This window comes from Balaenoptera borealis (genome assembly GCF_965194805.1).
Source record: "Balaenoptera borealis genome assembly, chromosome: 1".
Lineage (NCBI taxonomy): Eukaryota > Metazoa > Chordata > Mammalia > Artiodactyla > Balaenopteridae > Balaenoptera > Balaenoptera borealis.
Genome location: NC_138860.1, coordinates 147664308 through 148211928, shown reverse-complemented (window position 1 = coordinate 148211928; position 547621 = coordinate 147664308). Strand labels below are relative to the sequence as shown.

Here is a 547621-nt window from a genome sequence, read left to right as displayed (position 1 = left end):
TAGAGTTGCTTGTAGTAGTCTCTTAGGATGCTTTGTATTTCTGCGGTGTCTGTTGTAACTTCTCCTTTTTCATTTCTGATTTTATTGATTTGAGTCCTCTCCCTCTTTTTCTTGATGAGTCTGGCTAATGGCTTATCAATTTTGTTTATCTTCTCAAAGAACCAGCTTTTAGTTTTATTGATCTTTGCTATTGTTTTCTTTGTTTCTATTTCATTTATTTCCGCTCTGATCTTTATGATTTCTTTCCTTCTGCTAACTTTGGGTTTTGCTTGTTCTTCTTTCTCTAGTTTCTTTAGGTGTAAGTTTAGATTCTTTACTTGAGATTTTTCTTGTTTCTTTAGGTAGGCTTGTATAGCTATAAACTTCCCTCTTAGAACTGCTTTTGCTGCAACCCATAGGTTTTGGGTCGTCGTGTTTTCATTGTCATTTGTCTCTAGGTATTTTTTGATTTCCTATTTGATTTCTTCAGTGATCTCTTGGTTATTTAGTAACGTATTGTTTAGCCTCCATGTGTTTGTGTTTTTTACGTTTTTTTCCCTGTAATTCATTTCTAATCTCATAGCGTTGTGGTCAGAAAAGATGCTTGATATGATTTCAATTTTCTTAAATTTACTGAGGCTTGATTTGTGACCCAAGATGTGATCCATCCTGGAGAATGTTCCATGCGCACTTGAGAAGAATGTGTAATCTGCTGTTTTTGGATGGAATGTCCTATAAATATCAAGTAAATCTATCTGGTCTATTGTGTCATTTAAAGCTTCTGTTTCCTTATTTATTTTCATTTTGGATAATCTGTCCATTGGTGTAAGTGAGGTGTTAAAGTCCCCCACTATTACTGTGTTACTGTCAATTTCCTCTTTTATAGCTGTTAGCAGTTGCCTTATGTATTGAGGTGCTCCTATGTTGGGTGCATATATAATTGTTATATCTTCTTCTTGGATTGATCCCTTGATCATTATGTAGTGTCCTTCCTTGTCTCTTGTAACATTCTTTATTTTAAAATCTATTTTATCTGATATGAGTATTGCTACTCCAGCTTTCTTTTGATTTCCATTTGCATGGAATATCTTTTTCCATCCCCTCACTTTCAGTCTGTATGTGTCCCTAGGTCTAAAGTGGGTCTCTTGTAGACAGCATATATATGGGTCTTGTTTTTGTATCCATTCAGCAAGCCTGTGTCTTTTGGTTGGAACATTTAATCCATTCACGTTTAAGGTAATTATCGATATGTATGTTCCTATGACCATTTTCTTAATTGTTTTGGGTTTGTTTTTGTAGGTCCTTTTCTTCTCTTGTGTTTCCCATTTAGAGAAGTTCCTTCAGCATTTGTTGTAGAGCTGGTTTGGTGGTGCTGAATTCTCTCAGCTTTTGCTTGTCTGTAAAGCTTTTGATTTCTCCATCAAATCTAAATGAGATCCTTGCCGGGTAGAGTAATCTTGGTTGTAGGTTCTTCCCTTTCATCACTTTAAGAATATCATGCCACTCCCTTCTGGCTTGTAGAGTTTCTGCTGAGAAATCAGCTGTTAACCTTATGGGAGTTCCCATGTATGTTATTTGTCGTTTTTCCCTTGCTGCTTTCAATAATTTTTCTTTGTCTTTATTTATTTATTTATTTTTTGTCTTTAATTTTTGCCAGTTTGATTACTATGTGTCTTGGCGTGTTTCTCCTTGGGTTAATCCTGTATGGGACTCTCTGAGCTCCCTGGACTTGGGTGGCTATTTCCTTTCCCATGTTAGGGAAGTTTTCAACTATAATCTCTTCAAATATTTTCTCTGGTCCTTTCTCTCTCTCTTCTCCTCCTGGAACCCCTATAATGCGAATGTTGTTGCGTTTAATTTTGTCCCAGAGGTCTCTTAGGCTGTCTTCATTTCTTTTCATTCTTTTTTCTTTAGTCTGTTCTGCAGCAGTGAATTCCACCATTCTGTCTTCCAGGTCACTTATCCGTTCTTCTGCCTCAGTTATTCTGCTATTGATTCCTTCTAGTGTAGTTTTCATTTCAGTTATTGTATTGGTCATCTCTGTTTGTTTGTTCTTTAATTCTTCTAGGTCTTTGTTAATCATTTCTTGCATCTTCTCAATCTTTGCCTCCATTCGTATTCCGAGGTCCTGGATCGTCTTCACTATCATTATTCTGAATTCTTTTTCTGGAAGGTTGCCTATCTCCACTTCATTTAGTTGTTTTTCTGGGGTTTTTTCCTTGTTCCTTCAGCTGGTACATAGCCCTCTGCCTTTTCATCTTGTCTATCTTTCTGTGAATGTGGTTTTTGTTCCACAGGCTGCAGGATTGTAGTTTTTCTTGCTTCTCTATTTTTCTATTCTTATGTAACAATCTACCTTAATTTTGCTCATCCAAAACAATAATTCATAACTTATTTGAGTCAGCCCTGTGGAATCACTCATTTTCTCAACATTCAGTTCAACTTTTTACCCACTTGCCAATGCCTCTTTCCTACACTCCTTCTTGCCCTCATCCTGTCTTCCTAAAAACTTACTCCTAAGTATTTTATTAACAAGGAGGCATAATTGATTAAAAACAACTTAATGTTTTCCTTTCTGAAGTTATTTGCATTTTAACCCTTATATTAACAGGATGGGACTCTAATGGAGGAATTTTAGGCATCCACCAGAAGGTTGGAGAAGACCCCTATAAGCAAATCCTATAAAGTGTTGCTTATTCTTCTTATTTTAAGGATTTGGGGGTAAGTATTACCTGCTCTGTTTACTCATCAGTTAAGCTGCAAATATGCTTGATATACCTCAAGTCCTTCATATGAGTCAAGGTGGCAAAACAGAGAGTTAACAGGGTGAGAGAGTGGCATGGACATATATACACTACCAAACGTAAAATAGATAGCTAGTGGGAAGCAGCCGCATAGCACAGGGAGATCAGCTCGGTGCTTTGTGATCACCTAGAGGGGTGGGATAGGGAGGGTGGGAGGGAGGGAGATGCAAGAGGGAAGAGACATGGGAACATATGTATATGTATAACTGATTCACTTTGTTATAAAGCAGAAACTAACACACCATTGTAAAGCAATTATACTTCAATAAAGATGTTTAAAAAAAAATTTTTTTTTTAAATTAAAAAAACAAAAAACAAAAAACAGAGAGTTAGCAATTTCAGGCAGAGATTACCTGTTGTTGTAATACTGGGGTGCCTAGCATAGTGCCAAGCATACAACGAATGCACAACTATCTGTTGTTTAATTGGTCAACCAAGAGTGATTCAGGCTGTGGTCATTGATCCCTAGATTGCTGACTGTATTTGCTTTTACTGCCAATCCCTGCAATTCTGTTACAGATTATATGCAGGAGATGGTTGTGAGCTCTGTTCATGGTTCCTTCGTATATAGAAGAAAGAATGGTGTTACAAAATCAGAAACATGCCTAATCAGGCATGATCAATTATTAACTCCATTTCCAGCCCCTCTCCCCACCCTGGAGGATGGGGGTGGTGGTGGCAGGGGCTGAAATCATGGCTTGGTCATTCTGGTGACCAGCCCCCATCCAAGAGCAATCCAGTTGCCCACCCAGTGTCACCTCATTAGAACAAAAGACACCCCATTACCCAGGAGATTCCAAGAGATTTAGGAGTTCAGTGTCAGGAACCAGCAGTATCTATCTTTCAGCTATCTATCTATCTATCTCTCTATCTATAGATAGATATACATTTATATCTATATTTATTTATTTATTTTTATTATCTTACAGTGCCCCATTTTTTTTTTCTTTATCATTCCCTTGGATCTGCCCCCTAGGGAAACCCATGGGGAGGAGTATGATGGGCAGAGCAGGATTCAGCTATTTCTGTGTTCCTTGGCTCAACTATCTTCAAACCATCAGTCATCAGCAGTTCAGGCTGCTATAATAAATTACCACAGATTGCGTGGCTTATACAACAATTTATTTTGCATGGTTCTGGAGGCTGGGAAGTCCAAGATCAAGGTGCTGGAAGATCTGATGAGAGCCCTCTTCCTAGTCTGCAGATGGGCATCTTGTATCCTCACAGAGAGGGCTAGCTGTTTCATTTCTCTTCTTAGGACACCACTCCTATCATGAGGGTTCCACCCTCATGGCCTAATTCCCTCCCAAAAGGCCCACCTCCCAATTCCATAACACTGTCAACATATGAATTTCAGGTCACAAACAGTCCATAGCATCAAAATACCACCTCCTAGACCCCAACAAAGCCTCCCCATCTTTCACAACCTGCAATGACTACAGCGGTCCTACAGGATGAAACCTGTAGGCCATCTTAACACCAGGACATAGCTAGAAAACATATTTTTGAAACACATCTACATTTAACTTGTGTAGTGTGTGTACGTGTGTGTGTGTGTGCATGCATGTGTGATTTTTCTTATATAAGCCAAGTTTGGAGAACCAACTGTTGCAACTCTGGCATGAATGTTGGTGTCTGGACACTGCCCACAGTGCCCACAGGGTCTGGTCGGGCAAGACGGTTCCCTTGCAGAAGGAAATACTTTGGGCCAAAGCAGAACCCTCTGCTGAGCCCTAGTGGCTTCCTTTCTGAGCTGAGTTCATGAAGAGATTCCTGACTCCCCACTTCGTGTGGCGCTCAGCCAAGGGTCTCATTTCACTGTTTCTAGACCTGGAGCTACGGTCTCAACTAGCTCGGGGTGAGGCTCTCGAAGCATTTTGATGTTTTAAGACTAATGAGTCTGCATCCTTGTTTAACTCGTTAATGGCCTCAATGTGGCCTCCAAGCAAATCACTTGACCTTTCCTGAGCTTCACTTTCCTCATCTGTAAAATGGGGATAAAAACTGACCTGCTTTTGTTACAGGACTGTGAAGATTAAAGAAGATATTGTATGTTGCATGTTATGCAAATGTAAGGTGATATTTCAGGTTTCAACTACAAAATCTGTTTTAAGGACATTAAAGATTTCGCCTCCTTTAAGGAGAATTTACAAATCCTGATTTGTGAAACTGAACTGGAAAAAGAATTTCCTAAGAGGTTCCTCTCAAATAACTTTAGGATGGGACACTGACATCACATATATTTTAGGAAAATGTCCATCATGTATATCTATGCATTTGCATAAAACTTTATTGCACTAAACTCAACCCTTGTGTCTCTGTTCATTTAAGCCTGATGACCTGTAACAATTAGGGTGAGCGAAATTGCTCTAACAAATAGTCCTGAATATGCAGCGACTCAACTACAGTAAAAGTTTATTTCTTGTTCCCAGACCAGGCCAAAGTTCAGGTTGGTGGGCAGTTCTCCATACAGTGATTCAGGGATCTAGCTCCTTCCCCTTGTGACTCTGCTGCCACCTATGGCCTGGCTGTCATTTGCATCCAAATAACAGAAGAGCCAGGAGAACCTCACACAGGGCTTTACCACTTCTGCTCACATTCTCCTGGAGCGACTCTAACACAAGGGCACATCTGAGGGTGAGGGAGGCTGGGAAATGTAGTCCAGTGGTGTGCTCAAAGGGAGGAATGGGTTTTAGTGGACAGTTAGTGGTCTCTACCAGTGTGTAAATGAGGAAAGAGTCTCAATAGGATTAACTGATTTGCCAAAATTAGTTAGGTCATCCAAGTGACAAAGCCAGGACTGCGGCCCAGAGCTTCTGACAGTCATGTCTGGTGCCTTAAAAAGCACAGCCCCACCTCGATCTGAGCCCCACCTCACCTGAACTCTTCTCACTCGTCTCCTAGCTTCCAAGTTTCTCCTTGTAGTCTGTTCTCCACCCTGCAGATAGGGGAATATTATCAACATCTACGCCAGATCATTGTGACGATGACAAATTCAAAAACAGTTAAGAAAATCACCCTGGTCCTTCTGCCCTAACACACCTGTCCCTTCCCCCATGCCATCTTCCAGCCCTCGCAGGTTCAGAGGGCAACTGGAGCCTGCACTTGAGCCAGGAGTGCCTCCACGTCGTGGTCCCCAGAGCAAGAAAGGACAAAGGCTACTTTCCAGATCACACTTTTATTCTTACAGAAGCAGTGGCCACACAGCCATAGGGACATGAAGTGTTCAGACAGTAGGCACAGCGCCTGCAGCTGCAAGAGCCTGCTGGGGGTGGGGGTGGGGAGACCCATGCCTTTTTCCATGGTCCCCATGATTAAGGAAAAAACTAAAAATCACACAGCATTCACTGCCACCCCCATCCCCACCACTTCCCTTTCGGTAACAGCTAATTAGATTATGCGTCCTTCCAGCCAAAGAAACTGGCTAGAACCCGGATTTTACAGAAAACCTTCATGCAGAGAAACTCAGCGTTCCGGAAGGGAGAGGCCTCTTCTTATACTTTCCACACACGCTGCCCCACCCCCACCATGTGCCAAGTTTAATTCCACCTGAAACCACCACCTGATGGGTAGTGACAAGACTGGCTACAAGAAAGAGCTGGTCACTCAGCTCAACATGCTTGGAAGACTGCCCCTTTCCAGGCAAGAGATCACTGAAGCAAAACACTAACCTGAGGCTGGTGTGATCCCCAGACCCTCCCTTCCGAGCCCCGGGTTCTGAGTGAGGTCTGTGAAGGGCAGGATTTTGGTTTGTAGGACTGAGAATAACAGAAGCTGCTGGCTTCTCTGGCCACACTCCCAGGGGCCCAGGGACAGAGGCCCCACTGGTGAAAGGACGGGGCCTTATCTGTTGGGCTAATCTAGCTCGGGCTCACCATTCCTCTACAGCAAGTAGGATCATCAGTTTAGCGCCGAGCGGGAAGCCCACGGGCCCACTAGGAGAGCTAATGCCAGTATTCACGTGCTTTGCATACAAGCGAGAAAATGAGGTTTCTTATTTTTTTCTTATGCCCCCTCCAGAGGCCAAATGGGGAAGAGTGGTTCCTCTGCCTTCTGAGTGCCCTGAATGCACCCAGATCTCCCAGGACCACGCCAAGACTACAGCGTGCCAAGCCCAGGGTAGGAGGAGTGAGCCTCGGCAGCCAAAGCATGGCTCTGGGAGGATTCTGGCAACCTGTGGTGACAAGACTGACACTTCCTTGCAGGCCATGGATGCGCCTTTCTGAAAAGATGAGAGCTGGCCTTGGGCTGAAGGAAGGACCTTAAATGGCAGACAACCCCCAAGCGTCCACTTAGATCGTTTGTTTTTCCTCTGACTATCCACACAAGAGGCTTTTCATGGGGTTTGCAGTCATGGTGTTTAAGACAGCTCTGCACTTCTAAGGCAGAAGGGCCTCAGGTGGTCTTGTGTGTGCTGATGTGACAGATGAGGAAACTACAGCTCAGAGGGACAAATGACTTGCCCACGGGTGCAGAGCTCGTGAAGAATACAGCAAGGACAAACCCAGGCCTCCTGGCTCCTGGTGCAGTGCTCTCTCTCTCTCTCCCAAAATGTCACTGCCTGGCACAGTTCACTTAATTCCAGCTTCCCTTACACAATTCCCTCTCAGATTCTGGGTTTTCAGCTGAGGCTGGGCAGTTCTTAAGACAGAGCTGCATAAACAACCAAGCTTTACTAGGTGGGCAGGGACCTGGGAAGGTTTCCTTCCCTCTGGAACGGAAATGGAGCTAACTTTTCTCTGAGCTTAGGATTTGTAAGGCACTAAAATTAACTACAGTTGGGGGCTGGGGGAGAAAGAAAAAAAGGGGGGGATGAGTGGTTGGAGAAATCAAGTTGATGCTGTTTTCTTTCAGCCCCACAGTGAGGAACCCCACGAAACCGAGGGACGGCGGGCTCCACTGTCCTGCTGGGCGTGGTCCCACCCCCCAACTCCCACCCCTACTGCAGAGCAGAGGACACAGCCCCACCATGACAAAGCGGGTTCTGGGAACAAGAGCCATGGAGGGTGGAGAGCCAAGAACGAGCCCAGGTCCTCTGGATTCAATTCAGAGCAGAAACCACTCACCCAGCCTGGGCAGGTGTCCCAGGCCTGGGCCCGGCCAGGATTCAACCCTGAAGTGTCTTCTCCAAGGACACAGTCCCCTCTGAGCGGACTCGGGCAACGGCTGCAGTGGGCCTGCAAGCCTGAGCGTGAAGGCGGAAGGGGCAAGGCGCCACCGAGCACGGCAGGGAGAACTTTGGAATCAGACCTGGCTTTGGCACAGCACATCTTGGGCCCGCCCGCCCGCCCCACCTGTTGCCCTCCCAAGACCCCAGGGATGGAGAGGAACCTTCCTTCCTTCCCTCTGCGAGGAGGTCTTGCAGCTGACAAGCGATGGCAGCGCAACTCGAGGACACCCCCTTCAGCCAAACCCGAGCCCAGGTGACCTAACATGGAGCCTTCCCGGACTCCACCACTGAATCCAAAGCACTTTAGTCCGACGTGATGCTGAGTGGGAAGCCGTGCTGACAGCAGCTGCCACTTCTCCAGCACCTCTGCTGCGACAGGCGCTTGACTTAGACGACAACAGCAGGCAGATAGCATTACCCGCTTTCAACAGATGAGGAGCAGGGCTCAGAGTGGCTGAGTGACTCACTCAGAGTCACACAGCTAATGAGTGGCAGAACTGGGAACTAGACTCGGGTTTGTCTGACTCCAAATCTCATGTCCTTTCCACTCTACTTGGCTGCCCCTGAAAGCTGGGAGCAAGCTGTCGGGGCCATCTGGGTGGGGTTTCTGGAGGGGTTTCTTTCTGCAAGTGTGGATCTGGCAGAGCAGCCAAGCTTGAGTGAAGGGAAGATGCCTTCTGGCCCTGGGGACAGGGTCCGCCCTCGCGTCCGCCTCCTTCCGGGTGGGCTCCGGCTCAGTGCCTGGCAGCCTTGCAGATCTTGTCATAGACCTCAGGGAAGGCGTCCTGGCAGCCGAGCTGTTTCCGCAGCCTATGGTACAGGGAGCCGTCAAACATCTCCCAGAACTCCTCCCGGTCCATGTAGCAGTCGGCATACAGCATCTGGAACCTGCAGCGCAGACACAAGGGTGAGGACTCGGGGACGGGGGTAAGAGGGGCGGGGAGGGGAAAGGGACGCAAAGAACCCCAACCATCCCTAATGCGCCCCTAACGCACCGCCTGCTCTGCAGGGCAGGACGTGCTTTTGGAGGCTTTCTCTTGTTTAATCCCCCTAATGAGCTAGTGGTTGAGGCTGGTGCAGGAATTTTTATCCCCATTTTACAGACGGGGAATCTGGGCTCAGGGCTTTAAGTGGCAGTGGAGGCAGAGTCAGGAGTAGAATGCATGCCCGTCTCCCTGATGTGGTCGCCAGGCTGCTTTCTCTCTCTTGTTTGACGTTCAATAAACTGCGCATAATGAAAGTGTACAACTTGAAGCTACAAGGATATATGGTACAACACAGGGAATATAGCCAATATTTTATAATAACTATAAATAGAGTATGACCTTTAAAAATGGTGAATCACTAAACTGTACACCTGTAACATATAATATTGTACATCAGCTATACTTCAATAACATAAATAAATAAAACAAGCAAAAAAATTTTTTTTAATAAATTAAAAAAAGAGAAACGTACTGCTTGATAAGTTTGATGTATGTCTATAACCTTGAAACTGTCACCTCAGTCCAGATAACGGCCATATCCATCACCCCCAAACTTTCTTCATGCCCTGAATTCCCCTGTGTTGTCTGTCCATCACCCTCCACAATCCCAGGCAGACCTGCCTTCTGTCACCATGGGTTCATCTGCATTTTCCATAATTTTATATAAATAAAATATATATATATATATGAATAGAATCATGCAGTACTCTTTTTTCCTGGCTTCTTTCCGTCAGCATGATTATTTTGAGATTCGTCCACGTGGATTCTGCACGTCCACGGTTTGTTCCAGGACGTTTCTGAGCAATGCTCTGTCCAGGCCTCTGTGTGACTTTCATGGTCCTGAGTCCCCCCCCCCCCCCCCTCAGCTTTGGCCTCCAACCTGGAGTGCGAGCCCCTGGACACGTCTAAAGCACCCCCGTGGCCTGCGCTGGGGTAGGTAGTGGGGCGACCCCTGGCTCAAGCAGCCAGGGGACTGCTGGTGTGCTCACTGGAGGAGGAGGGGATGCAGCAAGGGGAAGGGCGAGAACGCCTGCAATTCCACCTCCTTAGAATCTCCCAACTCCCTTCCCGAATCCAAGGGGTCACTCAGCGCCCGAGGGTCTGGCTGTGGAGCTGGCGCCTTGGCCTTCCACGCGCCCCCCCCAGGGCAGCGCTCTGTGGCTGACGGCCACACTCTGGGCACGCGCTCACCCGTGCACACTTCGGACGAACTTCTCCAACTGCCTCATGCAGGACCGGGCCTCAAAGTGCTTCACGCGCGGCTCCCCATAGGCACCAATGTCGACGTAGAGCTCGGCCTCGTCTCCCTTGGGGTGCACCAGGCCCGGCTGGCTGGGCAGGATGAATGGGCACAGCCAGATGGGGTAGACCTGGGGGGCCAGGGAGGGCGTGTTGGTGCTTTTCCTCCCCCGGATGGCAGGCTCTGCGGCGCTCCCCTCTCTCTGCTGCTCACATGCCACCCTCACCCCCGCGTCCCCGCATCCCCGCTGAGCTCCCGGCCCGGCTCACGTGGATGTCACTGTGGAAGGTGTGCAGGGCCCGCGGCAGGCACTTCATGGGCACCAGCATGTCCTGCACCACGTGGTGCTGCTCGTACAGCTTGCGCAGCGTCTCGCCCTGGGTCAGCTTCAGGAGGGAGATCTTGGGAGGCACCATCCAACCAAAGAGGTAGCGGAAGACGGGGTTGTTGCCAAAGGGGATGATGTCCTGAAAGACAAGGGTTGGGGATGGAGAGAAGGAACTCAGCAGGGCCCAGTGTCCCCACGTGCCAGGGGCCGGGTCCTCCTCTGGTGCTGGACAGAAATGTGACGGGTCCACTCCTATCTGGGGTGGGTGTGGTGGTACCCAGGATTTACTCAGCTGGATCTGGGTTTGATTCCCAGCTCCAGCATTTACCAGCTATGATGATGATCTTGGGCTGGGGACTTAACCTCCCTGAGCTAGGTTTCCTGATCTGCAAAATGGGGCTTGTGAGAATGAATGGTAAGATACCAAATGGAAGGCACTCAGCCCATTGCCTGAAGCAAAATAACAACGAAGCTATCATTGCTGTTCTAGTTGCTGAGGTCAGTGTGGCTGGCACAGAGCAGGCATTCCATAAATGTTTGAGAATGCTGTTCAGTGGCAAGAGGGATGGATACTCAGAGAGCTTAAGCAACTTCCCTAAGGTCACACCGCCAGAGACGGCTCCCACTGAGGTGGGGAAGGTCTGGCTCAGGTTCAACAATGAGCCCTTCGGTCTACAGCATCTCCTGAGAGGCCTTCTCTGACGCCCCTATTAAAATGTCACTGCTCCCCATCCCTCCATACAAACAACAGCAAATTCTTGCTCACCTGTCAAGGCCAAGCTTGACAGCTACCTTCAATCCTAGGCAGAGCTAGCCACTTTCTCTTGTTCCTGTGGCCCTGCACAGTGCCACCCCGCCTGCCTCCCCCAAGCTGGCCTCTTGTGAAACCCCCCGAGCAGGGCTGTCCTTCCTCTTCCACGCCTCAAACCTCCACAAGGGAGGAGCCCCCCATTCACGATCGTCCTCCCTGCTCCCAGTCTGCTGTCTTCCTGAGGGCTGCCAGCGTGCACCTGATACCCCATCCTCATAGCTCCCGGGCCTTCGAAGCCAAGGACGTTCCTTCATTCGTTAGACAATTACGAGGCGCCTATGTGCTCAGGTGCCAGCTTCTGTGCTGGGTGCTGGGGATACCCCGATCATTGAGACGTGGTCCCTGACCTCAGGTGGGAAGAGCTGCAACAGAGAGATGCAGAGGCAGCTCATAAAAGGGTCCACGTCAGACTAGGGTCAGTGGTGGCTGCCCAAAGAAGCCCCCATGCTAAGCTTCAGAGGCTGCATGACTCCTCCTCTCCTCTCCTCTCCCCTCCCCTCCCCTCCCCTGGAATCATCTCCTCTGATCACCAGCCCACTCCCATGAGGGAGGGAGGGCCCTGTCTGCTCTCTTCTCTGTTAGATTCCGGCTCCTACACCAGTTCCTGGCTCACAACAGGAGCTCAGGAAATAGCGTGGCTTTTATTGTTCCCTTGGTTGTCCTTGGAAAAGCCACACAGGCCCATAGCAGAAATCCTCCTCAAAGCCTAAAGCCCTGACCCCGTTTCCCTCACAGCCCTGACCACGCATCATTCCTCCTCCATCCCAATCTCTTTCCCCTCCACAAAGGCAACCATTCTTAGGAATTATTTGTGTACCCTTCTAGAGACATTCGATGCACAGACAAGTCCACGGGCTTAAAAAAAACACAAGTCACAAATGGCAGCGTCTACTAGCCTCCCGCTTATCACTGTATCCTGGGCGTCAGCACAGAGCGCTACTGCATTCTTTGTCCTGGATGCCTGACACTGTCCAGATAGACCTCGTTTTATTGCACTTCTGATCTGTGACCAGTGATCTCTGATGTCACTACTCTGACTTGCTGACGGCTCAGATAATGGTTAGCATTTTTTAGCAATAAAGCATTTTTAAATTAAGGTATGCCCTTTTTTTTTTTTTTTTAGACATAATGCTAGTGCCCACTTAATAGACTACAGTATAGTGTAAACATAACTTTTATATGCGCTGGGACAACACTGTAAAGCAGTTATAGTCTAATAAATATACTAAATTAAAAAATATATATATATGCACTGGGAAACCAAAAATTTCGTGTAACTCACTTTATTGTGCTTATTTGCTTTATTGTAGTGGTCTGGAACCCAACATGCAATATCTCCAAAGTCACCCTTCATGGGGTGGGGCTGCAAAGTCCTAGCTCCCTGGCCTCAAGGTGGGACAGCTCTGGAGGGCCATCCGGCCCCAGAGCTCCCTGTGGGTTGGCTGAGGTCTTTGTTGTGACTGCCTCACGCCTCTGCTTTTCCCTCTGCCCAGCCCTGCTTCCCTTTCCTCTCGCAGCTGAGGATCACCAGAGTTCTCCTGAACAAACTTCCTGTGTGCATATCTTGGTAGTAAAACACCCATCCTTCCAGATTCTTCCTTTAACTTCAGGCAGTACAGGCTAGTGTTTAACAGCACAAAAATATAAGACAAACCTCATTTTGAAATCTAGCTCTGGGGTTTTAAAACCCGTCCAGGAGTTCTCTGCTACTCCTTGCTTCAAGAGGTGGAGCTTAATTCCCCCCTCCTTGGGTGTGGGCCAGACTTGGTGACTCCGTTCTAATAAGAGAGTATGGCAGGAGTGGCGAGGCGACAAGCCTGGGTCATGGAAGGCACCGAGGACCCCTCCTTGGTCTCTCTCTTGAATCCCCTGCTCTGGGGGAAGCCAGATGCCCTGTTGTGAGGACACTTGAGCAGCCCAGGTGGCAAGGAATGGAGGCCTCTTGTCAACAACCACGTGAGGGACCCTTCCAGGAAGCAGATTCTCCAGCCCTACTAGAGCCTCCAGCAGACCAGCCCTGCCGACACCTTGACTGCAGCCCTGAGCCAGAAACACCCACACCATCGCTCTCCAATCCCTGAGCCTCGAAACTGTGAAATAACAGAGGGCAGTTGTTTTAATCCTCACAATTTGGGGTTAATTCATTATGCAGCAATAGATAACCAATACACTCTATCCCTTACTGAGTTGTGTTATTTTGGATAACCTAAACCAGCTTCTTCATCTGTAAAGTGGAAACAGCACTAGGACCTACCCTCACAGGGTTGTTAGGAAGATGGAGAGAGAATGCATGAAAAGTGTTTGGCCTAAGAACTAACATGTAAGGAGCGATTCATATTAATTGCTGCTGTTATCATTCTGATGTGCTCTCATGTACTTTGCTGGCCCCTCTTTCCTTTCCTGTCTCTTAAATATCCCTGCTCTTGACAAAACCACACCTCCCACATCCTTCACACTGCTCTTGGCAGGGATAAACAGGGACTCGGGGGTCTTCTGCCTTTGGCAAAACTTTCCATCAAACGCTCTGGGCCTGGACACTGCTCAAAGAAGGACTAACAAGGATGGGGGAAGCCCAGAGCTCCCCGGGCCTTGATGAAGCCTCTGCTGCCCACTCCTCCAGCCCTTACCACTGCCCCATCACATTCTGCCTGAGAGACCTGGCCCATGATTAGAAGTGACCCAACACCTCCTCCTAGGAGACCACCAGGTGTAATTCCTTCATGCCTGACATCCCTATTTATCTCAGTCACGGTGGACTTTTGGGTGCCTCCCACCAGCACCCTTGATGGGCTACAGCGATGCAATGTCTTTTAATCTGACCCCACTGGCCACTGTCCCCCTCTCTGCCAAACCCCTCCCCTGTGCTCTCTCATGGTCTAAACGGCAGCAAACCCCCTCCATCCTCAAGCTCTTCTCTCGACCGTCGTGTCCTCTCCTTGCTCCTAGCTGGAACCTGGCTGGCCCCTGCAGCCCTCCGAGGTGGTATCATTTTCTCTCCAAGACCCTCTGGGGTAGACGGAGGTGAGGTGGGCTCCTCATTACTGCTTCTAGGTCTCTGCCCCTCCCCTTCCCTGAAAACCCTCAGCGACTTTGCAGCCACCTGCCCATCATCTCCACCCCCATCATCTCCCTCGTTCCCGGATCACTGCCACCTTCTTCAACAGTCATCTTATCACTGATGTGATTTTATACCCACCTCTATGATCTTTCCCATGCCCCAGCCTCCTCGCTGTCCTCCAGCGATCTTACCTTCCACCTGGTCTCTGCCCTGACTCTCACGTCACACTCCAGAGCAGGGGATGACAAACTATAGCCCGTGGGAATCGGTCTGCAAGCGGATCCAGCAGGTGGCCACATCTGGCCCCCTGCCTGCGTTTATAAATAGTATCACTGGAGCACAGTCATGCACGTTTGTTTGTGCACTGCCTGTGGCTGCTTTTGTGCTACAAGGGCAGGGCTGAGCAGCTGCGACAGGACGTATGACCCGCAGAGCCTAAAGCTTTTGCTATTTGGCCCTTTAAGAAAGTTTGTTGACCTCTCGATGTTGTCCTATTGTCTGTATTCATTGCCTCTGTTGACTTGGAAAAAAAAAAAAGCACGTCAGAGCTGTGAGTTGAGTTTATTTAGTGTCTCACTGACTATAGCCTGGGAGACGCGCTCTCAAACAGCTCTGAGAAACCGTTCCGAAGAGGTAAAGGCCAGATCAGTATGTATGTGATTTTGGCGAAGCGTACATGAAATCAAGCACAGGTCTCGATCGAAGGTTGTTGCTAGTTATGAGGAACAGCCGTCTTATTAACGGCTTTGGTACTTTTCTAAGTATGGGAAGATCCAAGAATTTGGGTTCATAAAATTTTCTCCTCAAAATATCTACCTATCTGAAGGCTGTCTTTATCTGCCAGTTTTCCCATAGCACAGAGTGCCTCATTAGTGATCTTTGCCCTGAATTCCTTTCAGGGGGTGTTGAAGGTCAGCGACCGCAAGGCCTAATGACTTCATTCCTGCAGAACTGGATGGTAGGCAACATACTTCATTTGGCATCTCCATAGTTTCAATTCCAAGCGTTCGCCCTCTGACCACCACTAACTCTCCTTCCTGCTGCTCATGTCCTCCAGTGCTCTGACATCAATTCTTCACCCCAAGGGGCACCCAGGCCACCATATCAGTCCCTTCAGCCCCGCACATCCTCACTGTCCCCCCCTCAGCTGGCTCAGATTTCATCTTGATCATGTCCTGGCTTTTCCAACCCCGCCCCACTTGTCATACTCATTTGCAAAACCTCAACTGTGGTTAAATCTAACTTTCTCCCTATTCTGTACCCCGTCCACAGAGCTGAACGTGTGAAAATCCACAACCACCAGGGCTAGTCTCACTGTAAACTCATGGTCATGAATCTTTGGGAGGCCTAGTGTTGCCCAGCAATCCTATGACATTTCCCCAGTTAATTCATTCCCACTCTCCAAGGGACAATTTCCCGTCTCCTCTCTCTTCAGTCCTTCAACAACCCCCACCCCCTCATCTCGGCTAAAATCCTTGCTTCCTATTTCATTGAGAAAATAGAAGGACTCCCACACCCTCCCACCACCAAATGGTCCTCCTGTTTGTAGCAACTGTTCCATTAACACTTCCTCCCTCCTGTCCAGTGGGTGAATCTCCACACTCTCACCTAAAGGCAACCTCTCCACCTGAGCACAGGATCCATCCATCCTCAAGGTTCACCCTGCGAGCACACCCTCTCCCCTGCACTGCCAGCACGTCAACATGTGGTAACCTCTCCCCTCTCTTGAAAGTCACACATGGACTTCCCTGGCGGTCCAGTGGTTAACACTCTGCACTTCCATTGCAGGGGGCACAGATTTGATCCCTGGTTGGGGAACTAAGATCCCATGTGCCGTGCGGCACGGCCAAAAAAAAAATCAAAATAAAAAATAAAGCAGTCACACAAGATATTTCCTCTGGATCCTACATCCCCCTCTGGCTCCCACGCTACTCTTCTGCTTTCCCTTATACTGAGCCTTCTGATTTCCATTTTCACTGTCTCCACTTCCCTGTCTCTGTTTTCTCTCGAACCCACGTCAGGCTTTCAGCCCCATGGCTCAAGGTCATCAGTGACCTTCTCACAACTAAGACCAGGGGTCGATGCTTTGTCGTCATCTCACTCAGGGGCATTTGACACGGCTGTTCATCTTCCTTCTTGACATGCTGTCCTCAAGTAGCTTCCAGGATGCCAGTCCTCCTGGGTTTCTCCTCCCCTCTGACTGACGCCGTCTTCTCCTCTCCTGGCTGGCTCCTCCTCCCTCAACTTGCAGGGCTTGGCTCTCGGACTTCTCTTCTCTAACCTCCCTCACTCATCTAGTCCCACGGTGTTAATTAACATTTCTCTGCTGATGACACCCACAGTGATATGGATTTCTTCGACCTCTGCCCTGAAGATCTGACATATGTGCCAGCTGCCCACTCAACGTCCCACCTGGATGTCTGAAAAGCATCTCACGCTGACATGTCCCAAACCAAACTTCTGATTTTCCTTCCCAGACCCCTCCCCCATGTTGTCCATAGCAGTCAATGGCACCTCGGGCCACCCGGTTGCTTGGGTCCCTAACCTTGGAATCACACCCAAGGGCAATCTGTGGGAAATCCTGTTGGTTGGTTCAACCTTCACAGCACCTCCCAGATCTGAGACCCCTTTCCTCCTCCACCGCTACCACCCTGGACGGCAGAATCTTCTTTCTTCCGCTCTCCCACTCTTGCCACCTCCACCCCATCCACTCTCCACCTAGCTGTCAAAATTATCCTTTTAAAACAAACATCAGGTCATGTCACTTTTCTGCACAAAGCCCTCCACTGGCTTCCTTACCACACAAGGTAAAATATGAAGTCCTCCCCTGACCTACAAGGACCTACATGATCTAGGCTATAGCTGCTGTTTCACCGTATTCTCCACCATGGGTCTAGCTCAAGGGCCTTCTTGCTGTTTTCAGAAACACGCAGCCTTGCTGTGACACCTTGCACCTTGCTGTGAGGCAAAAGAATGGAGCTGGACCCCCACCTCACACAATACACAAAACTTAACTTAAAATGGATCAAGAACCTAAATATAAGAGCTAAAACCATAAAGCTTTTAGAAGATAACGCAGGAAGAAATCTTCATGACTTTGGATTTAGCAATGGATTCTTAGATACGACACTAAAAGCACGAGTAACAGAAGAAAAAATAGATCAACTGGACTTCATCAAAACCAAAAACTTTTGTGAATCAAAAGACATTATCGGGACTTCCCTGGTGGTCCAGTGGTTAAGACTTCGCCTTCCAATACAGGGGGTGCGGGTTCCATCCCGGGTCGGGGAGTAAGATCCCACATGCCTCACGGTCAAAAAACCAAAACAGAAGCAATATTGTAACAAATTCAATAAAGACTTTAAAAATGCTCCACATCAAAAAAAACTTAAAAAAAAAAAAAACATTATCAAGGAAGTGAAAGACAACCTACAGAATGAGAGGAAATATTTGCAAATCATGTATTTGATAAGGGTCTAATATCCAGAATATATATAGAACTCTTACAACTCAACAACAAAGATCAATCACCCAGTTAAAACTGGGCAAAGGATCTGAATAGATACTTCTACAGAATGAGAGGAAATATTTGCAAATCATGTATTTGATAAGGTCTAATATCCAGAATATATATAGAGCTCTTACAACTCAACAACAAAGATCAATAACCCAATTAAAATTGGGCAAAGGATCTGAACAGATACTTCTCCAAGAAATATACAAATGGCCAACAGGCACATGGAAGGATACTCAACATCGTTAGTCATTAGGAAAATGCAAATCAAAATCACAGTGAGATTCCACTTCTTACCCACTAGGATAGCTATAGCAAAAACCCAAAAAACAACAAGTGCTGGTGGGAATGTAGAGAAATTGGAACCTACACATGCTGCTGCTGAGAATGTAAAATGGCTCAGCCACCATGGAAAACGTCTGGCAGCTCCTCAGTAGGTTATACACAGAATCATCACACGACCCAGCAGTTCCACTCCTAGGCATGTATCCTCCAAAACTGAAAACTAGTACTCAGACAAATTCTAGTACATGAATGTTTGCAGCAGCATTGTTCACAATGCCAGCAGGTGGAAACAACTCAAATGTCCACCAGCAGATGAGTGGAAAAACAAACTGTGGTCCAACCATACAATGGAGTATTATTCAGCCACAAAAAGGAATGATGTACTGATACATGCTACAGCATGGATGAACCTTGAAAGTAGGCTTAGTGAAAGAAGCCAGGCACAAAAGGCCACATGTTGTATGATTCCATTTATATAAAATGTCTAGAATAGGTAAATCCATAGAGACAGAATGCAGACTGATGGTTGCCAGAGTCTGGGGAAAGGGAATGGGGAGTAACTGCTTAATGGGTACAGGATTTCCTTTTAGGGCGATGAAAATATTTTGAAACTAGATATAGTAGACACACAACATCATGAATGCACCAAATACCACTGAACTGTATACTTTAAAATGGTTAATTTTATGTTTTCACTTCAATTAAAAAAAAAGAAATAAAAAGTTACCCACCCAGCCCATGTGAGGACCTGTGCTCTGGCTCTTCCTCTGCCTGGCGTGTCCTATGTTCAGGTCCCGCTCACAAGGCATCTCCTGAGAGGCCTTCCCTGACCGCTTATTTAAAATGTCACTGCTCCCCATCGCTCATCACACAACAGCAAATTCTTGCTCACACGTCAAGGCCACGCTTGACAGTTACCTCCAGCCCTGGGCAGGACCAGCCACTTCCTCTTCTCAGGCCGCAGTCTGTCTGCTTGGCTAGGCTACAGCTCCTCAAGGACAGAACAGGTCTGTGTTCCCCAAAGCACTGGGCCCCGCGCCCCACCTTCTGGCACAGGCAGGTGTGTGGGGAGAGCCCGCTGCTTTAAGGGAAGGTGGCTGCTCCTGAAGAAGGAGGCACTGTGCTGCTGGGTAAGAGGCTGTTCTGGTCCCTAGCACAAAGCCACTCTTTTCCCCCAAGGGAGGGGAAACCATCCTGGTTGCCAGCCCGGCCAGGAGCCAGGACTACCAGGAAATCCTAGCCTCACCTGGAGCTCCCAGAAGATGCTGCGCGTGTGGCGGTGGTAGTAGTGTCTCAAGGGGATGTACTCCAGGCCCTCGCGGTTTGTCTTCAGGTAGTTCTCCACGTGCTTGAAGAACCACGGCTTGTAGTAGTTGCCAATGCTATTCAGCTGCAATGACAGAGGGCACTGTGTCAGGCCACAGACAAGCCCCAATGCCACCGGGGCGTAACAGTGATACCCAGCTTCTGTTCGGCACTCCTGGCCTCTCCAGAGCTCTTTCATGTCTATTATTGCCTTGGAGGCTCTTGAAAGCCGGGTGAGGTTAATAAGCACAGCCGGCATTCTCTAGCAGAGAGAGCAGGGGCTCACAGAGGTTAAGTGGTGAGCCCAGGGCCCAACAGCGAACTCCTGACAGTCTCGAGAGCTCAGCCTGCTACTCCTTCTCGGTGAGAGAACTGAAGTGCCGATGCCTGTCGCCGTCGGCCACGGTGCAGTGCTCCAAACAGGTGTGCTCCTCCCCACCTCCCTCCCACGAGGCCAGTGTCGGCACGAACACTGAGCGCGGGCCATACTCCCCACGGGGTCCCACAGCCGACAGCACCAACTGACCACGGTGCTTTCCCTGCTGCCCTGGACCAAGCTCCACATCCTCTGGCCACAGCGCTCCCCCCAGGCAGCCCCCATCAGCGGAGGAAGCTCACAGTAAAACTACAGTCTTCCCTGGCTCTGGGCCCTGTGGTCTCCAAGCCTAAATCATGATTTAGCTGGTGTCTTCTTCAGCCCTAAATGGTTCAGGACTCTACCTACTGTGTGCCCCGCGATGACTTAGCTTCTCTGAGCCTCAGCTTCCTCACCCATGAAAGGAACTGTGGGCCGATGCTTTTGGAGACAGGCAGGGCAGCAACCCGGAAGGGTGATGGGCTTCAGGTTGGGCGGCTGAGGACAGACCCTGGCCCAGTCACCCACTAGCTGTGTGACCTGGCGCAGGACACTCTGAGCTTGTTTCTTCACATGTAAAATGGCAATAAAAATAAATACTTTGTGGGAGATCTTTGTGCCTATTAGAAATTACATACACACACACTGCAGATGCTCGGGCCCATGTCATACCAGCTTCTCTTGGGGTGGGAGAGGCACCCGTGTTTTATGGGGCAGGTGAGATCACACCCAGCAAAGGGATAGGAGGAAGCAGAGAGTGGAGGCCACGTGGGAGAGGTAGAATGTTGCCAGGGGACCATCCGGGAGGGAAAGACAGGAGCAGAGGCAAGAAGCAAGCAAGCCCAGGGTGGCTGGAGAATAATCACAGCACGGGCTAAGTGCCCACACTCCAGGGAGGCAGCACCAGTACCCGACGTATTCACTCTTTGTCCCCTCCATGACTTTGCATACATTCATTACCTCTTCCATGACCTCGCACACATTCCTTCTTTATCTCCTCCACGACCCTGCACAGCAGGGCTGTCCCTGTTTCACTAACCAGGAGAAAGAATCATCAAGGTTGAAGGGACCAGCCGAGGTCACAAGGCTCGCAAGAGACAAGGCAAGGACTCAAGCACATTCCATGTTGCAAAAGAAGGCCAAGGCGGATGGCAGAGAACCTTGAATGGTGGGTTCTGGAATGTGGGCATTATAAAAAAAAAAAAACTATTAACTTTTTTCCTGATTCTAAAAGCAACGTACGCTCCTTGTGAAAACTTGAGACACTGCAGTAATGTGTAACCTGAGGCATGCCCCTGCAGCCTCACCCTCCAGAGAGAACTACTAAAAACTGATGTGTATTCATTAGGTTTTATTTTCACACACACACAGATTTATATAAATGGGACTGCCGTGTGCCTACTGTTTACTGATTTGCTGTCTCCACTTTTAATGTACTAGGCCGATCCTGGCAGGTTACTTAGCCTCTCTGAGCCTCATTTTCAGTACAGGTAAAATGGTTAGAGAGACTAAAAGAGATAATGCAGAAAGTGCCAAGCACAGGGCCTGCCCACAGCAGGGGCACAGTGTTCAGTTCCCGGCCCTCTCACTGCCCCCAGCCCCTCGGCAGCCCCCTCTACCCTGGAGCCAGGCAACCTCTGCCCCCCACCTCTGGCAGCTGACACTTGCAGCCCATCTGGGGGTCACCGCTGTGTGCAGGCCACTCTGCTGCTAGGCCACTCTGCAGTGTGGAAACCAGGCCACGAAGTACCAGGAAACGGGCTAAAGAGCCTGCTTGTCCAAGGCAGTTAGAGTGTGGACAGTGCGGGGCAGGGCAGAAGTCACCATAGGCTGGCCTCCACCTGCGAATGCAAAGGGGAGTCAGACCCCACAGGAACAGAGCAACTTGATCTAACCCCAGGTGGACCTGGTCACACACCGGCAGTGGCACCAGCTGCGTGATGAACCCGAGACTCGGGGGTACCTGGATACAGGCACTCCTGGCGTTCGTGGACTCATCCGTAACTCTTTGTGCCCGAGAAGCCTGGGACATGATAAAGAACCTGGATGGCACGTCTCTCCTGGGGCACATGGCAGCCGTGGCAGCCAAGAGGCGGCAGGAGTTGCAGTTCCAGCCCAAGCACTTAGATAACAAGCCACTTCCTATCTCTGGGCTCCCCTGTAAAACGGGGGTGGCTGCCTTCTCCCAGTGGACAGTGCCTGGGCACGCAGGGACGAACTCCTGAGCAGCCTGCCGAACAGGCATGTTTGGGAGAAATGCTCCTCCGATGAAACACGCACATGCCTCTGGCACCCACCACTCTCCCCCCGCCCCAGGCCCCGTTCTCATCCGGCATCATGGGAACACTTTGCAAAAGTCTGTGGCCCGAGGCCCGGGGCCCCTCTGCCACTGATAACCAGGCAAGCCTCTGGGGAAAACCTTGGTCTTCCTGGGAAATAAGGGAACTGGTCAGAGCGTTCAAACAATTTAAAAGCTGTACAATCCCTTTTGCCCAACTGCAACCTTAGGTGGCATCTAATACATCAAAGAGATGACTTTCAGTACAAAGTGGGTGGTGATACCCCTTGGTCCCCGCCCTTAGCTTATCACCACCGGCAGCTTCCAGAGGAACATCTCAGACAAGGTGGAAAACCTCTGGACAAGATCTCCTTGCCAGGTGACTAGGTTCAGAGTGACACACTGCCTGGGCTTTGGCCCGACATGAGCTCAGGCAGAGCCAGGGCCCGGGGACACCAGAACATTTGGGCTCAGTGTCTGAAGTCCCACTCCTGCTCCAGGATCCTCATCCTCCAGTGCTCACTAGTGTCCCATAAAGAATGGTGCTCTGGGCTTCCCTGGTGGCGCAGTGGTTGAGAATCTGCCTGCTAATGCAGGGGACACGGGTTCGAGCCCTGGTCTGGGAAGATCCCACATGCCGCAGAGCAACTAGGCCTGTGAGCCACAACCACTGAGCCTGCGCGTCTGGAGCCTGTGCTCCGCAACAAGAGAGGCCACAATAGTGAGAGGCCCGCGCACCGCGACGAAGAGTGGCCCCCGCTTGCCGCAACTAGAGAAAGCCCTCGCACAGAAACGAAGACCCAACAGAGCCAAAAATAAATAAATTAATTAATCAATTAAAAAAAAAAGAATGGTGCTCGATCAAAGTTTGCAGATGATGCAAAATTCTAGAAGCTGGTATGGCGGGGAACAAATACCCAACCAGGAGTCAGAGACCCAAACTTAAATCTGCCTCATGCTTGTTGTGGGTCCTCAGAGGAGCCTCTTTCCCCTTCTGGGCCTCTGTTCCTTATTTGGAGAGGGAATTGTATCAGATGATTTTTGAGTCCTTTTTGATTTTAAAATGTTTTAAGTATACAGGGATAGATCAAGAGCCTTAAAAGTGCCTATCCTTTGTTGTACTAATTCTACTTGAAGGTATTATTCACATTATAGACAAAAGATGTCCACTGCTACATTAATTAAAATAATGAAAAACTGGATGCAACTTTAATTTCCAACTATGGGGCAGTGGTTTAGTAGATGATAGGGCATTTGCTCACCGCAATGTTTCTGCTGTCATTAAATATGAAGGCAATGTAACGACATGCAGAAATGCTTATCGCACTAAACCAGAAACTACAAATTTGAACTGGTGTTCACAGCTGAAGACAAACAAACCGAAACACTGTGCAAAGAGATGGTAACCTTGAAAGTACCTGAGAACTGCAAAATAAAACGAGCTACTATTTTTAACCCTATCAGATTGGCAAAAATGAAAGAGTGATGCTATCCAGCACTGGCAAGAACGTGGGGGAAAGGTATTCTCACACACCACTGCGTCGCTGGAAGTGGACAGAAGCACACATTTCTGGCAGGTCACTGGTCATATCTATCAATATTTAATATATTCAAACCCCTGGGTCAGGAATTCCTTTTTTTGGACTCAATCCTACAGAAATGCATGTACAAGAGGCCAAGGATAGATGCAAGAGAATCTTCAATGCAATCTTATTTGTAAGAGCAAAACACTTTAAGCAAAATAAATGCTCATCGGGAAGCAATGAGTTAGGCTAATTACAGGCAACAACAGAAAGCATGGGATAAAACGAGGGCACGGGCATGTACACACGCGCACATGGGCATGCACAGGCACAGGCCTTGAAGAGTGCCGTGTTACAGTGGTTACCCTGGCAGCATGCTTGGGTGAAGAGATGCACTTCAACTTTTTCTTTACATATTTCAACACTGTTATACTACTTTTGTAAAAGCTTTAAAAAAATCTGTGCATCGAAAAGAGAGGAAATAAATCTATCAAACACATTAGCAAGAGCTGGATTGGGTCATATTTATAGGTGGAGTCTTTTCTTTCCTTTTACTTCTGTACACTTTCCAAGCCTCTCATAATAAGCACAAATCCTTTCTCAATGGAGAAAGCACGGCTTTTAAAAATTACACAGTGTACGCTGAAGGGGTGTGAATCATGGATTCTGAGGCATCAAATCAATTACTCAAATCTTGGCTTTGTCATCTTGTGGAAGTTTACATGGCCTCTTGGAGCCTTGGTTTCTTCATCTATAAAATGGGGTTACTGTGAGGATCAAAGATTACGCCTATCAAGAGACACACACGTACCTGGCAGATGGTAGGGGCAGAGTAAATGGATACTTCGGTCACAGCCTAAGACGGCCGACTATAGATCCTGCTGCCCAGGTGGGCTGACCCAGGTCGCAGCCTCAAAGAGGGTGGCTGCCAGGGTCAGGGTGGGGAATCAGGCTCCATCCCAGCCCATCCAGGCCCTCCTCCTCCGGGCCTACCTTGCCAGGCTCTGCCTCGTCCGTCATGACCCCCGTCATGATTACGGCCTCCTCCAGGGAGTAGAGCAGCCCTTCCACAAAGTGGTTCTCCTGCCGCTGGGACTCACGGGTGAACTTGTCACAGATGGCCTCCAGGCCGCACACTGGCTCAAACCGCAGCTTGACGTACTTCTTGGCGGGGATGATGCGGATTTCGGCGGCCACCAGGAAGCCCAGGGTCCCGCAGGACCAGGGCACAGCGTAGAACAGGTCTGAGTTTTCCGACTGTGAGGCGGAGTGGACACATGCTGAATGTTTGACCCCCAAACCCCGCGCTGCAGCGAGTCATCAGCAGGGCGCAGAGGACCCAGGGCCTGGGCTAAATCCCTGTCCTGGCACTATCTGTGTCAACCTGAACAGGGACCTCGCAACTGCACTTTCTGGGCCTCAGTCCTCCCCATGCAGCTTCAGCATGACATTTGACCTTACACTGCCCTCTGGATCAGGGATGCTTAGGGAGAGTGCATCCTCTCTCCTCCACCTGGGCACAGCCCCTGGACCACAGGCGACCCAGGAAGAGGCCAGGACCAGCTCTGCCCAGAGTCCTAAAATGAGGGACCAAGGGCCAGGGGGCCCAGGCCAGGCTAGAGAGAGATGAACCCTTAATGAGGGTCAAGGTAGCCAGGGGACGTTAAAATGGGCCATTACTGAAACTTACAAAGCCTTTCCCATTCCATTAGCTGTGAACTCCCCCCTCCCCCACCCACAGTCCAGGGAGAGCATTAACATTCCTGCTTGAATGGGTAAGGAGAGTGAGGCTCCAAGAGGTGACAATGGCTCACCCAAGGCTTCCCCCCAAGTCAGTGCAGCGATGTCGGCCTCAGGCAAGGCCGCCTGACACCTGATCCAGTGATCCTCCTTCTAACCTCACGATTTTCTTGTTTTGGTATTTGTCTTGGAGACTAACAACTTTTCATCTGGCCGTTCTAAGGCAGCTTCTTTGATTCTAATAAAGCTCCTTGTGAAGAAGTCTAGCCTTGTCCAGGCTTTACGGAGAGGACAGCCCCGCGTGGTCTCTGCTCACGCTGAACGCCCTTGGTGCTGGTGTGGTGGGTGCAGCGAGGTGGTGGGGTGAGGGCCGTGCTGGAGCAGGGGAGCTCTGCAGCAGGCTGGCAGAAGTCTCTGGAACAGCAGACGTGGGCCACCCGATGCCCATCTGGGCCACCGCCTGATCACACTGTCAGCTCACAGCAGTAATAACCAGGTGTCCGCCGCACACCCGGCTCTGTGCTAGGAGCTTAACATACGGCATCTACTTTCTCCTCCTGACAACGCATTTGCCAGATGAGGAAACTGGACCTCAGAGAAGGGAAGTAATTCATGAATGCCTGTCTCCTTTCTCTGCTCATAATAAACAGGTTAGAAGGCAGGGCCCAGAGAGCGTTTCGGGAAATGTGCTGAACTGGTGTGAATCCTGAAAGAGGTCTATCTTGTCCAGACCAGAGCTCTCAAGCCTGGAGTCCTGCCCTGGACTCTGTGAGGCCAACAACTCTGGTGGCTCTCAGAAACATTCACTTCTAAAGGATCACACTGTTCCTCCCATCCCAGGGGCTCCTTAGATATGCTCAGAGAGATCTGAGTTTATTTAAAGTTTCAATCCTGTCCTGCTCCTTAACTGTCTGCATCCTACTTTGGGCCGTGGAATTGCCTTTTATTTCTCCAAAACAGCCCCTCTTATTACTGTTGGTTACGCCTCACCACTGGCATAGAATGTTGATGCTTGGGCCTGACTTCAAGACAGTATAGTGACATGAATTGCTAAGGGCATTGACTTGGGAGCCCGATAGGCTGGGGTTGAATCCCAGCCGTGTGGGATTTACTAGCTGTGTGATCTTGGGCAAGTTTATTAACCTCTCTGTGCTTTAGTTTCCTATCTGTAAAATGTGTCTAATAATAGTACCCACCTCATAAAGTTGTTTAACGATTAAATGCCTTAATATACATGAGGCAGCATTTACAACAGTATCTGAGCACATATAAGGGGTTACATAAATCTGTTATTATTATGGATACAGACCCAGACTGGACAGGTGTATTTGAAACGAAGCACCCCCAGGGGAGCCACCTCCCAGGGGTCCTTAATGCCCAGAGCAGGCTGGTGGGGGCATCCCCCATCTCTGAACTCACCGGTGTGCATCGCACAAAGCTGCCATCGGCCAGCACCAGCTCGTAGGCAGTGCAGATGTGTTGAAACAGGCCATACTTGTGGGATGAAGACTCGATGCCCGTGCCCATGATCAATCCCCCTGCAGAGACATGTGCATTAGCCAGGCAGAGCTGGAAGGGGGTCGGGGAGAGCTGGGAAAAGGACACCTTGCTGGAGCTGGGGAAACTCAGAGCATGAAGGAGGTATGACAGGGCTGGCAGATCTTAGGGGAGATTTCCCACCTCTGTGTATGTAGAGAGCAGGAGAGAGAAGGCGGGCCTAAGCTGTGGGCGTGAGGGTTTGCTTAGAGGTGGAAGATGGGTGGGAGATCCCATCAAGGGCACTTGCGCCATCACCTCTGGCCAGACCCAACCTAGAAACCTGTGCACATTCATTTCAACAGGGACATTGATGAAAGGATGGTTGGTTGGGTGGGGGAAGCCATGTCCCTTGGGAACAGTTAAAGGACCTGAAAGTGTTTCCCCTGGAGAAGAAAAGGCTCTGGGACCTTGAATCCTATGGAAGGAGACACTAGACTTATTCTGTGTGTTCCAAGGGGCAGAACTGGAGCAATGGATGCAAATCACAGGGAAGCAGGTTCCAACCAGCGATTGAAAAGTGCATTCTGATTAACGTAAGCTGTTCAGACATGGACTGACAGGCAGTGAGTGCTCTGTCTTTGGTGCTGGACGAGCAGAGACAGGGTGACATCCGTCACAGATGGGACAGTGGTGACTCCTGAACCTGACGGAAGGTGGGCCGAGGTTCCTCAGCTCTGACGCTAGGACTGTCTGAGTTCTCACCCACTGTGAGGTCATCCAACTCGGGCAACACAGGCAGAGTCCAGCCAATGGAGGTCAGCAGGGCAGTCACCTGACCCATGGTCACCAAGGGCTCCACGCGGACAATCTGTTGACACAGAAGAGAGACCCTGGGTCACAAGGAGGCTGCCAGGCCTAATGGGGGCTTCTGTCTGCAGAAGGTGTTATCCCAGACCTTCCCAAACAATCAACATGGGGATTCCTATATGGGCTTTACAGCCTCTTTCCAGAGCATTCCACCACCTTTAGTTACAGTGAATGGGGTTTCTGGTGCTGGGTTAGATAGTGTTTAATCTTGTTCTTTCAAATACCTTTATACTTAATACTTAGTTTATTTTTCTTCTAGAAGAAGAAACACTCATTTATTTGGAAGAAACAGCATATACAAAGAAGACAAAAAGCATTAATCCTAGTTCTTCCAAGTTATCAATGTTAATACTGGAGTATATCTCCTTTCAGTCTTTTCCCATGCATATCTATATTGCTATTTTTATGTTTTAATACAACACACACAGACACACACGCACACAAATACAAACACACATAACACAGACTTTTTAAAAAAAATTTAATGCTGTACTGTGACACGATCCCTTGTCATTAAATGCTCCTGGAAAACATGATTTTTGTTCAAAGGACAGGGCAATATTAATTCAGTATCTGGCATCATTGGTTTTCTTGGCTTTGTGCCTGTTACACCTGGTATTTCTACCGATACAGTATTCCTATAGTTTCTCATACTGTTCAGTTTGACATAATCTTCAATAGGAACTAATGCTTCTCCTTTTCTAGGGTGTGTAAAATTCAGAACCAGGAAGATTCATCCCCTCTGACCCTAAACACGGTCCTAAAGTAAACTGCTTGGGGAAATTGGATCCCAAAGATTACAGGTGGGGAATTTTGTAGTGTGTCCATATTCCATTGTAGATCAAAGAAGCCCAACTAAAAGAATTGTGGACTGACTGACAAGACAACTGTGTACTGAGTAAAAATTATTTTTGAAAGGGCTATCTTGAAGATTATGACCCAAACATTGGAGGAACTAAGGTGACCGGCAGTAGAAGGAAATTCTTAAAAATTTATTGACTTAAATAATTTTGCCTATGTTACACATAATTAAAAAAAAAAAAAGTTTACACTTAAAAAACAAAACATGATTTTTAATGGACACACGAATACGCCATCAGGAGGACTTCTGCTTTCAGTCAAGATGGAGCGAAAAGAACCAGTTTAACCTGCTGCCTGGAGAAAAAAAGGACAAAATATATGAAACAGGAGTTTTCAACACAGTAAGCATCAGGCAGCGAAGTTAATGATTGCTGACAGCAAACAAACAGGGTGAGCTCTATGAATGCCCCAGCTTACTGCCTGGAGCTAGGCGGTGCAGGAAGAGAGAGCCCAGTGGACTCTGAGTCGAGGGCCCTAGAAGACCAAGGTGAATAGAGTCTGCAGGACAGAGTACTGGAGAGGAGAGAACTGCAGAGAGAAAACTCTGAAGTACTGCGAAGAGTGCCCGTTGAGTATTCAACTGAGTACTGATTGGTGCATACACAGGACGAAACTACCAGAGGCTGAGGCCAGGGGAAGAGCCTGGCAGGTAACAGTGCCAGGGGCTCACACAGGGCAGGAAATAGTATCTGTTCCCACAAGCCAGACTGGAAAACTTCATGACTCCCAGGGCACTGGGTAGAGTACTCAGAATATTCTTGCCTGAGCAGCGGGGAATAATTGCCCCTATTACATGCTGCTCCAGCCCCACCTGAAAAATCAACACAAAACAGGATCAAACTGTTTCTCAGTAACTCGGCTCTATCTTAGAAGGAAGCTCACTAAGGTTTACAGGGATACAAAAGTATCCAGCACCCCACACAAGGTAAAATTCATGATGCCTAGAATCCAATCAAAGTTCACCAGGCATGCAAAGAGGCAGGAAGATTTAACCCGTAATGAGGAGAATAATCAATCAATCTGTTTTGATAAAACAGACCCAGAATTGACACAGATATTAAAATCAGCAAACAAGGACATTAAAATAATTATTAATACTGTATTCCCTATGTTCAGAAAGTTAAGTACAGACATTTAAAAGGCAGTAAAAGGATCCAAATCAAACTTCTAGAAATGAAAACCACAATGTTAGAGATGAAAAATACACTGGTTGGAACTGACAGCAAATTAGACACTGCAGAAGAAGAGTGATGAATTTAAATACACAGCAATAGAAACTATCCAAGATGAAACACACAGAGGAAAAAAACCTTTAATGAACAGCATATCAGTGAGCTGAGCTGTGGAACTACTTCAAGTGGCCCAACATATGTGTAATAGCAGTCCTCAAAGGAGAGAGAGTAAGGGAAAGAAAAATATATGAAGAAATAATGACCCCCAAAATTTCAAATTTGATGAAAAATTATGTGACTCCCGAGCACAAGAATTATGAAGAAAACTATACCACAGCACATTGTAATAATTGCTCAAAACTAGTTATAAAGATAAGATCTTAAAAGCAGCCAGAGGAAAAAGATAAGTTACATACAGAGGAACAAAGATAAGGATGAGAGATTTCTTGTTAGAAATAACGCAAGCAAGAAGACACCGGAGGGCTTCCCTGGTGACGCAGTGGTTGAGAATCTGCCTGGCAACGCAGGGGACACGGGTTCACGCCCTGGTCCGGGAAGATCCCACATGCCACAGAGCAACTAAGCCCGTGCACCACAACTACTGAGCCTGCGCTCTACAGCCCAGGAGCCACAACTACTGAGCCTGTGTGCCACAACTACTGAAGCCCACGCGCCTAGAGCCTGTGCTCTGCAGCAAGAGAAGCCACCACAATGAGAAGCCCTGGCACTGCAACGAAGAGTAGCCCCTGCTCGCAACTAGAGAAAGCCTGCACGCAGCAACAAAGACTCAATGCAGCCACAAATAAAATAAATAAATAAATAAATTTATTAAAAAAAAAAAAAAGACGACACTGGAGCATCTTTAAAGTACTGAAGGAAAAAAAACTGTCAACCTGGAGTTCCGTGCCCACTGAAAATATCTTTCAAAAATGAAGGCAACCTCATACCCATTAGGATGGCTATTATTAAAAACAAAACAAAAACAGAAAATAACCAGTGTTGGTGAGGATTTGGAAAAATTAAAACCCTTGTGCACTGTTGGTGGGGATGTTAAAATGGTGCAGCCACTATGCAAAACAGTATGGCTGTTCCTCAAAAAATTCAAAATAGAACTACCATGTGATCCAGCAATTCCACTTCTGGGTATATACCCAAAATAACTGAAAGCAGAGTCTTGAAATGCTATGTGTACACCCATGTTCATAGCAGCATTATTCACAATAGCTAAAACATAGAAGCAGCCCAAGTGTCCATGGATGAATGAGTGGATAAGCAAAATGTGGTATATACATACAATGGGATATTATTCAGCCTTAAAAAGGAAGAAAATTCTGCAATATGCTACAGCATGGATGAATCTTGAAGACATTATGCTAAGTGAAATAAACCAGTCACAAAAAGACAAATACTGTATGATTCCATTTACATGAGTTACTTAGAGTGGCCAAAATCATAGAAACAGATAGTAGAATATGGTTGCCAGGGTCTAGGGGGAGGGAAGAATGGGGAGTTATTGTTTAATGGATATAGAGTTTCAGTTTTACAAGAAAAGAGTTATGGGGACGGGTGGTGGTGATGGATGAATGACAAGGTGCATATATTTAATACCACTGAACTGCACACTTAAAAGTGGTTAAGATGGTAATTGTTATGTGTATCTTACGACAACACAAGTTGGAAAAGAAATGAAGACAAAATAAATTATTTCAGACATACAACAGCTGAAAGATTCATCACCAGAAAAATCACCATATAAGAAATGTCAAAGGAGGTTCTTCAGGCAGAAGGAAAATGAAACAGATGGAAATACAAATCTACAAAATGGAATGAAGAAATGGTAACTATATGGGTAAGTATATAAGATTTTTCTTATTATTTAAATTTCTTTAAAAGATAACTATTAATAACAACAATAATGTAGTGTGGGGTTTATAACATATATAAAAGTAAAAGGATGACAGCAATAGCACAAAGGTGGAAAGAAGAGAAATGGAAGCATATTATTCTAAGATTCTTATACTGTATATGAAATGGGATACCATCACTTGAAGGTAGAGTGTGACAAGGAAAGTGTATACCATAAATCCTAAAACAACTGCTAAAATAACAAAACAAAGGCTTATAGCTAGTAAGTCAACAAAAGAGCTAAGACAGAATCATAAAAATTATTCAGTAATCCAAAAGCAGACAGAAAAAAAGAAAAAAGGAACAAAGAACAAATGAGACAAATCGAAAACAAAGAGTAAGGCAACAAATTTAAACCAAACTGTGTCAATAATAACATTAAATGTAAATGGTCTTAAATCTGAATTAAAAGGCAGAAATTGTCAGATTGGATAAAAAAGCAAGACCTAATTATATGCTGCCTATAAGAAACACTTTAACTAGAAAGATACAAACAGATTAAAAGGAAAATGATGGAAAAAGATACACCATGTCACCACTTAGTCAAAAGATGCTGGAGTGGCTTCATTAATATCAGACAAAGTAGATTTCTGGGCAGAGAATATAACTAGTAATAGAAAAGGTCATTTCACAGATACATGCACCCCTATGTTCATAGCAGCACTATTTACAATAGCCAAGACATAGAAACAACCTAAATATCCACTGACGATGAATGGATAAAGAAGATGTGGTATACATATACATTGCAATATTACTCAGCCATAAAAAAGAATGAAATAATGCCATTTGCAGCAACATGGATGGACCTAGAGATTATCATACTAAGCAAAGTAAGTCAGAGAGAGAAAGACAAATACCATATGATATCATTTATATGTGGAATCTAAACTATGACACAAATGAACATGTCTACTAAACAAACAGATTCACAAACATAAAGAACAGACTTGTGGTTGCCAAGGGGGAGGTGGGGTGGGGGAGGGAAAGATTGGGAGTTTGGGATTAGCAGATGCAAACTATTATACATAGGATGGATAAACAACAAGTCCTACTGTATAGCACAGGGAACTATAGTCAATATCCTGTGATAAACCATAATGGAAAAGAATATGAAAAAGAATACATATATGTGTAACTGAATCACTTTGCTGTACAGCAGAAATTAACACAACATTGAAAATCAACTATACGTCAACAAAAAAAATGACACAAATGTACTTATCTACGAAACAGAAAGACTCACAGATATAGAGAACAGTCTTGTGGTTGCCAAGGGGGTGGGCGGGGGGAATGGATGGGGAGTTTGGGATTAGCAGATGCAAACAATTATACTATATAGAATGGATAAATAACAAGGTCCTGTACAGCACAGAGAACTTGTCAATATCCTGTAATAAATCATAATGGAAAAGAATATGAAAAAGAATATATATGTATAACTGAATCACTTTGCTGTACAGCAGAAATTAACACATTGTAAATCAACTATACTTCAATAAAATAAATTTTTAAAAAAGGTCATTTCACAATGATAAAGAGATCAATTGGACTTCCCTGGTGGCACAGTGGTTAAGAATCCGCCTGCCAATGCAGGGGACATGGGTTCGAGCCCTGGTCCGGGAAGATCGCACATGCCACGGAGCAACTAAGCCTGTGCGCCACAACTACTGAGCCTGCGCTCTAGAGCTTGCATGCTGCAACTACTGAAGCCTGCATGCCTAGAGCCTGTGCTCCGCAACAAGAGAAGCCACCACACTGAGAAGCCCACGCACCGCAACAAAGAGTAGCCCCTGCTCGCCACAACTAGAGAAAACCCACGCGCAGCAATGAAGACCCAACGCAGCCAAAAATAAATAAATAAATAAATAAATTTTTTTAAAAAAAGAGATCAATTAATCAAGAGGACATAAAAATCCCAAACATTTAGATACCTAATAACAGAGCTTCAAATTACATGAAGCAAAAACTGAAAGAAGTGCAAGAGATATAAACAATCACAGGCAGATTTCAATATCCCCCTTTCAAGAACTGATGGAATAAGTAAAGAGAAAATTCATAAGGATATAGAAGACTTGAACAACACTATCAACCAACTTGACCTAATTGACACTTATAGTACACATCACCCCAAAACAGCAGAATACACATTTTTTTTTAAAAGGCACAAGGGGGCTTCCCTGGTGGCGCAGTGGTTGAGAATCTGCCTGCCAATGCAGGGGACACGGGTTCGAGCCCTGGTCTGGGAGGATCCCACACGCCGCGGAGCAACTGGGCCCGTGAGCCACAATTGCTGAGCCTGCGCGTCTGGAGCCTGTGCCCCGCAACAAGAGAGGCCGCGATGGTGAGAGGTCTGTGCACCGCGATGAAGAGTGGCCCCCACTTGCTGCAACTAGAGAAAGCCCTCGCACAGAAACGAAGACCCAACACAGTCATAAATAAATAAATAAATAAATAAATAAAATTTTTTTAAAAATGAAATAAAATAAAAGGCACAAGGAACATTTACCAAGTAGACCATATTCTGGGCCATAAAGTATTTCTCAATAAGTTGAAAAGCATTCTAATCATATAAAGTATGTTTTCTGACAACAACTAAATTAAATTAGAAATCAGTAACAGAAAGATCGCTGGAAAATCCCAAATATTTGGAAACTAAATAACATACTTCTAAAAAACCTTTGGGTCAAAGCAGGTATCAAAAAGGAAACCAGAAAGTAGTCTGAACTGAATGAAAATGAAAAGGTAAGATATCAGATTTGGGGATGGCTCTAAAACCGTGCTTAGGTGGAAATTTATAGCACTAAACATCTATATTAAAAAAAAAAAAGAAAGGTCTAAGTCAATGGCCTCAGCTGTCACCTTAAAAAACTAGACAAAGAAGAGTAAAATTAAACCCAAAGTCAGCAAAAGAAAGAAATTAACAAAGATCAAAGTAGAAGTCAATGAAATAGAAAACAAACAAACAAAATGAGAGAACAATCAATGAAACCAAAAGCTAGTTCTCTGAGATAGTAAAACTGATTAACCTCTAGCCAGACTGCTCAGGAAGAAAAGAAAGCAGACACAAAATGACCAGCATCACTATAGATTCTACAGATGTTCACAGGACAGTAAGGGAATATTATGAATAACTTTATGTCAATCAATTATACAACTTAGTGAAATGGACAAATACCTTCAGAGACACAAACTGCCAAAGCTCACTGAGAAGAAACAAATAAATTGAGGAGCCCTATATCTATTAAAAAAAATTAACTTGTAGTTAAAAACTTGCTCACAAACAGAACTCCAGGCCCAGATGGCTTCACTGGTTAATTCCACTAATTATTAAAGAAATAATACAAATTCCTTCAGAAAAGTGAAATGAAAGGAATACTTCCAAACTCATTCTTTTGGACTTATTATTATAAAGTTACAGTAATCAAGACAGTGTGTTCTTGGCATACAGATGGGCGAATAGATCAATAGAACAGCAGAGTCCAGAAACAGACCTGTGTATATGGACAACTGATTTCAACAAAGGTGCAAAGGTAATTCAGTAGAGAAAGGATTATCTTTTCAACAAAAGAGGCTGGGACAATTGGAAATCCACGTGCAAAAAAAATTTTTTTGGACCCATATCTCGCATCATATGCAAAAATTAACTCAAAATGGATCATAGTTCTAAATGTAAACCCTAAAAAATATAATACTGCTGGAAGAAAACAGAAGAGAAAACCTTTGTGACATGGAGTAGGGCAAGATTTCTTAAATAAAATGTCAAAAGCACAAGCTATAAAAGAAATTACTAAATCCGACTTCATCAAAATTAAAAATTTCTGGTTTTCAAAAAACAAGCCAAAGCCTGGGAGAAAATATTTACAAACTGTATATATGATGAAGGTCTTGTTTCTAGTAAGAAAACAAACAACCCAATTAAAAATTTTTAGGGAAAGACTTGAACAAGTACTTCACCAAAGACATACAAAGGGCAAATATGCACGTGGAAAGATGCCCAGTATCATTCATTAGTCATTAGGAAAATGCAAGTTAAAACCACACTGAGATACCTACCAACTGAATGGCTAAAATTAAGACTGGCCATACCAAGTTGACGATGATATGGAACAACTGGAATACTTGCGGGAATGTAAATGCTACAACTACCTCGGAAAATAATTTGGCAGTTTCTTAAAAAGTTAACCACACACCTACCATATGACCCAGCTATTCCACTGCCGGGTATTTATCCAGAAGAAAAAAGAGCATATGTCCACCCAATGACTATATACAAATGCTCCTTGCCACTTTACTTGTAATAGCCCCAAACTGGAAATAACCCAAATATCCATCAATAAGTGAAAGAATAAACAAACTGTGATATAGACATATATAAAATATATATAAAAACAGAATGTACTTCTGATACATGCTTCAACATGGATGAATCTCAGAATAATTATGCTGAGTGAAAGAAGCCAAACAAAATAAGAGAGTACATAATGCATGATTCTATTTATATAAAACTCTAAATACAAACCAATCTATAGTGATGCAAAGCAGGTCATTATTTGCTTAGGGATGTGGGGAAAAGAGGCAGGGAGGAACCTGAGGAAGGGATTACAAAGTGGCATGAAGAAACTTTTGGGGTGATGGTTCATTGTCTTGATTGTAGTAATGGTTTCACAGGTGCATACATATGTCAAAATTTATAATCAATTGTACATTTTACGTGCAGTTTATTGTATGTCAAGTATATGTCAAGAAAGCTGTTAAGGAAAAAAAGGCACAGGGAAATAAAGCAACTTGGCCAAGGTGTCACAACAAAATGCCATCAGGTGGATATACCATATTTAACAACTCACTACTATTCGATATTGTGCTGTCTTTGATTAAAAACAAAGCTGTGATACAATCTCTCTCTCTGGGTTGTTTTTGATTTAAGTTTATTTCCCTTTTTCTTGAGCCTGGTTTCAAGAAGTAGAAATACTAGATAGGCCAAAGAGTATGCACACATCTAAGGCTATTAACAAGTGGGCCCCAGAAAGCTTGGAACGAGGCCTACCCTCTGAGCCACCTCCACAGCCCAATTTTTACCAGCACACTTCCTTACTGGGAAGAGGTAAATAGGTTCATTTTTGTCTCTCATTTTTGCCCATGATTTCCCCATCCCTGTCTTCCTGTAGAATTGCAGATAATCAAAGAATCCCCTTGAGCTCTCATTTTGCCCACCTGTGAGATGGGGCTATGACCATTCTCTTCCAAAGCTGTGCGGCTCTAGAGGATGGCAATGGAGGGCAGAGCCTTCTGTGATGACCAAGGGCCTTGGTCCTGTCCACTCTGAGACGCCTTTGGCTAAAATCATCTTCCCATGAGTCATTTGCACCAGGGGCAGTGCCCCACCCACTCCCAGAGCCAGGGAACCATGCCACTCTCACCTGTTTCTTGGTGTCCACCTCCAGGATGTCCATCAGGTTGATCATGATGTTCTTGTGTGTCTTCTTGTACTTCCCGACCCGCAGTGAGACGGTGAGCCAGCCAGGGCGCCCTGTACACATGAAGGTCTTGCTGCCCTGCTCCTTCCATTCCCGCACCTGCAGACATGAGAAGAGGCTGAGCTGGGCCTGCCAGAGATCCCCTGGGCAGCTCACAGCCTTGCTTTCAGGAGAGGGAGCTGGGAATTTACCGAGGCCTTGAATCCTTCCAGGTACCAGGAGGAGCGGGATGATGAAACACCCGCTGGCCCTATCCTCTGGACTCTCCCTGGCTAGTGAGGCCAAGAGAAAAGCCAAAGTGCAGCCACGTCACAAAGCAGAATGAAAAAAGAGCAAGAGAACAGGATCAAAGCACTTTGAAAACATTTATTCTCACTGCAAAGTTCAGGACAGGTTTCGTAATGGTAGTAATAACAACCGCACAAATGATAACTATTTACTAGCTGCCACCATTGTACCAAGCACTGCTGTATCTTGTCTCACTTAATTCTCACAACAACCCCAGATAGTTGGGATGACCTGCCTCCTTTTGCAGATGAAGAAAATGAGAGGCAAAATAACTTGTCCAAGGTCACACAACCACTGAAGGGCAGAGCCCAGATTCACCATCAGAACTAACCAACTTTAGGCCTGGAAGGATAAATGGGCTTGAATTAATAGTCAACAGAGTAACAGCTAACATTTACTGAGGCTTATTAGGTGCCAAGCCCTGTTCCAAGCGTTTGCGTGTGTTAACTCATGTATCACTAGCAGGGGGAGAGAACAGGCAGGGGAGGCCCACCAAGCCAATGGAAGGAAGAACTTTTGCAAAACCTCTTCTGTAAGTGACCAGAGCACAAAACACAGAGAAGAAATGGCCCAGGAAATGACAAGCCCATCAGGAACATGGGAGGAAGCATTCCCTTCCTGCTGATGGACAAGGGCAGGGAGGTGGATATCTGTTGCTGTGACCATGTCCTCTTCATCTGCTTGTAACACTCCCATCTTCCTTTGGTCCAGGTGAAGCTGATTCCCCTCCTGCCCCAGGAGGTGGGCACATGACTGAGGTCTGATTCTATCCTCCTGGCCACAGTGACTGGTTCAGGGATGGGCCTATGATCCAAGTGAAGTCAGTTAAGACCGATGCTGGGAGAGGCCCTCTCACTTCGCTTGGGTTGCTAGGCTGGTTGGATGTAAGCCAAAAACTGCTGGGGCCTCCGCAGGGAGACGGCCTCCCTGAGAGTAAAGTCAACTCAGAGGAAAGCAGAGCCAAGAGATGGCAGCTGAAGACGAATCCTGGATCCAGTGATGTCTGAGCCACTTTTACTCCTGGACTTTTCAAGACCTGGGTCAACGAAGTCCCTTTTTGCTCAAGGCAGTTGGAGTTGATTTTCTATCACTTGCAACCAAGAGTCCCTGGAAGAAGCTGGATTGAAGCTGGTCAGGCAAATAGTTCAGCGTGGGGAAGAACTGTTTAGCGATAGGAGAGGCCAGGGTGCCACGTGAAGCAGAGGTGTTTGCGCAGAGAGGTGTTACTGAGGAAGGGATTCCTGTGAGTAGGGGGTTAAAGGGATGACCAGGCAGACCTTGCCCCTGCCTGACTCTGCAGTCCCAGGACTTAATACAAGATCAGAGGTGTGGAGGATGGATTGGGAGAGCTGCATGCAGCCTGGAATGGGAAGGGGGGCATGAAGTGAATGTGGAGACCATCAAGCCTGAAACACTGAATGCGGAGGCCATCACGCCTGAAACATTGGTTGGGTTGGATCCTGACCAGAGCCAACCAAGATTTCGGGCAGGGAGGCAATCCTGTGGAGTGTTGCCCTTATGACTAAGGGCAGACCAACGAGAGGTGGGGAGGGCCCAGGGAACGGGCAACTGGTCAGGTAGCTATTATCACATTCCAGGTGTGAGGCAACGGAACCAGACCTCCAGGGTGGAATGAAATGGGTTGGGAAAGAAGAAATGTCACAGTTCAGGCTCTGAAATCAAGCTGACCTGAGTTCCAGACCCATTTACTAGCTATATCATCTTGGGAACATGACTTGCAGTTTGAACCTCAATATCTCCCACCTGTAGAACAGGTACAAGACCTACCAGGGTGGTCCTTTTCCGGTAAGCTGCCTGAGGTGACCTCTAAAAATGATTCGGTATTCACTTGACCCAGAAAACCCCACAAAATCATGCAAATCAAGAGGTTCGAATCTTCGTGTTCACTTTAAGAACACTGGTGAAACTGTCCAGGCCGTTAAGGGTATGCATATCCGAAAAGCCACCAAGTATCTGAAGGATATCACTTTACAGAAGCAATGTGTGCCATTCCGTTGTTACAATGGTGGAGTTGGTAGGTGTGCCCAGGCCAAACAGTGGGGCTGGACGCAGGGTCAGTGGCCCAAAAAGAGTGCTGAATTTTGACAGCACATGCTCAAAAATGCAGAGAGTAATGCTGAACTTAAGGGCTTAGATGCAGATTCTCTGGTCATTGAGCACATCCAAGTGAATAAAGCCCCCAAGATACGGCACAGGACTTAACAGAGCTCACGGTCAGATCAACCCATACATGAGCTCTCCCTGCCACACTGAGATGATCTTTACTGAAAAAGAGCAGATTGTTACTAAACCAGAAGAGGAGGTTGCACGGAAGAAAAAGATATTCCAGAAGAAACTGAAGAAATAAAAACTTATGGCCTACGGGACTTCCCTGGTGGCACAGTGGTTAAGAATCCGTCTGCCAGTGCAGGGTACAGGGGTTCAAGCCCTGGTCCGGGAAGATCCCACATGCCGCGGAACAACTAAGCCCATGCGCCACAACTACTGAGCCTGAGCTTTAGAGCCTGTGAGCCACAACTACTGAGCCCACGCACCACAACTACTGAGCCCATGTGCCACAACAATTGAAGCCCGCGCGCCTAGAGCCTGTGCTCCACAACAAGAGAAGCCACCACAATGAGAAGCCCAAGCACAGCAACAAAGAGTAGCCTCCGCACGCCGCAACTAGAGAAAAGCCTGCGCGCAGCAATGAAGACTCAATGCAGCCAAAAATTAATTAATTAATTAAACAAAATAAAACAACAACAAAAAACCTTGTGGCCTGGGAATAAATGCCACACAAAAAAAGTGCAAATAAAAGTTAAAAAAAAAAAAGACCTACCAGTGTTGCTGTGAGGATGAGAAATAATGGCATGGGGTGTGGCACAGGGCAGGTCCTCAGCAGCGGGCCGGCATGCCCGTTGTCTTCCTGTCCCTAGTGAGCCCTTCGGTTTAGCTTAGGTTCCTAAGCACTCACTGCGCTGCTTTGGGCCAGGGCCCATGGGATAGAGGGGAGTCAGACAGCAGTCTCTGCCTTCAAGGGGCTCACACTCTGATGGGGCAGACAAGCTGGTTAATCAAGAATCTGAACACATAGAAAGAACTAGGCAACAGGGTGCATTTGGGAGGGAGGGTAGGCTGGGCTCTGGAGCTGTGACTGTGACCAGCGCAACCCATGGCAGCCCCAGTAAAGCACTTCCAGATGTTTCCTGCTCCCACCTGGCCCAAGGTCTATCCCTCACAGGGATGGCTCTCCGCATCCATCTTCATGTTCTTGGAGGCAGAACCCAGCCAGCAGCAAACAGAACATGGAGGCTGCTACACCTGTGGCAAGGGTGGCAGCAGGCAGCAGAAGCTCTTTGCAACCTGACGCCAGTAAGAGAGGAACATAAGGAGGGACAGAGGGAGCCAAGAAACTGCCCAGGCCTGATGCCCAGGCCAGCTGTGGCCATGAAAAAGGAGGCGCGGCTGTGAGCAGCAGCAGGGGCAGGGGTTCTGTGGGTGCTGACACAGGGGAGGACGTACAGAGTTACTGGGAGGTGGGCACTGCCTTGTCAAGAGTGAGCGCCTGGCACAGGGTCTGTGAGGCTCCCCACCCTGGTGTGGGACTACCTTCTCACTTTAGTCCTCTATTATAAGAAGGTGAAAAGCTCCTTCTTGCTAAGGAGTAAACTCCAAACTGAAGGGCCCTCCCCAACCTATTTCCAAACTGACTTTCCAACCTTCTGCCTCTCTTCTCCTATGCTCACACTTTCCCCCAATCACTCCCCCTGCTTCCCAGTCTCCAGCGCCAGGTGAACCTTCCTGAAGACCCCCTCCTCCTCTGAAATCGACTGGGCCTGGTGAGAGCTACTTGAGCATGGCTCACCTACCCTATCTTATGATTCTTTCCATCTCTCCAGATCCCCGCACGCACTCTGCACATAGCAGGCACTCCATAAATGTCGGAGCAATGCTCTGTTCTACTCCTTTGCTTACTCCGTTCCCTCTCCGGAAGCACCCCTCCCCCCAGTTACATTTTTGTTTAGTTCAAATCCCGCTCAAACGCCACCTCCTCCGTGAAGCCCTGGCTCCCCTGCGCCGCGCACCACTTCACGCCTGGCTCCCGCCCCACCCGGCTCCGCTCACCTGCTTCTGGATGTCTCGCACGCGCTGCTCGTGCAGCCGTGGCGCGCTGCTGAGCTTGAACACCACCCAGGCGCGCACGTAGTAGTAGATGTCGAAGATGAGCGAGAGCGGCAGGAGGAAGAGGCACACGAACACCCAGCGCTGGTGGATGAGCACGAACTCCAGCCCCTTCACGCGGACCCAGAGCAGGAAGAGCAGAGCGCACACTGCCAGCGACACGGCGGGCTCCATGGTGGAGCCGGCGGCTCACCGCGAGGGGGAGGGGATGCCGGCTCGCGCCCCTGGTCTCCGGCACCCGCTCCTCGCCGGTCTGCGCTCGGGGCTGCCCGCGGCCGGCTCCCCGCGAGCCTGAGGACCCCCTCGCCGCCTCGCGATTGGCTCGGGTCGCAAAGGTTCGGTGGGCCGAGACCCGGGTGGTGACCAATGGCGAGCCGCGCCGGGGATCGGACCAGGAACCTGCTGCTTTTATTGGCTGCGAGAGTCAGGCCGCTCCACCCTCTTCCCCTCTCCGACGCGCTGGGAGGGGGTGGCCGGGGACCCTGGCGCTGGTGGGGTATACGGCGCTCTGCGGCTCCGGGATCCAGGTTTCCCGGCCCTGGGGATTCAGGAGTCGCCCCGCCGCTGAGGGGCGCGGCTGCAACCTCCTCCCCTCCTCCTTAGGTGGCTCCTTCTCGAGAGGCGCGTTAAGCGGTCACGCGTTCGGTTACCTCCCGGGGGGTCGGGTCGGGGCGCCCCACGCCTTGGGTCCGTCACCCTGCAGCTTGGCCGAGGATGCCCGTGCCGGCCAGGGAGGGTGGAAACCTGGCCACGACCTCCACAGGTCGTGTCACTCTATGCCCTCATGGCCACGAGATGCACCTTTTCATTTTCGAGGCGCTTTCTGTAAATTCATATGAGTTACGCAACAGTCCAGCGCGGCGGGTAGTTGTGAGCCCGTTTTATAGATGAGGAAACATCCTAGAAGGGTGAAGGCCTGCCTCTGAACTCCCGAGGGCTTAAGAAGCGTCGGCTAGGGTTGGCACTCTTCCCCCTCTCCCGCTGTACTGAGGGGGAGGGGAGGACTGGGGGAAAGGACTGATGGAAGGTACCGGCTCTATAAACTTATAGTTCCCGCTCTGCCAGCCAGCGTTGCAGGCCCTGGGACAGGGTGGTGAGCAAAGCAGACGGCCCAGCCCTCAAGGAGCAGCCAGTCCAGAGGGGCGTGACTGTTACCAGCAAAAGATTAAATCCAGTGTCATTTACATTCCACCGCAATCCTGTAGAGAGACAGTTATTTCTTATGAAATTTTAGGAAGTGTATATTTTTTTAAATTAATTAATTAATTAATTTATTTTTGGCTGTGTTGGGTCTTCGTTTCTATGCGAGGGCTTTCTCTGGTTGCAGCGAGCGGGGGCCACTCTTCATCGCGGTGCGCGGGCCTCTCTCTCTCTCTCGCGGCCTCTCGTTGCGGAGCACAGGCTCCAGACGCGCAGGCTCAGTAGTTGTGGCTCACGGGCCTAGTTGCTCTGCGGCATGTGGGATCTTCCCAGACCAGGGCTCGAACCCGTGTCCCCTGCATTGGCAGGCAGATTCCCAACCACTGTGCCACCAGGGAAGCCCAGAAGTGTAGATTTTTTATTTTAGAAGCCAAACATGACTTACCAGGCCCTTCAGTGGCCTTGCTTACCTGCGCACTTTCCTCTCTTTCATCTCTGCCCTAACAGGCACTCTTTGGACGTTCCCGGGGCCCCACTATCTCTCATTTCAGGCCTTTGCTCAAGCTGACACCTCTGGAATGCCCTTTGCCATCCTCTTCATAGAGCTAACATTACAGGTCCTTGAAGTCAACTCAGGGACACCTCTAAAACTACATTTATGGCACTTCCTTCTTTCAGGTGCTCATAAAATAGAGGGTGTCTATGTCATGATTCTTTTACATTATTTCATAATCATCTCTGGGTGTCTCTCACCCTCACAGACTGAGCTTTAGGATAAAAAGTCCACTTTTGTATTTCCAGTTTCTAGCATAATGCTTGGTGCATAGTGGACGCACCAGTGTTTGCTGACCAATGAATGAAGGAAGAATGTAGGCAGAGGCTCAAACATTCAAGTAAACGTAAAAGTCAAAATAGAGGCTGTTTGCATTAGGCTTCAAAAATGAATTGTCTAGACTTGTACTCTCTTACACAATAGCTACTAGCTACTGGTATGTGGCTAGTCCAAACTGAGACATACTTTAAGTGTAAAACACACGCTGGATTTCAAAGACAGTACAAAAAAGAGAATGCAGAATACCTCATTAATAATTTTGATATTGATTACTTTTCCTTTTTAAGTCTGAATAATATTCCATTTTATGTACCACATTTTGCTTATCCATTTATCCATCCATGGACACTTGAGTGGCTTCTATGTTTTAGCTATTGTGAATAATTCTGCTATAAACATGGGTGTACCAATATCTTTCTGAGACCCTTTTAATTCTTTTGGCATATACCCAGAAGTGGAATTGCTGGATTGTATGGTAATTCTGTGTTTAATTTTTGAGTTGCCATATTGCTCCACAGTGGCTGTACCAATACTTGTTGCTTTCTGTTTTGATTTTTTGACAGTAGTCGTCCTAATGGTTGTGAGGTGGTATCTCATTGTAGTTTTGATTTGCATTTACCTGTTGATTAATGACGTTGAACGTCTTTTAATGTGCTTTTTGGCCATACCTATATCTTCTTTGGAGAAATGTCTGTTGAAATCCTTTGCCTATTTTTGAATTGGGGCTTTTTGTTGTTGTTGTTGAGTTTTAGGTGTTCTCTATGTACTCTGGATATTATCCCTTATCAGATACATGATTTGCAAATATTTTCTCCAATTCTGTGGGTTGTTGGGCCCATTAATTTTTGCACAAGTCAAGGAAGCTCCCTTTGATAGGGAGTCTACTCATGAATTACTGTTAATAAATGTATATTATTTACATAAAAACCTAGTTAGAATGCTTAGGAATAGGATGTTCTGGTTAACAAGTACTCAGGTTAACTGGAAATTAAGCAAAATCCCTTTTACAGTTTGACCATGAAACAATCTTTCTAAAATGTGAGTCCCCATTTCTTGCTTAATGAGTAGAGCCTAAGGAACACAAATAATTTTACTTATTAAGGAGCTCAGTAAACACCAGAGTCCTAACAAAGAGCATTTTATTATATTTGTACAGTACAGCTACTGAGATCATCTGGTCTTCACAACCAATCTGAGGGGTAGCAATACAGAGAACTATTAATCTGAGTTGTTTTTAATAAATGGGGTCATTCAGACAGAGAGAGCTTGAGAGACTTGCCTGATCAGTGTCTTATTCTGGTGAATAGAGAAGCCCAGATATGGCTCCCATTTTCTGGATCTTTCCATCACTTGAATCTGCTCCCTTGAAACAAAGCAAAAGATTAAATCCAGTGTCATTTACATTCCACCACAATCCTGTAGAGAGACAGTCATGTTTGGCTTCCCTTATTGTGTGAAACACCATATCTTGTGGTTAGGTTCTAGAGATACGAAGTGCAAGCTTTAGAATAGGGTTTCTTGAAGTGTGGTCTGAGACCATCCACATCAGCTTGCTGGCTAAAATGCAGATTCCAGGACCCCACCACATCCCACTGAATCAAAATCTCCCCAGGTGAGTCCCAGGAGTCAGCTTTTTAACAGGTCTCCAAGTTATGCTTACACGTGCTAACATTTAGGAGATTGGACTGAATGTGTATTGACTCTGAAACATCTCTAAGAATATTATCTTTGTTTTTAAATGAAGCCCTAATAAGAGATTCTTTTCCCTTGCAAAGTGCAGCTTTTGCCTAAAAGCCCAGTTTATCTGGAAAACCATAATAAGCTAACTTCCAGATAATCAAGACTTTGTTGTCTTATCACCTTGAGTATCTTAAGAACAGTAAGCAGTTTTTGAAGTCTCCAGGACAAGACTTTAACTCCATTCTAGGGGAGCTGGCTTTCTTATGCTAGTGGTCAGAGTCATTCATTCGTTTCCTCAACCTCTCACTGGTGATGCTTTATAACTCAAACAGCAGCAACAATAAGGGTGTTTATTCTCTCATATAGCCAGAAGTCTGAGTGTAGGTTGACCCAGAGTTGGTTAAGTCATTAGCTCAATGACTTTTTTTCTTTAATTTTATTTATTTTATTTATTTATTTATTTATTTTTGGCTGCGTTGGGTCTTCATTGCTGCGCGAGGGCTTTTCTCTAGTTGCGGCCAACAGGGGCTACTCTTCGTTGCAGTGCGTAGGCTTCTCGTTGCAGTGGCTTCTCTTGTTGCGGTGGCTTCTCTTGTTGCAGAGCACAGGCTCTAGGCACGTGGGCTTCAGTAGTTGTGGCTCATGGGCTCAGTAGTTGTGGCTCATGGGCTCTAGAGCGCAGGCTCAGTAGTTGTGGCGCACGGGCTTAGTTGCTCCGCGGCATGTGGGATCTCCCCAGACCAGGGCTCAAACCCGTGTCCCCTGCATTGGCAGGCGGATTCTTAACCACTGCGCCACCAGGGAATTCCCTCAATGACTTCTTGAAAGACCCGGTTCTTCCTGTCTTCTGCTTTTCTGTCTTTCCCGGTTAGCTTCCCTGATAATGGCCAGAGTGGCCACGGTTCCAGGGGCTCCATCAGATACAGCAACATCCTGGAGGAGAAGGGGAATCAATTTTAGATGGAAATTAACCGTGTCTGCAGTCTTCAGTGATTACTGATGTGCAGGAATCGTGCAAGGTACTGGGGATACAGTAGTGAACTAGACACAATCACTGTCCTGACAGATCATTGTGGGGGATCTGGACAAATGAATAGGCAATTATGAATCAATGTGTTAAGTACTATGATAAGGAATTAGGGTACTATGGAAGCACATGAAGAGTTGTATACATTTTATATATATATGTATATACAGTTGACCCTTGAACAACATGGGTTTGAACTGCACGAGTCCGCTTATGTGTAGATTTTTTTCACTAGATACATACTACAGTATCACCTGATTCCCAGTGCGTTGAATCTGTGGATGCAGAACTGCACATATGGAGGGCCAACTGTAAAGTGATAGGCTGGGGGCAGAGTAGGAGAAAAGATGAGTGCTATGGACTGCATGTTTGTGTCCCCTCAGATTCATAAGTTGAAACGCTAACCCCCAATGTGATGGTATTAGGAGGTCAGGGCTTTGGGAGGTAATTGGAGTTAGATGCGGTCCTGAGGGAAGAGCTAATCATGGTGCGATTAGTGCCCCTATAAGGAGGTGATAGGACCAGAGCTCTTTCTCTCTGCCATGTGAGGGTGCAGTGAGAAGACAGCCACCTGTGGACCAAGAGGAAGGCCCTCACCAAGAACCCTACCGTGTTGGCACCCTGATCTCAGACTTCCAGCCTCCAGAACTGTGAGAAATAAATGTCTGTTGTTTAAGCTCCCCACTCTATAGTATTCTGTTATACTGACTGAGAGAGTGAGTCTATGGTCTTTGGGTCTGGGGCAAAGAAATGATAACTGGACATCACTGGGGTAAGTAGTGGACAAGCCATCAGAGTCCATTTTCTGATCCTTTGCCTTTAGGGCACTGTTGTCTTCTTTCCAAGATGTTAATGAATCAATCTAGCAAATTAGCCCTTACTAATTTGTCGTGACTGTTCTAAAGGCATGGCTGTTTTAGAAGGAGCAATATTTTTAAAAAGGAGGTTAATAATACTATAACTTATTATATTTTGTGTAAAAATAGCTTTATTGCTTTTGAAATGTGGGGTATATTCTTCTAAACAATTCAAATTATACAAAAAAAGCCAGAAAAGAAAGTAAAAAATCACCTCAAATGGTTCATCATCCAGAGACAACTGAAGTTCCCATATTCATGAACATCCTCCTAGACATACCTCTGGGCCACGTACATATATGTACATAATTTCCCAAACAAGATCAACTCAACATGAGCTTTACAGTTTGCTTTATAAAAACTGAACCATAGGCTATAGACATTTTTAATGGTTTCCTTGTATTCCAGTGTGTGTTTGTATGTATGTGTACGGGGGTATATGTGTGTGTGGCTTAATTTATTCAATCAGTCCTCTATTGAAGGACATTTATTTTCAAAGTTTTGTTATGATGCGCAAAGTTCCAGTGAATTTTCGTTATCATACATGTTTTTGAACACAGTACACAAGTTGCACAGTAGAGGAACATAGGGTAGTAAAGCAAGGGACTTCATGAGGTCCAGAGCCTCTTACTCAAAATGTGGTCCTTGGACTGGCAACACCTGATTCACCCGAGAACTTGGTAGAAATGCAGAATCTTAGGCTCCACCCCAGACCTACAGAATCAGAATCTTCATTTTAACAAGATCTTGTCTGGGGGAGAAGGGACAGTTTGCCTGAGAAACCTGAAAAGTGAACAGGCATCATCCGGGCAACGACTGGGGGTGAGACTTGGTCAAGACGGAGGAAATAGCCTCCTGGAAGGAAGGCTTTGGGCCTGGGAGGACCCATAGGAAGAAGTCCTGTGTGGCTGGAGCTTAAGGAACAAGGGGAAGAGTGGAGGAGACAGGCAGGAGTTAGGCCACGGTAATGATTCTGGACTTCATTTGGGGGCCAGAAAAAACATTAAAAATTTCAGAGTAATACAGTCAGATTATTATTTTAACAAGCAACCTGTATCAACAAGGATATTTCCAGGTTTTATGGAGTCTAAGCTTGTTTGTTTGTTTGTTTTGGCTGCGCCATGCAGCTCGCAAGATCTTAGCTCCCCGACCAGGACCAAACCCACACCCTCTGCAGTGAATGCGTGGAGTCCTAACCACTGGACCACCAAGGAATTCCCAGAGTCTAAGTTTTATACAATTCAGGATGCTCCTTTTAAGGAAAAGACCACAAAATTATGAAACATCAATGTGGTTACTTATTTAGAATGAGAAAAAAAATCACAAATTATACATTTTAAGAAGCTGACAGGTACCACAAATATAAAACGATAATTCAGTCTTTCTTCCAACATGGCTAATCAACAGTTGCTTTTTATTATTGATAGTTTGGAAACGTTTTGGTATATAAGTAGCTATTGTCAATGTCATGGCAAATTTTTTCGGATCATTATCAAATTCGGAAAAATCTCTATTAAGTTTCTCTCAATTATGAGCTGTAAGTTTTCAAAGCATTTCAAATTTTCTCATGCAGTGAATAATCTCTACTTTTTGAATTGAGGACACTCATTAACCAGGGATTCAGGAGGTGCTCCGGTAAGTGAGGGGCCCTGAAGCTTAAGTTTCATTTATTTCATATAAACACTTTTCTGTGTATCCACCTTTAACTCCATACAGCAAACTGAACTGGGTCTTAGGTTATAGAGACACGGTCCTTGTCCATGGGAAGATCATGGATTAATGGGGAGACATGACAAAAGCTAACTATAAAGTAAGGCAGAATGTGAGTACTATACAACTGAGAGACAAACACAACTGTTAGTGAAATTCTGGGAATGTCATATACATATTCATAACTATATAAGATAGGCCATAGTTCATTCCAAAAATATTGGTCAAATGTCTACTATGTGCCTATCACTGCCGGGAACAGGTTGGGAGAGCAAAGATGGATACATCCAACAGGACCTCTGTCCCATGGGTCATAGTGTGGTAGGTAAGATATATATGCAGAAAAAGCAATGCCAATCATAATAATCATAGCAGCTAATATTTATGGAACATGATTCTTTGTCAGGCACAATTCTCAATGCTCTACATTTAAATACAATATCATAATACAATTAAATACAGTATATAAGGGCTTCCCTGGTGGCGCAGTGGTTGAGAGTCTGCCTGCCAATGCAGGGGATGCGGGTTCGAGCCCTGGTCTGGGAAGATCCCACATGCCGCGGAGCAACTAGACCCGTGAGCCACAACTACTGAGCCTGCGCGTCTGGAGCCTGTGCTCCGCAACAAGAGAGGCCGCGATAGTGAGAGGCCCGCGCACCGCGATGAAGAGTGGCCCTGCTTGCCACAACTGGAGAAAGCCCTCGCACAGAAACGAAGACCCAACACAGCCAAGAATGAATAAATAAATAAATAATAATTAAAAAAAAAAAAATACAGTATATAACAGTACAAAGTAGAATATGCTAAATGCCTTATGAGTGGTCCAATTATGCAGAATACTTAAAAGGGAGGGAAATTTTTCTGGCATCATCATCATCATAAGGAGAAGAAATGAGCACCTGTTGTACCAGGCATGACTCATCCATCATCTTAATATAACCTTCATAACACTGTAATGTAGGCATTGATGTGCCCTTGTTATGTCAGTGTTTGGAGAGGTTAGGGAGCTGGACAAAGAGAATAAGATTCTGGGCATTGACCTCCTAGGAAAGCTATCATGAACCAGGCACACACAAATGGTATGGGTCCAGGCTTTGTTCAACTTCAGCGAAGGCCACAAGCATATAGTTCAACAGGCCAAAGCACAGTAAGAGGTTTTTTCACAAAAATAGCAATCTCCTGCTCCTCCCTTCCCATACCCAGTCCTGCTTTCCTCTCTTGCAGCTGGGCTGTGAGCTCCTGGGGACAAAAGAGCTGTCTCCTAGTTGCCCAGTGCCCAGTGCCCAGCACAGGGCCAGTGTCCTGAAGTTAGCTGTTCTCCATCTTGATTCTTGAATCAGAATAATTTCAATTTCTCCCAACAAAATCTGTACATCCCTTAAAAAATTATCAGCGACTAAGCATCACATACAAACAATAACATCTATGAACCTTCATTTATTCAGTGCTCAGACCTCCAGCTGCTCAGCATTGCAAACACCCCTGAAGGCAGGTGGAGTAGAGGTTAGCTGTACCAATTTCATTCCCGTAGTTCTGATTTGAATCCTGACTCCTCCATATATTAACCTTGGGCAAGTTACTTATCCACTCTAGATAAGTCCTGGCAGGTGGTAAATTCCCAGTGAATATTCTCTGTCATCATTTCCCAGAAGAAAGGGGCAAATCTCTTTGATCATGTACTGGGCCTATGGCCTCATTCCTTGGCAGAGATAAACAGTCCCAAAGTCACAGACTACTGACTTAAAAATGTGTAAAATGAAACCACTGATTTCATAAGCTTGGTGGCCTGACATTCTGTGGGCGATGGGTGGAAGAATAGACAACAGCGGATGGGGTGAGAGTGAATTGCAGAGGCAGCAGGACTGCTACTCACAACTGAAAAGCAGTCTGGGTGGTTTAATGAGGGACAAACAGTCCTTTGCTAAGTAGCCTCCCTGAGGGCATGTTTGTGGGTTTGACAGCTCTTTATAGTAATAGATGTGCATAATAATACCTTGAAGCATCAACAAAAGGTCAAATATGTTCCGAGTAAGCAGTTCAGCCAGGCAAAGAGGTGTGTAATGCCTTTTTAAAAGACCCCTGAGCTTAACTTTGGATGGCATCTCTTAGAGAAGCTCAGTCTAAACTCTTACATGCCCAGGAGCAGCGTGTCCTCAATTTTAGAAGTACACGGACCAAAAAGATGTTTTAAAAAATTGAAGACCATGACAGGGCTGCCAGCTTGTTATTTTGCCATGTAAAGAAACCAAGAAACTAACGAGAGAACCACCATCTGTTATCATCTTTCCACGAAAGGAAGGAAACTTTAACGTCGGAGAAAGTAGGAAAGTCACAGTCTCGGAATAAAGGACAGTCCTTCAAACTGAACACATTTGGCATTGCAAAGCACTTGCTGCATTTCATGACTTTTCTGACTTTGCTGCACCTTCTGGAAGTGTTGCTATGGACCGACCAAATGGGCCTGGGATTTAGAAACTACTGCTTTCTCGAGTGGAGGTTCTCCAAGCGTGGGCCCAGATCAGCAGCAGCACCCCTGGGAACTGGTTACAGATGCACATTCTCAGGCCCCACCCCAGGCCTAGTGAAGCAAAAATTCTGGAAGCGGGCCCAGCAACCTGTACTTTCACAAGCCCTCCATGGGATGCTGACCCACCCAAGTTTGAGAAGAACCACGGTTGCAAAGCATCCCTTCTATTTTGTTTTTCCTTTGGCTGTGCCTTGTGGCATGCAGGATCTTAGTCCCCTGACCAGGGATTGAACCTGTGCCCCCTGCATCGGGAGCATGGAGTCTTAACCACTGGACAGCCAGGGACGTCCCCCAAAGCATCCCTTCTAGATGGATGGCACAGATGCTCTCTGGAAACCCTCCAATGGCAGGATCCCAACCACCTCGCAAAGAAGCCTGTTTCAATGTGAGTCACCTCAGGTGGTTAGAAACTCCTGGACGGGTCTCGCTGGTCCCAGTTCTGCCCTCTTGAGCCACCCAGAATGATTCTTCCCTGTCTCCTGGCACTTGACAACACACTGTCTACATTTGAAGGTGACGATTATAGCTCCCTTCTCCAGGTGAGCACAGCCACTGATCGTCAGTGGTCCTCACATGGCTCGATCTCTAGTCCTCTCATCAGCCTGGTTGCCCTCATGTGAAGGCCCCTTTACTCTCATTATTAACAACCACCATTTATTGAACACTTGATACTATGTGCCACACACTGCCTAGGGATATTCCATATCTCCTCATTTTTAATGTTCTCAACAACCCTGGGAAGTTGGTCTCTTATCTCCATTTTACAGAAAGAGTAAGGTCAGAGAGGTCAAGTAACTGTCCAATATCCCTCAGCTGGTGAGTAGCTGAGCCAGGATTCCACACTCAGGCCTGTGGCACTCCTGGTCTCATGTTCTTTCCACTGTATGAGGTTGCCCTTAAATTTCCATCAAAATCTTCTTATTTTAGGGGAGGCTGAGCCAGGAAGAGGTAGCCATGAGGACTGAGTATGTAACAGGTGGGTAACAGTATGGACTCTGGAGTCAAACAAATCTGGGTTGAGTCCCATTTTCTTCAGTTGCTAATTATATGACCTGGCATGTGTTTCCTATTCTCTCTAAGCCTCAATTTCTTCATCTGTACAATGGGGATAATAACAGTATCCACTTAAGTCTGCTATGAGTAGTAAATGAATTTGTGCTTATAAAGCACTTAGCAAAGTGCCCGGTACACAGTAAGGACTCAGTAAATATCTCTTATTATTACTGAGTAGATGTACTCAGCAATTATATAATTATAGCACAGATGGATCATATCCACACACGTGTACATTATAGCAATATAAACCATTGTCTCCTTTCCAACTCCACCGAACACCCATTTATTTCTGGCCCTGCATGATTTCAGCAACTTCCTGATTCCCTCCCTCCAGTTTCTCACTTTTGTAAGTTGACCTGCATACACTGATAGGTTACTCTTCCCAAAGCCCAGCTCTGATTATATGCGCCATCTCCCTGTTGAAACACTATCTTCAAAGTAAGTGCAAGTTTCTCTTCCTGGCTTTCAAGGGTCTGCATATGATAGGGCCCTAAGTTCCCACTCACCCCTTGTCCTCGCTCTTGCCTGACATGGACTCTAGTTCCAGCTAAACTGATTTATGGGCCCTTCTTCATACATGAAGTTCCTTCTGCATTTTCTCCATCCAAAACGGCCACCCATCTCCTTACCCTCCCTCCACCTCATGGCTTTCTGTCAAAGTTTTCAATCAAGTACTCTCTCATCTCCAAGAGATGCAGGCAACTTCTTCCTTTGAACTCATTTGGCCTTTATTTCTTGAATTATAATAGTGTTAGGAAAAGAGCTTAGATTTTGCCATCAGATAGACCTGCGTTCAAATTTTGAATCTTCCTCTAGTGTCTCATGTCCCTGAGATTAAACGTCCTCATCTGTAAATTGGGGAAAATAAAATTATGGAGACTGAAGGAGACTGGCGAATACACGGCTCCTGCTCAGAGCCTGATTCAAGGACTTTTTCAGCATCTCTTCCCTTCTCCTGTACGGGCATGACGCAGTTTAAATCCCCTATTTGTGGAGAGTGAGAACTTCACCTTCATTGTGTTGGTATCACTCACAGTCCTCAGAATAAATCTTTATAGACAAATGCTCACTAAGGACATGTTGAACTGAACTCACTGCCTCTTATTCGCTAAGGGGTCAGTTCACTTAACCTCTCTGAGCATCAGTACTCTTGTCCCTAAAGTTAGTGATATGAAAAAGAAATCTTTATGTTCCTTCCAGCTATGCCATTCTTTCATTCATTCAATAAATATCTACTGAGCACTTACAATGTGTTAGACAATCTGCTAGGTTGTGGGGATGCCACGGGGAAGGTCAGATGTTCTATAATTAGAACTCTGTTCCACAGCAATGAAAACTCAGCCTAGCACTGGCTGTGGACCTGTGGAGCGTGGGCTAGCAGTGCTGGGCTGCAAATGTCGGTAGGAGAGAGCAATGTGTGTAGGCAGCTTGGGAGAGCTGGAGCCTCCAGGAAGACAGTACTCTTTCATCATAGGTTGGAAAACCTATTGTTCCCCTTGGCTTGGTGCTTCATAGGCGGCTGCCCATTAGTTGGGTATGAAAAAAATTTTAGCGGATTTACTGAGATAGAATTTACATATGATAAAATTTGCCTGTTTAGGGCTTCCCTCGTGGCGCAGTGGTTGAGAATCCGCCTGCCAATGCAGGGGAAACGGGTTCGTGCCCCGGTCCGGGAAGATCCCACATGCCGCGGAGCGGCTAGGCCCGTGAGCCACGGCTACTGAGCCTGCGCGTCTGGAGCCTGTGCTCCGCAATGGGAGAGGCCACGACGGTGAGAGGCCCGTGCACCGCAATGAAGAGTGGCCCCCGCTCACCGCAACTGGAGAAAGCCCTCGCACAGAAATGAAGACGCAACGCAGCCAAAAATAAATAAATAAATAAATTTATTTAAAAAAAAAAAAATTTCTCATCACAAATCTGCCATAAAGATGAGTTCACTAATTTGGGGTATTACTTTAAAAAAAAAAAAAATTGCCTGTTTAAAGTGTACAATTCAATGGTTTTTTAGTATATTTACAGAGTTGTGCAACCATCATCATATCTAGTCTAATTAGAACATTTTGATTCCCCAGAAGAAACTGACAACTTTATCTTTGTAATAAAGGTCAAGTGAATGAATACCTTAGCCCAAGTCAAGTCCTGCCTTTCTTCACCAGCACAGAAATGTGGCTCAGATTGTTGTGGAGATGATAGGGTTGAGAAGTCAGAGTGTAGAAATATATATCTTAATTAGATCACTGGTATTCATTTGGTATGTCGGCTTAAAACATAACGTCAACCCCAGAGAACTCCAGCTTGGTTAAATGTGAAGTAAACATCCAGCCACATGATCTTCTCCAAGCACAGCCCCTGCTCTACCAGCTCCATGGCTCCCTGCTGGCTACAAGCAGGGTCCTTAAGCTGGTATCACATGATGACCCAAGATGGGGCCAACCTACCCTTCCTGTTCCTCTCCGTCTCCTCCCAACATTTGCCCTCAATCCCTCTCTCTCCTCCCTCAGTCAAGTCAATTACCCCTCTGTGTGCTGTCTTCACAGGCACCCCCCTGTAATAGCAAAGCCTTCTCTGGACCTGCCCCCCTCCCTACCCCAACTCTGGCTTCTCTTTACAGACACGATCCTTGGGTAAGTTACACATACTTCTGCCCATTTCCTCATTCCTAATCCCACTGCAACCTCACTTAGGCTCCCGTGACCCCCTCCTAACGCTTGCATCGAGACCACCCATGACTTTAGAATTGCCTGACTCAGAGGGTCCTTTCAAGCCTCCTCCCTGCCCTCTTGGTCCTCTCTCCTTGAAACCCTGTCCCCCCTGGCCTGTGACCCATGCCCTCCTTCCACCAGTCTGCTCAGCCTCCCACCTGGCACTGCCCCCTCCCTCCCTCTTCCCAGCCTTGGTGGAGCTCAGGGCCCCCTCCTTGGCCCATGGCTCTCCTAGTGCTCAACACCCCACCCCTGCTGTGACCTCACTCTTCACCCACACACAGAGGCTCCCAAACCTTTCTGGGCACCAGGTGTCCGGCAAGACAGAAATGCTGTTCCTAAGGAAGACGCCTTGGCACTGACCTTGGCTCTGTGCAGGGTCTCTGGACCCAGGCTCAGATAAGCAGAGGATCAGAGGGGAATGTGGGCCAATTTACATAAGAATCCAGCACCGCTGGGGAGAAGAGGGCCCCCTCCTCATCCCCTTCTCCTTGAGATCTGAAGGTAGAGACACCCAGCAGGTGGACCCCACGAGCTTGTCCCTGGTCCTGGAGCTGGTGGAAAGGGCAAAAGCCTCAACCGACAGCTCGCCCCAGGGATCCGGTGGATAAGCATCCACCGAGGGACGGGGAGGGCTGGTTCGGGGCAGTGCTTAGCTCTGCTCTTCTGTTTGGGGAAATGAAGGAGAGGGTTGTTGGCCTCTATGGGCTGCAGCTGGAGTGGTGATGAACAGTGACACCATCTGACAGTGGTGGGTCATTACAACAGTGACGTAAGGACTTCAATCCTCCGAGTTCTTGGGTAGTTGGGAAGGAAACAGGTCTCTTAACAGAGAGATATTGGACTTTCTGTTAAGAAGGGCAGGTGGGGGCTTGAGCAGTTAATTTGAAAAACAAAGATGTGACCACATTTGTACACTGAGGAAGTGAGTGAGGCATATCGGGCACACATATACAAACATACCCCATTCTCATCCTGTATAGACAATGCTACTGGACATCTCCTCTTGGAGTCCTGCGGGAACCCCAACCTCAGCATGCCTGAAGTTTTTGCTGTTTGTCCTCCCAAAGGCCCTATCCCGGCATGTGACACAACCAGTACAGTCCCCAAGCCGGAAGCATTGGAGTCATTCTTTAAAAAATAAACGACTATGCAAATGTCTTTTCATTATATAAGTAATGTCCACCATGGGAAAATTACAAAATGATCCCATTTTACAGATGTGGGAACTGAGGCCAGGAGAAGAGTCATCATGACTTCAAGAGCACACAACCAATACGAGGCATTCCTAGGTGCACACTGGTTATTCTAGAGATGAGAACAAATGTTTGACATTTCTGGCTTTTTAAGAAGTCTCTTCAGATGCCAGTTTCCTTGGAGTGTGGTTAATCTGTTGATGTCCTGTGAATTCACTGAGGTCCGGTTTCAGGGTTGCTCCCAGGAAGACTGACTGTCCTGATGTCCTGACCCATACTGGTACACTGATTCTGTAACAGATTCTATAAAAGTCTTCTTGAGGCCCTCCTGCTGGTGTCTGGAGACTCTGCATATTTCACCTTGTCTCATCCTTACTGTGATCCCATGAGTTTCATGAAATCCCTCTCCTTTTTTTTTTTTTTTTTAAGATGAGGAAATTGAAGTTGAGAGAAGGTAAGCAACTTGCCAGCTCCCATGGCAGAATTCGAGTCAGACCTGTCTGACCACGAGCCTCGGTCCTGTCCCTGGCCTTGCTATGCTTGCCAGCCTTGGGCCTGGCTAGGAGGGGCACTCTGAGCACTGCTTCTCAAACTTGACCGTGCACTGGGAATCTTGCCAAGATGCAGATTCTGATTCAGGACGTCGGGGTGGGATCAGAACGTCTGCATTTCTAACAAGCTCCCAAGGGATTCCAAGGCTTCTAGTCTGAGGACCACAGTTTGAGAAGCAGGAGTTCAGAGCACCCCTCTCATTCTGCAGCAGAAGAAACCAAAGCTTGAAGTAAAGCAACATACTTCAAGCCACATGGCAAGTTAGTGGAAGGGGCAGGAGAAGGTTCAGGAACCCTGATTTCCAGTCCAGACCCTTTCCTACCCTGTGTGTCAGTTATTAAGTTATCGCCTCTCAGCTCCAAACCTGTCTTTCTACGCTTGGCTTTGGATACTGGAGATGGGATTCTGCAAACTACACTGTTCTGCTTTGCCCACTGGCCCTACATTAGGATCTGTGCATGTGCTCAAGAGATGAGAGACAGAGGCAGAGAGACAAAGAGAGAGACAGAGTGGGGGAGAGAGGGAGAAAGGCTGCTCAGCCATCAGCTGGAGTGGGCGAGGGGAAGGGGGAAGAAGGGACTTGCTCCCTCCTATTTGCTTCCAGAGGACTTGTGTCTGCCATCCTCTCCCTGTGAGCATAACCCAGCAGTGCTTCTATTGCAGTAGCAGTTCCTCCCTGTAGCAGCAGCTGGATCCAGTCTGCAGTTTTTCCCAGTCCTTGCAGAACATCCTCACAGGCACCAGCACCAGTGACCAGCCCCCCTTCCCCAGGGGTTGGGTCCCAGGTCCACGGGGCCCTCCTCCAAGTGTTTACTTTGAATAATTCCAACCTCTTCCCTGTGTCCCCCAGCCCTCGGAGTCAGCAGCTTCTTGCACTTACTTCCTCCTAAGTGTTTCCTTCTTGACTCTTCAGCTACAGAGTTAACAACATTAACTGACCTTATATTTCTTTACACTAAACTCTCTCTGTTAAAATAACTGGACCTTGGCCAAGATACTCTATGATATATTAATTTAAAAATAAACAAAACATCCCCTCTAGATTCTGAATTCCTGGAGGGCGGCCACTGGGTCATTACGATGAGTCTGGCATCTATCGGAGTGAGTGCCTGGGCATAGCAGCAAATACATACACACACACACACACACACACACACACACACACACACACACACACACAGAATGGATGAAGCTGTTAAACACTTTTCTTTTAATGTGAGACCCGTAGACAGGCCTTAAAGTCCAAGTTTTAGAATTAACAGGATTTGGGTTTCTAATCAGACTTTTTCAATTATTAGGCAAATTGCTCGCACTTCCTCTCCATTTCCTCCTCTGGAAAAGGGAGATAATACCCCCGTTTGGGTTGTTAGAATTAGAAATGATGCAGGCAAAGAGCTGACACCATGCTTTGGAGAGCTGCCAGGACACAAGCTGTTAAAAGGGGATCAAGTCGATGTTCTAATCAGGTTCCAGCGGAGAAGAACAAGAAGCACATGGTGACCTAGGAAGGTTAAATTGTCCACGAGGATGAGACAAACGGGGAGGTAATTTTCTGATGAGGTTAAGACAGGGAGGGAGTCGAGGCCTAAAGTCTCCTTGGAGAAGGTTTTGGGTTTATGAGGAGCCTGGTGAGCACCAGGCGGCCATTCAGGGCCCTCCACGTGCCAGACCCAGTGCCAGGCCCTAGGGCTGCAGAGATGAATGGGACGGGCCTGTTGTCTTGGAAACACACAGGGCATCCAATCAATTCACTCAACTCACATCACGGAGGGTCTACTGGGGGCCGGGCCCTGAGCCAGTGGCTTGGCGGCAAAGGTAAATTAAAGTAGTCTCCGACCTGAGGAATTCAGAATTGAGTAAGGGGCAAGTGAGACCAAAAGGATAGTAGCCACGTAAAGCTTGGAGGATGCTCTGCTACTTAAATGGTCTTGCAGCCCCCATGTCCCTCTGCAGTCCATCCTGCTAACTCATGGCCATTGCAGCCATATCCCTAGGGCTCAGCTCTGCTTTGAAAAAGAGCTTAGCAGGCGAGAACTCTGGTTCAGGGGACAGGCACATCTGGGTTCAAATTCTAGTTCCTCCTCTTGTTACCTGTGTGGCTTTGAGCAAGTCTAAGGCGGATTTCATCTGTAAAATGGGACAGTACATAACCTAACAGGGATGTGCTGGTGGTTAAGGGAGAGAAAGTGTGGAAAATGCTCAGCACAGGGACTTCCCTGGTGGTGCAGTGGTTAGGAATCCACCTGCCAACGCAGGGGACACAGGTTCGAGCCCTGGTCCAGGAAGATCCCACATGCCACAGAGCAACTAAGCCTGTGTGCCACAACTACTGAGCCCGCGTGCCACAACTACTGAAGCCCGTGCACCTTCTGTGGCCTTGCTCAAGGCTGTGTAGTCTCCAAGCCAGGTTCTCCGGGCCTCCCAGAGATGCAGTGAGATACCCAAGATCCTTTAATGTGTTCCTTTTCTGCTTAAATATCTGGAGTTGTGTTACGTTGCTTGCAAACACAGCTCACTGCCAATGTGTTGGACACTGCTGGGTGCTGGGGTACAGAGAGGAAGAAGGTGTGGTTCCTGCTCTCAGGGGTGCCCAGTTTAGTGGTGGTCATAGCATAATATGTAAATAAAGTCACTTTATATTTATTCATTCAACAGCTTTTTTGCAAGTCAGCTCTGTGGTGGGCATCCTGCAGCATGAACTGTACAATGGTCGAGGCTCAAAAATAAGGCAGAGAAGGGACAATAAATCTGCCTTTTCTTCCCATCCATCTGGGCCAAGGGAAACCCTGCCTACGCCTCAAAGTGAGCTCAATCACCAATGAAGTCCCCTTTGATCAGTGCCTCCTGCCCCACCTTCAGCTTCCAGCTGAGTTCTGTCACTCCTTCCTTTCAACCCTTGTGGCTCTTTCTACCTTTGGAAGAGATTGATCACACAGCCTGGGGAGAGGAGTTCAGGGGAGATCAATCAATAGGACCAACGGGCCAAGCTCTGTGCTAGACTCGGGGCAGACAGAACTAATAGTAGACACTTGATACCTGGCAGCTCTGAGCTACCACGTTACAGGCGTTATCTCGTTTCTTCTCCCAACAAGTCTAGGAATAGGTGCTACTCATCTAATTTTATGGATGAAGTGTGGAGAGGCCTGGCTCAGAGTTACGGAGCCATTTAAAGGCAGAGTCAGGATTTGAAACCAGGCCACTTTGACTTTAGGACCCACTACGTCAGGTAGTTCAGGTGAAGCGAGGAGCCATGCTGCCTAACTCTGTGCTCTGAGCATGCTTTCCTGGCTGTTCAATGTGCTCCTCATGGACAGGGAGCCCTGTTTAGCATCCACACAACACTCTATGTGTACCAACGGTCTGGCTGATACAGCCACAGAAAGTCCTGTAGGAAACCAACCAGAGAAAGATTTACATTGACACATCTGGGGACAAACTGCATTGGGAAAGCTGATTTTGTTAACAACTGAACAGGAGTTGAGAAAGTGAAGAGGACTCAGCACTCTAAAACTCTTTGAATGAGCTTTGGATACAATGACAATGATGAAGATGGTGGTGGAACTGGTGGTAGAAGTGATGGCAGTGGTAATGATGGTGGTGGTGGTGATAGTCATGATGGGGGTAATTGAGATGTCAATGGAGGTGCTGGTAGTAGTGATGTTGGTGGTGGTGGTGAAGCTCATGGTGATGCTGATAGTGTTGGTAGTGGCGGCAGTGGTGGTGATGGTGGGGGTGACAGTGCTGATGATAGTGGCAGTGATGTTTGTGTTGATGGCAATAGTGGCAGTGGTAATGGTTGTGATTGTGATGATGGTGGTGATGGTAGAGGAGGTGGTGGTGATTACGGTGATGCTGGTGATGGTGGTTGTGGTGATGTTGGTGGTAATTGTGGTGGTGGTGATGGTGGTACTGGTGGTGGTGATGTTGCGATAGTAGTCATGATGGTTGTACGACTGTGGTGTGATGGTGGTGGAGGTGGTGATGTCGATGGCGATCACAGTGATTATGATGATCATGGTGAAGGCATAGAAATGGAAAGAGCATAGTACTGAGGATTCAGACTGACCTGATTTAAAATCCCAGCTCCACTATTTACTGGCTGTATTACTTGGAGCAAGTTAATACTTCTTTCTTTGAGTCCCACTTTCTTCATCTGTCAAATGAGAGGACTAAACTGAATCCATTCGTTTATTCTATCAACAAACACTTATTGAGCATTAGTAGGTGACCAGTAGTGTAGAGTTGCTACGGATTCAACAGACTTGTAGTTCAATAAAGTTATCAGAGGGCATAGAACCAATTGTGTTTATAATCAGTACAAAAAGCACTGAAATAGAACACAGAATAGTGAATGGTAAGTGTTCATTCTGGATTGGGAGTGGGTGGTGTTTTGCAGAGGTGACCTGGGCCATGTAGGAGGGCATAATCCCATTAGGCAGAGGAGGGGGTCGGCTTCCAGGAGCCCTACCTGAGCAAAGGTGCAGAGGTGTGAGGGGCTGGGAGGGTGGTGAAATCTCCAGACTGATAAAGACAGGGGTCATGTGGGAGAGGCCAAATCTTGATCGGCCCCAAATAATAGACTTCAGCGCTTCTCCAAGGTTAGCCCCCTATGATGGTGTTAATCTCAGCCAGTTGAGTTCCTGAGGTCCTGCAGGCATAAATAATAGTTTGCTCCTGAAGGTAGAGAGAATGTTACCCGCTATCAGATAACACAGCTGGGCATTCCAACATTCCAGAAGGCTGATGGCCAGAGGTCAGGACATGCCCAAGGCTGGTGCTGCTATTTATCTCCACTGGAGAGAGAGAGAGAGAAAGAGAAATAGAGAGAGACCTCAACCTTTCAACCTTACAGCTGGCTTGAGATTTAATCATACACATTCAACAGCAAGTGAAATTCAGCTGTGTCAGTCAGGCTCTTCCTTCCTTCCTCCCTCCCTCCCTCCCTCCCTTCCTTCCTTCTCTCTCTCTTTCTCAAACTCAGAAAATGGGTCCTGGCTAATCCAAGAGGAAAAGGAATCTATGGAGGGTATCAGGAAGCTGTAAGACATGATGGGATGGCTTGAGAGCCAGACTTTGACAGGAAGTAAGGGAAGCCAAGCGCACTGAAGATGCTGCCCACGAAGTGTCTGCTGAGGGATGAAGCCTTCTTGTATTGCTATCTGGACACTTGCTGCCGGGCCACTGAAGACCTCACCCCCGTCTTCAATAATCCCTAATGACCAGACGTCTTTCAAAGGTCAAAGCCAGGAAGGAGCAGCTAATCAGCTACACTTAGAATGCGTGCCCACACTCCAGTGCCAAGGGGCTGGACGGGACTCTCTCCTCCTTAGGTTTCCTGTCTGTTTCTCCCTGTTTGGGGGCCCCTACAATATAGGAAGGATGTTCAGATGCTGGACAGCTGTTGGATTTGTAGTATTCATGTTTATTAATTTTATACTGAATGTGCACACAAGGTGACTACATCAGATAGATTATCATTATTCACTTAAAAGACAAATAATAATCACTTGACTCCCCACACCCTAATTCTCACCCTTGGGGTGATATAATGAAAGTCAGAAAAATCTCCTGTGTATACAAAATCTGTTTCATAAATGAGGAATGAATGAAAAATGAAGTTTCTCTGCTTACAGAGGGGAAGGAGGCAGCTGTCCCCTGCCCCTCCTGGAAGGGTCTCCTTGGAAACTGGGTGGGCCTGAATCCTCACTGCAGCCCTGTGGTATGTAAGTCAGCCCGGCAGGGACTGAGTACCTGAGAAGCTCCATTCTCCCTGGAAATGTAAACACATTCCTCCATGATTAGGTACATCTCTCTGGAGTTCTCTCATCTAAACATTTGTAAACAACTTTAAGTTTTGCTCTTAAGTCTGGCCCAGGTTTCAGGAAAGTTTGTTCAGAAAGCCCTAATTGTGCAGAAACACACAGATATTCTTCATATGCTCCGTAGCAACCAAAGTGACAGATGTTTGCCACATGCATGAACATTCACTAACACCCACGTTGTGCCAGGCTCTGTGATGGGCACTAGGGGCGGGCAAGGAGCAAGCCACAGCCCCTGCCTTCACGGAGCACTCAGCTCCAAAGGGAGAAGAGGCACGGTCCCAGACCCAGTTCAAGCGTCCCCACCCCTACGTCTGCTCAGCTCACGTGCCTTGCTTCCTGTCCAGAGTGGCCTTAGTGACAAGTCCCACCTTACCTTGGCCTTAAAGCCTGGACACTCGGCACAGACCAAGAAGCCCCCGTGTCAGCGCCAGCTGACAAAGAGAGACTGCTGCTCCTGGACACTAGCTGGCCTGGACCCAAACTTCAGAGGCCCTGGCTCTCCCAGCAGCTTCCTGCGGGGCCAAGTCGTGCAAGCTGGCCGTGCAGGGGGCTAGTGCCCACGGGGTGGATTTTGACCAGAGAGAGCAGGAGATGGAAATAATCCAGCAACTAAATTGCTTGCCCCACTCCTCCAACTCCAGGGCTGTTTAAGATGCAGTGAATCCTAGTCTGCTTGAGCTGCCATAACAAAACCCCATAGACTGGGTGAGATGAAACAACAGAAATTTATTTATTTATTTATTTATTTATTGGCCACACTGTGTGGCTTGTGAGCATCGTAGTTCCCCATACCAGAAATTGAACCCGGGCCCTCAGCAGTGAGAGTGCAGAGTCCTAACCATTGGACCGCCAGGGAATTCCCCAAACAACAGAAATTTATTTCTCATATTTCTGGAGGCTGGAAGTCTGAGATCAAGGTGCCGGCATGGTCGGATTCTGGTGAGGGCTCTCTTCCTGGCTTGCAGACGGCCGCTTTCCAAGAAGCCTACCTCACCATTCATTCATTCATTCATCCATCCATTTGTTCATTCATTCATCTTTGAGCCAACATCGGGAGACTCCCAGGCCTGGCTGGGCCCCAGGTGAACCAGACCAGCCTGCCCTCTCCACACAGTGTGAGAAGCTCTGACTGACCATCTGCAAGGGGCAGGAGGCACAGAGTAGGACAGGAGTCATTGGGAGTGGAAGGGGGTGAGCGGTGGTCAGGGGGACGTTGTAGAGAGTGGGTGAGCGGCGGTGGTCTGGGCAAAAGAAACTGCCTGTGCAAACAGGGATGAGGGAGAGAAGCCAGGGGTTCAGGAGGGCTGCTGTGCAGTGTGAGGGGGTGATGGGAGGGGCCAGGTCCTGGGAACACTTCGGGTGAGGTACCTGGACTGTTTCCTGTGGGAGGCTTCTGAGAGGTAAGGAGGAGGGACAGTGACAGGCCCCCAGCATCAGGTAGGGAGACCAGCAAGAAAACAATGAGATTACACATTGTCAGTCCCAGGCTGAGGAGCTGGGGCTGGAATCAAAAGTTCTAGGGAGGAACTAGAACCCTCCTGGGGTTTCCTGCAGCACAGAGGTACCTGGGCAACATTAAGTAGTGATGCCTGTCTGTATGCATGCATGAATTCTGGGTGGATGGGCCCTGTTCTTCCCTCTGGTAGCCCTTGCCCTGAGCCAGTACTTTCCAGGGAAGGGCAGAGCAGAGCAAAGCTCTTCCCCTCTTGCTCGTGAGACCCGCCCCAGGCTTGAAAAATGGAGTGAATGAGATCTATGTTCCTGGAACCCAGGAGGATGGACAAATGTACTTACTGTGATGGAAAAGAAGCAGAGCTATGAGACCTTGGGCAAGTCCTTTCACCTCTCTGGGCCTCAGTTTCCTTTCCTGTACAGCAAGGAAATGATATCTGTCACGCGATTGTTGTGATGATAAATTTGGTCTGTGAAGCATCCAGCCCACCTTGGATACCTAAATACGGCTAGTTCTGACTCCTTCCGCTCCTTCATTCTCTCCCATCCCCACCCACACCAGCGACGCTGGCAGCTGGCTGGGTGGTGACTCAGCTAAAGTACCTGCAGCCCCCGACTCCTTTATGCACAAATCGATCCATAGACCACCCCGCCCTCCCTCACCGGGCTGTGATGGGGAGGTTTGGAGCTCTGGCCTTCCAGGCGTCTGGGGCTGGGCTCTGCACGCACACCCCAACCCCCAAGAGCCTTTGGTGATTTGTTTTCAAAGCCACTTTAGTGTTCATTTTAGGGAAACGAAGGGGAAAAGAAGCAAACTCCAGGCTCCTATGAGTAAGCACCGCAGTGAAAGGACACACAAAGATCTCCCACAACCCTAAGAAGTAGTTTCTGTTAAAGCCCAATTTAGAAGAGGAAATTGAGGTACAGAGAGGTGAGGGTACACGGCTGGCAGGGTGACCCAGCTGGAAGGTGGTTGAATCACATGGAAATGCACACCTGTGTGTCTGAGCCCAATGCCTTTGTTTCTTCCATCACCCCCCTGGCCTAGAGCCACAGAACAAACACAGGGCCTGGCTGCTCAGCATCAGGGACCTCCCAGAGGAAGAGAAGCCCACCCACCCTCGTTGCCTGCCCACACTTTATTGTAAAGTTAACCAAGGCCCAGAGAGGGCCAGTGGCCTGTGGGCTCACACAGCCAGCTAACTCCGCTCTCCCACCCTGATCTCCACACGCCCCATTCAACTACCACAATTTCCTGATTTTAGACAATTGTCATTAAGAACTCTGTATGCATTTAACTGTGAAAAGAGCCCTTGCCCAATACCAGAACAAAGCAGAGAAAAGACCCTGGAGGGTGAAGAGGGTTCTTGGTAGGAGTGATGCGAGAGGGGTTCGACCATTACCCTGGTTTCTGGAAAGAACAAATGATGGGCTTTTTATTCTTGTCTTTTTAATGAGAAAGCTCTCAAAACAAACTGGCGACTTCTCAGTGAGTCTGCAGCTGTCACCATCCACCCTTCAGCCCTGCACACGGCGGCCGTCAATGTGATCAGGTCCATACAACTGACCCTTCTGAGTCTGGCCATGTCACCAGGCAGGGTTGTTCCACATCTGAGGGTGGCAGGGATCAGCCTGGTGGTGGCATTGTTGGGACAGGGTCCTGCCAGGAAGCCAAGTGCTGGCAGTGAGGCCTGCAGGATAGCTGAGGCAGGGGCTCCCCCTCTGCAGCAGGCGTCCCCCAATGCACGAAGCCCTGGGAGTGGGTTAAAATGCGGATCCTGACTCAGGGATCTGGGTGGGGCTGAGATGCTGCATTTCTAACAAGCTCCCAGGGATACAAAGCTGCTGGTTGTGGACAAACTTTGAGGAGCAAGGATTTAGTGGATATATGCTGAGCACCGGGCCCTTTAAAAAATAACCTCTTTACATGTTGATTTTTACATCTCCTTTATATATCCATTTTGTACATTTTCCCTGCTTTTGTCCTCCCCCCTCCCATTTCAGTCATTATAGAGCTGAGAGCTTGCCATGGGGGTTTCTACAGAGAAATTTCCATTGCCCACATTTCCCTTCTAGAAGGTTGACTCAGGTCATAGTGCAGAGAGTAAGTGTAGGGGTCAAGAATGGAGGTGGGGAGGCCAGTGAGCGGGCCTTAGAGGTTGTCCAGGGCCGAGATGGTGGTGGCTTGGACTAGGAGAGTGATGGGAAGGGAGAGAAGCAGAGGGATGCCACAGTATTGAGCTGTGGTGACTGGGGGTATGAATGGAATGAGGGGAGACTTGGGAGGATTCCCAGGGTGGAGGTGGGTGCCACTGATGGGCATGTGGGGCTGGGAGGAGGGGGACTGGGGCAGGGAGGGGAGAATTGGCTCTGGCAGGAGCACAAAACATGGGACACCCTGGGGTCAGGCTTTGGAGATGACCAGGCAGCAGGCACCTAGCATAGATCCTGGCACAGTGCCTCAGTGAATGCGTATGGAATGAGTAAAACTGAAGCTCTGGGCCCCCAGAGATGGCACAGCAGGGACCACTGGATGGGCAATGGACCCCATTGTGCCTGAGAGGCCCTGAGCCATTAAAGACTATTTGTGAACCCTCTGGGGCTGGCAGACTGGGCTCCTAGCCCTGGGGATGTGGCCGTGCGGTAGTCACTGGAGCCCTTCCTTTTCCTGTGGCCCATGTGACCTGGGAACCACGAAGCACCGATTATATGCATGATGGTGGAGCTCACCACAAGGGGGCGCGCATAGGCTTCCTTTAGTTTTAATTTCGAACTCCCATGACAAATTTGGGATTTCTTGTGTTGCTGAACAAAGAGAAGCCCGACTTAGTCTTCACAAGTTACAAGGCTGACCCCAAATGCTGTGGTGTTTCCTATTCTACCATGTTGCAACTACCCCCAGCCTGGGGAATACAGGCTAGGGTTCCAAGACCAAAATAAAGGTCCTCATTCAGCAACTCAGTTTGGATGGCAGCCTCCAATGGTACAATAATGCAACACTCCCACTGGCTGTGTGACCTTGGGCGCATCATTTAACTTCTTGGAACCCCAGCTTTCCTAGGATGAAGAATGGGGACGATGATCATTCTTTTCACACACAGCTGTTGCGGGAAGTGAGCGCAAATGGAAGCAGTACCATATTATTTTTTTTAGCCGAGTCCCTCAAACCCCGCCCTGTGCTACTACCTCAGTTGGATTCTTCCAGCCAACATTTACAAAGTCCCCACTTGGTCCCTGGCCCTGTGCCGGCTGCTGGGGAAGCAGAGATGAATGTGAGGCAGTGGCTGCCCTCAGGTGCCCCCAGCCTGGGGGCATCTCCCATGAGGATGGGCCCTCCCTGGGCCCGGGATTGTGAATGATGCCCCTGTGGTCTCTCACAGACTAAGTGAGGCCCATCCGGGGCTGGACTGAGTGTCCTAACTGCCTGCCCAAGGTGACAGGAATTCAGAACGGCGACCTCAGCTCTCCCAGGTGGAACTAGATTCCTCTGATACCTGCCCCATGCCTGTTAACACATTGGCATTAGGCTGGTGGGTCCTGGTGAGTGAGGCTCCAGTTCGCACTCCAGTGAAGGGATTTACAAGGAAGCAGAGTCAGATTGCTTCCTGAAATGACATGGTTTCCTGCAGGTCTGGGCCTTTGCAAAACCATAATAGGAGCCATTGTCCACTCAGTGACTCAGGGCCTCCTGGACGGTGGAGCACGGGACATGCTTCTCACTGAATAAAGTTCCCAGGAAGGACTCCCCTCTGTGCAGACAGTTTGGTCTGCTTTCTTTTCTGAGGAAAGAGACACCAGGTAAGTCTGACTTTTCTTTGATGTCTGCTCAGCCAGGGAATGACTGGAAGTCGGATTTGGCTGTCACCAGCTCTTTGTAGGTGCCTGGTATCAGTGGCTCTTTCTGTCCCTTTTCAATAGGCTCTGCTCACTTAGAAGTATAGCATTATGGTTAGGAGCACAGACCCTGCAGCCAGATGGTGTGGGTTCAAATCCCAGCTCTGTTACTTACTAGCTTGGTCATGTGACTTAACTTTAGTGTGGCTCAGTTTCCCCATCTGTGAAATGGGCTGCTATGAGAATTAAATGAGCCCTTTCTGTAAAGTGCTTGGTCACATAATAAGCTGTATGTAACTGTGAGCTATTATGTATCTTCTCTACCTGCCTTGCTTTACCCTCTGTGGATGGGGATGCAATAGAGAGCAAGGGACACAAACATTTATTTTTTTATTTTTAATTTTTTTTGGTGGTACAATTCACAGAGTTTATTCAGATTTCATCAGTTACATATGCATTCATGAATGTGTGTGTGTGCATATGTGTGTCTGTATGTGTGTAGCTCTATGTAATTTTTTTTTATTGGAGTGTAGTTGCTTTACAATGTTGTGTTAATTTCTACTGTACAGAAAAGTGAATCAGCTATACGTATACACTATCCCTCTTTTTTGGATTTCCTTCCCATTTAGGTTGCCGCAGAGCATTGAGTAGAGTTCCCTGTGCTATACAGTAGGTTCTCATTAGTTATCTATTTTATACATAGTATCAATAGTGTATATATGTCAATCCCCATCTCCCAGTTCATCCCACCGCCCCCCCCTTCCCCCTCGGTATCCATATGTTTGTTCTCTATGTCTGTGTCTCCATTTCTGCTTTGCAAATAAGATCATCTATACCATGTTTTTAGGTTCCACATATATGCATTCGTATACAATATTTGTTTTTCTCTTTCTGACTTACTTCACTCTCTACGACAGTCTCTAGGTCCACCCATGTAAGGGACACAAACACTTATAAAGCAGCATTATAGCTGAAGCACTTTACGTATGTAATTTGTGATGCTCTGAGTAGCCATGAGAGGTAGGAACTCTCATCCTCATTTGATCAAGGAGGAAACAGAGGTTCATGTGGGGAAGTGCCTAATACTAGGTCACCTGTGCTGCCGAGAAGTACCCACGTCTTCATCCCCTAGGCTGGGGCATCTTCTCTGCCCTATGTTCTTGCCCAGCCCCCTCAGCCTTCAGCTGCCTCTCAGTGCCCCCCTCACTCTAATCTGTCTGACCTGGTAGTCAGGAAAGACACTGGGGGGCGTTAGGGTAAATAACACTGACTGCCTAACAAATAGCCCTCAAATCTCAACACTTACCACACTGGAGATTTCTTTATTCACATCACAGTTTAATGAAGGGCAGGTACGGTGAGGGGGTCTGCTCCATACAGTCACTCAAGAACCCAGGGACCTTTCATTTAGTGACCTTGCCACCCTCCAGGGGCTCAGAGTCCCCCCTGGATCCTCTGCATTTTGTCAGTCAACAGAGGACGAGCGATTGTGTAAAGGGGCTTTATAGGTAGAGACCATGTCTGCTTCATCTGAATCTCACCCCACCCAGGACACATGAAATACATGTCTGCTGAACTGAGGGGCTCATCATGGGGGAGCTTAGATGACACCTAACTCTGCCCAGGAAAGGTGGGGAGGTGTTCACCAAAAAGGACACATCTGAGTTGGGTGTTGAAGGATGAACAGGAGGTCTCTGGATAAGGTGGAGGGGAAGAGTATTCTGGCAGGGTGGAACAGCATGTGCAAAGACACATGGATAGGAAAGGTAAAGGGCCAACCTGGCAGGGTCACAGAGTGGGAGGTGGGGGGAGGGGAGATGGGGCTAGAGAGGTAACCAGGGCTGGAGTTTGCAGGTTCTTATTCCTCATTGTTTCCTACCCTTCAAGTACCAGCCCCAGGCCTCCTCCCCAGGACTCTAGGACATAGGGAGCCTCCCTCTGTCCTTGGAAGCACTGATGTTCAGGCCATTTTAGCCTGGAATGACTCAGCCTGACCCTGACAGCAGCCCAGTGAAGGAGGAATTATGATCCCATTTCTTATATTGTCTAATTGTTTATTGCTAGTTTACTTAAAAATTTTTGAATTTTGTTTATTGAACTTGTATATAGTGAAATTGCTCAATTCACTTGTAGATTCTTTTGGATTTGCAACACAATCATATCATGTGCATATAATGAGTTTTATTTCTTCCTCTATAATCCTTATACATTTTATTTCTTTTCCTTACCTTGTTGCACTGGCTAGGATCTCCAATAAAATGGAACTGAATCAATGATGGCAAGCATCCTTGTCTCTTTCCTGATCTCATGGGGAAAACTTTCAAATTTTCACTATTAAGAATTATATTCGCTTGGGCTGCCATAACAAAATACTATAGACTGGGTGGTTTTAAACAACAGAAATTTATTTCTCACAGTTCTGGAGGCTGGGAAATCCAAGATCAAGGTGCTGGCAAAATAGGTTTTATTCTGAGACCTCTTCTCTTGGCTTGTAGGTGCTGCTGTCTTGCTCTGTTTTCACATGACCAGAGAGAAAGAGGTCTCTTCATATAAGGCCACCAATTCTATTGGATTAGGGCCCCACCTTTATGATCTCATTTAACCTTAATTACCTCCTAAGGGCTCTATCTCCATATACAGCCATATTGGGGGTTAGGGTTTTAACATATGAACTTCTGGGGAACACAATTCCATCCATAGCAAGTATAATGTTTACTGTAGATTATTTTAGTAGATACCATTTATCAAATTGTTTCCTTCCATTCTAGTTTGCCAAGTACTTTTTAAAAAACATGAATTGGCATTGAATTTTATCAAATTGTTTTTCTATACCTACCAAGATAATTTTATAGACTTTCTAGTTTATTCTGTTAATAAGATGATTTTATTATTGGTTCTCAACTGAGGGCAATTTTGCTCCCTAGAGGACGTTTGACAATGTCTAGAGACATTTTTGATTGATTCAACTGGGGTGTGTGTGTGTGTGTGTGTGTGTTACTGGCATGTAGTGAGTAGAAGCTACAATGCACAGGACTGCCCTTTACAACAAAGGATTACCCAGCCAAAAAGGTCAATAGTGCCAAGATTAAGAAACCCTGATTTACACTGATTAATTTTTGAAAGTTAAATCAACCTTGCAATTTGGAAATAAATCCAACTTGGTTGTGATGTAATATTAAAAAACCCACAGGTGCTGCCTTTTGCTGGAGGTGGGAGGGGACATTTCCAGGAGCCTGAGGGGAAAGGCTGGTGGTGTGAGCAGGAGATCCCTGTGACCCCAAATCCTCAGAGCCCAATCAAGGGTCAGTGGAGAAGATCCCAGGCCACCGGAGGGCAGATGACCCTGGAGAATGGGGATCTCTGAGTGCACGACTGAGAATTAGAGGAAATGTTTAGCAGCATCACTGTGATTGGCCCCTGGGATCTTGGCAGCAATGTCTGAGCGACAGGAAGTGAGGTGCTGCTGGGCCGGCAGACAAGGGACAGAAGAAGTGGAGAACAGAGCGAGTCCCAGGGACCAAGGGGGCAGTGTTAGGGAGATGACATTCAACTGAGGTGGCTCAGGGAGACACAAGGGCCCCGAGAGATTGCCTGGAGCACCAGCTGTGCTCAGTGCTCACCTTTAGGGTCTGCAAAGTGTGGGAGGTACAGGGGGTGAGGCTGGCTTTATGAACCAGGACCAAGTGGACCGTTGTGTAGTTTAAAATGTTTATCCTCTTGTGCTTGGTGTAGGCGTCCATCCATTCCTCCTTCAGTCACGCAGTTCACACGTACCAGATCCCAACTCTGCATGAAGCACTGTGCCAGGTATGGGTTGTAGGGTTGGAAAGTTCCTGTCTCTGAGGAACGTGGTCTGGTCATGGAAAAATAGAGAGATTAGCTGGTACTTTATTGGGAGCCCCAAAGAGGGCACTCATCCAATCTGGAAAGGCTTCCTCTGGAAAGTGATGCATTGGTTGGAACGGGAAGAGTGAGAAGGGCAAGGGGTGTGCCAGTGGAGGGAACAGCATTTGCAAAGGCTTAGGGCAGGAGAGCATTCCGTCCGCTCATGGTTATGGCTGAATCACAGAGTTCAGGGGGAAGGGATGGAGGGTCTGGACAGGCATTAGCTTAGAGCACCACCTGGTGGAGTGAAAAAGGTCAGGCTTTGAGTCAGACTGCCCTGACTCCTCTGTGTGGTCTTAGGTGAGTTACTTCACCTCTCTGAGCTATTTTTCTCTTCCATAACACAGAGATAATAGTTCTTTGTTCTTGGGAAATGTTTCATTAGGGATAATGAATAACTAAGAATTATTAATTAGAAAAATGAATACAAAATAACTAGCACATTGTCTGGCACATAATAAGCATTCAAGAACAATTTATTTAATCAATTCCAAGAGACATTTTCCCTCCAGATGTTCACATCTCTGATATGGGGAGTCATTGTAACGGTCTAATTGACAGCATCTCTTTCTTGGTGAGACACAAACAAATGGTGTCATATGATTGATGACATCTTACTGTCAATAAAATATGGTAATTGTTCGGGCTGTCCAGAATGGAGGTTGGCAAACTTTTTCTGTAAAGGTCCAGAGAGTAAAGGTTTTAGGCTTTGTGGGCCATATGGTCTCTATCACAGCTACTCAACTCTGCCATCATCGTGCTATGGAAAATATGATAATGAATGAGGATGGCTGTGTCCAATAACGCATTATTTATGGACACTGGCTTTTGAATTTCATATAATTTTCATCTGTCACAAAATATTACCCCACTTTTGATTTGTTTCCCAACCATTTACAAATGTAAAAACTATTCTTAGTTCCCACGCTGTACAAACACAAGAGGTGGGCTGGATTGGCCCCATGGCACCCAGACCGTTAATAGATGGTCAAGAATTGCTTTTTATCAATGTCTGTGCTTTATGCTTCTGTTACTATCTGGAAAGTTTCCAGATTTTTTCAAGCCTTACTAGAAATTATTTGTAATGATGCTTGGGGCTATCTAGAGGCAATCTGGAAACTCAGTTTGGGTAGACTGGATTCAGGAATGTTTTCCTGGAGGCGATGGCCCATGAGCTGGGTTCTGCAGGATGAGTTGAAAGTGTGGTGTGGGGATGGGGGCTACCAACTAAAATGTGAAGCACCCTGTACATGTGAGGAGCCAGGCATGGCTAATAATAGGTTCTGGGGCAAGCAGGCAATGCGGAGAGGTGAGGCTAGATCACGCCAGGCCTTGGGCACCAGGCAAAGGGCTTTATTCCAATGCAGAAGTTCTTAATTCGAGGCTCATAAATTGTGCTTCAGAAGGTCTATGATTCTCTTGAAACTGCATGCAAAACTTTGCGAGGATGTTTATTTTTCTAGGGATGTCTGTGCCTTTGATCAAATTCTCAAAGGTGCATGTGAGCCCGACTTAACAATAAGATGAACACTAAAATGAATGATGAGCCATTTGCAGTAGACACTGTCAGTCAGGAGACTACCTGCCTGGCTGTTTTCCCACCTCTGGGTGTACACGGGGATGGGCCCTTCGTGGGCATTTCTTTGCTACATGGCCCCACTGCCTAGCCACAGTTGATTGATCCAGGGGTGGGCACCTCACTCAACTGATAGTCCCTGGGATTTTTTATTCTTTTATTATTCATTTATTTTTTTGTTGCATTGGGTCGTTGTTGTTGTGCGCCGGCTTTCTCTAGCTGCGGTGAGCAGGGGCTACTCTTCATTGTGGTGCCACTTCCTTATCGCAGTGGCTTCTCTTGTTGCGGAGCACGTGCTCTAGGTGCACGGGTTTCAGTAGTTGTGGCTCGCGGGCTCTAGAGCTCAGGCTCAGCAGTGGTGGCGCACAGGCTTATTTGCTCTGCGGCATGTGGGATCTTCCCGGACCAGGGATCGATTCCGTGTCCCCTGCATTGGCAGGTGGATTCTTAACAACTTCACCACCAGGGAAGTCCCCTGGGATACTTTAAACCTAGACCCAAAGGTGGTAGCTGGTGTTGGTGGTAATAGAGGATAAGGCTCGGGAGTGGCAGGTGGCCATGTTGCCCGTCCCGTGGAGGAAAGTAGTATGATGAGAGGATGAAACCAACACACCAGGAAAAGCAGAAATACAAAACCTCAAGTGAGAATTTCACTGGTATGTGAGTCAAGGCACCTTGACCTCCATTCCTGCCCTTTTCACGGTTACTTGAGATGGTCCACTGTCCTAACATTAAATTGATTCTTTTTTTAAAAAAAAAAAAATCTGTTTATTCATTTATTTGGCTGTGCTGGGTCTTAGTTGCGGTATGCAGGATCATTAGTTGCAGCATGCGGATTCTTTTTAGTTGGGGCATGCAGGCACTTAGGTGCAGCATGCGGGATCTAGTTCCCTAACCAGGGATTGAACCCAGGCCCCCTGCGTTGGGAGTGCAGAGTCCTAACCGCTGGACCACCAGGAAAGTCCCTAAGTTGATTCTTGCCTAACCTTAATCACATTGAGTTTCTGGCAAACTAAAGAATCTCAAGCAGAGGGGGATGGCATGATCAGAATAGAGTTCAGAGTGGAAACTCTAGCTGCCACGAGGGGCATGAACTGGACAGAGGAGGCAGGGCCAGCAGGGAGGCTTATGCAGGGTCTCGGGGAGCGATGAGGAGGCCTGGGGTAGAGCTGGCAGTCTCAGTGTGGGGAGGAGAGGGATGAGGATGAAACATATATATTTCCAAGGCAGAATCAGCAGACATGGTTACTGATGAGATGTGGAGGGTGAAGGAGGAGAGGGAATGAGGATGGGCGCTGGGACCTCAAGAGGATGCTCAGGTTATGGCCACGTGGTGTTGGAAATCCAGGGCCAGGGATCTGGGGCTTAGAGGGGAGGTTCTAGGCTGCATATGGAGATTTATCTGCTTAGAAGTATTGGGTGGGCCAAAAGGTGCCTTCGGTTCTTTAAGTAAAAATAAAAGACACATTTTTCATTTTCACCAAGAACTTTATTGAATAACGTATTCACCCTTTTGTTCCACTACCTTCTGCCATTTTCCAGGCAACTTCATAATTCCATCTTCCCAAAACTTTTTATCTTTTTGAGCAAAGAACTGTTCCAGGTGCCTTTTACAGTCTTTCAGGGAATTGAAATTTTTTCCATTAAGAGAATTTTGTAAAGACCGAAATAAATAGAAATCCGAAGGTGCATTGTCTGGTGAATATGGTGGATGAATCAGAACTTCCCAGCCAAGCTGTTACAGGTTTTGCCTGGTCATCAAAGAAACATGCGGTCTTGCGTTATCCTGATGGAAGATTATGCGTTTTATGTTGACTAATTCTGGACGCTTTTCGTCGAGTGCTGCTTTCAGTTGGTCTAATTGGGAGCAGTACTTGTTGGAATGAATCGTTTGGTTTTCCGGAAGGAGCTCATAATAGAGGACTCCCTTCCAATCCCGCCATATACACAACATCACCTTCTTTGGCTGAAGACCGACCTTTGGTGTGGTTGGTGGTGGTTCATTTCGCTTGTCCCATGGTCTCTTCCATTCCACATTATTGTACAGTATCCACTTTTCATAGCCCGTCACAATTTGTTTTAAAAACAGAACATTTTCATTACATTTAAGTAGAGAATCACATGCGAAAATATGGTCAACAAGGTTTTTTTCGCTTAACTTACGTGGAACCCAAACATCAAAGCGATTAACATAACCAAGCTGGTGCAAAGGATTTTCAACGCTTGATTTGGATATTTTGAGTATGTCGGCTATCTCCCGCGTGGTATAACGTTGATTTTTCTCAATTAATGTCTCGATTTGATCGCTATCAACTTCAACTGGTTTACCCAACCGTGGAGTATCATCCAGCAAGAAATCTCCAGCACGAAACTTCGCAAACCACTTTTGACAATGCTCGATCAGTCACAGCACCTTCTCCATACACTGCACAAATCTTTTTTTTGCATTTCAGTTACATTTTTACATTTCTTGAAATAATAAAACATAACATGCTGAAAATGTTGCTTTTTTTCTTCCATCTTCAATATTAAAATGGCTACACAAAAATTCAGCAATTTTGATAAGTCTTTTTTTTTTAATGCACACTGATATGACAGCTGTCACATACAATCTAACAAAATTGTTTTGAATGAAGTTAAAGACAACTAAGTGCTACTAGAGCCGTCTTACGGAAAAAAACCGAACGCACCTTTTGGCTCACCCAGTAGTAACTGAAGCCATGGCAGTGAACCAGGTTGTCTAGGACAACGCAGAAAGGGCCAAAGCATGCTGTGCTCAATCCAGTGTGGTCAGAGGACATCTGGTCACCAAAGGGGGTGAGGGTCACAGACCCCTGCCCAGGGCTTGTGGGGGGCGGCGCCGCGCCGTATGGTCCTTCTCCAGGGTGGCGGTGCACTCCTGTGCAGGTGGTGGAGAAGAGGAAGCCAGGGCACACTTGGCGAAGAAGCACAGGACTAGGCAGGTAGTGATTGGTGCTTGCTGGGAAGAGAAGGGGGCGACCGGGGACATGGGATTAGTGGGGGTGGAAAAAGAGGGCCACAGGAGAGATCAAAGGTAACATTCCCCAAAGGGGATGGGGAAGAGGAGAAGCAGGGCCCGGTGTGCAGGGCCACGTGTGGGTGGAACGAACAGGGACTGAGTGTAGGACAGGTTGTGATTCCATTCTGGTTAATTCGACCCTCTGAATTTCTCCATCTATGGAGCAGGAATAACGATTACTTTCTTTGCAGAACAGTTGCGGGAATTACAAATAACCAATAAAGTTCAGGTATCCCTTGCCATCTGAACTCTTATTATCTGAATGAGATAATCATGATGATGACTCGCAAAACCATTACCCAACATTTACAGCCCTAAATGAATATCTGCCTAATGACTTGGCCTCTGCACCGGAGAGAGCATTTAAGTCACGGGCGAGCCCCAGTGCGATTATGTGGTTGCACCGAAGTCCGGCTTCAGTCTTTTCTCCGTGGAGCACAGCCCTTTAGTGCCTTGTGCAAATGTGCTAGGCATTATTGCTAGCGTCTTCCTCACATTTTCAGTGAAAATACCTTCTAGAAAATGGAAAAGCCTGGGACGAAAGTGGGTGAGCCTAAGTGGCTGCCTTCATTAGCAGAAAGAGCACAGGGACAATGGGTGTTGACAACAGGGGCACATAAATGGGATGAGCTTGGCCATGACCCTGTGCTACTCAGCCATGCCTGTGTCAGGCAGGCAAAGTGATTGGGATTACAGGTGTGCGGTCATGACACGAGCAGATGTATCACATTTAAAAATTCAGCAAAGAGAGCACGGTCCCCGGAGCTCTATAACTGCAAGCCAAGGAAAAGCAAGCAGATGTCCACTTTGATTTATTTTATCTCAACGATTCATCTATGGCTTCAGATACTGGGTCACAGCCATTCACTTCCTGAGCCTGAAGTGTCAAGAAGAGAACAGCGTCCATTCGTTCCTTGGCTGTGAACACACACTGACCTCAGGCACCCTCACCCACCACTTACAGCCGCCAACTCCCCCTCTCACCCTGCACCTCACTCAGGTAACTCTCCTATCAGTTAGTGTGATTATTCAAATTGGCTTACTTATTTATTCTATTATGCTAAATGGTTCTTGTATTGGAATCATTTTAATATATCATTTCCTTATAATTTACATTACAGTACATGTTCATTGAAAGAAACAAAAATGTGTACCCAATACTTTACAGGATCATTGCGCGTTAAGAACATCCAGTACTTCAAGTTAAACAGAGATTATATACTTCATGTTATGTAGAAATCCTTAGTGATTTGTTAAGTAGATGTCCAAGAGTGTTTTAGTGATATTCAGAAAATTAATTGGGCTTTTTAGGTGGGCTCTGAACACAATATTAATTTTCCTATTTAAAATAATGGAATATAAGCTCCTGCTTGCCAAGTTTTCTCCAGCTGTCAGGGGACCCACAGTGATTAAGGGGCCTTCAATTGTTCCAAAGAACAATCTGGAAGCTTCCAGAGTGATGAGAGGAGACTAACACATCCAGGAGTTGTTAGCTAAATGATTTAAGGGACCTGGTCCCAGAGTTCCAGAATGTCAAGGGCAGGGAGGGAGGGGCCCTGGGAGAGCAGGTAAGCCACCCTCCCCATCTGACCTAAGGGGAAACGGTGACCCAGCCTGGGAAGGAACCAGTCCAGGGCGACAAGATGAACTGATGACTAAGTGAAGCCAGATCTCCTGCCTCCACTGTCAGTGCTTTTTCCACCTCCCCTAGTCCAAAACGTTATCTGGTCCAATCTCTTCAATTACTGATGTGGAAACTGAGGTCAAAGAGAGTAATGACTTAGCCAGGGTCACTCTGCAGGCTAACAACAGATTTAGAGTAAAATCATAGCATTCAGGCCCGTCAGCAGCCTTAGCTACTGTCAAGGGCAACCGCTCATTGAACTGTTGATAAACCAGACCCAGAAAGGGTAGTGAGTGACTGATTTGCTGCAGCTGGTGCCCTTGTTTGGGTGAATTCACTGAGCACTTACCACGGGAGACAGAGCATCTTAGGAGGGAAGTGGTGATTTGGTTGGAATGGGCTGAGGGGGAGGTTCTTATGGGACGTCAGGCATTGGTTGAGTGGGGTTGGGTTGGCACAGAAGGTAGGAGTTGAGGCAGGAAATGGTGCACTTCAGAAATCCTGGGCTAGGGCTTCCCTGGTGGCACAGCGGCTAAGAATCTGCCCGCCAATGCAGGGGACACAGGTTCGAGCCCTCGTCTGGGAAGATCCCACATGCTGCGGAGCAGCTAAGCCCATGCACTACAGCTACTGAACCTGTGCTCTAGAGCCCTCAAGCCACAACTACTGAGCCTGCGTGACACAACTACTGAGCCCACACGCCACAACTACTGAGCCTGCGCTCTAGAGTCTGTGAGCCACAACTACTGAGCCCGTGACACAACTATTGAGCCCATGCACCACAACTACTGAGCCCGCGCTTAGAGCCTGTGCTCTGCAATAAGAGAAGCCACCACAATGAGAAGCCTGTGCACCGCAACGAAGAGAGCCCCCGCTCGCCGCAACTAGAGAAAGCCCGCGTGCAGCAACGAAGACCCAACACAGCCAATAAATAAATAAATAAATAAATAAAATTTATTAAAAAAAATAATAAAACAGTATGATTTTTATTAAAAGAGAAAAAAAGAAGAAAAAGAAATCCTGGGCTAGAGGGAGATGATTCCAGAAGAGCCTCTATATACCTGCAAAGAAAGAGCTGACTCTATGAACAGAGTCTAGGATTTCTATTAGACTTGGCATGGAATTAGTGAGTCCAATTCAGAGGAGGAAGGAGGAGAAGAAGAAAGAAAATTAAGCCTCGGAATAGAGTCCCAGAGCCAGAAAGGACTCCCAACTTTTTACAGGTAGGGCAACGGGAGGCTGAGAGGGGACAGAGACTTGGCCAAGGCCACAAGTCACAGTCAGGACCCAGACCAGCCCCTCCTGTCTGTGAGGGCAGCTCTCTTCCCTCACGCCCCACCTCAGCACATTGAGAATCATTCTCCCCACTGACAGGAGGGCTTGCTGTATCTTTCTCGGGATCTCTGGGAAGAGCTGGCTCTTTCCCAGAATCTGCATCCTTTTACGTGTCTGTTCCCAGAGGTCACCCCTGGAGTCAAGGCTGCCGCCAGCCCTGCATCCACAGACCTTTGTTTCGGTTCCCAGACAAGATTTCCTCCCCTGACGGGCGAGCATCTCCCCCGTGCTCTAGGGCTGCTGGCCCAGTCTCAGCCCTCCCAGAACAGAGGCCCCAGAAGAGCCTGGGGCCATCTCACTTGGGCAGAAAATGCCTTCCAAGGAAGCTGAGGCCTTGAGGTTCTAATCCTTTTCTTACCCACAGACAGCAGTTTCCTTTTTTAGAACATGAACTCAGAGGACGCAGCTCCTTGCCTCTCCATGAATAGACTATTTCCCAGGCACAGAATTCCAAGAATCCAGGGGGCCACCAGAGACAACGGCCTTTCAAGGTTGACTGCAGGGGGAGAGCACGTCCTTTGTAGGGTGGCTCGAGGAGGCTCCCAGAGTCTGAAAACTTCATCCTGGCACCAAGTCTGGGATCTTGAAAATTTCCCACAACCCCACTCACCCGCCTTCAAATCATCTACACTTATTCATTCTGCCCTTCATTTAACAAGTGTGTATTGAGCACCTACTATGTGTCTAGCCTCTTTGAGGCACTGGAACTTTTTGGACATATCAGATAAAACCGACAAAGATCCCTATCCACCCTATCCAAGAAATCCATATTTTAAGAGGGGAATGGTTAAAAGAGACCTCTGTACTGTTTTATGTATTTATCCAGAGGCAGGAGATAGAGAGCTTTGGTGTTGGATGGACCTGAGTTTATACCTGCTCTCTTCTCTGATCTTGGGTGGCTGTTTTAACTTCTCTGAGCCTCAGTTTCCTCAATGCTAAAGTGGAGATAAAAATTCCTACTTTATCCTCAGTCGGCTAAATATTGAGTTACCATATGATCCAGCAAGTTGGCTCCTAGGTTGTACACCCGAGGGAAATGAAAACATATGTCCACACAAAAACTTGTACACGAATGTTCACAGCAGCAGTATTCATAATATCCAAAAAGGAGAAACAACTCAAATGCCCATCAGCTGATGAATAGGTAAACAAAATGTGCTATATCCATACAATGGAATATTATTTGGCAATAAACAGGAATGAAGTACTGCTACGTGCTACAACATGGATGAACCTTGAAAACAGTATGCAAGTGAAAGAAGCCAGACACAAAAGACCACATGTTATATGTTTCCATTCATATGAAATATCCAGAATGGGCAAATAGATCAGTGGTTGCCTAAGACTGGGGGAAATGGAGGAATTAGGAGTATAATGGTAAAGGGGTGCAGGGTTTTTTTCTTTTTTGTTTTTAAAGAGAGAGAGAGAGAGAATTTTTTAAAATTAATTAATTAATTTTATTTTTGGCTGCGTTGGGTCTTCGTTGCTGTGCACGGGCTTTCTCTAGTTGAGGCGAGCGGGGGCTACTCTTCGTTGTGTTGCGTGGGCTTCTCATTGCTGTGGCTTCTCTTGTTGCGGAGCACGGGCTTTAGGTGCACAGGCTTCAGTAGTTGTGCTGTGCAGGTTCAGTAGTTGTGGCTTGAGGGCTCAGTAGTTGTGGCTCGAGGGCTCTAGAGTGCAGGATCAGTAGTTGTGGCACACGAGCTCAGTTGCTCTGCGGCATGTGGGATCTTCCTGGACCAGGGCTCGAACCCGTGTCCCCTGTATTGGCAGGCGGATTCTTAACCACTGTGCCACCAGGGAAGTCCTGGTACAGGGTTTCTTTTGGGGGAATGAAAATGTTCTAAAATTGATTATGGTGATGGATGCACCACTCTGTGAATATACTAAAAGCCACTGAATTGTACACTTTAAATGGGTGAGTTTTATGGTATATGAATGGTATCTCAATAAAGCTATTAAAAAATTCCTACCATGTAGGGCTCTTGGAGAACTAAATGACCTAAGTATACAATGTACCTAACACAGCATCTTGTATTTGGTAGATAGTTAATGGATGCTAACTTTTAGTCTGTCGATAATTCTTAATAGGCTTGTTTATACAAAAGCTTAAAAATATGTCAACACAAGAATGCCGTAACCTTTGGTAATCAGTGTTGTGCCTTGAGCAGGTGGTCCTTCCCTACCCCCAGTCCAAGTCCCTTCTTTGCCTGTTGAAATCCTACCTGTATCCCAGCTCAGCTCAAATGCCACCTCTGCAACACCTCTGTGTCGGTCCACCTAGAAATCCTGGGGCATTCAAAGGCAAGCTTTCGTCACAGTCTGGCTTGTTTCCTAATTCTTTGTGAACACTGCCTCTCCATGTGTCCTGCCCTCTGTGTCCAGCACCTGGCACGGAGGGCATGATCCTGTAACGAGAGGGTTTATAGCTCACATGCTCTGTCTCCCTCGTACAGAACCTGTAATGGGCAGAATTCTCCCATGGCCCTCATAACCTTTGCCCTCTGGTTACATGGCAAGAGGAATTTCGCAGATGTAATTAAGGTTACTAATCAGCTGACCTTAAGATAGAGAGATGGGTGGGCCTAACCTAATCACAGGAACCCTTTAAAAGCAGAGTTTTCTTCCACTGGTAGCAGAAAAGGCAGAGAAATTCAAAGCGGCCTCTGAGAGCTGAGAACAGTCTCCACCAGGGGGAAAATGGGCCTTAATCCTACAATCACAAGGACCAGGATTCTGCCAACAGAATCCTGGGTAGCAGCAGCCCAGGTTGTAACTGAGGAAGGGCCAGTGTGGCAAAAAAGGAAAAGTACATGTGGATGTGGAACATTCAGACCGATGTGGATTTCAGCACTTGCTCTGCCACTCCCCACTCCCAGCCCCCCACTTATCAGCTGTGTGACCCTGAGAAGGTATCAGTATTTCTCTCTCAGCCTTGATGAATTGACTGAAGTGACAATTAAATGGGAAAAGCACTGACTGGTGACGTCCAGTAAGTGGGTGCAAGTGGTAGTCCCCTCCCCCACACCTGGAGGCAAAGGCTGGTGACCGATTTTCTGCTCTGAGTTGCCCAGTGGTGCCAGGGAAAGCCTGAGGCTGATTGTTCAGAAAGGACCTGCAAGTATTCCCAAGCCTGCATGGTCCACACAGTGCCTGGGCATCATGGCAGACTTCGGAGGCTTGGACCAGAGCCCCCAAAAGTGGGGAAGAGGAAGATGGAGCCAGAAGAACTGGACCAGATCCTCAGGTGCGAATCAACACCCAGTCCCAGTCTCCTCTGGTCTTGGCCCTGCTGGGTCTGGCTGGGCCCTGCACCAAGTCACATCTGGTCCCTGCCCTCAGGGTGGTCCCCATCAACTAGGGGAGATTCACAAACTGAACCATGGTGTAATGCGAGAGCATACCCAGGCCAGCTCCTCATGGATAAGGTCTTACTAAACTATTAGGCCCTCATAGCTACCCTGGGAAGAAGGTACCATTGTCTCCATTTTATAGACAAGGAAACAGCAGCTTAAAGAGAAGGACGTGGCCAGAATCTTCCAGCCTGGAAGTGGCTGAGTCAGGACAGAAGTTACAACCAGGCCGCGACCTCCAGGGCGTGAGTGTCCAGCCTGGGTCAGGGGACTTGGGTTCCAGCAGGGTCAGGTGTGTGCCCAGGCCCTGATCTCAACCTTATCAGCCTGTGACCTGTGACCCTGGGGAAGGAGAGTCTGGATCAGCGAGGGGCCCACACTGGCATGGATGCCTGCCCCTGGAGAAATGGGTGGAGCTGACAGCTTCACAGCCTCCAGATGCTCACTCATATCCCCCCCTGAGCAGGCCCACAAGGGCACCGAGAAGGCTGCTTGTCCCCACCTCCAGATTAAGCAGAGCAAAGCTGAAGGAGGTCCTGGTTTGAGGTCTACCTGATCCCTATCTCAGCTCAGCCATTTGTAAGTTCTTTAGACTTGCACAGGCCTTTGCCCCTCTCTGAGCCTCAGTTTTCTGTCTGTAAAATGGGAACACTTACATAGACCACACACACAGTGAAGATGAAATGAGATAACATGTAAAAGGACCTCACCGGTCAGAGGAGTCGGTGCTTAGAGAATGCTAAAACTCTCAGGTGGCATATTTCCTCAGAGACAAGGAAAAAAATTTTTTTAATTTAAATTAAATTAAATTTAAATTAATTTAAATTAATTAAATTTAAATTAAATTAAATTTAAATTAAAAAAATTTTAATTTAAAAATTGGGGGCCTGGGCCCTGCCGCTGACCTGCTCTGTGACTCTGAGACAGTGGTTTCCCCTCTCTGAGCTTCAGATCTCCACTGGACAGGCTGCTCTGACCTCCCGTGTCCCTGGGCTGGGAGGGGAGTTGGTCGCCACCGGCTCAGTGGGGAATCCTTGGCCATGGCTGAGGGGAATCCGCCCAGTCCCCTGGCTTGTTGGAGCAGCAGGAAGAAACATAAACAAAACCCAGACCCCAGCTGGTCCGGAACCACCTCCCTTTGACCCACCTGAAATTGTCGAGGTTTCACCTGCCTGTGACTTTGCCCAGCCTTTGCCCATGCTGCCCCTTCAGCCTGGATGCTGCCACCCTGTTCCTACCTTCTACAACAGGTGCCCTCGCAGAGAAGACTTCACACAAGCACACACGCTGACCCTTCTCCAGGCTCCTAAATCACCTGTCCGTAAAATCTGCCTCCTGCCTGCACTTGTGAAAGGGCTGAGCTCTATTAACCTGCTCAGCTTAACTCATTCAATCCCTGAAGACCTGTGAGTTGGGGTCCTCAGCCCTCCTTTGACACAGGAGGGAGTAGGTTCAGAGAGGTTAAGGTCACACAGGAGGTGGGAGGCCCTGCTCTCAAGCCTCCCTCTCCTGGCCTCTCACTGCCTGGGTCAGTGACTTCGCTTGTTTCGAGGCTGGGGAAGCACTTAAATGCCTTCTGTTATTTCGGAGAATGCCTTCCTCCTGGGGATGTGAGGGCCTGCAGGGCCCCAGAGGGCTTGCTGTCGGATTGACTGCTGTGAGAAGAAAAAGCCAGTTGTCAAGGAGTATGCGGTAAACAGTCAAGTAACTTTCCCTCCTTGGGCCTCAGTTTCCCTTCCTGTAAAATGGGAGTGAGGAGGCCTGGGCTTCACAGCCCTCTCAGACTGAGCGCCGATGGCTCTCAGAGGAGTTCGTGTCCGGTTCCCAAGCCCGCCCCCGTGGAGTAGTGGGGGCGGGATGGCCCCAAGGACTGCGGATTCCCGACAGTTCCAGGGAGGTTCCGGTTAAGAGCTCCCCCCACGCTGGGAAACCCCGACCTCCGCCAGCCCAGGTCGCGCTGTCGCTTTAAGGTCGGGCGCGGCACCTGGAGCCGCGCCACCCTGGAGTCTCCGCAGGCCCTGCGGCCGCGAGGACGCAGATCCGAAGAGAGGTGGGGCAGGCCGCGCCCTGAGCCCGAGCCCAGGGTCCCGGCCGCAGTCTGCCAAGCCCGAAGCGTGGGCGGGAGCCAGGGGGTGATCATCACCGGAGTCGACAGCGAAGCCGGACTCCACGCGCCCCTCGGCGCCCCCGCCCGGTGGCCGAGCCCCTGCGCGGTGAAGCGGGCTCGGCACCGCTCCCACCGGGTCGGGGCGACGATCGGACGGGACGGACGGCGGCGGACGAGACGCCCTGGACCAGACCCGGAGCCGGACCGTAGCGCTTCTGCGGGCTCGGAGAGCTGGGCTGGGGGACGGTCGCCGGGCCGCCCCTAACGCCGGGCGCCCCCTGCAGACCGGAGAGACGGCCCTTCCCAGGTTCTCTCTGCCCACGGGCGCGACAGCCATCATGCCTTCACCTCCGCTCGGCTCGCCAGGCTCCCCGCTCCGGGACCACGCCTGACCCTGCAGCGCGATGGCTGCGCGCAAGGTGGGTATAAGCTTCCTTCTCTCCCCGCCCTTGGGAGCATCTCGGCTCCTCCTAATCCAACCCCCCCTGGACCCCTTCCCTTCACCTTGACCTCAGTGACTTGGTGAGCAGAGTCTGGACACCCAAGTCTCCTCCTGTGTTCTAACTTGTTGGGTGGCCTTGGACCATGGCGCTCAGAGCCTCAGTTTACCCGCGGTTACACGAAGATGGTTTGGAACACTTTGTTCAGATGGTTTAGTTCTTTACAGAAAACTGGCACCTAAAGTTCCCCTGTTGGTAGCAGGGATAGTACGATAATATTTGTGCCCATTTTACAAAGGAGGGAACTGACGCATGGAGAATCTAGGTAACTTACCCAGTGTCAGAGCCAGGGTCCATCCTCTCTGTCAAGCTGTGTCACTGTTTGCCATCTTGCCATCTCATCTTCACAACTTGCTCCCCCCTGGGAGGCAGGAATTTGAGCTCAGAGATGTTGGGCCTCCTGATCAAGGTCACAGAGCTAACAGATAGAGTGGCTATAGTCAGAGGCAGTGATAACTCTGGCTGGTGGGAGGTGGGGTGGCAGCAGCAGAAAGCCTTCTGGGAGGAGGTGTATTTGGCATGGGTCTTGAAGGGGGGTGTGAAATGAGGGCCCTGAATGGGGACAGAGGGCTCCCCAGGAGCAGCAGGTGTAGAGGACCCCAGGAGTTTGGGTGCATGGGTGGGGGGGATATGAGGGAGCTGGAAGGAGGGGGCCAGCCTGGCAGCCTGACTGAGTGCCAGATTGGGAGTGGGACTTCTCTGGGATTAGAGAAGTTTCCTCCCTGCCCAGGGCTGGGGTTATGCCCTCCAGGGCAGGGAGCCCTTTCTTCCTCCCCCATCAGGGTCCAGGGTACACTACTGTGAAGGGTGAGTAAACTGCCTGAAGACCACGTCTCTGAAATGGGCCAGGGGAATCTAGGGCAGGACACCTTTCCCATAAGCCATCAGAGCCCCGATCTGTAAAAATAATGAAAACCACCTCACAACAGAACAGGCTGTCCTTCATCCAGCGGACGTTGACACCTTCCATCTCCCGGGGGTGGTAGGTCTTCGTGTGCTCTGCCTGCCCATGGTGGATCCACATGGAGGGAGGGAGACTCACACAGAAGGAGATGACACAACATCCAGTGAGAACATGCCAAGGGGAATTCCAGGGGCTTGTCTGAGGTCTGGGAGCATCTGAATCAGGAAGGAGGGCAGAGCATTTTAGAAAGTGGGATCTGCCTGAGCTGAAGATTTACAAATGCATCTATTCAGGGCACGGTCTCAACTTGATATACTGAAAAATACAGATGGATCTAGCTGTGCACACACAGGGATTTGAGTCAGACTAGACCTGGTTCAAATTTGGCACTGACCTTGGACAAGCTGTCACCCTCGCAGCTCCAGTGTCCTCAGGACATAATGCTGTTGTAGGATTAAGATGGCAGATACCTGTAAAGTGCTTGATGTGGTTCCCAGCGCCTGTAAATGCCCAGTACACATCTGCTGCTGCCATCATCAGCTATGCAGGCCAAGGGAGGACTGGAAAGGAAGCATTCACTTGCAGATCATGCTCATCTCTGTGGGGCAGCATTAATGATGATTTGTATTTTGCATTTTTATTCTCTTCTGTGGTTTTCTCCTTTTCTCCACAATGAGGAACTATTGCTTTTATAGAAATTTCAAAGTATCGTAAGTTACCTTACTCAGGAGTGAGTTCTGCAAGGGTTGAGACACACAGCTGTATACGGCTTTGGGCAAAGTCCCTCACCTTTCTGGGCCCAGTCTCCTCATTTGCAAAACAGGAATTTCTTTCCCTGCCCTGACCACCCACCTCAGTTGTGGTGAGTCAGATGAGATTCCAGGTATGAAGCGGAACTGTCAAGTGCCATAATATACAGGCAAAGGGTTACCGTTATTGATTTGCTGTGTTTTTTCTTCCCCCCCAAGCTGATTTCTCCAGCTTTTCCTTCTGACAGCCTCTCCTCGCTGTCTGACTTTGGAAAGAGTGTAGTCAGGTTCTTTTTCTCTCCCCCAGAAAATGCCTTGAGCTGGAGACAGGACACCTTGCCCCATAGACAAATTCACAGGAAGAGAATTGAAGGTAATTTACAAGTGGCATTTTTCTATATGCTTCTGGTGGCCTGGAGGCTCAGAAAGATTGGGGTCCACTCCTCGAGCATTACATGTATACATTCTCTCTTTCTCTCTCACATGCATACACACACACTTTTTTTGTTTGTTTGTTTGTTTTTAAAATTTATTTATTTTATTTATTTTATTTTTGGCTGCGTTGCGTCTTCATTGATGCACACAGGCTTTCTCTAGTTGCGGCGAGCGGGCTTCTCATTGTGGTGGCTTCTCTTGTTGTGGAGCACGGGCTCTAGGTGCACAGGCTTCAGTAGTTGTGGTGTGTGGGCTCAGTAGTTGTGGCCACGGGCTTAGTTGCTCCGCGGCATGTGGGATCTTCCCGGACCAGGGCTCGAACCCGTGTCCCCTGCATTGGCAGGCGGATTCTCAACCACTGCGCCACCAGGGAAGCCCCACACACATGTTTTTAAACACATCTGGGAACATGCCCTTTTGAAATCTAAAGTCTCACCTACTAGATCTTGAACTGCCATGCTCCTCAGCTCCCGGAGGAGTGTGCCTTTGAATGGCTGCACAGCAGGGCATCATTTGATGCACCACATTAGGCTGGGCAAGTCCCCATTTGTAAGGCTGACGATTGAAGTCTTCCTAAGGTCTGTGAGCTCCCCAGCCCCCTCCTTCACTGGCTCAACTTTTGGAAGAGGAGAGGGGGCCTCTGTAAGTTCTGCTAGCAGCCTGCTAGAGAGCCTGCCCTTTGTACGGATGAGGAGACAGGCCCGGAGCAGTTGAGAGGCTTACCCCAGGACACGGCTGGTGAGCTGTAACGTGGGGAGTAAAACCAGGCTCCGAGGCTGGGTGCTGTAGCAGCTGGAATCTTGTGTTCCCTCCCCTCTCCCAGCCCCTCCCAACTGTGAGAGGGGCTTTTCACACAACAAGGTTTACTCAGCAATGCTGTTTCTCATTTAGGAGAATTTCTTCAACAAATGTTTATAGAGCAGCTACTATGTGCTAGGCACTGGGGGATATAGCAGTGAACAGGGCCTATACAGACCCTGTCCCCAGGAAGCTTGCTGTCTGGTGAGGACAATCAGCAAAGGAGAAACCAAACAGACAGGATAAAAGCTTGGTCCAAGAAGGCCCAGGGGACTCCAAGTTTAAAGTGTCCCCAGCGAAGGCTTCTCAGGTGAGGGCCGAGCTGAGCTGGGAGGGGAGATACGAGCAAGTTACCAGGCAGAGGGAACAGTATGTACAGCAGCCTAGAGGTTGGCTTTGGGGACAGCCCCTTCCTGTCTGTATAATCTGGAGCCAGGGTTCCTCCCAGTTATTTTTTTTTCCCCTGAGCATTTTGTCTTTGCCTCATTGAGATAACACTGTGCACATAATTTGGCAACCTAAGTTGACAAATGTCAGATATCATAAGCATTTCCCCCGTTGTTAAACATTTGTGTTGGGCTTTTTAAAAAATGAGTCATGAATATTCCATCTAGAGTTTATGCCATGGTTTACTCACCCTTTCCCTATAGTTGGACATTTAGGCTCTTTCCAAATTACAACCATTAAAAATAAGGCCCCGGTGAACATCTTTTTGCACAAAGTTTTGCTTTGTGTCGTGAATTTCAACTTCAGGCTTCTCAATGCCCCTTTCCCACTAGCTCCTTTACCCACCCCCAGTTTCAATGTCTTCCTCTGTCAAATGGAGATAAGAGCATTGACCTTTCGAGATTGTGACCAGGGTGAAGGGAGGCAACGCGAAACCAGCAAGCCTCTCTCCTGGCAGGCCTGGCGGACCCCACAGCGTTCACTCTTCTCCCTCCCAGGCTGCAGTGGGGAGTCTCATACACACCAGGCTGATGAGGCCTCTGAGTCCGGGGGTAGTCCTGGAGTGAACCCAGCCACACTTACTGAGCCCCTACCGGGTCCCAGGTGTGGTGCTAGGAACTTGAGACACATTACTTGTGGCCTTCAAAACAACCCTGCAAAGTTGGGAGCATCATCTCCATTTCACAGATGAGGAAACTAAGGCACAGAGAAGTCAAATGACCCCTCTGAGGTTGCACAGTGACCTCAGGCCGAGGAGGACTCAAATCCAGTCTCTGGTACCCAGCAGGCCTCTCACGGGGCCCGTTTCCTCTTCTCTCTCCTTCTCGGTGTCCAGACGTGTGACAGGGGCCGTGTGGCCTCCACCCTGTGCTACTGCGTGACGGTCAGCGGCATGGTGGTTCTGGTGGCCGGGACACTCTGCTTCGCCTGGTGGAGTGAAGAAGATGCAGGTGCCCAGCCCAGCCAGCCGGCTCTGCCTACAGGATGCCCTGAGCCTGAGGCCCCCGGTCCCCTGCTCAGGTCGGTCAGCTTCCTCTGCTGCGGTGCAGGTGGCCTGCTGCTGCTCTTCAGCCTGCTGTGGTCTGTCAAGGCCAGCACCAAGGGGCCGCCTCGATGGGACCCATATCGCCTCTCCAGAGACCTGTACTACCTCACTGTGGAGCCCTCGGAGAGGGAGAGCTGCAGGTCAGCAGGGCTGGGTGGAGGCCACAGGTGGGGCACTGTCACATCATCATGCATTTGCTCAGCAAACTTTCATGGGGTTTCTCCTCTGGACCAGGCCTTACCTATGCCCTGGGGTCTTGGAGGCTGATCAGCACTCCTGGAAGAGTATAAAGTCCCTCGACAGAGGCAGACTTTGACAAATCAGAGTAGTTAAAGCTGTGAAAGAGGACAGACATGGTTCTGTGGGGACATGGAGAAATCCAGGAAGGCTTCTTGGAGGAGGTGGCAGCAGAGCTCTGCATACAATAGTAGCAGATGCTTGTATAGTACTTAAATGAGATGATGTATATGAAGAACTCAGCCCAGAGCCTGGCGCACAGTAGGTGCACAACAAATGTCAACTTTTCCTCAAGTAGATAAGGTGGAGAGAAGCGTTTTAGGCAAGCAGAAGATCATGTACAAAGGCCCAGGGGTGAGGTGGGGAATGGAGACAAAACCTTGTATTTGGACAATATTTCTCATCTTTTTTTTCATTATCATTCCCTCTAAGGAGACTTTTTAGGCATTTTTTTCTTCATCCTCCCCCATGAAATGTTAATACCACAGATATACTACATACTTGGTCTGTATGTATATTTGTGCTTTATACGTAAACACAGTATCAGCAAGAGTCCAAGAACCAATTTTTGCCCTGTTGAGAATGCACGTATCTTACATGCTCTTATGTACTTACTCATTCACCAAGTATCAGCTGAGCCGGCATATCAGGGGCCTGCATACATCTTCCCCAGTCTAACCTACCTGCAAGGTAAGAATTACTGTTGTCCTTTACAGAAAAAGAAGGGTGAGGGTTGTACAACTAGAAAGTAGCAGAGCCTGCTGGCTGTGAAGTGTGTATTCCCCCACACCACTCTGTAAGCACTGGATTTGCATGTACTAAGGGCTAAGCCAGATATTTGGGAACTGGCCTCGGACCTGGACACCCTTCTTCCCTTAGTTAGAGGGAAAAATGCATTCTGAGTTAAAGAAAGTAACAGATTAGTCCCTGCTACTGGCCTGTGACTCCTTGAGGTCACAGACAATAAAGTATTCAACAGAGGCCCCTTAGTCCAATGGTCAGGCCTTAATTTGACTATTAGAGGGAAGGGCAGGGCCCTGGGGACTCTTCACTTCTCAGATGAGAAACCTGGGTCTCAGAGAGACCCGTGACCTACCTGGTCACACAGTCAGTTAATGGTCAGTTGGAACCAGACCAGGCCTCGGGGTGCTCTGGACTGGAGCCTGTCCCTCCCCGCCCAGCCTGGCCTGAGCACAGAAGGTAAGTGTTGTCTGTAGACACAGCCGTGTTGACCCAACAGGGTCCAGGACACAGCTGCATCTGTCAGGTGGGGCCGCTTGGCTTTCATTCCCAGCCGGGCCAGGGGGGAACCTACCCAGGAGGCTGTGGGGTGCTCATGGCCCATCAGGTTCAGAGACCAAGTCTTAGATTCAGAGCTGGGGTGGCTGGATGTTGGAGAGGCTGCTTCTGCTAATGGCTCTTTCTTGTCCCTGGGACTGAGCCACCCTGGCCCTCCTGCTGAGAGCCCAGCATCTGGGCCCCATGGGGAGGCCACTCAGCTGTCCCTGCCCCCAGGGACCTTGCTCTCTGCAGGTAACTCTAGGTTAGAGACAAAGACCTTCTAGGCTGATGACTTGGGCAGGTTCATTTCTCTCTTGGGGCCTCAGTTTCCTCATTTATTCATCTACTTATTCCTTCCTGCATTTCACCAACATTTACTGAGTACCTAACTACGCAGGGCGCTGACAATGCAGCAGTGGATGAAACAGACAAAACCCCTCCTCTCAGGGGCTCCCATCTTAAGTGTGAGCCCTAAATGAGGTGCCTGGATGGGAGGCCTGCTGGGACCCCCCCACCCCACGCCTCAGTGAGTACAGCAGAAAAAGCGTGGGTCTAGTCAGACACGAGGCTTTCAGAGTCTGCTCTTTCTTTTCTAAGCTCTGTATTCTTGAGCCTGTTGCTTAGACTTTCTGCGCCATGTCTAGTTCTTCCCCTGTCAATCCTGGAATTTTCCCTAGGATTGCTGTTAGGCTCAGATGAGATGATAGATGGGGAGGTGTATTCACTGCAAAGTTTGCTGTTCTTCCTGCGCTTTCATTTTATGATGTACTCTCATGCCTCCTGATTTGAGCCTCACTACTTATGAGGCAGTGTAAGGATTAGATCCATTTTGCAGATGAGAAAGCTGAGGTGTGGAGAGATTAGGGGTCAGGGTTGGGGGAGGTGTGATGGGTGGAGTTGGCTTGGGTTTTGCAAGCAGACAGAGCTGGGGCTTTGCCGCTTCGTTGAAGTGCGGCCTCCACTCACCTGTGCAATGGCTGAGGGCTGCTACGCCCAGGCTTGTCATGAATGTGAAATAAGATTAGAGAGCTTGAGTGCTGGGCATATAGTGTTTCATCCCTGGTCCCTGCCCCCTTTCCCTACCGTGTTTGCTTGACTCAGCTGAATAGTGGAGGAGCTGGTGCCAGGCTCAGATCTCACGTCCCCACCAGGCTCCAGAGAGTGGGGTGAGCCCCAGCCTCGGTGGAGCTTCCTGTGCATGGGGACCACAGCGGCCAGCCCGCCCCACACAGCTGCAGGGGGCCACATCCAGAATACACCACAAATGGGCCTGCCCCTGAAGTGTGCAATATGGTCACCCTGAACTTCATGTTCCCCAAGTTTCCAGCCTTCTGGACCATGACTCTGGCAAGCTGGGGCTGGGTGGGCCCAGCTGGCTAGGTGAGGTGGCATGAGGGCTACTGCACCTCTGCCCTCTAAGCAAACTTCCTGCTGTGATCTGACCTCACCTGGCAGCTGTGCCCTGCCCTGCCAGCTGTTGCCTGCTGGAGCGGCCCCAGGCATACCCAAAACCTGCGTCATGTCTCTGGGGCTTGGAGAAGTAGGGAGCAGCAGGGGCATGGCTGGGAGGTGAGCAGGGAAGGAGATGTGGGGTTCTGGAAGCCTAATCACCCATATTTTCCTGAGCGTGGTCAAAGCATTTTCCATTTTTCCCTCTCCCTGAGTCTACAAAATGGGAATTGTTATCCTCATTTTATAGATGAGGAGAAAGAGGCTCAGAGAGGCTGTGAACATAGCCTAGGTCACACAGCAATTGAACCTAGTTTGCCTGCCTCCAGGAGCAATATTCTTTGCCTGCCCTCACCTCAAAGGACGCTGGGATTCAGAGGCGGGTGAGACCCCTTATCTGATTTCTCAGCTGCAGGGCTCCTGGGCTCCGGAGGAGGAGGGTCTGTGAGAGAAGTTTGCAAAAGCACTGGAAGGGGAGCCCAGCTTGGGCTCTTGGCTGGTGCCCTCCATCAGACTGGCACACAGCCTGCTCCATGACCTTGGTCACGTGGTCCCAGTGGGCTGCTCTTAGGGCTGTGGTGGGCGTGGGCTGAGAAGATACGTTGCCCATAGAAGGGCCATGTCCACGGGGGTGATGGGTGCTCACCTGAGGGGCAGCAAATTCCTGGCACAGCTGCTCCATCACCACTGGAGCGAAGACCCCTCCACCACCTGTCTGTCCTCTGGCCAGCCTCCTGCCATCGGCCTTCCCCTGTCTAGACAGGATGGTATGGATTGAACTAATTTGCTGCTGGCTCCAAACTGATGGCCTTGGGCAAGTGACAGCCTCTCTGAGCCTGTGTGGCACCTGCCAGCAGGAGATCTGTGATAACTTTTGTTACCCACACCCCTGCCTCATGAAGACCTTTGAGATTTTGTTACCAGCTCCCATTTATGGAGCATGTGTTAAGTGTCCCTGTATTACCTCATTTAATCTTCACACGGTCCTGTGAGGTAGATGCCCTTATTGTCCCCATTTACAGATGGCGAAACTGGGGCCTAGGTTAATAGAGTTACTGACCCATGATCTCCCACCGAGAATGTGGCTGAGCAGGGAGGAGAACCAGCCAGTGCCGACTCCTAGCCAGCCCTCGAGCCACTTGGGGTGGGAGGGGACCTCCAAGGTCACCTAGTCAACCTCCGTATCTGGCAGTATCTTCCCAAAGCAGAAGCAGTCCAGACAGAGGATCAGTGACCCTCCCACCCCCAAGGTCCCGGGAGGGGAAGGAGACCTGACTTCCCAGAGGTGACCCCCAGGGCCCTGGGAGGACCGAGGGCCAGCCTCATTCCCATTAGCATTGGTGTGGCTGGGATGCAAGTGACCTGGTCTCTACCTCAAGTCCCTCCAGGGTGGTTCATGTTGGGGAGGTGGGGGAAAGTCAGAGGAAAGCCAAGCTCTTTAGAGATAGATAGGGTTGACTGGGTAGATAGTGAGCTCTCCGTCTCTGGAGGTATGCAAGCAGAGGTGATCACTTAGTGGACTTACCATATCAGGGCCTCAAGCATCCAGATGGGCAGGGGAATTGAGGTCTCGCATCCTGCCCTGAGCATCCACAACTCCAGATTGTGTAAGGGAGATGATTACAGTAAGCTGGAAGTCTTTCTCCCCATCCATCATCACTCAGTCTTTCAACAAACATCCCCAAGCATCAATCCCTGGACACCCAAAGTCAGTCCCTGCCCTAGGGGACAACCAGCTGGGGTCAAGGCAGTGACAGAAGGGAGAGCACTGGGGGGACGCAGAGAAGGGAGTGGGAGCTTTGCTAGGGGAGGTCAGGAGAGCTCCCCGGAGGAGACTCAAAGGACAAGTGGGGATTGACCAGCAGGGGAGGGGTGAGGGAGGTGGGAAGGACTTTCCCTGCAGAGAGAACTGAGGAGACAGAGGGTGTGGTGAGCCCATGTGGGGAACTAACTGTATGGAGAACTAACTATAGCACAGGGAGGGTGGAGTCGGGGGAGCTGAGGTTGGCAGGGGCCGGCTGATGTCAAGCTTCAGCTGTGTCTATGGGGCCCTGGGGAGCCTACAGCCTTGCTCGCTCTCTTCCTGGCGTGCAGTAGGGTTTTGCCCAACACCCTGCTCACAGCCTCTCTTCTGTCCCTGTAGGACCCCAGAGGTGGTTGCCATCCCCACTTACGAGGAGGCCGTGCACTGCCGACTGGCTGAGGGACCCCTGACACCACCTGCATACCCCGTGGAGGAAGACCCGGAGCGCAGTGCCTCGGGGAATGCCCTGCTTGGGGCCCAGCCCCCCTTGCCTCCGCCCAGCTACGAGAGCCTCGTCCTCGCTGACGGTGGCTTCTCTGGAGAGACAACGCCTGGGGCTGCATGCTCCCGCCCAGGCCTGGTTCAGACTGCAGGGGAGGAAGTTAAAGGCTTCTAGCAGGCCTGGAAGCCAGAAACAAATGATGGGCTTCTTCTAGTGTCTAGTACAGTGCCTGGTACACAGCAGGCACTCAACAAATGTTTGTTGCTGAATGCTGTTTTATTTTTCTATTGCCGTGTAACAAATGGCTTGAAATAAATCCATTTCATTATCTCTCATGATTCTGTGGGTCACCTGGGCCCAGCTGGGTGGTTCTTCTGCCCCACGTGACATTGGTGGGGCTGTAGTCTTCGGGTCCCAGCTGGGCCGGCACGCCCAAGATAGCACACTCACGTGGCTGGCAGTTAGTGCTGGCTGTCAGCTGGGAAATGTTCTTGTGCCGATGAGAAAATTGGGGCCCAGAGGCAGAGCCAGGACTGGCCCAAGGGAACACACTGAGTTTATAACCAAAAGAACATGGACTCTGAATTCAGACCACCTGTGCCTGGGTTCCACCAGGTACCAGCTGGTGAGTGACCTTGGACAAGTGACTTTACCTCTCTCTGCATCAGTTTCCTCATCTGTAAAATGGGAATTGGGAATTACAAAGGCACCAGCCCCTACCTTAGAGAGCTGAGTTTCGAGGATTAAATGAGATGATAACAGCTGACATTATGAGATCACACTGACCGTGCAGGCTCAGTGCTAATGCGTCAAACAATAAATGCAGACTTCTTAGCGCAGAGGCTGGTGTCTCAAGTATGAAGTGATTGTTAGATTTTGTTAGTAAAGGTAACCCCCTCCACCAGGTGCCTCTGCTTCTATACCTCCTGTGACAGGGAGCTCGATACCTCTTCTTATATTCCAGCTAGGCAGAAGGGTCTGCTTTCACAATGTCATATCCCATTCACAGATGGGAAAACCAGCCCAGAGAGGCTAAGTAACCTTCCCAGGGTCACTCAGCCAGCTGGAGCTCAGTCAGCTGTGTAGGGACACTGTTCCCTGAGGGCCTACCATTTACTGGGCCAGGCTCTCTGCTGTTGTTTCACATCCTCGAGGCCTCTCTGCTACAGGTGGTAGCCCCACTTAACAGGTGTGGAAACTGAGCCTCAGAGAGGTAAAAATCGCAGAGAATAAAGGTTTTTCATGTAAATAAAGGTGTTTTCATTCAGGCCTGGTTGGGCTCCAGGCCTCAGATCCTCCCACTTAGGCCTGGACCAGCTCGGTAGCTGCCTATCCCAACTCCCTGCTTCTGCCAGGGTCCCCTGAAGTCTCTTCAAAGCTCAGCAGATGGAATGAGCCTGATCAAACCCAGATCCATAACATCCCTCCTGGGCTCAAAACCCTGAGTGGTTCCCAGCTCACTTTGAGTAATGAAAGCCCTAATGAGGATGGTGTAGTTGGGTCTGGGTCCCTCCCCTTGCTCTCTGCTGCTGTTGGTCCCCCTGTGGGCCTTTGCTCCTGTGTTTTCTCTCCAGAATCTCTTCCCCAGGCTCACTCCTCATTCCCCTTGCATCTTTGTCCCTCTCTTCAAGACACCGTCCTGGACCACTCTGTTAAAACTGTTGTCTCACCCAGCCTCCTGCACTCCCAGCCTCCTTCCTGCTTTACTTTTTAAATAACACCTGTCATCATTTAATATTTTACCTTTAAAAAATTTGTTTGTTTGTTTGTTGTATGTTTCCCCCCACCAGTAAGCTCTCTGAGAGCAGGGATTTTTTTGTTTCTTTCCTTTACGTTTATATTCCTAAAGCCTAGAAACGGTGCCTGGCCCGTGGAAGATGCTCAGTAGGTATTTGTGGACTGAGAGAATGAAGCAATAAATGTCAGCTATCGTGATTGTTTCCGGGCCCTCTCTCAGCCACCTGAGCCAGATCTTGTGGATCTTCCTGTGGATCTTGTGGATCCTCTCCCTCCCCCTTCACCAAATCCTGGATCCCCATCCTGTACCCCTTCCCTTCCTCCCCATCTCCCCTGTGTGTGCCTTATACTTACTGCTATGATGGAGATGCAGGTTTGAACGCTGCCTTAGCCCTGACCTTTCTGTGTGACCCTGAAATGTGTGTGTGCGTGCGCGCGTGTGCGCACACACACACACACACATGCACCAGCTTCCTGTGTGAACCATGGGGATTTGGTTGGGGGAGGTGTGGGGGATTTATCAGGCCCTCTGCAATTCCGAAGGGGTTAATGGGGTTCCAGGCTGGGAAGCAGAGCCCAGCTTCCCTCCTACCCCCAAACTGAGGAATTTCCCCCAGGCAGGTGAGTTAATGAGTTGCAGGTGTGATTTGGAGGTGCCACCCACCACCTTTGCCAAGTGGGAGCTGGAAGGGGCAGGGGGTGGGGAAGGCTGGAAGACCAGAAAAGCCTTTTCTAGTTTCCTCTCTAAGCTCAGCTGCATCCCAACTGAAAGCCACCAAGGAGGGGCAGTGATTTGCTCAAGGTCACCAGCTCCTTAGAGGCCAAGCCAGGGCCACGGAGCCAGTCTCCCTAACCCTAACCCTGACCCTGCCAAGCCAAGGTTCCTTATGAGATGCAGTGGCCTTGCTGTGAACTGGGAAGGCCTCAGGCTGGGCAGCCCCCTGAGGCTGGGTCTGTCACTCCAGCCTCCAGTAGGCACTGGTTTGCTGCCTGGTCTCCTTCCTCCTGGGCCTGGCTGACGGGTTTCTTCATCCATCATTCAGAGCTCACATCTGGTGCCTGCCACCAGGCCTGGGACCTCAGGGACCCTCTGAGCTCAGGCCTCTCCCACGCTTTCCCTGGGCTCCCCCTTTGCCCTGTTTCCCTCTGCGTTGACCAGTGACCCTGCGCCCTGGAGCTCGCCACCTCAGATCAGTTGGAAAATTCCCAGTCAGAAATTCTCTTGCCCTCCATCCCCTCAGCAACTAATTACTCTTTAAAAAGGGTTCATTTTAATCTTTCCCTCCCTAGGTTTCTGCTAGAGTCTGGCAACTGCCCCTCACTTCCACCATCTCCTCTTGCTTCTTCCAACCTGATCTCAGAACCAGAGAATCAGTGTAAAATTAAAATCCGACCTGTGTCACCCCCCCTGCACAACTCGCTGGGAGCCTCCCTGTTGGCCTCTGGAAGATGTTGGCCACCTTAGCCTGACCCCAGGAGCTTTCCTACCTATGCCTCCTCTCCGGCCTCCCTCTCCGCTGGAGCCAATAGCCATCCCTCCGTCCCCAAACACGAACTGAGAGCCAACAAGTTCTAGTCCCTGGAGACACAACAACGAACAGAACAAAGCCCCCAGCCTGTGGGAGCTCGAGTTCTATGGGAGGAAGACAGACAAGAGACAAGATAAATAAATGAGGTGTACAGTATGATAGATGGTGACGAGTACTACGGAGAAAAGTAAATTGGGAAAGGAAGACAGGGAACACCTGGGGGAGGGGGGTTCTGCAGTTTCAGATGTCACACCAGAGATGGCCTCGTTGTGAAGCTGACATTTGGACAAAGAATTGAAGGAGGTAAAGGAGGGAGCCATGCAGATATCTGGAGGAAGAGCTTTCCAGGTGGGAGGAAGAGCAGGGGCAAAGGCCCGGGGGTGGCCGTGCATTCCCAGAAGAGCACAGAGCCAGGGTGCCTGGGGCGGACGGGGTGAGGGGAGGTGTGGCAGGAGGTTATCTCAGAGGGGTGATAGGGTGGGCAACATGGGCAAATTATCTCGGGCTTTGTAGGCCATTTTAAGTCTTAGCTTTTACTCTGATAGGGCAGGGAACCATTCCAGGGTTCTGAGCAGAGGAGTGACATGGTCTGACCTGGCATTTGGGTGGGAAAGAGATTTCAGCCAGCAAGGGTAGAAGCAGAGACCTCTTAGAAGGACAGACATGATGGGCCTCAGACTGAGGCAGGAGATGGATGGGCTCCAGGCTAGACATTTACAACTAGCCTCCCGTTCACACTTCCTGGGGTGAGAAGAAGATGGGCTCCAGGCCAGACATTCATTCCCAGCCCCCTGTTTACGTTTCCTGAAGCAAGAAACAAATGGGCTCCAGGACTACATATTTTTGACCGGACTCCCGTCAATATTTTGAGATCTGCGCCTTGATATAAAAACCAGCAACAGAAATAGGGTAAATAACCGGATTTTGGACATTTTTATGGCAGGGACAGAGGGGCTAAACCCTGTTAAAAGGTCAAGAGGTCATATATTTCCCATCCTTGGGGCAATGGAAACATTGCACATGCACAGAAATGCTCCTTGGGGCTCAAAAAGGAGGGGGCACCACCTCATAATATGTGATGCTAAGGCTGTCCCATAGGCCTCTGGGCTGGAATCCATTTTGGAAAAAAGTTGTGCACGCACGTTGGGGAGGGCCCTAGGGCAGGGCAGGTGTGGAAAAAGAAACAAGATAATCGGCCAAATGTAAACAAAGACCGGAAGAACTGCCCTGTATGAATGACTTAACCGCCCCTTTACCCCACTCCTCCTCATTAGAGAGGATGCCCACACCCTTTCTCTCCAGGTGTGCATCTCTGCCTTGCTTCTGTCTTAACTGAACAAACTGTTTCTCTGTGTGCTCTCCCACTTCTTGTTGTGCTATGTCTCTAATAATAAACTTTGACCGTTTTTTACAGTTTTGCCTCCGTGAGAAATGCATTTTTCACTGGGGGCAAGAGCCAGGGGGTGTGGTGGCTAGGATTCCTGGTTGTCATCCAAGCTACCCGGGTTCAATTCCTGGGCAGGGAATTAAGATCTCGCTTCACGCCACCACTCACTGCCGCCTCTCTGAGCTCAAGACCAGGGTGATGAGCAGTAGTGGGGAGGGAGAAGTGATTGGATTCTCCTAACTCGGAGGCAGGGCCAATAGGATGTGGGTGTGAGAGGGGAGGTGAGGATGTTGGCTAGGATATCCAGGCGGTGGAAGGATGGGTTTGACATGGAGGAGCAGGAAGGGGAGGAGTACACAGTGTAGGAGTGAACGTGCACACAGCATTTAGAGTTTTACCTCCAGCTACGTGTCAGTGCTTACTTGCCTCTGGGCCTTTGCACACACTGGTCTCTTTGCCTGAACTGCTTTTCCTGCCCTGACAGAACTCCAACTGGCTTCTCAAGAATCCCTCCTGAGAATCTGTCCCTTCATTCCTCCCCCTCCACCCCAGTTTCTCCCTCTGTCTGCTTTGTGCACCTGCTGGACCTCAGGCATATCTCAGAGCCTTTATCATGTTGTGCCCCAGAAGACAGGACCAAGTGCCATCACACTGAAAACCCGTGTTCATCAGACACCTCGTACCTCAGCGTCCTGCACGAAGCAGGTGCTCAAGAAGAGACGGACGTGGGGCCTGGCTTGAACCCTGGCTCTGCTATTTATAGGTTCTGTGATCTTGGGCCATTACTGATGCAGAGCCTCAGTTTCTGCATCGGTCAAATGGGTGTGATGTTTCCCCTCCCTGCAGCAGCTCTTAGGATCTTGCTAGGACCCCGAATCCTGTAGACCGGAAGAAAACCGTGGTTATCGCGTCCTCTGCTGGAAGATGGCAGGCTCCGCAACCGCTCCTCCCACTCACCCCGCTTTTCAGGGAAGGAGGCAGAAGTCAGAGGCGGGTGCGACGTGAGCGGGAACCGCGGATGACCCAATACTTCCAATGCCCGGTACTCACGTGTCCCCGCTTAACCCTCACCGCGGCTCTGTGGAAGAGGTTAGACTAGACCCATTTTACCGAGCACCTACTTGTCCCAGAGCTTCTTACTCGTTGCCACTTCCCCCCTACCCCCCTCTTTTAAGGAGAGAAAAGGTGCAAAGGAGGCCGGGTCTTGATGAGGAAAGAAAAGATGGGGAGACACGGAGAGTGCTTGGGTGACCAGGAGGACTCTCAGGAAGCCCTAAGGACCAGATCCGATCCATCCACTATGGGGCTGGGACTGTGTGGATCCCGGTCACCGCTCAGCCCCCGATTCAGTTTGCGGAGCTCTTTGGGGAAATCTGCCCGGGGTCGGTTTCCTCGCCTGTGAAATAGGCACGATAACCTCTTCCCTGCGCCCCTCACGGGGCTGCGGGTTTCAGGCATGACCTACCGGGTGTGAAAGCACCTCGCCAAGCGCGTGCTACGATGGCCACCAGGGGGCGCGAGAGGGGATCCCGCGACCCCGCAGATCCAATCCCGCCGTGGGCCAGGGCTTCAGGACCAGACAGACAGGCTGAGGCCCCTCTGGGCCCCGGTCTCCTTTTCTGGGAGGGGCACGTAGCCTCTCTTCACTGAGCCTGTAAGAGATGATTATAATAGTATTTCCCTGGACGGTCCTGCCCTGTAAATAATCCCAGATTACAAAGCATTTTTCCCTCCATCATGTCACTTCCCTCCACAACCCCTGGGAGGTGGCCTAATACCACCTTCCATCACTGATGACAAGACTCAAGCCCAGAGCGGAGCCACCAGGCCAAGGTCACCCCGGGAAACAAACATGGATGTCACCTGGTGCCTCTCAGCCCTCCTCTGACCCCTAGGCAGCCTCTCACTGGGAGGGTCCCCCAAGCTCTGCTACAGGGGACCGACTCCGCAAACTGTAAGTTCTGGGTCTGAGGGCTGGTGAAGGAGAAACAGCTTCACAATGAAACCCCAAGGCGCTGTGGGCAGCGACGCCAGAGGGTATCACGTGAGCACAGGTGTGATGTCGGGAACCAGCACAGCTTGTTTTGGGGAGGAGGGAGAGGGTGACGATCACAAACAGGAAAATCCCCAAACCTATGAAGTCAGGATGCCAAATGAAAGCCTTTTATCCTGCAGCGGCAATTCAATACCATACAAACAACATGTTAACATTTTCTTTTAGAGATACTGTTGACCCTCGTTTTCCTATAATCCTGTAAGGGAATCTGATTTTTACCATCATCCTGTCCCCAGGACTGAAATTCCACCATTAGAGTGTCATTCTTAGGATGAAGGCATCTTCCTAGGTTAGGAGGCAAGGAAATTGCTGTCGGCCATTCACACCCTAGAGGGGCATTGCCTCACCATGGCCAGCTCAGAGCCAGCAGGCCTGGCTGGAGCACAGGGTATGGGAAGGGGACAGAGGCACTCAGGGAGGCCAGGCCTGGGGATAGAGCCAATCCTGTGAGTTGCTATTATTATCCCCATTGTAGAGAGGAGGAAAACTGAGGCACAGGAGGTAACTTGACCAAGACCACACTGCGCCATGATAGAGGAACCAGAACCCAAGCCCAGGCAGTCTGTCCAGCCACCAGAGCCTGCACGTTTAACCCTTGTGCTACAGTTAGGCAGTATCACCCAGTGGCAATACTGTGGACCCACGGCCTCTGGGTTTAAATCCCAGCTGCTCTGCCTTTTCTAGCTGCGTGACCTTGGGCAAGTTACTTGTTTGTGTCTTCATTTGTAAAGTGGGGATAGTAATACCTGCCTCACGGGGTTCCTTAAATGAGTTAATATGCGTCACATGTTTAGAACAGAGCCATGCGTGCAGCCACGGTCAAATAAATAGGGGCCAGATGGGCACATGACCTTGGAGAGTCTAGAATTCTTCAGGATTCTAAAATGCCAGCCTGTGGGACCTTGTGGGGTCCTCCAGTGGCATTTTGATGTCTTTGGGCTGCAGCACTGTATCTGCTTCCCGTGGCTGGACGGTGCGGGGCCACCTGTCGGCCCAGCTTGGCCCCAAACAGGTAAATGAGGTGATGTCAAAGCCTTGGCTGAGACCCAGCCCCTGGAACCTCCCCTTCCTTCCCTCGTGTCTCCCTCACTCGGATTCCCACACACTCCAGAGGGCCCAGAGGGAAGGTGAGAGGGAGTGAAGGTGGGAGCACATGGCCACCCAAGCGTAGCTCCTCCAGCCTGGAGAACTGGTGCTCCCAGGGGCTGAGCTGGACCCGAAGGGAGCCTCCCTCCCTCTTACCTTAAGCCCTGATCTACAGCGATCCCGGAGCGTCACTCCTCTGGTGTGAGCGTGTGGAGACGGCTGGCTGGTTCATTGGCGTCCCTCCGCGGGTGGCGCACAGGCCAGGCCTGGCCAGGCAGCGATGGCTGATGAGAAGACCTTCCGCATCGGCTTCATCATGCTGGGGCTCTTCCTGCTGGCCCTCGGCACTTTCCTCATGAGCCACGACCGGCCCCAGGTCTACGGCACCTTCTACGCTGTGGGCGGTGTCATGGTGATCGGGGGTGTCATCTGGAGCATGTGCCAGTGCTACCCCAAGGTAGGTGGTAGTGGGGACAGGTGGCCTGGGGGCCAGGGCCCAGTAGGGCCTGGGGCTGTGCCTCTATTCCAGGCATCAATCCCCCATCTTTCAATCATCTTGTTATCCTTTCCCCTTTACCCCTTCTTTTCTTATCTCCACTCTCCTGAGCATCCACCCATCCATCCATCCATCATCCATCCATCCATCTATCCCTTATCATAAAGATTGATCAGGAGACCCCTGGATCTGCAGCCTTGAACTAGGCACCATGGGGGAGACGCAGCAAAACCCACCACACAGTTCAGGTGCTTGAAACCGGAGCTTATGAGGGCTTGCTGCCTGCCAGGCACGCCTGCATCCTTGGTGCAGTTCAGTCCTTATCCTGAACTTTTTGGTACCTTTGAAGTTCTATTTTACACTAGAGAAGCCCGGGGCTCAGAAAGTGAGGTCCCACAGCTCCTAAGTGTCAGGGGTGGGATCAGAGCTCAGATGTGTGTCGCCTAAAGCATAACCCTCCACCTCGGGAGGGCGATCCCTGTGTCCCAGGGCTGCTGAGTGCTCTGGGTGGGTCAGCTGTAACGTTGATGGCATGGGTTAGGCAGCTCTATCTTTTGAAGTTTTAATGGACTCCTAGCCTAATATGTGACTTAGTGATGGGAAGAGCACTGGTTTGGGAATCTTGAGTTCTAGTTCTAGCTCTGCTCCAAACTCTCTGTGTGACCTTTATCTTTCTGAGCCTCAGTTTCTTTCATCTGCAAAATGAGGCCCCGAGCTCCTATTTCTCCCAGGCTCACAGAGTTATTATGGAGAACAGAAAAGAGATGGGCAGTTTTGTAAACTGTAGAGTGTTATATTTAGGTGAAGCGCTGCCACCCTTACTGTTAGTGATCCTCTCAACAACCCTGTGAAATGGGCCTATCAGGAGTTGTAATCCTTCAGTGCCCAGAGAGGTTGAGTGATTTCTCCAAGGTCACAGCAGCTGGTCAGATAGACCCAGGGAGACAAGGAAAGAAGCATGGATTCTAACTTGGGCTCTGCCTCTAACTACCTGGGAGACTTTGGTCAAGCCCCTTCCCTCTCTGAGCCTCAGTTTCCACATTTGCAGAATACGTGAGTCAGGAAGAGGGGGTGGGAAAGAGCGTGCATCTTAAGGGCCTTGCTGGTCCTGCCATCCGGGGCTCCAGGCCCCAGGCAGCCTCACACCCTCAGCCCCCTCCTCGCCTCTTGCCTGGATGGCTGTGCTGGGGTTTGGGAGGAGGGAGGAGGCTCCTGGGGGCCTGGGTTCGGCTCTCCCCGTCCTGTCTCCTCTGTGGGAAGCCCCGGGCAGTTAGCGCGTTCATTCAGCACTGAGGCGGTCCGGGCTGGTTTGTGGTCATTTACCGAGCAGTTTACAGTCAACTCGCCTCTCTCTGTTCAGTGTCCTAAGCAGAGGTCACCGGGAGAAGAGGGCCCTGGGGCCCGAGCCGCCCACATCACCACCACCTCCATCGTCATCCTCCTCCCGGTGAGGAGGCTGGACCCTGGGGGACAGCAAGGTGATGGCCGGGATGGGGTGGGGGGAGTGTCCTTCCTGCCCTCACCCCCTTCACAGAGCTGGCTGTGGTCGGTGGGCAGAGTGACCGGGTGGCAGTGGGGATGAGGGAGCGGGGGGCGGGGGAGGAGGGAATATTGCTGGGTATTAATGAGTAACTGTTGATAGATTCACGTGTTCCTGTGCTGTGGAGGCCGCATGGTGGGTCAGAAACGGCACAGGTTTCAGTGCCCACCAGGCCCTGACTCAAATGCCCCTCCCTGTGCCCCACTTCTGTGGCCTTGGCAGAGGCTCGCCCGGGCCTGTGGAGGAGCCAGTGGGGGCTTGTAGGTGGGGGACCTGGCATCACGCCTGGCCTGGAGCCAATGTGAAGGCAGCGTTCTCAGGACAGGTGTTTGTGGCTTTGGGCGGGTCTCTGGATGTGTGTGCAGGTGTGTGAGCACAGACGTGGGTGTGTGTTTCAGGGACGCAGGCTGTTAGGGCTGGAACACTAAAGGAGGGGAGGGAAGTGTGTCGTAAACCAGGGAGGTGTGCTAGACGAGGGTCCCAGTCTCCCACATTGTCTCATTGGAGCCCGGGCCATCGGAGCCCTCAGCAAATGCTGGTGCCCATCCTCCCAGCCAGATCCTCCCCTGCCTCAGTGCCTGACGAATGGGAATTTTCTGGATTGAAAAAAATATAAATATAAGGGAATGGAATTAGCCGATTATGATACGGGGGAAAGGGTAGCCAGTACCCATGCGAATTAAGCTGTCCCTGTCTTTGGGGCCCTGGGGGTCTCATGCAGGAGACAATTTTCTGCCTGATGGGGAGGGAGTGGGCTTCACAGGGAAGATGAGCTGGGGTTTGTAGGTTAAGTAGAAGTTCACCAGGCAGAAAAGATGGGGAAAGAAATTCCAGGCAGAAGGAACAGCATGAGCAAAGACATGAGGTGAAAGAACAAGGCAAGTGGGTCAGCCTGGCTGCCGGAGGGTGTGGGGAGCGAAGTAAGGCGGAGAGGGAATGGGGCTCGGGTCCACGGGACCTGGATGCCATGCTGAGGAATTTGGACCTGACCCTTTAGTGGATGGGATGAGAGAGGGCTGGGAGCAGCTTTGCAGTTCAAGGAAGCTATCAGGCTGACATCTGGGAGGAGGAAGGTTCAAGAGCCACCAGGCCAGTGGGGGAGGCTCCTTCTCTGGTCCAAGGGAGGATGATCATCTCCTAGACTAAGGCAGAGCTTGAACCCAAGGCTGTAGGAGCTGAGAAGACATTTCCAGTTCATCAAACATATAGTACCTGCTGTGGCTGGGCGTGGCCCTGGACTCCCATCCAGCTTATTTTATTGAATTTCTGAAGTAGACTTGGTCAGATTTGGTGGTCAGCTGGGCCTCAGGCTTGAGAGCGAAGGAGGATTCGGGGCAAGTCTAGCAGGTGGGACCGTCGGGGATGCTGTGCCCATTAGCTGAGATGGGGCAGGGGAACTGGGAGAAGGGGAAGGATTGTCTGGGAAAGCAGGGCCTCTCCCTGTCTGGCTTCTGATTCTGCCTACAAGTCGCCCACTCCCCACTCCTGCCTGCTCTGCTGGAGCCCAGGACCAGGCCCCTGATTGGTGGTTGATGGATTGGTCCTCTCCATGGGCCTCCCTCCATCCCTCTGTTCCCTCCCTTTGGGGACTGCTCAAAACTCTGCCTGAACATAAATCTGGCTATGTATTCTCCTGCTGAGAACTCCTCCAGGGCTCCTATTGCTTCTGGATAAAGGCTGAATTTCTTAGCCTGATGCTCTGGGATCTTTATGATCTGATCTCCTCTCCCCAGCTTCAACTCTGCCTGTCACCCTTTCTTAAAAGAATTTGTGTTGTAAGATTCTCAGGACTTTCCTTCTCCTCCAGGCTTTTCACAGTGGCAATGATAATGATGCTATAGAGTGATAATGATGATGGTGATGGTGATGAAGGCGCTGGTGCTGATGTTGATGGTGATGACATAACTATGATGTTGATGGAGATGGTGGTGGTGGTGGTGGTGGTGGTAGTGGTGATTATGAGGAGGAGGAAGAGGATGACTGGAGGAAGGGGCAGCTTCTAGGAAATACAGAGTCAGCTGGCAAGTGCAGGACATAGTAAGTGGGTGTGGAAGATACCCAGGCCCCTCCCTCATTTCCAGACATCTGGGGGAAGCTTACCCCTCACAGGAGTTCTAAGAACACATCCATCTATCATTCCCTTCTCCCCAGCGGGATTGGGTGCTTTCCTGGTGCAGACAAATGTCTTTCTTTCACCGTACTCTATGGGAAGGGAGAAAAGGGGCTGCTATTTATGAACCTGGTATAACACAATGGGGTCTCATCAAATATTTGGTGAACAAATTTTCAGCTGAGGAGAACAAGACTCAGAGAAGTCAGGTAACTTCATCTTCAGTAGCATCAAACTATGATTTACTGAGCAGCTACTGCGTGCCAGGCTCTGTGCTGGGGGACTCCTTATATGTTATCTCATGGAATCCAGGAGACAGGCATTACTAGTCCTACTTTTTTAAATTGTAAAATATACATAACATAAAATTTACCATCTTAACCATTTTTAAGTGAACAGTTCAGTAGTGTAGGCACAACCTCAGCCATCCACTTCTTTGTCCTCCCCACTGCAGCCTCTGTCCGTGCCAAGAAACACATGAACTGTTTCCCACTCACTCACCAGATGCGGATGAAGGGCCTACTCCGGGTCGGGCATGTGCTGGGCACTGGATGAGGACCCCTGGAAATGACAAGATATAACCTCCCCCCAGGGCAGGGGTGTTCGTCTCATTCACTCATTGCTGCCCCCTAGTGCCTAGAGGAGTGCCTGGCACACAGCTGATGCTCAATGAGCGCTGGGTGAATGAAGAGCCAGCGGGAGCAGGAGCCCAGAGGTCCAGCCAGCCACAGGTGCTGGGCCCTGAGCAGGCACCCTCCTGTCAAACGGGGTGGCCTCCCTTGTCAGGCCTCTCTCCTAGGGTATGTGGAGATGTTAGGCCCGTGCTCTGGGGGAGCAGTGACCACGGATGGGTGTGGGTAGCTGCAGAGAAGCCTTCTCCCCTTTGCCCTGCAGATCACCTTCGTACCCGCTGACTCTGACTTCCAAGGCATCCTGTCACCGAAGGCGCTGGGCCTGCTGGAAAACGGGCTCACTGCTGAGATGAAGAGGTGGGTGCCGGGCCCTCTGGGGCGGGGGTGGGGCAGTGGAGGGAGGGGAGGGGCAGTGAGGCCCTCAGGCCAGTCTTCCCCCTGCCAAGGAGGGGGCGGCAGGAGGGGTGGGCGGTGTCTCCCCGCCGCCCCAGGCTCTGGCTTTGCCTTCCCACTTACTGAGAACATACTATCAGAAATCACGGATTGTTTTGACCTCTCAGTTCTATGAGGTGAGCGTTATTATTACCATTTCACAGATGAGGAAACTGAGGCTCAGGGATTTTTGTCCTGTCTTACAGCGAAGTAGTGGCAGACCAGAAATCAAAAATAGGTGTGACCCTAAATCCCACACAGTGGTGACTACTACTACTCTAGCAAAGAAGAGGCATAATGATGGCCAAGGCACAGCCCTGGGGCCCTGCTACTTTTTGGCTGGGTGACTTTGGGAAAGCAACCTGCCTCTCTTTGCCCCATCTGTGAAATAGGGTTACTAATATACCTTCCTCCTAGGCTTCAGGGAGGGCTAAGTGAGATAATACAGCCGTCCCTCAGTATCTGTAGGGGATGAGTTCCAGACACCCTCTCCCACCACGTACACCAAAATCTGCAGATGCTCAAGTCCCTTATATAAAATGGCTTAGTATTTGCTTGCAATCTATGTACATCCTCCCATATGCTTTAAATCATCTCTAGGTTACTAATAATATTTAATACAATGTAAATGCTATGTGAATAGTTGCCAGTGTGTGGCAAATTCAAGTTTTGCTATTTGGAACTTACTGGAACTTAAAAAAAAAAAATTTTAGATCCATGGTTGGTTGAATCTGCGATGCGGAACCTGGGATATGGATGGTGGACTTTAATAAGCCAAGTACTAAGAACAGAGCCTGGGGCATAGCGGGCCCTCTATAAGCCTTTGCCATCATTACTAGGAAGTGCTTCCAAAGCACCAGAGACCAAGTCAGGCATTTTGTGCCCATTTCTTCTGTCAGTCCTCATAGAAACCCTGTGAAGTGGGGGGTGGCAGGCCCGTTATACAGATGTGGAAACTGAGGCTCAAGAAGTGCAATCACAAGCCCCAAACCTCATGGGGAGTCAACACCAGACCAGACCTGGGTGGGTGGGTGTGGGGGCCAGCCTCAGGGCTGGTCACACAGGGAGAGCTGCTAGAACAGAGCTGGGGCTCAGGCCACCCTGAGCCTGCGCTCCTCCCTGCTGCTCCCAGCCCTGGACTGTAGAGAGCAGTGGAGAAAGTGGTGCTTGGAGCCCCAGTACCACCCCCTAGGTCTGTGCCACCTGGGCAGGCCAGCTAAGGTGTCTGTGCCTCAGCTTCCTCCAGTATCTCCCAGAGTTACAGTGAGGGTTAGGTGAGCTAACTGATAGAGCCCGGCCCGCAAGGAACACTCAGTAGCTGGTTCTTACTGTTGCTCTGTCCTCATCTGAAAAGTGGGAACGACCATGCTGCTTCAAGGTGTCGTTCACAATAAATGGGATGATAAATGTAAAGGCTTCAGGCCACCGTCTAGAACCCAGCAAACGCTCAGTCAACGCGAACTGCTCTTCATTTGACAGTCGCAGCCTTGGGGTTAACTTTGGAGACGCGGGTGAAAGGAACACTGGACTGAGGGTCTGAGCTCTGCCTCTCAACTTAACTTGTTGGGCCTCAGCCTCCTCATCAATGAACTGGGTACAGTAACCACCCGCAGAGGCTTCTCTGTGATCGGGGGAGAGCCGGTACATGGAGCAGGTGGGCCAGAGGACGGCACTGACATCTGTTGATCGAATCTTTGCCCACCTGCCTGTTCTCTCTCCCGCTGTCTGCTGTGCCCCATCCCCCCAGCCCCCGGACCTCCTACGTCAGGCTGTGGGAGGAAGCCGCCTATGACCAGAGCCTGCCGGACTTCAGCCACGTGCAGATGAAGGTCATGGGCTACAGCGAAGACCCCCACCCCGTCCTGGCTCCTAAGCCGGGACGGCCACAGCCAGGAGCCAGCGATGGAGGAGAAGGTGGCCCTCGCGACCCTCAGGGCCTGTTGGAAGCCTCCGTGGTCATCCACAGGGGCTCGGACCAGGACGAGGGAGAAAGAGACCCAAGTCAGGGCAGGCCCGGGTGAGTGCACGGAGCGTAGGGGCGCTGGGGTGAAGGAGGAGGGGTGTGGCCACTGAGAGGTGGCGGGGGACACTGGGGAGTAGAGAGGCTGGAGACACCCTGAGAAGCAGCAGGGGTAGCAGACACATGGGTCTCGGCTTAGATGGGCCTGGGTTCAAATCCCAGCTCCTCTGCTGTGTAACCTTCGGATGTTCCTCACCTTCCCGAGCCTCACTTTCCCCACATGGGAATAATCAGTCCTACCTCAGAGTTGTCCGAAAACTCGCCACGAGGGGCCAGGGCAGGGAGCCAGAGGACCTGAGTTCAAATCCAGGCTCTGCCACTGATGTGCTCTGTGACCTCAGTCAGGTCACTCCCCGCCCCGCCCTGTCCCCAGCTGTTCATGAACTGGGTTCCTCATTCATCCAAGTGGTCACTCATCCACCAGCATTACTGGGTACCTACTCCCTGCCAGCCCTTGACAGCCCCTACCCTGCGGGAGCTCCTCGTCTAATGGGGGAGGCACACAAGGGAACAAAAAGTGACACCCAGTGTGACAGGGATCGTGGGCCCAGAGGAGACCTCCAAGTGATTGGAGAGGCAGAGGAGCGACCTGGTTTGGATAACATAATAATGGCCCTTTTCTTGAGCACCTACTATGTGCCAGGCCTTGTGCAAAGTGCTTTGCGTTCATTATCTGTTGTAAATCTCAGGGATAAACATAGGAGTCAATGCTATTATTTCCCCCATTTTACAGAGGAGGGAACTGAGGCCCAGACAGGTGAACTCACCTACCCTGGGCCTTGCAGCTAGTGGCTAGGATTTGGACCCAGGCAGTCTGACTCAGAGCTACCCTCGCCCTTTCCGCCTTTGCCCCTGCAGCCCCCCGACCTGTCCCCAGGGCCCTGCACCCTTGGCTTCCTTCCAAGATGACCTGGACGTGGGCTCCAGTGAGGGCAGCAGCCCCAACCTGGCACCATCTGAGGGGGCGGAGCCCCGGCCTGCACCCCCGGAGCCCCAGGCTTGCAGGTGCCGGCTGGACCGCTTCCATGACTTTGCCCTGATTGATGCCCCAGCATTGGAAGATGTGCCTCCAGAGAAGCAGCTACAGGTGGCAGCCCTGCCCAGGTCCTGGCAGAGACCCCCGAGGACAAAGTGGGAGGAAGAGGAGGCTTCGGACGCAGGTACAGAGGAGCCGGAGCAGGAAGAGGAAGACTTGTACTACGGGCTTCCCGACAGCCCTGGGGACCCCCTTCCGGACAAGGAACTGGGCTTTGAGCCTGACGCCCAGGGCTGACATGGAACTGCTCCCTGGGTTCTAGCCCAGCTCCGGGGCTAACCCCGATGTGACCACACAGGATTTCAGTTTCACTACCTGCAAAATGGGGTTAGATGGAGGTTCACAGGAGACAGTGGACCCGAGAGCATTTTGAGAACTGCACAGAAATGCACAGGGAGGAGATGATTACATTACTGGGCCATTGCTGTTCCGATTATTAATACTTTTTGTAAAGCTTTGAAGGTAAAATATGATTAGTTGAGAAGATCTGCAGCAGCCAGGGCCCTCAAGAGCCCTTTCTGCCTCCCCCCAGAGCTGGCCTCTGAGCAGGAACCCTCCTGGGTGCTACCCCCGTGTCCCCGATCCTCTGTGAGGGCCTCTCAGGGTTCTTGTTCCTGTTGCGTCTTTTAGTGCAGCCGGGGGATGGCATGATTCGTCTTCACTCAGCGCTAACGTCCCCGGCCCGCATCCCTCCTGTGGCTCCTGTAGCTCTGGGATCCAACATCTTCCATGAGTGACCTCTGCTGACCTCCCAGCTTTCTTCCTGGTCAGCCCCACCCCACGCTCACCCTGCTGCCCCATGCCCTTGCCAAGCTGTCTCCTCTGCCCGGATGCCCTTTGTCCCTTGTCTGCCTGGCAAATTCAGGCTCATCCTTCAAACCTCTGCACAGACATCCCTCTTCTGAAAGCTTTTCCTGATGTCACCGCTTCTGGGCCGAGTTAGTCCTGGCTCCCGTGTGCCACCTCTGGGCCGTCTCTGGGTCTTGCGCATTTATCATGGAGCATGGCTGCCTGCTCAAGGTCAGCACCTTTGCTTTACTCACCTCGGTCTCTCCTGTGCTCAGCTGGTGGTCACTGAGCATGTACAGAAGTGACCAGAACCCACGAGCCTTTTGCAGGGAATGCTGTCTTCCCCACTTCCCTGAGTCTCAGACTCCTGACTTAACTAACTTGGTTCAGGTGGCATTTACTGAGCATCTACTGTGTGCCAGACGCTAAGCTGGGATCTTTAGGAGGAAAGAGACACAAACTGATGATAGTTCTCACCCTCGAAGGGCTCCCAGTCCACTGAGCCTGGTGTCTTGTAAGTTAGCACAGAGTGCAGAGCACAAACTGAGGTGGGAACAGAGGAGTTAAAGATTGTCACACCAGAGGCAGCAGAGTGACACCCACACAACCGTTGGGGCCATCGAGCGCAGGGACAAATAGCTCCAGCTGCCTGAGCAGCCCCTGGAGATATCACCGTATGGTAGCATCACCGAGTGACGCTTTTCTTAGGCTGATCTCTGCAAAGCCCCTCTGCGCCCCATCAAAGGGATGGTGGCACTACCTCATCCTACGTCCCCACGTTCAGAGCTTGCAGCCTGGGCCTCCTGAGAGGGCTGGCCTTCACCTGGGCTGGGCCTCTGGGTCAGGGTTGGGTTCACGGCCAAGGGAAGGGCACGCCCCTAGGACCCCGTCCCTCTCCTTTCTGGGTCATTGCTACCTCCCGTAGGAAAGCCTCTGCTGTAACAGATGTTCCTGCTCACGGCCCGTTCCTGCTCTCTGCTCACTCACGCAGGGAAGGGGTGACCGCATCAGAAAGAACACCAGTGTGAAAGGCTAAAATAAAAAAGTTTTCAGTGTTTAGAGTGGTCACCTTCATTCACCTGCAAATTCTTTTATGTGAACCCCTCCCATACCCCCAGTCTCCCTCTGGGCAGGATAAACGAGGCATCATTGAGGGAACTCTCTGGAAAGCCAACACCAAACACGGTGGCGTGGCCGGCTGGGACAGCTGTGTGCGTGGAAACCTGGGTGTGGCCCACGCCCAGGCATCACACTGCAGGGCACCCCCAGACCTCAGCGGAGAACCAGGAGTCTCTGGTTGCCAGGCCCGTCCACGGAGGGAACCCTGTCCCTGGGAGGGCGCAGGGACACAGATGGCTGGGCCGGGCTTCGACCCCCGTCCGGCTCCCCCGCTTTCTTGCTGCTTGATTGGGAGACCACTCGCCTGGCCTGCCCGGGAAAGTCCTGGTTTAGGCCCACTGTCCCTGCCTAGTTAGCAGTAGTGCGTCCTTTCACCCTCGAAAGTATCCCCTTGGGACGATAAACTACATATTCACCCTACTCTGTGACCTTGGGCTTGGACCTCACTTTCCTCACCTGTGAGAGGGAGGTGACGGATCCTGGGCTTTGCCTTTTGCAGGGTTAGGTGGTGGTGGCGATGGCGGGGGGCTGGGGGGGGATTTGATGAGATCCATCTGCTGGCGCCCTGCAGGTGAGGACCACCAGGAGCTTGCCTGTGGTTAATAGTTGGGTTTGTGGCTCACTGCAGTGAGGGGAGAAACCCCGTGGGATCTATGAGGCGTCTCTGTAAGAGGGTGTGAGAAAGGACTTATATGGGATTTGGGCTTGTGTGAGGTGACTTGGGGGAGGGTCTGAGGAAGAGGGCTCCAGATTGGATGCTGTTGGGAAGCAGGGCTAATCCGTGGTGGGGCATCTTAATCAGTCCTATGTAGGAGACCAAGCTAAGGATGCAAATGGCAAAGAAGCAGCAGTCATGCTCCAGCCAGGAGAGGGTTGTGTGGTCACTGACGTAATTTGGACAATGCTCTTGGTTGCTATGCTCAGCCGTAGCTACCGGTGGTCTGGATTTGTCTTGACCCATCATGGTCACAGAGTGCCTTGTCTGATGCTGATATTCTGTGAAATTGTTCGACTTCATCAGAAGACCACCGGGGCCCAGCTGTGAGGGGCAGGCCGGCCCCTGGCTGTCAGGCTGCCCTTCTTTCTCAGCCTCCCTGCTCCTCTGGGGCCTGCTGGTGACTGTGGGGTCACGCAGTTGGGGGGCAGAATGTGCTGTGGATTTCATTTGAAAAGAAGAGTCTGCGGCTGCTCTTCTGTTCAGCTCCAACCACCCCAACTCTCTGATTTGCCACCTCCATTGTGCTCTGTTCCCTTGACCTTGCCAACTTTCAGTCCTCTAAGAACATGGGCCCCTGGGATGGCCCCTCTCTTCATGCAGGTCCCCGGGGGCAGGGGCGGTGCCGAAAGGGCCTGGTGGAATGGCCTTGGCAAACCCTGGGATTCCAGCTCTCAGCCCCAGGCTCCAGATTGGTGTACCATGGCAGAAATTCCTGTTCTTTCCACCCTCCCGTCAGGTCAGAGGGACTTTGGGAAGTTTCCACTCTCTGGGGAGGGATGGCCCCTGCCCTTTACTGGGAAAGAGTGATCCTGGGGGCAGTGAGCATGGGCTCTGTGATTGCTTGCTGTGACCTTGGGCATGTGGTGACCCTCCCTGGACTTCTGTCCCTGTTCTCTATACGATTAGAGGGAGGTAGACAAGATTCCACTTCTACTCCTGGTCCTTAAGCACGGTGCTGGTCACCCTCACACCGATTACCCCATTTAGTCCTCTCAACAGCCCTAGGGGACAGGTCCGACGACTCCACATTGCAAATGTTTGCTCTAAATCCCAGACTTTGGAGTCAGAGAGACTTGGGTTTGCACTCAGCCTCTGCCAGTTCCTTGCTGTGTGACCTTGGACAAGTCACTGCCCCTCTCTGAGCCTCAACATCAACATTTATGCAGTGGGAAGGATAATACCTGCCTCTCAGGATGTCATGAAGAACTAATGAGTTGATGCTTCCAACACATCATAGGTGCTTGAACAGCGTCTGTGTCCTTCCTTCCCTCTCCGGGTCTCAGTTCCTCACCTGCACAGTGGGGATTAACTCTGTCCGCCTTATAAATGCTACAGTGGGTGAGTGGATTCACCAGGGAGAAGATGCGTGTGAAAGCTCTTTGCAAAGGGTGCAGAACATCTATGGTGTGCCAGGCGCTCAGGGGCAGAGGAACTGACAGCAAGCGACAGGGAGCTAAGAAGGAGCAGGATTACTTGTGCCTGGGCAGACGAAGAAGCAAACAAAGTTACAGAGCATCTGCTAAGTATCAGGTGCTCCCTGAATGGAGGCCTCCCACCAGCCCTGAGAGATGGGCATCCCAGGGCCCGGGCTGGGATTCCAGCATGGGCCCTGGAGCCTGTGCTCTTCCTCCAATGCCACCTGGTCCACACACGTAGCAAGACCCATAATCACCTACTATGCTGTGCTCACCTGCACATTTCTCATTTCACCCTCAAAATCTGCAAGGTTGGCGTGCGTCCCCACGTTACAGATGAGGAAATGGAGGCTCTGAGAGGTTGAATAATTTGCCCATCCTCCCAGAGAAGGGCTAAACGGGGAAGAAGAGATGAAGCTGTAGGGCCTTCCACTTCTGGCAGGATTCGTCCAGCAGTCCCAGGTGATTCCGACCCTAGTGAGGACAGGAGAAAGACACACTTCAATAATTCAGGTAGCAAGGTTGCACTAAGCATCTACCTGTGTCTTTCCCTGTGCTGGTGCTCAGGGCGGACACACGCCTGCTCTCACACCTTCCATGACTCCCTATTTCCCACAGGATAAGCCCAGACTCCTCAGCCTGGAGTTTGAGGTTCTTTTCAGCCGATTTGTCCACCACTTCCTCCAGTGCCATAGCCGCTGGAAACTTGACCCTTGACCCCATCTGCTTAATGCCCTTCCTCCCCTTCTCTATCATCCCTCAAGGCTCAAATTCCACCTGTTCCCTGGAGCCTGAACTGGCCTTGCTCTCCCTCCTGGGGCAGAACCCATCTGCATCCCACCCTTTCCTCTGTGTCCTTCCCAAAGGGCGTGCACTGCTCTGGTCCCAGCGCTGCTTATGTGACTGTGTGTGGGCTGGTTTCCTCACCTGGACTGGGATGTCCTTCAAGGACAGGGGCCTCTATCCCCCCATTTCTCTATCCCCAGGACTTAGCAAAAGCAAGTGGCAATAGTGCTGGTGGAAGAGGATGGAACTGACCCAAATTGAACTGAAACACATGGCCACCCTGAAGGCTCGTGGCCCTGTTGCACAGACCACATAGCACAGAGATGAAGAGCTCTGGCTTTGGCATAACCAGTCCTGAGTTTGGGACTGGGCTTCCCCTGGCAAACTGTGTGACTTTGGCCAAGAGACTTACCCTCTCTGGTCCTCAATTTCTTTATCAATAAAGTGAGATTAATAATATCTACCTAATCGCATATGAAGATTAGATGAGATCACGCATATCGAGTGCTCAGAGTGTGCCTGGTGAGCCCTCAGTAAACGGTAGTTATTATCATTACCATTTGCAGAGAAGAAGGGAATGTGCACAACGTGTAGACATCAGGAGTCAGTGTAGACTTGAGGTTGGCATCCAAGCACTGTATTATTAGCACTTCCCAAATGCAGGTCAATGGACCCAGCTGGGCTGGTGGCATCAGACTCTCCTGGGAAGTTTTCAAAGCGCAGTGTCCTAAAATACCCCCAGAGAGGTCTGGGATGGTCTGAAATGTGAATAAGCCAAGCCAAGTAATTCTAAAGTGCAGAAGGGCTTAGCTTTTTGTTTTTAAACAAGTTATCAAGGACTGGAAAGGTTGGAAGATGGCCCCGAGAAGGTGGGGTGGCAAGCCAGGAATTAGCTGGGTAAGACGAAAGGGCAAGGGTATCTCAGGCAGAAGGCATGGTGCAGGCAAAGTTCCATAGGAAAGAAGGAGGAAGATGTGGTCCCAAGAACCTGGAGGAGGCTAGCCTGGCTGGAGTGATGGTGGACGGAGTCAGAGAATGAGGCTGGAGCTTGGTCACAGGACTTCTTGAATTCCTACTGCAGAGCTCGCATTCTATCTGATGGGCAAGTGGGATCCACTGATGGTTCTTGAGCAGAGGAGTGACATGAAGAAAGGAATGGTAAGGACATATTCTGGTTAATATGTGCAAAAGAGAATGGAAGGGCACATATTGGTGGCAAGAAAGCCAGCTCGCAGCCTGTGGCAGGGTTCCAGTTCCCAACCTGACATGGGAAAGGCTTTTTCCACTGTGGAGGGGAAGCTGGGTGGGTGCTAGGTCAGGACTGAACCTTGGTGGAGGCAATGTCCCAGATTCCTCATTGCTGACCACAAGACCAGCCCAGCAGAGCAGCGGACTATGTGGCAGAGGCTGGATCTTCTATCCAAGTCACCAGAGCCCTGGTCAAGGCAGTGTTCAGTTCAGAGAGAGCCCAGGGAAAGGGCAGGTGAAGGTCCAAGGGACCCAGTAAGTGCCCAGGTCAGATAACCGGCCCCATAGGTGATTCTGCAGATGGTGAAAGCTCCCAAGCCACCTGCATATCCTCACGTTAACCCTGATGAGAGCAGACCTGGGGTGGAGGGTAGGTGGGCAACAGCAGGCTTTGGATGCCTGGTCTGCCAGCCTGGAGACAGGCAGGGGTCGATTTCATTCATTCATCCATTCATTTATTCATTCATTCATTGATTCTGGCCACAAGCACTCTCTAATCACCTGCTTGGTGCCACCCCCTGTGCCAGGCACTGGGGGCAGAGAGGTGCGTCTGACCCATGCCTATCTAGCTGGAGCTCCCCTCCCCTGGGGTAGCTGCAGAATGAACAGTGACAGGTCAGAGTGGTCAGTGCTGGGCAGAGGGAGGCACAGTAGGGGTCTGACCCCACCTGGAGAGTCAGCAAGAGCTTCTCAGACTTGCACCGAGCTACGTCCTAAGGGTTCACTGGGGGAGAAAGGGAGAGGAGAGCAGCCTAGACAAGGGCAGGGAGCCCGGAGTCACCCCACCATGTTTGAGGAGTGACCCAGGGGTAGGTGTGAGCAGAGCTTAGGATAGATGGGGAGGACGGCTAGAGAGGACACGGGTGGGTAGGTGGGGACTTGACCAGGAAGGGCTGTGGCTGCCACCCTGGAGCAAGTGGGAGAGCCCCAGTGGGCTGGATGACAAGTACACGGCTGCAGTCTCCCGAGGAGGAGGACCTTGCAACACACAGAGCCGCCCAAAGAGTGCAGCAACATCTGACAGGCGGAGGTCACAATCCTTCACACAGAGAGCGCTAAAAATCAGACAGGAAAAGAAAAGGAGTTCACTCACGGGAAAGATCTGTGACCCCATAAAAGAAACAAATGAAAACATGGTCAATCAAAGGAATAATCAAAGGAACGGAAATTAAAACAACAAGAAACCATGTTTCACCCCGTAACACTGGCAACGTTTTACAAAGATGATGATAACAGACGCTTTTGGCAGAATGTGGAGGAACAGGGTGATTTCTTACATTGCTGGTGGGAATAGAAATGATGCAAGCTTTTGGGGGGAGGAGTATGGCAATGTAGGCTAAGTGCCTCAGCACATGGGCTGCCCCAAGATTCTGCACTTCCACACGTAGGAACCTATCCCAAGGAAATAATCAGACAGGTGCACCAAGATGGACTTTGGGAAGGCTGTTTACTGTGGCAGTGTTTATGACAGCTCAAGTGTGGAAAGAATCTAAACATCCAGCAGTAGGAGATTTGTTGAAATAACGATGCAACAGCTCTGTGAGGGAATGGTGTATGGCTGTTAAAATGGGGACCCTCCTGATTGAATCACACCCTCTTCCCCGACCTCTCCTTGGTAACATATGTGATCATTGCAGTTTCACATTTACTTGTGAATTTCTTGGATGACTTTCTGCATTCCCCATCCGATATTAAGCCCCGTGAAGGCCAGGACTCTGCTTATTATGTTCAATATTATGTCCTCGGTGCTGACTTCGGTTCCTGTGGGCCCTCAGCAAATAGTTATTAAACGAATAACTGAGTCTGTACTTCTTTAGTGTGGTAAAATACACATATCACAAAACTTACCATCTTAACCATTTTCAAGTGTACGGTTCAGTTCTGTTTAGTACATTCACGTTACTGTGCAACCATCCCCGCCACCCGTCTCCATGTTCATCTTCCCAAACTGAAACTCTGTACCCATTAAACAGTAACCCCCATTCTCCCCTCTTTGCTCCCCAGCGACCACCATTCTACTTTCTTTCTTTTAATATACCCCTTTTCCCTATGCCCCTGTATTTTTTGATGTGGAAAGATGTTCATGACATATAACTGATAAAAAGATACATTATAAAGTGGAATGCAGCAAACACTGTTAATTCCCTCCTTCCTTGATTTTGTCTGGAGGGATCACATGTCTACACCCAGGCAATCAATTATGATTGACCCAAAGCCAGTTATGACAATCCTATTCTTTACTGACAGTTCTGGCCAATGAGACCTGAAAAGAAATTTGTTGGAGTCACTTCTGAAAAAGCTTTTACTTTCTTGATTAAAAAGGCAGAAGTGATTAGCTTTGCTGGCCTTGAATACAGATGCAATGGTTGGAGCTGCAGCTGCTGCCTTGCAACCACGAGGGAAATGCTAAAAGAATCATAGGGATTTTGGACCTGTAAACTGGTGAACCAAAGCCAGCAACCACTGGTCTTCTAGCTATGTAAGAACATTTAACTCCTATTTATTTAAGTTATTGTGCTTGCAGCTGAACTCACTCCCAACAGATACAGAACATGATCCTTTATCTATGTGCAAGTATGAATAGAAAGAAATTGAAGTGATTATCTCTGAGTGATGAGATTCTTCTTTTTGAAATTTATATAATGAATGTGTAAATAATGATCAGAAAATAACAATTTTACATTTAGGAAAATGTAACAATGATGTTAGTTCTATTTTAAAAAATAAATAAAATATTGGGCCTCCAGGAAGTAACTCACTCCTATCTGACCACTGAATTCAAGGGAAGCTCAATGGCCACCTGTGGAACAGATTCAAGTCCCCAGGGGGAGGCTGGACTTCACCTACACCGGTCCCATCCAAAACAGTGTATGATTCTAACCTCATGAGGGGGGCAGGACAGATGCCATGGTGCCAGGGAAACATGAAAACCTGAGGCTCTGTGAGGAGAGGTGAACCTCGAAAGGTCCCCAGTGTGGCTGTGAGGGGCTGGACCACACCCTCTGTGGCTCTCCTGTCCTCCCCCTGCTGCAGCCCTGAAGGCCCCACCTCTCCCTCTGGGCTTTGAGGCCAGACCCCATGTTCCTGGCAGAGGCATGTCCCTCAGCTCCCACAGGACAGTCCACCCTCACCCTCAGATTAGGGCCCAGGCCTTCTTCGCTGACGGGCCTGCCAAGCAGGTTTTCAGCCAGCTCCAGGCTGATGACCGGATGACCAGGAGGAAGAGCCACGCTGGGACCTGGGCATGAGGCCCCAGGAGGACGGGGCAGCCGTGGGGTCTGCAGGTGGGGCTGACAGTCGGGCAGCACCTGTATTGGCTACAAACACCTTTACCCCAAGCGGCCTTGCCATCTCTTCCCACAACAAACCTGGGATTCTCTCTGTGAAAGTGACCCTGGGGGAAAGCAGAGGAAAGAAGGAAAAAATGCCAGCAGAGAATGAAAGGGAAACCGCACTAAGGGAGCACTGTTGATCCCCTTCTTGGCAAACGTCCCCAGGGTCGCAGCTGTGCTGCCTGCGGACACGGCAGTCGGGACAACAGCCAGCATTGTTCTGTGTGTTCGGCAGTGCCCTCCTCAGTCACGCACATGTGCTGGCTCATTTGATCTTCACCCGGGAGGTAGTGCCTGCAGAGATGCATCAGAGGAAACTGCCCTGGAGAAGCGGGGGCAGAGATAGCACCAGGGACGCTCAAGGGCAGCAGGGTTTTTTCCTGGGATGGGAGGAGACTGGGCCATGGGGATGGTTTATACCAGCGTTCCCTTGGGTGAGGCATCTGGGTACCAGCTCTCCACCTTCTCTTTAGAATGGGGTAGACCAGTCTGGAGCAGCTGGACATCCCGGTGACTCCAGTTTTCCTCCCTCTCTTCCTTTCCTGCCTCCTCTTTCCTTCTGTCTCCTTCACCCTCTGAGTAATGAAACTCAAGCCACCTGCCTGAGCCTCGGTTTTTCCCAATGAAATAACGGGGTGCCAGTCAATGCTGCCCGACCTCTTCCCAGAGAGCACTTTTTTTGGGGGGGGGCTGCGCTGTGCAGCTTGCGGGATCTCAGTTCCCCATCCAGGGACTGAATCCGGCCCACAGCAGCGAAAGCACAGAATCCTAACCATGAGACCACCAGGGAACTCCTCCCAGGGAACACTTTGATCTTCCCTGTCTAGGGGAGGGGAGCCAGACTCCACCTCTTTTTCCCTGTAGGACCTTCCCTGGCCTCGGTTTCCTCAGCTCATAAGGGGCTAGCAGCCCTGCCTGCGTGCCTCACACGGCTGATGCAAGGCCTGGGAGGGGGCTTTTAGGTGGTTATTGCTGCGCTGGGTTTCAGGGCTTCTGGGCTCCTCCCAGGCTCAGATGGCTGCCTTCCCTGCACCACTAACACCCTGACCAGCAGGTGATGGAGACGTTTTGGCCTGGGGGTGAGGGCTAGTGACTGGGAAGCTGCCAATGGCACATTCTTCCTGGTCCCCACTCCCACCTGCCCTGCGGCCCTGGGGCTGCTGCGGATTCTTTCCTTTCACCCCAGACCTCAGGGCACTTGATGCCAATTGGGTGCATGTCCTTGGGGTCTTTTGGATCCAAATTGCCAGTCCATGATACAGTTGGGTGTTTGTGTGGAGGGGGCACTGCCATCCGACCATTTACAGCCCCCGTCTGCCCTCTCCCTCCATGCGTGTCTAATGTGATGAAGCGCTCCCCTCTGTTTGTGCTATAAAGCGTTTTCAGATGTGTCATCTCGTTTGGCCTCACGTCTCCCTGCTGAGGTTGGAATTATTGTTACCATTTTACTGATGAATCAACTGGGGCTTGGAGAGGAGCAGTGACTCACCCAGGGTCACACCATGGGTTTAGGGGTGGAACTGGGATTAGAATGGTGCCTTGGATCCCAGCCCTGGGCCCTGCCCATCTGCTACCCAGGCCTGCCTGTTCTGGGAGTACTGCCTGGAGGAGGTGACTCTGAGTGGGTCTTGAAGGATGTGTATGAGTTATCAGGTGAAGAACGCTGGGAAGGGCATTCCAGAAGGGAACAGTGTGCACGGAAGCATGGATCTGCCTGGCGGCTGCAGAGTGGAGCTGGGCAATCTGGACCACTCTAAGCAGTGCTACAACTTCAGGGAGTAAATCTGTGGCTCCCATGCTTTGGGCTACCTCAGAAGCTCCTGGGGAGCTCATGAAATGCAGATTCCTGGGCACGTTCCTAGAGATTCTGGGTCAGTCCGAGGAATCGGCCCTTCTCACAGACTGGTTCCCTGCCCCCACCCCACAGCTCCGATGCTGGTGGTCCTTGGGTTAGTGGAGAAGCACAACAGGGCTGAGGAGACTGAGGCAGAGCAGTGGGCAGGGCGTAGGGGAGGCGGTAGGTGTGCAGTAAGCCATAGGAGTAGCGTAGGGGCTGACCCTCTTGGACCTCCCTGTTTAAAAGTGCAGGTCTCGGGCTTCCCTGGTGGCACAGTGGTTGAGAATCTGCCTGCCAATGCAGGGCACACGGGTTCGAGCCCTGGTCTGGGAAGATCCCACATGCCGCGGAGCAACTAAGCCCGTGCGCCACAACTACTGAGCCTGCGCGTCTGGAGCCTGTGCTCCGCAACAAGAGAGGCCGCGATAGTGAGAGGCCCGTGCACCGCGATGAAGAGTGGCCCCCGTTTGCCGCAACTAGAGGAAGCCCTTGCACAGAAACGAAGACCCAACACAGCCAAAAAATAAATAAATAATTAATTAAAAAAAAAAAAGTGTAGGTCTCTTTTCACTTTTCTCCAGGCCTCTTGTCACCACCTCACATATTGCACACTTGACTTAGTGGTTTCTTATGTTTTACTCTCCAAGAGTGAGGGCGACATGAGGGCAGGAGTTTTGTCTACCTTGTTCAATGATGTAACCCAGCTTCTAAAACAGTAGCTGGCACATGTAAAGTGATAGAGGGGCCTTTGTTCTGTTTATTCATTCATTTATCTTCAGGGTGGAAGAGCTCTGAGCATCTCAGAGGCTGGCAAACCTTGGTGTGGACACGATGGAGACAGAATGTCAGAGCACAGTTCCTGGAGGAGGCCAGGGGAAAGGATGGGTCCCTCAACCTGCTGGACATCTTCTCCCTTTAAGCCTGAACGGACAGAGCTGGTGCATGGTGGGGAGGTGGTGCAGGAGGTGGGTACCCCTGGCCTTCATTTCCTCCATGAAGTGCAGGCAGGAAGACGGAGAGGGGGCAGTGGAGGCTCATGGATGGCGAGAGCCTGGGGTAGTTCCTGAGGGGGGCCTTTTGGAGCAAGTGAAAGCATAACTGAGGCTGGCACTCTAGTCACCACTCTCTTTTGTTCAGAACCTCCCAGGACCCCTCCATCCACCAGAAGGGGCTGTATCTTTCCCTGGCCTCAAGGGAAACATTAAAAACATTAAAAACTAGCCTCCTGTCCCAACGTCCCCAGCTGAGCCATGCACTGCTTGCTAGACATGTCCCCATTACAACTGGACCACAAATTCAGAGTTGTCTCCTCCAGGAAGCCTGCCTGGATCCAGTGTCCATCGACTGGGTCCCACAGAACCCAGCCTCTCTCTTCCTTGTGTGACTTGTTTCCTCCTGCCTCTCATCACAGAGGCCTGAGCTCTTACCTGCCTCGCTGTGGGCTCTCCGAGGGCAGGGCAAGGTCTGCTTCATCTCAGGGGCTGGAGCAGGCCGCCAGTGAAGTCTGGGCTCTGCCTGGCCTGGGTGGTTAGGCCATGGGCTCTCACGCTGGGTGCTGGGCGCCCTCTGCTGGCCCAGCTGGACACAGCCACTGCTCTCAAGGGACTGGAAACTTCTGGGAGACACACCTCTTTCCCTGGGCCCAGCCCCTCCCTAGTTCCTGCCTTCCTCCTCTCCTGAAATCCTTCACTGTGCTCTTGAAATCCTGGTCCATCACCACCGCCTTGTCCTCAAACGCCTCTCAAACATTCCTCCCTCTTCTTGCTTTGCCGAAAATCCCCGTCCCCCAAGACACTGTTTCCTCGACTTCCTCTCCTTTACCTGGAGCCTGAGGTGGGGTAGGGCCCTCCTTGCTCCTCACTGCGTCTTCCAGATCGCTGTCCTTCCGTCCTGCATACGTACACACCGTCAAAGTGTTACTGACCAGGGTTCTTGGCCTCCTTAATCGATAGAAATTGATCAGAGGCCAGACAAGAAATTCAGACAAGGCTTATTGGGGCCCCTGCTGCAGCAGAGGGGAGTGAGAACAAGTAACAGGTTCCCTTGCTCGCTCGCTCACTGTGGGGGGCGGCGAGCTGGTTCCTTCTATGGGGTGAGGATAGGGGTGTGTCCAGGCGTCTGGCTGGAGGGGTGCTTAGATGGTTTGCCGACCCCCTTGGTGGTGTTGTGTGCTGGGGGCATGCGCAGTACCCTGCTTTTGCTCCCCCTGAGCCCCTGCTTTTCTCCTGGCTCTTCAGACGTGACAGTTGGGCTTTTTGGTCTTTCTGTATCTTGCTGCCCATAATTTGCCCCAGCTGCACATGCACGCAGTTATTTTTAGTCCCTCATAGTGTCTTTGCATTTTGCTGCTTGAGGAGATATTTGTCTAGGTTCAAGCACTGCAGCAAAGGGTCCCAGGTCCCAGCCTGTCTCAGAAGCACCTGTCATCAGATTATATGCTTTACGTACTGGAGACTGAGCATACGGTCATGTTCTCCTGTGGGGGTGATTCCAACATGCCCTGGGCTCTCACTTCCTCTACCTCCAAAGACCTCACCTCCACTTCCTCTCAGCCACTCACTCCCACCGCTATGCTCTTGACCTTGTCACTACCTCTAGTTCTATCTCCTCCAGAATCTCAATTCCAAACACCCCACCTTCTGATCACCACATTCCCTTTTCCCAGCTCACCCCCAACTCCCGCATCCTTCACTGACACCTGCTGTTGACGTCCCCCTTCTCACCTCTGGCTGTCACTCACCTCCTCCTGTGTCTCAGCTCTGCACACCTGAGGCTTCCCGGTACAGCCTTCTATCTGCTCGCACCCTCGACTCCCTTGCCCCACTCTTTATTGTAATCATAGGCCAAAACCCAATCCTGCTTAGACCCCGCTGTCCACCAGCTCCGCTCCCGCACCCAGGTGGCTGGGCACACAGCAAGAGGAAAACATACAACATACACGCTTTCTGGTTTCACTTCATTATCAACCACAAACCTCCAGTGGGCCCTTGAGACTGTCCTACAAACCCACATGTTTTCTGAGCCATCACTCTTCCCAACTCATTTATTTTAGTTTTTGCTTTAATTAAAAATATAACACCTCTACTTTGCAGGTAATATTCTAAGCATGTTATGAATACCAATTCATTTAATTTTCAAAAAATTCTGTGAGGCAGGTTCTATAGTCACTTGGATTTTACCTGAGGAAGTGGAAGCGTGGTGGGGGTCTGTGACCTACACTGGGAGCCTCCGCCCTCAAGCCCCCAGAGACACTGCCTCGATTACATCACCCCTTCTCCTTTCTCCTCACACCTCCAAACCTTCTCCCATCCTTCCTTCCAGCTGATGCCGTGCCTCCTATTTCCATGAGAAAACAGATAGAGGAAAGAGAGGCCCCCAGCAGCTCCCTCTCCACACCACCCTGGCTGTACCTCTGCCCCCTTCTCCACCTCCCCACCCATTAGGATGAAGTGTTTGGTGCCCTGTCTCCACTGCACCAGAAAACATCCCTTCTCACCCAGCTAAGAAATTCCCACCCCCACCTTCTGGCTGCCAGCTTCCCTTCTCTGCACATTGGCCTGCTCTCACGGTTCCCATCTAGGGGAAAAAAGCTTTCTTGGCCTCATACTCTCTCTGTCCACAACACACTTTCCTGCTCCCTTTATTAGAAAGTTCCTTAAAGGAGCTGTCCGTACTCTCTGGCTATCTCAGTTCCTCTTCCTGCATTCTCCCTAGAACCCTCTTCATTCAGACCATTCTGGTGCTAAACCTGATGGGATCTTCGGATCCCATCACCTGATCTGTTAAATCAATTTTCTGGCCTCACCTTACTTGACCTGTGGGCTGCATTTGACCCGCTCAGTCACTTCCTCTCCTTGGACACACTCCCTTAGTGATCTCTGCGAATCGGTGGCTTTGAATATTATCGATATGCTGATAACTTCCAGCCGAGCGTCTCCCTGAGCTCAGGTCACATGTCACACCGCTGATGTAGTGTCTTGGTTGTCTGGTGAATGGTCCAGACAGGGGCAACCAGAACCCCGCAGTTGCCCTGCTAAGCCTCTCCCCCTGGACTTCCCAGCTGCCTAATGACAGCCCCGTCCTTCCAGTAGCCTCGGCCCAAACTGGGAAACTTCACTCTTCTTTTCCTCAGACTCACATCTAAATTGTCGGCAAATGCAACAGGTTTTATTTTCAAAATACGCCCAGAATCCAACCACTCTCACTGCCCCGCTGATACCCCTGGTCCAAGCCACTAGCAGCGGCTCACAGTCTCCTGGCTGCTTTCTCTGCTTCTGGTCTCGCCCCCTGCCATCTTTTTTCTAACCAGCAGTCAGAGCAATCCTTTAAATCATCAGGGCATTTCACTCTTCTGATCAAAGCCTGCCTTAGCTTCCCACCTTACAAGACAAAAGCCAGAGTCCCCAGAATGGGTTACACCCTCCTGTTGGATCTGCATCCCAGCCCGGCGGTTACTGTGCTGCCTCCTGGTCCCTCCTGGCTTGTCCCTTCCGTGGCTGGGCTTGTGCACCCGCTGTTCCCTCTGTCTGGGGTGCTTTTCCCCCACCTCGTGTCCATATGGCGCATTCCCTCAGCTCCTTCCTCCCAGGGTCCCCTTCTCACTGAGGTCTTCTCTGACCACTCTATCTATCTATCTATCTATCTATCTATCTATCTATCTATCTATCTATCTATCTTTCTATCATCTAGCTATCATTTTTTTTGGCCACAACGCACCGCACAGCATGTGGGATCTTAGTTCCCTGACCAGGGATCAAACCCGTGTCCCCCCTGCGGTGGAAGCACGGAGTCTTAACCACTGGACCGCCAGGGCAGTCCCTGACTGCCCTATTTAAAGCACAGCTCTCCCGCCCCTTCCTTTCTGTTATGTTTGATCCCCTTCCCTTTTTGTTTTTTTCCATAGCTCTAATTGCCATCTCATACACTGCATATTTGATTCATTTGTGATCTGTTTCACTCTCCAAGAGTGAGGGTTGCACGGGGATGGGAGGGCAGGATTTTGTCTATCTTATTTACTGCTGTGACCGAGTACTTGGCGCACAGTAGGTGTTTGGTAATTAACTAAATAAGTCATTAAGTATACACATCAGGCTCTGGCCTGGTGTTGGCCACCCCAGGGTGATTCAGACTAGGGAGAACCAGGCTAACAGGGTCCCTGCCTATGCCAAGTTCAGAATCCCATGGGGGAGACAGACACGTGACAGCTGGACTTGCAGGTGGCCATTTATATTTGTCACTTTGCGCTGCAGCCCTTACTGTACTCGGCAGGAAATGCACTCAAGCAGAGAGCTGCAGTCCCACCTCCCCCCTTACACGTCCTACCCACACCTCCTGGGACTCCACTAGGCGGCCTAGGAGCTGCTCAGCAGCCCCAGGACGTGCCCTACAACCCTCGGTGGACTTAGCCCTCACCTCCCAGAACCCCAGGGCGTCCTGGATTTTAGGAAGCAGCTGGAAAGGGGGTCTGGGTCCACTTTGACAAGTAACTGTGTGATGTCGACAAAGTGCTCCCCCTCTTTGGCCTCAATTTCCTCATCTTTTAAACAAAGATAATGGTCCCAGCTCAGTAAGCCCCACGGGACTGAGGCAAGTAGATGGTGAGTATGAAAATGCTTTGTAGACGGGAGACTGTGGGCAGAGCTGAAGAGTTCTAAGTGGAATTAGGCGAGGCACCTTGTTTTGTTTTTTTGTTTTTTCACAATTCAGAACATGGAACACAGACATTGAGAGTCCCCTTGAATTCAGTTCGGGGTCTATAACCTCGATTTTGTTTTGTCTATGTAGAGGTAAACATTATATATACATACGTAACCATTTTATGGAAACGAGATCATAACCTACTTTTTAAAAGTGATTGATTTCGGCCATCTTTCCATATCAATATATAAACATCTATGTCATTGTTTTTAACAGCTGCAAAATATTCCACTGTGTGAATAGTCTAAAATGTGTCCCTCCATATTGATGGATATTTGGGTTGCTGAACCAATAGAAGAATTCAGTGAGAGCGAATGAAAATATTACACCGTGGCAGATCAAAGTGACAGTTTTATTCCAGAAGACAGTAATGCTGGAAGGAGAGAGCTAAGTGAATCGATCCGTGGCCGTGGGAGCTCCCATGGGACCAGATGAGAATGTCCCACCCTGCCACACGATGTCTGGGCTTTTATATCCTAGAGACTCCTTAGTGAGTCAGTGGCTGTTTTAAGAGCCAAATGCAACCATCAAATAGCAGAAGTTCTTATTAATGAGTATGCGCCTGCCCTTGACCCCTCGTCCAACCCAGGCCATGGCCCACTAAAGTCTTGTCCTTTGATGGTGGGTGAACATACTGGGGGCCTTGCTGGTTTATGTTAGGGCCTCCATATACTTCAATTGCTCTCAATTTTTCACAGTAACAACTGTTGTACCAATAGTACCTCTTCGTTCACTTGTCTATTTCCTTGGGATGACTTCCTAGAAATAACTGCTAGGTCCAAATGCATGCATGTTTTGACATTTTGGTATCCGCTAGATTTATTAAAGGAGCAAAACAGAGAGCTGGAAATAGCTGCCAAGTCATAAGAGAATTTAGTTGCTGATCAGGTGTCATTTCTAATCATTGGAGAAAAGGTGGGTTATTGAATAAATGGTATTGGAGCAATGGGCTAGCCATTTGCAAAAAATAACCTCACTCATTATGCAAAAACAAATTCCAGCTGAAGCCAAGATTTAAATGTTTTCAAAAAGGAGAATTTTTATATGATCTTGATAAGGGGGAGGCCTTTCTAAGCACAGCACAAAAGTTAGAAATCATTAAATAGAAGACTGATAAATTTGACTCCAGAGAAAATATAATTTCCTATGGAGTAAAATGCCATAAAGTCAAATGTCAATCAACAAATGTGGGTGGAAGGGGTGTGGGTCACCTCTGGGTGGAAGCTGCATGCGATTCACCACTTCTGCTTCCCTCCTGCTTTGGTGGATTCAGCAAAGTTCTAGATGAAGGTGGCTTCTTCAGTCTGGTTCTGGGCTGAAGCAGGGACCGGGAGCAAAGCCTGCGGTGGACATGCAGTGTGAGAGAGAAACAAGCCTATGTCATTTGAAGCACTGAGATTTGGGGGTTGTGCGTAACTGAAGCAGAACCTAGCCTATGCTGATTGATTCCCCAAGCAACGCTGGTGGGACTATATCAGCATCAAACATTCACGCATCTTTTACGTAGAAATTCCACTTCTAGAAATTTATGAAACAGAGAGGCTCACACATGTGCAAAGAGGCATGGATGAGGCGAGGCATTGCTGCTTTGTTTGTAACAGCAAAAGGCAGAAAACAACCGGCACACCCATCAGTCAGAGATTGGAACATACATAGAATGGAATCATCTGCCACCAGAGAAATGACAAAGCAGATGTAGATGCACCGACATAGTCGTAACCCGCAGATTAGGGCTGGAGTAAGACGATAGAGGCCCCTGTCCACCTTGCCCATGTAAATAAAAAGTTAAAAATGAGTCATAAATATTAAAATGTTAAATGTTTAAAAGTATTTTTATAAAAACATATCTGAAAAGTTACATAATAAATGGGTATACTAACTAGTTCCCAAGGGCTACTGTAACAAATTACAAATTACAAGGAAAAAACTTTGGTGGTTTAAAACAATAGAAATGTATTCCTCTCACAGTTCTGGAGGCCAGAAGTCTGAAATCAAGACCATGCTCCCTCTGCAGCCTCTCGAGAAGAATCCCTCCCTGCCCCTCCCAGCTTCTGGTGGATCCTGGTTTTCCTTGGTTTATGCATCATTCCCATCTGTGCCTTCATCTTCACATGGTCTTCTTCCTTGTGTCCCTCTGTGTCTTAAATCTCCCTCCCTTTTCTCTTCCAACACCAGTCGTTGGATTTAGGGCCCATCCTAAACCCAGGTGATCTCGTCAGGAGATCCTTAGCTTAATCACATCTGCAGAGACCTTCTTTCCAAATAAGGTCACAGTTACAAATACCAGGTGTTAGGAGTGGACAGATCTTTTGGGGGGGGACACTGTTCGACCCACCACAATGGGTAACAGGGGTTGCCCCTGGGAAGGTGGAGGAGGACAGTTAGGAATGGGAGGGAGATAAACTTTTCACTGTATATGCTTTTGAACTACTCACCTTAAAAAAAAAATTTTCCTGTAAAACTTTTTTCTTTTTTTTAAACTCTTTTTAAAACGAACATACACACAAAAAGGATGGGTCCCTCCCAAAAAAGAGTGTGCCCGTTCAAAATGTTGACACTGCTAAATTGGCCTAACGTACACTCATGGCAATAGCGGCTGCAGACTCCAAGTTTTCTGAGGTTGGAGAAGTACAGGGCGTAAATAGCGGGTTCTGTCTATCATTCAGACTGTGAGTGGGAGTGAAGGGGAGAGGGTCATTTTGAGGGAAGGGGTTTGGGGGGTGGAGAAGCTTTGAGAAATCTTATGTGGTGAAGAGGAAGAATAACAGGAGACGAGGGATGTGGAGGTAAGAGGGGGAGAGGAGATCGTGGACGCAGGAGATCCCTGAGGAAGCCTGACTGGGGCAGGGGAGGGTCCTCTGTGGACAGGAAGATGGTCCCTTCTGCCCTAAAAGAGAAAGGAAGGAAGGAGGAGGGAAGGGTGGGTGTTGGCCCTGGAAGAACTCGGAGGGAAGGACCTGGAAGAGGCTCTGTCTTACCCTGACCCCTGCATCTTTGCGTCTCTGGTGGTGGTGGGTAGGCTGGTTGTCAGCTGGTCAGAGCAAGGGGGGGTGCATCTGAGAAGAGGGAGCTGACACCGCTGACACTGCTGCTTTGGGCAACTCTTGAGGGGGGGGTAATTAACAAGGGACAAAAGCCCTGCCCAGTGGCAGGAGGCCAGAGTGGGGCTGACACCTCAAAAAGTGCAGTGGAGGATGCGGGATGAGAAGGGACTACCCTCGGGGGTCCATCTGTTGCAAAATCCAAGGTGCCTGCGGGGCTTCCTTGGTCCCCCACCTCCATCCAAACACACCCACTGCACACTCGACAATGCCCCCCCTTCCTCAGCCTGTTGACATCGTGTCCCTCTGTGCACGTGATTGATCATCTGCTGGTAGGTGAGACCCCAGGGTCCCCAAGGGGAGCATCAGGGAAAGCTTGCTCCCACCTCCCAAAAGAGGAGGCCTTTGATGAGGAAGCTGCCAAAAGCACATTTCAAATACAATTCTTTTTACAGGAGACAGGAAAGGGAGCATCCGCTGCCTGCTGAGAGCCTCAGCTACCTCTCTCAGCAAAAAATTAATGAGCTCCTACTCTGTGCCAGGGATGGTGGGATATGCCAGGGGAGAACAAAGTGAAGGAGACCCTGACCTTGCAGAGGTCGCTGTCAGCCCACGGGCAGCACAGTCTTTGTTTAATTGGCCCTGCCCTCCGGTGTGACGTGTCTGCAAACAAGGTGGAAAGGGCATTGACTTTGGAGTCCAGTGACCCAGGCTCAGAGCAAGTCACTTCACTAGAACCCGCTAATCATCTGCAAAGTGGGAGCAGGAAGCCTCCAGTTTCTACACTGTGTGGCCCTTCTGGGAGGATGCCTGGCTTTGTGTGGCACATCAACCCCAAGGTCTGGGGCTGCTGGCCTCCACATCCTCCCGCAGACAGTAGCTGTTCACCAGACCCTCGTCATGTTCTTGGACATGGTGTATAAACAGAATCTGCAAACCGAAACGTTTGGAACACTGACCTTGTGCTACAGTGGAATTCTTTTTTTTTTTTTTTCTAGATTTTTTTTTGATGTGGACCGTTTTTAAAGTCTTTATTGAATTTGTTACAATATTGCTTCTGTTTTATGTTTTGGTTTTTTGGCCGCAGGGCATGTGGGATCTTAGCTCCCCGATCAGGGATCGAACCCACACCCCCTGCACTGGAAGGCGAAGTCTTAACCACTGGATGGCCAGGGAAGTCCCTACAATGGAATTCTTGAATGTACACGTATGATATCTCTGCAGATTAAAAACAGAAATATTTGTAGAATAAATCCCTTGAAATGTTTGATTAGCGCTGGCTGGAAGTCAAAAGCAACAGGACTTCAAGGGGTGGTTAGTTGGTGAGGTGGGTGTGCCGGGTGCACAAGGGGCAGAGGCCCGAGAAGGGTCGGGGCTGAGTTTAGAAGGATGGCACACTCAGACCTGCGGAAAGACTTGGGGGCTGGGGGCAGCGAGGGGTCCGCAGTCACTGGCGGCGGCGGCGGCGAGGAGGAGGACCCGGACGGAGTGGTTTAACATCGTTCAGGGGGTAGGCGAGGAGGGTGGCTGGCCAGTGCCAAGGCAGAGCCCAGAAACGCTTGATGAGGTGGGCTCAGCCGAACTTGGTGCCTGGCACAGCTCGCAGGGCTCGGGTTGAGGGGCGGGGAGAAGGCGTCTCGGGAGCGCGGGAACAGCCTTCCAGCCCAATTAAGATTTGGGATTTTGTCCTCTCTCTGAGCGTAATCTGACGCCGTTTGGGGGTGGGGGTGGGGGTGGGGGTGGGGAGGGGAACGAGGCCGAAACCCGATCCTTCAGTCCGGGGGCTCCGTTAATATTTAATCAGGTAGGATCATCCGATAGGGCTCAGGTGGCGTGATCTCCTGGACCCTGGGCGTCGCGCACCCACACCCCGGAAGGTTTCCCCCGCGGCGTCGAGGCGCGCGCGGCTGCAGGAGGGCTCAGGCTCAGGTCGGGTCCGAGCCAGGAGGGGCGAGCCAGGCAGTGAGACGGCCCGGGGCCGGCAAGCCTCTCCTCGGCGCAGCCCCCAAGCCGGAGGCCTAGAGCCCGGCCCGGCGCGCGTCCCCGCCGGGGCCCGAGTCCCGCGCTCGCATCGAGCTCCCCGCCGCGAGGCACAGGCGCTGCGGGCCTGGCCCGCGCGCTGCCCCCGGCTCCCCCCGCCCGACGCAAACCTCTCCTGTCCCCACGATGGGTACGGGCAGCTCCCGGCGGCCGTGGTGGCCGCCGCTGCTGCTGCTCCTGCTGCTGCTGCTGCTGGGACCCGCGGGCGCCCGCGCGCAGGAGGACGAAGACGGCGACTACGAGGAGCTGGTGCTCGCCTTCCGGTCGGAGGAGGACAGCTCGGCTGACACGGCCCAGAACGTGGCCACCGCCACCTTCCACCGCTGCGCAAAGGTGCGGACGCCGCGATGGGAGGCGGGGGCGAACCCGCGCGGGGACCCGGGCGGTGGCCATATCCTCTCTGGCCTCAGCGCCCCACCCCCCACCCCGGAAGGGAGGGGCTGGAGAGAAAGTCACTGGGGGTGGGGGGCCTCTGCTCACCCGAGGACGGGCTTGGCGCGGATCTTGGGGACTGCGGGCGCGGTGGCGGGGAGAACGCGCACGGCGGCTCTTTGGGGTGCGCTCTGCGGGGGAAAGATGCGCGGGGCTCGGAGACTGGTAGGCGCCAGCTAGGACGAGCAGAGCACCTCCAGGATCGCCTGCTCAGATCCTGGACGTGCCTCACCACTGAGGCTCGGGTGGGTCAAGGCGCTAGTGCCCGAAACGTGCTTAGAACGGCCCCGGGCAGAGAGGAGATATTATTATGCGTCCTGACGCGGATCGGGAAATCTGGGTAGCGCAGAGTGTGTGTGGGGAGTGTGGGAGGGTGTGGGCTTGGGGGTCTTGGGACGAGACGGCGCTGCTGTGACAGGAGTGGAGCGGGAGAGAAGGCGAATGAATGATAGTGGCGGGAGGCAATTTCTTCATGCCACAAAACTCACATTCTAGTATTGCATCTTTTTCAGCTGAAGAAAAGAGCAAAACTGAAGGGGAAGGGACGGAGTTATTCTCCAGGCCCGTTGGGGTCCTTGGGCTCGTCTGGGAAGGGCTTGTTGGTGCTCTCGGGAAGGAAGGAGCCTGGTAGCCGCAGCCCACCCACGCCTGTACAGAGTGGGTGGGGCGAGTTTCCTGAAGATCAAGGCCAGCACCTGGCCACTGGGCTATGGGAGCTCCTGCCCAGGGTTGGGACTGCTGCTTCCCTCCAATTTTAACCTTCCCAGGGCTCAACTGAGGTCCTGCTACCGGGCTTGGAGTCAGCTCTGGGGTTGAATCCTGGCTCCATCACTCACTAGCTGAGTGGTGCTTGGCAAGTCACTTAACCTCCGAGCCTCCATTTTCCTTATCTTTAGAAGGGAGGTGACAGTCCTTCCCGAGGGTTTGTTGTGAAGAGTCAGTGCTGGGCAGATGGAGGAATGAAGGGAAAGGGGCTCTGTTGCCCACGTGAGTGACCTCCCCACCATGTGAGCCAGTGAAGAGAGCACTGTAGGAGGTAGCTATTTACCTGGCTGCAGTGTAACCTCCCAGTGATGCCCTTTTTGCTCCAAACTGCAGCTCCTGGGGCAGAGGGGAAGTTCTAGGCTAATGGACATCTGGCCTGCGCTTCTGCCCCAGCTCCTCTGCCTGAGTGTGCTGGGTGCAGAGGGGTGTCAGGCCCTTAGTGTTGCCTGTGTCCTGTGTTAGTGGCAGGAGGGGAGGGACCTCTCTTCTTCAGTCTGGCTCCCACAGAAGAGTGAAGTTTACTCAGCTCCTAGCTCCTTCTTCCTTGTTCCCTGAGCCTTTCACCTTCTAGAAGGATGTTGATGGGTTGTGACAAGGATGAGAAAGGGCGTTTCAAGTCACCACTGCCCCCAAATAACTATTCTAGAAGTAGTGAATACCCCATCCTGAGAGGTGAGTAAGCAGAGGCCAGACAACCACTTAAACCAGGCGCTTGAGGGTATTTCTTCCCCAGCGGAAGTTTGGAACAAGAACCTCCAGAAGTTCATTTATTCATTCCTTCAATGGATATTTTGTAGAGATTGAATTTATAATGAAAATATTTTTGGCGGGCAGAGAAAGATTTTAGACCAATCCTTTTATTTTATTCATGAGAAACTGAGACCCAGAGAGAGGGGTTTCACCCCCCGATGCATTAGAACTAGGCTTCTAGGGCAAGTCTCCTTCCAGTGCACAAAGTGTCCTCCCAATTCATTAGATTTTCATTTAGCTGAGGGCATTTTAGATGGGCCTTTGAAGCATAAATAGGAGTTTAAATAAAAGTGGCAGGGGAATTTTATTCTAGGTGAAGGGGGTAGCATGAACAAAAGCTCAGACCTGGGAAAGCCAGAGGTGGAGAATAGGGAGCACATGTGCACAGTTCCTTATCTGCCTTCTGAAATGTAAAGTGTTCTGAAACCCAAAAGGTTTCTTGTAATTTATTTGGTGGTAACCTGACCTGAACTGACATGAGATTATTTATAATTTATCCCACGGATGTAAATATTTATATTCCTATATTTCGCTGCATAGATTACAGTATGCTGCTCCAGACGCCTCTGAGCACCCTGATTGCCTATTACTACCTTTCTAAAGTCCAAATAAGTTCTGAATCTTGAAACCCATTTGACCCTAAGATTTTGGATAAAGGGTTGTAGACTGTATTCTACTCTGGTGCACGTACAGAGATGTGGGAGATTAGACTACAAAGGTAGGTTGCAGCGGGAACCAAGGGGGAGCATGGAGTTTGGACTTTGTCAGGCTATGGGGAGCCACTGAAGGTTCTTGAGTACAGGTGTGTCTGTTTGAGAGCAGTGGGAGCAGATAAGAGCTAAGAGCAAACAAATCTGCTCCTGTAGACCATGGCCTTGAGTCTTTTATCCCATGTGAGAAGTGTTGCCTTTGCTCACTCAATCATCCCTTCTGTTTGCTAGATGCTTTACACAACTACATCTCTTAGCCTTCCCAGCAGGCCTGTGCCATAGTTATTATGTTCCCCACACCACAGAGGAGATATCTGAGGTTCAGAGAGGTTGAGTGACTTGCCCATGGCCACACAGCCAGTAAATATTGAGGTTGGGATTCAGGCCATGTTTTTGGACTGCCTCCGGAGGGGGTCAGGGAGGTACTAGAACCGGGAGGAAGTGATTATTTCAAATTGAGACACGGGGAAGGGAGGTGTAATTAAGAAGGTCTTCAGGAGGAAGTGGCCTTCAGGCAGGGCCTCCAAGGGTGGCCAGGCCTTGGTCGGCCCCACAGAAAACTAGGTGCAGGTGCAGAGGAGAACCTGGTGTTGACTGTGGCCCATGGTTCCTGTTTTTGCCTGACTGTCGAGTTTGAAAGTGTGGTATATGTTAGGTTAATACTAATAGTTGGCTTCTATGTGGTTTGGGGGTCCTAATTTGGTGACTTCTCTTTATACTTCCTATACTCTATGGAGTTTCTTTTGCTGTAATTCCAACTTGTAAGCATAGGTGGATGAAGCACTCATAGCATCCTTCTTTTTTTAATGTCATCATGTCACTCCTCCTCGCTGGGGGCCAGGACGCCTGGAGGTTGCCAGGCACCTACATGGTGGTGCTAAAGGAAGAGACCCACCGCTCGCAGACGGAGCGCACCGCCCGCCGCCTGCAGACCCAGGCCGCCCACCGTGGCTACCTCACCAAGATCCTGCACGTCTTCCACGACCTTCTCCCCGGCTTCCTGGTGAAGATGAGCGGCGATCTGCTGGAGCTGGTGAGCTCCGTCTCTGGGCGGGGCACTACTTCCAGAAAGGGCTGGGCTGCCGCATGCACACAGGGGACTGTCCTGGGTGTGCCCATGGCTGACCATCAGGAGGCAGCAAATGTTCACAGAGCGCTTACTGAGTACCAAGCACAGTGGCTCCTGGCCTTCAGTACGGGATGCCCTTCCAGCCTGGCCATACCTCAATGGTACTTCATCTTCATCTGGAAGATGAGGAGACCAAGGTTCAGAAGGGACCACACAGACAGCCAGAGGCAGAGCTGGGATCAGACCCAGTGGTCTGTCTTCTAGCTCTCTTTGTGTTGGTGAACTTGATGCCTATGAGAACCCTACAGGAACAAGGCCCTATGACATTAGTGGGGCCAGAGTCATTTTATAAAAACATGACTCAAGGATCCAAAATTCCTTTGAAACTGATGCTCTTCAGAAGGTTCCTCCTGTAGGACAGGGAGGCTGTTCCCCCTCCAGCCCGACCCTGACGTCACCTCTTTGGTGCAGGGGCAGAACAGACATGGGTAGTTGAGGACTTCTGGCCTCCCTTCTCCTCATCCTGGCCCTAGTGCTTTAAATGCATATCTTAAAAACCTTTCCTGGCAAGGTTCCCTGCGAAAGGGGGCTCCACTTGAAGCGAGTTGAGGGATGTAAGATTTGTAGCTTTAATAAAAAGGCAGAAGAGGGCTTCCCTGGTGGTGCAGTGGTTGAGAATCTGCCTGCTAGTGCAGGGGACACGGGTTCGAGCTCTGGTCTGGGAGGATCCCACATGCCGCGGAGCGGCTAGGCCCATGGGCCACAGCTACTGAGTCTGCGCGTCTGGAGCCTGTGCTCTGCAACAAGAGAGGCCACAATAGTGAGAGGCCCGCGCACCGCGATGAAGAGTGGCCCCCACTTGCCGCAACTGGGGGAAGCCCTCACGCAGAAACGAAGACCCAACACAGCCAAAAAAATAAATAAATAAATAAATAAATAAATAATAATTAAAAAAAAAAAAAGGCAGAAAAGAATTTGGCAAATGCACCTTTAAAAAAAAAACCAAAACAAAAAAACAACCCTTTCCTTGTTTTAGCCTCTGCTCCCTTCCTCCCAACCCGCCCCCCTCCCCTGTCCTCCTAACTTGATGAGAACACATGGTTCCCATTTTCACACTGATTCTCCGCGTGGCTGGGGTGCTTCATAGCCTCCTGCAGACACTGAGACCCAGAGCGGGACAGGGTCTTGCCCGAGGTCACACAACACATAACTGGCAGAACGGGAATTTAGGCCCAGGCCTCCTCGCTCCACTGTACTACTACTGCATAGTTTCATTCCATTCAGCATACGGTGGCTGAACAACTACAGTGTGTTAAGTCCTGTGGGGACAATGACATGGATTAGACAGGGTCCAATCCCTTAGTCTAATAGGGGAAGCATCAGGTTAAGGCCTTCAATCAGTCTGCTCATCACATATTTAATGAGCACCTACTGTGTGCTACAGACATGAGGATGGACCACCAGCCCTTTCCCTTGAGCTCACAGTTCAGAAAGAGAGACTGAGAAGTGATGGCCAGTCAGTTAACTGGGGGATGATAGGCCCAGCACAGTGCGGGGGAAGGAATCAGATGCCCACAGAGCCAGATGGCACGCATGAGCCCCGAAGGCCAGGCAGCTTCTCAGAGGGGAGACACTGCTGAGCTGCAGGCCACAGACATGTGCCCTCAAGAGCTGGGCTTTGGCATCGCGCCAGCCTGGGTTCACATACCCTTACTAGTTTGTCTAACCTTGGGCAATTTTCTTCACCCCCTGAGTCTCAGTCCCCTACCTGTAAGCTGGCATGAAAATAGGAACGGTTCTTTATAAGGACTAAATGAGATCGTCAAGTATTTAAGTAGATGCTAAGCACAGAAACTCACGGAGGTGTGGACAGGTTAAGGAAGCCCACAGGGACACTGAGGCACCCAGGGATGAGTTGCTGTGACAAGCTGATGGGCGAGGAGAGGGAATAGTGTCTTCTCTGCCAGGTGGGAGCTGGAGCTGTGGAGCAGGGGCTGCCCCGGGGGACCCGTGGTCACCAAAGGATGCAGCCACTGTGGGAAGCTTGCACCAAAACAGAGAGGGAGTGAAGACACCCTCTCATCCCCCAAAACTCCTGCTGGGCCTCCCTCTGGCTGATCCCAGCCAGAAGTCACTGCAAGGAGGCCTGGGTGCTGCAGTCTGCAGGGTCAGCCTCCCAACGCCTTGCAGGGTGGAGAACGGCGGGAACGGATCTGGGGGAAACAGAATGGCCAGTGAGGGCATCATGATTTGGGCATGGAGTCCAGGTCCAGCCTTCCCCGGGGCCTGGGCACTGCCTAGCTCCCCAGATGGCATGTCAAATTCAGAATCCTTCCTAAAAGGCATCCTCCGTGCTGGCGGGTGCTGGGCTCCCCAACCTGAGCGAGGAAACCGCACACCAGGAGGGGACAGGTGTGTGACTGGCGTGTGATTCGGGACAGGCTTGATCAGGTGGGTGAAGGGCTGTGGCTATGGCTGCTGTCAGCCAAACGGCTTTTGAAGCCGAGCCCCACCTCTCTGCCTTCTGCAGGCCCTGGCGTTGCCCCACGTCCAGTACATCGAGGAGGACTCCTTCGTCTTTGCCCAGAGCATCCCGTGGAACCTGGAGCGGATTCTCTCTGCGCGGCGCCAGGCGGATGAACACCACGCTCCTAGTAAGGGCCCCATGCTCCCTGCGCCTCTCCATCCGAGCTGAGGCCACGTGCCGCTCTCTCCTCCCTGCCGACGGTCCTCACCTCCCAGGGGCGTTAGAGCTCAGTACACTCCGCTGACCCCTTTTCTGTCCCATTCCACCCAATCCAGCCCCCATGCCCTGCCTTCCTTCTGCCCCAGGTACAATGCAGAAGTCTTTTTTTTTAAATGAGCCCCTCTCCCACCTTCTAAAAGTTCACGTTTGCCTTTTCTTGCCATTTGGCCCATCAGGCTGCACTCAGGTGGGGAGAGGGTAATCCTGACCTTGACATCCCCTAAGGCCCACAGGTCTGGGTGATCCCAGTGCCTTGAGGACAGGACTGGACCCCATAACGGGACAGATAAGCCCTGTTTGCCACGCCCCCTCCTGGTTTCTGGTCTCCCGCCTTGCCCTGCTCCGCCTCCCTTCAGCATCGCTAGGCTTCCTGGGGTTCCCTGCGTGGGCTACTCTGTGTGTCCCCTCCAGGCCTCTCCTCCCACTCTTCCCTCTGCGTGGGGTGGCCTGGCCAGGAGGAGGAGGAGAGACCAAGGAAAGCGGCCTGGGTTTGGGCAGGGCCTTGTAGGTGGGTGGAGGTGCCATTTATTGAGCTGGGGAAGAAGGGAAGGACAGCTGGTTTGGGGAGATCAGGGGCTGTGGTTGGGCCGTGTGGAGTCTGAGGAGCCACAGCATGAGGTCTGGAGCTCAGCGGAAAGACAACGCAGTGCTGCTCCGGGACTCAGCCAGACCTGGGGGTGAGTTCAGCCTCCGCCCTTTGCTGGTTCACGTGGGGTCTCGGGAAGCCGTTTCCCTCTCTGATCCTCCCCTTCCTCGTCTGTAAAATGGGCACAGTAACCCCATCCTGTCCTCACAGGGTGTAGTGAGGCTCCAGTGAGGTGAAGGATGTGCAAATGCTTTGGGAACTGAAAGGCTAGGCGGGTTCTGAGTTGCTGTCATCGTGACAGATGGTAGACCTGGGGCCTCCCAGGGCTCGTGGCCAGGATGGGAGATTAGTAGGAAGTGTGGCGCATCACCCCAGGGTTGACAGTGGCAGAGGTGCGGGGCCTGGTCAGGCAGGGTGTGCTGACCGGTCTGGGCAGCCTGTGGCCAGGGAGGGGGTGCCCTTGGCAGGAAGAGCCTGCCTCTCCCCACCCCAGGCTGCTCCTCTCTAGGCAGAGACCCTAGAGACCCCACCTTCCACATCTGTGCCTCAGGGACCTCCCGGAGCCGGCTAGTGTGGGGAATGGGGAGGGAATCCTGTGCAGGGGGTTCCGGGGGACCCCAAGCCAAGCAGGAGAGAGAGAAGGCCACAGCCCCTAAATTAGTTTCCTAGGGCTGCCCTAACAAAGTACCACAAACCCGGTGGCTTAAAACAATAGAAATGTACTCTCCAGTCGGAAATAAAAGTGTCAGTGGGCCAAGCTCCTCCCAAAGGCTCTAGGGGAGCATCTTCCCTTGCCCCTTCCAGCTTCTGGTGACTGCAGCGTTCCTTGGCTGTGGCTGCATCACTCCTGTCCATACCTCCTTCATATGATCTTCTCCGTGTATCTCTCCTCTTCTGTTTTTTTATGAGGACACATCAATGGATTTAAGGCCCATCAGGATAATCCAGGATGATTTCATTTGGAGGTCATTAATTTAATCACATCTGCAAAGACCCTTTTGCCAGATAAGGTCATGATCATAGGTCCTAGGGGCTCGAATGTGGACATACGTTTTTTGGGGTGACCGTTGGACCCACTGCCTTCCCCCAGGCCAGAAGCAGACGTGCGATCCTTTCCTTCCCCACTGGGATGCCCATGGATTGCCTTACCCTCCTCCTGCTCCCAGTGGCTGTGAGAGGTGGTGGGGATGGAAGACAGGAATGTGGAGTCCATCAGGAGTCACAGAAGGGCTTGGCTGGACGAGGCCCCCCGGGGGCTGTTGGGTCGGAGTGGGGCAGAGTGGGCACCATGCATGTGAGTGGAGAGTGGCGCACCCGGCCAGGAGCAGACCCTTCCTTCACAGAGAGGCCACCTGGCAAAGGGCTGACGAGCAGGCTCTGGAGACAACTGCCATGCTCAAACCCAGACTTCAGCATTTTCAAGCTGCGTGAGCTTGAATGAGCCTCAGGTTCCTCTGCAAAAACGGGAGGTGATGACAGTCCTATCTGGGGGGCTGTGTTGGGGTTAATGCTCTTTATGCTGTAGCGAGCCTCCATCCGTGTCTGGTATAGAGTGAGAGTGCTGTCATTTCAGCCCTCCCCCTCCTCTCCTTCCATGCCACAGTGAGTTCTCGAGTAGCCACTGTGCTCCAGGCACTGTGCTAGGTGCTGGGGACACAAAGACCAACAAGATGGACTTGGTCTCTGCCCGCGCCCCGCCCCAGAGCTTCTAGTGCATGAAGAAGGCTAATCCATTGCTTACACAGATAGCTACATGACACCAGGTAGTCTGGATGGGGTAGGAGCTACGAAGGAGTCTAGACAGCTGTGAGCATGGAGTCAGGAAAGGCTTCCTGGAGGAAGTGACACTCAGCCAAGCCCTGCAGTGGGTATCATTAGCCCCACCAAGGGGAGCATGTCCAAGCAGAGAAACGAACAAGGACAGAGGCCCTGAGGCAGGAAGGGGTGTGGCCTGCGGGAAAGAGGCAAGAGGGTCAGGGTCAGGGGCCTCCTGGGCAGAGATGAGAAGGAGAACTTGGCTGCCTTCCGAGCTTCTAGGCATGGCAGGAGCTGTCCTGTGGGAGAGAGAAAGCTCCCTGCTCTGGAGGGATGCAGGAGGACTGGGCGCCCACCTGCCAGAGGCTGCAGAGCTCCCTGCACTGAATCAGAGGCTGTAAGAGGCCACTCGCAGGTCCCTTTGCCCTTAGTGATAACTCCTCTTGAGGCCCCTTTTCCCCTCTGCGACATGGGACAACAGCGGTCCCACCTTGCATGGGGGTACGAGGACGGAGCCAAGGCCTCTGAGGCTTCCGAGAGCAGTGCTGCAGTCTGGGGCTCTGCCTGCTTGACCCTCTCCTTCCTCTCCTTCCACAGGTGTCACACCTGCAGGTTCTCCCTGCTTCCTCCTGCCCCCTCCACCTTTGTCCCGTGTAGGCATCTCCCCAGGAAGTCCCCTGCAGGTCTCGTCCCATCTTGGTGCCTGCCTCCTGGAGAATCTGAACTGACCCAACTAGAAATGATGAAGTGTAGGTGGTAGGCTTTTGGAGAAATTCCAATACTGCTGTTTTCTCTGAGCCTGTAACTTGTGTCAGTTGGAACCAGCCACCGTTGAGCCGTCCTGGCAGCTGGTGGAGTGGAGAAAGCATGGGCTTGGAGCCAGGAGGCCCAGATCCACGCATCCTCCTTGAGCCTCAGTTTCCTCTCTGTGAAATGAGCGGACCTGCTCAGACGGCCATACAGACCTGTTATTCTCCTTTTACTTGTCAAATCCTGTTCTCTCTTTAAATTCTGTGGTCTCAGGTTTGGGGAGCTGTGAAAAATTTTAAGTAGGGGCTTGGCATAGTTTTTTCCATTGTATTTATTAGTTTCGAGTGTTCACATTGTTATTTCATATTAATATTAATATTATGGAGCCAGACTACTTGGTTCTCTTGCTGGTTCCACCATCACCAGCTGTGTGACCGTGGACAGTTACTTACCCTCTCTGTGCCTCACATTCCTTGTTTGTGATATAAAGATATAAAAGTATGTACCTGGAGAGGATTTTCTGAGTTGACATATGTAAGGTGCTTAGAGCAGTGCTTGAGACATGGTAAACAATTTATATGTGTTAACTATTACGTTAACCACATGGTTATTCTTTCCTTTCGAACAAACCTCACCTTGGAAAGCTGGAGGTGGCCTGGTGGAGGTATATCTCTTAGACACCAGTATCCAAAGTGGCCACCGGGAAATTGAGGGCAGGGTGGTAGTCACTGACTTCGAGAACGTGCCCGAGGAGGATGGGACACGCTTCCACAGACAGGTGAGCATGTCCCTCAGGCGGGAGGGCTGCCCCCGTCCCTCATCCCCGACCTGGAGGTGATGCCACCCGCGGAGTGCCACAGCTGCACCCCTGCTGGCCTCCCCAGCTGTCACTGCCCCTGCCCTGCCATCAGTTGTGGGTGGGGACGTCTGTCCGGTCACTCACTGATATTATTACAGGGTGGATGAGCTTTCTCACTCGGGTCTTGTATTGGTCGAGCAGGCGAACAAGTGTGACAGCCATGGCACCCACTTGGCTGGGGTCGTCAGTGGCCGGGATGCCGGCGTGGCCAAGGGCGCCAGCCTGCGCAGCCTGCGTGTGCTCAACTGCCAAGGGAAGGGCACGGTGAGCAGCACACTCACAGGTGAGTGATGGCTCCGGATGTGCTGGTCTCTGCATCCAGACCTGGCATGGGACGGGGCTTCAGCCCAGAGAGAACTGACTCCTGACCGAGGAGACCAAGGCAGCCTCTGCCCCAGAGGCAGAGTCCCAGAGTGTCAGAGTGGGCAGGGCCCCCAGGGGCCATGAGTGCCGATGGAGAAACTGAGGCCCAGAGAGGGGCAGGGCTCAGCCCAGGCAGGTCCTGCAGCTTTGACCCCTAGTCAGTGGTCTTTCTACAGTTTCACACTGCTCCCCTTTCCAAATCTTTTAAAATAGTTGCGTCTTTTGTCATGTTACTTTGGATTTGGATGTACCCTCGAGGTGATATAAGCAAACTTTCTCCATCTTCTGCTTAACACTGGGGGACTCACTCCTTCTCATGACTGATTGGAGCCCTGGTTGGGTAGACCTGGTAGAGGAACTGGCAGAAGACTTTTTCCAGACTCTTGCAGGTTTCTCCATCCAGTCACCTCTGGCAAGGTCCAGCTTAGAGCTAGGACCCAGGGAGGCCTGTGGACAGAGAAGAGGGTGGGAATTCTCACTTACTGAGTCCCTCCTGTGGCCAGACCTTGAGCAAAGGACTTTGTACTCCATACCCTGAGGGTGGTATTGTGAGCCTGTTAAACAGTTGAGAAAATCAGCCCAGAGAGGGGAAGTGACTTGCCCAGGGTCACACAGTCAGAGCCAGTGACCTCGCTGGGGAAGGTGCCGGCTCTGAGTTTGACCTCCACTGCAAGCGCCCAGACCCCTGTGTCAGACGCTGGCCTCTGAGCTGGCAGAGGCAGCCATAGGCCTTTTTGAAGGGCTGGGAAGGGCTGGTGGCGCCTGCCTTGTGAGTGAGCTCTGCCCTGATTCTTTGCAGTTTAGTGCACAGGTTTTTGTTTGTTTAATTAATTTATTAATTTTTGGCTGCATTGGGTCTTCATTGCTGTGCGCGGGCTTTCTCTAGTTGCCACGAGTGGGGGCTATTCTTCGCTGCGGTGTCCAGGCTTCTCATTGCGGTGGCTTCTCTTGTTGTGGAGCACGGGCTCTAGGTGCATGGACTTCAGTAGTTGTGGCACTTGGGCTCTAGAGCACAGGCTCAGTAGTTGTGGCACGTGGGTTTAGTTGCTCCGCGGCATATGGGATCTTCCCGGACCAGGGCTTGAACCTGTGTTCCCTGCATTGGCAGGAGGATTCTTAACCACTGTGCCACCAGGGAAGCCCTAGAGCACAGGTTTTGATGTTCGGTTTTAAAGGCAAGAATCAATAATCCCCTGCCCTATCAGGTGACCCTTCCTTCCTGTCCCACCCCTTTATCCACTGACCTCAGCTCAGCAGGCCAATTCCCAAAGGTCAGTGTGCAGAGGAGGGGAGGCCTGCTTGTGCCCTGAAAGGCCTTCCACAGGCCTGGCACCCTAGGCTTGGAGGGTTTCCCGGGGAAGAAGAGGTCCCCACTTTGGGAAGGGCCCCTAGCACATTACCTGGAGCAGAGCAGGGGCTCCACGAACAGTAGCTTTTACTTTCGTGGTCACCGCCGGTCTCCTCTGTAAGCAGATTGTTGAGGTAAAGTGTCCGAGCAGGTGGTTAATAAATGGCAGCTGTAATCGTGCTTATTCCTCACCTCCACTCCTACTTCCGCTCTGCCCCTCCTGGTGTGAGGGGCAGCTGTCTCCTCCTAAGAGGAGCCTGGCTATGGGACCCCAACTCCCACCTCTGCTGCAGCCCCGGGGACCTCCCAGAGGCCCAGATCCAGAAGGTTCTGAGAGGTCAGCCGGCCACACCCTCATCTGACGGAGCAGGAGCCGGAGCCTGAGAGGAGAAGCTGTCAGCTCCTGGTCCCCTGGCACATGGGGGCCAGAGCTGGTGTTAGAACCCAGGTCTCCACTGGACCTGGGCTCCAGGCTGCACACTCGGCTCTGGGGCGGGGGAGTGCAGCTGGGGTCAAGGCATGACACCCCCCGTGGGGGCAGGGTTATCAACTCCCCCCCCATCCCCCGCTCCAGCTCCAGGGCGAGGAGTCTTTTGATCCTCGACACAGTCCCAGCAGCAGTGTCCCCTTTCACACGTGGGAGGGCAGGGCCCACAGCTGCGAGTGGGCAGTGAGGACTCACTGGAGTGTGTGTGTGTGTGTGTGTGTGTGTGTGTGTGTGGTGGGGAACGATTACTGTACACCAGCCCTCAGAGGATGGCAACGAGGCTTGTGAAGGTCAGAGGCAGGGCAAAGGGGGCCCCTCCTGTTCCTCTGAGAATCTTACTTATCCTCTTGGTGCCTCCGTTTCCTGGAAAGGGAAAATAATAGTAAGGTTACTGTGAGGATTGTGTAAATTCCTATAGTCAGGCACTTAGAAGGAACCTGGTGCGTATAAGTGCTCGGGAGTTGACTGGTTTTACAAGTGCTGCTGTTGTTAACATGCTTCCCATGTGTATTAGTCAGGGTTGTCCAGAGACACAGAACCAATAGGATGTGTGTGTATATTTATATTTATAAATACATACATATACCACATAGTGGGCGATTTATCTTAAGGAATTGGCTCACATATTGTGGGGCTGGCTGAAATCTGCAGGGCAGGCTGGCAGGCTGGAAATTCTGGCAGGAGTTGATGCCACCGTCTTGAGTCTGAAGGCAGTGTGCACACAGGTTTCCTTCCTCCTTGGGGGACCTCCATCTTTTCTCTCAAGACCTTCAACTGATTGGACGAGGCCCACCCCCATTATGGAGGGTAATCTGCTTTACTCAAAGTACTGATGTAAACATTAATCACATCCACAAAGTACTTTCACAGCAACACTTAGACCTATGTCTGAGCAAACACCTGTAGCCTTGCCAAGTCTACATGTAAAATTAACCCTCACGGGGGCCTTGGGGGCGGGGGTGGGGAGGGGGAGCGTGCCTCCCCATGGGTGACCTTGGCTTTTTCTTCTCAGGCCTGGAGTTTATTCGGAAAAGCCAGCTGGCCCAGCCGGCGGGGCGGTTGGTAGTGCTGCTGCCCCTGGCTGGTGGGTACAGCCCGACCCTCAACGCCGCCTGCCAGCACCTGGCCGGGACAGGGGCAGTGCTGGTGGCCGCTGCGGGCAACTTCAGGGATGACGCTTGTCTCTATTCCCCGGCCTCAGCTCCCGAGGTGGGTGCTCCCGAAGGGAGGGGAAGGTGGCAGGTGGGCCCCTGGGGGCTTCATGGGGTGTGCTCCTGAACTGGCCTGGCTTTGGAAGGACGTGTCGGAGACGGCCAGGGCCGAGCCTGGGCAGAGGAGGGGCTTGAACCTCCACCATCCCAGTCTGTGTACAGCACCAGCCTCAACTCTCCGCTCCCCCAATGCAGCTCCAGCCCCACGCCCTGGCCCCTCTCCCTCCGAATGTCTCGTGACTCCCCCGTCCCCTTCTCCCCAATCCCATCGCCTCCGGCCATCTGCTGTCCCCTGGATTGACACCAGAGCTCCCTCCGCTTTCTCCCGGCCTCCCTCTGCTCCCTCTCCCGGTCCACTCGGTAAGGGCCCAGGGGCTTTGCCCGCATCACTCTCCTGCCAGTATCCCAGGGCTTCCCCACTGTCCACCTCCCCGCCCGCCCCCAAAGGCCCCCTGAGGCCCTGCATTGAGGGTCCAGGTGTGTCCCAGGGGAGCTACATGAGCACAGAGATGACGCTTCTCAGCTTGAGAGGTTGACCCAGCAGGTCCAACGCCCGTCCTTTTCTCTAACGTGCGAGGGCACCTACTGGCGGTGTGGGCACCGGGGGGACCAAGGGGAAGGAATCTCGTCCCACTTCAAGGACATCATAGTCTGGGGTGGGTGTGTTGGGGTCAGGGGGCAGGTGGGAGGCACACATGTCAGCCTGACACTGATGGATAACCTTACCTGGCTGCCGAATTTAAAATCGCATAAAGGAGACAAAACCCAGCAGGTCCTTCCCACCTTGCCGGCTCTGCTTTTCTCCTTAGCACTTATAACCACCTAATGTTTTGCATTGTTTACTGTTTGTTTACTGTCTGGGTCCCTCCCTAGAATGGAAGCACCTCGGGGACTTTGGGAATGGTGCCTGGCATATGGTAGGGACAGAGGGCAGCACCAGGGCCGGGTGGGGCAGAGAGTGCCAGAGTTCTGCCTGGAGAGTCAGATTTCCCTCAGGAGGGGATATTTGAATGGGCCAAACAGGTATATAGGAGTTGGCCAGCCCAGTTGGCAAGGTCTTAGTCTCCCTACATTCTCTCCTTGGCTCCCCTCTCTGCCATCCATTCCCTCACCTCTCCAGGTCATTACTGTTGGGGCCACCAATGCCCAGGACCAGCCGGTGACCCTGGGGGTCCTGGGGACCAACTTTGGCCGCTGCGTGGACCTCTTTGCCCCAGGGGACGACATCATTGGTGCCTCCAGTGACTGCAGCACCTGCTTCACATCACAGAGTGGGACGTCACAGGCTGCCGCCCATGTGGCTGGTGAGTAGCTGCCCCACCGCCTCAGCCATCATGATTCTGACAGCCCCTTTGGCAGGCAGGGTCTGCACCAGGACCACGTGTGCCAGGCTCTGTGTTGGGTATGGGGGAGTAAAGATGAGTCAGACTGATGGTGCCCTCAAGGACGCTCAGTCTGATGGGGGAGGCAGGTGCACAAACGGAGTAGCCAGGGCTGTGTGGAAGGGAGAGGTGCCTGACCAGGCTAAAAGTCAGGGAAAACTTCCTGTAGGAGGGACATTTCATCTGGGGTTTGGTAGATGAATAAGAGTTTACCTGGCAAACAAAACAGCTATTGCCAAGGCTCGGAGGTGTGAGAGCAGGATGTACGTCTTGCTCTGGCCATCTTTTAGCACAGGATTGCAGGTGGTTTAACTTCTAAAGAACAGCTTGGTGTGTCTGTGTGTGTGTGCACGCTCATGTGTGCACCAGGAGAGGAGTCCCAGGTTGGGAAGGAGGGCCAGGCCACCACCATCTCTCACCGCCTGCCCCACGACCAGGCATCGTGGCTAGGATGCTGACCGCTGAGCCGGAGCTCACCCTGGCTGAGCTGAGGCAGAGGCTGATCCGTTTCTCTGCCAAAGATGTCATCAATGAGGCCTGGTTCCCCGAGGACCAGCGGGTGCTGACCCCCAACCTGGTGGCTACACTACCCCCCAGCACCTATGGAGCAGGTCAGCAGGATGGCAGGGCGGGCAGAATCCAGACTGGGGCTTGGGAGGTCTCAGGGCATCTGTGTGGCCTGGGCAATCTTGTCCCTCCCTCATCTGTGGAGGGAGGATTCGGCCACCGGCTCCTAGACACTGGGGGAGATTGAGTAGGACGGGCTCCGGAAGGGCTTTGCAAGGCCTTTCATGACCTGTTTTAATGGGAAAATGGATCACGTTCTTTAAGGCCCCTCTCCCCCACCAGGAGCCAAAGATCTGGAGCCCTCTGTGAGCAGAGCCCTGACGGAGGCTCCCCTCCCCAGCCACCCCTCCTCACCCCAGGGCCTCGTTGCAGGTGGGCAGCTGTTCTGCAGGACCGTGTGGTCGGCGCACTCGGGGCCCACGCGGATGGCCACGGCCGAGGCCCGCTGCGCTGCCCCCGAGGAGCTGCTGGGCTGCTCTAGCTTCTCCAGGAGCGGGAAGCGGCGGGGCGAGCGCATTGAGGTGACCTGTACCCTCCCGTCGGAGCGTGAAGTGGGGTTCTCGCTTCCAGGCCCAGATCTGCCCGAGCCCCTTCCTCCTCTGAACTCCAGCGCCCGTCTGCAAGTTAAAGCCGAATGGGGCATATCTCAGTCACGCGGTTTGGGTGCTGCAGGAGGGAGGAACACCGAGGGTTCCCGGGAGACTCTGCAGGATGAGAATGGATGGATTCCCGTGCCCGCCTCGGGGGAGGGGAGGGCCGAGTGTGTGCCAGGGATTCGCCGCCTCGGGGGAGGGGAGGGCCAGACGTGTGCCAGGGATTCGCCGCCTCGGGGGAGGGGAGGGCCAGACGTGTGCCAGGGATTCGCCGCCTCTGGACGCAGTGGTCTCCAGGGCCCTCTTCACTCAGATGTTCCACGGTTCTGGCAGTTGAGAAATCTTCTCAAAGCAGCGAAAGAGGGGACTTGATGGGAAGGCTGCAGAGCCTGGCACAGATGCCATCTGGCCGCAGCGTTTTGGTGGAAGGGCAGTGCCTAGGTCAGGAGGACAAGGGGCGGGCAGGCGTTTCTGTCTGGGAGCCGGTGTCTGGGAGTGTGCTTGACTCTGCAGCTTCCTGCGTGTGAGTGCACGTGCGAGAGGCTGAGAGTGGGGCAGGGCTGAGCAGGCCAGGTCCTTGCTCTGGGGTCTTAGATTTCCCTGTATCTGCATTTTGAAGTCACTCTCAGCGTCCAGAAGAACTTTATAACACTCAGAACTGCCCATCTGCGGAACCATCTGCCTTGGGTGGAAGTGAGCTCCTTGTCCTCAGGGGCTGGCTGGCCCCTCGCGAGGCCATTGGAGACGTTTCAAGGGGCTGGGACCAGGTGCCCGAGTCAGCTCCTTCCAGCCCCCTCATCCTGTGTTTTGAAGCCTTTTCTAAAGCAGGTTCCTGTTTCTGTCTTTGGCTCTCAGGCCCGAGGGGGCAGGCGCGTCTGCCTTGCCCACAACGCGTTTGGGGGTGAGGGTGTCTACGCCGTTGCCAGGTGCTGCCTGCTGCCCCGGGCCAACTGCCGTGTCCACACGGCTCCGCCAGCTGGGGCCGGAGTGCAGACCCAGGCCCGCTGCCCCCAGCCGGGCCACGTCCTCACAGGTAGGCGGCTGGGCCCACCCTGGGGTGAGGAGGCGTCTCTGGCTCCTGGTGCACCTGCCCCCACGCGGCTGGCCCCACGTTGGAGCCCGATGGCCTGGTGTGAAGGCCAGTGCTACCCTTTCCATCCCTGGGACCCTGGGAAGGCACCTCGTCTGTCTCCGTCTCAGCCTCCTCCTCCCTGAGAGGGGCGGTGGCAGTTCCTGCTTCACTGGGTTGCTATGAAATGAGTAACGCCTAGAGCACCAGGCCTGGGGCATCGTAGGCATTTCCCCACAGGCAGCGCATTGCATGAGGAGCAGTTTAGGGAGTGGCTCCGAAAGTGGAGCTGACCTTGGTTTAATCCTGGCTCTGCCAGTCGTCAGCTGTGTGACCTATGCAAGTTACTTAACTTCTCTGTGCCTCAGGTGCCTCAGCAATAGAATGAGGATAACGGGTGCTAAGCATTTAGCTTGGTGCTAGGACAACATAAGTGCTAGCTATCCTGGTTATCACCCATTGCTTTAAAATCCATTCTCTGATATAGGTAACTGTGGATGGGCTACCTTGTGTCAAAAACATGCCCTGGGTAGGTAGCAGGAAGTCGCAGATGGGGACCTTGTGGGGGATCCAGGGATGGTGCCCCTCAAATCAGGAGGGGGCTGAGCTGTCCTGCTTGGAGGGTGCATGGGATGTCCTGGGGAGCGTTTGGGGAGGGCAGGTAGCGGGCCTGGAATAACTGGCTCAGGAGTTGATTCTTCATCGAGTATGTACTGGGGAGCCACTGAAGTTTGAGGAGGAGAAGGAGGGTGACAAGGGCGAGTGACGAGTTAGGAGCTGGCTCTGCAGGGGAAAGATGAGCCCAGTCAGGTGGAGAGGCTGGGACAGGTCCAGCAGGCCACCGGCCAACTTATTGGGGTCCTGGCTTGGTGGGAAGTCCACCGTGTTCTGATGGCTCTCCCCTTTGGGAACGCCCAGCAGATGAACTCCAGGGCACGTGCCAGTCCGAAGACATCGGAGTCATAGAACCCACTACCTATGAAGCACATCCAAAAGAGTCCCACTTTACAGCGAAGGGAACTGCACCCTGACATGCTGAGTGACTTCCCCAAGGCCATGCAGCTAACACACGGGCATTCCAGTGACCATGACCCTAACACGTGCAGAGCCCTTGCCCGGTGCCAGACACTGTGCTGGGCTCCTCGTGCATGTCCTCACTTCACCCTTGCAGCCTCCCTTTTCATTTTACAGAGGGAAACTGAGGCTTGCTATAGCCTAGGAACACTCTCTGAGGCCTTGTAGCCAGGGGGGTGTGCCTGACTCTCAAGCTCTGGAGGGAGGCCCATGTCTCCCAGAGAGACATCAAGCTCACCCCTGAACTTCTGCCTGGGTGGCTGGATTATGGGGAGGAATACCATTTCCTGGTCTAGCATCTCAGGCCTTGGAGCCCCCTCCCCATGTCGGGGTGGAGAGGAGATGATGTTTTCCCTGAGACACTGAGGTCCAGAGAGGTTGTATGACTTTCCTAAGGTCACACAGCAGGCCAGCAGCAAGGTTGAGCTGAGAACCCAAGAGCCCTGTCGCTCAGGCTAGTAGTGCCTTTTTCCTGCCAAGACTTGTTTCTGGGTTTCCCAGCTCCAGACTCAGACCCTAAAAAGATGGAGACTGAATGGGGTGGGGAGGAGAGACAGAGGGTCCCTTAGCATCCAGGTGTTTGAGCCGGCCCTCCTCTTCCCCAGGCTGCAGCTCCCACTGGGAGGTGGAGGACCTTGGCACCCCCAGGCGGCCTGTGCTGAGGCCACGGGGTCAGCCCGACCAGTGTGTGGGCCACAAGGAGGCCAGCATCCACGCTTCCTGCTGTCACGCGCCGGGTCTGGAGTGCAAAGTCAGGGAGCACGGGATCCCGGGCCCTGCAGAGAAGGTGAAGGGGCTCGGGGGGTCGGGACGGGCGCTGGACGCCGCGTGGGGTGGCACGTGTCCATCCTGTGCAGCTTTTCTGGGTCAGTGTTTGTGTCACCACCATACCCTCACATATCTGGGGAGTGGCTTGTGGGGTGGGTGCTGTCAGCAGCTTTTGCAGCTGTGTGGACAGCACGTGTGTGTGTGTGTGTGTGTGTGTGTGTGTGTGTGTCGCTGGGCCAGTTTTTGCTTTTGTCCAGCTTAGTAAGATTTGCTGTTGGGGCATGCTTCCCCCACTTCGGAAGAATATGTGTAAATATGGCATAAGAAAAGCAGTCACACACATTCACTGATTAATCCACTTAACACATCTGCTGGGAGGATGACTCAGCCATGACCCAGAGGACGGGACACCTGAGCTGAGCGCTGCAGGTGGAGGGGTGGCAAGCAGGGCCAGCGAGGTGAGGAAGGGCTTGCAGAGAAGGGAGGCACGCTGGGGGACTGGGGCGTGAGAGGCCCTCAGAAACTGCCAGTGCAGACCGCAACCTCCCTACGGCTTCTCTATAAGTCTCCTTTTAAAAGCCACAGGGAGCTTCTTAAAAGGAAGCCCTGGGGAGTCCACTCTCCTGCCTCAGAAGAGGTTTTTAAGAGCAAGTCCGTAGTGATCATGGTCTGGATGCTGCATTTCTCGAGGGCAAGGGCTGTCTCAGGTCCACTTGCTCAGCATGTATTGAGGCCTCTGGCATTCCAGGCACCATTCCAGGCGGTGGAGATACAAACCTGACAAGTTCTCCTGGGGCGTCTTTTCTAGTGGGATGACAGTAAACGAATGAGTAATATTAGAGTACTTAGAAGTTGCTGTGGAGAAAAGTAAGGCAGGGAAGAGAATGGGGAGGGGGAGTTCAGGAGAGGCCTCACTAGGAAGGTGGGGGACATGACAGGGAACAGTGTTCCAGGCAGAGGGAACAGCCGCGGCAAAGGAGCACCAGGAACAGCCAGAGGGCCAGTGAGGTGGGAACCGAGTGAGGCGGGGAACCAGAGACAGGGTTCAGGCGGGGCCTGAGGGCCACAGTAAGGACTTTGGTTTTTGCTCGAGTGAGCTGGGAGCCACTCAGGGTTCTGAGGCTGGGGTCGGGGGAGGGGGACGGGTATCTGACCTGGGTGTGAGCGGGTTCGTTCTGGCCGCTGCGCCACGAAGACTGCAGGGAAGGGGGCGGAAGCAGGGAGGCCTGCTATAGGCAGGTGGACAGCTACGGCGACTGTCCAGGCCCGGGGGCGGGGGCTCAGCCAGGGCAGGAGCGTGGAGGACGCTAGGGCCTGAAGGAGGAGCCCGCAGACCTGAGGGACGGCGTGGTGGGAGCCGCGGAGGGGGGCGTCCCAGGCTTTGCCTTGCCGCTGGCCGGGATGGGGAGGGCTGTGGGGAGCGTGGTGTCGGGGGAAGACCGGGAGTCCGTGTTGGCGTGGCAGACTTCGGCCTGTGCCCTCCCGGCCTGGCTCACAGTGTGCCGGGCCATACGTGCGCTTTCTTTCGTCCCCTGGCCCTGGCAGGTCACCGTGGCCTGCGAGGGAGGCTGGACACTGACCGGCTGCGGGACCCTCCCCGGGGCCTGCCCCACCCTGGGGGCCTACGCGGTGGACAACACGTGTGTGGTGAGGGGCCGGGACATCGGAGCAGGAGGCAGGACGGGCGAGGAGGCCGCCGTAGCCGTCGCCATCTGCTGCCGGAGTCGGCCCTCAGGGGAGCAGGCCCCCCAGGAGGCCCAGTGACCGCCCTGCCCAGGACGCGTGCATGGGGAAGGGGCCAGGGCCTGGGGGCCGTGGTCCCAGGCCTCGGCTGGGCTTTGAAGTGGTTCCTCCTTCCCCCTTCCTCAGCCTGGACCCCAGGGAAGAGGATACCTCTTGCTTCTGGAGCTCTCGCACTGGCACTCGGGGTGCGCTGGCTCTCCACCTGGGAGAACCCCAGCTCTCGGCCTGGATCACCCCTTCCCAGGCCTGAGCTGCATGGGGGGCTGAGTGGGTAGGGCTGCAGGTGCCGGGCAGGCACTCCCTCGCTGTGGGGCTGGGTCCACATGCCACCGTTAACGCTGGTCAGGCTGTGCTCAGCTTCCTGCCAGCCGCTCCCAAGATGCCAACACTGTGGGTAGAACTACTTTTATTGAGCCGTCAGTCAGTCCTCAGGCCTCCATGCGGGAGGTGGTCATCCTCCTGTGGGTAGGCAGGGAGGCGCTTGAGGGCTGGAAGGGGCCAAATATTGGTCAGGGGAAGTGGAAGGTGGAGATGGCCCCTCACCTCCTGCCCGCTTTAGGGATGCCCCGTTGGGCTCCTGAATTAGTGGGAGATCAGTTTTCCATGCCTCTGGGGGTGCAGGGTGGCACTGACGAGGGGTGATGCTTCCCCAGATGTGGCCAGCATTTCAAAGTGTCCAAAGGGCTTCTCCACCCACCTTCTCACAGAGTTTCAGAGTAGCCCTGGGGCAAAGGCAGGGCCTATATTCATACCCATTGGATAGATGAGGATGTTGAGGCTGGAAGCATGAGCCCAGGGTCAGCTGCCAAGATTCCTTGGTTCAAGTCCTTGCTCTTTAGAGAGATCTCCATCAGTTCGGTGATCTCCACGGGCCCTCCCAGTCCTGCTGTTACGACTCACCTCCTGAAGACAGCTTGTTGACAAAATTCCTAGCTCTTGTACCCACCAGCGGTATGACGGATGCAGCCAGATGTGTCCCAGGTGGTCACGGGGCCGTGCCTTTGTTTCTCCCAGCTGCCCTCACCTGGCCTGGTCCCGGCTTTGCAGTCCACCTGGCATCAGCCTGCAGGGGGACATCACCCCAGGGCTGACTCTTCAGTTCCCAGCGGAGGCCCACGTGCTCCATCCACCCTCTCACCCAGTCCTCGCTCCTACCCTGCACAGTACACAGTGTCATCCCCACTTCAGGAGGAAACTGGGAACCAGAGATGGGGGGGTGGGTGCCCACCATTCACACAGCCGAGAAGTGAGGTGGTGCCAGGGTATAAACCCAGATTTGTCCCTAAAGCCAAGGCTCTTTTTACTGCACCAGGTTGGGCCCCCCCATCTTTATAATAACCGAGGCTCATTAGGGAACACAGACCTGGGGTAGCCCTGTGAGCAAGGACAGAAAACTGGGCAAAAGGTACTGGCCGATTCACAGGGACCTGAGTGGAGAGGCCTTTGGAGGGATGCAGGGATGGAGGGGGAAGGGGAGAAGGGGGAGGTGCAACTCTCCCTCCTTGAGCTCCCCTATCCCCAGCCCCACCCAAGCAAACAAGCACGCATTTATCTTTTTGGTCTGTTTGTCAACAACTCTCTGTTGCCTTTTTACAGCAAGTAGTTTTTCTAGATCTCTGTTTTGCTTTTGTAACTTGAAGATATTTATTCTGGGTTTTGTAGCATTTTTATTATACAGTGACTTTTTAAAATAAAAACAACTTGTCATGACTCTTGCCTGAATTTGACCGTCTAGGATGAGGCCTTGCTTATACAAGATGCTTGATAACAGTCTGTGGGGTGGTTGAGTGAATCAAGCCTTTGAGGAGCGTTTGTATTTTGAGTACAAGTACTCGAGTACTTGTGCCCATCCTGGGATAAAATCAGCATCTTCCTCTCGCTTCCGAGTCCCCCCAGCAACCAGGGCTCCCCCTCCTTGGCAACTTCTGCCCCACAATGTTCTAGATGCGTGGGGTGCCCGTGTCCTTTCCATTCTCCTCTCCCAGCACCTGGCACAGGGCTTGGTGCAGGGTCAATGTTAACGGTATACATTAATTATACAAGTTTCTGAGGCTTCTGTAGTGAGTATTATGTCCATGGTCATTTTTCATGATTTGAAATTAAGAACAGCCTCAGAACTTTCCACCTGGCCAAGTATAATCATCCCATGCAATGCGGCCCCCCCGGCCCCCAGCCCCACTCTGAGGCTGGCAAGCGCAGCTGTCTTATGCAAGGCCTAGCTCTCAACAGCCCATGTTATAAGTGATCAGGGAATCGGCCTGCAAAAGCAAAAATCCTCTCAAACTCTATTTGCTGACAATTTAGTGTCATGGAAAGCGTTCAAGAGCTGCCAGCTGCTAAGGGCCTGACTGCCAGTGGGCGTTTGTGTAAGTGGGCCCGCTGGCACCCCGCCTGCTGGGCACACTGGACACCCCTCGCCCACCACCCAAGAGTCAGGGGTCAGTTCCTTAGCTGTCCACGCCCGGATGGCTCCAAGATCTGAGAAAAGGGAACGACTGTTCTTGCAGAGGTTGGCAGCTGGTCACTGGGAGTTGGGGAGGAATGGGTGTGGACCACAGAAGAAAGGTCTGGAGCAGCAAACACCCCAGGAGAGGGGAACCATGTGGGCAAACGCAGGACATTAGGGGTGAGGCTGAGACCAGCGGGGTCCAGCAAGAAATCCAGCTTGACCAGGGATGTGATTTATGCTGGGGACCATTGGGAGACCTGAAAGCTATGGGGGAGATGTCTTCAGGCCATCGGTCTGAGTTTAGCACATCCTATCCAGCTTTGCAAATGAATCCTGAAATGGTCAGGGTATCCAGAAGAGGAAACAGTAAAAGACTTAGAAAAAGACCCACTGCCCCTCATTATTAAAGAGTGGACCTTATTCACACTGTCAGTGCAAAGTACAAAAAGGAATCAGCACCATTTCCCACCAGGTCACTGGCCCCTGGCACCCCTTCCCCCGACCATAGCCATTTTCTGATATACACAGAAAAATGTCAGTGAACCCCCAACTCTGTTTTTGAAAAATTTATTTTATACCCTCAGAAGCTAAGAACTGCCACTCAGTGAACCAAATTTAGAATTAAGTTTCTTCCCTAGTCTATCTACTTCCTTTTGAAATTTTATAAACAAGATTTTGTACACAAGAGGTAGCAGAGGAAAATTCCAGTCTGCTCGTTCCAAGCTCAAAAGGTAACGGCACACACCTCGATGTTAGCAGGGAGGGTGGAGCAAGACAGGGTGAGTCTGGTGACACGTGCTCTAGGCCCGCGTTTGTTCCGTCAGGGCCGTGTGTGGGCTCCAGGGGAAGTCACGGGCCAGGTGCCCTTCAGAAGGCTCATTTGCGTTCTCTCCCAGGACGCCTCTAAGGGGCTGACTCGGCCATCCTAAGACGGGCCTCACGAAGGGAGCTTCTTGAGAACACACAGCATTGAGTTTAGTTGTGCAATTCCTACTCGATTTGCAGACCATTTTGAAAGATTTATAAAAACATCTTCATCCAAAAAATTGGCAGTAAAAATGACCCTTCTTCCAAAGTAAGCCTGTCATAATTGTCACTTTGTTGTATGACATTAAAAAAAAAGTCATCAGCAGGTTCGTAGACTGCAGCCATTGGAAATCAAGGTTACTGGCAAAGTGAAAGTGATGTTCCTTGCAGCAACAACGTGAGCAAATCAACCAGGGCACCTAGTATCAGCGACAGGTGATCCTGGTCCTGATGAACATGACTGAGGAGAGCAGGTGCTGGGGGCTGTGGAAGGCATTGTTTCCACAGGAACGAAGGGACAGAAGTAGCAATTTCACTCCTGGATCTGGGCTCCCGAGAGTGCAGCTGCCAGCGTGATATCCTCACGCTTTATCAACGGCTGGCATTTCAGCGTCACGCCCTGTGGGGTCGCTTTGTGAGGATGGGGGTGGAGGGGACGGCTGGGGAGATAGTAGGACATGGGGTATTCGTGTACTCAAAATCCGTTTTGAGACATCACATTTGAATTTGCAAGAACATCAGAACCACATAAAATCTGCCGGCTGCCTCTGACCCTTTCCCTGGGGCGCAGTTCTGCTCTCAGGTGTCGGCCCTCCACCTACTCAGTGTCTTTTGACAGAAGCCAGCACCAGCCTGTCATGCAATCGCAAACTGCAGCCTGGCTGTACCGTAACTTCAGCCTTCGACCGTGAGATGACAGGGTCTGCAGTGCGCAGCGGGAGCAGCTGTCTGTCCTGCCACGGGCCCACTGAGCCTCTCTGACTCTGCAGACCTGTGACTGGGGCCACTCGGCTCTTCCTGAGGCTCCCCTAGTCCTGTGCGTGGTGAGCACAGGACAGGGCAGGGCACACAACTAAAGGCAAACAGGGTTGAAAATGTGTGTAGTGACTCAAAACCCAAAACATATAAAATATACGAAATATGTTGGCATCCCCCCTCCCCTCCAGAAAAAGGGGGAGCTGGCATCTAACCTGAAATGAGTGCGTGGTACAAGACTTGGGAGACCCAAGTAAATGGATGGCTGTTCAGTTGCTTACTAGTTATTTCTTGTCCCCATCTTTTTAGTGTCAGTTAGTCATGCTGAGGAGAAACTAAGTCTCAAATTCCTTCTCTGCATTAAAATGTCTAGAAACTCACAAAGCAGTTGTCTTTCAACTCAAATATTTAAACTTCATACACAACCAGTACCAAGGGTTTCAGTAATTATTTTTCAGCAAAAGCAAATGATTGCAGGTCACATGACTTAAGACTACAGTTTATTCAATATGTCTCCAAGCATTAAAAAGATTTTATGAAGTCAAACTCAATAAAATTATATCTTAAAGTGCTTTTTATTTTGCTCTTTTTAAAATTTGTTTTGGGAACAACTCGCAACTTCTTCAGTAACTGATGTCAAAGAACGCACCCTGTACTTCTGGAGAACACAGCATTTTTTTTTTTTATTGCTCTTTCAATCTCAATTATACCAGAAAAATACCTTAAAGAGCTTAATTTCCCAATTTTTGATCCTGGTAACATTTCATCAAGATCCAAGTTTATGCGCAGAGCTCTCATCCAGACCCACCTGAAATTCTATACAAATAGGGAGACATATTAAATACAAAGGTCTGTGTAAACTGAGTTCTTTAACTACTATTTTACAGTGAAAAGGAATTTTTATCACATATCTTTACATCATTTTAAATTGGATATTCCTATTCAATGTTACTGCAAGATTAAAAATTTGCCCACACTCATCTAAAGGCAGCTTGCTTTTTTTTTTTTTTTTTTTTAAATATAAAAACCAAAGGAATTTCTTTTGTAGCATCATAGAGAAAGCAACAGCTTTATCCTCACTCACTCTTGTTATGTTCACGTAACAAAACAGTCTGCCACCGGCTTTATTTCCTAAAATCTCGACAAAAGTGTCAATCCACATATGGACTGTGCCCCGGGTCAGCGGATCCACAGGCCGGAGTTCTCCTGCTGCCAAACAGCTCCCAGGCCTTCCCCGGGGGCTGAAGAGTGCTTTCCTTAAAACATGTGCTCCTCCCGTCACGCAGGCTCTCCCGGTCCAACCTCCAGGCTCTTCTAAAGGGTTCAAGGATGAGATTCTGATTTCAAAAAGGTCCTGAGCATCCAGTAACCGTGACGTGACTTCTCATCATGTGCTGGGCACGTCCCCTAGGGATCGACATCGTCCAGGTCACTTCTTAACTCGCCGATCATCATGGGCGATTCAGAACCCTTTGGGAAAGGAAAAGAAGTTAAATACATACAGAGTTAAGTCAGAGAAAAAAGTTTTTCTATGCCAACGGACTTGTGTTCTGCAGTTCAAACATGTCCTCATTTAACTACTTAATGTTTATCAAAGGGCAACAAAACGTAACAAGTGTAACACCTTATATTTGATAATTCGTGATTATGCAAAACTTTCATTTCTGTGTTCTCATTTAGTCACAGAAACAACCTAGTGACTTCCCTGCTGTCACAATGTGGTCTTGGGTTAAATCAAATCACTATGCTGAGTCTCAGTTTCCTTCTGTGAAATCAGCGCAACAGCGACCTCACAAGGTTGTTACGAGGATCCGAAAGATTTAGAAACAAACAAAACAGCGCACAGAACATCAGCAAGATTCATTTAATGAGGGCTCTGTGCCATGCACTGTGATGGAGCTACAGAGGTGGCTTTACAGAAGGTTACAGACCAGAGGGAAGACACAATACACGTCATTACATTTAAACCTGCTGCATTATTTTGCGCATAGTAGGTGTTCAATAAATATTGCATTCCTTTTTCTACTATAGCGATTAGTATTACAAATACTTTAAAAATAAGCTTAAAATTACTCTTTGACTCCCCTGACAAACAGATTTCAATGGCATGAGGCCCTTCTTTTCAAGGGTCTGTGTTTCCAGGAAGGCTGGTGAGAGCAGAAGGAGGAAGGGGTGATTCTTCATAACCCAGCAGAACAAAGTACAATCTGGAAGGACCACATCTGCAGCCTCGCTTTATCAGGACGCTCTCCAAGCTCAGCAGAACAGCCAGCAGAGACTGAGGCCAAAGCCTGGCTTAATTTCACGGTGCAGCACTGTTCCGCTTTCTAAGCACACAGTGAGTGAGTCCTGAGCAGAGACTACTAGAGGGTGGAGCTGGTGTTTCCTTTCTCTCTTGATTATGGAGATTCTCTTTGGAGAACCTCAGAGCAGGTGCTGCCCTTTCACACAGGACATGCCCTACTGTACCTGCTGTAAGTGCCTGTCTCCGTTCTCATTCGCAGGACTGCTCTCCGACCCGTTACTGCTTCCCGACTGCTCCTTCTCATTCAGCAGAGCTGTGGCATATGCTAACGTGTCCTGCCGGAGATTGAAACACAAGAAAAAGTTAGGGGGTGTGCAGCGGCAGCACCATCACTGAGGAAGACTACGCTTCACTTGACCTTTGGAGGTGGTGCCTTCACATCAACCTCTGTGGCAGTGGGGGCCAGACTGACCGACCCTCATTGCTTTTCTTCTAGGCAAATAACTCTCAAACTGTACACCAACTTGCTGTCTTTTCATAGAAAATCAATTGTTTCTTCCAGCCTTACTCATTTTTAACCTATACCTCTTTTCTGAGGCTGCAGTTTCTGAGAAACATACTAAAAATCCTACCTAAGGGATTTCAAGCCACACAAAACCAAAAGACAACTCTCACCTGAGCTGAAATTGTTCGCTGAAAGGTTTTTCCAGTTGATGTTTCATTAGAGACATTACTCTGCGGTGTCCAGTAATGTTCTGACATCTGAGACAGAAAGTCAAAAAGGCCATCAGAGGACTTCCTGGGTGGTCCAGTGGTTAAGAATCCGCCTTCCACTGCAGGGGACGCAGGTTTGATCCCTGGTTGGGGAACTAAGATCCCACATGCCGCAGGGCAACTAAGCCCGTGTGCCGCAACTAGAGAGGCTGCGTGCTGCAAACTACAGAGCCCACGCGCCACAACTAGAGAGAAGCCTGCATGCCGTAACCAAGATCTCACGTGCTGCAACTAAGACCCGACGCAGCCAAAAACATAAATAAATAAAATAAATATTAAAAAAAAATGTCATCAGAGATGACAAATAAGCCCACGTGAGCCCACGATTTCTACCATTAGATATTACAGTACAAAAAGCATCTAGGGACTTCCCCGGTGGTCCAGCGGTTAAGACTTCATGCTCCCAATGCAGGGGCCCCAAGTTCGATCCCTGGTCAGGGAACTAGATCCTGCATGCCACATCTAAGAGCCCGCATGCCACAACCAATAGATCCCGCATGCAGCAACGAAGATCCCACGTGCTGCAACTAAGACCTGGTGCAGCCGAATAAATAAATAAAATAAAAATAAAAAGCATCTAAAATAGCATATAAATTGACCCAGACTTTCTGTCACATCAGGAGATTCTTTCTTAGAAGATTCCACTTCCATTCTCAAGAGCTCACTAAAATATCAATATTATCTCTTATATAATCATCCTTACCTTTTTATCCATAAAATTAAAACACATGTATTAAGATACAAATTAAATGCATAAAGATAGGTATCAACTGTACTAAAAAAAAGTCTGAACTCTGAAAATATTTTGAGGACAGTCTTCAAATTAAGTTTGAGATTTTTCCTGATAAGATATGCTGCTATTGATTCCAATGTTATAGCCAGAAAAGTTAAAAACTCAATTACCTTCTTCTGCAGCCACTGGACAGCCCAACTCCAGTGATGGGAGTTCTCCTTGAAGTATTCTTTAGCAGCAGGACACCTGGTGATTGGAGGAAATTTTTATTAGCCAAATGCTTTCTCTGCAAATATACTTCTTTAATATATAGTACTTTAAAATTTGGAAACACAAGTGCTACTTTCATTAAAGTTCAGTTGTCTTTACATTAAATGTGTATGTTTTTTGGTTTGGATACATTCACGTGTTTAAACTTCAAAAGGCAGTAAAAGATAAATATGTAGTGAAAAGTTTCTTATCTACCTCTAACTCACCCACTTCATTCTATTAAAATTCCAAGTTGGAAAATGAAAAATAAAACAAAAATACCCACAACAAATTGCACACTTAATAAATAACCTATTTATTTATTTATTTACATTAAAGTATAGTTGATTTACAATGTTGTGTTAGTTTCTGGTGTACAGCAAAGTGATTCAGTTATAAATATACCTTTTCAGATTCTTTTCCATTGTAGGTTATTACACGATTTTGTATATAGTTCCCTGTGCTATATAGTAGGACCTTGTTGTTTATCTATTTTGTATATAGTACTGTGTATCTGCTAATCCCAAACTCCTAATTTATCCCTCCCCCACCTCCTTTCTCCTCTGGTAACCATAAGTTTGTTTTCTATGTCTCTGAGTCTGTTTTTTTTGTAAATAAGTTCATTTGTATCATATTTTAGATTCCATATCTAAGTGATATTTGTCTTTCTCTGTCTGACTTACTTCACTTAGTATGATAATCTCTAAGTCCATCCATGTTGCTGCAAATGGCATTATTTCAATCTTTTTTATGGTTGAGTAGTATTCCATGGTATATATATACACATCTTCTTTATCCATTCCTCTGTCGATGGACATTTAGGTTGCTTCTATGTCTTGGCTATTGTAAAGAGTGTTGCAATGAACATTGGGGTGCATGTATCTTTTCAAATTAGAGGTTTTCTCCAGATGTATGCCCAGGAGTGAGACTGCTGATCATATGGTAACTCTGTTTTTAGTTTTTTAAGGAACCTCCATACTGTTCTCCATAGTGGTTGTACCAACTTACATTCCCACCAACAGTGTAGGAGGGTTCCCTTTTCTCCACACCCTCTCCAGCATTTATTATTTGTAGACCTTTTAATGATGGCCATTCTGACCAGTGTGAGGTGATACCTCATTGTAGTTTTGATTTGCATTTCTCTGATAATTAGTGATGTTGAGCTTCTTTTCATATGCCTATTGGCCATCTGTATGTCTTCTTTGGAGAAATGCCTATTTAGCTCTTCTGACCATTTTTTGATCGGGTTGTTTGATATTATGGGGAAAACAATTTTAAAATGTGATTTTGGAGCCCCCCAGCTTTCCATTTTTATTTGCCCATCTAGAAAGCTGTCTACCCACACTACCGATGGGGATATTGCCACTAATGTATATAAAATGTGATATGTGCAGGGTATGGAAGCACATATAAAGACACTACTGATGTCTGGACCGTGTGTCTGCTGGCATAAGACATGCTATGTGGCCCCAACACTACTTGGAAATGTCACTTTTAGGCAAGGGCTTATGATGACATGTTGCCAATATGAAGCCTAATTAATGAACCCACAACTGTGGCAGGATGATCTCCATCTGTGTCTACAATGCTATGTCATCTGGAAAACGCGTGTTCGTGCATTATTTCAATGGGGCTCTCATTTAAATCTGTTGAGGATGCTCAAATGCAGCAGATTAATCCCAACAAATTTCTCATTCTCATTCTGGTACAAGTCCAAGGATGGCAATACCCATGCCTAAGAATCAGTGAAAACCTGGAGCAAAATAAATTAAACTATAAAAAGAGCTCGGTGCAAGATTCAGTGATGGCAGTGCAGTCTGCTCAATAACCTTGGGTTACACTCCTGTATATATATCCTGAAAAGACAAAATCTCTAATTTGAAAAGATACATGAACCCCAATGTTCACTGCAGCACTGTTTACAACAGCCAAGACATGGAAACAACCCAAGTGCCCATCAACTGACGACTGGTTTAAGAAGATGTGATGTGTGTGTGTGTGTATATATATATATATATATACACACACAATGGAATATTACTCAGCCATAAAAAGAATGAAATATTGCCATTTGCAGCAACATACATGGACCTAGAGAATATTATACTTAGTGAAGTTAGACAAAGAAAAATATTATATGATATCATTTATATGTAGAATCTAAAAAATAATACAAATGAATCTATATATAAAACAGAAACAGACTCACAGACATAGAAAACAAACTTATGGTTACCAGGGGAAAGGCGTGGGCGGGGAGGATAAATTAGGAGTATGGGATTAACATACAAACTACATACATACAACAGATAAGCAACAAGGATTTACTGTACAGCACAGGGAACTATATTCAATATCTTATAATAACCTATAATGGAAAATAATCTGAAACAAAATATATAACTGAATCACTTTGTTGTACACCTGAAACTAACACAATATTGTAAATCAACTATACTTCAATTAAAAAAAAAAATAACCTTGGGTTAGCATGCAGTCACTCCGATCTTTTGTTGGCCAACGTACTAAATCGGGGAGCTGAAGTTGCAAACCACTCAGGTTCCTTCTAACATTGAGAACCTTTGCTTTCCAAGGGTCTATTGACAGACGAATAGATAAGCAAAATATAGTATACATATATCTATACAATGGAGTATTATTCAGCCTTAAAAAGAAACGGAATTCTGATACATGCTACGATGTGGATACACCTTGAAGATATCATGCTAAGTGAAATAAGCCAGTCATAAAAGGACAAATACTCTATGATTCCATTTATGTGAGGTACCTACGACAGTCAAATTCATGAAGATAAAAAGTAGAACGATGGTTGCCAGGGGCTGGAGGGAGGAGGAATGGAGAGTTATTGTTTACTGGGTACAGAGTTTCAGTTCTGGAAGATGAAAAAAGTTCTGGAGACTGATGGTGGTGATGGCTGCGCTAACAATGTGAGTGTACTTAATGCCACTGAATTGTACACCTAAAAATGGCTAAAATGGTGAATTTTATGTTATGTATATTTTAGCACAATTAAATAAAAAGAAAAAAGAACCTCTGCCTTGAAGTCAGTCAGCCTGTGATCAAGTCCTAGCTCTGACGGCAGGCATGTCACTTAAACCACCTATGATATGGGACTAATAACAGTACTTAACCTCATAAAGTTGTTGAAAAGGTTAAATGAGAATACAGGCAAAGTATTTAGCATAGTGCCTGGGTTCATAAGTGTAATTAGCTGTTTTATGACTGTCTCTTGAGAGACAAGTTTGAAAGTGGGGACCTAGAAGCCGACACAGTTGGTAGTTAACTGAAGATCTCTTGAGTGAAGGTTCATGAACTCTTTGCTGTCGAGGTCCCTAAATCTGCCTTGGACTCTTGCCCTTCCTCCATAAAGCCTGGTGGTTTAGCATTTTTTTTTCCCTTGGATTACACAAGATCTGTTACCTTTAACACTCCCCCTCCACATCTCTTGGAGATCATTTGAATAGTTGTCTGTACCATCCAAGCAAGCATGCCCTGACTGGGTGAGATTCTCTAGGTACTAAAACAAGGCAGATATTTTCCTCTGGTCATGTTTGACTTGTAACTAAAACACCATTTCCTCACTGCATTTTGAGTCAATACTTACTTCTGAGCAAGAGTTACAAGAAATTTGACACACTGGTAGCAGCGACTGCTGTCCACGTGATTACTGTGGTGCATCAGAGCTGAAGGAACAGAAGAGGAAATTTTAACAATAAAGCACTAAACTGAAAGTGGGTCCAAGTAATAACAGCTCTCTTGTTCTGAAAATTTACAACAAACTATTTTGATAAGCAGATAAGAAACTTAACAAAAACATGGTGGTGCTGACTCAACAGGAGTCCCTAAATTCTAATGGGTAGAAACACTAAGTAGTATTCAAGAAACACACAGGGTGGTGAAAGTTTGACTTTTACAAGAACTGAAAGGAACTAAAATTTATAATGGCTGATAATTCACCTAGAGACCTTCAAAGTTCTCCATCCACCACACTACTGACAGAGAGTAGTTAAAATACTTTTACTGTGATAAATGGAAATGTATGGTATTAGTTCAGTTCAACAAATATTTTCTGCTCTTTGCTTTTAGCATTTAAAGATGAATACAGCTGATCCTTGAACAACATGGGTTTGAACTGTGCAGGTCCACTTACATATGAATTTTTTTCAAGAAATACATATAGTACTACACAATTTGTGGTTGGTTGAATACTCCGATGCAGAACTGTGGATACAAAGGGTGGACTGTGGAACTTGAGCATCTGTGGGTTTTGGTATCCGAGGTGGGTCCTGGAGCCAATGCCCTGCGGGTACCCAGGGATGCCTGTAATGCGTGGTCCCTGCTCCTGAGCAGTGTATGCTCCGTAAGTTCCAGAGAGCCCGCGGACTGCCCTGAGCGGAGTACACCATTCCAAAGGGGGTGGCCTAGAATGCTGTAGCTACAGAACCTTTCTCGCATAAATTTCCTTTCTGCAATAAAAAGAGATCCTAAAACTTCTCTTAATACGTAGCAAAATCTAAAATGACTCAAGTTAACTGGAAATACAGGTGGATGGTGGGAGTTGGATAAGACTATTTTTAACTAAACTCTTCCTAAGAAATAGCTCATTAAAGCCACTTTAGCCTTCTGAAAAAGAAAACTCTGTCAAAAAACGTTTATGAATAGACAACAGAAATTTGGGTACATTCATACCACAAGTAAAAAAAAAAAAAAAAAAATTACATTTCATGAGCTTGACAATATCCTGCGTCTAAGGTTTTACTTTTTTCCTCCTCAATGGCTACAGAGTGGGATGAAAGATTTCTTGCTTAAGTGGACAAACTTTAGCTTGTTGAAGAAAGTCACAGCACCCCCAAATCTTACCTGACCCAGTAAAAGGACCTCAAACTGTGTCTTACTAAAAGCAGGAGAGTGTCCAGGGCGATAAGATCCTCTGGCTCTAATGCTCCTGACTAGAACGAGGGAGCCCAACAGCCCTGACCAGACTTCTCGGGGCTTCCTCACTGATCCACGCCAGGCAGAGTGTGTGGGGCAGCCCCGGGGAGGAGAGACGGGCTGGAACGATGGGCTCTCTGCACATTTACTGCAGACACTTCTTCGTAAGGCAGCCATACTTGCCTAGTAATCCATTTTCTGTCTCAAACACAAATTTGACTCGCTCCACCTGTATGGGATCCTCAATGACCTGCGAGAAGTAGGAAACAAAGGCTGGTAAATGAAAGAAGGAACTTGGGTTACAGCCACTGGTGCCTTTAAAAAAAAAATAATTCAAGAGATTATAGTTTCTAACAAAACCAAATACAAACAAATATCAAGTCATTGCCGTATTTCTCAACAATATATTAAATTTTAAACTAAACATGAAAAACTATTACGTAAGTGATATTTGAAGATACACTCATTTCCTAATACGTGTTCTTACCGATAACATCTAGAGTTCTCTGTGGGTTATATGGACGCGTATTTCATGATCCCAAGGATAAGAGGTTTATGGTTTACAAAAAACGTGTCAAAGTTTTGATATAACACATGCTCTACAAGTTGATGTGGAGGTTTATGCCATGCCAAACAGGGCTGGATCTACATTTTACTCTTGCTGTACTTCTAATGCCCGGGCACTGAACCGGGCATGGTGCAGTAAACTAAATGGGTCTGTTGTTGAGCAGGTGAACAATTCGCAGTCCCATCCCAAGGAGCAACGATCTTCCAAAAGCACTAGGACCAGAAGGCAGTAAAGACCAGAAAGACAGACTTCTTAGAAATGGCACCCATGAGGTACTGCCATATTCAAAAGTGTTTATTAAATGCCTACCCTGTGCCAAGGCCTAAGGGACCTAAAGGGAACCCAGGCCCCCCCCCCTCCCCCACCACCACAGCCTCTCTTTAAAAAGCCCCTGGGCTAGTCTCTCACTGGCTCACGGTCAGTCACCAAATTCTACCGATTCTCTTTCTAAACACCTACTGTTCTGGCCTTTGCTCCCTCTACTCCTGTCTCTCCTTAGTATAAGCCTTGTTATTTCACACTCAGATTATTGCCACAGACTCCTATGTGGTCTTCCAGTTCCAACCTTGCCTCCTTCTTTAGTCCATCCTTCAAGACAACTGCCGGGGGAATCTTTCTAAGACATAAATCAGGTCACATTGCTTTCCTGCTTCAAACCCTTCCATGGTGCCCATCACCGATGGCAGAAGTTGCTAACTTAAATGTCTACAGAGCCCAAGACGACAAGACATGAGCCATGCGGCAGACAAGAGGAGTGGTGAGGACACTGGGGAACGGGAGACCACAAGCCTCATCGAGGGGGTGCGTTGCGGCTGTTCTAGGTGACGGGGTGTGGAGGAAACGGAGCCAGTGTGGCCAGATTACCTGATTCCTCAAGACAGGCTGGGATCCAGAAAGTAAAAAACAAGACAATTTGCGCCAACTTAAATAGACATGTAGGCGGAACTTGGTCACCAGAGTGTCACCACTGACCTACAGGGAAAAGTCCACATGCACTGGTACCTGAAGCCTTTCCTGGTCTGCTTTGGGCTTCTTCCCCAAGCCCTACGAGTTCCCACTCCTTCTAGAAGGCTCTACCTCTACAATTCACTGAGCAAATCAGGGGTTTGGTGGAGAGCAAGGGATCCAGGTCCAGTCGCTTGGCTCAGATCCTGGCTCTGTCACTTACTGAACAATGGCCTTGGGCAGCTCACTCCACCTCTCTAAGTTCAGCTTCTAATAAAACTATATTTCACTGAGTACAACTGAATTTTAGCCCCTGCTTTTCATATTTCTGAAATTGGGATGCACCCTACAGTGGATGACATTTCAGTTTTTTGGCTCATGAAGATATTTTCAGCAGTACACAGACAGTCAGTGGTGTCTCAGATTCAAGTGAACTGTAGAGCCAGCCGTTCACCTCTGCCGGTCACAGGGTCACACAAGATCACATCTGAGCTGATCATAGTTTCCTGTCCATGGTGAGGCCTTTACTCTCTGCACTGTGATTGCCTGTGTATTTGTCTGGCTCCCTCACTAAACTGCAAGTGCCTATGAGGCAGTTTATTATCGCTCACTTCTAAATCAGTAATGCATGAAAAATGGCTGATATGAAGAGGACTCAGTGAGTGCAGACCAAAGGAACGCAAAGGCAACCCAAGGACACACAGTTTTTATTCATGAACACATGTTGACTAGTAAATACCTAAATGCAAGTGAATTAGAACATTTATGACTTACCAACATCTCATGAAGTAGTTGGAACGTATTCTTTAACTCATGAGGTGGAGCTGTTTCTAGTTGGTTCTGAAATATTTTTTAAAAGCATAAAGATTCCAGTAAGTCTTCAGTGGAAAGCACACTGGAGTGGCAACCAACAGTGCTGGATTCCAGCCCTAGTTCTACCACCTCCTGGCTGATCTTGGGCAAGTCGTTCCCTTCTCTGCGTCTCAGTTCCCCAAATGCTAAATCTGGGGACTGAAACAAACAACCTCTATGGTCCTCCCACCTGTAACCCTCCTTGATATTTTACTATGAAATTAGGAAGGAGACAGGAAAAAAAGCAGAAAGGAAGGGAGATAATTTTCAGTCACTAAACAGGCCTAAATTTGTACCTATATTTCACTTATACATATCCTATTTTGTTGAACATGCTGGAGTAGCTATGAGAATGCAAATGAGAGTGTTCTGAGATCAGCACGCTAGGAGTGAAATATATAACAAAATTCAGCGTAGGAAGTGGAAAAATCTGCCAAGATACACTAAGTGAAGAAAGCAAGGTTCAGAAAACTCACACTCCTGTGCATTTTAGTAACCTTATACATGTGTGTAGTAGGAAAGGATACTGCATTACCACACCGCACTTGCAAGGTGCCAGGTACGGTACTAAGTAAGTGAATGAAGCCTGGAAAGACATATACAATGTGACACTACGGATCCGTGGGGTAGGGTGGAGAGGGGATGAGCCTGGCCGGTGGCGGTCAAGGTGGACTTTGGCCTTGTTTGCACGTTTTAGTTTTTCACCAAGAGAATGCAGTTATATATTATCCATGTAATTAAAAATTAAAGATTAAAAACAAATAAAAATGCTAGGTGTAGGCGTAAAGGTTTTTCTAATAATCCCCAGCAAGGTAGTAAACAATATGGTTAAGAGCACAGCCCTGGAACCACACTGCTGATGTTCAAACTCCCACTCTGCCACTTACTGGTTGTGTGACCCTGTGCCTCAGTTTCTTCAATTGCAGAATGGTGATAAAAACATATCTACCTCAAAGGACTTATGTACTTGAGAATTCAGTGAGTTAAATAGGTAATATTCTTGGAACAGTGCTTGGCATCTAATAAGTGCAACATAAATAATTACTACACACTGATCAGAGCTTCATAAATGAACTACATACATCACTATTTCAGAAGGTGACAAAAATCAATCTAGTTTTGATATTTTAGATGCTGCCTGGGGAAATAATCTAAAACTGTAAAACCATTTTACACAATAATGGTCACCACAGCATTATCATTAACTATAAAGTATTATTCTTAATAGTTAAGAATTGAACCCAATGCAAATGTGCATCACTAGGAAGGGAATGGCTAAGTAAATTATGGTACATGACAGAATGAAATATACTCAGATAACTTTTAATGATATGGAAAATACTTATAAATGTCAAGTGAAAAAAAGGACACAAAATCATAAAGACAATAAAATCCCAATTATGTTAAAATACATACATAGAAAATAAAAGGGAAATGTATGAGAATAGTGTAAATGGTCAGATTTTGAATTCTTTTTTATTCTTCATTTAAAAAAAAAACCAGTAAGTATATACTATTTTTATGATTAGGAAAAACAATTAAGGTTATTAAAAGAAACACAGTGCCTGGGAGCCAAAGGAATGCTTTCCTCGTGTCTCACCCACAGGCTCTCAGGCTATCATCGGGTTTCCCGAGGTCCTACCTTAATGAAATGCAGCATGGTGAAGGAGAAATGCTCGTTACAGAAACAGCAGTACACCACCATCTCAATGAGCGCCAGCAGTGAGCCCGTCAGCTCTCGCAGAGCAAACATTACCTTAGCGGGAGGGCAGAAGAGGAGTCAGCCTTTCTTCCGTCACAGTTTACTGTTGATGTGCTGTTTCTGACTTTCACTGAAATTTGCTCAGATTTATGATCATCAACATTGCCTCAAAATAGTCTGAGTCCGTCTTGAGAGTTAACACAATTTGTGCAAATGTGCACCTTTCTCTCGGGAGTCACTTTCATCAGATTTTTAAAGGTAAATCTCCCTCCCCCATTAAAATAACCACCGATAGATCCAAAAAATACACAATGAAAAGCTTAAAAAAAAAAAAAAAAAGGAGATATATAGCACAGCACTGTTGATGTAACTAAAAACCAGTATGATTATGTTCACAGAGTCATACTTATGTAAATCGAGTTATGAAAGAAGGATTGGAAGATTACGTTCTCAAGAGGGGGTAGCTCTAGGTGGAAGGGGAAGGGACTCATTGTGGATGGGCCACAATGGGGGGTTGTGAGCAGCCCACTTCCATACTCCTGAGGTTGAAAAACCCATGTGCTTCAGAGCTGTAGTGTTCCAGGACCAGGGACACATACATGAGATTGGGAATAAACCCTCTGATAATAAACTGAATGACTGTTGACTGGGGAGGTGCCATGTACCTAGCTCCTGGGACCTGGAGGGGTAATTAGCTGGGCTGGATCTTGAGGCGCAATTCTTAGTTGCAGAGAGGACTAAGAATATTTAGTCCTTATTTCTTCCTGACACACATATAGGAAATAAAATTATTTGAAATAATCACTTCTCTTAACAATACTCCCCTTCATCAGAGCAACATACAAAATACAACTTATAACAAAAGGCATTTTTCCTCAAAAAGAAGAAAACAGCGAAAACGAAAAGAAAATGGCTTTAGCAGAACAAGTACATACCTCTAACAGGTAAGGTTTCCCTTCAGACAAGAACAACAGGGCTTCGACTTCCTCGTGGAGGGGCAGCAGAGGACTCGAGGGGGCAATGCTAATAGGCGGCCGTTGTTTAAATACACCCGGAGCTTTAGGGGACCAAAGAAAAACCCACTTTACTGGATATTATCACATGAAATCGACTCTACAAGGCAAAGCGATCCCCTCAAGATTCACACATGCAACCACTGAGCACCTACAACTGTTCCCTCACAGACATGAGATGGGAGAAAACACTTACCCCTCTCTTTCAATGTATGCCCAGGATGTAGGTGCAAGATCTCTAGACTCCTGGTGATTTCACCCAAGACAATCTTCCGAAGAAGTTAAAATATACAAAGTGCATGAAAAAAAAAAATGCCCAAAGTGCCTCTGAAGAGACCCTGGACCAGGCACTTCTGTTGCCCGATGGCCAACGCCACCTGTGCTGAGCAGAATCAACCCACGTGGAAGGGGTTACCCCACATGCTAGAAAAGCAAGGACTCTCACTCTCATTTTCTTTTGCAAACTCTTCTAACTCATGAATGCGGTAGCTTTGCCTCTGTAGATGGGCGAGTCAGAGTTTAGGAAGCACACTCTAGCTCACGACCGTCTGAGCGCTCCCAACGTCCCTTCAGACAGCCAACGGCATTTCCAGATCAGAGGGACGCCCTGTGAGCTTTATCTAGTTTCCTGGTCAGATGACATGAAAACCCTACCACAGGCTCGGGGGTCAGAGGCTTGCATTCCACACTGGCTGCCATGCCCCTGACTAGCGGTGAGACTTTCAGGGGCTACTAGACCTCTCCCTATCTCAGCTTCTGCGCACACAGGAGGGGAACTGCCCTCACAGGTTTGCTGAGGGGATTCAACACAACAAACTGCGAGCCCCACGGAAAGGCACAGCACACAGAAAACACTGACTACTTCTCAGCTGCTTTCCTGTATTATCACTGTTACTGTTGCTGTCACGACAAGGCCTAGAAACAGTGCAGAAATGTACCTTTATCCCTAGAGTGTTGTTAAATTCTTCTATATCCCACCCCAAAGAAATGACTGGCTTGCTCTTGTGACAAACTAGTAAAATAAGGTGAAGTTTAACGTGGATTGAAACAAAAAACTTTAAGTGTTCCTCAAATATCAAATAGCCAAATGAGAAACAAGTAACACCCATTTAACTGCCAACGTTGTTACTCTCCACGGGTTACTGACAAACTCACCATCTCTCTGTTTTCCTGATGTATTAAAGACAGGTTAAAGCTTACCAACGTTCCTTTGGGAAGAGACATCTGAGTGCAAGACAAGCAATGCCACTGTATTGTGAAGGTTCCCAAATTCTCGTGCTTGTGCCGAACTCCATCGACGTATCTGTTGTCAGAGAAAATAAAGTGGATGTTAGTGCTTTGGTTAGAAGGGTGTGCGGGTTCACGATACTTTGAGCCACATTCTTTCTCAATGTTTGACAGTAGGACAGGTCAAAGTCCAAAAAAGTCATGGGTTTTAAGCCAGCTTAAGAGTGGCTTAACGTAGATGTATATTAACTTGTATTCTAAAACAAATCCATTTATGTATTCAATTCAGGTACTGAGCGCTCACCCTGTGCCAGGTAATTTTCCTGCACCCAGTACAGTGGGGAAAGCCTGTGGGGCTGGAGGTCTGCAGGCCTGGCTCTCCTCTGCCACTCGCTGCACCACACGGATGTGGGCGAGTTCTCTACCTGACTTCTTTGTGTAAAGACAGAGATAACCTACCTGTTCCGCCCACTTCGTGGTTGTGAGGACCAAATGAAACATGAAAGGCAGAATGTTTTCAAACTCGTGTGCTCCATAAATGCAAAACAATATTAATCATACAACATAACACCATTAATTAAATCTTATTTAAATTACAATGAATTTAAGTCAATCGCCAGTGTCAATGGAGTCCCTGATAAGGAAAAGCTTGAAGTGAAAAATAGATACTGTAAATCTCAACATAACATCAACACACAGAGCATGTCAGTACTTGTTTCTTTAACACTAAAGAGTCACAGCGGCAAGGTGGTATGACAGGAGGCTGAGAGGAGGCCTAAGTAGCAAGTCTGTCTCCCTTAATAAAGAAAGGAAAGCTTCCCTAGGCAATGCATCACATACAGGGGAAACCAGAGCTTTAGCCCTGTGACCTTGTCAAGGTTGTCACAAGTTGTCACAAGTCACAACTTTTCTGAGCTGTAATTCTTGCCTGAGAATGGGGAGGAAACTGCCTGTTTTACTGAATTGTGAGTTTCAGAGGTACAGCATGAAAAGTAACCAGTTCCATAAACAGTATTTATCATTACAGCATGTTCACATTTTGTGTATTTTAAATCTATCAAACAGAAGAAATACAATGATTGGAGAAACACACCAATATAGGAACTTCAAACAGGAGAGTCATTTTTTGATATATCTGACCCTATTATCACAAAACCACTTCCCTTTCATTTTCCGAATATGAGTATTACATCTGCAGCAACATCGTTCGGCGTGTAATGGTTCGACTTCACATCTGAATCCTGGCCTGTGACCAGCATCCCGTGTAAGCACGCCCACCAACACAGCCTTGCTCACAGCCCCAGAGAGCAAGTGGAGGACCCAATGCCACTATTTCTTGAATGCTTTCGAATCCCCCAGGCAGAACCCATCTTTCCTCCTAGGTCACTCAGCACTTAGCATTTTGAGTGATATCCTAGTTAGTCATTCCCATTGGTTACAGCATTTAGAATAAATTCTATGAGGAGGCTGTAAAAATAACTGAACTCCAAAGAATTTTAAAGGCTATGTAGTACTTATACCTGGACTCTGATGAAATTAATATTTATTCCCTACAAAGAGAAACACTGTGGCTTCCAAAACTGTGGCCACTTCGCTGGGATATATAAAAGTAGGCATTACCTGACTGTTCTGCCGGTTGGCCCCTAGGAGAAAGCTGATCATGTGTCGCAGAGCTGAATGCTTCAGAAGAAGATCTCCGGCCCTAATTCCTTGCTGTCACGAGATATTGAGAATGACAAATTATATTCCTATCCAGACAGAGATCTATGCCAAAAATACAGTTAAATGAGAAGTTTTAAGTGGTAAGTTTTTAAATGGTATAATTTACATAGAGAAAGTACTTGTTAAAAATCTAACAGCCCTGCAGTGCTGCACAACGGCCCCTAGTTTCAATGCAGACTTCTACTCCAACAGTAAGTAACGATCCCTACATACACTGGAATTCTTGCAAGTAATATAATGCACGAATTAAGATTTTTAAGAAGAAACACTCATAAAACCATATCATATAGATCCTATATTGACCAGTCTGAATTTTTTGCACATATAAAATTCCTTTAGACTATCAATCTGCTATATTAGGAAAAAAATCATTTACCTTTTGTACAAAAGTGTTGAACAGGAAAAAGTACTGAGCACAGTTTTTACAATTTTCGGGAACATCTTTATCCAACAGAGCAAGTAGTACCTCCAGTAACTGATGAAGGCTCTTTAACTGATTAGAGGAAAGATGAAATTACATAAAGAAAAAGAGTATAAGACAGACATCTGTAACAGGATTAATCTGAAGTAAATCACCATGAGAACAAAAGGAAAGTCTGATTGATACAATCCAGTCTCAGATTCAGATGGATTTATGCTTTGGAGAGCAAAAACAGAATTATCAATTTGATCTTCCAGGGAAGACTGGTGGAACTGTAGAAATAATTAAAAGAAAAGCCTAGTTTTGTTTCCTAGCTTTCAGACTCAAGGCACGGTTCTACTGCCTAATTGTCACGTTTTTTTGCAGAGCCCATTTCTTTCTGTCTCTTAAAAGGCAGGGGGTTTAGAGGTAACATATTTCTGAATCCCTCCCTCCACTATGCTACTTCTTCACATAATCACAGATGCAAAGAATAAAAAACACAGACACAGGCATAGGGGCTAGAAACCAAGCCAATGGAGCAAATGGAGAGCAACAGCCTGACAGAATGACAACGGTAATATCGACTCAACTGTGAACTTACTTGAAAGCCCGCTGACGCCTCATGGAAAGCTTTGAAAAACATTTTATTTGTTTAGAAACCATTTTGGTCATCACATTGCTTCTTCTTTCCCTCCCACCCCAACTGTTTTTGGACAAGTCCCTAGAAATTCATGTGTGATCTGAGAATTCAGACCAGCCTTACTACTCTTTATCAGTTCATTTCCTCTGGAGATGGTTCTCACAGACTTTCGAAATACTCCCATCCATCCTGTCACACTTGTTATATACAGTAAAATCTACCATTTATGTAGCACTTCATTTCAAAGTACTTTACAATATAAAGTGGGTAGCAAGAGGTACCATTTCCATTATGGGGTAAAAATAGACATAAAATACATCAGCTGGATATCAAGTAGGATTTACTGAGGCAAATGGTTTACGTCCTCCACCACTCCCTTCCCTTTCTCCCCACTGCAGCCCTGCCTTTAGAGGTTGGTGGGATGATGCGCTATGGCCTGACCCCAGCTGTAGGGAGACTACGCTAATTCTGCCTTTATCCTTTGTCTGGGTTTGTACATGGGAGGAAGGAGGAGAGTAAGAAGGTCCTTATGTTAAATATCTTAGAAAACTTCCACAGGGGTACTTCAGAGCAACGGTATCCAAACTGTCCTAGGCTGCTCCCAATGACCTATTTTTAAATATTCTGCAACCAGGTAAGGTTTTACCAAAAATGGTTCTGCTGTTTAAGCTGATCGAAAGCCAATGCCTTAGAGTAACTACCTCTACTTCCTTAGGATTCCTGGAACTGAGAGGGACAGTCTTCCTCTAGATCCTCCCTGAAGAGTATATTTGACCTCCTTCTCCATCCTGGATTGAGCAGAGCTCCTGAGCATGTCTGGTCTAATGGTGCGCCCCGGCTCAGGACTGTTGAAGGAACTAAGTGCCTGGGTGCCAGGCACTGGGTGTGGATCAAGGGGCTCTTTAAAGGACTTGCTCAGGGTTGAAGAGTAAAGCCAACATCTGAATCTGAAGCAGCAATTCCTAGAATTTGCATTCAGTTCATTGAGACACTGCCTCAAGCCAATTTATAAGGAGTTTATAAGGAGCCAATTCGTTCTGAAAACAACATTTTTCAAAGTTTTCCATGTAGTGTCAGCTGTTTGAAACAGCAAACTTGGGAAGTAACTGCTGTATTTGCTAGGACTTAATAACAGACTGAATAATTAGACTCATGTCATTTATGTCCCTAAGACTTAAAATTTGGGGGGATTGAGGATGGTAATAAATACCATGGTTTGTTTTAGCATATGTGGAATTGTGAACCAGAAGAAAATATGTTACAGGAAACATGGTTAAGAAGAAGAAGAAATTCAGAAGAACAGGAACAAGGATTAGGGAATAACGGAGATCAAAGAAGGAACTATTGTGGCCAATGCCCCTGGATGGATGGCACTATTTGGTCCGGCTGCCAAATGAAGGTTCGGATCATGAAAATAACTTAGGAGGGAAGAGACAAAGCCAGGGGTGGCTCAAAATGACTGTCGGTCTAGACTAGAGACTCTAGACTCAGGTTGGTCTTAACGCAGAGAGATCGAACACAAACTCTCGAGAGAAGACTCTGAGAAGGAAGTGCTCTAGAGAGAAAATCCTGATGCAGACCAAAGCAGATCTGAATTCCTAGCCTACCCTGACATCTGGGATCTGAGGAGGAGAGGACAGAATGCCTTCTAGCCTGGCATTATCAGGAAGTCTGTGCACAGAACGTGCATTTTATGTGGATAATTACCAGACTCTAATCCTAGGCTTTCTTTCTTATTATGTGCACTTTAAAACATTTGGTAAAAACAGAACGTGTAAATAACATTTAGAAAACAAGACTGACCTTATCCTGATAAAGCAAGGCACTGTCTAGGGTTTTCTCCAGGATGGTAGCCACAGCGACACGTACTTCTCTCACATTGCACTCCAACAAGAAAATCCTAACATAAAGAGAAACGTGGTGTGAAAAAGCAAGATAGATTTCTATAACCCAACCTTCCCAACATGGTCCCACCTACTGTCCAAGAAAAAAATTACTCCAAGATGTCAGTTCAAGTCTCCTGAGAGCGTCAGCACACACAGGCCCTTGTGAGGGAGGAAGGAGGAGAAAAAGGAAAACAAGACCCTTGAACACGGAAAGTGGATTTTTTCCTGTTTCTTCTTCCTTTCTTCCCCTAAGATGAGTATCTGTATAAATGTAAATTCAGACTTCAAGAGATATACAAGCAAAGAACCTAAAATTTTATAAGTTCTGTTCACCCAGGAGTAGTTCTCCCTGGCACCCCTTCAATGTCTCAGAATAAGACACAAATTAAAAGTTCTGAGTCAACACAGCACCTCCTAATCCCCCTGTGCACCTGGTATTTCCATCCTTTCACTTTCCTCTCCTCTTCCCTCTCAACGTTTACTTATTACTCAGTCCTCCCAAAAGCATGTGAGGCTGAAAAGGTCCTGCTTCCTTCCTTCTTCTTCTATGATGATGATGATGATGACAGCAGTTTTAAGGTTTATCAGACATGTCCATCATATTTGGCACACCCAGTGTTACACTGGGATGCTACACTGCCCGCTGCAAAGGCACGACCTAATCCAATCCTCCACACCACCAAGGCGGTAGAGACAGCAGCCTCAGATGTGGCGGAGGGCACGGTCAGGCAGAAACACCCGCTCCCCGGCGCCGGGTGGTGGTGGTAACTACCTGAGAGCAACTAGGTAACTGCACGCTTCCCCACAGTCAGCTTTTCTTTCTCTGCTTCACACACGCACTCTGACATGACAACCCATATTCTAATCAGCGCAGTGAAAACTTACCTATCGTTTCTAATATCTCTTAACAGAAAAGTCTCATTGTTCCATGAGCAAGATTTAATATAACATAATTTTGATGACCCAAGGCAAAACTGTCCTGATGCATTCTTTCAGGTCACAACAGTGAAAGCTGCTCTGGTCCCTGTCTGAGGGCAGCATTTGCTGACAGCCCTGCCCTCCTTCTCCCCACAGGAAGATGACAGCAGAGCTTTCTGAAGCCACTTCACTTCTGCTCATTGCACGTAACTGTCAATGCTAAGCATTAGCTACCTAATGTGAATCTGACACAAAGGCTCTGTTTAACATCCACTAAGATTCTAAGTGGCAACTCCAGGCAAGTTTAAAAGATAACAAGTACTCTTGTAATATCTAGCTCTAGATGTCTGATCAGATTCAGGTACAATTCTTTTGGAAAGAATATCTATAGGGGGTGTTCCACATTTCCTATCACAGACATTAGGAAGCATCGTGAGAATGCAAACAAACCCAGAATATGGGCAGTTCTATAGGACAAATGACCTGTCTCACCCCAGTTAAATGGCATGACAAAAAAGGTGGTGGGGAAATGGAACAATTACAGATTAAAAGAACATTAAGAAACATACAAGCCAAATGGAGACCAAATGGAGCTCATTTGGAGCCTGATTTGTACAAGTTCAATGGTAAAATAATACTTTTGAGACATCTGGGGAACTCTGAACATAGACTGGGTATAGGATGACAGGAAGGAATTACTATCACTTTTGTTCAGAGTGATGATGGTAAAGCACTTATTTATTTATTTATTTTTTAAACTTAACCTGTTAGAGATACATGCTGAAAAATTTATAGTGAAATTATGATGTCTGAAATTTACTTTAAAATATTTCAGAGGATAAAAGAAAAGCATGCATGTGAGCATGTGTGGGAATCGGGATAAGCAAACAAGACTGGCCAAATGCTGACAACTCGAGCTGGGGATGGGTACAGGAGAGGGTTCGTTATTCTGTCGACTTTGGAGTATGTTTAAAAATTTCCACAATATAAAAAAAATTTTAAAGATGTAAAGTATCCTTCATGTTAGTAGTTTTAATTTCTTTAGATCAATTTGCAAGCATTATTTGCTAATTTAATTTTTTACACTTATAATTACATTTAAAAATTGTCCCTCAAAAGGGCTACAGAGGGGCTAATCTGAGAGATGACAGCCTCTTCACATGCACAGTTACTGAGGTATTAGTACAGTGTATGTTTATTTTTTAGTTGTAACAACGACAACTTAAGCTATCTTAAAAGTTCTAAAGAAATAAGTAATTAGAGAAAGGAGAATACTAATTCTTCAAATCACTGAGGAATTGATAATGATGAGTAATTGGGCTTTATAAAGAAAGACAAAATATAATAAACTCTACCAGGAACATTTAGATTAGGTAATTCACTAGGTTCTTTACCATTAGGAATTCTAAGAAACCAAATCATACTACCAGAGGAAGTTACTGAGTTTCTCTGGAGATATTTAAGAGCGAGCCTGCTTGATGGTAAACTAAATATTTTGCCATGTTCCTTTCAAATGGATGATGATTCTATGATGTTCTACTGCTTAACACAGTACTTAGGAGTGCTAATGGGAAGATATTTTGGAATTAAGCTGGAAAATGGGTGAAAGGTTATCTTTAATGCAAACTCTAAAGGGACAGGCAAGAACACTTCAAAGAAATGTTTATGTGTTCTCTCTTTATGAACTGTATGAATGTATTCATGCACAAATACGTGAGCACTTAATGTAGGGAACCAAACGGAGTAGCTTCTGCCCGTCAGGAAGCTGAAGTTTAGTGGAGGAGACAGAGCAAACAATAGGGCAGACCTACTTTAAATTGGGTGGCCCTTGACATCTGATGGATGAGAAGGTGCTTTCTATGCAAAGAGTAGAGGGGAGACTTGCAAACAGAGGGAATAACTGGCGAAAAGGTCTTTAGGCAGGACAAAAAGCTTCGTGTGTTCAAGGAATCAACAATCAGGTGAATGATAAGCCAGGTGGAAAGTGAAACACACAGGCAAAGCCCATACTCAAGTGAGGCCTTTTGTATTACATTATGGCAAAGATTTTGGATTTTATTATAAGTGCGGTGAGAATCCACTGAAGAATTTTTAAGCAGAGAAGTAACATAATCTAGTTTGTTTCAAAAGAACCCTTTTGTTGCTGTATGAGGTACACTGGAGGAGGCAGAGGTGGAGATACCAAGCAGGCCAGTGAATGAATGTCTGAAGCTCAGACCTCAAGATGAAGGGGATACGGGACCAGGAGTTTCAATTAGATCTTAACTTGCCGCTGCACGACGATATCCCTGTGGGAAGGGACCTGCATTTCTGAATTCCTTGTTGTCTGTTTTAAGTTGAGAGATACCAGAGCATATTTGTATGCCGACAGAAGTGACCCGACAGAAAACTCTGGAAGGTAAAGACGCCAACTTCCTTGAGAAGCTTTGCTCATGCAGAGAGATTCATTTTGAGAGCAGAGAGGACACTTCCTCCATTATATCAGGAGGAAAGGAGAAAGTGGGAACAGACTGGCTGGTGTGCAACTTGGGACAGGGCGGGGCCTCCACCTGTGCTGCGGGTGAAGGCTGAGGCAAGGCCATTGGCTAGGAGTGGGTGAGCCAGCTCAGCACGTCCGAGAGGCGTGGGGCACAGCTGCGGCAGAGGGAGGGAAGCGGCCACTGGGGGTAAGGCAGCCTGGCCACTGACAGCTCAAGGTGCTCGCTGGGTCCCCCGCATCGATGCTGAACTCTCCGAGGATAAGAGAATAAGGAGCAAGGTGTAAACATTCACAGTGATCGGACCTTCTTGAAAAATCCACTTACTTTTTTACTATAGATATGTAGGTAAGTATACTATCATGGTATATTTACCACACTATCATACTATCAAAAACTTTTTAAAAAATAATATTTTAGCCAGAATCCAAACATATTAGCAATACTGCGGTATTACTGTATAACCCAGGACTGCTGACCTTTACCCGCCACCAGACTGTGAGTCCGAGGGAAGAAGTTTGTATTTTGTAATCCCCTGGGCAACAGCAGTTGCCTGTGAGCGCCTGGTTACCTGCTTAGAACTGATTCCAACCAGGAAAATAATTTCAAGTTGAAATAAAAAGAGTTACGAGAAGCTTCAGCTCTAAATCACTGGAAGAGACACAAATTTCTTTTAACTGAAAGATACTGACACTTACTTTATCAATTCTCGTCCTTCAGAACTAATAAAATATTCAACCAGCCACTGACAAGCATCAAAACTTTTTGAAAGTAATGCTTCAATAGTGGCAATCCATTCTTCAGTGTCAACCCTTTAAAAAAGAAAAGACAGAGATGTTAGACAGCCCAGCAAATAACACCATGGAGTGTCGCTCATTTCTTTTTATTTAAAAAAAATTTTTTTTGGGAGGGTGGGGTGGAGGATAAGTTATGTACTCAATGACTGCTGGACTAACATGGATAGTCAGTTCAAGCCCCATGTCTGGATATGACTTTTCCCAATTTCTAAAGACATACAGCATTTATGCCTTACACCACAGTTCTTTCTTTTTCTGTTTTGTCCATCTTTCCTGCTGAATTAGAAATACCTTAAACATAGGAACCCATATTTTAATCATCTGGGTGTATTAGGTAGTTGCCTTCAACTACCTAAAACAATGTTTTGAATTTTTAAGTGTCTGAATTGATAAATTCAACTTTAATTTAATTAATGCCTTTTGTCACAACAGACCATCAAAACGTATCACTTCTTACCTGAGTTTTTTCTTTGTCCGTAGATAAGTTTGAAAAAGGAACTGAATGGCAAGCTGTAAGCTCACCTTTGCCATGCAAGGATAGTACGGATGCTTTAATTTAGTCTACAAGAGAGGGAGAAAAAAGACAGACTATTTTTCACAGAAGTTTTATAGATTATTATGCATTGTTATGAACTGAATAATGAGATATATATAAAATAAAGTTAAATACTAGTAAGAAAAATCCAGCCAGTTCATAATAGAAAATGTTGCAGTTAAATTTTAAAAAGATTAAGAAAAGATATCTCCTTCACTTCTTTCATGAAGCTTTCTCAAAATAGAGCCTTTAGACCACAGGATGTTAATTAAGCTACCAACAGACTAAGAAAGTCTTCCCCTTATTGGCAAACTGTGATCATGGTACTCAAGAAAAAGAAGCACTTAGAAGTTGATCTTGAGTCTGGTAACATCTGATTACGAATTGGGAATGATTAATCTCCTCATAGCCCAATATCCGTTTACATCACCTATGGCTACTCTTAAATTTTTTATAAAATATAACAAGAGCACTTAAAAAAGCCAGTAAGTAGAAACCCACATTCATTCACAATCTGCATTATACATTCTGAATATTGCCTGTATTTTAATATCACCCATTAAGTGACACATTTGTGGGAATTTTTTTTGGCATTTAATCTAAATGCTAACAAGTGAGAGTGAGGGTGAGTCACTGAATGCTTTAGTGGATAGATAGATATTTAACTATGATCCTTTCTAATTTGTTTAGTAACAATCCAACTAGTACTTACAGCATTCAATGATGCTAAAGACAAAACAAAACTGAAATAATCACTACTGTACACATCTCTATTCTTCATAAACTTGAGGTTTTCATCTCTCACCATCTATAAAAGAAAATTGGTAATTATTTTTAAGAAACAGGGTAAATTACTCAATATGTAGAAGACATTTTTACTGATATGTTAGGTAAAAATGGGTTCATAAAAACACTTGTCTCAAGCCTTGAAATTTTTAAAAAGGAGGAAAAACTTCCTTTCAAAGATAAGAAGTTGTAAAAAGGTGAATTATGATTCATTAAACCAAGTTCTTCTGAGAAATTCAGGAAGACCACCACGTGAAGGACAAGTGAATTCTAACCTGTTACTCTAAGTGGAAAGAGACAATCAGAGCTTTCCCAAGTACAACCAACTCCATGCTCTCTGTGTATCAGATGCTCAGTTCTCTCTCTCTCTCTCTATCAAAGACTCCATATTTTTCTTAAATTTTTTGATTCTGGCTACTTAGCTTTTGATTACTTAGTGTATAAAGTCTGGACTGGGCAGCTGGACAGTCTGAATTTAAATCCTGGTTCTGTGACACTGACAGATCATTTCCTTTTCTAAGCCTTTTCTCCTTTTCATCTGAAAAATGGGAATAAAACCTGGTACTCCACAAGAGTGTTTTAAGAATTAGGGATTTGTTTAAGCATGTAGCACAGAGTAGGTATTCAATAACTAACGGTCATCACTGTTATATTAGTTTTACCCAAAGGTTATGAACCTCAACTTATTTTTCTCTCCAGATTCAATAAGTTAATTTCAGCAATGTGTTTCTGCACTGCCCACTCCCTCCCCATTGTTTATGTGGGGCATACCACAGTCACACAGCAGGTCAGTGACAGCCCTGGCCAATCTTGAGTCTGTTGCCACCTCTGTGACAAGGTGGGTCAGAAGACGTGGTGCTAGAGGTACAACTACGTCCACAAGAAGGCTGGCAGGAGTAGTTCTGGACCCATGAGATAGATTTTGACATTTATCTGGATTTTATCCCTTAGAACTTTTTATACAGTTCTTACCTGGTATATGCGAACAGGCATCTTCTCCACAAATAGTCCTTTCTTCTCGCCCTTTTTAACCAGCTTGGTTAGAATAGAGAGCCGGTCATTGTTAGGCCTATGGGGCCGAGGAGATGACTGAGGTGAAATTTCTGGTGAAGATGGTGCTGACCTAACAGATGGAATCAGAAAAGTGTTTGTCTAGAATAAAATAGCTATTGTTTTAGTAGTTTGCTACAACTGGATAAACTTCACATAAACAGGGTATTAGACTTAAACTGTATACTTTCCTGATCTAATGTATTAAAATGCAAATTCACAGAAAACAGGACCTTTAAAAAAACTTTTCAGACACTGCTGGTATAGTATTGGGTTGGCCAAAAGGTTTGTTCGTTTTTTCCCGTAAGATGGCTCTAGTAGCACTTAGCTGTCTTTAACGTCATTCGAAACAATTTTGTTAGACTGTATGTGACAGCTGTCATATCAGAGTGCATTAAAAAAAAGACTTATCAAAATTGGTGAATTTTTGTGCAGCCATTTTAATATTGAAGATGGAAGAAAAAAAGCAACATTTTTGGCATATTATGCTTTATTATTTCAAGAAAGGTAAAAAAGCAACTGAAATGCAAAAAAAGACTTGTGCAGTGTATGGAAAAGGTGCTGTGACTGATCAAACATGTCGAAAGTGGTTTGCGAAGTTTCATGCTGGAAATTTCTCGCTGGACGATGCTCCACGGTTGGGTAGACCAGTTGAAGTCGACAGCAATCCAATCGAGACGTTGAGAACAATCAACATTCTACCACGCGGGAGATAGCCGACACACTCAAAATATACAAATCAAGCGCTGAAAATCCTTTGCACCAGCTGGGTTATGTGAATTGCTTTGATGTTTGGGTTCCACATAAGTTGAGCAAAAAAAACCTTCTTAACCGTATTTCCACATGCAATTCTCTACTTAAACGTAATGAAAACGTTCTGTTTTTAAAAAAAATTGTGATGGGCAATGGAAAGTGGATACTGTACAATAATGTGGAATGGAAGAGACCATGGGACAAGCAAAATGAACCACCACCAACCACACCAAAGGTCGGTCTTCAGCCAAAGAAGGTGATGTTGTGTATACGGTGGGATTGGAAGGGAGTTCTCTATTATGAGCTCTTTCCGGAAAACCAAATGATTAATTCCAACAAGTACTGCTCCCAATTAGAGCAACTGAAAGCAGCACTCGACAAAAAGCGTCCAGAATTAGCCAACATAAAACGCATAATCTTCCATCAGGATAACACAAGACTGCATGTTTTTTTGATGACCAGGCAAAAACTGTTACAGCTTGGCTGGGAAGTTTTGATTCATCTGCCGTATTCATCAGACTTTGCACCTTTGGATTTCTATTTATTTCGGTCTTTACAAAATTCTCTTAATGGAAAAAATTTCAATTCCCTGGAAGACTGTAAAAGGCACCTAGAACAGTTCTTTGCTCAAAAAGATAAAAAGTTTTGGGAAGATGGAATTATGAATTTGCCTGAAAAATGGCAGAAGATAGTGGAACAAACGGGTGAATACTTTGTTCAATAAAGTTCTTGGTGAAAATAAAAAATGTGTCTTTTATTTTACTTAAAAACTGAAGGCACTTTTTGGCCAACCCAAAACTATGCTCTGGACATAAAGTCTACTCAATAAATGAGATTTTTTAAAAATCTCAATTCTAGAATGAAATAATTTCTATGCATGTTTCTGAAAACAAAATAACTTCTTGCCAAGGAAATAATGACCAGGTAGCAGCAAGAAAAAAGAAAAGGGGTAGAGGGATTTACTTCTTTTCTTTTTAGAATTTCTCTCTAGCTTAGCTAATTACCCTTAAATCCCAAACAGCATACTCTGAAGATCACGGTATCACCTACTGAAATCACACAGCAAATTACACAGAGGAGAAACTCACAGAGAGAGATCCTCAGCTTCCTGTCGCACAACGCTGACTCGACTTTTCTTTGGTAACACAGGGGAGTTCTGATCAGACACCCTTTGGTAGAAGAGCATATAGGCGTTCCAGTATCTTCGGCGTACATCAGTATATGGGTTCGCTTCATAACGAGACAATAAGAAAAATCTCTTTGTAAATAAAAAAGGTTTTTTTTTTTTTGTCTTGACAATCTAAAACAAAGGACCCACAAATCCAGCAAGTAATTACTTACTAAATTTGTTAAATGGAAAGCGTAAGTGAAGTGTGTGTCTTTTTAGAGCACTGCTTAAAATCATTCTGAAGGTGATGCAGAGGGGCAGGGAGTAAGGAGCTGTATGGTAGCAGAGTAGGGGAAAGAAGGTAAACATTCTGAGGCAAGTGGAAGTTTAATCAAAAGGCAAGTAACATTTAAAAATAAGTTCTGTGGCATAGGATGGGATTATAATTGGCCTCACTTAACCATTTCTGCATAGAAGAGCCAAATCCAGGTAAATTCTGGCAATGACACTATGTTCAGCTAATAAAGGTTACTACCATTAGATGCATGACTACCATGGTCTGGTGTCAAAATCTAACATTGTGGATCTCATACAGGTGGAAAAATTTAAATGCCCCTAGAGTATTTCAAAATCAGGTTTCAAAAATGTCAAGGTCTCTGAAAAATATTTCTTCTTCAAATAGCAAATTCTGATGGGATTCTGTGATGTACTTTTCCTTATATTTTTTCTTCTGGGGGTAGGGTTGTGGAAAGATTCCTTTACCACACTGCATAACAAATAAGGTTTTAAAAACACAGGTGCTAGAAATGTCTTCTCCATTAATCACACCTCTACATAAGTGAAAAGGAAATTGGAAAATTTTAGTGGACTACTACTTCTGAAACTATTTTTAAGGTTGAAATTCTTTCAAGTTGTTCTTTAATATTCATTTCTTCCACTTAACTCAGCCCCCATCCCAGGGCTGTTGTAAGGAATTATTTAAAAAGAATTCTGTAAGCAGCTTGAACCTTTTCACCCTGGCTATCAAGGAGTTCATGGATCTACATGGCTAGAGCAGTCGTATGTAAAAAAAATAAAATCTGTTCTATTTTTATATTAAAAAAACTGCTTCCAATCTGATAGAAAACTATAAATTAAGAAAATAAAACTAACGGAAAATATACATTTGCAAATACTTACTTTGATCATAAACTTTTGGTCTATATTCTCCTCCAAAGCATTCGTACTCTAGGGTCTCATCATTTAGGTCAAATTCTTCTATAACTGTGTCATTAAATTTATACCACTTTCCTTTTCCACATCCCCTAGAGCACAGATTTGATAAAACAAATATTATGAGGTTACAAATCAAACCTCCCTATCCCCAGCATTTATCTCTATGTATTGTCTACAAATACAGCAGGTAATTACCATTTGAAAACACCTAAGGAAAATATAGCAACAGTTACTTCAATTTCTTAAACAACTTTTCTAATTGAAGGGATAAAACAATTGCAACAAGTTTTAAAAATCCAATATGAAATAAGATCAAAGAACAATGTGAAAGCTCCTTTGCACCGTAATGATAAGTGTGGATGACAAAGTAGGGCAGGGAGAGCAGAGGAGAGATACAGGGGGGCAGGGGGAGCAGAGGAAGGATACAGGAGGGCAGGGGGAGCAGAGGAGGGACATAGGAAAGCAGGGGGAGTGGAGGAGAGGTACAGCAGGGCAGGGAACGGAGGAGAGACTACCGGAAGGGCGGAGTGAGGGAGCGGTACGAGAACCCCTTACCGCCTGTCCTTGATGAAGGAATAGTAGTGGCCTGCATGTGCCTGCCCACTATGTACAATGACACCGACAAGTTCGTAGTTTTCTGTGAGGGCAACTTTTTTTCGTGGAGATCCTCCACCTCCCTGATCCATATTTCGCCCATTTTCACCAACTTCCGAAGATGAATCTTGGCGAGCCATTCCTGAAACTGTGTAAGGCTCCATGTTTAGCATCCAGGGAAACTATTTAAAAAGCAAAAAGAGCACATTAATGTTGGTTAGTAACATATAGGGTCACACCCAATTAAGTCTGTACAAAGAAGAGGGATGTGTTTTCCTAATTTAAGCTAGGACCACCCTCCAATTCAAGCACACAATTTCAGAAGGGCTCACAAGTCTAGGAAGGTTTAAGCAGTCTCTTGCTTGAGCATTAAGGAAAGGATTTCATTTCATAGCTGTCACTAGGATGCCTTCTAGAAATGAGGGTTACTGTCTAGAGATCTGCCGGTATCACTAGCAGCAGCTGCTTAAGACGAGGGGCTGTGTACTTCTCAGAATGCTGAGACCACAGCCTTTCACATTTTAGATGAAATTTGAAAATATAAAAAGGAAACAATAAAGGGAGTACAGTAATAATGGTTATTAAAAAACCAAGAAAAAAAAATAAGTTACCCTTATCTGTTCATCATATTTAATGGAGCGTCCACTCTCCCAGTCAAATCCAAATCTCATCAGGTGGATGACCAAGACACTAGGTAACGACTTAATACAGGTCCTTTTCACTGTTGTTCTCTAAAGAGAAGCAAAACCCAATTATCTCCATGGAGACAATAAAATAACAAAGTAATTAATATGAAGGTCACAGATTTCTACAGGGCTCTCCCATCCCTGTGAACACAAGTCATGACACAATCTAATGGCAGTAACAGTAGGAGCTTAATACTGATCTTACATAAAACATAAAGACAGCGTCCATGAATAACAAATTAATCTTGTTTTTTGAAAAGGGCAAATGTAATACCTTTTCTTTACACTTCTCACAGTAATATGCATTACTTCCCTCTAGAACTTCTCCTCTAACAAACTGGTCCAAAGAAATTTCCAAACTCTGACAGGAAGTAACTCCTAGATTGAGAGCCATGAAAGCTTCCTCGCGCTCATATCTGCTTAGGAAATAACAGAAAAACCATATCAGCAATGGAATTTAAAAATCTTGAAATTACCACAATACTTGAGATTGAACACAGAACTATTGATACATTCCTAATCACTATAATTAACACACACTTTCTCATCCTTCTAAAAGTATACTAAACAAAAATGCCAATTTTTGACCACTCAGAATTGCTTAAAATTATGAATTTCAACAAATAAATTTTAGAAATGGAAATTAATTCCCTGGAAATTTCCCCAAAGAAATTTAATTCAATAAACATTTATAGATCCATTAGGAGATATATCTGCAAACCTCTCAATGAAATAAAAATTTACAACATTCTAGAAAAATCATTTAGAAATGATGGTAATTATTTTTTGATGTCAGTGTTATCTTCACTAACCTGTGAGGACAGTCTTTACAGATCTTCTGATCAGAATAGATGCCCTGAAAAGTATTCTTAAAAATTTGGTCTCTCCCCATTTTCTGTTGAAATAAAAAGTTAAAATTTTAGTTGATGCCTCTAGAACTTTTAGGTTGTTTATACAGAATTTTACTTAGACCTGAGCTAAAGCATAGATTTTAATTTAACCAACAAAATAAAACGAGTCAGCTTGGTAGTTTAAGCTGGGAACTAATGAAAGAATTATAACCCCTGAGACCCGCTGCCAGAGTAATGCAAACGATCAGAGAAGGAAGAGGATCGCCATCAGCCACGCTGATGACAGGACGGCATTCTCCATGATGATCCTGAATCCTTCTCCCCGTGCCACAATTACCAAGCTCGGAGTAACTCTCCACGATCTTTTCTTTTTTCTTGTGGATAGAATGCTACAAATTTATAAGTTATTTTAATTTAATTTATTTTTTTGGCTGTGCTGCGCAGGTTTCGGGATCTTAGTTCCCCAACCAGGGATTGAACCCATGCCCCCTGCAGTGGAAGCCCGGAGTCCTAACCACTGGACTGCCAGGGAAGTCCCTAAAGGTTATTTATTTACTTATTTATTTATATGATGAAAGCTTTTATTATTTATTTTTTAATTTATTTTTTGGCTGTGTTGGGTCTTCGTTTCTGTGCGAGGGCTTTCTCAAGTTGTGGCAAGCGGGGGCCACTCTTCATCGCGGTGCGCGGGCCTCTCACTATCACGGCCTCTCTTGTTGCAGAGCACAGGCTCTAGACGCGCAGGCTCAGTTGTTGTGGCGCACGGGCCTAGCCGCTCCGTGGCATGTGGGATCCTCCCAGACCAGGGCTCGAACCCGTGTCCCCTGCTTTGACAGGCAGATTCTCAACCACTGTGCCACCAGGGAAGCCCCCTAAAGGTTATTATTATTATTTTTTCCCCAGTTGCACCAGGTCTTAGTTGTGGCAGGTGGGCTCCTTAGTTGTGGTTCACTGGCTCCTTAGTTGTGGCTTGCCGGCTCCTTAGTTGTGGCATGCGAACTCTTAGTTGCAGCATGCATGTGGGATCTACTTCCCCGACCAGGGATTGAACCCATGCCCCCTGCAGCGGAAGTATGGAGTCCTAACCACTGGACTACGAGGGAAGTCCCTATGAGTTATTTTTTAAAAAAGAAATGGATAACTTGTGCCTACTGAGAGGAGAGGCAAATGCTGGCAGTGATGGGAGTGTCTGTTATCTTAGAAGGCAATACCACTTCGGAAGTTTGTGACACATTTTCCTGGGTAGAAGTAGAAAGCTTTGGGTCACATAACCACAAACAACTTTTGAATCTGGTCCTTTTGTACCCTTTGACAAAGCAAAACAGCTCTGCACGGGGCCATCAGTTCACCGGTGACAGCAGCACTCCTCTGAGGCCAGGTTACTTCAATGCAGACACAGAGCGTGTAGCTACAAATTGTTATCATTATGGGGTATAGGTTAAGAGTTACATACTTTATCAAGTGTCAGATGAATTAAGAAGAAAATAAATCTATAATCTATAGTGTTCTGTGTATGTTTTGATATTCAAACCCAGAAGAAATGAATTACTGTTGTGGTATTAAAGATGATCACTTTCTGATTTGTCAGTTTCATAGTAATCCCAAATCCTAAACCACTGCTCTCATGTTACAGAGTTTGAGGGAGTTAGAGGGAAAATGAAACGTTTTCTACCTTGAGATATTCATCCATCTGATCGATGAGACTGGTGAAGAATTCGTATGCATCCTGTTGTTCTCTCACATAAAGTTCTTTGTTCCACATCTTGAAAATCTATGTAACAAGAATTAGATATGTTGTTACAGGAAAAGTAGCAGTTTCTGAATATGGTAGAAAAGGAAAATGAAAGAGTCCTTAAATGCTTCTAAAAACCAAGTTTACTATTAGGGTATAAAAGTTTTTACTGACGTGAGATTAGCTTGCATTCAGCCATCTATGTTTTTCCTCGGTCCCTTTATAAAAAGTCTATGAAACCATAGAGGGTGAGATCTAAGGCCAGGGAACAGAGTTTCTCTCTTAGAAACTAACCAACCTATAGGGGAAAATATAAGGTAAAACATAGTAAAGCAATGTTTTAGAAGAATGTTCTTTATTTAGAGGCATTAGTGAAATTGGCATAAATTCAGAGGAATAATTTGAACAAATATTTCAAACAGCTAGGTAAGAATAATGGGAAATAGTCAAAACATTTAAGGTTAGCAAACCCCTAGAAATTATAAATGACTATTCTCAACATTCTAATCACTTGACTCAAGCTCCAATGCCAATAAGAATGGTATAGACATTTCTTTTATAGGTTCTTGGCAATGGGATTAGTCAGAGTCAATAAACAAGACACTAGAGAAAGAATGCAGCCACGCTCCAAATACGTAACACCCTTCAATCCAAAGAGTTACTGGGTAAAATACCTTCCAAAAGTTCTCAGGAACATAGTACTGCAGCTTGCTTTCCATCAAATGCCCAAAGAGAGACTGTACTTGGTAGAATACACTATCGTCTGGATTGTCCGTGTCGTCATCCACTGAAAGTAATGACTAAAAAGAAATGAACTGTATTAAATTAGAAATATTCAACCGCTTTCAGAACATCTTGACTTCTGTATGTGTGAGTACCCACTGCTCCTTCAGAATGGTATGTATGTTTGTATATGGCTATAACTCTGCATATGTTTAGCTTCAACGCTTCCTAGCTGGTGTAATCATGAATAAATCATCTCTTTGAGCTTCTGTTCGATTATGAAAAACTGGAACTAGTAATGCCAGGATCTCTATAAGAAATAAGTGTGACATGATGACACACAGAATATTCTCAAAACTATTTCATAGCTTTGTTATATCACAAGCTACTAATAGATTATTATAGAATGCTAATGATAGAGTCTACATATTTCTAAAATACCAAAAATGTTAGTAGCTTTATGGAATACAATTTGAGAATAATTGAGGAGTTCAAAAATCACATTAAGTCAAATCCATCTGTCAAACAGGCAGCATATTACCTCAGCAGATATACAAAAATATGTGACTATGAACAATGTCGTCTATACAGATTTCAGAAGCTACTACAGAATCTCTAATTATGTCCAGTTTAGTAAATCCCAAAATGCAATATATGAATATGGAACAGTTCTCAGGCAATGTACACATACATCATTTATGACACTAAACAGGAAAGAGGAAGAAAATCACCTCCGGGAGACCAGGTTGCATATACAGCTGCTGGAAGACTGCATTCATGTAACATGTAGCGCCACCATTCCTCAGTCCCACAAACCCTGAGCTGGACCTGCTATCCACTGGAGGAAGGTACTAGGAAAGAGAGGAGCAGAAATAGAGAATTAGTATCTCTGCCACTAGCACATTTCCTTACAGCTTTATGAGATGTCTGAGAGGAAAAGAGAGATACAGATTTATCCATTCGGTGTGTTACGAGTTATGGTAGCAAACCTATGTTCATGAAGTACCTCTGCAGATGCAATACAATTCTAAAACTACTATCTCAATGTTTCCTTTTAGTTCCTAAAGTACCTCACATATATACGAAGCATGTATCTATACATCCACTATGTAGTCTTGCATTTAGTCACTTGATTATCATTTGACAAACATTTAAGAGCACAATGTGCCAGGCATTGTGCCAGGGATATGAGAGAGAGCAGAAATGTATCTAGTGCTTATCTCAAGGAGCTTACATTATAGTAGGGTATACATTAATTAAGTAAAAATACTGATATATATTTACAAACTGAGGTAGTAACCCGAATAGTAGGAAGGGTTCTGTGAAGCATTTACTGCAAGAATCCTAACCTGTCTGGATAGTCAAAGAAGGCTCATATTCCTTCCCTTCCTTTTTTGAGAAGGTAACATTCTTCTATTGAACTTCCTCTGATAAGCATGCCATTAAATAAGTATGTAAACACCCTAGCATTTCACTTAAGGATGATCTGTAACAATGTAGATTCTAGCACAGTATTTTTCTAGGTAGAAATCATCTAGAAAAGGCATCTTGGATACAAGTTCAACACGGCACTTCAATGGATATTGTAATGACACACTCTGAAATGCTATTACAGCAGAATCTTGGTTCTAATCCTATGACCAGAATCATGTTATCTGCATATATCAAGTACGTGTAACCATGTAATAACTAACCAATTGACAAAACCCTGGAGGTCTTCTGGACTGAAAGGAATTGCTAAATATCACATACTTTTCCTTAACATTCAACATGCACTTAGAGCAGGGTGATTTCTAAGATGTAATTAACAGTGTAATTTATTTGTAGTCCAAAGCACAGACTAAAAAAAAAAAGTTATAAAATAAGAAAAACTGGTTCATAACAGTGCTAAAAATGTAAGTATTTATATGACAAATATTTTCACTATGCTGATATAATCCCTGACTTATTAAAGTAAGATTGTCATTTTAATCTGATTATTAAATAAATGCATGTAAAACTTAAAGCACAGCATAAAGTAAGCATTATAAACTAAACAGTTCATACCAAAATAGTTCCCAATTTACGTACTCACATTCCACTTTGCAAGTGCTCTTTCCTCTACTTAGAACACCTGTTCTCACTTCTTTTCCTGCCTAACTTGTATGTTCCATAGTACTTGGCTCAGGCATCCAAAGGGATGAGACTGCCTCTTTATGATGTCAGTGGAGAATGCTTTAAAAGTGTCCTCCCACTCCTGGTCTGGTATTCCAGGCCATCTGCAGCTCGCTTCCCTCTTGCAGATCCCGACACATACAAAGCTGTCCATGGCTTTTCGTGTCTGGAATGACCTTCCCACCTTGCTTCAATTGGCTCACCACTCTTAAGGGCTCTATTTTAAATTCCATCATTTCTAAGAAGCTTTCTAAAACACCACCATCTGGTGTTGAAGTGCCTCTCTGTTAGTAGAGCATTCAGGACATACCTCAATCTTAGTGCTGGATTCTATCTTCATGTCTGAACTCCAAAAGCCAACAACACCTCAGCGCATAGTAAACTCAATAAATCTTAGTTGAATTTAAGTGAACATAGGCTATACTGTGACAGAACCAATGTTTTCTGGAATTTGTAACCCTAGCGCCTGGCACTGTGCCATGCATATAGTTCCTCAAAAAATAGATTGAAATGCTACTTTTTACTGAGAGCAATTATCAACTGACTTGAAAATCTCTCTTCTTTTTTAATCAAAAGGGTACCATTTAGTAATATATTACTGTGTATTAGTATAATACACTATAGATTATGGTTGATTTGAGTACGTGAATTTGATAAGCAAAAGAATAACACTGACTTTCTTTGTGACTAGGATAATGCAAACATAGTTTTAAAATACTATGTTTAAGAGAGCACTCTAAAAAAATTAAGTGCATTGAGGTCTAGAAAACTTACATCAAACTCCTTGGTAAGAGCAGGATCCGGTTGATGATGCATAGAAAGTAGTTCTTTTGTAATAATTTGAAGATTTGAAGGTGAGCTATCAGCCAGCATTACAAGGACTTCGTAGGCTGCCAATCGGCTATTCACTGTACTACATCTAAAAACAAACGACACAAGTCAATTTCAACAGTGAATAATTAAGTCACTTATTAAACTAAATCAACATTTGAAATGAAAATATAAGAGCTGCAATTCCTAGAACAGGGTTAAGTCAGGTCTGATGGCACAACCTAGTAATCTAGTGGGAGGTGCTCACTTAACAAAGGAAGAGACCATGAATACAGGAGGGATGATTATGGTTTAGAGCTAAGTATCTTCTTGGCCTGATGATAAAGTAGCAAATCTTTCAATTATGACTCCAGATTATTATCTAAGGGATGGATCAGCAAGAATAGAGAATAGAGAGTCTGAAAACTTTAACAAAAACACAACATGGAAATAACTATCTTTCAATTAAAGTAGGTAGAAAGAAAGGTTTTTGTAGATACTGCCCTGAAATTCAAATATCTACATGGCAGAAAGCTATACAAATCAGAATAGATGCCCATAATCATTTGCTATGCACCTGCAGATAAAAAATTCTTCAAGGACACTAATCAACTTTCTATTTTCCTGAAAATGTGGAGACAGAAATAGTTTGCCAAGTCAATTTACTTAAAGTGACAATGAGAGATAACTAGCAAGCATTCTGCAGGAAACCAAAGGCTTCTTCACTGCTCACCTTTAGTAGAAATCATTTAGGGGATGGACAGTAATTTCTCACAGTCACCTAAGCCAACCTTGCATTTGTTAGGAGATCACAGGTTAGGAAGGATACACAGAAAAGAGGACATCCAACCTTTGAGAGAAACACTTATGGAGTGGAGTGTGGGAGATGTGTTCAAGAGGGGGTTGAAGGGCATGGAGATCAGAACTGCATCAGGCACTGAGGACAAGAGCCATGGAGCTGGCGCTGTCCTTTGCTTCTTACCTGCATTTCTGGGTTGCAAAGGACAGGTAAAGAATGAATAGAAGGTACCATATATACAGGTTAAACATCAAGAAGTTCTTTTGTTGGTGTGATATAAGAATAGCATTACTTGTGAAAAGAGTTTCTGTGTATTTTAAATCTCTTTCTGGCTTCCGTGTTTAGGTGGAAAAAGGCTGGGAGTCACTGTGATAAATGAACACCATTCAGTACACTGGATGAAACAAAATGTTTCCTTTTCTATTCAAGGCACTGTATATGATTAAAAAAAACACAACTCCTCGTTGATGGGTGTATTACTTTTAATAATTACAAATGGAAGAATTCATGAAAAAAATTTCAGTAAAACTGCTGAAAATTTATTTTCTCTGTTCAATGAAAACTGAAATACTCATGTGTTTCTACTGCTTTAATAAAAGACTCCCGCAGAGCTAGCACCAAATCTTCCAGAACAAGACTAGGGCAGAAGTAAGGATGGGAGTGACAGTGTGAGGGACACCCCAAGAGTTTTAATGAAGGTATATTACCTAAAACAGATTTTGCTAATAAGGAATCTCTAGATAGAGAAATATTCATACATGGTAAGATACCTCTTAAGATTCCATAAAATACTGCTTATTATGCCTTGCCCATTTCAATAACCACTGAAATTGTATGGGAATTTTTTTCACTGGTTAAATACCAAATCCTCAGTTTCTTCAGGATTACTCAATTAACTCTGGTTTTCGTGAGAAAAGAATGAGGTTAAGTTAGATTCAGAGTAAATAAGATGGCAGCTTGTAGCTGCCTCTTCCTATTTCCAAGAGTACAAACATCACCCACAAAGGGTCAACATTACAAAAGATCTTTCAAATTTCTACCCATAAAAACTAATATAAAATTTGACTCTGAAATTACCACCGTAATAAATCACTAGCAGTTTTAATTATAAGGACACAGTCAATACTCAGCAAATCACAAGGTTCATGCACTAAAGCACCTATGCTTTTCTCCTAGCAGAAAGAAACCCTCAAGACTCAGAGCCAATTTATCTTTACTTTGGAAGCAATTCTTACAACCTCAGTTTCTCTTGGAATTTGTTACTGACAAAGTTAACCACATTATTACTTATTCTTCCATCTTGATGATAATAATAGTACCAGCTCAGCAATTACTATGTGCCAGGCAGGCTTTATCCTAGCCCCCTTACATGCATTTCTTTATACAGCAGATAATGTCTTACAAGCTACACACACTCACAAGATGGAAGACAAACTCCAAGTTAAGAAAATCTTTTTTGGACTAAAGTTTCGAATTAGAATTTTTACCAAAACTGAACACAACGTGCATTTTCCATACTTTGGATGAAAGTCCTGTTGACTGATGGCGGCACTGCCAGCTGGAGAATGACTATTTAAAATAATTCTAGAAGCTCGGAAAAGGAAGTCATCTAACAATGGTTTAATGAGTGATGAACCTGGAATAGAGCATAATATTCATGTTGAGGATGAACACATATTTTAATTCAAAGATCTTGTCTTGCACTTTCATATCAGAGCAGCAAAGGCACCTGAGGCCACCCAATGGCAAGGCATTCAATTTAATTCGACGCTCATTTTTTGAGCACTTATAATACATGGCAAAGATCTGTGGGGCAGAGGAGTGGGGATGGGTGGGAGAGTCGGGACAGGATGCAAAGATAGACAAGTGAAGGAACCTTCCTTTATGAGCTTACAACAGAGTGAAAGGAGTTAAGCTTTCACTTTAGAAACACAAATGCCAAGAACATCACAAGGCAGACGGTTTGAGTGAATAATTAACTTTTACTTTGGGCATAGGGGAATCCACATAAAAGTTTTAAAAACTTTAAAAATCTTTAGGTAAAAATGATGTGCCCATCTCACCCTGGTTTAGAATCACTCTTTTCTATGTATCCCCAATAGCCAAGAAGATTTTTATAGAACTCAGTTTGTGTGATAAAAGTGATAATTAACATTTTGATTTGTCTTCTGAATATAACTTATAATACCGAATATGGTTTTACAAATTATATGTGTATCCCACCATCCAGGGGTGGTGGTTGGGGGCTGCCTCTCCAGACAAGAATTATCCTTAAGAGAGGTAAGGCATACAATGGACTGTCTTTTATAAAGTATGTAACAGTAAAAAGAGAAGAGAAAAACCTACTTTGATTTATAATTTTTATTTGTTACTAAGTTATGTGATCCAACTATTTTGAATGCTATAAAATTCTCTATATGGTTTAATGACACAGATAAAATGCACCTTAAATTTGTTAGCCACTAAAATTCCAGACAATACCCTACTGTCTGACGGTCAATTTTCTATGGAACATTTAGTACCTATCTTATTTTTCCAATTTCACACAACACTATGGCAATAACTGAGAACTGAGGTACTCTGTCCCATGGTAAGATGAAGTAATAATTACCAAGCATTTCCTTTTCTGCCCCACAGAGTGAAAGCAGGGTCTTGATGAGCCGTAAGTGTCCTGCCAGTAAGATGTTATCTGCTTCACTGGTCTCACATTCAGCTGTGCGATTAGGTTCAAAGTTATCCAGCCAAGTAATCTCATCTTCGAGCATGGTAGCTGGGCTGATTCTTAACTGCTCCATTTCTGAAGCTAAGATGGAAAAACAAAACAAAACGACCTCTCATCCTGAAGAAAGAAGGATTTCTTTTCATGGAGTCAAAATCCTGAATTAAAGTAAGCAGAGACAAGTCTCAATCTTCTACTTCACAGATTTAAAAAAACTGTCATTAATGAACAGCAGCTGCCTACAGGACTACGAAGGCTCGCACACGTCCGTTCCTTCCCTTCCTCCCTCCCTCTGTCACAAATCCAACGGTACTGAGGGCCTCCTCTGTGCAGGTCGCGGTGCTGACGCTGGGGGTACAAGATGAAAGGGACGCTCCTTGTTCCGAAGAAGCTCCTGTTTGGTGGTGCTAGCAGATGTCCCAGGGAAGAAACCCTTCTAGAGAAGGAAGGGGTCGAGGGGTGAGAGGAGAGCCGTCACTCCCACCGTGTTACCTATGCCGAGGGAGGGGGCAGCCCTGTGAGGGAGGGAGGGGTCCACAGCGCAGCAGCAGAATCCATGTCTCCAGATGATGAGCCAACCTCCAGAGAACCACTCTTCGGTATTAAGTATTTCACTTTCCCCTCCAAACAAGGATTGAAAACAAGATTCCACGTTGGAGGCGGGGATTAGGGAGGAGAGCAGGAGTCATCACGCTCCCTTCCCAATGCACTGCAGCCACAGGCAGGCAAGGTCCCACCCAGTGAGGTGGAAAGGGATACTCCAGGCGACACTGTGTATCCTTGTTTCCTCATTTATAAAATGGGGCTAACACCTACGCTGCAGGGTGCTGTGTGTACAGTGTCTAGTATAGGCACTGGCATACAGAAAATGCTCCCAAAACGGCAAATGTCGCTTGTTTCAAGACCTATTCCCTCCCTGCCCTCAACATCCCATTAAGGGATCTTGGATCCCTTACTTATGGCTCAATGGCACAGCAAAGGCCTACACTAATACCTTGTTCATGCATTCTGAGGATGTTATGTGTCTCATGCAACTCATGAGTCCAGTTCTCAAGCAGCAAAGCAGAATACCCTCTCAAAGTCCAAGCCAGAGAACAAACCTTCGCTGGCTGCTGCCCAGCTTAACACTGAAAGCCTAGCTGAAAAATGCAGTACTAGGCTAGGCTGTTAGATGGACATGTAGTCCATCCACTTCTCTAGATAGTACAGGTGTTATCCCTGAATCAAGACACATAGACTATATCATCTCAGGCTCCAGCAAAACCAATTTCACTGCCCTGCTCAGAGCACCATGTCCTCAGCTTTTGAGAGACACTTACGAAACCCAGGAAGGCATCTGCCTTAGAGACGCTGCTGAGGTTTCTTAGCCCCTCTGTCTTTATGTGCCCATTACATGAAGACCTTTGTGTGAAGTTTCTTTTAGGTTTGAGTGCTGGGGAAAAGATCTGTTTCTTTTGAGAAACCATTCTGTTTCTTCCTCTAGGGTATTGAGAACAAACAAACAAATGAGGTTTCCTTTTTACCTTGGTCCTCCAGGCACCTCAAAACCTAATTCTGACAGTGTGGGGCTTTTCAGCCTGCACATACACAAGGTATTTTTTTTTCCCCTCCTGGTCTTGACATTCTTTTCCAATTAACATTTTTGTTGATCCTGACTTTCATTTTATTTATTTCCTATAGGCAGAAGCAAATCTTTCCTATAAGCTTTGTGTAAAGAACAAGGAATAAACTAACAAACTCTTGATTGGAACAACTGAAATTTGCATAGAGGACTCCAACAAACCTTTGCATTATATAAGAGTAAGTACAAATGATTAAAATCTAAACACTCTAACAAAAGAGTCTGTAACAATGATATTGCAAACACCTAACACTAAACAATTACCTGACTTCTATCACTCACTTCTATTACTATCAACATATCTCAACAGAGATTCCCTCTTTCCTTCAAACCTTCAAAACTGTCAGAATTGACTATAATGGAAAGACTCTTCTTAATAGTTCTGTATCAGTGTAATTAAAATATGAGCCTTTGACAATTTTTAAAATCAACAAATCTTTTAACACATTAATGGCTGGGTATATAATAGTAGAAGAGATAACTGGTACATGGGTTTACATGCTATTTCCAAGAAAATAAAATTCAACGTCAAACAATAATTTTAATGTTATTTATATCTGAGATACATTAAGTCAGATTTAGAAATGTCTGTCTTTCTTTTCTAGTCCTTCCCAACCCCTCCCCCAACATAAATCAAAGTTAGACATCTACTTACTTGTCAGATCATCTAATAATTGGCACCTCAGATCAAAATACTCCATGCACTGGGATAACAGTCTAAAAAACAGATTACAGTTATTAAAAAAAAGGCTGATTTGAAAATTAAAAAAAATTTTCCTTGTAAGAGTAAGTTCATAAAACAACTGAATAAGAGAATTTTCCTAAGCATAAAATAACTACTTTACATCAATTCAACTTCAGTATTTTAGCAAGACACACACTAGTGATTTTACTTATACAGACATAGTATAAGAATAATAGTGTAAAGAGAGAAAACTTACTAAATCTATCACATTATGTAATGACGTACACACTGACTGCATACATAATGCATTGATTAATTTGTTCAAATATCAACTGATACACACTAAGCACCTACTATATGCTTGGAACTGTTTTAGGGGAACAGTGAACAAAGGAGACAGACAACAGATGAAAAATACATACATATGTCAATTGGGGTGATAAGTGCTAAGAAGCAAAATAAAGTGGATAAGAGAAGAGAAAGGTAAATTCTTTTATCTAGGATGATCAATGAAGCTTTTTCTGCAATTACAGAAGTGAAGAGCACAGGTTTTGAAGTCAGGCGGACCTTACTTTTAATCCTGGCACCACTACTTACAGCTGGGTGTCCAGGGACAATTTATTTCAGTTGTCTCAGTTTTCTGATTTCTAAAATGCTTACTAGAGCATTAGAAATAAACGTGCACACATATACACAAACATAAAGGGCTCAAGAATGCACTAAGGATGAGACTACATAATGAACCAAGAATTATGATTATTAAAAAAGTGGGGATAATAAAACTGCCAAACTCATTTGGCCATTGTGAGGATTAAATGATAAATGTATGCAAAGAATTTAGCATACTGTGGGGCACATAATCAGCCCGTGATAAACTGCAATTATCATCACTACTACTATTATGGGAAAATATGTACCAAACTTGGGCATTAAAAAGTTGTGAAATGCAATTTTCAAATTATAAAAACACATAATTAAAAGACCCAATATTGTGTAAAATTAAATGCTTTACATTCAAGAGCTTCTCTGAGAGTGTATGTTAAAAAATTCATTTAATGCTTTCTGTTTCTTTCCCAAAGTTTAGAGGAATTTAATAACAAATCAAACTGTTAATGGTTAGTTATGTTAAATAATCTCTTACAACAAGTAGAAGCACACAGCTTACTACTTAAAAAATGGCTTACACATTTAAACTGAAGAATCACTGATCTAACTAGTTAATAAAAGGATTATCTGATTTTAGGAAACTTTTAACTAGGAAAAATTGGAATACTAAAGTAAAAAATGTACAAGGGCAAAAAAAGAAGTTTCTATAACTTTTAATCCACATGCCTTTATCAGGGAAAAATCATTCTCTGAAGTTCTGGCTTTACACCATTAAAGACTTAGTTTTCATGACCAGAAACACACAGCTAATGTCTATCTAATTTAGGTTAAATCTTAATGGTCAACTGCAAGTCTGTAAGTTTTAGTTAAACTGTAATTGTAAGTTTTAGTTAAATTTTTAAGTTTTATAAATCACTCACAATGATCTCATCTCAGAAACAAAAATGTTAACTTCTTTGTTATTAATAAATTTATAACGTTAAAATAGGCTAGATGCTTCAAAATAATATTTGAGACTTAGACATGTGGGCCAGGAACCTCCATATATGAGAGTGCGTGAGAACATAATCAAGGTTGAGACAAACATTTAATCCTGAAATGAAGGCTTGCAAACTGATAATATAACTCAGTTCAAAAAAATTCTGAAGATTATATAACTTACAATTAGAAAATATAGGTATTAAAAAAAAAAAGTCAGGGACAGGTTGGAGAAGAAATCACAAGGAAAATTAGAAAATATCTTGTGACAAATAAAAGTGAAAACACAACATATCAAAAGTTATGGCATGTAGCTTTTGAAAACAGTGCTACTAGGGAAATTTATGCCTGTATGTGCTTACATTAAAAAGGAAGAATGATCTCAAATCAACAACCTAATTTTACACCTTAAGGAACGAGGAAAAGGAGAACAAATCAAATCTAAAGCTAGTAGAGGAAGAAAATATTAAGAATTAGAGGGAAGATAAATAGAGAATAGGAAAACAATACACAAAATCTACAAAAGCAAAAGCTGGTTCTTCGAAAAGATTAATAAAATGACTCAGAAAAAAAGAGAGAAGACTCAAATTAATAAAATCAGAAATGAGTGAGGACACTACTACCAATTACAAGATAGTATATGAGCAAGTGTACACCAAACAAATTGGATAACCCAGACGAAATGGACAAATTCCTAGAAACATAACACTCTGGAAGACTAAATCAGGAAGAAATAGTGATTCCTTGCTATCACTAGCAAGAAGATTGAATCAATCAAAAACCTCCCAACAAAGAAAAGCCCTGGACCAGATGGCTTCACTGGTGAATATTACCCAACGTTTAAAGAAGAATCAATACCAACCCTTCTCAAACTCTTTCCAAAAAACTGAAGAGGAGGGTACACTTCCAGCAAACCTAACTCAACAGTACATTTAAAGGATTTAACACCTTGAACAAGTGAGACTGATAACTGGAATGCAAGGATGGTTCAAAATACGAAAATCAATCAATGAATACACTACATTAACAGAATGAAGGAAAAAAACCCATGATCACCTCAACTGACATAGAAAAAAAAATTGACAAAATTTAATGCCCTTTCATGATAAAACACTAAACAAACCAGGAGAGTAAGAAAACTACCTTAATCCAATAAAGGCCATATATGAAAGCCCCACAGCTACTATCATGCTCAGTGGTTAAAGACTGGAAGCTTTCCCCCACAATCAGGAACAAGGATGCCTACTTTCACTACTTCTATTTAACATAGTATTAAAAGTTCTAAGCAGAGCAATTAGGCAAGAATAAGAAATAAAAGACATCTAAATTGGAAGGACAGAAATAAAATGATCTGTTTGCAGATGACATGATTTTATATATGGAAAACCCTAAAGAGTTCACAAAAAAAACTGTTAGAATAAACGAATTCAGCAAAGTTACAAAGATACAAAATCTGTACATAAAATTCAGTTTCATCTCTATATACTAACAATGAACAAAGAAAATGAAAAAAGAAAGACAACAATTCCACTTATAATAGCAACAAAAAGAATAAAATACTTAGGAATCAAGTAAACCAAGGGAGCAAAAGACTTGTACAGTGAAAACTACAAACAACGCTGAAAGAAATGAAAGAAGTCTTAAATAAATCTAAAGATATCTTATGCTTATGGATCAGAAGACTAAATCTTGTTAAGATGCCAATATCCAAAATGATCTACAGATTCAATGAAATCTCTATTAAAATATCTTTGATGTCTTTCACAGAAACAGAAAAACCCATCCTGAAATTCATATGGAATCTCAAGGGGACCCCCAAATAGCCAAAACAATTCTGAGAGATAAGAACAAAATTGGAGGACTCACACTTCCTGACCTCAAACTTATTACAATGCTACAGCAATCAAAACAGGGAGGTACTGGCATAAAGCCAGACATATAGATCAAGGAATAGGAATAAAGAGCTCAGAAATAAACATGTATGCATGTATCTATGTATGTGTATAAATATATTATATATATATATATATTTTTTTTTTTTTCAAATGATTTTCAACAGAAATGTCAAAACCACTCAGTGGGGAAAGGACAGTCTTCAAAAAAATGGTGCTGAGATAACTGTATATCCACATGGAAAAGAATAAAGTTGGACCCTTACTTTACATCACACACAAAACAACTCAAAGTGGACCAAAAACCTAAATGTCACAGCTAAACCAATAAAACCCTGAAAAAAACCAGGGGAGAAACTTCATGACATTGGATCTGTCAGTGATTTCTTGGATATGACACCAAAAGCCCAGGCAACAAGATAAAACAGATAAACTGGACTTCATTAAAACTAAATACTTTTGCATATCACAGGACACTATCAAGAGAGTGAAAGAAATCCCACAGAATGGGAGAAAATATTTGCAAATCATGTATATGATAAGGGATTAATATCCAGAATATATAAAGGACAACAAAAAACAGACAACCTAACTTAAAAACGAGGAAAAGGGGGACTTCGCTGGTGGTCCAGTGGTAAAGAATCCGTCTTCTAATTCAGGGGATGCGGGTTTGATCCCTGGTCAGGGAACTAAGATCCCACATGCCACAGGGCAACTAAGCCCGCGTGCCATGAACTACAGAGCCCACATGCTCTGGAGCATGCGTGCCGCAACTAGAGAGAGAAAACCCGCATGCCACAACTACAGAAGCCTGCGCACCACAACGAAAGATCCCGCATGCTGCAACTAAGACCCGACGCAGCCAAAAAATAAATAAAATAAAAATAAACTTTAAAAAAAATGAGGAAAAGACTTGAATAGACATTTCTCCAAAGAAGATATACAAATGGCCAAATAAGCACAATGAGATACTCAAAATCACTAATCATTAGGGAAATGCAAAACAAAACCCTGAGGTGCACATCACACCCATCAGGATAGTTATTAACAAAAGCAAACAGAAAACAAGTGTTGGCAAGGGTGTGGAGAATATGGAACCCTTACACATTGCTGGTGGAAATGTAAAATGGTACAGCCACTGTGGAATGGTGGTTCCTCAGAAAAATCAAACATACAATTGCCATATGACCCAGCATTTCTACTTCTGGGCATATACCCCAAAAAACTGAAAGCAGGACTCAAACTGGTATTTGTATACTCATGTTCATAGCACCATTATTCATACTAGCTAAAAGGTGGAAACCAAATGTCCATCTATGGGTGAATGGATAAACAAAGCATGATATATACATACATTCAGTCTAAATAGAAATGAAACCCTGACCTACGCTGTAACATGGATGAACCCTGAAAATATTACGCTATGTGAAATAAGCTAGACACAAACGACAAATATTGTTATGATTCCACTTTTACGAGGTACCTAGAATAGTCAAATTCATAGAGACAAAGTAGAATGGTGGTTGCCAGTGCCTTGAGGGAGGAGGGAAATGAATGGGGAGTTACTGTTTAATGGGAACAGAGTTTCAGTTTGGGATGACGAAAAAGTTCTGGAAATGGACAGTGGGGATGACTGCACAATGTGTATGTACTTATTGTCACTAAGTTATACCCCCAAAATGGTTAAAATGCTAAATTTTATGTCATGCATATTTTGCTGCAGTAAAAAAAAAAAAAAATAGCATATCTGAAAAAAAAAAATCATCTCCATGATTGTCTTTGAACGGTCTCTCTTCATTTCCTTTGTCCATTTTTCTACTTGGCTAGCGGTCTTTTGTGGTTTATAACAGCTCTTCACATATATTAGCAAAATTGGCCTTCTATCTGTCATATACGTTATAAACCTATTTAGTCAGTTTAACTGACTTTTGACTCTACAGCATTTTTTTTCCACATAGAAAATTTTAATTTTTATGGAGTCAACTTTATCAGTCTTTTATCTAATGACTTCTTACTGGGTACATAGTTTTAGTTTAGGATGCTAAAAAAGTTTTGGAGATGGAAGGTGGAGATGGTTGCACAAAATTGTAAATACACTTAATGCCACTGAATTGTACATTTAAAAATGGTAAAAATGTTAAACATTCTGTTATGTGTATGTTACCACACTAAAAAAAAAAAGCCCAAGTTTGGATGCTTATATGTTAGGGGTTTAGAGTAGCTCTAACGTTTCTTCCCTCTAAGAGCGCTAATTTGTAAAGCATATACATATTGATTTCACAAATCTCTGTGGCACCGTCTAAGCCCCAGAGCAAGGGCTCGCTGGTAAAGCTGAATTAGAGAAACTGGCTTAAACTTGAGGTCAGTGTGGGATCTCTGATCTCCCAGCCTGGGCCTACACTGGGGCACCCCTGCATGCAGGCTTGCCTAAGGAGACAAGATGGGGCAGGCAGAATGGATTTACGCAAGTCATTCTCTGAGCCTGGACCTCAAGCCTTCTTCCATGCCCAGGCATGTATAAAACCAAGAAAGCAAGCTAGAAGGATACCCTAGTACCTCTAGACATGGAGTTATGAAGTAGGCTGAGCTAAGAAAATGATGTACAAGTGGACATGGGCAGTGCGACCTTTACACGGTGATCTGGCTTGAATAATGTAGCTTCTCAACCACCAGGTGAGTCCTTTTTCTCTCTGGGGTAGGTGGACCAGGAGGAGTGGAGGTGGGAGTTGGGGTGGTTGAGAGGAAGAAAGCCTGGTAATGTTTTCTTCTAACTCTTCTGTCCTGAATGGGGAGAAAACCTGAAATGCCCTCTTTCAGGGTACAAATGTTGGAAGAGGAAAGGAGAAAGTCTATCATTTCAATCATGCACTGTGGACTCTGGGGGAGCAGTACACAAATCATTATTCTCTTTCTGTATGACGTGAACTTTTTCATCTTTACGTACCTCTGATTGACTCCTCGCATAATACTAGTTGGGGACCAGAGAGGCAGCTGAGCAGTGAGAATCACACCTAGGAGAAACTGATTTGGCTTCTGCACATCTGGATGGGCTGAAGTATCTGTCTGACTAAGAGTATACAGTTGATCACAGGCAACACGGCGAATCTGAAATTACATTTTTAGTGGCAAAGGAAGTACATCAACCAACACTTACAGACTGCTTAAAAAATTATTTTCCTCCAAAGTCCACCTGTGAAGGATGCTGTAAGGGTTTGAGTATTTCAATCTTTAATGGTAAAGTTCACATTGAATAAACTAGGGCTAATTTAAAACAAGTGTAGTCTGGGAACTAATTTCCCAAATTATTCTAGTACTGTACTCTAATCAATAGGTTTATAATTTAATGTAAATGAAAATAAGGAAAAAACTCTTCTGCAAGTGCCTCGAAGTCAACTTTCAAGGTCATGTACAAAAATGAGGATTATAAAATCTAATGAAAGTTCATGGCTTGAGGTTGGTCTTTCTTGATTTTGACCAACATGTTGATGCTTAATGCTAGCTGCCTTGGCCAGCTATGGATACTGAACACTGGCTGTAAGATTCTGTTATAAACAAACACAAGTTAATCACAGCACTAGTCTCTTAACTTTCAGTGAAATATGGAACAGAAAGGAGGGCAACAGTCCAAATGGTCACTTTGTTTTCAGAGTGCTCTGTGGCCTCTTTGTCTGATTCCCTGAGAGGACTAAACACCATTCCTTCTATACTCCCCATAATGTCACACCTCTTTGTCTGATTCCCCAAGAGGACTAAACACCATTCCTTCTATACTCCCCACAATGTCACAGGTATCCAGAGAGTCCACGCAGAACAGGACCAAAGGGGCTTTTTATAAAGTAAAAAATCCTTACCTCAGCACTTGGTGATCCAAGCAGAATATCAATGATAAAATCAGCAACACAGGGCAAGTTATAGAAAGATGCTAATGATATGAATAAAGAGAATGGGAGCAGGGGAGGAAAATAAGTTAGGAAATGCATTTTCAAAATTTCAAAAATTTTGAATAATTTCTTAAGCTTAACTATCTTAGAAATCATCTCTTCTTCCACACAGAATCAAATTCAGTGCCTCCACAACTGCACCCACGTCTCTGAGTCTATCCCATGAGAACCTAAGGTGCTCAGGAGCAGGACCGTGACTTGGTCATCTTCATACCCTGACATTTTTGCACGATGCCTTGTGCATACCAGTTACAGGATAAATGTCTTGCCTTGAGAAAACTATCAATACTTGTGAACTATAAAATGTACCCCACAATAAACTTACAAATGATAAAAAAGCTTGAAGTTATAATTTTTTCATCTTGATTTGAAAATATCTCTATAATTAAACAATTGCAGGAAAATCGAACTAAAAGTATGATATATGCTCAAAAGCATTTCATAATGAATTAGTTTCATATATAAGCCTTTAAAAGCATTCCTGCTCAAAGTAAATCATTTTTGATATTATTTAACTGTCCCATAAACATCTAACTTCTTCTATATGTTTATCTTGATATCTTACATGATGAGTTTGGATGTTATACTAAATACATAATGATCACCAATTCTATGAACAGGCAGTCTGAATCAGTAATAATAGTGAAGAATAGGGCTCTGATGTGTTGGTACAATTTTTAAAAGTGGAGTTGTTAAGACCTCATCCCTGAATAAGTATTTATTGAGGGCCTACTACACATCACACAGTGTTTGGGTGCTAAGGGTTCAGTAGGGAACAAAATGAACAAAAGTCTCTGTTCTTAACGGAGCTTACCATCTAGTTGGGGAGAGGATAATGACAATAAACACAGTATGCAGAGAAATTATATTGTATGCGATAAAGTGTCAAGTGATAGAGAAAAAAAATAAAGCGTTTAGGTGATGGTGGGTGAGAGAAGGGTTGCGATTTCTTTAAAAAAGGCAGGGGAAGAACATACCAGGAATTAGGAACAGGCAGTGCAAGGGCCCTGAGGCAGGAATGTGCCTGAGTGTCAGGGAACAGCCAGGAAGCCAGGGTGGCCGAAGCACGGTGCATGAGGGGAGAGCGGGAGAAGGTGAAGGCACACAGGTGTCACAGGGGTGGATGGTGTCAGGCCTTAGGAAAGACCTGGCTTTCACTCAGTGTGAACCGAGAGGCCACTGCAAGGTTTTAAACAGAGGAGTGATACAATCTGACTTACATTTTAGAAGGTCCATTCTGGTTATTGTGTGGAGAATAAACTGCAAGGGTAGAAGCAGGGAGATTAGTCAGGGAACTACTGCTATAATCCAAGTAAGAGATGATGACAGGTCAGAGGGTGCTAACAGTGAAGGTGGTCTAAGGCGTGGAATCTAGATAGAATTTGAAGAAGGATGTGCTGACAGATTAGAAGGGTGTGAAAAAAAAGGAATGAAGGATGTCTCCAAGAATAAAACTGCTATCAATTAAGATGGGAAATCTCTTGGGCGGTATGGGCCAGACCAGTAGTTCAGTTCTGGACATGTTAATTTTGGGAAGTCTATCTGATATCTAAGTGGAGATGTCAGGGGAGCGGTCCAGGCCGTAGAGCCAAATTTAAGTGTTATCGGTACACAGAGGGAATTTAAGGCTGTGAACGTGGATGTGATTATGTGGCAAGAATGAGTTCAGACAGAGATGAGGGACTGAGCCCTGAGGTGTCTAATGTTAAAAGTATGATTAGCAACAGCCCTAGTTTGCCAAAACCAACAATAAAGACAAAAGGGCAAATCTTAAGTTTCATAATTTTTAATACTGGAGTCATTATCAGTTTAGGAATTGATATATAATTCTACTTCTATAGTTTATGACATACAGCTTTGGGTTGTTTTAATTCCTCCACTAGATGGTAAGCTCCTGGAGAGTAGACATACCGCCCTATAACATCTACTGTGGAACCTTGTATACAGAAGGTGCTCAATAAATACTTGTTCAGAATTTAAGTACTCTAGCACTATTCTTACCTATTCCACATGCCAACTTTCCCCTTTGTCATTTCTATTAATATGACCTTATCTATGAAGGGATAGAAATAATTCCCAAAAGAAACCTGGTCTTTTACTAAAAGAGATGAATGGCAAGTAAGCCTCCTGCATACCCAGTTGTTGGCTCCGAAGCTGCAAGCACGTAACAAGAAGAGACAAAGCCTCTCCCGCAATCAGTGAGTCTTTGGTGGACACGGACTGTTGTCGCACACAGATGCCTGCGTGCAGGGCTACCGGGTCCCCTTCACTTCCAGAGCTGCAATTGCTTCCTGGAAACAGGCAAGCAGAAGGTTACTGTGGATCCCACAGGACCCTTGAGATTATAATATCCTTTAATGAGTCCCGTAATCCTCAAGTGAAAGTAAAGAGTTCAAGAAGACACTTTAGGCTAAGAAACAAGAGAGAATCACTTGATTTGAACCTCATTGCTCTGTACTTAAAACACATTTGGAACCATTAAAAAATATGTTTATGAGGCAAAACTAGTTTCAGGTGATAGAAGTAAGAACATTGCAATTTTGGAGGCATGTGGGAGTCCTGGGGTATTAGAAATGTTCCTTATCTTGATTTAGATGGGTTACACATATGTAAAAACCCTAAAAATCCTATATATTTAGCATTTCTGCACTTCACTGTGTGTATGTCATACAGTTTAAAAACTTTTTTACTATTGAGGTATATCCACACACATAGATTGAGCAGGGAAACCAAATGAAGCTGAGAAATAAAGCTATTTATAAAGGCCTAACAGAAAATAACAGGCCAAACCAAGAAAATGATTTTTCCAGGTAAAAATTCTAGATGAATTTTTATTACAGCCACGATTATTGGCCTCACTATACTTTTACACTCAACAAGCTAAAACTCTGCTTGGTTTCTCTATATTCTGTATTTATAACCTTTTTTTTTCTCTTAGTATGACATACGTAAATGAAGTATGCATATGCATACATGCATATTTGAATGTGCACAAATCTAGAGTGTTTATCTTGATGTTCAGAAACATTTAGTTTTAGCTTACGCTCAAAAACAAGAGAAAAGGCTTTCTCCTTTCTGTGACTCTGAACAACCTATACAAAGATGATTCTTACAGCTACTTCCTGCCCAATATTCTAATTATTTTATCCTTTTTAATCAGTACCTGAACTGCTGAGTCTGTTTCGAATTCCAGCAGGAAACAGAGAATTACTTTCTTTAATTGGTTGGCTACTCCCAACGAGGTCAAGCCGTCCTGCAGCTGCAGCCCATGACAATCTCATGAAACAAGCCACAGTAGACGTGAAATCACTGACTTCCATTGTCTAAGGAAGTATGGAAAGAGTGTTGTGAGAAAAGGTAGTACTTGAACACATCCCGCTGACTTCAATAACCTCCTCCCAGTCTCAGTTTTGAGACTCGTTTCCCTCCAAGATCATCCACAAGATAGTCTTTTCCATGCTTCCATACTGTTCGAAGACTTTCACTACCCCTCTGCTACTTGTAATACAGAGACTCTACTCTCCATGTTCTGGCTTCAAATTACCCATCACCAATTTTGTTTTCACAGTTTCCCCTCTTCCACATTCTGCGTTTTGGCCTATGCGAACCACTGTGTGACCACCCACACAGGCTCTGGCTTTCTCTCTAACTGCTCACGCCCTCCCTTTTGCTTGAACAACTATCCTCTCTCCAAGCTAATCTCTGTATATAGAATCCCTACCTATTCTTGAAGGCCTAGCTCAAATGCCACCTCCTACATAAAATCATCTGTGACAGCCACACATGAAGATAATTTATTCCACCTCCTCTCACAGCCTGTAGAATGTTTTGCCTTTGTAGTTCTCTTATAGCATTTGGTTATCTTCTACCTGAATTACAGTTATTTCTGCACTAATGATCTCTCTCTCTTACCATTAGCTTCTTGAAGGCAATATTCATGTCAGTAATTTTTATATCTGCACACCACCACCAGTGCCTTCTAAATAGGAGGTACTTAATATTTCTTGAATACACAAATCACTTACTTGTATTGCGACTCGAGCAGCAGGGATGATTTCCTCAACCCTAATGGAAGACCTGTCAGACACTGAGAGCTGTCGGTAGGATGACTTTTCTGGGGTACCACATAAGGACATCTGCCTGCTTGTCTGCCGGCTGACATTTCGGAACGGGCGAGAAGTAAGTGCTTCTATGCCATCTTTGGTGAGGTCTTCCTCTAATAATGTCGGCAATGTTTGTCCCACAAGTAAAAATCTTAAAAGGAAACAAAAAGCTAGGCTTAGTCAAGGTCATTTCATACTATTTTAAAGGATGGGATTTGGAAGAAAAAGTCAGGAATTGCCTTCTGAGACTAACGCAATATATTTACATACCTTGCAAGTTGTAGGCAGATGGAATAAACTCCCTGCCTTGTTTCATAGTCTACTTCTGATGGGATGGAATCCCTCTGCATGACATTTACAACCAAACTTCAAAGAAAAGAAAAAAAAAAAGGCAGATATTAAAGACTTCTATTTCTTTCATAGGAAATTTTCTGTAAGTAATTTGATTGCTTATAAATGTTATCAGTTACTTAAAATTTCTACAAGATCTTTACCTATAAATGGATCATACATATTCCTATTACAGTTATTTCCTATGGTACATATAACCCTCCTGGTCCATTTAGAATTAGACTCCTTCCTTAGCCAAAAAGATAACCAACACAGAGTGTTTGGATGGTTCTTCTCACTGACTGGTTTTGAGTGCACCGATCAACTGCTATCTTGGTACTAGTAGAACTGTCAATTCAAAAATATGTCCAGAATTGGTGTATTCCACAAAGCTTGTTTTTCATATCCACTACCACCTATATTGCTGCAAAAGCTTCCCAACTGTTCTTCCTGATTCTACTCTTGATGTTTCACCGCCAAAATCTATTCTCAAAAGATCAACCAGAGATCCTTTAAAAATGGAGGTCACCATGGAACTGCTCTGCACAAAATCCTCCCATGGCTTTCTATTTCCTTCATAGTAGCTTGTAAGATCCTGCATAACCGGACCTCTGGTATCTCTGCGACCTCATGCTTCCTATCCTGCCCCCTCACTTGGCCCCAACCACACTGGACCCTTGCCAGCTTCGCAGGCACCAGGTTCGCCCACACAGGGGCTCGCACTGGATGCTCCTCTGGACAGCTTTCCCCCGTATCTCCAGGTCTTGCTCCCTCACCTCCTTCAGGTCTTTGTAAAATGTCACCCCATCAGTGAAGCTTTCCCTGATCACCCCGCTGGATATCAAACCCTCTCCATCCACTCTTGTCTTATTTTTCTCTACAGCTCTTATCACCACCTGACATACACTTTTACTTCTTCGTTTATTGTTTGTCTTCTGTTCCAGACTGTAAGCTTCATGAGGACATGGATTTTTGTTTCATCTATTCACTGCTCTGTTCCCAGTGCTTAGAAGAATGCAGGCACGTACGTTAACTGACATTCAAAAATAAGCCAGAAGTAAAATGCCTTTATTAGCACAGCTCTGTAATTGGCTGAGTGATCTGAAATGAGTTTTAACCTTCTAGTTCCACTTCTCTGTTTCCCACACCCTTTATCTCCTCAAGGTCTCACCTAACTTCTCTTCCCCTGAAGGCCTCCAGACAGGAATTCCTTCAATTACCCTCTGCTCAAACTTCAACATGGTCTTCACTCCTTCCTCCCCCAGAGGAAATGGCATGCCTACTTCTTTCTGGAGCAAATCTCCTTCCAACTGCAGTGGAACTTAGCCCCATCGGTTGATCATCCCCCTTACTTTTATCTTTATTCTTTTCTTTTTCATCGGCCCCTTTTAGTCAGCCTACAGTGAGAATCAAGTCTTCTACAAATTAAAATCAAAACAGAAGAGCAAACTTTTCCCTCAGTTATTCTACCCTTCAAACTCCTGTCACCTCCTTCTTCTCACTCAACATAAAGCAGAGATTTCTACTTACTGATTCTGCTTCTCGTCCTTACACTTGCCATGCGACACTTGGCCAGCTGCTTATGCCCTAAGGCTTTACTTACACATTGATGTCTCCCTGAACCTCTAGTGCCATTCTCCACTTCTCTCGAGAGCATCATGTCCAAACCATCCCCTTCACATGACTCACAGGGACCTTGTGTGCAATCAAATTCTTGACTTTCTCAGTTTCCTCCATCTCGTTCCGTATTTATTTTCCATATGGATTAAAGATTCACCATTCACTCACTCTCCCAAGCTAGAAATCACAGGCCATTTTATAAATGTTCCTACCCTGTATCTAGTCATAAAGACGTGCCTATTTCACCTTATAAATGTCCTTCTACCACACTGTCCCATATTTAGAAACTGTCACCTCTCCTCTGGAACAGTCATAGTTCTTATAGTTCTCCCTGCCTCCAGCCGCTCCCTCCCACTTCCATTCATCTTCTCCACTGTAGCCAGAGTAACTGTTCTAGGTAACTCCTGGCTGAGAAACCTCCTGTTTTTCCATGGTCTACAAGATAATGCTGAAATTCCTCAATGTGACCCCTCTTTACATATTTCTCTCCTTTACCCTTTGCTCTAGCCTCACTAGGCAACTGTACTTCCCAAGACAGTCCATGATGCTTTCACTTATCCCCACCCCACCTCTGGCTTAGAGTGCCCTTTTCCCCTTATTTACCTAGGGAATGGCAACTCATCTCTCAATTCCTAGCTCAAATGTCACTTTCTGGGAAGCATTTCCTACTCTTATTATCCTAAGCAAATCTAACCATTTAACCACTGCTTTCTTCTCCACCCCACAAAGCACTTTTTATAAGCCTCTGTTTTGATACTTACAATAACTGTTTGTTATTCTTTATTAAACCATGAGGCTCTCAAGGGCAGGGATAATATCTTTGCATCCCCAGCACTAATGCCTTGCACAACATAGATTACCAACAATCAGATTCACCTTATCTCAAACTGATGTGGGAATGAACAGAAACAGTAAGCCTTCTCTCCTCTACTCGAGAATTTCCCTCACCACCAGAGAGGAAAGAGACATGCTTCTGTCAGTTTTCCAAATAATCAAAAGTTATAAAATGAGTTAAAATATTCCAAAGACTAAAACATCATTCCTTCTTATTATAACTCTCATAATGCTTCACATAATGCCTTGTAAGAATAAGCAAGGCTTAGCAGGAGAAATTAACTAAAATAACTAGATTCGTTTTCTGCAATTCATATAACATAATATCGAGACTCTAACCTCAAACCTCCTGCTTTGAGGAAGTTCTCACAAAAGGATTTTGCACAGTTTCTTGCCATGTCATCATCAGCTGTTGGCATGAGTTTGGAGCTTAGAACCTTGGAAAAAGATAAGCACAATTAATCATCCCAACATTTCCAGTTGAAATTACTCCTTTATACTAAGTAAAACAATCAGACAATTTGAGTCAGAATCTCTTTAAATGCTGCTCTTTTTTTTACCCCCAGTAGTATAAGGAGGCTGATATTTCACAAATAAAATAATCACATTTTCCAAGTTCCATTTACTTAGCATGAAAAACCTTTCTGTTTTTAAGAGAGCTGGTGTATTCTTCTTTTTATGAAACCAGCAAATGTGAAGGTCTCAGGCTCCCAGACTTAGATAAGAGCAGGTAACATTATATGTTATGCTGATATGTTCTAGAAAAAGTATATAAACTAAAGTCTTATAAAACAGCCCATTTATTATAAATGCTGGATGAGTTGCCTGATAATGATTCTAACTCCTATTTACTGAGCACCTATCTACAAAGTACTAGGCATAAGGTGAGCTACTTAACATGCATCCTCTCTTAATCTCACTATGCACAGCACAGGTATTTTATTCTACAGGTAAAGACTGAGACCTGAGAGGTTAAGTGACCTCCCACCCGAGGTCACATAGTTAGAATTCAAGCCCAGATGTGCCTCACTCTAATACCCATGCCCCTTTTATGACACTGCAATACCCACCTAAAGGAAAGCTCAACTAAATATTCTGGTATAGTAGAGAATTATTTCACATAAATAATCATACTGTGGTATGAGACTACAAATCTAGCTCACATTCTAGTTTTACCACAGACTAGCTGAAAGATCTCAGATATGTAATTTTCCTTTTTTGCCTCAGGTTTCTCAGGTAAATGAGGACAATAATTACCTTTACCAGAGGACTGTTTGTAAGTAAGATAACACAAGCTTAAGGTGCTTTAGTACAAGCACTGGCACAAAACAATTGCCCAGTAAACAACTGCTTATTTAGTAACGACTTTTAAAAAAATTTTAAAGCTCACTGCCGCAGTTTCCCCAAGGTTTTAATCTAGATGTAATTCAAGATCCTTTTCTATTCAAAAAAATCTGCTTCTATGAACCTATTAGTTTTACGAGCTTAGGTTTTTAATGTGGTATTTTTGTTTAAAGATGCTTTCTTCCTAAGCTGCCCTTTGGGAAACAGGCTCCCCAGCCTCAGATCACAAGCATCACACAGGAGAATGGGAACCCTGTGCTATCCTAACCCCTCCCGAATGTCAACAGCCACATGCACACACTCCCCATGCTTAATGGACAATTTAGTGAAGATGGAAGGTTTCTCCAAAGGAATGGGTATTTGGAATATCCACTTTGAATTTTCCTAGTAGGCAAACATAAGTTACAGATCAAAATGCAAGGACATTAACCTTGCAGGTAATAGTAAAAATAAGTGCTCTGGGAGTGTTAGGTTTTCTACATTTTTTGTGTCAAGTAAAAGAAAACCTATCAGAGGAATTTCCAGTTAAGCAGAAGTCCTAAAATTATACCGGAGATAATTTATATAACCCTTTGGCTCTAAGATAATGCAATCTAGGTAACCAATGACAAGCTAGACCCACTGTTGGGCCATTCTGTTTCTCTGGGTGCTCTCAAATGTGGGTGTTAAAATTTATACCTTAACTTTTTGAGACAATCATTCAAAAGCAAATGACAAATCTGGCAGTAATTGTAAGATGCAAATTTCCTAAGCTTGAGGTAGCCAAAAGTTTCTAGGTAATTTTCTGTTTTGGAATATTGTATGTATTTTTAAATGTCTGCAAGAAATAAGGACATATTTTATTTTTAAAATATTTGCTAGATATTTTCTCCTTTTGAACCCAACAAATGTTTTCACAAGAATGATTATTTTAAGGCAAATATGAAATGTTATCACAGCTCCACCATATAAATGAGTGAAACATAAAAATGAATGAATGTAATTTTATACTCCAAATTAGATTGTCAGATGAAATAAAACTTGGAAAAAATGCCCAAGCAGGTACCTTCCTACCAATTATGACCTTTGTTGTGATTCAAAACCTACTGAAGATAAATGGTAATTTGATGATTAAGGTTGCTTAGGCACTGATCTGGATTCCTTAATAAATAACTGACTGCATAGAACATCTTAGGGCAAAGCAAAATCATTCAGGGCTTTATTTTCTCCAGATCTTAAGTGGCCTGAGGGTCTAGCCCCTCACCCTCCAAGAGTGGGCCACTCTCCACACTGCTTTGTTACTGCTTTCATTTCATGACTCAGCCTATCCAGCCTCCCCTATGTCTTACTCATAAGATCTTGGAGCAATTGTCTTGTCTTTTCAATTCTGACCCTTTAAATACCACAATGACTTGTAGACAGTAAACAGTTAGGAAATGTTTACTGAACTAAATCTACTAGTTTAAAGATACTATTGGGAAGAAGGGTAATAAAAATATTCTTTTGTTCAAATTCTTTCAGTTTTTTTTTTAACCTTGAAATAATAATGTTAATATGACTCCTGACAAACTCCTTATAAAGCTTCATTAATGGCAACAAATTACAACAGCTTTTTAAAAAACTTAGGATGCATTTAATAACAAGAAGGCTGAGGACTAGTAACTGATGTTATACAGACTTGCAAAAACTTCCAGAGGAAGATAATGACACATCTTAATACATAACGCTTCCTAATTATTTATTTACATGCTATTTTGCAAGTATAACAATGCACACAGGTATAAACTGAAAAAGAAAACTGAGCATTTTCAAAGTCCAAAACAACAAAATACTTCAATTTATATTCTATGTTTTACTTTTTTTAAAACTAATTTTTTTAAACAAACCATTCAATAATAATAGAAACCTATTTACTTATTTCTGATATCTGAAAGCATGAACCTTTAGGCCAAAATGAATCTGTTAAAATGAAATAAAAAGAAATGAGGTTTCTTACTTCTAAGTTGTAGAGCACTCTGAAGGTGGACATTCCTGGAGCAAAAGATCGAAACAGACTTTCTAAAATTGAACTGGCGCTTGGCTGATGCTGCTGCTTGGAAGAGAGGGATGGAGATTTTGAAGACTGAGCACTTGTTTCAGACAGCAGTGTTTTCTAAGTTTAATAGAAGGAAAAAAGGAATATACAGCTCAAAAGCACAAATTAAAGAGAAGCAGATATCACTACATACTCTAATGTTTTTTCCGACTTTAATATAATCAAATCAATGAAATTTTCTAAAAATTAACTTCAAAGCCACATCGCTCTAATTATTAACAAAGCACTGAACTCCATCACACAGACAGTAAATGCTCAACAGCACTGCAATCCTACAGGAATGCTTCTGGGATTGTATTCTAAGCAACACTAGTGGGGTCATCCTAATTTGTTTCCGTGTTTTTAAAATTTGTACCACTAGGAGACTTCCCTGCTGGTCCAGTGGTTAAGACTCTGCGCTCCCAATGCAGGGGGCATGGGTTCGATCCCTGGCTGGGGAACTAAGATCCCACATACTGCAACTAAGCTCACGCGCCGCAACTACTGAGCCCATGCACTCTAGAGCCCTTGTGCTTCAACTAGGGAAGCCTGCGTGCTGCAGTGAAGAGCCCTCGCAGCCAAAATAAAATAAATTAATTAAAATAAATAAATAAATAAAATTTGTACCACCAAACATTGATAATTAAATTATAAGATTGCAGTGTAGTAGTTTTGATAATTTTTTTAGTTAGTACGAGTAGTATAGTTAATTACATTAGTTCTCTTCTTCCTCAAATTAATATATAAGGTACATGTGACACGATTATGAGCTCATCTAAACTATAATCACTGAAATACAAAATTTATAACTTAGTTCTAACAGTTTTGATCTAAATGAATTTATTCTGAGAACACAAACAATATTATAGATAAAACACAATTTCATTACATATATACAACTCTTAAGGAACAGGATTCTAAATATTAAACAAAAGGAACTTTAAATATCAACTGTGAAAATATTAAACGATAACCCATTTACGCAAGCAACTCAAACATATGCAACAACCACATTCAGAGATGCATCATGACAGAAGAAAAATATCTCAACTGAATCAGAACTAGAGTCTGACCCTAGCCAAGATCGTTCATCACTCTGTGCTTAGGTTTCCTAATATAAAACATGAAGGAGGTGGAAGCAGATGATATTAATGGCTCTCCCAGTTCTAAAATTTGATATCATTATTTACAGCAAAGGTATTTTTCTAAAGAAAAAAAAAAACTGTTATGGGAAAGATGATATCGTATGACCTTAATGTGATGTCATGCTGTATTTTCACTGAATCATGACATAAAATTTCCATGCCTGTTAAATAACTATCCAAGATACTCATACCTTTCTTCCTAAAGAATCAAGTTGATCAAGGGCTTCCTGAATGGCTGGATCAGTGGGTATCAAGAGCAGAAGCTTTCGTACTCGTAGAGTTATCCTGAAATTTTTCAAATATTAGTTTTTTTTTCACACAAACCACAGTTTCAATAACAAAGTCATTTAGTATGGGATGTGAAGTAATATACATTTCAAGTGAACATTTACTGGGTTCCCTAACTTTAATAACTTTCTCTTTCAAGCTTCGTAAACATTTCTATTTACCTTGGCTCCTCTAGATTGGCCAGCTGGTAAAGCATGTCAAATACATTACACACAAGTGCCATCACAACACCAGGGAGGGATTTCTCCTGAGGGAGAAAGCAAAACATGAATGCAAATTTACAAAACAATTTTCTCCTTTTCTAATCAAAGGTACAAACAATAAAATTACTGGTTCTTAAAGACTGGCCACTGCAAAACTTGAGGGACGCATGGTGCTTATCTGCCTCAAACAACAACACACGGGAGCACAGAGCGAGGGGCCGCTCCCCCTCCTAGCGTGCTCAGCACCTGGGCTCTCTTCTCCTACCACCTGCTGGCGAAGCGGCCAAGGCACCAAAAGGCAGGCAGCGGCAGAGAGGCAAAAGGAAGGGCAGATGTGATGAACAGCACGGAGGGTGGGCACTGTTGGAAGCTGATCGCAGCTTGGCAGGAGCAAACAAGGCAGAGTGATTTAAAAGCAAACTCATTCAGAACTCTAATGGAAAACTGATGAATTCATAAAAGTGCTAACAAAAGATCAAGGTGAAAAAGAAACATTAATTACATGGGACTGAGTGAACTGATGAGGATGATTATAATTTTTGTGACTTTCTGTTTGAATAAAAAAAAAAAAAAATCCCACAAGGACTCAGAGGCAAAAAATATACAAATCAATTTCCACTGCAAAGTAAAGGAGCTGTTACAGTGGAGGATTACTGGACTGAATGTCAATATTATGACATAGTATGAGTGTGTTTCGTGTTTGGTAATTGCAATCATTGTTGCTTTTGTTGTGGTCATCCATTTACAATGCTTGGTGTCAGTTTATTTATCTCTTGTAAAAATAAAATACAGTGTGTGTGTGTGTGTGTGTGTGAGTTGTGAAAAAAATAAATAAATAACAGGAGTCAACTGTATTTAAAAAAAAAAGCAAATTCAAAGTGATATATACACACACACACACACACACTCACACACAACCACATAGATATATACGTAATTTAAGTTGAGAAAAAGAAGTTGGCCTGCTTTTTTTAAAGGTGAAAAAAATGGATACAACTGTATAGAAGAGATTCAGATGTGATTAAAGAACTATTTTCTGGTATAAGAAAAAAGCTAGACATCACTATAGAATACATTTCTATTTGGGAAGGTTCTTAATAAATTCAGGATAAATATGAGACAGTTTAAAAATGTTAAACTCAAAGATGCTATGTACGTCATTTCTGTTGCTGATAAACTGTCATAATACTGCTCTGAGTATGATTTCATTCTTAAATTCTCACTACATATAAGTATAGTTACTTTTTAAGAAACGGCACAATACTAACATTAACCCTGCAGGGTTCTGTGGTATCTATAAGCAAGGCTATGCTCTCTAAGTTAAAGAGACAGCCATGCAAAGATCTTACATTTGTAATTAAATGAAAGGACTATATATAATAACTATGAAAAAAATCCCTCTCTGTCATTTAAATACCTTTATTTCACACGAGGGCTGGTATTATCTTACTTTCTAGACTATAAAAGCATAAAGAGCTGAATGGTCTTGTTAGTTTTGTATCCCTGGTGCTGAGCTCAGTTCCTGGCAGACAGAAGGTACAAAAAACCCTGATTCATAAAATCATTCAACAAATACTGATTACCTATTATGTTCTAGGCACTGTTTTAGGTGCTGGAAATACAGGAGTGAGCAAAACAAAGGTCTGCTCTCAAGGAGCTTACATTTCACTGGGGGGAGAGAGAGAGACATTAAACAGGTAAATAAAATATATAGTATGTTAGGCAAAAATAAAGTAGGGAAGGGAAATGAGACGTGCAGGAGTAGGAATAGGTGGAAAGTTTAGACAGGACTGCCAAAGAAGGCTCACCAAGAAAGCAACATTTGAGTGAAGGCTGAAGGAAGTGAGAAAGAACCACATGGGCATCAGGAAAGAACATTACAAGCACAGAGAAGAGCAAGTGCACAGGGCCCACTATGTTTGAGGACCAACATGGAGGCCAGTGCAGCTGGAGTGGTGAGTGAGGGTGGGTCATGGGGGAACATCTCAGTGGGGGGGACAGACCAAGTAGGCCCTGAAGGTCCCAGTAAAGACTCTGGCTCTTATTCTGAGTGAGATGGGAGCCGCTGGAGAGTCTGAGCTGAGGAGTGGCTTAATCTGACTCTGTTTAAAAAGATCATGGGCTGCTGGGTGCTACACAGAGAAGAGACTGAACTGGTATAAGGGCAGAAGCCCTGAGACCAGTTAGAGAACTACTGAAACCCTCCAGATGAGCGACGATGGCTGCTTGGATTGGTGTGGAAGCTGTGGAGGCAGAGAAAAGGAGCTAGATTCTAGATGGATTCTAAAGGTAGAGTCAAGGATTTGCTGATGGATAGGGCTATGAGAGAAAGAAGGGACCCAAGGATTTTGGCATGAGCCACTAGAAGAATGAAATAGGCATTATCTGAAATACGGCAAGACTGGGATGAAGAGCTTTGGGTTAGGGGTGAGGTCGTGGGAAAGGGGATATCAGGAGCTCAGTTATGGATGTTAGGACTGGGACGTCTATCACACATTTAAGAGGAGATGCTGGTTAACTAGTTGGTTCCATGTACCTAGACTTCAAGCTAAAGGTAAAAATTGGGGTGTTATCAATACACATACAATATATAACACTTTGAAACTGGATAAGATTCCTAAGGGAATGAGCGTAGACAGAGGAAAGGTCAAAGGACTGAGCCAGGGAACTTCTTTGTACACAGATCGGGGAGATGAAAAGGAGGCAGCAGAGGAGACCAAAGAGGGAGAACCAGAGCGGGAAGGGGGAACCAGGGGGGTCCTGAAAGCCAAGGGGAAAAAGTATTCCAAGGGGAAGTGATCACATGGATCAAGTCTGCTGAAATGTCAAGAAGATGAGGATTGAGAGGTGGACATGACAGATTACCTTGCAGGGTTTATTTTCGAGAGGGGTCAAGAGAGCTTAGACAACCCTTTCGAGGAGCTTCGCTGATTTGGGATGGAGAGAATGGGGACAGGAACTGAAGCTGAAATTGGGGTGAAAAAAGGTTTATTAAAAAGATGGTAGAAATAGCACAGCACGTTTGAATGTTAATGGGAATGACCCAGGAGAGGAAAATCAATGAATCAATGAAGAGAGATATATGAGAGGAGCAGCAAGCAGTGGCCAGGCAGAATCACTCAGACTCAGAAGATTCTGTGGTTCAGAAGACTGACAAATTGTGTATCTTCTTCTCCCCACTGAATCCCAGCATTTCTCAGTGATACAGTTCTGAAGGGGCAGGACTTGTCTGAGAGAAAAGGACATAATCGTGCAAATCTATAAGGGCCGAAGGCAAAACTTAATGATGTTACGTTCTTGTTTTGAACTTGAATATTATTGCTCAATACCTGCTCCATGGCATATGATGAACTAAACACGCCGCTGCTGCTGCTGCTGGAGCTGGTTGAGGAATCTGCGGAGCTCCCAGACGGGGTCCCACTGCCAGAAGTCTTTACTGTGAGGATCTGCTCGTCAGAAAAGCCCAGCTGGTGGAGGAGCTTTTGATCTTTATTCACTGTCAGCTGTAAAAAATGGTTTCTTAATTATCGAGAAGGAAAATACTGATATTAGACTAAAGTGCCACAAAATGTTTATTTACACCTACCAGACTATCATTTGTAAATATCTGTATACTATCCACTGGAGAACACAACTGCTTGGCTATCTTCCACCGGACACTCCCTATGGTTTCATTACTGTGAGCCTGTAAAATGAAATGAAACACTGTTCTGAGTAATTCCCTTATTCATCAATTTAAACAACTATTAGCGAGCATCTGTTATGTACCAGGCACTGTTCCAGAACCTGGGAACACAGCAGAGAACCCAAAGACAAGAATCCTGCCCTTGTGAGGCTTCCCTCCTGCAGTAATTAAATATTCTCTTCCATACTCCATCCCCCAGCACGCATGGAATGAAATCTCAAGTCCTTCTTCCACTGGAGTGTCTTCCACTCTCCACCTTCTCACTGTGCTCTAGTCACACCAGCCACTTTCCTTGTCACTGAATAAATCAAACAAACTCCCACCTCAGGACCTTTGTACCTGCTGCTCCCTTTGTGTGGAATGCTCTTCCCCAGAAATGGCTAACTCTGTCACTTCATTCAAGTCTCTGTTCAAATGTGATCACCTCAGAGACCTTCCCTCTCCATTCTTACCTAAAATATGTCATGTATACCCATCTTATCCTGCTGTCTTCTTTTTTAACCTTTATAACACTCATTATCACCTGATATTATGTATTTACTTATGAGTCTGCTTATACTCTATCAGCTTCCTTTCATTTCAGGTCTTTATTCTAAATTTGTTTTCCAAACAGCTTTTAGAATAGTCATTCATGCAGCTAAATCAACAACAGTGTTCAATCTCAATCAACAGTGTTCTTATGAAAATAACATGACAATATGGAAATGGCTTCAGAGCTTAATGTAAACCTACCTCTACAGTGAAGGTATCTTTGGTAGACTCATAAGTAACATTAAGAGTTAAAAGATGTCCATGGAATGAGGCACCATGAGGTAGAATAGTTCGGGGAACAGAGTAAAAATCCTTGAAAAAGATACAGCAAGTCAAAAGATACAGCAAGTGAGATGCACAGCGCCACTGTTAAATGTCACAAAAATACACTCCTAACACATTGAGACTAATTATAGGATGATAAAGTTGTTTTACAAAGAAGAGAGGCTTACCTCTATAGTGATCACATAGCGTTCTGCCAGAAGCAGCAATCTCTCAATTATTACAAGTTTAGTGGATCTATGAATTAAAAATATTTTTTTTGAAAATACTTGAAATGAACTGCTGACTTGAGCTCAATTTCAGTCTATTTCACCAAAACCACAATCACAATTAGCCCTCTCCGGTCAAAGACTGAATTCTGCAAAGACTAAACTTCCTTTTCACTCAAGGGGGAGGTGGTTCAAGCAGGTCACAGCTGTCGCACACAGATGGAATATGGGGCAGAAGCCTGCCCCTCCCCATGTTTCCTTTCCTGTTCTTTTCTTTCTTCTTCTTTTTCTTTTTTTAAACAGTTGTCCCATAAATAGAGGACCTGGGTCTCCTCTGGGTCTGCAGGCTTATTTGTCTACCAATCCACCAAGAATGAACGATCAGTGAGTTTGAATCTCATAATCTTACAACTAAGATATGCCACATAATTCTGTAAACACAAAGAATCTGACTAAGTTCTGAACTGCCTGAAATTTAGAAGACAAATGCAAACCATTAAGTATGCCACAAATGAGAGCTGCTGTTTGTTTTACTTAGCCTAAGAATGAGGCAGAAGAAAAGGACGAAAAAAATTGTTCATCTGGTTCAAGTGACTAGGTCTGTATAGTTAAAACATACAATGTAAGAATTTGTTATCCCAAGGGTTTTCAAAGTACTTAAGAAATCAACACACATCAAGAGGCATAACCACCTCTGGAACAGAAAACACACAGCAAGGAACTGTGGCACTCTCACAGAATCTGAAAGTGAGACCTGAGGCCTCTTTTGGTTAGACTTAAGGAATCTTATCATTTGAAATAACAAGACTCCAACATTCAGCAGCTTGTACAGTCACAGCTCCACACTTTATTAAACACTACATGTGTTAACACTAACAAATGAAAATCCAAGTGCCCTTAATTTAAATATTTACTATTCCAGAGAGTCTAAGTATTCTGTACAGGTGTATTTCTAAATCTGGAAAGTTTTCAGATTTTCTAACAATAAGTATGCTGATTAGCAGTACTGGAAATTTCACTTTAAAAAGAGTTGGTTAAACACATTTAACAGAGTTCTAAATTCTTTCAGTCTACGGGCAGAAACCAGAACTTGATATTCAGATGGAAAATCTTTAGGAAATATTTAAGTGCTTAACAAGTGAATTGTTGAGTGAACTGTTTTATTTTGCCTCAATGATGAATTAAACCACAGACAGCACTGCAAACACTGTACAAATGAGAGAATAACTCTTCCTCCCATAAGTGGAACAATTATGGTCACTGAAAAGTTCTTTTAAGACTAGTGAATGAGAAAAACTACATGTTGTTCAAAGGCAACTCTGAAATTACATATTCTTAGTAACTCTGTTTAGGGTTTATAAAGAGAATATTTAAAAACTATCATGTGGTTTTGTTCTGTAATAGTCAAATATGAAATGATTCAGAATACAAAGCAGTTAGAAAAGACAAACAAAAAGCATGCTTATTTAAAGAAGCAGCAGTTTGGAAATCCCAATCCAATAGTTTATAAGTGCATTTCTAGTCTGATTTGTCAGACAGATGAATCGTTAAGGACCTAGGTCATAGATATAGACTACATTTTATAAACATGTAATTAGGAATTCTTAATGAAAGTCTATTTGAGATACACTTCCAAGAATGTGGGAATGCAAAAGTCATGTTAGTGTTCTTATCATGAGTTGAATCTATAATCACTTTCTGTCATTTTAAAAAGAGGTCCAAGAAGGTTGAGTTCTATTGGCTTCTTTCATATTAATAATGTATCACTGGGCTTCCCTGGTGGCGCAGTGGTTGGGAGTCTGCCTGCCGATGCAGGGGACACGGGTTCGAGCCCTGGTCTGGGAGGATCCCACATGCCGTGGAGCGGCTGGGCCCGTGAGCCACAGTTGCCGAGCCTGCGCGTCTGGAGCCTGTGCTCCGCAACAAGAGAGGCCACGACAGTGAGAGGCCCGCGCACCGCGATGAGGAGTGGCCCCCGCTTGCCGCAGCTGGGGGAAGCCCTCGTACAGAGACGAAGACCCAACACAGCCCCCCCACAAAATAATAAATAAATAAATAAATAATAATTAAAAAAAATAATAATGTATCACTACACAGTAGTCAGCTCATTTAAAAAAAGAAGATAAAGAAGAAGAATGTGAGCAAGGATATTGCCTTGACTCCTCTTCTAAAGGATGGCTTTAAAAAGAAAGGAATATCCCCAACTGTGAATAAAGAGAAATAAATAAATACATACATACGTAAACACATAAAGCGGTTCCAGGAGTTGAAAAAGACTTTATGAGCACCAACCTCTAGGGGGCAGCAGAGTGAGGCACAGAGAGGGAGCCCTTCTCTGAGTACCTGCCAAGGTTTCCTGAGCATCACTGACTGGGGAGGGGGGATGGGGGATGCTTACCAGTAATGAAAGGCACATAAAACTCCGCAAAAGTATTTTAGTTACTTCAATCTAATGTTTCTAAATACTCATCTATTCTCCTTACTATATCAAAGACCTATAACACTGAACTCAGATTTCACTGACAACATCTGAAAATACTCAACACAACAATGTGATTAAGAGATGTCAGTTCAAAGTTTTAACACAAATATTTGGGGCTAAAGTTCTTATTAAAAATTATTTTGAAAAATGATTTTAAGTAAAACATTTTAACTATGATTATATCATAATGTACAATATTAATCAATCATCATATTCCACTTCATTTTGCTTATGCAAAATAAAATGAGGAAATGAACAATTAACTGAGATATCTCCAAAGGAAAGAAAAGATTCCAATTATTTTTTTTAAGCTGATCTACATTTAGGTGTCGCACATTCGTTGTAACTTCTGCAATCACTTACCTGTATGGAGACTGGACTGACGTGGCTACAGTTGGCATGGCAGTTGCTGTAAGCATCTTTGTTGCTCTGGTCACAGCGTGTGTCAGAGTGGGGCCACCAAGTGCTGAACTGGCTGCCTACGAAACAGAAAATCATCACTCTATATCAGGGTTTCTCAACCTCAGCTCTATTGACATTTTGGGCTGGAAACTTTTTTTGTTGTGGAAGACTGTCGGGGACATTGTAGGATGTTCAGTGGCATCCCTGACTTCTATTCACCACTCACCTACCACTAGGTGCCAGTAGGACACCTCTAGTTGTGACAATCAAAACGGTCTTCAGACATTGCCAAATGTCCCCTGGGAGACAATTGAGAACTACCATTCTACATGTGTTAATACTTACATGGCACCTCATTTAGGGATACCTGAATACTTTAAATGTTTTTATGATGGCATATTTGGATGGAAGTCACAACTTGGGAACTCCTTCCTGTACAGATTCATCACCAGCACATATTCATCATCAGAAAGTTTAACTTATTGAGATAGTATTACACTGCAGGCTTCTAGTGGACAAAGATAACACGTCTTTTGCTGAATGTCAAGTTTTACAACACTACACACTACTGAGTGTGCTGCTATGGCCTTTAATAGCATTTATGATATAAACAAAGTGACCCATGTGGAAGGATGGGAAAAGAAGCAAGTGCTTGTATAAAATTTCTGGACAGAAAAAGGAGAAAAAGAATCTATCAGAAATGTGGAAAGTACAGTAGACCTATTTTCTGAAGACAGTTTCTATACCCCAAAGGGGGTGGGGGTGGGGTGGGTGGGTGGAGCAGGGAAAAGGAATGGGGAGGGAGAAGGAAGGATTTCCTGTAAAATACACTTCTACATTGTGGGCATTAGGGCAAATGCCTGTTCCCTATGTCCACAATACGGTACTGCTAGCAAATTCTTCCTGTAGGATCCAGCTACAAATATCAACATTATACATGATCTCAAAACACAAAATTATAAAAGGAAAAAAACCCCAAAGCATTTATTTCAAAAACAGGTTAAATAAAATTTGCTACTCACTTCTAATCTCGTGTAGCAATCAGCAATGAATTTCTTATGTAATGATACAGAATCCTAAAAGTAAGAGGTATATGGAAATTAAAATTAGTCTAGCATTTAGTTGTAATCATCGTTAAGGATAAAATGTCAAAATAAAGAAGCCTGACTTTCAGGCATGCCAACTTAGCAATTAAAAATATATTATTTTCTGCTTTTTTGTGTACCTTCTTTCCTTAAATACCCACCTTCTTTAACCTAGGATTTAGATTAATGTAACTGTAGTTTATGATTAACTGAATAGCTTCATTAGCAATTTCTTCATCAGGTGATTCCATGGCTATTTTCCAAATGAAATCCATTCCTATCAATTCCAGCTTTTCTACATACTGTTCAAAAGAAAGAAAAGTATACAGCACACCAAGGTCACAAAATTACAATTATTTTCTGCTACACTGTAACTCCACACCTCTTCACGTTCAAAATGAATTAAGGCTGCAAAAACCAAGCTACATACGAGAACATCATTATACTGATGTGGAACTTTAAAACAAGAAACAACCAACAACAGAAACACTGGGCAACTTCCACGGAACCAAGACAGATATGGAGATTTTTCTCCAGACATTCCTAAACCTAAGCTAGAACTCTACCCAGATGGGCTACTAAAGCAGAAACAAAACAGGAATAACATGGGCACCCTCTTCAGGAGCTTTTCTTCAAAGGAAAGAGAGTCAGGTTAGAGGTAGTTACTAATCCTTGGGGCTCAATCTGGTCTTCTCAAAGCTCAGTTAGAAATGGCAGGATCCAGGCCTTATAAGATCTTGTTAAAATTCTTACCACCTAGGAAGTCAGGTCATGAATGAAACAGACTTGGAAAAAGACTTATTTTTTGCCTTTCTTTTTTAAGGTGCTCACGTAAATATAAACATAAGCTGTATACTTTCTACAGGTCCTCATTTTCCTGCTTCCTTGTCTGTTCTTAAAAATTTCCCCCCAAATCCTTGCCACTGCGATCCCAGAATTGAAGATTTTGGTACTTTTTCAGGTACATGTGAACTGCTAGATCTGAGAGATTGGAAGCTTGGCTGGAACTATCCCTGCTCCACGTTCACCCAGCCACAGGAGGCCGCTGGCTGCCCCAGATCAGCAAGAAGCAAAGAGGGGCCTGAGAAGTCACCTGTGTGGGAAACGGAGCCTCCTCACACTCTAAGAGAAGCTCCCTCATCCATGCAGAAGACCGCAGTCAAGGAGGTGTCCATTCTTTTTAAAAAAGAACCTCATGTTTTCTCTCAATTATAACACGTCTTTTGCTGAATGTCAAGTTTTACTAGATTTTCCAAATTTTCTAGATTTGAAAACAATGTTACTTACCAATTGAGCTCCTTGTCTTTTCAATCGATGATCACAGAGATTCACATTTTCAAAAAAAGTCTTAAATAAGTTAAAACCTGAAATTATAGAATGTCTGATAAATTCATGCACTCTAGGTACCACGGATAATCAATGAAAAGACAAAGTATATCAAGAGCTAAAACTATAAAACTCTTAGGACAAAACATAGGCACAAATCTCCAAGACCTTGAATTAGGCAATAGTCTCTTAGATATGGTATGAAAAGCACAAGCAACAACAATGACAAAAAAATAAATAAACTTCATCAAAACTAAAAGCTTTTGTGCTTCAAAGGACTACCAAGAAAGTGAAAAGCCAACCCACAGAATAGGACAAAATATTTGTAAATCACGTATCTGATAAGGAGTGAATATGCAGAATATATAAACAACATTTACAACTCAAAAATAAAAGGGCAAATAACCCAATTTAAAAACGAGAAAAAGATTTTTATAGACATTTCTCCAAAGACGATATATAAATGACCAATAAGCCCATGAATGGATGCTTATCATCCTTAGTCATCAGGGAAATGTAAATCAAGCCACGAGATACCATGTCATAACCACTAGAATGGCTAAAAAAAAAAGACAGTTTATAATAATTATCAGAGAAGATGTGAAGAAATCAGACCCTCATATACTGCTGGTGTGATTATAAAATGCTGTAGTCACTTTGCAAAACAGATTGGCAGTTCCTCAAATGTCTACTATATGATACAGCAATTCCACTCCTAGGTATATAAAAACTTGTATATGAATGTTTACAGCAGCATTATTGATAATAACCAAAAGTGGTGACAACCCAAATGACCATCAACTGATGAATGGATAAACAAAATGTGTTATTGCCATACAATGAAGTATTACTCAGCCATAAAATGGAATGAAGTTCTGGTACGTGCTAAAACCTGGGTGAACCCTGAAAACATTATGTCTCAGCATGATAAAAGAAGCCAAATATTCATACAAAAGGTGACATATTATATGGTTCCATTTATATAAAATGTCCAGATTAGAATAATCTATAAGGACAGAAAGTAGATGAGAGGTTGGGGAAAGGGGAGAATGGAGAGTGACTATTACATGGTTTCTTTCTGGGGTGATGGAAATATCCTGAGATTAAAAATGGTGAAGGTTGAACAACTTTGTGAATATACGAAAAGCACTTATTGTACACCTTAAAAAAGTAAATTTTATAGCACGTAAAATACATATCAATAAAAAAACTCAAAAGAAACAACTGAAAAGAGGCTTTCTATACTTTGACAAATCTTTACCTTAAATGAATCCTTTTTGTACTAAGTAATTTCATGAAAAGACAGCTTAACAATTATTACCCTATATAATTTAAAAATACCATTCATGTAAAAAGAAATTTATCTGTGTATATAAACATATGTATATATAGCTATGTCTTTATATGCATAAGGCAAAGTCCAGAAGGATATCCCAAACTGGTTAGCTGCTTCTGAGAGTGGGCTGAGAAGAAAAGTATAAAATTCTTAAAGAACTGAAAAAATGATTTTAAGGTTTTTTTCCCCTACCATTCATAGTGATTTCATATGACTCCAATTTAAGAATCTTCTCCTTGAAGAGCTGCTGCTGAACATCACTCTCAAGATCATGCTGCCCTTTTGTAAACCATTCAAAACACATCTGCGGATCAAGACAAATATCACCCTGTAACTAAAGTCCATTTCAGGCAAATACATATTCCAAACTGGGAAAGCAAAGATAAATTATTTTTAATTCTTTAGAAATTTATATTGCCTTAATACCACTCAAAACCGAACTGGTTGTAACTCTGGAACTAAATAAAGCAGTTAATTACAGCAATCTTTCCTCGAGATAATGAAAATATATATTCATGCTTTTCACTCAATTGTTACACTTTGGTTTTTCCACCAACATTTATTAATAAGCCTTACTATGTGCCAGGCACTGTGCTAGGCACTGTCACATACTTAGTCCTTTCAATAATCTTATGATGTAGTTAACACTATTCTGCAAAATGAGATGAGGAAACAGCCATTCACTGTTAGAAAACGTCAAAGCAGTGTGGTGCTCCTGGTTTAATCTATTTTCAGCTGTGTAACTCTAGTTCTAAAGATCTGTCTAGGTATCAGTTCCTTCTTTAGTGTTTCCGGGACACAACATCATTATAGGAACTCAAAGTTTTCTACTGGTTAACTTAAAATTAGTTTCATGGGAGGGAAAAAAATACTAAAAGACACACCAAGAATTCTTTTGCTGTACTCATTTGGCTGAATTTGGTTTTATCCAGAATGGTATCAGACTTACCAAAGATCTCACACACTTGTCTATATCACAGATATATATTATATAAAATATCTTTTCAACACTTACAGTTCCTAGCCTATTAGTATAAATGTGTGCTTAGTAAATTGAAAAGTGTTTAGAATTGAAGATGTGAGACACACACAAAAATGTGAGATGCACACAAAAAAGTGAAATACTATTAAGTCCCACTGCTGTCTTACTTCATCCACAATATCCTCTTACCTCTCTATCTAATTCACAAACATCCTGGCCAGTCACAAGACACTCCCAGATTTCCTTGGCACGATTCCAACCCAGATACAGAGTAGCTTCTTGCAAGAAAAATGCCAGAAATTTTAGATGGGCCTCTAGATACTGGAAAAAGAAATAATGCTAATTAGTTAACTCCAGGCATTCATATGTAAAAGCAAAATTAAAAACACAAAAAAACTTTGAAATTAAAAAAATAGTTTTACCTAATGCTTTTTCATATAACTTAGGGTAAAGTAAATGTGAGAAATCTGTTTACAAGTTGACAATACAATGTAGCAGAAACTACTTGAAGTCTAACACAAACTCAGTTGACTTTAGATGCCAAAAAAATACAATTTCGGCAATCTCAGAGTAAAATACCACAACACAACTGGTGAGTTAAGGTATTTTTCTATTTTTTTTATAAACAATATTACTAACCACTAGATTTGAAAAACAAAAGCCATTAGCCACAGAACTGACAGTTATTATTTCTGATCAAAGACAAGAAAAGATGTTTATTTTTATTACCATATCATATGCAGTTATCTTGGGTGATTTACTGAAAGATTTACCCACAAATATCAATTTTCTGAACTTTTATTTTGAGGTGATTATAGTCAAGATACAAAAATGTTCCATTATGACAAAGACACCTCATGCTACCTCTTTAGAGTTACTCCCAATAAATATTATTTTTATAGTTCAAGTGCAAAAAGGCCAAATGAATGCTGTAAATCATGAAACAAAAGCACAATGCCAGATACCTCCCGATAAGTGTATCGGCCATCCACGAGTGTTGAACCAGTTAAGCCTCCAGGTCCAGCCACGGCTGCTGCAAGCCGATGACAAGCTATCAGACTTCCCGTTACCAATTTCACTATTTCAAAATTTTTCTTCAAGTCTTGAATAATGCTCTTGGAGAAAACAACAAAAAGAAAAATGGTATGAGAACGTGCAGTTATTTTATCAGTTTCATACAAGCTTCTATTTTAGCACGTAGTTGAGGAATAGCAAACACAGAAAGTTTTTCACTCATATTTCCTACATAAAAGTAAATAAAATCAATCTGGTATGTACATTTACTAGGGAATTACTACAGAATTAATAAACTTCCCTGGTAAATTTCTGCTTCTAAAAGGGATTCTTAAAAAAAAAAAAAAGGCTTTCAAAAGAACTATTTCACTTCTTACATACTTTTCCAGATCTTTCTTCCCAAGTCTATTACATTGAGGAAGCTCTAGCTCCTAAGCAAACTAATGTTTTCACAATACAAAATAAGTCTTTGAATCTTTTCAAACTAATTTCTAAAATACCATTAACTTTTAAACACTGGCTTACTTTGTAAATTAAGGAAATAAAAAATAAATGAGTTAGGGATATATCAAAGGAAAAGCTCCATAGAAATGAAAGCAGAATGATGTTTAAATTCAAGATTATTAAGTAATATAAATGAATTACATTAATAACCATAAAACCGTAATGCAGTCACTACAAAACTCAGCAATCTTTTGATGTTTGTTACTATAAAAGGTTATGCAAGTAATTGTATAATAATCAAATATAACTATACTCTTACCTTGTCTTGCTTTTGATAGGTTTGTTTTATGAATGAGCGGGTGATTTCATGTAGCTGACGCAAAGCTGGTACTACCCATACAAACTGGGGATTATTAAGTTGAGATGACTAGAGTTAAAAAGAAGTTACATTAGTTAAATTTAGAAATAAATAGCAGATTAAATTTATTAGCTATAAAAAATTTCCAAGTCAATTAGGTTTTATTGTTACACATTCTATTATTTTTCTCTTCACATCGCTCATTTATAGTTTATCTCCATGCACTCATAATTCAGTCTTCAACTTCTTATTCTGCATGCAATCCTAAAGCCAAGAACTGCAAACAGGAGTGGATGTGAAGTGATAGTAAATGTATAGGGGTACATCAGCAAAAAACAGACGACAAGGAATTAGCAACTTCAGAGGATAGATTAAGTAGCACAGGCTGCTAGGATATGTTGACGTAATAAAATAAATTGATGGCAAAAGCTTAACTTGGATGATACTGAACTGGCTGATAAGTAAAATGGTATAAAAATATGGTTTTCTACAATTACATGATTAAGATACCAATGATATGATCAAGATACTAATAGTGGTTTAAATATTAAAGAAAATATCCATGGTCTGCTTGTATTTCCTAGTTAAAACAATTTTATGAGAGAATTCTACTTTTATTAATTATTACAGCCACTTCACACTTATACTTTATATTTTTCAAGACCCTTGCAAATATGTTATTTCTGCAGCTGGTACATGACAATCCAGACCTTCAAGTACATATTTGAAAAGTCTGACGTTCATGCGATACTCTTTAAACAGAGAATTGCTTTTGAATAAATAGCATCTTTCAAACTGTGAGATTTCATTATAAAGGTTGTAGGAATGTCAGATTAAACACTATCGATCAATTGATAAGTAACTCTCTAAAAAACTGAGCAACAGTTTAAGTCCTTAGCTTTTACTTTAAAAACTGTATTATTTTTTTAAAGCCTTGCTTCTTTAAGTCTTTCTGTAAGATGAAGATGCCTACGGGGCAGAAAACTACTTTTGATGTCATTTGCAGAAAAATATCGTACTACTAAATACGTAAATGTGAGAGAGCTACTGCCTAAATAATACTGGCTTTCCTAGAGATTAGCCAATCAATCAGCAAATACCGTATTTCCTGGATTCTAAGATATAGGTTTTATAAATTTTAACATTTCTGAAATGGACACTTCTTACAACTGTATCAAAGAAACTTACCAGCCACTAGGCATAGGAGTAAGTTTAGATATACCTGTCCTTATGTGAGTATGTGCAAACTTAGCTGCTTACAAAAGGTATCTGTTCATCTACCCATCATTTCTGCTGTTACGTGGCATAGTTCGCACCAAACAAGGATGGCTTTTTAACTTAAATGTAGATCACTGATTTGTTTCTTGGATGCTATCAAAAAGATTACACTATGATATAGCACTGACTAGCCTGTCGTGTCCATCGATTCAATTAAAAGCAAAGAATAACTGCCAGTGGTCTCGGACTAAAGTGTTTTTCAGAGCCAGGAGAACTTGGTGTGACAGACTCATACCCTGTGAAGGGCTATATCACTTGGTGTTAAACGTCTCTCTGTCCAAAGCTGCACCTTGATTCAAGAGAAACTGTTTAACTTGTAGTATATACAACTTAATGAAAGAAAAAAGCAGCTTGAGTTTTACAAAAAAAGACAAGGACACAAAACTCCATATTCTTCAACGTGCCTCAAAATTCTACAATCTTAAAGATTTCAAAGAAGTCCAAAGCACTACACTAGATAATGAAAAGCGGTGTGCCACAGTGAGGCTGTACATACTGGATGAAACCTGTGATGCATGTTGCAATCACTGGCATCTTAGAATCAGAGAAATAAGGTATGTATTAAAGGCCAACTACTTGCAAGACTAGCTAGAATATTTCTGCTAGGATATAAAAGTTGCAAAATGACAGAGATTAAAATTCTAAGGCTTAAGTCCGAACTCATACCTTCCAAAAGGATTACAAACATTAGGATATAAATATAAACCCTTTAGTAAATAATCAGGTATATTAAAAAGTATCGTTATGACCAATTAAGTCAATTATGGTTAGATTATTTTTTTAACATTGAAAATTACCCTTTAGAATCTAAAAAGTATTTCTGATATAGCCTTTCTAAAGTTTAGCAAACAAGACAGATGTTATTTATTCCATCATATCTATAACATTATGTTGTTATGTTATAAGAAAAATTTAAATTACTCTTCTCCATTTATAAAAGGGGCTGAAGACTATGGTGAACAATTAAGACGAACATATCTGATAACGTCTGATAATGAAGCTGAGGTTTCATAAGTAGGAGTTAATGGTATATCCAAATTAGACTCCTAATGTTAGATGAAGCCGTAGAGGTCAACTAGTTTAGCCTGCAAACCTGTGCCTAAACTTTCCTTATTCATTTTTGTTACAAAACTTGTCTTCTAGTGTTTCCAGTGATGAGGAACTCAGGAGGCAGTGCATTCTGTGTCAGACTGTTTTCATAGGAAGTTCATTGATCTATCATATTGCAACATGCCTTCCCATAACTTCTTAGGAGACATAAAAAGTAAGTTGAATCAAACTTCTATAACAATCCTCTAAGTTGCTGAAAAAGCTTTCCTATTCTTTCTTGAGGTCTCTCTTCTCAAGGTTGAATATCCCAGTTCTTCATCTGCCTTGTTTTACCAGACCTAGCCATTTACCTAGAACCAAGTTCAAATTTTTACATGGGTGGACATTTAAAAAGTATTTCCTCCTGTGCTAAGCACATCACTGTGAGGCTGTACTGAGGGCATCTTGCTGCTTTTACCTTCAGTTGTATGTTTTGGCAAGTGGAGGCCCCTCAGGCATGGGTAAGTAACGATTTTAGTGTCCTCACAGAGGAAGGGGAAGAGGTAAGAGGAAGGGAGCCAACATTTATTGAAAGGCTGCTGGGCACTGTGCTAGGAGGCCTTCATATAATGACTTAAGGAATACACAAACACCACTAATTGAGTAAAAATGACTTTTTTTGGTTTAGTAATATTTTTTTGGATGAGTACATTTAAACTTTTTAATTGAAGTAAAAAATAAGTGCAATAAGAGGGAAAGGGTTGGGGGCAGACAGTGGAAGGTATAAAGGAAGCAAAGGAAAGAGGACCAAGGAAGCCAAGGGTATCCTGGCAGAATCTACAGAAATAAAGTTGAGAAATAAAGGTCAGAATTTCTGAACACAATAATGGAACTTGGGAATTTTAAGAGTGTCAAAAGCAGAGGGAAAGGGGATCAGTTGGAGGAGTAGAGGTAGCTGGGGGGTGGGAGGGGAGTAAGAGGTGGGTGATCTTGTCTTACCCTTTGCTTAGTTTCTGTGTAGCCTGGCAGGGAGACATAATTCCCAGTCAGCCCACCTTGCTGCCTGGCAGGAAAGGGCATAGCATAGAAAAACACCTTTAGTGGCAGTATATAACTCAACCCCCTGCCTGGAGTCATATCGGGGGCTTTGATCTTCCCACTGCCCCCCTTCAGCCATGTGTACTTTAAGAGAGTATCTGCAAAAGCACTCAGTCAACTGAAAAGTGCTATGTAAATGCAAGTTGTTATTATTTGAAATGAAAGAATGGTACATCAGAATTTCTTTACTGGGAGCAGTGGGATACAAAAAAGGAAGAATGTTCCTTTCAAGACTCACAAAATGACTCCAAAATTCTCCCTGTTACTTTTTGAGTTTTGTTATCAAACAACAGACGTGAATGAAGCGACTGCAAAGAGAAGCAATAAAGATGCCGCGATGCTACTGGCGAGAAGGGCTAAAGTATTGCTCAGCTGTAACAAGGAAGGAACAGGGATCAGGAAGGAGTTTTCTGGTTTCAAAAGCCATTTCCCTGGAGGGAGGAAAAAGTCCCTTCAGCTTTGACCTTCATACCTATACAGAAATGTATCTGTTACTGTGAAGAAAAGACCATTTTCTATAGATACCCTTTCCCTCTTACTATTACTATTGAAAGATTTTAAACTTCTTAAATAACTCTGGATGAGTTTCAATCATAAAGATAGAGGGTGCTAAATTATCTGAATCACTGAGCTGAGAAAACTGGGAAAATTCAAATTGTATCTGACTAGAAAGAGAGCAATGTTGTTGAATTAAAGGAACAATTAATCATAACCTGAGCATTACCAGCTCCAGTTTATCAACGATTTTAATGTAGAAAATTCACTTGATCAAATTTCAATGTCAGAAATATAACACACAAAGTTCTTAAATGTCCCCAACTAAACTTTATGACCAAGCATAATTTAAGAGAATAAAAGCCTACTGAGTCACCAAGGCCGCTTAGCAAGAGCTGAGTCTCTGAATTTACTAATGCAAATTAGCAGTATTCAAGATCCTTTAAAGAAATACTAGGAAAGCCAAGAAATATGTTTTACCAATGAAATTCCTAAGCCATTAGCTATTTACTAAAATCTTTTCTTATGATAACACTGAAATGAAACCCCTCTCGCTGCTAGGCTTTGTTTCATCTGGCCAACCTGAGGGCCTGCGTGGGAGGAGGACATGCTCTGATCAGGGCTGCTGCAACCACGGAAGCAGGCTCCAGCGAGCAGCTACTGACTGCAGCAACAGGAGAGCTACAACCATCACTACACATGCTGCTACCCACCCTTTCGAAGGACAGTCCTTAAGTCCACAGTCACCTGGAGGCAAAAGCCCTGGAGCGCAGGACTTCCACAGCACCCATCACTACCCAGTTCTACCTTCTAAAATCGAGCCCTAGCAGCAGGCACTCACTCAATAACCGTTTGTCTAAGGAATTACTTTAGGAACACATCTGAACCAAGCACCTAGAAAACGACTACGTGCCAGCAACGAATGAACTTCTTTCTTCCCTTCTTTCTCTCTTCTGACTCTATGAATGTTCCTCCATTTCTCTCTTATGGGAGAAAAATGGACACGATGTTTATTTAGAATCCATTGTGCTTATTAAAGATGTGCATACTTTGGATTTAATTTTAAAAAAGAAAAACTAAGTTGAAGGTCTTACAATCATATGAAAATAATATAGTAAAACTATTCTTTGAATGTGACCCTGGATTTTTTTTCCCTTTGACAGTCAATAACCCCCAAGCTTTAAAAAATAAGCACAGGTCATAAGCAAATATTTAAACAGCGGTTTGTATCTGAATATTATTCGAAGAAACACTAAAACATACTTTTATCTTAAAATTATAATTCAATTTATTAAAAGGAATTATTAAATTAGTATACCTTTTAGTTGGTTCCATCTGCAAATTCTTACCTTGAATCCATCCTTCTTGTTTTTTTCCAAACCTGACCATTCTCCAGGCTGAAAATTAATTTTAAGAAATATTAAGAAATACAAGTGACTTGGTAAAAGCAGTACCTATAATTTCCCAATTTTGGACTCTAAGGTAAGAGCTTCCAGGTAGGACATTTAGTTTAATTTACATAAGAGGGGAGGAAAATTACTTGGCTCTAATTACTCAGACAATACTATTGCTCTGACAACAAAACTAGACCAAAGATAAAACCAACCCTTTTAATATCTTCTATGCACTTAATGATGTAGCTCCTCTTGATTGCTTCTTTCACTGCATACGCATCACTTAGGATTGTCAGGTGCTCCTCCAAAGCTTGCTGAATAAGGCTACTGGGCAGCGTTGGGAGATGAGCCAGCTCCCAGAGTACATCTAACACCTACGATAAACCACATGTGGTGAGCCAGCCCATACGCAGGTAAAGCTGCTTTAAGTACTTGTAGCTAGAAAAAGTCATTTGATTCTCCTGCCTTTCCAGAAGTGGTCTCAAAGCGAGCTTCCCGGCCTATTCGTCCAATCAGGCTCAAGAGCTTCTGTCTTACTCTATCGGTCTCGGTCTCCCAGCTCTGTAGAACGAAAAAGAAAAGACACAGGAACTGCTTCCCAGTCCCATTTGCTCACACTGGCAAAATATGCAAAAACTTTAAACTTGAGCTAAAGAAGTTTAATAAAGTAAGAAGAGTACAGTTAAACACTGCTAATTTAGAGGGAGGAGACCTCAAAATAAGATTATTTTAGAAATATTTAAAAGTAAGCACGTTTGAACACATACCTTCTGAATGAGAACAAACAAATGATTAAGCTGATCTGAATTAAATTTGACAGCTGCTGCAGCAATAATAGTATGGATATTCTCGATCACAGTAGATGATTGTCCTGACTAGAAAAGAAGACATTGGGAAGAAAGTTAAGTCTTGGAAACTGGAAAAACCCAAGTCTTTCCCTGTTGATTTACAGAAGCAAAAGTAAAACAGTAACAAACATAAACTGATGCTAGTCTAACAGCATACATACACTTGCATGATAAAATTGGTAAGACTACAAGAAGCAACCATTATTAATGGTTATCTGTTGGCCTTGTTTAAATTCCTAGAAGCATTAAATCTCTAAAAAGACAATGTGAAAACAGATGAGAATCAAGTTCTCAATCTGACATATTCATTTCAAGAGGAGAACAAAATATTTTCAACTGGCTTAAAAACAATTTAATTACTTTACAAGAAAAACATACTCATTTTTCACATTTTATAAATGATCTTGAGGGTCTCAGTTGAGAGTATTATGTGTCTCATTTTTAAAACTGCTTATAGATATTTTGTGACTTCAATTAATATTTATTTATCGATGGGCAGTAAGTCTCTGCTTTAGAGAGTCACCACCCTTCTCCCTTACTGATAAAAGATGTCAGAAAAAGGCAAAAATAATTCTGATCAACTTACCTGTATCTTCCAAATTTTAGTGAGCTCATCTAAAGACAATTTACTGCCCAAGAGTTCAATAATTCCCTTTATACGATCACAGTATTGTGCTTGGTCTATGTTGCCTAAGAGAAGAAACACCAGAGAGGCAGACAGATACAGTGAACACTGACTTTCTAAATATGATTCTATTTATTCAAAGCAATATTAACTTGCTATAAAATTATTTAAAGGCTAATATAGTCAAAGCAACAATTTCAAACCTTTTTTATACATAAATATATTATTTATGTGTTAGGTAACTTTTTTTAAGCCACTTACCTTCCAATGCAATTGACAGAACTGAGTTCTCAACTAGCCAATCTAACAGTCTGTCTGTATCTATAGCATTCTTCACAGATTTGGATAAAGTGCTATCTTCTATTAGTTTGGTTACCTAAAAAGACAGGATTATTGTGATTGAATCTAATGCAAATATTCATAATCAAAATCTTCATATATATTTTGTGACTTTTATAGTGTTACAATGTGGTCTAATGATTAGCCAAAATGTATCAAAGGCCAGTTATTAGAAGTTAATAGACTACTTATTTGTGATGTCTCTTTAAAAAGAACACAGAGCTCACACTTCCTGGGCCACTGCTGATTGGCTCAGGGATGCACATCTGACCCAAACTTCAATCAGAGCACTCCTCCAAATTCTATACTTGGGACCAGAGAGAAAGTATCAGTCCTTCCCGAGTCACAAGAGCTATCCATGGCCATGTCTACCATGTGAAAGATGCCACTCTGTAGGTGGAAAGAGAACAAGGCCATCATGCTCATAAAAGCAGAGACAAGACCTGGATAGAGTCCTGGCAGTGGTTCAGTCTCAGATTCTAGTTGATCCTGTTGCCCACATGTGTCCCTGCCCTTACACGGTTTGGCTAGTCAATCTCTCATTCATGTGAGACAGCCCAGCCTTCTTCCATTAAATTCCTCTTTTAGTCTAAGATAATTCAAGATGAGCTTATTTCACTTGCAGTCAAGAATCCTAATTAACATAAAACTGAAGGAAAATAACTGGAATTATGACTGAACTGTATTGGCTCCACCGGAAAGTCACCAAAACCAACTATGCTCATGTAAAGTTCAGGAAGCTGCAGAAAATTATTTCCATCATTTTGCTTAGACCATCACAGTTGTAAACAAAACAAAATTTTGCCTCAACCCCAGTTAGAAGATTTGATTTAAGTAAACACATATCTGAAATATAGTAAAAGGAATTATACCCTTAGGGTAAAAAGTAAATCTCAAACTGCATATTCCAAGGAATTATGTTCTAGCAAATTTCACTAGAACACTAAATATTTCAAAGAACGAATTTGGAAATGTAATACATATAAAAATATTACTTTATTAACAATTATAAACATGTACACCATTTTATAGATAATCACTTATCTCTTTTTGTAGGATTACAAGAAATTATTATTCTTTGTTTCCCAACATTTTTACATTAATAACCACAAGTTTTGGAAGAACTTAAAAGTGTCTGTGCTTTAAGTCTTCCAGAAACGGACGCAAAACTTACTTCTTTGAGGGAATTCATTTTAGCGCTAAAATGAGGTGATTTCAGCATGCGCAGTAGGATGTCTAGTCGAAGGTCATCCACAACGGTCACCAGATCCGGTTGGAAGCGCATGCAAAGTAACTTAATGGCAGACAAGAGCTCCGGGATGCTAACCAATCTCTTTTATGTAAAAACAAAATACACACAAACGTACAGATACATAAACAGAAAAAACAAAAAGGAACCATGAAAACATTTTGATGCCAATTCTTACACACACACAGGAATACAGGACATTTTCAATAACCATGGTCTAATGGTATCTGATATTCCGCATGGTCAATAAACTATATTTTACTTCTAAACAAAAGTTAGCACATGTGTGAGCAAAGAAAAGGGAAGGGTTCTGTGATAAATTCAAGGTAGACAAAATAAATCATGTTAAATTTAAATGTTAAAATTGCTTTAAACACCTTTGGATAGCTTTTAATACTGAATTATTTTAAAGCTTCTTCAATGCTATACCAATTATACTACTATCAAAATCAACATGTTAGTAAAATTCTTAATGGTATCACTTGCTGACAACCCTACATTCATTTTATTGACTGAGGTAACACCAACCACTTGGTATTTCAGACAAAACATTTTTTGGTTAGGAGATGTAAAATTAATTTGATGTGAGTTGTATGTGACCAGAATCCAAACAGCAATGGTGTGTGAACCTTGCCCTAAGCCATGGCTCTGCTTCCATGGACCAATAGGCATTGGGGCTACTTGACTGGAAAGAACATTACCTTATCTTTAAGGTCCTTTTCTTCCACACTCCGCACGTCCTGGATTGTAGTAAGGATGACTGGGTCCAGCATGGGCTGCAAGAAAAAAGTACTAAAGTTAATAAGGACCCCTGAATCTGTCCCCAAACTAGAGAGGAGACACTTTTTTATTCACATTTCAAAAAGGAGAGGGTGCTATGCAAAGATCTGAATTCCAGTATTAGAGCAGCCACTAACTAGGTAATAGCATCCCAAGTAAACCCTTAACTGATTCTGTGCCTCAGCTTCTTTACTATCATATGGGTGCAATCCCTCTTTACTATCTTATAAAGGGTCCTTTGAAGAGCAACCAAAGACAACCAAAGACACACCGACTAACTTAAAACATTAAGCATGAGTATGTATTATTTTTGTAATAAAGTATTTTGCATTTGATTTAAAAAATGAATATAAGCACAGACCATGAAAAATACGCTGTTTTATGCATTTATTTTGCTAACTGATATAAATGAGGCCTATAGACAAGACTCATACAACACACTGCTCCAGAATGGTAGCATAACCAGGTAACTAACTCTGAAGAGCATGTGAGAAGTAGCAAACTATTAGCTAGATCTAAATGATCACTTCCATTTAAGTAAAATAATATTTAAAACTTATCTGGTGACAAGAGAAGATAGACAATATTTGGCTGTCAAAGCAAGAAGACATTAGCAATGAATTAAAGTGACATCAGGCAACTGATTATCCAAGTAGAATTTCTTTATTTACACTTATGCCAACTGTATAGTGAGAACTGAGGGCTGTCAGGGTAAGAGGCAAGTCACACTGCTCTTGTCAGCATGTGCCAGCCCTGCTTAATTCTCACTGCAACTCTGTGAGATAGGCATGGTTATTACCACTATTTTACAGATAAAGAAGCCAAGTCACAGGAGTTACTTCAGTCTTCTGAAGTCACACAAGGAGCAAGTGGTAGAGACAATTGTTAATTTACATAAATATGGTATGAATTTATTGCTGAATGAATTTAAGGTTGGATGGTTTGATATAATTCAAATAAAGTTAAATATGCTTTGGTTGGAAATTCATATACTTTTTACTCTTTTTAAAGTACACTGTGCTTGGACTTCCCTGGTGGCACAGTGGTTAAGAATTTGCCTGCCAATGCAGGGGACACGGGTTCAAGCCCTGGTCCGGAAAGATCTCACATGCCACGGAGCAACTAAGCCCGTGTTCCACAACTACTGAGCCTGCGCTCTAGAGCCCGCGAGCCACAACTACCAAGCCCATGCACCACAACTACTGAAGCCCGTGCGCCTAGAGCCTGTGCTCCGCAACAGAGAAGCTACCGCAATGAGAAGCCCATGCACCACAACGAAGAGTAGCCCCCACTCGCAGCAACCAGAGAAAGCCTGCGTGCAGCAACGAAGACCCAACGCAGCCAAAAAAAAAAAAAAAGTACACTGTGTTTACATACAAAACCTGGAATTTCTAGAGAACTTAGTATTAATTAGCAGTTGGAATATTTACACTGAATCTCTTTCCATGGAGCAATGCATGGGTTTAAAAGCATGCATTTAAAAATTCAATCCTGGCTCTGATTATTAAAAAGCCAATTATTAAATTATTAAGTCAAATCATTTTGTCTCTCTATGTCTTAGTGTTTGCTACAAAACGAATGATTGTATTCATATGCTTAATAAGTGAGAACACTAGATGTCTCTAAAGACCTTAGTATCCAGAATGAAGAAATACATAAGTAGCCATCCTGTTTCATTTAAAAATCTTGCAGTATTACTTTGAAATCTAAAGAAGGCACTTAAAACTTAGAAATAGCAGGAATTTCCAGAACCTACAAAAAAAATCCTATATCCCTTGTTAAAATGGCCCTAAGGAAATTAGATATTAGAAAGAAGGAACAGTGCATACTATTTGCTTCCAAAGGACACTAAGCTTTCAAAACCATTTGTGGTGATTTTAAAAAATCTCTGTGAAAGTTTTAAGTTTCACAGACTTATTTTTATAAAGAAAATAATAAATGGAGGCATTTCAACATGACATTTTATTCAGTAAAACTTGTTAACTGAAATGGAAAGGAATAAGAAAATGTAATAAGCCCTAAACATTAGGAAGCTGAACATTCCGCGGCCTTGACTATCCTGGGACCTGCTGACGTACAATCTGCAGAGGCAAGAAATCAGACAAGATGTGCTGTTAAACTGTTCCTCAGATAGTGAGTGATTTGGCTAGCAGGTGAGCCCAGCACCACTCAGCACTGTTTAATACGTAATGGCACTGAACCCTTAAATAATCCTGTAAAGGGGGTAGGGATATATGCCACCTATTTTATAGTGAAGGAAACAAAGAAAAATATATGCTATAATATGTAATTATATTTGATAAAATGATAAATTGAAAAGGTAAATAACCTTAAATGTTAGGTCTCCTATACCTTAAATTAGTAATCACTTTTATTTATCTTCTGATAATATTTTCACTATAAAGATAGCTAATCCGAAAAAAAAGAAGTTACTCTAAATTAGGCACAATTCTGAACAACCGGATAAAAAGATAATTTTACTGTTTGTATGTCTTAGGTCACCTCTGAAGTAAGTGTAAAATGGCCTATCTTACCTGTACCACTGAGGAGTTGAGGTACTCTGCACACACCCCTAAGGGCTGCACCAGTGCTGATACTGCCTGAGAAAAGACAGTGAAGGTGAGAAATAAATGTGAGTGAGTTTCTTCCTTTCAACATTAAACAAATCCCCTTTAATATGTCAGAGAACATTTTATACTCTTGAATAGGAAGAACTGATATAAAGATGTCGATTTATTTAAATTACTGTAGAAATGTGATTTAAATCATAATATGCCAATAAAACTTCTTTCAAGGCTTGGATGAGATGATTCTAACGTTCACACTGCAGAATAATAAAAATTTTTATTTGAAAAAGGAGAGAATAGTTGGGGAAGGAGTGAAATGTGACTTTAACAAAAAAACACTTAAGACTTCCATGAAGAAAATTATAAAACTTTACAAAAATACATAGTCTAAATAAATGAGATACCACATTCTTGAATGGAAAGGACCAGTACTGTAAAAATGAACAAACTGAACACAATTCCACATATGGTCTTGGTGGAACTTTCTGCAGGAGAACCTGACATGCTGGCTATATTCAGAAGAGTAAAAATATGAGAATGATCAATAAAATTTGAGAAAAGAAAGACGTTGAGCAAAACTGGCACTACCAATAATGAAAACATTGGAGAAATGGTATAAAAATGGCAGAGTGACCGAACAAATGAATGACAGGAACAGAAGTCCAAGAACAATTCATGTATACACGGGACTCAGACATTTGATAAAGCCAACAAATCAAAGTAGTGAAGAAAAAAATGGAATATTCTTTAAAGGATCTTAACAACAATTAGTTACCCATTTGGAAGAAAATAAAATTGGATTTCTATCTTACACCATATATAAACACATTCTAAATGAATTCAAGAACTAAGTTTAAAAAATGAAACTGTAGAAGTATAAAATTAAATGAGTATTTTTATAACCTTGAGATGGGGAAGGAAACACTCCCCAAGCAAATAAGAAAAATTTTAAGCCATTAAGGAAAAAATTGACTGTATAAAATTTTGAAGCCTCTGTATGGCAAAAAGACACCATCAACAGAAATGAAAAGAGAAGGAAAAGGCTGGGAAAGAAATTTACAAATACACAAAATAGACATGCCATTGATATACTTAATATAAAAAGAAAAAAATAAATAAGACAAGCAACCCCAAAGACCTGTGTAAATAGATCAAATTTACAGAAGAAATGCCAATAGCCAATAGTCATATAACAAAATGCTCAAATTCACAGGAAATCAGACTACTGCAAATTAGATAATAAAATACCATTTTTTTGGTCCATCATATTGGAAAATTAAAGACTGACAATATTCAGCACTAATGACAGTACTAGGAAATGACTTTGTGGGAGTATATACTGGTCACTGCTTTTTGAAAGATTTAGCACTATCAATTATAATTTTAAAATGTATATAGTCTTTGAAATCCCATTTTCTAGGAATCTATCCTTCAGAAATGGCAGCAAATGCACACAAGGACAAATTTACATGGAACACTCTCTGTAATAGCAAAAACTTAGAAATAATCCAATGCTCATTAATAAATGACTGCATCACAGTACAACAGTTGCAGGAATACATTGGAGCCATCAAAAACACTGATAGCACTAACCTGGAAAGATGCCCATGATATAATGTTATATGAAAATATGCTACTAGGTATAGTTTGATTACAATTTGGTCTCAAAGAGAAAGAGAGAACATGCAGATATACTTTATAGAAACTTAGGAAAAAGTCAGAAAGGCTATGCATTATATGGGTAACCATGACCTAGGAGGTAGATGTATGTGTTGGGGTGGGGTGGAGGACAGGAAACCTTCACTTCTTACTTTGTACAGGTATTTTAAACTGACAGATTGTGAATGATTTTTTTTCCCCAGTATTTTTCAAATCCAAAAATATGTAAATATAAATGTAAAATGACGACATTCACTTGTACTCAGTCTTATAACACGGCCTAAATTTATTCTGGGACATAGTCACCTTCTTAACTGGTCAGAAATCAGACATTTATTGTGACTTTTTAAAAAATTTATTGATTTATTTTTGGCTGCCTTGGGTCTTCGTTGCTGCATGTGGGCTTTCTCTAGCTGTGGCGAGCAGGGGCTACTCTTCGTTGCGGCATGTGGGCTTCTCATTGCAGTGGCTTCTCTTGTGGCAGAGCACGGGCTCTAGGTGCACAGGCTTCAGTAGTTGTGGCTCGCGGGCTCAGTAGTTGTGGCACACAGGCTTAGTTGCTCTGCAGCATGTGGGATCTTCCTAGACCAGGGCTCGAACCCGTGTCCCCTGAATTGGCAGGTGGGTTCTTAACCACTGCGCCACCAGGGAAGCCCTTACTGTGAAATTTTAATTGTACCTGTTTGCAAAATTAGAGTCTCAATCTTTGCAATCTCCTTCTCCTATGCCTGAATTTCTACCATCTTCTCAATACAACCTAAACAATCTAATTTTACATCAACTGCAACAAACAACACAGTTGTCTGAAAAATGGTCTGACCTAAGGGAAAAATCTTGGAGGTATCTTTAGCTTCAAGACATTTGATAATAATGAGGGCAAGCCCAGATTCCTATGTATCCATCCTTGGCCAATTTTCATCCAAATAGGGGAGAAACTTTGGGCTTCTCTGTTTGTTTGTTTAAATAAATTAACTCTGCAGGAAATTAGTGAGTGTTTTATTTAACCTTTTAAAAAAATGAAGTCCATTTCTAATACTGCCCAATGACCAATATAGCCAGTTCCTGAGAAACAAGCAAGCTGGATAAAACCCTATATCAGAACAGGTTTTGTTTTGTCTTGCTTTTTAAGTCACTACCTATTATCTTCCAGGTCAAGAGTCGTCTCTAACATACTTGATCCATTTAATGGGGATCAAAATGACAGCCTAACAACCTAGTTAACAGTCAGGGAGGGAGAAGAGGCCTCTGATCAGTGTCAGTAGAAGTATTTATGAGCTGGCAGACATCTGATCTTTAAGGATAAACACTGGGTAGCAAGAAATAGTCTATTACCAACCACAGCACCGGTCTCTCTCATTGACCGTTGTTACTGCTCTCATGCAAAGATGGACCAAGGGAGTTAGGTGGTTGGTCATGGTCCCACAGAAATAACTGCTATTGTAAGCACAATTTACACCACTTAGGTATATTATTTTACCACATCATTTTCTGCTCTGATCAATTTACAGTAGCTAGCACAGTGTCTTCTACATGGCAAGTACATAAGTAGTTTATAATTGAATGATTCATTAACTAGAGAACAGAACAAAGTGCTCTTGGTTACAAACAGGTCAGCAGTCCGTGAAAAATTAAAGATTAAGTTATTACCCTTATCACAAGGTTAAATTTTTTGAGAAAATGAAGTTGACATGAAAAGATAATGGTATTGCACCTGAGGGATGATTCTAAGCTCCTGTTATAGCCTTTGTTATCTATGAATCTCTGTAACACCAGAAAGCTGACTAAACAATCTTTTTTTTTTTTTTTTTTTATAACTAACCACTTGGGCCACTTGCTTTTTCTCTTCTTGCGCTTTATTTTTTTAAAGTATTTGTTTATTTATTTATTTATGGCTGTGTTGGGTCTTCGTTTCTGTGCGAGGGCTTTCTCTACTTGTGGCAAGCGGGGGCCACTCTTCATCGCAGTGCGCGGGCCTCTCACTGTCGCAGCCTCTCTTGTTGCGGAGCACAGGCTCCAGACGTGCAGGCTCAGTAATTGTGGCTCACGGGCCCAGCTGCTCCGCGGCACGTGGGATCTTCCCAGACCAGGGCTCGAACCCGTGTCCCCTGCATTGGCAGGCAGATTCTCAACCACTGCGCCACCAGGGAAGCCCTAAACAATCTTAAAATAAAATATTTTATTTGTTTCTGGTACTATGAAATAACTTCTGACTTATCTGAGGCATAAAATTGTTATGTACACATATACTTGCCACATATAGCAACTGTCCCTAAATAGCAAGATAATTTCATGTAACCACCACAAGTTAGTAGTTAAGAGAAAAATATCACAAAGAGAAATCGGTGTGGTGAAAAAAAAAAAAAACCAAACACCATACACTGAAATATGCTTATTTTGATTAACAGTAAACATTTCTGTGGTTATCAGAACCATGGAAGCTGCTCCTGTAAAGATTAACTTAAACTTTAACATTTAATTTGTCTAGACCATGTCCCTTGGGTTACACAGCAACCCAGATAAAGTGAACTTCCACACTGTACATATAGTGGTTTAACTTACCCCAAGTTCTATATCTTCTGAATGGAGCTTGGCCTGGATTGCTGCAAATCCACCTAATTCTCCAAACTGAGAAGAAAAAAGGTATACATTAATTTTAAAATGCTATACCTTAATAGTTTAAGCAAGCAACTAAGGCTCACATTCTGCTTTATTAATGTGCTCTATAATCCTGGTCTTAAGGGTCATCACAAAGATAATTCCAATGCTCCTGTGATATACCAGAGGAGATGTGCTAAGCCCTAAAGCTGAGGTTTATCTGTAAAAACAGCACATATAAAAAAGAGGAAGAAACTGTAAAACCTATCTGATTATTCTCTGTAGCTGTCATCTACCTAAACACCAAACTCTAGGAAATCTCATTAGTAAATGGAAAACATGATCATATTAATAAAAGCTTTATACCTTATTTACCAAATCCACAACCCATCCATGAGGCTCCTATGAGAAAAGAAAATAGAAAATGAGATAGCAATACAAAAACTTCCCTACTAACCCTCATATTTCTTTTATCCTAAATCAAAAGTTGGAGAAAAATTAAAATTTAAAAAATATTTCAAAGTTTTCCCAAATGTTTCTTAACGTGATTCTTTGACATAAACAGTTGCAGGAGTAAGTCTGTATTTTGATGGAATTGCTACAACACGAAGCATTTATGTGTTTTGGGTAGCTGAGATCAGCTGTTTAAGCTCTCTGAGGTACAAGATAACTTGAGTTAAATTTTCTAAGAGAGTTATATTTTAGGAATTAAATTAAAGAGTAGCAAATCAGGAATCAAGAAATTAAAGTTTTAGTCCCAGCTGTACCATTAATTACTGTCCTAGAGTAAGCGCTTCTTTTCTCCTCCTTTTCTTCCCTCCTTTCCTTTCTTAAGCATTCACTGTTCTAGGGGCTGAATAATGTTCTAGTGGCTGGATACAGAACAGTGACTAAGAAGAGACGTGGTACATGCTTTCACAGAGCTCATATTCTAGCAGGATCAATAAAGACAAGTAAACCAACACATAATTCAGATTGTGCTAAATTCCACAAAAGGAAAAACAAAAGGTCTTCAAATGAAAATAGGAGCCTACTCTGTTCAGAATGGTGGTCATAGAAAACCTCTCTGAAGAGGTGGTCTTTAATCTGGAACTAAAAGGATGAGACAGATTTAGCCATTCAAAGAATAGTCCAGGCAGAGAGGCTGAAATGGAAAAGGTCCTGTTGGGGGAAGACAGAAAAGCCTACCTTGTTTGAAAAACTGAGAGGCAACTCTCCCAGCTGGGAGCCAGGGTGCAGGCGAGAATGGCACAGATGAAGCTGTAGAGACAGGAAAAGCCAGATGATGCAGAAATTTGTAGACTGTGATTAAAAGGAAAGCAACAGAGGTGTTTAAAGCAAGAAAATGATACATTTTATGTTTTAAGGGGATGTTTTGCAGTTATGTGGAGAATGGAATGGAATGGATGAATGAGAGAGTGAAAACTAGAGATACCAGGGAGAAGACTAGTGCAGTAACTAGGTAGGACATGATGGTGTTTGGAGTAGGATGGTGGCAGAGGAAACAGAGAGAAGTCAACTTAAAATCTATGTGAGATTAAATCAAAGGACCTGTTTACAGTTTGGATATGGGGAATAAGAAAAAGGGATGAATCGTGGCTGATTCCTATGTTTTGGCTTGAGCATGCAGGTAGACGGTGATGCCATTTACTGAAAGGGAGAAGAATGAAGGCTGGGGAGACATAATGAAGTTCCGTTTTAGGCACGGTTTGAGATGTCTGTGTGGCAACCAAGAGGAGACAGTTGGCTCTTCAAGTCTGTTGTGCTCAGAGAAGAGGTCTGGGCCACAGAGATATAATAAAGCAGAGGGCCATCAGCACAAAGATAGCATTTAAACCCATGAGAATGGAAGGTATTTCTTAGAGACAGTACTCTGGATCAAAGTTGGGTAGAGGTGAAGGAGTCAAGAAAGGAAAGGTGGCTGAGGGGCAGGCAGAAAGCAAGAGACTGTAGGAAGGAAGTCTCAAGGAGGGAGAAACTGACTGTGACCATTCCTGTTGACGGGGTCGAGAGACATTTCCCCTGGATCTAGAAACATGAAGGTGTTGGTGTCTTAACGACAGCTGTTTCAGTGGAGTGGTGGAAAAAGAAGGCAGAATAGAATGCCTTGAAGAGTTAATGGAGAGTTCAGTCTAGTTACCCCAAGCATCTCTCCAGCCGAAAATAACTAACACCACTGGATAAAAACATTAAAAAAAAGAAACTTTAAAAATATATAGCTGAGTTGACACAAAGTGCTCAGAAGTTTAAAAAAAAGAGAAAGCAGAAATCCTGTGAGGTAAGTAAACTGTGAGGCCAGCTGTCATGCTGTAGGCATCTGTGGAACTCTGGAGACCTCTAGCTTCCATTTTCACAGCCTTACAGTGGCTGAGACGCAGGACCCGTAGCCAAGACAGGGCTCAGAGACTAAGAAGAGTTTGTCACATAGATCAAGAACCCAAAGGGCTACATCCTGAGTGTAAGATGAACTGAAATAAACTTAACTGTGGAAGGGAAACAACAAAGAAGCCTGCCTACCTTGACTGTGGTACTGGATTGTGAGAAGAAAAAAATTCTCCAGGAATTTATAACCACAAAATTGCCCTCACATGGCTTTGCTGCTCCAATTCACACTGCCTTTATGGTCTGAAAAACCTTAAGCTGAGAATTTATTCCCAAATTGTAGTATCCCCAGGCATCTGGAAGAAGTAAATCTTTTTTGGAGGAAAGAACTTTCAACTCAGGCCTCAAAAAATCTTCTTAGATTAAATTCCAAGAAACGTAAGTTCACAGGAAAACAAAAAAATACGTATAAAAATGTTTTTCTATACACATACATACATACACAAAACAACTGAGTAAAAGCTGGCAGAATCAGACCAGCTTTTAGATATCAGACATATGCTTCTAAGTTAAGCATTAAACATATAAGTTAAGCATTAAACAAGGAGGAGATTGAAAATATGAGTCAAGAACATGAGATAATAAAAAATAAGCAGAGTCAAAAAAGAACCAATGAGAATTTATAGAAATGAGAAATATAATAAATGAAATTAAAGACTTAATGAATAGGTTAAATAGCCTATAGGATACAGATAGAAAAAAAATTAGTGAACTGGACCACAGATCTGAAAAAATGTTATCAGAAATGCAGTACAAGAAGACAGAAAGATGGAGAATATGAAAGAGAATAAGGGACATAAGAACAGAATGAGAGGGACTTCCCTGGTGGTCCAGTGGCTAAGGCTCCACACTCCCAACCCAGGGGGCCCAGGTTCGATCCCTGGTCAGGGAACTAGGTCCCATATGCCTCAACTAAGAATTCGCATGCCGCAACTAAAGATCCTGCATGCCGCAACAAAGATCCCATGTGCAGCAATTAAGACCCAGTGCAGCCAAATAAATAAATAAATATTAAAAAAAAAAAAGAACAGAATGAGAAGGTTCAACATGTATCCAATCAAAGTCCTAGAGGAAACGAGACTAATGGTGAAGAGGCAATATTTACAAAGGTAATGGTGGAGAATTTTCCAGAATTTCTACAAGATATAAATCCTTAGATTCAAAAATTCAATGATCTGAAGCAAAATAAACAAAAAGAATACCTCAGTTAACTGCAGTGAGAGTCAAATTGCCAACTATCAAAAAGAAATAAAATAGCCATGAAGAAAAGAAAGACTTCTTACAAAGGAACAACAGTCAGACCAACAATCAACTTTCAATAACAATACTCAAAGCCAGAAGACAGGGCTTCCCTGGTGGCGCAGTGGTTAAGAATCCTCCTGCCAAGGCAGGGGACATGGGTTCAAGCCCTGGTCTGGGAAGATCCCTCATGCTGTGGAGCAACTAAGCCCGTGGGCCACAACTACTGAACCTGCGCTCTAGAGCCCGCGAGCCACAACTACTGAAGCCCACGCACCTACAGCCTGTGCTCCGCAACAAGAGAAGCCACTGCAATGAGAAGCCGGTGCACCGCAACAAAGAGTAGCCCCCGCTCGCTGCAACTAGAGAAAGTCGCGCACAGCAACAAAGAATCAAAGCAGCCAAAGATAAATTAAAAAAAAAAAAGCCAGAAGACACTGAAATGATAGCTTTGAAATTTTGACAGAAAAATGTATGTCAATCTAGGATTTAAAACCCAGTGAAAATGTTCTTCAAGGAATAGGAAATAAAGTCAAGTTTAAGCCATCAAAAACAAAGACTCAGCTCCCAATGGACCCCTTATGAAAGGACACTGTACAGGATGCACTCCAGGAAGAAGAAAAATCATCCCAATGGAAGGTCTGAAATACAGAAGGAATGGTACACAAAGAGATAGCATATAAATAGGGCTGAGTCAAAACACTGTATAAGGTAATGATGACTGTACCTACTTGAGGGGATAAAACCATACAGGAGAGGACTAAGACAATGCACAATAAAGACAAAAGGATAATGAGTCAGGTGAGGAGTGAGTACACGAAACAGTCTAAGGTTTTCAAGTACTCCTCAGAGGAGGGTAAAGAGACTGATGAAATTTAGGTTTTGTTTAATTAATAAGTTAAAATTTTAGACTAACCACTAAAAGAGTAACTGAGAGGGAAGGATAAGGAATCTTCCATCTGGTTGGTTGTGAAGGGGGATAGAGAACAATGCTGAAGCTAGAGATGGAAGTGGTATCCAAGGCAGAATTTTTAAAGATGGGAAAATACTAGACTCTGTTATACACAATGGGAATAATCTGATAAAGGGGAAAAAATTGAGGGTACCAAAGAAAGAATAGAAAGGCTAAGGCATAAAATGCTTGAGAAGGCAAGAGGAAAGAAGAGGGGATCTAGGGCCTTTGCAGGAGAGATAATTCCTTTTGTGGTAATGAGAAGAAATTAAGAGACAACATTTCGGGGTCTCCATTGTTGTATATGTAAATTGGGGGGAGGAGAAAAAGAACATTTTCTGAGTACTTACTAAAGTGAACCACTGTGTTCAGTGTTTTTATATACATTTGTCATTTAATCTTCACAACATAACTGAAGATAAGATTTTAGTATTTTGGGAGGCAAGACTGTATATAAAGAATGCAGACTATGGCACTAGATTGCATAGGTCTCCTCTATAAACAGGTTTGTGAACTTGGGCAAGTACTTAACCTTTGTGTGCCTCAGTTTCTCATCTACAAAATGGGGGTAAAAATAGTACGTAACTCACAGAGCTGTTGTGGGGACTAAATTCCACAGGATATACTCACAGTACTTTCCACTCAGCTCTCATTTCCTCTCTAGAGTATTGCCTGACCTTCCAAGGTGGCAACTCCTTCCCCTTATTCCATACATAGTACTTATTATTATAATTGCACCTATTGTTTGTTATACTGTGATTTTTTTTTTTCCTATTTCCTCCACTATGCTGTAAGTTAGAAGCCATGTCTTATTACTCTTTATACTAAGGGCAGGAACTATTTATTTATATCTTCAAAACCTAGAATAATGCCAGACACACAGCAAATGTTCAATAAATGATTGCTGAACTGAACCCCTGCCTTCTAGATAAATCAATGGACAAGTTTTCTATCTACTACATTGACTTCTTTCAAATGTCTCTCAAAAACCAAACAGTGTTTGATCAACAAATTGTCTGAATTATGTACTCCTTGTGGGTATAATGTTATTGGCACTTCGTACGCCTTTAAATATAAAATGAGGATGTTGGTCTGTGCTTAGAAAAAAACAAAAGGTTTAAAGCTTACCGAGTTTAAAAGAAAATTATACATGAGATTAACTACTAGATTTTATTTTCTGGGAATAATTAGTCGTTTCAAATGATTTCAAATGCTCTAGCTTCTCAAACATCTCTAAAAAACTGGGACACTCATTAAACTGGGGTTCTGGTAATTCAATAAATAGGGCACTTTTCATGTCATGCAGTCATTTCTCATTTCACCAAACATTATTTCAAATCTCTAAAGTTCTTCATGATGTTAATTAACAGCTATGGAAAAATATGCAATAGCTGAAAAAAATGTTAAGCAATTTTATGAACCATATGGAGTATTTGTCATTTTTCATAGGTTGTTTTAATCCTTCCATGTAAATTGTCATTTCTGTAGCAGAGAAAATCTTTTTCAATACATTTATCTATCAAAGGATGAAACAAAACTATGTTTACCTTTTGGAAAGTAGATACAGGTGAAATAGCAAACATATTTCCCTCTCCAAACACTTCTGCCCAATTCCTTTGAGACACTTTCATTCTGTTTTTAAAATGGTATTCATTATCAGGATTGAAAGCCTAGATTCAAAGAGAACAGAGGAGCATTATTATTATCTACTTCTATAGCAACACATATTAGCATTAGAAAAGAAGATAAAAATATAGCCTTGGACTCCCTCATTAATGGAATCTTTCAAGTATCCCAACAAAACATATTCCTTAGCCAGTGCTGAGGAACAAAGTGGTGCTCTCCTGTTCTGTTCAATGTTTGCTGTGGGGGAAGAGAAGGGGGTAGCAGGACGGGAGGTCTGATCCAGGCACGGTGATGCCAATGCTCCAGATGTCCTAGGGCTGCCGCAAGTAGAGATGGGCAACAAGGCAGTGAAGACAGAAGTTAGGAGGGAAAACACGAGCGCCCCTTCTTCGTGCAGCTACTGCTACTAGTCGGGGAAAAAGCCCAGAAACCAAACTATATCAACACCCTATGTGACAGTATTTGTGATTCGAATAATCAGGGAGACATAAAGGGAAGCTATTTAATCATTCTAAAAGCTGAGAAAGCTTAAAATTAGAAAGGTATTTCTTTAAAACTGAAAACACAGAACGGTTGTCCTGCTTTTAAAATAAAAAGCAAGAACAGTCAAGTTAATATCTTTAATGATAATATCATGATCACTCATTATTAATTACAAGTCAGAAGGTAGTAGTTATTTTAAACAAAAGCAAAACACAAAGTACTTCATTTTAGACATACTGTACCATTGTAAGCACAGCCAGCAGACCAGTGGGAATTGGATCTTGTTTTATTCTCTCTGCAGCCAGTTCTATTAATAGCATCAACATGTTGTAGATCCCTTCATGAATTTCAGTACCCCACTTGTGAACAGCACTTGATGTCAGCAGCTATAAAAACATAAAGGGCACTTTAGAGTCTTACTTGACAAGAAAGAAAAGACATCTACAGTTATCAGTTCAGTCCTGACTAATGAAGAGATTACTACCATAATACTTATTTTTATGCAGATGACTTGCTTTAAAAGACCCATAGCTGTAGTCCTACTTATTCACTTATTTCACAGGCAACACTTAGTTTTGTTTTTTTTGAACTTTAATTCCCTTATATTAAGACAGTTTGGGGAATTCCCTGGTGGTTCAGTGGTTAGGATTCCCTCACTGTCAAGGGCCTGGGTTCTATCCCTGGTCAGGGAACTAAAATCCCACAAGCCACGCAGGGTGCCCAAATAAATAAATAAATAAATAAATAAAACAGTTTGTTTAAAAGAAAATGTTTGTTTTCTACTTTTCATTATTACTAGGGGAGGTCAAGTGGTGAGCAACAAGAAAGAACCTGAGATCAGTTCCGGTACTACTGTTTTCTAGCTGTGTGGTCTTGAACAAATTTACCCGAGTTCCCAGAGACTCAGTTCTCTCATCTCAAAAGAGGGATAATTCCTACCCACTTCACAGAGATGTTACAAGTATCAAAAGGTTTAACGAATGTAAAGTATTAGCGAGGTTTTATTATTAATATATTTTGGCTGTCGTTATTAATCAACATTCCTGGAATCTAAGAAATCTCATGATTTGAACATGCACATTCTTTTCATATTATTTATATCTCAGAAACAGAACTGCATCTTCCCACCTGTTGACCAGATGGCAGCAGGGCTCTGAATGTGAAAAAAATTTTAGAAATACCTTGTCAATTTATTTTGCTTGTATTTTCCTTTCTGGTATGTATAAAAGAAATATTCAATTTTTTAAAAAAGTTTAAGCAAATCTGAAATAGCACTGTAACATTGTTTACTTTGCAGCTATTTTTCTTAAATATAAAAAATGGTGCATCTTATACTCAGAGAGCATCTTAGATTTGTTAAAAAGGAAGGAAAAGGCACACAGAAGAATCTAAAATCATCATCTTTGGATTTCCCCAATCTTTGATCTTCTAAGTCCTTGGGGAAGCCTAATTCAGGAACAACTGCCAAAACAGGGAATGGGAAAATGAAAGGATTCCACTTAATAAAATAATGGCAAATTGATACAGTGGTCTCATGTTTTTCTAAGATTTCCCTTCAGAGGGAAAATACTGTGCTATAAAAATTTCACCTTAGCCACACTGAGAACCCCTTAACAAGAGGGTTAAGACCCTGAAAGAGCCCAAACTTCTTTAGCTGCAGAGGAAAACCTCAGTTCCAGACTTTCTCTATAGCAATTAGCTGCACTATTTGCTCAAATGAACAATAATCATAAGACTGATTCTGTATAAGGCAATTAGTTACTATTTTTTGCTACTATTTTTTGCAAGAATTCTTTTGCCTGCCTATATATTCTTCCTATACTTAAAAATTAGATAATAAAGCAGAGATTAAGATTTAAGAAGCTTCATGTGACAATAAAATTTATGTGGACTAAGCACCACTCCCTCTGTTGTCATCTCATATGTTCAGTTTTTACTTTGAAAATGGAGCTATATCTAACTTCCAGATGAGGTGGGGCAAGACAGGCAGCACCGTGTGAAGAAGAGGCATACAAAGTTTAAACATAACTGTGCACTATGGCCAGACCTGGATGTTTTTCCCTGCCTGAATATACTAGTAAAGAATCCAGGGGACTTCCCTGGCGGTGCAGTGGTTAGGAATCTGCCTGCCAACGCAGGGGACACGGGTTCAAGCCCTGGTCTGGGAAGATCCCACATGCTGCGGAGCAACTAAGCCCGTGTGCCACAACTACTGAGCCTGAGCTCTAGAGCCCACAAGCCACAACTACTGAGCCCGGATGCCACAACTACTGAAGCCCACGTGCCTAGAGCCCGTGCTCCACAACAGGAGAAGCCACTGTAATGAGAAGCCTGCACACCGCAATGAAGAGTAGCCCTTGCTCGCTGCAACTAGAGAAAACCCACGTGCAGCAACAAAGACCCAACGCAGCCAAAAAAAAAAAAAAAGAATCCAGGCTGGCCTGAAGGTGAAAGGTGAAGAAAGTAGAAATTACAATAAAGCTCCTTTTGTGCACCTTATTCACACAATTGCTTATTATTTTTATTATTTGTACTTACTTCTTTTTAAAAAAAAAAAAAAAAAAAAAAAGGGCAGCTTGTGAGAAAAACCCAGAGAAGGTAGGTAGAGAGTCATCATACCAGGAAACACAAGTCTAAAGGCACACAGAATTCTGTAGCCCTTCTAGTTTAGAGAAATCTTTTTAATAGCTCTAAACTGTAAGAATTGAATGACATTGAACATAATGCAAGGTACCTTTGTGCTCACAGTTTTATAGGAAAAAACCCCCAACAACCACTTGACCATTTATTATACTATTACAAACAGCTGAGGGCATAAAATAAAACAGTCCTCTGAAGCATCTCTGTACAGAGTTAGAGTATTACACTCCAAATATGCAACTTGCTGCTGGACTGACTTGACCCAGGGCTCTCTGAATCTGAAGATCATCAACCTAAAGATCTCTTCCTTACACGAATAAACCCTTTTCCATGACTCTGAATAAACTTGAATTTTCTTTCTCTGCAAATTTATGCATACATTATGATAGGTGTCACAATATGTTACATTATAAAAGGGCTGGTATTTTTTTAAAAAGCTACTATAATTCTTAACAAAATTCTTAAAAGTTAAAACTACAAAATGGTAGATGAATTCATCCAAAATGAAGAAAAATCTTGATTCTCTATAATCCCTGCCCAAATGACAATTTTAAAAGATTTCTCCCTTTTTTCAAAGATGAAGCTATTTTTGTTTCTAAAATTAATTTTGTTCTGTCTTCAGCCTTGAATCAAGGGAGATTCTGTCTGTCAAGATGCAGATGGGAATAATAGTTTGCAAATGAAGTTTATTTTACTGGGTTTTATAATAAACACAAACTTCATCCATCTGTAGTTGTAGTAACTTACTTGCATATGAGGCAAAAAATGGATGGCAAAACCCAGAAGCATGAGACAGCAGGAGACTCATTTATTCATTCAACAAAGATTTACTGAGCTCTTTCTCTGCACTAGGCACTGGCTATATGCTGGGGAAAACAACAGTGCCTGTGACATCGTCCCTGCTCTTGGGGGATTCAGGACTCAGGTCCTGAAAAGGGAACCATGCTGAGTTAGACTGCTTTCAGAAACACAAGTCCTGTGATCTTCTATTCTCACTGTTAAGAAAAATTGCTTCATAAGAGATGTGACCAGAATGGGGACAAGCATATCAGTCTAGCTCCAACAGAGATGCTGCCATCCACATGCCATTTTGCCAGATACAATACTCAATCCAGTTAAACTTTCTATAGTTTAAATGTCTGCTTCTGTCTCAGTAGAATACTAAGTACAAAATGGCCTATATTTTGATAAATAAATATTATCTTTCTAAGTGCCTCAATCCTTAGTTTAGTACGATGTCTAATTTCCTAGTGTAAGTCTTAACCTATTCTTTAGCAGTTAAATAGAAGGAAGTAAAAGCTATATTCGACCAAAGACATGCAAACAATTAAATATAGAAGAAATAAATCATTTCTGAGCCCCATATTCAGGGCTACTTTTTTCATTTTTGAGCATTCCTCAGTTGTACAGGATTCATAAACTGGGCTCACATATTAAAAAACTAAAACTAAAGCAAAAAGCCTGTTCACCTTCACCCCCACCAAAAAAGAAAAAAAAACCAGCACAGCACATTTTTCTTACCTTTTTAAATGCTTCAGGCATACACCTATCCATAAATCTTTTACAATTCTCATCAGACTCAGAAAGACCTTTGTAAAATAAATGAAAACAATATGCCTTATTTAGATTTTAGGTAGTTGCAGAAATCATATATATCATTCCAAGTTCATACATATGGAACTTATTATAGAAACCTTGATTCTTAAGGAATTATTAAAAGCAGAAGACATACATTCTGATAAAGGAATAGGATGAGAAAGTCACAGTATTATTTATTAATAGCATAATATATCCATTTATATTTATTAATTATTAATATATATTTATTAATAGCATAATAAGTAAATACTAATTAGAACTGAAATGGTTGAACTTATGTTTCCATATCAGAGTAACTTTCAATGATCTGACTAAATAGCTAATAGAACACCACCAGCAGCTACTTTTTAGCCATTATGGTTTTCCTAAACATCTCTTTTAAAAACACAAATATTCTCAATAAATGCCAAAATCACTCTCTTCCCCAAAACAAACTGAACTCTGTGCAATAAAATGCACAGAATTGTGCCTGGCATAGAGTAAATGATAAATACTTGCTAAATGAATGAATGACTCCACTGTAAAATTATCCTTCGGAATACACTTAAAAGAAAAACTCAATGACAGATTTTGCTTATCAGTGGAGAGACTGTCGAGCACATTTTCTTTTTTCAGTCCTACCACTTAGCATAATACCTGCATCCTCTCAGGCAATCAATAAATGCTGCTGCTGAGAAGCCAGTCATAAACACACCATGGAAGCTAGTCAAAATATTTCCTTTTGATGTGCCTTGTATTTAATCACAATGGTAAACTATGCACTTTTAATGAGAAAAAAACATTTGCAAAACACTGGCCCAATTCATCTTATTTTACAAATGAATTCAATATGAAAAATAAATTATTATTCTCTCTTTAATATATTTATAATATAGATGCTTCCTTATGTTGATACTTATTCTCCAACCTAGTGATATTTTATTACTCTATTCGTTTAATATCTGTAAAGCACTTAAGACAGTGCCAAGAACTTAATAAGCATAAAATATTAAATAAACATTACTTTCTTTTCTTTAAAAAAAAAAAAGCCACTGCATTAAGCCTTAATCTAAAGTGCTCCAAGTTTCTGTGGAAAAGTTAATTTCAATTTCCATAAGCCTTTTCAATTATATTTTAAAGACTCTTACACTCTATTGGAGCTAGAAGAAAATAGCTGATTTAATTCAACACTTTTATTCCACAGGGGATAAACAAAGACTAAGAGAGTAAATGATCTAAGATAATACAGATGGCCAATGACAGGAGCTAAGATTAAAGTCAGGCCTCCTATCAAAAAAAAAAACCAAAAAGTGAAAACTCCTCCTGTGTCCTGAGGTATGAACTTACCAAGTCTTGCTAGGTAGGTAGACGCCAACAGGCATTTGCCTAGTGACTCTTCCCGCTTGTAAGGTATGGACCAGTGATCCGTCAAAACGCGGCTTTCCAGTTCATATAAATTTGTTGTAGGGAATTCAATTCCTTCCCCTGAGCAGTTTCCGTTTTCATCATTCTTCTGACAAAGAGGAATTATGGTTTAAAAAAAAAAAAAACCACACACACACACAAATAATTAGTGACTACTTAAAAAATTTTCAATTTAACACAAAGCAGATCCTTAATCACTGGTAGCCCATTAATTCCAAGATTGTGGATTCCACATTTCTTTCTCGTAATCACATCTTTCACCAAGACTATCTGAAATATCCTCAGCTTTTATCAATGTGGCATCCCAACTCTCTCAGAAGGTGAGCTCATCTCATTCTCCAAAAATGAACTCTCTTAATCTCTTGTTATAAATATCAAATCTACCTCCACCTACAGCCCCTTTTCTCACGCTCTCCCAAAGTGGCAATTGTTAAGGTCACCACACTGAATGCTGCATCATTCAATCCAGTGGACATGTTTCAGTCCTTATCTTACTTTTCAGGAATATCTGACCCTCTGCCTGCTTCCTCTTCTTGGTACGCTAGATTCCCTCCCCTTACCTCCCAGGATAACATGCTTCCCTGTTCTCCCCTGGGGTCTGTAGTTCCTTCTGTCTCCTCTTCTGGTACATCCTTCCCTTCCTAGCCATCAAACACTGGAGTTTCTCAAACCTCAGTGCTAGGCTCTCTTCTCTCTGCTCAGTGAATGGCACCACATTCATTTGGCAGCACAGCCAGAAATCAGGACACATTCTTAAAACCCTATTCTCCCATCTCCACCCCTAAGACTAAGTGATCAGACCTCCTATATTTCTCTCAAATCCATCTACTTCTGTCCATCTCCACAGGGATGCTGCTACTCCTGAACTCATCCTTCTGCCCTCTTTAACCTACTTAACTCTTAAACCTTCTAAACTCTTTCAGAGAAAAACCTTTCCAGAACTTCTAAACACTGTCAAATTCCTTTAATTATTTTATACCCCTACCATCCTGAACTTCTCCTTCATAACACAACTCACAGATATAATTTTACATTTATTTGTGATTTATTCTGTTTGCCCCCACTAGACCAAGCGAGCCATGAGGACAAGGACTGTTTCTGACCGCTTCTGTATCTCTAACACCTAGTGCCTAACACAAAGTAGGTATTTAAAACATATTTTTAAATAGAAAAATAATTCATGCAAAGTTTCAACTATCAGTGGGGTAACTGCCAAACTTTCCATCAGTTCTCGCTATAATAATCTGTAGTAAATCAAACGGAACCCCTCCTCTCAAATGGCCTAACACCTGGCTCCTTTGAAAACCTAACCATTTTCACAATCCACTCTATAATTTGATCATTACAAAATAAAACCGTTCCATTAAAAAAATTCACCTTTAGCCTCAATGAAGGAAAAGACCATAAATATAAAGCAGAAATGATTTAAAAACACACTGAAAAACAATTTTCAACCCCACATGAATGATATCTAAAGGAATGCAACACATTTTTTTTCAGGTTCATGGCTAAATTGGGATGAAAATAAGACAAAAAACAGGAAGGTAATAAAAATTAAAAATGGAGTAGAAGACGATATAATTGGGGGTGAAGAGCGAGGGGTGGTGGATGAAGTAAATTTAGAATCATAATGTTCGGGGATAATTCAGTTTTTAAACACAATACTTTCAGAAATATTTTTAATTAATAGGTTCTGTAAATAAACCACTTTACTTAAAGGAACTGAAGAGAATCAAAATGTAAAGATTTTAAGATAGTCTCAAAATTGTACACTTGTTAAATGCTTAAATTTATGAACCTAGGATCAAAGTAGAATTAAGGCATATAAAAATAGAATTCAGTTGGATGATGGGAATATGTCATTACTATGAAATATCTACCATTAATTTCTACAGGAAGTTAATAGATCAAATCATGTATGAAATCATCAAATGCACTTAGCAACTATGAAAACCAAGAGCCTCCGAATGGGATCATTGCCCTTGTGAGAGTCACAGGAGAGCCTGCATCCCCTCTCTGCTCTCCACACAACAAGAAGACGGCAGCCTGTGACCCAGAGGAGGACCCTCACTAGAATGCAACCATGCTGGTACCCTGATCTTGGACTTCCAGCCTCAAGAACCACGAGAAGTAAATCGCTATTGTTTAGAAGCCGACAAACAAAACCTGCCCAAAGCTAAGAGCTTCCTTGGGTGGGGGTGGGGGGAGACCTTTAACATCATCAGTAATGACACAAACATCATGTGCCTCCTGAATGGACGCACTGTAAAGGGCACAACATCATTTCTGTGACAGTCCTGCCAAAAATGCAGCCCATCTCTAGTCATGAGGAAACCCAAAATGAGGAACAACCTAAAAAATAACTAGCCTGTATTCTTCAAAAATGTCAAAGTCATGAAAGATTGAGGAAGACTGGACAGACATAACAACTAAATGCAGCATGGGATCCTGGATTAGATCTTGAACCAGGAATTTTGATGTGTTTAATTTTACTTCTTGGCTTCAAAGGACTTTAGTACTGGATCAATGTTAATTTCCCGATTTTGATAATATACTGAGGTTACATAAGAGAATATCCTCATTTGTAAGAAATACACACTGAAGTATTTAAGTGTAAAGGGATATCATGTCTTTAATTTATTCTCAAACATTTCAGAGAAAACAACAACAAAACACACACATACTTTTACATACATATGCACATTATACATACATGGATATTCATATTTAGAGAAAAAAAGAAGAATAAAGAGAATGTGATAAAATGTTAACATCTGAAGAACCTGAATAAAGTTTATATAAAAATTTCAAATTTATATAAAGGTTATATAAATAATTTGAGATTTACAGAAAAGTTGCAAAAATAGTTTTGCGCTATTCTTGCAACGTTTTTGTAAACCTGGAATTATTTCAAAATTAAAATAATTTAGTAAAATAAATATATAAAAACATAGACTTTTGAAGAACCTAATGAATTAGAGAGGTAGGGACTCACCTATAGTGGTAAAAAAAAAAAAAAAAGTTAAATTATACTTAGTATGTTCTACTTAAGAATCCCATTCCACTTGGTACCATAATTTGGTTTCTAAATACCTTTGTTTTTGTCTTAAGTTACCAAATAAGTAATACATGTTCATTGTAGAAAATATGAATAGCAAAAAATAAAACCCACCATTAATTTCACCACTTATAAATTAATCACACTGACATTTTAATAAATATTTTTCCAGTAAAAGCTTTTTTTTTTTAAACAGATATTTTTTCTTAAAAATTCACAAATGTGGAATTAACCTCATTCTCATCACCTCCATGGCCTCTCATCATTCCATTATTAAAGACAGGATTAATGCAGTATTTCTTTTCCTATCTGATTTAAAAGACAGATGCACAAAGCAATAATTACAAAACCATGTTAATGGGCTTATAATGAATACAGATGTGACCCATATGATAATAATAGCACAAAAGGCAGGGGGGTGGTGGAGAACAGAGTTATATTGGAAGAATGTTTTGTACACTATTGAAATTAAGTTGGTATTAATTCGAATTACAATGCTATAGATCAGGATGTTAATTGTAATCTACAGGGAAACCACTAATAAAATAACTTTAAAAATTACACAGTGAAAGAAAAAACAAGGGAATTAAGATTGTACACTGGAAAATATACTTAATACAAAACAGAGGAGTAATGGAGGATTAGAGGATTAAAAGGCACAACACATAGAAGACAAATAGCAAGATGGCAGATGTAAATCTTGTTTTATCAAATAATTATATTAAATTATAACTATCAGCAATATATGAAATGAAAATGGACTAAATGCTCTAACCAAAAGGCAGAGATTTGCAGAATGAATTTTTAAAAAGTGATCCAACTGTCTACAACAGATACCCTTTAGATTAAAAGACATAAAGAGGTTGAAATAAAAGGGTGGAAAAAGATATATCACGCACATGTAAAGGTGGTGGAGTGGCTATATTAGTAACAAACAGAATACAGGCATACCTTGTTTTACAGTGCTCTGCTTTGCTATGCTTCGCAGATGTGACATTTTTTTACAAATTGAAGGTCTGTGGCAACCCTGCATCCAGCAAGTCTATCAACACTTTTTCCAACAGCATTTGCTCACTTCATGTCTATGCGTTGCATTTTGGTAATTCCCACAATATTTCAAACTATCTCATTATTATTACATTTGTTATGGTGCTCTGTGATAAGTGATCTTAGATGTTACTATTTTAATTGTTTTGGGGCACCAAGAATTGTGTCTGTATAACACAGCAAACTTAATCAATAAATGTATGTGTTCTGACCACTCCACCAACTGGCTGTTTCCGGTCTCTCTCCCTTCCTCAGGCTTCCCTACTCCTTGCGACACAACAGTATTAAAATTAAGCCAATTAATAGCCCTACAATGGCCTCCACGTGTTCAAGTGAAAGGAAGAGTATGTAGCACGTCTGTCACTTTAAATCAAAAGCTAGAAATGATTAAGCTTAGTGAGGAAGGCATGATGAAAGCCGAGACAAGCCAAAAGCTAGGTAGGTGTCTTGCACCAAACCGTTAGCTAAGTTGTAAATGCAAAGGAAAAGTTCTTGAAAGAAATTAAAAGTGCTACTCCACAGAACAAACAAATGATAAGAAAGCAAAACAGGCTTATTGCTATATGGAGAAAGTTTTAGTGGTCTGGGTGGAAGATCAAACCAGCCACAACATTCCCTTAAGCCAAAGTCTAACCTAGAGCAAAGCCCTAAACTCTCTTCAATTCTGTGACGGCTGAGAAAGATGAGGAAGCTGCAGAAGAAGTTTGAAGCTAACACAGGTTGCTTCATGAGGTTGAAGGAAAGAAGGCATATCTTCATAACATAAAAGTGAAAGGTGACAGGGGGACCTTCAAGATGGCAGAGGAGTAAGACATGGAGACCACCTTCCTGCCCACAAATACATGAAAAATACATCTACATGTGGAACACCTCCTACAGAACACCTACTGAACGCTGGCAGAAGACCTCAGACTTCCCAAAAGGCAAGAAACTCCCCACGTACCTGGGTAGGGCAAAAGAAAAAAGAAAAAACAGAGACAAAATAATAGGGACGGGACCTGCACCAGTGGGAGGGAGCTGTGAAGGAGGAAGGGTTTCCATACACTTGGAAGGCCCTTCATGGGCGGAGACTGCAGGTGGCGGAGGGGGAAAGCTTCGGAGCCACGGAGGACAGCACAGCAAAAGGGGTCCAGAGGGCAAAGCGGAGAGGTTCCCGCACAGAGGAGCGGTGCCAACCAGCACTCACCAGCCCGAGAGGCTTGTCTGCTCACCCGCCGGGACGGGCGGGGGCTGGGAGCTGAAGCTCAGGCTTAGGAGGTCAGATCCCAGGGAGAGGACTGGGGTTGGCGGCGTGAACACAGCCTGAAGGGGGCTAGTGCACCTCGGCTAGCTGGGAGGGAGTCCAGGAAAAGGTCTGGAGCTGCCAAAGAGGCAAGAGACCACTGTTTTGGGGTGCGTGAGGAGAGGGGATTCCTTCCCTGTGTGCCCACAGAAGGCAGAGTACTGCCTAAGCGAGCTCCAGAGACGGCACAAGCCACGGCTATCAGCTTAGACAACAGAGACAAGCATGAAACGCTAACACTGCTGCTGCTGTGACCAAGAAGCCCGTGTGCAAGCACAGGTCACTATCCACACCCACCGCCCCGGGGAGCCTGTGCAGCACGCCACGGTCAGGGTCCCGAGATCCACGGACAACTTCCCTGGGAGAACACACGGCGTGCCTCACGCTGTTGCAATGTCATGCCTCTGCCGCCGCAGGCTTGCCCTGCATTCCAATTATGACTACCATACCCTTCGCTCTCCCTGGCCTGAGAGAGCAAGAGAGCCCTAATCAGCTACTGCTTTAACCCCCTCCTGTCTGGGTGGGGAACAGACACCTGAGGGCGACTTACACGCAGAGACAGGGCCAAAACCAAAGCTGAACTCTAGGAGCTGTGCGAACAAAGAAGAGAAAGGGAAATTTTTCTGTGTAGCCTCAGGAGCAGTGGATTAAATCCCCGCAATCAACTTGATGAACCCTGCATCTGTGGAACAGCTGAATACCTGAACAAATGTTCCCAAAATGGAGGCGGTGGACTCTGGAAGCAACTGTAGACTTGGGGTTTGTTGTCTGCAACTGATTTGTTTCTGATTTTTATGTTTATCTTAGTTTAGTTTTTAGTCCTTCTTATGACTGGTAGATTTGTTTATTGGTTTGGTTGCTCTCTTCTTTTTTTAAAAAATTTATTTATTTTATTATTTCTTTTATTTTATTATTTTTTTACTTTATTATTTTTTAAATTTATTATTATTATTTTTCTTTCTTTTCTTCTGAGCCAAGTGGCTGACAGGGTCTTGCTGCTCTGGCCGGGTGTACAGCCTGAGCCCCAGAGGTGGGAGAGCTGACTCCAGGACACTGGACCACCAGAGACCTCCCAGCCCCACATAGTATCAACTGGCGAGAGCTCTCCCAGAGACCTCCATCTCAACACTAAGACCCAGCTGCACCCAACGGCCAGCAAGCTTCAGTGCTGGATGCCCCATGCCAAACAACTAGCAAGACAGGAACACAACCTCACCCATTAGCAGAGAGGCTGCCTAAAATCATACTAAGTTCATAGACACCCCAAAACAAACCACCAGACGCAGTCCTTCCCATCAGAAAGACAAGAAGCAGCCCCACCCACCAGAACATAGGAACACCAGTCCCCTCCACCAGGAAGCCTTCACAAGCCACTGAACCAACTGCACCCCCTGGGGACAGACACCAAAAACAACAGGAACTATGAACCCGCAGCATGAGAAAAGGAGACCCCAAACACAGTTAGTAAAATAAAATGAGAAGACAAGAGAAATATGCAGCAGATGAAGGAGCAAGGTAAAAACCCACCAGACCAAACAAATGAAGAGGCAATAAGCAGTCAACGTGAAAAAGAATTCAGAATAATGATAGTAAAGATGATCCAAAATCTTGGAAATAGAATGGAGAAAATACAAGAAACATTTAACAAAGACCTAGAAGAACTAAAGAGTAAACAATAATGAACAACACAGTAAATGAAATTAAAAATTCTCTAGAAGGAATCAGTAGCAGAATAGCTGAGGCAGAAGAATGGTAAGTGACCTGGAAGACGAAATAGTGGAAATAACTGCCACAGAGCAGAATAAAGAAAAAATAATGAAAAGAATTGAGGAGAGTCTCAGAGGCCTCGGGAACAAAATTAAATGCAGCAACATTCACATTATAGGGGTCCCAGAAGAAGAAAAGAAAAAGAAAGGGTCTGAGAAAATATTAGAAGAGATTAGAGTTGAAAACTTCCCTAATATGAGAAAGGAAATAGTCAATCAAGTCCAGGAAGCACAGAGAATCCCATACAGGATAAATCCAAGAAGAAACACGCCAATACACATATTAATCAAACTATCAAAAATTAAATACAAAGAAAAAATATTACAAGCAGCAAGGGAAAGCAACAAATAATATACAAGGGAACTCCCGAAAGGTTAACAGCTGATTCCTCAGCAGAAACTCTACAAGCCAGAAGGGAGTGGCAGGATATATTTAAAGTGATGAAAGGGAAGAACCTACAACCAAGATTACTCTACCCAGCAAGGATCTCATTCAGATTCAATGGAGAAGTCAAAAGCTTTACAGACAAGCAAAAGCTAAGAGAATTCAGCATCACCAAACCAGCTCTACAACAAATGCTAAAGGAACTTCTCTAAGTGGAAGAAAACAACCTACAAAAACAAACCCATAACAATTAAGAAAATGGTAAAAGGAACATACATATCGATAATTACCTTAAACATGAATGGATTAAATGCTCCAACCAAAAGACACAGGCTCGCTGAATGGATACAAAAACAAGACCCATATATATGCTGTCTACAAGAGACCCACTTCAGACCTAGGGACACACAGAGACTGAAAGTGAGGGCATGGAAAAAGATATTCCATGCAAATGGAAATCAAAAGAAAGCTGGAGTAGCAATACTCATATCAGATAAAATAGACTTTAAAACAAAGAATGTTACAAGAGACAAGGAAGGACACTACATAATGATCAAGGGATCAATCCAAGAAGAAGATATAACAACTATAAATACATATGCACCCAACATAGGAACACCTCAATACACAAGGCAACTGCTAATAGCTATAAAAGAGGAAATCGACAGTAACACAATAATAGTGGGGGACTTTAACACCTCACTTACACCAATGGATAGATCATCCAAACAAAATTAATAAGGAAACACGAACGTTAAATAACACAGCAGACAAGAAAGATTTAATTGATATTTATAGGACACTGCATGCCAAAACAGCAGATTACACTTTCTTCTCAAGTGCACACGGAACATTCTCCAGGACAGATCACATCTTGGGTCACAAATCAACCCTCAGTAAATTTAAGCAAACTGAAATCATATCAAGCATCTTTTCTGACCACGACGCTATGAAATTAGAAATCAATTACAGGGAAAGAAACATAAAAAACACAAACACATGGAGGCTAAACAATACGTTACTAAATAACCAAGAGATCACTGAAGAAATCAAAAAATACCTAGAGACAAATTACAACAAAAACACGACGATCCAAAACCTATGGGATGCAGCAAAAGCAGTTCTAAGAGGGAAGTTTACAGAAATACAAGCCTACCTCAAGAAACAAGAAAAATCTCAAATAAACAATCTAACCTTACGCCTAAAGGAACTAGTGAAAGAAAAACAAACAAAACTCAAAGTTAGCAGAAGGAAAGAAGTCATAACGATCACATCAGAAAGAAATGAAGGAAACAATAGCAAAGATCAATAAAGCTAAAATTGGTTTTTTGAGAAGATAAACAAAATTGATAAACCATTAGCCAGACTCATCAAGAAAAAGAGGGAGAGGACTCAAATCAATAAAATTAGAAATGAAAAAGGAGAAGTTACAACAGACACCACAGAAATACAAAGCATCCTAAGAGACTACTACAAGCAACTCTATGCCAATAAAATGGACAACCTGGAAGAAATGGACAAATTCTTAGAAAGGTATAACTTTCCAAGACTGAACCAAGAAGAAACAGAAACTATGAACAGACCAATCACAAGTAATGAAATTGAAACTGTGATTAAAAATCTTCCAACAAACAAAAGTCCAGGACCAGATGCTTCATAGTTGAATTCTATCAAACATTTAGAGAAGAGCTAACACCCATACTTCTCAAACTCTTCCAAAAAATTGCAGAGGAAGGAACACTCCCAAACTCATTCTATGAGGCCACCTTCATCCTGATACCAAAACCAGACAAAGATACTACAAAAAAAAGAAAATTACCGACCAATATCACTGATGAATACAGATGCAAAAACCCTCAACAAAATACTAGCAAACAGAATCCAACAACATATTAAAAGGATCATACACCTTGACCAAGTGGGATTTATCCCAGGGATGCAAGGATTCTTCAATGTATGCAAATCAATGTGATACACCATATTAACAAACTGAAGAATAAAAACCATATGATCATCTCAATAGATGCAGAAAAAGCTTTCAACAAAATTCAACACCCATTTATGATAAAAACTCTCCAGAAAGTGGGCATAGAGGGAACCTACCCGCAACATAATAAAGGCCATATACGACAAACCCACAGCAAACATCATTCTCAGCGGTGAAAAACTGAAAGCATTTCCTCTAAGATCAGGAACAAGACAAGGATGTCCACTCTCACCCACTGTTATTCAACATTGTTTTGGAAGTCCTAGCCACAGCAATCAGAGAAGAAAAAGAAATAAAAGAAATACAAATTGGAAAAGAAGAAGTAAAACTGTCACTGTTTGCAGATGACATGATACTATACATAGAGAATTCTAAAGATGCCACCAGAAAACTACTAGAGCTCATCAATGAATTTGGAAAAGTTGCAGGATACAAAATTAATGCACAGATATTTCTTGCATTCCTATATACTAATGATGAAAAATATGAAAGAGAAATTAAGGAAACACTCCTATTTACCATTGCAACAAAAAGAATAAAACACCTAGGAATAAACCTACCTAGGGAGACAAAAGACCTGTATGCAGAAATCGGCAAGACACTGATGAAAGAAATTAAAGATGATACAAACAGATAGATATACCATGTTCTTGGATTGGAAGAATCAACATTGTGAAAATGACTATATTACCCAAAGCAATCTACAGATTCAATGTAATCCTTATCAAACTACCAATGGCATTTTTCACAGAACTAGAACAAAAAATTTCACAATTTGTAAGGAAACACAAAAGACCCCAAAGAGCCAAAGCAATCTTGAGAAAGAAAAACGGAGCTGGAGGAATCAGGCTCCTGGACTTCAGACTATACACTACAAAGCTACAGTAATCAAGACAGTATGGTAGTGGCACAAAAACAGAAATATAGATCAATGGAACAGGACAGAAAGCCCAGAGATAAACCCACGTACATATGGTCAACTAATCTATGACAAAGGAGGCAAGGATATACAATGGAGAAAAGACAGTCTCTTCAATAAGTGGTGCTGGGAAAACTGGACAGCTACATGTAAAAGAATGAAATTAGAACACTCCCTAACACCATACACAAAAATAAACTCAAAATGGATTAGAGACCTAAATTTAAGACCGGACACTATAGAACTCTTAGAGGAAAACATAGGCAGAACACTCTATGACATAAATCACAGCAAGATCCCTTTTGACCCACCTCCTAGAGAAATGGAAATAAAAACAAAAATAAACAAATGGCACCTGACGAAACTTAAAAGCTTTTGCACAGCAAAGGAAACTATAAACAAGACGAAAAGACAACCCTCAGAATGGGAGAAAATATTTGCAGACGAATCAATGGACAAAGGATAAATCTCCAAAATATATAAACAGCTCATGCAGCTCAATATCAAAAAAACAAACAACCCAATCAAAAAACAGGTGGAAGACTTAAATAGACATTTCTCCAAAGAATATATACAGATTGCAAACAAACACATGAAAAGATGCTCAACGTCACTAATCAGTAGAGAAATGCAAATCCAAACCACAATGAGGTATCAACTCACACCGGTCGGAATGGCCATCATCAAAAAAACCTACAGACAATAAATGCTGGAGAGGTTGTGGAGAAAAGGGAATCCTCTTGCACTGCTGGTGGGAGTGTAATTGGTACAGCCACTATGGAGAACAGTATGGAGGTTCCTTAAAAAACTAAAAATAGAACTACCATATGACCCAGCAATATCACTACTGGGCATATACCCTGAGAAAACCATAGTTCAAAAAGAGGAATGTACCACAATGTTCACTGCAGCACTATTTACAATAGCAGGACATGGAAGCAACTTAAGTGTCCCTGGACAGATGAATGGATAAAGAAGATGTGGCACATACATTCAATGGAATATTACTCAGTCATAAAAGGAAACGAAATTGAGTTATTTGTAGTGAGGTGGATGGAGTTAGAGTCTGTCATAGAGAGTGAAGTAAGTCAGAAAGAGAAAAACAAATACTGTATGCTAACACATATATGTGGACTCTAAAAAAAATGGTTCTAATGAACCTCAGGGCAGGACAAGAATAAAGATGCAGAGGTAGAGAATGGACTTGAGGACAAGGCAGGGGGAAGGGTAAGCTGGGATGAAGTGAGAGAGTAGCACTGACATATATACACTACCAAATGTAAAATAGACAGCTAGTGGGAAGCAGCTTCATAGCACAGGGAGATCAGCTCGGTGCTTTGTGACCACCTAGAGGGGTGGGATAGGGAGGGTGGGAGGGAGGCGCAAGAGGGAGGGAATATGGGGATACATGTATACATATAGCTGATTCACTTTGTTATACAGCAGAAACTAACACAACAATGTAAAGCAATTATACTCCAACAAAGATGTTAAAAAAAAAAAAGTGAAAGGTGAAGCAGCAAGTGGTGATGTAGAAGCTACAACAAGCTATCCAGAATATCTAACTAGGTAATTAAAGAAGGTGGCTACATTAAACAAGATTTTCAATGTAGACAAAACAGCCTTATATTAGAAGAAGAGGACATCCAGGACTTGCACAGGTAGAGAGGAGAAGTCAGTGCTTGGCTTCAAAGCTTCAAAAGACAAGCAGACTCACTGATACAGAGAACAAACTCGTGTATATCAGTGGTGGGGACGGGGGAGGAGGAATGTAAGGGTGGGGGAGGGTGAGGTACAAAATATTAAGTGTAAGATTGGCTCAAAGATGCATTGTACAACACAGGGAATATAGCCAATATTTTGTAATAACTGTAAATGGAAAGTAACCTTAAAAAATTTTTTAATGGTTAAACAAATAAACAACCCTCCCCCCCCCAAAAAAAACCCCAAAAGACAAGCTGACTCTCTTGTGAGGGACTACTGAAGCTGGTGACTTGAAGTAGAAGCCAGTGCTCATTTACCATTCCAAAGATCATAAGGCCCTTAAGAATTATGCTAAATCTACTCTGCCTATGCCTTACCAATGGAACAACAAAGCCTGGAATGCAGCACACCTGTTAACAACATGGTTTACTGAATATTTTAAATTCACTGTTAAGAGCTAATACTCAGAAAAAAAATATTCCTTTCAAAATATTACTGCTTACTGACAATGCACCTGGTCACCAAAGAGCTCTCTGATGGAGATATACAATGAGATTAATGTTGTTTTCATGCCTGCGAATACAGCATCCATTCTGCAGCCCATGGATCAAGGAGCAATTTTAACGTTCATGTCTTATTATTTAAGAAATACATTTGTAAGGCTATAGCTGCCACAGATAGTGATTCCTCTGATAGATCTGGGCAAAACACATTGAAAACGATCTGGGAAGGATTCACCATTCTAGATGCCATTAAGAACATTCATAATTCATGGGAAGAGGCCAAAATATCAACATTAACAGCAGTTAGGAAGAAGTTGATTTTAACCCTTGTGGATGACTTTGAGGGGTTCAAGACTTCAGTGGAGGAAGTCACTGTGGATGTGGTAGAAAAAGTAAGAGAGGACTTCCCTGGTGTTGCAGTGGTTAAGAATCCGCCTGCCAATGCAGGGGACGTGGGTTCGATCCCTGGTCCGGGAAGATCCCATATGCTGCGGAGCAACTAAGCCCGTGCACCACAACTACTGAGCCCGCACTCTAGAGCCCATGAGCCAAAACTACTGAGCCCGCGTGCCACAACTACTGAAGCCTGCACGCCCTAGAGCCCATGCTCTGCAACAAGAGAAGCCACCGCAATGAGAAGCCCGCGCACTGCAACAAAGAGCAGCCCCCACTCACCACTACAGAAAGCCCACGCACAGCAACAAAGACCCAAAGCAGCCAAAAGATAAATAAATTAAAAAAAAAAAAAAAGAAGTAGCAAGAGAACTAGAATTAGAAGTGGAGCCTGAAGATGTGACTGAATTGCTGCATCTCATGACAAAACTTGAACAGATAAGGAGTTACTTCTTAGGGAGAAGCAAAGTGAGTAGTTTCGTGAGATGGAATCTGCTCCTGGCAAAAAAGCTGTGAAGACTGTTGAAATGTCAACAAAGGATTCAGAATATTACACAGACTTCGTTGATAAAGCAGTGGCAGGGTTTGAGAGGTTTGTCTCCAATTTTGAAAGAAGTTCTGTTAGTAAAATGCTATCAAACAGCATTGCACGCTACAGAGAAATCATTCATGAAAGGAAGGGTCAACTGATGCAGCAAATTTCATTGTCGTATTTTAAGAAATTGCCACGGTCACCCCTACCTTCAGCAACCACCACCCTCATCAGTCAGCAGCCATCAATATCGAGGCAAGACCTCCACCAGCAAAAAGGTTCCGACTCGATGAAGGCTCAGATGATGGTTAGTGTTTTCTAGCAACAATGTATTTTAAAGTTGAGGTATGTACTTTTTTTAGACATAATGCTATTGTACATTTACTGACTATAGTATAGTGTAAACATATCTTTTATATGTACTGGGAAATCAAAAACTTCATGTGAGTCCCTTTATTGCAACATTCACTTTGCTGCAGTGGTGTGGAACTGAACCCACAATATCTCCGAGGTATGCCTGTAGATGTTAAGACAAGAAATACAGTACTAGAGACAAAGAGGGATACTTCATAATGATAAAAATGTCAATAAAAAAAAGGAAGATAAAATAAAAGAATGGAAAAAGATATACTATGAAAACAGTAACCAAAAGAGAGCTGGAGTGGCTACACTAAAATCAGAAAAAAGTAGAAGTCATGTGAAAATTTATTACTAGAGATAAGGAAGGATTTTTTTTAAATGATAAAGGGCTTATCCATCAGAAAGACATAACAGTTCTAAACAAATATGCATCTAATGACAGAGACCCAAAGTATAGGAAGCAAAAACTGACAGAACTAAAGAGAAATACACAATTCAACAAGAACAGTTGGAGACTTTCACTTTCAGTAATAGCTAGAACTAGGCAGAGGTCAATGAGGAAATAGAAGAATTAATACCACAAACTAAGTATACAAAAGACATTTATTGAATGTTCCACCCCATAATAGCAGAATATACATTCTTCTCAAGTGCACATGAAACATTCTCCAGGACAGAGCACATGTTAGGTTATAAAACAAGCCTCAATCAATTTGTAGGGATTAAAATCATACGAGGTATGTTCTGTGACCACAATGGAATGAAATTAGAAATCAACAGCAGAAGGAAATTTTGGAAATCCAAAAATACGTGAAAATTAAACAATATACTCCTAAACAACTGATGGGCCAAAAAAGAAATCATAAGGCAATTAGAAAATGCTTTAAGATGAATGAAAATAAAAATACAATATAACTTATAAGATGCAGTGATTGGAGGGAAATATTTTTTAAAAAGAAAAAAGATCTCAAATCAATAACATAACCATGAACCTTACAAAACTAGAAAAAGAAGAGTAAGCTAAACCCAAAGCAAGCAGAACGAAGGAAATAATAAAGATTAGAGTGGAAATAAATGAAAGAGAGAACAGAAAAACAACAGAGACAATAAACAAAACCAAAAGTTGGTTCTTTGAAAATATCAACAAAATGGACAAATCTTCAGCTAGACTAACCAAGAAAAAAAGAGAGAAGACTCAAATCATTAAAATCAGTAATAAAAGAGAGGGTATCAATTCTGACCTTATAGAAATAAAAATGATTATAAGGAATGCTACTGAAGATCCTATGCCAACAAATTAGATAATCTAGATGAAATGGACAAATTCCTAAAAGACATAAGCCACCAAAACTGACTCCAGCAGAAACAGAAAATATGAATAGACCTATACAAAATAAAGAGAATGTTGTAATCAAAAGCTTCCCACAAAGCCAGGACCAGATGCCATTACTGGTGAATTCTACCAAACATTTAAAGAATTAACATCAATCCAACACACTCGTCCCCCTGACCCACCCCCCGACCAAAAAATAAGAAAAAAAGAAAAGGAGAGGATACTTACCAACTTATTTTATGAGATCAGTATTACCCTGACATTAAAACCAGACAAAAACATTCCACATCCATTAGGATGGCTATTATTAAAAACACAGAAAATAACAAGTGTTGACAAGAACGAAGGAAAACTGGAAACCCTGTGCATTGCTGATGGGAATACAAAATGGTACAGCCACAGTGAAAAACAGTATGGTAGGTTCCTCAAAAAATTAAACATAAAATTACCACTTGATCCAGCAATTCTTCTTTGGGGTATATATCCAAAAGAACTGAAAGAAGGGACATGAACAAATATTTGTACACCCGTGTTTATACTTATAGCAGCATTATTCACAATAGCCAAAAGGAGGAAACAACCTAAGTGTCCATCAATGAATGGATAAACAAAATGTGGTATATATATACAACCAAAAATTATTCCACCTTTAATAAGAGGAAGGCAATTCTAATACATGCATGCTACAATATGCATGAACCTTGAAGACACTATGCTAAGTGAAATATGCTAGTCACAAAGGAACAAATATTATATGATTCCACTTATATGAGGTACCTAGAATAGCCATATTCATGGAGACAGAAAATAGAAGGGTGGTTGCCAAGGGCTGGGGGCAAGGGAGAATGAGGAGTTATTGTTTAATGAGTACATAGTTCCAATTTGGGAAGATGAAAAAGTACTGGAGATGAATGGGGTGATGGTTGCAAAACAATGTCAATGTACTTAATGCACAGAATTGTGTACTTAAAAATGGTTAAAATGGATCTGTAAGTCATTTTATTTATAGGAATTTTTTAAATTCTAAGAACTATTCTGAAGACTGATCATGAAGTTATCTTGCTTACTTGGTGAATTTAGATCTATTTTTAACAAATCACAAACCTGTACAGTGATAGTACACATTCTGAGGGCTTTAAAAAGATCTTTCTTATGTGATTATTTAGGTGATTTTTCCCTTTACTTATTGAATGTTTGTATGTGCATCTGTATGTTGTATGTGCATCTGTATGTGAGCATGCACATGTGTTGGGAAACATAAGTAAGAATTTAATACATTTATTTTACAGGAAGCTTTGAAGAGACAGAGCATCTCAAGTTTTCGATTTCTAACATAAATACATTTTATAGATAATATATTGTTTCAGGGAGTAGAACAGATATTCTTCTTTGGTGATTACTTATTAATTTTCTTTGGTCTATAACAATTTAAAGTACTTTATTGCTTACATTTAAATAAATGCTAAATCAATAGTAAGTTATACAACCATATAATGGATATATGTATAGAGACATTATCCAGAATACATGCCCTGGTCAGAACGGAGACTTATAGAAATACTCACTTTAGATGACTCTTATAAGAGCAGAAATGTGAAGAAATAAAATGATCTTACATTTCATCCTCAATAACAACAACAACAACAAAAAATGGTTAAAATGGTAAATTTTATGTTGTGCGTTTTACCACAGCTTAAAAAAATGGACAAAGATATCCCCCCAAAAAATAAACAAAACTACAGACCAACGTCCCTATGAATATAAACGGGAAAATCCTTAACAATAAACTAGCAAACTGAATCCAGCAATATATAAAAAGGATTGTACACCATGATCAAGTATGCATACAAGGTTGATTCAGCATACAAAAGTCAATCAATACAATGCTATAAACAGTAATCGAATAAAGGATAAAAAACACACAATCATTTCAATAGATGCAGAAAAAATATTCACAAAAACCAACACCTTGTCATAACAATAACAGAAAAAAATCAACAAATAAATAAAAGGGAATTTCCTCAACTTGATGAAAAGCATCTAGAAAAAACCTACAATTAACATCATACTTAACTATGAAAGACTGAATGCTTTCCTCTAAAATCATAAACAAGGATGTCTGTTCTTCAGCTTCCATTCAACATTGTACCAGAGTGTCTAGCCAGGGCAATTAGGCAAAATAAGAAATAAAAGGCATTCATTCAGATTGAAAAGGATGAAGTAAAACTATGTCTATTCACTGATGACATGATGTTGTATATAGAAAATTCTAAGGAATTCATGAAAAAAAGAAACTACTAGAACTAATAATTGAGTTCAGCAAGGTTGCAGAATAAAATATCAATATCTAAAATTCAACTGTATTTCTATACACTAACAATCAACAATCTTAAAATAAAATTAAGAGCAACTAAGCCCATGTGCCACAACTACTGAGCCTGTGCTCGAGAGCCTGCAAGCCACAACTACTGAAGCCCGTGCGCCTAGAGCCCGTGCTCTGCAACAAGAGAAGCCACCGCAATGACAAGCCCGCGCACTGCAACGAAGAGTAGCCCCCGCTCGCCGCAACTAGAGAACGACTGCGCGCAGCAACAAAGACCCAACGCAGCCAAAAATAAAAACAAACAAATAAATAAATAAATTTATTAAATAAATAAATAAATAAAATGGTGCAGCCTCTTTGCAAGACAATTTGGCAGTTCCTCACAAGTTAATCATAGTTACTGTAGGACATAGCAATTCCATTTGCAGATACACCTATGAGATACACAAAGAGAAATATATTTCCACATAAAAACTTGTACATGTGTTCGCAGCAGTATTGTTTTTAATAAGTCAAAAAGTGGTAAAAACCCAAAGGTTCATCAAAACTGATGGATGAATATAGTATATCCATACAGTGGAATATTTTTTAGCCCTAAAAATGAACGAAAATACTGATTCATGCTACAACATAAATGAACTTCAAAAACATTACGCTAAGTGAAAGAAGCCAGACGTAAAAGGCAACGTATTATATGGTTCCATTTATATGAAATATCTAGAATAGGCAATCCACAGACATAAAGAGTAGATTAGTGGCTGCCAGAGGATGGGAAGAGGGAGAAAAGGAGAGTGACTGTTAAAAACACATGCAAGCTTTCTTTCGGGGGTGATGTGAAAATATTCTAAAATTAAGGAGTGGTGATGGCTGCACAACTATGAATGAACACTTTAAAAGGGTAAACTTCAGGGTATGTGAATTATATCTCAATAAAGCTGCTATTTTAAAAACTTGATTAACAAATATGAGTTCAAAGGTTATAGTTATTAAACATAAGTGAGTATAAAATCTTGTATCTAAGAATTTCAAAACACAGAGTTGTACCTAATGATCTATGATAAAAATGATATATATGCCCAGTAGTCAGTTTTTAAACAGTAATTTAAAAAATAATACATTTGAGACCTAAAACCTCATGTTGCCTCCTAAGCAGTTAACATTCTTGGTCTTGAAAAGGGGGGGAACATACATGGTGTACATTAGGGTTAACAAATGACAACAGAGCAGCATTAAATTTTGAGGAGGGTACTACCAACACAAAAGAGATAGGGAATCACAAGAGAGCAGGAAATAGTGACATGAATCCATATTTAGGTAGGTTTAATATTCTGAGTCATCATTTTGAGTAGAGCCCGTCCTTGGCAAAAATTACATATTGAGCAAGAGAACACATGCAAAGCTGCTCAGAATCGTCCTATTGCAAAATAGCTCCCAAAAGACATAAGGTATAAGGCTTTTAATAAGAACTTTGGAAAGTAATATACTATTTTCTCATTAGATGGCAAATCCAACTGATACCCAAGTAACCGTTAACGACCAATGATTCTAAATTGATGAGAAATACACTTATCAAAAGCTCACCATGTTCCAGACAAGGTACTTAGCGTTGGTGACGGAGATAAAAGACACAATTCTTGTCTTCAGAGTACAGGACAATGTGAACAAAGAGAAGGGGTGGATCCAAGCCAGGCTGTGGGTGACGCTGTGCGTGCATGTGAACAGTTGAAGTTTAAGCGAAACAGTATTACAGGCAGAGGGTTACAGAGGGAACTGGAATTACTTTATTTTTCAAGTATATTAAGTAATAAAACTTCAGCATTTTCAGGTTTTTTGACTATTTGAGGCAATGTCTTTTTATTATGACAGTCTACCAATTTCATTTAAAATTTAAAGATACTTAAGTTTTGAAAATATTTTACAATATTTATGTAAATTTAGCATGTTAGAGATGCACAACTCTGTCACTAAGGCAGAAGAGAAATGAGCTCATGAACAATTCTTGAATGTCACTTTTAACCTGGAAAATTTCAAGTAACACTGAATCTTGTGTACTTGGTAATCCAAGAAAAATAATAAATGAGTTAATGTCCTAAATTATGATTCCTGAATTAGCCATTTTAAGATTAGAATCAAAACAATTGCTGGAAACATAATTTAGGCTATTTCCTAAAAAAGTAATTTTATTTATGCCCATAAATACAAATTAAAATATAAACAAGACCTCTGCAACTCCCATAATATTGGTTAATGTCATAAACATGCTAGGAATTCATATAGTTGTGATTATAACTTCATTATTGGCAAATTGTTCAGAATAAGGCTTACTGTTTGCTTATAAAAGGGCTTAGTACTTTTAATTATTGGAAATAAAGTTTTTCATGGAATTGATAAATGCTGTCACTATATAGTGTAAATCTACCTCCACAGAGTTTAGCAAAGATCTTTAGATTTAACATCTAAATTATTTTGACAAAAATATTTTTCTGCATGAAAACTTCTATATTTACAATTAGACGTGTTCATATATGTCACTACCCATATCTAGAAATTTTCCTGTTTGAAAAATGCAGATGAACCAACATAAATACAGTACAGGCAATAACTTAATTGAGGGCTGAGTACACAAAACAATATCACTTACTTAGCCCTTGCAACTGGGCTTTAAAATATTACTGCATAAGCTTTTAAGTTAATAACAGAATTTTACTATTTACTTAGAAAACTACCTTCAAGTTTAAAAAAAGACAACAAACCCTTTGCTCTTGAACTCAATAAGGACATATTAAAATTTAAGCCTTCTTTGTTTAAAGAAGCGAAACCTACTGGAGTAAGTACTGCCTGTTAGTTCAGAGAGAAACTCTGCTCCTGTCTGCCCACTAACTCAACAAATATAGATAAAGAAAACTTAAGGCGTAGAAGACTGCCAGTACTGCTTAAAGTTTATGTTAAAACTAAATTTGAGGGCTTCCCTGGTGGCGCAGTGGTTAAGAATCCGCCTGCCAATGCAGGCGACATGGGTTCGAGCCCTGGTCCAGAAAGATCCCACATGCCGCGGAGCAACTAAGCCCATGCGCCACAACTACCAAGCCTGCGCTCTAGAGCCCGCAAGCCACAACTACTGAGCCCACGTGCCACAAATACTGAAGCCCGCGCGCCTACAGCCCATGCTCCACAACAAGAGAAGCCACCACAGTGAGAAGCCCACGCATTGCAACAAAGAGTAGCCCCCACTCGCCACAACTAGAGAAAGCCCATGCACAGAAACGAAGACCCAACGCTGCCATAAATAAAATAAATAAATAAGTAAATAAATTTAAATAAATAAATAAAGCTTTATTTTTTAAAAAAACCTAAATTTGATTACTGAATTATTTTATTAGCCAACAATGTACTCAAAAGAGCTTCTAAATGTTTGATTAATTACAGAAAAATGAAGACACCAAACTGATGCCAAATCATTTCTCCATGATTTTTAAAAATGCATTTGTCTATTACCTAAAACAAACAATTAGCACCATGTATGTCAAGTGCTTAAGAAAAAACATGAAAACATGAACGTTTCGATTCCAAGTCACTAACTTACAACTTTCTAATGAAACTTGAGATCTTGAGATTGTCAGTCTTATTTATTTAATATTTTTCAAGCAATTCAGAGATAGTTATATGCAGATCTAATATGCCTTCTGTTATTTCAGACTAGATAAAATGATTCCTAAAATACTGCTTACTGAAAAAAGAGATGACAGACAAGTGCAGGCAGTCCCCAAGTCACTAATACACTGTCTCAAGTCTGTTGCCAAGTTTTCTTGGAATTCATTTTCATCCCATGTTATAAGTCGTAGAGAATTTAACTTTTGTACAAAAGCTGACATTTCTCATGGCCCCTTTCTTTCATAACCCTTGGTGTTTATTCACTATATAGAAACAAGATTTTCATGAGAAGTTGTCTTCGAATTCAAAGGTGGTATCTTACACATAGGATTTATCCTTTCATTTAGATTTGAGGTCTGAGACTTACAGATCATTGGTCTCAGGAAGAAAAAAATTGGTAGCTGAAGGTGGACCTTCAGTTTTAATAAACAGCAGGAAAAAGGAGAGAGATGGTAAAAGGGGATTTAGATACCCGCAGAGAAAAATGAGTGAGAGGCAAAAGAAGAATACATCTACTGAGTACTTAGCTACTTTGTGTCAGGAATGGTGCCCAACCCCATGAGGCAAGAACTGTCATCTTTCTTTTTTAGATGGGCAAAACTGAGGCTCAAATAAGACAAGTTACTCAAATCACATTTCTCATGGTCTCTTGCCTAACGCTAATAGTCATTCATGGATTCAGAATGGGATGAGAATTCAAGTCAAGTTTCTCCAAATCTCAGGTTCTAGATTAAGCACCCCTGGAGGTATTCCAATTCCTCCTAAAACTGGTAGAATGGCACAGTCCCTAAAAGCACCACTCCAGAATGGAGGTAAATTGTTTGTTATTAAAAAAAAACCAAACAAAAAATTTATATAATTTCCCCTAAACCAAGAGTTGAGAAGGTAAGAGAGGATTGATTATCAACTCTTTTTCTTCCAAAGCACTTGTATTTCTGAATCCACTGATATTCCTAAAGTTCTAGATAAGGGTTTTCTAGGAGAAGCAAGTACCTTTTATTCTTAATTTTGTTGAAATTTCCTTTACTATATATTCCCACATGACAGATCTAAATGTTTATTCTGCCACCACCACTTGCTTGCTGTGTGACCTTGAATAAGCTTCTTAACCTCTCTATGTGCCCTAGTTTTCTCAACAAAAAATAGAGAACAGTGCCTGGTTTGCAGGATTATTACGCAGGTGGGACAGCACCCACGTAGAGGGGCCAACCACAGCAAACAGGCACATCATGCCCCGTAGCCCAGACCGCTCTTCAAGCTTCAGATGAGTGCTTCTATATCCCTGTCAGACTCTTCAACCTCTGCAAAGAACTCAGTGTTCTTCTGCTTCACATTTGTTTCTTTTCTACTATCCCTAATCTCTGAAACTTTGTGTCATCTGCCCAGTCAGTCAGTCACCATACCACAGTGATCCTGCCTCAAAAATTTCTTCTCAGTAGTCTCTCCTAGCCGTCCACCCCCTTAATTAAGGCCCTCGCTGCATGTTGCTTAGACTGCAGCCGACACACATAAATGACTGCTGTTCCTGCCACCATTCTATCCCCACTCTTGTGTCCGCTCCAAAATGCCACAGTGATCTTTCTTTACAAAACAAAAACTAAACCAAACCAAAAACAGGAATCTGATCCCATCACTTACTTGCTCAGAAACTTCCTTTAGCTCCCAGCTGCCAGTAAGTGCCTAGAAAGTAAAAGCAAGTCTCCAGCACTGGCATGCAAAGCTCTTCACCACCTGACCTCAGCCTACAAAGAGAACCTCATCTGCCACTTTCACAAACCCTTCTGCTCTAACCACACCAAACTCCTCAGACCCCTGAGTACACAGGCCTTGCTGTGAAACCATGCTACCTCTACGTTCTTTCCTCTACCTAGAATGCTTAAAATGCTCTTTTTCAACCCAATATATTACCACTTTGCCTTTGCTATAGACTGAATGTTTGTGTCCCCACAAAGTTCATATGCCAAAACATAGTCCCTGCTATGACAGTATTTGAAGGTGGGGACTTTGGGAGGTGAGCAAGTCATCAGAGCTCTGCTCTTATCAAAGAGACCACAGAGCACTCCCTTGCCCCTTCCTTCCACCATGTGAGGTTAAAGCAAGAAGACAGCCATCTATGAACCAGGAAGCAGGTCCTTAACAGACACCAAATCTGCCAGCACCTTGATCCTGGACTTCCCAGCCTCCAGAACTATGAGAAATTAATTTCTGTTGTTTATAAGCCACCCATTCTGTGGTATTTTATTATATTACCCTGAATAGACTAAGACAGTCTCTAAAATCAGTTCAAGTATCATCTCTTCAACAAATTTTTCAAGATTCCTCCAAGCAATGTAAAGTATTCTGTCTTCTGTTTTTATACTGAATTCTCATTCAGTATTATCCAGAAGCTGTGAAAACATCAATGAATAAGACAAACACCTCCTGTCTTTGAAGCTTTGAGATACACTGCCTATCAGAAAAGACAATTAAATAAGAGATTATAATTTCTTGTAAGGAGCTTGTTACAATAACAGAGTATTATGCAAGTGTGTAAGAAGGGGAAACCGTGGAATATTATTCAGCCTTAAAAAGGAAGAAAATCCTGGGTTTTCCCTGGTGGCGCAGTGGTTGAGAGTCTGCCTGCTAATGCAGGAGACACGGGTTCAAGCCCTGGTCTGGGAGGATCCCACATGCTGCGGAGCAGCTGGGCCCGTGAGCCACAATTGCTGAGCCTGCGCGTCTGGAGCCTGTGCTCCGCAACAAGAGAGGCCACGATGGTGAGAGGCCCACGCACCGCGATTAAGAGTGGCCCCCGCTTGCCGCAACTGGAGAAAGCCCTCGCACAGAAACGAAGATCCAACACAGCCAAAAATTTTAAAAATATATAAAAATAAATAAATAAATAAATAAATAAATAAATAAGACCCGGCACAACCAAATAAACAAATTAAAAGAAAGAATAAAGTTTCTGCTCTAAAAAAAAAAAAGGAAGAAAATCCTGTCATATGCTACAATGTGAATGAACCTTGAAGACGTTGTGCTATTCTACTTATAAGAGGTATCTGAAGTAGTCAAATTCATAGAAAGAGAAAGAATGGTGGTTACCAGGAGTTGGGGGTAGGGGAAAAAAGGGGAACTGTAGTTTAATGGGTACAGAATTTCAGTTTTACCAGATGAAAAAGTTCTGGAGATGTTTCACAAAAGGTAACTATACTTAACACTGCTGAACTGTACACTCGAAAATGGCTAAGATGGTAGATTTTATGTTTTGTGTTTTTCACCACAATTTAAAAAAGAAGAAAAAAAAAAAGAAGAAGAAGGGGACCCAGCCTACCATGGTCAAAGGTAGCCTACAAATGAAATGACATTTAGGCTGAGACCTAAGTAAGCATCCAGCTTCTTCAGCCTCGAGCACACGGTAATGCTCAGTCCTCACCTGACCCCGGCCACCAGCAACCTTTAACTCAGCTGAGGGCGCCGTCGCCCCGAAACACCTCCTCCACGTGGCTTCCAGGACAAAGCCCCTGCCTGGCTCCTCTCTCTTCACCAGCCACTCCTCGCTCTCCTCTGCTGGTCCCCCCTTGTCACCTCAGTCCCTTAACACTGGAGTACCTGGGAACCCAGTCCTCGGAACTCTCCTTTACTTCAGACATGCACACATTCCCTTGGCGATCTCACGGAGTCACATCCAGCGCAGTGTTTCTCAACCTTGTTTTCATGATCACACCTTCGAGGAGCCTTTTAAACATTTTTTTCCCCTCCATCATCCCATCTCCATTTATTAAATACTAAAGAATAAGACTGTGTTGGCTAGGGTTGAGCTTTGGAGCCAACCACTGTAATATCTAAGATTTTCTTCACCCCTCAGGAAACAATTTTTGGCCCTTTGGAGTGCTGTTGGCCCTGCTGAGAATGCACAGGCTAATGGTCTTCAATACCATCTCCGAGCTGAAGGCACTCACAGTTCAGCTCCAGCAGGGACCTCTTCCCTAGGCTCCAGGCATCTCTCCGACTCCCTCTCTGACATCTCCACTAGGGTATTTAATGGGCATCTGAAATAAACACATCCAAAAACAAACTCTGGATCTTTCCCATAAGATCACGTTACCTCCCTGTTCAGAACCCTCAACGCTTGCCTTCCTCATTCTGACGAAAAGGCCACTTCAGTTGCCTACAAGGCTCTGGTGAGGAGCTGCCCCCTCCACCTTTGAACCTCATTTTAAAAAGCAGCCCTGCGACACCTACCCCCTAGTCCAGCATGCTCTCTGCACCATTCCCTGCTTAATTTTTTTCTATAGCACTCACCATTCTACATTTGACTTATTTGTTTGCTGTCTGTCTTCCTTCAGCCAGAATATAAGCTCCACCAGGGCAGAATTTTTGTTTTGTCTGTTGCATTATCTCCAACAGTCCTTGATACAGAGTACGTGCTCAGTAGATATTTGGTGGATGAATGAATGAATGTTAAGCACCTAATAAATACTTAGGAAATGAAAGAGAAGGGGAAGGGATTCTAGGTCTAGAGAACTGTATGTGTGGGAGTCTGCCACCAAAGAGAGAGTGTGGCATATTTAAAGCACTTTCTTCTATCTCCATAACAACAAATACTGCGTTGTATTAAACTTGATCTATTCACAGGTTTGGTGCACTAATTGGATCGTGTTACTCAACAAGCTGTATCTAACTCTCCACTCTACCGCCAGTGTCTAAACCTTTGGTGATACCTGAATCCCTTCCACATCCCCGGAAATATCCCAGAGCTTCTGCCTAAACAGGTCTAGAAACCAGGAGCCTGTGACATTTTGAGACTGCCTGTTCCTTTTTAGCAAAGATAAAATTTCAACTGAAATCTTGCTCCATGTAATTTTAACTAATGCCTACCTGACCACAGTCAGATGGGATATATTATTTTCCTTGACCCTTCATTTCCTCAGTTTTGAAAAGGACACTGCCATTTGTTTGCTTATAACTACAAAGGGGTTTTGTGAGTACTAAATAAGATAATGTATGTGAAAATGCTCTGTAAACTCAAACATCATATAAACAAAGTAAAGAGCTGTTACGGTTATCCAAACTGCTTTTAAAAGGTTCTTTTGCACACGTTTTTACTTATAGGAACAAAACTCCACTGAAAGCACTTTTATATTTCTCTTTTAGAAAGACACTCCATGTTCTTCTAGCAATATGCTCTAATTCATCTTAATCCTTACAGGCATCAAGAAATTCATTAACTCAGGCTTAACAAAAAAGGTTCAAAGTGAAGAAACGGAGGATGAAGGCAGGGAGAATGAAAGGGAGCGAAAGTAAGGCATTGTATGTTTTGTGTGTGGAAAGAATACAGAACTGAGGGTCAAGACACATGGATTTAAGCCCACCACTAGCTGTATGATTTCAGACCAGGGTTTCTTATTCTCGGCACTACTGACATTTTAGGCTGGATAATTCTTTGTTGAGGGGGGGCTGTTCTGTGCACTGTGAAATGTTTGGCAGCATCTCTGGCCTCTACCCACTATGTGCCAGTAGTACCCCTCTAGTTGTGACAACCAAAAAGGTCTCCAGACATTACCAAATGTCTCCAGGGGCAAAATCGCCCCTGGTTGGGAACCACTGCTTTAGATAAGACTTGATAACTTCATATTTTAGTTTCATCTATAAAATGAAAACGTTTACCTATAGATTTAAGACCCCTCTTTGCCTCTAAGAATGCTAAAATTCTATAAAAGATCAGAATAAAGATGATTGAAAGTGCAGTCTTATTAAAGAGGAGCAAATTATGTCATGAAAGAAGTTAATATTTTTGTTCAGTTTTCCTTATTACCTTAATAGACAATGATAAAACTTTCCTGTGCATTTAAAATGATTCAATTATAAAATCCTTTAAAAATACAATATGAGAACTGGGTTATTATCAAAAATGTCAGTATCAGAAGACTAAAGAGATGTAAAGACTATTCTAGAATCTACATTAAAGGCATATGATAACCAAATGCAATGCATAATTTTTGATTCAATCCTGCATTTTTTTCAACACAATAATGCATTTGAAGTGCTTAATATATGGCCTAGTACTTTATTACAAGATTTTTTTTTTTTTTTTTTTTGGCTGCGTTGGGTCTTCGTTGCTGCCCGCGGGCTTCCTCTAGTTGTGGCAAGCGGAGGGCTACCCTTCGTTGCAATGCGTGGACTTCTCAGTGCGGTGGCTTCTCTTATTGCAGAGCACGGGCTCTAGGCACATGGGCTTCAGTAGTTGCGGCACTCGGGCTCAGTAGTTGGGGCTTGCGGGCTCTACAGCACAGGCTCAATAGTTGTGGCGCATGGGCTTAGTTGCTCCGCGGCATGTGGGATCTTCCCAGATCAGGGCTCGAACCCATGTCCCCTGCATTAGCAGGCGGATTCTTAACCACTGTGCCACCAGGGAAGTCCCCACATGATTTTTAAAAGGTTATGTTCCATTTATAGTTATTATAAAATGTCTGCTATATTCCCCATGTTGTGCAATATATCCTTGTAGCTTATTTTATACCTAATAGTTTATACCGCTTAATTCCCTACCCCTATATTGCCCCTCCCCTGTCTCCTCTCCTCACTGGTAACCACTAGTTTGTTCTCTATTTTTCCTGTGAGTCTACTTCTTTTTTGTTACATTCACTAGTTTGTTGTATTTTTTGGATTCCACATATAAGTGATATCATACAGTATTTGTCTTTCTCTGTCTGACTTATTTCACTTAGCATAATGCCCTACAAGTCTATCCATGTTGTGGCAATTGGCAAAATTTCGTTCTTTTTTTATGGCTAAGTAGTATTCCTTTGTGTATATATATACCACATCTTCTTTATCCATTCATGTGTTGATGGACACTTAGGCTGCTTCCATACCTTGGCAATTGTAAGTAACGGTGCTATGAACACTGGGATGCATGTATCTTTCCAAATTAGTGTTTTGTTTTTTTCAGATATGTACCCAGGAGTGGAATTGCTGGGTCATATGGTAGTTCTATTTTTAGTTTTTTGAGAAACCTCCATACTATTTTCCACAGTGGCTGCACCAATTTACATTCCCACCAACAGTGTACGAGGGTTCCCTTTTCTCCACATCCTCGCCAGCGTTTGTTATTTGTATTCTTTTTGATGATAGTCATTCTGACAGGTGTGACGTGATAATTTTTGATTCAATCCTGGATTGTTTTTTAAAATGTCTATAAAGGATATTTTTGGTACAAGTGGGGAAATCTAAATATGGACTAAATAATAGAGAATACTAATGTATCATTGTTAAACTCCTTTGGTTGAGATAATGCTGTTGTGGTTCTGTAGGACAATGTCTTTGTCCTTAGGAGATTCACACTACTCCCCACTCTGTCAGAAGCTCCTGGGATAGTTAGGGGCCCTGTAGGGGACAAGCTATCCTGAAAAAGCAACCCGATCTGCTGCTGGTCACCCCTACCCACCCTTCAGGATCACTGCAATGGGCTATGAGCTCCTAAGAAGCAGGGATGTGTTTTAGCAATCAGAAGCCAGACCGGAATCAAAGCCATTCAACAAGTATTTGTTCAGCACAGCACAAACGGTTCCCATACTGCTGTTTCTTTCCTCTTCCTACTTTCTACACACACATTTTTTTTTTTACACCGGGGTAAGAAAGGAGGGGTAAAAACCGAACAGTGTCTCAATAGCTTTACTTCAAAATAAACTCACTTGGATTAACAGTAACATCATTAATCATTATTATATTGATAAATGAAACAAATAGGACAATCTGAAACAGAAACAACACTAAAAATCAGTTTACTATTTTAATTATTCTGTAGCGTATTTCTTTCTTCTCCAGAAATGACAATCTCTGCAAATAATCTTCTCCTTAATGAAGCTGAGCTCAACTAAGACATGTAACAAAGCTACATAAAAACAGACTGTTAAACAGTCCTACCAAAGGCTAAAAAAAGTTTTGTTTCTTTTATCATGCATTATGCTCTTTCCTGTGTGCAATATTTTTCTATGAGCTACAGAAAAAAACTTACAAAACGGAGGGAGTTACCCTCCGTTCTGAATACAAAAGTTCACATTTAATGTGTCATGTCCAAAATGGTATCCATCAGAAAGACATTGGCAACAGTTCAAAAAAAGTTCCTTCCCTCAAACTGCAAAACAAGGTAAATACCATGACAGAAATCTGCTATAGGACTATCAAAATACTTGTTACCTTCAAGCTATGGTGTAGGTTATTTTAGGCAAGATTCACTTTAAGAAACTACTCGATACACGTGAATGGGGGAAAATGTGTTCCAAAATGTTGATGCAAACTAAATATTTTCCAGATCAGATACTTTTATTTAGCACCTCCTATGTCAAGTGTTCCCCTGGACTTTATGAAAAATACAGAAGATCAGACCCTGACCTCAAAAGCCTTACAATTCAGTCTGGGTGACAAATACATGAATAATTCCAATATAATGGGGTAAATGCTATGACAGAGCATTGTATGTAAGTGTTTCTATTCAAACTCAAGAAGGGACTTTTAACTGGGTAAAGGGGAAGAGTGAATGGGAGGAAGTGGAATAGAGGGCATCAAGCTCTAATAGAAAACCAGTAGCAAACCTGATTAACAGTACATGTGATATGTTAGTATTCGGAATCTCATGGGACTCACTAGACTGAAATAAGGAGGATGTCCAATACCTAACTCTGCCAACCACGAGCTTGTGTTAAATCTACTTTGTGGAGAAAGGATCAAGTACAAGGATCAAACTGATGTCACATAGTGCTATGGACTAACTCTCCTGGTCCAATATAGTAAGAGAAGGGGAAAGAGGGATAAGGAGGACAGGCCAGGTAGGAAAAAAAGCATGTGCATAATAGGCTAGGAGTCATAAAAGGACCTGGCATATTTTAAGGCTGTTTTTTTTTTTTAATGTATCTTCTAAGAGTTAATCAACACACACTGTTTTATTTCTGTATTCATTAAAATATATAATTAAGGCAAGTGTCACGTTTTTAGAGTATTAATACCTTTCCAAGGTATCACTCAAAATGTTTGATTTCAAACCTACAATTGATACGTAGAGAACAAAAAGGCAGTTTTAAGAAAGTAAAAGATATACAAATTAGGCATATATTATTTCAAGAGATTTATATACTGACTATTAAAGCTTATTTTTAAATACCCAGTACCCATGTGCAACTATGGATAGACTCAGGCAGGGGGTCACTAATCCTTGTCAGGTTTACAAGGATGCTAAGTAGACAGACGGACACAGCACCTTCACAAATGACAGCACTTGTTCAACCTTCCCCTCCTCAACCCTCACCACCTTTTATAAACTTGTCAACAGCTGCTGACATTAGAAAGTGCTGAATGAGAAAGCAAGGTAAACAAGATAAACACCTTCAAGGGGGAAAAAAATGAATCAAATGTCAACTTTGCCCCCCTAACTGAAGCTAGTATCTAACAAAGGAAATGGTGATGATTAAGATACAGAAAGTTATGAGGAAGGATATACTAAAGATGATCTACAGTAAAAGACTTCCTCATGTCAGAAAGACAGTGTGGTAAACTATACAAAACACTTCTTTAGAAGGAGAAGGCTAGTTCCCTTCCTGACTTTGCTAATGATCCAAGAGTCGAGGTCCTCATCCCTAAACTGACCAGATTTAACACCAAAAGATCCCAATGGTCCCTTCCAGCTTTGAAACAAATCTTCAATTTTAATCCTTAAATTTACAACTTTAAGTATTGTTTATTGGAATAGGGAGAGGAGAAGACAGGAAATATTCTCGGTTCTACAGATAATTTTTCTGTTTTATGAAGTGTAAGGTATTCTTGATATTTCTCTCCTGTATTATAACCACTGTGAACTGGGTGATATTTCTCTCCTGTATTATAACCACTGTGAACTGGGTGAATCCAAGGTAACTCAGCATTGATTCTGGTCTTTGATCCTCCTTAACAAATGCTTGGAATTCTTTTACCACAGACCTGTTTTATACTCCAACCATAAAAACCTCAAAGTAATAAAAAGCAAACAGCACTCGCTTGTTATTCTCTACAGATGTCAGTATATATGTACACATATCATGAACCAATTGTTTTTTATGGTACAAATTTTATATATTACACAAACATTTTTTGCCTGGTGTAACTTCAACACCGAGAATACTGATTGCTTAAAAGCAACTGACATTTTCTCAAAAACAAATATGATATATAAACTTGTGAAATATAGAATGATCTGTTGCTACTGTAACTCACCAAAACATTTCAAATGAAGCAGACATCATGAGAAGGAAATCTTACAAAATGAAAATTACTAACATTTTAAAAGTATTACAGTATTTAGTAAAGACAGTCCACTCCAACATAAAACTAAACACACACACACATACACACACACACACAATATTGATAATAAACTAAGGATTCCTAACGTTATTAATACCAGACAGGTTTTTCATTTAGAGTTACTGTTACTGCCACCATCGTTAAGTCTTTCTAAAATCAACAACATTCCTCCAGCTTTAAAACATCCTTTTTGGGAGTTATTATCAACAATCATAAGAGATTTTTAGCCTAAAAAAGACCCATTCCTAGGGCAATTTCTCCTTTCTGGGAAAAAAATACATATTCATGATTTTAGGACAAAAAGTAATGACATTTAGTTGAAATAATTAGCATCATTCTTAAAAGAGATACTAGTTGAGAGAATCATTAACCTACTAATATTAAACATTCAACAAGTAAATAAATACAAATTCTGTACATTCCATGGCACTAAAGAAATATCACTTGAAAAAACAATATCACTTGCTTTCCTGGCAATGGATATCACTATAGATCAAATTACATCACAAAAGAATTCTTGAGGCACTACTCAAATGCTTTTGATAGATCTAATCTCTTCACACTTAATCCACAACTCTTCAAGGCCTTAATTTTCTGAATTATAACATTATAATCTATTGGACATAGAGCATAAGAAATCCACCAGCCTTGAAACTGGAACAGAGAAGGGACTATGTGTGATTGGTTCACCACTGTATTCCCAACGTCTAGCTCAGTGCCTAGCACACAGTCAATGCTCAATAAAAACCTACTGAATGAAGGTACGTTTAAGTGTTTTGTTAAATGGGCTATTAACTGTCTGGCTGCTCTGACATTTTTGGTGTGATGCCTGTTTTTATCATTGGAATTTGATTTGTATCATTATTTAATGTAAATCTAGAGTTTTTCTTCTGAGAACTCTTTATTTTCCATTTAATAAAAATACCGGAAATAGCAGTCTTCCCCTCTTAAAAATGAATGTGTAAATACACATGAAAGAGTATATTAAGGTATGCAAATGACAGAAAGAGTCAAGTGAGTGGAATGTTTCTTGAAAACAGCAGATAAGATTGAGTCTGGAGCCCACCAACAGCCCAACAATCATGAGTAACAGTGTTACAGGTCACAGAAAAGAGAGGTGACAAGGGAAGGCCTTGTTGGCCAGGTGTGCATCTCTATTCCATCCCTTTGGCAAAGCAAAACAAAACAAAACAAAAAAACTGTGCTCTAAAGACAGCTGTTTCCAAAACACAAAGATCTTGGATAGTCTTTAAATGCTGGCAGGTAACCTAAAGGCCAATCCAAACACACCGGAGTCATAGATAAGAAAAGTCCTACAAACAGTCAACAAGGCAAAATGCTCTGAGATATTAGGCGAGGGCCGAGGGTGGGGGGGAGCATGAAGAAAAGGAGAAAGGCAGGAAAAGCAACTAAACAGAAGCTCCATTAAAGCTCAAGACGTGACTCAAAATTGAAAAGTCCTGCTGAACCACATCTTCCAAGCCAGTTTTATTATAACTAGAACTAATTAGAACCTATCTAATAAGTAGATAATCAAATATAAAATCTAGACTTTTAAAAAATGTTCCCAATTGTATGTTAGGAAGCAGTATACTTTTTTCCGTATTTCAGTTAGATAAAACACGAATTAAATCTTTCTATATTTAATTTTCCTCAGTAGCAAAGTTTTAAAATCATTTTGGAGTCTAGGCAAAATTTTCCTAAGAATCATGAAATACTTTAGTCTATTTTTTTTAAGCTATTTTTATTTTTAACGGTTTTGGTTTGTCTTCATTTAATAAAGTTTATATACTTTTCAAAAACTCATCAATTTTTTTTAATTCAGAAAAAAGAAAGAGAATTACCTGTATGTCCTATCACCCAAAAATAATAGCATTAGTGTTTTAGCACCAGTTTATTTAAAAAACCAAGTGTGTATATTTACATGTGCTGTTTTCTGAAAGGCCTCATAGCTTTAAATTTCTCGAAGAGGTGAAAGAATGAAAAAATTTAACCATAGATCTAGTGCCAAGATGCCCACTTCATAGGTGAGAAAACTGAGGCTCAGAGAGGCAAACTGACTTGCCCAATACTATAGCTGGCAATCAACAGAACCTTGAAGAGAAATGTACAGTCTCCCAAGTTCCTGGTTCAATACTCTTTCAAATACCATTTGACTTTTTATTTCACTTAAGGTGTTCTTTTCATCCATTCATTTAGTTATCTATCCAATCAAACTCTGTGAGCCAGGGGTCCTAGGACACAGAGATAGAAAGAAATAATCCTGCTCCCCAAGTCCAATGGAAACAGATACATATATGTAAACACATCTCTTTATTAACTAAAACATGATCACTGCTTTACTTGGTGTACATACAGAATGCAGTGGGAGAATGTGGCCATGTGAGACAAGTGTGCCTTGAGGAGGAATGGCATTTGAGGTAATCTTGAAGAATGAATCCATGTTAGCCAGGCAGATGGATATTGGGGCTCGGGGGTGAGAGTGAGGGAACAGATGGCCCCTGAACTGCAAGGGAGAGCATGGCACTGGAACGCAGGAGGTAAGACGGGATGGATAAGTATGGAGACCTTGAAAGAAAGGAGTTTAGATCTTATCTACAGGAAATAAGGAACCACCAAACATTTTTAAGCGAGGTTATCCCATAACTGAAATTTGCACTTTACAAAGATCATTCTGGCACCAGTGAGTGGCACAGAGAAACAGTAAGAAAGGGACATGAACAAAACCAAAGCAGTAACAGAGGAAATAGACAAAAGGGGCAGGAGAGATATTTAGGGTTAGAATAAACAGGCTATTTGATAAGAAGAGAGAGTAAGGAGTCTAGAATAAATTAAATAATTGACAGATGGTGTTGCCATGGGCAGTATGGAATACCTTCATATTTTTTAGGATCTGAAATTTATTTTAAATTGCTACCAAAATGCTACACTGTAGGCTTCTAACTATAAGTTTCACAAAGCAATTCAATTTTCAACGAAAATTGCCAATATAAGAGAAATGGAAAGAGGGAAAAAAAGCCCCAAAATGCTGACCTGTTTATGAAAAGCTAGATTCTAAAAGAACACAAAGCAGAAGTTGAAAAGCCTTGGCAACAGAATGTCTGACCAACAAATCTTTCTGGAAAAGATTTTAATTTCAGAAACCATTTTGGAAGCCTACTGATAAAGAATGTATCATATTTACTTTTTTTAAATAAAATATTTCTAACATAAACATCTTAAACCTAAGTGAAAGCATATCAAATGCTGTCAACTGAATTTTACAATGCACATAACTAAGACACTACAGGAAAGAGAACTGTGTGCTAGAACTTAAGAAGTGAAAAGACTTTGGTGGTCACCTAGGGTATTACTTATTTCTAAGAAGAAAAATAAAATCTTCAACTTAGCTCTAGAAAAAGATTCCACACACCTCTGCTTCATGGCTAAAGCATTTCAATTTCTGGAAAGATTATCAGAATGAAATATCAACTTAATTGTGTTAGCTCTCTCCTTCAGAACAAATAAAAATAAACCAAATCTACTGTCACCTACTACTAACATGAGCTTAACAAAAAATTTTTACAACTCAACTGTGACTGAAAACTATTTCAGTACTGAATAATAAAAATTCCTATGATAACAATGAGAATGAGAAATACAAACTTAAAAAAGAAACTAAAACTCCCTAGAAGGAAGGTGAGAAAAAAACATCTACTCTTGAAAATGAAGCACAACCTACTTAGCAATGCCTCCACAATGTAGAAGCCTCAGGCTGAAATGTCCCTCGTATCTGAATTTTCCAGGTACCTGAAAGCTTATTTCTTTAATGTGTCCAACTTTCTTCTTCTTCCATTTTTTTTTTTAAATGAAAACCTTGTATTACACGTTCCTGACCTTTCTTAAACAGAACATACTGTAACCTTTTCTTGAGTGTGGCATCAGTAAAAACAGCCTCTCAGGGGCATGTAGCACATAAAGCTGTTTCACATCGCCCTATACAAACGGGTGAGCCTGCCTTGTTTTTAAGGTTTTCCTATCCCCTCCTTTACCCCTGGGCTACCTGTCACTTCTCACTACTGTCAAATGCACTTGCCTCCAACAGCTCACCACCTCACGTTTGGACTACTACAAAACACTTCTAATTTGATAGGAAACCTAATATTAAAACTTACTTGAACTATGTTTTTAAAAAAACAAGCTAAGACACAAATGAATGAAATGCATGATCTTGAGTGCATTAAACGTATGGGGGTGTTTTGAAATGGTTTAATCTTATGTATTTTACTTCTTACTTCTTTCTGGTGTTGCAAATAAGAAAAATTTCCTGGAAAACTGAACTCCAGACATGAAAAGTATTAGTCAACTAAATCTTTCTAAATATAATAGTTCTATTAAAAGTAAAAATTTTTCATGTTTGCACTCAAATTCAAATAAAATCAATATTATATGATATTTGAGCAGTAAGTACAAAGATGTGTAGTACACCGACGTCTGCTATTTGGGTCGTATTACAGCTGAAACTCTTTCCTCAAATTGTTAAAACATTACAACATTTACTTTTCTAATATTGTAATTGGTTTCAAATTTTAAGCTAACAGCATTATTATGTTGTATAAAGCTGTCACTACCTATTATGATTTCACTAGAATACACACTCACTGACACACAAGAGGTACTTCCTTCATGCCAAATTACATTCATTCTAATAGCAAATGGCCAGGTAATTACAAGGTGAGAACCAACTGTCAGATGAACTCATAAGCCTCATTCACAAAGGAGATACCTATATACTAGATTATAAAGAAATTCTTATTTCAAAATTAATCTTTCAGATTCCCTATTTTTCATTTATTTTCAACTGATTTTTGGAATTATTTTTTAACTCTAAAACTTTTAAATAGATTCCACTTTTTCTAATTTAACAAATCACAGTAAATCAGAAACCAAGAGTCATGTATCCAAATCACAAATAATAACTAAAATTTACTAATTTGATATTTACTCTACATCAAATGAGCTAGGATTGTGTATTTTAGGGAAAAAGGGCATGAATTTTAATATAAACCTTAATATATCATATAACATATTACATATTGTATATAAAATGTATTATAACTTTAATTCATGTATAACTACCCACTTAATACCAAAAGGAAAAAAGGAGGCAGAAATGAGTTAAGGAGTTACAAAGTAATGTGGTTTATATATATTCTAGCAGGACCAACTTTGGGGCTCTTAACAAAGTAGCAATGAAATCTTGCAAACACGCCTGACTAAATACTTCCAGAAAGACTATCCACAATACAGCAGGAACAAAACAAGCAGTTCACAATATTGGTGAGATCACAGCATTAAATGTCACTTCTAGGAATATTAATTATCACAGAACTAGACACTGAGGAAGGTATTTCTAGCTGTTAATTAAAATCTCCTTGCAAGAAAATTCCATTTTAGGGACTTCCCTGGTGGCGCAGTGATTAAGAATCTGCCTGCCAATGCAAGGGACATGGGTTCGATCCCTGGTCTGGGAAGATCCCACACGCCATGGAGCAGCTAAGCGCATACGCCACAACTACTGAGCCTGTGCTCTAGAGCCCGCGAGCCACAACTACTGAAGCCCGCGCACCTAGAGCCCGTGCTCCACAACAGGAGAAGCCACCACAAGGAGAAGCCCATGCACCACAACGAAGAGTAGCCCCACTCGCCACAACTAGAGAAAGCCCGCGCGTAGCAATGAAGACCCAACACAGCCATAAATAAATAAATAAATTTATTTTTTAAAAATTCCATTTTTGTATTTTCTAAAGACAAAAGAAGGAGACTTAATAACAAATAAGGTATACTTCACAACTGTTAAATTTTAAAAGGTGCCTACAACAGTTCTTGGTTCTAAATTCTACTAACTCTCTGGACAGGATCACAATTCTTAAAGGACCAACTCTCTCCCAGCTCTGTGGAGGGCAGAACCAGGGGGCATGCCCTGAGTAGTGGTCAGGGGGGTTGACAGCCATATAGCACTGAAGAATTCTGACAGTGGGGGTGTTAAACATCTGGATAAGTTATTTAGAGCAGCTGTGAGATCTCACTCTCTAATAATAGAACAGACTGCTACCTGCCGTGGAAAGGGTTTGAAGTAATGCTATTCAAAATCAAAACTGGATAACTTTTCAAAGTCCCGTCCAGACCCAGAGACCAAGAATTACATATACATCTACATCCAACAATACTAATAACAACCAAACACAACTTTCTGCAAAGCAATACCTTTACTTCACTGGAGGATATTTAAAAAGTGGCTTTCTGTGCAGTTTTATGTGTTCTGCTAGACATCTGGGTCTTTTTTATCTGCATTCTCCTTGCTGCTACTGAACCAGAAGTTAACATCTTTTACTTTCCAAATTTTAATTTTTAAACCAAGTACTAATTATAGCATGGGCCCAAATTACTAAACTGGTTTACCTAACTACATGACCATGGGAAGTCATTTCTTGCAAAATGAGTGGCTTGCACTAAGATCCACCAGAATGTAACCTTCACTTTCTGTTCAGCACTCTATTCCCAGCCCCAGGACCTGGAAGGCATCAAATGTTTACCAAATAAGAGGATCATTCTTGTCCCCAAATGACAAATATAAAATAAATGTAATCATTTTTTCTTTTTTAACAATTAGATTTTAATCTGTATATTCCCAAACATTTTTAAGAGGACACTGAAACTGAAATTTCCTACGGGGCAAATAGAAATTTATATATTTTCAAACAAGGTACTAATTTTTTAGAAATAAAACAAGTAGATTACACAAGAGCTGGCAATCTTCACACTGTTTATTATACTTCCCTTTGCTTCAACCCATTACTGTGTCCTGTCCCCTTTTCATCTGAAAGGCAGGCCGCTGGTAGGGAGAAAGCACACTGGACTTGCAGTGCATGGGGCTGGGTTCTAGTCCCATCTCTTCCATTAACTGGCTCTGTGGGGACATGTCACTTCCCCTTTGGGGCCTGCAAGGTTGCACTTGTAAAACAACGGAGCCAAACTAATCATTAATTTCTAAAGTCTTCTGCTTTAAAAATCTATGATTCTCCTTTCATTCTACCCATTATCCTATTCCTAATGCCTTGATTCAGCAATTGCCAGCCACATCATTCCTAGACTTGTACAGGAGCCTCCAAATTTGTCTTTTTCCCTCTTTATTTTTCCTTATCTTAAAATGAATTCAATCCTAAAACCATGAGTTGAGCAGAATGAAAAGTACACTGTCTTGGAAGTCAGAGAGAACAGGTTCAAATTCAGACTTTGCCACTAGCCAAGCATAGCTTAAAATGGTGATCTTATTAACTCTCTCATTGGGGATTAAATAAAATGTATAAAGCACCTAACATAGTGCCTGACACACTGTGTAGATGCTCAGCAATGTTTAGCACTTCTCCCTATTTCCCAAGATCAAATGCCTCAGGTTCCCACTGTCTACAGCAAGGATGACCAACAAGGTGCACAGGTGGCATGCAAGAAGATCTGTAAAACTACAGAGGCAAAAACGGGGTTAAACATTCTCACCAGGCTCCTGTGTGCCAGGAAAGTGTCTCCCTGTATCCTTGCCAATACTCTTCTGGGTAAATCAGCCTCAGTAACCAGCCCCTAGTGAACTCTCAAAATTAAATGGTGCAGCCAAATCCACAGGTCAAGAGGAAATGAAAACTTGACACGATTCTTCAAAAAGTCATAGATTCTCTGGATTTTACGTTAAAGCAAACTCCTCAGCCTGTCATTCATATGCAAAGAAGCCAGTCCCAATTCTTAGTATTTAAATGTACAGGCAGTACAACTAATGTTAAAGTACCACCAAGCATTATAATTTATTTTGATTTTGCAATTCTAGGAAATTAAAAGGTGTGACAAAAGAAAAAGAGAGTAAAATTTTTCACAAAATGAGGATACACTGAACTTTGTAGGGCCTTACAAGCATCTTCAGAAAAAGCAATGGCTTTCTTCTTGATTTCAAAACTGGGTCAAAACTAGAAGGAAGGGGGCTTCCCTGGTGGCGCAGTGGTTAAGAATCCGCCTGCCAATGCAGGGGACAGCGGTTCGATCCCTGGTCCGGGAAGATCCCACATGCCGCGGAACAACTAAGCCCGTGTGCCACAACTACTGAGCCTGCGCTCTAGAGCCCGTGAGCCACAACTACTGAGCACGTGTGCCACAACTACTGAAGCCCACATGCCTAGAGCCCGTGCTCCGCAACAAGAGAAGCCACCGCGATGAGAAGCCCGCGCACGGCAACAAAGAGTAGCCCCCACTTGCCGCAACTAGAGAAAGCCGGCGCGCAGCAATGAAGACCAAACGCAGCCAAAAATAAATAAATAAATTTATAAAAAAACCTCGAAGGAACAAGGAGAGGAGTGACGGGGACTTGCAAAGAGAAGCTCATTTCTTAAAGTGACTTAGGTACAGTTATTTAAATATATGGGAATTTTTTCCAAAACTAGGACTAATTACAAACTTTACTGCCATATACTAGTCAATGATCTAGCTGAGTTACTAGGTAACAGAGGGTAATCAACCAAGTGTGTGGAAGTCTGGAAACCAAAGAGATCTTGTGAAGAAATCTGGCTTTTTGAAGTGCCGCCTTCTTTCCCAAAATACTTCAGCCCAAGGAACTGCTGCAAAAGAATATAACTAAAAGGATAGAACATTATTTAGGAAAGAATTCTATCAGGAGGCTTAGCTTCATTAAGAATTATCCAAATTCACATCTCTACTAAAAAACCCAAACCACTAGAGTAGGCCAACCTGCTCTACTGGGCCCTTGAAATGTACTAAGCAGTGAATCCGACCAAAACTCCTACCATGAGCTGCCATATTTCTGCAAAGTAATTATTCACAAGCACTGTTGCTTCTGGTTGATGCTTTTTAAAAAATCAGAGGTAAAGTCTGTTTTCTCCCCCCATGTTCTTTGCTCACATCCTTAACTAAAACAAAAAGGAATCGTCTCCACCCAGATTTGAGATTTCTGACCAAAGCCATTCGCCTAGACGGCCCTCTTTCACCTTAACAGACTTCTCCAGTCCCCTAATCTCCCGCCCTGTCCCTGTCCCTCTACATAGCACCCTCAGTATTGCTCCAATCCCTTTCTCCAGTCCCCTAATCTCCCGCCCTGTCCCTGTCCCTCTACATAGCACCCTCAGTATTGCTCCAATCCCTTTCTCCAGTCTAGCTTTCCCTCATTTCTGACTTAATCGATGACCAGTACTCTGCTTACCCAGACTTGGTCCCAGCTTCGTCCTCCAACTCCAGTCCCATCACTGCCTAGCCCCTCCTCAGCTTTGACTCCTGCCCCGGCATCTTATCTCTAACCTCTCTCAGTCTAATCCCCGTGGCTTTAATATCTGACCTAAACGACGCCCCCCCGCCCCAGACTTTATTGCAGCTGAGCCCCCTCCCCACTTCCTATCAATTCTTGTCATTCCTGGCCTCTGCCCAGTCCCTCTTCATTTTAGACCATGACCAATCTCCTCTCTTTCTGGTCCTTGGCTAAAACCCAAACCCCATTCCTGACCTCATTCCTGACCCTAGCAAAGCCGCTACTCTGGCTGGCCCATCCCACTTTTTCTCTGACTCTGAACCTGGTGCCTCCCCACTCCTTCACTGAAACCCTGGGCCGGGAAATCTCGGGCCCTCGCGTAATCTCCTAGGACCCCATTTCTCACCCCCTGATACAAGCGTCCTCCCCATCACACACTCCAGGTCAACGTGTCTGGCTCTCCCCATCTTGGAGGCCAGCCTTGGGCCCTCCTCCCCATCCCCGACCCGGGCCTGCCCCGTTAGTGAGCTCAGCTCAAAGCCCAGAGACCCCCTACTCACGCCGCCGCGCAGCCCTGCCCTACAGCCCTTATTGCCATTCAGCCCCTCCCCATGGGCCCTTCTCCCCACTTGACCCCAGTCCGGTGACCTCCATCCCGACGAGCCCGGTGTTCCATTCCCCCTCTCTCCGTGCCTCCCCCGCCTCACAAGCCCTCCGCACTCCAAGCCCAGTGGGGTGTGTCCCCTCCCCAGGGAACTCCAGCCCGCTGGCCTCTCCCGCGGGGGTCATGGGTCGCCCCTCCTCACCTCGGTGTCCACCACCTCGTGGTAGGCGGGCGGGGGGTCGAAGCCGCCGCCGCCTCCGGTGCTGCCGCCGCGGGAAGGGCCTCCGCCGCCGCCGTCACCGCCGCCGTCGCCCCGCGAGCCCCCGCCAGGCCCGGGGCTGGGGCCGCCGCCGCTGTCCATGGGCTCGTAGCCGCCGTAGTCGAGGCCCGGCCGCTCGTTGGTGAGCAGCGCCACGGCCTCGTTGATGTCGTTCTTGGCCAGGCGCAGGGCCTTGCGGATGGTGGCAGGGTCCGAGAAGCCCATGCACAGCAGCGTGGTCATGTGCTGCTCCTCCTCCGATTCCATGGCTCGGGCCTCCGGGCCGCGCCAGCCGGCGGGCTGCGAAGCTGCGGGTCCGGGGCCTGGCGGGCCGCGCGGCGCTGCCTCCGCGCCGTCCCCGCGCCCGGGAGGGCCCCTGCACTCCTGCGCTGCGCGCTCCGCGGCCGCCGGGCCAGGGTGGGCGCGGGGGTGGGCGCCCCGAGCCGAGCGACGGCTGTGGAGGGCTCAGGCGCTGCGGCGGCCCGGCCCAGCCCTGCGCGCCGCCATGTTGGCCTCCTCCTCCGCCTCCGCCTCCTCCGGCCCGCGGGGCCGCGCCTCCGCTCCCGGAAGCCGCACGAGAAGCCGCGGGGCCCGCCGGTCACGGGTGAGGGTTGGGGGGTGATTTTTCTTTCTTTCTTTCTTTTTTTAATAGAGGCGGTAAGGGAGGGGCTGCGCCGCGGAGCGTATCTAGGGTGAAAGGGACGCCGTGAGGCCCGGGCGGAGGCAAGGGAGGGTTCTCCGCCGTCGCCGCCGCCCGCCCATTCCTCCAGCAACAGGTTCCCGCGGGAGGGGCGGGAGCAAAGTGCAACGCGCTGCGCGGAACGTCCCCGAAGTCCCCGAGCTGGCGATCCTGCCCGGCGCTGACGGCGGTTCCCCCCGAACCTCGCCGGAGTCCCCGCCGGACTCCCGCTCCCGGACTTGCTCGCCCCGGCGCGGCCCGGAACGCACCGCAGCCTAAACGCAGTGCGCTCGGCGGCTACTGTAACCCACCCCAAACCTGGCCTGACTTGCACCGCGGTCCTGAAGGAAATCCTCCAGCCACGCTGCCTGACATACCCTTCAGCGCCCACTTAAACTCATGCCCAAAGCAGGCAAACCAACCCACCCGGGCTGAAATACACCCCCCACATACTCTTGACCTAAATCCCTCCAACTTTCGCTGAAATCACCCTAAACTGGTTGAAGTGAATTCCCAGCCCTCGTTGAATTTTCCTTCCAGCATTGACTGACCACCACCTACCCCCAGCCAACCTGACTGGACTCTACCAAACTCATACAAAAATCCCCTGAGAGTCCGAAACATATTTTTACAACCGGACCTCCAAACCCCAGTACTCTGTGAAAACCTCCAAAAACTCCTGACTGCATCAGCCTCCTTCAGCCTCTGACTCATTCGAACACTTTGGACCTCTACTCCCCTCCTGATGCTCATCCACCCACCCACATTCTACTGCACCCTTTGGCTCAGGATTCCGTCTTTGTTCTGCCTTTTGAGGGAGGACTACCCTCCCTCTTTTTTATGCCCTTTGGGGGAGGGGACCGCACCCCTGTTGGTTTCCACCATTGAGCATTCCTCTTCCCCTTCAAAGGCCTGCTTTCTTTGCTTTCTCTTTCCACTTTTAGCATTAGCGCGCAGGGGCCGTATCTTTAGTCCACTGACTACCATCTAAGCCCTGGTCCTTGCTATTTCCCGCCTTCAATTTCCTTTTATTCTTGCTTCTCCCAAGTTCTTTCCCCACACTCTCCCAAGATCCTGATGCTTTTTCCATATCTCACTTCATCTCCTATTACCCTTACCCTGGTTTCTTCCTGAACCCTGAAGTCCACCGTCTAACCTTTCTCATACCGTCAAATCCCTCCTGTTGCCAACCAGGCACTCACTAAAATCCCCCTTTACCCCAAGTCTTAAATTAGGGACAGTACCCAGAAATTTTCTCTGCACTCTCTCTATTAGCATCCTTTTCCCTGGACCATGAGCCCTTCTTGTCTAGTACTTGCTGCATACATTTATAAACACCAGCAATTTGATTTACAGGGTGAATTTATCACTGCTGTTTACATTTAAATGAAGTAACTGTATTTGTTGTATTGATTAAAGGCTAGATTATAGACCAAAGACTAGGACTAATATGCAAAGGAAGTAAAGTCTCGTAATTTGTTAATGAAAATAACAAAACTCCTCTCTTCTTCCATTTCTGAACAACAACAAAAAAGAACCTGCTAAGGAAGAATGCCTATAATTGGATCAGGTCACAGTGTGTATATTAAAATAAAATTTTATTAAGTGTTATCCACTTCTAGGTACTCGATGACATTTTAGATATTTATCTGTGGCATATGAAGAACAAAAGTAATCCAAATCAACCCAAGCAACCTGTCATAGAGTACCTGCCAAGGTAATTAGTGTTTTCAACAAATAATGTACTTAGTATTTGTCAGGTGCCAGGTACTGTTCTTGGCACTGATGATGCAACTCTAAACAAAGTAGACAAAATTTGATGATGGCAAAGTGATGACATTCAATTTTGCACTGTGTTTAAAGAGTTAATTCAGTGACCAAATTAAGAAATCAGTTATAAGGGAAGAGAAAGTAGCAGGTAAAGAAAAAATTGTTTGCCACTGAAATTCAAAATAGAACTCAAGAGGTAATGAGATGGGGCCGACCAATTCAGCTGGCACATAAAAAGACTCATCAACAGTGGCAGGTTTATAGAACGTGACAGAGGAAACTGTGCTGAGCTGAGAAGAGGAAGCAGAGAAAAACAAAGTCTGTGATAAAAACTGGAAAGGAGCCACAGAAGGCTACAAAAAAAAAGGAAGGCCATTTTTGAACCAGATCCTGGAGTGACTGAAAAGCCAAAGTGTCATTTGAGGATGTGAGTAGTATAATCACACTTTTTTGCATGTAAGAAAGCAAGTGAGCACTTTAAACTCTGTTGAATTGGGATAGCAGGAGAGGGGACTGTGGTATGAATATTCATACCTTCACTTACATTTTTATTTTTATTGCAGTAGAATCTTGAAAATGTTAAAGGACCCCCCCAAAATAAATATTTAATTCACATTTATCCTTATTTAGAAGCTTTTAGAAGAAAAGGAAATAGCTTAGTCTTGAAGAGAGGTATAATGGACTGTCTTTTTTTTTTTTATCTATTAAGTTTTTATTTTTTTAACATCTTTATCAGAGTATAATTGCATTACAATGGTGTGTTAGTTTCTGCTTTATAACAAAGTGAATCAGCTATACATATACATATATCCCCATAGCTCCTCCCTCTTGCATCTCTCTTTCACCCTCCCTATCCCACTCCTCTAGGTGGTCACAAAGCACTGAGCTGACCTCGCTGTGCTCTGCAGCTGCTTCCCACTAGCTACCTATTTTACATTTGGCTGTATATATAAGTCCATGCCACTCTCTCACTTCATCGCAGCTTACCCCTCCCCCTCCCCATGTCCATTCTCTACATCTGCATCTTTATTCCTCTCCTGCCCCTAGGTTCTTCATAACCATTTTTTTCTTTTTTTTAAGATTCCATATATATGTGTTAGCATACGGTATTTGTTTTTCTCTTTCTGACTTACTTCACTCTGTATGACAGACTCTAGGTCCATCCACCTCACTACAAATAACTCCATTTCGTTTCTTTTTATGGCTGAGTAATAGTCCATTGTATGTATGTGCCACATCTTCTTTATGCATTCATCTGTCGATGGACACTTAGGTTGCTTCCATGTCCTGGCTATTGTAAATAGTGCTGCAATGAACATTGTAGTACGTCACTCTTTTGAATTATGGTTTTCTCAGGGTATATGCCCAGTAGTGGGATTGCTGGGTCGTATGGTAGTGCTATTTTTAGTTTTTTAAGGAACCTCCATACTGTTCTCCATAGTGGCTGTATCAATTTACATTCCCACCAATAGTGCAAAAGGGTTCCCTTTTCTCCACACCCTCTCCAGCATTTATTGTTTGTAGATTTTCTGATGATGGCCATTCTGACTGGTGTGAGGTGATACCTCACTGTAGTTTTGATTTGCATTTCTCTAATGATTAGTGATGTTGAGCATCCTTTCATGTGTTTGTTGGCAATCTGTATATCTTCTTTGGAGAAATGTCTATTTAGATCTTCTGTCCATTTTTGGATTGGGTTGTTCATGTTTTTGATATTGTGCTGCATGAGCTGCTTGTAAATTTTGGAGATTAGTTAATGGACTGTCTTGAAGATAAGATATGAGGGGTTTCTAATAATAATTAATAAGTAATTTTAAAAACATCTATTGAGTGTCTATTTTGAGGCAGGCTGAGGACTAGGGAGACAACTGTGAGCAAAACATGCATAGTTTCTGCCCCTTTAGAACTTTAAAGGCTTTAAAGGGAGACAGAAAAATAAGCAGTAATAATAAAGTGTGATAGGTGCTTTGATAGGGGAATTTCAGGAAGTAAGGAGCAAATTTCTTGCCTCCTATGGGCATAAATTACCAAACCTAGGAAATCTGGAAAGTTTCCCAAAGTAAATGTTAAACAATAATATGATAGAAAGTAGGAAAACCAGAAAAAGTAATGTAAGATGAGGGGCGAGAGTTCCAAAGAATAGGAACAGCATGTGCAAAGGCTATGGAGTGGGTAAGAAGGAAGCAATTTAGGGGAATTAAAAGTCAGTGGAGTGTGCTTGGAGTGCAGAGTTCTAGAGAGGTAGCAATGAGAAAGGAATCTGGAAACCTAGACAGACACCAGATCTGAAAGGGCCTTTTAAACTCTGATAAGGGGTTTGAACTTTATTCTGAAGGAATGGGAAACCACTGAATCATTTGTATAGAGGAGAGAGGTGATGGATGTTATTTAAATTTTTAAAAGATCAACCTAACTGCAGTGTAGAGAATGGTATAGAAGAGAGGAAGAGTGAAAGTAGAGAATCCATTTAGGAGACAAGATCAGTTAGCCTTCCTAGGTAACCTTTGAAATGAAAGAGTTGAGTTGTTTTCTTATCCAATCTACAATATTTGTCTTTTTGTTCTTGGTTTCTGGCAGTTTAACTGTGATGTGTCTATGGATGGTTTTCTTTGTACTTGTTTTCAATGGAGTTTGCAGAGATTCTTGAATATGTGGCTTGAGATCTTTCATAGCTTGGAAAATTCTTGGCTATTGCTTCTTTATATTACTTCTGTTTCATTCTCTCTCTCCTCCTGCGACTTCAATTAAATGAATGTGAGGCTCTTTTCACTGAACCATTTCTGTATCCTATGCTTGTTTCTATATTTTTTATTCTTTTGTCTCTGTGCTTCAGTCTAGATTTTTTTTTCTGTCCTTTCCTCTGGTTCACACATTCTCTCTTCAGCTACATCTTATCTGCTAAGTCTATCTATTGAGTTCTTAATTTCAGTTATTGTGTATTTAAATTCTAAAATTCACTTTAATTCTTATGCCTTTCACATTTTTCTGAAATTCTTTATCTTAATTTCTTTAACATATTAATTACAGCTGTTTTATAGTCAGTGTCTGATAGCTTCCATATCTGCGCTTCTGTGGGTCCATTTCTATTGTCTGATTTTTCTCTTGATTACCAATCAATTCTTATGTTTTTGTAAGCATAATTAAAAATTTTTTTCTGGGCATTAAATTTTAAAGATTATATATTGTTTAAAAACTATATAGATGACCTTAGGTTCTAGATGATGTTATCTTCCTTACAAGTGGATTTACTTTATCTTCTGGCAGGTAACTAGGAGTAGGAATGATAAACAAAGTAATCTAATAAAGGATTAAGTATTTTTGGAAGCTAGACATCAATCTTTGTGGGGGCTGGTTTACTTTTGGACCACCTTTACTCCTAGCATACTTTAGGATTCCCAACTGTTTTGGTTATATATTGTTGTATCTCAAAACACCACACACTTGTGGCTTTAAACATCAATGACTAATCATTTCTCATAATTCTCTGAGTTGACTGGATTGTTCTTCTGCTCCATTTGGTGTTGGCTGGGATCACTCATAAAGTTCCATTCACCTGAGAGCTTGGCTGGGGCATTTTTTTGCTCTTCCACATGACCCCTCTCTCCAGATAATGTCCCATCCTTCAGGGCTTCTCCACATGACCTATTTCTCCATTGGGATAACCTGGACTTCCTTATGCTGGGTTCTAAGAGGGAGAATTTCAAAAATGCAAACCCTAGTGAGCAAGTGCTTATCAAATCTATGTTTGTGTCTCTTTTACTGATGTACTATTGATGAAGACAAATCACGTGACCAAGCCCAGAGCCAATGTGAAGAGACCCACCCCAAGGCATAAATATTGGAAGGTGTGTTTCATTGCAGGGGCCACCAATGTAACAGATTACTATACTAAATGAAAGCCTGGGGTGTTTATCCAAGCCCTTCCTCTTTAGTGGCCCTTGATCTCCAATTTTTGTCATCTCAGTTCTGTAAGACTGCCCAAAGCTCTCCTCAGCTTCTCAGCTTCTTGATTGATGATTAAGAATCAGCAAATGCATGAAAGGGAAAAGCAGTGCCAAATGATGGGCTCACTCATCATGTTCACCTCTCTGAACTTCCTTTCTCTTTGGGATTTGGCCCTTCAAGTTCTCACTTGGAAACTTTCCAGTGCCTTTAAATAGATATTTTTTTCTATTCTGCCCGACTTGTCTGGTTGTTCTCAGTAAGAGGGATGGTCTTAAAAAAGCAGATCTGTCATTGATGGGAGCAGAAATCCCATAGAATGAAAGAAGATGGATAAAAGTACTTCAAGGTAGGGAGTAAAAGGAGCAGACCCTGACAGAGAAGGAGGTTTTCCAAGACTAGGAAGAGGTTAGTATTTTGTATATTCCATGAGGAGGAAGAGCCTTGCCCTGTTGCCTCACAGTGCCCCAAGAAGTAGAAAGAGCTCAGAGAGAAATGACTGCCTGGGCTTACAGCATCTCCAGCCTCCACAAAATTCCCCACTCTCCAGCAGGGCAGGGAAGTAGCAGAACCACCTTCCCTTGGAGGACCTTAGCTTGTACAGGCTATACTGTGATTCTTTCAGTGTTAACTAGTATAGAGAGACCAGAGGGCACTTCTTGATGCTTCAGACTACAGAAGACCCCTGCAACTTGTATAAATCCACCCCCCCCCACCCCTGCAGTAGGGGAGGGAGTCCTAATTGTGACTGTAATTCAACATTTCAATGCTTTGGCAAATGGAGTTTTAGGTAAGCTTTAAATTGTTTCAGAAAAACTAAAGAAAAATGGTATTTAATTTACCAGATATTGATGGATGCAAATTCATACCCATTATATATGTTTAAAAATTAGTAAAAACAGCCACCAGCAAATTGGCACCAATGGCCATACCTTGAATACTCTACTTGGGCATTGATTTTTTTTTTCTTTTGGTAACAGCTTTATTAAGATGTAATCCACTTACTATACAGTTCACTCATTAAAAGTGTACAATTCAATGTTTTTTTAGTATATTCATGGGTATGTACAACTGTCACCACAGTCAATTTTCGAACATTTTCATCACCTAAGAAAGAAACTTAGATGGATGTTTCCTTTAGCCATCCTTATTCTATTTCCTTATCCTCCCCAGTGCTGAACAAACACAAATCTACTTTATGTCTCTATAGATTTGCCTATTCTAGAAAATTCATGTAAGTGGAATCTTACAATATGTGGCCTTTTTGTCTGGCTTCTTTTACTTAGTATACTGTTTTCAAGCTTTATCCATGTTATATAGCATATATCAGTACTTCATTCCATTTTATGGCTGAGTAGTATTATATGGATATACCACATTTTGTTTACCCCTTCCTGATGGACATTTGAATGTTAGGGTATTATGAATAATGCTTCTATAACCACTTATGTAAAAGTTTTTGTGTGGTCATATGTTTTCCTTTCTCTTACCCAAGAGAACCTAAGAGCAGAATTGCTCGGTCAAATGTTAACTCTGTTTAATTTTTTGAGGAATTGCCAAATTGTTTCCAAAATAGCCTAACCAATTTACATTCTCACCAGCAGTGTATGAGGGTCCGGTTTCTCCACATTTTCTCAACTAATTGTCATAAGCTGACTTTTTGATTATAGCCACCCTAGTGGGCGTGAAGTGGTATCTCATGGTTTTGGTTTGCATTTCCCTGATGACCAATGATATTGAGCATCTATTCATGGGCTTATTGGTCATTTGTATATCTTCTTTGGAGAAAGGTCTATTCAAGTCCTTTGCTCCTTTTCGAATTGGATTGTCTTTTTATTATTAAGTTGCAAGTGTTCTTTTATATTCTAGATCCAAATCCTTTACCAGATGTATGATTTGCAGATATTTTCTCCCATTCTGTGTGTGTCTTTTCATTTTTTTGGCAGCGTCCTTTGAAGCACAAAAGTTTTAAATTTTGATGAAGTCCAATTTATCTTTTTTTTTTCTTTTGTTGCTGTGCTTTTGGTCTCATATCCAAGAAATCATTGCCAAATCCAATGTCATGAAGTTTTTCATCGATATGTTCTTCTAAGAATTTTATATGTTTAGCTCTTATATTTTGAGTTAATCTTTGTATATGGTGTGAGGTAAAGGACCAATTTCATTCTTTTGCGTTTGGCTTCTCTTTGTTGAAAAGACTATTCTTTCCCCATTGAATGGTCTTGCATCCCTGTCAAACATCAATTAAACATAGACACATGGGTTTATTTCTGGAACCTCATTTCTGTTCCATTGAGATATATGTCTATCCTTATGCCTTTACCACACTCTCTTGATTACTGTTCCTGTTTAGTAAGTTTTAAAATCAAGTGTGAATTCTTCAACTTGGTTCTTTTTCAAGATTGTTTTGGCCATTCTGGGTTCCCTGCAATCATATATTAATTTTAGAATCAGTTTGTCAATTTCTACAAGAAAGTCAGCTGGAATCCTGATAGGGAGTGCACTGAATCTGTAGACAAATTTGGGGAGTATTACCATCTTAACAACATTAAGTCTTTCAATCCATGAACATGGGATGTCTTTCCATTTATTTAGATCTTCTTTAATTCTTTCAGCACTGTTTTCTATTTTTCAGAGTACAAGTCTTGTACTCCTTTTGCTAGATTTATACCTAAATATTTTACTCTTTTTGATGCTACTGTAAATGGGGTTGTTTTATTAATTTCATACTTGGATTATTTGAATGCAAATGTATAGAAATACAATTGAATTTTACGTATTGCTCTTGTAACATACAACCTTGCTGAACTTGTTTACTAATTCTAATAGTTTCCTAGTGTATGTCTTAGGATTTTCTATACACAAGATCATGTTTTCTGTGAATAGAGAGAGTTTTGTTTCTTTCTTTCCAATCTGGATGTATTTTTAAAATTTTCCTTGCCTAATTGCCCTGGCTAGAACCTTCAGTATGGTCGGTGTTGAATAGAGGTGGCAATAGCAGCCGTCCTTGTCTTTTTCCTGATCTTAGGAGGAAAGCATGCAGCCTTTCACCATTAAGTATGATGTTCACTCTGGCTTTTTCATATATAGCTTTTATTAATGTTGAGATAGTTTCCTTCTATTCCTAGTTTGTTGAGTGTTTTATCATGAAAGGGTGCTGGATTTTGTCAAATGCTTTTTCTTTGCATATTGACATAATTATGTGGTTTTGTTTTTTATTCTATTAATCTGGTGCATTGCTTTAATTGATTTTCAGATGTTAAACCAATCTTGCATTCTGGGATAGAGCCCACTTTATCATGGTGATACTACTTTATATATGTTACTGGATTTAGTTTGCTAATATTTTGCTTAAAAACACAGTGATAATGTTGGGGAAAGAGAGCAATTACTTTTAGAGGAATCTAGAGTCTGATTATTTACTGCAAAAAAAAAAAAAAATCAGTATGAAAAAACGGAGAAATCTAGAAGAAGGAAGAGGAAAAGGTAATTTTAAGTTCAAGCCTCCTCACACCCTTTAGTAAAGAAAGCATATTGCCAAATGGGGAGTCATTTAAAAGTTACTGTGGGGGCTTCCCTGGTGGCGCAGTGGTTAGGAAGCCGCCTGCCAATGCAGGGATCACTGGTTTGAGCTCTGGTCCGGGAAGATCCCACATGCTGCAGAGCAACTAAGCCCGTGCGCCACAACTACTGAAGCCCGTGCGCCCTAGAGCCCTTGCTCCACAACAAGAGGAGCCACTGCAGTGAGAAGCCTGCGCACCGCAACAAAGAGTAGCCCCCGCTCGCTGCAACTAGAGAAAGACCGCGCGCAGCAACGAAGACCCAACGCAGCCAAAAATAAATAAATAAAATAAATTCATTAATTTAAATAAATAAATAAATAAATGGAAGTTAATGTGGTGTCTTTTGTCACTTAAGAAGATGATACAGGGCTTCCCTGGTGGCGCAGTGGTTGAGAATCTGCCTGCCAATGCAGGGGACACGGGTTCAAGCCCTGGTCTGGGAAGACCCCACATGCCGCGGAGCGACTAGGCCCGTGTGCCACAGTTACTGAGCCTGCGCGTCTGGAGCCTGTGCTCCGCAACAAGAGAGGCCGTGATAGTGAGAGGCCTGTGCACCGCGATGAAGAGTGGCCCCCCACTTGACGCAACTAGAGAAAGCCCTCGCACAGAAACGAAGACCCAACACAGCCATAAATAAATAAATAAATAAATAAAAATTTAAAAAAAAAAAAAAAAAGATGATACACCTGACCTGATGGCAGTCCAACTTAGCTTTTGGTTATTTTTCCAGCAGCAACTATGGGTTTTCCTGAGCCCCCATGACTAATGGGCAGATCTATCCCCTGCACATGCAAACTGATTCCCCTACCTCCACTTTGGGAGGCTTTTCACTTGTCGTAGATGAGCTAGGAATCCAGCAGTCCACAACCTAAGGAAATGCATGCCATCAGATTGTGGAGTGAATGGCAGACAGGAGATAAGGCCAAGGTTTTGACTGCCAAACTGAGGAGTTTTCCTGAATTTGTTAGGCAGTGAGCAGCCATTAAATGTTTTGAGTCTGGGAATGACATGATTGAAGATGTACTTTAAGAAGGTTAAACTGGCATTAGTGTATTGAACATAAAAGATCAAATAAACAGCTGTGGGGTGAGACTGAAAAGAAGTATGCAGAAGGATTTGGCAATTGGATTTGATGATCAAGGAAAAGGAAGGACTCCTAGATTTTAAGACTGGATGATCTGAAGTCAGGATTCAACCAGAAGGGAAGATGATAACTTAGGCTTTAGATGAATTGACATTTAATTAGGAAAGACTGCAGACTTTCCCAGTCATATCACATGCATATAACTGGAAATAAAACAGTTAAAGCTGATAGGCATTTACACGGAAAGGAGAATGGAGCTATTTAATTTGGAAAGTGAAAAGGTTTTACAAAAAGAGAAAGATGAAAGGACGCATTTATTTCTCTGATGACCTAGTTCCTGGCCTTTAGCTCATCATACTCACCTACACATGACACCACATGGCAGCTCAAGAAAGCAAAGCTTGTTCAGGCAGAAGTGTCCCAAACACACACTCCCATTTTTATTCCACTGCTCCTCATTTTCATCTTCCTGCTCCTGGGTAGCCGGTTCTGTACTCCAGCCTTCCATATTGTGGCTAATCTGCCTGTGGCCTCTCGACTATAGTATTATTCGACTCCCCTTCCTGCATGTTGGATCCCTCTGTCCATGGGTTCAGATTTCAGCAATCTCACAGTTTCCAGTAAAAGACTTCCTCTGCCATCTCATACCTTCAGAACCCTCCTGTTCAGGCCGACCCCAGAATCTTTGCCAGGAGATAGAAATTGGGCAGTTTATCTTAATTATATTTTCTGAAGAATATGCAGTTATAATGTAACAGCTTGCAATTCTCTGACTGATTAAAAATTTGAATAAAGAATATGTTTACCTTGTTAGTAATGTTGAAACTCAGTTGTTGAAAAGAGAAAAATGGACTCCCATATCTGTAGTTGAAAACCCAAGACTTGAGGCTTTTATTTCCTCTGAAACCAGGAGGACCTGGCTGTCAGGCTTCAGCTTAATTTCAACATGATTTAGAAGTCTGTTTCACTTCCCTGATGTTGACTCACCAGTCTGGATTAATTTTCCAGGGTGTTATGCTAATTATAGGCTGGTGGAACTAATGGACTAAATCAAAATGGCAACAAGTGAAAAAGTAGCAGAGCGCTCTGGGTTCTGCTCCGATGCAGATCTATTTATAACTTCACATTGTATGGTTACTATTAATTAGGAAGTATTGCAATGACCCTCAGTTTTCAAAGGCGTCCACCATCATTTCTAGCTAATCTTTCCCACCTATTACCATATCCCTTTTATGTGGAGGGTGGAGCTGATTAATTACTTGCCTGAAGTCATGTCTGTGGTAAAGCCAAAATCATACTTTAAATGTTATGAATAATAATAAAAATAATATATTTGTGGAGCATTTGCAGTTTTCAAAAGGTTTCCTCCACTGTCATTTCATTTACACTTACTAAGCACCCCTAAGAAGGTTTCCTGTTGGTTAGTTTGAGGAGAGCAGAAGAGAAGAGAGTTCGGTTGACAGCTGTCTTGGTTAAATTTGAATAAGTAAGTGAGGAATATAAAGTTGTTGTTCAGGAGTCCGGAGTTCTAAGTTGTATGATCTTCACTCTCTATCACTTCTTTCTGTTAGGTTTTCTTGGCCTTTGAGGATCCACAGGGCAAACATTGTTATATTAACCTTTTATTTTATGAGTCTCTACTTTTGTTCCATCCAAATCTTAAAGATAGAAGAATCTAGTGCCGCTAGAGACCTCAATTTTTTAAAAGTTGAGATAATCCAGAGATTGTTATGCTAGAATGTTGGAAGAAAATCTCCGAAAAGTGGAAGTGGTTCCAGTGACTGCCGTGAACCGTGATTGCAGTGCACCAGCTTCCCTCCCATTCTCCACGCAACAGCCTAAGCCTTTCCTGGCCTTCACAGGCCCAGAGTGTCCAGACTCTCTACGTCCGATCTCCCAGAACCTTTTATAATCCCACAAGCAGAGAATTATACAGTTAGATGGGTTCTAAAAGGTCATGGAGTCTAACATCATCACCTTACAGATGAAGAAGCTGAGACTCAGAGAACTGAAGTGACTTTTCCAAGTCCCACAGCTAATAATTGTCAGAATTGAGGTGAAAACCTCGTGGACTTTTGCTCAGGTAGAAAAGGAACCGATGACGACAGTCACTCTCTCACTGAAGCTGTGTTTGCTACAGCAACCTAGTGAATTAGCCACACAGATAGCAGTTCCCAAAATGTCTTCACAGATGCTCCTTGACACAGGGTCCTGTGGTCATATTACTTTGCCCAGTTGGGAATTCATAAGGCAAATTCGAAGACCCTGGAAAGTCTCATGGGAGGAAAGAATTTTGTTTAATCAAGCATTTCTTAACTTATCTCATTATTTTTTTTAACTCAGAAAACCTAGAAATAACCTGTGTAACTGGTGCTCCTTTGAACACATTGAAGAATAAATAAATGGTACCTGTTGAAATGGAGCAGTCACAAGCAGGGTGAAAGCTTATTGCTTAGTTCTTAGCTACATGTTATTTTATCTTCATAACACCTTAGGAACAGGTATTATTACCCCTACTTACAGATGGGCTCAAGATTCTGGTTGCATGTGACAGATTGAACTCAAACTTGCTTAAATGCAAAGTGGGGTTTATTGGTTCATGTAACTGAGAAGCTTGGAATATTGAAACTCACAAGATTCTTTCTCTCCTACCTCTGCTTCTTGCTGTTTGCCAAGTCTATTCATTCATTTTACTGAGAGATATCCTCATAAGAATGGAGACATGGCTGTACACAGCTTAGGTTCATGCCCCAACTTCTCTGCAGCCAGAGAGGAAAGGATTTTTCCCCTGCCAGTACCACTTAGCAAGATCCTGGAGAGGGACTCTATTTGGCGGGTGAGGGTCCTGTGCCCCTCTGCTGTCCACCTCTATGGCTAGGAAAATAGGTATTGCGATTGGTTTAGACTGAGTCTCCTGCCCTCTCCTATAGACAAGGAAGATACATTTCCAGAAGACCCGAAAGGAACTCAGACAAAAAAATAGTCAGTCTGAAAGTTAAGTAACCTGTCTCAGGTCACATAGCCAATAAGTGGCGGAACTGGGATTTGAACCGAGGTCTGTCTGACTCCAAACTCTCTCTCTCTCTCCATATATGTATTTTTTTCCCTGTACACTTCGTTGTTTCAATAAGATATAATCTTCACTCTTAAGAAAGGAATAGTCTGATAGAAAAGATGCACAACCCTGTAGAATTAGTGGTGAAAGTTACAAGAACAATGGGCCTTCAGAGGTTGGTGAGATCATGTCTTGATCATATCTCCAGAGCCAGTGCTCCAAATTCTTTTGGGATTATGGGCACCTTTGAAGATCTCATGAACCCTGTGAACATTTCCCCCCAAAATACTCACACACATACACACACACACACACAATGTTGCCTGCATTTTTTGCATACATTTTAATGGTGTTCATGGACTCCTGTAAGCTCATCCTTTGTTTTCCAAGGTACTTGAGACTTTGAGTTAAGAATTACTGCTTTGAAATGTACTTATCTAGAAGAACCAGTTCAAAAGATAGAGGCTTGCTGTAGAATGTTGGTATGACCAACCTCAGGTGTTGGTCCTTCAGTATTAGCAAGGAGGGCCCAGGAAGCCCAAGTCAGAGCCATGTAGAGAGAGGAAAGGCACAGGAAATAGTGTGTTCCTTGGAACAAACTTTGGGGCACATCCATAAACAAATAAATGGTACTTGTTAAATGAGGCAATCACAAGCAGGGTGGGAATGATTGTTAGAAGTTACTGCTGCTATTTTTAGTATAAATAATAGAATCATAACCATCTAATTTGACCTCATTTTAAAGAAAAAAGAAAGATGGAGAGGGTAAAGGGATTTACTCAAGGACACACAACTGATGAAGTTCTATAACTGAACAAAACGGTGTTCACCAGGTGTTCTTGTCCAGTGCTCTTTCTTCTTCCATGTCACCACATAATCACACCTTAAAGGGAAGAGGATGAATATAAATAATAGCATTCACTTATTATAACAGTCCTCCCACTTCATTATAACTTGTTTTAACTGTTTGTTTTTTCCACCAGACTGTAAACTCCATGAGAGCAGAACCTACGTCTGCTTAATAATTCACTGCTCCATCCCCAGGACCTAGCTCATAGGAGACACTCAGTAAATACCTCTCTCCTCTGAATGCCTGAAGAATGACTGAGCAGCAGGAATTCCATTCCTTGAGATGGAATACACCCCTTGCTGTTTATATAATTTCTGATGTGGCTTCTGTCACTCCACGCTCATTTTTCTCCCTTGGCACCCTCTGCAATTTCTCAGTGCTCCTGACTCATGCCAAGGAAGCCTCTACCTTCCGTATATTTTAAAGGCACAGGGACTTCTAACTCCTTGTTGACTGATCGATGGAGCCCTAGAAATGCAGTGCTCACCTCCGTTTCCCTCCTGACTCCCACCGGGAGAGTTCTAGATCCCTGGGAAACACTCCTCTGGCCTGCCTAAGAGAGGACCAGCCCACTCCACAGAAAGTACCACTTCCTCCTCCTCATTAACAGATGCCACCAGGGGGATAGATCTTTTCTAAATTTCCTTGAAACCCAGGCCAGCTTTGATAAAAGGAAAAGTGTTCCCCACTGTTTATTAACCAAATCAAATGTCCTTAGTCACTTGGCAAAAGGTAGGTAGGGATGCTATGCTATGTCTGTCAGTAGGCAGCTTGTGTCTAATTAATCCAAAGGAAATATTTGTATGATGTACTTTTAATTTACTGAAGAAGGATATGTGTTCAAACCTTTGCAAATTTACACTGAAATTAATTTTTCAAGGTCCATATAACCACAGCTCTGTCAAATCTTCCTTTAAAACACACTTCCTTTAAAGTGTGACTAACCGTGATAAATTACGCACATTTATAAATGTCATCTCTCATAGTGTTGTTGTGAAACTTAAAGAGAATGAAGTGTGAAAAACGCCCAGCACCATGCTTGGCATATCAGTTGCCTTTCTTCTTATTCTATTTCCAGCTTTTAGGGTGGTAGAAGCCAAAACAGGTGAAATTCCTATCTGTATGGGCTAGGAATGGTTTGGGCTGTAAATAACAGAAAACTCCTAAGAACTTAAGAAATAGGAGCTTTTCCCCTCACATAACATTAAGTCTGATGGCGTCTGCTGGTTTGGTTTTAGTCTGGGAGCCCAATAAATCCACAGCCAGTAGCTCTTCAGTTCTCTTGGCCTTTGCCTCATGCATATTGCTTCATGGTTCCAAAATGGCTGCTGCAGCTCCAGACATCGTATTCATATCTGAGACAGGAAGGAAGGGTAAAAGACCTATCTAGTCCTTCCATTAGGAAAGCAAAAAGCTTTTTCAGACCACTCTCTACCCTCCAGCATTTTCATGTCCCATTGGCAACTCAGCCTCACTGGAGTTGAGAAAATGAGTACTTAGATTTTTCAGCCTTTGTAGTGGAGGTAGACAAGGGAGAGGTGGTCAGAAGTGGGTCTTCAGTCAGCTAACTTGAAATATTGCCACACTGAAGCTCTTAGTATGACCCTCAATTGTTTTGCAGAGCTGGGGGAGAGAGTTGAGAGTCACTTACTAAGATTCAACTTGGCTTTCTCCTCTTGGTCTAACTAAAGACTCAATTTAGCATAGTTGGATTCCATCTGGGACATATATGGGTCTATTAAGCTGCATAGTAAGTGGGGTGCTGGAGCTGGCTCTTACCATCTCACGAGAGCCAGTTGTTAAATTTTTAGGAATGTTGTGAGCCAGCTGATAAACACAGTCATTATTAAAATGGAATTACATTAACTTAAAATTAAATAAATTATTTTGAAAAAGGTCATAAATACTCAAAAAGACTCACCACTTCCTAACATTGTATTACATTTCACTATTAACTATGCTCTTGAGGTTATGTCTGCTATATCTGTATGGCCTTCTAAAAATGTGCTACTGTGCATTTCTTCTCATCTCTGTGTTTAGTGACAACTTGTTGGTAGTTTTAAATTGGCCATGGTGGGAATATGTACACCACAGAAATCAGCAAATGCTACAAATCTGGTGGTTTTGTTTTTTGAGGTAGTCAGTTAGACATTTACTAGCACACCATTGTGCACAGTCTTAGAAAACAATAACTTGGAGAGAGGATGGATATGCATGGACATTTGAGGTAAGTAGATAGGCATTATAAAACAATTCTCAGAGCCCTGCCAGAGATAAAACACATAAAGAGATGGTTCCCTGTGTTTTAAACCAACACAATAGGAAGGCATTCTATAGATTGCTTACTTTTTTGCAGGGATGCAAAGAAAAGTGGAATTTCTTCAGCCCCTGGTACTTAAAGAGTCATCCTCAAACCATACTGTTCTCCTTCATTGCCACTTCATCATTAATAACCCCCCCACTGCATACCTACTATGGGTTAGATTCTGAGTTTAACCAAGCAACATTAAATATGGTCTCTATTCTCAAGGAACTTATGATTAAACTGGAATATGCACAGAAAAAAAAATGAAAGAAGTCTATTCTTTTGTTCTAAATGTTCTATGCTTTTTCTTCACAGCACTTATCTTGATTTGTATCACTCTCTGTGAGTGTCTCTCTCTCTCTCTCTCTATATATATATATACATATATTTAATGCTGAGTCCTCCTGTACACTGTAAGTTCCATTAGGAAAGGCAACTTCATCTCATTTGTTTACAGCTGTGTCCCGGTATCTACACAGTGCCTTCAAAATAGTAGACACTCAATTAATGTTTGTTGAATGCATAAGTGAATGAATGAAATGAAATGGGTAGCATGGACAATAAGAGCTGTAGGAGGTGAGAGGAAGGAACACTTCCAATGACTGGAATGGTTGGGAAAACTTTACGGAGGTTCTAGGACTTTAGTAGGATACTGAAGAAAGGGTAAGGCATAAATAAGGTACATGACATATTCAATACAAGGACTTGTATGGCTGGAGTGGAAAGTTTATTCCCTTTTGCTGGAGTTGGAGCAAACTCTCTGGAGTTGGTGGGTTGGGGTCACCAGTGTTATATTCATTGAACTTGAACTATGTTGTTACTTGGACCCAAAGGAGGAAAATGTAATTTAAGAAACAAATGAAGATTAGGGCTGAGGAGCGAACTCAAGGTTGAGAGAAAAGAACAATATCTAACTAGTTTCCCAGCTGCCATTCTTGCTCTTCTACCCATTCTCCACAAAGAAACCAGAGCAATCTTTTAAAAATGTAAATCAACCAATATCTCTCATGAACTTAGATGAAAAAATATTCAGCAGAACATTAGCTTATTGGATCCAGCAATGTACAAAAAATTTATATACTACAACAAAGTGGGGTTTATTCCAGGGATGCAAGGCTGGTTCAATATTTGAAAATCAGTCAATGTAATCCACCATATTAACAGGCTGAAGGAAATTCACACAATCATATCAATTGATGCAGAAAAAGCATTTGACAAAGTTCAATTCACAATCATGAAAACTCTACAACAAATGTAGAAATAGAGGGGGGACTTCTCAACTTGATAAGGAGCAACTACAAAAAATTCTACAGGTAGCATTATACTTAATGGTGAAAAACCAAATGCTTTTCCCCTAAGATTAGGAAAAAGGCAAGTATGCTCACTCTTACCACTCTCATTCAACATACTACCAGAAATTCTAGCCAGCACAATAAAGCAAGAAAAAGAAATAAATGTCATATATATTTGAAAGGAAGAAATAAAACTGTCTTGATTTGCAGACAATATGATTGTCTATGTAGACAGCCCCAAGGAATCTACAAAGAAAATTTCTCAAAACAAAACAAAAAAATCCTAGCTCTCTCGGCCACCTTTCCATGCTGCCATAATGGTGTGAATGAATGTCCTGACTGATGCTCTCAAGAGCGTCAACAGTGCCTAAAAGAGAGGCAAGTGACAGGTTCTTATTAGGCCGTGCTCCAAAGTCACCAACTGGTTTCTAACTGTGACGATGAAGCATGGTTACACTGGCGAATTTGAAATCATCGATGATCACAGGGCTGGGAAAATTGTTGTGAACCTCATAGGCAGGCTAAATAAGTGTGGAATGATCAGCCTCAGATTTGATGTGCAACTCAAAAATCTAGAAAAAATAGTACAATAAACTGCTCCTGTCCCATCAGTTTGGTTTCACTGTACTGACAACCTCAGCTGGCATCAGGGACCATGAAGAAGCAAGATGAAAACACACAGGAGGGAAAATCCTTGGATTCTTTTTCCAGGGATGTAATACATACATGCAAATAAAATGCCCCAGAGGAAAAAAGAAAAATCTTAGAACAAATAAGTTCAACAAGGTAGCAGTTTACAAGCTGAACACACCAGGAAAATCTACAAACAAAAAATATGTGGAAACTGAAATTAAACTGAAATTAAAAACACAATACCATTTACAATAGCTCCACAGAAAATTAAATACTTAGATATAAATCTGACAAAACATGTACAGGATCTGTATGCTAAAAATTATAAAATGCAGATGAAAGAAATCAAAGATCTAAACAAATGAGAGATATACCATTTCATTTAGTGTTCATTTAGTGTTCATTTATTGAAACTCAACATAGTAAAGATTTTAATTCCCCTCAAATTGATCTATAAGCTTAATGAAATTCCTATCAAAGTCCCAGCAAGCATTTTTTTATATTAGAGAAGCTTATTTAAAAATTTATGTCAAGCTAAAAGAACTAGAATGGCTAAAACAAGTTTGAAAAGGAAGAGTAGTAATATCAGAGGAATCACTCTATTTGATGTTAAGTTTACTATATAGCTACAGTAGTGAAGACAGTGCGCTACTGATAGAAAAACATATAGATCAATGGCACAAAATAGAGAACCCAGAAATAGACACACAGATATGCCCAAGTGACTTTTGACAAAGTTGCAAATGCAATTCAATGGAAGAAGGCTAGCCTTTTCAACAAATGGTGCTAGGGCAATTGGACACCCTTAAGCAAAAAAAATAAATTGAAAAATAAAATAAAAATAAAAGAACCTTGAGCTAATCCTTACAGAATTAACTCAAAATAAGTCCAAGATTTAAATGTAAACATAAAACCACCAAACTTTTAGATAAAACACAGAAAATCTTCAGGACTTAGGATGAAGTAAAGACTTCTTAGACTTCACACCAAAAGCACAATCAAAAAAAAAGAAAGAAAAAAAAAAAAAGAAAACCAAAAAAAAAAGAGAATATGATAAATTTGACTTCATCAGAATTAAATACTTTTACTCTGTGAAGACTTTGTTAAGAAGATGAAAAGATAAGCTACAGCTTGGGAGAAAATATTCGCAAATCACGTATCTAGCAAAGGGCTACGATCTAGAACATACAAAGATCACTCAAAATTCAACAGTAAAAACAAACGATCCAGTTAGAAAATGGGCAGAAAACATGTAGAGACATTTCACTGAAGTACAGATGACAAATAAGCACATGAAAAGATGTTCAACATCATTAGCCATTAGGGAAATGTAAATTACAACCACAAATAAAATATCACTATATGTCTATCAGAATGGCAGAAATAAAAACCAGTGATAACACCAAATGCTGGTGAGGATACAGAAAAACTGGATCACTAATCATACATTGCTGGTGGGAATGTAAAATGTATAGCCACTCTAGAAAACAGCAGTTTCTTTTAAAACCAAAAAATCACTTACAGTACAATGCAGCAGTCTCACTCCTGGGCATTTATTCCAGAGAAATGACCACTTATATTCATGTAAAAACCTGTACAAGAATGTTCATATTATTCATAATACCTAAACACTGGAAACAACCCAGATGTCCTTCAATAGATGATAAACTATGGTACATACATACCATGGAATACTACTCTGCAATAAAAAGAAACAAAGTATTGACATAAACAACCAGGTGGATGGATCACAGGGGAATTATGCTGAGTCAAAAAAGCCAATTTCAAATGGTTACATAATGTATGCTTCCATTTATATAGTATTCTTGAACTGTTGTAAATATAGAGATGGAAAACAGATTAGTGGCTGCCAGGGATTAGGGCTTTGGGGGGAGGGGGAAGAGTGGCTACAAAGGAGTTACATGATGGAACAGTTCTGCATCTTCATTGTGATGGTGGTAAGACTACTCCTGTTATAAACTTGCCTCGAACTATATACGCACACACACACACACACACACACACACACACACACACACACACACACAAGTACAACTATAGAACTGTTGAAATCTGGATAAGCTCTGTGGATGGCAGCAATGTCAATTTCATGGTGTCATTATTGTACTATGTTATATATAGGTACTCTATATATTGTATGTGTATAATTATATGATACTAACATAGGGTGAGGAGGGGTGAAGTTTCAGGAGACCTGTCTGTACAGTTTTATGCAAGTCCTGTGAATCTATAATTATCTCAAAATAAAAAGTTAAAAAATGTAAATCAGATCATATCAGATCTCTTACTTAAAATCAGTAGGAGACTTACTAATCATAATTAAAAGAAAATTCAAGTTCCTTCCCTTATGTCATCTTCTCCCTAACTATGTGTCTGACCTCATCTCACTCTCCATCTTATTAGTAAAGCTAAAGCCACGCACATCTTCTTTTGCATACTCTGTGTTCTTTCACATGCCCAAGATGTTTCACTTGCTGTTTCCTTCCTGGAAAGCTCCTCACATATCTCATCTGCATGTCTTATCATTCAGACTCACCTCAATGTCACCTCCTTAGAGAACCTTCCCTTTGCCCCCAGTCTAAAGCATCCCCCTCCACTCTGTTACTCTCCGTGACATTACACAGTTCATTCCTTCCTAGCACCTACCATTATCTGAATTTACCTTTGATCTTTGTTTATCAACTGTCTTCCTCCTTTGGAATGTAAACTCTATTAGAACTGGGGTCATGCTGTCCTATCTCTAGCGGTTTAGACAGTGTCTGGTCCTCAACTCCAAGGGACTTCCCCCCTCCACACACACACACACACACACACACACACACACACACACACACACACAATAAGCAGCATTCCTCTTGCCCTTCAGGTTCTGAACAACTTCAAGAAATATAATAAAAGGGTAAAGAGAGAAGTGAAAGTATCACCTGTATTACCAGTAGGGGCTAATTTGGAAGCGTAGCCTAGGCAAAGCTAACTGGTTATGGAATTAGGCAGCCTTACCCATTGGGTCTCAGCCAGCTCTGGGCTGGATTAAGCCCTCTTTCTCCAGCACGTGGAACATAAATGCATGCTAAATATTTTGTGAATGAAAGAGGGAAGAAATAAAGGCTGCGACAAATCTCTGAGTCCTCTCTCGTATTGGGTTTGGGAATAAGGCACAGAGGCCTGCTGATTTAAGGATACCGGGCCCAGATGGAGAATATGGTGAAGGTTAGAGACACAGGTAGGAGGCAGCCCGTAGAAAATCTCACATGCTAAGGCATTCGGAAGCTGTTCAAAAGGAAGTTGGGGTGATGGTACATTACATCTTTTTATCCAATTCCATCAGCTCATTTACTTTGGTGCTATTTTCATTATTTGGGGGAAGTGTGAGTGATTGCTTTTCCTATGACTAAGCTCACATCAGTACTCGACACAGGTACAGTATTAAGCAATCCATCAACCTTAATAGAGTTTATGTCTTTCCCGTAACTCTCTTGTCTCAAAAATAATAAAAGCACGCCTAACATGCCTACTTGTCAGCTACTATAAGGTGCCACATTAATTCGAAGTGGAATTTAAAAAAAGATAACTCATGAGTTCCAAACCATCACCACAGTATTTCCTTCAATGGAAAAATGAAAGTTTTGGGGAGCCAGATAGATATATTGTCTGGAGCAGTCTGGCTACAGTTACAAATAAGAGATTTAAAAAAGGTGAGTGTGAGCAGAATCAGAGGAAAGGAATACAGGATATTCAAAAGTATGAGGGATAAACAATACAACAAACTTGAAAAAGAAAACCTTTAAGAAAGATGAAATGATGTCTCTATTCTGAACCACCACCATCACCAAATGGCCACAATGTGTGTTGGACACACATCCAACTTTCTCTTGACAGTTTCCCCATTATTTCTCCAGATATATATGTGTAAAGATAAATTTAAAAATATAATACGTATATTTCTATTTTTCCAGTTTGTCCTGTGCCTACTGGGCAAGCTTAAGCCCGCGTGTATGCTCTACTCTGTCAAATGCTTCAGTGTGTATGTGTGTTTTGTGTGTGTGTGTGTGTGTGTGTGTATTTATACACTGGGGAAATAGGAGTGAGAGGTGCTGTGTGTAAAAACAAGATATACAGTGTTTTGGTTTCATTTTAGGATTTTAAAGAGTTGTAATGGGTCACTAACAGCTTGGGGTACTAGTTTTTCTTCTTGTTTTCCTGTGGAAGAAGAGATCCAGAGCCCCAGAGTAGCACAAAAGGAGGGAAGGGGAGGGGAAACACAGATTTTTACTTACTTCACAATTTTACTTAATGCCTATTTATAAAAACCAATCCTTTGAAAATGAACAGACCTCTCCACGTTAATCAACGTTGCTCAGTGTTGCAGAAAAAAAATCTAAATCAACCGACATTTGAAAATGTCTTTTAGTCAGAACTTTACCCATATTAGTGAAAACCACAAGTGGCACCCTGTAACTCAGAAAGAGTTTTTGAGACAGATTTGGGGAATCATTTCTGTAAATAAGGAAGATGGACTACTCGCTTGACAGGGCCTGAAACTTTTCTCATGTTTGTTATGGCTTGATTCATATCGCCATTTGATTTTTCAACTGTTTATCCCTTGTCCCCCAGGTGTGTCAGTCAGGGTCCTGGCAGGAAGCAGAAGTACACTCAGGTGGAATTCAGGAGAGAATTGGACAAAGGGACTATTTACAGAGGTAAGGGCAGGTTAAGGCACCCCTGGGCTAGCCACAGGGTGGTGGTCTCTGCCACCCCTTGGGGCCCGTGGGAGCTGGTGTCTTGAGGGAGGGGCTCCCCAGTGGGGGCTGAGGCTGTGGAGGGAGGCAACCATTCCAGAACCATGTGCGGATCACAGAGGGATGGAGAAATATATTGACTTCTCATTCCTTTAGCTCTCTACCTCCCTCTAGTACCTCCCATTCGTACCTCCACGAACCCACCTGGAACCCAGAGGGCAAGGGAGCCCAAGGGCTATGGTCCACGGCAACTAGTTCCTTGGCACACAGAGCAGGCACAGGAGGAAGGCGAGGGTACCCAGGGGTGGCAAAAAGAGGGAAGTGTGCCAATTCATAACATTGTGCCTGAATTCCAGGTGAAAGAAAAATTTGATGCAGCAGATTCCCTCTGGATAGGACCATTCAGGAGAGAGGGTGAGATAAGAAACTTTACAGTTTGTTTTTCTCATAAAAAAACAATGCAGTTGCCCAGACCTGGACTATTCGAGGAGTGAAAGAAGAAAGAGAAGATAGCACATTCTAGACTGGTCTCCAGAGGCAGCAGGCAGCCCAGATTTGAAGCAACTACCCTATGTTTGGGATGATTTATGCCCCTTCATGCCAAAGTGTTGCTCCATTTTGCCTGGAATTCAGGCAAAGTTTGATTTAAGAGGCCTGGGTTCTCTGAGAAATTGTCTTGGCCAAAGAAATGCTGACTTAGCTCACCAGGTCTTCAATCCCTGAGGTCAAGCCTTGTGGCATCCTCCTCCTGGGTTGCTCCTGGAAGAGCCTGATGGACTCATAGTGCTGTCACTGTGTGCTGGTCAGAAGTCATACTGTTTAGAGTAAAGACAGGGCTTATCTTGCCACCAGGGCTAGCTACATGGATGAAGTTAGAGTTCTTACAAGTGGCTGAGATTTGATGGAACATGCAAAGTCCCTTCTGAACTCCAGTGTTCTCCTTCAGAGGTCCTCTTTCTATCTTGTTTTTGTTGTTGTTTACTTGTTCATTCATTCAATAAGTATTTATTGAGTTCAATGGGTCAGGCAGAGCTACTATATCTTTCAATTCTAGGATATCCTGCAATGCCATAGTCCTGTTTCTCAGGGGTATAAAGACGAGTAAAATACAGAACATACAATGTACAACATACAAATTTAGGAAATGCAGTGAGTGGGAGAAACGGGTGATAAATCACATTGCAACATTGGGAGTACTGCAAAAGATACCAGTCAAGAGTTGGAGACAGAGGACAGAGCAGTGAACTCTGCCTGGGGCAGTGTAATGACCTAGGAAGTCCCACATCATCTATTATTTGGGTTAAGTCATCAAACACCCATCTAAAAACATCAATATTTCCTGGGAGATGGGTGATGTTAACTTTACCCACTAACAATTTTCAAGTCCATATTATAGAACATGATCAACTTCTTTCTTCCTATGTATGCTTCTCCTCAGCATTTAAGGATGCTCAAGCCTTGTACATCCTAAAGAATTCCCCCTGGAGTCCACTTCCCCCACCGCTCCATGCCTCCTCTTCCCCTGTGTAGTAAGACTTCGCACAAGAACTGTTTTCTTTCTTGCCGTCATCATTTTCTTACCTCCTAGTCACTCCTCATCTCCCAGCTCACTTCATCCTGGCTTCCACTCCAGCTGCCATCAAAATGATCCTCCTTAAGATTAACGATGGCCTCCACATTGCTTGAGCCAATTGGCAACCTTTCAATCCTCAGCTTACCTGACCTCTCAGCAGCATTTGATGCCATGGACACCAGCTCCAGTTGCTAACTTGGCATTTGTGAAACATTCTCCTGGTTTTTCTCCTTTTTTAAAAAATAGGCTTTATTTTTTAGAGCAGTTTTAGGTTCACAGTCGTACTGAACACAAGAGATTTCCCATATGCCCTTTTGCTGCTGCATCGCACAGCCTCCCCCATTATCAACATCTTGCACTGTAGTGGTACCTTTGTCATAACTGATGAACCTACATTGACACATCATTATCACCAAAAGTCCATAGTTTACATTAAGCTTCACCCTTGGTGTTGTACATTTTATGAATTTGGACAAATGTATAATGACACGTATCCACCATTATTGTACACGGTAGTTGCATTGCCCTAAAAACCCTCTGTGCTCTGCCTTTTCATTTCTCTGGGACCTGATTTTTGGGAAGTTTAGGGATTCTAATTCAGAACCAGAATGACAAAATGTCTGATTGCAAAGCTCGAAGCCCCTAGTAATTATGTGCTGTTGTTTTGCCAATAAATACTATCCTGGTCACTAGCCAGGTCAAGGAATTTCAGGCATACTTGTTTGAATATGGGCTTTTGAAATCTCAGTGGTTTTTCTCCTCCTTTGGCTACTCCTTCTTAGTATTGTTTGCTGGATCACCCTCCCCTCTGTGATCTTCAGATGGTGCAATCCTTAAGGTCTTTTCCTAAGCCTCTTTCTCTTATCCCTCTGTACTCTCTCCCCAAGTGAACTCATCTGCACTCATGGCTTCAATGATCATCTATATAATAATAACACTAAAAAGTATATCTTAGACAAATCCTCTCTCCTGAGCCTCAGATCCATATATTTTGACATTTCCATTGAGATGTCTAAAAGGTATTACAACTTCAGTTTATTTAAAACCAAACTTACGGTGTCCTGGGTCAAAACGGGCCTTTTTACAGTGTCTATTCTGGCAAATAGCTCCACTATCTACCCAGAAATGCAGCATCATTCTTAATATCTTCTCGCCAGTCTCCCCAGCCACCAAGTTCTGCAGATTTTTCTCGAATCTCTCTCCAGTCTGATCACATCGCTCCTTCTCCAACGCTACCATCACTTCTCCCTTGAACCATGGCAATGGACTGCTAATTTGTTTGCATATGTTCACTGTCGTCTCTTCTCCAATTCATTCTCCACAGGGCAGCCACAGCCATCTTTTCCAAATACAGCATGACCTGCGTCTTTCCTCTGCTTAAAATCATTCAGCGGCTGCCTGCTGCCCCGAGCAAAATCCTTAACAAGGCCTAAGGCCCTGAATGACCCAGCTCCATCCTCCCACGTCTCAGCCCAGCTCTTTTCACTCTACCCCCTGCTCTGACACACTGTCTTTCTTTTGTGCTGCCTACTTTTGTGCTTCTGTTTCAGGACCAGTGGAGTGCTCATCCTTCTCCCTAGAATTCTCCCTCCCCTCTTTTCACCAAATGAACTTAATTGATTTTCAATCTCATTTCAAACACTACCTTCTCAGGGAGTTTTTCTTGAATTCTAGACTAGATAAGACCTCTCCGTTATATGCAGTCATAACAGCTTATGCTTATAATAAGTTTGTAATTATATGCTTGCCTGATTATTTGATTCATACCTGTCTTTCCCTCTATACCGTAATACTCGTGATATCCGAGTCCATTTTTGCTTTCTCACTATGGGAACCCTAGTGCTTAGGGTAGTGTCAGGCACATGGTAGGTACTCAGTAAATATGTTTTGGAAGAAAGGAGACTTTGTAACCTGGAAGGGCTCAGGGGGAAAGTGACCGAGGGCAGGTGGGTTATGACATTTGGAATGACTCGGAAAAGACGTAGACAATTAGATGGGTGGGCCATGACAGTGGTGACCTCTGGGCAGGAAAGAACGGAAAGGGCCTGTCAGGGACAGAGGGCATGTCCACAGGTGCCCTCTGAGCCTCTGTAAGGCTGCGCCTTGAGGGAGCAAGTGCCCAGACTCTGCCAGGAGACTTGCTTTTGAGGCCTGGATTTGATGCTAACTAGCTGTGTGTTTTTCCCTCTCATTCTTAATTTCACCTGTAAAATAACAGAGTTGGATTACTATAGCAGTCAGGGCTCTTAGCTGCAAAGAACAAATATTGCCCCTGGGCAATTTCAACAGAAAATGAACTGATTGAAGGGCTGTTGGCCAGCTCACAGGATTCCTAGCAAGCTTGAAGAACCAGACGGAGAGAACTGGTAAGACCAGGGAAGACTGAACGGGCAGAACCGAGGCCAGCATCTCAGTGAGGGGCCAGACTCCCTCGAAGCCAGCACAGCTACCCACCGGGCCATTGAACGCTGAGCGACACAGCTTGTGCCCCTGCCGGGAGTGGGCAAGGGACACCCCTGTTGGCACCACTGTCTGTGCTGCCCTTGGGAGCTGGATGTTGCTGCCTTTGCTGTTACTCTCGGAAAGAATGCTCTGCTTTCTTTCCTTTGTGTCATTAGTTTCTGACTCAAAAACCTGAGCAGGTGCATCTGACATCCTGAGCTTGGTGTGCGGGGGCAGGTGTGGGGATGGAGGCGGGGGACGACTATGGCAGACTGGAAAACAGCTTCCTAGAGAGGGAGGCAGGCTCTGTTGGCCATCAACCCTCCTGAAATGGAGAGTTCCCCAGGGGAGGAATCAGAGGGTTCAGATCCCGGGCAGCCAATCAAATCGAATGCCCGGTACTAGGCAGTCTCGACGGTCCCTTCAATGCTAACAATGCATGCATCCACCAGCAAAATGAGAATGGATCCAGTCATCACCTCACACCCCTTTCCATTAACCTCAGCAGCATAGAAAAGCTACGACATCATCGTTTTGCCTCAGAAGACTTTGTTCGGTATTACAACTCCTTACTTCTAGGTACTTGGGAGACTACTCTGCGTGTCCTTGTCTTACGTGTTTATTTGAGCCACTGAAGCCAGCCTGTGTTTCCTGGCTCCACAGCCCTAAAAATAGGGCATTTTTGAGTAGCCTAATAACCTGTTCAGAGTGCAGCAGGGCCTGTGCTGGTTTGTATTTTTAGCAGATGCTCTTTCTATTGGAGGATCTATTTTTAAACTAGCCAAATGTCAGTTCTCTCTCAACTGTCGATTTTCATTCTCAAAGACATGCTGGTTTGTTTGTTTGTTTTCTCCTGGTAGAATTTACTCCTCTACCATATAAAAGGCACATTTCAGTCATTAGTGGTTCTTTTTGGACAGAAGTAACATTTTCTTGCCCATACTCTGCAATATCTTTTTTTTTTTTTTTAACTTGACTGAGAACTAGGAGAATCAATGAAAAGGGAATTCTGGAAGGAAAGGGTCCAGGATCTTGGAGTTGATTTATGGCACCTTCTTTTAATGCAGTTTCCACCATATCTGCTTCCTTAGGCAAGTAGCTTGCATTTAAAGTAGCCGAGCTGTGGGAACGAGGCAAGCTTTATAAAATCATTCAGTGTGAATAGCTGATTCCGGCTTAATTTGCTACCATTCCAAGGTAACACAGAGGTGTGAATGTAAAGTAACATGACTGATGCTTTAAAAACCACCAGAGATCTTTTTTTTTTATTTTATTTTATTTTTATTTATTTATTTTATTTTTATTTATGACTGTGTTGGGTCTTCGTTTCTGTGTGAGGGCTTTCTCTAGTTGCGGCAAGTGGGGGCCACTCTTCATCGCGGTGTACGGGCCTCTCATCATCACGGCCTCTGTTGTTGCGGAGCACAGGCACCAGACGCGCAGGCTCAGTAATTGTGGCTCACGGGCCTAGTTGCTCCACGGCATGTGGGTTACTCCCAGACCAGGGCTTGAACCCGGGTCCCCTGCACTGGCAGGCAGACTCTCAACCACTGAGCCACCAGGGAAGCCCACCACTAGAGATCTTGCACATCCAAATGAATGTGGAACTCCTCAAAGAGCCCCCTTTGGAAGGCATTGTACTTGGTCTGACAATGTCTTTTTGCTCAAAGTGTTTTTGGAGTACCTTTTTCAGAACTACCTTCCCAGGCGTGGATCAGGCTCTGGAATGTCCTCAGTGATCAAAGCCGTATGTGCTTGGGGAACGTGGGGCATTCGCTCAGAAGAAGATGCTGTCCCATTCTGGTGGTGTGTGTGTGTGGTGGGGGGGCAGCGTAAGTGTGGTCAGAGTGGAGCAGGTGTGAAATTTGGAGTGAGATGTTTCGGGTTCAGTTCCTCTCTCTTCCAGTTACAAACTTGGTCAAGCTGCTCAACGTCTTAGAGCACCAAATTCCTTGTGTGCAAAATGAAAGAAATCCCACCTTCCTTGTGGGGTTGTTGTGAAGATTAAATGTATTAATGTGTGTAGAGTTCTGGTACCTGGTAAACATTCAAAAAGTGTTAATACCCTTCTTGACTACATAGTTCTTCTAACACACTTTGTCTCCAGCCAAGTGAAGCTGCTTTGCTCTTCCGCTTTCAAGCCCTCCGTGTCTTTACGTGGGATCTTTATGTGGGATCTTCCCGGACCAGGGATCAAACCCGTGTCCTCTGCATTGGCAGGCGGATTCTTAACCACTGCACCACCAGGGAAGTCCTGAGATGTGCTTTTAAAGACAGCAATTCTCCTTGAGCACTATCCAAGGAAACAGTGTTTACCTGCACTGGCAGGCAGATTCTTAACCACTGCACCACCAGGGAAGCCCCAAGGTCTCACAACTCTTATGTAAGTGCTAGAGCCAGGCTTTGGGCGCAGGCCATCAGACACTAGTGTCAACACTCTACAATGTCTGCACTACACTAGGCTACATTATACCCACATGTATAAATGCCTCTTCCACCTTCTACATGAAGTTTTCCATATCCCTCATTTAGAAACACCCTCTTCTGCCTTTGAATCACATATACTCCATTTACAAAGCTTTTCTTATGAAGCATTAACTTTCCACATGGTATGATGATCATTTTGGTGATTAGTCTTACTGCCCTGCAAAACTGAGTGCTCAGTAAGTGTTATTTTTTCCACAGTCTCTTCTTAGTATCTTGCATAATTTGTTGTAGGTGCTCAAGAGTGTTTGTTGAGTGAATCGTTTAAAAAAATGTAAATCTAATCACGTCTCTCTGCTTAAAATGTTCCATTTACTTTAGGGTGAAAATGAAAATGTTCGGTACAGCCAGAAGATCCTGAGGGCCTAGTCTGCCGCCTCATGCCTCACCTGGAACCATTCTTGCCCTGGCTCTCTGCTGTCCTGCTCACGGTGCCTTTCTGTTTACTCTTCACCCGCCCTCCTCCCTGAGGACCTTTTCACTTGCTTTTCCTTTATCTGGAAGGTTGGATTCTCTTTCCGGCCCTTGCCTTTGGCTTGGTCATGACTATTCTGATGACTCACCCTTGTTACCTTGCCTCTAGGTACGTTGGGGAAGCACCCCTCTGGCCTGCTTGGGAATGGGTGTGTTACATCCTGGCCCAGAATGTCCAGCCCTGTGACAGGGGACCGACCTGGTGGCCCTGGCTCTGTCCTCACTCTGCTGGTGGGAGTGCCAGGCTGGGTGATACTTGGGGATTAGGGCCTGACCTCTGCGGTGGCCTCTGGGGCAACAGAGGCTGCTTGTCCAGTCCAGCTTGCCCTGTCACTGAGGAAGAGAGCTCTGACTCCAGGCCAGAGATTGATCCTGGCAGTGGCATTTTCTGAAGGCAACTGTACCCTTCATCTCCCCTTGGTTCATACATTCTGACTGCCAGCAGGCCTGGCTCAGAGCCATCTTGGCAAAGAGGAATTTTTATAGCCTGATTGCTTTCATTTTGCTGTCTTCCCACATTCCTATCCTTGGGCAGAAATAGTCTCCAAATAGCTTTTGTACCAAGGGTGATATGAGGTGGGAAGCATGTAGGGGAGGAAAGAGATCACAGCAAGGACATCTAAGCTGGAAATAGGTTACTTCCTCATTTAATAATAATCTATTATTTTTATAATAATAGGTAACATTTATTAGATACTTACTAGGTCCCAGGTATTGTACTAGGGATTTGTCCATATATTAGCTCATTTAATTTTTAAAATTATAGCCCTTTAAGTGGGGCTCTATTATTATTCCCACTTTATAGATTAGAAAGTTGAGGGTGAAGGAAGTTAAGAAACTTGCCCAAGGTGAGTAATAGCAGAGGTGGGCTTAAAGCTGAAGATAGGGGAGTTGAAATTTTTGCCTTGAGGATGATAATATCAAATTACATTATGATTTCCAGTGTAGGGGTCTAGCAAAGAATGATCATCAAAACAGTAGACTCCAGAGAGATCCAAGCATGATCCAGAATATTCCCTGCATGTTGACACATTAATGATTACTTTATAGTTACTTATCCAGTTCACTGGGAAGCAGCCTGATGTGACAGAGAGAACATGAGCTTTGGAGTCATGTAGACTCCAAAGCAAAGAATGATCATCAAAACAGTGGATTCTAGAGAGATCCAAGCATGATCCAGAATATTCCCTGCATGTTGACACGTTAATGATTACTTAATAGTTACTTATCCAGTTCACTGGGAAGCAGCCTGATGTGACAGAGAGAACATGAGCTTTGGAGTCATGTAGACTCCAAAGCAAAGAATGATCATCAAAACAGTGGATTCTAGAGAGATCCAAGCATGATCCAGAATATTCCCTGCATGTTGACACGTTAATGATCACTTTATAGTTACTTATCCAGTTCACTGGGAAGCAGCCTGATGTGACAGAGAGAACATGGAGTCATGTTGGAGTCACGTAGACCTGGGTGTGAAACCAACTGCAGCCTCTTCTATCTGTACTGCCTCATACAGTTTATATAACCTCATTGTGACTCAGTTTTCTCATCTTTAAAAATGGTCGTTGTGATTCATAACCCATAGGGCTGTGAAGATTAAGTCAGAAAACACAATACAGCTTTTTGTGCTATGCCTGGCATGTAGATAGTGACCAATAAATGGTAGCTATTAACATGGCATGGATGTGAAGGGAAGCCACAGGTGATATTATTACTAGCCTCCCCTCCATAGTTCATTATTAGCTGATAAATTCCACTGTTGACATTTGAATTAAGATGTGCTGTCTCTGGGAGGCCCAGTGGCAAAGAAAATACCTTAGGGGATTCCCTGGCAGTCTGGTGGTTATGACTCCGCACTCCCAATACAGGGGGCATGGGTTCGATCCCTGGTTGGGGAACTAAGATCCCACATGCCGCATGGTGCAGCCTTAAAAAACAAAACAAAACAAAACAAAACAATCAGAAAAAACCTTAAAGAGAAAACATTAAACCACGATCAATCTCAATTATTAAGTCTTAATTAATAATTAAGCTATTTATTGTACAAGCTGGAAAGTAAACTTGCAAAAAAAAAGCCTTAAATTAGTAATACAACAGCTGCCTCCATTTAATTAGGGTATATTATATGTTTGATGTCTTTTATTTTATTGTTAATCCTTGTGACTACCCTGTGGGGATAGTATTATTACCATTCTATCTATGACGCTTAGGAAGAGATTAAGCAACATGTCTGAAGCCACCTGAGAGTAAGTGACGAGGAAAGGATTCAAATAGAGGCCTAACTCCAATGGCCATATTTTCCCTGATATGCCTTGCTACTCTTGGGACTGGCAGTCCCACTTCTGAGAAAATGTCCTAAGTAAAAAATTTTAAAAAGAAAAGAAGGTCAGTTGTTAAAACAAAACAAAAGCCCCCAAATCTTTATAGCTCATACTCATCACATAGCCCTATGGCCCCAGATTGGACAGTAAAGTGGCCAGCTGCCACACATTAACATAACAGAACAAACTTCAAAAGACCAATACATGAATCATGTCAGCGGAGAACATCTGAAACTATATTTAGTAAAAAGGACAGAATGCAAAATAGTACCACAAAGAGTATACACACACTTCTCAAAGCTAGAGAAAATTGGTATCTGTATTCCAATAGGGAAGAGAAATATTCAGAGTTATGCAAATGATTAGCATACGAAGCCTCTGTTGTATTTTGGGGTAGAGTAGTTTATAGCATTCAATTAAAAAAAAAGAAAGAGGGCTTCCCTGGTGGCACAGTGGTTGAGAATCTGCCTGCCAGTGAAGGGCACACGGGTTCGAGCCCTGGTCTGGGAAGATCCCACATGCCACAGAGCAACTAGGCCCATGAGCCACAACTACTGAGCCTGCGCGTCTGGAGCCTGTGCTCCACAACAAAGAGAGGCCGCAACAGTGAGAGGCCCGCGCACCGTGATGAAGAGTGGCCCCCACTTGCCTCAACTAGAGAAAGCCCTCGCACAGAAACGAAGACCCAACACAGCCAAAAATAAATAAAATAAATAAATAAATTTAAAAAAAAAGAAAGCACGTTGAACAAGTTTAAAAAAAGGAGATAGATTTTTTAAAACTATCTAGTTTTAAGTTGTAAAACTAGCTTCTTGAAAACACTGAAACAAAAAGTGATGACTATCTTGAGAGGGATTTGTTTATTATCGTGTTTCCTCACCTGGAATGTTAGGACTCCTAGGGATAGTGATACAGGAGCTCCAAATTTGTGCTGTATTTCACAGAACATGATGGAAATTATGTATTTTAAAAGCAGGTTTAATCACGTTGGCAATAGTTAAGGATAGTTAAGTTTGGCTCTGTTATCAGCTCACCTGAATTTGAACCCCAGGCTTGTTACCTACTTGCTAAGTGATGCTGGGCAAACTAATCTCTTCTGTTTCCTTGTCTGTAAAACTGGGTTAATAATAATGCCTACCTCAATGGGTTACTGCCCCAGCACATGGTAAGTTATCTGTAAACATTAGCTGTTATTAAACTATAAAGCTTCTTTGCTCTAATCTGGAGTTATATCAATTCAGCACTAATTTTATTATCTCAAGCAAATCAGAAATCTCCATTGACCATTATACAGCATTTGATTGCCAAAATATGGGAAAATGGGTGAAATGTGAGTAAATGCAGTTTGGTCAATAAAATCTTTCAAAATATGGGTGAGAGGGGAGAGGGAGAGAAGAAGTGTCAGGGATCCTTGGTGATAAAATCTGAGGATGACTCTACAAGATGGATGCATTTGATAAGGGTGAGGGGAATGGGAGGCCTGAGCAGAGCACAGAGGTGGAAAGCCACAGCCTCCTCAGGCTTTCCCAGAGTCAGAGGGAGATGGTCAAGTTTTGTTGAGGCCTGACACGTCCTGAAGACAGATTGTTGTTCTCCTCTGCTCTCTGTGCCAAGGTCGAATTGTGACACCTGAACCCAAATCAGGACTTGCAGAGGTGAAGATGAAGGGGGTTGTGCAACCTGGGTACCAGCTGGGGCTCCCCATCACTGGGAAGTCTGTGTAACCTTGACCTGAAGCCAAATTCCATGGCCTGTGACATCACAAGACTTCTGCATGGTTTCTCTCTGGTTCTGATCGCTTCCTCCACTTGCTGCTTTGTGCTGCTCTAAATCAAAGCAGATGCAAAGTCCAGCCCTCCGACCAAGTTGCACAAACAATGCACAGACACTGATTCTTTCATGAACTTAGTAAAATGCTACTGACTATGGACAAGGGCAAGTATTCCAGGTCTGGGGCACATCCCAGACACAGCCTCTGCCTCCTCCCACTTTCCGTTCATTCCTCCGTTTTTCTGGTCTCTTTCCCTCTCCTCCTTCTGTCCTGCACATAAATTCCTCCCCTGTATCACATGGGAGAGACAAACCAACCCCAGCCCAAGCACTTACCACTGTATTTTGCCAACAAAGATAGTTTACCCATCTTAAGAGGAATTCTGGTCAAAATGTGTTCTCATTTACATTACGGTTATGAGTATTAGGTCAATAGAGCATTTGTGACTATCATTTTACACAAAAGGAGTGCTTATTAATAATATAGAATTATAAAAATAGGAAAATACTTATAAATAGTGGTCTATCAGTGGAGTTTTGACATATCAGGACCGCAATGGTGGTAAAGAGTTGGGACTAACAGTAAGGGTGAGGGGAGCTCTTGGGCTGCACCTCACAGGCCTGCAAGCCCTGGACCTGCCCAGCCTCAAGCTGAAGAAAGAGCCGGAGTCAGCGACAGAGACACCAGTTATTTAATAGATGGAGGATCTTACACCTCTGAAGCAAAAGAGTCCTGGCGCGACTCCCCACCAGATGGCAGGCAGGACAGGGCAGCAAGGGGAGAGGGAGGTTACCAGTTATAGGGGGAATTGACATCTCATTGGTTAGCAGGGAATCCAGCAGAGGGGCATGCACATCCCTCACTACCCCTTTGATGAGCTATCATAGATCTAAAGATTAGAATAATCACCAGCTGGGGCTGGGGGCAAGTATGTAGGCATTTACTGATTAGGCTCTTTGATGAAGAGAGAAGGTCAGTCATGTGAGTGGGGTGTAGGTGAGGCAGGAAGGGTACTTCCTACATGGGGAGGTATAGAGAGCAAGAGAACAGCCATCTTGGGTGGCCTGATCATACAGGCGCCATGGAGCCATTGAAGAATCCTAGTAGGAGATTTACGCCATTAGACTTATGTCTTTCAGGAAGGTCACTCTAGTCACCCTAGGTGAAATGACAGGAAGGAGGCAAAAGTGGATTCAAGGAAACCACAGGCAGAAGACAAGAAGCTCTAGGATAAGGCATGGTTGGTGGTAGTGGAATGGAGGGATGGACTCAGGAGGTTGAGCTTACAGAAGTAAGTGGCCAATGGATGTGGGACGTGGGGGTGAGGATCAAGAATTAGGGTAACCAACTTGTCCTGGTTTGCCTGGAACTTTACCGGTTTTTTTTTTTTTTTTTTAATTGGAGCATAGTTGATTTACAATGTTGTGCTAGTTTCAGGTGTACAGTAAAGTGAATCAGTTATATATATACATATATCCACTCTTTTTTAGATTCTTTTCCCATACAGGTCATTACAGAGTATTGAGTAGAGTTCTCTGTGCTATACAGTAGATCCTTATTATCTATTATATAATATATATAGTAGTGTGTATATGTCAATCCCAATCTCCCAATTCACCCCCCCCCCTTTCCCCACCCCTGGTAACTATAAGTTTGTTTTCTACATCTGTTACTCTATTTCTGTTTTGTAAATAAGTTCATTTGTACCATTTTTTTTAGATTCCATATAAAAGTGATATCATATAATATTTGTCTTTCTCTGTCTGACTTACTTCACTCAGTATGACAATCTCTAGGTCCATCCATGTTGCTGCAAATGACATCATTTCGTTCTTTCTTATGGCCGAGTAATATTCCATTGTATATATGTACCACATACTTTTAATCCATTCTTCTGTCAATGGACATTTAGGTTGCTTCCATGTGTTAGCTATTGTAAATAGTGCTGCAATGAACGTTGGGGTGCATGTATCTTTTCGAATTATGGTTTTCTCTGGATATATGCCCAGGAGTGGGATTGATGGATCATATGGCAGTGGAAGTTTACCAGTTTGTTTTTGTTTTTAAAAAAAAATATTTATTTTTTTGGCTGCATCAGGTCTTAGTTGAGGCACACGATCTTTGTTGCTGTGTACAGGATCTTTGCTGCGGCATGTGGGATCCTTAGTTGTGGCATGTGGGATCTAGTTCCCTGACCAGGGATTGAACCCAGGCCCCCTGCGTTGGGAGCATGGAGTCAGCCACTGGACCACCAGGGAAGTCCCAAAGTTTACCAGTTTTAAAACTGAAAGTCCTGGGGCTTCCCTGGTGGCACAGTGGTTGAGAATCTGCCTGCCAGTGCAGGGGACACGGGTTCGAGCCCTGGTCTGGGAAGATCCCACATGCCGCGGAGCAACTGGGCCCGTGAGCCACAATTATTGAGCCTGCGCGTCTGGAACCTGTGCTCCGCAACAAGAGAGGCCGCGATAGTGAGAGGCCCGCGCGCCGCGATGAAGAGTTGCCCCCACTTGCCGCAACTAGAGAAAGCCCTCGCACAGAAACGAAGCCCCAACACAGCCATAAATAAATAAATAAAATTAAAAAAACAAAAAAACCCAAAAAAAACCTGAAAGTCCTATGTCCTGGGAACCCCCTCAGTCCCAAGGAAATTGCGATGGTAGGTCATCTCCTAGGTGTATTACTTGGGAGAGTGGAGTTTGGCAGGGGCATCTACTGAGAGGAAGGATATAGAAAGAGGTAGTTAGTAGGTGATAAAGTGGGGCAGGAAGTGGTGGAGGTGGTGTCTGGTGATAATAGAATCTTGAATATCCTGTATTTGAGATGCCTGCGGGATATCCAAATCAAGGTAACAGTCTGGTGTTCAGATAAGAAGTTAAGACAGGCGATAAAAGCTTGATAATAACAAATCAACAACCACAACAACTGTGATTTAAAAAAAAACATTCTAAGTACTTTTCATTTTTTGCCTCCTTTGATCTTCACAGCAACCCTATGAGGTAGGAATTATTATTACCATTTTACAGTTGAGGAAACTGAGGCACACAGAGGATAAGGAACTTGTTCAAGGTCAAAAGTCAATAAGTTAGTAAGTGGAGGTGCTCAGGCAAACATCTCTGGCCCAAGGTGTTCTTTGAGACATATGTTACAGGAGCAAGACATCAGAAACACCCTAACTAGGAGGCAGATAGATAGGTAAACTAGGATACACTCATGAAACGGAATGAGTGTACTCCACTTGTTCCCTGCCCCCACCCCCAGAAAAAGAATGCCACCTTCCTCTCTTTCTCTGCCCCCAGCAGTGGCTCTGGCTTTGCTGGTCTTGTTCTTTTAGGCCCCTGTGATGTCAGAAGGACAAGCAAGTGAGAGGGAAGATGAGGGGGAGAGCTGAAGACATTGGCATGGAAGCAGCTGTAATGTATCAGGGTCGTGGATGAGAGAAAAAGCAAACTTTGTAAAGACATATTCTTATTGCATGAGTCCCCTTCATGGTATTTAAAAATACAAAGGGCTTGAGTTTTTTAGAAATCACCTTCTGGTGTCTGAGCTCAGTTTCTGTGACGGTGGCCAAATGAACGGTGCAACATGGTTGGGGTAATGGTTTTACCATTATTTGCCACAGTTTTGTCACCACCTCAGGGGGTGACAGAAACAAGGCAGGGGGTTCCTAGAAACCACCTGAACAGGAAGGGCACAGGGCTTGACCAGGTACTGAGAGCTTCCCATGTGCAGGTGCTAGAACACCTTTCAAACAGGGATAAACCACAGCCCTGGGCTGCCTGGAGCTTCCAGCTTCCTGGAGGAGAAGGATACCGAAATAAATTTTCCTTTAATGCAGTAAGTGGATTGGTGGTGATCCACACAGCAGTCTGCTCAGGCAGGGAGGAACCCCACTTCGTTTGGTCGTGGAGGGACTTAGGCTGTCAAACAAGGCTTCCTGGACCAAGTCAAGAGGGAAGGGAGAAGGCAGGAGGGGGATGATGTTCCAGAAGAAGGGACCTGTATGGGCAAAGACAGTAAGGCAAGAAAGAGCCTAGTGTGCACAGGGAACTACCAGCAAGTCAGTGTGACAAGAAGAACAAGTCTGAGGTGGGAGTGCTGCAGGAAGGGGGACCCCTTCCAGGACCCGAGAGTGCGCTCTTGTCTAACACTTGGAAATGAATTGTCTGAGGAGACACACGTACTGACAAAGCAAAAGACTTTATTGGGAAGGGGAGTCCAGGCAGAGAGCAGCAGGGTAAGGGAACCCAGGAGAACTGCTCTGCCACGTGGCATGCAGTCTCAGGTTTTATGGTAATGAGGTTATTTTCCGGGTTGTCTCTGACCCATCGTCTTGCTTGGCCGATATTTGGTCTGACTCAGGGTCCTTCCTGATGGTGTGTGCATCTCTTAGTCAAGATGGATTCCAGCACGAAGGATTCGGGGAGGTTGGCAGGACATATCATGTCTGCCCTCCTCCTTTTGGCCCCTCCCGAATTCTCCCAGTTAGTTTTCCGTGGCAGCACCGATTCTTTATCGGGACCTCGTGTTGTGAGACAACTCAGGCAAGCGATTATCATCGTGCGTGGCGAAGATGGGCAGTTTCCGTCAATGGTTCCCTAACAGCAGCAGGAGCTGATGGGGCTGGAGTGCAGATGTAAATTTTCTTGCAGCAGGAGAGAAAGCTCTGGGGGGTGCATTCATTGGCACCTCTCTTTTCTCAAGCAGTTTTTCAGAGTGTGTGTTAGGGGGTGGGCAATGATGGGAATGAGGGGGAGAGCCAACTACAAATTAGCAAAAGGTTGTCAAAGTCTGGGTCAGCTGAGGGGGGAGGCTGTGAACCAGTCGGCCTGTGCCATTTTCTCCAGCAGCACTTGGGGTGTGGGATGTAGGAACCAAGAAGACGGATTGAGGCAGGTGAAGCAGGGCTGCAAAGTTGGTGAGGAGGTAGAGGGGAGTCTCTTTCAGGCCAAACAACCATGGGCTGAACTTGGGTAGCCAGGAAGGAACAGAATGGGGGTTGCTAGATTAGGAGATAATGGGGGAATCAAAGGCAAAGAAATTACGGTTCGGCCCATTTTTCCCCACCCCGTGCCAGAATGGCTTGCAGTGGCAGTACTATGGTGCTGCCTGGCCTTGAATAGGTAAGTTCACCTTTCTGGGCCTCAATTTCCCCATCTGTATGATTACACAACCACTATGGTATTCTCCAGCTCTGACTGTATGATTGTGCAAACCAGCATATTCCAGCCTCTTGGGCCCCCGGGTGAGACCCTTTCTGTACCTTCAGTACTGGAGGTGCAGAGTCAGTGTGCATCATTTCTGCTCAGAAGGAACTAACCCTGGGGAGGCGAATGAGATGTGAGATTTCAGTTCATCAGGGCTGGATGTGAAGCAATGGCCCAGAGTTCACATTCAGGTCACTTTGCCTCAGGGGTCTCAGTAAATATTAACCAACATACTGGATGACCTTGGTCAAGCTACTGAAATAATTCACCACTTGGTTTACTCAACCACCAAGGAAAAGCAAGTAGTTATATGCTCAGGGTGGCCACAAAGATGTGTGACTCAGAATCGCTGGGGAAACAAAGGTACAAACAGAAATATTTATTCCTGGAAAGGCTGCTGCCTTAGTTTGAGTTCCCTAGAAGCAGAGCCTGAGAGAGGGATTCTCGTTCAAGGGATTTACTGGGAGAATGCTCTCAGGAGAAGGGAGTGACAGAAATGGCATAGGGCAGAGGAGAAAAGTTAGGGAAGTGTGGTTTCCTCCAGAGCCTGGCTTCAGTCAGCTCCTACAGGGAAGCTCTAGAGCACAAATTGTGCTGCAGGCTTAGTCTCATCTAAGAGTAAGAGAGTGGGCCTTTTGTACCCAAATATCAATCAATTACTGTCTGAGGTCGGTGGACAGGTGGGGTGGAGGAGGGAGTTGTGTAACCTCCCTGGTGAGGTGCTCTTGTTTGGTCCAAGGCACTTCTGTTCAGAAGAGGGCAGCAGAATTTTGTCAGAAGTACTCACATTCACTGGGTAGGAAAAGGGCACCAATGGGATCCACTATAGCTACCCTAGAAATGATGTATCTTCAGATGTATCTTCAGGTCTGTGGAGGATGGACGATGACGTATTGGTAGTTAGTAAAGAAAAAAAGGTAGCACTATCATCCATGCAGAATTAAAAGACTTGAAGATCACATACATCAACTCATAAACATTACTCACATTCTAGTGACAAAGCAGTAGAACTACCTTCATTCCTTCTGCATGTATTTATTAAACATCACACTGCTGGCAAAGAATGAATATTCTTAGTATATAAAGAACTCCTACAAATCAATAAAAATGAAGACCCTGATAATTACATAGGTAGAGGATATTAATCAACAATCTACAGAGGGGGAAATATAAATAGCTAGCAGACATTTAAAAAAATCATTCAACCTTGCTGATAATCAAAGAAACACAAAGGAAAGGAATATGCAGATTTTAAATTACAAAGATTTAAAAATGAGAGCACACAAAGCTAGCAAGGAAAGGAGAGATGGGTGCTTTCTACTCAACTCACAGGAATGTAGATTAGCTCTTCTTAGAAAATAATTTTATGGTATGTTTCATGAGATTTAAAAATGTTTAAACTCTTTGATTTGTACTTCTACTCCTTAGACTCATCCTAAGGGAATAAGCCAAACGTTTCACTGTTATCATATAATGGAATAGAGAAATTGCAGTGTGCTAGGCATTGTGCTAAGTGCATTAATACGTATTGTTTTTTAAATCTATACAGTTGACTTAGTAGGTGGGTACTTTCATTAAGTCTCTTCTTGCAAGAGAGGAAACTGAGGCTTAAGGAAGTTAAGTAAAGGTCACTTATTGTGAAGAAGTGGAGAAGTTGGGATTATCTGACTCTAGTGTATGGGCCCTTAATAACTTTACATGGGCCCAAGAAGAGGGTGAAAAGCTAGTGTTTTTACAAAATGATTAAATCAGGTGTGGGATTAATTAAAGAAACCTCAGCTAAAATTGGAGTCAGGACAGACCTGTAGGGGAACTGTCACACACCCACCATGCATGTCAATTACTCTAAACAAGAAGAGACTTCTGCCTACATCTCTGATAAGAAGGTGTTGCCTACTCTACAATCCACCAGGAAGAAGAAAACGCTCTGTGAGAGTACAGCCCAGCCAATCAGAGACTGTAGCAGCCCAACCAATGAGAAACCTTCATACTGTGGACTCCCAGCTTCCTCCAATGGACTCTTTGGTTATTACAGCCCCTCCAAATTGCCCCCTTTCCCTATAAAAGCAAGTTCCCTTTCTTTGTTCTTTGGATTTGCCTGTGGTCCTCCTTCCGTAGTTCTCATATCTGGAATTGCAGTTCCATTGACTATTCCCAGGTAAACTCACTTTTGCTGTTAAATAACTGGCTATTATATTGTTAAAGTTGGCAGGGGCAAACTGTTCCTTGTTCCATTGATCAGAGAGCCTCAGCAGCATTTGGATTTCTAATTAAGTCAGACATTTAATTAGGGTTCCTGGGGCTATCACCTAGTCCTTTGAAATTTTTGTGATGAGTTTTACATAAAAATATAAAAGAGTCCTAGGCTCCTCTGTGCAAAATGGTGAAGTCAGCTACTGAGTTTGGCACCTTTTGGGGTTGAGGTGGTAGTGAACTGATGGCTTCATAACAACCGGTTACGAACAATCAATTGTATAAACTTGTTTACTTGTCTATCTCTCCTCCAAAACTGTGAGCTCTGTAATAACAGGGATTATGTCTGTCTCATTCATTGAAATAACCTTAGAAGGTGCGATTGGATTATGGGCAGGCATCCAGCAGTGTCTGCCAAGCTCTCCTGTGCCTACAGGAAGACATGTCACAACAATGGTCATTACAGTGGCATTGTTGGTATTTGTAAAAAAATTGGCAGGACATCTGGGTTGTTTCTAGTTTTTGACTATTTCAAATAAAGCCGCTATACACATTTGTGTACAGGTTTTTACATGAACATAAGTTTTCATGTTTCTGGAATAAATGCCCAGGAATGCTATTGCTGGTTTGCATGGTAGTTGCATATTTAATTTTTAAAGATATGGTCAGTCTGTTTCCCAGAATTGTGTACTATTTTACATCTGACTAACAATGCGTGAGTGATCCAGTTTCTCTGAATCCTTACCAGCATTTGGTGTTGTCACCCTTTTATTTTAGCCATTTGGATAGATTTGTATCGCTATCTCACTGTGGTTTTAATTTGCATCTCCCTAATAGTTAACAATGTTAAACATCTTTTCATATGCTTATTTACCATCTGTATATCCTCTTCAGTGAAATGTCTCTACATATCTCTTTGCCACTTTCTAATTGGGTTGTTTGTTTTTTATTTTAACTGTTGAATTTTGAGCGAGATTTATATATTCTACCCTTTGTCAGATATGTGGTTTGCAAATATTTTCTCCGAGTCTGTAGTTTGTCTTTTCATCCTCTGTATAGAGTCTTTCCTGGAGCAAAAGTTTTTAATGTTGACAAAGTACATTTTATACATTTTTCCTTTTATAGATCTTGAAGATTTTCTCCTACGTTTCCCCCCCAAGTTTTGTAGCTTTACATTTTACATTAAAGTCTATTATCCATCTTGAGTTGATTTTTTGTATAAGGTGTGAGATTTGGGTCAAGTTTCATTATTTCCCCCTTCTTTGGATGGTCAATTACTCCAGCACCATTTGTTGAAAAGCCTCTTTTTCCTCCATTGGATGGCTTCTGCATTTGGGTGTATTTGTGTGGGTCTGTTTCTGGGTTCTCTATTCTGTCCCATTGATCTATGTGTCTTTTCCTCTGCCAGTAGCACACAGACTTGATTACTGTAACTATAGAATAAGTCCCGAAAGCAGGGAGTCTGATTCCTCCCATATTATAATTCTTTTCCAAAAATTGTCTTAGCTATTTTAGTTCCTCTGCCTTTCCATATAAATTAAAAAATATATATTTACTTATTTTTATTTATTTATTTATTTAATTACTTCGGCTGCTCCGGGTCTTAGTTGCAGCATGTGAGATCTTTTAGTTGCGGCATGCGGACTTCTCAGTTGCAGCATGCATGAGGGATCTAGTTCCCTGACCAGGGATTGAACCTGGGCCTCCTGCATTGGGCGTGCGGAGTCTTACCCACTGGACCACCAGGGAAGTCCCCCATATAAATTTTAGTATAAGCTTCTCTATATCTGTACAAAGTCTTGCTGGAATTTAGATAAGAATGACGTTAAATCTACAGATGGATCTGAAGAACTGACATATTTACCATATTGAGTCTTTCAATCCATGAATGCTGTATGTCTCCCATTTACCTCTTTGATTTCTTTCACCATCATTTTATAATTTTCAGCCTATAAGTCTTGTACATGTTTTGTTAGATTTACACCTAAGGATTTCATTTTTTCTGAGTGATTGTAAATGGTATTTTAATTTTAATTTGTTAGTTATAGAAATACAATTGATTTTTGTATGTTCATGTTATATCTTATGACCTTTCTAAACTCACTTATTAGTTCTAGGAGTTAATTTTTTTTTTTTTTTTGTGGGTTTCTTGGCATTTTCTACATAGACAATTATGTCATCTGTGAGTAGGAACAGTTTTCCTTTTCTATCTATATGCATTTTATTATTTTTTTTTCTTGCCTTATTTCTCTGGCTAAAACTTCCAGCATGATGTTGAATAAGAGTGGCAAGAGGGTTAATCCTTGCCTTCATTCTTATCTTAGGCAGAAAGCATTCAGTCTTTCACCATTAAGTATAATGTTAGCTGTAGGTTTTTTGTAGATGCTCTTTATCAAGTTGAGAAGTTCCCCTCTCTAGTTTTCTGAGAGTTTTTTTTTTTTAAATCATGAATAAGTGTTGAAGTTCACCATAAGATTTTTTTTACAATTGATATGATCGTGTAATTTTTCATCTTTAGCCTGGTAACACAGTAGATTTTTAAATACTGAGCCAGCCTTGCATCCCTGGAATAAATCTTACTTGGTCATGGTATATAATTCTTTTTATGTGTTTCCAAATTCTAGTTGCTAATAGTTTAAGAATTTTTGCATCTATATTCATGAGGAATATTGGTCTGTGGGTTTTTTTTTCTTTTATATTGTTTTCATCAGGTTTTGATATCAGGGTGATATTAGCTTTATAAAGTGGACTGAGAGATATTCTATTCTCTTCTATTTTCTGGTAGAGATTTTATAGAACTAGTGCTAATTCTTATTTAAACATTTGGTAGAATTGTACAGTGAAAACATATGGGCCTGGATATTTGCTTTCGGAGAGTTTAAATGAATTCAATTCCATTCATAGAGAAAATTATGGAGACAGTACAAAGATTGGTGATTGTCAGGGGTTCAAGGGGGAGTAAATGAGGGATGAATAGGTGGCACACAGAAGGATTTTTAGGGCAGTGAAACTATTCTGTATGGTACTATAATGGTGGATACACATCATTATACAGTTGTCAAAACTCATAGAATGTACAGCATGAAAAGCGAACTCTGATGTGAACTGTGGGCTTTGGGTGATAATGATGTATCAGCGTAGGTTCATCATTTGTAGCAAATGTACTACTCAGGTTGGGGATGTTGTCATGGGGTGAGAGGTGGGGTTGGCTACCTGTGTGTGGGGGGCAGGGGTACGTGAGAACTCTGTACTTGCTGCTCAGGTTTGCTATAAACTTAAAACTGCTCTAGAAAATAATCTATTAATTAAAAAAAAAACCAAAAACCAACTCTGAGCCTGTGTGGTTGCAAAATGGGTGCTCTTACACCATTGTCCCCATCCCTAGCGTTCAGCTCGTGACTCACATCGTGCCTGTATTGGGCTGCCCTTGTGTAGACACCTCCGGACTTCATTCTGTGAGCAGCTGGCCAGCTGTTGTGCCTAAGTCTGAGGCTGCCCTGGACTTGACTCCAGTTTGATCTGCTGTTCTGCTACCTCCTTCTTCCCTGTGGCTTGGTAGGTCTGGAACCTCGGAACTAGACAGACTTGAGTGGCAGCCTGCCTAAGCCTCTTTCTCCTCATCTGTATAAAAGGGGATACTACAAGATTATGATGCAAGGTACCCAGGGCGCTGCCTGGCACAAGGGGTAATTTCTTCCGTTTCCTTTCTCCTCTCTCGGTGGTGTGGCTTAGGGTGGCCCACTCTGGAAAGGCAGCCCTTTCAGAGTAAGAAGTAAGGAGACCGGTGAGGGAAGGAGAACGGAGAGGGACGAGCCCCAGGAACCTGCACACAGTGGCCAGGCCAGCTAGTCAGTGCCCTTTCCCACGATGGACGCACATCTCCAGATACGTTTGTTTCCTGGGTCCCCTTGAGGGTGGGGGTGGGAGCAGGGAGCACATGGGGTGACGGGGGCAGGATGTTGTTTTTCAGCTGACAAGAGCTACTCCGTTTCCGATTCTCACAGGCGACCTGAATGCCCATCACATCGGGCAGGGAGAGCTGCCCAGATCTGACACTAACCCCTTGTCGAAGTGGCTGGCAGGCCCCCGGGGCCAGGGGACGCCTGCAGGCCAGCGGAGCCTGAATGAATTTGGAGCCTGTGAATGAGGTGGGGTTGGCATCCCTTGAGACAAACTCCCTCTTTGTTCCTGAGCTGTACCTCCTAGACACGGGCAGTGCCAGCTTTCTTCACTCCATCCTGCCCACATTCTCTGGCCCAACTCAGCTGTGCAGAGAGGCACAGAGGCTCCCATGTTTTAAGCCCTAAAAAGAATCAGTTAATTTGTGTCTCGGAGACCCACAAGCAGCCTGCAGCCTGCACGACTGGGGTCGTAGAAATGAGTGTTGACAAGGCAGCAGTTTTCAAACATTTTTTTGACTGTAGCCTTTAGTGAGAAATAAATTTTGCATCATGACCTTGTCACACACACAGACACCTTCATGTACACCCTCACGCATAATTTAAACATTTAAAAAAGGAAGTAAAATAGACTAGACAGTATCAGAGTGCAATGAAGATAGATACTGTTTTGGTGAAACTCTCTTTTCTGTGTCACTGAAAGGAAAGGTGTATTCATTTCAATACACGTTGGGTGTGTGTGTGTCTTGGGTCATGATATAAATCGTCTTTCTGACTGTGAATTGTGGTTAAAAAAAGATTGAGAAACACTTTTCTGGATCACCGTTTCCCCAACTATATATTAAATCGTCAGCTTGGAGAGGGACGAAACGTGTGCTTTTTAAAGGCCCTGAAAATTCCTGCAGTAAAGACATCTGTGGAACTTTGCTAATCCAGTGTGTTGCTTTGGATCGCTCCTTTCCTCCAAATCCTTATACTATCTCATGGAACTAATATTTCATAGCACACAGACTTAGAAGTAATCTGAAAAGTCCCCTAGAATTTCCTCAAGGGTTTCAGCAGCAGGGTGAGGGGAGGCTTCTTCAACAAGAACGCAGCTCCTAAATCTGTTACATTGCTGGTTGCCTTGTAAGATTGTGTCTGAAAAATTTCTCCTGCTAAAAATGTTTGAAAACTGCAAGTCTAGTTCAACTTGCTGGTGTTTTGATTAGAGAAACTGAGGCCCAAAGAAGGGAAGGGACTGGCCCAAGGTCACCCAGTGAAGTCATGTTAGAGCTGGGACTCAGTTTTGCTGAGTTCTTAACGGTAACCCTCTGACCCCACCTCCAGGGTCAGATAAACACCCTGGTGCTGGGGGCCTAGACGGGGCATCAGAGGGCCAGCCTGGCCTTATCCCTTGTCCCCTGCTCTATTGATGACCTTTTGAGAATGGTTTGACTACTCTGTATTTGAGCTTTCTCATCTGTAAGATGGTAAATAAGGATACTACCTTAAAAGAGTAGTATGAGGTAATAAATGACACTTATTTGAAAAGGCAGATATTTTATAATAAATATAAGGAGCTTATTTCTTTTTTCTAAGCCTCAGAAGCGAGGTTCCATAGTTCCAACCAAGACGTTACCAACCCTACTGTATTGTAACTTAATGAATTTTTTTTTTTTTTGGCTGAGCCTCATGGCTTGCGGGATCTCAGTTCCCCAACCAGGGATCGAACCTGTGCCCCCTGCAGTGGAAACTCGGCGTCCTAACCTCTGGACTACCAGGGAAGTCCCTGAAAATTTTTTTCTGTTGTCCAAGTCTAAGAAAAGTTGCTCATTGCTATATTTTAAAAAAGTAAAAGTGTTTAGGAATTCCTCTTTTGTCCAACTAAAACTCTATTCTTGTTTTCCCAGAAGTGACTTTGCTTAGATTGTATTCCAACCAGCAAAGAATATCTGTTCCACATCCACAGAGGTTTAAACTAAAATTGTTTTGCATCCAACAGTGTCTGAATATAGTACTGCTCATGAAGCTTCTGTTGAAGGGCCAGGCTTGAATGGTGTGTGATTGCTTGTACCTCTAAATCCTGTCATCCCCTGCCACCCTGCTCCTCGTCTCCGGAACCTGACATCCAGGGACTCTGTCAGTAGCTTCCTTGGTTGAGTTTGGCTGAATGAGAAGCCCTGGCAGGAGCTCAGAGGGTGGAGGACAGTGGGTCGGGGGATTTATCCCCTTGGTTGCTTCCCTCTACTGAGAGAGTCCTTCCGACCCAGCCTGCTTTAGCTCTGGGTCTAATAACCACTTCCTTGTCTGGCTTTGGCCTGCAGGTAAATGTCTGTCCACTGTTCCTTGTGGTTTCTTCACACCCTGATTGTAACTTTTGTAGTTTCTTTATCAGCTTTCCCTAAGTTACCCAGTTTGAACGAGACATCTGTTTTCTGCTGGGACCTTGACTTATATACTGTTTCATACACATTTTCTCATAAAGACAGCATATTTTCTTGCCCTTTTACCATTTGGTGTTCTGACACCTGTTAAAGTACAGAAGACTCACATTTTCCTTTCTTTTGCATTCCTTGTGTTGAGAGGCAGTGATGAATAGGACCTCACCCTGGGATGATTTGAAAACCACTGGTGCCTGAAACCCACCTGGAGGTTTGGGTTACTGGGTCTGGGTGGGACCCCGAATTATATTACCAGGAACTCTACATGGGAGCCACTGATGTAGGGAAGGAGGTCTAGCACTACAATTTGTTTCTGCGAGACCACAGCTGAGGCCTCTGCCCTGAGCTTCAGTGCCCCACCTGAAGTGTGTGTGTTTGTGTGCGTGTGTGTGTGTGTGTTTGGGCGTGCGTGTGTGTTTGTGCATGTGTGTTTGCGTGTGTTTTTGTGTGTGCGTGTTTGTGCATGTGTGTTTGCGTGTGTGTTTGTGTGTGCGTGTTTGTGTGTGTGTGTGTGTGTGTGTGTGCGTGTGTATGTGTGTGTTGGTCCTTGACTCTGACTGGATCTTCTATAACGGTCCCTAATGCTGATATCAGGAGAACTTTTGTTCTGACCACATGCACCACTGCCCTCTTGTGGACAGTGGCACAGCTGTGACGGTGGCCGAAGTGTCACTTCACGGTCCCTGTCACCTACTGTCAGGACTGAATGGGGCTTCAAGAGGCGGTTTAATTAAGAATAGGAAAGGCTGCACTTAACCACTCTCAAGCGGCCAGCCGTCTCCTTTTCTCTAACCGCCTTCAGTAAGGGCCTCCTCCTCGTTCCTGTGCATTCTTATTTCAGGGGCTTGTTCATTTGTTTAAAATTAGCTCTCCATGAGAAGGGCATGGGGTGAATGAATTGCTTTGCAGAATAACCATGATTAAAAATAAGGCAGAACATTTAGGAGAAAACCCTCAAAGACCACAAATTAGCCCCTGGGAGACAGAGCCAGAGAGCAGAGTAGCCGAGCCCCGGGGACGAGGAAGCGAAGTTTCTGCATCCAGCTGCGCTGCTGAGAATGCCCCACTCACCTTCCTCCCAGACGCCCCCTACGCCCCGCCTAACGTACCTCCTCCTGGAGATCCCTTCCTCTGGCTTCAGCCTCCTCTTGCCCGCATCTTCGGAGCCTTCTCTCAGCCCCTCCTCTGAGCATCCTTCTGCCTCTGATTTCCAGCCTCCACACCTGCTGCTCTGTCCCCTTTCATGCAACGTGCTTTCAGCGGCCCTTTCACAGAAACGATGGTAGCAATTAGATAGCTGTTTTTCATCAAATTTATGTGCTATATGGTGCATTAATTATTAGTATATTTTACATTACATTACTATTATTTTTAGGGATGATATATGATGAAGAGTATTGTGCATTAATCATCAGTGTATTTTTTTTTTTATATACTTTGCCATTTCAGTGACTCAGGGGTATCGTGATGATGGTCTTTTTTTTTTTTTAATAGACAATCAGATGTTTTTATTTATGTATTTATTTTTGGCTGTGTTGGGTCTTCGTTTCTGTGCGAGGGCTTTCTCTAGTTGTGGCAAGCGGGGGCCACTCTTCATCGCGGTACGCAGGCCTCTCACTGTCGTGGCCTCTCTTGTTGCGGAGCACAGGCTCCAGACGCGCAGGCTCAGCAGTTGTGGCTCAGGGGCCGGCCCAGTTGTTCCGCGGCATGTGGGATCCTCCTAGACCAGGGCTTGAACCCGTGTCCCCTGCATTAGCAGGCAGATTCTCAACCACTGCACCACCAGGGAAGCCCTCATCAGTGCATTTTATTTTTAAATTGAAGTATAGTTGATTTACAATATTAATTTCAGGTGTACATCATAGTGATTCAGTATCTTTACAGATTATACTGCATTAAAAATTATTACAAGATAATGGCTATAATCCCCTGTGCTATACAATATATCCTTGTTGCTTATTTATTTTATACGTAGTAGTTTGTATCTCTTAATCCCATACCCCTATCTTTTCCTTCCCCCCTCATCAGTGTATTTCATATTAAACAATTTTTATGATTTTTGGTGGGGGGATATATAAGAAAAAAGGCTAAATGTGTTCCTAAAAAGTGGATGTAATTTTGATCACTTAAATTTACACCAAACAAATTTTTGTGCCATGTTTGGACAACTTTTAATAATGATTTTAGGTTGCCCATGATCCCTACCACCATTCCTGCACTGCCATTATCTGGGTTAATATGAGTCTGTTCACTCATTCAGTGATGGTTTTTCTTGAGCACATACTTTGTGCCAGGCACTGCTCTAGGCTCTGGGGAGACAGCAAGGAATAAAACTGTCTCTTCTTTCATAAAGCTCAGATTCTGATGAGCGATGAACGTGTATATAGTCTCATGGGCTGGATCATATTTCATTTGCCTCAACAGGTCCTTCTTGAGTTTTGGAAGTGGGAACAAGCCCCCAAGCTCCTTTTCTTTCACCATCTCCCACATGTGGTCTCTTTTGGGTAAATTTTTGGGAGAACTTGGCTGCTTATTGGCAATGCCTGATGACTGAGTTTAATTAACCATTCACAACCTGGTAACTTTTCTAGTAGCTGATGTCACAGGAAGAAGAGGAGGAAAGGGATGCCACCTTCCAGGGCTGAAATAGTTGTCAAAGGGCCACTGGCACTTGTACAGGGTGTGAGAGGAAGTCACACTGCATCAAGGCAGTTTAGCATGGTGTCCACAGTGTAGCTCTGAGGACTCACAGACCTGGGTCCAAATTCTGGTTTTGCCACATATATATCTACACAGCTTTGGGCAGATGACTTAACCTATCTGAAGCTCATTCTCTGCCAGCTCCCACCCCTACCTCCCACAGAATGAGGAAAATGATAACTGTCACCTAAGAGGCTGCAAATAATCAATCAATGAGGTTTTATAAATGTATGTGTGTGGATACAGTGCTTGGTATAGTGAGCGCCTGGCACAAGGCTCAATGAATGGTAGCTGTTATTACTAAGTATAATTTAGTGTTACTTCCCTCCTACCAGCTTTACTGAGGTATGATTGACAAATAAAAATTGTATATATTTCAGGTGTACAGCATGTTTTGGTATACATATACATTGTGAAATGATTACTACAATCAAGCTGATTAACATATCTATCCTCTCACATAGTTGCCATTGTGTGTGTGTGTGTGTGTGTGTGTGCGGTGAGACCACTTGAAATATCAATATATACTCTCTTGGAAAATTTCAAATATACAGTATAAAATTATTAACCTTCTCTACCAGCTGTATCCTATAGTCATCATACTGTACATTTGGTCTCCAGAACTTATTCATCCTATAACTGAAAGTTTGTACCCTTTAACCAGCATCTTCCCATTTCTCCCAGCCCCCAGCCCCTGGTAACCACCATCCTACTCTGTAACTATGAGTTTGACTATTTTAGATAACACATATAAGTGACATTATGCAGTATTTGTTAATGTTTCTTAATTTTCACATATAATGGGAGCTTCTTGATTAACTGCACTGTAATTAGAGAACATATACCATACAGTTTGACAAGTGCTGAGACAAGGGAAATACAGGTTGATACAGGTGCATATAGCAAGGACACCTGACAGTCTAGGCAGACTGCCTGGAGGAGGAGTGAGTTATAAGCATAACACTGAAGGATGAGTAGGATACAGCTGGTAGAGAAGGTGTGTATGTATGCATGTGTGTATGTGCCAGGGAGTAGTGGCTGAAGGGCCTCAGTCTTATGAGCGAGACCCATAAATGGACAGGACAGGTTCCAATGTAATTTAGTAAATGTTATGATGGAGGAGAGCCTGGAACGTTAGGAGCTCGGCAAAGTGTAATGGCTCTGCTTCATGAAGTTATGGATATGTAAAGCTAAAAGGTGTGCTGCATGCTTAAGCTAAAAGGTGTGCTGCATGCTTGTCAGACCTGGGTTTGAGTCTTCTTTTGCCTCTTAACAATTTTACTTTGGGCTAGATAATAAACTTCTTTCAGTCTGTTTTCTCATCCTTACAATAGGACTAAAAATTCCTGCCTGGCAGGATCTACATGAAGCTATCTGAGATACATCAGATACAATCAAGCAGTTAGCAAAAGGCAGGTGTCAGGGCTCCGCTAGTGAGAGTGATTTTAATCCCCGGGTGTCAGTTCTTACAATGTCACAATGGGCATCTGGCCCACAGAGAGACTCTGAGGTCATGCTGCCACTGCAAAACACCCAGGAGGCACGGCAGCAGGTAGAGAGGACAAGAATAGCCAGGAGCCCTGACAGAAGGAGCCTGTGAGCATGGCACGCTCTGGCCAAGGAAGAGCCCAGCAAGCTGGAGGGTGTTGAAAGCCGCGTGCGCAGAGCACTGGGCCGGAAGATTTGGACCCTACCAGCTATGCACAGGCTCCTCCAATGAGCTTGGCCCTCCTGAGTCTCAATTTCCTTAAATGAAAAGCGCATTGACATATATACACTAATATGTATAAAATAGATAACTAATAAGAAGCTGCTGTATAAAAAAAATAAATAAAATGAAATTCAAAAAAAAAATGCAGGAGAAGTTTGCATGGCAGATTTGATCCTCCCCACCCACAGTGGAGAACTAGATTGAGAAGAACTCAGAAGCTTTGTCCAGATTCGGTAGGAAAAAGCATTCAGATCAATCAGTAGTGTCTGCTCTGAGTGACAGGGAAGTGGCAGCATGTGGGCCATGTAGTTTTTATTCCTGGAACTTGCTAGGAACCCCTAACATTCTTGTGTGCTTATTTTGTACCAAGCACCATACTAAATGGATCATGTGAATTATATAATTTAATTCTCTTAACAACCCTGTTAAGTCAGGGACTATTATTATCCTCATTTTACAGACGAGGAATCTGGCACAGAGAGGTTGAGTAATTTGCCCTAAGTCATACAGTTGTTAGTTGTGACCAGAGTCTCTTCCAGCTCTCGTAGTCCATTGAGACTGAAAGCTCCTTGAGAAGAGGAGCTTTATCATACTTAGTTTTGAATCCCTAGGGCCTGGTAGGCTTTCAGACCATATTTATTGCTATGCTGAACTCAGTGGTTCTAGCTGAACATACAATCATTTGGGGCCTCTAAAAATTTTCTCACACTTGGACCCAGCCTCAGATCCCTTGCACCTGAATCTCTGAGGCTGGGGCCTGGGCACCTGATTCATGATTCTGGCTAAATATTCTGATTCTTTACCAAATGCTAGCCCTCCTTCTCTGTTCCTGCTTCATGGCACTGGGGGGTGCTGTTGGATAGTCTAAGAATTAATAGCCCCCTCAACCCAGGAAAGGCGTTTCTTTTTGTTTTCAAATTTGTTTTGTGTATCTCCTCGCAAGAACTTGGAGAACTTGCGAGATTGACCTGCACTAGACTTTCTGTGGCTCTTTTGAATGTTAGCCATTGATGTTTAAGCAAATAGATGTATAAGATGGTGAGTCTGCAGTTTTGTTTTGTTTTCAGCCTTCCTTAGGAGCAGGAGTCTGTGTTCAGGAAGAGGAGGTTTGCAAGGAATCATGTGAGGTGAGGTGGTCTGAATAATAGGCCCTCAAAGGTGTCCATGTCCTAATCCCCAGAACCTGGGCTATGTTACCTTACATGGCAAAGGGAACGTTGCAGATGTGATTAAGTTAATGATCTTGAGATAGGGAGATTATCCTGTGGACCCAATGTACTCACACGTGTCCTTAAAAGCTGGAAGTGGATGCAGAAATTTAGATCAGAGAAGGGGATGTGAGGATAGAAGCAGAGCTAGAGTCAGAGGGGGATTTGAAGATGCTTTGTTGATGGCGTTGAATATAGAGGAAGGGGCTACAAGCTTGTCATGGGATGAAGGCAGCCTGTAGAAGCTGGAAAAAGGTTTTCCCCTACAGCTTCCGGAAAGAACACAGTCCTGCTGACACTTTGGTTTTAGCCTAGCAAAATCCATTTTGGACTTCTGAACGTCAGATTTGTAAGATAATAAAATTGTGTTTCTTTAACTACTATATTTATGGTAATAATAGCAGCAATATGAAACGAATACATGAAGAATACCTGAAATGTCTCCCCATGGTAGACATTACTGCTTGGCTACCTAATGACCATTCCTAACCCCCTCCTCCCTTGCCTTCTTCCCAGGTACTTGTATTTCTAGCCTGCTTTGTACTCTGGTGATCATGTGACCCGATGAGTCATAAGGAAAAGTCAGCAGGGGAAAGTGTCTTCTTCCCTGAAAAAAGAAGCTAGGTACTCAGTGAGAGCTCTCTCTCACTGTCTCAGCCACCCCCTGATTTCTTACTTTGAGAACATACTGTGAGAATGTGATGTCTTGAGCTGCAGCAGCCATCTTGGGACCATGAGGTGAAAGTCCATACATCACACCCTCAACCATCCTTAGGATCTGAAACCATTGCTAGGTCATCCCAATGCGTCATAACCATTATACTTCACTTTCTAAAATATGTCCCTAATTGCTCTCTCAGGAGCCACACAATTTCCTCCAGAGAATTATATAAAAATCGATAAATATTTATTGACTGCCCCAAGCTCCAGGCTGAGCATTGGGATGAAGATATGGATTAAGCAGTCCTGTTCTGGAGGAGTTCACAATGTATTTATACGATTTTCTTCGGTTACAATTATGCCAGAAACCCAACTTTATAGTGGTGCTATAAATGAGACAAGAAATAAATCTAAGGAAACTAGCATGGTGCTTAATAAATGTTAGTATACTGTGATTATTAGAGGACTTTCAGTTTAGAAAGCTCTTTTATATGTTTTTCATTTTAATTTTCATCTTCATGAAGATCTTGAAAATAAGGAGAATAAAATTGTTACTCTCCATTTGCAGATGAGGAAACAGAGACCCAGATTTTGTAATACTTTCTCAGTGGCACTGAAACCCCATGGCTGGGTGCTCAGTAGGTCCCAGGTTTCCTAATTTCTGCTTTGCTGCTTTTTTCCCTCATGAATCATTCAATGTCAAAACAGGTAAAAATCATCTGGCTCAGGGATGGCAAGAAGATTTTTATTTACTTCATGTGTCAGCTCTGGGCTACTTGTCCCGATTGCCTGAAGCAATGTATTATGTCCTGCTTATGGGGAAAGGGTGCTGTGATTGATTAGTAATGTCTGCATGGGCTTTTGGTGGATGAGTGAGGGTGGCATGTACTTGCTCTACCTGATCTAGTCCAACTCTGTCATTTAACCAACAAAGAAATGAACTTTAGAGAAGGAAATTGACTTACTCAAGGTTACATAATGAACTAGGGGCAGGGCTGGGACTAATGATTTTTCTCACTTCAGTCCAGCTTCCAAGACTACCAGTCATACTTAACTATTTCAACATCCTTTTTCTAGGGAACCCTCATACACTGTTGGTAGGAATGTAAATTGGTGCAGCCACTGTGGAAAACAGTATGGAGGTTTCTCAGAAATATAGAAATAGAACTGCCATATGACCCAGTAGTTCCACTCCTGGGTATATATCTGAAAAAACCAAAAATACTAATTTGGAAAGATGCATGCCCCACAATGTTCATAGCAGCATTATTTTCAATAGTCAAAATATGGAAGCAACTTAAGTGTCCATCAATAGATGAATGGGTGCAGAAGATGTGTTATTTATATACAATGGAATACTACTCAGCCATAAAAAGAATGAATCTAAAAAATACAACAAACTGGTGAGTATAACAAAAACGAAGCAGACTCACAGATATAGAGAACAAACTAATGGTTACCAGTGGGGAGAGGGAAAGGGGGAGGGGCAAAATAAATAGGGGTAGGGGATTAAGAGGTACAGACTACTACATATAAAATAGATAAACTACAGGGATATATTGTATAGCCCAGGCAATATAGCCAATATTTTATAATATTATAAATGGAGTATAACCTTTAAAAATTGTGAATTACTATGTTGTACACCTGAAACTTACACAATATTATAGATCAACTATACCTCAATAAAAGAACTTAAAAATACCCATTCTTTTTCATACCTCAGTGGATTTCCATTGTTTAAGTGGAAATCATTGAGGCAACCTAGAACATTAAAGACCATAGGCTCTAATCTCAGCTATGACGCTCTGTAGCATTAAACACACTAATCTTGTTGTGCTTACAAATGAATCTGCTTCCCCTGCATATCTTCCCCTATCTCAAAGAAACTGGACAGCATTGTGAACTAGATATTGCTTAAGACATGTCAGCCAAGAAGTTTAACATGAAAGAAACACTGTGGCATAGACTATGTAGAGACCTTGAAAGGCAGCTTGAGTCAGTCAATTGGGCTCTCAGTGTGTGTCAAGGCTGTAAGCTGGAGAGGAAAGAATGGCTAGATTTGCACTTTGCAAGAAATAAAACAAAAGAAGCAATCCTTTCACCTCCCAGGTTACAGAACTCTGGCTTGATTTTTGACATGTGATTGGGTTTTGGAAAGAATCCCATTTCCCATGGGCATTTGGTCCTTTGTGAGAGAGGCTGGGTTGCTCTCAGGTTTTAAAGTAATCAAAAGCTCTGGGCCCTTCGGGTTAGGAGGGAGAGCAGTGACCCAGGCTGATGTGGGGAACTCTGACTGGCTCTTTCATTTAACTGTAGCTCCTTAGGCCCTGGGATGTATGCTTGGTTTGTAAACTGTAAAAGCACCTTGCAGGTGAGAAGTAGCATTTCTATGGTCTGAACAACAACATAAATTATTTCTGCACTTTTCAGAGAGGGGCCTTGGGGTCAGAGGGAGTCTGTGGAAATTCTGCTTATCAGTGACAGTGAACTGGAGCGGCCTGGATAATTGAATCTGTATACTGGGTCTTCTAGCAGAAACATTATAGACCGTAAATGCAGAACCAGATCATAAAAAGTTAGCCTTTATGGTTTAGTATTACTATTGCCCTAAAAGTCAATAGTTTAATTTTTAAATACTCCATGGCATTTCAAAGTTTACAAAGTCCTTTTCCACGTATCATCCTGTTGATTTTCCACGAGGGGCAGGGGGGAGTCTCCCTATTTTAGAGGAGAGGCAACAGAAGTTCAGAGATGCTGAGTGACAGGTGGAAGGTCAGGCGCTGAATCACTGGAGAGGCTGGGACCTTTGGGTGCCCAACCCAGCGGTATTTCTGTCTCATTGTGGTGGCCTTTGCAGGGTGAGTGTGGTTACCTGGAGTCCTGAGGGAGGAGCGGAGGTCAAGGCCAGGGGAGGGGCACGTGTGGTTAGAGCAGTTGGAAGTGTTGGACTTGGGGTGGGCTTGCGTCGGTGGAGGGCTGGGCAGGCAGGATTCTGGGGGTGAAGGACACGGTATAACCAGGAGATTGGTTTGTTATCAGTTGTTATTGATTGAATTCTTACTTTGAATTAGGCAATGTGTTGCAGGCTTAACGTTCATAACCTCATTTAATTTGTAGCAAGCGCTATTACTTTTAGGTTGTGCAACCTGATTCAGGAAGGCTGAACATCTGGCCCAAAGTCACACAGCTTGGGAAGGGATGGGGCCCAGGATAGAAATCTGGTGTATCAGCTCTGAAGCCTGTGCATCTGACGACCACGTGAAGCCCGAATTGCGTGAGCCCATGAGGTGTAGTATTGGGAAACAAAATTGTAAAAGTAGGCTGGGGCCAGTTGGGGAGGCTCTGAGATGCCAAATTAAGGAGCCTTGGGCATTGTCTTGTGGGCAGCGGGGAGCCACTAGATGGGAAAGGAGAGCAGAAGTCTGCCTCTCCTTCCTGAGTCAAATGGAAATCTTACTTGTAAGTCAAGAGGGCGCACGCCTGGTGCCATTTCCATGGGCTCTCACTCAGCTTTACTCCCATTCCCACTACACCCGTCCACTTTCTTCTAAAAATAAAGTAAGAATCATTTAAGAACCTCTGAAATTCTGAAGCCATTCTTGCCGTGAGCTTGGCGAAGGTCCTGGGAGGATGCAGAGGGACAGTCTGGCCCGGCCGACTCTAGCCTCTCTCTCTGGCCAGCAGCCTCTGCACGGCTGTTCCCCAGGGAGTGCGCTCTGGCATCCTCGACTTACTTCATGTGCCCCTAAATAAACACTGTGGATTTAAATGCTCCCACGGGGCCTTTCTAGAGAGAAGAGTGTTCCTGAAACAAAAACTCAGATGACGTTGACATGTGTCCAGCTCATTGGTCTCGCTGACGAGGGACCGCATTCCCGGCGGCCCATTCAGGAGGTCTTTGCTGATGCCACAGGGCCTGGCCTGGACTCCTTGCTGGCCTCACATGTCAGAGTGGAGGTGGCTGTGTGGGATGTGGGAGCTTGCCGGGACCTTTAGTTGGGGAGTGATGTGATGTGATGGGCTGTGATGGAATGGAGTGGCCTGGTCCAGATGTGCCCCGTGTGTCCTTCACGGGAGGTGTGGCTTCATGTCTGTGGTCCTCTCACCCCCATCAGATAGTAGAGCATATCTGTCTATTGCTTTATACTTTGTAAGGATTGTATACATACGTGAGCTCATTGAATTTTCTCACAGCAACCCTGGGAAATATTATACAAGTTATCCGAAATTTACAGGTCAGGGCACTGAGCCTTAGAGGATGTCTCTTGGACAGATCTCAGCGTCCTATCCTCCTTCTTCCCCATACAACTGTGTAATTGGGTGAAGCTGGATTTTAAAGACTACCAAGGCAGGCACGATGGGGGGCAATTCTTAGGAACGAGCCGTGGTGTGCTGCTTAGCAGAGGGAATGTGTGCTGTCTATCTGTCATCTGTCCTTGCAGATCCATTCTCTTCTCTACTTTACTCTGCACCCTGGGAAGCTGACCCTAACAGACTCCTTCTGTGGGTTCCATTGCCCCCTGGCTTCTGGCTGGGTTCAGCCAATGGTTGGCACTGACAGGGGATTGGGGGGGTGTGGAGAGTGACCTGGCAGGGGGTTCTCCCAGTCAGGAGGCCATGAGTTGGCTAAGTTCTAGGCAGCCTCGCTGCCACTAACCCCAGGGAACTGCACTCCCCCTTGATGGTTTTCTTGAACTCTGCTCACATCTTAAAGAAGAGCCGCTTTATTCACGTCCCGCCCCCATTACAGATTTAGTGTACTACCTGCATCTGCTGGGGACCCATACAGCTCACTGCACAGGTAGTGAACTTGCAAAGGTTGTTTGTCACACACATTAAAGAAGGTATTGAGTATAAATGTCTGCTATTGATCTGCGGGTTGGGTAAGGACGGGCTGTGTCTCTCCAGGCACTAATTGGTGGATTTGAATTTTCTCCCGTTGGCCTCTTTCTTCTCCGGTTCCTGCCCAGTCAGGAATTTTCCACCTAGTAAAACTTCCAGATAATTAAATGTCCACTTTAAATGCTGTGAATCTGGAGAGAGTGACTCAGGGGCAAGGGAGAGTTTATTCTGGTGCCAGCGGTGCCTGTTTTGTGCCTCGTGTCCAGTGAGGGCCATGGTGGTGCCAGTGGTCCAGAGATGTGCCCCCATCAGACTCTTCCTGCCACAACAAAAACCCCTGGTTGGCAAGAAGGTTTAACTTAGAGACTGTTTAATTATGTATGAGTGATAATGTTTGTGGATACATTTGTAAAGTGGATGTGATGATTATCATAGCAAACCCTGGCCAAAGCAGAGAAAGGAGAAAACCCATGAAAAATCCTGCGTCTGATGCAGCTCTGCTCTGATGTCCAGATCAGAATTGGAATTATCTCCATTTCTTTAAAGGTGCAGACAGTTAATCCCGCAGCTGTATGCTCTGACCAGAATCTGTCATTTGTATCTGGCAGATTGAAAAAAGATCCCCAGTGAATTATTTCTCCTATGTCATGTCCCTTTGCAGTGTGACCTCGCTTGCTCCTCCCAGCGAGGGGTTGGGGTCCATTTCTCCACCTTCTGGAATCTAGGTTGGACTTGTGACTTGTTTTGGTGAGGAGAATGCAGCAGAATTGACATCCTGAGATTTAAGGAGCCTATTCAGAAGGCTTTTGCTTTCACTCAGAGGAAAACGTATTTACTATGTAAAGAAGCCCAGAATATCCATGTGGAGAGGCCACGAGGAGGATAACAGACACTCTGCAGAGCAGAGAGGAGGGGTCCCTGCTGAGCTCTGCTGGACTTCCCTGGTGGCACAGTGGTTGGGAATTCGCCTGCCAATGCAGGGGACACGGGTTCGAGCCCCGGTCCAGGAAGATCCCACATGCCGCGGAGCAAGTGGGCCCGTGTGCCACAACTGCTGAGCCTGCGCTCTAGAGCCCGCGTGCCACAACTACTGAGCCCACACACCACAACTACTGAAGCCTGCGCACCTAGAGCCCGTGCTCCCCAATAAGAGAAGCCACCACAATGAGAAGCCCGCGCACCGCAACGAAGAGCAGCCCCCTCTCGCCGCAACTAGAGAAAGCCCGCGCGCGGCAACGAAGACCCAGCGCAACCAAAAATAAATAAATAAATAAATTTATAAAACAAAAAAAGAGAGACACCACTGCAATGAGAAGCACATGCACCTCAGCGAAGACCCAACGCAGTAAAAAAAAAAAAAAAAAAAAAAAGCCTCAGAATTGGGAGCAAAGAAAATAATTGTCCATCCTCATAACTGAGAGCAAAGAAAATGATTGTTGTTGGATGCCAACAGGGTGTGGTGTGATTATTATTTGGGTGGGTTATTATGCAGCAGTAGAAAGCTGGTACACTATCATGTCCAGCTTTACTTGACACACAGGGTGATGGGCTTGGAACCCATGAATTCACAAATACTGAGTGAATATTTTTTCAATAAATACTTTATGCATTGTCATCTACTGGAAAGAGTCCAGTCTTGGATCTGGGTTTGGATCCTGACCCTGTGGGTGATCTTTCTGACCATGACTTTCCACATTGGTTAAACAAATGTGGAGCATCGTGAGATTATAGGAGATAATGAACGTAAAGCACATGGGCGTAGTGAGCACCAACAAATGCGGCCATTAATTCACCTTTATGACTGTGAAGAGGACAGGGTCTTTGCTTTCAGTATTACAGGTTAGTGAAGAAGTATAGTTAATTTGGGGGATGAATATGATAAATTCCAAACTAACCATACAACAGAGTCCAGGCAGGGAGAGAGGGATTCCTTCCAGGGAGTGTCTTCCTAAAAGAGGTGGCATCTGAACCAGGGCTCTCAAAAGAAAATAGATTTTAGCAAGCTGGCAGTCTCCGGCAATCTCTAGATGACAGGCGGTCTCCTTAATGACAGCAATTCTTGTCACTTGGGGTTTTATGTATTGTTGGATTTTATTCCTTGTTTATCTTTGCAGCTTTTTCCTCTTAAAGTACAGTATACCCACAGATCAGCACCAGGGCAGTACAAGTGGGAGGTGGTAAGTGGAAGGCAGAGTGCTTCCATATGGAGGGGCCAGGATCTGTCCTGCCTTTCCCCCAAAGCCTCCAGCCCTCAAATACCACTGCTCTGAGTGTAAACAGGGATACACCAGCTTGGATTCCAGAGCCACTGAGCAGGGCTGGATTTTAGCCAGTTGCACATGGCATTTTGCCTTCCTAGATCCTTCTGTGTCAGCAGCCAGTGTGTTGGATTTTATACAGTCTGGCCGAGAGTGGCAGTGGCCATGGGCCTCGGCCTACCCTTCTTGAGTTAGGTAGATAGCGTTTCAATCTCAGCTGCATCATAGTTTCAACTTTGGCTAGGTTACTTCACTTCTTTGTGTCCAGTTTCCTTCTTTGTAAAATGGAGACACTTAGACCTCTTTTATAGGCTGTTGTGAGGATTAGATGAGGTGACACATGGAGGACTGCCAATCCTGTGCCTGGCAGGCTGCTGGCCCTCAACAAATGCTCTTTCTTTTTGTCTTCCTCTCCTGCTCTCACAGGTTGGTTTTCCTTTAAATAATGCTCCCCTCCCTCCCCCTTACTTTTCTCAGTAGTGCTGTCCCTTTAGCTCTGCCTCACTCTTAGCTGCTTCTGTTGGCGGGAAGAGGCCAGCATCATAGCACGTGTGAAGACGGCAAGTTTGAAGAAGGATTTGAGTTCAAATCTTGATGCTACTGTTCACTGGCTCGGTGACCTCGGGAAAGTTACTTATGCTTGCTGAGCTTTTGTTTTCTTACTTGCAAAATAGGCATCCAAATGTCTACTTTATACAACCCTTTTGAGATTAAATGACTTAATGAATAAAACATACCCAATCTGGAGCTTACTCAGTGTCTCTCCCCTTCATCCAGGAATATGTAATCCCCATCATGTTCCAACTTGTATTTTGGCCAATCACTCTGGCTTCTGTACACCCTTCACAGGCAATAACCAAAGGGACTGAATTTAATGGCACTTCTAGAGTTGTGTTCTCTGGTGACTCATCTGGAAAATGGAGGCAGGCATTGAATGAGTGTTCTTTTGGCCTATCCTCGAGGCCTGGTTGTCCTACTTAACTGGAGCCAGCATCCCGAGAGCAGATTCTGTGGTGGTGTGGCCCAGGGAGGAGCTGGATTTGCCACCCCTCCACGCCAGATTCTTCCCCAGGGCCTGGGGCTGTGGGAAAAATAAGACAAGAGTCTGCCTCTGAGTAGCTCAGAGTTTAGCAGAAAGGACCAAAATATAAGGGTCTGACTTTACAGTTTGGGCTGCAGATATTGTCCTCCAAGTGTCCTGGAGTGCAATCTTCTCTCTAACTCCCTCCTGCTCTTACTAAAAGAAGCCTATTCATTCTCCTCCAGGAACCCTAACAGGGTTCCTGGATACTCACCACTGTGTGTGTGGGGAGGCCCAGACCTGCTGTCTCCCAGCTCATCACAAGAATCCAGGAGGCAAACCCTATTGTCTAAGGCAGGAGGTGCCCACCTTCCACAGGAGATGGCTTGCTTTGGGATGGTTTGGTGGCTGCTGGGTGCTTGGACAGGGGAGCTGATGTAGCAGTTGTAGTGAAGGGAGTCTGAAGGAGCCTTTTTCTCTATTCTTCTTGTTGCTACTGACCAGGTTTCTTCAAGGGTGGATGATTCTCCTTGCCAAGGTTGAACTTCGGCACTGATCAAATGGACAAATTCTTGCCTGGTAAACATTGCCAGATGTGGCAGAAAAGGCTGGTACTCACCAATATTCATGTTCTTTTCTTCCTCCTGGGCATGGAGCTCAGCTAGACTCCCAGACTCCCTTGAAGCTACGTGTGACCACGTGACTGGGCTCTAGCCAGTGGAATGTGGGTGGAAGTAATGGCACCAATTCAAGAACTGGCCCACGTGTGATCCTTGCTCTCTTTCTTCACCCACCTGCTGTATGGAAGGAACTCCGAGGACTTACATGGAAGGGGCCTGGGTTCCTGAATAACACATAGAGCAAGCCTCCCATCCCTACCACCTGGCACTGGGCTGTGGCATAAGACAGAAATAAACTTGTAATGGGTTCAACTATTGATTTAGGCCCTCAAGTGATTTCCTCTAAAGTGACTTGCTGCCCCCATTTCTAGATATAACAGAAACTGACCTCATTTGAGGTGGCCCTTTTCAAAGAGTCAATTATACAAGTGACCAGGAAAATCCAATACAGTGAGATGAAGTGGTAACAGGGACATGCAGAGGCTCTGGGAGCTCAGAGAAGGCTCTTAACCCAGGCTTGGAGGCTCATTCAGGAGAGACTCTGCCGAGCAACTCAGAGGGCAAGGTGGGGGATGGTGAGGATGAGGAGGAAGAGGCAAGCAGGCGCTAAGGAATCTGGGGCAGGGTAAGTGGTAGGGGGTTGAGGCCTCTGGCCAAGGCCAAGTTAGGAGTCCCAGTTGAAGGAGAAACAAGGAGCCCTAGGGCAAAGCTTTAAGATCTTGAGTCTTAAGAGCTGGCTTGGTTGGCTTGGTTTTAGGATTCAAGTCTGGGGAAGGGTGTGTGCAGTTGAACAGGAGACGAAGCAAACAGAGCCATCCAAAGTCTCCAAATTACTGTCAGTTGGCCGGGCCTACCATAGGATCTGCAGGGAAGCTCCTACATGCATCTGAGATATTCTAAGTAGGGAGTGGTGACGGATGATGGGTTTGAGATCCATTTAAGAGATACAGCAGGACTTGGTGACTGCTGGGAAGAGAGGAGTTAAGGCCAATATCCAGCTTTTTGGTTCAGGTGTCTGAATGGAAGGTTCTGCTATTCACTCACAGAGGGGACTTGGGATGAGCGGTATCATGGGGTAGGTATGAAAATGGATCTGGTTTGTGGAATCTTGGGTTTGAAGGACCATCCAGTTCCTGGCTCCATTTTCCAGATGAGTCACCAGAGAACACAACTCTAGAAGTGTCATTAAATTCAGTCCCTTTGGTTATTGCCTGTGAAGGGTGTACAGAAGCCAGAGTGATTGGCCAAAACACAAGTTGGAACATGACGAGGGACTACATATTCCTGGATGAAGGGGAGAGATATTGAGTAAGCCCCGGATTGGGTATGTTTCATTCATTAAGTCTAAGTCATTTAATCTCAAAAGGATTGTATAAAGTAGGTATTTGGATGCCCATTTTGCAAGTAAGAAAACAAAAGCTCAGTAAGCATAAGTAACTTTCCTGAGGTCACTGAGTCAGTGAACAGAAGTTTGAAGGGCCTCTGGGACACCCCGCAAGAGAAGTCCAGTAGGCAGGTAGCGATTGAGTCTGGATCTCGTGAGTGTGGTTGGAGCTGGAAGGGAGTAAGTGAGAGGAGAAGCAGGCCAAGACCGAATCCTGGGGAGCACTGACACTTATGGGATGGACAGACAAAGGAGGGCCCTTGTAGCTCCTTTGGGTTCCCCCCAGCTCCCAACAACAAGCCTCCCTTCCTGTTTAGGATACAACCATGCAACACCCGGATGGTTTTTTCAGCTTCAGCTTCATTTCCCTTAGACTAGCTGTTGGCTAAGGCCCAAACATGCTCCCTTTCTGAGCCCACCTAAGCTGGGATAACCCCACCAAGGCAAGTTCTGTTCTGCATTAGGACCCTGCTCTCCTAAGTCTTTATATCCAGGCTTTGGTTTTCCACCCCCGCTGCTTCAGCCTCAGTCTTGGAATTGGAGTTGGCGGCAAGGCCTCTGGCTGCATAATTCATTACGGGCCCCGCTCTCGTCCTCAGGCAGCCCACTGACAGTCTGACTCAGGCGTGAGTTCACACTTTGGGCATTTTAATAAATGCTGAGCATCCCAGCCAGCCCAGATTTCTCTGTTTCTGTGCCAGTGGCTTCTCTAAGGTGATCCCTTCCCATTTGTCATCCTCCGTTCCAGACTTCCTCTGGCCTTTTAATTAAAGTCCCCTACCGAAGAAGAAAGCATTTAGAAGGTGTGGCGAATGCTCCTTTAAGCTAATTGACCAAGATGTCTGAACATTCATGTGGTTTTGTTTAAAGAGTCTGACCTGGGTCAGGAACATTTGCTTTCCGTGGGGTTCATTTTTTTCCTTCTTGAAACTTCCACAGAACATTATTTTTTCAGATTGATCTGAGCCAGATATTCCCCTAACTTGCCCAAGTTGTCACAGATGATTATCTGGCAAAAAAAAAAATACTGTAGACCTATCTGATTTGGTGTTACCGGTTGCAGAATTATCAGATTCCATAAAAATCACCCAAAGGATTTCTCCCCGCCCTTATGAAAACATTACTTAGGTGTTGCTCTTCATGCCAGAAACCACTATGATTCCTAATTGGGCCTTTTAACCACTGTGCTACTCTTTTTATCTCTAAGACTGCTTTTCCTGCAGTGACCCGGTGGGTTCACTAGGAGATAGATCCTCCAGCCACCCTGGACACCTCCTTCTTTCTCAGGCTCCACATTCAACCAGCTACAGGCTGATTTGTTCACTACATATTTATTAACAGTGGACCATATGACAGGGATTATGTTTCAGCATTGGGAGTAGAGTGGCGAGCCAAGTGGAAGCAGTGCCCACAGTTCTAGAGATTCCATTTCACAAGGAAGACACTGAAACAAGCAATTACAATCGAGAAGGGTAATTCTTATGGTAGGACTACACCACTGTAAGCTTTCATTTAGCTCAGGATAAACAAATCTATCAACGCGAAGTTAGCTTTATTTATTTATTTTTAAAATTTTTATTTATTTATTTATTTATTTATGGCTGTGTTGGGTCTTCGTTTCTGTGCGAGGGCTTTCTCTAGTTGCGGCAAGTGGGGGCTGCTCTTCATCGCGGTGCGCGGGCCTCTCATTATCGCGGCCTTTCTTGTTGCGGAGCACAGGCTCCAGACGCGCAGGCTCAGTAATTGTGGCTCACGGGCCCAGTTGCTCCGCAGCATGTGGGATCTTCCCAGACCAGGGCTCGAACCCGTGTCCCCTGCATTGGCAGGCAGATTCTCAACCACTGTGCCACCAGGGAAGCCCCGTGAAGTTAGCTTTAAATTGCAAAGGTCTTATGCAAACATTGGTCATTCATTAATATTATCAATGAGTTCTTAGAACCTACTCTCAAACATGAAAGGAAAGGAGGAAAGGGCCCAAGCTGTGGGTTAGTGAGAGACAGACGAGGAGGTGGAAGCCAACGGTGAGAAAACGCGGGGCGGGATGACCAGCTCCAGGACTGAAGAAAAAGTTCATTTTTTCAAACTGCAGAGTTACTGGTCTCTGTGGTGAAAGGGAATTTCTGAACCATGAAATGGGAAGGAGGCCACCAAGACTGCTTAAACCCTTTGCCTTTACTCCCCACTCTCTGCTTCCTACCCAGGAGGCTGCCGTTGAGGGAACTGGGCTGCAGAGAGGAGAAGGGACCAGCCGAGGTCCCACAGTGAGCCAGTGACAGGCCTGGGCTGGACCCTGGGCCTCCTGACTCCTGCTCCAGGTATTTTTCTCACTATACATTTTTTCATTTTCTTGGTCGGGGCACCCTTAATTCAATAAAAACAAAATTCACAATTTCCTTTCTGACCAAGGACATCCTGTTTTACCTTTGGGTGTCACAAACACAAATACAAACTGATTGGCAGCCTGGTGATGTGCTCTCCCAGGCACGATACGGGCTGGGCCCTGGCCTGGTGCCTGCCTTTTCGGGGCTGCTGCTGGTTATGAAGGGATCATCACAACACCTGGTGGTGGTCATGGTGGGGGAAGGGAGGGGCCTCCCAGCAGGCTCTGCAAGGGCAGCCAGATCTGCGGTATGCACTGGATGGCCCAGGGAGGCCCTAAGCTTGCCACCCTGGGGCCCCCAATTGTCCTAATCACATGGGAGCTGGTCAGTGTTGAGGCTTCTCCTACAGGCTCTGCCCCAGAGCCCCTGAGCCATCCTGACTTGGGTGCAGGTCCAGCTCTCTCAACTTGGTGGATATGGAAGGAGTCTTGCAGCCTGGAGTGAGCTTGGGGTCCTCTGTGTGCCTGGGGATGATGGCAAGACCTAACATTAACTGAGAGTTTACCACCTGCCCAGAATTGTTGAAAGTGCTTCACGTGGGACAGCCTATTTAATCCTCCCGACAGCCCTAGTAGGAAGGTATTGTTTTGAATATCTGTATCATACAGATGAGGAAACTGAGACACAGAGGCACCTCCCACAGACAAGAAATAGCTGCACCAGGATTCAGACCCAAGCAGGATGATTTCAGGAGCCATGTATTGAACTATTAGGGATGCTGGAAATTACAACCCTCTCCCAGCTGGGTCCCATACAACTGGGCTTTTGCCTCAGATTCCCTGATCTGTACCTCAAATCCTTGATGAGGTTAAGACCTTCTATATTAGTTAGGACTTAGTTGCATGTGTCAGAAACTCAAATTGGTTTAAGCACAAAAGGAACTGGGTTGGCTTCCTTCGCTGGAAAGTCTAGGGGTCGTGCTGAATTAAAGCACAGCTGAAACTAGGCGCTCTAATGATCAAGTCAGGATTTTCCTTCTTTTTCTCTTTCTACTCTGTGCTCCTTTGTATTTGCTGCATTCTCAGGCAGGTGCCTCCCAAGTGAGGAAAGGTGGCCACCAGCAGCTCCTGGCTGGTGCTTCTCTTCCAAGTTTTAGGAGCAGATTCCTGCCCTAGTTTTAAGAGAAGCCCCTGTACTGACTCTCACTTGTACTAACTCTGGTCATGTGCCCATCCTGAACCAATCACTAGGACCATTCCCTCCTAGGGACTCCACTGGCAGAATTCCACTCCTGAGTCAGGATGGAGCCAGTGGAAGCCCTCTTTGAACCACTTGGACTGGGAGAGTTGAAGGTGGAGAGGGGCCACCAGTGAGCGACCAGCGGCTTCGTGTCCATCCCAGCTCACCTGGGATGCGGCAGAGTGCACAATCCAGAAGATCAAGGAATAGCCTTGTGCATCAGTCAGGAAATAGACGGCTCAAATTAGGATGCATCGAGAAGTTAATAAGGGCACTCTTCATGGCGGAATGGCGGGTAAGGAGATCACAAGGGATGTTGCGGAACTTTGGAGTTAACAGCAGAGAGGTTTTTTACCATTCCTTGTCCTGAAAGGGTGAGGGGGTGGTAACTGGACCAATGAAGAGAGGGCTGTATGGAAGGGCGCCCCCCTACAGCATCTGGACCTGCAGCGGAGGGATTCAGCCAGCCTGTGGTGACCAAAAAGAGAGGGCACTGGGGGAATAAATACCCCAACCTCTTTATTCTCTTCCTTTAATCTCTGGATCATATTTCCCATTGTTCCCATGAGGACAAGGACACCCATATAATCCACATGTCAGCCAGCAGGGACAGAGAGTCAAGTACAGAAAGCTGGTAAGTGGTGGGAGGGGCCTGGGCTCAGCTGACATATTGGCATGTGACCTTGTTGTTTCTGCCTTGAGGTTATTGGAGATGGGAGCATTTATTTAGCATAGAGGAAAAAGGGCTAGCGTGTCCTGGTATACTGTCAGCGCAGACAACTGGCTGTCCCGGACTGAGGGAAGGCTGTGGGTGGGAGAAGAGAGGTGAGCCCACTCAGGTCCAAAACACACCAAAATTTAAAAAGTAGGGTCCAGAGACTTCACTGGTGGTCCAGTGGTTAAGACTCTGCACTTCTACTGCAGGGGGCGCAGGTTCTATCCCTGGTTGGGGAACTAAGATCCCGTGTGCTGTGCAGAATGGCCAAAAAAAAAAAAAAAAAACGGTCCACATTTGTGAATAGATTCTGCCTTTTGAGGAGGTGGGGTTGGAACTGAGGGGTTGGACATCCATATGCAGTTCTGAGTGGTCTTTAAAAGTGTAGGCTGCCTGAGTTCAAGTTCTAACTGCAAGTTTGGGAGAGGTATTGGGTTGGCCAAAAAGTTCAGATTTTTCCATAAGGTGTTACAAAAAAGCTGAACGAACTTTTGGGCCAATCCAATACTTAAATTGTGCCTCAGTTTCTTCATCTGTAAAATGGGAATTATACTATTACCAGTCTGATGGGGTAGTGGCGCAGATTAAATAAAATTGTTCCAAGCACTTAGAACAGTCTAGTACATAGTAAGGGCTCAGTACTTGTTAGCTGTTATTATTGTTATTATTATTGGCAAGAGCACTGAACAGAGAGTCTTCAGACTTATATACCAGTCACGCTCTACTACGACTTGTTTTGTGCCCTTGGGCGAGTCACTTTCCTTCTTAGGCTTTGTTTTTCTCTTCTCTAAAGTTAAGGGGTGGGATTCAAAGTTTCTGAAGACACATTTTGGCTAGAAAATTCTAAATTCTGCAAGTTCCAAGTCCATCACAGATTTTGCAAAGGTGCCCAAAGGGGAAATGTGTTTCCAGGGCCCCTCGGACTCCTGCTAAAGAGATCTCAGGTTTCTCCCCCCAGCATCAGCTTGAGGAGTTCCCAGTAACGGGGACCTATATGGCTCCTCCCCGCAGGTGTCTCAGGGCCGCGTGCTCATCTGTTTTTGATGGCCTCCACCTGCAGGAGATCTCCTGGATGCTGCCAGGGGGAGGGGCCATCCCTTTGCTGCTGGTCCTTGGGGCAAATCACTCACTTGTGAAGGTCTCCCCTGAGGCCTGAAGTTCACCTTCAGGAGGGCCCTGAGCTGGCTGGGCGCGGCGTGGGACCGCTGGGAGGCTGTTACACCATCCGTGGGTGAGTAGGATGGCCCAAGGCCAATTAATGTTCTGAAATCTCATCTGGGGTTTTCAACTGCCGATTTGATCTCAAATGGCTTGAACTCAGGAAATTTGCCTTCCAGTTCTCTTTTCCTGCTTCCTCCTTGTGTTTCTTCTATTCCTTTCTCTTGATAAAGGTAAGCCCCTTAGTCTGGCCTCGGGCATTGGCTCCGCTGCCTCCCAGCTCTCCTTGCTGCCTCTGAGGCCCTTGCTCTCTGAGCTGCTGCTCTGGGGGCCTTAGTTCCTTGATTATGCCAAGCGGTTCGCACCTCAGGGGCTTGGCACATGCTGTTCCCGTGCCTGGAACACCTCTCCATCCCTTTTCTCATCAGCTAACTCCTACTCATCCTTTGGATCTCAGTTTAAAGCTCATTTACTCCTTGGAGCCTCTGTTGACACCCATGGTTACGGGTTTGGAGGATGTTCTCAATGTCTATTTTCCCGACAGGACAGGGAGGGCAGGACTGTTTCTGCCCAGTTCATGCTGGCCTCCCTGCGCCTGGGACAGAGTCTGGTGCTCGGTCACTATTTGTAATTAATTGATCCTTCTCCATTTGTTGCTGCTTCTCTTCTTCTTCCTCCTTCTTGTCTTTTTTTCTTCCCATCTTCTCTTTCTAAAATGCAAACCTGATGACGTCAGCATCTGTTAAGATTGTCTGACTTTCCCATCTTCTTGGATAAAGGTTTGATTTACAGGACTCACCAGGACGGCTCCTTGCCCTCTTCCCAACCCTGTCCCCACAAGCACTTTCTTTCACTCCACCCATGCCCGCCCCCACCCAAATGCTCTTTCCCATCTTTAGGCTTCTTCACAGACTGCTCACTCTGCCTGGACTATCTTCCCTGACTGTTACCTCCAGTTTTTTTTTAGTTCATAGCTCAAGGGTCCCTTCTCTTGGAAATTTGCACTTAACCTTCTGGACTGACCAGTTGCCTCTTCCCTTTCCCACAGTCCATTGGGCCTCCCTTCCTCATGGTTCTGGCCCTGCTGGGTTGGACTTGTCTCTTTACTTGTATTCCTCACTATAGTGGGAAGGGCCTTAAAGGACCATGCCTCCATTTGGAATCCCTGGTACCTTGTATATATTGCCTTGCACACAGTAGGTACTCAGCAGAAGTTTACTGAATACTGAGTTTTGTTAATGATAGTTAACCGGGTCACGTCCAGCTTTGTGTTGAGATAACATATCACTTACTACCTGAACAGACATAACAGTTACTCCACCCTTGCCAATGACTGTCCAGTTTTGGGGTATCGTGTGTTTAGAGGAGATGGCTCTATCCTCAGTCCCAGGAGGGTGAATCATGGTTGGTTTAAGTCATCCATGGTGGTCTCAAACTCTTTGTCAGTAATTGGTTTGGATATGGACCCATGAACCAATCATATGGTCCCTAGGACTTGAGAGGAAACTCACTGTGGGGCTTCTGGGAAAGAACTTTATTGCTGATAAGAGAGATGCAAAAGAAAGAATGTCCCCTTTTTTAGATAGAGTGTCCTCGAGTGATCCCTGCTGCAGCCATCTTGTGACCATGAGGCAAGAAATCAGCGACATGCTGAGGTCACAAATCACAAGGCTGGCCAGCACTGAGCCTTTGACGACATCTTCCTGCCCCCGAATTAACCAAATGTAGAATTTCCCCTCGTTCCTGGACTTCTGGCTACGTGGGTTAGTAAACCTTTATTGTTTAAGCTATTTAAAATCAAGTCTTCTGTTACTTTTAGCTGAAAACATTTAAACTGATTTACTGCCCGTATGTTCTTGGGCAGGTGACTTATTCTTGCTCAACTTGAGTTTCTTTATCTGTAGAAAGAGATGCCAGTCTTTCTGCACATCTTTTCATTGGTGATCTTGTAAAAGACGTGAATTTACCTGGAAAGAGGGCAGAGCTGCACGAGTGGAAGAAGGGGTTGGCATCGGCCCCTGCTAGGGGGCTGGATGGGATAAAAACACTGGAGATGGCTTGCTCTTCCTTCTTTGTTTTTTGACCAGGTGGTAGGTTTAAACATCGAAAAGTATAGAATGAACTTCCACAAAGCAGGAGGCTGGGTTTCACTCAGCTGCTTTCTCACTAAGCTGCAAAATCCAGAAGCAAACAGGGAAGTTAAGCTCTGCCCTGTGTCGTAATGTCTTTACTATATTGCCCTTGTCACATACATTATTTTTTATTCACCTGGATTGAACTTTTAAAGGAATGAAAAGAAACTGTAGAATAACATAAGGTGAGAATTTCCCATCCACTTCTTCCTCCCATCTACTAACTCACACTGCCCACACCACTGCCCAAACCAACCACTATTACTCTCTTGTTTTTCTGCCTTAGAGGTGTTTTATGTACATACAAGCACAGAGTACACAAAATAGAGTATTATTCCCCCACTTTTTTTTTAACTTAATCAGTTTATCACTGTTCTGCACTTTCACTCAGAAGTATATCTTGAGATTTTTCCTTAACAGCACGTAGCAAACTTAATTATTCTTTTTCTTTTGTAGTATCCCAGTATTTCATTGTAGGGTGTATCAATTTATTTACTCCGTTCCTCATTGGTGGTCCTTTAGATGTTTCTAATATTCATTATTACAAACACTGTTGTAATGAATAACCCCATGATTAGTCTGGTTTAACCATAGGAAAAATTTTTAGGAGCAGAATTGCTGGGATAGAGGATATATGCATTTACAGCACTCTGAAAGGTAGCCCACTTGAATCATAAGTACTGAATCAGGGCCAAAGGAAAAAGACTTGAAAGTCCCTTCTTTTATCCGCACCTGGACCTGTTCCAAATATCATTCTGTGCCAATCTGACTACCTTTCTTTGCTCTGCAAACATTTACTGTAGACATGGGATGGCTATTCTGGTGGAGTGGCTCTTTCCTGAATGAATGAGCCTAGTTAAGAGCCTGGAGATGATTTAGCCGATGAGGACTTGAAAGCCCAGAGAGGTAGAGTCATTTCTCCAGGGCTCTACAGCACAGCTGGAGCCAGGACCTCGGGCTGCTTGAGTCCCAGCCCCGGACTCTTTCCTTTGTGCAGGCTGTCTTTTTCCATTGCAGTGCTCTTCGGAAACCTCCGCAGGGAGATGCCACATAATTAAGGTCACATCTTGAATAGTGTTCTTCACAGACCCCTTGTGTATTCTTCAGTCCTGTCACATGGAACCACTCACCGCTTGTTTGTTCGTGTGTTCATTCATTCATTCGTGGTTCACAGAAAGGAAATAAACCTCAGAGTGCCCTGCAGACGTGGAGGGGCTGGCTGTGTGCCGGGTGGTTGCTCTGCTCTGAACTGACCCAGCGTCACCAGGAGTTGGGAGGCCAGTCCTGCCTGCTCCACGTCAAGAGAATAAAATCAGGCTGGACACACAGGGGAAGGAGCCAGAATGGGGAGGGAACTTAAAAACAGCTCTCGTAAAGGCATGACTGGGAGAAGTGGAAGTGATTGTCTTCAAGAAGGGTTTTGGAGAGTCAGAGGTCTGTGTTCAGGCTGAGGCTTCCCCGAGCAGAGGGGCTGGGGGTTCCGTGCTGCCCCTGAGAGGAGAGGAAGACAGATGCCTGGGCTGATGACAGGCAGGAGGAAGGGTGGGAGCTGACATTGCCTGGGCTGGGCGGCTTTGAGGGGTGAGCAAGTCATTCTTGCCGAAGACCCTTCAGTGGCCTCCCATGACTTTTAGGATAAAGACCACACTTCTTGCCATGGCCTAGGAGAGCCAGCATGGTCTGGCTTCCTGTCCCTCGCCCCCCTCCCCTTCAGGCTCTCCTTATTTTACCGTCTCCCCTGCTACTGGGCCTCCCTTCTTTGATCACACCACATCTTTACCTGTTTCAATGCCCTAGCACGTGCTGCTCCCTTTAAAATGGGGCCAGTGACAAGTCCTTCCTCAGTGGTATTGCATGACATAATAACAACAATGATAATAATAATAGCAGACACATTGAGACCACTCGCCACATCCCAAGTATTCTAAGCATTTTACACCTATGTTAAGTCATTTAATGTGCACAGAAGCCCTGTGAGGCACGTGGTGCTCTTATCCCCATTTTAAAGGTGGGAAGCTATCAGACTGGGCTGCTCAGGAAGCCGACTCCGAGATGGGGAAGGGTGTGCCGGCTGCTTACAAGGGAGCGCTCTTGGGACCAGCACCCGTGGAAGGAGGGGAGGAAGCGGGAGGGCCCAGGGGAGAAGCTGAATTGTGACCGGTCTCAGCCGAGACCTCAACTGACCCCATGGGATGCTCTAGCTTGGATGGTCCTTCAGTTGGTCCAAGTTGGGGGGAGGGGACTGGGATTTGAACCACTGTGTTGATCGGACATTGGACGTGAGCATGAACTTGGGTGAGGTAGTTTTCTTCAGCCAAAGCCATCCCCAAAGGAGGCTGCCAGCTGTGGGCTGTCCGAGGCAGCACTCCCAGACACTGGGGGCCCTAAGTTCTTCATTCCTTGAAGGGCACCTGGGGGCACTGCATCCACCAGGCACACAGAGGGCAAGCAACTGCCCCAGAGTTTTCAGGGGGATTGGAACTCATGCTATACTGCCTCCCAGGGAATCCTTGTGTTTCGAATAGTGCCTGACAATTAGTACTCAATAATTGTCAGCTGCTATTATTATTATTGTTATTATTTTACAGGTGAGAAAACTAGATATTGGTGAGGTGAAGTCGTGTTACCAAAGTCACACAGCTTTTAGGGAGTAGAGGTGGGGTTTTAACTCCATTTCGTTAACTAGAGAATTAATTAATATAAGCTTCATTAGAGCAGGGACTTGGTCATCACTGTTGTCACCAGGGCCTAACATGCTTGGCATATAGTAGGTGCCCAGTAAAAACCTGTGGAATTAATTAGTTACTTAGCTAAAATACTTACGGAGCTTTGAGTCTGATTTCCCAGGCCTCTGCTCCTTCCACCGGCTCCCTCCACTGGCAGCCCCTTAGAGAGTATCTGATCTAAGCACCCTCATCTCACAGGTGAGGAACCAACACTCAGAGAGAAGGGGCTTGCCCAAGGTCCCAGAGCCTCTTGGTGGCTGGTCAGGACCCTTACCTAGGTTTCTGTGGTCAGTGGTCATTCTACCCATTAATGTGTACGCCAGTCACCTGCAGATTCTGACTCAGCAGGTCCAGTGGGTCTGAGGTCCTGCATTTCTAATGAGCTCCCAGGTGGAGTGAGGTTGCTGGCCTAAGACCACCCTTGGAGGAGCAAGGCCACTGGGGACCACAGACGTTTGAGAGCAGGAGGCCCCTGCGAGCCACAGCGTGTTGGTGCCGAGATTTGGTGTCCAAAGCCTGGGGCCTGTTCCTCTTCCTGCCACACGTAATGCAGGTGCTGTCAGCAGGTGGCAGGAACACCTAGTTGTGGGATCACAAATGCACTCAGGCTCCTGGCTGTTCCCGACAAGCCTCCCCTCTAAATCAGTCACCTGCCGGAACTGGGGGGGACAGCTCGCTGTGTGTGTTGTGTGGGCTGCCCAGGTGGGCTGGAGTCAGGCCCAGGTTTGAGACCAGGAGCTGCTACATATTCATGAGAGGCTTGGGGGTGCTGCTTCCCCTCTCTGAGCCTCAGTTTCCTCACTTGTGAAATGGCAGGATACTGCTTGCTAACTCACAGGTCATTGTTGTGAGGCTTGAATGACATAAGTGCATGTCAGGTCCTCAGCTGGCAGGTAGCAAGTACTTGAGTGTTTGTTTTTCTTATTTTCATTTTTATGGGAGTCCAGTCTTGCAGGGAGTTTCTTGGTGATGAGGGAGGGAGGGTTGGAGGGTTACTCAGCTTCGTACACACGGGGTCGGCGGGAGGGACACCGCGTCCTCAGCCTGAGCATCATCCTGGCCTCCGTCCTTTCTCTTACCCCCCACATCCAATCAGTCACTCAGTCACCGATTCCCCTTCTTCCTAACTTCTGAGTATCTTCCAGGTCTGCTCACATCTCGTCGTCTCCAATGCCTAAATAAGTGGACTGGGCTGGTGATTGATCAGTAATTTACTTAACTTTCCCAAGCTCCCTGCAAGAAAGACTTGCAAGAAAGAGGTCTTATTATACCCACTTAACAGATGGAAAAATCTAGGCTCACAGTGGTCAAGTGGCTTCTCTAGCTGGTCAGTGTCAAAGTCAGGATGAAACCCAGGTCTTCTGGATAATGGATACTGTGCTTTAGCCTCTACGCATTGGTCCTAGTATTCTCAGCTGTAAAATGAGGGATTTAGCTAAGCGATCTTCACATTTATATACATCTATCACTCGATCTTGCCCTTGCCAGATGCCTTCCTTTGTCCAGTCATTGGGCCCCATCCCTTCCCTCCCAGCTCCATGTTCCGAAGCCTGCAGCATCCTTCGTCAGCGGCAAGGTCTGGCTGCCTGCCCAGGGTCCCCTTAGTCAAGCACATCTTTGTATCAAAAGTGACACAGATTCATACTGGTGTCCTGAATCTCCTCTGGAGGAATTGTAGATGATGAAGCTTTCACCATGGAATACTGCTGAGCTCCTTGAAATCATTTCCACACCTTCCCCCTCCCATCTCCATTGTCATGGGTCCAATCCGCCGTCATCTCTTGGGTTTCATCATAAGCTTCTTGAATTGGCATCTTCACTTTTCCAATCTCTACTCCATACTACAACTAGACTATATTTTATAAACACAAATCAGATTGTTATTCCCCTGCATAAAACCCAGTAAAGGCTCTCTTTTATCCTGGGAATGAAGTCCAGAATCCTCACCTTGACCTCTGAGGGCCTTTGTGATCTGCTCCTTTCCTACCCCCGCTTCTCTAGACTCTTCACGTCCACTCTTGTCGCTGCAGCCATATTGGACGTTTCTCTGTTTCCACACCAGGTCTCTGCCCGAAGGCTCTCTCCTGACTATTCATCCTGCGAGTCTCCTCAGGGACGTCTCTGACCCCACACGGCTGGGCTTGATCCTCTGCTCTGTCCCTCCCTAGAACCCTGTGCCTCTCCTGTCATAAGGGGCCCCGTGCTCTTACAATCAGTACATTGAACAGGTACAGCTTGGTGAGATACAAGCGTGAGACAGTTTTATTTCCCTGTAATCGTTGCCTTCAGATGTGTTTGATGGAATGTCCCTTTATAGCAGATCTGAGCGTTTTCTGGACAGTTAGTCCTTTAAAACTCTAATCTCACTTCCAATTTAGAATTTATTTTCTTCCTGGTCCAGGCCAGGCTTTGGCCTGAAGTACCTGGGTCAGGAAGGAGATGTGTCTGTCTTTTCTCCCCTCCTACACTCCTCACTTCTGCTTCTGGATCTTTCAGGGTTATGGATGCCATAGCGTGGGAAAGGGCAGCAGTACCCATTAAGTGCAGGGCGTGATATTTTAAATGAATGAATGAAGGGCATGGGTTTAGGAATTAATCCCAGCTTTGGTTTAGCTTTAGGCAGGATTAGTTATTACTCAGGACGTGGGCAAATCAATTTCTTTCTTTAAGCCTCAGTTTCTTTATCTCTAACATGGGGTTAATAATCTCTACTTGGCAGTTCAGGGTGAAGAGAAAACGTAAAATGAGATAACTATAAACAACAGTGCATCACGGAGTGCATAATTGCTGCTTCATAAATGTTAATTCCTCTTCCTTATCTGTGAATGGGGGTGGGGAGGAGGTGATAATGCAAGTCCCATGGGGCTGGGCTCACGGCTGCCTGTGATAACATGCGAATGGGGGCTTAACAATAATCATTTCATTTCCTTAGGATTCCCACGTGATCCTTTCTAATGCCTCTGACTTTACAAGGTGACCTCAAAGTCTCTAAAAGACATAGACCAAAAGGGCTTTTGAGCCCCACTGTGCTAGGCTCTGTCCTGGGCGTGGGAGGCACACACACTGGATAGACTCCAGCCCTGACCTTAGGGCGCTCAGAGGCTCACTAAGGACGGAGACATCCCCAGTTCAAATTTGGGGTAGAAAACTAATGTGTACTATTCTAGGATAGGAAAGAGACATGGGAGCAACTTTTCTCTTGCCTGAATGTGATGCCAAAGATAGGCTTTTAGAACTTGAAGGAAGCTTCATAGGACTCAAGCTACACCTATACTGCATGAGTGGGAAAGTAAAGGTCCAGAGAGGAGAAACAAGTGTCTGAGTTTCACGTTGCTATTTGTTGGTAGGGACAGAAGCACAGCGCACAGCTCAGAGCTTCCACTTCTTTGGCTAATTCCTACTCCTCCTTCCCATTAAATGACACGGACTTGGAAGAACATTTCCTCATCGCTCCCTCCACCCCCTGCACCCACCCTCCGCCATAAACACACATGGGTGAGGCCTCTCCTAATCTCACCTGCGCTTCAGGCTTCCCGTTTGGTAACACTCATTACATCTATAATCAATCACTATTTAACGGCCTTTTCTCCCATTGGATTGCAAGCCCCGTGAAGGCAGGAGCCCCTTTCCTCTTGTTCACTGCTCTATCTCCAGCACAGAAGGGGCTCAGTAAATAGTTGTTGAAGGACAAAATGTTGTGTGCCCCCGACTCCTGTCCTCTGAGTACATCTGAGCCTCTCGGGAAGTGAGGAGCAAGGGCATAGGAAGTGATGCCATTCAGGGTCCCCTTTGTGCCGGCACGGAACGGGGTGACTGTCTCAGATGACCTCACTGGATCTTCTAGCACCCGAGTGCCTGGTGGGGCCCCAGAAGGAGACAGAGTCAGGAAACAGGTTTAGATTTAACTTTAGTTTTCTTTGGAAGCCAGGAAGCAGTGTCATGAATGGACAATGGGAGAGATAATGACACTTAGAGGTACCGAGAACCTTCCCAAGGAAGCTAGTAATTCAAAGTCCAGTAGGCCTCATGTCACCAAAACCAGTGTGTGTGGGGGGGGTGTGGCTGGTCATTGACGGCACGGGCTCAAGCAAGGGCACATCTCCTGGGTTCCATCCGCTCGTTGGTGTGCTGCATAGAGAGCCTTCACTGAACCAGTCAAGGGGGCAGTGACCATCACTAGTGGCCTCTAACTGTTCCCTGCTGGACATTCATTTACTGTCCAGTATACCCAACCCTACTGGAAACTGGGCTGTGACTTATTCCTTTCCTCTTAGCTCTGTGATCTTGGGTAAGTACTTTAAGCTCTCTGGACTTCAGATACCTCATCTATAAAATGGGGATAAAAGAGTACTCAGATAACAGGCCTTCTGTGAAGATTAAATGTGTCAAAACCAGCAAAGTGCTTAGATAATGATATAAATAATTAACATTTAGTGAGTACAATGTACCAGGCCCTGTTCTCTTTCCATGACATTGAGAACAGTGTCTGGTCTTGGGTGGGTAAGGGTATTAGTTTGCTAGGGCTGCTGTGACCAAGCACCACCTCTGCTGTCGTCGTGTAAAAACAGCTGAGGACTACACATAGGCAAATGGGTGTGGCTGCGTTCCAATAAAACTTTATTTACAAAAATGGGCCAGTTTGCTGACCCCTGACCCTCCGAACCTCAGTTTCCTCATCCACAAATGGAGATAATAATCCTTTCCTATCTGGGTTTTTGCAGGAGTAAATATGATAGTTAACAGCCCTTAGGTAAATTATATTGAGCTCTTCATTTGTGCCAGCCCTGTGATACTGCTTTCTTATTCTCATTATTGTTCTGCTGTAGCATTGTAAGGGACACATCCTGGATCAGAGAGCCCTGGATTAGGAATCAGGAGAGTTGAGGGTATGACTGTGGTTCTCACTATTCATGTGGTTGGGGGTGAGTGATTTCCCTTCTCTGAGCTTAGTGCCTCCATCTATAGGACAGGGAACACGATGCCTGGCTCAAAGGCTAGACAAGAGATGCAAACCTGCAAGGCCCACTCTCAACTGCCTGTGACCACAAGGAAGGGAAAGGGAAGTTGCCCAATCTGCTGATGTTGGGTGAGCGTGGGAAGGCTTTTCCTCAGGCTGCCGATGAAAAGGCCTCCTGTCGCCCCCTTTTATCTGACGCCTTGAACCCTCTTCCTGACCCCCTTCCCTACTCCGGCTCCCACCAATGCATGACTGCTGTGGAACCCAGATTAGAGAGGAACCGTGCTCAGGAAGTGCTTGAACCGGCCAAAGTGGAAACATTTCTCAGGGCTGGCCAAACTGGATGGCGTCCAGGGCCATGAGGAAGAGTTTGCTTTTGGGTGCCTGGGTGGGGACTGGGTGGGGGAAGAGGGGACAATGTGAAGGTTCTGTGCAGCAGTGCTTCTCGCAGTACTGGCTCTGAGGCAGAAGGTCGAGCTGGTCGGCTCTAAAGCAAACATTCTTTCTAGAGCCACAGTCTCCCACTGCCTTGCAGAACTTAGAAATCTGATGAGATTATTTCTGACCCGATCCTTCCTTCTGTGTGTGTACGTGTGTGCGCACACAGAGGTGCGGAGGCTACGGAAGGGCTTCTTCTCTCCTGGGGCTGGGAGGGCTTTGGGGTGTGCAGGTCAGGGCTTGCCAAGAGGGCGTGAAGGGTGCAGCTAACATACTTGCTGTCTTTGTAGCACTTTTGTGCACCAGGCACTGTGCTGGGTGGCTTGTATACATTCTTTTTCTTAATAATGAGACAGGCATTGCCCTGCACAGTTTAAAGATGACGATACTGAGTCTCAGAGTGGCTACGTTCCTTCCCAAGGCCATGTAGCTAGAAATGAGCGAAGGAGGACACAGACCCGTGTGCCTGGATGTGAGACTGCATTGAGACGGTCCCCTGGACGGGAAAGCTTGTGCCATCCTTCCAACAGCTCAGCTCCCCTGCTTTGGCTTAGGTTCCTGGAGTCCCCTTTTCCCAGCCAGATGGTGGGAGATAGAAAGAGCAATAATTATCTTTTGTCTCAGGTGTTTCTATGCCCCTGCCAACCCCCAGTCAAGGGGTCTCCATCCCACTGGAACTCTGCACAGGAATGACCCCACGGGTCTGGCTTTGGGTCCAGCATCTCTCTCTTACACACTCCCTTCCACTTGCCCTGTTTCAACGGTGATACGGCAGCTCCTGTTTAGCGACCTGCTGCTATGTGCCAGACGCTGGGCTTAGTGATTTTCACTTCTTGTTTAATCCTCACCACCCCTATGAAGTACAATTTGATATCTCCATGTAACAGATGAGAACACTCCGATGTAGAGAGTTTAAATAACGAACCACATGGCCAGCAGACTGCAGAGCTGGGTGGTACTTCTAGGTTTGTCCAAGTTCACAATCTGTTCTCTGAACTGCTCTGCTTTCCTGGCCCCCTCATCACAGGGTGTGACACTTTTCCAGGTACAGGGCTGAGTCCTCACTAGAATGCTAGCAGGGTCCTAGGTGTGGGGAGACACTGGATCTGGAGTCACAGAAAACTGGTTTGAACCACAGTGTTGACATTTCTTAGCTATGTGACCTTGGCACTTCATTTTTCTAAAGCTTAGTTTTCTCACTGTTAAAATAGAGATAACCATGCCCTGTATAATTATATGATTATGACCACATGATTCATGGTGCTATCAAAATGCCCAGCACATATGTGATTAATGTTTGATGCATGGATGAATTCAAACTGAGCCTTCCTGCGAGCCTGGCTCTGCTGACGTCCTGGGCACCTCCCTCTCACCTGTAATCCTAGGTTGGAGAGCAGTGATTTCTACTTACATGTTCTTACCCTGGCAAAAGCTGCTGTATGGCGTACCTGCCTGGTACAGGAGGGGGTAGCAAGAGACCAAAATATTCTTCCCTCACAAAAAAGCCAACCCTATTAGTTTTCACGTGACACTCTCACGCTTCCCTCTTCCTTTTCCTCTCCTTGCCTGAAATAAACCTCACGCGTCAAAATCACTCAGCATCCCGTAAAGGGATACAGGCCTCCTCTTGATACCAGTTCAAGAAGTGAGTCCCCTCCCCCTCCACTCTTCCCCCAGCCTTGATAATTCCCTGTGACCATTAGGACTAAAACATCAGGTAGCTAGAAACCCATGCTCCCAGCCTGGCCTGAGTTTTCTTGCTCTCTGCCCCCTTCTCTCCAACTCCATCCTGGCTCCAAGGCACAGAATGTGGGCTGAGGAGATACCCTCAGTTAGAGACCTAAGGCTGAATAGGAAAGGTAAGCTGGGAAGAGCACAGTCGGGGGGCACCTGGGCTTGAATCTTAATCCTTCACTTTCTGACCACATAGCCTTGGGGTCATCACCAAATCTCTCTGTGCCAAATCTCTCTTTGTTTGTTACTGGGGATAGTGTTACCTAATTTGCAGATGGGGATTTAATGACACGTTGTCTGTAAATTATCCAGTCCGTTGTGCGCACTTAACCACGACTGCTATCATCAGACACCTGTAGTCACAGATGGATCTAGTTGAGCCCAGAGGTACCTTAGAGCATGCCCCGGCCAGCTGAGCTCCTGGCCACGGCCTCCCAGGGTGTCCTCGTGGGGAATGGGAGCCACTGAGGAGGAGTTATTCACAGATCTCTGGAGTCAGAGGTAAGGGGAGGGCGCAAGGGTGTGGGAGGGAGAAGTTGATGAAACCACGCTGCTACTTCTGTTTCCTAGTCCAGACCAAGGGTTAGGTCCCAGTCTTCTGAATAGGGTCCAGGGCAGAGGCTTAAGGTGTGTTTTTCACAAAGGCCTATGTGAGGTTTGGTTCCCAGCAGGGCTGCTTTGGGGCCCAGCTGGCAAAGTGAGATACAGGTTTGGGGAGAGGACCCCTTTCCCAGGGATGCCTGGAACGTGGGTTGATTCAAGGTCTGTCCTGAGGACTGAAGGGTGCAGTTCTGGGGGCCCTGGGAAGGAAGAGCTGCTCTCAGCGGTGGGAATGGTGGCAGGGAGGGACCCTCCCCTAGAAGCTTCCAAACCGCAGGTACCCTTGAGGGTAGCACAGAGCCCAGAGTTTGTGAGATGGCTCAGAAAACCCCAGGGGCGACTTTGAGGAAGGCCAGATTCCTTCATCAGCAGGTGAGGGCTCTGAGCCAGTGGCATCTGAATTGTTAATGGGACCTCCTTTTCCCCCACAGCCTGCTGAGGGTCCCAGGGGATGTAAGAGCATCAGTCTTGATTCCAGAAATTCTTGGGGTGGGGGAGGCACCCCAATCAGCTGCAGTGGGCTGAGCTGCCGGGAGGAGCTCCGGCTGGACCCTGCCCGCAGGCAGGCTGGGGAGGGAGCAGCGGGGCCAGGCCGTGGAGAGCACCTCCAGACCCTCTGGGAGGCTGAGCGAGAGCTCTGGGCTCCTGCTGGTGGGCTCAGATTCAGGGAAGGTGCTGGTCTAGAGGCAAAGACTGGGCAGTGTTACAGGGGCCTGTCAGACTGTGGAATGGTCCCTAATATTTGGTGAGAAGCATTACAGCATGGCTGGAAGCACCACAGCCTAATGGTTAAGTGCAGGAATGGAGCCTACTAGGGTTCCAATCGCAGCTCTACCACATCCCAACTCCGTAACCCTAGGCAAACTGCTTAGCCTGGTGGGGCGCTTAGAGACATGCTCCCAGGCAGAGCGTAAGTGTTGGTTTTATTGCCTATCGGTTACCTTATGTGCTGATGGTTATACATTCAAGGTGGGTATAGTCCGATCCTCCAGCTGGGCCTTCAGTAGCTCTGCCTGTGAGAGGATGGAAGCAAAAGAGCCTTCGGAAATGGGCTCCAGATAACAAAATCTGGTCTTGCAAAAGTCTCCTAGTAAACAAAACCACAATAAACATTAAAAATATTTCTAACTGAGAAAGGAACATGCATATGCATATTCTAGACATTCCAACAGTGTAAAAAGGTAGAGTGAAACCACATTTCCATGTGACCCCAGAGCCTTCTCTAGTCCTTCTCCTTAGGAGGATGGTTTCCTAAAATGGTTGTGCAAATACAGTGTGTGTGTGTGTACAGTATACGTACTATTATGCACTCCAAATAAATTCTATTTTGTTAATACTTACTGAGTTCTGATGGTTCCCCAAGCACAATGCTAGTACCTTCCCATGTGTTATCTCATTTAGTCCTGTAATGACCTTGTGTGGTCGTAACGCAGATATGGTATTGTTACTTTGACCATTCTGTGGATGAGGAAAAGGGGTCTTGGTGAGCACACTTGCCCACAGCCACAGAACTGAAGACTGGATGAGCCGGGGGTCAATCGGGTGGGACTGATGCAAAGGGGATGCGGGTCCTAGTACTTCATGCTGCCTCTTCACTGCCTGTCCGGAAAATGCTTTCTGTGAATTTCTTAATTTGACTTCAGAAGGTCTAAAACAGGCACTCAATGCTAGAGTTTATTCTGCTGGGGCAGAGTTTATTCAGTGGGGCCTCATTTGTGTGCCCACTGTCCATTTATTAATTGTCACCTGAAGAAGTTGTCCTGGTCCCCATGAAATGTGGCTGGGGCTTGCTCGTAGGGCCAACTGACCTAAGCTTAGATTGTGTGTGTGCATGCATGTATGTGTGCATGTGTATGTATGTATGTGTCCCTATATGTGTGCGTGCATGTGTGTGTGTGACATTTGACTCAGAGAGATCTGAGAAGCAGTGACAGTGCAGGTTTGCCATTGGTAAAGACCAAAGGGGACAGTGGAATAAACCTTTGTCTGACCCCTCACCCCTTTTTGGTTTCATTATTTTTTACAAAGAATAAAAGTAAGGCCTGTCCCAGAGAAGGGAGTCACCCTGATTTTGGGAAAGTTTTAAACAGAATAATAATATTTACTTTGCTCTGTCATTGTGAGGACTGGAGAGAATAGTACATGTTTGTGCTTTTCCAGCTGGGTAGTCATAACTCTGATTCCACAGTCATACATATCGGGGTCTCGAGAAGGCACAGAATGGCTATGATGCTCTAAACCAGGGGTCCTCAACCCCTGGGCCATGGACCGGTACTGGTCCGTGGCCTGTTGGGAACTGGGCTGCAACAGCAGGAGGTGAGTGGCGGGCGAGCGAGCAAAGCTTCATCTGTATTTACAGCTGCTCCCTTTCGCTCACATTACCGCCTGAGCTCCACCTCTTGTCAGATCAGCAGCAGCATTGGATTCTCATAGGAGCTCGAACCCTACTGTGAACTGCACACGCAAGGGATCTAGGTTGTGCGCTCCTTATGAGATCTGAGGTGGAGCTGAGGTGGTCCCATCACCCCCAGGAAAACAAGCTCAGGGCTCTCACTGATTCTGCATATGGTGAGTTGTATAGTTATTTCATTATATATTACAATGTAATAATGAAAGAAATAAAGTGCACAATAAATGTACTGTGCTTGAATCATCCTGAAACCATCCCCCCACCCTGTCTGTGGAAAAATTGTCTTCCACGAAACCGGTCCCTGGTGCCAAAAATGTTGGGAACTGCTGCTCTAAACTACAGATGAACAGTAAATTAGAAGATGGCATTGATATTTTTTAATTTAAAGAGAGCGTGAACACACTATGGAGGAAATACGTCATAGTAGTAAAGGGCATGGTCTTTGGAGCCAGACTGTCTGGGTCCAAATTCTGGCTCTGACATTTGCTGGCTGTGCAACCTCAGGTAAGCTAGTTAACCTCTCTGTACCTCAGTTTTCTCATCTGCAGAATAGAGGTAATAATAGTGCCAGCCTCATAGAAACACCAAAAAAATAGAAGAATTATACATGGAAAAAGCTTAAAACAACATCTCTTTTAAGTGCTCAATAAATCTTAGCTAGTACTATTTTGAGGAACAGAATGTAAAAGTCGTATTCTTTTAAAAGATAAAACAGGAGACTTCAATGAATTTTTGCACTTGTTCCAGTTGGCCTCGGGCTAAATTTTTACAACCAGCTGGGTTCTCTTGCTCACTCTGTGCATTGAGGCACTTTTCTGGAAATTTTTGAGAGGTACTGTGTCTATACAACGCCTGGCACTTAGTTGGTGTAAAATACATTATAGCTGTCATCTTCAATATTGTTAGTGTCATTCAAAGGAGTGTTATATCTGTCAAATTTGAGACATGATTTCCTTACTTTAGTGAGGTGACGTCAGCAGGAGATACTTGCATCTTCTGGATGAGCAGAGCTTTCCGAGGCTATTGGTAGGGCCTGGGGGAAAAAATGAGGCCTAGTCCTTCTTAAGATTTGGGGGTTAAAAATGAGGTCTGATTATTCTTCCTTGATGACCTGCTATTTGCCTGGTAGCTATAAATGGCTTTTGGTGATTTCTAAAAAATCAAACCTACTCTTGGAGGACAAAGATTAGCCATTTTGAGAGAGCTTCTAAACATTTACTAGGCAATAAATATATGAAAAGAATTTAACCTCACTAAAACCTCCCAAATGTAAATTTAAAAAACTTGACCATGATTTCTTTTTTGAAATTAGTCAACATGGGGATTGCCATCAGGTTGAGTTATACCTGGTCCTGTAAAGTGAAAATTGCATATAATCAATATTACTCTTGACCTGACCATTAAGTGTGGCACACTTTATTTGTATTTTATAATTCCCCATACTAATTAATTATAAAATCTTTTTATTTTAAAAATGTCTGTCACACACAGAAATAAATTGTGTACAGAAAAATCTCTCTGTAGCCATCACTCAGCTTCAACTCAGCATTTTGCCATATTAGGTTCATCTACCAACTAGCCTTCCCACCTTTTATTTTGCTGCAGATTTTAAAGCAAATCATAGACATCATGTCATTTGTCTACATTAAAAAAAGTAAAGTCCTTTTTTTAACCTAACTGTAATGACATTATCACGTCCAACACAATTAACAGTAATTTATTGATATCATCTAATACCAGGTTTCCTTCAGTTTTTAAAAAACGTCTTTTAACAGTTGGTTTGTTTGAATCAGACTTTCAACGAGGCCCACATGTTCACACGAGTTCCTATGCATAGTACGGAGTTGAGAACTCTAAGCCAAGTTAGAGGAAGAAAGGAAAGGATAATTATAATTATAGCTAGTCATAGTGGCTTTATGAAGGGGATGCTTTGAAAACTATTAATGTGTTTTTCTATTTTGCTTCCTTCCTTTCTTGACCTTTGCTCTAGCTGACCTGAGGTATCCGTCATCCTGGGGCTAGATCATGATTTATAACAGAAGGAATGGAAAAAGAAAGGGCAAGTTAATATCCCTCCTCTGACAAGTAAAATAGAATTATTCAGCAGGAAAATAGCCTTGCAAGCCAGGTGTTATCTTGAAAGAGGAATTCTAAATTCCTTTAGTTTTCCCCTTTAGCTTTTCAGCAATGCATTCTGATTTACCCAGCTTATGGAGTTCCCGTTGTGTGTACCAGAAATACCCCTGTGCTTCATTAAGGCATCGCCAGGAAGCTCTAGTGAAAGACAGAGGGCATGATGTGATGGTAGAGGGCCTATCTGACCTTTTGGGACACTGTGAGATAGTGAAAAAGACATAGAAAGGAAAAGGAGGAATGAGGAGGTAAGAGATCAATTTACATTGGATGTTCTCTCAGCTTTGGCCCAGAACGTTGGGAGGCATGTTGAATAAGTATAACCAAGGGCAGAGGGGCTCTTGTACTTTTTACCAGTTGAGACTCTGCTGAATATATTGTCGTTCTGGGCTGTGACCGCATCCACATGGCAGTGTGGCATGGCTGGGCAGAGATGGCCACACAGAAAGTGGTGAGAATTTGGCTAGGAAGCATTGCCAATGGGGATCGCCATGGTTGGGCAGCGTCAAGGTGCGCTGGAGGAAGGGCTGCACGGTGGACCACCTGGGCCAGGCCAAATTGGAGTCATAGCAAATGGGAGGGAGTCTAGAGCCAACAGAGGAGTCGAAATTGCCAGGGAGAGCTGGGACGAGGCAAAGCCAGCCAGGCAGCCCCCTGGGCTCTGACCAGCTGTGGAAAGCCTGGACTACAAGTTGCTCTAGTGCAGACCCAAACTTCAGCTGTGAATCCCAGCAGGTGGATCAGGGACTCCTGCCCAACCTGGGCCAGAAGAGCCAGAGCAGGCAGAAAAATATGACTCTTCACCTTCCAGGACTTCATTTAAACCCTATCTCTTCCCCCATACACCCAGATGTCATCTTGGAGAGGAGCCAGGAAAGGAGCCAGAAGACTGGTATGTCTGAGAGCTTAAGCCTTCATTTCCCCTTAGAGAGTAAACATTCTTTGAAGGGATCACTTATGTTATTGTGTTATACTGAGGTTCAAACCTGATTAGACATGGAAGTAATCAGGTCATCCTTTTGAATGGCTTTTGGCTATTTCCAAAAATCAAATCTACTCTCAGAGGACAAAGATTAGCCATTTTTGAAAGGCTTCTAAAAACATTCTAACTGATAAATATATGAAAAAAGTTAACTTCAATTATCTGCCCAAATGTAAACTAAGACAACCATCCCATACTTTCTTCTTTGACATTAGTAAACATTGGAAAAAGTACAAAAAATCTGCTAGTTGGGAGGAAAACAGTTATACACAAAACAAAGGAGCCACATGGTCTTGGTCTGAGTTTCGATAGGAGTTAAGTGTTCCACCTTGGTATAACAGGAACATGAATCAAGCACTTTTTCTGGGCCTGGTGCTGCTGTAAGAAATTTAGGTGTGTTATTTCACCAAACTGTTACAGTAACCCAATGAGATATATACTCTTACCACCCCACTTTACAGATGGGGAAACTGAGCCACAGATAGGTTAAATACCTTGCTAAATTTGCACAGTTAGAAAGCAGTAGACCCAGGCTTTGAATTTGGGAAGTCAGATGTGAAGGCCATTTCCCTTAACCTCAGATTTGCTTGCCCAGATTTGGGAACGCAAACCCTTTTGCCAGTGTGACAACTATCAGATACTCAGCACTGATTGGGGTGGGTCGAGAATTTCAAAGCATTCCTTCTTGTCTATGGTCTCTTTTAGCACTGAGTCTCTGTAACCTTAATATGTACAGCTGAGTAATATTCCATTGTATATATGTGCCACATCTTCTTTATCCATTCATCCGATGATGGACACTTAGGTTGCTTCCATGTCCTGGCTATTGTAAATAGAGCTGCAATGAACATTTTGGTACATGACTCTTTTTGAATTACGGTTTTCTCAGGGTATATGCCCAGTAGTGGGATTGCTGGGTCGTATGGTAGTTCTATTTTTAGTTTTTTAAGGAACCTCCATACTGTTCTCCATAGTGGCTGTATCAATTTACATTCCCACCAACAGTGCAAGAGTGTTCCCTTTTCTCCACACCCTCTCCAGCATTTATTGTTTCTAGATTTTTTGATGATGGCCATTCTGACCAGTGTGAGATGATATCTCATTGTAGTTTTTTTTTTTTTTTTAAATTAATTATTTATTTATTTATGGCTGTGTTGGGTCTTCGTTTCTGTGCGAGGGCTTTCTCTAGTTGCGGCAAGTGGGGGCCACTCTTCATCGCGGTGCCCGGGCCTCTATCGCGGCCTCTCTTGTTGCAGAGCACAGGCTCCAGATGCGCAGGCTCAGTAATTGTGGCTCACGGGCCTAGTTGCTCCGCGGCATGTGGGATCTTCCCAGACCAGGGCTCGAACCCGTGTCCCCTGCATTGGCAGGCAGATTCTCAACCACTGCGCCACCAGGGAAGCCCCCTCATTGTAGTTTTGATTTGCATTTCTCTAATGATTAATGATGTTGAGCATTCTTTCATGTGTTTGTTGGCAATCTGTATATCTTCTTTGGAGAAATGTCTATTTAGGTCTTCTGCCCATTTTTGGACCTGGAGTCTGTCATACAGAGTGAAGTAAGTCAGAAAGAGAAAAACAAATACCGTATGCTAACACATATATATATGGAAGCTAAGAAAAAAAAATAGATCATGAAGAACATAGGGGTAAGACGGGAATAAAGACACAGACCTACTAGCGAATGGACTTGAGGATATGGGGAGGGGGAAGGGTAAGCTGTGACAAAGTGAGAGAGTGGCATGGACATATATACACTACCAAACATAAAATAGATAGCTAGTGGGAAGCAGCCGCATAGCACAGGGAGATCAGCTCGGTGGTTTGTGACCACCTAGAGGGGTGGGATAGGGAGGGTGGGAGGGAGGGAGATGCAACAGGGAAGAGATATGGGAACATATGTATATGTATAACTGATTCACTTTGTTATAAAGCAGAAACTAACACACCATTGTAAAGCAATTATACTCCAATAAAGATGTTAAAAAAAATGTATGGATAGGTTTGTTTGTTTTGAGGATTGATAGGATCTTTCTGAAAACACCTATCATAGGCTTAGCCAGGGTAGGTGCTCAATCAGTGTTGCTTGTTGATTCCAAATCTTGCTTAATCAGCTCACTTGCATTCACTATTCTTTGAAAATGCCCAGAGAAGAGCTTGGCCACTTGCTTCCTGTCTTTCCTGCTGAGGCTCCTCTGAATAGTGTCACTCTCATGCCCTGGATTATTTATCACTCCTTATGAGCGCTCTTGGGTAGCTGCTGCCCTTTCAGTCTGGGTTCAAGAATAAAAACACATGGAGCAGACCTGACCCAACCACATTCTGGCCAAACCCAGCTGTCAGCAGGCTGAAGCATAGCTTCCCAGCCCAGTTTAGCCTGAATCAGTTGAAGCAGAGCTGATCTGCAGATTTGTAATTGTGAGAATAAATGCTTGTTGTCGAAAGCTATTGAGTTTTGAAGTGTTTGTTATGCAGCATTATAGTCACAAGAGCTGACAAACCCAGTGTGGTGTGTTCTAAAGTCCACACGCGTGTTAAGTATGGGAACGATGCGACCTCCTCGCTGCTGCTTCTGAGAAGATAAGAGTCTAAATTTAGGAAAGTTATATGGACCTATATCTGTAGCGAAAGCTTTATTTTCTACCTTAGGAAATAACCAGGAGTATGGACAAAAGTTCATTACAGTGTTATTCCTAATAGTGAAAATTGGAAACAAACTGAAGGAACAATATGAGAACCGTGATCAAATACACTATGGTTTAGCCATACAATAGACTATTACACAGTGTGTAAGGACAAGATTCAGATAAGAAACACTTAAATAGTGATTTAAAACAGATTGAAACTGATTTCTCTCAATAAATGAAGTCCGGGGGAAGGCAATCCAAAATTGGTTTGATGGATCAAGAGTCACAATTGCTTTCCAGGTTTCTGCTCCATTTTCCTTAGAGTGAGGCCTCTGTTTTCATGGTTCAAGATGAGTGCTAGGGCACCAGCCATCACATCCATACTTCCAGCAACAGGATGGAAGAAGGAACAAAAAGGTGTGCACTCTCCCACTTTAAGGAGACATCTTAGACTTCCTCACATGACACTTCGTTTATATCTCAATGGGAAAATTTAATCACAACCATGTGCCCAGTTAAAAAGTTGGGTACTATAGCTATGGAAGAAAAGGAGAATAAATATTAGAAGGCATACTTAGTTATTAAAATTATGAATATGAGGACCTCTGGGGAGTCCTGTCTTACAGTTTACTTTGGTAGCTGATATCTAGTGACTTTATGACTCAGGTAAAAGATACCTGCATTCTTGGAGTTTGTTGGAGCAAAGGATATAAGAGTGTTTCCCATGACTAAATGTGGTCCACCTGTGAGAGGGAGGTAGCTTGTGTGCCTGACTAGGGTGAAAACAGATTCAATAGAAAAAGGCAAGAGGTGAATTTCTGGGTTCCTAGGAGCTGCAGAAGCAGTAAGTGACAAGCTGGAGGAGAAGGCATTACTGTTGTTGTCAAGGGAGCTGTAGGTGTAGGGTCTCTGAGAAGCCATGAAATTGTGTGTAAAGCAATTATACTCCAATAAAGATGTTTAAAAAAGAAAAAAAAGAATGAGCTTTAAGTGTTGCTGAGCTGAGAGAGTGTGATAAAGCTATCTCGGGGCAGTATAAGTTCATTAAGAATGTCCCTGCCTTTCTTATCTTGCCTTCCTTTCTTCTCAACCCTGGCGGGGGGGTGGGGGGGGGCGGGGGGGGGCGGGGGCAGAGGTGGGCGGTGGCAGGAAGCACAGTCAGCCAGAGGATGAGGAAATGCGGGACGGTACAGTGGAGGATGAAGGACCACGGCTTTCCTCTTCCTCTCCCCGCCCCACTCAGGAGAGCTTCTTGCTGGCAGCGGGCCCCTAGCCTTGGGGAGGGGGGAGCAAGTGACCCCTTTGAATCAAGCTTGGAGCTTTGATTATTCCATGGGATTTTGAATGGTACTATAACTCATTTTGTGATTATTGGTTTATGTTTCTCTGATTAGAGTGCAAACAACTTGAGTCAAGGGTGACGTCTTTATGTGGCTTTCTCTCCCCAGGGCCCAGGTCAGAGCCTGGAACACAATCAGCACAGAAATAGGCTAACACTGATTCAAGGAAGAAAGAACGTTATTAAAGCAAAGAAAAGAAGGAAGGAAGCCAGGTCTAATGCTTTGTCTGAGGGCTCCAAACTGTGGCAGCCACTCTGTCCTCTCTCCTCCCAGAATGTTCGGCTTCTTCTTCTCATATGTCCAGCCTTGCATTAGTGATCTGTGTGCTCTTATTAGTTATTTGTGAGCTCTTTGACGGTTGGACCCATATGCTGATAAAAATAATAGCTATTATTTACTGAGCACTTGCTAGGTCCTGGGCAGGGCGCGAGGGCAGTGCTCCCCACACGCTAATGCACACCTGGGGAGCTTGGGAAGAGGCAGATTCTGATTCAGCAGGTCTGGGTGGGCCTGAGTTGCTGCATTTCTAAAAGGTAATGCCTGTGCTGCTGGTCCTAGGGCATGGGTGGAGTGAAGTGGAGGACTTTAGGTCATTTGATTCTTACATCAATCCTTACATCAATAGAGACAGGCACTATTACTCCTTGCATTTTGTGATAAGAAAAAGGAGGGTCAGAGCTGGTGAGTGAGGGCCACACACTTATTAGCAGCAGTAGCATTCAGATGCAGTGCTAAGTTCATGGGATCTTTCCCAAGTGCCACATGCTCAGCACGCCAAGGGGGGTCCCTTAAGAGCCATCTCTGCACTGTTGGACCCTGGAAAGAAAAGGGAGAGAAAATGATTTGATCCTCTAAAAATAAACCATAGGCCGTGTTGTGGCTCTAGAGGGAGTCAAGGGTCTGTGAGGGCTGATCATCCACTCAGGAGAGTGCACACCCTTCCCTAGAGGGGTGGTGCTCACTGCCCTTCTCTAGGCCCCAGGCTCTCAGCTGCAGCTGGGGGAGGCCCGGTCCCTCCCTGTCCGCTCAGTGGGAAGGGCCCGGAATGGGAGCCTTAGCCTAAATGGGGAAGGCCAGTTTTCAGAGGGAAAGGAAGACAATGACTCACCTTTCCAGCATTTGCAGGCTTCTTCACTCATCTTGACAGCCCTCCTGTGAGGCAGGAGCTGTCATCTCCACTTTACAGCTGGGAAAACTGAGGGTTAGTACTGGCTGTCAAACCTGGGTCTTCTGATTCTTCCAAACCCCGGGTGACACTACACTGAGATTTTGGGGGTTCATGAAAGGAGAGCCCAGAATGCTGGGAAAGATCCAAGCATGCTCCTCTTTGAAGGAGGGTAACCTGGGGAGCAATGAACCAGGGTACAAGTCTTGCCACCTTAAGCACTGCATGACTGTGGGCTGGTCACTGGACCTCTCTGGGCCTCTGTGTCCTTCTATATAAAGCTGGGGTAATAATCGTGCGTGCGCGTGTGTGTGCGTGTGTAGTTGATCCTCATTGTTCACAGATTCTGTGTTTGCATTTGCCTACTTGCTAAAATTTATCTGTAACCCCCATATCAATCTCTTTTGTCGTCATTTGTGGACGTGTGCAAAAGTGATGAAAAATTTGAGTCACCCAATGCACACATTCCCGGATGAGGTCAAACAAAGTGATGCTCTGCCTTCTTGTTTCAGCTCAGACTATAAACAAGCGGCCTTTTAATGATCTATTGAGTGCCACATTTCCCACATTTTGTGCTTTTTGTTTGTGATTTCACTGTTTAAAATGAAACCACTGTAGTGCTGCATGGCTACAGGACATGTGTACAATACATACGGGGCACACAGAGGGCCCCAGCTGCAGTGCTGAAGTGCTGTTTATTGTTCCTATGCACCTTACGGAGAAAATACATGTTAAATAACTTTCATTCAGGCATGAGTTGTGGTGCTGTTGGCCATGAGTTCAACAGTATATATTAAGATGTCTTTAAACAGAAATATACATAAAATAAGGTTATATATTGATCAGTTGATAAAATGTGATAACCAGAGGCTTGCAGGAACCTAACCCTGTATTTCCCCTAGGAGCAATGGTTCAACGTTTATGAATCCAGTGTTCATGGTGACGTTATAGAACACAATTACTGCAAATAACAAGAATCAATTATAGCTGTTTCAGGGGCCATTGAATGTCACTTCCCTTTTCTCCTAGTCTCACTCATTGACTGTTTTTGGAGGGGACATACTTGTGAGCCCTAGAGACCATGGTCACGGTCAGAGGCAGCAAGGAAGAGCAGGCAGCAGAGTCCAGGGTCTGAGTGTGGACTCTTCCTATGAGGCCTGGAACATCCACATCACCTCACTTTTATCCATGTCTATAAAGACGTGCCTCTGTTTTCCATGTGTGTGGAAGGTGATGACATGGTACCTACTTCATGGCTTGTTGTAAAGATTAAATAAGTTAATATGCATAAAGTGTTTAGAACAGCCTGGTAAACAGGGCTGGGAGTGGGGTGAAGTTCCTAGGGTACAAAATGTATGGATGCACTCACCCTGTGCTTGCTTGCCTCGTTAAATTCTGTGCCCTACGTGTCTTTCTCTTTTCACCCTGGTCCCAGCCCTGCTGGCAAATGAGTATTGGCTATTGCTATTATTAATGGGAAGTCCCCTGCTCCTCCCTTCCCCTCTGTCCTCTGGAAAGGGTCCTGGGGCCACTGTTGGCTGGCCTGGGTCTTTTTGAGCCCCAGCTGTCACCATGGGCGGGGCATGCTCCCTTTCTGGGCCTTGTTCTTCCATCTGTCCAGTGGAGGTGACATCGTCCTAGACACGTTTGACCATGTCAGCTGCCTCTGAGGGTGGTTGTGAGGATCAAATGAGATAATGGGTGGGTAGGTTTTTGTAAACTGAAGTACAGGGCAAACGGGAGGTTTTAGTGCTTGTTCGAGTGCCCCCTTCTGTCTCTGTCATCCATCCAGCCATCTCAACTCCTCTTGGACCAGTTCATGGCTTCTGTCTGCAGCGCCCTCAGAGAAATGAATTCCAGATGGCTGAACCCCATGGTAGGAAGGAGAACATTATTTTTTATTTACCCTAAAAACTACATTTGAAAGAGCTTCACTCCGTTTCCAAATCTGGTATCCTAGACCTGGGTTCTTACCTTGTGGGCTCATTTTGGTCTCTGAAGACCCTGCCAAATTTTACAGGAAGGCAGAGATGAGACACTTATTGAAGACCTACTATGGGCCGGGCGTTGTGCTAAGTGCTTTAGAGAAACCCTCTGTAATCCTGACAACTCTACAAAACAGATGCCGTTGGCACCAGTGTCCTCACTGCGGAGGTGTGGAAATGGAAACCCAGAGAGATTAAGGAAGTTGCCTGGGGTCACACAGTCAGTCAGCGGCGGGGCCAGGATTTGAACTTGGTTCTGTCCAAATCCAAAAGGGAGGGACAGGGGAGGTGCTGGAGCCTGGGCCGGGGGTCACACACGTTGTAAACCAGCTCCTTCCTTACCTGTTGGGAGGTATTGGGCATGTTACTTTAAATTCTTTTAATCCTTGGTTTTGTCATCTGCAAAAACAACGATCGTAAAAATATTTGTAAGGTTGTTGTGAGTTTTAACTAATTTACGTACGCCCGGTGCTTAGTACGGTCCCCGGCCTAGAATAAGGACTCATCAATAATAGTTACTATTTCAGGATGAGGAAAGCGGCTTAGTAAATGCTCCCTTAGTATGGGGGGATAAATGTGCTTTGTGACGAGGTACAAAAATGCATCACCTGTAACTCCCCCAGCCCCTTCCCTGTGGCTGAGGAAGAGGGCGCTGATGCTGCCTGCTTGGCCTGCTTCCCCCTCGGAGTCTCTGACTGAACCCAAGAACAGACGAACATTCTTCGTGTCCTCGTTTCACCTGAGAACATAACTTGGTGCTTAGAAAACACTGTTGTCTTCATTAACTTGGCCTTGGCTCACTTTGGGCTTTGACATGAGAGAGAGAGAGCCCTTGGAAGGTGGGTTGGGTATGTGTGTTGGAGCACAGAGAAGGGCCCTGGGAGAGCACAGAGTGGGGCTCGGGGGATCACAGAGAGGGGCCTGGGGGGAGCACAGAGAGGGGCCCGGGGGAGCACAGAGAGGGGCCCGGGGGAGCACAGAGAGGGGCCCGGGGGAGCACAGAGGGGCTTGGGGGAGCACAGAGAGGGACCCCGGGGGAGCACAGAGAGGGGCCCCGGGGGAGCACAGAGAGGGGCCCCGGGGGAGCACAGAGAGGGGCCCCGGGGGAGCACAGAGAGGGACCCCAAGGGAGCACAGAGAGGGGCCCGGGGGAGCACAGAGAGGGGCCTGGGGGAGCATAGAGGAGCTCGGGAGGAGCACAGAGAGGGGCCCGGAGGAGCACAGAGAGGGGCTCGGGGGAGCACAGAGAGGGGCTCGGGGGGAGCACAGAGAGGGGCCCTGGGGGAGCATAGAGAGGGGCTCTGGGGGAGCACAGAGAGGAGCTCTGGGCAGAGTATCTGCTCCCTGGGGCCAGAGAGGGAGAGGAGAATCACCGTCATCGCCTGAGTTCAGTGTTTCTTCATTGGCCAGGAGTGGTCCTTGATGTGTGTGTGTGAGAGAGAGAGAGGGAGAAGGAATGTGACTGGGAAGACCGAGAGGGCTTGTGTCAGAGTTGGTACGTGTTAGAAGACAAGAAGTGATTGGATGTGCTGGGCCATGAGTGTGAGAATGTGTGAGGGAGTCAGCGTGTGTCTGTGTGTTGCAGGGAGTGTCGAGCAGCTGTGTGGTAGACGTGTCACTGTCAGTAGTGGTGACTGTGCAGGATTTCTTTCATCTCCGCTCTATGGGTCTGGCTGGGGAGGTCATGGTCCCAGCTGCTGGGCTGTAGAATGGGGTGGGCTGGGGGAGGGGGAGTCCTCTTTATATCTGGACAGGAAGTCCTTTACAGGGAGATTGGGTAGCGAAAGATGCCAGGAGATGGGTGATGCAGACTGACCGTGCAGGCCCTCGCCCATTGTGAGGACAAGGAAGGGAAAACAGATGCAGTGTTTGCACGAGAGATACTGGGGGCCGAGTGGTTATGGGATTATGGAACCAAAGTGGCCACGGAATTCCCAAGTTGGGAAGGCCCTGAGGGATGATCTCTAGAGGATCTTCTTCCCCAGTGTAAGATGGGACCTGAGGTCCAGAGGGGGAAAGTCACCTGCCTCTGGTCACATAGACTTGACCTTCACCCAGCGGGGGTCTCAGGGACTTGGACTAGAAAAAGGGAGGGAGTAAGCCACGCAGCTGGTAAGAATTGAATGGCTGTGTGAGTGGGAAGGATTGAGGTGGCCAGCGAGGCAGTGGTTCAGTGCACAGATGCCGTATGGTGTCCACTGTCACTCACGTGGTGGGATGGGGCTGGGGGTATTAAATGGGCTGGAGGAGAAGCATCTACCCCCTGGTGGCTGGAACTGTGGGTTCAGTGTCCAGCTCCCACAGAGGAAAGGGTCAGAGAGATGCTGTGGAAAGACACTGGGGGCAAACGGCAAAGTGAAGTGGCAGCCCTGTAGAGCAGATGGGGTGAAGCTGGCAGAGGAAGGGCCATCTTGAGCTTTACCAGAGGGACACTGGGCAAAAAAGTGCCCTCTGGAACAACCCGAGGGCTGAGGCTTGGGTGGTGGGGCTCAGTGACTGATTACCCACTGCGGCTGCACTCTAAGTCAGGCTGGCTCACCAGACCCTACACAATCCTAGCTGTACCCGAAACACTCTCTCTCCTTTGAGCCCAGTCTGCTCATCCTGGATCCCCTCCTCTGTTTCTGAGTTTCTCATCCTCTACTGAGTTCCTCATTCCCTACACCTCTGCCCACCTGGATCTGGCGTTGGTTCAGGCCTGTGGACTTCTTCCCCCACCCCTGTCATTGTTTGGGTAGGGATTTCTGTGAAGGCCCTTCAGATGGTGACTCATTGGGGCCACCCTGGCTCTGCCTTGAGGGAAGGAAGCTCAATGGAGGCTGAGTTATAGATGTCTGGTCCTGCCCATCAGGCATCCCACCACCAAAGACGGATGCAGGTTTGGGGGAACTGTCCTTCAAGCAGTTTACTTGTGGGAGAGACCCCAGGACTGGGTCTGAGGAGCCATGCCTAGCCTGGTGCAGGAACACTGAGGGAGGAAGATGAGATCAGTGCCAGGAAGTGCAGTTGGGTTGGAGGCTGGTGGGTCAGATTAAAGGGAGGCAAGCAGGCCAAGGTCAGCATGACGGAGGTTGAGAGAGCCAAGTGAGGTCTGAGAGAGCAGAGCAGGGTAGCCAGGATCCAGCGCGCAAATGCTGGTCCTCCCAGATTGCTCTTTTGCAGGGGGAAGTGAAGGACGAGGGTCTAATCTGTTGGTCATCTGTGAATACATCTCCAGCTAAGAGGAGACGGTAGGTTGGATCCTCTGAGAGGCAGATGCCAAGACAAGGTTAGATATTCAAGAGATTTGTTGGGGAAACGCTTGTGGAGGATAAAGGGGAGAGAGCGGCAGCAGGCAGGGCAAGCCTGCAGAAGTGACGCGGGACTGCCCCCCGGGGAAAGCAGAGGTGAAAGTTAAGAGGGCTGGACAGGAAGGTCTCAAACCTAAGCTCACGTCTGAGAAGGTTTTGTCCGGGCTCGTATAGCGGTTCCTGAACCAAGTCACCCATTGGAGTCCCCTGCGTCTGTTAGGGGTGGGCGGGCACTTGCTTCGCTGCTGCACCCAGTCGCTGGCTGTATCTGTTAGGGGTGGGCAGAGGCTTGCTCCCCACTGCCCGCTCCCTTCACTCAGTCATTGGCTGTATCTGGTAGGGTGGGTGGGCACTAGCGCCCCTGCTGCACTCAGTCATTGGCTGGGAGCTGCCCTGGGAAGCCTGGCCTCAGTACACGTGCTGGTGGATCCAGAGGGGCAACAGTAAGAGCGGGCTTCCAGAGATCTGGTGGTTCATTTCCATGGTCTCTAAATGGCTTAAAAGAGGCTGAGGGACGTGTCTCCGAATCACTTCCAGGGGCACATTATCTTCATATTGCCACTTCCAAATGCTCATTGGCGTTTAGAGTTATTTAATCCAATTCACCTGGCACAGGAAGGGAAGGGGGTGGGGAAATCAAGAAGAAAGAAGAGTCTTACAGTTGTAAAGCACTGGTCTCCAAGAATGGAGACCTGCGTTCTCAGGTTCTGTCACTAACTCTCTCTGCAAGCAAAAGCAAGCCATCTTCCCTCCGTGGGCTCATTTCTGCATTTGTAGATGGGGGGTAATAGTAATCTACACCTCCTAGACATGTTGTGGATAAAAGAAAATAGTGGATGTGAAAGTTTGCTTTAGCAGAAAAGAACTATATGGTTATGTGTGGACGGATAGCATTCTGCCTATGGAATATGTTTCTCTCTAAATAAACTCTCTCTCTCAAAAAAAGAGCCACACAGATACGTGGTATTATATGAACATTATTAATAGGGGTGGGCTGGGGTTATTATGATGAGTAAATAAGTTATTTCATGTGACATGCTTAGCCAGGCACAAAGGCTTAATAAAAATTAGCTATTTTTTCTTTCCCCCCACAATTTGGTCAAGGGCCAATTCTATTCAGGGATAATTCTTGAATGAGTTTAGGCCTAAACGGTTTTCCTCAGGAAATCTGAACTCAGAGCTGCTGCTCAGGGCTCACTCTGTCCTGGCTGAGCTTCCACTTCCTGTGCCAGCGTTTGCTGGGATTCGGGAGGCTCTGTGGAGAGAGGCTGCAGTTTCATATTTAATGTTGTCTCTGCTCCTCCACCTCCGTGAAGCAGGCACTGTTAGTACCTCTGTTTACAGAACAGCTCAGAGAGGTGAAGCGTCCTGTCCAAGGTCACAGAGCAGGCCTCAGTCACAGCTCAGAGCTCTCTGAAGCAGGAGCCATCAGGCTGAATACCCCCTCTCAGGAGTGTGAAAAATGGGCTAGGTGTGTCAAGGGCCTGGCAGAGTGGTGGTACAGGCAGGCTCGGCAAACAGCTATTATTTCAGTCCCCGTCTGCCCCGGGTGTGGGTAGCTGCTCCTCAAAAGCTTCCTGAGTCCTTCGTTGCCCGTCCTTACCAGAGGTGCCACGTTACAAATCCTTACACAGAATATGACCGCTCTGTCGGAAGGCCAGCTTGCTCCGTTGGTGTGTTCCTGGCGTGGCTGCCTGACAATGCTGCCTTTGAGGCCTCTTGCCTTCTGGGAGGGAAGTTCCAGCTGGTTGGGCTGCTGCCCGCTAGCCCAAGGGCTGTATGCAAGGAGAGGGCATTTTTAATAGTTCTTTGGCATATTTTCTGGCCCCCAATATTTTTAAAGCAAACTTCTCTCTCAGTTGGCTCTCCCTCCTGCATTCATTGATTCATTCAGCAAACTTATTGAACACAAACAACACCAGCACCAGCGCTCACAACATCTACTGAGTGCTTTTATGTTCTCGGATCCATGATGACTACAAGGAAAACAAGACTAGAATAATCACTGTTGAGCTCTTACTCTGGGCAAGGCAGCAAGCCGAGCACTTTGCATCATGACCCTTCCCATCTTTAAGCAGCCCTGTGAGGTGGATGCTATTATCCCCTCGGTACAGAGAAGGAAGCTGAGGTGGAAAGAAGTGGAGCAACTTGCCTGAGGACACACAATTAATAAATATTGGCACCAGATTCAGACTTTCTGACTCCCAGACCCAGGCTCTTAACCACTACACTGACTCTTCTAAGGGCGTGTGTTTCTTAAGAGATGGATGTTTTAACATTTAGCTATGCAAAAAAAGTAATCTTTAGAATCATTTAGGTCCAGATTCAATCGCAGATCCACCAGTAACTAGTTGTGTAACCTTGCATAAATTTGTGGGAAAGAAACCCTCAAAACTTCAACTATTGAACACTGTAACTAGTGCCCTTCTAAGTGCTGTATATACAGCCACACCCTGGAGAGATTGCGTGTTGGGTTCCAGACCACCACAGTACAGTGAATATCACAATAAAGCCAGTCACACAAATTTTTTGCTTCCCTGGTGCGTATAAAAGTTATGTTTACACTGTATTAGTTAAAAATAATTATTTGAACTTTAATTATTTCCATTCTACAGAAGAAGGAACTGAAGCTCAGAGAGGTTAAGTAACTTTCTCTAAGCGTATCAGTTAAGGTCCAGTCAGAAGATAGAAACCATACAATAATTTGAATGGAGAAAGGTTAATATAAAGAATTGTAAACTAGTTGCAGGGCATATTAACTACTGAGGGGTAAAGATAACAGTAAAGAACGCAGGAGTAGAGGATGTAAGGAGCACTGTCTTCCTCTAGGGTGGAGGCAGGGTACCCGTGAAATAATAAGAAATATATATATATATATATATATATAGTTCTCTGCCCTGAATCCTAATACAGAGTTCCTGAAGTCCTATAATTTCCTGAATGATGGAGGAGATAGGAGTGCCTCACCTAAAGCTCCTAAATCCCTTGGAATTTTCTGGGTGATAGGAGTGTCTTTTGTTCTAATGATGCCACTCTTGGGAGGCTCCTGTATGGGGTCTGGTCACCTGAAAGACCAAGCATGATTAAGAAGCTTGGAACTTTCAGAACTACCCTCCACCCTCTGGGAAGGGGTGAGGGGTGAGGGGTTGGAGATTGAGTTAATTAATAATCAATCATGGCTGTGTGATGAAGCCTCCATAAAAAAAAATCCCTGAACTATAGTGTTGGGAGAACATCCGGGTTGGTGAACATATCCACATTCCAAAACGGTGGTGCACGACGCACCCCAACTCTACGGGGACAGAAGTGCCTGCACGCAAAACACTTCTAGATCTTACCCTATGTACCTCTTTATCTGGCTGTTCATCTATATCCTTAATTGTGTCCTTTATAATAAACTGCAAATGTAAGTAAGTGTTTCCCTGAGTTCTGTGGGCCATTATAGGACATGATCAAGCCTGAGCAGGGGCTTGTGGTAACCCCTAATTTCTAGCCAGTTGGTCAGAAGTATAGGTGAGTACCTGGGACTTGTGATTGGCATCTGAAGCCACGAGACAGTCTTGTGGGATTGTGCCCTGAACCTGTGCGACTGCACTAACTTCAGATAGTTAATGTCATAGCTGAACCGTAGCACACCCAGGTGGTGTTTGAGCATTGGAGAATCAGTTGGTGTGCCCCCGCCTCCTCCCACTCCCACATTTGGTGTCAGAAGTGCTGTGAGTCGAGGACAACATGGGCATTTTCTTTTAGTATGCAAGGAAGGAACAAATTTGGAAGAGGATCCCTTCTCCCCAGGCTGAGATTCAGACCTCAGTGGAGAGGGTGTGAGTTAGTCCACTGGATGGTGGAGAGCTTCGCTGAGGTGCCACAAGCGGGAAACCAGATCCTGGGATGCCAACAGAACTCTCTAGGGACCTGCCTTCTGGGGTGTGATTAAGATCCCCTGAGGGGCTGATTGGGGGAGTGCTGCTGACGTTTGCAGTGGAGTTGCCTTCTGGGGTGCTGGTGAAACTTGCTGAGGTGTGAGCACCATTGAGATTGGGTGTCCTTTACATGCTGGTTGCTATTCACCACAGGAGCAAGAAGAAAGCAAGCACACAGAGCCAGGAAGAAAAGACCCTTCCTCCTGTAGCACCCTCGAGTGCCCTCTACTGACAAAGCTTAACATTGTATGTCCACTGACAGAGGAGAAATGTTCACAGGGTCCATCTTCAGCATCACAAAGCTGGGCGATGTGAAGGTGAGTACGGAACTGAAAGGCAGTACATTGATAACTGGCCCGGTAAGTATTATAACCTATTAAAATCCAGGTTTATCTGACGCCAAAGCCCCAATTCTTGCAACAATAACACTGACCTTCAGTTTTCCCATCTCTAAACTGGCAACAACTGTGCTTGTCTCACAGGGATGCTGTGTGTATTAAATAAGATGAGGTACGTACAGATCTGGAACATTGTAGAGGCTCAGTGAGAGTTAGTTGGTCTACCTGACAGATAAATGATAATTTATCAGTGGCACCGCTTGTGATTCATACAGTTGTTTTGTATCACTTTCACTGACTTTATAACATCCGGAGTCTTTTGTAAATTACAGTATTACTTTGTAGGCCATTTGCATCATGTATTTCTTGTATTATTAGATGTGGCAGATTTGACCATGGAAGAAAGGCCATCTTCCCATCACATCCTCTTCTTTGTGGGTCATACTGTTCAGTGTCAAACAGTGTGTGTGTGTGTGTGTGTGTGTGTGTGTGTGTGTGTGTGTGCTGCTCTTTGAATGAGGGTCACCTTTATAGGTGGGGAGTACGTTAGTGAAAGTTTCATGTTCAATCTTTGCTTCCTTACTTGACCTCATAACTGTGGGAATTCTGATAATCACTACTCAGGCATTGAAGACATCCTATAGAAGTCTGTTTCTCAGAGCTTGTACCTTTCCCATCATTTCTTATACCAGCACCCAGGGGGCCCTTAGGGACCCTCTTTGTCTCCTGAATCTAATAAATGTCCCTTGTGCTAAAGGTTGACCAAGAGCCTTTGGTCGTTTGCAAGGGAGCCCTGGCCTTCTAGTGGGGCCCAAGCCATCCTGTCTGGCGTGTGGTTTTGTGGGACAAAGAACACGTTATCTCTTTTGTTCCTTTCTATCTTCCAGGCCACACTTTATACACAATAATAGAATGTTGGAACAGGGATGGGTGACATACTATGCTCCAACCAAAATTTATTAGGGGTCTACCCTGAAATTTTTCATGTGTTCTGACATTTGACATTTCACGTGTTCTGACATTTCACAGCTTTCCTTTGAGGTTGCTGGATATTTTTGTCCTTATTTTAGTGATGGGGCTCAGAGAAAGTGACTTGTTTCAGGTCTCCCAGCTGAGGAGTAGAGCTGGGATAAGGACTGTGGTATCCAACCCTTAACTCCAGGCTCTTTCCCCCAGTTTACAGATGAGGTTACTGAGGCCCCAAGATGGGAAAGGACTTACCCAGAGGCACATCAGCAGGTCAGTGGACCCAACCCAGACCCTAAGCACTCTCATTCCCTGTTCATCTACTTTCCTGCTCAGACTGGTTATTGAGCTATTGTTTTAGGAAAGGAAAACAAATTTCATATGAAGTGATTTAAAAACTTTCAGGCTCTTCCTTAGTTGCACAACCAAAAGCTCCATGTTATTTACAAATGTTATTTTTTAAGACATTTAAGATGTCCAGTGATACATTTACTTCATTACTGAATTGGCAATGTGCAGTAACTAAAAATTCATCTGATTCATCAAACTTTCAACAACCTTTGACATAGGGACTATATCGTACTGAGATTTCATTGTCCTGGAACAACCACAAACATTTATATGTGATCAAAGAGAAGAAGTGTCTGTCCAGAAGCCAGGTTTTCTGATTCTGAGCCCAGTGCCCTGGCTCATTTGCTTTATTAAAGAATGTTATATTTTTTACTGATTAACATGATGGCTATAATTACCCAGTGCTTTGAACTTTACCTTGCATGTATTAACTCATCTAATCCTTAGAACAATCCCCTGTCGTAGATATCATTATCATTCCTATTTTACAGAGATATTCACAAGGGGATATATTGATAATATTAAACACTTATGTATTGTCTAGTCTTTGTAAAGGTTTATTTTCTACTTTTAACCCTTGAATCATCTACTCCCCGTGGGGTTCCTTCATGTCCCAAGATATTTGTATACTATGCATCGATAATGCACAAGGCCTCAGTTAAGATACTTTGAGTTCAAGTGATTGAACATCTGTCTAATAGTGGCTTAAGAAGTAGGCAGTTTCCCATTTTTAGCAACATGGATGTACCTAGAGATTATCATACTATGTGAAGTAAGTCAGATAGAGAAAGACAAATAACATATGATATCACTTATATGTGGAATCTAAAAAAATGATACAAGGGGCTTCCCTGGTGGCGCAGTGGTTGAGAATCTGCCTGCCAATGCAGGGGACACGGGTTCGAGCCCTGGTCTGGGAAGACCCCACATGACGCGGAGCAAGTAGGCCCGTGAGCCACAACTACTGAGCCTGCGCGTCTGGAGCCTGTGCTCCGCAACAAGAGAGGCCACGACAGTGAGAGGCCTGCGCACCGTGATGAAGAGTGGCCCTCGCTTGCCGCAACTAGAGAAAGCCCTTGCACAGAAACGAAGACCCAACACAGCCATAAAAATAAATAAACAAATTAATTAATTAAAAAAAAATGATACAAACGAACTTACTTGCAAAACAGAAATAGACTCACAGACATAGAAAACAAACTTATGGTTACTAAAGGGGAAAGGGGGGAGGAGGGATAAATTGGGAGGAGGGATAAATTGTACACACTATTACATGTACAATAGATAAACAACAAGGACCTACTGAATAGCACACAGAACTATATTCAATATCTTGTAATAACTTATAAAGGAAAAGAATCTGAAAAAGAGTATATGTGTATCCAGTTTTATATATGTATTTGAATCACTTTGCTGTACACCTAAAACATTGTAAATCAACTATACTTCAATAAAAAAAAAGAAGTAGGCAGTTCCAGGCTGGTTCAGGGACCAAAAAACCAAAATCAAAACAAACCAAAACCCCAAAGCAAAACCAGCCTCTTTCCACCCTTCAGCTCCTCTTTCCTCAGAACACTGACTTTTGTCTTCAGGCTTGTTGCCTTATGATTTAAATAGAGCTACTTCAGCCTCCGTCCTCAAATGACTATTTTCAAAGGTAGGAAGCCAAGGGATGCCACAGTAGCATCTCTCTATCAAGTGAGGACATCTTCCCCTAGAAGCCCTCCAGTAAGTTTCTCCATATAGATCACTGAGTTGAACTGAGTCACATGGCCACTGCTAGTTGCAAGGAAGACTAGGGAAATGCGAACCTCTGTGTGTGTGTAGATGTCAGCATGAAAAAGGTGGGAAGGAGATGTCTATTGGGTATTCAAACAACAGTTTCCATCACACATGATAAATTGGTGGTGGATACTTATCTTTTAATGTGGTCTCCAGGGGCCACTGAGCCATTGCATTTATTTAATTCTCAGAACAACATTGGGAAGTTGCTGAGTCACATGGTGGAAGTTCAAGAGCTAAATATGGTTACTCTGAGGTGTCATAATTATATGATTGAACAATGCGTGGTGTATCAGGATGCTTTCTGCTGTATAGAACAACCACCTTTCCTGTGAGGTTTTGTGTGTGTTTGAGTGCCACTTCTTGCCCTTGCCCTTGTCCAATAGTTAATTTTAGCTGAAGAGTGTAGGTAGAACAAAGGGGCCATATTCATTAAAATGAATAAAATGATATTCATCTCATAAAATGAGATCAGCATGAGATGAACTCCCTTAGAGACAGGATTTGTTTCAGGACCAAAGAAGGAAGAACAGGTGTGTAAAGAGGGTCTTAACTCTATCCTTGAGGGAGGGCTGGCTGGGGGACATCTCTGGGAACTTGGCCCTTCTCTTCTAGGAAAATGCCTCCCACACTGTTGGCCTCTCCTGGGAACCCTCACAGAGCGAGAGCTCTCTCCACAGACTCATCCTTAGAAACTGCAAAGCACATGTTTGCTTTGAGGAGGTAGAAGTTTACCCTTCTGTCTTATTTTCAAAGGTCAGCAGAAAGGACTGTAAGATCTTGCCTGATTGATTTAGAGGACAGTTTGCTGCTGGGCCCTAGGACTCATATGCTCATTTGCTACCACCTGTCTGCTTCTCTGATGGGCAAAGCTGTTTCTTTTGGGGAGATCTGCGGGGGTGGGGAGCAGAGTCCTTTCTTCCCCTCTAGAGGTTGGTGCTCACTCTGCATGGTGAAGACAGCACAATGTAGCAGACTTTTTAGGAACAGCCACCTTCTCGTGCCTGGCATTGAACCCAGGTATGGCCATGAGAGCGGAAGGACACCTGACGGGGCGCCAGGGCTCTAGCACTGACCCATCTGGCAGGCACACGTGCAGGGAGCGCCTGCTCTGTGCCAAGTACCACGCTAGGGGTCAGCCTGGGAGGAGAGTCAGGCTTCCCACCTCCACGTCCAGTGCCCTTTGCTCTATTCATGCGAAAAGAAGAAAGGTGATTAACATGGAGCACATTCTACATGCAAGACATTGTGGTACTGTTCCATTTTATTGGTGAAGAAAGGGAAGGTCAAGAGTGTGAAGTCCATGTGCACAGCCGTGCAGGTAGGAGGTGGTGAAGTCAAGGAGGAAACCCAGAGTAGTCTGCTCCGAAATTTACCCTCATCTCAAGTCACCCAGTAAGCTCAGCTCAGAATGGCGACTCACTTGTCGTTCTCTCTCTGAGGAGTCTGGACTTTATCTTGAGCATACTTGGAGCCACTTAAGTGTTTATACAGGGAGAGAGGTTAGATTTTCAGTGCTAAGGAAATCCCTTTGAAATCTTTCTGTGTGTGGCTTTGGAGGGGTTGGTATGAGACTGCTGCTGGGGAAATCTGAAGGAGACAGTGTATCTAGGGAAGAGGTGATACGGAGGAGATAGGGTGGTGGGACAGAGGATGTAGAATCCGTAGGACTTGGTGAGGACTGATTGGATGTGGTGGGTGTGAGTGGGAGGAAGGCACTGCAATATCTAGACCACATGTTAGCATTTTGCATAACATTCTTATAATCAGCCCAGCTCCTCACTCATATTATACTTCCTACGAATTGCATTGGCTTTCGCTTTGGACTGAATGCCTATGTGCCCCAAAATTCATATATTGAAACCTAATCCCCAGTGTAACGGTATTTGGAGGTAGAGCTTTGGGGGAAGTAATTAGGTTGTAATGGCAGGGCCTTCATGAATGGGATTAGTGCCCTTAAAAAAGAGACCCCAGAGAGATCCCTCATCCCTTCCACCATGTGAGGACTCAGTGAAAAGCCATCTATGAACCAAGAAGTGGGCTCTCACCAGGCATCAAATCTGCCAGCACCTTGATCTTGGATGGCCTGGCCTCTGGAACTGTGAGAAATAAATTTCTATTGTTTATAAGTGATTCAGTCTATGGCATTTTATTAGAGCAGGCTGAATCGATAAGAGAGCTTCCAAGCACGTTAGCCCAGTCTGGCCATCCTGACCAGTGATCCCTTTATTGTGTGGGCTTGTTGAGGTTGGTCTTCTTTTGTTCTACCCTGTCACCACCTTCAGGGTACTGGATGGCCATTCTCGCTGCCTGCTCCTAACTTTACTGTATTAGTTAGTATAACACTTTCTCCTGTGATGATGACGACACTGCCCCCCCCCCCCAATTAATTTCTTTCTCCTTCTTCTAACAGTTCAAGGTAAGTGTGCCTAGTTGGTGGGTGGCTTTTCACCAGGTGGTGAATCAGGGCTGAGTCCCCTTCTATCTTGTGGATCTGTTAACCTCTGGGACCATGGAGTCCTCTGTATTCAGCCAGAAGATGGACAAAGGAGAGGGCGGAGCAGACACATCTGGCCCTTACCTGCCTTTCCTTGCCAGTGGCATGTATCACGTGCCATCACACATTCCACATTTCATAGTGGACACTAGCCTCCCACACCTACCTGGATGTAGGGGGACTGGGCAACACAGTCTCTAGTTAGGCAGCTGCTTCCCATGACAAGTCCATACTATGGAAGGGAAAGCATGAGTTTTGGGTAGAGAGTAGCCATCTAGGCTACTCCACCCCAGGTCTATTTCCAGCCCTAACAGCAAGCACATCAGAGGCTGCAGCATGTCAAGTACCCTTTAAGGGGTTCAGGGCCTATTAGCCACATCACACTATGAAATACAATAAAGGAGGCACAAAACATGTGACCCCCCCCCCCATAGTATATATTAGGTTGAAATATATGGAGGTGCTGTTTTGTAGATAAAAAACAGTTGAATGTTGGCAATTTCATATGATTCAACCAAATATATTGGGGAAGTGCTTCCAAAAGAGATTTTCTTAAAAATCTAGCTCATAATTTTGGGAAAATACTGCATACTCTGCTGGGGTAGTCAAATACACTTTAGCCAGCTTTGAAAAATCCTGTATTTAAGAAAATCCTGCATTGATGGGTTTCTTTAATCAGTGATTTCCTAAGTAACCCCTGTTTAATCAGTGACTTCCAAGCTAATTTGTGCATAGAACTCGTTTTTCCAAAATGCCTCTTAAGCTCTCCTAGAATTAGTCTTTTACTTTTTTGCACTTTGGGAAACTTTGCATGGAACGCATGAGGGAATCCATGAGTGAATCCCTTTATATAGCAGAAAAAAAGGTTTTTCTCTACAAAAGTCCACATTGAGCATACCGGTGGAAATGATCAGTGTGTGTTGAGTGAATGAATGACTTTGAGCTATTCACATTTCTCTGAGCCTGTGGTTTTCACCTGCAAAATTAAGATGACCAATTAAATGAGAAGACCCATGTAGGGAGTGTAGGAAGGGGTGCCTGTGTGTTCACTTATTCCTTCGATTAGCATCCCTGAGGCTGAAGAAGGCAGCCACTTGCCACGCAGAGGACACCTCGTTTCAGCAGCCACGTGTGGGATTGCTTTGGTCCTGACGTGCAAACATGTTTAAGCTTGGCTTCTTGAGAGTTCACATGGATGTTAGGGTCTGGCAGAGTTATTTCTGTGCGCTCAAGAGAGAAGAAAGTAAAGAGCAACATCCTTGTGTTGGCATGAAATGGCTGCCCTGTGATTCTGGGCTGGAGGTTGGGGGTAGGGGTGGGGGGTTCAGTAAGCCACCAAGCTGAGAAGCCCACGTGGAACCACTTTTCCATGGTCTAATCTGGGAACTGGAATGCTCTGAGCTTGGAATAGAGTTATGGCTCTGGTTAAGGGGCTGATGCGCTGGGGCCCGCATGGCCTCTGGCAGGGCCTTGGACACATCTGTCCTCCCCCTGTCCTGACCTTGCTTTGGCAACCTCCTCCCAAGGCCTGGCAGAACCCCCAGAACGGATTTTTCTCCTGGCCCCCAGTGAGGCTCTTCACTGGCTTCCAAACATGTGTGACTAGTTTGGCCAGCTAAGCCCGAGGCCCCTCTGCAAGTGGGGCACTTGCTGGGATGGGTCTTCTTCCACCCTGCACACTTGCCATGGCTTCCAGCTGAGTCACGTACCTGGTCCTTCTGCAGGACACCACCCCCAGGGCTCTTTTCAACACTAAGAGGAAGTGGGTAAGGGTCCTTATTTGGGACTAAATGCTGTCCCTGTTTTCCAGGTTGCAGTGGGGCTGGTGCCTTACCTAGGTCCTCCTGCCAACAGCCGCTCGTGAGCTCTGTAACCTTGGACAGATACTCTAATCTCCTTGAACCTCAGTTTCTTCATCCATATAATGGGGATAATTATTGTTGTTTCATCCCCTTTGGCCACTACACGCTCATTGAGGGTGTTGTTCTGCATGCCAAACACTAGAGATGCGAAGATGAACTACAACCAGCTCCTGCCCCAAGCAGGTGACGCTCTCTAGAAAAAAAGGGTGTGAAAGTAAGTGCCAAGTCCCAGGCTGGGCATCCAGAACACGTTGAAGTGGAAATGACTGGGACTTTAAATTCACACATACGTATGCTTGAATTCCAGCTCTGATATTAAGTTGCTGTGTGATCTTGGACAACATATGTTTTTGGGTCCTCAGCTCCCCCATCTGTACAAGGAGGAGGTTGGACTAAATTCTCTATTTTCTCTGATATTCTCTGATTGTATGAAGTTATCAACCTAGAAATCAAAAAGAGAAATTAATTAGTTGAATTGGTCACTTGATGTCATGTGTCAGCGCCCAGTGGGTACTGTGGCACTTATAATCCTACCCTGGACATTCTATATTGAAGACATTTTGAGGAGTCCTTTGTATTTTTGGGGAAAGAGCCTAAGCTTTGGCATGCGACATTCTTAGAATCTAATTCCACCTTTGCCACAGACTGGCTGAGTGACTTCAAACAAATCACTCAGTGTCTCTGAGCCTCCATTGGCCATCATAAAATTTTGGAAAAAACATGCAATTTGCAGCTTTGTTGTAAGAATTAGAGACTGCTTAGGTGCAGCGCCTGGCATAGTGGACCCTCGCTATGTGGTCCTGAGTCCCTGGAGAGCACGCTCTGCATCTGGCCCATTGGTCTCTGCAGGACCCAGTGCAGGGCCAGACAGGGACAGATCCTCAGTATTCATTGAACGAATGAATAGGTTTCAGTGCTATGCTTTGTAACTTGGGCCCCAAACAAGCATATTTTCCTCTGTTGCAGGAGGCATATAACAGGGAAACGGAAAGAACTTTAGACTCAGATACAGGCCTGAGATGCAGGTTGTACAGTATGGACCCTGCCCAGGAATTATAAACCCTTGGGCAAGTTGTGGCCCATCTCAGAACTTCAGCACCCCAGTTACCTCAAATGCAAATTGTCCTGCCTTCCTTGCTGCGTTCCAAGGTGGTCCAAAGAATTTGTGGCTGTGAAACTACTCTGTAAACTCTGAAGTGCCGTCCCATGTAGGATTGTTGTTGCCAGCAGCAGTTTGCAGAGGGCCATGAAGCTGTTGACGTCTGCCATTTGGCATTGGCTTGGAGGAGATTCAGATGGTCCTGTGCTCAGGCATATGAACTTCTGGAATTTCACATGCTGGGAACATCATCAGGAGACACTGGTTGACCTCCCTTTGTTCCCAGGCAAGCACATGTACTTGGCTCACTGTCCCCATGGATGTTAGTGAAGCATTTATGCAACACAAGCAAGGCTTCCAGAGCATCCTAAAGCAATGCTAACTTTTGTGTGGGGCTTCATAGTTTGTGTATCAGCTTTACACCTATGGGTTTCACAGAGGAATGCTTAATATACCCATTTTACAGATGGGGAAACCGAGGCCCAGAGAACCATTTATGGAGTTTTTATCATGCGCCAAAAACTGTGCTGGGTGTTCTGTTTGCTTTCTCTTTAGTCTTTGTCAGGGATTTGAAGATGTAGAAACTGAGGCTTAGCTATGTCAAGTGATTTGTTCAAGGTCACACAGTGTATTAGTTAGGGTAAGAGTTAAGATGCTCTAACAGAGACCTCAAAATACCATCACTAAAGCCAGATCCAGGTGGGCTGCTTTCTCACATAACAGTTTACTCCAGAGGCACGTGTGTGGAGCAGGCCACACACAGCTCTGCCCCCTGAGGTGACTCAGCTACCTGAGTTCCTTCTCATTTTGTCATTAGAGTGTTGCCTGTCCACTTGGTTGAAGCTGTTTTTCCACGAGCACATATGTATTCCAGTCCATGGGAAAGAGGAAAGAGAGGGAGTGCAGGGCGAGCAATTTCCATTTACAATGTGTTGGTGAGAATATAGCCACACCAGGCAGCAAAGGAGCCTGGGAAATGTAGTCACAAGCTGGGTGGCCAATTTGCCCATTCCAAACTCAGAGAGTGGAGGTGTTCTGCTAATCCATGTCTAGCCATCTCTGCTACACACAGTGAATGGTGAAGCTGGGTTTTGAACGCAGGTCTGTCTGCTCTTTCCATCACTCCACAGATCTTGGGGAAGAGGACAAATTCCTTCCCTGACTTCTGCTCCTCTCTACTGTCCTATCCTCTTGGCCCATAGAGTCAGACACCTGTTGCCGTTAGTATAACTGGGCATTTACTGTGTGTCAAACACAGAGTGCTTTTCATAAATTGTTTCAGTTAGTCTTCAAGGAGACTGCAAGTCTTTGTGTAGGGATCTCATAAAGGGTCAGTTGATCTGAAATGCTCAGTGACCCTGGGCGTGTGGGTGTGGCAGTCCAGCTTCTCAGTTCTTCCCTGCTATCACTGATGCTTGAGACCTTGGGGTCTGTATACGTCTTTCAAAATTATGGCCCTTTCAGATGATGGACTGTTATCCAGCTATCACAAAGAACAAGGCAGGTGTTTATATACTGATATGGAAGGATTGCCTGGCAATATTGGTAATTGGAAAAAGAAAGGGCAGAACACTGCCTACAGCGTGCTACAGATGGGTAAGCATAACGCATTTGCCTCTAATAGTGAATAGACCTCTTATAGTTTATGCAAACAGCTGATAACAGTGATCCCCTCCCAGAGAATGAGATGCTGGGAGACCAGGAATGGAAGAAACACTTATTCATTCTGTACACATCTTTGTATTTTGAATTTGTTACCATATGGGTATAAATATTTCCTATTTTTTTTTAAAAAAAAGTAAAAATAGAAACTAGACCTTGGGGTGTAGAGATGGCTAGGTGACCCTGGTTGATGACCCCGAACCCTTTTGGAGCTCCCGTTTCCTGATTTGTGAAATGGGGAATAAAAATCGTGGTGCAGATCTGCCTCACACAAGAATCACATGCAGGGAGATGCAAGAGGGAAGAGATATGGGAACATATGTATATGTATAACTGATTCACTTTGTTATAAAGCAGAAACTAACACACCATTGTAAAGCAATTATACTCCAATAAAGATGTTAAAAAAAAAAAGAATCACATGCAGGATTGGCCACACAGGGCTTAAGTAGTGCAGGAGAAATTGTTCACGATGAGTGTTACCTAACATTGTTATAGCTCCTTCTTGGTAGGGACGGGGAGTGGATGTTCCGTTTGCCTCGAGAAAACGTGGTCCAGATTCTGGCATTCTCTTTGGCCCTAGGAGGAACTTCCCGCCTAGAGAGCAGGGTCCTTCATTCCAGCTGCCTTTGGGAAGTGCTCTGCCTGGAACTAGCAAGCGGAAGGTGGTGAGGTGCCTAAATGCTGATTTTGCTGCTTCAGGAAAACTGGGACCTGAGAAAGGATTGTCTATCACTGGATAGCCTGAGCCCCGATGGCATCTGAATGCCTTCTGACCTTGGAAACACCAGGACCTAGATGAAGAGATTAGAAGAGCTCTAATATCATTAGTCCAAGTCCCTTGTTTGATGGGTGGGTAAGAGGGCCGAGAGGAGCTCAAGTCTGCAGTACAAGTTAGTCACCATGCCAGGCCTGGAGCCCTGTTTTGAGTCCCAGCTCAGGTTTTTCTCTAAACTTCCTAGGGATGCTGTCAGGTTAAATCTACCACTTTAACCAATACTGAGCTGTGAGCTTTATAGGAGTTTTTACTTCTTCATTCACTCTGCAGACTGATATTGAGCATCTGCTGCATATTAGGCCAGTGCAGGAGGCCCGGGGTGGGGGGCAGTACAGAGATGAGTTAGACTCATTCTTTCTCTGAGGCACTAACCAAGGGGTGGGAGCAATGGAGGGAGGGGAATAAGTTCTACTTGAGAGGGAAGAACAAAGTCCTGGGAGTTCAGAGGAGGGAGAGTTCACATGAGAACAGGAGGATCAGAGGGTGCTGTATGTTGGTCCAGTGTCATTCATTCATTCATTCCGGAAATAGTCTCTGGAGGAAGGATGGATATAAATGCATATTGCCTCCTCTCTGTCTGCCAGATATAATGCTTCAAGTTTTCACATACATTATCTGATATAAAATTATAAAGAGACAACATAGAAGAAAGATCATAAACTTGATTATCCAACAAACCTGGATTTAAATCCTAGTACCACCCACTTTTTAGGTGTGAGACTTGGGAAAAATTCAGTTAACTTCTCTTAACCTGCTTCCTTATCTGTCCAATGGGGTTAATAATCAAAGAATTGTCCTGAGGATTGAAAGAGATGGTGTTTGTAAACCATTCCACATATGGCCTGGCACAGAGGAGGCACTCAAATAAAAATGCTGGCTCTCTTCCCTTCCTGCATCCTAGAGAACTTTTTTTAGAGACAAATTATTGCCTCTCATAGTTTCTAGAATCAGGCTGTGTTCTCTGAAAAGGGAGCACTAATCTAGTATAACACTTCTGACACTTTGCTTCCCTAATCTTTCAGGATGAAATGATGGGTCTCTTTCCCCTCCATTTTATCAAAGCCATCCCATTGCGAGCTGGACTTAATTCATGAGGCTGCATCAAAGAGAACTCTGTACTGGGAAGTGTAACTGCCCTCTCCAAATTTCTATCCCAAATTCCAAAGGGATTTGGGCTTCTGTTTTCTCTGGAGCCGGAAGACCAAAGCTCCAGTGCGGCCATGGAATGTCATGCCAGGTCAGCCGCGGGCCCTGAAGGTCTATCCTACTCAGGGTACCCGTCTGGGGTATTGTTATGGGTTGAATGTGCCTTCCCCAAAGGATACATTAAATCTCATATACCTCATATTTCCTCTTATTTGGAAATAGGGTCGTTGCAGATGGAATTAGCTAAGATGAGGTCATACTGGAGTAGGGTGAGCCCTTAATATAATGTGACTGGTGTCCTTATAAGAAGACCATGTGATGAGAACGCCATGTGACAACAGAGACAGACATTGGAGTGTTGCAGCTGCAGGCCGAGGAGCCAAGGATGGTCGGCTACTGCCAGCAGCTTGGAAGAGGCGAGGAAGGATTCTCCCTTGCAGGTTTCAGAGGTAGAATGCTGCTGTAGACACCTTGATTTTGGATGTCTAACCTCTAGAACTGTGAGACAATACATTTCAGTTGTTTTAAACCACCCAATCTGTGGTACTTTGTTATGGCAGCCTTGGGACACTAATGAGGAATTAAATGAGTCAACATTTTACCTCCATCTTAAAAGTTCAGGAACTGAAACCCCTAAACCTACTCATTTCTCTAGCACCATCACTTTAGTATAGGACTTGGTAGAGGTAGTGAATTTATCCAAGGAATGAGGGAATGCCACGGCTGTGGCTCAGAGAAGGGGTGTGAATTGCACAGGGTCCTGTGGCTAGTGGCGTGCAGAGTCTGCTCCCCAACCTGCCTCTGAATGCCCAGTCAACTGCTCCGCTAAGAGAATAACAATAGCTACTAGTTAGCTTCTTGGTTCAAAGCCCAGGCTCAGAGTGTCTAAGCCTCAGTTTCCCCACTTGTAGATTTTTACCTGGTCCAATAAGGAAACATTCAATAAATGTCAGCTGCTATCGTTATTGTTATTATGATCATAATCTTGTACATTACGTAGTTCACATACATTGTTTTGTTTAATTCTCATGGTAGACCTTGAGGTGAATGCTTTTATTCCAGATTTGCAGATGAGGAGGCAGAGGTGCAGAGAGGTTAAACACATTGCCGGCATCACCAAATAGGAAAATGGTGGCACTGGCCAGCAAACCAGCCATGCTGCCTCCTGTGGCCCTCAGGGCTCCTCTCCGGCTACTGCCATTCAGACTCAGCTTTCGGGGTCTCAGAATCGGCCACTCACTGCAGGATGGCCTCAGGCACCCAACATCCTGACTCAATTGTACTGTCTGGCCAACCGCAGGCCCTGCCTGGAAGGGTCACCTTTCCTTGGTTTGTTTGTTTTTTAATTTAATTTTATTATTTTTTTAATACAACAGGTTCTTATTAGTTATCTATTTTATACATATTAGGGTATATAGAGTGTTCTTCCTATGTTTTCTTCTAAGAGTTTTATAGTGTCCAGTCTTACGTTTAGGTCCTTAATCCATTTTGAGTTTATTTTTGTGTATGGTATTAGGGAGCGTTCCAATCTCCCAATACATCCCATCCCATCCCCTCCCCTGGCCCCGCTTTCCCCCCTTGGTGTCCATATGTTTGTTCTCTACAGCTGTGTCTCTCTTTCTGCCTTGCAAACCGGTTCATCTGTACCATGTTTCTAGATTCCACATGTATGTGTTAATATACGATATTTGTTTTTCTCTTTCTGACTTACTTCACTCTTTATGACAGTCTCTAGGTCCATCCACATCTCTACAAATGACCCAATTTCGTTCCTTTTTATGGCTGAATGATATTCCATTGTATATATGTACCACATCTTCTTTATACATTCGTCTGTCGATGGGCATTTAGGTTGCTTCCATGACCTGGCTATTGTAAATAGTGCTGCAGTGAACACTGGGGTGTGTGTGTTTTTTGAATTATGGTTTTCTCTGGGTATATGCCCAGTAGTGGGATTGCTGGATCATATGGTAATTCTATTTTTAGCTTTTTAAAGAACCTCCATACTGTTCTCCATAGTGGCTGTATCAATTTACATTCCCACCAACAGTGCAAGAGGATTCCCTTTTCTGCACACCCACTGCAGCATTTGTTGTTTGGAGACTTTCTGATGATGCCCATTCTAACTGGTGTGAGGTGATACCTCATTGTAGTTTTTTTTTATAAATTTATTTATTTATTTACTTATTTTTGGCTGTGTTGGGTCTTCATTGCTGTGCACCGGCTTTCTCTAGTTGTGGCGAGTGGGGGCTACTCTTCGTTATGGTGCGCGGGCTTCTTATTGCGGTGGTTTCTCTTGTTGCGGAGCACGAGCTCTAGGTGCGCGGGCTTCAGTAGTTGTGGCTCACAGGCTCTAGAGCACAGGCTTAGTAGTTGTGGTGCATGGGCTTAGTTGCTCTGCGGCATGTGGGATCTTCCTGGACCAGGGATTGAACCCGTGTCTCCTGCATTGGCAGGCGGATTCTTAACCACTGTGCAACCAGGGAAGTCCCCCTCATTGTACTTTTGATTTGCATTTCTCTACTAATTAGTGATGTTGAGCAGCTTTTCATGTGCCTCTTGGCCATCACTATGTCTTCTTTGGAGAGATGACTATTTAGGTCTTCTGCCCATTTTTGGATTGGGTTGTTTGTTTTTTTGATATTGAGCTGCATGAGCTGTTTATATACTTTGGAGATTAATCCTTTGTCCATTGATTCGTTTGCAAATATTTTCTCCCATACTGAGGGTCGTTTTTTTGTCTTGTTTATAGTTTCCTTTGCTGTGCAAAAGCTTTTAAGTTTCATTAGGTCCCATTTGTTTATTTTTGTTTTTATTTCCATTACTCTAGGAGGTGAGTCAAAAAAGATCTTGCTGTGATTTGTTTCAAAGAGTGTTCTTCCTATATTTTCCTCTAAGAGTTTTATAGTGTCCGCTCTTACATTTAGGTCTTTAATCCATTTTGAGTTTAATTTTGTGTAGTGTGTTAGTGAATGTTCTAATTTCATTCTTTTACAGGTAGCTGACCAGTTTTCCCAACACCACTTACTGAAGAGACTGTCTTTTCTCCATTGTATATCCTTGCCTCCTTTGTCATAGATTAGTTGACCATCGGTGCATGGGTTTGTCTCTAGGCTTTCTATCCTGTTCCATTGATCTATATTTCTGTTTTTGTGCCAGTACCATATTGTCTTGATTACTGTAGCTTTGTAGTATAGTCTGAAGTCAGGGAGTCTGATTCCTCCAGCTCCATTTTTTTCCCTCAAGATTGCTTTGGCTATTTGGGGTCTTTTGTGTCTCCATACAAATTTTAAGATTTTTTGTTCTGGTTCTGTAAAAAATGCCATTGGTAATTTGACAGGGATTGCATTGAATCTGTAGATTGCTTTGGGTAGTATAGTCATTTTCACAATATTGATTCTTCCAGTCCAAGAACGTGGTATATCTCTTCATCTGCTTGTGTCATCTTTGATTTCTTTCATCAGTGTCTTATAGTTTTCTGAGTACAGGTCTTTTACCTCCTTAGGTAGGTTTATTCTGAGGTATTTTATTCTTTTTGTTGCAATGGTGAATGGGATTGTTTCCTTAATTTCTCTTCTGATCCTTCATTGTTAGTGTATAGGAATGCAAGAGATTTCTGTGCATTCATTTTGTATCCTGCAACTTTACCAGATTCATTGATTAACTCTAGTAGTTTTCTGGTGGCATCTATAAGATTCTGTAATTTTGTATCATGTCATCTGCAAACAGTGACTGTTTTACGCCTTCTTTTCCAATTTGTATTCCTTTTATTTCTTCTTCTTCTCTGATTGCTATGGTTAGGTCTTCCAAAACTATGTTGAATAAGAGTGGCAAGAGTGGACATCCTTGTCTTTTTCCTGATCTTAGAGGAAATGCTTTCAGTGTTTCACCATTGAGAATGATGTTTGCTTTGGGTTTGTCGTATATGGCCTTTATTATGTTGAGGTAAGTTCCCTTTATGCCCACTTTTTGGAGAGTTTTTATCATAAATGGTGTTGAATTTTGTCAAAAGCTTTTTCTGCATCTACTGAGATGATCATATGTTTTTTATTCCTTATTTGTTAATATGGTGTATCACATTGATTGATTTGCATATGTTGAAGAATCCTTGCATCCCTGGGATAAATCCCACTTGATTATGTTGTGTGATCCTTTTAATGTGTTGTTGGATTCTGTTTGCTAGTATTTTGTTGAGGATTTTTACATCTATATTCATCAGAGATATTGGTCTGTAATTATCTTTTTTTGTAGTATCTTCGTGTGGTTTTGGTATCAGAGTGATGGTGGCCTCATAGAATGAGTTTGGGAGTGTTCCTTCCTCTGCAAATTTTTGGAAGAGTTTGAGAAGGATGGGTGTTAGCTCTTCTCTGAATGTTTGATAGAATTCCCCTGTGAAGCCATCTGGTCCTGAAGCTGGGTGGGTTGGAAGATTTTTAATTACAGTTTCAATTTCATTACTTGTGATTGGTCTGTTCATATTTTCTATTTCTTCCTGGCTCAGTCTTGGAAGGTTATACCTTTCTAAGAATTTGTCCATTTCTTCCAGGTTGTCCATTTTTTTGGCATAGAGTTGCTTGTAGTAGTCTCTTAAGATGCTTTGTATTTCTGCCATGTCCATTGTAACTTCTCCTTTTTCATTTCTAATTTTATTGATTTGAGTCTTCTCCCTCCTTTTCTTGATGATTCTGGCTAAAGGTTTATCAATTTTGTTTATCTTCTCAAAGAACCAGCTTTTAGTTTTATTGATCTGTGCTATTGTTTTCTTTGTTTATATTTCATTTATTTCTGCTCTGATCTTTATGATTTCTTTCCTTCTACTAACTTTGGGTTTTGTTTGTTTTTCTTCCTCTAGTTCCTTTAGGTGTAAGGTTAGCTTGTTTATTTGAGATTTTTCTTGTTTCTTGAGGTAGGATTGTATTGCTATAAACTTCCCTCTTAGAAGTACTTTTGCTGCATCCCATAGGTTTTGGGTCGTCGTGTTTTCATTGTCATTTGTTTCTAGGTATTTTTTGATTTCCTCTTTGATTTCTTCAGTGATATCTTGGTTATTTAGTAACGTATTGTTTAGCCTCCATGTGTTTGTATTTTTACTTTTTTTTTTTGCCCGTAATTCATTTCTAATCTCATAGCATTGTGGTCGGAAAAGATGCTTGATATGATTTCAATTTTCTTAAGTTTACCAAGGTTTGCTTTGTGACCCAAGATTTGATCTATCCTGGAGAATGTTCCATGTGGACCTGAAAAGAAAGTGTAATGTGCTGTTTTCCGATGGAATGTCCTGTAAATATCCATTAAATCTATCTGTTCTATTGTGTTATTTAAAGCTGGTGTTTCCTTATTAATTTTCTGTCTGGATGATCTGTCCATTGGTGTAAGTGATGTGTTAAAGTCCCCTGCTATTTTTGTGTTACTGTCAATTTCCTGTTTTATAGCTGTTAGCATTTGCCTTATTATTATTTTTTAAAAATGTTTTTATTGGAGTATAATTGCTTTATAATGGTGTGTTAGTTTCTGCTTTATAACAAAGTGAATCCGTTATACATATACATATATCCCCATATTTCTTCCCTGTTGCATCTCCCTCCTCCCACCCTCCCTATCCCACCCTTCTAGCTGGTCACAAAGCACTGAGCTGATCTCCCTGTGCTATGTGGCTGCTTCCTACTAGCTATCTATTTTACATTTGGTAGTGTATATATGTCCATATGTACACTACCACTCTCTCACTTTGTCCCAGCTGACCCTTCCCCCTCCCTGTGTCCTCAAGTCCATTCTCTAGTAGGTCTGCGTCTTTATTCCCGTCTTGCCCCTAGGTTCTTCATGACCATTTTTTTTTTTGTAGATTCCATATATATGTGTTAGCATACAGTATTTGTTTTTCTCTTTCTGACTTACTTCACTCTGTATGACAGACTCTAGGTCCATCCACCTCACTACAAATAACCCCATTTCGTTTCTTTTTATGGCTGAGTAATATTCCATTGTATGTATTTGCCACATCTTCTTTATCCATTCATCTGTCGATGGACACTTAGGTTGCTTCCATGTCCTGGCTATTGTAAATAGAGCTGCAGTGAACACTGTGGTACATGACCCTTTTTGAATTATGGTTTTCTCAGGGTATGTGCCCAGTAGTGGGATTGCTGGGTCGTATGGCAGTTCTATTTTAAGTTTTTAAGGAACCTCTATACTGTTCTCCATAGTGGCTGTATCAATTTACATTCCCACCAACAGTGTATGAGAGATCCCTTTTCTCCACACCCTCTCCAGCATTTATTGTTTGTGGATTTTTTGATGATGGCTACTCTGACCGCTGCGAGATGATATCGCATTGTAGTTTTGATTTGCATTTCTCTAATGATTAATGATGTTGAGCATTCTTTCATGTGTTTGTTGGCAATCTGTATATCTTCTTTGGAGAAATGTCTATTTAGGGCTTCTGCCCATTTCTGGATTGGGTTGTTTGTTTCTTTGATATTGAGCTGCATGAACTGCTTGTAAATTTTGGAGATTAATCCTTTGTCAGTTGCTTCATTTGCTAATATTTTCTCCCATACTGAGGGTTGTGTTTTCGTCTTGTTTATGGTTTCCTTTGCTGTGCAAAAGCTTTTAAGTTTCATTAAGTTCCATTTGTTTATTTTTGTTTTTATTTCCATTTCTCTAGGAGGTGGGTCAAAAAGGATCTTGCTGTGCTTTATGTCATAGAGTGTTCTGCCTATGTTTTCCTCTAAGAGTTTGATAGTGTCTGGCCTTACATTTAGGTCTTTAATTCATTTTGAGTTTATTTCTGTGTATGGTGTTAGGGAGTGTTCTAATTTCATTCTTTTACATGCAGCTGTCCAGTTTTCCCAGCACCACTTATTGAAGAGGCTGTCTTTTCTCCATTGTATATTTCTGCCTCCTTTATCAAAGAAAAGGTGACCATATGTGCGTGGGTTTATCTCTGGGCTTTCTATCCTGTTCCATTGATCTATATTTCTGTTTTTGTGCTGGCACCATACTGTCTTGATTACAGTAGCTTTGTAGTATAGTCTGAAGTCTGGGAGCCTGATTCCTCCAGCTCCGTTTTTCTTTCTCAAGATTGCTTTGGCTATTCGGGGTCTTTTGTGTTCCTATACAAATTGTGAAACTTTTCGTTCTAGGTCTGTGAAAAATGCCTCTGGTAGTTTGATAAGGATTGCATTGAATCTGTAGATTGCTTTGGGTAGTATAGTCATTTTCACAATGTTGATTCTTCCAATCCAAGAACATGATATATCTCTCCATCTATTTGTGTCATCTTTAATTTCTTTCATCAGTGTCTTATAATTTTCTGCATACAGGTCTTTTGTCTCCTTAGGTAGGTTTATTCCTAGGTATTTTATTCTCTTTGTTGCAATGGTAAATGGGAGTGTTTTCTTAATTTCACTTTCAGATTTTTCATCATTAGTGTATAGGAATGCAAGAGATTTCTGTGCATTAATTTAGTATCCTTCTACTTTACCACATTCATTGATTAGCTCTAGTTGTTTTCTGGTCACATCTTTAGGATTCTCTATGTATAGTATCATGTCATCTGCAAACAGTGACAGCTTTACTTCTTCTTTTCTGATTTGGATTCATTTTATTTCCTTTTCTTCTCTGATTGCTGTGGCTAAAACTTCCACAACTATGTTTAGTAATAGTGGTGAGAGTGGGCATCCTTGTCTTGTTCCTGATCTTAGTGGAAATGGTTTCAGTTTTTCACCATTGAGGACGATGTTGGCTGTGGGTTTGTCATATATGGCCTTTATTATGTTGAGGTAAGTTCCCTCTCTGCCTACTTTCTGGAGGGCTTTTATCATAAATGGGTGTTGAATTTTGTCGAAAGCTTTCTCTGCATCTATTGAGATGATCATATCAGTTTTCTCCTTCAATTTGTTAATATGGTGTATCACATTGATTGATTTGCGTATATTGAAGAATCCTTGCATTCCTGGGATAAACCCCACTTGATCATGGTGTATGATCCTTTTAATGTGCTGTTGGATTCTGTTTGCTAGTATTTTGTTGAGGATTTTTGCATCTATGTTCATCAGTGATATTGATCTGTAGCTTTCCTTTTTTGTGACATCTTTGTCTGGTTCTGGTATCAGGGTGATGATGGCCTCGTAGAATGAGTTTGGGAGTGTTCCTCCCTCTGCTATATTTTGGAAGAGTTTGAGAAGGATAGGTCTTAGCTCTTCTCTAAATGTTTGATAGAATTCACCTGTGAAGCCCGCTGATCCTGGGCTTTTGTGTGTTGGAAGATTTTTAATCACAGTTTCAACTTCAATGCTTGTGATTTGTCTGTTCATATTTTCTATTTCTTCCTGGTTCAGTCTCGGTAGGTTGTGCATTTCTAAGAATTTGTCCATTTCTTCCTGGTTTTCCATTTTATTGGCATAGAGTTGCTTGTAGTAATCTCTCATGATCCTTTGTATTTCTGCATTTTCAGTTGTTCCTTCCCCTTTTTCATTTCTAATTCTGTTGATTTGAGTCTTCTCCCTTTTTTTCTTGATGAGTCTGGCTAATAGTTTATCAATTTTGTTTATCTTCTCAAAGAACCAGCTTTTAGTTTTATTGATCTTTGCTATCGTTTCCTTCATTTCTTTTTCATTTATTTCTGATCTGATCTTTATGATTTCTTTACTTCTGCTAACTTTAGGGTTTTTTTGTTCTTCTTTCTCTAATTGGTTTAGGTGTAATGTTAGGTTGTTCATTTGAGATGTTTCTTGTTTCTTAAGGTAAGATTGTATTGCTATAAACTTCCCTCTTAGAACTGCTTTTGCTGCATCCCATAGGTTTTGGGTCGTCGTGTTTTCATTGTCATTTGTTTCTAGGTATTTTTTGATTTACTCTTTGATTTTTTTCAGTGATCTCTTGGTTATTAAGTAGTGTATTGTTTAACCTCCATGTGTTTGTATTTTTTTACAGCTTTTTTCCTGTAATTGATATCTAGTCTCATAGCGTTGTGGTCAGAAAAGATACTTGATATGATTTCAATTTTCTTAAATTTACCAAGGTTTGACTTGTGACCCAAGATATTATCTATCCTGGAGAATGTTCCCTGAGCACTTGAGAAGAAAGTGTATTCTGTTGTTTTTGGATAGAATGTCCTATAAATATCAATTAAGGCCATCTTGTTTAATGTATCATTTAAAACCTGTGTTTCCTTATGTATTTTCATTTTGGATGATCTGTCCATTGGTGAAAGTGGGGTGTTAAAGTCCCCTACTATGATTGTGTTACTGTTGATTTCCCCTTTTATGGCTGTTAGTATTTGCCTTTTGTATTGACGTGCTCCTATGTTGGGTGCATAAATATTTACAATTGTTATATCTTCTTCTTGGATTGATCCCTTGATCATTATGTAGTGTCCTTCTTTGTCTCTTGTAATAGTCTTTGTTTTAAAGTCCATTTTGTCTGATATAAGAATTGCTACTCCAGCTTTCTTTTGATTTCCTTTTGTATGGAATATCGTTTTCCATCCCCTCACTTTCAGTCTGTATGTGTCCCTAGGTCTGAAGTGGGTCTCTTGTAGACAGCATATATATGGGTCTTGCTTTTGTATCCACTCAGCCAGTCTATGTCTTTTGGTTGGAGCATGTAAATCCATTTACATTTAAGATAATTTCGATATGTATGTTCCTAGTACCATTTTCTTAATTGTTTTGGGTTTGTTATTGTAGGTCTTTTCCTTCTCTTGTGTTTCCTGCCTAGAGAAGTTCCTTTAGCATTTGTTGTAAAGCTGGTTTGGCTGTGCTGAATTCTCTTAGCTTTTGCTTGTCTGTAAAGGTTTTAATTTCTCCGTCAAATCTGAATGAGAACCTTGCTGGATAGAGTAATCTTGGTTGTAGGTTTTTCCCTTTCATCACTTTCAGTATGTCCTGCCACTCCCTTCTGGCTTGCAGAGTTTCTGCTGAAAGATCAGCTGTTAACCTTATTGGGATTCCCTTGTATATTATTTGTTGTTTTTCCCTTGCTGCTTTTAATATTTTTCCTTTGTATTTAATTTTTGATAGTTTGATTAATATGTGTCTCAGCATGTTTCTCCTTGGATTTATCCTGTATGGGACTCTCTGTGCTTCCTGGACTTGATTAACTATTTCCTTACCCATATTAGGGAAGTTTTCAACTATAATCTCTTCAGATATTTCCTCAGTCCCTTTCTTTTTCTCTTCTTCTTCTGGGACCCCTATAATTCGAATGTTCGTGTGTTTAATGTTGTCGCAGAGGTCTCTGAGACTGTCCTCAATTCTTTTCATTCTTTTTTCTTTATTCTGCTCTGCGGTAGTTATTTCCACTATTTTATCTTCCAGGTTACTTATCCGTTTTTCTGCCTCAGTTATTCTGCTATTGATTCCTTCTGGAGCATTTTAAATTTCATTTATTGTGTTGTTCATCATTGTTTGTCTGCTCTTTAGTTCTTCTAGGTCCTTGTTAAACATTTCTTGTATTTCCTCCATTCTAGTTCCAAGATTTTGGATCATCTTTACTATCACTATTCCGAATTCTTATTCAGATAGACTGCCTATTTCGTCTTCATTTATTAGGTCTGGTGGGTTTTTACCTTGCTCCTTCATCTGCTGTGTGTTTCTTTGTCTTCTCATTTTGCTTAACTTACAGTGTTTGGGGTCTCCTTTTCTCAGGCTGCAGGTCCATATTTCCCATTGTTTTTGGTGTCTGCCCCCAGTGGCTAAGGTTTGTTCAGTGGGCTGTGCAGGCTTCCTGGTGGAGGGGACTAGTGCCTGTGTTCTGGTGGATGAGGCTGGATCTTGTCTTTCTGGTTGGCAGGTCCACATCTTGTGATGTGTTTTGGGGTGTCTGTGACTTTATGATTTTAGGCTGCCTCTCTGCTAATGGGTGGTGTTGTGTTCCTGTCTTGCTAGTTGTTTGGCCTTGGGTGTCCAGCACTGTAGCTTGCTGGTCGTTGAGTGGAGCTGGGTCTTGGCATTGAGATGGAGATCTCTGGGAGATTTTCACCATTTGGTATTATGTGGAGCTGGGAGGTCTCTGGTGGACCAGTGTCCTAAAGTTGGCTCTCCCACCTCAGAGGCACAGCCCTGATGCCTGGCTGGAGCACCAAGAGCCTTTCATCCACACGGCTCAGAATAAAAGGGAGAAGAAAGAAAGAAAAAGATAAAATAAAATAAAAAAGTTATTAAAATAAAAAACAATAAATAATTATTAAAAAATTTTTTTAAAGTAATTAAAAAAAAAAGAAAGAATGAACAACGAGAACAACCAAACCAAAAAACAAATCCACCAACGATAACAAGTGCTGCAAACTATACAAATAAAATAAAATAAAATAAAAGGACAGACAGAACCCTAGGACAAGTGGTAAAAGCAAAGCTATACAGACAAAATCACACACAGAAGCATACACATACACACTCACAAAAAGAGAAAAAGGGAAAAATATATGTATATCGTTGCTCCCAAAGTCCACCTCCTCAATTTGGGATGATTCGTTGTCTATTCAGGTATTCCACAGATGCAGGGTACATCAAATTGAATGTGGAGATTTAATCCGCTGCTCCTGAGGCTGCTGGGAGAGATTTCCCTTTCTCTTCTTTGTTCGCACAGCTCCCAGGGTTCGGCTTTGGATTTGGACCCGCCTCTGCGTGTAGGTCGCCTGACGGCATCTGTTCTTCGCTCAGACAGGATGGGGTTAAAGGAGCAGCTGCTTCAGGGGCTCTGGCTCACTCAGGCTGGGGGGAGGGAGGGGAACAGATGAGGGGCGAACCTGCGGCGGCAGAGGCGGGTGTGACGTTGCACCAGCCTGAGGCGCGCTGTGTGTTCTCCCGGGGAAGTTGTCCCTGGATCACGGGACCCTGGCAGTGGTGGGCTGCACAGGCTCCCGGGAGGGGAGGTGTGGAGAGTGACCTGTGCTTGCACACAGGCTTCTTGGTGACGGCAGCAACAGGTTTAGCATCTCATGCCTGTCTCTGGGGTCCGCGCTGATAGCCGCGGCTCTCACCCATCTCTGGAGCTCCTTTAAGCGGCGTTCTGAATCCCCTCTCCTCGTGCACCAGGAAACAAAGAGGCAAGAAAAAGTCTCTTGCCTCTTCGGAAGCTCCAGACTTTTTCCCGGACTCCCTCCCAGCTAGCTGTGGCGCACTAGCCCCCTTCAGGCTGTGTTCACGCAGCCAACCCCAGTCCTCTCCCTGCGATCCGACCGAAGCTGAGCCTCAGCTCCCAGCCCCCGCCCACCCCAGCGGGTGAGCAGACAAGCCTGTCGGGCTGGTGAGTGCTGCTCGGCGCCGATCCTCTGTGCAGGAATCTCTCCACTGTGCCCTCCGCACCCCTGTGGCTGTGCTCTCCTCCATGGCTCCGAAGCTTCCCCCCTCTGCCACCGGCAGTCTCTGCCCGTGAAGGGCCTTCCTAGTGTGTGGAAACCTTTCCTCCTTCACAGCTCCCTCCCACTGGTGCAGGTCCCGTCCCTATTATTTTGTCTCTGTTTTTTCTTTTCTCTTTTGCCCTACTCAGGTATGTGGGGAGTTTCTTGCCTTTTGGGAGGTCTGAGGTCTTGTGCCAACGTTAAGTAGGTGTTCTGTAGGAGTTGTTCCACATGTAGATGTATTTCTGATGTATTTGTGTGGAGGAAAGTGATCTCCACCTCTTACTCTTCCACCATCTTGAAGCTCCTCCTAGCATTTGCCTTATGTATTGAGGTGCTCCTATGTTGGGTGCATATATATTTATAATTGTTGTATCTTCTTCTTGGATTGATCCCTTGATCATTATGTAGTGTCCTTCCTTGTCTCTTGTAACATTCTTTATTTTAACATATATTTTACCTGATATGAGTATTGCTACTCCAGCTTTCTTTTGATTTCCATTTGCATGGAATATCGTTTTCCATCCCCTCACTTTCAGTCTGTATGTTTCCCTAGGTCTGGAGTGGGTCTCTTGTAGACAGTGTATATACGGGTCTTGTTTTTGTATCCATTCAGTGAGCCTGTGTCTTTTGGTTGGGGCCTTTAATCCATTCACGTTTAAGGTAATTATTGATATATATGTTCCTATTACCATTTTCTTAATTGTTTTGGGTTTGTTTTTGTAGGTCCTTTTCTTCTCTTGTGTTTCCCACTTAGAGACGTTCCTTTAGCATTCGTTGTAGAGCTGTTTTGGTGGTGCTGAATTGTCGTAGCTTTTGCTTGTCTGTAAAGCTTTTGATTTCTCCATCGAATCTGAATGAGATCCTTGCTGGGTAGAGTAATCTTGGTTGTAGGTTCTTCCCTTTCATCACTTTAAGTATATCATGCCACTCCCTTCTGTCTTGTAGAGTTTCTGCTGAGAAATCGGCTGTTAACCTTATGAGAGTTCCCTTGTATGTTGTCATTTTTCCCTTGTTGCTTTTAATAATTTTTCTTTGTCTTTAATTTTTGTCAGTTTGATTACTATGTGTCTTGGTGTGTTTCTCCTGGGGTTTATCCTGCCTGGGACTCTCTGTGCTTCCTGGACTTGGGTGGCTATTTCCTTTCCCACGTTAGGGAAGTTTTCGACTATAATCTCTTGAAATATTTTCTTGGGTCCTTTTTCTCTCTCTTCTTCTTCTGGGACCCCTATAATGCGAATGTTGGTGCGTTTAATGTTGTCTGAGAGGTCTCTTAGGCTGTCTTCATTTCTTTTCATTCTTTTTTCTTTATTCTGTTCCATGGCAGTGAATTCCACCATTCTGTCTTCCAGGTCACTTATCCGTTCTTCTGCCTCAGTTATTCTGCTATTGATTCCTTTTAGTGTATTTTTCATTTCAGTTATTGTATTGTTAATCCTGTTTGTTTGTTCTTTAATTCTTCTAGGTCTTTGTTAAACATTTCTTGCATCTTCTCGATCTGTGCCTCCATTCTTTTTCGAAGTTCTGGATCATTGTTACCATCATTATTCTGAGTTCTTTTTCTGGAAGGTTGCCTATCTCTGCTTCATTTAGTTGTTTTTCTGGGGTTTTATCTTGTTCCTTCATCTGGTATGTAGTCTTGTGCCTTTTCATCTTGTCTATCTTTCTGTGAATGTGGTTTTTGTTCCACAGGCTGCAGTATTGTAGTTCTTCTTGCTTCTGCTGTCTGCCCTCTGGTGGATGAGGCTATCTAAGAGGCTAGATGGGAGGGACTGGTGGTGGGTAGAGCTGACTGTTGCTCTGGTGGGCAGAGCTCAGTAAAATTTTAATCCACTTGTCTGCTGATGCGTGGGGCTGAGTTCCCTCTCTGTTGGTTGTTTGGCCTGAGGTGAGCCAGCAGTGGAGGCTATAGGCTCTTTGGTGGGGCTAATGGTGGACCCTGGGAGTGCTCACACCAAGGAGTATTTCCCAGAACTTCTGCTGCCAGTGTCCTTGTCCCCGTGGTGAGACACAGCCACCCCCTGCCTCTGCAGGAGACCCTCCAACACTACCTGGTAGTTCTGGTACAGTCTCCTATGGGGTCACTGCTCCTTCCCCCTGGGTCCTGATGCACACACTACTTTGTGGATGCCCTCCAAGAGTGGAGTCTCTGTTTCCCCCAGTCCTGTCAAAGTCCTGCAATCAATTCCCACTAGCCTTCAAAGTCTGATTCTCTAGGAATTCCTCCTCCCACTGCCAGACCCCCAGGCTGGGAAGCCTGACGTGGGGCTCAGAACCTTCACTCCAGTGGGTGAGCTTCTGTGGTATAAGTGTTCACCAGTTTGTGAGTCACCCAGCCAGCAGTTATGGGATTTGATTTTATTGTGATTGTGCCCCTCCTACTGTCTCACTGTGGCTTCTCCTTTGTCTTTGGATGTGGGGTATCTTTTTTGGTGAGTTCCAGTGTCTTCCTGTCAATGATTATTCATCAGTTAGTTGTGATTCCCGTGCTCTTGCAAGAGGGGGTGAGTGCATGTCCTTCTACTCCACCATCTTGAACCAATCTGCCCACCTTTCCTTGATTATTATTTTTTTCTTTGAAAACTGATTCCTTGCTAAAATGTAGTTTTGAGCATGGTAAAGTCACTACTGTCATATGAATGTAACATAAATGAGTGTGGAAGATTTTATTTTTAACTTATTAATTAATAAGGGGATTAATAAATTAAATGTGATTCACAGATTAAATGTGGATTTGACTTATAGATATTTATATTCTCTTTCAGACAAAATCTATGTGGATCACTATGAGCAGGAATTATTTGCACTGACCTGGACAGGAAACATTTGCATTACCATTAGTTTTCTGCAAGTGAAATTTTATCCCCCATGGAGTTGTAAGATAGCTTAGTCAATCAAACACAATCAAAGGGGTATAGCATCTGATAACCTTTGGATCACTAGACAGTGTTCAGAATTCAAGTGAAAGAACACCCAGTAATCTCTTTTGCCCATTTCCAGTGTTTGACAGAATTTCATGGTAGTCTTTTAATGTGAGCAATGAAAAAGGGTGTTTATCCATGAGATATATAGAACGCCTATATATTACTAAGAAAGAGACAACTGACCGAAAAGAAAAATGGGCAAAGGATGTTAAACATGCAATTTACAAAATATCCAAGAAAGATGAAAAGAGGCTCCACCTCATTAGTAATCAAAGAAATGCAAATTGAAACTACCATGAGATACTAGTTCACACCTACATGGTAAAATTTGTAATAATTTAAAAGTCGAGCATCAGCAAGAATGTGGAGTCCCAGGAATTCTCATACACTGGTGGAAGGAGTTTGAATTGGTAAGCTCACTTTGGAAGGAATTTTGGCAAAAGCTAGTTAAGTTGAAGATGTGTGTACCCTATGACAAGAGTAGGTACATTCCCCAGAGAAACTCCTGTACACATCCATAGAGAGACATGTACAAAAATGGTCATGGCAACCTTATCTGTAAGAGTGAATCACTAGAAATAACCTAAATGTCCATCATTTCATAGAGAAAATAAATGTTGTTGTATTTCTGTATTCATACAATTAATACTATACAGCATTAAAATAAATGAAGTTGAGTTATATATAGCAATATGGATACATCTCAAAAATGATGTTGAATGAAAGAAGCAAGTTGTAGAAGAATCAGTGCAACTTGTTAAAGCTTTAAAACATGTGAAAACAGTATTACTACTTGACAAGGACATATGTGATAAAAGTGTATAGAAGTGTGAAAGAGAATGACACATACAAACTTCAGGGCAGTGGTTTCCTCTGGGATGCAGGGAAGGGAGTGAGATTAGGGAGGGTGACATCAGTGGTATCTGAAATGTTTTAATTTTTAATACAAGTGAGGGATATGAAGATGTTTGTTATACTGTCTTTTGATAATTTTATATGCCTGAAATAATAATAATACTTGTACTTCATTTCCCTATGGTTTAAAAATTGAGAAAATAAAGCTTTTCCCCTCACAGTTAGAAAAAATTGCACCTCTCTAAAGAACCTCTAAACTACTTGACAAATGAAACAAAAGCAATTAGTTGGCCCTTTTTGAGGGTCAGTCCAGTGTACACATTATTCCTTGGAATTTGGATCTTAATTTGAGTGCAGAGGAAGCCACTGAAAGGTTGTTAGCTGAGGGGTGATCTCATTCTTGGCTTGCAAGGACTTTTGGAACTTGCCTCCTTCTTTCTTTTCCATCCACATCTGCCTGCCCTAGCTTCAGTTTTTCTTCTCGTAACTTCACACTTCTGGTAGGTACATGCTGCTACTTCACACCACAGTATAGTTGCTCATGGTTTCCTTTGCTTATGACACCTTTCTCCCTCTTTCTTTCTGGTCAACCAACCCATGCTCTTCCTTCCAGAGCCGTCTCAGGCAATGTTCTCTTTCCCTTAGGAAGTTTTCCTTGTTCTCTTAAGATGAGTTATGTTCACCTCTGAATTCCCAGAGCTCCCTTGGATATTTGTGTCAAAACGTTATTCCATCTTTGCTATTCCAGCTCTCAGCAAAGCGCCTGAGTCAGAAGTTTAGGAAAGAGGAGTGCTGTTTGAGCAAGAATGTGTAAACTGTGTGTTTGCTCAAGTCCTCCCCACACTACTGGATTCTAATAATGGCTCACTGGTCATAAAGTAACATTTCAATGTGAATTAGCTCCTCTCAGCTTTTGTAAGACTTGGTTAAGAACTTGGAAAAGAGACTCTAAGAAAGGGGTGGGATGGGGTGGAGGGGAGGAGTGAGGTTCAGAAGGAGATCACAGTGCTGGGTCTGGACCCATTGCCACTCAGCAAACTGGAGATGGGGTGGATAAGAACACAAGTCTCTCGACTCCAGACCAGTGCTTGTCCTTTTGTTCTCCCTTCTGTGGCTTGAGAAAACAGCTGCTCTGTATCATCTTATTCAAATCTCTTCCAATACTTGAAACAGGAAATGACTCTCCAGTTTTGGGGTAGTGAACCTGGGTCAGCTGAAGCAGGTGGCTTGGAAGAACCTAAGATAAGAGGCACCGGAGAATGGACAAACCTCAGGAAAGCAATATTAAACTTGAACAGGGTCTCAGAAAGGTTTCTGTAGTTGAATCAAGTTATAGCAAGTTTGGTTCCAAAGGTCTAGTGACTCTTCTAAACATACACACACATCTGGATGTTGGATTGAATCCCAGTAGATCCATCCTTGAGGATCATCTAGGGACAGACTTTTGCTCAAAAAAGAAAGAAAGGAATGATGAATTATCACATAGATGATGTGGTCAGGTGTTCATCATTAGAAGGCAGAATAAGACAGGGGCCATATACAAGATAGGGCTTCCATATCATCAAGAGAAATGTGGATGGTTGTACTTAATTATCTTTGAACCTCAGGGCCAAACCAAGGCCTGGAATATGGCAAGTTTTCACTAAGTTTTGCTGAATGAAGGGATGAACTATGGAGAAATCTCATGACTGGAGAAAGCCTTATCAGTCATATCTCATAAATCTGATTTGGAAGAATGTTGGTGGCAAAATAATAAACAAGACTTCCTGAAAGAGATTTTGACATCCAGCTGACCAGAAACATGCCAGATCCATATTACCAGCTGGATTAAAACCAAGGAAAGGCTCAAGAGCATTTTTAGTGGTTAAGAATTAGGGTTTTTAGGCTATGATGGTGGCTTTCCAGCAGTGCCCAATTTAACCATCCCTTTCCCCCATAGAAATACTCCCAAACACACAATAAGACTTAAAGTTGCAACAGTCTGGAAGGAATGACTTCCATGAATAATTTGCAGGTCTTTGGGATGGTTTTTTCTCTGACCACATCATTGATGGGGTGAGGTTGAGAAATAACTTACTTTGACTTCAAAAAAATAACTACAGCACTAGGCTGGAATGTCTACCTCTGTCCCAGAGTGTCTGGCCTTCCATTGCTTGGGAATAGCCTTCTGAAGTAGGCGCTCACTTCTCACTGTTCCCACTGTCCTCCCTGGCTCTCTTTCTCCATCCATTTGGTAACTATTACTCCCAATGATGTACCGTCCTGGGAAGGCAAGTTGGCAGTGGGAAGAGCATAGGAGGAAGGGTTTTAGGAATGCAGCACTCTGGGGAAAATGCTTAATTGGGGCTAGACATTTGAATTTTAATAAATTTTTCTTCTTGTATTATTTCAATTTACCATTGCAAGCATCAATACTATTTAACATTTATATCTAACTACAGAGCAAAGGGAGGTGAGTGTCTGAGTATAAAACTGATAGTGAATGTATTTATAGCCCTATAGAATTTGAAAGATAATTTCAGACTGTTTCAATCCCCCATCCCACCTTTGCCATCACTGCCAACAAACTCACATATAAGCACTCATTCCCCCTTTCCCTGACCCCATAGCCATCATCCTCTCAGCCACCCTGTGGAGATAGGTAGTGTTTTAATCTCTGCTTTGTAAATGAGAGGACTGAGGCTTAAGGATGTCAGTAACACAGTTGTTATGGATTGAATTTTGTCCCCTCCCAAATTCAAATTTTTAATCCCTAACCCCCAAAGTGATGTTATTAAGAGGTGGGGCCTTTGGGAGATAATTAGGTTTAGATGAGGCCATAAGGATAGGGCCCCATGATGGGATTAGTGCCCTTATAAGAAGAGGAATAGATTAGAGTGAGAGAGCTCTCCACCATGTGAGGACACAGCAAGCAGCAGTCATCTGCAAGCCAGGAAGATGGTCTTCAAGAGAACCAAGCCCTACTGGTCCCTTGATCTTAGACTTCTCAGCCCCCAGAACAGTGAGAAATCAACATTTGTTGTTAAAGTCACTCAGTCAGTGGTATTTTGTTATAGCAGCCTGAACTAAGACGCAAGTCAAGTCAAGTCACACAGCCACATGAGCAGAAGAGCTGGGTTGTGAAAGCCTTTGCATGTAAAGACTTTATTAACCAAGGATCCTCTGAAGCAAAGAAGAGATGTAGGATCCTTTCATGTTCTGAGATTTGTATTAAATGTGTATAAGGGCAGGAGGACCCAAGATGGCGGAGTAGAAGGACATGCTCTCACTCCCTCTTGCGAGAACACCAGAATCACAACTAGCTGCTGGACAATCATCGACAGGAAGACACTGGAACTCACCAAAAAAGATACTCCACATCCAAAGACAAAGGAGAAGCCACAATGAGACAGTAGGAGGGGCGCAATCACAGTAAAATCAAATCCCATAACTGGTGGGTGGGTGACTCACAGACTGGTGAACACTTATACCACAGAAGTCCACCCACTGGAGTGAAGGTTCTGAGCCCCACGTCAGGCTTCCCAACCTGGGGGTCTGGCAGTGGGAGGAGGAATTCCTAGAGAATCAGACTTTGAAGGCTAGTGGGAATTGATTGCAGGACTTTGACAGGACTGGGGGAAACAGAGACTCCACTCTTGGAGGGCATCCACAAAGTAGTGTGTGCATTGGGACCCAGGGGAAGGAGCAGTGACCCTGGGGGAGACTGAACCAGACCTACCTGCTAGTGTTGGAAGGTCTCCTGCAGAGGCGGGGGTGGCTCTGTTTCACCGTGGGGACAAGGACACTGGCAGCAGAAGTTCTGGGAAGAACTCCTTGTCATGAGCCCTCCCAGAGTCTGTCATTAGCCCCACCAAAGAACCCAGGTAGGCTCCAGTGTTGGGTTGCTTCAGGCCAAACAACCAACAGGGAGGGAACCCAGCCCCATACATCAACAATCAAGTGGATTAAAATTTTACTGAGCTCTGCCCACCAGAGCAACAGTCAGCTCTACCCACCACCAGTCCCTCCCATCAAGCCTCTTAGATAGCCTCATCCACCAGAGGGCAGACAGCAGAAGCAAGAAGAACTACAGTCTTGCAGCCTGTGGAACAATAACCACATTCACAGAAAGATAGACAAGATGAAAAGGCAGAGGGCTATATACCAGATGAAGGAACAAGATAAAACCCCAGAAAAACAACTGAATGAAGCGGAGATAGGCAACCTTCCAGAAAAAGAACTCAGAATAATGATGGTAACGATGATCCAGGACTTTGGAAAAAGAATGGAGGCAAAGATCGAGAAGATGCAAGAAACGTTTAACAAAGACCTAGAAGAATTAAAGAACAAACAGAGATGAGCAATACAATAACTGAAATGAAAACTACACTAGAAGGAATTAATAGCAGAATAACTGAGGCAGAAGAATGGATAAGTGACCTGGAAGACAGAACGGTGAAATTCACTGCCATGGAACAGAATAAAGAAAAAAGAATGAAAAGAAATGAAGACAGCCTAAGAGACCTCTGGGACAACATTAAACGCAACAACATTCGTATTATACGGGTCCCAGAAGGAGAAGAGAGAGAGAAAGGACCAGAGAAAATATTTGAAGAGATTATAGTCGAAAATTTCCCTAACATGGGAAAGGAAATAGCCACCCAAGTCCAGGAAGCCCAGTGAGTCCCATACAAGATAAACCCAAGGAGAAATACTCCGAGACACTAGTAATCAAATTGGCAAAAATTAAAGACAAAGAAAAATTATTAAAAGCAGCAAGGGAAAAATGACAAATAACATACAAGGGAACTCCCATAAGGTTAACAGCTGATTTCTCAGCAGAAACTCTGCAAGCCAGAAGGGAGTGGCATGATATACTTAAAGTGATGAAAGGGAAGAACCTATAACCAATATTGCTCTACCCAGCAAGGATCTCCTTCAGATTCGATGGAGAAATCAAAAGCTTTACAGACAAGCAAAAGCTAAGAGAATCCAGCACCACCAAACCAGCTCTACAACAAATGCTAAAGGAACTTCTCTAAGTGGGAAACACAAGAGAAGAAAAGGACCTACAAAAACAAACCCAAAACAATTAAGAAAATGGTCATAGGAACATACATATCGATAATTACCTTAAATGTGAATGGATAAAAGGCTCCAACCAAAAGACACAGGCTCGCTGAATGGATACAAAAACAAGACCCATATATATGCTCTCTACAAGAGACCCACTTCAGACCTAGGGACACATACAGACTGAAAATGAGGGGATGGAAAACGATATTCCACGCAAATGGAAATCAAAAGAAAGCTGGTGTAGCTATACTCATATCAGATAAAATAGACCTTAAAATAAAGAATGTTACAAGAGACAAGGAAGGACACTACATAATGATCAAGGGATCAATCCAAGAAGAAGATATAACAATTATAAATATATATGCACCCAACATAGGAGCACCTCAGTACATAAGGCAACTGCTAACAGCTATAAAAGAGGAAATCGACAGTAACACAATAATAGTGGGGGACTTTAACACGTCACTTACACCAATGGACAGATCATCCAAAATGAAAATAAATAAGGAAACAGAAGCTTCAAATGACACAATAGACCAGATAGATTTAATTGATATTTATAGGACATTCCATCCAAATACAGCAGATTATACTTTCTTCTCAAGTGCGCATGGAGCAGTCTCCAGGATAGATCACATCTTGGATCACAAATCAAGCCTTAGTAAATTTAAGAAAATTGAAATCATATCAAGCATCTTTTCTGACGACAACGCTATGAGATTAGAAATGAATTACAGGGAAAAAAACGTAAAACACACAAACACATGAAGGATAAACAATACGTCACTAAATAACCAAGAGATCACTGAAGAAATCAAATAGGAAATCAAAAAATACCTAGACACAAATGACAATTAAAACATGACGATCCGGGCTTCCCTGGGGGCGCAGTGGTTGAGAATCTGCCTGCCAATGCAGGGGACACGGGTTCGAGCCCTGGTCTGGGAAGATCCCACATGCCGTGGAGCGACTAGGCCCGTGAGCCACAGCTACTGAGCCTGCGCGTCTGGAGCCTGTGGTCCGCAACAAGAGAGGCCGCGATGGTGAGAGGCCCGCGCACCGCGATGAAGAGTGGCCCCCACTTGCTGCAACTAGAGAAAGCCCTCGCACAGAAACGAAGACCCAACACAGCCATAAATAAATAAATAAATAAATAGAAATTAAAAAAAACAAACAAACAAACAAATCACTTGTATAGGGCAGTCCTTCTGGGTCTTGGTTTACCTTTGGCCAATCATCTTGTTTAAAAAAAAAAAAAAAAAAAAAAAAAAAAAAAAAAAAAAAAAAAAACATGACGATCCAAAACCTATGGGATGCAGCAAAAGCAGTTCTAAGAGGGAAGTTTATAGGTATAAAAGCCTACCTCAAGAAACAAGAAAAATCTCCAGTAAACAATCTAACCTTACACCTAAAGGAACTAGAGAAAGAAGAACAAACAAAACCCAAAGTTCGCAGAAGGAAAGAAATCATAAAGATCAGAGCAGAAATAAATGAAATAGAAACAAAGAAAACAATAGCAAAGATCAATAAAACTAAAAGCTGGTTCTTTGAGAAGATAAACAAAATTGATAAACCATTAGCCGGACTCATCAAGAAAAAGAGGGAGAGGACTCAAATTAATAAAATTAGAAATGAAAAAGGAGAAGTTACAACAGACACCGGAGAAATACAAAGCATCCTAAGAGACAACTACAAGCAACTCTATGCCAATAAAATGGACAACCTGGAAGAAATGGACAAATTCTTAGAAAGGTATAACCTTCCAAGACTGAACCAGGAAGAAATAGAAAATATGAACAGACCAATCACAAGTAATGAAATTGAACCTGTGATTAAAAATCTTCCTACACACAAAAGTCCAGGACCAGATGGCTTCACAGGGGAATTCTATCAAGCATTTAGAGAAGAGCTAACACCCATCCTTCTCAAACTCTTCCAAAAAATTGCAGAGGAAGGAACACTCCCAAACTCATACTATGAGGCCACCATCACCCTGATACCAAAACCCGACAAGGATACTACAACAAAAGAAAATTACTGACCAATATCACTGATGAATATAGATGCAAAAATCCTCAACAGAATACTAGCAAACAGAATCCAACAACACATTAAAAGGATCACACACCACGATCAAGTGGGATTTATCCCAGGGATGCAAGGATTCTTCAATATACGCAAATCAATCAATGTGGTATACCATATTAACAAATTGAAGAATAAAAACCATATGATCATCTCAATAGATGCAGAAAAAGCTTTTGACAAAATTCAATACCCATTTATGATAAAACCTCTCCAGAAAGTGGGCATAGAGGGAACCTACCTCGACATAATAAAGGCCATATAAGAGAAACCCACAGCAAACATTATTCTTAATGGTGAAAAACTGAAAGCATTTCCTCTAAGATCAGGAATGAGACAAGGATGTCCACTCTCACCACTATTATTCAACATAGTTTTGGAAGTTGTAGCCACGGCAGTCAGAGAAGAAAAAGAAATAAAAGGAATCCAAATTGGAAAAGAAGAAGTAAAACTGTCACTGTTTGCAGATGACATGATACTATACATAGAGAATCCTAAAAATGCCACCAGAAAACTACTATAGCTAATTAATGAATTTGGTAAAGTTGCAGGATACAAAATTAATGCACAGAAATCTCTTGCATTCCTATACACTAATGATGAAAAATCTGAAAGAGAAATTATGGAAACACTCCCATTTACCATTGCAACAAAAAGAATAAAATACCTAGGAATAAACCTACCTAGGAAGACGAAAGACTTGTATGTAGAAAAGTATAAGATACTGATGAAAGAAATTAAAGATGATACCAACAGATGGAGAGATATACCATGTTCTTGGATTGGAAGAATCAATATTGTGAAAATGTCTATACTGCCCAAAGCAATCTACAGATTCAATGCAATCCCTATCAAATTACCAATGGCATTTTTTACGTAACTAGAACAAATCATCTTAAAATTTGTATGGAGACACAAAAGACCCTGAATAGCCAAAGCAGTGTTGAGGGAAAACAATGGGGCTGGAGGAATCAGACTCCCTGACTTCAGACTATACTGCAAAGCTACAGTAATCAAGACAATATGGTACTGGCACAAAAACAGAAACATAGATCAATGGAACAAGATAGAAAGCCCAGAGATAAACCCACGCACCTATGGTCAACTAATCTATGACAAAGGAGGCAAGGATATACAATGGAGAAAAGACAGTCTCTTCAATAAGTGGTGCTGGGAAAACTGGACAGCTACATGTAAAAGAATGAAATTAGAACACTCCCTAACACCATAAAGAAAAATAAACTCAAAATGGATCAAAGACCTAAATGTAAGACCGGACACTATAAAACTCTTAGAGGAAAACATAGGAAGAACACTCTATGTCATAAGTCACAGCAAGATCTTTTTTGACCCACCTCCTAGAGTAATGGAAATAAAAACAAAAATAAACAAATGGGACCTAATGAAACTTAAAAGCTTTTGCACAGAAAAGGAAACCATAAACAAGACGAAAAGACAGCCCTCAGAATGGGAGAAAATATTTGCAAATGAATCAATGGACAAAGGATTAATCTCCAAAATATATAAACAGCTCATGCAGCTCAATATTAAAGAAACAAACAACCCAATCCAAAAATGGGCAGAAGACCTAAATAGACATTTCTCCAAAGAAGAAATACAGATGGCCAAGAAGCACATGAAAAACTGCTCAACATCACTAATTATTAGAGAAATGCAAATCAAAACTACAATGAGGTATCACCTCACACCAGTTAGAATGGGCATCATCAGAAAGTCTCCAAACAACAAATGCTGCAGTGGGTGTGCAGAAAAGGGAATCCTCTTGCACTGTTGGTGGGAATGTAAATTGATACAGCCACTATGGAGAACAGTATGGAGGTTCTTTAAAAAGCTAAAAATAGAATTACCATATGATCCAGCAATCCCACTACTGGGCATATACCCAGAGAAAACCATAATTCAAAAAACACACACACCCCAGTGTTCACTGCAGCACTATTTACAATAGCCAGGTCATGGAAGCAACCTAAATGCCCATCGACAGACGAATGGATAAAGAAGATGTGGTACATATATACAATGGAATATTACTCAGCCATAAAAAAGAATGAAATGGAGTCATTTGTTGAGACGTGGATGGATCTAGAGACTGTCATACAGAGTGAAGTAAGTCAGAAAGAGAAAAACAAATATCGCATATTAACGCATGTATGTGGAACCTAGAAAAATGGTACAGATGAACCGGTTTGCAGGGCAGAAGTTGAGACACAGAGATAGAGAACAAACGTATCGACACCAAGGGGGGAAAACCACGGTGTGATGGCGATAATGGTGTGCTGAATTGGGCGATTGGGATTGACATGTATACACTGATGTGTATAAAATTGATGACTGATAACCTGCAGTACAAACAAACAAACAAAAACAACTAATACTAAACTTTCTTTGGGTTATTTGTATGGAAATATGTTAATATAAATGTTTCAGACATTACATGAAATTTCTAAAAAAAAAAAAAAAGTGTATTAAAAGTGAAGAAATACCAAAACAGAGTGACAAAATTTCATCTATTTTAAATGGTTATATTTAACAAAATAGCACCTTTAATACCCAAACCACATTTCATTACTGTAATCTGTTTTGTTTCTCAGCCTGCAAAAAGTATAACAATTGAAATATTTTTGACCGATGTGAAATCTTAGATATTTTTGTGCAAAATAATGTCATTTAAAATTTTCAAGGAGACAGTTTTATACCAGTTAAAACAAAAGTAAATAAACAGATTGTGAGTGGTGTATAATTATGGTCATACAACTGTACAATTTAAAGATAATTAGCAGATTTATAATAAAAATACAATTTTATGTTATACTACAGGTGATATGGACTGGTAATGTGACACAAATGGAGAAATGTGGTAAGCAACTTTTGCAGTGCTGTCAATGTACTTCTGTGGCTGTATTTCAGGCCCAGGGCAAAAGGCTCTCCGGATTGGCATTAATTAGCTTTGTGGCTCTCTAAGTGTGTCATGACCTCTTTGGCCTTGTTTTTCATCAGCAAAATAGAAGGCTGAACGTTGGACATCCATATCCATCATCTCATTGCTCACCAGAGCTATTTCCCTCATTTGGCTGGCTGGGCTAGTGACTCTTTACATCTTCATCTGCAATTGTGACGGACTGGATAGGATAAACTGTAGTGTTTTACTAGGTCAAAGAGCCCATTAGCTCTTTTATAGAAAATGTATAACTGAATTGAAAAAAATGCTAGTCTCATGCTGCTGCTGCTACTACTACTATTATACCACCACGACCACCACCACAGTAATGCACGCCCAAGTGAAACCAAGCTGTTCAACCCATGAGAGAAGCCTAACCTCATTGAGGGCAGCACACCTGCCCATAAGTTGCCCTCTATGGGCTCATTTACAACCTCCAAACCAAACTCATAACCTCATGCCAGCGATAACTAAACCATTAGGAAATATTTTCTCTGGCACTGGCCGTACCATTGAAGAGGTACCCACAAAGACTTTGAAAATAAGAGGAGGAGGGTTGTCTTCTGAGGGTTTGACTACAAATCAGAACATTGTGGACACAAATATGCAAAAGCCACCTTTGAAAAGTAGGCTGACTCTAGGACCAGAAGACCACCAACATAGTTAAAAAAGAATGTACCAGCTGTTAGAGGGTCTGCAAGTCAAAGAACATAAATAAAAACGAGTCACTGAGGAACAATGAGTGCACTCCAGCTCGATTCAGGACAGCATCCTAGATCTACGAAGTCAAGTGCCCATGTGTTGACTGATGCTGCCCACGTGATGCTGATGCTATTCTCTGTGGGCAGTGGTGTCTTATGGTGTCTCATTTAATATCCAAAACAGCCCTAGGAGGAAGGTATCACTACCACCATTTTATAGATAAGGAAACTGAACTGAGGATCAGAAAGGACGGGGTCACAGAATGGGTGATACTGGAACCCAAATCAGATGCAGGCTGTGGGACTCTTGAGGCTTTGCTCCAAACTGCAGGGAGCACTGCTGGAATGGTCATGGGGCTACCTATGCTCTCCCTTGGGCCAGTCTCCACAGGAGATACAACCAGATGACTTCTTTTAAAATTTTTTTTTTTGTTTTTTCTTTGGGTTTTATTGAAATATAGTTGACATACATCACCATATAAGGTGTACAGCATAATGATTTGACTTACATACATCACAACATGATTACTACATAGGTTTAGTGAACATTCATCATCTCATATAGATACAAAATTAAAGAGATTAAAAAAAATATTTTTCTTGTGATGAGAACTCAGGATTTACTCTTTTAACAACTTTTCGTGTATAATGTACAGCAGTGTTAATTACATTTATTATGTTGTACATTACTTCCCCAGGACTTATTTGTCTTGTAACTGGAAGTTTGTACCTTTTGACTGCCTTCATCCAATTCTGACCTCTTTTTCTCTGATTTTTGTGTCTGTGTTTGTAACCACAAAAATTCTCTCTTTTTCTATGAGATTTTTTGTTTCTTTGCTTTTGAACTGACATACAACACTGTTAACTCTTAATATACAACAAAGTGATTTGATAATATTATATATTTCAAAATGATCACCATGATAAGTCTAGTTACCATCTGTCACAATACAAAGATATTACATAGCTATTGACTATATTGACAATTCCTCTGTGAGGCCATTGATCCTGGACTATCAGATGGCTTCTTGACGTGGTATAGATATACAATGGAATATTACCCAGCCATAAAAAAGAATGAAATTCTATCATCTGCAACAACATGGATGGCCCTAGAGAGTATTATGCTTAGTGAAATAAGTCAGACAGAGAAAGACAGATACTATATGTTATCACTTATATGTGGAATCTAAATATTAAAACAAATGAATGAACATAGCAAAACAGAAACAGACTCATAGCTGTAGAGAACAGGCTGATGGTTACCAGTGGGGAGAGGAAGGTGGGGGGAGAGGTGGGATAAGGGTAGGGGATTGAGAGGTACAAGCTGCTATGTATAAATTGGATGGGCTACAGGGATGTATTGCATAGCACAGGGAGATATAGCCATTATTTTGTAGTGACTTTAAATGGAGTATAATCTATAAAATTGTTGAGTCATTATGTTCTACACCTGAAATTAATATGATGTTGTAAATCAACTGTACTTCAATTAAAAAAATTCAACAGGAAAAAAGCTCATTACCAAATGGCTTCTTGGTGAATAGTAGGTGCTTTGGACTGAGTTGTATCTCCCTACCCCCAGATTCATATGTTGAAGCCCTAACCCCCAATGTGATAGTATGTGGAGGTGGGGCCTTTGGGAAATAATTAGGTTTAGATGAAGTCATGGGGGGGTGTGGTTGATGGTGGGATTAGTGTCATAATAAGAAGAAACACCAGAGAGCTTTCTCTCTCTCTCTTTGCCATGTGAGGACACAGTGAGAAGGTGGTTATCTGCAAGCCAGGAAGAGAGATCTCATTGGGAATCGAATCAGCCAGAACCTTGATCTTGGATTTCCCAGTTTCCAGAACTGTGAGAAATAAATCCCTGTTGTTTAAGCCACCCAGTCTATGGTATTTTGTTATGGCAGCCCAAGCTGACTAAGACCGTAGCGAACCGCTCAAGGGCATGGCCTCTTTGGTCTTCGAAGGGAATATTTCTCTAGGGGGAAAACTGATGACAGGGAACATTTGAATCATCCCCCTACTGTTCTTTGTGGTTCTGACCCTCTGCTCATCAAGCATCCTTCTGGAGGTGGGTCAGAGGGGAAAACAAGGATTTCTAGCTCTTCAGCAGTTCCATGTCCATTGTCAATAAGTTCAAGGGTATTAGGGTTTATACATCAGTTTCATGGACTTGGTCAGCCTAGGTCCTCCCCCAACCCCTCTGCCCTGCCATATTGTACATATACCAAGGGAATGGAAGCCACGGTGTGAGCCTTCTGGGCTAGTCAGTCTTACTTCCCTGTTAGTGTCCTGACTGCTTTTAAAAAGTAAGGGAACCATGCTATGCTCACTCCTTTGCTTGCCATTCCAGTCCTCGAAACTTTTCTCTAGCTATGTCCAAAGGCAGACTGCACTCCAGCCAGTGATAACGATGCTGGCAATGATGATGAAAATAGGTTTTATTGAGTCTTTTGTACTTGGCAATTCAATTCACTTTAAACAAACAAAACCAAGACTACTAAACCTAGAAGCTCTGGGGAAAGCTTTCTGCAGAAGATGATGTATAATCATCTAAATTTTGAAGAATGGATGGGAAAAAGAGAAAAAAATTCCAGGTAGAGGGAACCACACAGGCAAAGGTTTGGAAGTTTGATCTAGAAAAAGTGAATTCTGGGAACTCAGTTTGGTATGGCTGAGGCAAAATGGAACAGCAGCTTTGGCAAGAGAAGGGTGCAAACAGTTGCTTTTGCTGGGGAAATGATGGACGAGGTGCTCAAAGAGGGAGCCGGTGAGGTAGAAGAATCATCTCCCACATCCCTCCATTCTGCCAGATTCTTTCTGGGCATCCGCCTTCCCACTGACATAGCTGTGACTTGATTCTTGCGTGAGATGCAATAGTTGAGCTCAGTGGAATTGCCCTTTTGATTAAAGCAAAAAAAATTCCACTCTGGACACTGGGTTAAATTGGACCTTGTGCTGTTCTCATTGTAGGAAAAAAGGCGGCAATACAGTGAGGTGAAAAGAAGACAGGTGAGAGAAGTAAGATTTTTTTTTTTTGAGCCCCAGCAGCAGCTGAGCCCATGGCACATCCATTATCCACATTGTGTCATTTGGTCTTGGAACCTCAGCAGTCTGAAACCTTATTTATGGTTGAGGATATTCAGAGAACTTAAGGGGCTTCTTGCCTGAGGGAGGAAGTAGTGGAAACTGGATTTTAACCAGGATTTGTCTCACTCGGTTTTCTCAGGATGTTTGACTCTTTAAGAGGTCTTAGTTGACATTCTTATTTGGTAAACAAAGTGCTGTGTGGATGGAGTGAGTCACTCACCCTCTCTGAGCCTCAGTTTCTGGATCTATATATCTGTGTCCTTGTAGGTTGTGCCCATTCACTCCTATTCTTCCCTTTGGATTCTTACAGAAATCTAATTTTCCTGACTCATGGCAATCCTTTAAAAACACAGTGTTCTTCCCCTGAATATTCTCACTTTCAGACTAAAAATTCTTCTTTCAATTGCTTTTTTTCCTCCCTGCTTTTTGATTCTTCACAGTGAATCATGCGGTTGCTCCAAAAGTTAATGATTTCTCAGGTTGCATTGAAAGAAGTATAGTGCCTGAATTAAAGGAGGGGAAAAGTTTCTTCTGGTCATACAACCTCTGGAATCAAAGATTCAGCTCTGAGACTATGAGATATGAAGGAACCAGATGAATAAGTGTGCATTAGAAAAGGATCTTTCATAGAACTGGTCTTGCTGGTAGAGGAATGTAGAAGTAAAATGAACCTCTCTTTATTCCTTTAAGTAGCTTTCTCCAGATTCCCATTCAAAACTGTAATCTTAGAGGGCACATGAAATCTCACAGTGAAATCCTAGGCAACTTCAAGGCTGTAAAGGAATACAGCTGAGAGGCTGGGGAATATGTGGCAGGGAGGGTCTAAATCCTGACCAAAGGTGCAGAGATTTTCATGAGCTCTCATTCAACTTCTGGCAGCAGGTCTTTTAGCTGGAAAATGGGTTGATATCAAGGAATATCCAACACTCACTGGGGCATGAACTAGGTTTTATTATTAGCTGGGCATGAACTTGAGCAAATGCTTTTTCTTCTTTGGACTTCTGTTTCTTCGTTTGCCAAATGCAGGCATTAGACCAGACTCTGGGAAGGCCAACTGGTTGCATCACATAAACATGGCAACTACGTGAAGCATCACGTTGAGAAGAAGTATGAGACTGTGTCTGGGCTCAACAATAAAGAGCTTTGTGAGTGATGAGTGATATTAGTCAGGACATCAAGTGACAGAAATCCATATGCTATAAATAAAAAGAACGTACTGGCTCATTAACAGGGGCGCCTGCAGGGAGAACTGCCCGAGACCCAAGGGCACACGTGTTGTTGGAGCTCTTCTCTCTCCATCCCTTGGCTCTGTCTGACTTTGGTTGGCTCCTTTTTCCACAAAGGCTATTTTTATTGGGTGGGCAATATGGCTGCTGGCAGTTCCAGACATGCACGTGCTTCTACCTTAGCAAACTCCGGGGAAAGAGACATCTTTCTAGTTAACTTTGGTAGAAAAGTCCTGGGTGGCTTCTGATTGGCTAGGTTTGGGTAATTTGTCCATATCCAAACCAAACAGTATGGCCAGGAGAGAGGGTACTTTGGCTAGTCCTGGGTCACATGTTCTCAGTCTTTGGAGCACTGTGATTAACAGCCCCACCTAGACTTCATAGAATGAGAAGGTGCATTCTGTCTTGTCTGTAAAGCTTTTGATCTCTCCATGAAATCTGAATGAGAGCCTTGCTGGGTAGAGTATTCTTAGTTGTAGGGTTTTCCCTTTTGTCACTTTAAATACATTGTGCCACTCCCTTTTGGTCTGCAGACTTTCTGCTGAAAAATCAGCTGATAGCCTTATGGGAGTTCCCTTGTATGTTATTTGTTGCTTTTCCCTTGCTGCTTTTAGTATTCTCTCTTTATCTTTAACGTTGATCATTTTGACTACAGTGTGTCTTTGTATGTTCCTCTTTGGGTTAATCCTGTACGGGACTCTCTGTGCTTGCTTCCTGGACTTGGGTGACTGTCTCCTTTCCCAGGTTAGGGAAGTTTTCAGCTATTATCTCTTCAAATATTTTCTCAAGCCCTTTCTCTCTCTCTTCTCCTACTGGGGTCCCTAGAATGCAAATATCAGTGCACTTGATGTTGTCCCAGAGGTCTCTTAAACTGTCTTCATTTCTTATCATTCTTTTTTCTTTTTTCTGTTCAGTGGCAGTGATTTCTACTACTCTGTCTTCTAGGTCACTGATCCATTCTTCTGTATCATTTAGCTTACTATTGATTCCTTCTGGTGTATTTTTGATTTCAGTTACTGTATTCTTCAGTTTTGTTCGGTTGGTCTTTATATTTTCTAACTTTGTTAAAAACTTCTAACTCTTTGCTCTGTGCATCCATTCTCCTCCCGAGTTCTTTGAATGTCTTTATGATCATTACTCTGTTGATTGCCTATCTCTACTCCACTTAGTTCTTCTTTTGGGGTTTTATCTTGTTCCTTCTTCTGGAACAGATTCCTCTGCCACCTCATTTTGTCTAAGTTGCTATTTGTATTTTTATGTATGTGGCAGGTTAGTTACATTTCTTGACCTTGGAGAGGTGCCCCTCTGTAGGAGACGTCCTATGCGTCCCAGCAGTGCCCTCCCCTCTCGTCACCCAAGCTATATGCTCTAGGGGTTCCCCCTAAGAGGGCTGTGTGTGTCCTTCTGTTGTGGTGGGCTGACTCTGTGGGTGGTCTGGTAGGCTTGGTTGGCCCCTAGCATGGTTGGTTGCCAGGCCCTGCCTTGTGTGGATGCTGCTGGCTGCTATTTATCAGGGCCTGATCTCGAGGTGGCTGATTGTGGAATCTTAGGGGACCCTGGGCTAGTGCTGGCTCACTTGTGGGCAGAGTCAGAGTCCCAAAGACTCTGAGGCTGTTGCCCACCCGCTGGCAGGTGAAGCCAGGTCCTGGGGTTAGTGCCGGACTACTGGCAGCAGAACTGGTTCCTGGAGTCTGGCTGTAGGGCCCAGGGATCCCACAGCTCATTTCAGATTGTTCATGGGGTGGCAGGGGCAGTTCCTGACACAGTTGGGTATGGGGTCTGCGGTGTCCTGGAGGCTGTGTTGGCCTGCTAGTGGGCTCAGCTGGTCCCAGGGTAGGGTCTGGGCTATGTTGCGGGATCATAGTTTTCTTGCTCCTGGTGTCTGCCCCTGGTGGGTGAGGGTGGTCTAGAGGCTTGTGCAGGCTTCCTGGTGGGGGGCGCTGGTGCCTGCCCACTGGTGGGTGGATCTGGGTCTTGACCCTCAGATAGGCAGGGCTGTGTCTAGGGACATGTCTAAAGGTAGCTATGGGCTCTTCAGTCTTTAGGCAGCCTATCTGCTGATGGGTGGGGCTGTGTCCCTGCCCAGTTAGTTGTTTGGCTTGAGGCATCCCAGCACTGGCACCTGCAGGCTGTTGGGCAGGGCCAGGTCTTGGTGCTAATGAGCCAATATGTCAGCTGCCAGGAGTGTGTACATGGTTGAATGTTACCAAATATGTCTGCCATCAGTGTCTATGTCCCCAGGGTGAGCCACAGCTCCCCCCCCCACCCAGCCTCTCCAGGAGACTCTCTAAGACCAGCAGGTAGTTCTGGCCCAGGCTCCTCTTGAACTACTTCTTTTGCCCTGGGTCCCGGTATGTGTGAGGTTTTGTGTGTGTCCTTTAAAAGTGAAGTCCCTATTTCCCCCAGTCCTGTGAGATTCCTGCAATTAAGCCCTGTTGGTCTTCAAAGCCAAATGTTCTGGGGGCTCTTCCTGATGCAGGAACCCCATGCTGGGGAGCCTGACATGGGGCTCAGAACTCTCACTCCTGTGGGAGAGCCTCTGCAATATAATTACTCTCCAGTTCGTGGGTTGCCCACCTGGGGGGTATGGGATTTGATTATATTGCGAGTCCGCCCCTCCTACCCACCTCATTATGGTTCCATCTTTATGTCTTCAGTTGTAGAAGATCTTTTCTGGTAGGTTCCAGTCTTTTTCATCGATGGATGTTCTGCAAATAGTTGTGATTTTGGTGTGCTCATGAGAGGAGGTGAGTTCGCGGTCTTTCTACTCCTCCATCTTAGCCGCTCTTGGTGCATTCTTTGTTTTAAAAGAAAACCAAGGAGCTATTCCCAGCAGATGGGGTTTGGGAAAGCCATCTGAGCAGAAGAAACCCTGTAGCAGGAGCTAACACCACTTATATGAGTGGGAGGCAATTGGTATCAAACAGGCCACACATTCTCCATTACAGGACTAGATAAGTCCATACAACTCTTCAGTTCTATTCTTATGAGTCAATAGCTCAAATAAACGGCACTGCACTGACGTTCAAGAGGCCTACACTGTACTTCCAGCATGACTAATACCCATCAAATGAATGGTGAGACCAGACAGTGCCTTTCTTCACTCTTGGCCTCAGTTTACCCCCCCCCTTTTTTTTTTTTTAAAGTGAAGGGGTTGCTTTGTCACCAGGTGCCCTCTCAAAATGCTCTTCTTCTCTAATATCCCCATCCCTCTGGCCAAGAGTCCTTTGGAGTTTCACCCCACCAGGCCCTGAGCCTCGCCTAGGAGGCGCCAGCAGGACACAGCACCCTCTGCCTAGCAGGAGGGACCGACTCTGAGTCTGAGTCTGAGTCTGAGCCTGGGGTGAGCTCTCTGAGCCCCAGCCAGACCCCATCCTTGCCATGTTGTCTCTGTCTGTTAGTTGGATGCCAATCTTGTTTTCCTCTGCTTTCACCGAAAAAACAATTTGTCCCACAACTCTGAACCAATAGCATGCTTTTAGTAACCACCTGGACCTGGAGTTGAAGCAGCCCTGGCTCCCTCCCCATGAAATGTTAAGGTCTGAATCACTCTGAATATCCACATTTGCAAATGGCACAGAGAGAAGGAACCTTCTGGGTTCCAGCCCTATCCAGGATGATTTCTTTGCTTCAAGCCCTGCTCTCTCCTTCATCTCATTATTTGATCAGACTTTTTTCCCCACCTTGCAACCATTCCCCAGTTGCTGCTGGGTGATTTACCAAGTGACATCTGTGTCCCGGCTCCTTGTTCCTCTGAAGAATGCAGTTTTGATGAATAAACAACAATTGTACCTTGTTTCCTTCAGTCCTGTGCGACTTGAGGTTATTCGAGTTTAGAGGTGCACAAAGACTTTATAAACACCCTGGATTTATAGCCATGATTGGCTGCGCTTGCTTCATTACCTCATAGCATCTGCTGGGTGTAATGGCCTGATTCGGGATCCGGCAGAGGAGCCTGGGCTACCTCGCCCCGGACACCTGTATGAGACGAAGTTCAGCTGGAGAGAGAGGCAGTTACTCATCCTCCTGGCTCAGCATGCAGTGACTTCACTGCCAGGAAACTGGCCCCAAGGCCCCAGCCAAAGCACAGGGTAGGAGAGTGATCGATATTTCAGTCACTGCTGAAACTGCCAGCAAAAACATAGAGCGAAGGGAGGGAAGTGGACATTTTCTGAACGCCTAACTGAGAATCGTGTTTCAATTTCACAATGTCCTAGTAAAGCCACATGCATCCTGATTTTATTGAGGAGAAGGAAAGTTAGGCTAGAGGAGTGAAGACACACAGCTGGGATGTGTCAGAGTTCGCCTGGCTCTGGTCACCTCCCAGGGCTGCACCTGAAACTCAGAGGGCAGATGCTGAGGCATCGGTTGAGATGAAGAGACCATGCAGGCTGCCCAGCCAGTCTGGAACCACTGCTGACTCTGAAGGCCATCAATCCGATTCTTGGATTCTGGTTATGAGTCTGTACACCAGAGCAATTAGGCATCCTGAGAATCTGGCCAGGTGGGAGTGTGGGGAGATGAAAGGTCCCGGGAGCTGACTGGGGAGTCTTGCCAGGTTGCTTGGTGCCGGTGGTCTGCTGCAGGAATGCAGGGCTGGCTTCTTTAGCAAACCCAGAGAGGCTTGCTCTTTCCTCCTCACACCAACAGGAGGCGACAGAAAGCAGTAAATATCTAGTGTTCTTGCCCCAGAAAAGCCCGCTTTTGTTTCCCTTCTTGGTTTTGCGATGTGAACATGTTCATTCACTTCTCTGAGCCTTAGTTTCCTCACCTAATTGGGGGTGATAATCCCCACCTCACAAAAATTCCTCCCATAGTTTTTGAGATGATAATGAGATTGTGGATTTAATCACTTTGTCAATCAAGTATGGGCCTACTTGAGTTTTAATGTCTTCTCAACTTTATTGTCTTTTGTACAAATTTCCTTTAAATCCTTTCTAGAAGTAGGTGGGCTTTTATGAAAAGGCAAATACAAATAAAAGACATGATTGTTATAAAATTTTACCTGACAGTCATTCTGAGAAAATACATTTTTTTTCATCTTGAAATTGTCAAGAATTTTTGGACACATAACTGGATTGTGAGTAACACTCATTCACTTGAGAAACACCTAACGAGTATCTTCTATGTGCAAGGACACTTTGGACACAATTCCTGCCCTTATGGAGCTTACATTCAAGTGGTAGATGTTGATCTCTTGAGCTTAAATGCATGCGCATGAATGCACCATTAAATTATTTGATTTTAATTATGATAAATGCTAAAAAGAAGGACTGACTATCCCAAGAACGTAAGATAGGGAGACCTTACCCAGATTTGGAGGATTAGAAAAAATGATGCTTGAAATGAAATCTGAAAGATATATGGGATTTAGGTAGGTGAAATGAAGAGGAAAAACAATTCCCGGCTTTGGGAATAGCAGGTGCAAAGGCCCTGAGGTGCAACAGTAACAAGGAAGGTCAGTGTACCTGGACTGACAGGAGCACTCCTGGCTTAACGTAGACTGGAATATTCATGACTTTTCTGTCTATGAAGAAAAATAACCACTGAGATATTGGGTTGGGTGAAAGTATAGAATTTTAGTTTTTAGTATTCATTGTAGATCAAAATTAACATGGTCAGCTTTAGGATTATAAAAATATATTTAGTGTAATTTCTGTACTCATATGATGATAATATTTGGCATAAGGATAATGACATAGTGGAAAAATTGGGGGGAACATAATTTTTCCCAAAAAACATAGTGGGAACCATTGTTTAAGGACTATCCCCTCAAAGCTGAGTTTTCCTCTTTAACTTTCCATTCTGCTCCTCCTGACCTTGATATCATCAGTGGCTCCACATTGCTTCCTGACTGGTCCTGGTGTATTTTTCTAGACTTGTGTCTATCACTCTCTTTCACTGCTCTCTGTTCTCGAGTCAGGCCCCTCCCTGCCCCTGCCGAGCCCCACACCTGCCTGCTCTCACACATCGGCTCTGACCGTCTCCTAGCTCACTTTTCTCTGTCATCTCTCCTGAATAAAACCGCAGCCATCCTCCAGGCCCAGGTGAAATGCTGCCTCCACCTTGTTCTTCCAAGGCAGAACGATGCCTGGCCCTGATGTCCCCAGGCACACTCCCTGGGGCCATCCTACACCAGGAGCATGCGCTCTGCTTCCCATCAGGTCATTTCTGTCCATGCCTGTCTCGCATTAGACTGTGAGCTCTTTCAGGATGCAGACTGCCGTAACTTCACCTCTGTGTCCCCCTTCAAGACAGTACGGTGCAGAGCACGCTGCGAGGCATGGCACATTAAGTAGTGCTTCAGCCCAGTTGAATTCAATAGATGACTAAGAGAATTTCTTCTAAAGCTCTAGGGTTGATAAGGAATTTCTGCAGAGGGATGTTTTTCACTTAAAAGTAAGATTGCTGCATTTTGTTTGTAATAGAAAATGTTGGCCACAGCTAGATGTCTATAATAGGGGTTTGTTTACATAAATTAAGCTAAATGTATATAACAGAGTACTATGCAACCATTAAACATGACGTAGATGCATACTTAACTAATAAAGATGTCCATGATATATTGACAAGTAAAAAAAAGGTTATAAGGTTATATGCATGTTGTATCCCTTTTAATGTGTGACACAGTGTTGAGGGAATCTGGTGTCAGGTGAATATAGGTGACTCCATCCCTTCCCCCCTTCAGGTAATAGCCAGGGGTGGGGCTGGGAGAGGGAGGGATGGGAGGTTATAAAGGAGGCTATAAAGTTCCTGGGAGATGCCCAGTTGAGGTGCAAGGGACCGTAGGGTCATTCTCAGAAGATTAGGAGCAGGGTAATGGTTCCAGATATAAGATAGGTCCTTTACTTGTACTGGATGCAAACACTGGAGGATTCGTTCACCCCAGGGATGGAAAGGATTGTGTATTTAAACCCTAGGCAACCCCACTGGAAGAGCAGAGATGGGAAAGGCATTTCTCCTGTGACAAGACAGGAACATCCATGTGGCCCAGGGAAGTGGCAGTGGTTGAGAGTCAGGAGTGACAAAGCAGAATTGCCCCAGGGGAGCTGGGGCGGTCCAAGGCAGAGGAGCATGAAGGTGATGGGCACCGCCTGAGCTGAAAAGCCAGCTGGAGGAGCAACTCGGGGCAGTGGCCTGGGAGGAGCAATGGTAAGGTGACGTGGAGGTGAGCAGTGTCAGGCACAGGCAAAAGCGTGAACTGGCTTGGGAGCGTGCGTGGGACACCCCCAAAGATGTCCAGGGATACCAGGGGGAGGGACCTTGGAGAGGGGTCCAGGGGCCTGGTGACAGGCAGGTACAAGCTATCAAGTCAGCAGTGTGACCATTCATCTTCCTGAGTTGAGCCCCCCACCTGGTAAGACCTGGAGGATATTCGGGTTGCATTTACTTAATAAATGACATACGCACAAAGAAAAGTCTAGAAAAAGAGACTTCAAGGCATTAGCAATGGCGGTCTCTGGGTGGATGGGTGAGTGTTTTTTATTTTCTTCTTTTTGGTATCTGTGTATTTTCTGATTTTCCTGAAAGGAACATGTGTCGCCCTTATAACAATAATAAAAAAAAAAACAATAAAAGTTGTTTTGAAAAAAATCAAATTACAAAACACACGTTGCCTGGGGACATGCTTAGGAGCACAGCCATTTTCAACTAAGTGGTGGCCAAAGTACAAACTGTTACAGCGATGGACCCTGTTGATTGCCTCTCTCACTCCCTGAGGTCGGAGAACTTAGCGCGAGTTCAGTCCCCTGCAGTGTGCTTGCACGGATGCCAGGGCCACGTGTGCACCAGCCATCAACCCAATACACTCACTCTCTGCCCAGTCCTGCCAGCGCCCACCTCACGAGCTCCTTCCGGAAGGAATCACTGTTGCCGTCCTCTCTTTGGGTTGGTCCCACCTGTTTCCTGAAACTTGCCGACCGGGAGAGGGAATAGCAGGGTGGGAGGGGGCCAGTATTAAGTCAGGCGGCCAAGGTCCCAGCATCTGTGTGCGGTGGTGAGGCCTGGGGAGCCAGGTGCCTAAGAAGTCACCGTTTTCACCATCACCCCCAGCGCATCATCACTTGTCCTTGGCTCTTCATTTTTATCCCTTCATTTCCTGTTGGACCCCAAGGCCTTCTTTGAGTGGCAGCTTGTTTGGCAAGGGTCCTGATAGCCTGCCAAGCTCTTGCAGCCCGGTCCATCCTGGATCATCTTCCTGGTACCCTCTGACCACTGGGTGAACACATTCCCTGGGAGTTTGTGCTACCGTGTTTCTGACTTAAGTGTCCCTTGTACCTGGATTCTTATTACTGTGCTTGGATTGGATGCTGTCTATCCTGACACCTGCTGGATTCACATTGGATTTTGCCACGCCAGAGGCAGGGCTGAGTGGACAGGACACTCTCAGCCTTGAGCCAGAAAGCCCTACATGATCTGCTCCCAGCTTCCCTCCATGAGCTCACCTGGTACCGCTTCCCCTCTCCTTTCCTGTGCTTGAACAATGTTGGCCTTCTTTTTTGTTTCTTGAACCTGCTAAGCTTATTTCTACCCTAAGGCCTTTGCATTCACTTGCTGTTCTCTCTCCCTGGGTCTTTTCACTTGGTGATTCTTTTCCATTGTTGGGTCTCAGTTCAAAGTCACTGTCACAGAGAGGCCTTTCCTGCCCACTGCCAAGGATGCCCCTCCAGGCTCTCTCTCTCTTTCTCTCTCTCTCTCTCTCTCTTTCTCGCTCAGGGGTTGGCAACTTTGTCTGCACAGGGCTAGATAGTAAATATTTCAGGTTTCATGGGATATGTGCCATCTCTGTTGCATATTCTCCTTTGCTTTCTTTATAACCCTTTAAAAATCTAAAAGCCATTCTTAGCTTGCAGTTCCATGTAAAGACAGACACAGGACCCTGGGCTATATTTTAGTAACCCCTGCTCTAGATCATCACCCGCTTTCATTTGCTTCACAATTTATAACCATCTGGAATTATCTTGTGCATTTATGAACTTGGTATTGTTGGTCTCTCCTGCAAGAGGGCGGGAAATGTGTCTGACTTGTAACTCTGGTGTCTGGTACAGGGCCCGGCATATAATAGGCCCTTGATACATTTTTGTTGGGTGAATGAGTGAATTAATTAATGAATAAATGAATGAATAAGCTTCAGAGGCTGATGAATTTGGGCCTGAATCCATGCCTGCATTTTCGTAGCTGTGTAAATTTAGGCAAATCATTTGATGTTCTAATTTTAATCTCGGTGAAAGGACGGTAACGAAAGCTGCCTTGCTGCGCTGTTGGGGTGATGAGATGAGGGGACGCCAGCAGCTCAGTCAACAGCAGCTCCCTTCTGCTTAGCTCCTTGGGCAGGACTCTAGCAGCGAGAGCATCTCCCACCCAGTCCCCGGCCTGCATAGTCCACGCTCCCTCATCCTCTCTTTGGTCCACCCTTACCAAGGTCCCAGTGGCCTTCGTGGCAGAGCCTCTCCAAGTATGACAAATCTCTTGGAGCAGCAAACAGTGTTTACAGCAGAGAGAGCTGCACGAAGCTGGGATGAAGGCCACTGGAATGATCGATGGAACCTGGGAGGACAGAGCTATCCTCGTGGGTGTGCAGATCGCCTAGGATTTGGAGGATGGCCCCTGCCCCTCTGAGTCCCTGGCCAGGCCTGGCTCTGGCTCTGTAATTCCCTGGATTCTTAGAAGAGGGATGGGAGGAGACAGCGAAGCCAATGCAGAGCTTCTGACCGCCCTCCCCACCAGCAGGGCTTCTTGCCTTCTGAGCTCCAAGGAACTGGAAGGAGATCCCTGAGGTGTGTGTGCTACCCAGCTGCGGCCATGTGGAGGGTCTTGGAGGAATCCCACAATTCTGGAATGTCAAGGCTGAAGGGAGCTGCGAGAACCCTTGAGAAGCCCTCAGGCGGCCTCTCAGCCTCTCCTCCCTTCCTTTCACCGTTGCCCCAACCATCCGTGTTCGTTCTCCGGTGGGTCTGGCCTCTCTGCAGCTGTGATGGTCTCTCTAGTCCATCTTCTTCCCTTTGCCACCGTCCCCTCTACGTCCGATTAGGCCAGGCCCTACTTTTAAGTCCCTACCCCTCGCTGGATCCGCGTTGCCTCTGGACCAAGTCTAAATCCTTAGCCTGTTCTGAGATGCCATCCCCAAGCTGGGGCCCGTCTACCTTTCCCTCCCACCGTCACTCACCTCCTTCCACTGTCCGTTCACCCTCCCCTGGGCTCCTCCATCAGCCTTCATCATGCCCGGCAACATCAAATGCCCCCTCTCCTGGAGGATGGTCCTTGACCTTCCCTCTTACCCTCCCCGTGACTGCCCAGCATCTCACCAGGCCTCTAGGGTTGCTCTGTTGATGTAGCCCTGATTCACGGTACGAATGACTAACCCGCGTGAGCTGTTTTCCCCGTGCGGGCCCTCACACCGCCCTCAGTGCTTTAAGGACTACCTCTGCTGCTCACAGCCGAGGTGGGTGGTTATTCTACTACTTTATAGATAAAGAGAGAGAGGGACCAGGACATGAAGTAACTTGCCCAAATTCACACACTCGTGAATGGCGGAGCTCGGACTGGGGCCCAGAGTCTCCCTGATGCACAGAGGTCGCGAAGCTGTGTGGGCAGGACCCCTGCCCGTGCCCCTGAAGGCAGTAACCAGAGAGGTAGGTGTACAGTATGCGGCTGACACACAGCTGCCACAGAGCAGGTGCTTGGACCCCGATAGCTCACCTAAGAGAAACGGGGCGCTACGGTTTCTGTCCAGACCGCCCAGACCACCCTGGAGTGAAGCAGCTCCCAGAGGGGAACAAGTGGCCCCAGGTCACTCAGAGTGCTCATTCTAGGGTCCATGTGCCTATGTCCCCTGATGTGTTCCAGGGCTAGAAGTGGACCCTGCTCCTGAGATAGGCTTGACATTGGCATTTCCCCCAGTTCATGCCTGCTTAGTCCTTTCAGTCTCCATCAGTGGGCCCGTGGGCTCTATGCTGTCTCTTCATAACCCAACAAAGGTGACTGACAGTGTCTGCTGATCAGGTTGGTCTCTGGGACCTCTCTGTAAGCCAGCACCCTTGAGGTATCCAGAATTGAAAATGATTTTATGTACTGTAGAGTCCATGTGTGTATCCTTTATAATGGATCATATGTAGATCTCCAAAGTACAGACCTGATAAACTCTCCCTCCCTCTCAAGAACCTTCAGTGGCTCCCCAGTGCCTCCTGGGTTAAGCTCAATCTCCTCATCTTGGTTTTCAAGAACGTCCCCAATCTGGGTGCTGCTTATCTTTCTGCTACACCCGTAAGTGCCCTTGACATTACAGTCAACTGGGACCACTTGCTGGAGGAAGTGGTGGGGCAAGGTTTAAGGGACATAGAACTTGCAGCCCCACACCTGCATCCTGTGTCAGTCTTCCCCGCTTCCCTGTGCGACCTTGGATATATCACTCCAAAACATAAGCTGTTTCTAGGACAACATGCTGCCTCTCTGGTCTCCTGTAGGCCTCCCAAATGGTAGAAAGATATGAAGAGGGTCATGGTCTCTAGGGCAGAGGAGGGGAAGAGAGAGAGAGAATTTTGCACAGTGCTGGGACATATTAGGGTCTGTGAAAATTTAGTCCTCTTTACACTTCTTTCCTTCTACCGTGTTTCCTTCTACTCTGTTAGATGAATTCTGTCTAGGTGACTTACATGTGTCAGTTGAGTGAGATCCAGAGGCAGTTCAGGTGGAGTTAAAGTTCTCTTCACGAGAATCCCGAGTTCCATTTCAGTGGTCCTCAGGGATGCCCCTGTCTAAGGACACCTTCTCTCCTTCCACTCAGCTGAGGACACCAAGAGCCTTCAGGGGTCCACTTCAGTCCCACCAGAGCACAAGCTGTAGCCTCTGCTGACAGGGAGGCTTGGGGGAGGGCTGAGGGGCTCCTGATGGGTATGCCGTGGTCTCTTAGCGAATATAATTTTCATGAGACAGATGTTTTCTGCTGGTGGAAAAAGAAATAATAAGTGTCTGGAACCCCCCACTTCCATGGCTAGAGAGTCGCCAGTACTAAATCAACAGCTCTCTTTTGAGTGTGTACACACATTCTTCCGGCCTGGTCAGTGGCTGAGGGTCACCCTGGGTCTATGCAGAAGAGTGTGTGTGTGTGTGTGTGTGAGAGAGAGAGAGAGGAGAGATGGGATGTATGGCCAAACCCCAACTGACCTCAGGCTTAATTCAAAAAAGGCCTCCTCCTCCAGGAAGTGCTCCCAGAACCCCTCCGCTGGGAGTGATGACACCCTTTTGTTACTTACAGCTTCCCACCCGGTTTTCTGAGGGGCCTTGCCAAGGGTGAAGCAAACACAGACTGGAGACACATAGAGCTGACTTTGGATCCCAGTGTCCCTATTTAGGAGCTGATGATCTTGGGAAACACACTTCCTTGCTCTGAGCCTGTTTCCTCACTTTAGAATAGGAATAACCATGCCCACCTGTTGGGGTTGTCCTGAGGATTTAATGAAATAACACGGGCACCTGGCAGAGAGAAGGCCCTCAATGCAAGGGAATCCCCTACCCCCCCTCACTGCTGCCAGCTTTGCCAGGGCACCACCCACATCCTCCTCCCATCACCTCTGGCTGTGTTGGCTTTAGCACTTCCTCAGGGACGGAAATGAGAACATATAAACCTTGGGGAGAATGGTGTACGCTTGACACGTAGCTGGGATGGAGAAAGATTTGGCATCACAACGAAAAACCCGCTAACAGACTTGATTGTTGTCAAGACGTGGTTGTTGTCTTCATTCCTTGTCCTTTTATATAGTAAATATGTTCCTAGTTCATGTGACTTGATTGTGTTGATCCAGACAGAAATCAGAATGAGAGAACTAGTAAGTATTCACAGTTCACTGGTAGCTACTTACAGAAGTAGTGACATTTAAAGACATGTAATCACGTGATGACCAAGCTGGGTTTTGAATCAGGGCCTCCTGACTTTCCCAACACTGTGAGGCACCACTGATCTCTATCAAGTTTATGTTTTTGACCAGGCCTGGCTCTGGGTGAGAGGCTCCCAGCCCTCCTGGTGGCTTTCTGCCTTGGGAATGACACCTTTTGGTCCCTCCCCCTCAGTGCCCATGACTGATGTATGGGTGGAAGGTGCTGTGTTTACTCTCTTGTCTCAATTTCCCCTGTGACGGAAGAATAAAGAATTCTTTGGTGCCTGGCCGCCCATACCCACTCGTCTCCCCCAGTGAACATGAAAGAGCGCAGGCAGCTGCTTTCAATTCTAATTTGTCTCCAATGGAATTATCCAGAAGGTGGATTTCAGGGGTTTCCTGGAGACAGAAATGTCACCTGCCCTGTGGCCTGGACCTGAAGGGGAACTTTCATGAAATATGGCCCAGGTACTTGATATCGCCCGGACAGAATAATGAAACACTTCTTACAGGCAATTTAGGAGTCTGAAAAATGGGTAGCTGGCTTTCAAAGGCAGACGCCAAAGTGTCAGCAGGCTTCTCTTAAGGTTAAGGCTGAGAGGAAAACCTGCCCGAGGCTAAATGAGGGGAGGTTTGGATTTGGGCCTATGAGTGATTGATTTCATTTCAAGCTGTTGGCACTTTTGCCAAACTTCTCTCCTGCATTATTAGGAAAAGACCACTGGGCTTCAAATCACAGGCCTGGGTATGCATCCTGATTCCACCGCTTACCTGCTGTGTGACCCTGGGAAGTCACTTGACCTCTCTGAGTATCAGTGTTCTCAGGATTAAAATTAAAATAACACATTCACCTCTGATAACTAATATACAGATTAAACGTGAAAGTGCCAGGTGCATAACAGGAAGTCAAAGATTTTTTCTTTTTTTTTCTTTATTTTTACTTTTGTTTTCTTAACTATATGCTACAAGTCAGGGGACCTGGGGTCTGGCACTGTTCTCATCAAAAACTTTCTATGGCCCTTGGTCAAGGCATTCTTTTTTCTTTCTTTCTAGGCTTCATTTCCTAGATCTAGTAATAAAAATTATCATTTACTAGAGGCTTACTATGTGCTAGCAAATGTGAAAAATGTTTTATGTCTCCCTTCCTCCCCCCCTCCCTCCCCCCCTTCCTTCCTTCCCTCCTTCTTTCCTTCTTTCCTCCCAACAAATGTAGTGGCCCTTCATATCTGTGGATTCTGCATCTGTGTATACAGCCAACCATGGGTGGAAAAATATTAGGAAAAAAATTCCGGAGATTTCCAAAACCGAAAGCTTGAATTTGCTCCACTCTGACAACTATTTACATAGTGTTTACATTGTGTTTACAGCTATTTACATGGCATTTACATTTTATTAGGCACTATAAGTAATCTAGAGATGATTTATTGATTACTATAAGTAACCTAGAGGATGTGTGTAGGTTATACACAAATATGGCTCCGTTTTATATAACGGACTTGAGCATCCACAGATTTTGGTCCTGTATCAACTCCCTGGATACCGAGGGAGGGCTGTATACATTGAGTACCTCGTATGTACTGTGCACTGTCTCAGGCACCAGGATATGGCAGTGAACAGGATGGACAAAATCTGATGTTCTCGCACTTATATTCTAACAGAGGAGCCAGGAAATAAATAAAATATACAAGTAACGTGTATCGTGTGTTAGATGTTGAGTGCTGTAGAGAAAAATAAAACAAAGGAAGGGATAGGGTCTGTATGTGGGATTTCAAGTGGGGGGCCTTCAGGTAAGAGCTGATGAGAGGGTGACTTTCTGCACGGGTGTGGAGGAGGTGAGGGAGCAAGCTTGGCAGCAGGGAGAAGAGCAAGTGCAAAGGCCCCGATGATGCGGGTATGTGCCTGTTGGATTCAAGGACCAGCCAGAAGCCTTGTGTTGGCAGCAGGGCGAGCAGAGGGGCCAGGGCTGGAAGTGGAGTGCCGGCTCAGTGACCCCGTGACGCCTGGTTGGCCAGTTCAGCAGCTTGTGCTTTTTTTCTGAGATGGGAAGTCAGTGATGTGCGTTCCTTTCTTTTCCTTTTCTTTCTTTCTTTCCTTCTTTCTTCCTCCCTCCCTCCCTCCTGCCCTCCCTCCCTCCCGTCCTTTCTTTCTTTCCTTCTTTCAACTTTAACCAGGTTTTTATTTCACAAAATTTCCTTATCTTTACCTTTCTCAGACGCTTTCCTGTGCCTCTCCCAGGAAGCTTTGATGATAAAACCTTGCCCGGGACTCCCCGCAAACCCCAATGCTCCCTCTTCCCCCCTCATCTCTCCATGTTCATCTTCACTTCTGAGGGTTTTGTGCTGAAAGACGAGATTGTTGCTTACATTTTAAAAGAATCCTCTATTATGTCGTCCAACCTTCCCAACCACTCTGTAGTGTGGGCACTATAATCCCTGACTAAGTAGTTTTTTTCCTTTCCACATAAGAAAAGAATAAAAAAAGTAAAAATAAGGATACCAGTCCTATTGGATTAGGACCTCATTTAGCCTTAATTACCCCCCAAAGGTGCCATCTCCAAATATAGTCACATTGGACATTAGGGATTCAACATATATATTTGGGGGGAGGGGATACAATTAAGTCCATAACACATAATATGTCTCTTTTCATCCTTATACTTTCAACATATTTGTTTTGATTTTAAAGTGCATCCCTTATAGAGAGAATATTCTTGAATCTTGCTTTTTTATCCAGTCTGTCATTCTGTTGTTTTAGGTGGGGAGTTTTACATTTAATAAGATTATCATTCTGTTTGGGTTTAAGTTTACCATCTTGTTATTTGTTTTCATTTGTTCTTTTTGTTGTTGTTGTTTCTCTAATGTTCCTTTCCTAATTATATGTATTTTTGGAATTCCACTTTGTTTTCTCTATTTGGCTTCTCATCAATACTTCTTTTTTATTACTTTTAAGTGGTTGCTCTAGAGTGAACAGAATGTATCTTTAACTTATCAGAATAAATCTATTTAGACTGGCTCATCACCTTGACTGTGGGTAGGCTTGGATATGGAGGATCTGTGGAAAGCCCATTTTTCTCAAGCAACTCTGACTTGATGGGGCCAACCTCCAAATCTTTGTCCATTGTGGATATCATGAGGGCTTGGCTTTCGGCCTTTTTTTTTTTTTTTTTTTTGGTGGGATCAGAAGTGTTCTGTGCAACATGACAGCCGCATGTAGCTGTTTATTTATTTTTAAAAATATTTATTTAATTAATTAATTCACTTGGTTGTGCCGGGTCTTAGTTGCAGCAGGCAGGCTCCTTAGTTGCAGCTCTTGGGCTCCTTACTTGCGCTCACTGTTTCCTTAGTTGTGGCATGCGAACTCTTAGTTGCAGCATGCATGTGGGATCTAGTTCCCTGACCAGGGATCGAACCCGGGCCCCCTGCATTGGGAGCCTGGTCTTAACCAGGGTGCTACCAGGGAAGTCCCCACATGTAGCTATTTAAATTTATATTAAGTGAAATGAAATAAATTAAAAACTTGTTTCCTTAGTTGCACTAGCCATATTTTGAGTGCTCGATAACTACATGTAACTGGTTATCATTTTGGACAGCTCAACATTAACAACATTGCAGAAATTTCTAATGGCCAGTGATTATCAAGAGTGTGCCTTGGGGCTTCCCTGGTGGCACAATGGTTAAGAATCCGCCTGCCAATGCAGGGGACACAGGTTCGAGCCCTGGTCCAGGAAGATCCCACATGCCACGGAGCAACTAAGTCCGTGTGCCACAACTACTGAGCCTTGCTCTAGAGCCTGTGAGCCACAACTACTGAAACATGTGCGCCTAGAGCCTGTGCTCCGCAACAAGAGAGGCCACCGCAATGAGAAGCCCGTGCACGGCAACGAAGAGTAGCCCCCGCTCGCTGCAACTAGAGAAAGCCCGCGTGCAGCAATAAAGACCCAACGCAGCCAAAAATAAGTAAATAAAATAGACAAAAAAAAAGAAAAGGGCTTCCCTGGTGGTGCAGTGGTTGAGAGTCTGCCTGCCAGTGCAGGGGACACGGGTTCGAGCCCTGGTCTGGGAAGATCCCACATGCCACGGAGCAACTAAGCCCGTGAGCCACAATTACTGAGCCTGCGCATCTGGAGCCTGTGCCCTGCAACAAGAGAGGCCGCGACAGTGAAAGGCCCGCGCACCGCGATGAAGAGTGGCCCCCGCTTGCCACAACTAGAGAAAGCCCTCACACAGAAACGAAGACCCAACACAGCCAAAAATAAATAAATAAATTTATTAAAAAAAAAAAAAAAAAAGAGTGTGCCTTACTCTAGGGTGTGGTCCTTACTCTTATGTTGTCATCATGTTCATGTCTCAGCTGGAGGCCTGGGTGTGAACAAGATTTCTCCTCTATGGCTGAACTGTATCTCTTCTGTCCTCTAGCACTGCTTGACTTCTGGTATCCCTGTTCTGTTCCCTGCCCTGTTGTAGCTCCTCTCTGGCAAGCCTGTGTACTCTCGCCCTGAGCATATGCATAGTCTAGCTTTCAGCTCAGGACTTTATAGGGCACCCCTCCAAGCTTCTGAAGACCCCTATCTGTGCACTTCATGCCTCTCTTGTGCCTTTCCTGACATTCCAGCCATTTCAGCTGCTCTGATCTCTGATTTCTACCTCCTCAGATCATTAGAACTATCGTGTTTTGCCCAGACTCTGGCTCTCTGCTCTGCAGTGGGGGAAATCATTCCCAGACAGAGAGCTGGGGCAATTCTGGGGCTCACCTTGTGAACCCCTCTCCTTGCACGCATCCCAGTCTTGTGCTGCCTATCGTCCAATGCCAGAAAACCGTTGCCTTTTGTGTTTTGTCCAGTTTTTGTTTTTTCATTTCACTGATGGCAGGGGTACTTTATATCAGTGATTCCACCATACCCTGATGTGAACCCTCATTAATTAGCAAGCAACTTAAAATCGCAAATTACCTGCTCCTGTTTTTAAAAAACTCCATTGCTACTGGATTTTTCTCATTGGAAATTTACTCTGCTCAGTAGTTGGTATCACATTGTCTTGCTGGTTCCTCTTTCCTTTTCTCCTATTTTTTTCCCCATTGAGATCCTTTGGGAAACTCCAAATTCTTTCCTTCTGTCATGCAGAGAATTCAGCTCTCCACAGGTCTTGTCCTCAAAACTCTATAACCAAAATCATAGAAGTTCTTAGCAGAAAAGAAGGTCCCATTCCCATTTAATGGATCTGTTCTCTTTAGAAGATAGTTGGAGTTATAGAAAGCAAAACATATTTTTTTCTATTCTAATTTTTATTGTTATTTTATCTTAGCTAGCTCATCTCCATGATTCTCATCCTGACCTCCCCTGAATCTATTCTTTACCAGTTGGTCAGAGGATCTTTCTAAAACCCAAATCTGACCCTGACACTCTTCCTTAATGGCTTTCCCTAGCCTGTAAGATAAGATTACATATCCTCAACTGACATAGAAGTCCTTCTATGAACTGTTCCTTTCTATGTCTCCAGCTTCCTCTCTTGTTATTCTGCACCCACCCCCAACTCACACACACACACACACACACACACACACACACACACACACGTATAGCTCTTGCAAAACTGGAATCTTTGTGGGTTTCAAAACACACCAAGATGTTTCTTTCCTGCATTCCTTTTCTCATACTGTTTCCTCTGTCTAGAATGCCCTCGCCTTATCCCCAACTTTCCTATCTTTATCTGTACCCCAACTCATTCTTTAAGACTGGGTTTACAGATATTTTATTTCTGAAAGAATTCCCTGGCTCTGACTTTCCACAGGTGGATCAAGACCTCCTCAGGGCTCCTAAAGAGCTCTCTCTGTCCTCCTCCCCACACAGACTAGGAAGGTAGGCCTCTGTCCATTTGGTCTCATCAGTGCTTAGCGTAGTACCCAGCACATAGTACGTTTTGTTTTGTGCATTCATTTTTCTGCCCAATAGATGTTTATTGAGTACACAGTGCAGGATGCTGTTCCAAAATCTGCCCTTTGGGCCTTTGTATTCTAGTGAGAAAGGCAGAAAACAAACAAATCAATATATAATTCAGGAAGCGATAAGTCTATGAAGGAAAGTAAAGCAAAATAAGGGCAAGCAGGCAATGGGTATGCTATTGTGGCTCGAGGGCTTCTCTGAGGAGGTGACATTTGAGCAGGGGTCTGAGTGAAGTGATGGAAGGAGCTGTGCAGATATCTAGGGGAACACCGATCAAGGGGGGAGAATAAAGAATTCAAAGTGGGAGCGTCTAAGTGTACTCCGTGAATGACAAGCAGACCAGTATGGCTAGGGCAGAGGGAGGGAGGGGGGCAGTGAGACGTGAGGGCCCAGATCCTAAGACCTTCTAGGTCAGTCTAAGGGCTTTAGATATTTTCCCCCTAAGTTTAGGGAAGCCGTCAGGAGGTTGTGAACAGGAGAGTGACATGATCAGACTGGTGTTTTAAGGGCTCATGCTGGCTGCTCTTTTGAGAACAGACTGTAGAGAAGCAAGGGAGAAGCCTGGAGCCCAGTTAGGAGGCAACTGCAGGGGTCAAGGCAAAAGGACACGTGGCTTGGACCAGGGTATTAGCACTGGAGTTGGGTTAACGTTGGCTTAGTGTGTATTTACGGAATAATGATCAAATTTCTTTATCTCTAGCTTCCCTGTGAGCCTTTTGTAAACTTTTGGAAGGCAAGGACTGTGTCTGATTTATCTTTCTATTCTGAGTACTTAGAACAAGGCCTGCTAAATCATAGGAGTACAAACTTATATTAAAATGTTTTTCTTTCTTTTTTTAAATCACTGAGTTTCTGAGCATGACATAAATGGAGCGAAGGATGATATATGATATCTCATTGTTACCCCCATTTTCCAGATGGGGAAACTGAGGTTCAGATAGATTAAATCTCCATCAGGATCTCACAAGCCACCGTGTGATGAAGCCAGTCTTTAATCTCAAGTCTGTTTGAGCTCATAGCCCTTATCTTTTCAGTGCCATCAGCTAGGCTGGTATAGAGGAGGTGCTGGTGAGGCATGAGAGGAAAGGCTGGACGTGGGGGCCCTGGCCATGAGCAGCAAACCCCACTCGTGATGACAGACAGAGCCTCCTTCAAGAGCAAAGTGGTGAGCTTTATCCTGGGCAGCAACGACCTGCTTTTGGTAAAGCCTCGTTTTCCAGTCAGAGTCAGCATGCACCTGTGTGGCTGGTCCTTCTGATTCACACATGGGGGTTGCATTTTATTTTTCTATTCTTTGAAAATAAAAAGAATAAAATTCTTTTTATAAAAATAAAAAGAAAATGTAAAGAAAAAAAAAAGCCAAGTCCCAGCTGCGAAGTCTGTTAATGACACACATAATGGTGTGTTAACACGGGTGATTATCAAGCTGGACAGCACCCAGCTTTCTGCCAAAACAAACCTTTCTGCTCAGCAGACCTGAGATCGCTTGAGCCAGAATGGGACAGAGAGAGGAGGGTGGACTGCAGTCTTCCACAGCCTGGGAACAATAAATGCCATGGCTATTGGCATTGCTGACTTCCCCGTGGGCTCTGGTGGGAAGGACTGGACCCCAGGGCTTCTACGAACCTTCCACAGGACCCCAGGCAAGTGGCCCCCTGATTTTTGGATCTCAGTTTCTCCTTGAGTGGGTTGGATTAATGATCTCTAAGTTCCATCGATTTTAACCTTCTCTGTTTCTGGGCGGCCTCCAAGGAGCGAGAGGCCCTGGGGCTCTGGTTCCCTCATGCATGCAAGGAGCCTCTGGTCTGTACAGCAGAGCTGGTCTGGCACCACCAGCTCTGGGGCCTGTGCAACACCTCCAGATTGTTCTACCAGCTGTGAGACCTTGGGTGTCACCTCAGTCTCTGTTTTCTCATCTGTAAAATGGTAAATGAGGTTTCCTTAAAGAGCTGTTATGAGGATTAAATAAAATACAAGATGTAAGAGACTTAGCCCAGTGCCTGGCACACAGGAAGTCACGAATACATGTTAGTTTCTTTCCTTCCCCTCCTCCTACTCTGCCTTCGTTCTTTCTTCTCTCCTTCCATTCCTACCTCTCCTTCCCTTCATTCTTTTCTTTCTTCTTTCCCTTCCTTTCCTCCCTCCCTGCTTCTTCCTCTTCCCTTCCAGAAGAAAAATCTGTCTCATATTATGATGCTGTGAGCCAGTTTATCTGCTTCATTCGGTTGCAAATTACCCGACAGCAGGGACCCCGTGGGGGTCATCTTTTTATCCTGTCTTGCTACGTGCACGGAGTAGGTGCTCAATAAATGCCTGGGGAATCAACCATCGATCGACTTGAAGGAGTCAGAGGCAAGCCTGCCATCACTGGTTTCTTGGCTTTCTCATCCCTCTTTCTTCTGATGGAAACATTAAAGCATATAAGCTCATACTCTCACTGGCTCGCTTGCATCTCCCTCCCTTCCCTAGGCTATAAAAAACATTACATTCTAAAATGAAACAAAGGTAATGGAAACCAGAAAGCCGTGTTTTTTTTGCGATCGAAAACATATGTTAAGGACAAGGATTCGAAATGATGAATCTGCACAGGGCTGTTGCCAGTGATCCCCTCTCTGCCTCTCTGCTCTGGTCAGAAGCAGGAGTGTGCAGATCTGAAGCAGCCCCCATGCTGAGGCAGCCTCGGTTGTCAAGGCGGCAGGCCTGGCATGGCCAGGGGCATCTTTTTACCTTCAGGCATCTCCTGGAGGTTGCTAGGTGATATGGGGGTGAGGATCACACAATATTCTTCTGACCTTTGGAAAAGATCCTTTTGGGTTCTGAAACAGAGGCCCTAGTTCCCCTTTGCCCTTAAGATGAGAAGAGTCACCATCGTTTGTTGATTCCCACCTGTTAAAGGATAAACTGAGGGATGTTAACAATTTTAAGAGTTTATTTAAGCAAAAATCATTTTGAATCAGGCAGCATCCAATCTGGCACATAGAAAGGAGCTCCAAGGAGCTGTATGAAATGAAAGACTTTTATAGGCAGAAGGGAGTAGAAACAAGGAAGTTATACCGGGCAAAAGCAGACTGGTGATTACAAAGGTACTTTTCTTTAGGGGATGGCAGGGGTCTCTCAGGCAGATTACCTAACTAGTTCTTGTCAGGCAATTTCTGATTGACTGGTTTAAGTTTCCATTTCTGGGAGAGCCAAAACTGGAATTAAGTTAAGTCTTGGTTTGGTAAGATATGGGGCTTAACATAAGTGACTCCATTTTGGGCACGTTGTCTTGTTTTTAACACTATGAGATAAGCATTTTATCTACATTAAGTCAAGAGCTATTTTGCAGGGTCATTTTGAGTATTCATTCTTCCCATTTTACAGGTGAAGCAACAAAGTCACATGGCTAGTAACTGGTGGGCTGAGAATATAGTATTGTTAGTAATATCCATCAACACTGAGTTCTCATTTATTTATTTATGCATTCATTCAGTAGATGTTTACTGAGTACCTGCTGTGTAGCAGACACTGTGAGTTAGTTGCAGATACAGCATTGAACAAGAGAGATCAATGTCCTTGATCTTACAGTTGGCTGGCAAAGATGTCATGACCTTTTGATGTTCAGATTCATTGAGTCTGATGTAAAAGAAATTCTAGGGACTGTGAGCCTTTGTGATACAAGGGACTTGGGTCTGAGGTGTCAGGGGAAGCTGTCCTGAGGAGTGACCTCAAGGGGGTGGTCCTGGAAGATACGAGGAACTAAACAGGTAAACTGAGGTAGAACCTTCTAGCCGAGGGAAGACAGGTTAGAGGGCAGAAAAGAGCATGATGTGATCAAGGGAGACAAAGAGGCTTGAAAGATGAGGTTTCCATCCTGTGTCTCATTTCATCCCCTCAGCAACCATAAGGGAGATATTATTACTATCCTCCTTTAACAGATCATGAAACTGAGGCTAGCTGAAGTGGTTTGCCCAAGGTCACACACCCGGCAATGAATTAAACCCAGTGAAATGACTCCCCTGCCTATGCTGATTCTAAAACACATGGTATATCTGACAAGGCCCCTGTGGTCAGACCTTTTGAAAAGGCTAAAAATGAGAAATGTGGCCAAGAACTAGAGAGCTTTGAATCCTGAGGCTCTGAGCTGTGGAGCCTGAGGGGCACCAGCAGTAGGAAGAGCAGAAGCCTAGGCAACTGTTGAAGAATTTTATGCCATGGGCCTCTCCTGCCTGTAGAAATGGCAGGCCCTGGGGTCTGTAGGTGACAGCATCATATCCCCGTTCCTAACATTGCCTTGGGGACTCCCCAGACCCCCCAAGAGTCTGGATCTGAAATTGTCTTAAGGTCCTGTGTTTGCACATGCTTAGGTGTTGCCTCCACCAGGAAGCCTTCCTTGAACACTTCAAGCCTGGTTAGATGCCCTTTCTTTGATCCTCCCACATGCACCCTCACTTCCCTGCTCCCTGCGTTGGCAGTTCTTCTTTTTCATCCTGAACCACACTGTATTTTTTTTTTTCCTTTGATCTTCAAAAATGGCAATTTTAATAGTTCACTATAATGAATAGGCAGATGGCAGATGGACAAAACTGGCCATGACTGAACCAAAGCTGAGATTATGTCATGACTAAGGACTGTGATTAATCCAATTTTTAAAAAACTTTTATTTATTTATTTTTTATGCAGCAGGTTCTCATTAGTTATCTATTTTGTACAGATTAGTGTATACATGTCAATCCCAATCTCCTAGTTCATCACCCCCTCCCGCACTTTCCCCCTTTGGTGTCCATACGTTTGTTCTCTACATCTGTGTCTCTATTTCTGCCTTGAACCACACTGTATTATGTGTATTTGTTCACTAGGCTGCCAACCCCTCTCGAAGGTGGGCTCCTCAAGGGTAGAGCTTGGGTCCCATTCATCTCCATGTCCAGTCTGGCCCACGGCTCCCTGGTGCTGGCTGATGATGAGTGAGTACTCCATTTTCCGTCTCTACTGGAGGGAAGGCCGCCTCGGGAATTCAAGGGCTAAATAGCTCTCATTAGCCCAAGGGTAGTCCACACTGGAAATCAGATCAGCAGTGGGAAATGTGCAGAAGGACTCAGAGAACATGCTTTGGCTTCTAGGAGAGAGGCCACCACACCTGCTTTAAAGTGCGCATTGCCCACGTGGGGTGTTTCAACCTCAGGTGAGACGCTGGGGAGGTAGAGCCCGGGCTGGAGAGGAAGAGCTGCATTTCCCAAATGGTTTCCATCTGCTCTGCCGGTGTCCACACTCTTGGAGTGAAATCACATTTAACTCCCTCTTGCCTGTGCATCCATGCCATAAACTTATACCGAGCGCCTACTATGTGCCAGTCACTCTGCGCTCTTCTGGGGAAATAGAAATGAAGCCATGAGTCTATTTGGGGGAGAAGAGAATGAAAACAGATGTGACGCAAGTGCTTTACATAAGAAGAAAGACTTTTAGAAACTCAGAACCAGGGGTGAGTCACTTTGGGTGACCTGGGAGAGATCTGCAGAGAGATAACATTTTAGGTGGGTCTTAAAGGACAAGTAGGAGCTTGAAGGGGAAGCGAGGTGCCCCTGGAAGAGGAAACAGCATGAGCAAAGGCCCAGAGGAACGCTAGGGTATGTCCCGTCTAGGGGCCAAGTTGGTTTACTGTGGCAAGAACGTAGGGCACTCTTGCGGGGTGGGGCAGAAGGAAAGAAGGCCACAGCGACAGATGTCCTGGCACGTGGACTTACCCTTTGCAGAGTCACAAGCACAGTGTCTGCTGTGAAACAGATAGGAGGTACTGACCCCTGAGTGGGAATCAGCATTTTCCACTTCTTCCCATATACGAAAAGAGCCCAGTGGCCAGCGGAAGAAGCTGGATAGGCGTTAGTATGGACGATGTGGCCAGTGCAGTGCAGGAGCCCACAGGGCTGCCGTATTAGGGGTGACAGGGGTCCCACTATAGGAGGGCCTGGCATGGGCTCCGATTAGAATGAGAGCCAAGAGCCTCGGCAGCAACGTCTCCCCTCGGTGCTGCCCCTGCTTCCTCCAAGTGAGAGCTGATAAAATGTTCTCCAAGGAGCACAGCCTAGGGAAAGAGGCAGAAGGGCGGCGAGGGCGGGGAGAAGGGCACCAAAAGGGATGTGGGGCTCTGTGCACCTGCAGTCCATTGTCCTGGCTCCGAGCAAAGCCACCACGAGCAGAGCCCACGGCTGCCGTGGCTCCCTGAGAAAATGCATTGGCAATACCCAGGCTGCAGGAACTGCATCGCTGCTTGCACGCAGGCACGTGTCCCAGCCCAGATCTCCCCACGTACCTCGCCAAAGCCTCTGCCCTGAGCTGTGTGCTGGGGAGGAGTGGTTGCACTGGACTCTGAGCTCAGGCTGTACGTTTCTTCAATAACTCACATGTTTCTGACCCCATGTTTGGAAGCCTGAGGTCTCTGGTTCCCCCCCCTCCACCCTCATAGCCTCCCAAGCTCCATTTCATTTCCTTGCACCTAATGCTGTGTGTCTAAAGCCTTCTCAGTAACGTGAGCTCGCTGAGGATCTAGACTGTGTCTTACATATATCTGTATGCCTGGCCTCTTGCATGACGCCAGTGCTGGAGATGAGAAACAGACAAATATCCACCCAGTAGTTTCTGAAAGCAGGCAAAACTGGTGATGATATGCCTTAGTATCCATGGGGAGGACCTACTCCTTTCCTGATTGATTCTCAGTCCCCTCACTTCTTAGAAGACACTTTCTGCTTCAACCTTCTTAATACACTCCCAGGCTGGCTGTGGATAGATGTTTCTTGCCTCTCTCTCTCTCTCTCTCCATCCATCCATCCACCCATCCGTCCACGTATCCATTCATTCATTCTAGACACTTTGTTAGAGCAGTTTTAGGTTTACAGAGAACTTGAGCAGGTAATACAGAGAATTCCCATATACACACCCCCGCACACACACCGAAATTTCCCCTGTTATTAACATCTTGCATTGCTGTGGTACATTTGTTACAATCGATAAACCAATAATGATACATTAGTATTAACTAAAGTCCATAGTTTATATTAGGATTCACTCTTTGTGTTGTACAGTTCTACGACTTTTATAAGTTTTGACAAATGTCATGTGTCCACCATTACAATATCATACAGAATAGTTTCACTGACTCAAAAATCCCCTGTGCTCCTCCAATTCATCCCTCCCTCCCCCTGAACTGCTGGCAACAACTGATCTTTTTATTGTCTTTATATTTTTGCCTTTTCTAGAATGTCTTATGGTTGGAATCATATAGTATGTAGCCTCTTCAGATCAGCTTTTTTCACTTTGCAATATGTATTTAAGGTTCCTTCATGTCTTTTTGTGGCTTAATAGGCTTATATCTTTTCATTGCTGAATGATATTTCATTATATGGATGTATCACAGTTTGTTTGTCCATTTACCTATTGAGGAATATCTTGATTGTTTCTAAGTATTAGCAATCATGAATAGAGCTGCTATATATATTCATATGCAGGTTTTTGTATAGTCTTAAGTTTTCAACTCATTTGGGTAAATACCCAGGGGCATGATTGCTAGATCATCATAAGACTATGTTGAACTTCGTAAGAAACCACCAAACTGTCTTCCAAAGTTGCTGTTTCATTTTCCATTCCCACCAGCAATGAATGAAAGTTCCTATTGCTCCACATCCTTGTCAGCATTTGGTGTTATCAGTATTTTAGATTTAGCCATTCTTTTGTTTTTCCAATTGAAGTATAGAGTTGATTTACAATGTTGTGTTAGCTTCCGGTGTACAGCAAAGTGATTCAGATACCTATATATTCCAGCCATTCTAATAGGTGGGTAGTGATATTCCTCTTCTTTTTACTCTTGCCTCCAGTGCTCTGCTGTCTGTCAGGCACCCTCACAGGGTGTTTATGTCTTCATTTCATACAGGACAAAATTAAAAACCACTGAAATAAGTACTTTCCTAAAGTCCCACTGCTGATTACTGCATCTTCATTTGAACCCAAATGGGTCTGATTCCAAATTCACTGCTCTTTTTCACTACTTCACTCTCCATTGAACATTAAACACACAAGTGAGACAACATGCCATAATGCTACCCATGTAACCCAGAGACAAGGAAAATCTTTTAGTTAAAAATATCTATGTAATTCACTTAATTGACTGGAGAATGGGTTCACTTTGATTGGCATGGATAAACCATGACTTCAAATAGAATTTCAACTCAAAACTCACCTGATTCAACACACTCTTTTCCCAAGTGAAGAATCTGAGGCTGCATTTTTTGGATGAGGCACTATTATTGGGTCTGTAGAGGAACGGGCCTGAAAAGTAGGGTCCTGGAATTGGAGACTAGGCCAAACATGGGAGTCATGAGCTTTCAGAAGTGAGCTCAAACTCAGGGATGCATCCAGTCCAGGCCCACAGGGAAGAATGGTCTGTGGAGAGCATGGTGATGGGAAATTGGTGATGTAGAAGAATTTTGCTCCAGGGCAGGGAGGTCTGGCCATGGTGGCTGCATGCCAGGTCCTGTGCTGAGTGCTGAAGGGAGAGATGAATTAGACAAGTGCAGAACATGGTTGTTTAGTAATCAAGAGTGTACATTATGGGGTCAGAACTCATGAGTTTGGATTTCAGTTCTGTCACTTAATAGCTGTATGATCTTGGGCAAGTGGAAAATTCTCCAAGCCTCACTTTCTTCATCCATGGACTGGGAAGAGTAATAGTACCTTCCTCCTTACATTGCTGTGAGTATTAAATAAGACAAAGCATGTAGAACACTTAGCATAGCCTTGGTGTATAGAAAATTCTCATTACATTTTAGTCATCATTATTATAAGAAGGAGGTTCAGCCACACAGGGGTTCACTGCTGGAGTGGGATTAGAGGCAGGCTGATTTAATGTGGGGTGTCCTGAGTTAAGGTCCGTTTGGTGAGGGGCATGACAGGTTCCAGAGTCTGGCATACAGCCGAATCTTTAAAAGTGAGTCACGTGGCTCTGGCAGTGGTGTGAAAAGGACAGGAGGCAGTCGGGCATCTCAGTCAGACAGGAAAAGTGGCTTGCCCCAAATCACAGTGACTCAGTGTCTGATTCAAGACAAGGACTCCCTCCTGCAAGACTTTGTCCTAGCAGCTCTGTCTCCTTGAAAAGAGTAACTCCCAGGTACTTTGTCATCTGCCTGATAAACAACTAGTCACTATTCAAGACTCAACTCCAGAGAGTAACACACTGGCTAAGGACAAGGCTTTGGAGTCTGTCTGACCTGTGTTCAAACCATGCTTTTTGTCTTACTGGCTGTGTGGTTTTTACCTTTTTAAGTTTCTGTTTCTTCATCTATAAAACAGGGCTAACGATAGTAACTGCCTCATGGGGTTGTTGTGGGAATTAAATCATATAATGTATGTAAGGGGCTGAAATGTGGTGTAGTGTAACTGTGTCCTCCAGAAACATATGTTCAAGTCCTAACTTCCCTGTACGGTGAATTTAAGTGTATTTGGAAATAGGACTTTGAAATGATATTGTATTGGATTGAGGGTGTGTCCTAAATCCAAAGACTGGTATCCTTACAAGAAGAAGAGACACACAGAACAGAAAGGTCGTATGATGAAGGAGGATGAGAGACTGGAGTGATGCAGCTACAAGCCAAGGAACACCAAGGGTTGCTGGGAGACACTAGAAGCTAGGAGAGAAGCATGGAACAGATTCTCCCTTAGAGCCTTCAAAAGGAGCCAACTCAGCTGACACCTTGATTTCTGGCATCCTGAACTTGCGAGAATACATTTCTGTTGTTTTAAGCTACCCAGTTTTTGGCAATCTGTGAAGGCAGCCCTGGGAAATGAATACACATGACGAGTACTCAGTAAAGGGCAAGCATTAGCATTATTATCATCTCTGAAGCTTTCTTTACACTCTGGGCAGAACGGAATCCCTCTTCCTTGATGTCCCACTATATCCTGTACGTCTCTGACACTCTTTACGGGAATTATTTGCTTATATACTCATTTCTGACATTGCACTTTGAATCCTTGGAGGGCAGGGAATGTGCATGGCTCACCTTGTGTCTGCAGTGCCTAGCCCAGGGCCTGGCACAAGAGAAGGCACTTAGCAAAGATTGGGCAAGAATCCGGGTTTTCTGGCTAGGGAGCGCCCAGGTCCCTGTCAGCCTCCTACCTTAATGGAATACTCCATGACTGAAGGCAGGGCATCTGGTACCCCTCCTCCAGCTTTCTCCCACATCTGGCTGAATTAGGTGTGAATGAATGAAAACCATAAGGATCCCATTTGCTGTCCCCCTGCTTCTTTTTAAGCCATGTGCATTTAGAATTAATCAGCCAAGCATGACTGAGAGTTTTGACAAACCCAAAATACTAGAGAAAGAGTTCAAGATGTTTTGATGATCCTCAGTGCAAAAATGGTTAAGCTGTTGTCCCAAGCGTCTGTTGTATCTGAGACCAGTGAAGTTTTGGACAACAGCAGCCCACCCCAATCTCCTAGGTGAGGGGGCAGATACATATGGAGACTCTGATGGCCTGTTTCTCCCAGGAATACTTGACCACAGGACTCATACTGCCTGGACAGCAGCCAGTGCCAGATGTGCCAGAAAGTCAGAAAGCTGAGCGTCTGCCCAGTGTCAGAGCTGCTGCCCTTGGCTCAGGACTAGGGTCCTAAATGCTGCAGTCCTGGGCAAATCTGATGCTACTCACTGCTCCCAGGGTTTAGATTTCAGTTCTGGAAGTTCATGATGACAGGTGTAATGCAGAGACTTGTACAGCCAGACCCAGCTGGAGGTGAGAGTCAAGGGGTCAAATGACTTAAAAATCGATGCACAGCCTTCTCTCTAAGTAAACAAATGAGTCTTCTTCTTCTTCTTATGACAAAAACCGTAACTGCTTTTTTTGTGTATGTGAAGAATGATTGTAGACCAATTTATTTGGGGAAAAAACCCACTTATAACTCCACCTTGCAGAGATACCCACCATTAACACTTTATTACGTAGCTTTGTAGACATTTTCTATGCATATGTGCATATTGCCTATAGCATATAAACAATCACATTGTACTTTGATCAGTTCTCGGAATAGAAATGATGTTCCCAAACTGAGTAGAGGGATGCTCCAATTACATGTATAAACATCCAATTTTTAAAACAAAATTGGGACAAGAATTGGGAGTATAATGTCATGCTTTTCGTACCCTGATTCTTCAGCTATTTAGCCTTCAGATTTTGGCTTAAATGTTATTTCCTTGGAAGCTTTCTTGACTGGGCCAGGGCACACGCTCTCCCAGTTTCCGTGTTCATATCATGATGTCTTGCAATGCAATTAGACATTAAACATTTCCATGTATAATTTTTGGCTCTCCTGCTGGACTAAAACTTAGGCAGGCCAAGACTCGAACCTCAACACAACCCACACTTCTCTCCAGCCCTGCACCTGACAGTTGACAGTCCCTAAGCTCCAGGGTGAATAGGAGGCCTGGAACCCTTGACAATGGACCGTTGCTCCATAGACACCTAATATCCCTGTGAACATCTTCTCAGTCTTCCCCAAAGGAGCCTGCTGCCCTTTAAACCCAGTAACTGTATCCCAAGGAAAAAGATGTGGCCAACCTTCTGGAATTTTCTTTGATACTGGCTCCAAGCTAAAGCTAAGGATTCAGAGCTGTACTGTGGTTCACCGTTTAAAATGAGGGGTGGGGGAGGACTTTTGCAGGCCAAGAGATAAATCGAGATCTCACTTGAGTTCCCTTCCTGGAAGGAAACCTGAGCACTAAATCTCCTTGTCATTATTACCCTAGTCTGGATACATAGCCAGAATGGATATCTTCAGCAACTGACCGAAATTCCACACAGCTTCCTGACCCATGGGAAGACCTACTATGGAGAAAGGACAGTGTAGAAGCCATTAACATTCACCAGTTACACAAAAAGCAAGACATCAAAAGCAATACTGCGGGCTTCCCTGGTGGCGCAGTGATTGAGAATCTGCCTGCTAATGCAGGGGGCACGGGTTCGAGCCCTGGTCTGGGAAGATCCCACATGCCACGGAGCAACTGGGCCCATGAGCCACAACTACTGAGCCTGCGCGTCTGGAGCCTGTGCTCCGCAACAAGAGAGGCCGCAATGGTGAGAGGCCCGTGCACCACGATGAAGAGTGGCCCCCGCTTGCTGCAACTGGAGAAAGCCCTCGCACAGAAACAAAGACCCAACACAGCCAAAAATAAAAATAAATTAATTAATTAATAAAAAAATAAAATAAAATAAAGTGCTTTGCTCTGAAAAAAAAAAAAAAAGCAATACTGCATTTCTGAGTAGAGCTGAAGACACTATCACAACTATCAAAGGCTTGAAAGATATAGGCAGGTTGCCTCCTATCTCATCCCCACTTAATTTTTCCATTTGCCAAGGTAAAAAGATCCTTGAGATGATAATGGTTTATCACGCATGTAATTAGCTGCTGTTTCAGATGTGGTCTCCTTCTGGAACTAAGCAATAGAGCCCCTGACATTGGATATGCATCTAATGAATAGGCAAATGCATTTTTCTCCATTCTGAGTCAAAGTGAACATCAGAGGCAATTTGCTCACAACTGGTAGGGAGAGCACTAATGTATTTACTATCCTAAATTCTCCAGATCCGTGCTACAATTTATTCTGCCAATCTTGATGGACTCATTATCTTATAGGACATCATGCTTGTCCAGTAGCTTGGTAATAGCACGGCACCTTGGCACAATGAATATCTTAAGCTGAAGGAGTTTGAGAAAATGGCAGAAGCAGGAAGGTCAGTCTGACCTTTGACCCCTCCCCTGCCCCTCCACCCAAAATGGCTCATAAAACTCCCCTGTGAAAGGTACCCTCCCTGTACCAGAAGGCAAGGAGACATTCTTACTATCAGAGATGGGGGATTTGGGGTTAAGAAATCTGTACAAATCTGTACAGTCAAAACTTGTTAGCTAACTCTTATCTTCCCAGTTACTTCTTCACTATTTACTACCCCAGCCCAAACTCCTTTGTCTTGTCAATTCTTCAGAAATTTATTGTTTCTCTGTCTCAAAGATGTAAAAGTTTCCTGCTCTGGTTACTTTTTTGGGTCTTGATTCTCTTGTGATTGTTCCCATGCACATGTAAAAGTTCAATAAAACTTGTATACTTTTCTCTTGTTTATCTGTCTTTGCCAGTTAAATTTTCAGGCCCAGCCAGCGACCCTAAAAGGGTCAAGGAAAACTTTTTCCTGTCCTATAGTGGGTAAGACCTGGAAATGACAGATACCCTAGATGTTTGGCAAGATGCATTTGTGCAGAGGGTGAGCTGTACATCCTGTGAAATTGAGTGCCTATACAGTTCCAGTGACCTGGAGCGGAGTTAGCAAACTTTCTCTGTAAAAGGTCAGATGGGAAATAATTTTAGCTTTGGGCACGTTGTGTCTCTTGCAACTACTCACTTCTGCTGTTGTAGTGATAAAACCGCCATAGACAATATGCAAACAATAAGCATGACTGTGTTCCCACAAATTTTTATTTACAAAAATAAGCTGTGGGCTTGATTTGGCCGGCTGGTCTTAGTTTGCAGGGCCCTCCCTGACCTAGAGCATGTCAGATATCTCCTCCAAGGATAAAATGGTCTCTCCTGTTCTCCATTCCACTATGAAGGAGGCATGATGGTAATTGGGTCTCTGAAAAATTTGGGGCTCAGTTGATGCCACATTTGGGTGTATTGCTCTCACCCATTTGCCAAGTGACCTGAAAAACTGGAAGCTTCAAGAGAGGCCCAGATTAAAAGAAGGATCTCTAGCTCTTCCAAAATGCAGTCTGGGTGGCTCTCTGATCAACTCTTCTGACCTGGGGATACAATAGGCTTGATATGTCTACAGTAAACCAAGATGCTAAATGGTCTCATGTGAGAACACCATTCTTACCTTCCTGAGCCTCTGACTCTTCCCTCAGTACTCTGCCTAGGCAGTTTTGGTACCTCTTGCTCATGTACTATAGGCCAAATTTGTGTTCAAGCTTCAAAGAGCCATCCCAACTGCCTTAGAGGCCTCCTGACTTTTTATAGAAAATATTGAATAGATAGTTGGCTAACTGAGCTGTCATTTTCTTTTTGTCAGGGCTTCTAAAACTGTTGACCACAGCTAGCCGAATCTACAATCCTTATAGTTACCACCACCATCATGTCATTCAATGTCCCCATACTTTCTTTACCTCCTTCCAACCCACCTCTGTCTTGGTGCTTCGTATGTCTTGGGATTATCACCACCCCACTCACCACCAGCAGGGGATTTCTTATCACCATCTGACTTATGAGTATTACAGTTCCAGAATCCCATCTGGAAGGCCTCTTTCCAAGACCACTTTTTACAGCAATTTTCATAGATTAGGTTATCCCAAAAGTAGATCCAGAGACAAGTGCCTGTGGACAGGTTATTGATATTGTGAGGTGATTCCAGGGAAAATGGGTGGGGGTCTGGGAAGAGGAAAATAGGGACAGAGGGAAAGCCAATATCAGGTTGTGTTATTGAGCTGACCACCACTGTGGGTGACTGGGGCTTTCCCACTGGGACCCTCTGAGAATTTCAGAATTATCCACCCAAGTGATGAAAAAAGGAAGCATTTGTCTATTGCTTCCGTGGGGTGCTGCTACCCTCTTTCTAGGTTTGCCTATGCCTGACAACTGAATGGACCCCTGTAGGCATCTCACACCAGTGCCAGAGAATGCCAGGGCAAAAAGCCTGAGGTTGATGGTGGGGCTGAGGCCATCAGCTGTCAGTGTAAACCTGCAGTCTCGTTGCTGCAGGAATAGGTGGAATTGAAGCTAATTGAGAGGATGCGAGGCAAGTAAAAGAGGTGATGGATACACTGTGCCTGGGCTCATGGCTTCTCCACTCCACACTTCCTACCACTGCTAATGCCCAGTTGTGCCCCACAGACCAACCCTAAGTCCTTGATATGTACAGTGAAAGAAATAAGGCAGTGGACTGATTATTATGACAATCTTTGGTTTTATCATAATCTCCTTTGTCAGCTGACCTTAGCGGACAGTGAAATATCATGTTGAAGATTTGGATATTGCAACGGGTGGGAGGTAACCGATGGCAAGGTTGGGGTGTCGTTTTTCAGATGTGGTCTGTATTCTGACTGGGTGACCATAGATTTAGGAACTGAGAAGTGGAAGTGGGGTGGTACTTTTTATGACTGAACTGAATGATTCACTCTCAGCATGTTGCCTCTTGGTTTGGGGTTCTTTGGTTTGCTGAACCTTAGAAAGTACCCACGGAAGGAATGATCTCACTGGGGAAATAGTCATTCTTCTACTAAATTGGAAGTTATGGAGTTTCCCTGGCCACTTTGGGCTCCTGGAGCCATACAGTAAACAAAGGAAAAGAGCTTGGCTTGTGTGGTTGACCTTGACCATTGAGGAGAAACTGTGTTTGGGCTACACAGTAGGGAACAGAGAGGAATATGGATGGAACTCCAGTGATTCCTCTGTTCTTGTCATATTACCATGTACTCTTGTACAGGCTTTTGCAAGAGACTGTTAGACCCTTATAGGAACAGGGCCACCAAGGACTGAGATGTTCTGAGAATAAAGTGTTGGGTCACCTCATTAGAGAAGATCTCTGATAAGTTGTGGTACTGGCAAAATATGGGGGAAGTATGTATGCGTAGTGGATGGGGGACCTCATATAAGTTAGCTCTGGATTTGTGTCCACTTACAGAAGAGAGAACTGTATCCTTTATCTCTATTTTCTTGCTTGTTGGGGGAAGGGGCTCTGGGATTGAGTAGGGTGAAGCTAGGAATGAAGGCTTCATTTTCTTCCTTCATCTCCTTCTGATTAAAACTTTGATTGGGGCTCTGCTTTCAACAAGCTCTGCTCCCCAAACTGGGGTTTACATATGCCTAGGGCTACGTGGCCATATGCTGGAAGACATAAAACCATCTGCTGTGTATTCATTCTACTTGAAGAGGTAGGAAAACATTTTAAAAACAGTTAAAGCCAAAATTATATTACGAAGCAGAATGTAAACTGCACGTGATTTTTTTTGAAAGGAGAAATGATGAGTTTCAAATAAATTTTATGTTTATAAAAGGCTGCTTTGGACTTCAGCTCTCCCTTGTTTCCTGCAGCCTCTCTTTTGGAGTGCGTACTTTCGCGGACAAGGTCGCACAGTATTGATGTGCGGTTACTAACACACTCCCTGTCTTCCGAGAAGTGGTCCTCGCCTCCTTCTACAAGCTTCTCTCCTACCACTTGCCACCACATTTCCCAGCCTTGGTCACACCCAACACCCAGCTGTTCCTGTTCTCCAAATGTGCACTGACTTTCACACCGCTATGCTTTTTGCCCTCTTTCTTGTAAGACTTTTTTCTTTCTGAACCATCTTCAGAATCCAGCTTTGTGCCCTGTTCTCTAAAGCTTTGTCTCATACCACCCCTCCCCCAAAGTCAAGATACTAGTTAAGGGAATCATTTTTTCAAGTACCTCGTTTATAGTACTTAACACCCGATCTGTCCTGGTTTCCAGATGATTGCTTGTGACTGTTGGTCTGCATATTATTGTTTATGTGACTGTTTCCCTCATGAGGCTGTTAGAGATGAAGATAAATCCAAGCCCGTGACTATTTCCCTAGCACCAAGCATCCTGCCTGGCAAAAAAAAAAAACCCTCAAGTACGTCTTAAGATATTTTTGCTGAATAACTGAACAAATTGATAAGGGAATGACCCTTGGGACCCTGGACTGCTGTCTCTGCTGACTGGTGCTGGTGGTGGGGTTTCTGGTACCACAAACAGCTGCCCCATTTAAATTATTTACTCTTTCATTTTCTCTAAGCCCCAAAGACCTCGAGGCACAATAACCTCTTTGCCTGCATGAGTTTTGCAAGTCATCAATTTCTGACCATGGCCCATTTCCTTTGTCAAGGGGAGAAAGTGATTCCCTGCAGTCTTCTGAATTTACAGAGCAAAGCTATCCAGATGTGTCTGGCCTACCTCTCTCTGCTCCCTCTCCCTCACAGCTCCCCCATTTTTCCTTCCAAATGAAATTCATTCCTGGCTGAGGGGAGAGAGGAAGGATTAAGGGGTCCACATGCAGCTTCTTTCAAGCTTTGGGGGAGGGCAGATGGTTCCTGTCAGTGTTTTCTTTCCACGCAGATTTTGTTCCTTAAGGCAAAATGCAGGCTGTGTAACCCAGGCTGGTTTTGCATCAGCCCCTGGCGTGTGGAGGGCCCCCTACCCCAGGCTGGGTCAGTGCAGGGCAGGAAGAGACCTGCCTGTTGCTGGCTTCAGAGTTAAGAAGTGTTCTGGGGTCCAGGATGGAAGCGTTGTGCCCTCCTCACAGCTGGGCTGAGTTCATGTTTCTTGCAGTGAATCATGTTCAGAAGTAACTCTTGGAGATCAGTGAGTTTGTAAAGAGCCAGGCAGGGAATTCTAGAAGAGTTAGGACTGAAGTTTTGATTTGACAAATGGAGGTGGTTTGTTGAGAAGGAGAGGACAAAGATGGGCATTCTAAGCAAACAACATAGTGTGAACGTGACATTTACCAACAATTTGGTAAATTTCAATCCAACAAATATTCCTTGAGTACCTAGTGTTAAAAATGATTAAAGAAGATAATGTAGGTGTTAACAAACTTCATGAAGCAGACAGTTTCCATTCATAGAACTGCAGAGTGGGGCAGTAGGCAGGAAGATTTTATAGGGTTAAGGATAAAGAACAAGGAAGAGAAAAATAGAAAATATCTCATTGGCTGGGGCCACACTGTCAACCTTGTTTGTGGTGAGAAGGAACAAGGAAATAAGTATAGAGCCCAGAGCTGGCTTGGCATTTGGGGACTGGCTGACCAGATATACTGCGTTTTCTTGGCAAGCAGAGCATTTACAGGGGCACGAAAGTTATCTATGTTTTGGTTTGCTGACGTGGCACCCTGGGCAGGAGTGGCTCCATCTTGGGCCTAGAAAGTTATTTCTCCACCAGTATGTGTCAGACACGTGTGTTTATGGATCTGTCCCCCATCAGGCAGTAAGTCACTAGCAGACAGGGGCTGCCTGCTTTGCAGCTACATAATAAGGATTCAAAGAGCTTGGCAGATTAATGATGGATCATTTCCTCTGCACCAGGCCCAGTGCTGGATGGCAGGAATCAGAGTTGAATATGGTTTCTGAAGTCAAGCTCACAGCCTAGCAGCTACAATGATGTAGATGTGTGTCTACAAAGTTCAGAAAAGCACAGAGAAGAGAGTGATCGATTCTGTCCAGTGGAGTCAAGGACATCTTAGGAGAATATGAGCCTGAACTGAATTTTGAAGGAAAATAGGATTTCTTTGGCTGGATGGGGAAGGGGGTTTTAGGCTGAGGAATAGCAAAGACTCAGATGTATAAAACAGTATGTGCATATGGCAGGGAACAGTAAGTAGCTTGTATTTTCAGAGTGTTCATTCAACAATTACTTCTTAAACACCTACTATGTGGCAGGAACTGGTCCAGGGACAGGAGTAACCAAGGCAGACCCATTTCTTTCTTGCTGTATTAGTTTGCGTGGGCCGCCATAACAAGGTACCATAGACTGGGTGGCTTGAAAAACAAAAATTATTTTCTTGGGGTTCTGGAGGCTAGAAGTCTGGGATGGAAGTGTTGGCAGGATTGGTTTCTTCTGCGGCCTCTCTCCTTGGCTAGTGATGGCCATTCTCTCACTGTGTCTTCCTATGGTCTTCCCTCTGTATGTGTCTCTGCCCTAATCTCCCCCTCTTATAAGGATACCAGTCATATTGCATTAGGGCCCACCGTAAAGATCTTGTTTTAACTTAATTGCCTCTTTCAGAATCCTATCTCCAAATACAGTCACATTCAGAAGTACTGGCGGTTAGAACTTCAACATATGATTTTGGGGGCACACAGTTCAGCTCATAACACTCTCAGGGGGTTTACATTCTAATGTGTGCTGGGTTTGAGGGGCAAAAAACGACTATACCAATAAACAAACTTTAGATAATTTTAGGTAATGGTAAGTATTGTGAAGAAAATAAAAACAAGATAACAGCATAGAAATTGACCATTCATCATCATATATCTGGATATTATAGCAAATATGTAAATATTTGTTTTTTTCAGCAAATGTTGTTGGAAGACCTTTTCTGAGCCAGGATTTGGGTTTGTTGCTAGGGATCAAAAGTTCCCTCAGACATGATCCTTGCCCTTAAGCAGTTCACAGTGTAGTAGCGGAAACCTATGTGCACTCAAGAAAACACAGGAGGAGACCCCATAGTGGGAGCGTAGTGGTTCATCACTAACGCTCGAGCTGTTTCAGCTGGACGAGAAGGGGTGGTGGTGGTGGGATACTCACTGGCATCATGTGGGAATGCCAGGGCCTTTGGGCTCTACCCAATGGGGAAAATCCATTTCCATCTTGGGTCCCAAGGATAAATTTCTTTTGCCACCAAAGGGAGTAGAATAAAACATTCTCCGATGATGGCAACCCAGGCTCAAGGTGGGGTGTCCTGACTCTTCTCTGCACCCGAGACATAGAAGGCCAGGTCAGGGAGGACTGGCCAAGTGCCAGCTGGGTTAATTCATCATTGGCAGTAGGCATTTACTCTGGGCACCATGGTGGATAAAGGCTTGTGTTTACAGTGAACCTTGAACAAGCTCTGAAGCAGAGACTGAAAGCACAGGTCCCCTAGGAAGTGGCTGTGTCAGCCCAGATCACTAGACAGGAGCAGTAAGGGGAACTTAAGTTCTCCTAAGGAGAACTGCAGAAAGCAGGTGGTACAAGGGGAGGAGTCCATGGGGGTCAAACCGAGCCTGGGGAGGAAGCTCACTGATTCCCTAAGGAGGAGGAGCAACGCCTCCATCAGTTGTTCAGGCTGGCGACGCACCAAGTTTAATGTGCCTCAGAATCTCTTGGAGATGATGGAGCCGTACTCGGCAGCATTCAGTAGGGGGTGTCTGCGTGGGACCCAGGAACCATCATTTTGAACAAGCTGCCCATCCCCCCCCATGTTTAGGATGTAGGTAGGTGGATTGCTGACCACACTATGAGGAATTCTGAATTATTAAATACAAAAAGGACTTAACTGTATGATAAATTGTATATAGTGTTCTATTCTATGAGTAGTTTAGTCATTCTCACTTTAGTCTTTTAGGGCACAAAAGTCCCTAGTTAAAGCAGCTGTGCAAATATTGTGATATATAAATATGTGCCCATACCAGATAGACCCTGCCTGACAATCTCAGTTACTATTCTCCTGCCTGGAGCGGGCAAAATCAGATTTAAGCTCTCGTTCAGACTGCTGACTTGTGGGGTGCCCGAGGAGAAGACCAGGGGTGACATGACCATGTTGCTCAAGTTCCCAAAGCAACTGGAAGAGAGAGGGAGAAGACAGTGTATGTTGTTTCAATATGATTGCTCATAAAATTTATTGAGTGCACGCTATGTGCCAGACACTTGAGTTCCCCCAGAAGCAGACACTCCTGAGATGAAGACTTGAAAGGCAAGCAGTTTAATTGGGTAATGATCCTAAGAAACACCCACAGGGAAGTGAACAGGAAAGGGAAGGAAACCAGTAAGGAGTTACTGTGGACAGCTGGAGCCGTCTCACTGGGGTCCTCCGGGGTAGGGGGACCAACTGACCCACTTTACCTGGGGTCAAGAGGTTTGCTGAGATGAGGGACTTTCAGTGCAAAATCCAGGGAAGTCCCAGGCAAATCTGGATGCATTGGTCACCCAATCTGGGAGTCAGTGTATCCCACATGCCTAAGTTATCCCGACTGAGGTGAGGAAACTGAACTATTCTTTATCCACCAACTCACCATCTGATTGGTCAGGGATGATGCAGTTTCTAGATTCCCAACCTAGAAAGGCAGTTTTTGCTTTACAGCTCCTGAGAAGTCCCAAGAGCTGAGTAAACCAGCCTGCTGATTGGTGCAGATAGAAGAGTGGTTCTCACATTGCATCACTGCCCACCTTTTCTTGCCTTGCTTTGCTTTTTCTTCACTCTCGCTGTCTGGGCTTCACTTCCCAAGTAAAGCATCAACACTGTATGTAATCCTTGCCTCAGGCTCTGCTTTCTAGAGAAGTTGGTCTAATTTGGCTGAATTATGGGAGACCTGAGTTCAAGTCTCAGTTACGTGGCTGACTTGCTCTGTCACTTTGGATAATTAATTTTTCTCTTCTGGACCTCAATTTTCCTACCTCCAAATGAGGAGTTGGAACTATATGATCTCTGAGGTCCTTCCCAGTCCTCATATTCTCTGATCTTATAAGATTCCCCTAAAAGAGCCTTGTGAGTTCCCTGCTAAGCACTAAGCTGCAAACTCCTTTCAACTCAGTCATATTTTTTCCCCATCACTGTTAATGCATCTTGGTTTCCTGGGCAATTTTTATTTAAAAGAAAAAAGGAGAGCAGGAGAAAGCAAGTTTGGAAACTCATAGCCCCTATGCCCCAAGGAGATTTTCCTAAAACAATTTCTCTCTTTCTCTCTCTCTCTCTTTTTTTTTTTTTTGGTGTGGGCAGGGGGAGACTTACTTTGCAAGGAAATTCAGTCATTCTAAAATGGCCTTTGAAACCAAAGACTATGGAAAAGTTGAAGGAAAAGCACAAAGTGATTGGGGATAAATAGTTCCATATGAGTTACTGGATATAATATTCCTCCTTGTACTACTCAGTGCTGGGTGAAAGCAGACACTGCATGCTTGGTGTGTGCTAACAGATGTGTGTTTAGGTTTAATGGGATTTTAGAAGGGTCAAGAATTCCCCCAAAGAGTACTTGCACCACTCTGCTCCCTGAGGGTCACGAGAAGCCACTCAAAATCTCACCTCCTTTTTGTTGCCAGGCCTTAAAAGTTTTATTCACTTCTTTCTATGGTAAGCAATTTGGAACAGTCAGAGGGTGGACAGTAATAATAATGATAATAGTAAGTAATAATATTAATAATAATATAATCAATACTGTTTATCAAATGTGTTGTGCATTAACTCATTTGGATTTCACAAAGTGAGAAGTTCAGTAACTTGTCCAAAGTCACATGGTGGTAGAGGGGAAAGTGAACTTGGATCTGTTAGGCCCCAAAGTCTGTGCTGTGGTCACCTGTGAAATGTGAAGTGGGGCTGTGAATTGGGCAGTGGATTGGACCAGAGCCTTTTAGGTAGCTTCCAATTTGATGTTTGCTTCTTTGGGTAGTAGAGAATTAAACAGCTATTACGGGCCAGGCCTTGTGGTTGCAAAGAGGAATCAAATATATCTCTGGACTTTTGGGAGCTGACACTCTAATAAGGAAGATAAGGTTTGTCACAGATGGGTCATTTATATTTTAGACACAGATAATTACCATCCAGCAGACAGGGATGAATAAAAGGCCAGGGACAATTACAAGGAATACCGAGAGGCAGCGTGCTGCATTGGCAAGAGCCTTGGCTCTGGGGTTAGATCATGGTTAGAAATCTGGTTCTACTATTTCCTAACTGTGTGACCTCTGGCAAGTTACTTAACCTCTCTGGGCCTCAGGCTCAAGAAAGTTATATCGTTTGAACAGGACTTTGAAGTTTGTGCAAGATTTGAGCATATGGAAATATAAAGGAAGGAAACACATTAAAATTAATAGAGTTGTAAGATTATGAGTGATTTCTTTAAACATTTTTTCTATGTAGGGGGACAAAAAACACACGCAAAAACAACGGCAAGTATTTATGAATTCTAGGGTTGGCAGCAGAATTGATTTTATTTTTGGAGGGAGGTTTCTTTATTGTTTAGGAGGAACATTGAAATAGGCTTTTGATTTTGGAGCAGCATGGCCAGAAGCTAGTCTGAAGGAGAGCTTGAAGCAAAGGGAGTGGGTGGTAAATTGTTCTGCATTATCAGCCAGAAGGTGCTGTTTTCCTGGGTACAGGGCACATCATGATGGTGCCTGTAGTAGAGAGTGACTATTGTTTGAGGAATCAAACAGTTTCCTTTCCTATTGGGCACAAGTTGTCCTGTGTTTCCCAGCCTTTTTTGCAATGAGACACGGCCACATGTTCCAGCTAATGGAATAAGAGCGGAAGTTTCACATGCCACTTGCAGGATTGCCACAAAATCTTCCTCACATGATTCCTTCTCTTGCCCTGTCTGCAGACTGGATGTTGATGCCCAGGGCAGACTGGCAACCACATATAGAAGACGGCAGATCCTCTGAGCCTGGGTCCCTGAATGACTCTGTGGAGCATAGCTCCATGCACCCCTGCCCTCTCCATGACTGGACTTTGTAAGGGTAGATGGAATTCTTTTAAGCCTGTGGAATGTCAGTTTTGCTCTAAGAGTAGATAGTGTTATCTCAACTAGTATAATAACATATTTTGGGCATCTTCAGCAGTGCCCAGAGGGAGAGGATTGGGGCTCTGGAACCCAGAGAAGAGGAGGTGAGAGGGAGTTCTCTGTTATGAAGTTAGCCCAGACGGAGCAAAATGATGCCCTGCTTTGGCTGAGGATGGAGGTCCCTTATGTTGGCTAAGGATGTTGGTCTTTGGAATCAGCGTCAACTGGGATTCATTTTTCTGTTTTACTTTCCTGTTTTGTAGTGCCCTTGTAGTCCCCTCAGGACTTGAGTACAGTTGGTCAAACACTAAGGTCTAGTGTCACCTGTGCTTTGGGGAATCAAGAGAAGATCAATGTCTAGGTGTGGGAAGACCAGGGAAGATGCAATGTCAGCTTGGGAAAGCTCATATGGGTAGAAATGAATGGTAGAGAAGTTTGGAGCAGAGGTCTGGAGAGAGAGGTGGCTACCAAGAGAGGAAAAGCTATCCTGGATCCTCAGAAGTACCTGGTGGTGATGTGGGTGGAGTTTGCTTTTGCCCCTACAATTACTCAAGTTGAGGTTTTCACTGTGTTATGGCTGCTTAGATTCTGAAGGGGCTCTTTAGATATCTCTTTACTGGGGAACTCTGGGATACTTGAGCTGCTTGTATTTTTAAAGTTTTCTTCAATGATTATTATTTTTTATAAAGGGGAAAAAAAACATGCTGAAAGAACATAAAAGAAAGCAATGAAAATGAAAGGATCTAGTGTCCAGCATTGGGTCTAACAGATAGTATGTGCTCGGTCAGTGGTGGCCTCCTCTATTCTAATGTTCATCATCAGTTTATTTATTTTATTATTTTTTATTTTTTTGAAGTATAGTTGATTTACAATATTGTATTAGTTTCTGGTGTACAACAAAATGATTCAGTTTTATACACACACACACACACACACACACACATTCTTTTTCATCTTCTTTTCCATTATGGTTTATCACAGGTTATTGAATATAGTTCCCTGTGCTATACAGTAGGACCTTGTTGTTTATCCATTCTATATGTAATAGTTTGCATCTGCTAACCCCAAACTCCCAATCCATTCCTCTCCCACCCCCCTCCCTCTTGGCAACCACAAGTCTGTTCTCTAAAAATATGGAACATTTCATGAATTTGTGCGCTATCCTTGTGCAGGGGCCATTCTAATCTTCTCTGTATCGTTCCAATTTTAGTATATGTGCTGCCGAAGCGAGCACCATCATCAGTTTAATCATAACTTCTTGGAAGGAGGAACCTGGCACTATTTTACTTGATTATTGTTGTCCATTGATTATCAGATGCATTCTGATTTTAGAAACATTTACATGTGAAAAAATGTGCCTCTGGGACTTAAGAAAGTAACCCAGGATAGTGATCTGCTTCCTGGTGTTAGAGCCACTAATTCTCCTGGGGTGGAGAAGGTTTCCCCAATGGTTGCTCTGAAACAGTTAATGTAATAAAAATCCAACTGTTTAGATCAAGTCACTGTCTTTGCTCTTGTGTTTAGAGTAAACACCAGTTTATTTATCACCAGTGCTTGAGTCGTGATTTATCAGCAGAGCTTGTATGGGTTCCTGGAAGTGGTATGACCCTGGTCTTGTTCACATACTCTGGTTCCTTACTTCCCCCCAAGAGGCAGGATCTGGGCTGGCACGGCAGATTTCCCTGGAAAACAAAGGGGCCCAGATAATGTCCTGTTCTGATGTCACATGATGTGAACTGGACACCAGCAACCTGGCCTGAACTTAGCTGAAATGGTGGAGGGTGGAACTCAAAGCCAGCAGAGGCAGCATCTCATGAGGACCTACTGTGTGCCATGGTGTGAGGTGCTTATATTTGTGGTCTTATTTAATCTTTGCAACAAAGATTGCATCTATGGGATGGTACCATGAGTATCCCATGTCACACAGTTAGGAAAGCCAACATTCAGAGAGGTTAAGTCACTTGTACACAAGGTGACGTGGTTAGGGACAAACCCTGGTTATTCTAATTCCAGAGCCAATGCCCTTGACCACTTGTCCATGAAAGACATTGGAAATAGCTGGATATGTGCTGCCCAGAGATAACAAAAGTCTCAGAGGGGATGTAATTGCTGTCTTCAAATCTCTGGGAGGCAGAGAGATGAACTAAAAAGATTACAGGGCCGGAGAGACTGGAAGCATCCCTAGAGGCACGCAACTAATAAATGGTAGAGCCAGAATTGTAACCAGGGGCTGTTTTAAGATTTATTTCTGCACCCATAAAAAAGGAAAAGAACAACTACTTCAGCGAGTTGTTGGAGGATTAAATGAAGCAACATTTGGAAACCATATAGGCCTGACACTTAGTAAGTGCTCAGTAAATGTTTAATTCCCACCTCACCCATTTCCTTTTTCCCAAAAGAGTTGATGTGTGGAAGAATAATTTTGTTATGTGGTCCCCACAGTCCAAAAAGTAGAGGTTTCAGAGAGTCAGGGTGAATTTTCAATTCAATTCAACAAATGTTTATTAGACACCTACTAAATGTCAGACCTTGAACTGGGCATGCAGATGACTGGGGATTCAGAGACAAGACATGGGCCCTGCCCTCAAGGAGTTTCCAGCCTACATTGGAAGCTAAGATGAGCTAGGCCTCAATGAGCATTGTAGAGTATTTCCCATTCTGTGAGAGGACCACAGTGGGGCAAGCAGCGTGGGGAGGTAGTTTCCTGGGTTCTGGAGGTACTTATGCAGCGGCTAGATAACCAGTTGGCTGTCAGGGAGCTCCTGCCACCAAAGGCTCCAGCCGACATACATCACTGACTGATCATGCCGTGCTCTTCTGCTGGGCCTAGACAGGTCCCCAGAAGCCTTTTCGATAATCTCTTTTAAGCAGCTTGAGGCAGGGGGTACGGGCCTGAGAGGCAACCTGAGTGCCAATCCTGCTCTAGAATAGGTGCCCAATGGAGGCTGGTGTATGAAGACCCCACTGAGGGCACTAATTGCTGGGGAGATGGAAACGTGAACAGCAACTGCTCTGGGTGTGGATGCCCCTCCAACTAGAGACACAAAGGACTTGCTCCCTTGCCTTATTCAGGTCTCTGCTCAAGTGTCACCTCCTCAGAGAAGTCCTCCCTGACTGCCCCTCCCTGCCACTCTCTGTCCCCATCTCACATGCTTTTTCATGTGTACCCCAATCTAATGAATGGATTGCCTGATTGACTGTTTAACTAGAATCGTCAGTTCCATAGGGCAGGGGGCTTATCTGTTTAGTTCACTGTGGACTCTCTGGCACATTTGTGAAAACTGGGAAATCCAAACCCACTTCCCTGCCGTGTTGGGAGGATTAAATGAGGTAACATTTTGAAAACGTATAGTTCCTGACATGTAGTAAGTAGATGCTCAATAATTGCAGATTCATTCCCTTTTCTTTTTTCCTTAAAAGACTATTCTGAGTCTCGACCAGGTTTTCTATTACTGAATGAATAAGTGTGCCTCAGTTTCCTTATCTTTATTTAATTTAATTAATTAATTTATTTAACATCTTTATCAGAGTATAGTTGCTTTACAATGGTGTGTTACTTTCTGCTGTATCACAAAGTGAATCAGCTGTACATATACATATATCCCCATATCCTCCTCTTCTTGTGTCTCCCTCCCACCCTCCCAACCCCACCCCTCTAGGTGGTCACAAAGCACCGACATCTACCTCATGGTTATGGTAGAGATGAACTAAGATGAAGAGTGGAAGGCTTTAGCCCAGGACAGCACTCCCAGAACACGGTGAGTTCTCAGTCAAGGTGAACAATGGGAGGTGTGGGGCTGTGGGACGCGAGGCAGGAAGCTGTTCAGCTCTGCTTCAGGGGAAGAGGGGAGTTGGGAACAGTGACTCTGATGAACCCCCGCCTGTCCCCAGTGTCAACATGGGTCTTAGAGCACCATAAGTGACTGATATACAAGTGATGGAATGAATCCGATTCAGGAGCAAACTGTAGTTCTCACCCAGGGCTCCTGGGCAGATGCTGAGTTCCCAAATTCGAATCGTGGGACGTCCCTGGCGGTCCAGTGGTTAAGACTCCGCACTTCCACTGCCGGGGGCGCAGGTTCGATGTATGGTCAGGGAACTAAGATCCCACATGCCGTGCGGAGAGGCCAAAAAAAAAAAAAAAAAAATTCAAATCGTCACTTTCCACAGCTTAGTGACCACTGACTAGGCCCTGGGACTAGCTGCTCTGCCTTGTCCCCTACTTCCCAGACAGAGAGGTTCTGTCCGCTGAGAACCAGATGCAGAAATGTAAACCAAGAGGCTTAGCGCACTGAAGTGGTGACGGCGGAACCGGGGACGGGGGCGGGGCGGGGGGAGCATGTGCCAGCCCTCGGCTGACACGTGACCTGGAGGCTGCTGGGACCACACACATGCTTCCCGGCTATTGCCTGAAAACTGGGAGGGGCGCAGGGGGAAAGAGCAATGACCTGCGGGACAGGAAAACAGAGGATTACGGTACGGTTTGATCAGGGCTCCAGATGATGTGGGTGGCGTGGAGTAGGGACCGGCGTCCCTGCCGGTCCTAGTCATTGGCACTACTATAGTCGGCTCCGTGTGGCTCAGGAAGGGGGGCTGCTTGTCCTTCCTGAAGGGCGCCTTCAGCCTCAACCCTGAGGCTGGGCTTCTTGTCTGTCTGCTTTGAGTTTGTGAGCTCTTTGGGGAGAGGCCCTGTGTTTTCTCTCTGTGGTCCCTGCGACAACTTCCATGGGGTCGTGCAGGCCCGGGATAGGCCTCCATCTCCCTTTTTAAGTGCATCCCTCACTGCTCCGCATCCTGTGCCTCAAATGTCAACTAACCAGACCACCGTGAGTCCCAGGCAGTAGTCCATCCGGGCGTTTCCTTGTCTGGTGTAGCCTCGTGGAAGGAGTGTGAGCTTTGGAGCCGGAGAGCCCCGTTCCCATGCCTGTCGAGGCCTCACCTGTAAAACGGGGAGGCGCTCTTGCAGGGTTGTTGTAGACAGTAATCATGCTGCGTCTAGATCAGCCGAACTTAGTCTTCACTACGTCTTAGTAATTATTATTGCTTTAAGTAAAATATCAATTTTTATTTAAAACTAAAGTAAATTCTTCAGTATATTAAGCGTGGCATTCAAGTTCAAAAAACACATGGCAATCACGACATGCAAAGCAATCTAGACAAGGTTTTTTAAAAGTCTGAAATGTTCAGCATCCCACAAGTAGAGCGTTTGGGCACAGTATCTTGTGCCGAGCACAGACCCAAAGGCTCTGTCACCGGGGCAGACACACAGGGACGTGCCACAGGATACCGACACTGCAGTTTGTCTTCTTTCCGAGTCCCTTTTAAAGGCCTTGGCTGTTGTGCAGGGGCTGCAGGACTGTCCCAGGTTCCTAGTCTCCAGGCCCCAAAGATGAAGGTGTGACTCGTCTCAGCTGTCTCACCTCAGCCCCTGCGGAAGCGAGTGGTGACGTGATGAACTGGAAACAACACCATCTTTGTTCCGCTGGGGCCACGTGCCACCCGGATTTTCACCGTGGAGGCTATTATTTTCAGCACTGTTTTCTTCAATGTGCTTATCTGTGCGCCTGGACGGGACATTAGGAATTCTTGTCTTTCTATTAGACATCAGTTTGTCTGCTGTGTTTATCCCAGAATCAGAGTAAAATTGATTAGTTGAAAGACTGTGTTCCTTGTGACTGTTCCTCACCCACCTGGGGTCCTCGGGGTTGGGGGACCCTGGGATCCGTGGACACAAGCCGCTTGCTGGGCTGCCGTGGCTGTGTAGGCCATGGAGCAGCATGGGGCAGTGGGTGTGGGCAGTGATTCTGGGTCACCCGCTCGTCTGTGTTGTGCTGAAGCGGCAGCTATTCAAAATCTGCATCTGGGAGGGTTTTACTAACAGCCACTGGAACCCAGGAAAACCTCTCTGTGCTTCTCTGAGCCCCACCAATGACCGTTAGCCCCGAGGTTTAGTATTTGACAAACATGTACTGACCTTCCCCCAGAAAGGTCAATTTCTGTGCCAGGAACTGCCTGTCATAAGTTCTCCTTCAATGCCTTTTCCCACAAAATCCCCACGGCCTTGGACTAGCCATCTGCTTTCTCGGTACCTGTGGAAGTACTACCCATCCTTTAAGATCCAGATGTCACCTCTTCTTGGTAGACGGGTGGTCTCTTCTCTTGCTCTCTTAGCACTCTGGGTGCTTGTTCAGTGTGGGAGCGTCCCTATTTATGAAGTTCTTTAAAACAAGGGTCTAATACTATGCCTGGTTTGTAGCACTCCCCCCTTGCCTGGAGTGTTCTCCGTCCTTCCACCCCACCCCTATTCACTGGATTCATGCCTTCTGTCTTCAGGTCTCAGCTGTACCATCACTTAATCCAGGAAGCCTTTCTTGACCCCATAGATTAGATGAGACCACCCTCCCCTGTGCCCCCCTCAGCACTGTACCCCTCCCCCGCCGTCATAGCACTTCTCATCGTGCTTCACAATTGTCTGTTAAATTCTCTCTCCTCCCCGCTGGGAAGTCAGTTCTGGGCAGACAGAAAACCTGCTTGTTTGGTTTACTGCTATATTCTTAGTGCTATCCAACGGCCCTCCAGGCTCACCAAGAAGCACATGCAGTGAATATTGGACAAACGAATGAGAAAGCCTGGGTTTAGGTCCCAGGGCTGCCCCTCAGCGGTGTGACCTTGGCAAAGTCAGTCTGCTTTGAACCACCATTTCTTCTTTGCTGAAGGGATCGGTAATCTCCCAAATCCCTTTCAGCTCGCTTGGACACCCTGCTCTCTCGTGCCCTGTTTCACCTGCTGTCTGCAGCTCACGTTCTGGCCCATCCTGTGTGAGTTATGCCCGGAGAACTTCAGGCACTCGCTCACTCGAAGGATTTTACATTCTTTGGAGGAGCTTTCACTCTTCAAATATTATCTTTCTGATGTGGTCCTTGGCAGCGTCACAGATTCCTCCAGCTAACGTGGGTCAGGTCCCTCCACGTGCATAGACACCCTACCTACTCCCTCAGTTCCTGGCAGTCTTGGCCTCGAGCATTCCCATCAGCGGCCCCAGAAGAGGGTGGGAGCTGCCAGGCCTGGGATGGAGTGTGCTGGGATTCTCATGAAGCCAAGAGGAGAGGAAGCTGTGACTCAGTACTTGTGAAATGTTAACTTGCGGGGTGAGTAAGACCAGACTGAGGCTGTGTGTCTTGGGAAGTGGTGAGTCTAGTTAGTTGGAATTGGAGTCAGAAGGCCAAGGTCAGTTCCTGCCATTGCCGCTCCCACTTCCTAACTGTGTCCTCATTAACATGTAATCCCTATCCTTTCTGAGCCCCAGCTTTTAATCTGTAAAATGGCTTCATTAACACCCAGCCTTCTCACCCCAGCATGGTTCAGAAGTGTGGAGGGGACACATTTTCATTTTCATGGAACACCTACTATGCGACACGCACTTTACATCTGTTATTTAGTTGAATCCTCAGAAGAATTCCATGCCGTTAAGAAATCAGCTCTGGATTTCTTTACAGCAGCATGCCCCCACTGTGTGTTGGAACATTCTTTTCCACCTGGAATATCTTTCCACCTGAGGTTACTAGATGAGGATTCACTGATCACACATTTGTTTAATCCCAGGTTCCCCCAAATCAAACAGGACTGCCCAGAGCATTTTCTAGAGCAATGTGTACCTTTGAGATTTTAAGGGAAAGGCTGCAGCCACCCCAGAACACAGCACAGCAGCCTGGAATTGGGCTCCCCGATGTCTGAGTTGTTAGGGCAACGGTCTCTTCGGACAGGACCTCCCAGTCAGCCATGCCTAACGTCCCCACTTGTGGAATTTTCCTTTCCACCCCTGAGACTCTGGGTTCTGCGTGTGTGGAGGTCTCCATGCCCAAGGGAGATGTTCTTTTATCACGGTGCTCAACAACGGGTTGCTGAGGCTGGAAGCTGAACCACCACCCAGATATTTTCAGTCTCCTTCATGCCTTTGATGAACAGGCAAGAAAGGAGGTTACTGTACTTTTAGGGTGGTTAATCCTGATGACCAAGGGGAATAGGGTTGCTGCTAATGAAATTGAATAGGGAGGAGTTTATCTGTAATTAAGAAGTTCCTCTGTGGGGTCTTTTACATTTTTTTCTTTTTTTTTAATGCTGAGGCGTTAAAAAAAAAAAAAAAAAGTCTACTAAGCCTCTATACTGGTAAGACCACCAGTGGCTCAGATCCTTCAGGAATGAGCATTCGATTTGGGTCACCCAAAAGTCAAGATTTCTGACCAGTGGAGATGCTGCCTGAGAGCAGAACAAACACAATATTTAACTCTCTCTTCCTCCTTCACTCTTTCTAACTAGGGTTTCATGACGAGTTACTGAAGATACCTGTAAGATTTTTTTTTTTTGCCATGTTGTATCATAACAAATTTCCCTTTTCTTCCTTTCTTCCCTTACTGTTTGACTTGTGTATAGGAGGGTGGTGAATTTCATAGTTTTGTCCACAGCCTATAGCACATTCAGATAGAACTGTGATGGAACTGGAGGAGGAATAAACATTACCCAGAGACCCTGGACTCATGGCCCGGCACGATAATGGAAGAGTGTTTGGTTGGCTTCCTCTATGCAGAGGGCAAGCACACTCCCAGGGATGGAGAGCCTCGTCATGTTAGATTTTTGTTGTAATAACTGTTGTCATTGTCAAGTTCCAGCATGGAAGGAAGGTCTATGTGAAATTTGGGCAGCTAGCAAGGGGACTGTAAAGGACATTGTCAAGTTTTCTATCTGGTTGTCAGTATTTTTTGAACTCCTGGTTGCAGAGTTTTCAGCTTTACGGGTCTGACTCCTCAAGGATTCGCTGGTCAGACTCACCCAAAGGAGCAGCTTGAGGAAGCAGGGCCCATTCAGAAACGTTCAGAAACGTTTGCGGGCCAGTGTGGAGGCGGGCGTACAGGGCTGGGGCAGGACCCGTTCTGTGAGGGTGACTGCGGCCAGGGCATTTTCCACCGGTGCTCGGCAGGCCTGCAGCTGCCGCAGCAGGTTTCTCCCGAGGCCAGGCCTTTGGGCATCATTCTTAAACTGTTCTTGAGCTTGTCCTCTGCTGTCCCAACATCTTCGAAATAAACTTCTCTTCTATTTAATCATCCAGGATCAGCTTCTGATTCTTGCAGCGAGAAAGTCTGAGATACAGAAATTGAAATGATAGTAGTAGTAGTAATATAATAATAATAATAATAAAAAGAAAACCTTTATTGAGCACCTGCTGTATGCTAGGCACCATATTATATGCTAGGAATACATTATTCCATCTCCTCCTTTCAACAATCCTACATGTTTGGTGTATTTTTACTTCTTTGTTTGGTTTTGTTTTTAGTAGCAGAGGTAACCAAAGCTTAGAAAGATTTCAAAATTTGTCCAAAGTCACAGATGAAGAATTTATGTCCATGAAGCTTGAAACACAGTAGGAAATAAGCCAAGACTACAAAAGAATGTTTTAGGCTTTGTTATGGGAACATTTAAAACATGCACAAAAAGAGAGAATAGTGTAACAAACCTCTGTGCACCCATCACCCCAGTTTCAGCAAATCATCAATATATACAAGAATATAATATGCTTTATACTATTAGTTTCAGTATAAATGAGTTAACTATACTGAGTTTTCTTGAATGTCATGAGGTTTAAGAGTTTGGAGTTTGAGTTGACTATATATAGGAACAACATTAATTAAAATTTATAGTAAGTTTTCTAACTACATAAAATTTAAAATATATGTCAAAATATCATTAAACATTAAAAGGCAAACAATAGACTGTGAAATTTATTTGCCACAGATGTGATATTTAAAAAACATCTTTATTATATAAAGAGATCATGCATAGTGATACGAAAGTTATGAAATATAGCAGAAAGTGGGTCAAAGGTGTAAACATACATTTCCTAGAAAAAGAACCAATGACAGCTATCAAGATTACTAGTAATCAAAGCAATGAAAATAAAGAAAAGGTGTTTTCACTTTTTTTTCATAAAATGAAAAATTTTAAAAATGGATATTCACATTCTGCTGAAAGGATGGTGATTTAGTATAATCCTATTGGAAATTAATTTGTATTAATTTGTATTAACAAAATGTATTATGGGCTTAAAGAAATTTATATCCTTTGTTGTTGTTTTTTTAATTTATTTTCTATACAGCAGATTCTTATTAGTTATCTATTATATACATATCAGTATATACATGTCAATCCCAATCTCCCAATTCATCACACCACCCCCCACCCCCACTTTCCCCCCTCGGTGTCCATACATTTGTTCTCTACATCTGTGTCTCTATTTCTGCCTTGCAAACTGGTTCATCTGTACCATTTTTCTAGATTCCACATACATGCGTTAATATATGATATTTGTTTTTCTCTTTCTGACTTACTTCACTCTGTATGACAGTCTCTAGGTCCATCCATGTCGCGACAAATGACCCAAGTTCATTCCTTTCTATGGCTGAGTAATACTCCATTGTATATACGTACCACATCTTCTTTATCCATTTGTCTGTCAATGGGCATTTAGGTTGCTTCCATGACCTGCTAACTGTAAATAGTGTTACAATGAACACTGGGGTGCATGTGTCTTTTTGAATTATGTATTTCTCTGGGTATATGCCCAGTAGTGGGATTGCTGGGTCATATGGTAATTCTATTTTAGTTTTTTAAGGAACCTCCATACTGTTCTCCATAGTGGCTGTATCAATTTACATTCCCACCAACAGTAGCAACAGGGTCTCCTTTTCTCCACAGCCTCTCCAGCATTTGTTGTTTGTAGATTTTCTGATGATGCCCATTCTAACCGACGTGAGGTGATACCTCATTGTAGTTTTGATTTGCCTTTCTCTAATAATTAGTGATGTTGAGCAGCTTTTCACGTGCCTCTTGGCCATCTGTGTCTTCTTTGCAGAGATGTCTATTAGGCCTTCTGCTCATTTTTTGATTGGGTTGTTTGTTTTTTTAATATTGAGCTGCATGAGCTGTTTATATACTTTGGAGATTAATCCTTTGTCCATTGACTCATTTGCAAATATTTTCTCCCATTCTGAGCGTTAGTGTTGTCTTTTCGTCTTGTTTATAGTTTCCTTTGCTGTGCAAAAGCTTTTAAGTTTCATTAGGTCCCATTTGTTTACTTTTGTTTTTATTTCCATTACTCCAGGAGGTGGGTCAAAAAAGATCTTGCTGTGATTTATGTCGTAGAGTGTTCTGCCTATGTTTTCCTCTAAGAGTTTTATGGTGTCTGGCCTTACATTTAGGTCTTTAATCCATTTTGAGTTTATTTTTGTATATGGTGTTAGGGAGTGTTCTAATTTCATTCTTTTACATGTAGCTGTCCAGTTTTCCCAACACCACTTATTGAAGAGACTATCTTTTCTCCATTGTGTATCCTTGCCTCCTTTGTCATAGATTAGTTGACCATAGGTGCGTGAATTTGTCTCTGGGCTTTCTATGATGTTGCAGTAATCTATATTTCTGTTTTTGTGTCAGTACCATATTGTCTTGATTACTGTAGCTTTGTAGTATAGTCTGAAGTCAGGGAGTCTGAGTCCTCTAGCTCCGTTTTTTTCCCTCAAGATTGCTTTGGCTATTCGGGGTCTTTTGTGTCTCCATACAAATTTTAAAATAGTTTGTTCTGTATTGTAAAAAATGCCATTGGTAATTTGATTGGGATTGCATTGAATCTGTAGACTGCTTTGGGCAGTATAGTCATTTTCAAAATACCGATCTTCCAATCCAAGAACATGGTATATCTCTCCATCTGTTTGTGTCATCTGATTTCTTTCATCAGTGTCTTATAGTTTTCTGAGTACAGGTCTTTTACCTCCTTAGGTAGGTTTATTCCTAGGTATTTTATTCTTATTGTTGCAATGGTGAATGGGATTGTTTCATTAATTTCTCTTTCTGATCTTTCGTTGTTAGTGTGAAGGAATGCAAGAGATTTCTGTGCATTAATTTTGTATCCTGCAACTTTAAAGAATTCACTGATTAGCTCTAGTAGCTTTCTGGTAGTATCTTTAGGATTCTCTATGTATAGTATCATGTCATCTGCAAACAGTGACTGTTTTACTTCTTCTTTTCCAATTTGTATTCCTTTTATTTCTTTTTCTTCTCTGATTGCTGTGGCTAGGTCTTCCAAAACTATGTTGAATAAGAGGGGCGAGAGTGGACATCCTTGTCTTGTTCCTGATCTTAGAGGAAATTCTTTCAGTGTTTCACCATTGAGAATGATGTTTTCTTTGGGTTTGTCGTATATGGCCTTTATGATGTTGAGGTAGGTTCCTCTATACCCATTTTCTGGAGGGTTTTTATCATAAATGGGTGTTGAATTTTGTGAAAAGCTTTTTCTGCCTCTATTGAGATGATCATATGGTTTTTATTCCTTATTTGTTAATATGGTGTATCACATTGATTGATTTGTGTATATTGAAGAATCCTTGCATCCCTGGGATAAATCCCTTGATCATGGTGTATGATCCTTTTAATGTGTTGTTGGATTCTGTTTGCTAGTATTTTGTTGAGGATTTTTGTATCTATATTCATCAGTGATATTGGCCTGTAATTTTCTTTTTTGTAGTATCTCTGTCTGGTTTTGGTATCAGGGTGATGGTGGCCTCATGGAATGAGTTTGGGAGTGTTCCTTCCTCTGCAATTTTTTGGAAGAGTTTGAGAAGGATGGGTGTTAGCTCTTCTCTAAATGTTTGATAGAATTCCCCTGTGAAGCCATCTGGTCCTGGACTTTTGTTTGTTGGAAGATTTTCAATCACAGTTTCAATTTCATTACTTGTGATTGGTCTGTTCATATTTTCTATTTCTTCCTGGTTCAGTCTTGGAAGGTTATACCTTTTAAGAATTTGTCCATTTCTTCCAGATTGTCCATTTTATTAGCATAGAGTTACTTGTAGTAGTCTCTTAGGATGCTTTGTATTTCTGTGGTGTCTGTTGTAACTTCTCCTTTTTCATTTCTAATTTTATTGATTTGAGTCCTCTCCCTCTTTTTCTTGATGAATCTGGCTAAAGGTTTATCAATTTTGTTTATCTTCTCAAAGAACCAGCTTTTAGCTTTGTTGATCTTTGTTATTGTTTTCTTTGTTTCTATTTCATTTATTTCTGCTCTGATCTTTATGAATTGTTTCCTTCTACTAACTTTGGGTTTTGTTTGTTCTTCTTTCTCTAGTTCCTTTAGGTGTAATATTAGATTGTTTATTTGAGATTTTTCTTGTTTCTTGAGGTAGGATTGTACTGCTATAAACTTCCCTCTTAGAACTGCTTGATGCATCCCATAGGATTTGAATCATTGTGCTTTTGTTGTCATTTGTCTCTAGGTATTTTTTGATTTCCCCTTTGAATTCTTCAGTGATCTCTTGGTTATTTCGTAACATATTGTTTAGCCTCCATATTTTTGTGTTTTTTACGGGGTTTTTCTACCTGTAATTGATTTCTATTCTCATACCATTGTGGTTGGAAAAGATACTTGATATGATTTCAGTTTTCTTAAATTTACCAAGGCTTGATTTGTGATCCAAGATGTGATCTGTCCTAAAGAATGTTCTACGTGCACTTGAGAAGAAAGTGTAATCTGCTGTTTTCAGATGGAATGTCCTATAATTATCCATTAAATCTATCTGTTCTATAGTATCATTTAAAGCTTGTATTTCCTTACTAATTTTCTGTCTGGATGATCTGTACATTGGTGTAAGTGAGGTGTTAAAGTTCCTCAGTATTATTGTGTTACTGTTGATTTCCTCTTTTATAGCTATTAGCATTTGCCTTATGTATTGAGGTGCTCCTATGTTGAGTGCATATATATTTATAATTGTTATTTCTTCTTCTTGGATTGATCCCTTGATCATTACGTAGTGTCCTTCCTTGTCTCTTGTAACATTCTTTATTTTAACGTATATTTTATCTGATATGAGTATTGCTACTCCAGCTTTCTTTTGATTTCCATTTGCACGGAATATCTTTTTCCATCCCCTCACCTTCAGTCTGTATGTGTCCCTAGGTCTGGAGTGGGTCTCTTGTAGACAGCGTATATATGCGTCTTGTCTTTGTATCCGCTCAGTGAGCCTGTGTCTTTTGGTTGGGGCCTTTAATCCATTCACGTTTAAGGTAGTTATTGATATGTATGGTTGTATTACCATTTTCTTAATTGTTTTGGGTTTGTTTTTGTAGGTCCTTTTCTTCTCTTGTGTTTCCCACTTAGAGACGTTCCTTTAGCATTCACTGTAGAGCTGGTTTGGTGGTGCTGAATTGTCGTAGCTTTTGCTTGTCTGTAAAGCTTTTGACTTCTCCATTGAATCTGAATGAGATCCTTGCCGGGTAGAGTAATCTTGGTTGTAGGTTCTTCCCTTTCATCACTTTAAGTATATCATGCCACTCCCTTCTGTCTTGTAGAGTTTCTGCTGAGAAATTGGCTGTTAACCTTATGGGAGTTCCCTTGTATGTTATTTGTCATTTTTCCCTTGTTGCTTTCAATAATTTTTCTTTGTCTTTAATTTTTGCCAATTTGATTACTATGTGTCTCAGAGTGTTTCTCTTTGGGTTTATCCTGCCTGGGACTCTGTGTTTCCTGGACTTGGGTGGCTATTTCCTTTCCCATGTTAGGGAAGTTTTCAACTACATCTCTTCAAATATTTTCTCTGGTCCTTTCTCTCTCTCTTCTCCTTCTGGGACCCCTATAATGTGAATGTTGGTGCATTTAATGTTGCCCCCAGAGGTATCTTAGTCTATTTTCATTTCTTTTCATTCTTTTTTTCTTTATTCTGTTCTGCAGCAGTGAATTCCACCATTCTGTCTTCCAGGTCACTTTTCCATTCTTCTGCCTCAGTTATTCTGCTATTGATTCCTTTTAGTGTATTTTTCATTTCAGTTATTGTATTGCTCATCTCTGTTTGTTTGTTCTTTAATTCTTCTAGGTGTTTGTTCTTTAATTCTTCTAGGTCTTTGTTAAACATTTCTTGCATCTTCTCGATCTTTGCCTCCATTCTTTTTCCGAAGTCCTGGATCATCTTCACTATCATTATTCTGAGTTCTTTTTCTGGAAGGTTGCCTATCTCCACTTCATTTAGTTGTTTTTCTGGGGTTTTATCTTGTTCCTTCATCTGGTACATAGTCTTATGCCTTTTCATTTTGTCTATCTTTCTGTGAATGTGGTTTTTGTTCCACAGGCTGCAGTATTGTAGTTCTTCTTGCTTCTGCTGTCTGCCCTCTGGTGGATGAGGCTATCTAAGAGGCTTGTGCAAGCTTCCTGATGGGGGGGACTGGTGGTGGGTAGAGCTGGGCGTTGCTCTGGTGGGCAGAGCTCAGTAAAACTTTAATCCTCTTGACTGCTGATGGGTGGGTCTGGGTTCCCTCCCTGTTGGTTGTTTGGCCTGAGGTGACCCAGCACTGGAGCCTACCTGGCTCTTTCGTGGGGCTAATGGCGGACTCTGGGCAGGCTCATGCCAAGGAGTACTTCCCAGAACTTCTGCTGCCAGTGTCCCTGTCCCCACCATGAGCCACAGCCACCCCCTGACTCTGCAGGAGACCCTCCAACACTAGCAGGTAGGTCTGGTTCAGTCTCCCATGGAGTCATTGCTCCCTCTCCTGAGTCCTGATGCACACACTACTTTGTGCATGCCCTCCAAGAGTGGAGTCTCCACTTACCCTGGTCATGTTGAAGTCCCGCAATCAAATCCCACCAGCCTTCAAAGTCTGATTCTCTAGGAATTCTTCCTCCCATTGCTGGACCCCCAGGCTGGGAAGCCTGACATGGGGCTCAGAACCTTCACTCCAGTGGGTGGACTTCTGTGGTATAAGTGTCCTCCAGTTTATGAGTCACCACCCAGTGGCCTTGGGATTTGATTTTATTGTGATGGCGCCCCTCCTACCATCTCATTGTGGCTTCTCCCCTGTCCTTGGATGTGGACCATCTTTTTGGTGAGTTCCACTGTCCTCCTGTCGATGATCGTTCAGCAGTTAGTTGTGATTCCGGTGTGCTCCCGAAATTTATATCCTTTGATCCAAAAATTCCACCATGAGAATCTTCTCCTAAGGAATTATGAGAGGTATAAAAAGATTTCTATGCAAAGAATTTCATTGCAACATGAACTATAAGAGCAAAAATATTGGGGGAAAAACCTCAAAAGCCTAACAGTAAGAGAATTGTTGTGTAAATTATGGTGCAAACATAGAAAGAATATTACAGAACCATTTCCTGTGGAAAATGGTCATATATGTAAAGTATGGTTTTATTTATGTAAATTTTATCTTTTTCTAACACACACACACACATACACACACACACACACAGAAAAAAAAAATGGATAAAAATATACCAGCATGTTAACAGTGGTTATCACTAGATTGTGGGGTTGTTGATTAAAAAAAAAAAAAGTTCTCTTTATGCTTTCTGTGTTTTCTAGTTTTTTCATGAGGAATGTATATTCCCCTTTAGAATCAGAAAAGAAACTTAATAAAAAGCTGACTTAAAAGAATGTTATCCAGCAAAAATCTTTATAACTTTACCACTGTGAACCTTGTGAGTTGTGTAAATGGTTGTTTATTTTTAATACAACTAATAATTATGGAGTGCTTACTTTATGCAATAATACTGATAATAGCAATTGTTCAGTATTCACTACGTGAAAGGCACTGAAACATTTTTATTTATGATATCAATTGCTACCTGTAAAACAGACTTATAGTAAGGATTATAATCCTTCCCATTATATAGATGAGAAAACTGAGACTCCTAATGGATAAGCGACTTGCTCAGAATCACAGAGCTTTCAGTGGTGGAGCCAGGGCTTGATCTAGGTTTGTTTGACACCAGGACCCCTGTTCTTCTCCACTAGAAGTCCACTGGTGCAGCCACTTCCCTCCTGGACAGCATGAGATATCTCACGGGACAGGTCTTCCAAAGTGAGCCTGCATCATAAGGCTGCATGGGTCACAGCCTTGGGTTGGCTCAATGTTGAGTCCAGCCTCCTTTGATTGTTAGAGTCAGCTGGCAGTCAGAGGACTGATTTGAAGAGAAAATCCAATTTTCCTTGAGGTTGAGGAAAACTGGCTTTTCTTCCTATTTTATTCAATGAAAACAGGGAGAAAACCCACAAGAGAGCTGAAGCAGTACCTGCTGATCTTTTCCTGAACAGAAGCCTCTGTTATCCATTTTCTTGGCCTCCATGTCTGACTCAAACCCTGCAGATGGACAGTCTTTTCCTTTAGAAACACCGGTGTCTTCAATTAGGTTACAGCCAAGGCCTCCAGTTCTGTAAGCCTTCTCTGCCTCCTTCCATGATGGTCCACATCTCTGTGATGCTCTGTGAAGGGTTAATATTTAACTCGCACACGGTGACCTTCTTGTCTTTGATTTTCCATGTCTTAAAAGGGAGCAGTGTTTGGCTGGGTCCCTTTGGTTTCCAAGACCTGCCTATACCTTGCAGGGTTGTGGTGAGGATTAGTGATAGTGGTAGAAGGCCCATTATTCTGTAGCCTCCATGAAGACAGGGTAATGCTAGCCTTGTCCCCATAGGGATCTCCATTTTTTGGCCTGGCGCCCTGCACATAGCACGTACAGCAGATCTTTGATGAGTAACGGTATGAATGAATGAACAGAGCACACCGCGTGGAAGAGCCCGGGCACTCACCAGCTCCTAGCCACGATACACTGTTGGCCTGCCCCTCTCTGACACTTAGTCTGCACATCTGCATGACAAAGAACTTGCATAGTTGGTCCCAAGGGTGCCCTCCAGATCTGACATCTGTGCCTGTGTCTATATACTCCTGCAGTGAGCTGGGACTTGGGGTGGAAAGACGATCTTCCCAGCATGTGCCCAGAATTATTTGATGTGTTCTCCATGTGAGATGAGGAGCCTGTGGACCCTCCCAGGGCTCACTCCACCCCCTTTGTACCCGATCTGGGCCTCTCTCGCATGGCAGTCCGCAACATCTGTCAGAAACACTTGTGCCAGGATGACTCTTGCCTCAAGTATGTCCTTGGAAAGCCCTCGCAATAGGGAGCCTGCTGGGAGTTTATGTAACTGGATGAGTGGCCAGGAGAGCATGCACATAGGGCTCTGTGACCCTTCAGGGTGACTCAACTACAAGCTGTACGTAGTGTGCAAACTCCAGAGGAGAGAGCACCTTGGGGACAGGGGCAGGAAATTCTGCCTCTACTTTATATATGTATTTTTTGATGGTTATTCCCCTTTTTACTCTAAAAAGGAAGGGCTTGAGGTAGCTGACCCAAACATAAAGAGTATGAGAAATAAAAAAGTGAAAAATTAATGAGGAAATTAGGATGAAGGAAAAATAAGGTTTTCTGGGGAGGTCCACTGTCTGCCCCTCCAGATCCACTCTCCATCCTTCTCCAACCTGCTCTCTGCTCTGGGGTTTGACCTATATCTAGATCCTCTTTGGGTCTGGTCATGGAGACAGCCAGCAGGAGATCAGAAAGTGAGAGGGGTGAGGTCATGAGGTCCCTTCGGGCAGGCTGCGTCCTTCCATGGGGGACACGAATCCTCTCAAGGTGACCTTCCCAACAAAACTCTCTTGCTTCTAGACAGGTAACTGCTCTGTCCCTTGGGAGGAGGGGTGAGAAACCCCCCTGTTACTGGCCCCTGGTCACTGTGTACTTCCCCTACCTCCAGCTCACACCTCTGTAAGTAGTCCCACTGTAAATAAAGCCTGCCTGAATTACACTCATTTCAGTGCACCATCTGTTTCCTGTTAGGACTCCGACTGATACATAAGGGTAGGAAGAAAATGAGAGGCAGTCAGAAATAATGCTCATAAATTAAATACAAATCATAGTGCCCTGTACATGTGCTCCCCTCCAAAGGTACGTTTGTGCATGTGTGGCACATTTGACTCTGACCTTCCCAGTGACCAAAACAACAGAACCAGAGGAGGAGACCTCTAGTCTTATCTCTTCCTCCTGCCAGAGCCTGAAGGCTCTTCCTAAATACAACTCTCACCATTGCTCCCATTACCTTGTGTTGTGGATTGAGTTTTGTTCCCTCAAAAGGTAGGTTCAAGTCCGAACCCCTTGTGCCTGTGAATGGGACCTTACTTGGAAGAGGGTCTTTGTAGATATAATCACATTAAAAGGAGGGCTCACCCTAATCCCATGACTGGTGTCCATATAGGAAGAGGGAACTTTGGACACAGAGACACACACAGTGGGACATCATGTGAAGATGGAGGCAGAGGTGGGGGTGATGTACGACCACCAGAAACTAGGATGGGGAACTGGGACAGATTCTCCCTCAGAGGCTCCAGAAGGAACAACCCTGTTGACAGGGTTGACACCTTGATTTCAGATTTCTAGCCTCTAAACTATGAGAGAATAAGCTGCTGTTTTTAGCCACCGCATTTGTGGTTCATTCATTATGGTAGCCCTAAGAAAACTCATATGTTTTGACCTGGTACCAAGGCTCTTCGTGATCTGGCCTCACTACCTTTCTAGATTCATCTGCCACCACTCACCAGCTTACTGTTTAGCTCTGGTTCTCATATATGCATAGTCTTTCATATTTCCAAGCCTTTGGCTATATTCTTATTGCTGCCTGGAATGCCTTTTCTACTTTACTGGACTTGGCTAAATTTTTTTCACTCTGAGACATTTACCTCACACATTACTTTCTCCAGGAGACCTCTCCTGTGTCTCCCAGCTGTGTTGGGCCCACCTCCTTTGGGCTCCTACATCATTGTAACAGATAGCTGAAGCGTTTGTTTCCCTCTCTAGATGATAACCTCCTTAAGGGCAGGGTTCTGTTTACCTCTGCATCTCCAGGGTCTAGAACAGTGCCTGGTACATAGTAGATGCCCTATCAATGTTTCTAGAACTGTACAGTTCCTTAACATGACATTGTTCTGGTACTTGCTATAAGACAGGTACTTTTCTAGGTATTTTGTATTCTTTTCATTGGATAAAGAGAAGTGGATAAAGAAATAGAGTGTTGGAGAGTGTGATGGTTAATTTTATGTGTACATTTGGCTAGGCTATGTGCCTGTTTGCTTGGTCAAAAATCAGTCTAGATGTAATAAAGGTGTTTTTTTAAAAAATGTGATTAACATTTAAATCAGTTGACTTTGAGTAAAGCAGATTACCCTCCATAATGTGGATGGGCCTCATCCAATTAGTTGAAGGCCTCAAAAGAAAAGACTGAGGTCCCCTGAGGAAGAAGGAATTCTGCCTCCAGACTGTTTTTGGACTCAAATGCAGCATCAACTTTAACTGACTTTCCAGCCTGCCAACCTGCCCTACAGATTTTAGGCTTGCCAGCCTCCGCTGTCATGTGGACCACTTCCTTAGACTAGATCTCTCCTCTTTTTCACATGTATCCTATTGGCTCTGTTCTCTGGAGAACCCTGACTAATAGAGAGAGGATATTTTCTGAGCTTATGTGCGTACATGTAGTTGAACTGGGATTGAAATTAGGTCTGACACTACAGCCTAGGCTCTTCCATTCCAATCTGCTACCTCTTTACACTGGACAGTTAGAGGAGGTCCTGATGAGGGATGATCTGAATACTGTATTGTTGTCCCTAACAAATCTATCTTGAGCAATCAGCTTGGGGCCTTGCATGGAGTATGTTGATCAAATGAGTCGTGTGTTTACTAAATCTCATTTTGCTTTTGCTCGGCAAGCAGAAATGTTTATTCCTTTAAAAAACACAACTGCTAAGTGAGGCAATGTAAATGGGAACCCAATCCTTTAAAGTGGCTGAGATGTTCATTGGCAGAACATTAAAAACGAGAGATGTTGGTTTTAGCTCTCGACAACGATGCCATTTTTCATCTCTGTGTCATATTTTGTCTATGCAGCTTGGAAATGATGGCAGCACCCAAATATCCATTCCTGTCTGTATGGCACCCTTCCTTCCAGGGAATGTGCATTCCAGGAGGCAACGAGAAAACTACCCTTTATTGAGAAGTTAACATTTCTATTTTGCCTTAAGTCTTACTACCCTTTAAACTTGTTCTTTTTGTTTTTGCAAATGGTGAAGTTGGGGCTCAGAGGGGAGCAGTAGCTTGCTAGTTCGAGAAACATATTCAAGAAATATTTGTGAGTACTTACTATGTGCCAGGCACTGGGCTGAGTGCTGAGAATTCAGTGGTAGATAAGAATGACAGGCCTTGGTCCTTCTGAAGTTAACAGCCTACTGAGGTAGAAAGGGATGAAACAGATGAGAGTAACACATCCAGGCAATGTGACTCTGTGTGGCTAATGGCAGAGCTGGGATTCGAACCTGAGTGTGAAAGCCTTCAAATCTCAGACTTGTCTTGTGTCTCTTTTCTTGCTTTGGTAATGTCCTTGTTTTACAGTGATCCTTATTCTGGTGCCTTCTTAGGCTACTGTCACTAAAAAATTTCTGTTCAATCCAGCAGATCTTAATAAACTGATTTGCTTCTTTTCAATCATAGGGGGTTTTTGGAGAGTGAAGGGTTAAAGTCCTAGCTCCACTTCATACAAACTGTGTGACCTTGGACAAGTCCCATGAACCCCCTAAGTTTCATTTTCCTCAACTGTAATATGAAATTGATGTGAGGCTCAGCTGAGAGCATGAATGGGAAAGGGCTTTGTGAACATTAAGAAGCTCTCCAAAGCCTGGAGATTATTAAGAACAAACAAACAAACAAACACACAATCACCTGTCTAAACCTTCTCAGCAAATAACTGGACATTATTCAAAATAGTTTGAGGGTGGTAGCCAGGGTGAGGTTTCTCTTTGCATAATATATTCAACAAAGACTTTAAGCAAATTAATAGACAAATAAGATTGGAAAAAATAAATATAAGGATTTACAGTCTGTATAAAATTTAAGCTAGTTTTCGAGTCTTTCAAACCTCTTTTAGTTATAGTGATCATTTCCTTACAACGTGTTCATTACAGAAACACTTTACTTAACCAAGTAAAGGAAAAAAAAAGCAAGCATTAGGTATCTCGTCCACTAGACTGAAAACAGGGAGCTCTGCATTTTAAATTCGCCAAACCAAACTTCTCTCTCCTTTTCTTTTAGATGAGAGAGTTGTTGCTTATAAACTTTGCTCCCCTGACAACAGCTCCATCCTGAAGAATCTATGCTGTGCACTGCATGACAAGTATAAATACCTAGGACATAGCCAGGCCTTTATTTTCTAGGGGGGTTGCTCTTTTAATTTATTTCCTGACTTGTTTGGGGTCATTATCTGACAGCTTACAATGTAGTCTCTACCTTCAAAAATTTCAGCTAAACCATGACTTTTTTTCTCTGTTGCCCTGGGGTCTACAGATCATAATTGAACAGAGTAACTGTTCAATAAGTGATAGCTACTTTAAAAATAATAATAATAATAATTACTATTGCTATTATTACTACTGTTATGATATCTTTGCATACATATTTTTGGAATAAATATGTGGAAATTGGAAGTAGGCCAAAAAAAACCCTGTGAGTAGAAAACAAACTTAAAAATTGTGTCTTTTTAGACCCTCATCCCAGCCTGTTTTTCCTTTTTAACACAGAGCTCTAACATGCTTAGCATTTAGGTTATACATAGCAGATTAGAAGTAACGAATCTTTCTGTAAGGAAAGAAAAAAATGTGCCTATTTCTATCTGCCAGATACTGAAAGGTTTTCAGTGTTCTCTTGCTACTGAGGGTAGAATCAGAACTGGGTTCTGAGTTTGACTCTTGGCTTCGCCTCTTACTGGCAAAGTGTGATTTGGGGCTGCATGTCACTAATTCTTTTATTTCAAAAAATAAAATAAGATAATTGACATAAAAAATAATATCACTAATTTTACGGTGATGATAATATCCATTCCATAGACTTATTAATAAGGAGAATAGCTAGTGTTTGCCCAGCTCTTTGTATGGCATGTGGCCTTCATCTACCCGGTTACTGTAAATCCCCTAAGAGCCCTGAGCAGTCAGGGTTTGTATTCCCTCTTGACCAGTGAGCAAAAGCAGACCTGGGAGTGAGTGATACCTCTCTGGCTACACCACTAGTTAACAGCACTGCTGGGACCAGAGCCCAGCTCTCCTTCCTTCCATCTACTCTGTTGCTCTTGAGTGTAATTATTACCATCATCAAATACAGTAGAATATGGCTTTAGCAAGGGGATTTCCAGCCTCCATTTCCCAAGACTCTTCAATTTGTTTGATGCATTTGGGTTAACAAGCGCCTCTTCGGTGCCAAATCCATCAGGCCCCATGAGGAGGTGGGCTGATGCATGTGGAAGAGGGTGCAAAGCACCCAGATCTAGTGGTACATGAGGACGTTAACAGGAGAAAGAAAATTAAAAAAAAAATTCAAATGGCTTTTATAATGTAGGATTATAACAAAGTAAACATGGATAAGACTCATCTATTTCCCAAGATCTGATTATACAAAATTAAGTTATTTTGTTTTGGAGACTAAAGAGGCGAGGCCATATTCTGGTGGCCAGGGCAGTCTTTTCTTTTGAAGAGTATAATTGATTCCATTGTCAGTCATTCCGGGAATTGTTAATTCTGGGGCAGAACTTGAGTGAAAGTTTGAACTGGGTCAAGAAGATTTTGGCTCCAGAATTGAGCTGGGAACGGAGGATTGAGACAGTTGTGATGGTGGTGTGAACAAGAATGGGGGAGTATATTAAGATGAATAATGGCCCCCCGCCCAGGATGTCAGGTCCTAATCCCTCCAACCTGTAGATGTTATCTTATTTGGAAAAAGAGTCTTTGCAGCCAGGATTGAATTAAGACCCTTGCGATGGGGAGATTATCTGGGATTATCAGGGTGGTCCTAAATTCAATAGCATGTGTTCTTTTAAGAGCAGGCAGAGGGAGATTTGAGGACAGACAGAAGGGAGGAGGCAGTGTGATTTGGGAGACAGAGATTGGAGTGATGCAGCCACACATCAAGGAGTGCCGACAGCCGTGAGAAGCTGAAAGAGACCAGGAACACATTCTTCCCTAGAGCCTCTGGAGTGAACATGGCCCTGCCTACACCTCGATTTTGGTCCAGTGACACTGACTTTGGACTTTTGGCATCCAGAACTGTGAGAGAATACATGACTGTGGTTCCAAAGCCACAAAGTTTACAGCAGCCATACGAAACTAATACGGGGCTTAGAGGAGAGTCAGCTGCCCTTGGCCATGTGGAGGACGCACATCTGCAGCATCCCAAACCTCCAACTTCACTGCTGGCAATAATGGCAGTTGCAGCACTGGTGCAAGTGGTCCAGAGAGGTGAGCTGATTCTGGAGCAGCCAATATCCACTGCAGCCTCAAGTGGGAGGATGTGAATCCCAGGGCCATTAGCAAGGGATGAAAGGAACTAGGACTCCTCTTGGACTGTGAAGAGAGCCAGGCCTTTGCAAAGGTGGGTGGGGGGGCATCAGTGTTCACCACGGGTGGAGAGCAGGGACTTCGGGGGTGCTTCAGCCTGGAGGCAGAAGAATGTCTAATGGCAAAAGGGCAGGCCCGTCTACACACCTGCAGGTCCTGGAGCAGGAGTTCACATGGAACCTGTACACCATATGTCTAAATATTTAAAAGTTATAAATCAACTCAATAAGCTATTAAGCAATATATTTTGAAAATATATTTTGAAATTAAAACAACATGTTAAATGATAGTTTTTGAATGCCGTCTTAAAGCTACATTTAAAATGTAGTCTTTAAGTGAGTGAAAGTTTGGCAGAGTATAAAATATGACTGAATTTAATTATTATTGAATATATCTGCGTGTTCTGTTGATGAGCCAAAAATGTTTGGATGAGTGACAAAACTGAGACATACATAATTCATAAATTTTGATGTCATTATTCCATAAATAATTTTCTTGCCTCCATTTCTGCAAAATTAGCAATTATGCTTTTTTATCTTCATTATGTAATGCCCTTCTTTATCTCTGTTAACATTCCTTGCTTGGAAGTCTGCTCTGTTTGAAATTAATATAGCTATTCTTGCTTTCTTTTGATGGCATGATTTAAAAATGCACAAAATATGTGAAAAAAAGTTGGAGAAGGAAAACAAATGAGATGAGGCCGATGATCATTTTGCTTTCTGCCTGGAGGTACTTTTCAGACTACGATATAGGGATGAGAATTTTAGTCAGACCATGGCAGTTCTCACTGAATTCAGGAGTCAGAGATCAGAGTTCAGGGAGGTGGGCTTTGTTGGAATTTGCAGAGCAGAGTACCAGAGAAGAAGGAAATACACAGAGAGAAAGCTCCAGGTATCTGCATAGGTTTGTCTTGAGTCTACTGTTGAATATTAAGCTGCACATGCATAGGGAGAAACTGTGCAGCCAAGAAAAGAAGGACTGAGGAGCTGTAGGCAGGACGATTCCTAAATCTCTCCTAGTGTTGAGAGATATTTGCAGCCAGAGTAGAGAGACCTCATTGAATACCTAAGGCATTCAGTAAATGACAGAAGGATCATCCCTTGTGAGAAGTCCTACATGAGCCCTAAATTAAAGCCTTCTCTATAAAGCTTAAGTACATCCTTGAAAGGATCAGGCTGATCCCTAAGTCATTTAGCTGCCTACCAGAACAAAGTCTGAAACTCCTTATAGGAAGACAACGAACCCCGGCACACAACAATGTCCAGGATACAATTAGAGATTATTAGACATGTTAAGAAGTAGGAAAATGAGATAATAATAAAAAAAGAAAACTCAGCCAATAGAGACAGACCCAGAAATGACAGATAATGGAATTAGCAGATAAGAACTTTATAATAGCTATAATTATGTTCAAGTATTTAAAGGAGAAACATGGACACGATAAATATTGAAATGGAATATATTAAAAAAAACAGTGAAATAGAACTCTTATAGTTGAAAAATATGACTTTAAACAAAAAAATTCATATGTAGTGGGATAACACAGATTGGACGTTATAGAAGATAACATCACTGAAGCAATAAATTATCTGCATTAGTCTGCTTGGGCTGCCATAACAAAATACCACAGACTGAGTGGCTTAAACAACAGAAATTTATTTTCTCACGGTTCTGGAGGCTAGAAGTCCAAGATCAAGGTGACTTCATGGTTGGTTTTGGCTAAGACTGCTCTTCCTGGCTTGTAGATAGCTGCTTTCTTACTGTATCCTTGCATGTCCTCTTCTCCGTGTGTACATACAGGGGGTGGGGGAGAGAGAGAGAGATCTTTGGTGTCTCTTCCTCTTCTTGTAAGAATACCAGTACTGTTGGATTAGTACCACTCCTTACGACCTTATTTAACCTTAATTACCTCACTAAAAGCCTTGTCTCCAAATAAGTCATATTAGGTGTTAGGGCTTCTTCATATACATTTTAAGGGGACACAATTCAGTCTACAACAGTATCCAAACTGAAGCACAGAGAGAAGAAAATACTTAAAAGGAAAAGACACAGCCTCTGTGACCCATGAGATATTAACCTTAGGAGATGCTGGGTAAAGACTATACGGGAACTCTCTGTAGTATTTTTTGCAATTATTCTGTAAGTCTAAAATTATCTCAAAATAAAAAGTTAAAAATAAATTTCCCCACAGAACAACAATAACAGCAAAAACATCTTAATGCCCAGATGGCTTCACTGGTAAATTCTACCAAACATTTAAGAAAGAAATAATATCAGTCTTACACAAACTCATTTTAGAGGAAGAGGGAATACTTTCCAACCCACTTTATGAGCCTAACATTACCCAGTAAAACCAGCCATTGATATTACAAGAAAGGAAAATCCAGTATTAACTTCCCTTATGAATATAGATGCAAAATACTAGTGAAAAATTAGCAAATCATGTCCAGCATATATCCTGTGTTTATCCCAGGAATACAAATTTGGTTTAACATCTGAATTTAGTTAATGTAATACATGATATTAATAAAATAAAGGAGAAAGGAATATGATCATTTCAATAGACACGGAAAAAGCATTTGACAACATTCAACATCTATTCATGATAAAACTTCTCAGCAAACTAGGAACAGAAGGAAACTTCCCTAACCTGATAAAGGTCATTAACAATAAAACCTCCCCAACTGACCACTCATACTTGAGGCTGAGAATGAATACTTTCCCCTTACTGTCAAGGATGTCCATTTTCACCAGTTGTATTCATTATTGTACTAGAGATCCTGGAAAGTGGATAAAATAAGGGGAAAAAAGGCCCTTAGATTGGAAAGGAAGAAGTAAAACTGATTTCATTTGTGGATGACATGATCATACACGTAGAAAATCCCATGAAAACTACAAAAAAGATACTAGAACTAAGTGAATTTAGCAAGGTCATTGGATACAAGTTCAATATACCAAAAATCAATTGTACTTCTGTATAGAGCAAGAAACAATTGAAAATGAAATAAAAAAACACAATGTAATTTAAAGTAGCATCAAAAAATATGAAGTAGGGTAAGTTTATTTAGATATGTGAAAACTGCAAAACACTGGTGAGAGAAATTAAGACCTAAATCAGTAGTGTGATATACTATGCTCAAGAATCAGAAACATTATTTTCAAGATGCCAGTTCTCTCCCAAATTGATCTATAGATGTAATGAACCCCCCCCCCCCAAATTCCAGAAGGCTTTTTGTAGAGATTGACAAGATTATTCTAAAACTTACATGGAAATTCAAAAGACCTAAAATAGCCAAAACACTTGAAAAGAACAAAGTTGGTGGAGTTGCCATAACTTGATACCAAGATTTACTATATAACTACAGTAATCACGACAGGGTGGTATTGGTGCAAAGATAGATATGTAGGTTAATGAAACACAGTAGAGTCCAGAACGAGAACCACAAATAGAGGGGCAATTGCTTTTTGACCAAGGTGCCAAGACAATCTGGGAAAAGATAGTGTTTACAACAAATGGTGCTAAAACTGGATATCCGTTTGAAAAATATGAACTTTGATTCTTACCTCCCACACCATGTACAAAAATTAACTAGAAACTGATCATAGATCTACATGTGAAAACTAAAACTATAGAAAAAACGGTGATCTTGGGAACAGAAAAAAATTTCTTAGGACATAAGATCACAAATCATAAAAGAAAATAATTGATATATTTTTCTTCATCAGAAGTAAAAATTCTGCTCTTCAAAGTAAAATAATAAAATGAAAACTTAAGCCACAGGCTGGGAGATATATCTTATAAAAATTAGTATCAAGAATATATAGAGAAATTCTTTTTTTTTTTTGGGCCATGCTGAGTAGCTTGCAGGATCTTGTTCCCAGACCAGGGGTTCAACCCAGGCCGTCAGCAGTGAAAGCGAGGAGTCCTAACCACTGGACCACCAGGGAATTCCCAAGAATACCTAGAGAACTTCTACAGTCAATAATAAGAAGACAAACAGTCCAGCAAAAATCAGGCAAAAGATTTGAACAGACACTGTATGAACAAACATAAGTGAACAACCAATAATCACATGAAAATATGTTTGATATCATCAGTAGGAAATTAGAAAAATTAAAATTACTATGCAGTTCCATTATATACCCATCAGAATGGTTAAAATTAAAAAGACTGATCATACTTAGAGTTGGGGAGGTGTGGAGCGACCAGAAGTCTCATAGATTGCTGGTGGGCATATAAATGGTATAGTGGTATAGACAGTTCAGCAATTTCTTATTAAGTTAATCATACTCTAACCGTACAACCCAGCTATTCTACCCTTAGGCATTTATCCGAGAGGAATGAAAACATACACATGAACCAATGTTCACAACATTTTTATTCACAACAGTTCCGAACCAGAAACAACCCAAATGTTCATCAACAGGTGAATGGATAAGCAAATTGTATATCCATGCAATGAATACTTGTCAGCAAAAAAAGAAACAAATTACTTATACATGCAGCAAATGGATGTACCTCAAAAGGTGAGTGAGAGTATAAATACTAAGTGAAAGAAGGCAGATGCCAAAGACTACATACTATATAATTCCACTTATATGCAAGTCTAGAGCAGGCATCACTAGTCTATAATGACACAGAGTAGATCAATCAGTAGTTGTCTAGGGCCAGGGCTAGTGGGTGGGAGTTAAGATTGACAGCAAAGGCACCTGAGGGAACTTTCTGGGGCGATGGAAATGTTTTCTATCTTGATTGTGTTGGTGGTTACACCTGTGTATGCATTTGTCACAACTCATCTGTTTACTTAAAACAGGTGCATTTTAGGGTAAGTTGTATCTTGATAAAATTGCTTTAAAATTACAAGAAATTATATCTAAGCACTTGAATGCCATTAGTTTGCATTCCTGTCTTGTGTTAGAGAAAGAATTGGTAGGTCAAATATAATATGTGTTTCATCAGGATCTTACAATTCTGATTGCTAATAGGCTAGATCTTAAATGTTCTCACCATGAAAAAGAAATGATACTTACATGAAGTGACAGGGGTGTTAGCTAACACTACCGTGGTAATTATATTGCAGTATGTAAATGTATCAAATCTGTTGTACACCTTAAACTTATACAATGTTATATGTCAACTATATCTTAATTAAAAAAAATCTTACTACTTTGAGCAGGTCTTGAAAATACTGAGTATAATCTTTGAATTGCTCTAAAGAATGACATTGGTATCAGCCAGTTGAGGCCGAATCTTCTAGTAATAAATTAAATTGTGTACCAAGAATACTTGTGGATTCTGGCTGCATACCCTTTCCTTCACTCACCATGTTAGCATCTTTATCATAGGCTTACCCTCAACAATTTTTAAAATCAATGCCTGAAACTTAAGGTGATTCTTTTCAGTTCTTTATTAAATCAAAATCTGTATGTTTTAGAAGAGCCGTGACATGAATCTAATATCATTAATTTCAATTTGTTTTCCAGTTGTTCCACATGACTTTTATACCTGCTACAAAATAGTTGTATTGAACAATATTATTTAATATTATAATGTTTATATTATTTAAAATTTTAAAAATAAAATGTCTTCCCTCTTTATTCCTCATTAAGTTCAAAATTTCATGTTGAATTCTTCATCCTGCAGAGCTATCATTTGTCCCGTTATTTAAAGAATAATTTTGCAAGTTCTGCTATTGTAGCAGCAAATGTCAGAATCATTTTAACTAAATCTAAATATTTTCCATTGTGGTCTATAACTATTGTGCTTTTAGTCCCATTTAAATTATCATTCATTATATTTGAGTAAATATTAGACATACAACACTATTCTTCAGAACATCAAGCCAATATTCAATATCACTTGATTTTTTGGATACTATGGAAATCTTGCCATTTTTTTAAGTTTTGTTTTTAGTTCTAGGAATTTCAAAATTTTTTTCCCACTGTTTTCAATAAAAAAATTTGGCAGACTTTCTGTTTAAGTTTTTCTACTTCTTTATTCCTTTTATCTTTTTTCTTTTCTGAATTTCACTTTCTATTTCTATCATGATCACAACTTTTATTCATTCTCAATGATCTAAAGGATTGAAAATAAAATGTAATTGTATTTAATGTATATATAATTTGAATATTCTCATTAATCAATGTAAAAGTAAAAACATATTCTTCATATGTTGTTTTAAAAAGTTATCTTTTGTAAGATATTTAAATCAAAAGGTGAACTACAAATTATACTTGATGAATATCAAAATTATAAAATATTTAAAGGTAAAATTTCATTTATTTTTTTGAAGTTTTAGTTAGAAATATTTATATATTTTAATGAAAATAAAACTATTAAAAAATCTAACAGTCAATGGCCATCTAGATACCCTTTTATAAGGTTATTATCACTTCACTCATGTTTCTTCTAGACTTGCATATAGTATATACTTTTCTGAGCAATTGAATTGTTTAATTTTACAAAGTGTTCCTTAGCTACTGTGACTATTGTGTTCATTTGTAAATGCCTTTGAAATTATGAATTGGAATGTTAAAAAAGAAGTAAGAGAATGAAGACTCAGCACTACTGGAAAGCAATACTTCGCTATGCAAGAATCGATTGCATTTGTGCTATCTGAATGGAAGGATTTGACAGTTATATGTCTTTTGTTCTATCTAGGCACTTCCACCCCTCAATTCTCTCTACTCTCAGAAGCAGGGTAGTTTCCAATATTGGCAGCACAAATTCTCACAGCACTTGGACCCGGTTGCTCATTGATTCAGGGACAGAGGGAAAGAGAGGATGGCTTTTCCTGGATCCAGTACAGTGCTGGTCCAGGGACTGGCTGTGTGATAGGTGGCACTGTGCCAATTCTAAGCCCCAGTCCCCAGTGTGTGTGTACGTGTGTGTGTGTGTGTGCATGCACGTGCGCACGCGCGCGTGTGTGTGTGTGTGTGTGTGTGTGTGTGTGAGTGATGTATGGGGACCTCTATAGACCCATGGCTGAATCCCTCTCACTGAGGACTAAAGGTGGTCCTGGGCAAGCCAGCCATCGAGGCCTCTTGAGGAGTACGCATGTGGGCTCTGCAGAACACAAGTGTATAGAAACACAGAGAGCAGTAGGGCCCCTTAAAAAACCCCCGATGAGATGATTTCTGAGTTCCTTGGTACCTCGGTGCTCAGCAGAGCTGTCTTTGCTCTGTTGAGTTCTCATCTAACTTGAACCAGAGAAATTTCATTTTTCATTTTTAATCAGTTTTCTATATTGGATTTTTTCCCATGATTTTGTTAGGAAACAAAAATTTCTTATACTAAAAAAAAAAAAAAAAAAAAAAAAAGATAGGAAAAGTGATCTGGTCCAATTACCATCCCACACTCCCTTTCTAATTGGGAAGACTGATGCCAGAGAAGGACAGTGATGGTCCAAGTTGACTGTCCAGTGAGCTTCAAGGCCCAGACCAGAAGCCAGGTGCCCAGACTCCCTGCATGTTCCACTTCTTCCTGCCCCATGGAATCAATCAAGGATGGGATAAACAGCATATTATTGTGTTGATCTCAGAGAAGAATTTTATGATCTGTTCAGTCTCTTCCCAGAGTTGGCCTGGCCCTTAGCGGGCTAAAAGACATTGTGTCCCACCCTTAGGTTTTGGAGGCCATTGCTGAAATCAGAGATCTCATGCTCATATGCGCTCTTGGCCGACTTGTAATTTTTCCATTGCTTATAGAGTATGTGTTGAGAAAACAGTAGGCACCAAGTTTGAGCTCTATCCTATTCCCTTTCTGTCCATCTGTGGGTGTCTTCCTCTCCATCTTCATTCCATATTCATTCAAAATATTTATTAGTACCTGCTGTGGACCAGTTATCACAGTATAGCAGCTCAGGGACACAGTTGGCCTTTGTCTTTCTTTAACCTACTTCTCTTTGTTTCTTTGTTTCTCATTGTGTCTCTCATCTGCATATGTGTGTGTATCTCTCTGGTTATTTTTGGTCAATATTTCCCTTCTCTCTCTTTTCTTCTTCTTTCCTTCCTTCTCCTTTCCCTCTTCCTCCTCCTTCTCTCGTATCGCTCTACCTTTCTCTATTTTTATTCCCTTATTTCTCACTGCATTTGCTCTCTTTCTTTTTCTGTTTAGCTTCTCTCACTTTTCCATTGTCTTTTGCTTCCTTCTCTGTTTGTTTCTCCTTTGTCTCTTGCTGCATCTCTGTGCTGCCATGTCTGTCTTCTCTCAGATTCTCTTTACAGACTTCGTGTGCACTTGTGCACAAAGCGGGAGGCTGCAAACGCCTCTTGAATTTCTGCTCTTCACCCAAGTCCATGGGAGGACACTGAAGCCACCCCATTTGTTAAACAGATTTCACAAGATTTTCCTCTTCTGATTTTTTGGTTATGTAAACACATTTTGATCCTACTGAAGAGGAGCTTTGGATCTCATTGGGCTTGTGCATTAGAGAAGCAGGGGCCAGATTTTTTTTCAGGTTGTAAGGAGATCTGCCCTAGCTTTAAATACTACATGCTATGAAAATAAGTCACTAGGCCCAGATTTATGAAGGTGGGTTTCATAGAGATGATAATATTTGATCTGGGCCTTGAAGCATGAATAGGAGTTTTCCAGGAAGAAAAGGGTGAAGAGCATTCTTTGTAGAGGAAATGGCACAGAAGGATAAAGCAGTCTGGGAGATTGAGGACATAGTGTGTAAGAGGATGAGGCTGGAAAATTATGTTGGTACCCAAACCTGGGGGCTTTGAATGCTAGAATGAGGAATTTGGCCTTTTTCCTGATGGCCATGTAGGGTCATGGGAGAGTTTTAAGCAGGAGTGTGTCAGAGTTAGTGTGGTAGATGGCAAGGAGGTGTTCAGACTAGAGGCCTGGAGAACAGGGGGGAGATTGAGGCAGTCCTCCGGGTAAGAGAGGATGGGCCATGGTGATAATATTCCTTCTCATTATATCATGCTTTTCCCTAAAAGTTGGTTCCATCTACTCTGCTTACATGAGGGTTTATATTCATTTAAAAAATGTTAATGAACCTGTACTATGTACTCACTTTGTAAGGTGTTGGGGGTATGGAAATGACTAAGACATTATTAAGCTGGAGTCTCAAGGAGCTTACAATTGAGAGGGGATATAGACACATTGACACATTTACAGGTAATTTCTTCATAACCCTTTATGTGCAAGGATAGAGGAAATAACAGGGGGATGTGGTGGCCCAGGGGAGGAAACTAACAGTATGGGAGGAGGCCAGTCAGGGCGGGCTTCCTGGAAGAACTGAGGCTTTAGCTGTTTGAATGGCAGGCCAGAGTTATGCAGAGCCATAGTTTTCCAAGTGTGGTCCCTAGCCTAGAAGCACCAGCATCACCTAGGAAATCGTGAGAAATGCAAATTCTTGGGGCCCATCCCAGACTGAAAGAATCAGAAACTCTGGGTATGGGGACCCAGCCATCTGTGTTTTAACCAGTCTATTGATGTCTGCTGAAGTTTGAGAACCACTGCTCTAGGTAAGGGAGGGAGGAAATTGCCTCAGGCCAAAGGAGTAGGTGAGCAAAAACATTGAGATGGCAGATGGCTGAGTGGGAACATCATTCAGGGGCTAGAGGGCAGGGTCACTGTGTGGATGTACCGAAGAAGAGCCTGGAAGTCTGACTCAGACAGACAATGGAGGGATGTAGACTGTAGGGATGGGAAGCCACATAGACAGCTCAAGAGGAGGTAGGCATGGTCAGATTTCTCTTTACAGTCAGTGTGAGCTGGGCATATGTAAAGCAGGTACTCCATCAGCATCTGTTGATTGGACCCGGGAAGAGCTAGAATTGTCCCCTTCATCTGATGATGCCTGTGCTCCAGATCAGGGAGGGCAAACAAAGACTCATCTCTTGTGCCAACTCTGGTCCATCGGTAGCAGCTGCCTGAGGGCTGTGTTAAGAAGGATCCTGAGTCAAGTCTGGGATGTAGAGAAATGAAGTTTGTGACCAAGTAGCCAAGGTTGTCATGGACATGAGTTGTAGGGGGCGAGGATTTGTTGGCTCATATGCTCCATATTAAATTTGAATTGCTCTTGCCAGATAATTAACACAATGAAAATAAAAACACATGTTTTCCAGAACTCATTTGTACTCAGGAAACCCAACCTTGCTCCCAGTCATTAGCAGCTAGAATCCTAAATTATGGGGAGTAGAGTCACTGAGGGACATGTAATCCTCTCCTCATCATACCCTCCACAACGTAAACTCCTCCTGTTTCTTGACACAATGACTGAATTTCTACCATTATGCTTTTCTTTAGAGTCAGGCAGCTCAGGTCCCTATAGAACCGAAGATGCTGCAGGAGAGGAGGAATCAGTTCATCAAGAACACATCATTCAAGGCAGAGTCAAGTTGGTGGCATGGGAAGATGTGGAATTCATGTCTCCCCACGATTAGGGCACCTGTCGGATGCTGGTGGGGGGGACCCTGACACCCAAGGAGACGGAAGGAACACCCAAACGAACCGGTAGGACATGGGGGGATTGAGGGGAGAGAAGAAATGAAGACCAGACAGGTCCAGTGTCCCTGAGGGGTGGCTCGGAAGGGGGAGGGGTTCCCATGCCAGGAGGGACCCTCAGGGGCTAGGATTGGGGGGAGCGCGCCAAGCGTTTCCCCTGCCCAATCGGCCTGGGAAGTCTGCTGGACTCTTGGGCCAGGTCCTATGCCCTCAGAGGCCCCCTCCAGGCTGCGTGGGTCCTGGGGCCCTTTCTGTTCTGTTGAGCCTAATCCCCACCCCTCACACCCCCCAGGGCCTTTTCCAGCCCTATGGGTCCTAAGCATAGGCCCTGCTCCACCACTCAAATCTCGCTCCTGCTTAGGCCCTGCCCTCTACAGCCAAGGCCTTTTCCATCTTTTTTTTTTCTTTTTTACCCCCCCCCACCCTTTTTTTTTCTTTTCTTCTCCTCTTTTTTACTATTGTAGTTCTGTTTTACCCTCCGCCTATTGTTTCATCTATATTTTTATATTCTTTCTAACATATCTGTTAGTTTGCTAATCTAATTTTATTTTTACTCTTTGTTATTGTTCTCTTTTTTTTTTTTCTTTTTTTGCCACCCCGTGCAGCTTGTGGGATCTTGGTTCATGAGCCAGGGGTCGGGCCGAAGCTCCTGTGGTGGGAGCTCTGAGTCTGAACCACTGGACTAACAGAGAACCTCAGACCCTAGGGAATATTCTTTGGAGTGAGGTCTCCCAGAGGTCCTCATCTCAGCACCAAGACCCAGCTCTACCCAACAGCCTACAAACTCCAGTGTTGGAAAACTCAGGCCAAAGAGCCAGTAAAACAGGAACACATCCCACCCATCAAAAAACAAAAAATTAGATGGCAAAAAAATATGTCACAGATGAAGGAGCAAGGTAAAAACCTACCAGAACAAATAAATGAAGAGGGGGACCTTCAAAATGGCAGAGGATTAAGACATGGAGGTCACCTTACTCCCCACAAATACATCAAAAATACATCTACATGTGGAACAGCTCCTATAAAACACCTACTGAATGCTGGCAGAAGACCTCAGACTTCCCAAAGGATGCCCTCAGGCAACCTACATGCAGAGGTGGGGCCAAATACAAAGCTCAACCCCAAGAGCTGTGTGAACAAAGATGAGAAAGGGAAATTTCTCCCAGCAGCCTCAGGAGCAGTGGATTAAATCTCCACAGTCAACTTGATGCACCCTGCATCTGTGGAATACCTGAATAGACAATCATCCCAAAATTGAGGTGGTGGACTTTGGGAGCAACTGTAGACTTGGGGTTTGCTTTCTGCATCTAATTTGTTTCTGGTTTTATGTTTTTCTTAGTTTAGTATTTAGAGCTTATTATCATTGGTAGATTTGTTTATTGATTTGGTTGCTTTCTTCCTTTTTTTTATATATATATTTTTTCCTTTTTCTCTTTTTGTGAGTGTGTATGTGTATGCTTCTTTGTGTGATTTTGTCTGTACAGCTTTGACTTGCCATTTGTCCTAGGGTTCTGTCTGTCCTTTTTTTTTTTTTTTTTTGTATAGTTTTTAGCACTTGTAATCATTAGTGGATTTTTTCTCTTTTTTGGTTTGGTTGCTCTCTTCTTTCTTTTTTTAATTTTTTATTAAAAATTTTTTAATAACATTTAAAAATTTTTTAATTTTAATAACTTTATTTTATTTATTTTCTTTCTTTCTTTTTCTTTTTCTCCCTTTTCTTCTCAGCTGAGTGGCTGAAATGGTCTTGGTGCTCTGGCCAGGTGTCAGGCCTGAGCCTCTGAGGTGGGAGAGCAGAGTTCAGGACATTGTTCCACAAGAGACCTCCTGGCTCCACATAATATCAAACGGCAAAAGCTCTCCCAGAGATCTCCATCTCAATGCTAAGACCCAGCTCCACTCAACAACCAGCAAGCTACAGTGCTAGACACCCTATGCCAAACATCTAGCAAGACAGGAACACAACCCCACCCATTAGCAGAGAGGCTGCCTAAAATCATAATAAGTTCACAGACACCCCAAAACACACCACTGGAAACAGTCCTGCCCACCAGAAAGACAAGATCCAGCCTCATCCACCAGAACACAGGCACCAGTCCCCTCCACCAGAAAGCCTACACAACCCACTAAACCAACCTTAGCCACTGGGGGCAGACACCAAAACAACAGGAACTACAAACCTGCAGCCTGAGAAAAGGAGACCCCTTTTCAAAGTAAGTTAAGCAAAATGAGAAGACAGAGAAACACACAGCAGATGAAGAAGCAATGTAAAAACCCACCAGACCAAACAAATGAAGAGGAGATAGGCAGTCTACCTGAAAAAGAATTCAGAGTAATGATAGTAAAGATGATCCAGCATCTTGGAAATAGAATGGAGAAAATACAAGAAACGTTTAACAAGGACCTGGAAGAACTAAAGAGCAAACAAATAATGATGAACAACACAATAAATGAAATTAAAAATTCTCTAGAAGGAATCAATAGCAGAATAACGGAGGAAGAAGAACGGATAAGTGACCTGGAAGATAAAATAGTGGAAATAACTACTGCAGAGCAGAATAAAGAAAAAAGAATGAAAAGAATTGAGGACACTGTCAGAGACCTCTGGGACAACATTAAACACACCAATATTCGAATTATAAGGGTCCCAGAAGAAGAAGAGGAAAAGAAAGGGACTGAGAAAATATTTGAAGAGATTATAGTTGAAAACTTCCCTAATATGGGAAAGGAAATAGTCAATCAAGTCCAGGAAGCACAGAGAGTCCCATACAGGATAAATCCAAGGAGAAACATGCCAAGACACATTTTAATCAACCTATCAAAAGTTAAATACAAAGACAAACTATTGAAAGAAGCAAGGAAAAAGCAACAAATAACATACAAGGGAATCCCCATAAGGTTAACAGCTGAACTTTCAGCAGAAACTTTGCAAGCCAGAAGGGAGTGGCAGGACATATTTAAAGTGATGAAAGGGAAAAACCTACAACCGAGATTACTCTACCCAGCAAGGATCTCATTCAGGTTCGACGGAGAAATAAAAACCTTTACAGACAAGCAAAAGCTAAGAGAATTCAGCACCACCAAACCAGCTTTACAACAAATGCTAAAGGAACTTCTCTAGGCAGGAAACACAAGAGAAGGAAAAGACCTATAATAACAAACCCAGAACAATTAAGAAAATGGTACTAGGAACATACATATTGATAACTACCTTAAGTGTAAATGGATTAAATGCTCCAACCAAAAGACATAGACTGGCTGAAAGCATACAAAAATAAGACCCATATATATGCTGTCTACAAGAGACCCACTTCAGACCCAGGGACATATACAGACTGAAAGTGAGGGGATGGAAAAAGATATTCCATGCAAATGGAAACCAAAAGAAAACTGGAGTAGCAATTCTCATATCAGACAAAATAGACTTTAAAACAAAGACTATTACAAGAGACAAAGAAGGACACTACATAATGATCAAGGGATCACTCCAAGAAGAAGATATAACAATGGTAAATATTTATGCACCCAACATAGGAGCACCTCAATATATAAGGCAAATGCTAACAGCCATAAAAGGGGAAATCGACATGACATAATAATAGTATGGGACTTTAACACCCCACTTTCACCAATGGACAGATCAACCAAAATGAAAATAAATAAGGAAACACAAGCTTTAAATGATACATTAAACAAGATGGACTTAATTGATATTTATAGTACATTCCATCCAAAAAAAAAAAAACAGAATACACTTTCATCTCAAGTGCTCATGGAATATTCTCCAGGATAGATCATATCTTGGGTCACAAATCAAGCTTTGGTAAATTTAAGAAATTTGAAATCATATCAAGTATCTTTTCTGACCACAAGGTTATGAGACTAGATATCAATTACAGGAAACAATCTGTAAAAAATACAAACACATGGAGGCTAAACAATATGCTACTAAATAACCAAGAGATCACTGAAGAAATCAAAGAGGAAATAAAAAAATACCTAGAAACAAATCACAATGGAAACACGATGACCCAAAACCTATGGGATGCAGCAAAAGCAGTTCTAAGAGGGAAGTTTATAGCAATACAGTCCTACCTCAAGAAACAAGAAACATCTCAAATAAACAACCTAATCTTACACCTAAAGCAATTAAAGAAAGAAGAACACAAAAACCCCAAAGTTAGCATAAGGAAAGAAATCATAAAGATCAGATCAGAAATAAATGAAACAGAAATGAAGGAAACGATAGCAAAGATCAATAAAATAAAAGCTGGTTCTTTGAGAAGGTAAACAAAATTGATAAACCTCTAGCCAGACTCATCAAGAAAAAAAGGGAGGCGACTCAAATCAATAGAATTAGAAAGGAGAAAGAAGTAACAACTGAGAGTGCAGAAATACAAAGGATCATAAGAGATTACTACAAGCAGTTATATGCCAATAAAATGGACAACCTGGAAGAAATGGACAAATTCTTAGAAAAGCACAACCTTCCAAGACTGAACCAGGAAGAAACAGAAAATATAAACAGACCAAACACAAGCACTGAAACTGAGACTGTGATTAAAAATCTTCTAACAAACAAAAGCCCAGGGCCAGATGGCTTCACAGGCGAATTCTATCAAACATTTAGAGAAGAGCTAACACCTATCTTTCTCAAACTCTTCCAAATATAGCAGAGGGAGGAACACTCCCAAACTCATTCTACGAGGCCACCATCACCCTGATACCAAAACAAGACAAAGATGTCACAAAGAAAGAAAACTACAGGCCAATATCACTGATGAACATAGATGCAAAAATCCTCAGCAAAATACTAGGAATCAGAATCCAACAGCACATTAAAAGGATCATACACTATGATCAAGTGGGGTTTATCCCACGAATGCAAGTATTCTTCTATATGCAAATCAATCAATGTGATAAGCCATATTAACAAATTGAAGGATAAAAACCATATGATAATCTGAATAGATGCAGAAAAAGCTTTTGACAAAATTCAACACCCATTTATGATAAAAACCCTCCAGAAAGTAGGCATGGAAGGAACTTACCTCAACATAATAAAGGCCATATATGACAAACCCACAGGCAGCATCATTCTCAATGGTGAAAAACTGAAACCATTTCCACTAAGGTCAGGAAAAAGACAAGGTTGCCCACTCTCACTACTATTATTCAACATAGTTTTGGAAGTCCTAGCCACAGCAATCAGAGAAAACAAAGAAATACGAGGAATCCAAATCGGAAAAGAAGAAGTAAAACTGTCACTGTTTGCAGATGACATGATACTATACATAGAGAATCCTAAAGATGCTACCAGAAAACTACTAGAGCTAATCAATGAATTTGGTAAAGGAGCAGGATACAAAATTAATGCACAGAAATCTCTTGCATTCCTATACACTAATGATGAAAAATCTGAAAGAGAAATTAAGGAAACACTCCCATTTACCATTGCAACAAAAAGAATAAAATACCTAGGAATAAGCCTACCTAAAGAGACAAAAGACCTGTATGCAGAAAACTATAAGACACTAATGAAAGAAATTAAAGATGATACAAACAGATGGAGAGATATACCATTTCTTGGATTGGAAGAATCAACATTGTGAAAATGACTATACTACCCAAAGCAATCTACAGATTCAATGCAATCCCTATCAAAGTATCAATGCCATTTTTATAGAACTAGAACAAAAAATTTCACAGTCTGTATGGAAACACAAAAGACCCCAAATAGCCAAAGCAATCTTGAGACAGAAAAACGGAGCTGGAGGAATCAGGCTCCCTGACTTCAGACTATACTACAAAGTTATAGTAATCAAGACAGTGTGGTATTGGCACAAAAACAGAAATATAGATCAATGGAACAGGATAGAAAGCCCAGAGATAAACCCACGCACATATGGTCACCTTATCTTTGATAAAGGAGGCAAGAATATACAATGGAGGAAAGACAGCCTCTTCAGTAAGTGGTGCTGGGAAAACTGGACAGCTACATGTAAAAGAATGCAATTAGTACACTTCCTAACACCATACACAAAAATAAACTCAAAATGGATTAAAGACATAAATGTAAGCCCAGACAATATCAACTCTTAGAGGAAAACATAGGCAGAACACTCTATGACATAAATCACAGCAAGATCCTTTTTGACCCACCTCCTAGAGAAATAGAAATAAAAACAAAAATAAACAAATGGGACCTAATGAAACTTAAAAGCTTTTGCACAGCAAAGGAAACCATAAAAAAGATGAAAAGACAACCCTCAGAATGGGAGAAAACATTCGCAAACAAAGAAACTGACAAAGGATTAATCTCCAAAATTTATAAGTAGCTCATGCAGCTCAATATCAAGAAAACAAACAACCCAATCCCAAAATGAGTAGAAGACCTAAATAGACATTTCTCCAATGAAGATGTACAGATTGCCAACAAACACATGAAAGGATGCTCAACATGACTAATCATTAGAGAAATGCAAATCAAAACTACAATGAGGTATCACCTCACAGTGGTCAGAATGGCCATCAAAATATCTACAAACAATAAATGCTGGAGAGGGTGTGGAGAAAAGGGAACCCTCTTGCACTGTTGGTGGGAATGTAAATTGATACAGCCACTATGGAGAAGAGTATGGAAGTTCCTTAAAAATCTAAAAATAGAAGTACCATATGACCCAGCAATCCCACTGCTGGGCATATACCCTGAGAAAACCATAATTCAAAAAGAGTCATGTACCACAATGTTCATTGCAGCTCTATTTACAATAGCCAGGACATGGAAGCAACCTAAGTGTCCATCAACAGATGAACGGATAAAGAGGAAGTGGCACATGTATACAGTGGAATATTATTCAGCCATAAAAAGAAATGAAATTGAGTTATTTGTAGTGAGGTGGATGGACCTAGAGTCTGTCATACAGAGTGAAGTAAGTCAGAAAGAGAAAAACAAATACCATATGCTAACACATATATATGGAATCTAAAAACAAACAAACAAAAGGTTCTGAAGAACCTAGGGGCAGAACAGGAATAAAGACGCAGACATAGAGAATGGACTTGAGGACACGGGGATTGGGAAGGGTAAGCTGGGACAAAGTGAGAGAGTGGCATGTTCCTATATACACTACGAAATGTAAAATAGATAACTAGTGGGAAGCAGCCGCATAGCACAGGGAGATCAGCTCGGTGCTTTGTGACCACTTACAGGGGTGGGATAGGGAGGATGGGAGGGAGACGCAAGAGGGAGGAGATATGGGGATATATGTATATGTATAGCTGATTCACTTTGGTATAAAGCAGAAACTAACACACCATTGTAAAGCAATTATACTCCAATAAAGATGTTAGAAAAAAAAAAAAAGAACTGTAGTGTTAGCTACATTAAATTTATCTTACAGTCTAGTTTTCAAGAAAATGTTTGCTTAGGAATGTATTTCGTAATAATATAGCTTCTAACCTGAAATGACATGACATTGAAAGACAAAATTTTTAATATTAGATCTTAGATCATGTCCAACTTTTGCAGAGCTTACCTAGTATAAAAACTCAATATATTTTGATTGAATTTGTTTTACAGTCAGCTTATTTACCCTACTTTTTATTAACAAATGTTGTCAATTTTCAAATTTTTCCTACTTATTATATCTAACAAAACCATAATACATGAGTGGTCACATCAAATCTCATTCTATGCATAGAAAAATAGACTGTGAGCAACTCCTTTGTCTATGCTATATAGTTAACAGATCAATTAATCTTACCTTTCCAAATCAGAATTATATTTGAAATACAATTTCAATAAGCCATTGCTATCAACTTCTTCAACCTTCAAATTCTCTTCTGAAAGAATAACGAGTATCTTCCCTCTTCCTTTTGATTTAATGCACAACTATAGCTTCATTAACCAGTTTCAAAAAGTGAAGATTAATGGGTATTTATCTGATTAAAGAATATAAATATTTATTTTGAATGCAGATTTAATAATGTAATAATCTCTTACAGTGAGTACCATCAAGTTACTTTCATTGGATAATCTATGGTCTGGACTTAAGTTGTTTTTGCCTTCCTTGTTTTTGTTGTTGTTGATGATGCTTTTTAAAATGAACCTTTCAGCAAATTGTAGGTATTTGAATATTGCAATGGTTTCTTTCTTATGCGTGAGTACTCAGAATCTATTACAATGCCTGCTATTTAAAGGGAGTTCAGTACTTGCTCAAGAGATTTTATCAGTGCTTTTGAGAGATATTTCATATAGGTAGCTGCATGTAAATGCTGTATATTTATATCATCAGATTTTGTAGTATCTTAATTTCATAGACTGCATTTGGAAGCTAATTTCAATTATTATTTTTTATTTCCTAAATGATATCCTAAAGTGTGAATGTATGAAAACTACATATTTCCAGAAATGGGAGTTTCCTTGCTTTATCTACTGGAAAATAGAAATTTGTTTTCTGATTTATCAGTGTTGTTGAGAATGGATAAGATATTTGTTTCTTACTTCTTAAGAAAAATGGCATCAAGATTTAACTGTAATAAACCTAATATTCCGTATATGACCTCCTTATAAGATCCATTACAGTGAAATACACAATGATTTAATAAGTATATATTTAAAATTTAAAATATCAGATATATTTGTTAATCCGTGAAAAAAAGGAATTCAAATTTATTTCTATGTTCTAGTACCTTCTTATATATTATCTCATAGCAAACTTGTACTTAAAAATATTAATTCAATTTTACAGTTTAGACAGTATACTTACCTTGCTTCCACTTGTTTGAAATCTGGATTTGAATTGTCATCTTTTCAGTTGTAAAATATACTTTTTCTTCACCACATAAAAAAAATAAAATAAAATAAAAAATGGGTGGAAGACCTAAATAGACATTTCACCAAAGAAGACATACAGATGGCCAAGAGGCACATGAAAAGCTGCTCAACATCACTAATTATTAGAGAAATGCAAATCAAAACTACAGTGAGGTATCACTGCACACCAGTCAGAATGGCCATTATCAAAAAATCTAGAAACAATAAATGCCGGAAAGGGTGTGGTGAAAAGGCAACCCTCCTGCACTGTTGGTGGGAATGTAAATTGACACAATCACTATGGAGAACAGTATGGAGGTTCCTTTAAAAACTAAAAATAGAACTACCATATGACCCAGCAATCCCACTACTGGGCATATACCCTGAGAAAACCATAATTCAAAAGGAGACATGTACCACAATGTTCATTGCAGCACTATTTACAATAGCCAGGACATGGAAGCAACCTAAATGTCCATCAACAGATGAATGGATAAAGAAGATGTGGCACATATATACAACGGAATATTACTCAGCCATATAAAGAAACGAAGTTCAGTTATTTGTAGTGAGGTGGATGAACCTAGAGTCTGTCATGCAGAGTGAAGTAAGTCAGAAAGAGAAAAACAAATATGTATACTAATGCATATATATGGAATCTAAAAAAAAAATGGTACTGATGAACCTAGTGGCCTGGCAGGAATAAAAACATAGACATAGAGAATGGACTTGAGGACACAGGAGGGGAGGGGAAAGCTGGGGCGAAGTGAGAGTAGCATCGACATATATACACTACAAATGTGAAAGAGATAGCTAGTGGGAAGCGGCCGCATAGAACAGGGAGATCAGCTTGGTGCTTTGCGATGACGTAGAGAGGTGGGATAGGGAGGGTGGGAGGGAGGCTCAAGGGGGAGGGAATATGGGGACATATGTATGCATATGGCCGATTCACTTTGCTGTACAACAGAAACTAACATAGCATTGTGAAGCAATTATACTCCAATAAAAATTGTATTTTTTGTAAGAAAAAAAGAAGAACACATCATTCAGCTAACGACATCAGTCAGTTACCTGACACATGCAGGACCCATAACTTAGGAGGGGAAGGACATACACTGTTAAGTAGGAAAATGCAATATATTTTCTAAGTACCCATGTTTTAGTAGTTTCAACTGTTTTAAATGGAAAGTTTCCTCAAATATTTGATGTCATTGTCCTTTGAAAATAGTATACAGAAGATAATTAATCATTAACTGCCCCTCCTTTTTGTTTTTGGATGGCCCACTATCAGGAATATTATTTTTTACCGTGTCCTTCTTCCAGATGCACGGAGGGCCCATGGTGTCAGCACTGAAGCTCCCAGGCCTCAGTATTTCTTTGAATATCTGTATTTTTAAACTCTTCTTTCTCCTGCCTTTTCCTCACTTTCTGCTTGCCTTCATCCATTGGTGTCAGTGTTTCTGCCTTAAGGAAAATGCAGTATTAAAGAAAGCTTTTCCATCCAAGTAGCCCTCACATCACAGGATTCTGAATGGGTGCCAGCTGGGAGGCTGGGAGCACAGCCCCAAAAGCCCTTCCTCTGGTGCAAAATGGATTTGAAGACTTGCATTTCATCTTTAAAATGTATGCAATCAAATAGTATTTAAATTAGTTACCAGTAAGTGAAAAGGATGCCAGGTAGATGTCCAGTGTTTATCCTGTAACTTTGCACAGACCTCCCCACCACCAACCGCTCCAAAGTACACTGCTGTGTCCTGGAGTATGTGCGTGTCACAGGTGGGAGAAATGGCTGTGGGAATGAGCAAGGGAAGCCTGTTGGACCAGCTGTGTGACCCTGGGTAAGTAAGCTCACCTTTCTGAGTTTGGTTTCCTCATATGTATGTAGGAGAAAATAGAGGACAGGAAGAAATAAAATAAATGAAAGGGTGTAGCACAGTCCTTGACACACATTAGGCCCTCAGTAGATTTTAGTTAAATCCCTACATCAAGGAACCTGAGTCATGTTTACCACAGTATGAATTAATTAGTCTTAACACACAATTAGCCAGGGGAGAATTGGACTGTTGAAGGGTTGATTTGGATTTTTGGATAATCTCTGCCATTTACCCTCACTGTAAATTGCTGGGCTCTTGCTGTGAGAATACAGAGGAAGGAGGGGTTAATTCCTACTGGGGAGTCCTGGATGGTTCCAAGGAGATGACACTGGAGCTGGATTTTGCAGGGTGGGTAAATGTTCAACAGGCTCACTGTACGGTCAGGCCACACAGGATGGCTGTTCTCTTGTTCTCTGCTTCACCAGTGCCTGCCTCACCGACACCCTACTCACCTGACTGACCTTCCTACATACTTGTCCCCGCCCCAGCTGGTGATTCTTCTAATCTTTAGATCAGAACATTTCCACCCTGAGGGCTTGTCAAAGGGACAGTGAGGGGCGTGCCCTTCTGCTAGTTTCCCTGGTAACTAATGAGCCCACCTGATATCAATTCCCCTATAATCGGTAACCTCCCCCCTCCCCCCGCCCCCCGGAGTGAAGACTGCCGCCGTGTCCTGCCCGCCATCCACTGCGCTCAGTAGGGTGTCGCTCCAGGACCTTGCTTCAGACAGGTAAGCTCCCCCATCCATTAAACCACTGATGTCTCTGTCTCCGACTCCAGACTCTTTCTTCGGTCTCAAGGATGAGCAAGTACAGGGCTTGCAGACCTGTGGGGTGCAGCCCAACACTCATGAGTGATGAACAATGAAATTTAGGACTGGACACATGCATTTAAGTGTGAGCCTGGAGGGCCTAGTCTATGTTAAGAAGTTTAATTTTTATTCAGTTGGCCATAGGGAGCTGTTGAAGAGTTTGGAGCGCAGAGGAGTGAGGTGAGGGCTACAAGTGAGAAAGATCATTAGAATATAAGCCTCCTGAGGACAGATCCTCCTGTACCCCCATGTGATTCCTGCTGTATCCCCTGTGCCTACAACAGTATCTAGCACAGTTAGGTGTCCAATAGCTGATATCTGAGTGAATGAGTGATGCAATCACTCTGGCAGCAGGCGTTTGGGATAGATTGGGGAGGGCCCAGAGGCAGGAGAACCCGTTCAGAGGCCACAAGTGCTGGTGCAAAGGGGTTGGCAGTGTGACGGGTGCAGGAACAGCTGCAGGAGACTCTGGGAACATTTCCCTTCTGCCCTCAGCACCTCCTGTGGCGCACTGACCACTCTCTGAATTCAGGGAACACTTCAGGGCAGCATAATCCATCCTGACAGCCCTGGCCACATGTTCCTCCAGAGGCTCTGTTCCTTTCTGCTCCCCGTTCAGATTGGAACACAGTCCGGGCACGCTCTAGAGAGGAAATAGTTATTTGCATCTGAACATGAAACAGCACTTTCTGAAGCTGCGAGCCGGACCCAGCTGGTGCGAGCTGGGCTTGCTCACAATCGCAACCAGCTTGTTTTAATTTGGGGCTGGAGGATTGGGGTGGGACTCCATGTGCCAGCTTCCCAGCAGGAAGACACTCATATACACACAAACACACACGCAAATGCAACAGGCCTGCAGTCCTGGCCAGCTTGGCTGAGGAGAGACTTCCTAGGGGAAAGGAGAGGAAGGAAGGGAAAGGGTTATACAAATGCATTCTTCTCAAGCCCCAGGGGAGCAGCTGCTTTTGGATGTTCGATAGAGCCATTGGGACCCATCAGGAGTGCCCTGCTGGTCCTGGAGCCATCTCACAATGTTGAACACTTACTGTGCACTAAGCATTTCGTCAGATGCTTTGCTTGAGGGTTTTCTGCAGAAGGCAGGTGGGGGATATGCTGGAGGAAGAAGTAGGCTGGTTGCCAAGGCCTTATATTGTTTTGAAGAATGATAAATGAAAGTTGAAAAAGTCACCAGGGTTGAGACTTCAAGGAGACTCCTTGGAAACTTGCTGCCCCAAGTGAGGCATAGTTTTATCCTGCTGTATAATCCCTGAAAATCAAGGCTGGACACAAATGTAGAAACCAACATAAATGCAACTGGAACTGATTGTTTCTCCCGTTTCTTTCCCTCTTGCTTTTCTCACGTCCACCCCTCTTTAATCTCCTCTTTGGATGCTAACAGTCCAGACGCTGTCTGCAGAGGTTTGCTTGTCCCCGGGACCTCTCCCCACAGTCCCCATGGTGGGTATTTGTCCACCAGCACAGAGGCAGGGGACTCTGGAGCCACTGGTGAAACTTCTCAGGCTGCAAATGAACACAATGATGAGAAAGCCCTCTCATAGGGGAAGTGGACAGCATGATATTCTGGAAATATCTCGGGCTTTAATATTTTGCAACTATGGATTTCAATCCTAGCTCTACAATGTAGGTAGAGAGCTTGACTTTTCATGCTCAATTTCACCACCAACCCTGTGAGTTGGATGTAATGATCCCTCACCCAGAGTTGTTGCAGGAATAAACGGAGGTGATGTAACAATGGACTTACCTAACATATAACCATAATAGCTAATACTTAGCTAACATTATTAGGCATGCTTTTCTGACCACTTCAGTAAATTAACTCACTTGACTTTTGCAATAACCTTAAGAAGGACAACAGTTACCCTCAGTTCATAGGCCCAGGGAGGTTACACCATTTGTCCTAGTCAGTGGCAAAGGTGGGATTTGAACATAGGTAGTCTGACTCCAAAGCCAATGCTCATCGCCACTACTCATCGCCACTACTCATCACCACTACTCTACGCTACCTTCTGGCACCATGGTGTGCACAATAAGAGGTGCTCAGTGCTCCTTGTGTCCCCCTCCCCTAACTTCTTCCTTCAAGGAGCCAGGAGTCTTGCGGAAAGTTCTCTGGCAACATTGGAGCAGTTCTCTCTGTTAATTAGGTGTTTCATTTTACCGCCAACCTTTTGTTTTCCCCCTGGAGATCCGGCAGTATTTCCAATAAATTGTGTTTCAAGGAAAGAAATAGAAAAAGACAGTGAGTGGCCCCCCCAGGTTGGAGACTGCAAGGTTTCTTTCGGCAGGGGAGAACAATTGGGCCATTGTCTGTGGTAATAGGACTTCCTGGGGAGGCAGCTGTTGGCCTTGCTCCCCGGTTTTATTTTAGCAATGATCAAATTAGAATCCCTTTTCCTCCCCTTCCCTTTGGTCAGTAGTATATTTTATTCTCACACGGGCCACTCCTTATTCCCACAAAGGAGATTAAAATTTTGGTTCTGGACTTAGCATAGGGATGTGGCAAGGGCTTGCTTGCATCTAGAGTGGGACTAAATATTTTGCAAAACTTGCCTTTGCAGAACCAAGAGTTTCCTTATGGTGAGCATGCTGGGATCTTCTTGGGCCGCATACCTGCATCTCAGAGAAAAACCTTAGCATTCAACTCTGGATTGATCAGCACTACTTATTTAGGTTTATGATGATCCTGGCCCAGAATGTTCAGTCCTTTTGCCCTCTGGCTGTGCGTTTAACTCCTTCACCAGCTAAGAGCAAAGTGGAGAGTTGGGGGGTAGATATTGGTGGTGGTAGAACAGGGCATGTCTTCAGAGTGACCCGAATTTGAGTTACCATCCTACCACACATCAAATTGTGTGATGTTGGCCAAGTAGCTTAACTTCTCCACTGCAGACAGTGATCTTCTTCCCCACCTAGCCTACATCCCAATTCCACGGAATGATTGTCACTCTCATGATGGCCCGAACCATTGCGTATGTGGTTCCCTATGGAGTTTCCCTTCTGGCCACTTGATTCACTTTAAACAAATCTTCAAATCTCAGTTCAGACATTGCCTGGTTCATGGTAGGTGTTTAATGTATTTCTTTTTGTAGGAGATATTTGTTATTTTTCTTGGTTTTAATCCTCTTCTTCCTTCTCTGTCTTATCAATCTCTTTAGAAGGCAGAGTTGTCTCCCGCTAGAGGAACTGAAAAGATGAGACAATCTCTTCCACAGTTCCTTGCATCTAGTTTTTGCCAGCTGGACAAAATCACCTAGACTTTATTCAGAAGCTAGGGAGGAATTGGGGATACTGAAGATGACTGGTTGCATAGTTGCAAGCTTCCTCATTTCTGCAATGGATTATGAGGGCATAGTTATAGTAAGAGCTTCCTTATTCCACTGCTAAATTCATGTTCCCTTTGCCTCATTCAGTACCTTACTTGGTCATGGATCTTTACCTGACTCTGTGACCCTAACCTTCATTGCTAGAAGGTCTAAACCTGTAGTAGATCTGGATGTGTTGGGTTGCTATGGTCTTCCATTAACTTTACCACTAGTCCTGTTAGTTCGTGTTGCAGGAGCACCAACCAGCCAGGTGGTAGTGTTGATTTCCAGTTCAATGAGCCATTGTTGTGTTCCCTGGTAGAAACTTTCCTTCCCTGGGAACTAAGACCTCTAAACCAGCAGAACCCCAAATCTGTAGGAATGGGAATAAAATTTTTGTGAATGGGTCATTCGAGTTAATGCTGAAAGAAGCTCCTCCCACTTCTTGGTTCTCACACCCAAGTGTTCCAGCTATGGGAAAATGGTATCAGACATGAACTGGAAGTTCAGAATGGTACCCCAACCCTTCAAGTGTTGTCATCTAGCAAGCACCATAACTGAGTCTTTAACAGGCCATTCAACCATTCTATCAGACTCTCTGCTTTTGAGTGATTAAGTTCATGATAAAACTCATGGTCATGAGCCTGTTGTCTTCCTCTTTTCTTTAAAATGAGTTCCTTCGTGAGAAGCAATATTGTGTGGGTTTCCATGATATGGAGAATAAGGCATTCTTATGCCTATAGATAGAGGTGTTGTCAGAAACACTGTAGGCAGGGAAGTCAAATCCATATATTCATGTTGGTATCTGTTCTGGTGAGGATAAATCACTGACCCCCACATGATCAGACCAGGTGGCTGAATGCTGTCCCTGGAAATAATGCCATATCTGAGGCTCAGCAATGGTCTCTGCTTTTGATGGGTTGGACACATGCATGCGTTCTTTGACCAAAGTTGATCTGGTTACGGCACTACTCACCTCCATTCCTGCAACTGTGACCACCATGTTCATGAGCCCACTGAGCAAACATCAAGGTGGCTAGGGAAAGAAGCTACCTGTCCACAGAATAGGATACCTTGACCATCTGATTATTGAGTGTTCCTTTGCTATAGATAATATATTTTTTGTGAACATCTACACAGACAAAAATAGCCTCCTGTTCTGTGCTCATTTTGAGAGGTCCACCCTCAGATCTCCTTGGTACTATCCTCTAATCTTGTTCTTTCCAAGACCTCACCTACCTGGCCATCTTAATCACCCTGGACTGCCTCGGTAAGCCCCTAATAACATGGTGTAAGCTCTGCAACTTGGTGGGAGGGGCATCTGCTTTGGCTATTCAGATGCCACTTAGTTTAGGATCTAATTAATGGAGAACCTGGAGGTAAAGAACAGAAAGGATTGATTCTTATCCTTCTCCCTACCAGTTGAGTTTCCCATCCTAGCACTTGGGTTTTCAGAAAAGGCAGAAGGCCAAGCAGAAGGAAAGCTCCAGGCAGCTCAACAGGAGGAGAGATGAGTCATTTATTTCTTGAGGAATTAGGTTCAGTAATGTCCCATTAATCTGGCTTCATCAGGAAATGAGCTGTGTCACCTAAGTCAATTTTCCAATAACCCTTTCATGTGCCAAATTTTGATTTAATAATTTTGAATGGAAGTCTTTCTAAACCAATTTCGTGCTTCTCTGCCTATTTCAGTGGAGGATCCTGCCCATTTGCTAACCTTTTCTTGAGGACATCAGGACCGTTAATTTACCAGGTTATAGTTTAGGAAAAATAAGGGGCTATTTGCCCAATGATGAATTTCCCCATCCTTGTTGTGAATTTTGAGTTATTCTGTCTACTGTAATCATTTCATTCCTTTTTAGGGACTATATGACAAGATAGATAAGAAAGGGTTCTAGAGTCAGAGCTGAGTTTGAAGTTTAGCTCTGCTGTTTATGGCCTCTGGGCTCCAGGGTCCTCACATGCAATACAGGTATAACTACCTTGGCTCTGATCATGTATCTAGAAATTTCTACCCCTCAGTATCATGGTGAGGGTCGAATACACAACAAAAGGGAAGGCCCAATGTTGTGAAAGCACCTAACACATTGTAGCTGCTTAATAATAAACATTACTTCCCAGGGAGTGGGTTTGCTTCTTGCTCTGCAATTTTCTTACCATCTCAACTTGCTATGTCTAGACTGCAGAGGGTCACCTATGAGCTTCAAGGGCCTAGCACAAAGTTGGGCACAGTGTAGGGGTTGGGACATGTCTTTCTCTTCACCACAAAGAAGAATGCCAGCTCCGTAAGGGAAGTGAAGTTTCTCCTTGTGTAAGTTCTACAACCAGGTTTGCATGTGAAGGTCCTGGGACATGTAGCAATTCTGTAGACTTTGGCTCTTTAAGTTTTTGGAATGCAACAGTCAAGCTCTACCTCCAACACCCTCCCCAAGGTTTCCTGTTTAAGAACAAGGACAAATGTATCACTGCTCACTTCTTACTAAACTATTCACAAGCTCCCAGAGCTGTAAATAAAAACCTTGCAAATTTCCCATTCTACGTTCTCCCCCCACTACACACACACACACACACACACACACACACAGCCTTTCCCTCAAAACCATTCTGCCCTTCATGCAATTGATAAGGCATGAACAGCAAGTGGGAAATTGGGAGTGAGGAGTATTCCAGTTACATTGCTTTTTAAATTTTAAGTTCCTAGAGCCAAGACCAAAGCCATGTATTGACAAGGGTAGGGCACACCTCTGACAGCAACCTCCTGCCAGGCTTCTGGAATGCTGATTCATCTTCTTGTGCAATGAAGACCTCTCCAGAGAGAAAGGAAGGGGAGGGAAGGGAAGCGAAGGAGAGCTCTCGCTTATAAGCACTTAGTATGTGTCAGGCTGTATAGATGCTGTTTCATTTAACGCTGACAGTCATCCTGTGGGGTAGATATTATCATCCACTTCTTGCAGACTGCGTGAACAGTTTGAGAATTTGAATAATTTTTCCAAGTTACAACAGCTGATATATGAAGAATTTTATTTGGCAGGTGCTACAATATTAGGGTAGTCATATACCCTGAGATGCTCTCTCCAAATATCCCACCCCATCCCCTTCCCCAGAAGGCTAGAAAAAGGAGAGAAATATGGAAACTCTGATGTAAGCTATTTAAAAATTTTTGGATGGAATCTCAAGCTTGGTATCCCAGAGTACAGGAATGACAGTTGTCATCTTTTCAAATATAGAGCACTTTACCATTTACAAAGATTTGTCCCCCTCCTCCCTTTCCCTCTCTCCTCTTTTCTTCGATAACAGCTCCATGCTGTATCTATCCCATGAGCTGTGTGGCTCTGGTTTTATCTTTAAAATGAGCATAATGACTTGTGCACCACGCATGAGAAGGTGTTTAGGAGAGCAAGACATTAGCCCTGGTCCCTTTTTTACGTGCTCTTTTGGCACCTGCAGTTTAGTAAAGTTATAATTAATAACACACAGTTACACAAATAGTTATTCATCTGTCTCTCCTGTGGAGATCTCCTAGGTCTTGCTTACCACTCCGTCTCCAGCTTTTATTTTATAGGGACCTTAGCTGCACAACTAGGACTTGAATCTGTGTATAAGGATTGCTGCCAGGAGGTGGGTGGAAAATGGAAACAGTACTTTTAAAATGATAAAAAACTGAAAAGTATACATTGTTTGAATTCAACTGTATGATGCTAATGAAGGTCTGTGAACCCAGGTTGCAAAGCCGATGCCCGGGCAGGCTGCTCACACCTGTTTTAGTGGGCGGGGTTGGGAAGATTTGATGCTGACTCAACAGTCCTTAGTTTGGCTGGTAGTGCAGGGGAGTGTAAATAGCATGGTGCTTGGAGCCTGGAAGTCATAGGAACCATTCCCTCAAGTTTTGTCTCATTGGCAGATTTCACTGGAATGCTTTCTCTTTTCTCCATGTGACTAGCAACATTGAGAAACCTTGCTCTGAAGGAAATCACTGGCGGTCAGAGGGCTTTGTCCTTGGCCCTTCCCATCCAAAAAATTGTCTGATTAGCCTTCATCAGGCTGTGATGGCCACAGCTGTCTATGGACAAGCAGAGAAAATGCCCACTGGATGATTCTGAGGAGGCTAGGTTGACGGTCTAGCTAGATTTTGCCAAGGAATCTGGCAAATTCTCTTAGGATGTCTGTACAACATCTGTGGAATGCTCTTGATCTGGTAATTTAGCATCTCAGCTCCAGTAGGAAATGAGGCTAGTTTGGTGTGATTCCCTTTGTTGGATCGTCTTCCTTTTTATGCCACAGATACTGACATGAGAATCTCATCTTTAAGTATTCTGGGGATTGTTTGCAGATAATTTAGTCACTAGCATGTATTAAGCACCTGATCAGAACCAGGCACTAGGTTGCTCCCATTATCTAATTTAATGCTCCCAATGATCCTCCCCGGCGGGCCCTGGTCTTGCTCCCATTTTGAAGATGAGAAAATAGAGGCTTAGAAATGTTTCAAGAGGTGTCAAGGTCACACATGCACCTTCTAGCGTTTGGCA

At 44.1% G+C, this 547621-nt stretch overlaps 6 protein-coding genes, 2 long non-coding RNA genes and 2 pseudogenes across 16 annotated transcripts; 6 read left to right on the top strand and 4 right to left on the bottom strand.

Moving 5' to 3' along the window:
- Positions 1–5945: 5945 nt before the first annotated feature.
- DHCR24 (24-dehydrocholesterol reductase) lies at positions 5946–42349 on the bottom strand. Of its 2 annotated transcripts, XM_082358277.1 has the most exons (9): positions 41554–42335; positions 37081–37236; positions 27618–27723; positions 26796–26914; positions 24630–24893; positions 19422–19565; positions 10449–10646; positions 10131–10309; positions 5946–8841 (listed from the first exon to the last, which is right to left on the bottom strand). In XM_082358277.1, the coding sequence occupies exons 1-9, from the start codon at positions 41782–41784 to the stop codon at positions 8688–8690; spliced, it is 1551 nt and encodes a 516-aa protein (XP_082214403.1). In that variant the 5' UTR covers positions 41785–42335; the 3' UTR covers positions 5946–8687. The 2 variants fall into 2 exon arrangements, with proteins under 2 accessions (XP_082214403.1, XP_082214404.1); XM_082358278.1 differs by lacking the exon at positions 24630–24893 and having other exon boundaries at positions 41554–42349.
- LOC309613036 (large ribosomal subunit protein uL22 pseudogene) lies at positions 37247–41539 on the top strand (annotated as a pseudogene). Its single transcript has one exon. The product of its transcript is annotated as a large ribosomal subunit protein uL22 pseudogene (transcript).
- Positions 42350–74218: 31869 nt separating the features above from the next.
- LOC309613402 lies at positions 74219–87371 on the bottom strand. The gene is made up of 2 exons (XR_014235705.1): positions 85692–87371; positions 74219–76438 (listed from the first exon to the last, which is right to left on the bottom strand). It is a non-coding gene; the product is annotated as an uncharacterized lncRNA (long non-coding RNA).
- TMEM61 (transmembrane protein 61) lies at positions 84638–95343 on the top strand. Of its 2 annotated transcripts, XM_082359321.1 has the most exons (4): positions 84638–85336; positions 87378–87443; positions 89586–89935; positions 94906–95343. In XM_082359321.1, the coding sequence occupies exons 3-4, from the start codon at positions 89643–89645 to the stop codon at positions 95180–95182; spliced, it is 570 nt and encodes a 189-aa protein (XP_082215447.1). In that variant the 5' UTR covers positions 84638–85336; positions 87378–87443; positions 89586–89642; the 3' UTR covers positions 95183–95343. The 2 variants fall into 2 exon arrangements, with proteins under 2 accessions (XP_082215447.1, XP_082215446.1); XM_082359320.1 differs by lacking the exon at positions 87378–87443 and having other exon boundaries at positions 84641–85336.
- Positions 95344–102579: 7236 nt separating this feature from the next.
- Positions 102580–118946, top strand: BSND (barttin CLCNK type accessory subunit beta). 2 transcript variants are annotated; one of them, XM_082358847.1, is made up of 5 exons: positions 102580–102729; positions 102979–103260; positions 107844–107938; positions 109761–110030; positions 110892–118946. In XM_082358847.1, the coding sequence occupies exons 2-5, from the start codon at positions 103084–103086 to the stop codon at positions 111304–111306; spliced, it is 957 nt and encodes a 318-aa protein (XP_082214973.1). In that variant the 5' UTR covers positions 102580–102729; positions 102979–103083; the 3' UTR covers positions 111307–118946. The 2 variants fall into 2 exon arrangements, with proteins under 2 accessions (XP_082214973.1, XP_082214974.1); XM_082358848.1 differs by lacking the exons at positions 102580–102729; positions 102979–103260 and adding an exon at positions 107537–107749.
- Positions 118947–132781: 13835 nt separating this feature from the next.
- PCSK9 (proprotein convertase subtilisin/kexin type 9) lies at positions 132782–155828 on the top strand. The gene is made up of 12 exons (XM_082357343.1): positions 132782–133424; positions 136590–136781; positions 139348–139471; positions 143299–143432; positions 143655–143796; positions 146724–146920; positions 148043–148226; positions 148742–148915; positions 149244–149392; positions 150320–150497; positions 152213–152394; positions 153921–155828. Exons 1-12 carry the CDS (start codon positions 133218–133220, stop codon positions 154137–154139), a joined length of 2082 nt encoding a protein of 693 aa, XP_082213469.1. The 5' UTR covers positions 132782–133217; the 3' UTR covers positions 154140–155828.
- Positions 155829–157118: 1290 nt separating this feature from the next.
- Positions 157119–304998, bottom strand: USP24 (ubiquitin specific peptidase 24; the record flags this gene model as incomplete). 3 transcript variants are annotated; one of them, XM_082356212.1, is made up of 69 exons in its annotated part: positions 157119–159819; positions 160819–160929; positions 161270–161356; positions 162272–162347; positions 165976–166054; positions 167487–167553; positions 169591–169656; positions 171311–171424; positions 172306–172427; positions 173584–173686; positions 175231–175323; positions 175709–175825; positions 178179–178275; positions 182355–182468; positions 182911–183014; positions 183701–183796; positions 184747–184897; positions 186666–186807; positions 187865–187989; positions 188456–188676; positions 189106–189225; positions 189455–189596; positions 189993–190075; positions 191704–191802; positions 192438–192563; positions 193218–193337; positions 195415–195559; positions 197768–197885; positions 198861–199052; positions 201245–201306; positions 207695–207855; positions 208602–208672; positions 210827–210982; positions 211855–212014; positions 212717–212945; positions 213065–213160; positions 215918–216015; positions 218898–219053; positions 220312–220405; positions 220570–220655; positions 223941–224114; positions 224198–224296; positions 225029–225139; positions 225280–225346; positions 228164–228279; positions 229225–229278; positions 229449–229589; positions 230575–230651; positions 232142–232253; positions 233121–233252; positions 233897–234046; positions 234709–234816; positions 239997–240044; positions 240254–240415; positions 240507–240602; positions 240809–240916; positions 241476–241579; positions 241776–241890; positions 243028–243186; positions 243804–243878; positions 246417–246482; positions 250668–250733; positions 251070–251105; positions 251892–251963; positions 256824–256946; positions 257628–257771; positions 261547–261614; positions 262951–263116; positions 304675–304998. In XM_082356212.1, 69 exons carry the CDS (start codon positions 304996–304998, stop codon positions 159757–159759), a joined length of 7935 nt encoding a protein of 2644 aa, XP_082212338.1. In that variant the 3' UTR covers positions 157119–159756. The 3 variants fall into 3 exon arrangements, with proteins under 3 accessions (XP_082212338.1, XP_082212339.1, XP_082212340.1); XM_082356213.1 differs by having other exon boundaries at positions 262951–263113; XM_082356214.1 differs by lacking the exon at positions 251892–251963.
- Positions 304997–482192, top strand: LOC309613154 (uncharacterized protein; the record flags this gene model as incomplete). 2 transcript variants are annotated; one of them, XM_082359710.1, is made up of 3 exons in its annotated part: positions 304997–305335; positions 328540–328625; positions 335485–339390. In XM_082359710.1, 3 exons carry the CDS (start codon positions 304997–304999, stop codon positions 335522–335524), a joined length of 465 nt encoding a protein of 154 aa, XP_082215836.1. In that variant the 3' UTR covers positions 335525–339390. The 2 variants fall into 2 exon arrangements, 1 of the variants encoding a protein (XP_082215836.1); XR_014235543.1 differs by lacking the exons at positions 304997–305335; positions 328540–328625; positions 335485–339390 and adding exons at positions 468309–471914; positions 479812–482192.
- Positions 315241–328512, top strand: LOC309613260 (small ribosomal subunit protein uS8 pseudogene; annotated as a pseudogene). Its single transcript has one exon. The product of its transcript is annotated as a small ribosomal subunit protein uS8 pseudogene (transcript).
- Positions 355608–380737, bottom strand: LOC309613488. Its single transcript, XR_014235755.1, has 2 exons — positions 365700–380737; positions 355608–365639 (listed from the first exon to the last, which is right to left on the bottom strand). It is a non-coding gene; the product is annotated as an uncharacterized lncRNA (long non-coding RNA).
- Positions 482193–547621: the final 65429 nt, after the last annotated feature.

What these genes read in the sequence shown, in the direction of transcription:
- DHCR24 (XM_082358277.1), bottom strand. Translation starts at nt 41,784, where the DNA reads ATGGAGCCCGCCGTGTCGCTGGCAGTGTGCGCTCTGCTCTTCCTGCTC. An exon ending in GTTGGATGACCTCACAGTGG is followed by an intron (nt 26,915 to 27,617) that starts GTGAGAACTCAG and finishes ATGTCTCTGCAG; the next exon opens with GGGGATTGATCATGGGCACG. An exon ending in ACGAGGCAGAGCCTGGCAAG is followed by an intron (nt 19,566 to 24,629) that starts GTAGGCCCGGAG and finishes CTGTCATTGCAG; the next exon opens with CTGAATAGCATTGGCAACTA.
- TMEM61 (XM_082359320.1), top strand. An exon ending in TCGGAGAGGGAGAGCTGCAG is followed by an intron (nt 89,936 to 94,905) that starts GTCAGCAGGGCT and finishes CTGTCCCTGTAG; the next exon opens with GACCCCAGAGGTGGTTGCCA.
- BSND (XM_082358847.1), top strand. Translation starts at nt 103,084, where the DNA reads ATGGCTGATGAGAAGACCTTCCGCATCGGCTTCATCATGCTGGGGCTC. An exon ending in TGTGCCAGTGCTACCCCAAG is followed by an intron (nt 103,261 to 107,843) that starts GTAGGTGGTAGT and finishes TTTGCCCTGCAG; the next exon opens with ATCACCTTCGTACCCGCTGA. An exon ending in CTCACTGCTGAGATGAAGAG is followed by an intron (nt 107,939 to 109,760) that starts GTGGGTGCCGGG and finishes CCATCCCCCCAG; the next exon opens with CCCCCGGACCTCCTACGTCA.
- PCSK9 (XM_082357343.1), top strand. Translation starts at nt 133,218, where the DNA reads ATGGGTACGGGCAGCTCCCGGCGGCCGTGGTGGCCGCCGCTGCTGCTG. An exon ending in GCCGGGCCACGTCCTCACAG is followed by an intron (nt 150,498 to 152,212) that starts GTAGGCGGCTGG and finishes CCTCTTCCCCAG; the next exon opens with GCTGCAGCTCCCACTGGGAG. An exon ending in TCCCGGGCCCTGCAGAGAAG is followed by an intron (nt 152,395 to 153,920) that starts GTGAAGGGGCTC and finishes TGGCCCTGGCAG; the next exon opens with GTCACCGTGGCCTGCGAGGG.